The 487,587-nt window shown below is 40.1% G+C and overlaps 2 protein-coding genes and 1 long non-coding RNA gene across 13 annotated transcripts; 2 read left to right on the top strand and 1 right to left on the bottom strand.

Annotated features, from left to right (window-relative positions):
• Positions 1 to 589: 589 nt before the first annotated feature.
• Positions 590 to 11,751, top strand: LAMP5 (lysosomal associated membrane protein family member 5). Of its 2 annotated transcripts, XM_077115486.1 has the most exons (6): positions 590 to 653; positions 1,192 to 1,364; positions 1,736 to 1,867; positions 2,003 to 2,108; positions 3,413 to 3,601; positions 11,573 to 11,751. In XM_077115486.1, exons 1-6 carry the CDS (start codon positions 590 to 592, stop codon positions 11,749 to 11,751), a joined length of 843 nt encoding a protein of 280 aa, XP_076971601.1. The 2 variants fall into 2 exon arrangements, with proteins under 2 accessions (XP_076971601.1, XP_076971612.1); XM_077115497.1 differs by lacking the exon at positions 1,736 to 1,867.
• On the bottom strand, positions 6,868 to 390,485 carry PAK5 (p21 (RAC1) activated kinase 5). 9 transcript variants are annotated; one of them, XM_077115474.1, is made up of 11 exons: positions 204,168 to 204,288; positions 203,338 to 203,487; positions 123,132 to 123,346; positions 62,212 to 62,441; positions 61,650 to 62,064; positions 45,199 to 45,687; positions 42,550 to 42,683; positions 37,393 to 37,519; positions 25,067 to 25,192; positions 23,385 to 23,519; positions 20,909 to 21,254 (listed from the first exon to the last, which is right to left on the bottom strand). In XM_077115474.1, exons 3-11 carry the CDS (start codon positions 123,333 to 123,335, stop codon positions 21,099 to 21,101), a joined length of 2,016 nt encoding a protein of 671 aa, XP_076971589.1. In that variant the 5' UTR covers positions 123,336 to 123,346; positions 203,338 to 203,487; positions 204,168 to 204,288; the 3' UTR covers positions 20,909 to 21,098. The 9 variants fall into 9 exon arrangements, with proteins under 9 accessions (XP_076971579.1, XP_076971589.1, XP_076971568.1 ...); XM_077115464.1 differs by lacking the exon at positions 20,909 to 21,254 and adding an exon at positions 6,868 to 7,086 and having other exon boundaries at positions 61,650 to 62,441; XM_077115453.1 differs by lacking the exon at positions 204,168 to 204,288 and adding an exon at positions 390,389 to 390,485 and having other exon boundaries at positions 61,650 to 62,441.
• Positions 390,486 to 428,447: 37,962 nt separating this feature from the next.
• Positions 428,448 to 481,344, top strand: LOC143646473 (uncharacterized). 2 transcript variants are annotated; one of them, XR_013157483.1, is made up of 5 exons: positions 428,448 to 428,562; positions 431,129 to 431,224; positions 444,954 to 445,264; positions 447,063 to 447,230; positions 481,188 to 481,344. It is a non-coding gene; the product is annotated as an uncharacterized LOC143646473 (long non-coding RNA). The 2 variants fall into 2 exon arrangements; XR_013157476.1 differs by lacking the exons at positions 447,063 to 447,230; positions 481,188 to 481,344 and having other exon boundaries at positions 444,954 to 445,665.
• The last annotated feature ends 6,243 nt before the right edge of the window (positions 481,345 to 487,587 follow it).

Raw genomic sequence — 487,587 nt, 5'->3', positions numbered from 1 at the left:
AACTGTTGCCATAGCATTTTCCTTCTCTAATCCTGCCTACTCTTCCTTCCTCCAAAGCAGCAACGCTTCGTGTTCTATCAGATGCATTTCCAGAAGACAGAACCACCCAGTGATGAGAGATGCACACCGCACAATGACTGGGTACCTGCTAGGGACATCGAATCACTCTGCGGCTACTATTAAGTTTCTCAGGACAGGCTCATCTTTGCAGATTCAATTGCAGAACAGGCAACAAGATCCAGGGAGAATCGTAGCCCCCACAAATCTCATTGGTCCTCGGCACGAATCAAACCACCACCACCCCTGCAGCACAACCGGAGTCCCTTCTGCAAGCACCGCCGGGACAGGCTCCCTCGCGGCGGGGTCCGAGCCTCTGCAGTGAGCTGACTCCTGCTCAGCAGCACCCATCGGCGCAGCCCGGGACACCAAGTCTTCGCCAGCGCGCACCGCACACGCTCTCTCTCTCTCCCCTCCCTCCCCATCCCCCGCCCCCAGCTCACCGCGGCGGGCTCCCGCGGCGACTTTGAGGGATTCCCTATCGGAGAGCCACTGCAGCAGCACATCTGGCCTCATTCACTGCACTGCAAGCATGGATCCCCGAAGAAGACTCGTTCCCAGAGTGGAGACACTTCGAGTCCTCCTGTTGCTGTTCCGTGAGTGGCGTTCCGGGGGCCAGGAGGGCGGGGTCCACCTTTGCAGAGAATAGAACCCGCACGTTAGAGCGGGCACCTTAGGTTCAGAAGGTGGCCTTTGTGTTGCGCCGGGGCGTTGCTGGTGGGTCCACCCCCACCCCCACCCCCACCCCCCACTCGTGCCAGTGACTTCTCCGGAGAACCACACACCTGTAAGACATATCCCGGACCCAACGCCAGGCGGGCCTGCCTCGTGGGGCCCGAGCATTAGCAAGAAATATTTGTTGTAAATGTTCAAGATGTAGCAAAAAACCATCCAGGTTCCACGTAAATGGGGCCCTCCTAATGATTAAAATTTTGTTTATAATTATAAATTGGCACCAAGGGAGTCGAGTTTGTTGGTGCTGGGTTAGAGGAATGGCTCGCAAAGCGCACAGCTGTCGGTGGCGAACTTTGCAACCCCGAAACCGGGAGAACTCCCTTCCTCCACCCTTTCCCCGGGGTCGCTTGGGCCAGCTGAGCCCGGAACCGAGAGAGTTTTTGTCTGTTTGTTCTGCAGATACAATGGCTCAAATCATGGCAGAACAAGAAGTGGAAAATCTCTCGGGCCTTTCCACTAACCCTGAAAAAGATATATTTGTGGTGCGGGAAAATGGGACGACGTGTCTCATGGCAGAGTTTGCAGCCAAATTTATTGTACCTTATGATGTGTGGGCCAGCAATTATGTAGATGTAAGGACGCTCCCCCGCCTCCCCCCAGCTTGTTCCTAGGGCTCCAGGAGCGAAGGGTACCCCCCACTAAGGCGCTGCGAAGACCCGATCGCTCGCCTTTCTCCCCGCGCCCCTACAGGGTGCTCCCGAGTGCTGCATGGGGGGTTCGGCTTGTAATGGCCCCTGCTCGCTCGGCCTGCTTTGAAAGTGACCCCCCTTCTCTGCGCTTCCCCAACGCCCGGTCTGCACGTACAGCATCTAACCGCATGTTCCCGGACCAGGGAGCGCGCGGGCGCGCCAAGGAGCGCCCGGAGTTTGGACGCGCCGCCCTTTCCAGGCCCGGGAGGGGGGCCGGGCGCGCTGAAGGGGGTGCGGGGCGTCTGTGTTCTCAGCTGATCACAGAACAGGCTGATATCGCGTTGACCCGGGGGGCGGAGGTGAAGGGCCGCTGTGGCCACAACGAGTCGGAGCTGCAGGTGTTCTGGGTGGATCGAGCCTATGCACTCAAAATGCTCTTTGTGAAGGTAACTCCGGGCCGGGTGGGGAGCCGGGGGCGGGAGGGGTCGCAGACTCGGGGTGGGGAGGCCAGAGCCGGGCCCCTGGGTTTCCAGGCCCAGAAGCCGCCTGAGAGGTTGATACGCGCCTCCCCGGCTCGGCAGGAAAGCCACAACGCGTCCAAGGGGCCCGAGGCGTCGTGGAGGCTGAGCAAAGTGCAGTTCGTCTACGACTCTTCCGAGAAGACCCATTTTAAAGACGCAGTCAGTCGTGAGTAAGGCCAGGCAGGGCTGGGGAGGCAGCCTGGGAGAGCGCGCACATGCAGGGAGCGCAGGCCGGGCGGCCTGAATTGGTCTTTCGGGCTTTGCGTCCCCAGGCTTTGGCCGTCCCATCTAGGGGACGCCTGCGAGTCCTGCGGGTCTCGGGCCTTTAGATGCGAAGGGAACCTCAGAGCGCGCGAGGCCCAGCCCGTTACCCGTGGCGTGGCCCTGGAAAAGACGCCGTTTGTGGGCCCGCCTTCCCGTGGCTGCTTCAGGGCGACCTCGTTAGACCTAGCCTTATTAAAGGAGCCCGGGGAAGGCAAAGTTGAATCTTTTTTCTTTAGCACCCGGCTTTGTCTTCTCATGCGCTTGACATTGCAAGGGGGAGTGCGATTGTCTATTCGGCCGCGATTTGACGGCCTTCAGTCTCCTTTTGACACCCGCGGCCTTGGTTTCTCGCTCACCGACTGCAGCCGTGCCCAGAGCCAGCTCTGCACCGTGTCTTAGTTTGCTCACCTTTCCTGCCCATCACTCCAACAACTCACCAAGTTGCTTGGAAAATCGTAGCAGGAGGAAAATTCAGCCCTCTTATAGAACAACGTGCATCTCTTATTCGCAGGTCCCAAAGCCACATTTTAATTTTTCTTTATGAATTTTCTAATCCATCTGTCATTAGGCCTTCAGTCACTGAGACACCTGAGTTGGGAAAGGATTTTTTACTGAACACTTTTTAAAAAGATGCATGCCATCTCTCCCTCAAAAGATACATTCACCTCTTTTCCTCATGATGTTAAAAAAAAAAAAGCATTTTCCCCTCTTCGTCAAAATTCAAGTTACAGCATTTTCCCAGTTAAATTAGAAAAGAGACAAAAGAAACCAAACTTAAGCCGGAAGAGAAAAGGGGGCAGGTCTTCAAAGGCTGTCTATGTGCCCAGAACATCATCAGCCAGGGATTGTTGAGAATATTTTGGTGGGGCCAATGTGGATAACGGAAAAGGAGGTCGCTGTTTTTTTCTGCGTCTTTGGAATCTGCGTTGTTAGGTTTTACATAGCAAACGGGATTGGGCTTCGAGGTAACACTGTCCTCCTCCCAGGAGAGTCCAGATTACAAGACCTCTGGAGAGAATGGGCGCATTTCCCTTCCAGCAGCACTTGATGTCATTTGCAGAGGGGGGCGGGTGGAAGAGGGGGTGGAGGGGGGCGGCTCTGGAGCTGGGAGCGCTGGGCTCAGGGAACAGGGAGCGCCGGGCTTAGGGAACAGGGACCGCTGTGCCGGCGGAAGGGGCCTAAACGTCGCTTTGGGCTTTGCTGCAGCCGGGAAGCACACGGCCAACTCGCACCACCTCTCCGCCTTGGTCACCCCTGCTGGGAAGTCCTACGAGTGTCAGGCTCAGCAGACCATCTCACTGGCCTCCAGCGACCCCCAGAAGACCGTCACTATGATCCTGTCTGCAGTCCACATCCAGCCCTTTGACATCATGTCGGATTTCGTCTTCAGTGAAGGTAAATCCTCAGGGGTGGGCCTGGCCGAGCCCAGGGTGGATGGGGAAGGGGACCTGCCACGGTCCCCGCCTTTTACTACTTGGATTGTCTCCATAGTAAGCTGACACTGCCTCTCTCTGTAATCTTTTTCAAAGATGAAAGTCAGAAAACAGAATTGTGTTGACTTTCCTCGGTGCTGCTTTCTTTCCTCCCTCCGTCTTTCCCTCACTTCCTCTCTTTCCTTAATTCTTCTATTTACTAACAGATACACCTCGACAGGGAGAGAGGTAAGAAAGTCACTGGGGCGGGGTGGGGGTGGGGGACGACCCAAAGCTATACTTTTGATAGAAATTTCCCAAGAAGATAGCAACTACAAGTCCCACAGATATCCCTTTGTCTTCCTTATATATTTCCTGTGCTCCTCCTCCCTCTCTCTCTCTCTCCCTTTCTCTCACAAACACACGTAACACACACACAACGAGGAGGAGGCAGCTATTGTGTCTGGGGAAAAGCCTCTCCTTCTCCGGGCCTCGGTCTCCCAGCCGCTGTCTCAGGCACTTTCCGCCGTAGGTTCTACCGCTGTGAGCCGAGTTCGGGGGCCCACACTGCGAGGGGGCGAGCGGGCCGCGGCGGGAGACTCCCCCAGCCGCGCTGCCATCCAGCGCTCACCCCGGAGGTAGCCCACGAGGCTCCGGGGGTGGGGGGCGCCTGCTCCTGAGCGGGTCTTTTGTCCCCAGCTGCTCTGCTCCGGGGCTCGCAGAGGCCTGAGTCTTCACAGAGAAAGGGGATCAGGTGGGCCCCAGCTGAGGGAGATTCCGCTCCTCTGCCCTCTCTCTCGGTGCCCTGCATCCCAGACCACATTTCTGACATGTGTCCTACGGTAGCAACGCTCTCTGTGGGCAAGAGTTGGGGAAGTGGTTTGTGTGCCCTTATGCCCACATTCTCTCTCTTGTCCGGAGGAGGTTGTTTAAGAAGTTTGCAGTGTGTTAATTCCCCATGGTAATGACATAGGGAGAGATTCGGACTGTTTTATGGCGACCTCCTTGGGCTGGAGACGACCAGGTGAGTACTTTCCAGGGAGCAGGAAATGGGATAACCCCCACCTGTCTTATAGGCCGGCCTTTCCAGGAATTTAGCTTTTGTAAAACATGCCTCCCACTCAGACTATACTGAATACAACATCCCGCCCTGCACTGATGATTCGGAAGGCATTTCAGAATTCCTAAGTTAATGTGTTCTTGGGAGAAGGACCCGCTTCTTTCTCATCCTTGTAGCTTTGGCAGCTATTACAGTAAATGGCACATTGCAGATGCCCTGTTAACTTGAGGCCGAATTGATATTCTGAAGCCGTGGATGCAGCTAATAGAGGCTTCTAACTACTCAAATGCCAGGCAAATGAGAATCTAATATGTTTAGTAAATCGGTGCCACATTTCACTTGTTCTCGTGGAAGGATGGGCTAGTCCATTTTAAAGAATTCTCTGTGAAAATGAAAGTAAAAAGTGTCAAGACCTTAAAATTAAAGACCTGTTTGGGAAGTATTTAGGTAATGTCAGTATTTAAGTAATGTAACGATGTCTTTCTTAAATTGACAATATGAAATGGAATGAAGGGTAAGTCGACTTAATAATGATTGGTGATGACCAGGAATGTGTTATGAAAATACTGGGCTGTTTGGTATCAGTCTCCAGGGTCACTACCATAAATGCTTTTGAGCTTATGTGGGTGCTTTTAATAGTCTTTAGTGATTTTTTTTTTCTGATTGGCTATTAGGTACTTCTTTACATCTCTGCACTCCTGGTGCTATAATTGCTCCTTTAACAAGTTCTTTTCCACAACTTTCTCTCTAACCTCTCCAGGATCATTTCAAGGTTCTGGTATATATTCATCTATGATCTGAATCTGAGAAATCACTTCTCATAGATGGTTAGAACTGTGTGCAAAGAAACAGTAAATGAATACTGAATAAAGGCCAGAGTTACCTACCTAAAAGTCAGTGAAATTCTGAGCATGGACTTGGTGACAACTTTTGCTTGAAAAGCAGATGTTATTTACGTCGAGGTCCTAGAAGAGAAAGATTGCCAGATATTTAGAGAGGTTGAGAGCATGTTTCAGTTTCTCAGTGTAGATATATTAAGCAGGGATAAATTGCACTTGTCTCATCCAGGCCCTTCTTGGTAATAATTAGATGTCCCCTCCTGTCCGGTGCCCTGGGGCTCCCGTGTTGACACTCCCGAGGAGTAGGCAAGCCTCACTGGGACTCACTCACTGGATCCATGTGCCTTTGTCTGACTGGGGTTCTTTTGTTCCCGACTCCTCCTTTCTCTGTCTCTCAGCTCCTGCCCCCCACTGTGTTTTGTAGGGTAGTTTTGTATTTGATTAGGAGGAATCTGGAAGATTCCTTCCTGGATGCCTTTTCAGGACCCAGCATGGGGCCCTTGTACTCCAAGTGGAAACCTAGGGGTTCTCGGCTTGCCTGGGTATGCACGGAGTGTGCCTGGGTGTGTGTCTTTGTGTGTGTGTTTGTGGCGGGAGGCAGTTAGGCCATATGTCTGCACCCCTACTGTAGGTGTGTGTGTGTGTGTCTGCCCATATATGTGGGTGTGTTTGGACACGATCTGCGTCCAATATGATTTCCTCTGAGGAGCCCGTCCCCCAGGGGAGGGTGTCCTACCTGGCCATCTGCACTTTCACACCTGCCTATGAGTGAAGCAGGAAAGCATCAGTGAAATGGGATACTGGACTCACAGGGCCTGGAAGCAGCAGCCTGAAAGGGGGTTGACATCTTTATCACACAAGTGCCTTTGATGCAGTGAGCTTGGCTGTGACCCTGAGCCCCAAACCAAAGTCTTGGCCAGCATATGTCCGACTACAGCGTGCACACGAGTCTCCCGGGGATCCAGCTAGCACGCAGAGTCCGGTTCAGCAGATCTGGGGGCAGGACCCGAGATGCTGCATTTCTAGCTCCCAGGGGCTGCTGCTGGTCCCTGGGCTACCCTATGGGTAGCAACTACCACCCTACAGTTCATCGCACCCCCTGCGTCTCAGTTGAGGTTGATTAACTCGGCTCTCAGCAATTAATTCATAGCCTCTAGCTGCACTGGTGGATGGGGAGATTTCAGGCTGGGATGGGATGAGGAGGGGAGAGGGAACAGGTCACTGGGAGAGAACAAACGAGCCTGAATGTTTTAATAGCTCGCATAAAAACTTTTATGTATAATGACAGAAGAAACATAAGATATGAAGGCAGCCTCTGTTCCTCTTTATTAGAGATTCAGATTTAATCAGCATAAAAAGATACCATCTATAGGCTGGTCCCTTTCTAATTCTTAGGGAATAAACCCCAGATCTTCTGGGAAGGTAGTGAAATTCCCAAATCACAGTGAAGGCTCAGGGAGGCGCAGTAACGTGGAGGTGGCTGTGTGCTCTTCACTGCTCGGGTTGGTGTTTGGGTAGCAGACCCAGGCTCTTTGCCTCTGCAAACCTCAGCTGCTCATGCCGGGCAACCTAAGGAATGGATGAATGCGAGAGGGCACCTTTAGAATGTCAGCAGGCTTCCCTGAATTCATGAACTTTTTCTTCCCACCAGCAGGATTGGGAAAGCCACCTGAGCTGTATTTTACCCAGATCTGTGGGGCGGACAGTTTGTGCCTCATCCTTCTCTGCCCACCACCTCCCCTAGAGAGCCCTGTGGCAAGCTGCTGGGCCACGCGTCCTGGAAGGGTTTGTACACTGTGAGTTGCTCGGCCCCTCCGAGCCAGGGAATGTGCCACCTGGACAGCTGCTCCTTGGGGCCTCATGGGTGAGCAGCCACAGGGAGATATCTGTCGCCCGCACTGCTGAGCCATGTCGGGAGTTCACTACAGAAGTCACAGGCATCTGCATTCCAGGTCTTAGGCTGTAGGGTCTTAGGTTGGGCGACCCCCGGAGACCCTCTGCAGGTATGAAAGTGAAAGTCCTTGATTTAGGAGGTAAATCTAGAAAGTGCTGGTAGGGGAGTGGGGACGTGAGATGGAGAAGGAAAGGCAGCCAGCGCATGGGCCTTAGTGAGCAGGTTGCCCCCATGGGTACTTGCAGTTCACCCTTCTGGAGCCTCTGAGAGAGAGTATGGGGTGAGCCCACCCGAGGGGTGAGAAGACTGGGGTCTTTCTCCAGCAGCCGCCATCCATCTCTGGCAGCTGCTCGGGGGTGATGACCTTCGGGGACTCCTGGCCTGTACTGCAGAGTGGCAGCAGCTTGTAGTCCAAATACATTGGCATGCAGGGGGATGGCCGGTTTTGCCAAGGGATAAGGTTGGGACGCAAAGTCTGCTACACCCAGGCCCTGGGGACATATTAGGTTTCCCCACCCTTGTCTAGTTTACAGTCCAGAGAAAAGACATACTAGTGTGCCATGTTCCTGTTACCCCGTGGGCAGCAATCAATAATTGCCTTTTTATTATTTAACCTCTAATGGCAAAGGTCCCCACTCATCTTAATAGCGTCTCAGCATACAATGCGAACAGTCTGTGGCATTAGAGAGCTGGGAAAGCAGCCTGCCTCTTGGCCCAATGCCCATCCCAGACCTGTTCATTTGGGGTTCAATGAAGCACTCTTGCAGTTTGCCTTAGGGCACAAGTACAGCTTTAAAGTGTCATAGTCATCACATAGAACAGAACAAAATAAAGCACCCATCTAGCGACCAGAACCTCAGATAAATCATAATTTTAATGGGAACACCGAGGTTTAGGGTTGGCAAATAGCAGGTGGCAACAAATTGCCCCTCTGTTGTCTGACTGGTTTTCATCTGGCTGTTTCTGTGACTAGTGGTTGTTGCCTTTTCCAGCCACAAGCCACCCCCTAGGGGGCAAGGTCATGAGGTCCCCAAGTCTGGAAAGTGGACAAGGGAGTCAGGGGTCCTGGAGCACCCCAAGGCAGATGAGTCCTGGGCTAAGCCAGAGGCTGTTCTTTGCCTTGTCCTGGCACATCACCTGGCTTTCCTTGTTTATCGATCCATGAGTTTTGGAATCAGTTAATCACACAGGATTTTTTTTTAAACTTTTTTTATTATATAGTATAACAAAGCAAAGAAAGAAAAGAGCAATAGTTTTCAAAGTACTCTCTAACAAGTAGTTACAGGACAGATCCAAGTTTGTCATGGGCTACTATACAATCCTCTCATATTTTTCCTTCTAGCTGCTCCAGAATATAGGAGGTCAGAGGGCTTAAATATTTTGTTATCATCACAATTGACTTTTTCCTTCTTTTTTTTTCTGGAAAATAACATATATACAAAAAAAAAAAAACCCTATAAATTTCAAAGCACAGCACCACAATTAGTTGTAGAACATATTTCAGACTTTGACATGGGTTATAATTTCACAACTTTAGGTTTTTGCTTCTAGCTACTCTAAAATACTGGAGACTAAAAGAGTTATCAGTGTAATGATTCAGCATTCATATTCATTTGTTAAATCCTCTCTTCTCTGTATAACTCCACCATCACCTTTGATCTTTCCATCCCTCTCTTAAGGGGTGTTTGGGCTATGGCCATTCTCAATTTTTGATATTGGAAGGGTCTGTCACTAATATGGGGTAGAGAGATGGAACTATGGGATGTTCTGGAGAGGCTGGGCTAGGTTTCAGGACTTATCTGGACCAGGGACCCATCTGGAGGTTGTAGGTTTCTGGAAACTCACTCGTGCATTGAACTCTTGTAGAATCTTATATATTGCCCTAGCTGTTCTGTAGGTTTGGCTGGAATGGTCCTGGTTGGGGGTTGGCAGATTATGATAGGTAGCAAGGTCTAACTGAAGCTTGTGTAAGAGTGACCTCCAGAGTAGCCTCTCGACTTTATTTGAATTCTCTCTGCCATTAATATTTTATTAATTACACTTCTTTTCCCCCTTTTGGTCAGGATGGACTTAATCGCACAGGATTTTAACTCTCGGGTCCATAGGCTTTGCAGATAGATTTCAGGGAGACCGTAAATTTTGAAGGGAAAAATTGTCATTATTTTCACCAACTTCTAATTAATATTTAGCATTTCCTTCAGTTATACATGAAGGCTACCATCCCCCGTAGTATTAGCAGTACTTGTGAGTTTGTCACAAATAGAAATCATAGATATTTTCCTATTGCATGGGTTTTTTGTAGATCTTGCAAAGTAACATTTATGCTTATGGCTAGTTTTCAATCACAGCCAATAAACAGTGTACTGACAAAGTACATATATTGCTATTCTCAAATTGTTTTTAAAAATCTTTCAAAAACTGTATTTCAGTATAATTAGTTTTCTCTGTAATCCTTTATTCTGAAATGGGTATGTAATAGTTTTTACCTCCTAGGGTTGTTTTGGGGGGTAAAATGAGAAATCTTAGGTCTTGGAACTGAATTTAATTTAGAAGCCAGGACTATTAAATAAACAGCATTGCTGTGGATTTTTGTGCAGTTTTCTATTTATTATCATCAGAGAGAAATGACTCCCCAGACTCAGGTCTCATCCTCCTTTTTCCTGCTGCTGTTAGGCAAAATGAGAGTAGAGCCTGTAGCAACAGAGACCTTGCTTGGAAAAGCCTGGAACACATTTGGTGCTCAATAAGTGTTTACTGGGTAAAAATAGTTACTCAATAAATGCTTACTGGGTAAAAATTTGGTCTTTATAAAGAGAGTGCTAAAGCCTGTTTTCTCCAATTGTGGCTCGTAAGTTTGATGGAAAGGCCACCAGTTACCCACAAGGAACAAATGAGCCTGAGCAAATGTGCTCCGGTTTCTATGAATGCGATTCTAGTCAGCCTTACAAACTAACCATGAGAAAGTTTCCCAAGAACTGTTTCTCTGGTTCTATTTAAAAATGGAGATAGAAGGGCTATTAAAATATCTTGAATCTTGGAAAGTGAAAATTGAATCAAGCCCGTGGTACTAGTCACATTTTCTTTCTGGTCTAGGTGTTGATTACATGAGCATGTTCATTTGTGAAAATTTATCAAGCTCTACACTTACTATTTTATTGTTGCATAATTTGCATACATTAAAATGCACAGTCTTAAGCATTCAGCTTAAAGCATTTTTACCTATATTTTGCAACCATGTTCTTGATCTCCCAGATCAAGAACATCTCCATCATGCCGGTAAGTTCCCTCCCACGTCTTTCCTCGGATGTAACCACTATTCTGACTTCTGTCGTCTTAGATTGTTTTTGCTTCTAGAACTTCATATAAATGAAATCATACAACATGTACTCTTTTGTGTCAGGCGAACATAACACCTTTGAGAGTCATCCATATTGTTATGTGTAGCAACAGTTTCTTTTCGTTCTTGATGAATCCATTGTATGAATATACCATAGTTTATTTATCCATTCTACTCTGATGGACATTTTAGTTGTTTCCAATTTGGGGCTACTTCAAATAAAGCTTTTATGACCATTTAAGTGTATTCTTTTGCATACATATGTTATAATTTTTCTTAGGAAGGGAGTGCTGAGTTATAAGGTGGGTGTGTGTTATCTTAGAAACTACCTAAACAGCTTTACAAAGTGGTTGTATCATTTTTCACCAATGGTACATAAGAGTTCCATTGCTCCATATCATGGCCAATACTTTGTGTTTCATCTTTTTAAAAAGTTGTATATTTGCATGCAACGCTCCATGTGTATATTTGAATAAAAAGTTAAAAAATTAAATCAAGAATAAAAATGTTTTACTGCCCATGTCTAATACTGAAATGCTGAAAAAGTAATCATCTGGATGTTTTGTTCACAACTGCCAAGAATCTAGAAAACGGAATGTTGCCATGTTCATATGGATGTATTTTTCTCTTACATTAGGCAGAACTATTAAGTGAGTTAGCCTTGGGGTTGGCTGGGGAACTCTTTCTGAAAAGACAGTGTCTTCTAAGGCTCCTTGAGAAATCTTTTCATCTCCATTCCCCTTTTAGTTTCAATAGGATGACTTGTCATTTAGAGTATTTTGACGGGGAGCGTTCACCACTTCTTTTCTTCTTTCCCATTTCAGAGCATAAATGCCCAGTGGACGAGCGGGAGCAATTGGAGGAAACTTTGCCCCTGATTTTGGGGCTGATCCTGGGCCTGGTCATTGTGGTAACACTTGCAATTTACCACGTCCACCACAAGATGACCGCCAACCAGGTGCAAATCCCTAGAGACCGATCGCAATATAAGCACATGGGCTAGGGCCACTAGGCAGGCAGCCCCCACCCCCAAATGATCAGGTAAAGAAACAAAAGCACTTTTCCACCTTGTACATGGGAATACACCAACACAGCTACAATCAAATGGGACTGGGTATTCGAGGCTTGCTTGGCCTGCGTCCATGCTTAAACCCAGGGATGGGGGATTCTTCCGGATTCACCGGATGAATGGTAGTTGCTTTCTCTCCATGCTAGGGTATGGTGAGGGAGGGGGTCACCTAGCTTTCAAGCTCATGATGACTTGGCTTTGACTCTCCAAGGAGCGACACACACAACCTGGAAGTGTATTGGCCTGGAATTTAAGGGATTGGGAACCCATTTTTTGTGGGAGGAGATCCCTTTATGTTCAGAAGAATGGGGGATGCTTTGCTCCTTTGGACACAGCTGGCTTGCCCTACACAGTTGTCAATGCACTCAAAATACAGCCTCATGTTCCCTGCAGCAAGACCCCTGAAAGTGATCCATGCTTCTAGCTGGTGTTTTGCATGTCTAGTGATTGTCTTGGGAATGTTTCACTGCTATCTGCCCCCACTGACTTTGCAGCACAAGAACCTGTTTTATATAACTATGCAGAGTTGTTTGAAGTCCAGAATGTGTCAGGTCCAAGTAAAGGAACCTGAAGAATCAATTCATGTGAGTTTGTTTTTTGAAATGAATTAAAATACACTACTGTCTCACCTTTGGCTTGCTTTCTTGAAACATGAAAACAAATCTAAAATTTCTATTTTGGCATCCAGAGAAGAAAGGGGAATGATGAAAGTGGATTTTTCATTTTAGCAAGAGGAATAGCATAGAAAGGGATGGAAGCAATGAGGGAGAAATTGGCTTTTCCAAGGAAAATACATGGATTTATTTTGGAAAATTTATTTCGTTTTAATAATGACACCTCTTGAACAATTGGTCTAATACTGCTTCTCATGCTTCTAGTTGTCAAGTTTGGCATTTCATGTTGGAATAAAAAGCAGCACTGAATGTGGTAGCTAGGTTGAGTACCCTTGAAGTAAATTTAATTTACCAAAACTTCCTAGAGAGATGGACATAAATTGAGCATCATCCACCCTCTATAAAGGGTGGGATGTTCCCCATTTCCCCTATACAATCTCCTCCACATGAATTACTCTCTCTAGTCTTCAACTGCCAATAGTGGCTCATCCCCAGAAGTTTATTATCCCAGCAAACCTTAATAAGTATCAGCAAGTTGCAGTTCAGTTACCAGTTTGCTGCACCATCGGCTTCAATCCTTTCCCCCAATGTTCACTCTTCAGTGTCTGCCTGGCACAAGTAAGAAAAAATTGCCGACTTCTCATCAAAGTTGTGTGTGGCATGAGGAAAAGGAAACAGGTTCTTTCCCCATGTGCTGTGGACCTCCATCAAGGATGGTTTTCTCTACTCTTCACTGTGATTTTTCTCACACTTGTTCCCCAAACCTAACCAACCTTTCCTTGTTAGCATGCCATGCACTTTTTTTAAACTTCACATCCTTTATTTGGAGCCATCCAAGGATTTGGGGAAAAGTGGACACTTTAATGTAACTAGGTTTTCCCAATGAGTTACCATTTCTTTCTTAGGAAAACAAAACTTTCTGAGTCATACTTCTGGAAATTCCCTATGTGTGCATTTTATAAAAACTTGCTTTCACAAAGCATAGGATTCATCATTACTTATGGAATTGTCATTCATTCATTCATTCAACAAATAGGTTTTTAAGCACCTCCTGGGTGCCAGATGTATTGTGGTGAACTTGACTGCTTCACGTCCATAGGGGGAGGGCCAACAAGAAAATGAGTATCCCACATAAACAGGTCATTCTAAAGAGAGTGGAGCCACCTAACTCTTCAAAATGTTGACAAATGGCCACATCCCTGTGTCTAAGCTGACTAAATTTTGCTAGAATCCAAATTCATTAATTTTCAAAATAAGAGTGATTTTTCTACCTGTGATCTGCATGTACAAGTAGCTATTGTTACTATTGCTATTATTATCATGTTTTTTTTTTGTCTAGCAGTCCTGAAATTAGGTCTTGACCTCAGCCTAATTTCTTTGAACCTACCCTTATTTCTCTCAGCCCTGACTTTATCTCTGTTATCAACTAAACAAACAAAGCGGAGCCTCATGATGCAGGGCTGGAGCAATCTCCTGTGTTGTATGTTGATGCAGGCATTCTCTCAGGTCAAGGAGAGGACCTTGGAGCCCAGGGGGGCTGACCCTGAACTCTGTCACACCTTTTGCCACTGTCCTGCATTTTGGGGCTGCTCCTGGACCAGAAACAAGCTGAGGTGATGGCTCATCTATTTGCCTTGCTTCTCAAGCTCAGAAAACAGGAAAGAAAACAAACAGATAAGCCACAGATGCTCAGTTATCCCTTTAACTGTCATTCTTTTTTTTTACTGGATTTTTAAACACAAATGCCTCCGGGCACAAAAGGATGCTGGGCCTGCCAGCCTGCCCAGAAAAGCAAGGCCAGATGAATCACATGCAGATTTCTTTTTAGGGGGAGGGGGAGTTTGATTTATATTCTGAGCATGCAGGAACTCTTCCCCCTCTCCCCACCTCCTGCTCCCAGGAATTAGCTCCAAGCGAATTGGATGGCAGAAGCCACTCACTTCTCACCCAGAGCTGTTCTGCACTCTGAGAAGTTCCTCTGAACTATAGCTACTCTTTTTTTTTTCTTGCCAGTCATTCACTCTTCTTACTGAAACCACCTTCCAAGTAGCAAAGACTTGGCAAAGAGGCTGGGTGTGGGGGAGAACGGAGACACATGGATGAAGAAAGGAGAGAGATGGTGGGTGTGGGCTGTGTGTGCGGTGCAGGGGATTTTCTGGGGAGTTAATCCAGGTGGATTTGGGGCACAAACCTTCCTGGAGCAAACGTCGAAGGCAGCCTGCGTCAGAAAATGAATGTCAATTCTAAGACACTGTCCCACACATTGTTTAAGAATCTCTGTGGGAGATCCTGGAATCTACATTTTTACGAAGTTCACCAGGTAATTCCAATGCAAGTTAAAGTATGAAAACTCATTAAAAGGCTGGAACTCTCAATGACCTGTATGCAACATCAGTCAAATTATTGGGCTTCTCTGTACATATTTCCTCACTTGAAAGTGGAGCTAACGCGGGATTCAATAAAGTACATTTAATCCCTAGCACAGTGCCTGGTACACAGGAAAATGCTCCAGAAAAGTTATATTATTTATGGCATTTTTCTAGCACAGTACTTAACATGCATATTCTAATTTTATCTGCCAAACCAGGAGGCCATGAAAAATCTGAAGGGTCTAATGCAGAGGGTTTTTTTAACCTGGTAGCCACTGTTTTCCCTTCTAGTTTATTTTGAATTCAGAGCCTCTTTTTATGCAGGGATTCCCATCACCCCAGCCCAGTCAATTGATGGGGGGCTTGTGAACTGGGGGATAGGGGAAGGGGTGGGGTAGAGTGGGAGCTGGAGTGTATCAACTTGGATGGGTAAAAATTACATCTTGAGTTTTTACTAACCTCAAAGGAAAGATAAATTTCCTTCATTTATGAACATAGGTACCAAACCATAGTAGTATATGTAGGACCTGTGAATTTTTCACCAATAGAAATCACCAGTATTTTCCTAGCATATGAATACTTATTGGTGACTGTTCTAGTTTGTAAGCTGCCAGAATGCAATATACCAGAAATGGAATGGCTTTTATAAAGGGGAATTTGTTAAGTTGCAAGTTTACAGTTCTAAGGCCATGAAAATGTATAAATTAAGGCAAGGCTATAAAAATGTCTAACTGAAGGCATCGAGGGAAAGATACCTTGGTTCAAGAAGGCTGACGTTGTTAGATTTCTCTTTCAACTAGAAAGGCACATGGCGATGCCTGCTAGCTTTCTCTCCAGGAATCTTCAAAGGCTTCCCTGGGGCTCTGTTTGTTCTGTTGGCTCTGTTGGTTCTGGTGGCTCTAAAGCTTATTCCAAAATGGTTTCCTTTTAAAGGGCTCCAGTAAGCAACCCCCATCTCCATGGAAATCATCTAATCAAAAGTTACCACCCACAATTGGGTGGGTCATATCTCCATGGAAACAATAAAAAGATTGAGTGAGAATTAAAGGACATGGCTTTCCTGGGGTATATAATAGCTTCAAGCTGGCGATATCTCAAAAATATAACTTATGCTCATTACTTTGAAATTATGGTGGTTTTTAACCCATCACAAACTATCACTGTTTGATGCATTATTCCATAAGACTAAAATTTTGTATTTTGACAACTATAATTTAATTGGTTTCCTCTGTTCCCCTTTGTGTTTTATTTTAGTCACTTAAAAATATATATTTTTTGAGAAAGGTATCCATCCATTGGCTTCAGATGGCTAATGGGTTCAGGGTGTAAAATTAGGCTAAACCCTCAGGCCTAATGGCTACTTCAGGTGTTACTTAAAGTAACTGGGCCTGCCAGGTTATCTTCTGGGGAGGGATGGATACTGCTTGCCCAGCTTCACAAAGGCGAATAAAAAGTCTTTATTTGCACTGATTGTGTGCTTCCCAGGTCCTGCTGTTGGTGCTGGAGACACATCAGTGAACAAAACAGGCAAAAATTTCTGCCCTCATGGAACTGAAATTCTAATGTGTGTGTGTGTGTGTGTGTGTGCATGTACGTGTGTGTGGTCTGTTCAGGTATTACAATGAATGGTTTGTTCTTATCTAACTCCTCTGGGCCTTGGTTAGCTCAGTTACGGTGGATCACAGCAGATCTGGATGTTCTTTTTAGATTTAAATTTTTAAGAATGCTGGCAATGATGAAGCATAATTACCAAAACATTAGCCTCATGAGTTTGAACAAATTGCTTCATTAGAGCGTTGGGTCCTTCAATACATATTAGTCTCAATGACCAAGGGATGGAATGAAAAACAGAAAGAAAGAGGGGATGAATGAACAACTTACTATTATAGGTTTTATTATTCACATTTTATACCTAGGAATCCGAGGTTAAAAGGGGTTAAGTTGTCTAACATCACTGAAAGACAGTAAAAATTTGAATGAACAGTGTTCCCAGTACATGACAATGTGGAAAACATCCTATGGAGAGCACATATGGAACCCAGGAGTCTTGTATGTCCTTAGGAGGCTTACTTCTGCCACAACCATTTTCCTGTGCATACCCAGGCTCCAGGAACCTTTCTGGGTAAGGAATTCTTCATTTTTAAATCAGCATATTTTGATTCAGAATCCAGTGATCCATTGATGTTTTTAAGTCCTATTTTTTGTCCTTCATTGAATATATTTATGTAGGAGATACTGTCAGGGTCCCCCCTGCCCCCCCCCATTGCCCCCAACACGTTCCATTGGTCTTTCCAGGAGCTTATCTGCTAATGTTCCTGTGCACTCTAACAGCTCCATGTCTCTTTCCCAGAAGGTACTCTTTGAAAAGGGAATGCACTTTGCCTATGTGGGCTGGGAATTCTGGGAGTTGATGCCCCCAAAGCAATTCTTAACAAATAAGGAATAGGAAGGAGATGGTGGATGAATACTTCAGCATCCTCTTCCCCAGAAGGATAATTCTGAGGTATCTTTCAGAAGTTCTCCAGTGGTATAGAGCTCCAGTTGCCCATATGGTGACCCACTTATTACCACATACTTTACTGACATCTAACCCCTCTTTATCTCACCTCTCCATTCTGCTACTTGGGCTTCCTGCAAATAAAATATTTGTGCCTCAGTCTTTGGCTCTGGACCAATTTTGGCATAACCAACACAAGGTAATATATTCATTCAATTTGGGAATGCAACTGGAAATGAACACATTTCAAGGTTCAAATCGACCAGCTTTCCAGCACCATGTGAATTACCAGCTGTATCACGTTGTTTTTACAAAATTTCTCCTGCTTATACATTTCGTACTGTTTCAGATTGAATTGATCTTTTTTTCTGCCTGGAATCTCATTACCTTTTCCATGATGACAAAGAGCTATTCATTTGACCAGTTTGACCGAGGAGTCTGAACTCATTGCGTTGTTAACTTCATGGAGTGATTTTATTTTCCCAGTAATTGCTACTGAGTGTATTCTTCCCAGTGGGCAATGGAGATACAACTGTAACTCAGTCTGACTCCATCTGTCTAATTCAATTTAAAAAATCAATCTCATTATAATTCAAATTAACACTCTTGTCCTTGTTTGGGCTTAAGCTTAGATCACTGAAAGAGGTAGTAGCAGGGGACATAGTATGCTCCCTTATTGCCCCCTTTATTTCCTTTAAATTCCTCCTTCAAATCATGGGGGTCTCCCACTAACCCATGGTCCAAGCTGACGGGGAGCAGTAGGGAAGGGAGGTTTCGGTTACCTGGCTGGGGTACTCAGCTGCCTTGGAAATGTTATTGGGGAGAGGGTAGATGACTGAAACTCACTGAGGTTCAGCCTGAAGACAAAAGCCTCTTTCGTTTACAGTGGTCTTTGTGTGGATGGTATACTTGGTTTTTAGAGTAAGGTTCAGCTCCAGCCTGACCCCTTCACTGGGGGGACCCTCCTGACTGCAGAGAAGCAGCCATATCTCTCTTGAGTTCCCCTGCAGTAGAGCCTGCCTCCAGTATACTCTCTAGGTTTGGCATCCTAACATTTGGTTACATTTGGTTAAGTGGTTTGACTTAGTCCATACTCCCCATTTCCACTCCAGGATCCATCAAACATAGTCAAGGAAACCCGCTGAGTTTTTCCATGCCTTCCAAAGGCTGTGGGGCTCTTATCTGTCACAGAACATATTACACCCCCTTCTCATTCTGCTATCTCAGGCTACTTCCAGAGTGTTTTCTCCTTCAGAAAGAAGAAATAGGTGTTCTCTGGACAAGTTGCTCCCTCAACGTCATGAGATATATGCTTATGTTTCCCTTATCACCCAAAGAGCAGGAAGGGCCCAGCACTGTCTTCCAGGCTTTAAGAGTTCTCCCAACTATGTCTCCTGCTGTCAGGCCCTTCTTTATACCCTTTGTTAGTAGAAGAGCTCAGATAGGTTCAACATTTTTGGAACAGGAAAATGGAGTGGGAGTCTTTAGCCATGAATCTGGCTTTCCATGAATTGGGTCTTCCAGAATTTAATAATTTTGTTCTCATTACTGGCATCTACACCATAATCTTAAACTAGTTGTAACTTCTGGGGCTGGGAATATTTGCCTTTGTTTTGTGTCATCAGGGTGTTACATATATTTTCATACCAACTCGTTTGCATTTCCCAAGGTCATAAAGGAATCCAAAATTTGAGAAATCACTGGAGTCTCCAATAACACAATGGGGAAAAGGCAAACATTTATTTTTATTTGCAAGTGCAGTTTCTGCCAATAGTTAGTGCTCACAAAACCTTTCAAGCTACAGAGTAACTTTTGGTAAACTCAATGAATATTTAAAAAATACCCAGTGATAAGAAAATTACAGAAAAATTTCCATTACACTGTCGAAAATGTTTGGAATCCAAAATCCACAATTTTCTCCAACAGTTATTAATATTTGTTCTGGTTAAAAAAAGATTTTCTTTCTCTTTTCTTTCTACTTCTACATAGTCCTGATTTAATTAATGCAATCTGTTTCATGGACTTTAGGACTGCCATTTTCTGGATTTAGATTGCTTTTAATTCTTACATATTTATATTCGTTTTTAAATATTTTACATAAAAACAGTGATTTGATGAATTTTATGAAATAAAATGATAGACCCTATTTATGGTGAGGCATTTCCAGTTTGGCAAAAAACTGAAAATTGAATCAGTAGAAGGTCATTTTATGCCTATTTTTTCCTTTTTAACTATAATAAATAACTAGCAACCTATTAATTACAAAAATTCTTAATTATGCTTTCACAAATTTAAATTTGCATTTGTTACAATATATGAACTCGTTAAGAAAAGCCTCTGGTTTTCCAGTCTGGTAACAAATGGCTTTTGTTTGATGCATAATTGACAAGAACTAATGAAGACTATGTAGCTCTTCCAGGGTTTTAAAGGCAAATCTATATTGGTCTACAGTAAACATGCAAAGTCATCCAACAAGCAACACAAAATGTAGTAGTCATTCATTGTGGTTTTTTTTTTTTTTTTTATCATCAACATTCGAGAAGCTCTAGACAGCAGCACAACTCTCCTATGTGGGAAACACATTATAACATGGTCACAACTGAAATTAGATCATACATGATAAAATCCCCCCTTGGTACTCCATCCTCTAGAGCCAGTTCAGACTTCCAGCACGATACAAGAACGATAGAGCAATTAATACTGCGGTACAAAGGTCAACACAAACAAGAGTTTGGTATGCTAGCATACAGAGTTTTAAAAATGGTGATGAACAAAACCAAACATCTTGCCCCATTCTCTCTCCTTCCCCTTTGTGAGACTGTCATTCTCAGGGCCTCATTGAAACATTCCATTGGGAAACTGAGTCCAAAGATCCTAGCACTAAAATAGCTCCTTGGGAGGAAAATGTGGCTAAAAGGATGCTGTTCCTGTTCGAGGGAGGACACAAGAAGCGTCCTTCTGTGCCACAAATGGTTTGCTGCTAGTAACCATGAAGAAAAAATGCAATTAAAAAAAAATGTTTTGCTTTATCCCAAGGAGTAGCTTTGTGGTGTACTGTGGCTCAAATTTTATTTCTTATTATTTTTGGTCAGGTAAATGAAACATGCACCACCATCACTCTTAGTTCTCCCATCATATAAGACACTTGTTAAAATAAGAAAGATATTCTACTAAAGCTGATGGTGATTGAGATTCATTCATTATTCAAAGTTCCTAAAGAATCGTTGGCTCTCTGAAAGGGATAAAAAAGTAGGAAAGGCTTTGTTCGAACTCCTGCTAGGAAACAAGTATTACTTCAACTGATACAATGGCTACGTGACATCAAAGTACTATAAATTATCAAAACTATAGTACAGAAAAATTACAAATTCATTGCAAAATACATTACACTGCTACCATTAAGAAAAAAAGTGCTTTTTGTTTTCCTTTCTTTCTTTTTTTTTTGCCAGAAAAGTGTTCTTTCAAAATAGAAAACACTATGTGTTACCCTGCATGTGGCTAGGATATATCATAACGGAGTTTGTTACTGAGTCCCTCTGATTTGTTGAAGGGCTGAAAAAAAATGCAATCATGACTTATGAAAGCTGTGCTCCAAATGACCACACCAGCTGTCAGTGGAGAGATGCCTATTTAAGACACAAGAAGATACCCTGGTCTTTCAGCCCTGCTGGTCATCATGATGTCCACCCGTCAGCTGGTCTAGAATGCACAGGCCTTTTGCACTGTTCCATGGTTTCCTCCCTTTCTCCTAAATGATTCTCAGGTCTTCATTGAGCTTTTCCACCTGCAGGAATCTGCTGCTCAGTGATGCCGGTATTGTCTCATGAGGGGAACGATGCAAGATGGTGGACCTGCCAGTTTCAAGAATGGATGGCCGAGGAGTTCCTGGGCTGTGGCTCTTTGAGAGGGCTCCCTCACCAACATGAGGTCAAGGAATCCCCGCAGCACTGAAGAAACCTGCCAGGACACACACATGCCATCCTGAAGACTGACACAGAAACCCAACCCTGTTCCCGCCAAATGGGTTCTCAGTTAATTCCTAGGAAGGTCATCGTATCAACAACATTGAATTTTAGAAAGTCCCCTTAAGGAGAAAGATGTTATAGAAGCAAAGGCAGGAATTGCCTTTACTAACACGCAGTATTTTTCCTTACCTCCTTCTATTTTGAAATAACAGGGTTAATCCTGGTACACTTAAGAATGAATATCTATTCACTAAATAATAATGGTGGTGACAGTGAAACTGGTAGCATTATGGAGTACTTACTAAGTACAGATATTGGGCAAGCATGTTTGATGACACGTGATATGAACATGGAATAGTTCTTTTTTCCTAATAACTCTAACCATCTCGGCTCTGTGGATCCCCTTTCTTAAAGAGAAACAAGCTTCCTTATGGATATCTGGCACAGAAAGCACGTTTTTCCCTTTAATTTCTTCTACTTTATTCTTTTGAGTTATACCTCAACGTATATCCTTAAAATGCACTAATATTCAGTGTATAACTCAATGGATTTCTAACATATATTTATTCTGATTTATTTTATACCCCTATCAAGATATATAAAACATTTTAGCACTCCAGGAGGCTCCCTCAGGTCCCCTTTTTGTAAATGCCCTTCCCCCACCTCTCCCCTGCAAACAGTCTGAGTTCTAAAAACAAACTTTGGTTCTGGCTTCTTTGTACTTCATAGCATTAGAGTTGTATAGTGTGAACTCTTTTCCATCTGACTTCTTTTACCCAACATTATGTCTATGAGATTCAATCAAGGTGGGGCAATGAATGGCAATAGTTTTGTCCTTTTTATTGCTAGGTGGTAGTTTCTGTCTATACAACCTTGGGTGCTTTTCAGTTTTTGATCTTGGGATTAAAGCTGTCAGGAGCATTCTTGAACCTGGCTTTGAAGAACACTGGCACTCATTTCTGTTGGGTGTGGAACTATTTTTAAAACATAAATTTTTAGTCACTTTTCATTATTAAAACTTAGTCCAATCCAGTTAAAGTTTTAATCTCCTGTTTAGTTCAAGCAGTCTCCTTTCTCTGTAGGGAAAGACAGCCTTAATGAATGATGCTATGGGGGCTCTGCCCTCGGTTTAGGGGTGGGGGAATAGGAGACATTGCTAATACAAACCATTCTCTCCCACGAGACTGGTGGGAGAGGTGATGTTTATGGTTCTGATACTGTGGAAATGGCACCTCTCAGCAAGACATACAGAGGGCTGGCTGCCCCCACTGTGGTGACTCTTGAATTTAGCAGCTTTAAAAAATTTTTTTTCTAAGCTTGGTCCTCGTTGGCAATTGTGGAAAAACAGGAAAGACCACGTTTAGTCCCTTAGATGCCCCTTCACCTTGCCTGCATAATCTTGCTCCTGCCTATCTCTCAGACAGCATGTCTTCCCCTTCTCTCCAGCTCCCTTTGCTCCAGCCACATAAGCTTTCTTTCTTGTTTTAGGGCCTTTGCACCTGCTGGGGCGGTTCCTCTTTCTAGGACATTTTTCTGTAAGATCTTTGCATGGCTTGCTCCTTCTTTCCATTCAGGTCCCAGATCAGACAATTGCTCCTTAGAAAGGCCTTCCTTCATTCTTCAATGCCAACTAGCTCCCAATCCCCTCCCCTGCACACTTTATCATGCCACAATGTTCTACTTTATTCATAGTACTTGCCAATCTCTGAAATAAAGTATTTTGGTCATTCATTTGTTTATAGCTTATTATATTCATCCCTAACTAAAATATAAGCTCAGTGAGAGTCTAGAAATCTGGGATCTTGTGCTGCAATATTAAACAGTACCCAGGACATCAGAGGCATTCTATGAGTGGGTGTTGATTGGAGCACTTGACTCCAGTTGGATTTTTTAACCAATCCTGAGAGAGAGGGGCTATCTAGATCCTCATTTTACAGATGAAGAATTTTGGAATCAGGCTGAGGCGCTTTCCCAGTGAATAAATGGAAGAGCAGAAATTATCAAACTCCACACCTCTAACCAGAATCTACCGCCTGGATATGATACGCCAGTCTTTAAAACCACAGAGAAACGACAAAGTCTAGAACTATTTTGCACATCATCAGCAGGTGCCACTTCTCACCTTGTGTAGGTCCTTCACTCTTGGGGGTAAACTGTCCCGGATCCTCCGCATGGCCTGGAGGGGGGGCTCATTGAAGTAGGGGGGCTCGCCATCGATCATTTCTATCACCATGATCCCCAGTGACCAGATGTCCACCTGTTAGACAGAGCCCACTGGTTATCATCTCAGGAAAGGCAACTATGTGGAAATGTCGGCTGGGTCCTCGGAACCCAACAGATGCAGGCTCACTCATCAATTCATAGAATTAATGAATTTGTAAATTCACAAACAAAGCTCACAGTTGAATCGTTGGCTTACAGAGTTTTTGCTATGGTCTTTATTCGCAAATGAGTATCTTAACACAATTAAGTTTAGAACTTTAATTTTTACCCTTTTAATTTTGGTTTCATGTATTAACATAGAGAAGGAGGTTGCATTTAGGCCATAAGGAAATAAGGGAAGTTTCTGATATTCGTAATAAGCTGCAAAGAGCTATACTGCACAATGCAGGATGCATTCTGATTCTTTTATTAATTCGGTTTTTAAAAATGCTGCTCTCCTTCTCTGGGGTTTTTCCTTTATGTTTTATCATTTCCAAACAGCATGAACAAAACCCTGGTTTTACAAAACCATTTTCAGAGAATGGAGTAAAGGAAAGGAAGAGATGACAGGCAATTTTTCTGGGTAAAGAATGGGAAGTCAGGATAATGAGAAGCCATAGCCATGCTATAAATTCCCAGTTATAGTCACTTCCCTGTTATGGCCTCATTACACCTCTTATCTGCTGGTTGCTTTGCTACTATAATCCTTGCATTGACTTTCACTGAAAATTTATGCTCTTGGGACCACAGTTGGAAAAACAAATTGAGTACACATCCAAGGTCAAGCCAACAAGGAAAAGAGAGCAAAGTGCTATTTAAAATCTACAAATATCCTTTGCCCATTGGTCTTTGCCACTTCTTTCCATGAATCTCCTTAGAATTGCCTTCTGTACTATGTTTGAAAATACTGCATGCCCAGCCGAAATAAACTTTTTGGCTCCCATGTGTATGTATACTTGTGTGCCTCAGAGCTTTGATTCACACTATTTCCTCCCTAGAATGCCTTTCCTCCACTTTCTCTGTCCCCTCATTTTCCCAGATCCGTTTTACTCCTCAGTAGGTTGTGAGTTTCTTTTCCAGAGGAAAGAGACATTGTGTCATATTTTTGAATAATATTCATCTATGAATTTTTCTGTAGGAAAACATTACGAAAAGCAAAAGTAATATTACTTCTTTCTCAGTTGCTCATCCAATTATTTTTTTTTCCCTGTGGCACTTTCTCTGCCCCTCTACCCTCTCCCTGAGTCAGCATGCCTCTCGTCTGTGCCTTTCCGACTGCTTCTCAAGTTGGCTTGCCTTGCTTCGGGTCTCTCTACTCATAAGTGGCTTAGCATCTGAGTGACTCTCCCTCTGTGTTGCGCACAGATCTCTGCCACTGAGGGCCCTCCATTACAGCCCTCGGATAAATGCGGTGGCCATCTCAGTGGGGGGATGGGCTCCTCTCTGCACAACCACTCTGCGCTGTCTAGTGAGTGGGACTCCAAGGTGGGAGCCAAAAGTCCTCACCTTGATCCCTGTGGCCAGAAAGTACCTCAGAATCACTGCATTCCTGAGCCTGCTCCAGTCCCTGCCACTCCCCCAAAGAAACTGTTACCCCCTTACCTCCGTCCCGTAAGGCAGTCTAGAAATCACCTCGGGGGCCATCCAGTAGGGAGTGCCAACCAACGATTTCCTCTTCGGTACCTCTTTGGAAACTTGAGCACAGAAACCAAAGTCAGATAACTTTATCTGAAAGGAAAGGAGTGCAACCATCTATCAACTTTAAAATACCATCTTCTTGACCTAGAAATATATACATAGAAAGTTTCAAATTCAAAACAAAATAATCTCGTGCACCGGCCTTGGAAATATTGAAGGGGGAGGTGGTCAGACCCTTTTCTTGGAAAGGAAAAATCCATTTTAATGGGAAAATCTGTTATGGCTCCATGAGGGTTGACTTGAAAATTTCTAAATGCCTGCTATCTATCTATCTATCTATCTATCCATCTATATTTAAGTTATGAAACCAAAAAAGTTACAAATTAAATATAACCCAAACATCACATTTACCAAAATGCAAACTCATGACTTCATTTTCATTTTTTTATTTTTTTACATGGGCAGGCAACAGGAATCAAACCTGGGTCTCCAGTATGGCAGGCAATAATTCTGCCAGAGGGTTCAATTCCCGGTGCCTGCCCATGTAAAAAAAAAAAAAAAGAATTCTGCCAGAGCCACCATCGCACCACCCCACAACTTTATTTTAATGTGACAGATGATGTTGTTTAATGTAAGTAAATTGCTATTCTTGATGTAAATTTGGTCTGAGCTGTTACTGTTTTGGGTTTTTTGCATTCAATATATTTACATTTCTATGTACCATGAGATGATCCAAATAACTAACTTCTTTTCTCTATTAGAAATATTGCAACCCTTCACTCATAAAGGCTACTAAGTATTGGCTCCCCTTCTTTAAGTTTTTCCCCTTTATCCATGAGAACTGAAACTGCCAATGTGATGTAAATGCAAGTGGAAATGTAGGCACAGAAACTGGTTATAAGGGGTTTTAGATAGTCATCCTGATGACCCAGAGTATATGTATATTATGTTAGATTATTATAAAAAATTTGAAAAACTTTCATAATAATCTTAAGAACATACTTCAGCATTAGGTTCCTTGCTGATTTATGGATACCAGATGTCTAGGACTCAGCTAATTTGGGAAGCCTATGATTCTTGGTCATGATGACCTAGTCTGAACTTCAGATGGCCTCACTGAAGAGGACTGTGCCACTTATAGTTATTGGCAATGATAGGATATAAAAGAAAACAGTCAGGCAATGGTTCAGAATGACCATTGGAAGTTGAAATTTCCTAGAGATCAACAATCGTTGCCAAAGCATGAGTTCTCTCTTGATTCTCTTCATACTACTCTGAACTTCTTTCTCTGCCTTTACTCTGGCTCCATCTCTGCTGCCCATTCCTTAAATACCATGACTCCCTAGGTCCTGGTCCCAATTCTTATCTCTTTTCTTTTTATACACTCATGTTGGTTGGATGCGCTTCACCCCCCCCCCACCACCATGCTGAATTCTGACATCCTCCTCCATTCAAGACCTGTGTTTCCAACTAGTGTATATTTCCATATGGATCACCATGAGCACCTTTAAGTTAACTCAGTATCCTCTTCCTTTGCTCCAAACCTGGCCCCTCATCTATGTGTCCTGTTTTAGGGAATGGCACCACCATCCACTCACCCAACCAAACTAAACTTATCAGAACCATCCTTGACTTGTTCCTCTGTCTCACTCCAAATATTCTTGGCTAGAGCTTTACATATTCATCTCTGTAGCTTCAGGGCCCACAACAGTCCTTGGACCATAAGAGGTCCTCAAAATCAAGGTTGTTGAATACACGGAGGAGCCTCCAACCATGAGAAATGAAAATGGACTTGGGGCCAAAGGTCAGTTGTGTTGGTGTTCTTGTTCTAGGGGTCAGGACCCACCGAGAGGTCTGATCTGGGCACATTCTATCCCCAACATTTCAGTAGGATGATTTTCAAATATAGAGCGAAGCTGAAAGAATAACACAGTGAATATCCCTATACATATCAAGAACACTCAATCATTGTTCATGTTTTGTTATTTAAACTTTATCACACACTTTTCCCTCTATTCATCCATTAACATTTTATTTTGAAATATTTTCAACCTTCAAGACAGTGACAAAAATAATGCAAATCCTATTCAGAGAACCCCACATAACCCTACTCCCTGACCCCATTCCCCCCATACCCATATTCCCCAATTTTAACATTTTGCCATTTCTTTCCTCTGGACTTTTGTTTCTTCCTTCCCTCCCTCCCTTCCTTCCTTCTTTCCTTCCATTCTTTTTCTTTTCTTTCTCTCTCTCTTTCCTTCTTTTTCTTTCTTTTCTCTCTCCTTCTCTTTCTTTCCACCTGTCTTTCCTTCTTTCCTTTCTTTCATTTATCTATTTATTTATATATTATCTATCTATTGTACTATTATCTAGCTAGCTATCATTGATCTATATCTGTCTATCTGTTCATCAATCTATTTTCTGAACACTCGAGCATGGGTTATATACAGGGTCCCCAGTAGTGCCTGGCCCCTAATATATATATCACATTTGGAACCTCATAAATGAGGGAATTCCTAGGGCCACCTACACAAGAGCAAGACAAGATACAGAGGCAGAAGGAATCAGGGAGGCCCCTACACTTTGGTCTGGAGCTATCACCAAACTCACTGTATGGATGGTGCTAAAGGAGATAGTATGTACAAGGGCAATTTGCAAAGACTAGGAAAGGTGTTTTCTTTTTCTCTTCTTGTTTTTTTTTTCTTTGTTAGCTCCTGACATTCAAGGCAAGCTCGGTCATAACACTGGCTGGATATAAGCTTAGCTTCAGAGTCTAAATTCCAGTGATAACAATGAAAATATCAAAATGCCCAGCTTTCCACAATAGACTATAAAACATACAAACAAGCAGGAAGTGATGGCTCAAGCAAAGGGTAAGATTAAACATTAGAAACCATCAGTGGGGAGGACCAGACCAGGGACATACCAGAATAAGACTTCTAAAAAATGGTCCTAAATATGTTCACAAAGCTAAAGGAAAACATTGATAAGGAACTGAAGGAAATCAAGAGAATGATAGATGAGCACAAAAAGAATATCAATAGAGAGAGGGAAATTATGAAAAGACCTAAATGGAGCTGAAGAGCATGGTAACAGAAATGAAAAATTCCCTGTAGGGGTTCAACAATCAAGTTGATGTGTCTTATCTTCTTCACCCTGAAGACCCATCAGCCACACTCACCCCTCATTTTTCCTGACTCCATATTGAGAAAGAGTGGGGGGTAGAAGTAGAAAGAGGGAGCAGGCATTGGTCAAATCTGAAAGACTGGGTTTGTAAAGTTGAGTTAAATCTTATGTGTGGCTGAACTTTGATAAACAATGTTTGAATTGTTGAAGCAAACTAAGTTTGATGGATGAAATTAAAACAGAGATTAAAAAAAAGTCTACTGGGGACTTTGTGAAAAAGCATGGGCTAGTTTTAGAAAACAGAAAGCCTGTGACTGCATACATGCATACATATGTGTGTTTTCATTTCCAAAGCTTGAACGTGAGTAAATTTGCAGTCCTATTACACAAATAGTAAAAGAGGAACAATCTCGCTGATAAATTGTATTTGCTTGTATATTTAAGAAACCCAAATGATTAAGGAGATGAATGTCTCAGCATTTTGGTATTGGCAGTTTTTAAATCTCAATATCTCTTGTGTGGGTTTTTATTTAAAGATATAAAAAATAAAACAAAAACATCAACCAAACCAAAATCCCAAAAACCGAATTGGCATACTAATAATTATCTCCCTGAGAAACTGTAAAACAAGAAGTTGAAATTCAAGACTTGGAAGGAAGGTCTGTTCTTCTCTTTAGGAATTTAAGTGGTTTTACATGATTTTTTATTTTTACTCATCCAAGGACATGAAAGAGACAATTTTCTAAAAGAGCACAATTGCACACAACATCTGCCCAAATAAATCTGCAAGTAGATAATGAGAACTCAACTCAAGTAATATGTATAATAAAGGGCTGTAGGCAGATCTTGAAAGCAAATGACATAGACTTTTAGCCGAGCCTTATTTTAGATAGAATTGAACAACCTGACTGCTTAAAAGTCACCTTTGTCTCTCTAATGCAGTTAGCCGAAGAGAACTGGGACTAATACCCCTAAAATCAAAGCTATAACTTGTTGCATAGGGACCAGACAAGAAAGTAGAGCTTAGAGCCTAGACAAAGCTGCTATTTGAACCTGAGATCCTAACCATCTGTAGTGTACCTGGCTGGGGGATGGGGGTGGGGGAATGTGGGAAGGAACAAAACAGGGTGTCCCCACAGGAAACATACCTGTAGGTTGAAAAATAGAATTGAAAACCCTTGTTCTGTAAAATATAATCTAAAGAACTTAACAACCTAAAGACCTGGGGCTAAGGCAAAACCTGGGGCCTGGCTTCTGGGTGGCTCCTGTGAGGCAATGGCATTCAAAGTGTGTGGCGTCAGCATCACCAGGGAACTTGTTAGAAAGTCAGGTTCTTGGGTACCACAACAACCTGACTGAATGAGAATCTCTGGGGGTTGTGGCCCAGCAACCTGTTTATTTATTTTGTTTACCATGCTTTTCAGGGAGTTCCGATGTCCACTGAAGTGTGAGAACTGCTGCAAGGAAAGCAAAGACCCAGGGACAAAGGAGCCAAGAGGTAACAGGAGGGGCCAGGCTGAGGCCAATGCCCCCAGCTCTGCTTAAGACCAGTTCAGCTGGCAAATCCAAGTGGAAAGGGAGGAACTCAGAGGGGCTAAACTGAAACAGCACAGAGACCTCAGGCAGCTCCCATGCCGCCGGAGGGGTAGAGAGGGGGAGGATCTCGCCTAAAACTGTACAGCAGGGTTAGAGAGAGACTAAAACTTAGCTCTCCTGAGCTTTTCACACTATGATTTACACATTAGGTGAAGCCACCTCTGCGGAGTTAGCAGAGAGAGAGGGAAGACCGAGTCTCGGTATGTCTCAGAAATCTTTGAAGTGGGATGAACTTAAGCAAGATATTTAATATGCTTGAATTTTTGTTTGAGAATAGCATGTGATGAGATTTTGTAGTTTTGTCCAGAGGGATGCCCCAATAAATCCCAGAGTGATGCCCCAATAAATCCCAGAGTGATTTGAACAGTGAATAAAAAAGTATTTGCAAAGTCCCCCTGGGGGAATGCCAAAAAAGGGAGAAAACTCAACTTTCCCATTTGGAGAACTCCTGATATTCTTGCAAGCAGTGAGGACAACCAAATCAATAGGCCGGGCCCTCAATCTTGGGGTTTATTCATATGAACCTTATCCCTGCAAAGGACAGACTAAGCCTACTTAATATTAGGACTGAGTCACCCCCAGAGAATCTCTTTTGTTTCTCAGATGTGGCCTCTCTCTCAGCCAACATGGCAAGCAAACTCATAGCCCTCCCCCTGTCTACATGCAACATGACTCCCAGGGGTGTAAACCTCCCTGGCAACGTGAGACAGAAATCCTAGAATGAGCGGGACTCAGCATCAAGGGATTGAGAAAACCTTCTCAACTGAAAGGGGGAAGAGAGAAATGAGACAAAATGAAGTGTCAGTGGCTGAGAGATTTCAAACAGGGTTGAGAAGTTATCCTGGAGGTTATTCTTATGCATTGTATAGATATCTCTTTAGTTTAAAGTGCATTAGAGAGGCTAGAGGGAAGTGCCTGATAAACTGTAGAGCTGTGTTCCAGTAGCCATATTTCTTGAAGATGATTGTATATTGGTATAGGTTTTGCAATGTAACTGTGTGATTGTGAAAACCTTGTGTCTGATGCTCCTTTTATCTATGGTATGGACAGATGAGTAAAACATATGGATTAAAAATAAATAATAGGGGGAACAAATGTTAAAATTAAAAAATATATATATATAGAGACAAAAAAGAATAACATGTGAGAGATAATCTTCTAGGTTTTTTTCTAAGCATAAAAATTTACAGTTATTTGAGAGAGAACAAAACTCAAATGCCCATGGGAACCAGGTAAGTAACAGCTAAAAGTTAAACAGGCCAGGTGGAGACAATGGAAAGCTTAGGTGCCCACATCCCTGGTGAGGAGATGCGGAGTTCCAGCTGATTTTGTCAGGGCAGAACCCGTCGTAAAGCCCTAGTTGCCAGTTGATGGCACCTCTCTATATTTTGCACCCACTTCAAGTTCTGTGGGAAATAGGGCACAAACCTATTGCATTGTTAGTTTGGGGTCCCCCAGGAGCACACCCTGACACAGAATTCAGTGCACGTCATTTGGGTGGGAGACACAGGAATTGCTGGTGCGAGGTTGGGGAGGCATGACAGGAAAGGGAAGGGAAGGCAGCTGTTCTAGTTTGCTAGCTGCCGGAATGCAACACATCAGAAATGGATCGGCTTTTAATAAAAGGAGATTTATTTTGTTAATTCTTCAGAGGATAGGCAGCCAACTTTCAATTGAGGTTCTTTCTTATGTGGGAAGGCACAGGGTGATTTCTGCTGGCCTTCTCTCCAGGCCTCTGGGTTCCAACAACTTTCCCGGGGTGATTCCTTTGTGCATCGCCAAAAGCCTGGGCTGAGCTGCGAGTGCTGAGATGAGGTATGCTGAGCTGCTTAGGCTGTGCTACATTGTGCTCTCTCATTTAAGCACCAGCCAATTAAGTTAAACATCATTCATTGCAGCAGGCATGCCTCCTAGCCGATTGCAGATGTAATCAACAACAGATGAGGTTCACGTACCATTGGCTCATGTTCACAGCAACAGAACTAGGTGCCTTCACCTGGCCAAGTTGACAACTGAATCTGACTACCGCAGCAGCCAATCAAGGGTGAGTTACCAAGTTATCATATGAGCAACTAGAGCTCAGTCCTGGTGAGGAAGCAGAGGAGACTGCAGAGCGGGTGCCTCGGGGTTACTCTATTTATATACCGACTGCCAGCACTTCCTTGAGGTTGCTTCTAGAAGTGGGGTGTTGCGCATCGGTCCTCTGAAGACTTTGAACTGGCACTTGTGAGTACAGTCCCATTATTGCCAGGCATTTTGGTTTTTCCAGAATCTGGAATTCTATGTGAAAGTTCCCAATTTTTAAATTGTAATGATCAATTAATATTTAAAAAGAAAAAAGATCACGAAGGTCAGACAAAACCTGTCTGAGGGCTGAATTCGGCCCAGAGACTAACTTGTTTAAGACCCTTTTCCATAGACACACTAGGTCATGAATTTGAATTTCATTCCAGCTTATCAGTTTGACAAAAATCAGTTATCCTTTGTCAGTGGCCCCTAAATATCATCTCTCAAATGCAAGTCAGGCCCAGAAAAGAGCACAGATGATTCTGCTTAATACTTAATCAACCTCCCTTGTACCTGGTTTACTTCTGAGAATTGTACACAAATTACTTCATTTAATTCTTGCACGCACTGAGAAATAGTATTTCTTTTCTTCTTTCAAATCCCAAACACTACATCCTCCTGTTTCATGCAAATTAATGGCTCCCTAAATATTTGATTATTTATCCCATGGACAATTAATGAATGATTTACATATAATTTATGAATAGCAATTTCTCTTCAAGTCTTTTAAGAGTCCAGAAAGGATTTTCCTTCTTAAACCTGAAAGATTCACTGTCTTCTTTTTTTAAAAAAAAACTTTTTATTTTGAAATAATTATAGATTCATAGGCAATTGCTAAGAAATGTCCTGGGAAGCCCTGCATTGCCTTTCCCAAGTATTCCCAGTGCTAGTACTTTGCATGAATATATTATACTATCAACATCAATAAATTGATGTTGGTATAATACACAGAGCTTATTCAAATTTTACCAGTTACATATATATGGTTTGTATGTATGTGTGTGTAGCCCTAGGCAATTTTATCATGTGTACGCTTGTGTAACCACCACCACACTCAGGATACACAATTGTACAATCATCATAAGACTTCCTTGGGCTACCGCCCCTTTACAGTTACACACCCCCACCCATAAACTCTGCTAACAACTGATAAATTCTACATCTCTATAATTACGTTTTTTTTTCCACGACTGTTATATAAATGGAATCATGAAGCATGTACCCTTTTGTGAGTAGCATTTTTTCAATTGGCATAATTTCCTTGAGGTTCGCCCAAGTTCCTGTGTGTATCAGTTGTTTGCTCCTTTTTATTGCTGAGCTGCATTTCATCGAATGGATGAACCACAGTTTGGTTAACTTCAGCCTTGGAAAGATATTTGAGTAGTTTCCAGTTTTGTGCTGTTACAAATAAAACCACTATGAACATTTGTGTGCAAATTTCTGCATGAAAATATGTTTTCACTTCTCCGGGATAAATGCCTAAGCGCACAATTACTGGTGGTATGTAAGCCCATTTTTAGTTTTTAAAGGATTTGCCAAGCCATTTTCCAGAATGGCTGTACTGTTTTACGTTCTCACCAGCAGAGTATGAGGGAGTGGTGCTATCACTATTTTCATTTTAGCCATTCAGACAGGTGTGTAGTGCAATCCCATTGTGGTTTTAGTTGGTATTTCTCTAGAGGCTAATGATATTGAACATCTCCCAGCAGGAAGAGAACCCAGCACACAGGTGTGGCAGACAGTATTTTCCAGAAATGCCCACAACGATATCTCCTATTCCGCAGGCTCTTCTTACATTATGAGTTAACATTTTTTGCCATTGAGAATGATTCTGTTCCCTCCTTTTTGAATCTAGAAGGGCGTGTGACTGGGTGGAAATGATACCACATGATTTCCAAGGCTAGGCAATAAAAACACCATTTACACTTCCACCTTGTGTCTTGGGCCACTCGCTCCTAGAACCCAGCTGCTACGTCGAGAGGAAGCTGGGCCCCGTGGAGAGGCCACACAGTGGGTGTCTGACTGATAGCTCTAACTGAGCTCCCGGCCTACAGCCAGCACTACCTACCTGACATGAGCGAGGAAGATTTCTAGATGGTTCCAGATCCAGCCATCCTCTAACCACAAGCAGGGGCAGAATTGCCTAGCTGAGCCCTGCCTATTCCCAGAGCCATTGGAGATAATGATTAAGAATGTTTTTAAAAACAGTCTCGGGCAGGCCACAGTGGCTCAGTAGGCAGAATTCTCGCCTGCCATGCGAGACCCGGGTTCGATTCCCTGTGCCTGCCCATACAAACAAACAAAAGAACTGTCTTAAACTCCCAGGAGTGGGCGTAAATCTCCCTGGCAACTTGAGACAGGATTCCCAGGATGAGCTAGGACCTGGCATCACGGGATTGAGAAAACCTTCTTGACCAAAAGGGGGAAGAGAGAAATGAGACAAAATAAAGCTTCAGTGGCTGAGAGATTTCTAAAAGAGTCCAGAGGTTATCCTGGAGGTTATTCTTATGCATGATATAGATATCCCTTTTTAGTTTATGGTATATTGGAGTGGATGGAGGGAAGTACTTGAAACTGTTGAGCTGTGTTCTAGTAGCCTGGATTCTTGGAGACAATTGTACAACTACAATCATACAATGTGACTGTGTGAATGTGAAAACCTTGTGTCTCATGCTCCTTTTATCCAGGATATGGACAGATGAGTAAAAAAATAAGGATAATGAATAAATAAATAATAGAGGGGGATAAATTGAAATTTTTACTGGTCAACGAGAGGGAGGGGTAAGGGATATGGGATATACGAGTTCTTTCTTTTTCTTTTTATTTCTTTTTCTGGAGAGATGTAAATGTTCTAAAAATGATCATGGTGATAAATAATATTGTGAGCCACTAATTGTACACCGTATATGGACTGTGTATGTGTGTGAAGATTTCTCAATAAAAATATCTTTTTAAAAAAGTCTTAAAAAGACACCATGGTGTGGGCCACAGTAGCTCAGCAGGCAGAGTTCTCGCCTGCCATGCTGGAGACCTGGGTTCGATTCCTGATGCCTGCCCATGCGGATAAAAAAAAAAAACCATAAAAAAGACACTATGGTTTTGGGGGGGCTCTTTATATGTCAACAAATACATGAAAATGTCTCTGCTGTAGAACACACTGATACGTTAGTAGAAAAATATTTTCTCAGCCTTTTCTTGGAGCAGCCACACCGCATTTCTGCTCTTCTTCTGAGAGGGAAAAAAAAAAGTGGTTTTGATCCACAGAAAGTGAAGAAACCCACTGGAGCCAAAGTGGTGTGATGTTCTCCAATGTGAATGAATGGGAAACTGTGGACATTAAGGCTGAGAGGCCCAGCCCTGCCCCCGCCTGTCTCATTCTTTCCCACACAGCCCCATGGAGCATCCCCCGCCCCCCGCTCCCTGCTGGAACACCCCCACTTCGAGGGGCCTTCTCTGCTCAGCCTCTATCACAGAGCCCCTCCCCCACCGCCCCATCCCCTTACCTAAGGAAATACATTACAGGTCTTACCACTTCTCCCTGTCTGTCTGGTGATGTTTATTTTATCCTTTATAGTTCTCTAAATTTACCAAATTGTCTACATAGTAACATTTATGATCTTTTTAAAACAACGACAACAAAAAGCTAAAGCGCTTGGGCAGTTTGTTCTGGCTGTCCTGTGATTATTCCAGACAAATTTTGATGTGATGAACATTTGCCAGGTGGCTAAGGTGGCTGGGTGGAAAAAGAAAAACATGTCAAGGAATGGTTGGTTCCATTCAACCCAGGGCTACTGCCTCTGGTGGGTATTTTAGGGGATCAAATGGGCTTATATGGAGAAAACCCACACTCCGAGACTCCTCCGTTTAACTGTGCCTTCCTTGGAACACCAACCTGCTATTCCCTTGGCTGTTGTACTTTATGTTCTGTACCCTAGTGCGGCTGATGCATTTCATCAGAATCCCTTGAGCTGGGTGCAGTGATGGGAAATCCAGAAATCTGGTCTGGTAGATATATTATAGATATATTAGTGTGTGTGCTGTTTTGCAAATATTATGACCCCAGAAAAGCCATGTTTTAATCCCGATCCAATCTTGCAGGGCAGCTGTTTCTTTTCATCCTGATTCAATATTGCAGCATGGAAACTTTTGATTAGATTGTCTTCACAGAGGTGTGGCATGCCCTGTTGTGGGTGTGACCTTTCGATTAGATGGGGATGTGACTCCACCTATTCAAGGTGGGTCTTGATTAGTTTACTAGAGCCCTTTAAAAGGGGAAATGTTTTGGATAAACTTCAGAGCCGACAGAGGCAACACGAGACCTAGACATTTGGAAATGCAGAGCCCACCAGACGTTGCCATGTGTCTTCCCATGAGAAGCTAAGCAAGCCCAAAGTCAGAATTGTGCCCCAGAGTTGTGAGTGAGTTCCCAGATGCTCAGAGAGAAAACTACTGGCATCAGAAGCTGAAAGAAATGAACTGGGAGCAAGAGAGACCAACAGATACTAGCCATGTGCCTTCCTAGCTGACAGCCGTGTTTTAGATGGCATGAGCCTTTCTTGAGTGAACGTTGTAACCTCTTCTTGGTGTCTTACTTTGGACATTTTCTCAGCCTGAGAAACTATAAACTTGTAACTTATTAAATTCCCTTTTTAAAAGCCATTCCATTTCTGGTATATTAGATTCCAGAAACTTATCTTTCTTTATTGCTAGTATCTTTCTTTTGTTTGTCCTCCCAGACCCACTCTCCTTCCTTCTCTGATCCCTGGGTCGCCAACCAGTGTCAACTGCATTGATGGTTTCCAGCCAGATTCAGCCCATGGGGAGCCCCAGTATGAGAGTGGAAGGAAGGAGCAGAGTGGAGTTGGGGTATTTATTTCCCCAGCTTTGATCCTACAGATTCATTGTGGTCTGGCTTCATTCCTTCACTAAAGACCTGAGCTCTGGCCAGTTACCCTCTTCACTCATAATCTCTATTTCTAGACTCCAGTAACCAGTCCCCTGCCTCAGCGTGTCAGGCATGGGATGGTAAGGATGGGTACTAAACCTCCAGCACTCTTCCTTATGTCTTTTCTGCCTGCCCACACCTTTGTAATCTGTCCCTATTAAATTCTCCTCAAATTACCCAAGTGGAGTTTTTCTTCTGTTCCTGCAGGGTTTCTAAGAGACAAGGCAGACATGCATATCCACCCTAATAGCCCTAGAAAAGGCAACTCCTTTCCTGCAACAAAAATAGGAACATGGTAGGGGAAAAAAGGAAAATTTCCATAGTTTCCATTGTTCACGTGGAAAATTACCCATCAAATTCAGGTCACAGGTAATTCTGACTAACAGAATGACAAAGAAGATGATAATTTCCTCTCTGTATGCCTTTGGGGAAGGGTGGTGGGTGACATGTGACTAAGAAAAATTAGAATCATGAGGAAGATTCTTAAGAGGATGATGCCCCATGACAGGAGAAGTGAGAAGGTAAATTATAGAGGGAACAAACATGAGTTACTCACCCGGCCATCACTGGTCAGGAGAATGGAGTCACTCTTGATGTCCCTGTGAATCACTCCTTGGTTGTGAAGGTAGGACAGAGCTCTCAGAACCGACAGACAGACAGTCGCTATCTGTTCTTCATTCATTCTAGAAAGGGAATAACATTTAAGGAGCAAGGACAGGTTGCTTTGAAATGATCAAGAGAGGAAACTTCCTAGAGTTCTAGTGAACCATTCTATACTCTTGAGCCCCTGTCTGAAAAATCTGCAGGTAGTGAAAAGGAAGTTTTTGGGTTCTGAATCCCAGAACATATGACCTGGACTAAGGATGACAAGGGACAAATATAAGTTAAAGGAAAAAGATTCCCCATATATTCGCTTTTGAGTCATGAATGCAAATGTACTTCCATGGACTGTTTTTTTAATCATATAATATAACATATATACAAAGCAAATAAAGAAAAAGCAATAGTTTTCAAAGCGCTCTTCAAGTAGTTAGAGAACAGATTCCAGAGTTTGTCATAGGCTACCATACCATCATCTCAGATTTCTCCTTCTAACTGCTCCAGACCATTGGAGGCTAAAAGGAATAAATATTTTTTTATCATCACAACTGACGTTTTTTTTCTTTTTTGTGAAAAATAACATATAAACAAAAAAGCAATAAATTTCAAAGCACAGCACAACAATTAGTTGTAGAACAGATTTCAGGGTTTGTAATGGGTTACAGTTCCACAATTCTAGGTTTTTACTTCTAGCAGCTCAAAGATACTGAGACTAAAAGAAATTTCAATATAATGATTCAACAATCATACTCATTTGTTAAACCCTCTCTTCTCTGTATAACTCCACCAACATCTTTTTTTTTTAACTTTTTTTATTGTATAGTATAACATATATATAAAGCAAAGAAATAAAAAAGCAATAGTTTTCAAAGCACTCTTCAACAAGTGGTTACAGGGCAGATCCCAGAGTTTGTCATGGGCTACCATACGATCCTCTCATATTTTTCCTTCTAGCTGCTCCAGAATACAGGAGGCTAGAGGGTTTAAATATTTTATCATCACAATGGACTTTTTTCCTTCTTTTTTTTGTGAAAAATAACATATATATAAAAAAGCTATAAATTTCATAGCACAGCAGCACAATTAGTTGTAGAACATATTTCAGACTTTGACAAGGGTTAGAATTTCACAATTTTAGGTTTTTACTTCTAGCTGCTCTAAAATACTGGAGACTAAAAGACATATCAATTTAATGATTCAGCATTCATATTCATTTGTTAAGTCCTATCTTCATTGTATAATTTCACCACCACCTTTGCTCTTTCCATCCTTCTCTTTGAGGTTGCTTGGGTTATGGCCATTCTAAATTTTTATATTGGAAGTGTCTGTCACTAATATGGGGTAGGGAGATGGAATTATCTGATGCTCTGGAGAGGCTGGGCTAGGTTTCAGGACTTTATCTGGACCAGGGACCCATCTGGAGGTTGTAGGAATCTGGAAAGTTACTCTAGTGCACTTCCATGGACTCTTACTGATATTTCCTTGGGCAGGGACAAACCTCCAGGGTCCTGTAGAGGGGGCACACTGAATAAGTGCACTGGGATTCCAGGTGTGGCTGCCAGGTAACCTTTAACATCCAGTTAATCAGGATCTGTTTCCTCATCTTAGAAATGGAGATAGCTACATTGCTCTTCTCTTCTAGGCTGACACCAGGCAAAGTGGAAACTGGACACCTCAGCTCCCCCTTCTGAGACTTTTCTTTACTTCCCATTAGCACTTCCTATCTCATTTCCAGGAGTTGGAGGGTTTATTGCTCCAAGTCTCTTCTGTCAGAAGGAAATCGGACCTGGGGAATTAACAACAACTAAGTGTGAACAGGGAGAATTTAATAAATGGGCCATGGGAATGAGAAAGCACTGTGTGTGTTCCCACATTTCAGAGCTGCTCCCCTGTAAAGAAGGTATTTCTAGTTTGGGGAGGAGGAAATGGAGGTCTGGTGATCTGTCCAAGGCTACGAAGCTAAGAAAGTGACCAGGCCACAATTCAGGCTCATCTCTTTTAGTTCGAAGCCCAGGTTTTTCCACCTTTCTCACTATACTACACTGCCTTGCAACTCAAAAGAATAGATTTTTCTAATGATGGAAATAGTTAAGTCATTGAAGAACCTATATAGGAAGAGTTATTTGGACAGCAGGGACTGCTTAGCATCTTCAAAATGACTCATTTAGGCACCTACAAAACTTCCTCTCTGTCACAGGGCTACAGAAAACAAAAGTGCAAGAGCTTCTGAAACAAACTATTATGCACACAGTGGGGAATATCAAGAGAGACAGAGGGTGTAGTTGACCAAAGCCTAAACTGAAAGTCCACCTTGGAAATTCCAAGGTAAATTCCAGGTAAATCTGAGCTCAGCAAGACAAGGAAACAGAGGGCCTTGAAATTGGGTTTCTGTCTTGTTGAAGCCTGCAAACCCTGGCTTGATTATGTTGGGATTCAAAAGTAAAACCCAAGGAGATAACCAATTAGGACATGGAAGGTACAAAGTTGAGTATAAAGAGATGAGCCCTTCCCTTCCCTTGTCTCTTTAATTTCCTATGGACATGAATTAGTTTCATACAAAGGTAGGTGAGAAGAAGTGCTCTTGCCTGAAACAGAGGAAACCTAAAACCTCTGTGTTCTCGGCTTTGTAGTGAGTGCACTGGTCTTTGTGTTAGATCATGCTCAGCAGCTTAGAGCAGCAGCAGCAGGAACAAGCTCAAATGTGCCTTATGATTAATTCAGGACTGAGAACCACTGTCTTCAATAAAATTCATTTTTCTTGGAATCCATGGGATTTGAATTATTTGAAGCAGGCATAAAGATTCTTTTTAGGTCAACTACAACAAAAAGTAATTGTATCTGAACCTCCATTATTAACCAAAAGATCACCTTTACCTCAAATTTATGAAAAATGCTACTAATGGATTCCTAATTCAGTGGCTTTTAAATTTACAGAGTCAACTGGAAAATGGCTGGTGCTTTTGTACTTCTGCAAAGAGGATGCCTGGTATGGGAGAAAGATGCCTCATTTCTGGACTCAACCCCAAATTCAAATCCTGGTTCTGTCAATGATTAAATGTGGAACCTTGAACAAGATACTTCTCATCTCTAAACTGCTGCTTCATCATCCGACAGACAGGTGCATCAATACCTATGTTAAAGAGATGAATGAAAATTACAAAGTACAATGTATGAAGAATTTGACCATGCTTGGGACTCTCCTTTCCCTTCTTGAACCATCAGTTTTCCAGAAAGCTATAGGATGCAATGTTTAGTGCTCAAACTTTAGTATGCATTAGAAACGCGAGCACTTTGGGTTAAACTGTGATTCTCATTCAGCAGGTCTGGGCTGGGACCTGAGATTATGCATTCTCCAAAGCTTCCAGGTGATGTCAGTGCTGTGATCCTTAGATCACACTTTGAGTAGCAAAGGCTTAGGAGGTTTATCAATAAGCCAGTCATTCAAGAAAGCATTTATTGAATATCTACTGTACGGAATGCTCCTAAATATAAATTTAAGGTTTTCAAATTCCAAGTAGTCATGACATTCCTTGATGTACAAATTCCTCTTGCTCTCTGAAGCTACTGCACCTTTAAGGGAAGATGTGTTGCCCAACCTGGTTGGAGAAAATTACAGTGCATTCCAGAAAGGTTAGGTCTCTAAGCTGCACTTCTTTATTGACACAAAATAAGATTCAAAAAGAAGCGCGACAAAGGGCAAGCTATGGAGAGACATGTAGCTATCTGATGCTTCCTTGAGGCAAGAAAAAGTCCCTCCCTTGAACATATTTTTAATAATTGTTTTATAGGTAAATCATATACATTTGTTTCTACAAATTAAGATGATCTTCTGTGCTTTTCGGGAGTTGGAGGGAGGTGTATGTGCCCTATGGCTACACCAACAGGAGTCTCCCGGCTGAAATATTCTGGATGTGGTCTTCACTCATGTCCTTTTGTTTTTAGATGTTACAGGCCATGACTGAAACTTTGCCTCCTTTTAGTGGAGAAACAATAGCACATTCCATCCCTCATAGGGTCCTCAATGCTGTCTTGTTACCTTGTGTTCCACCTGTTGCTGCTCACCTGGATCCGCTTCCAGTTAGGGAACCATCTCAGTGACGTCAGCTAACGCCCACTGCCCCCCCTTCATCACAATCCTCCCTTAACTTTTTGGCATTTTATTTGTCAGCAAAATCAAGCTTCAGGTTTTCCAAATGCAGCATGCTGTTTTACATGTCTGTGCCTTAGAAGTGTGCTACTCCAAGTGTGGCCTGTAGAGCAGCCCCTGGGAGTTTGTGGGAAATGCCCTCCTTATTCAACCAGAAGCTGCAGTTGATGCCCAGTTGATTCATAGGCATGTTAAAGTTAGAGGAGCGCTGCCTCCAATGCACCTTTTCTCCCACTTGCCTTCTTAGAAAACTATTCATCTCTCAAAGGCCATCTCAGATATTGGAAGTTTTTCCTGACTCTCGTGATAGAGACACTGGGATATTTTTCTGTGCTATTTACATACATCATTCTAATGTTGTGCAGGTATTACATTGCATTTATTTCTTATCTTGACTTCCCTGAGGGAATGCATCTGAGCCTTATTCATTTGTATCTTCTGTATCCCCAGCACTTAGGAAAGAGCCTGGCATATAAAAGATGCTCAATAAGCACTTCATGAAATACCCTGAATGGACACATCAGGAAGCAAGTAGCTGAAGCAATGGGGTGGTAATTAATCATCGTTATTTGAAAGACTATTTTAATACAGAATGGAAGGATTTCTCCTTTGTTCGTTTGTTATTATGACACAAACTTTGACACTTGGTGGTATTAGCAAAAAGCAATGACAGGGCACCTTAGGAGAACAAAACTCAGCTTTCAAACTCTTCATAGGTGACAGGAAATTCTATTAGTTGTCCCTGATTTTAAATCAATGGGTATTAATGAACTTTAAGAGGACAGAGATAATATTCATTGAACTGTACACAGCTGGTACTATAATAGGTACTTTGGGGGATATAAGGAAAAGGTTAGTTATGTTCCTCTATGCCAAATGCTCACAATTTATGACGAGAGTCATTAAGGCCTCACCTGGATAAGAGCAATAAGCACTTCGAATGATTTTTCTGGATAATAAACTTACCTGGTATGAGTAACTATGTCTGTCAAGGCACCGCCTTCTAGAAATTCCATGACCACCCAGAGTTCATCACCGACAAGATAGCTGTTGTACATGTCAACCACGTTGTCATGGTGATAATCACGCATTATTACAACCTGGGCAAAAGGGAAAGATGGGTTTTGACTTGTGAAGGTGAAATATGACTTTTTTTTTTCTCTCATGGTCACACTTGCATTGCTAGTTCAATTGACTGGGAAATATTGGTTGTGAAGCAATCTAATCAGGAATCTATGCTAGACAAAAAATATTGCATTGAGGATAGCTAGTAAGATAAAAGACATCAAGTGATTAATTAGGGAGACACTGGGCAGGTCAACCAGATACAGGAGATGGAGAGACCCAACAGGGAGGGAAAAGGGGCAGGACCATGGAAAGGGTTGCATTTACAAGAGGGAGTTTAGAGGACTTCTAAGGGGGGATTTGATCAGATATCCTAAGCATGTTCTTCAGAATCACTGTAAATACCCCAATGTTGGTAACCCTGGCAATAGGCTTGCCATCCTATGGTAAGGGTCCCATAAGTGAACAAGGTGAGCAACTATTAGGGGTGGGGCCGTATGAGGCCCATTTAAGTCCTCCTGGGGAGAAGGTCTGAGTTGAGTCAGAGACCTCTGGACTGAATGCAAAGACTATACCCTGAAGGTGAAAACAAATATGACCTAGGCCATAAGACTTAGTTTGAGCCTGCCTGCCAGAGAGAGCTCCCAGGGATTGTGGCCCTATGGCTGCTAGGCTGATCTTTTCAGGGGTAATGTTAAATACTAAATTAGAGACTTATTTATCTACATCATATTGTCCTGTCTGTTCTATAATCGTGGTATGGAAATAAATTTCAGAAAGCATGAATCATGGACTGAGAAGGAGCTGAAGCCCACTTGCCTGGTGCTCACTGAGAGATTCAGAGCACGTGAAAGAAATGAGCACTTGTTTACTAAACAAACAACCTCTGCCTGCTTTGGAGAGAATGTTCACAGTTGCCCTGGGAGTCAGGAGATGGGAGACAGACACATGATCTAACACCAGAATCCTGACCTGATATCTTTAGGACTTAGCTGTCCTATAGACAAAAGGCTATCTCTTTCCCCAAGGCTCTCATAAAATTATTAATGGTATATCATTCCAAAATGCTTTGTGTTCCTTGGACAGAGGTATCCATGTTCCCCCCACTTACGTGCATCTTAGCACTCTCAAGTGAGGAGTGAATGTAAGTGGCAAATGCGTAATTGGAAAAACATGTGCAACAAATGTACAGTAGAGGGTTAATTCCTTAATAAACAAAGAGCTCTTATGAATCAATTTAAGATGAATAGTACCACTTTAATTGAAATCCGTGCAAAGGATATATACAATTCCATGAAGAAATAAAAATGTCCCATAAATCTATGAAAATAAACTCAGTCTCACTAGTAATAAAATGCTAACTAAAACAGTGAGATTCACATATGTTTATCAAATTAACAGAAATAACATGATAGTATTCAATGCAAGTGAGGATGAAACAGGACTATTGCCGAAAGGCCAAACTAATACAAATTTCATGGAAATCAATGGTACATATCATTTCTCTAAAAAACATTTACATGTCATTTGATATGTTCATTCCACTTTCGGAAATCTAAGGAAACTCTCAGATATGGGGCCAGAGATTTTTGTGTAGCAACACTAAATGCAAAATCATAAAAGTGACAGATTGGAACCAACATAAACCAGACTGTTTTAATGAATTTCATACGTGATCATGAGAGAAGACTATTAGGCCATTAAAATGATGATTTAGAGATATATTTAATAGGAAAATACCCAGAGTTTGATGTTAAGAGCAATTAGAAAGTTATCAAATGACATATATGTAATTCTCCCCAATATAAGAGATGTGTAAACAGAAAAAATACAGAAAGGTAATATTGAAATATTAATGTAGGCTATTGCTTGATTGTGGGATAATGGAGAATTTTCTGTATTTCCCAAATTTTCTACAGGAAGAATGAATTATTTTATAAAGAGAGAATATTTTTTAAAAGTTACTAAGGGATGACAACTAGTCCATATTTAATCTGACTTCTGTTTATTGTGATTTAAAGAAGTCTGCAAAGAGTATATAGAGCATTAACCCATATAGGTCTATGGATATGCATATATTTCATCTCATCTGTCTATTTATCTTTCTATCTATCTATTATCATCTATCTGTCTGTCTATCTATCCATCTATATGAATAGATAGTGTAGTATAAGGATTTTGAATGTGGTCAACAGGCATTCAATCCCAAATCGGCCATCAATGCATTGTCTGACCCCGGCTAAGTCACTTAACCTGTCTGAGCCTGGGTTTCCTTGCTGCTAAAATGGCGCTAACATTTTTCTACTTCACAGGGGTGTGGTCAGGATCAAAGCTGCTGCTTAGCACGGTAGCGACACACAGGAAATACTTTATAAATGGTAACAGCTTACGTGCATAGAAAAGTACTAGAAGGAGGGACAATGGGGCATCCTATTTTTGCCTTTACATTTTCACTATTTTTCCTCACGTTCCAGAATGTGCCCGGACCATTGGTGACCTGGGAAATGAGTGTGACACAGGAGAGAAGGGATGATCCAAACCCGCGTGTACCTCATTAAACAGCAGCTCCCGCCTCTGCTGCTTTCGGAGGTCCATCTTCTTTACGGCAACTTGCTTCCCTGTGTGCTTCTCCGTGGCGATGCACACAATGCCGGTGGACCCTTCCCCGATTTTGATAAAATTGTCCAAGTATTCCCTGGGGTCTCCTGGGCTGACTACCAGCTGCAGGGCGGCCCGGAACTGTTCGTGGGACACCCTGGAGGGCGGCTGGTCTGAGGAGGAGCCCCAGCTGGGTGGGGGGTAGGTGCTGGACGCGATGCTGAGCGAGCTCAGGTAGGACGTGGTGGAGATGTACTGTGAGCTGGTCTGCAGGGCGGGGTGGTGGTGCAGGGAGGCTTGGTGGTACGGTGGGTACTGGTGGGGGCTGGGGGAATAGCCCCCTTTGCTTTGACTCTGAGGTAGTTTGGCGGGGCCCCTGGGATAGGTGTCAGATCCTGACAGTGGAGGGCTGAAGACCATCTGTGCTCGATCATAATCCACCTGGGAAGAGAGAAATGGAGGGAGAGCATTCACCTGCTGGATCTCAGTCCCTAGCAGCCGGGCGACTGGGAAGCCAACCTACAGCTGGCCGGAGGGAGGGGTGTCCGGCACATACCGCGGCCCAGGGCGAAGCTTACCTTGCTAGGTCCTGGGTCTGTCCTGTTCTCACCCTTTATCTGCCCTTCCAACCTCCCCACATGCACACAATGGAACACTGCTCAGCACTAAGTAGGACTCAGGTTATAACACATGCTACAACATGGATGAACCCAGAAGACATCTGGCTGAAAAACAAATTCTCACATCTAGTGAAAAAAATCTGGACGCAAAAAGACAAATATGATGTGAACTCACTTACACGGAATACCTAGAATAAGCACATGTTATTGCAATAGATGGTAGATTCGAGGTGGGCAGGGACAGGAGAGGAGCGGGGAGAAGGGGCGAGGGAGTGACAATGCTTAATGGGTGCAGAGTTTCTGTTGGAGGTTTTGAAAAGGCTGGGGAACTGGATGTTGGTGCTGGTAACACAATGTTGTGAATTCAGAATATCAGTGGACTGCATACTTGCAAGTGGATAAATGGGAAATTTGAGTAGTAAATATGTTATTACAGTATAAAGTTGTTCTAGTTTGCTAGCTGCTGGAATGCAACACACCAGAGATGGATTGGCTTTTAATAAAAGGGATTTATTTTGTTGTTTCTTCAGAGGAAAGGCAGCTAACTTTCCACCGAGGTTCTTTCTTACGCGGAAGGCACAAGATGGTCTCTGCTGGTCTTCTCTCCAGGCCCCTGGGTTCCAACAACTTTCCCCGGGGTGACTTTTTTCTGCATCTCCAAAGGCCTGGCCTGGGCTGAGCTGCTAGTGTTGAGATGAGGAATGCTGAGCTGCTTGGCTGTGCTATGTTGCAATCTCTCATTTAAGCACCAGCCAATTAAGTCAAACATCACTCATTGCAGCAGACACGCCTCCTAGCTGACTGCAGATGTAATTGACAACAGATGAGGTTCACGTACCGTTGGCTTATGTCCTCAGCAACAAGACTAGGTATGCTCACCTGGCCAAGTTGACAACTGAATCTAACTAACACAAAAGTTAAAAAATTTTTTTCCATATGCAGAAACTCTGAGGCCTGGATTCAAATGCAAGTCATGAGAGATTATTCTGGAGAAGGGGAAAATACAGGGTGAGCTAGGGAGCAAGTCACCACTGAGGCAACTGGAGCCCGTCCTGCAGGGGCCTCTGGGGACTGTGCAGAGCGGTCAGGGTATTTATGCACCCCCTCCCTCAGATGACACTGCTTGGCGTCTGCTCCCCAGGATCTGAGTTCCCTGGTTCCTCTGTTCCTGGGCTGAGCAGGCTCCAGCAGCCAGAGAAGCCCTTAGAGCCAAGCTTCTCATCTTCAGCGCTAGTGACATTTGGGGCCAGATAATTCCTTGTGGTGGGGACCGCCCTGTGCATTGTAGGGGGCTCAGCAGCACCCCGACCTCTACCCACTAAGGCCAGGAGCATCTCCTCCCCGTCACCCCGTTCCTCCAGTGACAACCAAAAGCATCTCCACATGTTGCCAAATGTCTCCTGAAGAGTTTCTGCAAAATAGCTCCTGGTTGAGAACCACTGCCTTAGACCAGAGAAAGGAGCCCTGGCCGGGAGAAACAGCAGGCGATGGGGGAAGAGGCCCCGCCAGCTGAGCTCAGTGCCGTCTACCCCCCACTGGCACTGCCCGGCCCTTTTAGCTAACCTGTGCTCAATCAAGGCGCAGCTGCTACTGAAGCCATATTTCCTTGTTGAGGAAAGAAAGACTCCATCATTCATTCAAGAACACAGGGCTTCAGCTACCATATTGGGGAGGAATTTCAGGAGTCCAGACCCTTTCCTGTGCTTCTGAGCTCAAATGCTTGAAGGCAGTAGGAACTAGCCATACACATAAGGCAGGAGAGTCAAATAAAAGGGAAAACGGGCCTCCTGTGCCTAAGGGGCTGGTAGTTCAGTGTGGACGATAAGGTAAACAAAGGCAAGGTTCTCACTAAATAAATAAAAATAGAACAAAGTGAGAGTAACCAATGACAGGGGTGTGTGTGAAAGAGAAAGTGGTCAATTCCCTCAAGGGGACCCCAGCAAAGCACATTCCACTCTGATTGGATTGAGAGAAGCTAGTGGAGGAGAATGGGGAGGGCAGGCAGAGCTGGGGCCGGGGAAACCAGTGAGAGCAATATACTCACATAACACTGGGTGTGAGTTCCAGCAATCACTCCCCAGAAGGGGTCAGGGAGTAGCTCTGGCCACCCTTGCAGTGACTGAGGTCAGGAATGAGACTATGCCATATGAGTTCTGCCATTTCACTCCTTGCTCAGGGCACACAATGCTGATTGACCAATGCACACTCTTCTCTAAGACCCCAATGACAGCGCTGTGCTAGGTTCATAAAAGGCACTCAACACAGGGTGGGCAACGGTGGCTCAGCAGGCAAGAATGCTTGCCTGCCATGCCAGAGGACCCGGGTTCAATTCCCGATGCCTGCCCATGTAAAAAAAAAAAAAAACCCGTTTGATCATGGTGTATAATTAAAAAATAAAAAATAAAAAAATAAAAAAGGCACTCAACACAGATTTGTTGATTGGACCTCAGGCTCCTTCTGAACACAGTGCCCCAGGACATTGCTACCACTCCACTGGGATATGCATGAACTGACATTTATTTGCCCCACCCCAAGGATTTAGATTGACTCTAATGTGGTAGCTACTGGCCACACGTGGCTATTAAAATTAAAGTAAATTAAAATGAAATGAAATGAAAATGAAAAATTCAGTTCCTTGGTTACAGTAGTCACCTTTTAAGTACCCAGGAGCTACTAGATTGAACAGTGCAGATATATTTCCATCACTGAAGAAAGTTCTATCGGATGGCACTGTTCTAGATGAAATAGTTGCTCCCATGTAATGCATTCATTCATTCATTCATTCATTACAAGTTGAGATTAATTCTTTACACAATTATTATGTGCCAGGCACCATTTTAGGTGGCTGGACTGTGGAAGGGCAGTTAAGTTGAAACATGGACAGAGAAGCAGCCAGGGTCAGAGCATGTGGACCATGGTGAAGATGCTGGCTTTTGCTCTGGGTGAGAAGGGACTATTGGAGGTTGCTGAGCATAGATGAATGACGCTATCTGACTCTTTGGCTGCTGAAGCAGGAGAGACTTTGGTGGTAAGAGTGACAACAAAGATGCCAGGTATGTTACTGTGGTCACTGATGGCTGGGATTAGGGAGGTTACTCTAGATACGGTGGGAGGTGGTGGGATCCAGGTTGGGGGTTGAAGATTGAGCTGGCAAGATTTGCTGATGGATGGGATGAGGAGCCTGAAAGAGAAGAGTCACCGATGACTCCCAGGATCTTGGCCTGAGTGGCAGGCCATTTAATGATAAGAGGAACACAGAGGCAGGAGTCAGCTGGGGTGACCAGATGGCTCTGAATGATTCCTGACTCTCATCATCGATATCCTTGTGTAGTCCTCTTCCAAATTTGTATCAGGGTTGCTCTGTGTAATCAATAGAGTTCAACAGAAGTGATGTTAAGGGCTTCTGAGGCTAGGTCAAAGAAGACATGGTGGCTTCTTTGGACTCTCTCTCAGGTCACTTGTTCCGGCTTCCCCCAGCTTCCATATTATGAGGACACTCAAGCAGCATGGAGAGGTCCACACGGCAAGAAACTGGGGCCTCCTGCCAAGAGCCAGCTGGAACTGAGTCCTTTTCCCAACAGTAGATCAACTATCTTAGAAGTGACTAACATCCAGCCTTCAGGTAACTGCAGTCCAGGCTGACAAGTTGACTGCAACCTCATGAAAGACCCCAGGCCAGAAGCACCTGGCTGGGCCATGTCCAGGGACCTGACCCACAGAAACTGTGTAAGATATAAATGTTTTTCATTTAAAACCATTAAATTTTGGTACAATTTGTTACACATCAATAAACCATACATGGGGAAAAATCAAGAGTTCAGTTTGGCCATCTTAGGTTTGAGAGGGCAATTAGCCATCCATGTGGAGATGTCACTTAGGCAGCTGCACTTTCCCTGCCTTGAGTTCAGGAAGAGTTGAAGCTGAAGATATAAATCTGAGAGTCATAAGTGTTTAGATGGTAGTGAAAGCTGGGATGGTGAGTGGGGAAAGCAAGTCTAAGAGCTCAAAACTAGAAAGTGCAGGAGGATCCTGCAACAAGGGGCAGAGAGAGGCCACGATGGAGGAGGCCATGGGAGCCAAAGGTCATGGAGCCAAGGGAGAAAAGCACTTCAAAAAGGAAGGAGTAATGAACTGGGACACCGAGAAGTGAAGTAGAATGGGGTGTGCTCTTTCCTGGATCTGACAACATGGTGGTGTTAAGGAAGAAGGCAGGTGTCCCAAACTCCTGCCACATCATACTGCACAGATGGATGTTTATTCCATCAAGCCAGGAAGCAACACCTGTGCACAGTGGGATCTTTGTAATTGCTCCCATGGCACCATTCTCAGTTCTCCATTCTTCACTGTTCATGGCTCCAAGATGACAGTGCTGCCCTGGTGCATGTTCCAGCCATGCAGCCCTTCTTGGACAAGTGAGTGACATGCTCAACTCAAGAAAGATTGTTCACGCAGGCAGCCTCGGCACCAACCAGCAGGCAATGGGGGAGCTGTCCTGGTTGCAGAGCAGAGGAAACCTCTGCTTTGGGGAAATATACTTAGGATTGAATTCTGACTCTACAGCACTTCACTCAAATCATTTATTCTCTGAGCCTCAGTTCCCTCTTCTGTAAAATGGGGATCCTAACACATCCGTTACAGGGCTTTTCCCTTGTGAGACATCACTTTGGCAACTCAGAGCAGTGTTTAAGAGAATAGGATACGGGTTCAAAAACATTTTCCTTGTCATTTACGAGCTGTGTCATATTGGGCAATTTGTTTAATTTTCCTGTCCTTCAGTTTCCTCATCTGTAGAATGATAGTTATAATAACAACCACATCACGGATCACTGCAAACTCTAAAGGATTCACTATATAGGAAAGAATTTAAACAGTGACTGGACAATAAATATTAGGCATTGTTATTATCATATAATGGTCTTAGTACAGTACTGGGAATATAAAAGAAAAATGGTAACCAGCTACAATATTAATAAAAACTAGTTAACTTTTATTGCAGATATACAGTGTGCCAGTGGCAAGGTGCCTTTAATTATAATACACTGAATATTGTATCATAATTAAAATGTTATATTTAAAAACCAAGTTGGTTTTTCTAAGCCTCTGTGTTGGTGTGTGTGTAGTGGAGGTGGAAAGGAGATAAATGTCAATGTAAGTCAGACAATTGGATTCTTCTTTTATATTAAGCTCAAGGTTAGCCAAGTCTAGGCTAATCACAAGTCCAGGGTATAAGAAGTAGATCTATGACTCTTATTTTTGAGTGCATTCTGGGAACCAACGGTAGGATACAGTCATCACCTCCTTGTTTTCCTTTGAGGATTTGCTCTTGTATTTCACGTGAAGTTGAATTCATTTCCCACAAGCATTTATAACTGATCTCTGAAGATACATGAAAAATAAAAAAGCTGTATCTTGTAGGACTCTCAAGTGTCGCTTCACACTTCATTAGTCCACTTTTCTTCCTTATCGTCTGCCAGCTGAGTTATCAGAGTCCACTCTTAACAGCCAGCAGACGGCAGAAAGGAGAGAACATTTGTCTGCAAGGATGAGACGATTTCCAGTCAAAGATGGGATACAGAGGTGTCCGCTGGGAGCTAAACATCTTTGAAAATAGGTCTTTGAGACAAAACGGTATTGATGTCTCTTGTGGCCACTGGAAAGATGCTGGGGCTCTTAAATATGTGATCCAGGAGGAGCAACTGCTATAACAAGAGACGGCTTCTAAAATCAAACTTGAGGTGTATCTGTCAAAGGAGAATTGACTGTTGGCCTAAGATAAGGGAATAAGTTGTTCCTCTGGGATCCCATCAGTTCTGGGAGAAGATAGTGGACAAAAAGTAGACTTTGTGAAGGAGAAATGAAGGTGTGACCCTGTTCATGGCTGCCATGTTGCCGGACCATGACCCTTGGTTGAGTTTTGGTGACCCAACTATGGGCCCCACAATGGTGAATACCACTGACCCCCACATTTGCAGCAGGCCTCTTTTTATACTTTGGAGGCAAGTGGGGGGCAATTTATTCTATTTTAAAGATGGGAAAACTGAGGCTCAGGGAGAGAAACTACTTACAAGGAATGTAAGACAAATGGCTCCAACTCCCAAGAGGACCCACCACCCAATCTTCTGTGCAGGTCAGCCCTTCGCTTCTAGTAGGAGGGTATCTAGATGTCCCCTCTACCCAGTATGCTGGTACCACAGACCTGCTTTCTTGCCCGCCTTGATATTTCTACCATTAGTTGTCACCTCCCTGCTTTGTATAACCCAGGCTGGGGTACTCTTTCCTCCCTGAAAATGCTTGGGCATTTATCTCCTGGGAGCTAACGTAGGGCCCCTTCCATTAAGTGACTGCTAAGAGTCTAGCCCTGCTGGAGTAACAAATGCTAATGGTCACAATCATATCTGACATTTATGGAGGGCTTTTCAGATTCCAGGGACTTTTCTTAGTACTTTTGGTGCTCTCTTGCACTTAAACCTCAAATTACTCAATGAGATAGGCTCTGTAATTGTCCCATTTTGCAGATAAAGGAACGAGGCTTTAGTTTAGTCCAGGCAGCGTCACTTTAGAAGTTGGGTCCCTGCTGAGTTCACAGAGATGTTCTTCAATGAAAAGAAAGGGAACGTGGCCAGGCCAGGGAAGGTCACAGCGTGGAGTGACAAACAATGAAATGGAGACCGGTTAGGGTGCTGCTTCATTGGGGTCCCAGATGTTTGAGTAGCCTGGAGCAAAATGCAAGAATTAGACCAGAAATGATGGATGATTATGACTGGAGTAAGGGGATAGAACGATAAATGAAGGAATTTTTTTTAATGGATTTGGCTTAGGGAAATCAGCTCAAAATATATAAAAAAGAAATAATCATCACAGCTCTATGAGTTGATCATCTACAACATAATTCACCCTTTCAATTTTTGTTTTGACAGAGCAGAACTTTGTAACCAGGTACAAGAATGACTTTGAGCCCAAGCTCGCTTCTAAAATGCAGCCTTCTCTCCCTCTTACATGACTCTGGAACTTTTACAATTATTTAATTAACTTACTTTAAATTGTCTCTCCTATCATATCCTAGTGGGTGGAACAGAAATGATGAACTTGTCCACATATACTATTAAACAACATAGGCTGACGTTCATGCTTGAGAGAGAGAGATTTTCCAAGGAATAAAGCCTGAACTGTGCAACCTTATCCACAATCTGATTTACAAATAATTATAGAAAAAAAGGAGTGCTTTTGGAGTGCATATGAGCAGACTTACAGTTCTGTGTATGAGGAACATAGAGACTATAATGCAGTAGAATGAAACCAGTGAAAGATACAGATATTTCATAAGTGAATCCAATGTATCACCCATCACTCATGCTTCGAGCCATTTCCAAAAGCTCTGTGCTGTCTACCTTCACAGACCTTATAGCCAAGGACACAGGGGACAGAGAGCAGGAGTGGGACGCCACCAAGCAGGAGAGAAAACAATAAAGAGACATGCCAAAGGCTTTGTCTCCGTTCCTCTGAAGGAAACAGTGCTGTGATTTTGTGAGCAAGTAACTTCTCAGAGATGAGACTGTGGTCTGCATACTTTTAGGGGGATTTCCATATGGCACGAGGTAATAAGAGAAGACTAGATTGATCATTGTGCGAATTATTACACAGGCTGCCAAACTGCTCAGCTGCAGTGTTACAAGGACACTAATTGTCATTGAAAATCAGAAACATCCTGAGATGGAGTTCGCTCCACAGGACTCTTTTAAAATACTGAAAGAATAAACATGAAGGGCAAAAAAAAAAAAAAAGCTTTATTATCTGGGAATAAATAATGCTCTGTTTGCAACTCAACTGGACTACCCCTCCACTATGCATGTGATACCTCCAAGAATAGGGTCAGACACAGGCTTGTGATATATCAAAATTATAAATAATTATAGAAATGAATTCATTTAATCAATCAATTTCCCCAGCGGTGCTCTGGGGTGGGGTGGACAGGGTATAAAACTCCACACAGCTATCAATTGCTACGATTACAGCTGGCTGTCAGCCAGAATTCCCCTGATCCATGTTAGTTAAATGCACATTAATCTGAATTTGGCAGTGTAATCAAGGACCTAACTGAACTGTGAAATTGAATTCTGCAGTAGAACATCATTTGACCATTTTATGCCAAGGCTAGGAAAAAAAAAAAGGCTGGGGGAAGGGAGGGAACGGGCACGGAAGAAGAAAAGAAAGGGAAAAAAATCCTGCTGCGGCATCAATTTGTCACTGTGGCCTTCTGGGCTGGTGACAAGGAGGCTGGACCCTGCTGGCCTGGAGGGAGGGGATGGGTGAGGCCCACAGAGTGGGGAATGCGGAAGGTTCTGTGCAGGATGGAGAGTCTGTCCCTCCATTTCCTGCAGAATTAGAGAAGGTAGAGGCAGCTGGTTCCACTATTTCAGGGTAATGCACCAATACACCTTTTCGAGCAGAAGAAAACAAAGAGACTGCTTATCTAAAAAAAAAAAGAAAAAGCCAGGCTATATACCACAAGCTCCACAAAAATCAAATGCAGATATGAATGAGTCATAGACTTCTATTATCTGAGTGAGGAGAGGGGACATCTTCAATCGTGCTTACTCAACTCAAAGGAAAATGGAACAGGACAAGCCTTGGCTCTGGGAAAGGAAAACAACTGCCTGTAAGAACCCCAGGGAGAACTGCTAACCTCCTTTCTCTGCAGAGATTACTTAGAGCCTGGTGCTTAGGTGAAGGTGATTCATTAAGTCCTGTGACTCATGTGTGTGTTTGTTCTCCTATGCTCCATGGATGGTGCGCTGCCATCCCAATTCTCCTTGCCATCAGCAGGGAACATGCTTCCCTGGGAGATTTCCCATTCACCCTTGTGTGGGGGCAGCCAGCCTGGCATGTGGCCAAGGGGCTCAAGCCTCTCCAGCCTCAGTTTCCAGCCTCTGCTGTTCTGGTCGAGGCAAAGCTTCATCTGAAGTTCAGCCATGCTCGGTGTTGTCTGAATTATTTACTTTCAGTCACATCATGGAGGGGCCCTATTTCGTAGCCTGATATAGTTGCCCCGGTAATATGGCAAAGGGACAGAACACAATATGAGTGGATTCCAGTAAAAGAGGCAAGTGCATGTTACAGCTGCCAGTGAGCAGTGGTCACATGTGGACCCTGGAGGGACCAAAGAGTCAAGGTGTCTCTTGAAGGCCCTGACCAATGCAGGAGGCCTGGGTCTTAGAAGGTCAAGTTCTAGACCACCAGAAACGGGCTGGATCTCCAACCTGCAGGCAGTGGAAAGGCTGTCACCACACTCTGCACTCTGCAGGGAATCCCTCAGCACCGTGATGTTGAATCCTTATTTAGGCATGTAGGCACTTGCGCCTTATGACACGCAGCTTGAAGAGGCATGCACTTCCCTGCCTTAAAAAAATGATGGCAAATGCACACTCAGAGAGTTTGGACCAGAAGCTCATAATCTCTGCAAACAGGCAAAACCTAGTTGTGTGGAGGAAAGAATAAATCTGTGGCCAGCATTTAGGTCTTTCTCCACCACGGGATTGGAATATTGTTAACCCCACACAGGTGCTGCCGGAAGCTCAGAGAACATATCCTCTCTGCCAGAGTAGGTGGCCAAGCAGGTGACCCTGATGTGCAGTGGCATGGGGGGCTCTGCCCCTCTGGTGACTGGCTCACTGCTTCCCAACATCCTTTGGATGTGTCAAGGCCTCTGAGAGAGCCAGGATGGACAATATAAGCTAAATTCACTTCATTTTTAATTTAATTTAATTTAGCAATGGGAAAACCCACTCATAAAATACAATTCACTTGGAAGCATAAGAACCTTTATGAAAGATGTGTCCATTCATATGGAAAGGACACCTAAAGTCTCCATCAGTGTTGAAGATGTTGCACTGAATCACCCCTTTGGATGTTTTATGAGCCCAACTGAGCATCCTATAGGAGGCTATTAATTAAAGGGGAAAAAATCTAATGGCAAACAATTCCCACTATGAAATTCAGTGTTTCTCTCTCCATCTCAATCTATCAGATTTTTGGTACAATCCATTTGATTTTGCCAGCATTGTCATTCCATAACCCATCAGGACCCTAAATAGATCTCTAAAAGGGGATCTGCTGGGATCCTCTGTAGATAAAAAGCTGATTTTTTTGTTTCTGGAGTGGCTGCATCTGGGCTCAGTAAGTGCCACAAAGAGCAGTGAGTTATTAAATTGGGGAGACTGAACACGGCTGGTTCAAGTGCTTTTTCCTTCCAGGGAAAGCAAGTGATAGCTAAACAGTGAAAATAATTGCATCGGTGACCCTAGAGGGAAGGTCTGGGGAAGGGGCCATGGTTTTTCTTGCATCTGTCTGTCTCTATCCAGAACCCCTTAATATGTTGTCTGGGACCTCCTGGGCTGCAGCTGCGATCACTTTTACTGCCAGACACAAAGGAAATGGAGGTGGTGGTGGAGAGGGGTAGTGGTTGGCCATGTTTAGCCATGGGATATCTTGCTTCATCATCGATCAGTGTTCTGTTATCTCAGCATCTGGCTTCTGGGGAAAGTCTGGGAGTTTCATTTCTATTATAGAGAGTAGGGTGAGCCCTGGGGTGGTGGGACTGGGTCCTCAGGGCAGCTCAGCCATGCTGCCTTTGCATGGCCTTGGAGAAGTCACACGGCTACACTGGCCTTCTGAGACCACATCTCTAAAGCAAGGACACTCATATTCATAGACAGCTCAAAGTGGCTGTGAGGCGTCAGATAGAACTTGTTTGAATATATTGAAAATATATCAAAGATGTTATTGAAAGAGAATGCTCCTCTGGCTGGTATTGATAGAAATGGTGAACATATGTTTTCCAACCAGAAATATTCCTGCGAATAATGGCTAATGCTTACTACATGCAGACCCGTGCTACGTCCTTCACATTTAGTGCCCTTATTTAACCCTCAGGACAAGGACAAAGTAGGTATTAAAATACCCTATTTTACAGATGAGGGAACTGAAGCACAGACAAGATCACACAGCTAATAAGGGCTCAACTCCAACGAATCTGATTCTAAAACTCACACTCTTAAATGCCCACTGTACAGGGTGAGAATATTTAAAATATGGATTATCTTTAAAAAAAAAACCTAACAGGATGATCACTGAAAGTGGATTGAGGGCATAAGAGACCCCAGCGATCACTAGTCTTAATTCTTCCCCTACAGCCTGTGGTTCCAGGTTTTGCCCACGAATTACCGTGACATCAAGAAAGTTCTTAGAAGATTCCATCCCACCAAGAACAAAACGAACTGCATTTCCTGTGTACCCCAAATCCACCTATGAGCTCATCACCCATTCTCCACCAGCAGTGTGGGGGTTGCTTGCCATGTGTGTGTCTGAACCAGGAGACCTCACTTCTGCTTTTCTGCCCCTTGGCTGTCTTCTGTGGAACTGGGAATGTTCTGAACCATGTTACGAGACTTGGTTCAGCCACTGGCCTTTCTATACTTGGAAAGTCCATAAAGATTTAATGTCTTTGAGTCTCAGCTTCCTCACCGTAGACAGAGATGATGCTGAATTCTTCTGGAACTGTTGGAAGGACTAAATTGGGTGATGCTTGCAAAATGCTTAGCATATGCCTGGAACATAGTAACTCTCAGCATAACATTTCTGCCATCATCAGTCTACCTGCTATACATGTAGAGCTCGGCATTTGCTACATGCCTAGCTCTGCTCTAATTAACGTACTTAGTCCTCACACAACCCTATGAAGCAGGGCATTTTATCCCCATTTTATAGATAAGGAAGTGGAGGCACAGAGAGGCTAAGCAACTTGCTCAAAATCACCCAGCTAATACACGACAGTATTAGTTTATCTCCACAATGCACAACCTTAACCACCAAGAAGTGCTTGATAAGTGGTAGCTATAGAATAGCAGTTCTCAATGGGAGTGATTTGTTCCCCATGGGATATTTGGCAATACCTAAAGACATTGCGGCTGTTAGAACTGGGGGAGGGGTGCTATTGGCATTGAGGAGGTCAAGGCCAGGCCTGCTGCTAAATACCCTGCCATGCACAGGACAACCCCTACAATAAATTATGTATTTTAAATATTTATGCCATAAATATACAAAATAGAAATACAAAATTAAATAGACATATAAAATATAAAATTAACTATGAACTATGAAATTGGTTATTTATAAAATAAATGTTAAAAACCTGACTCAGAACGTCGACAGCACTGAGGCTGAGAGCACCCGCTGTAGAGTGGGACAGGGTGCGGTGCCCCACGGGGACGTCACCGCTTCAGGTACTAAAAGGAGCTGGGACCCGGGCAAGCTGAGCGCTTGGCGCCTGCAGAAGCTCTCCCTGTGCGTGCACAGTGGGAAGCACTACATGGTGTGTCCCGCGTGGCTGGGGAGGGGGTGAGCCCCAGAGCCAGGCTCGGGTCCCGCTCCGCCATCACTGAGTGAGCAGACTGCCCCTGAGTCTCAGTCTCCCTGGCTGAACTCGGCGGCGGCGGCGGTGTGGCAGGTAGGAATTTCTGTCCTGCAGAGCTGCTGTGACAAGACAACACAAGCCTCTGGCACACAGTGGGTGCTTCGTGTCCTGGCCGTAGCATTATTAAACTGGGGGCTTCTCAGTGGCTCTCACCGACCAGTACCAAGGCACATGAGCCAGCAGCTGGCTGGTCCCTGGTGCACAGGGATGAACAAAACTCAACAAATGCTGACACTGTCTGCTGTCGGGTTCCCTCCCTGGAAGCAGGTGAAGGTAGAAGAACATTCTCTATTCATAGCTGGCCGTTTTGATGGCTCTGTTTGTGAAAGCTTCTGTAGGGTTTTTGTTTAGCTTTAGGTTTCCCCCAAATGTTTCATCTGCTCAGTCCCAGCAAAACAAACAACAACAACAAAAAACCCATTTTAAAGTAGGAAGATGGATGCCAGTATCTATACATCTCATAACATCCTCAGTTCCTGTCACTCTCACAGGAAAATTAGGTAGCTAGATAATATTGGGGAATTTTTGCATTGTGGGTTAAGATCAGTATATATTTTTTTCTCTAGGCCAAAATACAAACTGATACCTCTCTCTCTCTCTTTCTCTCACACACACACACACCCCAACAAACTCCTCATTTTTGCTCCATCCAGAGACCTATACAAGTTTCATACTTTCTTTTATTATTGGAGATGTGAACATTACCCCGCTTCTTCTAGAATTTTCCATGAGGCAATGCCAAATTATCTGAGTCGTGATTGCTATTTCTTCCCTCAGCAGAAAGTCCAAATGTGATTGGTAGATTTTTAGGAGTACAGTTCTAAAGGCACAGACACCTAAGTCTGTTGAGAGGGATGGTATATTTTTAATCAAGTAAACGTTTTAATTACTAACATGCCTCCCACCTCCTACCCTCCCACCCAACCCGCTCATAGATTTCTTGCAGATTTCCTGTGAAACATGGAAAAGCTACTTGCTTGTTTGAGTCCTGATTATAAGGGCTGAAAAAAACTCTTGGGAGATGCGCCTGTATTGTTTTCTTTCCTCAGCCACAATGTGGCTTTTTGTGCTGTTTCTGGGTTTGACAAGGCCAAATTTCATATTGTAGTTTTCAGTTTAAGCTGTGCCTTATATTTGATTAACATAAGGAAGGAAGCAAATCCCTCTCTTCCTCTGCCTTCTCTCTTTCCCTTGTTTCATTTCTTCCCCCACCTCTCCCTTATTTTCTCCCTATCTTTCTCCTCTTCTTCCTTCTTCAACTCTTCGGCCAACTTCTTCTTATTCTTCCATTTAACCTACAGTTCTGTGGCCATTGGGATGTGCCTGAGGTTTTACTGGCAAATAATGTATAAGGGGAACATTCTTGTCTGGGAGGGACATCATACCTGGTTTCTTGCCCTTGTTTTCCAACCAAGGGGTTGTGAAACCTTAGGTGTGACATGAGACTCTCTGGACCCCAGTTTTCCCTTCTGTGAAATGGGCAGGCAGGGATTCCTGGTGGTTGTACTAAATCCCAGATACCTCTAGGGACTAGACTCATGCGATAGATAAATGAAGGGGCCTGGGCAGGGCCTGTGCCAAACTGAGGAGCCCCCTATCTCCATAGTTTTATCTCCTATTTCTGTGGCTACGTGAAAATGCAGACCCAGCGTCACTACATGTTCCATTTTTCCAAGAGAAACTGGAAACCCAGAAATTCAGGCTTCCATGTGGAATCTCTTGATTTTTCCTAGATGTTGGAAATAAGTATGATTGTGTGGGCCAAACATGTCAACAGACCAAATATGGCAGCCACTGAACAAAATTTTCTCCATGACTGTGACCTAAAACAGCTCCATACCACTTGTGTTCAAATAAACCACAAACAAATTGTGTTCTTTACTCCTAGTAAAATAACCACCAATGTTCAAAAGCCTGAGAAGTAACCGGATTCAGATGTGGAATGTAATAATTTGCTTATTTCACTCCAGAACGAGGAAGGGCTTCCTTCCCCTTGGTTCTCACACACAGTATAGGAATTCCAGTAAACCATCTCATGCCTCATGCTGCATGTGTATGACATTTGCCTGGTGGTAAATGAGACAGGGCTTTCTCCAACAACTGCCCTGGCGATAGGAGTTCAAATAAATTAACATAGTGGGCTGAAAAACATTCTCAATATTTGAATTTTAACTGGGAGTATATTATTTCTGGCCTTTCTTTTCTTAGGATTATTTCTAGTTTTCTATCTTGGTAATTATAATGACAGCTTGTGTCTGTGTGTGTGTGCTTTCTAAAGTATGACAACATTACTCCCAGCATGTCCCTAAAAGGCTTCTCTTCAACATAAGCAAAGGTAAGTGCTGACCATCTAAAATCAATAACACAAATGAATACAGGCAGGCTTGCCTTCAAGAGCTCATGGAACTGGGAAAAGGGAACTTGGTAAAACTACAGGCTCTTGTGGTCAGAAACCAAGTCCCTCTCAGTGATCTAGGATCTCTCTGTAACCCACCCCCAAATGCTCCAGCCTCACTGTCACCGTCCAGGTGACAGAGCAGAACCATTTCTGACTTACCATGGGAAAACAAACAACTTTATTCTCAAAGGCGTTTTCCAAAGGCTTTAGACTTTTATGGAAAAATCTCTACTTTTAGATTCAGTAACTTCTCCAACAGTATTTCCAAACTTTGGGTTATCGTGGGCCAGTCAAATTTCAAAGCAAATTTGCAACAGCTGACATTTTCTCCCCTAGTTTTACCAAGAGAAGAATTAAGACAAAGCAAAAAGCACATCAAAAAGTAGCAATTTGCCACTATTATTTGTCCTCGAAATTTCATGCCAAAAAAAAAAAATGAGCACCAAAACAGTAGAAAGAGCAACTCTCAAAACAAAGGGTTGTCCCTTGAAATAGATAGAATTAGCTATATTAAAGACTTGCCACATTATCCTGATTTTTTCCCCTTTCCAGTAGGTCCATGTAAACTTTGCCTGAATTCAGAGCCCAGAAACTGCCGCATTACTTAAAAGATCTACAATCATATGTTCTTTAACAGAGAACTTAGTTAAATATGGTAATGCAATATTGATCACTAGTGTGTCAGAATATCTTTCCACTAGGTACAATTTTCTTTGCCTTTCAATCAGAAACCTTGTAGGGGATCCCAAAGACAGATTTTGATTTGAATGGATAGTAGTACCTTGTCCTAAATACTCGGCCCTTGGGGTTTGTGGATGGGAAATAAGCTACGATTTCAAGGCAGACTCTCCCTTGAACATGTGCTTTAGAATCTGATCGCATAAGGAGGTAGAACTGGCACCCGTGTGGACGTTACCTTTGGAATGCAGGCTGTGGGCTCGGCCAGGCGCGGGTAGGTGTAGGAGCTGTAAGAGTGTCCCTGCAGGTGGGTCTTAAAAGCACTGGCTCCGAAGGGCGCGGTGGGTTCCTGCAGACCCGAGCCTGAGCGGGACCTCTGCCGCATGGCCGGCTGAGGGCTCGTCTGATTCAGGTACGACGACTTGGGCCTCCTGTCGTAGTCATCCAGGCTGGGGCCCCACTCGCTGTCGCTGAACACCAGGCTCTCCTTGGAGCAGCCGCTGGTCCCTGCAGTTCTAGAAGGCGTGAAGTGGAATGGGTCTCGGTAATCCAGCGGGGAGCTCCTCGAGGCTCTCTGATGGTCCCACTTGAGGTCACTGTAGTCCCCTGGTCGGCTCAGCGCGTCCAAGTGCGCGTGATAATCGACGGGGAACCTGGGAATGTCGGATTTGAGAGCCTTCATTTCGGGATAGTAGGCCTCCCCGTGTTTCATTTTCAGGACGTGCCCGTTTTGTCTGGCCGCCTGGCTGCCTTTGTAATACGGGTCCGCATCGTCGCCATAGAGGCCCTTGTCTCTGTACCTTTCTGCCGCGAAGTCGGTGGTGGTGTCGGATTCGCTGGAGTACTGGGAGAAGGTGATGAAGCCATTCTCCTCCGAGCGGCCGGGGCCGAGGCTGGGGGGCGCGGGGTCCGGCGTGGGGGGGCTTTCCTTCCGCAGGGAGTTGGAGCGAGTCACCGAGATGTTGTCGAAATCCTCCAGCAGGCCGTTGATGGAGGCTTCCTTGCACGGTTTGTTTCCTCTAACGATTGTCTGGGAATGAGAAAGGCGATACTGTTTTTAAACAAAAATATTTCGTGGTTTTCGACGGAGGAAGTTATTCCATCCCCACCCTGTCCGGTTTACAGCACAGAAGAAAATAAAATAAAATAAAATAAAATAAATATAAATTAAAATAAAATAAATCCCTGGGAATGTTTCATAGAAGATGATATGAAAAATGGTTGCTTGATGTCAAGGGCGGAAGAAATCAAATGTTGAACAGTAACCCCAAATTGCAAATTTTCTTCACCTATCTCAATAGGGAGATTAATTAAACCCCCTGAACAGTTATTTAGATGAATATATATATATATTCTAAATATATTCTAAATATATACATATTATATAATTGCTTTACCAGTTTACTGGCATATGTTCTCCCTCTGTCCTTCCACCAAGATAGTAAACCCTAACTGTCTAACAGCGTGCTGGTGATTATAATTTTAATAGTCGGCAATTGTTGTTTCATTATGAAAAGCATATTTATTATTTTTTACATTAATTATTCAAATGATTTCCAAAATCCAGTAAGCATTGCCACCTGAATACTAACAACATAACCAGAAATTGGTGCAGGATTGTTTTCTTCCCCCCTTTTAGAGAAGATGTATAACTATTGAGGTTATCAGAGTCTAAAGGAGAGGAAGGCGCCTTCTGAAAGCGCACATAAGGAACAGGATAAGGATTACTTGTGTGATTTAATTTGTGATCAAAGGTGATATTCGTATAACTGCAATGCTTTCTATGGCCATACTTTTGTGCATCATCACTGCAGAATTTTGAATGGCTTGGGTAATGGCGTGGCTGTACCTGGATCTTGGTGACAAATTACCTAGCCCAAATGTTCTCTTTAATCGAGCCTAAATAACAATGGAATACCAGGAACAGAAAGAAATCACAAATCACTTACAAAGCCAGACAGCTGTGCTTGACAATGACAAGGTTTGCAGGAAAAGATGGGGGTGGAGCAAAAGAACAAAGAACAGGGTGCTGTGACTGCAGACTTCCAGAATATAGAATTTATTCTCTTTGTTTTGAATCTTAGCTTTACAGCACTTATCAGCTATGTAGTATTGGGCAAGGTACTTCTCCTTTTACAGTTCCAGTTTCTACAGCCATGAAATGGAGAGAATAAACCCTTACCTCATAGGGTTAATGTGATGATTTAGTGAAATAATATGTGTAAAAACAGTTGCCAGGATTCCTGGCATATAGCAACTATTAATAAATCATAGTTACTTAACTGATTCATGTGTAAAATTCACTTGTAAATTAGGCTGAGAATAATTTGGAAAAAAAAAAGGAAGCTGCAAACAACAGGTAGTTAAAAGGATAAATCTTAGCTTTATCTGTTAGAAGAAAAATGATAATTGATGTAGTAGATTTAAGAAAGTACTGTTAGGAACCATAGCTAAAGCACAATTTTTGAATTTAAATAGAAGCACCTCAAATTAACTACAATTGTTATATGACACGCTAAACATAATACTCCTTATTAGATCTAAAAATCTGAGTAATTTCAAATCACCACCAATGCTCTATTGATATCTTTCTTAAAAATATGATACACAAGTCAGCAAAACTAGACCTTCAAGACAAATTGAGGGTATGTGTGGAAAAGAAAGGCAAAAAGGAATGCAATGAAATATAGACATAGTTCGTCTCTGGATGGGAAGATTAAGGGTGATTTGTATCTTAGAACAGTGCCTCTCAGACCTGAGTGTGCACACAGGTTACCTGGGGGTCCTCCTAGAAAGTGATTCCGATTGATTAGGTCCAGGGTGAAGCCTGAGACTTTGCATTTCTAACAGGTTCCCCAGTGGTGACAATGTGGCATACCACATGCTTTGTGCGCTCAGGGGAGTTAGTGTGTTTCCCACAGTCTCTACAATCAGGGCTACTTTTGTAATTAAAAAAAAGTTAGACTGATATGTTGCTTTTCAGTATAAATAGTTGTCAGTATTTTATACACACACTTATATATATGTACAGATTTATTTAGATATGTAATATACACACATATTTAATATAATGTATATTGTATTAGATATACATATATTTAAATACATAATATATTGTATAGTATGTAGCTATATCCATATGTAGTGTTAAATACACACACATTGTGTTAAAATCAGTTGGTGTTATAGTTGACTGTTGTGAAATTTTCCCATGACCTATGAAGTTGGAATATTTCTTATGCTTAAGCAAAATGAGGACTTTAACAGATTTCTTTTTTGTTTTAAAAGATTTTACCATTTTTCCATTAGCAACATGATCTTACTATGACACTATGAATAACCACGAGTTATTTATGAATAAAACCTGAGTACCATGAAAGTGAAGATGTGGTTGCAGACGTCTGAAAGGAAGAAATTTCAGTCTTTCTATAGTGAAAACAAAATAAAAACAACGAACCTATAAAAACATAAAAACAAAACCAAAGACATTAGAATTCAACCTAGATAAACTCTTTTTCTTGGATCTCATTTTCAACACCTGAAAGGTCTGTAGATGGTACAAATGTATCACTTAAAGTAAATATGTGCTTTTGTCTCGTTTGGTTCAAAACTATTAACTCAGGGGCTAGCAACAGGACCATTTTATTCAGAATAAGTTGCTGACCTGCCTAAAAAATGAAAAAGCAAAAATAAAAAGGGTGTAATAACCTTACTTAACCAGGAAGACCAGTTAAACTAGAATCAGGTGATATTTGTCCCTGGCCACCAGTTTCTCTTTAGGTAATGCTGGGTGGTAAAGCAATAATAAAGAAATCCAGACATGCAGAAATTTACAACTCGGTTTAACAGGCTTCAAAACAGAAGAACCACTATTTATTACTGTCAGCATCTGATGTTTATTAAGGCAAAAAATTGTGCAGTCTTATAGAGATCAAGAGTACAATGACTTCAAGTTTATCGGTGAATTTTATGGCACGGAACGACTATGCACTAAAAATCAATGCAACCCAATCTATTTGAATTTGAAGCAGTGACTCTCATTGTGTTTCCATTGTGCCCTGGACCATCTCAGCACTGGCTCAGGTTCCTGGTGACAGTGGCCATATTTCAAGATGTCCTTCAGTGGGCTGTTGGCCCGTGATAAGCTATAATGGATCTGTCGGTAAGAACAGCTGTCTCCCCTTGTTCCCAGGAAGAGATGAAAAAGTGCCTCTGCTCTCACATACTGTATTAACCTTCACAATAATGAAGTGTGTAATTAACAGCTTTGCCCTAATAAGACCTCACATCTCTTATTAAAAAATAACTTCTATGCTCCTTCGGAATGTATTTCATTTTGTCTTTCTGGTTAAACATTTTCTAGGAGGCCAAAAAGCTTACTATTCCCATCGACTCCAGCATAAATCAAAGATACTCTTAGAAAGTATCTACTTTTAAATGGTCCGTCTAAAGCCATACTCTGTGTGCTGCAAACTACCTGCCTTGTTTTTTATAAAGGAATGTGGCCAGAAGCAGGTGTGTGTATAATAAAAGGCAAACAAAAAAACCTGACATACTTGGATCCTTAGAAGAAGAAATGTTAATCCTTGGTTGGATTTAAAAAAAAAATTTATTGTATAATATAACATATATACAAAGCAAAGCAAAAAAAAAGCAATAGTTTTTAAAGCACTCTTCAACAAGTAATTAAAGGACATATCTCAGAGTTTTTCATGGGCTACCATACCATCACCTCAGATTTTTCCTTCTAGCTGCTCCAGAATAAAGGAGGTTAGAAGGAATATATACATATTTTTTTTTATCATCACAAACGACTTTTTTCCTCTTCTTTTTTTTAAGCAGGCAAAAAATTTATTAGATACAGATGTAGGAGGAAACGCAGGCCCCTTTTTGCAAAGATAGAGGTGAAGGCGGCGAGAAGCAATAGGTAATGTGGGGACATTTGCTTTTTTTCTGTTTTTTAACTTTTTTATTGTATAGTATAACATATATACAAAGCAAAAAAATAAAAAAGCAATAGTTTTCGAAGCACTCTTCAACAAGTACAGAACAGATCTCAGAGTTTGTCCTGGGCTACCATACTATCTCAGATTTTTCCTTCTAGCTTCTCCTGAACACGGGAGGCTAGAAGGAATAAATATTTTATCATCACAATTGATTTTTTTTCTTTTTTTGTGAAAAATAACATATACCAAAAAGCAATAAATTTCAAAGCACAGCACAATTAGTTGTAGAACCCATTTCAGAGTTTAGTATGGGTTACAATTCCACAAATTTAGTTTTTACTTCTAGCTGCTCTAAGATACTGGAGACTAAAAGAAATATCAATATAATGATTCAGCACTCATATTCCTTTGTTAAACCCTACCTTCTCTGTATAACTCCACTATCACCTTTGATCTTTATCCCACTCTTTAGGGGTATTTAAGCTATGCCCATTCTAACTTTTTCATGTTGGAAGGGGCTGTCGATAATGTGGGGTGGTGGATGGAACTAGCTGATGTTCTGGAAAGGCTGGCCCTTCTAGATTTCAGGACTTATCTGGTTCAGGGGCCCATCTGGAGGTTGTAGGTTTCTGGAAAGTTACCCTAGTACATCAAACCTTTATAGAATCTTATATGTTGTCTTAGGTGTTCTTTAGGATTGGCTGGGGTTTGGCAAACTATGATAGGTAGCAATGTCTAACTGTAGTTTGCATAAGAGTGACCTCCAGAGTAACCTCTTGACTCTAGTGACCTCCAGAGTAGCCTCTTGACTCTATTTGAACTCTCTCAGCCACAGATACCTTATTTGTTACACTTCTTTTTCCCCTTTGGGTCAGGATGGCATTATTGATCCCAGGGTGCCAGGGCCAGACTCATCCCTAGGAGTCATCTCCCATGCTGCCAGGGAGACTTTCACCCTTGGATGTCATGCCCCACGTAGAGGGGTGGGCAATGATTTCACTTACAGATCTGGGCTTAGACAGAGTGAGGCCACATCTGAGCAAAACAGGTCCTCCAGAAGTAACTCTTGGGCATACCTATAGGTAGGCTAAGCTTCTTTGCTATATACATAAGCTTTACAAGAGCCTTAAAATCAAGGGCTTGGCCTATTGATTTGGGTGTCCCCGAATCAGGGATTTCCTAGGTGGTAAATTTTATAGTTTAATAGTTCCATATTTTTTCTCCCTTCCCTCAAGGAACTTTGCCAATACTTTTTGATTATCTACTTAATATATTCTGGGATATATCCAGGCATTACATTAAACTATACAGGATTATAGGCCCTCATTTTTATTCTGGGCTCCCTGTGTTTCGATTGTTTAAATGACCTATCTAGACAAGTTGAGTTAGATTATGTGCTACAGAAATTTATGTTTTGGACAAAAAAAACTTTCTTCCTTTGGTCTCAAAGAGTAGGTGAGGTTCTAAAATATACACGTCTCCCTTACTGCTGTTTTCTGAATTACCTTAAACCTGACTGGATTGCCTTCATTTTATCTCTGAATACCAGATTATACACGTATGAAATGGTCTCTGAATATCCAGAAATCCTTGGTTGGATTTTGTAAACATCACAAGACCCTTGGATCTTCTATTTTCTGTCAACTTTCTATATTTATCTCTTTTGGTAGCCACATGGGTTAGGGCTCATTGGGTGAGTGGTGAGAATCACATACCCCTGGAAACTAGGAGAATTCAGGCAGCATATCTCAGAGTGGAGGTGACAGACAAGGTTTCTAGCCATTAAATCCCTTCTGAACTTCTGCCATAACCTTAATCACACAAAATTCAAAGTAGCCAATTCCTTCCCTAACTTAAAATTATTGTTATATTCTGCAGAAATCACAAGGAAGTAGAATTTATTTTTAAAAGGTTTGGTGAATTTTTTTAGAAATTAAGATTTCCTCATTAAGCTCATTGGAAAATAGTCCATTGGTTGCCATTTTCTCTGCCCCTTAAAGCACAGTGATACCAACCCCTTTAGGGATTAATTCTGTAGGATGGTACTCATTCAAGGTGATTGTTGATTGTTAACTTGGCAAAGTGAATGTTAACAGTGTTTAATCCTGGGTTTTGCTGTTGGAGTGGAAGGCAGCTGAGCTGAAGTCAATTCATTGGGCCAGAGCTAACAGAAGTATTTTATATTTAAGTTTGAAGTCAGTTTGAGACTATTCATACTGTAGTTGAAAACCTAACTAGTACTTGCCTACTGTTGTCTAGTTCTGTGACTAGGTAGCAATGAGGTCTATGGAAGTATCTCTATTCGTTAATGTATTCATTTTGTCAAACAAAGAATTGTTTCTTGAGTGTAGGTGTGCAGGGCGTGCTCAGAGAAGAATAAGCCAAGATTCCACGATCTATTTCTTAACTTGGGTGGCAGATATAAGAATTTAATATTATTGTTTAAACTTTACATGTGCTATATTCATGTCTTAGCCTGGGCCCCTCAAAAGCAGAGGCTGAGACAAGGGCTTGCATATAAGTGGTTTATTTTTGGAAGCGGGGTCAAGGAACAGTGGGAGAGTTGAAAAGAACAGGAGAAAGGCAATTCAAGGGTATGCTACCAGGCTGGTTGTTTGTATGCAACCGAGGCTCAGTTCTTCCAAGGAGCTGTGAAAAACTGATGGAGATGGGACTATTTATCTCCCTGCCCCCATCCCCTGTGTCAGAATGCCTGCACAGGCTCCCATAGGAAACCCACAGAGTGGCAAGAGAGAAACCACCAGGTCCAAAAGCTGAGGTTAAGTGGTGCAAATGAACTGGGCAGAAGGCTGTGCCAGCAATGGCTTGAGAAAAAAGGGAGGCTTAAGAGATGTAAGATGAGGGCAGGCCGTGGTGGCTCAGCAGGCAGAGTTCTCGCCTGCTATGCTAGAGACTTGGGTTCGATTCCCGGTGCCTGCCCATGCAAAAGAAAAAAAAAAATAGTGAGATGAAAGCACAAGAGGTATCTGATGCACATTTTTAAAACACATGATGTATTTCACAATAAACACATTTAAAAATAAAGTAAGGCAGGGCTCCCTTCTTTTGAACCAATGGGCCCCCATGTCAGTATTCTTGAGCATTGTTACAGATACGCTGGGAGGTCATGGAAGATATGTGCTCCCTTTGCACAGTCTAAAGTTGTTGCTGCAAAGCTGTTTCCTGCTGGGTAGTCCATTTCCCAGCAGCCCTTGCATTTAGATGGACGCATGGGACCATTCTCACCAACGAATCATATGCCAGGTGAGTGATGAACCAGGTGTGCGAAGAACCAGGTGTGCAAAGAACCAGGTGTGCTCAAATGGTGCCCTGCAGAAGAAATAACGCAGAGCACCTGAGGCCCAAGAGGGAGCACTAAGAGTTGTGAATAGAACCACTCATCTCAGCCTGACTGTCCGGCCTCAGTAAGAGCTTGACCTTGTATGAACAAATGTTTTATTTTTTTCAGTATTTCAGGATGAGACATAAACACACACAGGGTAGTGGCAGAAAGCACATTCATCCAAGGGTATCCCACGGGAGCCAGGACTGTCATTTGATGTTAGTCTCTGGGAGAGATGGCTTGTGAATGGAACAATTATCTCCCTCCCTCTGCAATGAGACTTTGAAGTTCTTTCTATTCGAACATGATGGAGTGTCCCCTACCCTTGAATTTGGGATGGCCATGTGGCCAAGGTGACAAAATTGACAGTACACCAGTTCTGAGGCTTAGGCCCCAGGAAGCATGGCAGGCTGCTCCCCAATCTTCTCCCTGCCTCTCCTGGGTGAACAAGTCTGGGCTACTAGATGGTAGATGAACAGCTATGTGGTGCAGAGATGAGCTGTCCTAGATCAATCAGCCCCAACTCATTTATGCGCCTTTCCCTTCCATGATGGCCCGACCAGGGATAGGCAGAAGAAAGGAGGCATAAAGGTTAATACCTGGGCTCATCTATGCTAGGGCAGGCAAACCAGACTTCCAGAAGGTAAAGGCTTGTGTGCCTGTGGATGGGGAGGGGTAGCCCTTGTTGTGGCCAAAGAAAGGGGCATTTGTATGAGAGGGAACTTGTTAGAGATGGGTCCTGGGGTAATTGTCTTGTCTTGAATTGTGCTAATCATTAAGCGACCCTACATCTACCTGCTTTTGCCCATAAAGGATGAGTCAGTGTGGAGTGTCTACAAGGACATGGCCAAGGCTCACTTTTGAGTTGGTTTTAGTTTTCTGTTGTTGAAATTGTTTGAAACTGGCACAGCCTCATGGGTATAATCTTAGTTCCATTTATATAGACTATGAATAATCAGTCAGTAAGTGGGCATTTTATTAATTATGAAAAGTTTCCTATAGTCGAAGACATTAGGTACAGTGTTTCAGGAAATGCCTAAGGTAAAGTAACCAGTCTTTTTCTACTTGAAGATTTTATAATTGTACCTTTTAAAAGTCTTTAAAACTTGAGATGTTTTTATGTATCAAGATCCAATGAAAAGAACATTAATTGCCCACAATCTTGCCAGTGCTTTAGAGGAAAGAAACCTCAAACTATATATTCTGAGAATGAATTGTTCCAGAAAAAAGTAAGATACAGTTAAAAAACAAAAAAAACAAGTTCTTTCCTTTTCTTCTTTTCTAATATGTTTTGTTTAAAGTTGATTCCATGCTCATAATTCATGGTACCTCCTAATGATGACTGCCTCAGTACAGGGAAGGCAGGAATTTATACTTTGGTCAATTCCAGTCATTCTAGAACATTTATTTCATGCCATGGAGTCAATATTACTTCTGTCTACTCCGAGTTTGTCATAATTCTTGAACTCTGCTCTTCATGGGCAATCAAGATAATAAATCAGAAGGCGCTGGAAAAAGGCATCCTAAACTTTTGTGCCATGGATCCTTTTGAGAGCCTATGGAGCCCTTTTAAGAATAATGCTTTTAGAGGACAAAATAAAATACAAGGCATTACAAAGAAAACCCATTGTACTGAAATGCAGTTTTAAAAAGCAATGCATATTATTGTACGAACCTGCTTTACGATGATTACTTATATTTTTAAAAAATTTCCTATGGATAAGCTAAGATATCCACTTTAGGTGGTTAAAATTTCCATATGTTAATTGTTAAAATATTTGTATCTTCATACTTTCCTGAAATAAGGAAAATATTTAGTAACATAGGTCATTACTATAGCAATGCAGATATGCTAAGAACTTTCTACTTGATATTTTGAGAACATTCACAGTTTTGACAACTGATCAATGGTATCTAAGTTAGTGTTTAATACTTAGAATTTAAGAACTTTTCTATCCAAATATGTAGATTTTTTTCCCTTGTTGCCTCAATTTTAAATTGGTTTATGGAACTTACCGCACAAAAACAGGCTTTACAATGATTATATGGATACTTTATTTAAATGTGCCTATGGTTAAGCTAACTAAGATATCAATTTTTGGTGGTTCTAAGTGGATTGCTTGTTTTCTTAAGTAAAAAAAAATTAACAACAGCAACAACAACAAAAGAAACCTTATAACAACCTTTAAAAAAAGACAATGTATGAAAAAGAAATATGTATAATTCTGTAATGGCACATTTCATAAGAAGATTTGAGAGAGTCTATTAACTAACATAATTTTGAGCTACTGATGAGCATTTATTTCAAGATAGTTGCAGCAACTACATGTGATATGGGAATGCCTGAGATGGATGACAAAGTCACAGGTTCTACTGCTATTCTACTTTGGTTTCTTGTCTACATTCCTAATTAAAGGAAATCTTACATTTCAGTTAAAGGGTATGGGAAATAAAAATGTAATTTTTTTCATATCCAAATTAGAAATACCCAGAATTTTATCCACAGATGCCCAGGTTAAGGGATGCTCCCTGCTTTAGTTAGATGTTGGGTTACTTTTTTGTTGTTGTTATTGTTTGATACCTGAATGGGTCAAAGAAAATCCCTTATTACAGTGAAAAGAATACTTAACTAAGAAAAAGAAAACATAGTTTCTTAGCTCTGTCATTAATTAGCTGAATCACCTTCGTGTGGCAAACCCATTTCCTTTTCTTCTTGTGTACACTAGTAGACTAATTTCCCAGTTCCCCTGCAAAGGGAGAATCCATATGGTTGACTTCTGTCCAATGGAATGTGCATGCTCAATCTTCTTTGGAGTTAATGCAATTGAGCATGGCAAACTTGACAGCCACTTATTGAACAAGGCAGAGCCACAATATAGAAAGAGCATGGGTTCTTAAATTGTCAGTTGGAGAAGACACCCTGCTCATCAGGAACCCTCATTTGGATTTTTTTGTGCACAAGAAGTAAATTTCTCTTGTGTGAAGTTCACTAATGTTTTGGGGAGTAACTTGTTGTACAAGTAGCATTGCTGTGGCTAACTCTTGGATAAATGTCATGCTCCCTTTGTACTTTATTTTCCTAATCTGTAAAGTAGAGATTTCATCTTCCAACTCCAGAGGATTATTGTGACGATGAAATTTAATGATATAGGGAAAATCCTTTGAATGGAATAAACTGCCCTACAGCATGCCAGCTGTTAGCACCATGGTAATCTTTCAGGTCACTATAAAAATACATGCTGGTGATGGACAATGTTGAGCTTTGCCCAGATTCTCTCAGCCAGTGACTGGAGAGAATTCAGAATCCCAGCTGCTCTGCCTGGAGGTAGGACAAAATGTATAATTTATGCTCCAGGGTCCCCCATGGGATCAGGCTAGGGCTAGGATTTCACCTGTAATTGCCCCCTTGCTTGGATTCATCCCCTTCCCTATCCTATTTCCCCTACTTCCTTATTGGTGCCCCCCTACCTCCCCACCCCCAGAGCTCTTCCATAACAAATCACTTGCCCATGATTCCTTGGTTTGGGTTTTGCTTCTGGAGAACTTGATTTAAGACAGTAGCTGAAAACAATTCTCATTAGCTAGCACTGAACTATGGGGATGTATTTCCTAAATGAATTGCTGATAAATAACTGCATGATAGTAATTTGCTTTTTTTTTTCATTTTTTGGTGCATGGTCCGGGAATCAAACCCAGGTTTCCCTCATGGAAGACAAGCATTGTATCACTGGACCACCCATGCACCCAGTAATTTGGTTTTAATGATAAGTGTAGCTAGGAATTTGAAAAAGAAAGAAAAAGGGAGCAGGGAGCAAAATTTAATAAATAAAAGTTAAACATATAGGATGGTCTTAGCTAAGACTGACTCATAATAAAACATTTTATCCAAAATAGAACATCACTCTTTGTATTAGAGGGAATAGGGTGAGTTTCTCAAAATCATACAGGAATATTCAGATAGAAGGCAGAATGTTCTATCTTTCACCAAGGAAAATGGAGAATCAGTGTTGGCTGCCTCAATCCTATAGGGCTCACCAAAGAGTGACAGCACTTGCCAGTTCATACTCAACAGCAACAGGTGAGAACCTACTCCACGCCTGGCACACAGCAGGTGCTCCTTGAAGATGTGACTTGAATGGTGAAGCAGTAAGAGTGTGGTGAGGGTCAGCTCTGGTCAGCCACTCTCTTTGCTCTTGCCAGACTGTCATGACTTCTTAGCTGAGAACTTTCAAATCACTATAGATTTGCTGTCATTTCAAAAGGAAACATCTCATTTCAGTCTCCATCAGTTCCCCTTTACAGATTTAGTTGGACAAGTAGACATTGAATAATTGAATTTGCAAAGAGAATCCCTCATATAAAGCTATAAAGAACACACACACACAATGGTGTGGTTTTAGGGTGGTGGTCATTATCCCAGGTACCATCCAAAATAGAAATGCAGGCCACTGAACCCTCTAGAAAGGACACCTTCTAGGTGGGACATCAGGCATTCAGAAGCCTAGAGAATAAAAGTCGAGATTTGTACTTCTTCTGAACCTATGCTTGCTTCCTTGTATCCTGAGCATTTGCACAATCTGCTCAATCCTTAGGGAGCAACAGGAACAAATGTAAAAATATACATTCCCCACTCTCAAACAGGACATCTGGTTGATGGAGGAGGGCGGAGGAGCACATTAAAGATAGAACCTCTTTATAGAAAGGAGCCCAACAAAGATAGAATTCACCAGGGCAGAAGTAGCAAAAGATAAAAAGTAAGGTCTCTGCCAAGTTTACTCATTTGTCTTGGCACTAGGAACACATGCTGACAAATGTGTTGCCCCTATAGGACCCAGAAATGGTTTGGGAAATGAAAACCATTTTTCTGCTTTGTCCCCTCCTCAGAATCCCTAAGATGGGTCTCCTGGAGGGGGCCTCCATGGGAGTTTCCATGCAGACATAGAATCTCTCTGATAATCTAGATGGGGGTGGGGGTGGGGTGAGGAAGAGTTTTGTTATGGATCAACCAAAAAATAAAAAGTGATGAGTCACAATTCACAGTTTATGGGCCAAATCAAAAGGCTACAATGAGAAATCACATCCTGTTCCCAAAGGAATTTTCAAGCAGCAGCACTCTCAGTCAAGTTCTTGCTAGGCTGTAAACTCAATGGAGGTATGAAGGGCAAAAATGATTTAGCATTTTTCCTCCATATCTGACCTAAGCTTTAAAGGATTTGTGGGCTGATGACTAACATGACTGTCGCCATACCACAAATAGGTTTAAAGGAGCTTCTAGTCACTAATATTGATTAAACATTAACTGTGTGCCAGGAACGATGAAGTACTTTTTCCATATTGAATTTTAACCTTCCCACTCTGAGTCATAAGGCGTTATTACCCCCTTTTTACAAAGGAGGGAAAATAAGGCTCAGAGAGGTCAAGTAACTTACCCAATAGTGCCTACCTGGCAGGTGGAGGAGCCAGGGTTGGAAAACAGGTCCCATTTTTACCTATTAAAAAATTCTGCCTCTTAACACAATATAAAACCAGAGCCAATCTTGTCAGTCTCAACTCTAACCTTGGAGGGAGTGGAAAGGAAGGAAAAGCTAGTAAGGACAAGCCCCATCCACTCTGTGATGCAATAAAATGGATGTGGTAAAGGAATACAAATATTTTGGGGAACAAACTTTTTTTTCTTCAGGGGACTACTGACCAGAGAGGGATGGGGGGTGGGATGGGAGGAGAGGGTAAAGGATGCAACAGGACCCGAGCCCTCCTAGGGGCCTCCCTGGAGGTAGCTACCAGTAAGCAAGGAAATGGATTGACCAACAATGTCTGGAAGGTCAGAGACTAACTTTTTAAGGAAGAGCGTTTAAAACTCAGATTTAAGCGAATTGGGGTAAAGCAAGTTGACTGCTCTTTGAAATAATTAACCTTCATAGCAATTTCAAAATTCTGTCACTGTAACAAAAGAAATACCTTCTACATCACATTTGTGCAAGATTTTGACATTTAAAAATGTAGTAACTAACAAAATGCTTATTCTATACATCAATCGACACCCCCTTGTAGAACTAACCAACTGATTAAATGATGCTTGAAATATTGCCAACGTGCAATGCTAAATGTCAAAATTACTTGCTTTCTCTTTATATAAAGAAGCACAAGGCACATTTATTTTAAATGTGGTCAACTAAATTTTACCTGGCTGTCCAAAACTTCAAATTGCTCTTGCTTTTTACAACCTGACATTTCAAACAATCTTTATAAACATGAAAAGTATCTCTTCGAGGCACAAGAAATGTGAAGAAACTTGTTAATCTGGAAATAAAACTGCGAGGTGGTTAAATAACACTTTAAAATATAAACTTGGTACTGTAATATGCACTTCATATTTCAGAAATCAACTGGCCTGAATTATTGTATCAGTATCAGAAAAAGTATGCCCTTGTGGGGGGGAAAAAGATTTGGAGGAAAGCTGGACTCCAAATCTTCCAAATGTTTCAGAAATATGAAACTTCAAAGCCCATTAGAGTAAGGTCAGCTTTACCAAACGTTCCTAATCATTAGTTACCTGGTCCTCTTTGACGATGGAAGTAGGAATAGTGGTTACCTCTGTGCAGAGGGTATTGACTGTGCAGGAGCTTGAGGGAACATTTGGGGGATGAAAATTGCCTATACCTTGATCTGGGCCACCTGCCACATGGGGGAATTACTACAGGTGTAAGAAATCAGCAAGCAGTCCACTTACGATGTGTCTTTATTATACGTAAATTGTTCTTTTGTTGAAAAGCATCACAGAGGCATCAAGCCAAGTGGTTGCTCAACCTTTTCCAGTGAATATGCAGCACTCCAAGGGCGGCTTCTGAAAAGGTGCGAGCACTGGATCTATCCCAGAATGGTGCTTGTCTGGCGGATGCCACAGCTGGCCGGTGTGGATGAGGGTTCAGGAGGAGGCTAAAGGGATGGACGATGGAGTTTGCCTTGGAAGGTGATTGTAAAGGAACTGACAGGCGAGGCTACCCCTGGAGGTAGGGAGACCAGAGCTCTAAGGGAAGGAAGAGAGCAGGTGTGAGGGGTGTGGCCATGGGGTCGGGCACCTGAGTCAGAGAGGAAGCCAGGGCCAGCCCTTAAACCCAATCAAGATAACAAGCTGCACCTTGACTATTCTCATGCCTCTTAGCAAGCGCCAGGGAAATACACTGTTAAGTCAGCAGGCTCCTTTCACGCTCAATCTCTTCATCACCTCCACCTGGTGCCTCTCCAGCTACCAACGTGGCTTGCCCAGAGAAACCTGCGAACGTATGGGGCTTTCCCTTGGCATAGCAAAAGTGCTACCTCTTCAGCTTTCTTTTTATTTGTCTAAATGACATGCAGAATAAGATCATGTAGGTTTTCTTTTCTTTGGAAAAATGAGACTTTTTCCATATATATAAATATATATACATATATACATATATATGTATATATATATATATGAAGGACTGTTCACCTTTAAGAGATTTTATCTACTGAATGAAGCCAGATGAGAGGTTGGAGATTGCACGTTAAGGTTTCCTAATCGCTCTCAAGAAAGTGCTGGAAGAGGCACTGCTGTCTGGCAGCTTCCCCTGGGGTGGCGTCCACCAGTGCTCGTTAGGATCGCTGGTCTGTCCCCAGACGGAGTACCTCTTTGAGGGTGTTCCAGGAATTTGGGAAGCTTCTTGGGCGACACCGATGTGCGGCCCAGTTTGAGAACCCCGTTGCTCAGAGAACGTCTGCCCCACTGCTCGGTATGGCCGCGGCTGGGCAGCAGCCCCAGCCCGAAACTCTCCCCCAGCAAGGTCTGCTGGGCCCGAATTTACATTTTTTTTTTAAAATTTTTTTTTATTAATCAAAAAAAAGAAAAGAAATTAACACAACATTTATAAATCATTCCATTCTACACATGCACTCAGTAATTCTTAGTATCAGCACATAGATGTATGATCATCATTTCTTAGTACATTTGCATCGATTTAGGAAAAGAACTAGCAAAACAGCAGAAAAAGATATAGAATGTTAATATAGAGAAGAGAATTAAAATAATAATACTAATAAAAAATATATATTTATAAAAAAGGAAAAAGAAAAAACAAAAACAAAAGATACAAACAAACAAACAAACAAAAAACCATATTTCAGGTGCAGCTTCATTCAGTGTTCCAACATAGTTACATTACACTTAGGTATTATTGTGATGTCCATTTTTGAGTTTTTGTATCTAGTCCTGTTGCAGAGTCCGTATCCCTTCAGCTCCAATTACCCATTATCTTACCCTGTTTCTAACTCCTGCTGGTCTCTGTTACCAATGATATATTCCAAGCTGATTCTCGAATGTTGGTTCACATCAGTGGGACCATACAGTATTTGTCCTTTAGTTTTTGGCTAGACTCACTCAGCATAATGTTCTCTAGGTCCATCCATGTTATTACATGCTTCATAAGTTTAGTCTGTCTTAAAGCTGCATAATATTCCATCGTAGGAATATGCCACAGTTTGTTTAGCCACTCGTCTGTTGATGGACATTTTGGCTGTTTCCATCTCTTTGCAATTGTAGATAATGCTGCTATAAACACTGGTGTGCAAATGTCCGTCTGTGTTTTTGCCCTTAAGTCCTTTGAGTAGATACCTAGCAGTGGTATTGCTGGTTCGTAATCCATTATGCCATTCTATGTCTTTTGATTGGGAAATTCAGTCCATTAACTTTTAGTGTTATTACTGTTTGGATAATATTTTCCTCTACCATTTTGCCTTTTGTATTATATATATCATATCTGATTTTCCTTCTTTCTACACTTTACTCCATATCTCTCTCTTCTGTCTTTTCGTATCTGACTCTAGTGCTCCCTTTAGTATTTCTTGCAGAGCTGGTCTCTTGGTCACAAATTCTCTCAGTGACTTTTTGTCTATAAATGTTTTAATTTCTCCTTCATTTTTGAAGGACAATTTTGCTGGATATAGAAGTCTTGGTTGGCAGTTTTTCTCTTTTAGCAATTTAAATATATCATCCCACTGTCTTCTAGCTTCCATGGTTTCTGCTGAGAAATCTACACATAGTCTTATTGGGTTTCCCTTGTATGTGACAGATTGTTTTTCTCTTGCTGCTTTCAAGATCCTCTCTTTCTCTTTGACCTCTGACATTCTAACTAGTAAGTGTCTTGGAGAACACCTATTTGGGTCTATTCTCTTTGGGGTGCGCTGCACTTCTTGGATCTGTAAATTTAGGTCTTTCATAAAAGTTGGGAAATTTTCAGTGATAATTTCTTCCATTAGTTTTTCTCCTCCTTTTCCCTTCTCTTCTCCTTCTGGGACACCCACAACACGTATATTTGTGCGCTTCATATTGTCATTCAGTTCCCTGATCCCCTGCTCAAGTTTTTCCATTCTTTTCCCTATAGTTTCTGTTTCTTTTTGGAATTCAGATGTTCCATCCTCCAGTTCACTAATTGTAGCTTCTGTCTCTTTAGATCTACCATTGTAGGTATCCATTGTTTTTTCCATTTTTTCTTCTTTGTCCTTCACTCCCATAAGTTCTGTGATTTGTTTTTTCAGATTTCCTATTTCTTCTTTTTGTTCAGCCCATGTCTTCTTCATGTCCTCCCTCAATTTATTGATTTGGTTTTTGAAGAGTTTTTCCATTTCTGTTCGTATATTCAGCATTAGTTGTCTCAGCTCCTGTATCTCATTTGAACTATTGGTTTGTTCCTTTGACTGGGCCATATCTTCAATTTTCCGAGCGTCATCCATTATTTTCTGCTGGTGTCTGGGCATTTGATCAGATTTCCCTGGGTGTGGGACCCGGCTGGTTGAAAGGTTTTTCTGTGAAATCTCTGGGCTGTTTTTCTTTTCCTGCCCAGTAGGTGGCGCTCGTGGCACTCGTCTGTCTGCGGGGCCCACCAGTAAAAGATGCTGTGGCTCCTTTAACTTGCCAATCCTAATCTCGCAGTCGGCCGGGATACCCCGCTTGGAGGGGGGGGTCGCCGGCCGCCGCGGCTTGGGGGAGTGCCGGTCCAAATTGCCCAGCTGGCCCGAGACGCCAAGCGTGACAGGAGGGCCCCGCTATCCAACGTTCCCAGTCAGACCGGGGAGCCACGTGCGTGGAGGGGATCCCAGTCGCCAGCCGCCCCAGCCGGGAAAACGCGCGCCCCTCGGGTATCTCACTGCAGTGGATTCTCCCTGGCCGTTCAGCCATTCCAGAATGGGGTACGCTGTCTTTTTGGTCTCTGTCGTGGCTCCGGGAGCTGTTTCGTATTGTTTCTGTTTCTTTAGTTGCTTTTCTGGAGGAGGAACTAAGACCCGCGCATCTTACTAAGCCGCCATCTTCTCCCCACCATTCCCGAATTTACATTTTAACAAGATCTCCAGGTGACTCACGCACATTGAAGTTTTTGGCTGTACTGCAGAATTTGCGCCTTCAATGTCTCTTCAGGGCCAATCTTCACAGCCCAGAGCTTATCAATTCACTTTAGATTTTGAAAATCCATCCATTTTCTCTGATACATATGTCTACACAACAATTTTAAGAAATAAAAAATTCCCTGGTCCTTAAAGCTCCCTCCAAGGCAGTAAACACCTGTCAGATGGTTTTCAATCAAGCTAGATACCCTAGATCAGTAGGGTGGTTTCTCTGTTTTACAGAAAAAGAAACAAATCCAGAAGAGAAAGGGGAAAACCCTTGATTCACAGCACAAAGGGCAGCCCTGGGGTACTCGGCTCCTAGAACACGTTCCAGGATTCGATGCTAGAGTGTATCCGTCCTTTCATGACTGAGTTCAAACAGTCTAGACTTTAAGGGCAGGATTCAGGAGCCTGAAAAGAGTTTGCTGGAAAATCCTGTTCACTCCCTCAAGGATATTAGCAGAACGGGAAGAGTGGTTGCGCCAGCACAGAGACAAGCCTCTTCTCTCCCTCTCTCTGAGTCAAGTGGTAGCTGCCTGGCCAGATTTAAAGAGAGGGGGACTCCACCCCTCCCCTCCCCTAAGTAATATCTTAGATAAAACGCTCTCTCTCTCTCTCTCTCTCACACACACACACACACACGCACGCGCGCACATACTCACACAAGACTCAATCTTATCTCTACTTTTTTCTGGACTTGTATTCTTCCAGTTGTGTTTTATGTTAGGACTACAGATTTAGCAAAAAGATATTTTATGAGATAACTGAAATCCAGCCCTACTTTTGCCCTAGAAATGTTCTTGAATGTATGGGCCACAATGTCTTTCGCGTCCCTTTATAACGAACTCATGAAACATTTCTCATAGGTTAGAGTTAGAAAGCTTTGCTTTCTTGCAGGAAAGACTGTCTCTCCCACTCTCTTTTTCTACTGATGAAAAATTTTGTAACTCTTTCAACTGGACTGCCAGGAGGGTTGATAAAATCAAATTTATAGCTCGTCTATTTCAACTGTTCAGGTGTGAAGTCTGCGTGTTTGTATTCTTCCCTATCATATTTTCTTTCTCCCATGATTTATATTTTTCCTGGTCCTCACTCTAATTATATTTATAATATACTACACTTTTATTATATGTGATTTTGTTGGACACTAATGTCAGTCCTTTTGGGGAACAAAGTACATTTTAAGCAAATTCTTCATGATTACCAGTTTCAGTGTTTTACCTCCCTCCCCTATTAAATATTTAAATATTCCTCAGTAATTTATAAATATATTAATCCTACATCTGACTATGGCACTGGAGCAGTTAATTAATTAGGGTCTTTAGAAGGCTGCATTTATTCACGAAAAAATTATAAGCTACAGCACTGAGAGCAAACCTAATACAAAGCTACCAGCAGCCTCAGTGCATTAGAGCTGACTACCCCTCAAGCAGGGGTTCCCCTTTCTGGTTGTATATTACAATGACCCAGGAAGCTCTGAAAAACTCCCTCAATTCAAATTGCACCCAGGAGCAAAAAAGTAAGGATCTCTGGGGTAGAGGCCTGGCATCAGGATTTGTAAAACTCCCCCAGAGGATTCCAATGTGCAGCCAAAGTCACGAGAAGTTGTGTCCTGAAGCAGTGCATCTCAAACTACCCTGCACTCACACATCCCCTGGGTGCCTTAACATGCAGACTCTGATTCAGCTGGTGGGACATCAGATACGAGATTCTGAATTTCGACTGAGCTCCCAGGTGAAGCTGAGGCAGCTGGTCTGCAGAACACACTTTTACTGCAAGATCCCAAAGAATAGGTCAAGTTTCTTCAAGGGCTGAGCTGGGGTTTATGCATTCCAAGGAAAATGAGATCACCACCATGTCTCAGAAAGAGCACTGAGCTGAGCAACCTGAATTCTAGCCCAAGCTCTGTGACTGTCAGCCATGACGCTTTTGTCAAATCACTTTACCTATGGGTCTGTGGCTTCCCATCTGTTCTAAAAGGGCTTGCTCGGCTCCCTTCCAGCTCCAAAATTCTGTTGTTTTGAAGACTGTCTCTATGTCTCAGCTGCAAGGCTAGAGTTACTCCAAAGTGCTAAGCTTGCAAAGTATCTGGCATGACTGAAAAACAATCTGATAGATGCTTACTGCCTTGGAGCGAAAATGTATGCACCAACTGCATATACTCTCCTCTTCTTCTGAATTCCTAGAACAAGCCCTGACCCACTATGTAAGCAACTCCAAGTTAGATACAAGGATCCATCCTGCCCCACCAAACATTTGGTGTCCTGATACATTCTCTACTAATGCCAAACTAGCAGCAATAGGCTGATAGCCCAAATGGCCCCGATTCTCCTTTCCTGTCTGTGTCCACACCCTTTGCAATGGTACCTGACACTCTTTCCATAAGAGATGGAGCATTTTCTCTCCTCTTAATGCTGGGCTTGGCCACATGACATGCTCGGCCAGTGTGATGCACCGGAAGTGACATTGTGGCTATGAAAGCCTAACCCTCAAGAGGCTGTGCCGCTGACATTCACTCTCTGTGAACCCTGCCCAGCTGTGACGTGAACAAGCCCGAGCGAACAAACACGTAGAGCAGACACAAGCCATCATGGCTGAGGTCCTCTTGGACCGCCAGCTTCCATCGGACACAGCAGCTGATCACAGATGCATGAGTTAGGCAGGATGAGACCTGACCTGTCCTCTGAGTACAGCCCAGGATTGAAGGCAATAATAAACAGTCGTTGTTCTAAGCTCTTTAGTTTGGGCTGCTTTGTTACAGCACATTATTTGTGATGATAGAGGACTGCTCATCATTGATATAAGTTCAGGTCACTGACTCTAAGCCTGCTGATTTCTCCACTGGGTTGAAAGCTTCCAGCCAGGGATTAACCCTTCTCATTTGCAAAGTTGGTTGCAAAGTTGGCTTCTCCCCTGTCCTCATGCTTCCAGTAAGGGCCTTCCGGTGGAAGAGTTCTTTTGGTCTCTCTTTCCATCCCTGCTCACACCCCCGCATGAGCATCAGGTGCTCTCTGACTGATGAGAAAGGAGAAGGGTCAGGTCAGGTGCCTGGCCTCGGGGCCCTTCTCTTCATTTTTCTGGACACTCTTCCTATCTGCACAGCAGGTGAATTTGTCTATTGCTTCTATTTCCATGTGGCAAGGACCCAGAAGTCTTCTTCTAGGGGTTAGGAGTCCCACTGACCCAGTACACTGACCCAGTACCGGCAGGTGCTGAGTACGCGTGGAAGTGACCCAGTACCGGCAGGTGCTGAGTACGCATGGAAGCAATTCCACTGCAGCACGCCAGTCAGCATCAGCTTGGCAAAGCTGGAGGGTGGGAGCGAAGGTGTGTATTGTGTGGAGCCTCATGAATAAATAGATCTTCACGGCAACAAAGCTGATGTCTGGAGCTCCATCTATCTTTCCTGCAGTCGAAATACAAGGGGGATTCTGCAGAGGTATTCACATTATCCTCCTGTACAAGGATAATAATTTAAATCAGTCCTGGAAGCGAGAGGATGCCACACTGGAGAGTTTAGGAATGGGAGAGGGAAGGTAGAGGAAGAAGGTGCTTTAAGGGATCTAGACGGGAGACAGGAGAGAAAAAGGGTCCAGACCGGGAAGGGTGAGTTGTGTAACAATAAAGTCACCCTGTAGTAATCATGCTCTAGAAGCAAATATTATTTCATCCCATTTTGAAAATGAAAAAAAAAAAAAAAGAAAAAGAAAAAGGAGAAGTTGGTTGCTCAATGTGCCACAGCTTGTTAGGGTTTGTGGAAGACTGAAATCTCAAATTTTCATTCCCCCATCCATGTAATGGTCATTATACCCCCTGCCCTTTGCATGTGATGTTTCAGTGCCTCCCGGGGAGTTGGTGAAGCATATATCCCTGCTCCAATGACTTTGAGCTTGGCCATGTGTCTTGCTTTGGCCATCGGAATGCTGGTGAACTGACCCAAGCAGAGGCTTTGAATGAGTTTGCAAGGTTTCACTTGGCCACTGGTGCTTTTGGCATTTGCCATGAAAAGTACCTGAGCTGGGGGACTGCTTGTCCAAGAAGAATGCCCAAGAGGCATATGGAATACACCCGAATAACCCAACTTAAAACCTGCAGCAAACCCCAGCTGACCTGAAGCTTGAAGTAGAGTGACGCTTACCAACCTGCAGACCCATAAGCAAGAAAAATAAATGTTTGTAATTTTATACATACATTCATTTGGGTGGGTTGTTTGTTATACAGCATTTCTGCAGTCACAGTTGACCAATGCAGCGGTGAACCCAGGATTAAATTCTAGGATGAATTCAGAGATCTTACTCCTAACTTTCTCAATATATAACCTAGGAATTAATAGTGCTCGTGGTGAGCTCTCTTTGTCCCCAGGTGGAGCAGAGCCCTTTGGTGTCTGGGATGTGCCCACTACAGCTCAGAGGCTCAGCCATCATGCCTTAGTCATCTTGGATAGAGCTTCAGGATGATTTCTCAGATGGTTCCTGAGAATCTAAAGGCTCTTTATGCAGTCCATTCTATTCTTATCATTTTGCACTGCAGGGCTTTTTCTCCTACTAAGTTGGTAACTAGTAAAAGACTTGATTTATATGCACCATTTGAGCAAACCAACATTCATAGCTGCTCTAAATCAGTCAAATGTGACCACAGTGTCTGAACAAGAAATATGCTGACCATTTCCATCAGCCAAAGTTTGGTGTCCTCTGTCATGGTTAGGTTCATGTGTCAACTTGGTCAAGTGGTGGTACCTGTTTGTCTGGTTGAGCAAGTGCTGGCCTGTCTGTTACTATGAGGACATTTCATAGAATTTAATCATGATCCTGTCAGCTGCAACCACAGCTGATTCCATTTGTAATTAGCCAAGGGGAGTGTCTTCTGCAATGAGTGATGCTTAATCTAATCACTGGAAGCCTTTTAAGGAGTATTCAGAAGAGACAGGCTCTCTTCCCGCTTTGGCCAGCGAGCCTCTCCTGTGGAGTTTGTACAGACCCTCCATCAGAATCGTCGGTTTCACAGCCTGCCCTGTGAATTTTGGACTCTGCATTCCCACGGTTACATGAGACACTTTTATAAATTTTATATTTGCGAGTGTTTCCTGTTGATTCTGTTTCTCTAGAGAACCCTAACTAATACACCTCTTAGGGAGCGATTTGAATTTAATCCAAGGAATTCTTCATCTTGTCTGAATGTAAATGCAATGAAGTTTTGCAGGCAGAAATATCCATTTACTTAAACCTAGTCTTTAACCAGGAAACAAAGCAAAACAGAAAAGCAAGCCAACAGAAATCAGAAAAGCACTCATGCATTTTAGTTCCTATTCCCCTAAGCCACAGACGGATGAGACAGAGGTGGCTTTGATGCGAAGTAACCTGATTTATTTTGTCCCACTTTATTGTTCTGCAGAACCCAGGAGGTTGGGTGGAATCACCTTCAACACTGAAGCACAGCAAAGCACAGAAAGCTCATAGTGGCCAAGAGGCGAGAGATCATAGATCCCTTGCGAGTAGAAAAAACAGCCAGATCCCCTAAAAGCGACCAGTCTAATGACACAATGGCATTCTGGTTGGATGGGGTGACTTCTTTTAGCCTCTCCTGGGGAGTACCTCCAGGTGGAGAGGGAAACTGTTAGCAGGAGCCAACCTCGCCTGGTAGAGAGGCGGTAGCTACATCTGAATGAAAGACAGGTCTTTGTCCCCTGTTCCTGGGGAGGTAACCTCTATATCCTTCTATTTCCCTGTAGTCTTTTGTTATCTCTGGTGGGCCCAGGGCCACACCTGGTGGTTCCTATGCTAATGAGGTGGCAGGTGGAGCCAGCCACACCTATAGTCTTAGGTGGGGGCAGCTACACCAGAAGACCAACCTGGTCTGGGAGGGCTGGTGGGGAGAGACTAGAGATGGGGTTCAACCACGTGGGCACTTGATTCTATCCATCGAGCTATGTAAAACCTGAGCTCAGAACACTGATGCACTGATGAGCTTCCATGACTGATTATGACCCCACAGCAAAGCTTGCTTTCGGCAAGGACAGCTAAGACGCTCCCAGGCCTTGCTCTATGTGTCTCTTCTTTTGGCATCTTCTTCTTTGTATCCTTTTACTATATAAAACTACAAACATAAGTACAGTGCTTTCAGTGAGTTCTATGAGTCAGCCTAGCAAATTATCAAACCTGAGGAGGTGGTGAGAACTCCCAAATTGGTAGACAGTTGGTCACAAGTGAGGGGGGGCGGGGTCTGGGCTTGCATCCAGTACCTGAAGGAAAGTCCCGTAGAGAATGTCCCTTCATTCACTGAGTTACTGCAGTACTTGCAGCTGGTGCCAGAAGTTATTGAAGTTGATTGCATTTTTGATACTTTTATAGTAGCCATGCATTTTCTAGATCTCTACCAACTGCCTCTCTGTCCTTTGATTATGTCCTCCTGCTTCTGCAAATCCCTTCTACTTCCTCCACCTCATTCCCTAGAGGCTTCAAGCTCTGCCCTACTTTAATCAGAGCGTTAGCACCTCCGGTGCCTCAAGCTTACTAAGCCTCTCCCAGGCCATTTCCAACTCACACACAGCCTCTGCCCCAGAGGGAAGTTCAGGACCAGCCAGGGTGCCCCTGCATGCTTGTCGGCCAACACTGGCTGGATCTGTGCTGCTGGTGCAGAAGATGCCTGGATTTGTTATTTTCCTAGATTTATGGATGACATTATATGGTTTACAATATGCCACACACTGTTCTAAGTGCTCTCTGTTTCCTTCCCCCCACCCCGTATACAGTCTTCATAATAACCACATGAGGCCTGCATTATTTTTATTATTATTATCCCAATTTCATAGACATGGAAACTGAGGCCTGAACCTCTAAGTGCAAAAGATGTACATTTGAAGCTAGGGCACCTGGCTAGAGAATCCAAGCCTTACCCTCACATTGCTAACTTTTTAAAAAATGCTTTTTATCTCCTAGCAGCTGCCTTAAGAACTTTACATATGTTTGAATTTAATCTGCTCAACACCCATGTAACGTTACTCAGTAATGCAACAAGTATGGTTATCACCACGTGACAGGTGAGGAAACCGAGGCAGGAACAGAGGGATGCAACTTAGTCAAGGTCACACAGCTAGTTTAAGTGGAGGAATCCAGGGTGAACCCATGTCTCTCAAGTTCCAATAATTTTGCTCTTAAACTATTAAGAATCCCTATTCCAAATGCTCACATCGTCTGTGCATATATTTTCAAGTCCCTCCGACCTGATCTACCTGCCACTTTGCTACCTGCATATAAACAAGACCTTCTCCTCCCCACTCAGCCACTCTCTTGGAAAGAAGAGCAGGAGGTGCTGGGTTGTATCGACACAGTCTTCCTCCTTCAGAGGACACGAGTGTTGAAGCCGGATATTTGGGGCAGAGTGAAAAGCCCAGAGCTTGGACAACTATCCTCTGGGGCATCACTTGGATTTCTCCCCTATTCTGAAATATTCAGTGCACCGCAACCCCCCCATACCCCCCCCACCACAAGGAACTCTAGTGGGCACAGGTGCCCTAATTTGGGTTTTCCAGGAAGCAGACCCTGAGGAAGGAGTTGGCACAGCTTCTTTTTTGGGAGGAGATCCCAGGGAGCCACGTGAGAGCAGCAGAAATGACAGAAATCCAAAGGACAACCGGAGCTCAGTTGTGCTGGGACCATCCGAGGTCCCAGTATGTCACAAATACCCCACCGAGGGGTGGGGAAACCGGGGCACTTACCTACCAACTCCTTCCCTCATTGGTTAGGATGAACTCCGGGGCACTCAATCCTGGCACTTGTGGACTGATCTGTGCAGGGAATGAGTAAGCTCCTGCGGCTCCAGAGAAAGGCCTTGGGCACAGAAGCCAATGGGAAGCTGTTAACCCACTGCATTTGCAGGGAAGCTCAGGAGGGCTCGGAGCAACTGAGGCAGGATGTGCGCGTGCTAGGTAGGTTTAAACAGCTGCTGCCACTTGTTAACTATGAGACTTTGTGCAAACTTCAGAAACCTCCAAGTATCAGATTCCTTGTCTGGAAAATAGAGATAGGGATACACTGCTAGATGGATGGGGAAGGGGGGTATCCAGTGAGGCAGGGATGTGTTAGCACTTAGTACACTGCCAGGTACAGCGTGGGCAGTTACTGCTACTTCCCCCATTGAGTTAAAAGTGAAGAGTATTTGAGGAGACCTGGTTGTCGGTGGTATATCTACCAGACCTAGTCTCTTTCCCTAAAGTTCTGGATGCTCAGCAGATATTTGTTGAATGAATAAAGGAATAAAAGACCCCAAATCAGGGTGTTGGTCTGAGTAGGGCAATAACTACAGTTGCCTATGGTGGCATATGAAAATCTGGATCTTGTAGAGATGACCTAAGGGAATGAACCTTTGGCAAACTGTTTTGTATATCTCCTCCAGCTGGTGGCAAAGCGTTTTTTTTGTGTGTACTTTCTCCAGCCAGACACATGCATTCCTTTACCCTGGCAACCCCACTCTTGGGGATATATCGCAAAGAAATGTGTAACTGTCTTCACTAAAGGACACAGTCAAGAATGCTTAACAGCCCCAAAGTGGAAATTGCACAAATGCCCCAAAACTGCAGAATTAAAAACTTAATTGTGGTATAGTCATATAAGGAACTGCTGCACGGAAATGAGAGTGAATGAGCACCAACGTGAAACAGTAAGGCTAAATCTCACAATGTTGAGGGGAAGAAATCAGGCACAATAGAGCATACCATGTGACTCCATTCAAATAAAGCTCAAACACTGGCTAAATTTATGCTGGGTAGTGATTTCCCTTGGGAGGGATCATGAATGGAAGCTGGCACAAGGTGGGCCTCTGAGGGGCTCAGAATACTGGGATTCTTCACCTGGTGTGCTTCCTTTGTGAAAACGTGTTGGGCTGTAGGCTTCTGATGTACACTTTTAAATGTCGGTCAAAATTTTTTAAAAGTAGGGTTGGGAGAGCACAGGTCTTGGGTTTTGAGCATTTCTAGGGTCTGCATCACCATGAAATGGGAACTAAAAAGACACCACGAGTTTATTTCTCTCTCTGTGTGACACAAACAGAAAAACTTTAGAAATTTAAGCCGTTTTAGAAAACTAGCTAAAATCTGGGATCAAAAGTTTTTTTCTCGAGGAGTTTTAGTCCTCAGTAATTCTAAGTGAAATACTGATCGATGCTTTAAAAATGAAGGCCTATCAAACAACCTCCCCTCCCTGCAAAGTTATTAACTGCAAAGGAGACAAGAATGACCTTGTGGTAGGGAAGCTGGGAGGACCACACCTTCATCAGGTGATCAAAGTGCACACGGCCAGTGATAAGCAAATCGAAACCAGGTGCCACCTGGCTGGCCAACAGGGAGATGCCAGGTTGCTTCTCTGAACGTCCTGCCAATGGTGCAGCACTTGAACCCAAATGAGGAAGCATCAAACCCAAATTGAGGAACGTTCTACAATATAACTTGGCCTATACCCTTCAGAAGTGTCAAGGTCAAGAAAGAGAAAGTAAGGCTGAGCAGCTCTTCCAGACTGAAGGGACTAAAGGGATATGACAGCTAAATGCAACACATGATCTTCAACTGGATCCTTTGGCTATATAGGCCATTATTGGGACACCTGGGGAAATGATGCTGTCCTGGCTTGGATGGTTGTCTTGCGTCTGTAGAAGAGTGTCCTTGCGGACACTGGTATTTGTTGGTGACGGAGCATCTTGGCAACATCATCTAAAAGGCGCGGACAAAAGTTCTTGGTACTAAGCTTGCAAATCTGGGCTTTTGAAACACAAATTAAAAGTCAAGGAATTTCCATGCTCCAGAAGAATTCCAGATTCCGAAGTACCACTGATCAGTTCAAGAACATGAGGTGGAAATGTTCCTCCTTGGGGTACATTTAGACTGACCAGGAATCCTCAGTGGCTTCTTCCTGGGATGGGGTGTTCAGAAGCCCACGGTACCAGGTCATGCCTGTTCATGTGATTTCCAATCTTCAAAGAGTCAGAGGAAAAATATTTTAAATACCACACATCTTCTCTGTTAAACCTGACAGTATTTTTCAAAGGGAAATGTGTGTGTAAAGTACACATACCCTGAAATCAGAAGTAAAATTAATAGGGGGTCGTCTTCATCAATACCCAGGCCGAGTTTAATCATCCTGTAGTTCTATTGGCATGTGTCTGGGGGTCTTCCAGACTGAAGCCGGAAGACAGGAGTGCAGTTTCATAAAGCAAGATGACCAAATCCTTCACAGACTTATCATTCTTATCAGCCTCTGCTTTCTGTCTTAAGGTTTCAATAATGGAATAGGCCTCTAGAAATTAGTGTGTTAAACCAACTCAATGGGAGCAAATATCCATAGGGCTTGTTTTCCAAAGAAAAGTATTGTTTAGAGTAGCACAATTCTAAGACTGCCTATGCTGTTGCAAAGCAAGGGAAACACTCAGCCAGGCTTCTGAGTGGACATACAGTGCCCAAATCCTGTTCTGCTTAAGATGGTGGTAACACATACTGGTAAATAAAAAGAAAAGTTGCAAAAAAAAAAAAATTAATAGGGGGACTCTAAAATGAATTACTTTGTAGGAAGCTGCTGAAACACCATTTGAACCATTTAGATTAGATTTGCTTTGCTGGGTCCACTTCCACTGTGCTCTATTATCAGTAATAGATTGGCTCTGACAACCCTAATAAATTAAACTGTCCAGCTGCTCCTCCTTCCTCTGAGGCCGATGGTAACGAAAACAAGAACGCAAGAAGAGACAGGTAGGCCTCTGCCAATAAAGGAAAGATGTGTGAAGAAAAATAAAACCATGCATCTGCAAATTGAGCACATTATTAATGCCTCTCCACCAAAGTAGATCCATGATCCAGAAAGTATGACTTCAACCCTCCTTTCCGAGAAGAGAAAAAGGCTCCCCTTTGCAGTTTGACACCTGGGTTTCTGAAACCACATGATAGCAATGATGTGATGCTGATGTGTGAGTCTAAGTGGTCTCTCTTGGTATTGAAGAAGGATGTGCCTTCCCTTCCCTGGGCCCAGGCCAGCGGCTCCAATTTGAAAGCTGGCCAGCTGGCCTTTTGGAAGAGTCTGGACCATGAGAAAGAGTGAAGCGAAGACGACACCCACATTTGGAGCCCATTTGTACCACTTCAATCAACTGAGCTAACGTGTGTAGCTCAGGTACAGATACAGGTACAGCTCGGGTCCAGCCTACACCTGTAACTCACCTTCAAAGGACCTTCCAGATGGATGAGGATTAAACCCCGCAGAGTTCAACCTTGTGCAAGTGCCCACATGTCCAAGAAGAGGGCCAGACATGAGTGTGAAAATGTACCCAAGAAGTTAGGATGTAAGGGATGATTTTGATTACAGAATCATTATGTGGATACTCCTTTTTGCTTTCTGGTATATTGGAGTAAACAGAAGGAAATACCTGAAATCTCTAAATTGTAAACTAGCTGCCTTGATCTCTGATAATGATTCTGTAGCGTTTATCTTCCACCCTTGAGATTGTAAAAACCTTGTGACTAACCTTCATTTGTACCCATTTATCCAGATTTTCAACCTGAGAGTTTTGTAATCACTTAAGACAGCCCCTAAAGTTTATTAATGAAGGGTTTTGGGTCAGCCCAGAACTAACCCACTCCAAGTCCAAAGTTATCTTGATGACAGAGATCGGATCTAAGCAAAATAGGCCCACCTGATATGTGCAGTGGCTTCAACTTTGACCTACAAGTCACCTACACCTCATTATACTAAAAACCATGCCCATCATCATATTAAGGCTGCCATTTTCTTGCATACAATCTGCAACTAAGCATGTGATCGATCTGCGCATGCTCGATAATTAGACTACCTCTAATTACATCATCTGGCCCACTGTGCTCATCATCCTAAAGCCTGCCCATCTTTTAATTCTATAAAACTATCAGAATTACTGTAGTTTGGGAGACAAATTTGGCTGCTCTCCTGCTCCGTGCCTAATAATAAACTTTTTCTCTCTTTGAAACCCCGGTGTCTCAGGAATTGGTCATTTGAGTGCATTGGGCTAAAGAATCCACTGCCCTTGTCCCAAAACACTAATATTTTCCAGGCAGAGGCACTTGCAGGGGCTGGGCAGAAATGGACACGGGCTGTTCCTTTCCTTCTGCAAGATCCATGTTTGCAGAGAGGGATCACACTGGGTAAATGAGCCCATTAGAGGGAGGTCATTGAGCTGAGATGCACCCCCCTCAGCCACCAGAGGTCAAAGCCAAGAGGCAGGACATCAGGACTTTGTTCTGAATATGACCCTGGGCAAGTCCTACTGAAAGACTGTACACTGGCAAAAAGGAAAAAAGAAAATATTAAAAATTATTAATCTTGGCAAATGTTCTATTCCAGGAATTTGAAAACCGTTGTGCATATAAGCTCGTGGATCTACTACACAGATAGTTTATCTCCAAGTTTGAAAATGCAAACAGATCCTTTAAAATGGCCCCAAATGGAGTAGAAAAAATCAGAATCGACAGATGGATAGGTCACACTTCAAATCCATTCCACAGGAGGTTTGTAATCAGCACACAGCAGCAGAAAAAGGCTAAGATCCCGAAAGGTAATCTCCCCCCGTGGAAGCCAAGTGTAATAGTATTTTTTAAAAAATGAGATGCCGCCTTTGTTTCATGAGAGCCACACACAACCGATTTTAAAAAGACTCGAGTCTGTCCCCTGGTGTTAGCGGAGAGCAACTGCAGCTATTTAAAGAGTTCTTTAAAAGGCCTGCTCGCCACAAACCCCATCTGGGTTAATAAAGCCCAGGGTTGTTTCCACATTGAATGTGTTCAGAGCTGGACTAGTCACTAGCTATAGAGCGCATCAATAAATGGAGGCCTTGGCTGGTGCCCTCCAGATGATGAGGCTAATATAAAACATGCCCCTTCTAGTGTGCCCCAGGGAGGGCGAATGTGGCCTGTGCACACACAGTGTGTGCTACCACTAGATATTCTCTGTATGCCTCTGGCCTCCTCAGACTAAATCGCTGGAGGTGGGGGTGGGGGGCGAAGGTGGTCTTTTCTGGAAGGAATTTATATGGTGCAGGATGTCTGGGCGACTCTTATTTAAAATCATATACTCAATATATTTAACCGCAGAGCATTCAGGAGAAGTGTCTGAATATTTGAATTACAAATAAACAACTAAAAGGCACTTGCCTGTTTACAAGGCCCTAAGGTTTTTCCTCCTTGTTTTTAATTTTCCTCTGGGGTCTTTGCAGCAGACACTGGCCTGTCTCATCCCCTTGGGCCTCTTTCACTGTTTCTGAGGGTCCCCCCTCTGGCTTCCAACAGCCTGTACCTGTAAGCCATCTCTCAAGGCCCGTCCTCGGTCTACTGGGCCCACTGTCCCTGCATGGGGCTCTACGTCCCTCGCATCCCGGGGCGGCCGAGGATTGCCTGCAGGTGCAAGTGTGAGGGGCTCCTCTCCTTAAGCGGGGACAAGCCCTGAGGAGTGATTTGTGCTCCAGAGCGCCCCGTTGAGATCAGGCTGGGGCTGGGAATGCGCCTGAGATTGCCGCTCCGCTTCGCTGCTGCCCCAGCTCCCTTCCTTATCGGTTTGTCCTGGGGCCGCTTCCTGAGTAAATCCTCTGCACCCAAATCTCCTTCCAGGGACACCCTCCTGCCCCCCCCCCCCCGCATCCTGGGACAGCCCTGCTCTCCCTCCATAAACTCTTCAAACAGGGCTGAGCAGTGCTTTTCCAGACCACCCCTCTCTGCCCTGGGCAAAGTGGCTCTGGTTCATTATGGAAAATGCTATTTTGGAAAATATTTGGCTATGCATTATGGAAAAAGCACAGCGACGTGCTAACTAACGAATGAAGCTGAATGCACAGTAAACACCCAGATTCACAGTGCTTGGCCAGGCCCAGGCCCTCGGCTCCCGTGCCCATCCTGTCCGCCCACCCCCATGCCCTTGCCTCTTGGGGTCTCCGCCTGGGACGTGCAAGACCCAGCTGAGCCGACTCGCTCACTCACCCCCCGCTCTGCTGCAACGCTGCCTTATCTTCCCGGCCACCCCATGTATTGCCCTCCCTGCCACGCTTCTTCCCTTTGTCTGGTTATTTTTCCTTTTGGCACTTATCACCACCTGAGATTTTTACTCGTTTTACTTTGTCTCCCTCCTCGCTGGACAAAAAACTCCATCACAGCAGAAACTTTATTTTACACATTACTACGTCCCTCTCACCCAAAACAGGGGTCAGCAAACCTTTTCCATCTTGAGCCCAATACAGTGGCCCTCGGTTTTTGTAAATACTTTGAATTTGGGGCTCTCAGGCCTCTGTGGCAAATACTCAGCTGCCATTGTAGCACGAAAGGAGCCATGGACATGTAAATCATGAAGGTGACCGTGTTCCAATAAAACTTTGACAAAAACAAATGGTGGGCCCTTTGCCTACAATGGCATCTGGTATGTATAGGCACTTAATATTTGTTGAAGGAATAAATGAAAGAATACAAAGTGTCCCAATTACAATTGATGCATAATAAATCACCCCAAAATGTCGCACCGACAAACAATCATTTTAATGTGTGGGGCAGGGGTTGAGGGGTGGGTGCAGTTGTCTGCAGGTGCACTTGGATGTCGCTGGGCTAAGTCGCCCGAGGGCCCAACAGGACTGGGTGCCCAAGGTGCTCACTTACGGCTGGTGATGCAAAGACTGGCTCGGCTGAGGCTCTGCTGGAGCACCCGCACAGGACTTCCCTGCTCTGGGGTTTTCTTAGCTCACAGCTGGCTTCCCCCAGGGCCAGCATCCCAAGGGAGTCAGATGGAAGGCCACAGCCCTTTCTGACCTAGCCTTGCAAGGCTGCAGTGTCACCTTTTGCACATTCCACTGGTTCGAGGAGTCAGCAGCCCAGCCAGAGTCAAGGAGAGGGAAGCTTCCCCTCAGGCAGGTTGTCAGAAATGTATGGCTAGTTTTCAAAATCTACACCCAACCACAGATTTAGGGGGTGGATACAGAAAGGAACTAATATTGATCAAAGACCTACCATGAGCCAGGTATTTGGCCATACGCTTTACAGCCAGAGTCCGCAACAGCTCTGGGAAGCAAATGTCATAGTTTCTCTATTCCAGATGAAATCAGAAGAGATTCAGTGTCTGCCCCAGTCGCGTTGGTGTGAAGTGGCAGACACTGATGCCGGGCTGGACCTTTCTGACCCTCGCCCTTCCTGCCCATCTCCGCTGCTGGGAGCACAGCAAGAGGAAGCGGGTATTAAGAAGAGACTCTGAGTTCTCTTTGATGGAACCCTCTGGGTTCTCTAGGAATGCGCTTCTTAAACTTTAATGTGTACCCCAATCACCTGGGGAGCTTGGTAAACCTTTCTGACTCAGGCCTGGGGTGGGTCTGGGATTCTTCATCTCAGAAACTTCCAGGGGACATGGAAGCTGCTGGCATGGGGCCCACACTGTAGGTAGTGAAGCTGGCTGGCACACTGGTGGTACATTGGGGTGCAGTACTCAGATAGGGCCCTGTGACCCCAGAAGAGTGGGCCTCTTCCTCAGGGGCTCGGGGAGCCTGGGTTATTCTCTGGGTGCTTTGAACCTCAGTTAGATGCACAGGCCGGGGGTGGGGGTGGAACCCTGCTGAATTTCTCGGCAGCCCGTGGCAGATGGCTACTAGAAATGGAGGCAAAATGGGAGAATGGCAGGATGGCAGTGGGAGAAAAATCACCGATGTCCTCTGGGAAAGCATTTTCTTTTACTCCATCACGCTCATTTTCCTGGGGTTGTGTAAAACCACACAGATAACTGCACATAGCTGGACAATCACAATTGTGTGTGATTCAGTCAGACCAAGGCTGGAAGGCATAGCCGTGTCCAGGAAAAAGCCTAATCATAAATCAACAGAGAGAGCAAAGCAATGATTTCAAGAGTCGATGGGATAACATTTATCTCAAGACAGCACTGGAGTCACCCATTAAAATGTTGTAATAAGGTAAAACGCTAACAGTAAAAATGGTAAAACAGAGACCAAAAAGTTAAAAATGGATACAACTGCTTGTGCAAAGGGGCTGCCTAAAGTGCTGCACAAACTCTGCATGGACACTAGATGGCGCGCTTGCATTTCTCTTGACAAAGACTTGCCTCCATTAAAACTGAAATCAGTTCAATTAAAGCTGAATTCAGTTCAAGAAACTTGTTAGCCTAACAATTCTCAAAGATACTGAATGAAAGCTCTGGTGTCTGGGTCCAGGAACATCACATTCTAAGTAATTCTTTCCAGGTGATTTTCCTATAGTGGGCCAATTGAAAAGAGCTGACACAGTTCAACCCTTAACTGAAAAACGAGGACGATTCACTCAGCTCACCTGGATGACAGCAGGACCACGTAACCTGCTCAGTGGTGCTTTTGGTCAAATCATGGTAAACAGAAAAGTGGAATTTTAAGTAAGTTTTATTTTCAGATAATCCCATTCTAAGCATCAAGGCTCTCATTAAACCTCTAAATTGTGTCTGAAATTGAAAATACACCATGGGAGGAAAAAGTTGAAGGCATTAAAAGAAATTTTGCAACAATTTAACATTAACTGAGCTAATATTATTATCAGCCGAGACAGGTTTTGTTTCTCTAGACCAAGCCGCTGGCCTTAGTCCCCCCATAATACCTGGAAACAAATCTGGCAGCCGTGGGATTGCAGAAAAAAAGACAGCCTGAGACCCAAACTATAGTACATATCCACCTTGCCCCTGATCCCACTTTTCCCGCTTTGAGAGCAAACGAGGAAACCCCCTAATTTCCCCAGGCGCCTTCAAGGCTCCTCATTAGGTGGTTTCTAGTCCCCTCCTCCTCTCTCCAGCCCTTTCAGCTTCCAGGTGGTCACTTCTCAGCCAAGCGGTCCAAATGGCAACCTCAGGGAGTCCTTCACCATTTGCCTCCTCCTAGGGCTTTTCTCCAACCCATTCTCAGCCCTTAAGAAGCTGGCTGTCCTTTGTCTTGGTGGAGTTGAATTCTATTCTCTTTCCCCTGCTCTCTCGCTTTTTTTTTTTTTTTAAACATTGTCCAGTGCAGGTTTTGCCGTTGACAATATGAAAAAAATTAAGTAAATCGCAGTGTGGTCTCAGTCTCACTAGATGGCAGCACACTCCGAGGAACACACAGAGTTTGACAGTGGCGGGAGCCGCAGCTGTGGGTAATAGGGCAACTCGAGCTCTCCCAGGTGAGAGGAACGCCTCACTCTGAAAGCTAACCCGTGGATGTGAATGCCAAACAGCAGGCAAGTGTGATCAGCCTGCTGCATTCCAATCAGACTGAAGAAGCTCAGTTTGACTTCTTGGGGCTCTGGTATTTTCTCTGTCAAGGTCCCCTGCCCAGACTTATTGCTGAGGCATACGAAAAACTATTATGGGCTGGAACGGATTAATTCAATCATCAAATATTTACTGAGCATCTGCTGGATGACAAGCGTGGTTCTATAAGTAGAAAGCACAAGCATATTAAAGAGAAGCTGGGATTAATGAATATATTTGTACATAGCATCTGGTGCAGGATCGGAGGGGGCTTGCTGAGAAGAGGTAAGAAGCAGAGGTGATTCCTCCCAGACTCTAGGAGGCTGCATTCAATTTTAGGAAAATTAGGCGTTATTTAGGTCTTTGAAAGACATAATTGAAAAGCAATCCCATTCTTTCCTCACTTTTCGTTGAATGGGGTACAATCGACAACCCTGCCACACTTCTCATACCCTCCTTTCCCTTCTTCCAATGTCTCGTCTGTCATGGGTGTGCTGAGCCTCTCAGACACCAAATCCCTGAAACACTTACAATGATGAGGAGCCTATTACCTTACAACGCAGCCCCTTCCAATGTCGGGCAACACATATGGTTTCCAAGTCCTGCACCGGTGAGTAGAAACCACTGTGACTTCTCATACAGTTTTCTTTCCCTCTAGAGGTTCCTAGGGGAATTTAAAGGCCCTGTTATATGGCAGCCATCCAGCTTTTGAAGAAAGCTGTCATGCTCCCTTGGGTCTTGGACAGCTCCCCAGTGCGCTCTGTCAGTCCTGTAGAAATGGGCCCGGCTGTCCATGTTCCGTCATCTCAGCCCCTTTCCTCAGATGCTCTAGTGAGACAGGGTCCCTGGAGGAAGCCGAGGGGCACTCTAAAGTGGGTACCTTTAGGACACCAGCGACGTGGCTGGAGGTTCTGTTGACAACAAGGGGGATGGATACTCAGGGTGAGGGCAGAAATGTGAAAAGGACACTCTGCCTTTCCATCACACCCTCACAACACTCAACACATCTACAACTGTGTCCACTCTGGGAGGAACGGCTAGTCTGACCCGTTCACTGCCGTGTCCCCGGCATCCACTGCACTGGACTTGGCATAGGACAGCCATCCAGAATATATTTGTGCAAACAAAGTGATCAGCAATGGAGGAGTGAAACTGTGAAGTCAGGTCCCTTCAGAAGGTTTGAAGAAAGGGGAAGGAGGACTCGGGGATGGTGATGGGGCAGACACGGCTTCCTTCTCTCCACCTTCCATTCCAGGCTCTCTGGTTCTCCGGCCCAGCAGGCTGCTGGGGCCCATGGCAGCTGGACATTAACAAGGCCTGGGCTGTGAGGACATCTCAGCAGGGACAGAAACTGGGTTGGCTTCTGCTGGCCATGGCTGGAGCAGGGGCAGGTCCTGGGAAGAACGTGGCCTCCACAGATAAGTGGGTGGATGCCAAAGGAAGGTGCGTGTCAGCTCCGGAGAGGCGAACCCAGATCAGAAAAGACAGGCCGAGTCCCTGTCCCTGGGGCTGGCAGAATAAAGGGGACTGCAGAGGAAGGGAGGGGCTTCCTGCAGGGTCTCGAGGAGGACCTGGCAGTCATCTGCATTAGCCATTAGTCAACAGATGGAGAGACCATGTCGCCTTCCTCTCCCTGTGGGAACACTGCCATGTACAGGCAAGAAAACAGCCTGGGGCTCCATGAACTGAAAATCAAAACAAAAGTAGCATCCCAGCTTAGGGTGACCAGAAGCCAGAGAGGGGGTGTGGGGAGGCATGATGGCTCAGAAGGAATTAAATTCATACCTGGCAAAGCAGAGCCACTGGAAGAGACCGATGACAATGGAAAAAAGCAACTAGAGTAGCTCTAACGATTCAAGGGAGGCACGAAAGAGAATGTCGGGAGCTCGATGAACAATTCAACATATGCACTGAGGGAGAGGATGGTTACTGTTGAGCATGAAATGGAGGCTGACAAGTGGAAGAAATGTCTCAAAAACTACAAAAAATGCAAAGAGATAAAAATCATGAGGGGGTAGAGAGACTTAATATGCAAAATAATAAGTGTGCCAAAAGAATAAAAAGGAACAGATGGAGGACAGAATTCCACAAATAACAGACTATAATTTCCCTTACTAAAGAAAGACCTGAGAATGTGGCTTTAAAAAAGTTGCACTGAGTTTGAGGCAGGACCAAACACAAATAAATAAGACACACCTAGGCATAACTTGGGAAATTCCTTAGCTCTAAGAATAAAAGAAAACTCTTACATACTCCCATGAAAGGGAGAGGAATCAGAGTGTCTTATTCCATGCTCAGTATTTAAAAACTTGAAGCTTAAAGAGAATGGAGCCCTAGAGTAGCTACTGCTGATGCCCAGATCCCGTTTCCCAGGTGGCCAGGGCTGGTGGGGATGGCCCATGGTCATCTGGAAATGCCTTGTTAGCTCAGCCACAGTGCCTAGGAAGTGACCCCTTCCCCTGGGGGTTATTTCGCAAAAGGTGAGATAACCTTTGCACTCCAGAGCTCCCCACAGAGCTGAGGTGGATTCCACCTGAAGACACACCGTTCTCCAGCTCATCTCTTCTGCTCCGTCCTGCTTCCCTCGCTCTGTCGCAGCGTTCTCCCGAGAGCCCTCCCTCAACAAATCACTTGCACAAGGCTTTGCCTTCATGGAACCCAACCTGAGAGAAAAGCAATTTAACTTGAGAAGCCTGTACTCAACCAAGACTTCATTCACACATTAGCAAAGCCACCAGACAGGTGATCGTATGTTAGAAAGTAAAACCTCCATATACCTGCTCTGAAGATAATGCTCAAGTCAAGTCAAGTCTCCAACCAAAGGGCACATCTGCTGATCTCGTTCAAAATGGCAGCCACCAGCCACATGTGGCTCTTTAGTTTTAAACTGAAATGATTCAAAATGAAGACTTCAGTTCCTCAGGTGTCCCCCCACATTTCCAGAGCTCAATATCTCAATGTGGCTGGTGGTCAACCTATGGGACAGCTCATAGATGGAACATTTCCATCATCACAGCAGTTCTACTGGACGTTTAATCTCAAGGTGAGGTGAACAGGAAGAGGAGAGCAGCATACCTGGGGTGCTGTCTGTCTCTATTCCTGTCTTTCCATAGTTACATAATTAGTTCTGAAGGGATAAAGAAGATTGCCTAGGAATGGTAGATAACAAAATTGCTAAGTAGGGACACTGGAAACAGAATGTACAGGAAATTCTAATAATTGTTTAGTGCTAAATGTATAAAATAAGTTCATCAAAATTTAGGTGGTAGGAAATTTAAAGTACTTCAGAAATAATTGGTGGTATGGAGTAAACGAGGGAATGGAGGGGAATGCATGAAAATATTCTAAGTGTCTCATTTTACTGGAGTAGGGAGAGGGAAAAGATAGAGCATTTTTTTGAGGGGACACAGTGCATTTACTGGAGGAACCGTTTGGATTTTGTTTATAAAATACCTAAATCACAAGAGTAGAGAAAGGAAAAAACCCATTAATATGGTAGAAAAGTGGAGCCTCCCAGTTAACAAAAGAATGACAAGGAACACGCTCAAAGCAGAAACTAGCAATGTTAGTTGTATAAAGTACTAAGGAAATGGAAGAAATCAAATGCATGGGCCATGATGCTAAATACGTATAAGGACTCAGTAACTCCGATAAAGGACAAATTGAATGACAACAAAATGTCATGCAACAATAATAGCTATATGCTGTTTACAAGAAAATGCTCATACACACAGAAAGAAAAATAAATATTAGACAAAGGTATATCAGATAAATGCGAACAAAAAAAATTAGGTTTGGAAATGTATATATTAAACAAGGGGGCAGTTAAAGTTAAATGCACTAAACCCAAACTTACTAATACAAGAGTTGCAACAACATAGGAAAGACAGGAAATCCAACAGAAAAATTGGCAAATGATATGAATAGGCAATTCACAGAATGCGTAACCCAATAGTCAACAATTACATGAAGAGATGCTTGAACACATTAGTAATTAGAGGAAGTAAATAGAAAACCATGATGCAAATATTAGACAGGTGTGTAATGCCAAGGCTTGGTGATAATATGAAATGGAACCCCTCCTCCGTGGGTCCCCCTGTGCCATACAAGGGGAGGTAAACTAGTCTCATCGTTCTGGGGCACTGCCTGGCAGTCCTTACTAAATTGAAGGGTGCATACGTCTTACAACCCAGAAATCCCACTCCAAGGTGACAGGATGCCCGGTGGTCAAAATTTTTCCTTTGAGTCAACACTGCAACTGAGGTTCAATATAAAAGAATAAAATGTAACAAGGAGAAGTTTAAAAATTGTAACTCCAGAGAGAGACTTAAATATATGTCTCAGAATTAGGCAGAACTAAAGAGTTTCTTCTATAAAAATGAGTAAAGCATAGAAGAGCAGTATAATGAAATCAACAAGTCAACACATAAGACATATAAGAACCTTAAGATTTCTCAAATAAGGAAACTATATTTATCTCATTTACCATGGTTCTTTTATAATAGTTTATGTATGTGGTCACAAAGAAAATTCTTATACATTTTAAAGAAATAGGGATTTTACAGGCCATAGTCTGTGATGAGAATCCTATATAATTTGAAATAAATAATTAAAAAGTGACCCCCAAATTTTAAGTACTTGAAAACTAGGTATCCTGACCCAAGATTAAACAGGAGGTGAAAAGAAATACAGACCATTTAGAAAGCAGTTTAATGGAGACTGCTCCATAACAAAATTGAGGGGACACAACTGTCCTCAGAGGAAAATGTGTAGCCCTTTGTAATGAAAACTGACCGTGATAGGTGGGAGACTACGCTGGAAGAAGTGTCCTTGGTTCTGAAACTGATGGAACGCCTCCTGCTGAAATGATGAAACCATCACACAGAACAGAACAGAAAATAGGGAGGCAAAGAACTGTCCTGTCTTCTTAAAAAGACTCCCTTATTTGGGAAAGAATTGCTTATTGAGCTAACTCTTACTCTGCTAAGTGGCCCTCAACATACTCAGGTATTCTTTTGGCCTGACACAACTGATCATATTGACTAAGGGTTTACAGGGAATGTAGGACATCTCTGCTATTGTTGTGCTCAGACATACACACCTCATGGCTAACCCATAATCGACCAACCTCATGGCTAACCCATAATTGACCAATCCCATCATTTACCGTTGCCATGATCCTATGTAACAATGCCTTCTGCACGCCTAGATATTGATAACATACAAAAAGAGCACTTGCTTTTGCTTTCTTCCATAACAATCCATTTACTCTCGGCCACAGGAATTTCAAATCTTGCCCAATCCTATGCAAATTTTAGCCTGTCCCAGTTATCAAAATCTCAAATCGCTGCTGTGCCCAGCCCTGCATCTGCGGCAAGTACCCAGCACATCTGACCCATGCTGGTGGATCAGAAACGCCGGTAAGTGACTGAAATGGTGCCTGATAAAGGCCTTGCTGTCCAGAACAATTCAGAAGACAAGAGAACTTGAATGCTTGGGAGTTGCTTAAAGGGATGTTTTTTTGTGAAATGTTCAGGGTTAGGTTGAAATATTACATAGGGAAAAGAAGACAGTTTCTTCCAATCCATCTGCTTTTCAGTGTTGAAGGTTAGTGTCTCCCCCTTGCATTCCCGTCTTCCTGTGATGTGCCATGAATGCCAACACGCCCTTGGGAATTTGACCCATCTCAAACACAGCCCCTGGGTGGAAAGGCCCTGGCTTAGGAGCCTCATTCGCTGATGCAGCGTGGGCCAGCTCTGCCCTTTGATGGTGGTGTGACCTGTGACAAGTCCTTTGTGTTCTCTGAGCCTCAGTTTACCAATTTGGAGAATCAGGATAACGATCCCTACCCTTGCATAGTAAGGCTAGAAGCAGGCGTGCGCATTCAAGTGTACGACTTATTAATCCTAGTCCTGCACTCCGAAGCGAGTCCCTCATCCCACAGGAAAAAGCAAACTGTGAATCTGCCACCAGTGAATCTGGAATTTAGGAGCACACACGCCTGATATTACACTGGTGGACAACTGGACTTTATAATCGAGCATAAAACAGACGTGGGCTTTTACATCTCCGGGTAGCCTTTCATGCAGGTTAAAAAATGCATTTCTATGACTACAATTACTACCACTGCCACAACCACCATCTATTCAAGAGAACTATTTTAACTTATTTTTCTTAGGATTCACTATTTGTGTAGTACAGTTGCATGGATTTTTTACAGAATTTTATTCTATTCCCATATATGCAACCTAACATTTCCCCTTTAAACCACATTCAGATTTATATTCCAGTGCTGTTAATTACATTTACAATGCTGGGCTATCATCACCCCCCTCCATTACCAAAGCAATCATTCCAGATAGGAACCCTGTACATTTTAAGACTTAACTTCCTGTTCCCTACCCCTACCTCGTCCTCTGGTAACCCATATTCTAGATCCTGACTCTATATAAGTTTGCGGATTCTAATGAGCTCATATTAATGAGATCATACAGTATTTGTTCTCTTGTGTCTGGCTTATTTCACCCAGCATAATGCCCTCTAGGTCCTTCCATGTTGTTTCATGCACCAGGACTTCATTCCTTTATACAGCTAAATAATATGCCGTTGTATGAATGTACCACATTTTGTGTATCCATTCATTGGTTGATAGACACTTGCTTCCAACTTTTGGCAATCGTGAATGATCCTGCTCTGAACATCGGTGTGCTTATATTTGTTTGAGACCACACTTTCAATGCTTTTGGGTATGTACTTAGAAATGGGATTACTGGATCATATGGAAATTCTATGCTTGACTTTCTGAGGAACCACCAAACTGTCTTCCACAGCAATGAATGTGTGGAACTAATTCATTTTGATGTCCTTTGCTTCTTTCTTGTTTGACCTGATCCACATTATAACCTTACATGGCAGGTAATTCAGTTTGAAGCTGAGGGAATGCTAGGCCATTGAGGGAGAAGGGCTTTATGCTTGATTGAAGAGCCAATTCCAAACCTGAACCATTGTTTCTAACATAAGCCAATGAGAGATGCAAAATGCTGGGCAGCAGGTCAATATCTTCCCTCACTGCATCATGTTCAGTCATACGTAGGAGACAGAGCCAGGTCCAGGTAATTGATCTGTAGTTATCAAAAGTCAGCATTTTGAAATTTACCATTATTTTTTTGCCTGCATTTTTTCATATTCTCCTTGGTTTAATTAATCTCTGGTTGTTGCTAATTTACAGTCTTGCTGATTCCCCACTTTATTTTTATTCTTTACCTCAAACATACCTGAAACATAGTTGATGAGTTAAAAAAATTAGTTTCCTATTTTAGGCTCATTGTTCATGAAACTAAATCCAGTGATAGAACCATGGAGCACATAGGATTTGGGAGGTGGGAAATCATAGCATTTAAGGCTGCATATGCCACCAGTAATTGGGCTAATTGGGATCTGAAACTGCAAGGTAAGACAATAAACAGGTCAAAGAACCATGGGTGGTAATTGTGCTTTCAGAATTTCCATCCTTTTGTAAAAGAATGGACCTTTTTACCCTCTTGAAGACAATGAACTCATCCATACAAAAATAAATTAGCAATCAACATAAATTTCCAACAATGGGAGGGTTTTAAAATCATGGCATATCTGCACTACAGAATCCTAATGAAGCCATTAAAAATAACATTGCAGGGCGGGCCGCGGTGGCTCAGCGGGCAAAGTGCTTGCCTGCTATGCCGGAGGACCTCGGTTCGATTCCCGGCCCCAGCCCATGTAACAAAAACGGAGAAACAGAATACAATAAAACAAGAAAATGTTTAAAAATGTTTCCCTTTCTTCCTTCCTTCCTTCCTTCTCTCTGTCTTTCCTTAAAAAAAAAAAAAAAAAAAAAAAAAAAAAAAATAACATTGCAGACATTATAATGATGCCTTGGGTTCATGCTTCACCAAACTCTATTTTGAGGTAACCCGGCGCTGTGCAGCAAAATGGCAGGGTATTTAAAATTTTTGCAGGAAAGAGTATGCTCAACATCTGTCAGATACCTGGCAAATGAATAGTCAAGGTAGTTCAAGCTTCCACATTAGGTCATACTACAAGCCTTTTGCTGACATCACTGGATGCAAAGCTGTGTATTTGATGATTGCCATGATGAGAAAAGCAAGTTCCCCATGAAAACAATGTAGACCAGGAAATGAAGTCATGGAATCCAATGGATTCAAAGAGTGGAGAAGTTGTGCAATGACCAACAGGTCCATACATCTCACAGTTTTCTTTTTAAAAAAATTTCAATGTGTGTGCACGATTTATATTATGTTATTGCCATTGGGACAAAGATGATCAAATCTGTTTGGATCTAATTACTTAATAAATTAAATGATGAACTTTTATTTTTGGTCTGGGGGCACAGTGACAAGATTATTGAGACATAGGGTGTTGCAAACCAAGGAAGTTTAGGAACCTCTGCATTAGGTGAAAAAAATGGAATCAAAACTATGTAAATACTTTGTATGTTTGTGTATGTGTGCGTGTATATGTAGGTGTGTGTTAAAATTATGAATATTCAACAGTGGGCAGAGGAGGGATGACAGCTATTTCTTTGCTCAAGTTTTCTATGTTTACTATACTGCGTGTGATGAATAGGTATTAGTTTCCTAGGTTGGAAAAAATGTCAAATTATTAAAAATGACACCCACTACCCAAGGGAACACATTTGTATCTATGAATAAAAATATCCACTAAACATAACGCAAGAGTTTCACTTTTGGATCAGCACTCTGCTAACTTCCCCAGCTTCTTCTTCTACATATGTGAAATCTGGCTTTAGGATACTGAGACTGTGAAGACACCTGTTTCTACATGCATCTCTCCTTGGTGCTGTTTAGAAAATTTCCTGCAGCCTTCAAAAGTGAACTTGGCCTGGGTTCCAGGTGATGGGGTTTTCCAGTCTAACAGCTGGTGCGTCTAACAGATATGCTATGGCCTGACAAGGCAGAAAGATGGGGTCTGAAGATGCAGCAGATACCATCCGAGGAGACAGTCTCTCTGGTGCTTGTTTCCTGGTGGCAGTAGCAGCTCGCAGCCTCCTGCAGGTTCGAGGTGAAAAATATCACTGGAGACCTGCCCTGAGGAAATTCACATTTGAAAGTACCCCTGAGTGAAAGAAAGCTGGGGTATTTTGCTGTTATATTCGATAGATGCCTGAGACCTCACATTTTTGCATAATTTTGAGGGTAACCTATAAAGTGCTTTGAATATTATTCTTGAAATAACTGAGACATACCTACCTGGTGAATGTTTTATCGAATATGCAGGACAATAATTTCAAAATATTTTCCTTCTCCTGAAAAAAGGTGATTTCCATCATAGTTAGTGCTTGGGATGACTGGGGCTGTTTTATTTTATTTTTAATTTGTTTTTATTTTTATTATAATTATTTTGGGGGTGCATGGTCTGGGAATCAAACCTGGTTCTCTCACATGGAAGGGAGAATTCTACCACTGTACCAACCATGCATCCTTTTTGGGGGGGCATGTGTAGGCTCAGGAAATCGAAGCTGGGTCTCCCGTGTGGCAGGCGAGAATTCTACCACTGAGCTATCCTTGCACCTCCCCTGTTTTATTTTTTATTTATTGAGTGCTAATGTTTTAAGTGCGTTAAACTGTTTAATCCTCTGCTTTGGTTTGCTAGTGCTGCCAGATGCAATATACCAGAAGTGGATAGGCTTTTACAAAGACGATTTATTAGGCTATAAATTTATGGTTCTAAGTCCATAAAAATGTCCAAATTAAGGCATCAACAAGAGGATACCTTCACTCCAGAAAGGCCAATTGCATCGGGGTTTCACATGGCAACATCTGCTGTCCTTCTCTCCTGGGCTGGTTTCAGAATGGCTCTCTTACTCCTGTGGCTCCTCCTGGGCTGTTTTCTTTCTCTAAGCATCTGTGGGTTCTCTCTTTGCTTCTCCAGGGGCATTTTCTTTCTCAGCTTCTGTTAACTCTCTCGGCTCTCTTAAAGGACTCCAGTAGGTGGGTTAAGATGCACCTTGAATGGGTGGGATCATATCTCCATGGAAACAGTTTAATCAAAAGGTTCCACCCAGCAATAGATCTGCCTCCACAAGATTGGTTTAGAAGAATGTGGCTTTTCTGGGGTACACAACAGTTTCAAACCAGCACATTCTCATACTAGCCCTGTAAGGTAGTATTATTACGTTCTATTTTTAATGGAGAAATTGAGGCACACAGAGGTTGAGTACTGGTACAAGGTCATATAGTGAGAACAGTTAGAGTCCAGATTTTGGATTTTGGGGAACAAATCTGGTTCCAGAGGACTCTTCAGTACCATACTGTCATTGCCTCTTCATAAAGTAGTTTTCTTATCTAGGGGTTTCCTTTCACTACATGTGAATATACAACAACACTTTTTCTTCCTTAATCCCAAATTATACCTTCCCTATACTTTCAGGAAGTTTAGTCTTTATGTTCTCAAGACTTTCAAACCAAGTGTTTATACTTCTATGATAACATATTTTTTCATGTCTTTACAAGTTTATCCACAGCACTAAATTGTGTACTACACAGGCATAGGGATCAAATATTATTTTTCTTTACAGCTTCATTGCCTAGAAGCCTAGAGCACAGTAGATGCACAATAAATATATGACAAAGAAATGAAAGCTGTAAAGATACTGGTAGCAAATGCCATTATGCATGCCTTTATTTTATTGTCCTATGCTGGAGGTCACCTGAAGACATTTCCTGTACATGCCGAAGGTCTCTGAGGTTCTGTACCTGAAAACTTTCTCTGGCTGCTGGAGAATGTGTGGCCAAATGTGGGAGGGGCTGGAATTGCCAGGGAATTAGTGTCTGTGAGCAACCTACAACCGATGGGGGATTGGAACTGGTGGAGAGAAGCTCCAGCCTCTCTACAACTTGGTGGGACAACTCAGGGGTATGTTCTTCAAAGTATCCCTGAGCATCTTGAGTGGGACTGAGCCTCAGTTGCCCACAGCAGCTATCTGCTCCTTAACACACCCTTTCTTGCTTTCTCCTCCTTCTAGGTCTCTGTAAACCATTCCCTCATAATGCCAGGAAGTGAATTCTGCCAAACTTACTAAATGAGCTTTGAGGCAAAATTTTCCCCAGTTGAGCCTCCAGATAGGAATGCAGCCCAGCGAACAATCTGATTCCAGCCTTGTGCAACCCTGAGAAGAGGACTCAGCTAAGCTGTGCCTAGTCTCCTGACTTACAGATACTGGGAGGTAATAAATGTGTGTTGTTTGAAGCTGTTAAATTTGTGGCAATTTGTCATGTAGCAATAGAAAGGTAAAATCGATTTTGATATCTGGAATTGGAGTACTGCAGTAACAAATACCCCACAATGTGGAAGTGTTTTATTTAACCAGGCAGTGGCAGGAGTTGAGTAATTTTGAGAAGCGTGGTAGAGAAAGCCTAAGTTCCCATGAACAGACTCTTAGTAGGAATCTAGACCTCAAGGATGTTGTTGATGAGAACTCAAGAGCAAGTGGGAAGCATATTATTGGTAACTGGAGAAAGCAGGACCCTTATTATATAATGGTTTCTATGGTAAAATTGTCATCTGAAGTTATGTGAAAACCAGAACTTCTAAGTGATAAGCTTGGATAAATAGCTAAGGAGATTTCCAAGAAAAGTGTTGAAGGTGCCATCTGCCTTCCTTTTCCAGCTTATAGTAACATTCAAGAGAAGAGAGATAAATTGAAGGAAGAACTTTTTAAACAGAAAGGAACCAGGATCTGATAATTTTGAATATTGTCAGCCTTTCCAGATGGGAAAAGATGTTAAATTAAGAGATTCACTATCAGGAAAGTGTTCTCTAGAGGAAAGTCTAAGGTGCGACTGGACAACTCTTTGCTACAACCTTAGAAAAACCAAATGGTAGAAGGATCCAGTCATAAAAAGGGCCCTTTCAAGAGATTAAAGATGTGCCCTAAAGCTCTTCTCAATCAAACCAGAGAACTCCCAGGAAGCTTAAAGACATTGTCCTTCAGCCATCCGTGGCCTACCAGGAGGCCAAGGCAGAGAAGGATTTCTCTTAAAAATATCCACGATGGCTTTTGTCTAATGGTGAGAACCACAGTAAAATCCACAAAAGGTCTACAAAGTTCTTGGGAAAATTATTTCAACAAAAACACTGTCAGTTGAGATTGAAAGAGTTCAAAATGAGAGGTGGCCTTCAAACCCACAAAATTCTACTGGCAGGAAGCAGGTTGATAAAACTATTCAGCTGCAAATACATGCTACCATTCATGAGAAAGGAGGGTGGAACAAAGAATGCACAAGGGAAAGCCAGAGCCATGGAGATTATTCCCAAACTTGAAATCTAATCAAGAAACACCCAAGATTTGCCTGGTTATATTTCAGAACTGCTATGGACCATTTTCTCCAGTTTCCAATTGGACTGTCTATAGCTATTATCCTATGCCCATCTCACCATTGTATGTTGGATGTGTTGGAGGCAGATAACTTGTCTCTTTAGTTTTACAAATCCATAGATGGAGAGGAATTGTGCCCCAGCAGTGGTACTTAATAGATCACACCCAGGTGCCTTTTCCACACCTGACTGATTTAATGATGGGAGTTTGGGCTTTGAGATGATGCTGTAAAAGGATGAGACTTTGGGAACTTGGGCTGGGGTGAATGTGTTCTGCATGTGGGAGGGAAGCCAGGGTGACCCCCACCCCAATGATTCCCACTTACTGGTGCCCATGTGTTTGTGTTGTCCCCTCTCCATGAGTGACTTGCTTCTAAACCACAGAATATGGCAGTGGTGATGGGCTGTCACTCCTATGATTATATTATGATGGATACATAGGATTGAGACTAGCTCTTGCTTTCCTGTTGGCCTCGGAGAAGCAAGCTTCTATGAGTTCTGCAGCTTCAAGAAAATGAATTCTGCCAACAACCAAATGAACCTGGAAGCAGATTCTCCCCCGTTGGGCCTCTAGATGGAAATGGAGTCCAGTTAACACCTTGAATGCAGTCTTGGGAGATCATGAACATAGAGCCCAGCTAAGATGTGCCTGGACTCCTGATGCACGGAAACTGTAAGATAAGTGTGTGTTGTTTTAAGCTGTTAAGTCTGTGCTAATTTTTATGCAGCAAAAGATAACTAACACAGAGATCCTCAATAGGTGATATGTGGAGTATTTATAGCAAAGCCTTAGACCATCTTGGGTACAATATTTCCATTAAATTTTTAACAATATAGAAAATGACAGTAGCGTTCAAGCAATTGGATAGTGATGTGTTGCTGGGTAATTACCAGAATGATACATCTATCACTTGTATAAAGAAAATAAACAGTATAATACTTATATTTAGAATTACATGACAAAATGATAACAACTATAGGATTTGGTGAGTGTCCCAAATCAAAGAAGCCTACAGCTGCCATCTTAGTGTCCCATTTTCTTTAAGATGTTAAATGAAAGATAAAATTAAATCTTTTCAAGTGCCAAGCATGTGTGGGAGTCACAGCGAGCCACATGCTTTTTTTCTTTCAATTTAGGAAGATTATTTTCAGTTAGGGCACCACCGCAAGGAGAGAAGAGCTGGGGCAAATGAGGCGCCCCGAGAATATCATTTCACTTTATATAGAAGTTTCCAGTTATCAAAGCACAGCCATCCTCATTTCATGGGTTCGTCTCTCAGGAGTTCAGAGCTGGCCACACCATGGGAAACTGACCAAAGCCTGGGACATGTCTGTGATCTGAGCGTCGGCTGTATGGCCTCAGACCTGTCCACCTCAGGGAGCGCAAGGCCATCCCCGAGAGGGAGTGAGCAGCAGGAGTTAGAACGTTTGCACGAGTGCTTCTCCATGCACAATGTCATGGGCATTTCTGGTGCAAATATTCTGCCTAATTCACTAAAGAAGACCATGTAGGTTATGTGCATAATGAAAGACTCTGCAAAGGGATCTGAGTACTCCACCACTGACAAAGAAGGCCATATGGCAGTCATGATAAGACATTTTAAATGATATCCTAATCAGATTCCCAAGTGAGTGAAGGTTCATGGGCTATGTCTAGGCTCTCTAAATGTTTGAATCTGAAACATTCCTACACATAGAAACAATATCTAACATTAACTTGCTTTTTGACCTTGAGAAAAATTACTACCTGGGTCTTAGTTGCATAATTTGTGAAATGAAAAGGTAAACTAAGTTAGAAGGAAGCTGTTTTTTTCTGACAGCATCATTTATGTATGCAAACCTTCACCAGGCCCAAATATGCCCCTATCAACAGGAAGCAAGGCGGTGTGGCACCTATTTGCATGGGCTTTGGAGTCACATATGTTTGGAGTTTCAGTCCTAGGTCTCTTCCAATTACTAGCTATGGGACCTTCAGCAAGCTCCATAACCTTGCTAAGCCTTGCTTTCCTCACCTAAAAGATGAAGCTAATACAGCTCACTTGAAAGGATTGAATATCAGGGCTAAGTGAGATAGTGTATTGTGCATAATTCTGTATAACAAATCAACCCACATTCAGTATCTTACACTGAGCATGAGGCTGGGGAGGCTCTGCTTCTAAGATGAAGAGACACAGGTAGGCTGGGGTGATCTATTCCATGTGTCTCTAAGTCACTGAGCAGCCCATTGTGTATGGGTGTCCTCAAATGCAAAAGTAAATCTCAGCTACACATTTCAATCCTTGCTCACATCACCTCATCAGCCAAAGCACATCACATGGCCAAGCCCCAAATCAAAAGGTAGGGGAGTATACTCAGCCCTCAATGAGGTTGTGGCAAGGGGAATGAAGAATTGAGTTTCATAATTCAATCCACCACAGATGGTATATGTGAAGAACTTACACAATATAGCATCTGGTACATAGGGCCATGATTGATAATTGACATCTCTGATGATGATTTATTTCACCAACCTTCTCTAGGCCATCTATCTTGTACTACTTTGGGCAAAACTAGAAAACTACTCCTGCTCAAAAATACCATCACTCCATTCACCTGATGATACTGCAATTTTAGGTTTTTTATTATTTGCTAAGCTGCCAGAATGCAATATACCAGAAACAGGAATGCCTTTGAAAAAGGGAAGTTTACACTTGTAGTGCCAAGAAAATGTCCAAAGTAATGCACCAAAAAGAGGTTACCTTCACTCAAGACAGGCTGATGCCATCTGGAACACCTCTGTTAGCTGGGAAGGCGCATGGCTGGCATCTGCTGATCCCTTGCTCCTGGGCTCCATTGCTTCCAGCCTCTGTTCCTGTGGGGGTTCCTCACTTTGCTTCCCCAGATCTGGCTTTCATCTCTTAGCTTCCTTTGGCTCTCTCCAGGTTCAGGTTTACTCAGCATCTCATGAGAAGTCACATGGCAATGTCTGCTGGGCTCCAAGCATCTCCAGATATCCATGTCTCTGTTAGCTCTAAAGCAACTCTTCTCTGTTTTGGCTCTCAGTTTTCTCCAAACTGTTTCCTCTTTTAAAGGACTCCAATAGGCTAATCAAGACCCACCCTGAATGGGTAGAGTCATAACTCCATTTAATCAAAAGGCCACACTCACAATTGGGCATGTCACATCTCCATGGAGACGATCTAATCAAAAGTTTCCACCCTATAATATTGAATCAGTATTAAAAAAAATGGTTGCCTCTGTAAGATTGGATCAGGATTAAAACATGGCTTTTCTGGGATACATAATACTTTCAAACTGGCACATGTCCTATCTTTAGAATTATGATTTTTCCCCCTGCTTTTCCTTTCAAAAGCAAATACTTCATGGGGGAGGGGGTCAGCACACAAATAATTATTAATACTTCAGGGAAGAAGGGCACAGGAGAAAGAGAGAAAGGGTCAGAATGCAGTGGAGTCTTTGATATTAGATCTGGATTCAAGTTGCTTAGAAATTGGGTGAATTTGAACAGATGAATTAGACATACCAAATGAATTAGATTTCATCTTTGAAACTGGATTAAAACTCTCCATTGTTTGTCCCCTGAGAATCCCACAAAGCAATGTATAGGAAAGATTTTATATCTATAAAGCACTATCCAATTTTGGCCAGGCCTCTTTCTTGGGATATTTCAACAAAAGCTGCAGATTACTATAGATTTTATGTCTCCTTTTCCCTCACATGAGCAGCTGCTCAGGGAGTAGAGCTGGGATGAAATAGTAGAGATGAGGTATTCACAGAACTGCCGTACATATACTGTCCCCATGTGGGGCCTGCTCTGTCTTCTCCCAGGTTTACGGTAGAGGGGACCATAGTCAGAGCTGCAAGTCTGGGAAAAGCATTTTGAACCATTCGAGGAGGTGTTCTGTAACATCTAATCATGAAGAAATTGTAAAATAACTTTTTGATATAACCTACTATGGACAATTCCTTTAAGTGGCACATTCCACTTCTGTTTATCTTGAAGGTGAGGGTGACCAGAGATGCTAAGATGCTAAGCCCCTGCTGGGGAGTGGCTGAGACCATTCATTCATGGGGCTTCAGGGTCCCATTTTAAATTGGGACCCTGGAAGCGGTCTTCCAAATCCTAGGGTCATGGACTATGAAAGTTCAGCTGTTCTCGACTTGTTCCAGGGAGTAGCAGGTATGGAATCCACCTGGATGCAATAAGAATCGGCACACTGGGTGCCAGGAGTCCTGGAGATGCTGGGTGGTAACACCTGCTCCTCACGATGGAAGAGGGGCAGGTGCCGGCAGTAACTGTCCAGGGAAAGCCCTCTTCTGAAAACATCCACCTTTGTTGGAGTAACAACTAGACATCTGAGCTTAAGTTTGCACGCACTTTGAAAGAAAAGGTTAACATGCTTTAATTACAATGCTCACATAAAAGAAAAGAGATGGTACTTAAAAACAGTTCATGCCAATTTTTAATGTCAAAATTGTGCATATGTGTATGTGTGTGAGAGAGAGAGTGAGAGGGAGAGAGAGAGAAAGAAGGTGCGATAGAGAAAGAGAGTGAGAGAAGGGGCGAGAGAGAGAAAGAGATTTGGGAGATGAGATGATATGGCCTGGGACACCTCAAGTCATTGAAAGAATGAAAAACTACTTTTCAGAAGGTTTCAGATTTGGTGGGATGGTAGAAAATAAAATATATATAAATCTGGCTTTGGTTTTGTTTTCTCTTTTTCTTTCAGAAAAAAAAGGTTACCTTCTCTAAGGCAAGAGTATCTGGTGCCAGTGCGGTCTTTTTTCCCACAGTCTCTGAGGTGGAGGGATGGCTGAGTAGGCATGCTGAAAATGGAGGGAGGGATTCCAGAGAGAAATAGGCATCGAGAGAGTTCTAACAGCTCAAGTTTATTATCCTCACTGGTTTTTCAAGCATATAAATTTTGAGATAATTTCAGCAAAAGATTAACAATCTGTCTGCCCAGTGAGAGGCCTGATTCTGATCCGCTAATGAATACTGTTGTGGTTCTTTTTGAAGTGGTATTTTTGATGAGAGGGTGTAAAATATAGGTAATCTGCGAAGCAGGTTTCATTATGTCATTACCTTTCGCTGTTCAAGAAAATTAATAGTCTTTTCAACACCCGTAGCAATTTCTTCTGTATGAGGTTTCGTGTTTCTCATAAATGCTTTTTGGTAATCCTGTGATTAGAAGGATCTCCTGCATCCCAGATATTCATAACCATTTAATTAATATACCTCTAAAGCCAGCAGGGTTGATTATCAGATGGCACACTTTACATTGGATCTGAACTTTAAACCAATTCCTTCTGTAATACAACAGCTTCTTGATCTGTGACTCTTGCCCTTCAATTACTTTAGGTTATTATTATGTTTTATTTTATTTATGACACATACTGCTACTATAACTATAATGTTTACTTACGTCAGTGATTTCTTATTTCAATGTCTTCCCCATGAGAATTAAAATTTCATCAACAGGGAGGCACTTCCTGTTCACATAGGCAACCTCTCGCCTCTAACAATGCCCAGCAGATAGTGAGCAATCAATAAACACTGGTCTAATGAATGAGCAAAATTAATGCAAGATTTCCTGTGTCCTGGAGGTTTTCAAGATACAGTTCTCAGAACTCGCCCTGAGTCAAACAAGTGTTGGGGACCTTGAATACACAGGAGAAAACATACTCAGAAGAAATTACAATTCACAACAATAACAACACAATAATGTTAGGTCCTACTTAAAGCATCTACCAGGGTGTTTGAGACGGTATTCTTTTATCTATTGGTTTGGTAAGACTATTATAACCCTAGTATGATTTAAAAATCGGTATTTATGTTGTAACTTGTTATAGTGTGTAAAAGCTGCTGGAGTGCAATATGCCAGAAACAGAATGGCTTTTAAAAAGGAGAATTTATTAAGTTGCAAGTTTATAGTTCTAGGGCCATGAAAAATGTTCAAATTAAGGCCAGGCATCCAGGGAAGATACATTGGCTCAAGAATGCTGATGATGTTTGGGCTTTCTCTCTTAGCTCGAAAGGAACATGGCAACATCTGCTAGCTTCCTCTCCAGGCTTGAGTTCAAGAGGGGAACCTGATGGAAAATGCCAGGTTATAAATAAAAGGACAGAAGCCGCTCTGCCCAACTGGAGGTCTGTGTGAGGCTTTCATTGCACAGATCACAAAACAGGCATGGGAGCCAGAGCAGGTCATGATAGGGTGGACTTCAGCTCTCAGAAATGCTGGGAGTTTCATCTGGCTAGAAATATGGCTTCTAATACACTGTTGAATTTCTGTGATGACTTTCCAAATATGACAAATAGCCCCTCTAGGCTTAATTCTGATGAACAAAGAAGAGCAAGGAAGAGTGACATGGAAATGAGAAGGAATGGTGATACAATACCTTGGGTCAAAGGGAAAAAATGCAATAAGATGTCAGTTATTTGCCTCAAGTTTTAAGAGAGCAGATTTCAAAAAATATTCAGGGAAAAGGAAAGTCCCATGGAAATATGAACTAAGAAGGATGAAATGCTCTAAAAACTCAAATCTTGAATGGAAAATTGTGAATTATTAAAATGGGGAAGAAAGGAAGAGAATCATAGAGTAATTAAAGTGGACTCATTCTCTAATGAGTTTTCAACAAACTATGAAAGGAACAATATTAAAGAGTGACAGAAGCCTTCATGAGTGGTGTGGCCAGACCTGAGGATTTACCTCTCTTGATTTTATCTGTTTTTGTGAGGAAAAGGTTTTTATTATTTTGTTTTGTTTTGTGGGAGAGATAAGGCAATGAACAGTAAACAGAATAGGGAAATTATGTGGTGTTATAAGTCGATAGGTGCTATGGACAAAATAAAGGAGGGAAAGAAGGTGAGGAGTGGTTTGCAATTTTAAATAGTGATCCTTCTTTCCTTCCTTTCTTAATTGTGAGAACATATATGCAACATAAACTTTCTCATCTCAACCACTACAAACATATCATTAATGGGGTTAATCGCATGGGCAACATTGTGGTACCCTCACCACCTTCCATTACTAAAACATTCCCATCTCCCCAGACAGAAAACCCACATTCATTATTCATTAACTCTCCATTCTGCCTGTCCCCCACACCTGGCAACTTGTATTGTAATTTCTGTCTCTATAAACTTGCATATTCCCTGATATTTTCTTTGAATTTATCATAGGGCTTAAAATTAGCATCCTAAATTGATAACAATCTTGTTTCCTTTGGTACTAACTTAAAATCAATAGTATATGCAAACTATGTTCCTATACCCCGCTGTCCCCCCACCTTTATGTAATTCTTTGTTACAAATGACATTTGTATATTTTGAACCCCAAGCCACTGACTTATCATTACATTTTATGCATTTGCCTTTTAGATCCTAAAGGGAGTGAAAAATTGGAGTTATAAAGCAAAAACATAATAGTACTGGCATTTATATCTACCAATGTCCCTGCTCTCACCACAGATATTTGTTTCACATGACTTTGATCTATTGTCTATTATTCTTTTAACCTGCACAACAGCACTCTTTAGTATTACCTTTAAGGCTGGTCTAGTGGTGACGAACTTCCCTAGCTTTTATTTATCTGGAAATGCCTTAAGCTCTCCTTTATTTTATTATCATCATTATTTTTTGCATGGGCAGGCATTGGGACTCGAACCTGGGTCTCCGGCATGGCAGGTGAGAATTCTGCCACTGAGCCACTGTCGCACCACCCACCTCTCCATTATATTTGAAAGATGGCTTTCCCAGATATAGAATTCTTGGTTGGCAATACTTTGCCCTAAGCACTTTAAAAACATCATCCCACTCTATCTTGCCTCCATGATTTCTGATAAGAAATTGGCAGTTAATCTTATTGAGGTTCCTTTGCATATGACATTTGTCTCTCTCTCATGCTTTCCAGGGTTCTCTCTATATCTTTGGCATTCAACAATTTGATAATAACATGGTACAGTATGGGTCTATTGGGTATATCCTGTTTGGAGTTCACTGAGCATCTTGGATTTTGCATTCATGTCTTTCATTAAGTTTGAGAACTTTTCAGCTATTATTTCTTTATAAATCCCCTCTGACCCTTCCTCTCTTCTTCTAAGACTCCCATAATGCATAGAATGGTATGCTTGATGGTGTCCCACAGGTTCCTCAGACTCTGTTCACATTTCTTCATTCTTTCTTCTTTATGCTCCTTAGACTGAATGATTTCAATGGTCTTATCTTCAAGTTTACAGATTCCTTCTTTGCCAGCTTCAATCTGCTGTTGAACTCCTCTAGGGAATTTTACATTTTTGTTACTGTGGTCTTCATCTCTGTTTGGTTGTCTTTTCATAATTTGCATCTCTCTACTAATATTCTTTTTGTATTCATCTGTTGTTTTTCTGATTTTCTCTTTGATCATATTTAGAACCACTTCTTAAAGTTATTCTCTGGTCTGTCCCAGGTCTGGTCCTTCTCACTGATGGTTTCTAATGCTTTAATCTTCTCCTTTGCCTGGGTCATGGCTTTCTGTTTCTTTGTATATTTTGTTGAAATTGGGACATTTTAATACTTTAATGTGTTATAGCCTTTAAAGTTATATTAGACTTTGAGGCATATGTTCCCTAAGTTTGTACCCAGCTGGTATTATGACAGCTTTTCTTGTATGGCAGGAGAAAGAAAGAAAGAAAGAGATGGGGGGGTGGGTGAGAGAAAGAGGAAGAGAAAGGAAGGAAGGATGGAAGGAAAGAAGGAAGGAAGGAATGAAGGGAAGGAAGGAAAGAAAGAAAGAAGGAAGGTGGAAAGAGAAAGAAGGGAAAGAAAGAAGGTAAAGCAAAAGTAAAGGTAAAGGCAAAGCCAAAGGTAAAAGTAAAGATAAAGGTAAAGGTAAAGTAAGGGAAGGAAAGTTAAAACACTTTCCCTAGTCTTTTGCAGACTGACATCTGCACATGCTCTTCTTCAGGGCTTATCCATACAAGGGGTTTAGAGAATAGCTCCAGGCCAAAGCATAGGGTCTCCCCTATCCTTTCTGTGCATGTTTCGTGTTTTAGGTTTGCATTTATGGCCCTAGGAATTCCCCTGTTTACATGGATGTGAATGCCCCCTCTTCCCTAGGAAACAGGTTCTTCACAGTGCTGGGTGCTGTACTGTATGTCTTACCACCAGCCATCCTTTGCTCCAGGTAGCATGACTTGACTGCTGTCCCACAGAGTTCTGTAGGAGAGCTCTGGGCATTACCTTTTACATGTAGAACAAGTTCTGAGAAGCTGAGTCCTTTAGGCCACCACCAGACAGACGGGGCCAGACATACATGCTCAGTATGTATAATACTGCTTGTGGATAAAACAATGTTAAGCATAAAGTTTCTCAAAGATATTTGCAAAGTGTTTTAAGGAGAGCCCCTCCCTCCCTGCTTTGAAGGTTCAGGTTATCTTGGTTAATCTACACGCCTTTGCCTTGGGTTCATAAACTGAAACTTTTGATACAAATTTCAGCTAACCTATGGCTTCTGGTAAAATTTCTAAGATTTTGGATATCTTGACCAGCATAAACTTGCTGATATACTTATGTGAAGAAATTCCTTTATAACTGCCTAAATCAGTGGTTCTCAAAGTGTGGTCCATGGACTAGAAGGATCAGCATCATCTGTGAATGTAACAGAAATGCGGATTCTTGGGCCCTATCCCAGACCTACTGAATCTAGAACATCTGTGGAGGAAGCCCAGTAATCTGCATTTTAACAAGCCCTCCAGGGGATTCTGATGCACAGTATACTCTGAGAAACATTGATCTAAAAATCTCTACATAGGAGTGGTTTACTCTGGTAAGCATGACATGCAATTTAAGCAAAGTTCCAAATATAAATAGCTGAAACACTAACTAATAATAAAAAAAGATTGTTGGCTGCAATGGCAGATTTCCACTGAGAAGTAGCCTGGATGACTTACTGACATGAAATACTGAAGGATTGGCACTTTGCTACCACATAAGGTGCAATAAAATTCTTCCATTTACTGTTTTTATGTCATGATCTCTTTTTTCATTTTTCTTTGCCCTCTTTATGGGGCAATTTGGCAAGAATGTTTTATTCCATTTTAACTTAACTTTTCCAAAGCACCTTTAAATCTGCACAACTCCATCTGTGCAGTCTTTTCTGTCAATTCGTACTTTCTTATTTCAAGGATAGTTCTGCTTTCTGAGATGTATTCTTCATGGTTTAAAATAGGTTGTTCTCAGGTGGCTTCAAAGATTTTTCCAAAAAAGGCATTTCCCAAAAGTGGTATCATCCACATTGCATGGGATATTTTGGCTCCTTAAACCTTTTAGTTTACTTATAAGAGACTGGATGAGCCAGCAGAATTCTCTTTGATCACTGATATTATCCAACATCTGTTGACAGTGCTAACTGCACACATAGCATTTTGAGTGGAGTTGGGTCAATCTAAAGGAATTTGGTAAGTGTATGAGGTGTTGGATTTCTTGAGTGTCCTTCAGTTTAAAGTATTCGACTAACTTCACCCTTTCTGGGAAAGATTTCCATCTAGCTATTAAAACTATTGTTTTATCTTACCTTATCTGTTTTGTTTTTTTTTTGTTTGTTTGTTTTTTTCCCTTCTCAGTGGCAAACCTGTGCCTAGGATCCCATTTACAGAAATCCAGGGCTGGTTCTCTACTTGAGTTGTATTTCCAGTCATCATCCAGTTATGATTTAAGTGTCTGGGATAAATATTTTCATTTCATACAAATTAGCCGCTCACACATCTGGTGTCAGGGTTAGAAAGCCCGTAAAGGAGGTAAGGAGAATCACATGGCTTAGCAGTTAGGACATCTTGCTCCAACCTTCAGGAACAGTGGGGCTGATCAATTTTGAGAGGATAATGAGCCAGTCTATGAAGGCAATGGAAGAAATGAGAAGGTCTTTCTAAGCCCTCAAACCACCCAACATTGTGGATTATCACTGAGCGTGGGGGAACCCCACTTCACTGCCAGCTAAGACCTGCTGGGACCTGGAGAAGGGACAAATCTTGGTGAAATATAAATGTCACTCTGTCATCAAACCAATAATGAATGCACTCTTAAATAAGACAGCACACGCCCTGGACTTTCAGCTATGATATACTAAGACTATCTCCTGGGAAGTTCCTCATCCAATGCTAATTGTACCCAAGGGTAAAAAAATAAGCTCCAGTTTAACTCAGGTATTTTTTTCCTTCTCCATGATGAGCAACAGCAGAGAACTTTTCTGGGCACACTGTCCATTCTATTTTCTGGGTTTCTGCAAAAACTTGGGATATAAGAAAAATAATGAAACTAGAAAGTTTTATTCTTTCAAATCTCAAGTTCTTTCTAAATATGGGCCACGGTACTATTTGGTCATCTGTGAAGCATTAGTTTTCAGTTCTCTTAGGGAGAAAATTATGTTCAATTGTAGGATGTTGTTCAATTCTAGCCAGCGAAATAGGTTAACTGCTCTGAGCTCTATTAAATATCAATCAATACCTGTTTAAAAGGCTCCTTTTGTCCCTAAAAGATCTATCTTCTCAAATAGCCATTTTCTGAGTATGTAACATTTTAGCTGGATTGATAGGTTTCAAATCCTGTCAGAAAGTCAAATTTATAAAATGCAAGATTCTAAATCTGTGTATGATCTTTGGGTAAAGCAGATTCAATGCTGAGAATCAGAAAAGAATGACCAATTTAGTCAGCTTAAGTGATATTTTATAAGTATTTCCAATAATTTATGAGCTAAGATCCTTTTTGCATCCTATTAAAAATACTTCCACTTTTACATATCATTTAAATATGTCACTTAATGAAGAATAAGGTATTTAGATAGCTTAGATTTCTAATAATATCATGAGTAAGAGAAGAATCTGAAATCCTGCTTTACATAGATTACAAAATTCTGGCATCATTTATTGAATGACCTGATGATAAACTTTTGTTTAATTCCTGTAGATACTTTTGGGCAATTGCCTGATGATATGAAGAGTTCTTATTCTGATGTGCAGAGAGAACAGCAATGGCTGGATTTTCTTTGGTAACTTGGCATATCAGAAATATATTGGGTCTACTTTCTGCTTTGGTGCAATTACTTTTTTCATGAACATTCCTTGCCAAAATCTAACCATTTGTTTAAGGTAAACTATCTCCGATTCTAGGCCTCAAATTATTTGCTTTTATTTGAAATGGCTCTCTCTGCAGACAAATTTGAATCTAATTGTATGTATCAACTTGGTTAGGTTATGATGTCCACTGCAAGTCAAATTCTGGCTTAGATGTTGCTGTGAAGGTATTTTGTAGATGCGACTCGCATCTTTACGTAAAGACTTTAGGTCAAAGAGATCACCCTCAGTAATCTCAGTGGGCCTTACCCAAAAGTCTTAAAAGCAAACAACTAAGGGTTCAAGAAAGAGAAGAAATTCTGCCTCAAGACTACAGTATCAAAACCCCTGGGAATTTCCAGCCTGCTCGCCTCCTTGAGGATTTTATGTGTTTTTTTTTGGGGGGGGGGATGCATGGTCCAGGAATCGAACCTGGGTCTCCCACGTGGAAGGCGAGCACTCTACCACTAAACCACCCATGCACTCCTCCCCTAGGATTTTGCAGTTGAGACTTCAGTATTAGTTCTTACTAGAATTTTCAGCGTGCTGACTTCCTCTATAGCTTTCGCAATATTACTCTTACCAGAATTGCCTACCTGCCTTATGGACCTCAAGCTTATCAGTCCCCACAATCACATGAGCCGATTCCTTAAAATAACTTTTTTTCACTTTCTCTCTTTCTCTTTCTCTCTCTCTCTATCTCTCCATGTATCATGTTGGTTCTATTTCTCTGGAGACTCCTGACTGATACCTATATGTATATTCATATATTTAATTATGTCTTTATATATTTTTATTATATAAAACATATACATGTGTGAGTATAATATGTATGTAAGTATGCATGTGTGCGTGTATGCTATTATTGTCATAATTTGATTATACAAAATTTTATATACAAGAAGAGTCTAAATTTCCTGAGGGTAAATGCCAAAACAACAAACGGTTGTCTACTTTACATGATTAACCAGCGATTACGACCAATATGAACCAGAGGGGATGACTAGTATTCTTCAGTGCAAGGACTATCAAACACGATTTAAAGTGGAAAGAGACTTTCCTAGTTAGTGATTGAATGTTATGTGTTATTACGGAAAAAAGAAAAGCTCCCATCTGAAAGCTGAGGTTCCTTTTTAGTGCTGCAATTTACAATAAGTGGTTAGCATTATAATCACTGAAGGATAATTGAAGATTATCTGTGGATATTAAAAAAAAACACATGGTGTAGGTGTTTTTATGGTTTGCCCATGAAGGTGGCATATGGCATTAAACAAGAACCTGCTTCTTAAGCCAACTTAAAGACAGAGTCCTCACCGTACCTTCATAGGCGCCAGCTGAATGGGTGTGATGCACGAAGGGTCCACCATGGGCTTTGGCCGGTTGGCGGTATCTGCCAACAGGCTGTGCCACTGCTGGGGAAGGCCAGTAAATTTCTGTTCTTGTGGATCAAACCCAGTATGAACCCTGTGTTCAAAGTTGGATGGACCAGATATTTCAATCTTTTTCTTTTTCTTTCCAAACATGATGCACAAACCTAGACAATGCAAACAGAAAAGAGACAGCTGTTTATATCTTGCGAGCAGAAGACAATAGGAAGCTTATTATTAATTCATTTACGGTTACATCTTTTCAGTTATTTCTCTATGCACCAGCTGCAGATGATCAAAGTTGGATTTTCAGGGTATGGGAGATTAGATGATTTCATCCAAAATGTTTTGTTCCCCTTCTGTGTTTGCCATGACTCACTGCAGGCAGAGTCTAGTTTTCTGCCCCATTGACTTTGGATTTGGTTATGTGACCAGCTTTGGGTTCTGGGTTGTGGTGTTGGGAAGCATTATGTGCTGCCACTTTCTCTCTTATTCTCCCCCCATCGGCCATGAGGTTATCTCAGACAGATGATTTTCCCTAAGCTGAGGGCCTGGATGGAGAGATCCATGAAGGATGCACGAACTCCACCTCTAGTCCAGAGATATGCCCAGCCAAGCCATAGCTAATTCATGAGTGAGAAATAAATGCTGTAGGAAAGCCACTAACGTTTTTGGCCATGGTTGTTACATGGCATTATCAAAGCAAAAGCTGTCGAATACACAGAGGGAAGACCCTAGAATTTTGGGAAAAAAACTATTTACGCAAAAAAATAAAACATGCATATACATGAAAGATGACAGTAATAAGCCTACTCATCGCATAGAGCTATGAGGATTAAATAAGAAGCAGTTGTAAAGCACTTAGAAAAGCATGTGGCACAAAGTGAAAGCTGTAAATATTAAATATATGTCTGGAGAAGCATAGAAGAAACTTGATGGGCACTGCCCACAGACAAGGGAACTGGGTGACTGGGGGACAAGGCATATGATATTTAGAATTTTCTACAATGTGTTTTGCCCATTTGGAACAACGCAAGCTGACCTATTCAAAACAAGCATACCTCCAGAAAACCTGTAGAACACGCCAAGTATGCCTTACGATATTGGAAAACATGTAAGATAAACTTGGGTGTGAATCCTGGGTAGTCCACCTATTTGGCTGAGATCTTGAGTAACTAATTTTCCCTCTTAATTTCCTCCTCTGTGAACAAGACAATTGTGATCATTTTGGGGATCCTTACAACATTGGCGAGGGCATGGTGATGTTTTCACTTAGATGTTGCTTTGTTGGAGAAGCCTTATCTCAGACCTCTAGACTTAAATATGTGGGTTGTACACTCTTACAGTTCTAAGCACATCTTCACAGCATTTATCCACTTGTCATTAATTATGTGTGATGATATGCTTGACATCTATTTTCCCTGATAAAATGTTGGCTCCATGAAGGAATTCTTTGGAGTTTGCCAGCTTGCTCGAGGAATATTTGCTGACGGACTTGTGGTACTGAGAACAGTGTATTCAGTCAGTGAAAGAAGCACATGGGGCCCAAACTCCCAGAGGTTAGCGTCTTCCCTTGCTTTCTCCCTCTTTCCTTCTTTCCTTCCTGTCCTTTCCCTTCACCCACCACAAAATTTCTGTTTCTTCTTTTTACCATTTACCATCACCTGACAAGTAGGGTCTTCCTGCTGCATCCCAGTTTTCTCAAGCTCCTATCCCAGGCACTGCCTGTATATCCAGGCTCTTGACAGTGATAGATAATTCCCAGCCACAGTTCCCTAGACTCTCAAAACCCACCCCAGTCTCTACTGGTTGTTACCTCAGATTAATCTGTAAAACTAATGAAAGAATAGTGGAAGATGGTAAGGTCTGAGAATATGTTGATGTACTGTCTTTCCTGGAAAACATGATTACAATTTAAAAACATTTCTTAAGTACCTTACTACAAGTATGTCAATAAATATAGGTCAACTGATCTTAAACATTTGGGAATACTTGAGCCAAAGTGCAAAGAAGTAAAGGAACCTGGAACCCAGCTGTGGTAGACTGTGGCAGTAATGACCCCCGATGTTTCATGTCTCCCAATGTCCATGCTCTTGGGTAGCTCTCAACCACAATGAGTTTGGGCTCGGGTTTATTGTCTGCCTTGGCCAATGAGTCATTAGCAAACATGACACAAACAGATATTTGAAATGTGCTTGCACGTTGGGGCTTGCCCTCTTATTGCTCTTGAGCATGCCTCTCACACGAGAGGAAGGTCAGGATATCCATGACATCCCAGCCAACAACCAGCCAACCCCCAAGCAAAGCCACATGGTGGAGCAGTAGCCATCCAAAAACACTTGAGTGAGCCCAGCCAAAACTAGCAGAAGAAGCCCCTAATTGAGATGAACCCAAAATGCTGACCTGTAAAATTAGGAGCTAAATAAATGTCATTGCTTTAAGTCATTACAATTTGGAGTAGACTAGTAGACTGAAAAAGCTAACTACACACCATCAAAGAGTTGACTATCAATCCATACCCTGCATCTTCAGATTCCTGCCATTTTTATCTTTCTCTTTTAGCCACCTCAATGTCAACTCTGGGTAACTTTATGAGCCATAAACAATTGTGTTAGCTCAAGGGAGACAGGATGGTGATGTTACCGTCTGTCCAGTTGAGGACCTGAGGCATTTTTAGTGGCCAAGAAGTTACACCAAGTAAGTGGTTCTGCACATCTTCTCTCAGTATCATTTAGCAAAAATAAAATACATTTGAAAATATATTTTGGTTATGGGTTGGCTGATTCTACTTAACAATATAATCATTCTACTTAACAATCTTTAGATATGACCACTTGTTAAAACAAAGAGTGGGATTATTTCAGAAAAACAATTTGAGAAGAGTCCTTTACATCTAACATACCTAAACAAACATGGAAAGTACTAGGCTAAATATTTTTAGAATTGCAACAGAAATTTTTACTGTTGTTCGCCTAATTGAGAATTTCACAGTGGTTGCCATGCCATTCAAGTGAAGGTCTAAAAAGAAAATATCAGTGAACTACTGAAATGTTTCCTGTTTCTATGAGAGTTGTGGAAAGCAAACCCGTGACTGGATTAATCCACCTATACTTATCTAGTGATACTATACAGCTGTATGTTCCACACGTCTGGCAAGGTGATGTTAAAGGTGTGTAGAGGAAGCAATGTAAGAGGAAAACAGAAAGCAACTCTAAATCATAGAGCAACATTTCTTGGACTTGACACTTGACTTAATATTGGATATATAGTAATATTTTATTAGCAGTAGCTGTTATCTGTTAGAGACCAGGAATCCCACTTATCGTGAAAAACAGAGACATAGTCCTGGTGACTTAGCACCCCAGAGTAGGGAAGTGAAGATCTGCTTAGCAGATGGTATCTTCTCTTTGGTATGTCCATGCTTAGTCTGTACCTGACACTACTAAATGATCAATGATCTGATTATATTTAAAACTCACAATAACCAAGTCAGGATGTGTGTCAGGGATCCCCAAGGCTACCCCCAGGTTCAGCATGGAGTTGTACTCATAGTCATGATTTATTACAGCAAGTGGATACATAGTCATGATTTATTACAGCAAGTGGATACATAGCAAAATCAGCAAAGGGCAAAGGGGCACAGGGTGAAGACTGGAGCAAACCAGGTGCAAACTTTCAACTATCCTCTCCTAGCTGAGTCACACAGGATGCACTTAACTCCCCCAGCAGTGAGCTGTGAAAACAGATGTGAAATGCGGTGCACCAGGGAAGCTCAACAGGGACTTGGTGCCCGGGGTTTACGTCGGAGACTGGTCATGTTGGCAAACTGCCTAGTAGATAACAAAATTTCAGACTCTGAGAAGGAAAGCAGGAATTTGGTATAAACCATATGTTCTAGTTTGCTAGCTGCCGGAATGCAATATAGCAGAAACGGAATGGCTTTTAAAAAGGGGAATTTAATAAGTTGCTAGTTTACAGTTCTAAGGCCGAGAAAATGTCCCAATTACAACGAGTCTATAGAAATATCCAATCAAAGGCATCCAGGGAAAGATACCTTGGTTCAAGAAGGCCAATGAAGTTCAGGGTTTCTCTCTCATCTGGAAGGGCACATGGCAGACACGGCATCATCTGCTAGCTTTCTCTCCTGGCTTCCTATTTCATGAAGCTCCTCGGGAGGCATTTTCCTTCTTCATCTCCAAAGGTCACTGGCCCGTGGACTCTCTGTTTAGTGGTGCTGCAGCATTCTCTGCTCTCTCCGAATCTTCCATTCTCCAAAATGTTTCCTCTTTTATAGGACTCAGTAAACCAATCAAAGACCACCCAAATGGGTGGAGACATGTCATCTTCTAATCCAGTTTAACAACCACTCTTGACTAAATCACATCATCCAGGGAGATGATCTGATTACAGTTTCAAACATACGGTATTGAATAGGGATTATTTTACCTTTATGAAATGGGATTTTGATTAAAACATGGCTTTTGTAGGGGGTATACATCCTTTCAAACCAGCACACCATATCATTTGTACAAACATTTTAGGCACTATGAGCTGAAAGACTGCAATTTTGGATATACTGGGTTTTTTTAATAAAAGGCATTATTAAAATTAATTTCACTTAAAAATTGTTTTTCTGTAATGGGGCTACTAGAGAATTTAAGAGTGCATGTTTAGCTCACATATTATTTCTATGAGAAAGCACAGGCCTGGAAAATTAAATCCAAACACTAAAATAGCCTTTCAGATGAAGGCTTTGATTTTGAGACTGATTTCAAAAATGGTCAATAATCAAATACTGTGAGGAACTAGAACTGGCAATAATGGAAGTAGACCATGTTACGCATAGACTGAAAAAAAAACCTACCTAAAATTATATTTGGAATTCATTAGGTCATGGTAATAGGTCATGCTCTTTTAGCAGCAGAGAGGAAACATGCCATCTGCCACCCAACACCAACTTCCCCCTCACAGTGTCACTGTGAATGGGCAGTGAAGGTTCTGGGCCACCCTCATGTGGGGAGGTCAACAGAGTCCAGGCCCCTCTGCTCACTAAGGCAGTGAGGCCAAAGGAGCCATGAGCTATGGACTCCTAAAAGAGAAACTGGGGTAGAATAAATCTCGAACCCCCCAAAATGAGATGTTTTAACCTTAATCTCATTCCTGTGGGTGTGAACCATTTGTAAATAGGACCCTCTGAAGATGTATCATCAGTTAGGTGGACTTTCTTTTGAACAAGGTCTTCTAAGATCTTATTTAGGTGTTGCCACAGTGAATCAGGGCCTTAATCCCTCTTACTGGATGTCTCTGAAGCCAGACTGTGGAGAAAGGAACAGGAGGAGATCAAGGGCTCCCCAAGGGTGAGAGGCAGAGATGCAGGCCAAGGGACTCCAAGGATTGCAGTGAGCCAGCACCAGAAGGCTGTGGGAAGGGAGAAATCATGGTCTTGCCAAGGCCTTGATTTTGACCTTCCAGTCTTCAAAACCATGAGACAATAATTACTTGCTTAAGCTAACCCATTGTGTGCTATTTGTCGTGGCAGTCCTAGAAAACTAAGACACTGCATTTGGCTGCACCAAAATAAATGAACGAACAAATACCCAACACTCTTCCCTTGTCTGTGCAACTTATTCTGGAATTTAATGATATGATTCCTAAACAGTTTCATGAGTGAGTATCCTTTCTTCCAATGACTTAGCCAGCTCTGTCAGGTATGTATGTTTCCATAGTACCTAGTACATATTAGATAATAAGTAAATGACTCTTGAATGAATGAATTTTGTTAATAATAATGGATTTTCTTTTAAAAAGTTACAGGCGGTGCGACGGTGGCTCAGTGGCTGAATTCCCCCCTGCCATGCTGGAGACCTGGGTTTGATTCCAGGTGCCTGCCCATGCAAAAAAAAAAAAACTTTAAAAGAGTTTAATAACCACTTATTGTGGGTCAGGCACTGTGCCAGTTTTACCTTATATTTCTTATTTCATTTATCCTATGCAAGTTTCTACTTTACTTCCATGAATGTACATTACTATGTCCATTTAAGGAGGAAGAAACTAAGGTTCGGAGAAGTTAAGTAACTGGACTGAGCTCACACTGCTGACTGGTGGAGTTGAGAGGATTTGATGTAGATCATCAGACCTCCAAGTCTAAGCTCTTATCCCCGTATTGCATTGCCACCCTATTCTGCAGGATGAGATGTCATGAGCCCCATTTTACATAAAAGAAAATGGAGATGTGAGAAAGAGAAGTGGCCTGCCCAAGGTAAATAAACTACTTGCGATGTAGCAAGGACTTAGAAACCAGGCTCTGTGAAGCTTCTAATCAAGTGTCTTTCCCTTTGCACACTGCCTATGTCCAACATGGGCTTATCTCTGCAGCCAGTTTATCTGCCTAAGTTTGATGGTTTCAGCTAATATAAAAATGTATTTGCATTGTCTGAATATATGATATGTAACAGCAAAGGCCTCCCTGATTACAATGAGGCACAGTGTGACATCAGATTACGTTCCTGACAATACAAACAAATCAAATTACAACAGTATTACCAAAGTGTCCCACTTCTCTTGTTTCTATGGAAATGAGAATAGGTGGTAGACATGACAGAGTTATGATACTTAACGTGTGTGATATTTTAAATTAGGAGGACACTGCTTGACCTATGAATAAGCTAGGTCACATGAGTTCACAAATTATACTACTCTACCCATAGCAAACAGAAGTGGAGCTGAAAAAGCCAGGGGCCATACTGAGCTTCCTATGTACACAGGCGGTGGGCTGAGTAATGGCTTCCAAAGATACTCAGGTCCCAATCTTTGGAACTGTGGATTTTACTTTACATGGTAAAAGAGAGTTTTCAGGCTAAGTTAAGTACCTCGAGATGGAGAGATTATTCTAGTGGGCCCTAAATACAATCACAATTGTTTTATAAGAGGAAGGCAGAATGAGATTCAACACCAAGGCAGAAGGTGAGGTGACAACAGAAGCAGGAAGAGATTTGAAGATGCTATGCTTATGGCTTTGAAGATAGAGGAAGAAGCTATGAGCCAAGGCATGCAGCTTCTGAAGGTTGAAAAGACAAGGGAATGGATTCTCCCCTAGAACCTCCAGAGGGAGTGTGGCCCTTTTGACTCAGGGAAAGTGACTTCCAGAGCTCTAAGAGAATGAACGTGTTATTAAGTCGCCAGTGTTGGTAATCTGTACAGCAATCACAGAAACGTATACCCTACCAGAAGCCTCTTCATCCACAGCACAGCTCAACTCTGTTACTAGAGCAGATTCTTGGTCCCTTGGAACAGAGATTCTTTTGGTGCAAAAGAATTTTTCTCTTGGCTTAGTACTGTCTGTACCATTCCCACGTGTGCTTATTTTCTGCCCCTGCTGCTCTAGGCACTGAGAATGCATGGCATGAAAATAGAGACCTGTCTCCAGGACAGTCTGTCACTGCTTGCCCTTGCAGCTCTTGCCAGGGACAGCTCTGAGTTTCCTCCTCAGACCCCTCATGCTCAGGATGGTTCCTTATCCACCAGCCATGATTCCCACCTCAGCAGCCTTCTCTAGGAGCAGAATTAACCTTTTGGGTCCTGCCACCCTGATTCTATGACTGTTTCTAGATTTTCACATTATAATCTTGCCTCTTCATTCTTTCACTCAAAACAGTATTTACTGAACACCTACTTTGTGCTAGGCACTGTTCCAGCTTGGGGATATACAAAACGAACAAAGCTGAGAGAGTCCCTGCCCTCATGGAGTTTTAATTCCAGACAAGCCACAGAAAAGTAATCAAAGAGAGATGAAGTGTAACATTAGGGAATGGTAAACACTTTGAAGCCAAATGAATCAACGTTAAGAGGACACAGGGTGACATGAGATGATGTGTCCTGCAGTGCGGAAAGAGATGTCCTCTCTGAAGAGACGACATTGAGCAGAGACCCACTGGGGTGAAGGAATCACTGAGACTCTGGCACATGGGGTGGAGGTTAGCGAACAGCAAAATCCAAACATCCTGAGGTGGGATTGTGTGTGGATGCCCAAGTGGGCAACAAAAAGGCAACATGGCTGCAGTGGTTCCTAAAGCCAGAAGGGTGGGATAAGAGTTCTGAGGGGATGCAATGACAAGCTCATGTAGGGTCTTGTGATGGCAAGAACCTTGGATTTTACTGTCATTAGAAGCTATTGGAGATTTTAGAGCAAGGAAGTGCCATCACTAGATATGTTGCAAGATAATTCCTATAAACAATGTGTGGAGAATGGAGGTGGGGGCCAAGAGATTACATAGAAGGGGCACTGGGGAGGCCAAGGCTGTCATTCTCATGCGATATGATGGCAGCTGGGACTGGGGTGATGGGTGCAATGGTGTGATGTAGTCAGATTCGGAATACTGCATGACGTTAGAGCCCGTAAGAATTCGATGTAGTCTGTGAGAGGAATAGAGAAGTCAATGGTGACTTCTAAGGCATTTGGTTCCATTGACTAAGATGGAGAATTCTGTAGGAGGAATAGATTGTGGAGAGTATCATGAGTTTAATTTTGTGCATGCTTAGTTTTAAGTACATATTATATATCTGATCACAATCTTGAGTGATTGTGGAAGTTATATATATGATCTGGAGTACAGTAGTAGGTCAGGGTTTGTAGACAATATTTAAAGACATGGGAGTAGTCAAGAGCACCAAGAAAATGAGTTCTTTTAGAAAAGAGAATAGGTCCAAGGACTGAGTCCCCAGCAGTAAGCTGTAAGAAGAGGAGAATAATTCAGCACAGAAGATTGCAGAGGAGAGGCCAGGAAAGAAGGAGAAAAACCAGGTGTAATTTGTTTCTTTATGAAATTATCTAAAAGATTAAAGATAAAAGAGTTCTATTAAATAACATTATTGCCTCTTCAGGCAGCCCAATTTCTCATTATTTAAGCATTGTGGTTAAAAACAGGAGTCCAGATTGCTGAAACTGAACCCCAGTCCTCTTACACCTTTTGATTGTGTTATCTTGGGCAACCTACCTAACCTCCTTTTGTCTCAACAACCTCATTTGTAAAATACCTTTCTTCAGTGTATTTTTGTGAGGATTCAATGAGATGAGACATAAAAAAGGGCTTAGATCTGTGCCTGGCTCACAGCACGTGTTCAGTACCTGCTGCCTCTTAGCATTCTGAGTTAGTGTCCTTGAGGGAAATGGAGTAGGAAGGTCTCAGAATGAATTACTGGCCACTCCATTACTAGCCAGGTCTCATCAGTGACTAAAATGTCTCTAACTCATCAAGTCAAATGGATGGCAGGGAAAGAACCACCTTGTCTCGGCTCTTACTGCAACTGAAGCAAGTTCCAATATTCTCCAACCTCAAGGACCTGTGGCTCTGTCCTTCACCCCACTCACAATATTTTTAAGATAATGGCATGGATATACCGTAGGAGCTTTGACTGTCCTGGGAGGAAGTAGTTAGTGCAGAGGGGCCAAGTTTAAGATGGGCTGGAGGCAAAGACAAGATGAGCTGAGCTGGAGCCAATCTGTTAGACAATTTTTTTGTTCACATCCTCCTCATCTCAAAGAGTGTTGGTCTAACACAGTTGATCTCTAACCTTCAGTTCTGAAACTCATTAAGGGTCTGCTTATTGAGCCCTACAACTGCATGTAATTATGGGGCTATTAAGGTTTTTAGCCATATAGACAGTTAGATTTTACATAGAAGGAAAAAGACCACAAGATTTTAAAATGGCACTTTTTGTGCACATTTTAAAAGGAATTATTTCCCCATTGACTCCCTCTTAAAGAGATTTTTTTCCCCTTTACCACAGATCTATTTTTAAGAACTTGGTAAATGTAATAATGGATATTTAAGTATTTCTGAAATACCCACCTGTGTTCTGATAACTTATACTTAATGATCAGCCTGCCATTGGTAGAAGAAAGATGTGAGATTGAGAAGTGAGATTGAGAAGGGAGGGCACCAACCACAACATTCCCTTGTTGAGATGTTAGTGCCCAGATACTCATATAACATAGAATCAGAATCATGAACAAAAGATTCACCATGTTTTTAGTTATGATGCCTTTTAAGGGAAAATATAACATGGATTACATATTTGAGATTTAGAAGAAAATATTAAAAAACTTGGAATTGGTTCATATAATCTAAAAATAAAAATAAAATCATTTTCTAAGAAAAACATTATCATTATCATGTCAGACAAGATATTATAAATGACTCTGTTTCTTTTTATCAGATTCTCCTATTGTTATGTCTCCTGGAAATCACCCATGGGACAGTCACTGCTCCATTAGGTGCAGTTACTCTAGGGACACCACCTCAAAGCATGATGGGCCAGCAAAAAGACTAAAATTCTTATTCCTGGTCCCCATTTGCATTGCACAAACACACAATAACTAGTTGTTTTGGTCTGACTGCTTGCTTTTCTGATCTGAACTCTACTCCAACTGCACCTGTCTTTTTTTGTGGATCTCAGTCTGGTTTCCAATCTCTAGTCTTTGGATTTGAACTCAGCCTTCATACCTGACTTCTTGTTTCTTATTTGTCCTTCGCTACATGTGGGAATTTCTTAGCTTCCTCTTGTCAAGTTGTTTGAATCTCGCCTATCTGCTGATCTCTTTTCATCTGAGCTTTCTGATTCTGGAATCTGTAGCCATAGTTGGATTTATCACATCTGTTCACCTAAGCCCACACTGTCTAAACCTTCAACATTATAAGACCTGTCAACTCAACTCCCAGACCTGGACTCAACTCATCCATCCCATTTTTCTGCCATCCAACATCTGGGACTGACAAAAGGCATGCTTTGAGGAAAATGTATTTAAATTTTAATCATTTTCATTGGGTCTAGTGTAAACATAATGTTGAACAGTAGCAAGAAAAAATATAATGATCTTTATAGTAGCACCCACTTAGTGGTGATTACATACCAGAAAATCATGTTATATTTTATCATCATTAAAAGCCAGTGGTTCAGCATGGTATCATCCTTTTCCATGAATTTACTTCTTCCCTATGCCAATGACTTCCAAACCTAAAGATACAGCCCAGTTCTCTCCTAAGTTCCAGATTTATGCACACCAATCTCCTATTGGATTCTTCCCATTCTTGACAGTCAGTATCTCTAAAACATAACTCATGCTATTCTTACTTGCTCTACCTGGTAATTCTCTAGATATCTCAATCTCAGTAAATAGTCAGTGTTACATTGAGTGCTGAAGCCCCAAACCTGGGGGTCCACTTTGATTTCATCTCTCTGTCATCCTGTATATACAATCATCACCAATTCCTGCCAGTTCTATTTCCAAAATGTCCATGACATCCGTACTCCTCTCTGGATCCCCACAGTATTAGTTACCTATTGCTGCTGTGACAAATTACCACAAACTTAGAAGCTTAAACAACACATAGTTTTTATCTTACAGTTCTGGAGGTCAGAAGTCTGAAATGGTTCTCACTGGGCTAAAATCAAGATATAGTCAGTGCTGTGTTCCCTTCTGGAGGCTGCAGTAGAACCTGCTTCCTTGCCTTTTCCCACTTCTAGAGGCTAACCACCTTGCTTTGCTCTTGGACACCACCATTGATCTTCAAAGCTGGCAGCCTTGCATCTCACTGACTGTACTTCCATGTATCACATCTCTCTGACTCTCTTTTCCTAATTCAAAGTCAGCTGATTAGCAACCTTAATTCCATCTGCAGTCTTAACTCCCCTTTGCCATATAACCTAACATATTCACAGATTCCAGGGATAAGACATGGACATTTTTTGTGGAAGGCATTAGTCTACCTGCCATACCCACCGTCACTAATGTAGCTCATGCCACTGTCATCTCTCTTCTAGACCACTAAAGTCATCTAGCTCAGTGTCCTCTTGTGCCAGTTTGAAAGGAGGCGTGTAAAGCCATGCTTTAATTCTGGAAAATTATGCTTTAATTCTAATTCCATTTTGTAAAGGCAGCCATTTCTTCTAATTCCTTATTCACTACTGTATGTTGAAACTGTAATTAGATCATCTCCCTGGAGATGTGACTCAATCAAGAGTGGTTGTTAAGCTGGACTAGGCGGAGACGTGTCTCCACCCATTCGGGTGGGTCTTGATTACTTTACTGGAATCCTATAAAAAAGAGATTCGGAGAGAGCAGAGAAGAATGACAGAGCCATGAGAAAACCACAACCGAGAATGCCGCAGAACCACGAAGCAAAGAGTCTGCCAGCCAGTGATTTTTGGAGATGAAGAAGGAAAATGCCTCCCAGGGAGCTGGAGAGGAAGCTAGCAGATGACGCCAGGTTTGCCATATTCCCTTCCAGCTGAGAGAGAAACCCTGACCGTGTTCACCATGTGCCTTCTCATTTGAGAGAAAAACCCTGAACTTCATCAGCTTTCTTCAATCAAGGTACCTTTCCCTGGATAGATTGGACATTTCTATAGACTTGGTTTAATTGGGACATTTTTTTTAGAACTGTAAACTTGCAACTTATTAAATTACCCTTTTAAAAAGCCATTCCATTTCTGGTATATTGAATTCTGGCAGCTAGCAAACTAGGACACCTTTCAACTAAGCTTGCCCCTTCCAAGCAGTTGTTCACCCTGTGGGAAGACCATCCTTCCAAAATGCTAAATCCAACTGTATCACTCTCCTACCTAAATCTTTCCTATGACTTCTCAATGACCTTATTAAACATAAACCAAATTCCTTATCATGGCTCACCACGCCTCTGGAACCTACTCACTGCATACTTATTTAGCCTCATAAATCCATTCTCCTGTTCATTAAGCCCAAGATACTGGCCCTCTGTCTTCTCCTGTCCTGGTCCCTATTCCTTGTCTCACCTCTCACCCTTGTCTCATCTCTCACCCTAAGTCACACTCCTCATTTTGGGTCAAATGTCACTTCTTCAGAGGTCACATTTTTTTTTTAAATATTTATATTGAGAAATCTTAACACACATACAATCCATACATGGTGTAAATGCAATGGCTCACAATATCATCACATAGTTGAGCATTCATCACCATGATCATTTTTTAGAATATCTGCATCACTTCAGAAAAGGTAATAAAAAGAAAAAAGAAAAAACTCAAACATCCAATACCCCTAACCCCTCCCTCTCATGGACCACTAGTATTTCAGTCTACCCAATTAATTTTACTTCTTATTCTCCCCTATTATTTATTTATTTTTTAATCCATATTTTTTTACTCATCTGTCCATAGCCTGGATAAAAGGAGCCTCAGACACAAAGTTTTCACAATCACAGTCACACTGTCAAAGCTATATTGTTGTACAATCGTCTTCGAGAACCAAGGCTACTGGATCACAGCTCTACAGTTTCAGGTACTTCCCTCCAGCAACTCCAATACACCATAAATTAAAAAGGGATATCTGTGTAATGCATAAGGATAACTTCCAGGATAATCTTTCGACTCTGTTTGAAATCTCTCAGCCACTGAAACTTGACTTTGTCTCATTTCTCTCTTCCCGCTTTTGATCAAGAAGGCTTTCTCAGGGATGTCACTTTTGAACCCCAGACTTGTTAAGTTCTTGTTATGTTTTCCCATAGCTCCTTTTACAACTATTGTATGACAAAATAATGTGTGAACATGTGCTTGTGAACAATTAGAATAATAAAGGCGCAACAGAGAGTAAGAGCTAAAAGTCAACTGCCAACACCCATTTACACTGCAAAGTCCCAAATCTCCGGGACCTCTTCTGTTGGTTTATGCCGCCCCTGCACACGACCTGAATTTTCACACGTAAACATGACCACGCCATGTACACTGTTGTGAAATTTGCTCTTTTGTGTCATTTAACTTATTTTGGATGTTAAATGAAAAAAATGTAAAAAGCAAACCTTGGCTACCTTTCCATATCAATATACCTATCAGTACTTGCTTTTTATTGTTAAGTTTGCACATCATGTTCTAAAATGAAATGTACTATAATAATTCACATATTGATTCCTTTATTGATTAACATTTAAGGTTTTTTTCCTCTTAACAATTCAGTGAGACTCCTTGTGTATGTTTCATTCAGCATAAAAATGAACAATTCTGTGGAATAGACTGCCAGATATGTAAATAACTGGATGAAAGGCATGGATGTTTAACATTTTTAAAATGCTGCCAAACTTGCTTTCAGGAAACCTCAGTCACTTTCTGCTCTCATCAACACAGTCGGAAGGCAAAATAGGTCTTTCCCAGTACACCGTGAGCCCCGTAAATTGATCATCTTATCTCTGTCTGGTCCATGGTAGGTGGTCATTTGTTGGTTGAATGAAAGGTCACTGGGAGAGACAAAATATTCCCTTGGTTGGACAATTTTGTTGTTTAAAGAGGTTGGCTTTTAATAAACTGGCATTCCACTTGGTGATACAGCAGCAAGCAATGGGGTTTGGGCCCACTTCTCAGGCTCAGTTTCAAAGGGACCCAACTTAAAACACACAACTCATCAGAGACAGAGCAGGACAGAGAGCCAGATCTTGGAAACTTTTCATTACATGTTATTGTTTTTCTCAGTTCTTCAAAAATATTTATTAAGCATTTACTATGTACCAAGTACCGTTGGCAAAGCAGTGGTGAGCAGGGCCATTATGGAGTAGAGTGAAAGGGCTTCTGGGGAGCAGGGGGTAGGGCACAGGGAAAAAAGAAACAAGCATAGTGGAGTCTGGAGCCAGATATCTGGGTGCAAATCCTTGCTCTGCCACCTACTGGGGCATGCTACTTAAAATCTCTTCATGCCTCAGTTTTTTAATCTTTCAAGTGCAGTGAATCAGGGTACCTATGTCAAAGGGTTATTGTGAAATTTTAATGAGTAATACATGCTTAGCACATAAAGCACTGCCAGGTACTCGGAGCAGCCAATAATTGTTGGCTATTACTATTAGAGAGTGGGAATTGCTATGAAGTTAACAAAGCGGGGTCATGTGCTAGAGCTGTGCTATTCAGTCTGAAAGCAACTAGCTACCAGTGACAAATGAGCACTACATTTGGGGTTTGTCCAAACAGAGATGAGTGCTAAGTGGAATATACACCAGGCTGTGAAACCTGGTATTTAAAAAAATGTAAGATACACATGTAAGGTACATAAATCTCCTTGAAATAATTATAGGTTCATAAGCAGTGGCAAACAGAGTACAGAGAAGTCCTGTGTCTTCCTTATCCATATCCCACTGTTACATCTACTTAATTATAGCCTAACACCCAAACCATGAATTTGACAGTGGTACATTGTGTGTGTGTTATTCAGTGCCATTTTATCACATGGGTAGATTCCTGCAACAACGCTGCAATCATGACACAGGACTAGTGCATCACTGCAAAGACCTCCTTTGTGATACTGCTTTACAGATAAGCTCACCCTTCTCTCTATCACCAGCTCCAATCCTTGGAAACCGCCAATCTGTTTTCCCTATTTTTAATTTTGTAATTTTCCGAAGGTTCTGTACGTGGAATCATGCAGCATTTGAGGATGCCTTTTTACCCCCACTCACACAATGCCCTGGATCTCCATCGAAGTTGTATGTATCACTAGTTTGTTCCTTTTTATTGCCCAATGGTAGCCTATGGTAGGGTTGTACCACAGTTTGCTTATACATTCACCTATTGAGGAATGCTTTGATTGTTTCCAATTTTAAATAAAGATGATACGAATGATTTTGTGCAAGTTTTGATGTGGACATGGGCAATGATAATTTATTATATCGATTACATACTAAAACAACATTTTAGATATATTCCATTATATAATACATTTTTCAAATTAATTTCCCCCTTTTTCTTTTACTCTTAAAAATGTGGCTACTAGGCTATTTAATATTAGATAGGTATCTCGCATTATATTTCTTCTGGATAGGACTGTGATAGAGTAACTTTGAGGAGACTAATTCTGCAGCTACTCGTGCTATGGAGGTTGTTGAAGAATTGCTTTGAGGAAGGAAAATTCGAGTTCAGCCCTTATGGGAAGAAGATGCAGGTCTTTTGGAGAATGAGACAGAGCATTCCAGGTGGAAGGAAAACATCAAGGATCAAGGTCCTAAGAGAAAAAAGGATTTGTCTTACTCAAGGGACAGAAGGAGGAGAAGTGATGCTGATTGAAGGGGAATGGTTTAGCTCTCTTGCTTGAGACATTGCCTAGACAACTTCAGATTCTCCAGTTTCCCTTTAGCCTTCTATTCCATTGACGCCAATGTTTAAACAACCCCATCCCCTTTCAGAAGCTAATAGGAAGGAAAGCTGGATAGAGAAAGTGTTTTCAAAATAAGTCCTTCAGTGGAATAGGGGCTCCCAAAAAGACATTAGCCCATTTGTGAATCCAGGCAACACCCCTGTCATTTGTTTGCTTAAGACTTAGTGAGAATTTTGAGTTGATTAATTTATCAGTTTATTTTTCTGAATAATGACCACCTTAACACAGTGACTTAAAACAACAACCATTTATTTAGCTCACAATTCTGTGAGCTGGCTATTTTTGCTGGGCTCAGATAAGAAGTTCTTCTGAGCTCAGCAAGGTGGAGCCCCTGGTGTCTCCTGTGCTCACTCATGTGTCTGTGGTCAGCTGTGGGTTGACTAGAGACTGATTGGTGTAGGATGGCCATCTGGGTTCTCATCTGTCAGTAGCCAACACGGTCCTGTTCTCATGGTGGCACTGGGTTCTAAGAGCAAGAAGAAGTGAGGATTCTGGAAGCCTATGGTCAGAAAAGACACACCACTGATTCCACTATATTCTACTAACCAAAGCAAGTCACAAGGCCACCCCCAATCAGGGGGTGGGGAAATAGACTCCACCTTTTGAAGGAACAGTTGCAAAGCCACATTGCAAAGGGGTGGAGGCACAGGGAGAGGTACAGGATTAGGGCTATGTTTGCAATCTACTACGTTTAATAACAGTTGTGCTCTGGTAAGAGTCTAGCAACTGGATCTCTTGGAAACAAAAAAGCAAATAAACAAAAATTCATGTCTTGATTGTAGCATTTGCCAATTTCTGTGATGTAAAATGCCAGTCATCCTCAACTTCAAGCTACCATCATTGAACAAGGAGTTTTTGAAAGATGTGCACAGGTGGCTCTCACAAGCTCCAATCTACCACCGAGAGTAACCTGTTAACCTGGGAGTCGGTGGTGGAAGGCTGCCACTTCTGGTACTCACCCATTCAGGGCTTCCCACCAAAATCACCTGCCCTCACTTAAAAAGGGCTATTCCAGTGACTGGCCTGCTCTATGTGATGCTTTAGGACCAGGTACAAAGGCCTCCAGGTTTCCAGGCTGCATGTGAAGATTTGGAGTTCTTTGCATCAGAACCATGAGACACAAGGTAGATGTTTTCATCATCTAGTTCTCAAACTTCCCAGTGATTGAAAATAGGGATTCTGTGTGTGCATGTGTGTGTGTGAGTGTGCGCACATGTGGCTGGCAATCAAAATCAGATCTCCTATACACCGTGATTCGGAACACTGTCCAGTTTAACAACATTAGCACATCTTCTTTTCTTCAGTCTCTGGAAAGATAAAAATTGATGCACAGGAATTTCATATTGAGCAAGAGAACCTCAAGTCACCTTGATTTTGCTTTATTTCCACTGGCCAAACCGGTCACACAAACACTTGCTTAATTTTGCTCTCTCCCTTCTGAGGTTATGCACTGACACCACCCACTGGTGAGAGTATGGCCTTCTCCTGGGCGATGGCCAGGTACTTGTGTCATTTCCAAAAATAGGTTATTATTGTTGCTATTAATTCTTTGAAAAACCTCACGGAGTTTGGCACTTGCTAGAGACCATGGGAAAAGTAAATTGGCAAGCCATCTGTTTCTAAAGACTCTGCCAATATATGTTTAAAAAAAATAGAGTCTTGTGTGTGTGAAATTCTTCCCTATTGGAGAGGGTTGGTCAAAGTGTCAGGAAGGGATTTCACTGCTATGAATAAAAACAATGGCACTTCCTTGGTAACTGAATATTAGAAACCTATAGTACAATTTTAGACAAAGGTTCAGAAATTTTTTTTTTTACTTTAAATCACTGGAACATATCATTGGATTTTGCTTTGTCCTCAGATAATCCAACATTCTAAACTAACAGGAAATTTATTCCTGTTGTGCCAGCTTCAAACAAAAGTTTTCATGCATGGTACCCCTGCCGAATGGAAAAATTCCCATCTTCTGGCTTTCCTCTTTATGGCGGTTTCTCCATGACATCAAGTGTGCCAAAGGGGAAGCGTAGGGACGTGCCTGGCTCGTGCAGCCCAAGTGAGATGAGCTGAGAGACCCAATAATAGCAGCAGAAGTAACAATAAGCCACCTCTGACGCATAACACCCTTCAAACCGGATGTCGCCCAGTGATGTGGTAAGACTGTTCTAGATGATCTCATTTAAAGCCTGTCACCACAGGTTCTTGACCCGGAGGGCCTGAGGATAATGCTGAAAGGATAAAGGTAATCAGCGCACTGGATAAAGGTTTTCCCAAATCATACAATGAAGCAGAGGTCCTGCTAGTGCATTATAGAGAGCGCTGGCTGTGTGCAAGGGAAATGTGATTCACATTAGAGGCTAACTCAATCTGTTGGAGACTAAGATTATGTTTCCTTTTCTCTCCATTCTTTCCTCCCCCACTCCTCCCTTCACCTTTCAGTCTTCAACAATTATTTTATTGAGTCCTCACTATATATGTCAAGTACTGTTCTAGGTGCTGCAGACTCAACAGAGAAACAAAGATCCCTGCCGCCCTTATGGGGTGTATTTCAATCCAGAGCAAAAAAAAAAAAAAACAATAAAAAATAAATGGATAAATTATTAGTGTGTTAGAAGGTGACAGAGCCTGGGAAGAATAACCACAGCATCCAAAAGCAGGGTGGGGAGGAGTAGAAATGCCCAATTGCATGGTCAGGTAAGGAAAGTCCCTGAGAAGTGATATTTGAGCAAAGATTTGAAAGGATGTAAGGACATGAACCGCATGGCAATATCTGGGCAAAAAGTTCCAAGAAGAGGCAATAGCAAGGGCAAAGGCCCTAAGCTATGGACATACCTGGGGTGTTAAAAAAATAGCAAGGAGGCAAATAGAAGAATAGAAATAAGAAAGATTAAAGCAGAGTTAAATGAGTGGGAGAACAAAGAATAATAGAAAGAATCAATAAAACAAAAAGTTGTTGTTTTGAGAAAATCAATAAAATTGATGGACTACTAGCAAGACTGACAATGAAAAAAAGAAAGAGAATACAAATAAGGAAAATCAGAAATGAGAAGGGGTATGTTACCGCAGACCCTAAAGAAATAAAATAATTCATAAGAGGATACTATAAACAGCTATATGCCAACAAACTAGACAACTTAGATGAAATGGACAATCTCCTGGAAACACACACAAAACTAACTCAGGAAGAAATAGAAGATGTCAACAAACCAATCACAAGTAAAGAGATTTAATCAGTCATCAAAAACCTTCCTACAAAGAAAAGCCCAGGGCCAGATGGCTTCACATGGGAATTTTATCAAACATTCCAAAAAGAACTAACACCAATCCTGCTCAAACATTTCCAAAAATTGAGGAAAAAGGAACACTAGCTAACTCATTTTATGAAGCTAATATAATTTTTTTTGTATGGGCAGGCACCAGGAAACAGAAGCTAATATCATTTTAATACCAAAACCAGGTAAAAATGCTATAAGGAAGGAAAACTACAGGCCAATCTCCCTAATGAACATTGATGTCAAAATTCTTAACAAAATACCAGCAAATCAAATCCAACAACACATTAAAAGAATTATACACCACGACCAAGTGGGTTTAATACCAGGAATATAAGGATGGTTCAACACAAGAAAATCAATGAATGTAGTACAGCACATTAACAAATCAAAAGAGAAAAATCACACGATCATTTTGATTGATGCTGAAAAAGCATTCACCGAAATTCAACATTCTTTCTGATAAAACACTTCAAAAGATAGGAATTAAAGGTAACTTCCTTAATATGATAAAGGGCATATATGAAAAACCAATAGTCAGTATCGTACTCAATGGAGAGACTGAGAGCTTTTCCCCTAAGATCAGGAACGAGACAAGAATGCCCATTGTCATCACTATTATTCAACATTGTGCTAGAAGTTCTAGCTAGAGCAATCAGGCAAGACAAAGAAATAAAAGGCATCCAAATTGGAAAGGAAGAAGTAAAATTTTCATTATTTGCTGATGACAAGATACTATACTTGGAAGATACTGAGAAATCTGCACCAAAGTTACTTAAGCTAATAAATGAATTCAGTAAATTGGCAGGATATAAAATTAATGTGCAAAAATCAGTAACATTCCTATACACAAGCAATAAGTTAGGTGAGGAGTCAGTTAAGGAAAAAATTCCATTCAAAATAGCAACTAAAAGAATCAAGTACTTAGGAATGAACTTAAATAGGGACAGAAAAGACTTGTACACAGAAAACTACATAATATTGCTAAAAGAAATCAAAGAGATCTCAGTAGGTGGAATGACACTTCTTTCTCACAGATAAGAATGCTAAAAGATGTCAATTCTCCCCAAATTGATCTACAGATTCAACACAGTACCAATCAAAATTCCAACAACCTCATTGAAGACTTGAAAAAGCTAGTTACCAAATTCATCTGGAAGGGTAAGAGATCCCAAATAGTTAAAAGCATCCTAAAAAAGAAGAATGAAGTGGGAGGACTAACACTCCCTGACTTTAAAACCTATTATAGAGTCACAGTGGTCAAAATAGCATGGTACTGGTACAAGCATAGGTGTATTGACCAATGGAATTGAATTGAGAGTGCAGAAATAGACCCCCAAATCTATGGTCAACTGATTTTTGCCAAGGCCCCCAAATCTACTGAAATGGGACAAAATAGTCTTCAATAAATAGGCATGGGAGAATTGGATATCAATAGCTAAAAGAATGAAAGAATGCATACCCTATACAAAAAATTAACTCAAAATGGATCAAACACCTAAACATAAGAACTAGCACTTATGCACTGCTGGTGGGAATGTATAATGTTGCAGCCAGTATGGAAGACAGTTTGGTGGCTCCTTAGGAAACTAAATATCAATTTGTCCTATGACCCAGCAATAGCACTGCTTGGTATATACCCAGAAAAACTGAAAGCAGTGACACAAACAGACATTTGCACACTGATATTCATAGCAGCATTATTCACAATTGCCAAAAGATGGAAACAATCCAAATGCCCATCTACGGGTGAGTAGATTAACAAAATGTGGTATATATATATACAATGGAATATTATGCAGCAGTAAGACAAAATGACGTCCTGAAGCACATGCCAAGATGGATGAGCCTTGAGGACATAATGCTGAGTGAAATAAGCCAGACACAAAAGGATAGATACTGTATGACTCCACTTTTATGACCATGGTAAAGGTAAAATCAGAGGCTTATAATACAGAATATAGGGGGATTTAGAAATACATATATAAGCTAATGATGGGCAAATGGTTAGCTAATGAGGTTGAACTCAAATATAAAGGAATAGACAGAAGTGAAGATGCTTCTCTAGTGGGTCTATAAGGTGAACGTGATTGAAAGGGGTTGTATAGACCTATGTGTCCCACTGATTAGCACTAGAAATATAAATAAGTTTTTGCAAGTACAACTTCAAAAGTATGATTTATATACAAAGAGTGTTTAAGTCCAGGTATAGAGTGAAAACTGTTATTGGATGCTATGGGCTATGTTTAACAGGAAAATATCAGCAGTACCACAATAGCAGAGGTAAATAATGGGGCAAGGGATAAGAGTTAAGGGGAAGTATAGATTTCCTATTTGGTGAGGATGTGTTTATTGGTGATCTTTCTCTTGGGAACAATGAAATAATCTAAAATTGAGAGCGCTGATGGACTGCGGACTTTGGGCTTTATACATGATGCCTAATGAATGCAGGTGGCTGAAGGATGCACCGACTGAGAAGCACACTGGTGAACGATGGTATGTATATATATATGGTTGAATATTGTGCTGTTACAAAAAGGAACAAAGTCTTGAGGCATTGCAGCGATGTGAATGAACCTGTGGGACACTTGGTGAGGCAAAATAAGCCAGAAAGGAAAGAACAATTATTGTATGGTGTCCTTTAGAAAATGCTTTTAAGAAAACAGGGGCCTAGATTGTAAGGTCTTATAGCAGACACATTGAGTCCGGAGTGGTAATTATTATTTCTGGATTTTGAGAGGATGTTTTATATATGTATAACCTGGTATTTAGAGAAAAGAACGAAGCTGATTAGGTCAGGATTAAGGTACAGAACACAGGGGTAAAGAAGACATTGTCTAGATTGTAGAACTGCACCTACTCTTTGAGATCAAAGGAAGAAAGGTTTATTTTGTCCAAAATCTAAATTTTCTGTAGCACATAATCTAACTCAACCTATCTGTATAGCTCATTTGAACAAGTGAAACACAGGGAGCCCAAAATAAGAATGAGGGCCTTTAATGCTGAATAGCTGAAGGTAATGCCTAGATACATCCTAGACAACATTAAACAGATAATAAAAAAGTATTTCTCCCATCCCCCTTGAGGAATGGGAGAAAAAATATGGAACTATTAAAGTTTATCATCAGGGAATCCCGTGATACTGTGTCAAACATTAGGGACACCCAAATCAATAGGCCAAGCCCTTTATCTAGAGGCTCATTCTTGTGAAGCTTATTTCACAATATACCTAAGAGTTACTTCCGGAGGACCTCTGTTGTTGCTCATATGTGGCCTCACTCTCTCTAAGCCCAACTCTGCAAGTGAAATCATTGCCCAACCCCCTACGTGGGACATGATATCCTGGGATGAAAGTCTCCCTGGCAGTGTGGGAGATGACTCCTAGGGATGAGTCCAGCCCTGGCACTGTGGGATCAATAATTCCATCCTGACCAAAAGGGGGAAAAGAAGTGTAACTAATAAAGTATCAGTGGCTGAGAGAGTTCAAAAAGAGTTGAGAGGTTACTCTGGAGTTGCTCTTATGCAAGCTTCAGTTAGATATTGCTACCTATCATAACTTACCAAACCCCAACCAAAATCATTTCTAAAGAACATGTAGGGCAATATATAAGATTTAGTAAAGTTTCCATGCACTAGGGTAACTTTCCAGAAACCTCCAACCTTCAACCTGGACCAGATAAGTCCTGAAATCTAGAGGGCACAGCCTCTCCGGAACATCAACTAGTTCCATCTCCCTACTCCATATTACTGACAGCCCCTTCCAACATAAAAAAAAGTTAGAAAGTAGGCATAGCCCAAACACCCCTAAAGAGTGGGATAGCAGGATCAAAGATGATGGTGGAGTTATACAGAGAAGGTAGGGTTTAACTAATGAATATGATTGCTGAATCATTAAATTGATATTGCTTTCAGTCTCCAGTATCTCAGAGCAGCTAGAAGTAAAAACCTAAAATTGTGGAATTGTAACCTATATCAAACTCTGAAATCTGTTCTACAACTAATTGAAATTTTATGCTTTTTTGCATATATGTTATTTTTCACAAAAAAGGAAAAAAATTGATTGTGATGATAAAAAAATATTTATTGCTTCTAGCCTCCTTTATTCTTGAGCAGCTAGAAGGAAAAATCTGAGATGATGGTATGGTAGCTTATGACAAACTCTGGGATCTGTCCTGTAACTACTTGTTGAAGAGTGATTTGAAAACTATTGCTTTTTTGTTGCTTTGCTTTGTATATGCTATATTATACAAATAACAACAACAGCAAAAAAAAACAACAACAAAAAAACAGCAAGAAGGTTGGTGAGGCTGGAGAAGGGTGAGCAAGAGACAGCAGCTCAGATAGCTTGGCAAAGTGGTGCTTCAAGTGTGGTCTTGAGACTGCAACTTCAGAATCACCAGAGGGGGCTTGTTAAAAATGCAAATTTGGGGGGTCTACCCGCACCCCACTAAATCAGCAAATCTAGGGGGTGGGGCCAGAAATCTGTTTTATCAAGCCTTCCAGATGATTTGGCCATGTGTTTAGTGACTTGATTTGAAATAAAAATAACTGGGTTATGACCTGATTAACTGATTTGATGTTTTCTAGGTTCATTCATTTTCCTGGATCACACATGGATAGCCCAGACCATAGAGCTGGGCAGTCATTGAGATCTGCCTTCTTAGCATGGTTTACTCTGGAGCTCCTTTCAGCCTCTCTGAACTCCTCTCTGGACAGTGGCTTGTCCTAGAAGAAAGGATACCTTACTTCTTTCTGATGCCAGTAAGTTGCAGTGGGAGCCTAGATTTACCTGAAGACCCTTCTCATTGTGACAGTTGAATAACTGCAGCCCAAGTAAAGGAGTCCCTAGCCTGGGACTACATTTCCCAGCCCCCTTTGCACCCAGGTATTGCCATGTGACCAGTTCTGGCCAATAGAATGTGCACAGAAGTAAAGTCACTTCCAGACTATTGCTTTTAAGTGGAATGGATGTAGAGAAAGAATAAACCCAAGGAGGTGATAAAGTTTCAAGGCAGAAAGAACCTGGGACCTTGAATTGCTGCTTGAAGAAGAGCTACCTGCTAACCAGGAGCACCTGCACTGGAACTCACATAAAAGAGAAAATCTATTGAGTTAAGCTGATGAAATTGTGGATTTTATCTGTTACAATAGTGAGCATTACCTTCATATATGTCTCCCTTTTTCTTCTTTCTTTCTGATAACAATACTGTGCAGTCAGCAAATAGCATTCACCTCATATCAATAAGGAAAAGGTTGAGTGTTAGAATGAAATCAGTTGCCTAAGGTCACTCAGCTAGCTGGTGGCGGATATAGGACCCATGCCAACTCTTGTAGCTTTTCATGTATGCTTTGCACATTATATTTAGTGAGCCAAAGAATAAGATACAAAGATGAAGCAAAAATAACGGTGATTATCAGCCACTATCTAAATTTTCAGCAGTAAATTCTTTAAAGAAGACTGTCAGTGAAATTGTTAATAAAACGGTTGCATATTTTAGAAGACTAATTCTACTGTGATAGCAGATTAAGCTTTGCTTCTTTAAGCATATAAATTAACAAAGGCATAACCATTGCAATGGTTAAATCTGCAGTAGGTTTGCGGCCATGACTTGTTTTCACCAAACGTTGATTTTAGCCTAGAAGTTTGGTGTTCCTATGAAGCAACCCCTCTACTAGTCACAGCGCATCTGCCCAGGAAGATAACTTCAAGGAAGGAAATATCGCCACAAGACTAACTCCTAATTTCTGCATCGTGAAACCGTGTCTAAAATGTACTTAATGTGAAGTTTCTCTAGAGAGTTTTAAAAATAGCATTGTCATTTCTCTCTCTCTGTTATGCACAATAATAACCCTTTGAAATTCAAACGTTTGAAAAATGCCCAAATGCATTTTCCTCCTAGATTTATCACTATTTGGGTAGGTTTTCTGGAGAATGGTGGGATTTCTGGCTCTTTTAAAATGGAAAGGGGCTTATTGTTCTATTTTCTATAATGTGAGAATAACAAAATATGTGAACTCAGCAAAGATTGCCCTTCTTTTTGAAAATGGAAGGTAGGGCTGCGTTTGGAACCCATACCAGCAGGTTTTTTTTTCATGCACTCTTAAGATACAGAACTCACATTACCACTTAGAGGATCAGTTTTAAAATACATTCCCTTAATATGAGAAGTTGGGAAAAGAACATTTAGAGCTATCACTTTATACGTCTACTTTTCCACATGCAACTGGCTTTCATTGTTTACTTGCTCTAGAGTCCCACAGTAGAAATGAGCCATGCACCCATCAGCTGTAAAGAGCATAAAGAAATGGTGGTATATCTCTACATGATATACCAAGTAGAAATACCATGGAATGCTGTACAATAATGAGGAAGGATTATACAGAAAAACTTAGATGAATTTCACAAACATAATGCTAAGAGAAAAAAAGCCAGATACAAATGGTTATACTTTAACCATTTAAGCATTTAACTCTTGTGTCTACAAGAGTCCATTTAGATAAAGCCCCAAGCAGGCAAAGCTAATCTATGATATGAGAAGTCAAAATAGAGGTTACCATTGGAAAGGTTAGGAATTGGAAGGGAGCATGAATGGGGTTGGGAGGGTTCCTGGGATGCTGGAAATGTTCTTTTCTTGATCTGGGTGCTTGTTATACGGGTGTGTTCAGTTTGTGAAAATTCATTGAGCTGTGTGCATCTCGTTTGACCACTTTCATGTATGTTTGTTAAATGTCAATGTAAAATTGCAAAAATATAACGACTTCTGTTCTTTGATCTGGTCTGTTTCCATATGATATTATGTGTCACCAGGAAATCAAATCACTCCCATGTATTTTTTTTTCGTGCTCTGTGAACAGTAATAGGAGGTTTACAAACATGTCAGACACAGGCAGAAAGGCCTCTTCCATCAAGGTTATACTGTATAATGGAAAGAGCTCAGACCATATGTCAGAACACTGAGTTGAAGTGACACCTACTCTCTGGGGCTTAATTATCTCACCTGAACAAGGCCTGGAGGAGAGAATCTGTACATTCCAATGATGTCTACAATGCTTTGATTTAAACTGAAAGGAACTTGGAATTTCCTCTTCTCCCTCCAAACAGTTCAATGCCTTGACACCCTATTTTATACATGAGCAAAGAGATCACAAGAAATGCTTCAACCTTCAGTGGTTTCCTACAGTAGATAAGACCTCAAAATATCCCATCAAGCTCAAAAATGCTATGATTCCTTGATGCTTTGGGGATTCAACCTTTAAAAATAAACAAAATGTATATAAAAAAAATGGCTGGAAAAATTGCAGTAAAATATACCCACAAACAAACATTTGTTTAGACAATGGAATTTTGCCAGATATCCTTTAAATCTCATGGAATGTTGTTTTATTTTTCAGAAGGACTCAGCCAGTATTTGCTACTGTTGTTGTCTTTAATTATTTCTTGCATATTCTTCTGTAATTATTATCCTGTATCTTTAGAAGTACCAAAGGCAATAGTCATGCTTGGATGATGGTTATTGTTTTCACAAAGAATGGTTCCTAGACTCCAGCTCTATGTTATGTTTCATAGCCTCATAAATACAAAACTAAAGGATATTTAAAATCAGAAGATATTCACTGAGACGCAGCCCTGGCACATAAATGTCAAATTATTTTACTGACGAAGTCTCTTAAAAAATGGTCATGGGGAAGAACATCTTGGCAATACAAATTGTGGAGATGGGGTACAGGGGAGCAATTGATCATTCTCTATCAGCTATTCAAAAGCTGAGTTATTTTATAGAGCCCCAAATGTGGGGTGCCATTAACTGTGTCCCTACACCCCCAAATCTCTTCTTCCTAGGCATATGATTGCCTGGCTAGAATTCCAGTATATCCTTGCCATTAGTTGTGGCCATATGGCTAACTGCTTGCCATGGATTTAGGTGCCTGACTTCCGGGTCATCTTAAAAGATACAGAGATGCTTGCCCTGGACTTGTTCCTTATTTATCCTTCCAACTTCTTGGAAGTGGTAACAATTAGAGGTTTGCACACTACATCTTGAGGATAATAGAGCCTCTGAGTTAGTATGGAGCCCTGGATTATGTTATTCATCAGAGCTTGCCTCCATGCCCTAAGCTATTACACTACTGGGGATGTGGGGAGAGAGAGAAGGAGTGAGAAAGAAAAGAAGGGGGACAGAGACCTCTATTTTGTCTGTTACATTGTGTTTTGAGACTCTCTGCTACAACCATCTTAGTCTGTACCTTAACCATGCCACTAAGAAAATGCTTTATGTTTATGTGTAAATGAGTTGAAGAAAAAGAGAAGAGGATGAGAGGAGAAATGTGGAGTCCAGCACTATTTCTTAGACTAACACAAATGAGAAAGAATCCCATATTATTTAACAAAGACAAGCCATTTCTACACATGTGCCTGTTAGAGGGAATGACTTGAGTTACATAATAGAAAGTAGCCATCCATTAAGTTGAAACGAGTCTAATGCAGCATCCTAACTTTCCTGTGCACAAGAAGTGACTAACAGCAAACCAAAGTCCAGGGACAGCAACAAGAAGGAATGAAAGAGCACACGTGATTCTTAGGCACAATGGGCATTTGAGAAAATGTCTTTAGCAAGAGCAAAACCAAGGGGGAAACAGTAAATGTTGAGTTGTCGAGTTAAGTTGTCTGATCGATGACACCCATTTTCTTGTTCTCCAAGAGGTCTGCTTACTCCTGCCTATAACCAACCACCTCCCTCGGCAGAACTTCCGATGAACTCTAACAAAATTACACTGAGAGCTTTGTAGTTGTGTTTGTATCTGTGTAAATCGAGCTGCTCATCACGTTGGCCTTCAACACAACTCTGTGAGATCACTTCCTAATTTATAGGAATGAGATGGGGACGTAAAAGCTTCATAGCTGACCAGCCACAGAGCTAGTCTTTGACATTCTTAACGAGACTATCCATATCAACTTTCTCCTTGCTAGTCAGGACACAGAGTGTGATAGATTAAAGACGGCTGCAATTTTTTGTCACTCCTCCCGTGGAGATGTAGAGTATAATTCCTCTGTCCTGAAATCTGACATACATGTAATGACTATGGGAGAAGTAACCCTGTGACAGTTTCTGGGCTCAAGTCTTAAAGTACAGGTAGCATCCATATCTTGTCTCCTGAAAAGTATGGTCGTGGAGTTGAGTGGCCATGTAAGAGGTCCCGCTGCCCTGGGGCTGCCATGTTGGACAGGCCACGTGCAGATGCACCTGCTGACGCTCCCAGCTGAGCCTAGCCTCCCAGCCCTCATTCCCAAGCCCCTGACTGTGTGGAGAAGCTGGCTCAGATCCTCCAACCCAGTCCATCTGCTTGTGTAAGCCCCTGAGAAATCCCCATCAGGACCACGTGGAAAAAAAGAAACACACTGCCAAGTCTTGACCAAACTCTTGACCCCCAAAATCGTGAGATAGAATAAAATTGTGTTTGCTTTAACCACTAATTTGGGGGTAATTTGTTACATTGCAATAGGTCACTGGAACATGGAATTTACTAATTTAAAGTCTGTGATGCACGTGCAGCTTTATATACTGAGGTATATGGTCCCATATGTTCATGCATATGAAAATGATGAATTATTGTATTTTCCACTAGCATATTTCCCAATTATTTCTTGCTTAATATGTTTAATAATGGCTCAAGTAACTTAAAAAATAAATAGTAGTTTGTTGGTATTAAGAAGAAATTTTGATTTTAAGAATATAGTTTATAAGAATATTGAAGAAATTAGCAAACTGAGAAGTAGAAATTTGAGTAAAAGTTCCTTGAGCTTCCTTAGATAACCATTTAAATCATTATAAGCTCCACTCAGAAAAAGAGAGAAGAATGATTGATTTTTGAAATTACTTTTTGAATGATTTTTTTTTTACCAAAATCATTGAGTAGCAGAGTCTTTGGGAATCCCTGTAAGACTCTAAAATAAGTAGCTCTCCCACACAAGCTAAAGGATGAGCACAAACACTCCTAAGTTATTGAAAACAAATAAAGCCACCCCAAAGGGCTAGAGAAGCATAAAACAATGCAAAACATCTGTCTGTGTCTGTCTTTGTTCTTTTCAGGGAAATGTTGGACTAGACATTTTCATTCTTTTTCCTTTGTGATCTGTTGCCTGCAAAGTGGATATAAGGGGGTCCACTCCCTCCTGAGCTTAAATCCTCCCGTGTTTGCAAGAATAATATAATGTTGCATCTGCTTGCAAAACTGATTTGATGATCTGCCTCCACTATAGTCCTTCACCAAAAGCCTTCAGCAGGTCCCGAAGGCTGAGCATTCACCCTTTCTTCCTTGCCCTTTCTTATGACCAATAAAACGGCCAGGAGTAGGTGGGCAGTCAGTAGCTGGATCAGCATAAAAGTAACTGGCCATTTGGAAAGGAAACCCATGAACTTTATCAGAGTGTAACACTGACAGCGAGGACCGCATTTTTACACCTTGTCAATAGCGTCATGTTTCAACCAATAAATTAAAGCATCTTTTACAAGTGCATTAGCTGTTTCTGAACACCAGGGTGCCATTTACTTGACTGATTCAATGACCTCTGTCGTCTTGGGAAAACGTTTTGAGACACTTTCAATTTTGTTAATTAGATTTGGAGATGCCACATCCACTAAGACACAGCTAGCTAAATGCAGAAATGAAAGGGATTGTCCATTTATACACCGGCACTCTCCCTGCAGAAAGCAAGAGGGAGCACTCCTGCAGACGAGCACTCACTCCTTGGGTGGCCTGGTAGTGCTGAAGGCCCAGGGCCTATTCAAGATAATTCCTTTACCTGGATCCACAGGATCAAAAGAGACCTCTTATTATGTATCATGGAACACAAAGCCAACCTGCTAATTAAAAGAAGTCAGCGGAAATTTCTATAACAATGCAAATATGATTAGCATTGCTTCATTCCATATATCTAACATATCTTTAAAAAAACAGAGTACATGTTCGAATGGCAAGGACCATCCATTTCTGGAGGGTAAAAAAGTCATCTGGTTTTTATTTTTGCTTTTAATAGAGTGCATTTAGGATGCTTTCTCTTGAACCCAGGTATGACATCTACTTGCTATTTTTTATTTCTTAGATATTTATCTATACACGTGACATTGTTAATCCATAACAAGTGCCCTTCTGGAAACATCTTGGACAAACTGAATTGTCATCCTTTATTTCCACTTGTAACTGGTTTGCATACGCCTCTTCTATATTTAGGTGCAATCGTCTTAGATGTCTTCCTTCCTCCATTCTCCTGCAACGAGAATTTCTTCTTGGGCTACATCCTGAATCAATCTCTCATATTGACTGTGATAAGAAGACATGTCAAAAAATGATCTTATTTTTCTCGAAGAAAGGAAGACATACTTGAGAATAGCATCACTGAAACAACATCCAACCTGGGAGCGTCCCTGTCTTGGGTGAGGTACTGAGAATTGTCACACAGGTATTTTCAATAGTGTTTTCTGGTATATACTGCAAAGAGGACCCCTGACAAGCACTAGTTCTCGTAAAAGTTTCTTTAAAATGGACTTTTCCTCCCCCATCACGGAACTCCTGATCCTTTCAGGAGAATCAGACACATCCCACAGAAGCTAGATTAGAGAGAGCTTTGTTCCTAGTCTTTGAATGTGTAATTTGTTGAAGGATGGAAGGAGTGAAGGAAAGAAGAAAGGGAGAGACTCCTGGGGAGGGGGGTGGGGTGGAGGAGGAGAGTTGGATTTTCTTATAAAAATCTTGCTACAAATGGTTGGTTGCATATCATGGGTTAATTCAGCTTTTTTTTTTTTTTTTTTTTTTTTTTTTTACATGGGCAGGCACCGGGAATCGAACCCGGGTCCTCGGGCTTGGCAGGCAAGCATTCTTACCTGCTGAGCCACCATGGCCCGCCCTAATTCAGCTTTTGAGGGCAGCCAAGGAACAAAAACATTACTTCTTAAAATGCTTTCCATGGAAATTTTTACTGCAAATCCCACTGACCCAACTTATTGTCAAAAATTGGAAGTGCAACGTATTTTTACATATAACATTTATTGAACACCCATGCTTCGAGCTATCACGATAAATAAATGCGAAGCTGGGCATATAACAGACATTTGGTAACTTGAGCAAAAATAACTTCACCTGTACAGGATGCAGTAGACGCAGTGGCTGCATTAGGTATATTGAAGAGCCATGGGCCCCTGACTCTAAGGTGTAGAGACAAAGTATAATATTCACCTCCAGTTCCTTCTATCCATTCATCTCTGTGCAAAACTATTGCCCATGAAAAAGGAAGAATTACATGAGCAAGAAAGAAAATCTAAAACCAAGGGACAGACACCGAATGTTTTTCATGCGGTTGGCATCTTAATGAATTAAAAATAACTACAAAATACCAGTTGTTCTTCCTGTTACAACAGATGGAAGGAACCTGGCAACTCATCTCTAATGTGTTTCCAGGAAAGGGACTCTAAGAGTGTTTATTATTATTTTTACTGGAGAAGAGAAAAAGAACTCAAAAGAAATGAACCTCTGCAATTCCTTCCCTTAAATAAAAGGGACAACCATTAAAATAGGGCTGTTCAATAGAACTTTCTGAACCGCTATAAATGTTGGATATATGCATTGCCCAACAGCCATGTGTGGTTTTGAGCACTCGAAGCACAGCTAGTGCAACCAAGGGATTAAATTTTTAATTGTATTTAATATGAATCAATTTATATTCAAATTTCATTAGCCATAGGTAGCTGGTGGAGACTGCAATGGGAAACATACGTCTAAAGACTAGGGTTTGATAGGTTATCTGAGGGGAGGATGTTATCTGAGGGGTAGATTCTTCCCTTATAATTTTTCATTTGATTTAATGACAACTGACCTGTCTCCTCACTTTCCCAAGCATCTATTCTCCTTACAATAATCAAGCTGAAGAACTCCCTTCGAGCTCCTACTTGCCCACCACTGTGCTGTCTTACAGGTTTTATGGAACTTTTTGCCCACAGAGCCCTTCCGGCAATGTGCCTCTATTAATAGTCCTACTGAGTGGAAACTTCACTGCGTAAACTAAGGACTCCCCCAGCGAACCCCCAGCACTCCTGGGGGGCAGCAAACCCCAGTGCAGTCTTTTCACAAACTGGCCAATCAGTAACTTAAAATCTGGTGACAAAAGTTAAACTGGGCTAATCAGAGACATGGATTTGGAATCAGACAACTGGGAGATTCTTCTAGTTAGCATGCAAATGGGTCCAAAGTAACCCATTGCGATGTGTTGGGCAACATATTGGCCCCATGTAAATTAGAATTATGAGGGAAGAAAAGCTCTGAGGAAGCCAGGAAGACGAGCAGCAGAAATATAAGAGGAATGGAACAGTCCTGCCATGGAAGTACATAATTGCTTCAGCTCCTGATAGGCAAGACTAGCTTCAAAACCTGTTTCCACTGTGGTCAATATTCTTAGACATTCTTGAGACCACAAATCTACCAGTCACTCCTCATTCCTTGTCCTGAGCAAGGCTTAGAATGTCTCTGCTCACTGAGACATGGAGAGTCAATAAACACATATGGGATTGAAACCTCACCTCCTCCTTCATTCCCCTAAAAAGACTTGAGGCTCCATGGGCCCTAGAGTTGATGAATTTGGGGATCAGTCCTAGTGAAAAATAAATGCTTTATAGGATTTAGATGTGGCCTATAGCTTTATAGGCCACATCTGAGCAAAAAAAGAGGTTCTCTTGGGGGTGACTCTTAGGCCTAATTTTAAGTAAGCTTGACCTATCTTTTGTGGGGTTAAGTTTCATATGAACAAACCCCAAGACTGGGGGCTCAGCCTATAGCTTTGGTTGTCCACACTGCTTGTGAGAATATCAAGAATTCAACTTGGGGAGGTTGAATTTTCCCCCATTCTCACCATTCCCCAAAGGGGACTTTGCAAATACTTTTCCGCTCACTGATCAAATTACTCTGGGATTCATTGGGGCATCACTCTGGACAAGCCAACAAAATCTCATGTCCTACCCACCGTTCCACATACTTATGTTGTTCAGTCAAGCTATCTACATAAGTTATATTAGGAAATGCTCTAGTCAAAATATAAATTTTGTACCAAATAAACATTTTTTGTTTTAGTCTCACACATAAGTTGAAATTTTAAAATATTAATTACCATCTATTTTCTGCACCCTGCAGTAATGACATTCCTTTGTTCTTCCTCATGCAAAAACATTTTTTAAATGTGTACGTTTAGTCACTGTTATTATACACTCTAGGCAATCCTAGTTATACCATCTCAATCTCCATAGTCTATCTTTCCTTCTGATTTCATTTGTGCCCCCAGCCCTCCCCACTCCATCATTCTCACATTCAGCTTCATTCAGTGTTTTAACATAATTGTATTACAGTTAGGTAGTATTGTGCTGTCCATTTCTGAGTTTTTACATTCAGTCCTGTTGCACAATCTGTATCCCTTCAGCTCCAATTACCCAATATCTTACCCTATTTCTATCTCCTGATGGTCTCTGTTACCAACGAAATTCTCCAAGTTTATTTACTAATGTCAGTTCATATCAGTGAGACCATACAGTATTTGTCCTTTTGTTTCTGGCTGATCTCACTCAGCATAATGTCCTTAAGGTCCATCCATGTTGTTACATACCTCATAACTTTATTCTGTCTTACAGCTGCATAATATTCCATCATATGTATATACCACAGTTTGTTTAGCCACCTGTCTGTTGATGGACATTTTGGATGTTTCCATCTCTTGGTAATTGCAAATAATATTGCTATAAACATTGGTGTGCAAATGTCCATTTGTGCCCTTGCCCTCATATCCTTTGAGTAGAGACAGCATATACATGGGTCCTGTTCTGCCAGTTTAATCCATTCTGCCAGTCCATGTCCCCTGACTGGAAAGCTTAATCCATCAACATTCAGTGTTATTACTGCCCGGGCAGTACCCTGCTCTACCATTTTGCCTTTTTGCTTTTATTTGTCCTTCTAATTTTCCTTCTTTTTACCTTTTTTTTTTATTAATTAAAAAAAATTAACTAACACCACATTTAGAAATCATTCCATTCTACATATGCAATCAGTAATTCGTAATATCATCACATAGGTGTATGGTCATCATTTCTCAGTACATATGCATCGATTTAGAGAAAGAAATAGCAAGACAACAGAAGAAGAAATAAAATGATAACACAGAGAGAAAACAAAAATAAAAATGAAAAGTACAAAAATATGTAAGAAAAAAAAACTATAGCTCAGATGCAGCTTCATTCAGTGTTTTAACATAATTACATTACAATTAGGTAGTATTGTGCTGACCTTTTTTTTTTTTTTTTTTAGAAATCATACCATTCTACATATGCAATCAGTAATTCTTAACATCATCACATAGATGCATGATCATCGTTTCTTAGTACATTTGCATCGGTTTAGAAGAACTAGCAACACAACAGAAAAAGATATAGAATGTTAATATAGAGAAAAAAAATAAAAGTAATAATAATAATAAAAAAAAAAAAAACCTATAGGTCAGATGCAGCTTCATTCAGTGTTTTAACATGATTACTTTACAATTAGGTATTATTGTGCTGTCCATTTTTGAGTTTTTGTATCTAGTCCTGTTGCACAGTCTGTATCCCATCAGCTCCAATTACCCATTATCTTACCCTGTTTCTAACTCCTGCTGAACTCTGTTACCAATGACATATTCCAAGTTTATTCTCGAGTGTCGATTCACATCATTGGGACCATACAGTATTTGTCTTTTAGTTTTTGGCTAGACTCACTCAGCATAATGTTCTCTAGGTCCATCCATGTTATTACATGCTTCATAAGTTTATCCTGCCTTAAAGCTGCAGAATATTCCATCGTATGTATATACCACAGTTTGTTTAGCCACTCGTCTGTTGATGGACATTTTGGCTGTTTCCATCTCTTTGCAATTGTAAATAACGCTGCTATAAACATTGGTGTGCAAATGTCCGTTTGAGTTTTTGCCCTTAATTCCTTTGAGTAGATTCCCAGCAATGGTATTGCTGGGTCGTATGGCAATTCTATATTCAGCTTTTTGAGGAACCGCCAAACTGCCTTCCACAGTGGTTGCACCATTTGACATTCGCACCAACAGTGGATAAGTGTGCCTCTTTCACCGCATCCTTTCCAGCACTTGTCATTTTCTGTTTTGTTGATAATGGCCATTCTGGTGGGTGTGAGATGATATCTCATTGTGGTTTTGATTTGCATTTCTCTAATGGCCAGGGACATTGAGCATCTCTTCATGTGTCTTTTGGCCATTTGTATTTCCTCCTCTGAGAGGTGTCTATTCAAGTCTTTTTCCCATTTTGTAATTGGGTTGGCTGTCTTTTTGTTGTTGAGTTGAACAATCTCATTATAGATTCTGGATACTAGACCTTTATCTGATATGTCGTTTCCAAATATTGATTCCCATTGTGTAGGCTGTCTTTCTACTTTCATGATGAAGTTCTTTGATGCACAAAAGTGTTTAATTTTGAGGCGTTCCCATTTATTTATTTCCTTCTGCAGTGCTCTTGCTTTAGGTGTAAGGTCCATAAAACCGCCTCCAATTGTAAGATTCATAAGATATCTCCCTACATTTTCCTCTAACTGTTTTATGGTCTTAGACCTAATGTTTAGATCTTTGATCCATTTTGAGTTAACTTTTGTATAGGGTGTGAGATATGGGTCCTCTTTCATTCTTTTGCATATGGATATCCAGTTCTCTAGGCACCATTTATTGAAGAGACCATTCTGTCCCAGGTGAGTTGGCTTGACTGCCTTATCAAAGATCAAATGTCCATAGATGAGAGGGTCTATATCTGAGCACTCTATTCCATTCCATTGGTCGATATATCTATCTTTATGCCAATACCATGCTGTTTTGACCACTGTGGCTTCATAATATGCCTTAAAGTCAGGCAGTGCAAGACCTCCAGCTTCGTTTTTTTTCCTCAAGATGTTTTTAGCAATTCGGGGCACCCTGCCCTTCCAGATAAATTTGCTTATTGGTTTTTCTATTTCTGAAAAATAAGTTGTTGGGATTTTGATTGGTATTGCATTGAATCTGTAGATCAACTTAGGTAGGATTGACATCTTAACTATATTTAGTCTTCCAATCCATGAACACGGTATGCCCTTCCATCTGTTTAGGTCTTCTGTGATTTCTTTTAGCAGTTTTTTGTAGTTTTCTTTATATAGGTTTTTTGTCTCTTTAGTTAAATTTATTCCTAGGTATTTTATTCTTTTAGTTGCAATTGTAAATGGGATTCGTTTCTTGATTTCCACCACCCCCCCCGCTTGCTCATTGCTAGTGTATAGAAATGCTACAGATCTTTGAATGTTGATCTTGTAACCTGCTACTTTGCTGTACTCATTTATTAGATCTAGTAGTTTTGTTGTGGATTTTTCCGGGTTTTCGACGTATAGTATCATATCATCTGCAAACAGTGATAGTTTTACTTCTTCCTTTCCAATATTGATGCCTTGTATTTCTTTTTCTTGTCTAATTGCTCTGGCTAGAACCTCCAACACAATGTTGAATAATAGTGGTGATAGTGGACATCCTTGTCTTGTTCCTGATCTTAGGGGGAAAGTTTTCAATTTTTCCCCATTGAGGATGATATTAGCTGTGGGTTTTTCATATATTCCCTCTATCATTTTAAGGAAGTTCCCTTGTATTCCTATCCTTTGAAGTGTTTTCAACAGGAAAGGATGTTGAATCTTGTCAAATGCCTTCTCTGCATCAATTGAGATGATCATGTGTTTTTTCTGCTTTGATTTGTTGATATGGTGTATTACATTAATTGATTTTCTTATGTTGAACCATCCTTGCATACCTGGGATAAATCCTACTTGGTCATGATGAATAATTCTTTTAATGTGTTGTTGGATACGATTTGCTAGAATTTTATTGAGGATTTTTGCATCTATATTCATTAGAGAGATTGGTCTGTAGTTTTCTTTTTTTGTAATATCTTTGCCTGGTTTTGGTATGAGGGTAATGTTGGCTTCATAGAATGAATTAGGTAGTTTTCCCTCCGCTTCGATTTTTTTGAAGAGTTTGAGGAGAGTTGGTACTAATTCTTTCTGGAATGTTTGATAGAATTCAGATGTGAAGCCGTCTGGTCCTGGACTTTTCTTTTTAGGAAGCTTTTGAATGACTGATTCAATTTCTTTACTTGTGATTGGTTTGTTGAGGTCATCTATGTCTTCTTGAGTCAAAGTTGGTTGTTCATGTCTTTCCAGGAACCCGTCCATTTCCTCTAAATTGTTGTATTTATTAGCGTAAAGTTGTTCATAGTATCCTGTTATTACCTCCTTTATTTCTGTGAGGTCAGTAGTTATGTCTCCTCTTCCATTTCTGATCTTATTCATTTGCATCCTCTCTCTTCTTCTTTTTGTCAATCTTGCTAAGGGCCCATCAATCTTATTGATTTTCTCATAGAACCAACTTCTGGCCTTACTGATTTTCTCTAATGTTTTCATGTTTTCAATTTCATTTATTTGTGCTCTAATCTTTGTTATTTCTTTCCTTTTGCTTGCTTTGGGATTAGTTTGCTGTTCTTTCTCCAGTTCTTCCAAATGGATAGTTAATTCCTGAATTTTTGCCTTTTCTTCTTTTCTGGTATAGGCATTTAGGGCAATAAATTTCCCTCTTACACTGCCTTTGCTGCGTCCCGTAAGTTTTGATATGTTGTGTTTTCATTTTCATTCGCCTCGAGGTATTTGCTAATTTCTCTAGCAATTTCTTCTTTGACCCACTCGTTGTTTAGGAGTGTGTTGTTGAGCCTCCACGTATTTGTGAATTTTCTGGCACTCCGCCTATTATTGATTTCCAACTTCATTCCTTTATGATCCGAGAAAGTGTTGTGTATGATTTCAATCTTTTTAAATTTGTTAAGACTTGCTTTGTGACCCAGCATATGGTCTATCTTTGAGAATGATCCATGAGCACTTGAGAAAAAGGTGTATCCTGCTGTTGTGGGATGTAATGTCCTATAAATGCCTGTTAAGTCTAGCTCATTTATAGTAATATTCAGATTCTCTATTTCTTTATTGATCCTCTGTCTAGATGTTCTGTCCTTTGATGAGAGTGGTGAATTGAAGTCTCCAACTCTTATGGTATATGAGTCTATTTCCCTTTTCAGTGTTTGCAGTGTATTCCTCACGTATTTTGGGGCATTCTGGTTCGGTGCGTAAATATTTATGATTGTTATGTCTTCTTGTTTAATTGTTCCTTTTATTAGTATATAGTGTCCTTCTTTGTCTCTTTTAACTGTTTTACATTTGAAGTCTAATTTTTTGGATATTAGTATAGCCACTCCTGCTCTTTTCTCGTTGTTATTTGCATGAAATATCTTTTCCCAACCTTTCACTTTCAACCTATGTTTATCTTTGGGTCTAAGATGTGTTTCCTGTAGACAGCATATAGAAGGATCCTGTTTTTTAATCCATTCTGCCAATCTATGTCTTTTGATTGGGGAATTCAGTCCGTTGACATTTAGTGTTATTACTGTTTGGATAATATTTTCCTCTAACATTTTGCCTTTTGTATTATATATATCATATCTGACTTTCCTTCTTTCTACACTCTTCTCCATACCTCTCTCTTCTGTCTTTTTGTATCTGACTCTAGTGCTCCCTTTAGTATTTCTTGCAGAGCTGGTCTCTTGGTCACAAATTCTCTCAGTGACTTTTTGTCTGAGAATGTTTTAATTTTTCCCTCATTTTTGAAGGATAATTTTGCTGGATATAGGAGTCTTGGTTGGCAGCTTTTCTCTTTTAGTATTTTAAATATATCATCCCACTGTCTTCTAGCTTCCATGGTTTCTGCTGAGAAATCTACATATAGTCTTATTGGGTTTCCCTTGTATGTGATGGATTGTTTTTCCCTTGCTGCTTTCAAGATCCTCTCTTTCTCCTTGACCTCTGACATTCTAACTAGTAAGTGTCTTGAAGAACACCTATTTGGGTCTAATCTCTTTGGGGTGCACTGCACTTCTTGGATCTGTAATTTTAGGTCTCTCATAAGAGTTGGGAAATTTTCAGTGATAATTTCTTCCATTAGTTTTTCTCCTCCTTTTCACTTCTGTTCTCCTTCTGGGACACCCACAACACGTATATTTGTGCGGTTCATATTGTCCTTGAGTTCCCTGATACCCTGTTCAAATTTTTCCATCCTTTTCCCGATAATTTCTGTTTCTTTTTGGAATTCAGATGTTCCATCTTCCAAATCACTAATTCTATCTTGTGTCTCTTTAAATCTATCATTGTATGTATCCATTATTTTTTCCATCTTTGCTACTTTATCCTTCAGTTCCATAAGTTCTGCGATTTGTTTTTTCAGTTTTTCTATTTCTTCTTTATGTTCAGCCCATGTCCTCTTCATGTCCTCCCTCAATTTATCGATTTCATTTTTGAAGAGGTTTTCCACTTCTGTTCGTATATTCAGCATTTGTTGTCTCAGCTCTTGTATCTCATTTGAGCTATTGGTTTGTTCCTTTGACTGGGCCATATTCTCAATCTTCTGAGTGTGGACAGTTATCTTCTGCTGCTGGCATCTGGGCAATTATTCAGATTCCTCTGGGTGTCGGATCCAGCAAGGTTGTAAGATTTTTCTGTGAAATCTCTGGGATCTGTTTTTCTTATCTTGCCCAGTAGGTGGCGCACGTGGCACACGTTTGTCTCAAGTGTTTGGGATGGGTCTTCCCTGGTCACCGATCTCCGCGGCCTGGGGATTTCCGATCCAATTCTCTCTGTTGGTTCAGGGACCACGTGTGGTGGGGGCGTCAGCTGCCGTGGCTTGAGGGGACTCCGTGGCTGGTCGCGGGCCGCAGCGGGCCTGGGGGATTCCCACTGGACCAGGAAGCCTCCCGCGGTGGGGGGCCACCACGGCCTGGACAGCCCTCCGATCCGAGACTCGTAGTCACGGACTTGAAGCCGAGACTCGAAGCCGCCCGCAAAAGTGGGGCACCGGCTGCCTCGGCTTGGGAAACTTGCCTCTCTGAGACTCTCAGCCGGCCCGGGAAGGAGGGAGGGAGCAGCCCCGACCGCCGCAGCTGCGGCCGCTTGGGATATCGTGCGCCGCTCGGGGGTCTCACCGCAGCCAAGTCTCGCAGACAGACTAGCCAGTCCAGACTTTGGGTAGCCTCCGATCCAAGACTCGTAGCCGCGGACTCGAAGCCGAGACCCGAAGCCGCCCGCAAAAGAGGGGCGCCGGCCGCCTCGGCCTGAGAAACTTGCCTCTCCGATACTCCCAGCCGGCCCGTGAGGGAGGGAGGGAGTAGCTCCGACCGCCGCAGCTCCCGCTGCTCGGGAAATCGCACGCCACTCGGGGTTCCCACCGCAGCTGAGTCTCGCAGTCAGACCAGCCAGTCCAGACTTTGGACAGCCCTCCGATCCGAGACCCGCAGCCGCGGACTCGAAGCCGAGACTCGAAGCCACCCGCAAAAGAGGGGCGCCGGCCGCCTTGGCTTGGGAAACCTGCCCCTCCGAGACACTCAGCCAGCCTGGGAAGGAGGGAGGGATTAGCTCCGACCACCGCAGCTGCGGCTGCTCGGGAAATCGCGCGCCGCTTGGGGGTCTCACCGCAGCCGAGTCTTCGCAGTCAGACTAGCCAGTCCAGACTTTGGATAGCCCTCTGATCCGAGACTAGTACCTGTGGACTTGAAGCCGAGACTCGAAGCCGCCCACAAAAGAGGGGCGCCGGCCGCCTTGGCTTGGGAAACTTGCCTCTCTGAGACTCTCAGCCGGCCTGGGAAGGAGGGAGGGAGCAGCCCCGACCGCTGCAGCTGTGGCCGCTCGGGAAATCGCGCACTGCTCGGGGGTCTCACTGCAGCCGAGTCTCGCAGTCAGACTAGCCAGTCCAGATTGGGTTACGCTGTGTGTCCATTCCCTGCCGCAGCCCCGGGAGCTGTTCTGTACTGTTTCTGTTCACCCACTAGTTGATTTGGAGTCGGAGGAACTAAGATGCATGTACCTTACTAAGCCGCCATCTTGGATCCCCCCTTCTTTTTACCTTTACTCATAGTCTTCCTTTCTACCTTCTTCTCCACACCTCTCTCTTCTGCCTTTGTATCTGTCTCTAGTGCTCCCTTTAGTATTTCTTGCAGAGCTGGTCTCTTGGTCACAAATTCTCTCAGTGATTTTTTGTCTGAAAATGTTTTAATTTCTCCCTCATTTTTGAAGGACAATTTTGCTGGATATAGAATTCTTGGTTGGCAATTTTTCTCTTTTAATAATTTAAATATATCATCCCACTGTCTTCTCGCCTCCATGGTTTCTGTTGAGACATCTATGCATTGTCTTATTGGGCTTCCCTTGTATGTGATGGATTGATTTTCTCTTGCTGCTTTCAAGATTCTCTCTTTCTCTTTGACCTCCGACATTCTGATTAGTAAATGTCTTGGAGTACGTCTATTTGGATCTATTCTCTTTGGGGTACATTGTACTTCTTGGATCTGTAATTTTAAGTCTTTCATAAGAGTTGGGAAATTTTCAGTGATAATTTCCTCCATTAGATTTTCTCCTCCTTTTCCCTTCTCTTCTCCTTCTGGGACACCCACAACATGTATATTCATGCGCTTCATATTGTCCTTCAATTCCCTGAGTCCCTGCTCATATTTTTCCATTTTTTTCCTTATATTTTATTTTTCATGCTGGATTTCAGATGTTCCATCTTCCAGTTCACTAATCCTATGTTCTGCCTCTCAAAATCTACCATTGTAAGTTTCCATTGTTTTTTTTCCTCTCTTCTACTGTGCCTTTCATTCCCATAAGTTCTGTGATTTGTTTTTTCAGACTTTCAGTTTCTTCTTTTTGTTCATTCCTTGCCTTCTTTATATCCTCCCTCAACTCAGTGATTTGGTTTTTGATGAGGTTTTCCATATCTGTTCGTATATTCTGAATTAATTGTTTCAGCTCCTGTAGCTCATTTGAATTGTTGGTTTGTTCCGTTGACTGGGTCATATCTTCAATTTTCCTAATGTGATTTGTTATTTTTTGCTGCCATCTAGGCATTTAATTACCTTAATTCATTTATTCTGGAGATTGCTTTCACTTCTTTTACCTAGGATTTTCTTGCTGGATGCATTTGTTGTCTCTCTATTCTTTGACATTCAGTTCAGCTTTTTCTGGACCTCTAGCTTAGGTTTTGTTTAACAGAGGAGAATTTTTCAGTTCCTCTTTTCTTGTTTCTTGCCCTGCTTTCCCCCCACACACACTTAGGAGGGTCTACTTAGGTATTTTAGACCCCAGCCGGATTTTCCCAGACCAAACTGGCCTCCTATCAGGAGGAAAGAGTCACCTGCATCAGTTTTCCCTGAGGGTGAGACCCAGCAGGTTGACAGACTTTCCTGTGAAGTCTCTGGGCTCTGTATTTCTTATCCTGGTATGTGGTGCTTCTCTCCCTGCAGGTCCCACCACTATAAGATGATGCAGTATCTTTAACTTTGGCAGACATTCCCTGTTGGGGTTGCGGTGGAGACAGAGGAGAGGTTGTAGGCTGGTTTTAATGGCTTCAAATTACCAAGCCCTGGTGCCTGAATTCCTTGATGGAGGGATTCCACCTGAGTTGGGCTTCACCCCTCCCCTGGGGAAGGCACAGGCTCCAGACAAGCCCTCAAACGAGCTTGTTTCTGCCTATGCCTGGGGCAGTTGCAGCCTGAGAAGTCCTGCCACCATATCCAAAGGCAGTCAAGCCTTTGTAGAAACACAGCCACAAAAACCTCTGCTTCCTTTTTTTTTCTTTTTCCGTTAGCCTTGCCCCCTTGGTGCCGGGGCAAAAATGAGCGACCTCAGCTTTGACCAGGTTCACCTGAGCTGGGGGCCTATTTTTAGTAGTCAGAATTTGTTAATTAATTCCACAATTGGCATTTGGTTGAGCTCAGCCCCTACTGTTGGTAAAGTCCCTTTCCTTTCCCCTCTGGGAAGCAGCCTGTGGGGGAGGGGTGCCATCTGCCATGGCTTGGGGAACTTACGATTCGGGGTGGGGGCTTGCAGCTGGTCTAGCTGGTCCAGACTGGGGTACACTGTGTGTTGGTCACTGTCATGGTCCCAGGAGCTGTTCTGTATTGTTTCTGGTTATTTAGTAGTTGTTCTGGAGGATGAACTAAAACGTGCACATTGCTAAGCCGCCATCTTGGCCTGGAAGCTATATATTTAATTTTTATATTGTTATATCTTATACTATATTTATGTTTATATTGAATTGAGCAAAGGTGCCTCCTCAGATTGAGAATGGTTAAGATTTGGAGATCGTGGAATTACACAGAATGGAATACATATGATAAAAATGAAATTATGTAGAGGGCAAGAATCAGAATCATCAAGCTGGATACCCAGAGAAGTGGACACCCTTCCCTAAGGCAAGGATGACAGAGTGAGAGGTTATGGTGCTTGGCACTGATAAAAGCCACAATTGGGAATTGAAAGAGTAAATAGGACCAACCTTGTATAGCACAAGGCATGGCACACAGTAGTTGTTTAAAGTACTTTCTTAACATTTGAATACAGGAATGAATAACCAGACGAAGCTTTCCGGGGATCATTAATTAATTAATTGTTCCAAATATTCCTCTCTTCCCAGTTCTTTTTATATTATTTACTTCATATTTTTATTAAGACTATTTACCAGAGAAAGGAATATTTTAAAAGAAGAAAAACAAACCATAGAGCCACCCCAAATATTTATGGATAATACACAAATTGGTCAACTGATAGCACGTGTATTGCTGCTTGTTTTGTTAGCTGCAAGGCTATTTGGTGACAGCTTGTTTTGACAAATGCGTAATTTCCATTTCTATAACACTCCCTAGCAAGACAGTTACAATTGTAAACTGGTAAAGATATTGAAACAAACTGTCCTAAGCAATGTATAAATGATTTAAACTGGCTTGATCAACACCTTTCATATAAGCATACAGAATGTCACACTTGGTAATTTCAAAATTTCATAATTTGCCATTTTTAAAGGACCTATGAAGCCATGGTTACTGGCTCTCTAGAAAGAAAAATTGGAAATTGGACAGTGTTCAGTAGGGTCCTTATTCCTGGGAATAGTGTGGATATGATTGATGCCATTTGTTAAACAAGAAAAATTGGAAATGATTTTACTTTCAACTTTGTTGGCAAACACTGTTGAGAAGGAAAGTGGGAGGGAAAGAAAGACTTGATCTGAATTTTGGCAATATGAAAAGCCAGAATTTTCTTTTTCTAAAAGAAAGTATTTAAGAGGACAGTGAAAGAATAAATCAGTATACAGATATATATGCATATATCTATTTGAAATACAGTACTTTCTTTGATATAAAATCAACCTGATTGGTGATGATTAAATTCCCAAAGGGAAAAAATAAACTATGTCAATCAACTCTTATCATTGTGTTCAGTTTTTTATATTTGGTGACATTTTAAATATTTATATGTAAATATACATATATGTATTTGCTAAATACTGTAGGTGGTGAGTTTTATGTATTAAATGTATATCTGATATTCTGACAATAAAATTGGAGCAGCAGTGGGTACAAATAGCTTTTGGCTGTGTTTTTTAAGCACCCTCATAGTTTATCACCAAAGAATATCTAAAGATAGGGAAAAAGGAATATAAAATATATCTTCCTAAGGAGGCTGAGGGCTATGGTATTTTTTCTTTCATGAAGGGGTGGTAGTACGTACGGGGTGACACATCTTTTCTTTTTATTTTTTTCGCATGGGCAGGCACCGGGAATCGAACCCAGGTCTCCGGCATGGCAGGTGAGAACTCTGCCTGCTGAGCCACTGTGGCCCACCCCACATCTTCTCTTTTATCGTAAACAGAAAATTAAGAATATTGCTTTTTACTCCATAATATATTCTGTATTAATATGAAGCTCGAATTTTTCTCTACACTCCAGCCTTCTCTTCTGACAAATCTAACTAATTTTGCATTCTAATAAAACACACCAAACCAATACCCTGACTTCTGCATGCAGCCCCAGATAAGGGTCCCCTACTTACTGAAAGGTGCACAAGAGCCCCTGGGCTAAGAGGCTCAGGCTGGTAGACCCTCCAAGATAGCTGCCTTTCCTTCCTAACTGCAGTCTGAAGGCCTGCCAGCCTCAGCTGCAGCAGGCAACCTTACACATGTGTATGGCAAGGCCGTACCTGTGCTCACACTTGGACTTCCAAAACACATTGCTCACGCAATCCCTCACTTGGAAACCTTCACTGACTCCTACTTGATTGTAGATACTCGTCCAGATTCTTTGAATGGCAACCAATTTCTCACCCCCTAATTCCTTAACCCAATCCAGAAGGGCTGTGAGCTTAGACAGAAAAAATTATAGCTTCAGTCACCATTAACTGAAATGGCACCTTTCCTTCAAATGTTATGCATGCAGGCAACAGATCTTAACAGTATTAGCAGTAGCTATGACTGACACTTACGTTAATCAGAAGTGGTTTCATATCACATGATGCTTGTTTCAGCTTTCTTAAAATAAGATTTATACTCTTCACCTCTTAAAAATTATGGTACTTACTAGACCCAACACTAGATCTTGCTGTTGAATGCATTATAAAGAAGCACATATTCCCTATCACAATTTTTTCAATATAATTTGAAATTCTTCTAAGAGGGGCCCATGGGCTTCACCAGATAACTAACCCAAGGAACAAATAGAAATTAAGATCTGTGCAGTTTCTGCTGGTTCTCTCTCTCTCTCCACGCTATGGTTCTGCCATAACGAGATGCCTGTTCTTCCCAAAACATTCCTTAGTCTTTTCTGATCTAATGCCTTGATCTCATAGTTCCTTACTTGGGATCTTTGTCCCTGTTGGAAAATGTACTCTTGAAGAATGTTTTGGGAAGAGCAAGCTCTGAAGGTTTTTCTGACTTTCCCAGGAAGAGCTTGAATAGTTCTCCTTTGTGCTTTTAAATTTGTTGTTACATTGCTTATCTGCTGTCTAGCATATTTTATTTGAAGTCTGGGTGTCTGTCTCTACCATTTTACTTTATGTCTTTAGATGATAAGCACCCAATATATTTTTTCATCTCCCAGATCCTGGCATGGAAATTGTCATATTACTCAACGGATGTTTAAGGAGTAAAGGAAGAGCTCTTTTCCTGGGGAAAATAGATGGGTTAAAAAAGCACCCTAAATAGCCAGGGCACAGAACACAGTGACACATTAACGTGTCTGGCCCATTTGCCTTCATTGACCGGTTCTGAGTACCAAACAATACCAGTAACTTCCCAACATCACTGCTCCCTTCACAATCCAATTACCAATTTATTTCAAATAAAAACCCAATACAACAAAGCAGCTCTTCATATTATAAGCAGGGCTGGCTCCAGACAAAATTGTGACCCAAAAAACCTTTCTCAGGAAGCTTCCTATTCTTTCTCATCAGTCTTGCTTCTTCCTTGTGCATTTCCATGGCAGTCCCTCAGGGGTCTCTGACACTCTAGTAGGTGTAGGAAAGCTCGATGCAGCATGCATTCTAGACCTGTCCTTGCAGGAATTCAGAATTGTCTCTCTTTCTAAACTTCCTGTGTTATCTGCTCTTTGGGAGGTCTGGACCCAAGAGAGTGGATGATAGGTTCCATATCAAACTTCCCTCATCAAACCAGTAAATGTTATTGAACAACATGAGTTGTTCACTTAAGTACCAGATCTAGGTGCTACAGCATGGCCTAGAATACAGAGATAAAAGCAGAGTCCCTGTCATCAAAGAACTCACCAGGGATGAGCAATTGTAATTTAGTGGGTTATATCACGTCAGGGAGCACAGACAGGGGTTGCTGTCTTAATTTGGGTTCTCTCTAAAGCAGACCCTTAGGCTAGAGTCTGAGTAATGTATTTGGGAGGTGTCCTCAGGGGGCACAGTGGGAGAGTGAGGCCATGAGGCGGCAATAAGAAAAGGTGCCAGGCAGGGCATGTGCATGAGCAGGTCGCTCCTGGGAGCAGCTGGAGTTCAGGTCCAAGAAGAATCTCTGGGAGATGGTGTAGAATGTGCCACTATTAAAACATATCCTTTCCTTTCTTTTTTTAATATTTCCATTTCTGGAAAGGGTGGAGTAACTAGATATAGACAAACAGTTCCACCTCAAACAATTAGAAATGCTTGACAATGTATTTTGAAATATGTTCACGAGCACCAGAAAGCTACCAAGGCAGACAGAACCTGAAGGGTCAGGAACTTGGGTAACAGAGACGTGTATGAGGTGAGTCACCTTCTCAGCTTCCTTTCCCTGTAAGGTATTTATTGATTTATAGGAGTTACAGGTCCTAAGCACAAAGCAGTGGCCAAAGGGCTGCAGCAATGAACTGACATTTCAGTGCTCTTATTGCTCTAGAGGCTTAAAATATGATCATTCAGTCTACAAAAACTTGAAGAGCTAAACTCCTGGAGAAAAGGGAAACAAATTGAGATAAGCCCCACAATCTGTGTCACTTTATATTTTTAGGGGATATTACACATGGAAGAAGAGGATTCCCTCGCTCTATTATTTCCTTTGCAGGCCAGAGAAGGCAAGAGGTACTTGCCCTTTGTGCAAAGCTCCTCATCTTTGGAATAACATTCTTCATATGGAATAATCCATGGATCAAATATAAATTTATAATTGTGTTCAAGCTCTAGGAGGTGCCTTTATGGATTCCATGAAGGATGCTGAAGGGTTGACACTTGTCTTAAGTCCATTCCAGACATTAGGGTGCTAGGCCTTAAAATTCAATCCTTAGGTATTTTTCAATCTCAGAGCATCTGTGTTCTAATAGTTAATTTGATACTCTTCCCTTTAGAGACCAATGCAATTCTATATCATTCATTAGAAACCTCCAGAGGAGACTCCACAAACCTACTTAGGAATTCTGCTCAGATATTCACTCTCTTTCAAACTTCTATTTGACCCAAAATATCTCATGCTACAATTTAAGCTCCTGCCTCTGGTTCTGTTCTTAGAAGAAATGAAAAATACATATTCCTCAGTCTGTGAATAATTGCAGTTTTACATACAATGAGACTTTAATAAGCCATTCTCCTGGGAATGAAGTTCCTACACAGCAATTCATTCACGTGGAAGATAATGTGTGTTTTTCAGAAATTTCAGAAAGCTAAGCTGCCTATGTTTGCAGCTGCATCATAGTTTCTATTAATCTAGAAAGATGGTAAATAAGATTCTTCTTCTGAGATGTAAAACCTAGGACATCTATCTTCTGCCTTTTCTTTCTTCTTCTTACACATGAGTTGGTCCGAGATGAAGGTGTGGCCGAAACTGTCTCTCTTTCCCTCCGGGGCACATGGCTAGATTTCACTTCCCAGCCTCCCTTGGTGTGGCCACGTGATTGAGTTCAGACCAACATGGATCACAGTGATTCACCCCACTTCCAGGTGCAACCCTTAAAATTACCGAGTGATCCCCAGCTCTCTCTTCTTCCCCATCCACCAGCTGAATGGAAAGTCCTTTGAGGAAGCCAAGGAGAGAGGAATCTTAAGATAGAAGCAGCCCAGGTCCCTGACTGAGCACGTGGAGAGCTGCCAACCAGGACCACTCATATTGGACTGTGATGGGAGTGAGTGTGTTAAACTATTGGGAGTGTGGGGAGTCTGTTATAGGAGTCAGCCTGCAGTGATGTGGAGAAATTGGAACCAGGGCTGCTTTATGGTTGTTAAGAGCCTGCCTGCTGCAGTCCCTGGGTTCAGAACATGGCTTTGCCACTTGTGCTAGTTATGGGACCTTGGAAAACTCAAGGATTCTGGTTCTTGAATAAGCACATGGAGGCTGCTGGAAGGGACCTCCTACATTGGACCAGAATGCAAAGAAGAAATAAACATGTAGAGCATTAAGTCACTGAGAATTTTAAAGCTGTTTGTTAGAGCGATTTGACTACTCTGGGCACTGAACATAGGCAAATCATCACGGCATGAAGACATCATGAAAGGGTAGTATTTAAGATTTGGAAATGTGTAGAAGTGAAGCTGCTTGGTGATGTACCAGTTTTCTTTATCATGAGTAATTTGGGCATATCAACTTGCTAGTGGTAAAAGTCTGACCCTCTTTTCTCAGCCCCTTTCCCTTTTCTCAGGGATGTTCATGCTATATCCTAAATGGCTTCTATTTTCGTTCTGTAAATACATCTCTATTCTCCACTCCCATCAAAAAACCAATGACCAAACTGATTAAACTCATTCACAGTGAATATTCTTAAACCTCCTAAAGAATGGATTTTCCCCATTTTTCCAGGAAATAGGTGTAAGACTTTCTGACAACTAAAAGCTGGCAGGAAGGGCAGACCTGATGGCAATTTAGGGACATTTGACGTAGGGCTGGGGAGTATGTCTGCCACTGCAGAAGGAGATATTTCGCAGAGAATCTGACCTGACTTTTTAGCTGGCTTCTCCTAGGACCATCTACCAGCCCAACCTCTCTGGGTCTGCAGACACATCCTCTTTTCAGTCCTTCATTTAATTTCTCTTCTTCTTGAGTTTAGCTTAGTCCAAATATCTGTAATGGTTAGCCCAATTCCTTCCTTGTGTTTGTGATAGCTGCAGCCCTACACTGCTGAAATACGCTGTTTTCCAGCACAGTGAGTATCTTTAAAGCATCTTCTAATCATGCAAACCTGATGCTGCTTAAATTCTCACTGACTCAGTTTTCTCATCTGAAAATGGAGGCAATGTTACCTACATAATTGAACTGTTTTGAAGAGTACAAGAGGTAATGTTTACAGTGCTTCTAGCACAGCATCTTGCACTTAATCAGTGCTCAATAAATATCAACTGTTAGTTCTAATACTGCTGCTGCTCCTACTCACTTATTGAACACTTCATTTGCCAATCACATCATCCATATTTCGGAGTCCAGCAATTCTTGCATTGTTTCCACCCTGGCCATGAAGTTTCTGATAAAAAAGCTATTATGTTGGAATCAATCTTTTTGCCTAACAAATTATTGCTACATGCAATGAACAATATTAATTGATCCTCAGTCTTCTTTTCTCTGAGCTAAGTTGAGCCTTTACTTTTCTTTATTCATGGATCTTGATGCCTAAGTTTTAAATCATCTCTATGGTGACTAAGAAAGTCTGTCTGAATTCTTGAATAGCAGAATCTAGAATCTGACATGAATCCAGCAGGAGCCAAGACTCTAATGTCTCAACAAAGGAATACCATGCAATTTATTCTCTGTGGGCTCAGCTAAATCCAATATCTGCCCTTCTCTGTGTCCTGGAAGTTGACCCATCTGGACTACTTCATCCCAGCCCCCTTGGTGACACTTCTCTGGTTGGGTTCGGCCATTAGGAAGCACTGGCAGATAATGTGAGAGCAAGAGACGAGACAGGTTAGGTTCTGTCTTCTGCTCCCTTGTTTCTGTTTTGGCATTTTGATCTCTGGAAGTGAGCCGCATCCCTCCATGATTACAGTTTCTTGAAAAATAATTGCATGTGTGTCCCCTCAGGCCTAGGGGCATAAAGGATCTCTGGTGTTGCTAGTCTCAGGGGCCTCACCATCCTTTGTTTGCTTCCTAAACCCAGTCCACACTTCCGTAGGTATACCTTGTGTTGTAGTCTCTGTAGAACCATCTGGGGTGAATTCTCTTTCTTACCTGGATGCTGACTGATATATTCTTAAAGTGTTAAGTTGTCTCTGAAGAAGATCCTGAGACAAGGGTCAATTTATTTGGGAAGTACAGGGGATGCTGCTAGGGAAGTAGGAAAGTGATGTAGAGTAGGGAAGGCAGCCAATTAAGGATGAACTATCAAGCCTAAAATAGTGCCTGAGGCTCCATCCTGCTAGTGCTTTCTGGAAAAAAGTGCAAAACATATGCTTCATAATTATCTCACCTGAGAGGAAAAGCAGCTGTCTCCCTCCTGAGAGATTAATTGGCTGAGAGCTACTTTGGGGTGGGTATTTGTTCATGGGCACTTTCAGCCTATTTCATGCCCAGAGTGGGCAGCTTTGCTCAGGAAGGGAAACAGGCTCTAGGGAGGCCTCTAGAGCACTGAGCGTCTCAGTGCCTATGGGTGGAGCTCAGAGAACACCCACTGCACTTACCAAACCTTCATATTTTCCTATTAGAAACAGTGCCAGGATTCTGATTTTAGGGAGGCTTGAGTCACACCATGTTTGCTGGATATTATCCAATGGCACTTTTACATCTATGTTATTATTTTCCACCTCACTGGTATTTCTCCTCCCCAATCATGGTTCTTTGCACTTTTCGTTACTGGATTTTATTCTCAAACTTCCCAATTTTACCATGTCGATTTGAGTTCTAATTTTCTCCCTTATGTAATGAAAATATTACATTTGCATCATGCAAGGGCTATTGGGGGTATCAACTGGGTCAGAGTTCCACTTGTTTCATATTTTTAAAAAATTCGGTATTAAACACCTGATTATTACTAAATGCTGCAGACTATGGCTTCAGATATGGCCAAACATGCTCTCTGGGGGCATTAAGGTAGATTTACTTACCCGTTCAATGAACGTTTATCATGAATCCACTCTGTGCCTGGCACTAGATTATTTTGATGGATGTAATATGGTCCATAGCCTCATGAGCAATCAGTGAAGTAAATAGATAACTGCAGGAGGCTGTGCAAGTGCCTGGGCAGAGGGCAGCCCACAGAGCCTTGGGAGGCGCCATTCCAGGTTTGAGGGAGGGTCATGGAAGGCTCTGAGGAGATGGAAGCCTCTGGGCTGAGGTTAGGGGGTGGGGGGTGTATAGACTAGGGATGATCAGGGGCAGGGATTGGATTGGAGTAAGGATGCCCAAATATTAAACAGATCCAAGGTAAAAGAGAGGTTGGTGCCTTTGGAGAAGATGGAGAACAAGAGCAGGGCATGAAATGAAGATGTAGGTGTGAGCAGAGGGCAGCTTTGGCTTCTACCTCCCTCCAATCTTGACGTTTTTGGTGAGCCCTAGGGAGAGTCAAAGTGAAATTTTTTGCTTCAAACAAATTCTGCTTCTCCTCTATATGTGCTTGGTGTCGTGGTGGAGACAACAGAGCATTCTCTTTGAACTTGGTCGGGGATTTGAAACTATTCCAAGGTCTTCAGGAACAGAGGGAAGGTGTGTCTACTCAATGTAACCAACCTTGATTTGGGTTCTACCTGCTTCCCCTGCTGGCTGTTGGACTGTCCTGGGCTGGTGTGGGGCTCTCCTGTTTGCAGTGTCCTCCCTGGTGCCAACAATACCCTATTGCCCACATCATTCTTTCCTTTTCTTCTCCCAGGGGAGCCAGGTGCAGGCAGAGTCTGGGAAACACTGAAAACCCTCCTTATGCACTGTATTAGTTAGGGTTCTCTAGAGAAACAGAATCAACAGGGAACACTTGCAAATATAAAATTTATGAAAGTGTCTCACGTGACCATAGGAACGCAGAGTCCAAAATCCACAGGGCAGACTGCGAAGCCGATGACTCCAATGGATGGCCTGGACGAACTCCACAGGAGAGGCTCACCAGCCAAAGCAGGAATGAAATCTGTCTCCTCTGAGTCCTCCTTAAAAGGCTTCCCATGATTGGATTTAGCATCACTAATTGCAGAAGACACTCCCCTTTGGCTGATTACAAATGGAATCAGCTGTGGATGTAGCTGACGTGATCATGACCTAATCCTATGAAATGTCCTCATTGCAACAGACAGGCCAGCGCTTGCCCAATCAGATGAACAGGTACCACAACTTGGCCAAGTTGACACCTGTCCCTAACCATGACATGCACCTAGAGGCAGAAGCTCACAAGAGTGTGACTATAGGACGGGGTGAGGAATGATTAAGGACACCTAAACATTGCAACCTTTGATATCTATGCCTCAATTTCCTCAATTCAAATCAACAGCAAACAACACAGGATTGTTGTTAAATGTGATCACATCTGAAAACAATATGGTACAGTGCATGGCAAAAAGTAGATATAAATGGTAACTATTATGTTGCTTTTTGTTAGTCCCACTAACTGATAATTGCCAACTAGTGAGAGCCTCAGTTGAGCACAGAGTCCAGTTGCATCAATGTAGATACAGCCAAATTATGTAGATGCAGTGGCATTAATGTAGATTCATCTTCAGAAGTGCATTCTGAATCCTTAGAAAATAGTTCCCTCAGGCTATATCAAATAAGCGATATTTAAAACCATTCCCAAAGAGCCACCAGCCCTTATTGCCTTTGTTTCTTATTATTAGGGTCAATGGTGGAATATATTTCTCCTCAGGTGCTGTTTCATGTGTTTTATGAGTTAGGAGGCATCACTGCTCTACAATCTCCCCTCTGCATTTGGTCTGGCATATCCCAGACCTCAAACTCTGCTTCAGAAAGAGGAGGAAATCAGCAAGCAGGATAAATTCACCACTAGTTTGCTTCTTTTTATTCTATGGCCAGCCTAATTATCTACTCAGCCAAATACCAATTACCTGTAAATGGTATAACAATGCAGTTCAATAGCAGATGGACACTCAATTGATTTCAAACCTACTCTTAATTGTTTCTATTTCTTTACCCCTCTTTTTCCCTTGTGTCTCTATCTGGCAGTTTAACTCTGTCTTGGGTCCCTAAACCTCCTCTGCAGCTTCACCAAACTAATAATTACTCATTTTCTCAGCCTTCCTGCATCAAGGATTTAATGATTTGGGAGCTAGCCATGAAACTTCTGATAAGCAAGGGATATCTGTAAATTGGTTTTGAAGAAAGCTTCTTTAGTAACTTGAAGTAGATAAATGAATTATTCACATTTTGAATCTTTATCTAAAAATGAGTTTTGACATCCTGTAATTGATGCTTTGGGGGTTGAAATATCTTGGAATTCAGAGTGAGAATAGTTTAACAGCCATGTCCTTCTTCAGTATCTCTGTGAATTCATATATTGGCACATGTATGCAATATTTATTGTCACATGTAGAGATAACTAGAACACAACTGAGTTTCTGGGCCATTCTATGGCTTCACAATTGCCAAACTGGCCTGTGGGTAGAAAGAGCTTACAGGAAACAAAATGTCTCTTTATTGAGGACAAGAAGATGCTCAACTTTAGATCTTTGAAAAAAGGAGAATCCACTCCACCCTCTACCCAGTGAGTCAGCTAAAAGTGCCATTTAAGTAGAAAGGGGCTCACCTAGTTCAGTTGATACAAAAATTGCCAGGAACAGTGTCCCTGCTCAGAAAGACACAGAGGAGCTATAGTCATGGAAAGAGAGAATCAAAATGGTAGCCAGAGTCTTGTGGAGGTGGACAAATGATGGCCCAATATCCAGAACACTCACCTGGGGTTCTGTGGTGGTTGCTGTTACTCCTAATCCCCAAAGAGAATAACCTTCTGATAAGACATAACATTGGTATATTCTATCACGTCCCTTTTGGAAACAGGAATAGGTTGTTTTAGGTTGGGTTCTCTTGGGACCCAGACTCTGGGATAAGGACCTGAGCGCAAGTATCTCATCTGAGGTGGTCCCAGGAAGCAATGGTAGAACTCTGGCAAAGGGATTCAGGGAAAGGCAAGCAGCCAATGCAAGGTATCTTACTCAGTAGGTTACTGCTGTGGGCAACTGGGGCTCATTCCTGCCTGGGACCTCTAGAAGACAGAGTAGAATATGCTTCAGAATTATCTACCACTCCTATCCCCTACCTCCCATCTAGAGGCCAGGAGGCTGCAGTATTTATCCATCAACTCTTATCCATCACTGGTTGAAGGATACTCCTTGCTCTTGTGTCTGCCCCCACACATAGGCTGAGTATTCAGAGAAAGCCAAGGGGATATAGGCAAGTTAACAATCACATCTGTGAGTCTTGTAGCTGTTTCACTAGTTCCCTTGGTACCTTCACTAGTTCACATGTACTTACCTACATGTATAAGCCTAAGAGTTGTACATGTAGGTAACTTTCAAAGGCAGTGGTTACATCTTTGTAACCCATAAAGTTGCAATAAAATGGAGACCATCTATATAAAAAGATGAAAGCGCTTGATTACTGAGGGCATGTAGATGGTGGCTAGAGCGGGTAAAGAAGTAGAGGCAGGTAAAGAGGAAACGCATCCAGAAGTTCTTGCACACTTCTCCCACCAGGAATCAGAGACTGACTAGGGAAAGAAAGGTATCTATGAGCACTTGTCCAACTTCCCATCCATAATAATAAGTTGTCTGAATGACCTGAACTTGGTAGGATTTAAACCAAGCATAGGAAGCAATCTCACAGGCGCCACTCTAAATAGGCTCTTTCACACAGATATGACATTTTTCAGTGATTATGTGTGTTAATAACAAGATCTGAAAACTGAGTGGCATGATGAAGCCTATGGAAACAGTGGAAAGACATGAGTCTTCCATGGGGCAATACCAGCTTTGCACTTACCAGCTGTGTAAACCTGACAGTCAAGTACCCAATTTCTTCAAGCCTCAGCTTCTTCATTTAAATAAAAATGAGAATATTCCCTCCCCACCAAAACACACTAACTCAAAAACCAAAAAGACCTATATCACATGTTTACTAAAAGGATTACTTTGTTTTCTATGTACCATGGAATTTGGGTGAGTTATTGTCAAGCAAAGGAAGATGGCCGCTTTCCTGTTCCCATGAAAGACAAATAATTCATTTAGGATGAGAAAATTTAATTAGCTATTTGCAAAGATAACTGACAACCCTTCTTCAAAAAGGTGGTAATTGAGAAGTTAATACATAATGGGTGTAGGGTTTCTGTTTGGGGAGATGAGAAAGTTTCAGTAATGGAAAGTGGTGAGGCTATCACAATATTGTGAATTAATCCCTTTGAATATTGTGCTTGGGGGAGGCTGAGATGGAAGAGTCTATATATGTTCCCACACACAAAAAGAAAAAGTAACTAAAAAGACGATGACAATTAAATGTAATATGTGATGCCGAATGGGATCTAACAAAGGAGGAGAAAAGGCTCAAGAGGACATATGAAAATACTGGAATATACTATACATTTCATGACAGTGTTAACTTTCTTGAACTTGATTAACTGTTCTTAACGTGGATGGATAAGTGAATGCCCTTGTCTTAGGAAATGTATGATATATACAATCTACACTCAAGCGTTCAGAAAATGGATTGAAAGATAGATAGAAAGATAGATCAATAGAAAGAATGGTATAGCGAGGGTGACAAAATGTTAAAATTGGTGGATCTGTGTATCTGAGAGTAGGGGAATGTTGGAGCACTCTGCATGGGGTCTGTATTATTTTTGTAACTGTCTAGGAACTTTGAGCATATTTCAAATTAAAAATTTTAAAAAAGTCATAAAAGAAGTATTCCTTGTAAATCTTCATTGCATTTAATAATCTAGAGTGGGACAAGACCTTCATTAAAGTGATATTCTGAAACAAAATTTGGCAAGGAAAAATCAATTTGATTTTTTAATCCCTAAATAGAAGAAATCAGTGGAGAAGTGAAAGTTTGATCAATGACAGTAGTAGGCTTTCCTCCCTCTCCCTCCCGCCACATCCTTTCTCTCTCCCTTTCTTCTTTAGCCCTTCCTCCCCCTCTCGTCTTTCTCTCACACACACAACCCCAGTGTGTAATCTTAATAATCTAAATAAGAATATTTATAATCATTTCTAACTCAAATAGTCACATTACCCATTAAATTAGTAGAAGATTGTCAGTAACCCACAGTTTCAAAGTAGTCATGCATAGATACTGTGTTACCATATTATCACCATACACATACTAAAACCAAAAATGCATGTGAGCAAATGAATTTAGAATTACATAATCTTTAGTTTGTTAGCACTTTATAAAGACATGCATTAAGACCAATTTCCTATCGGTGAAGAATACATCAGTGTACTCATGAGGGCTTTCGAATAAGCTGAGTCAAACACATTATATTTTCTGAAATAATGCCTCTATCTAGTTTATTATTTCAATCTAATACAAATTGCTGGCTGATAGTTGCATAAATTTATGATTATCATAAATCTTTGGAATCATACAGGATTTTTCATTTTCAATAATATATGTTTAATAAGGAATCTCAGATAAACAGTTCCCAAAATCTCACTGTATTCAACAATTTCAAAAAATCAACCACATTCTACATTTTTAAGTTGTGGGATACAGCCATGGCTCTGTGTGTTTGTGTGTTTGTATGTGTGTGTGAGCAAGAAAGAGCAATTTAAAGAACTGCATTACTTATTTGGGGGAATATGGGAGCATGATTTTGTGTTTACTCCTCTCTCCTATAGTAAATATTGTCGTGTTGAAGGACAGTATACCTACAGACAAGTGCACAAATCATAAAAGTACAGTTTAATGAACTTTCACAAAATGAACACATTCTTGAAACCACAGTACAGATCAAGAAAAAAAGTTCAAGAAGTGCCCCTCAAGTCCTGTTCCTGTCAACAACTCCACCGAAGACAAACCATTATTCTGAATTGTACTTGAATATATCTTATGAAATACAATGAATTAAGATTTTTTTTCATTTGAACAGGTGGCACTAGTCTCATTTCAAGTGCTTAGCAACCAAAGTGGCTGGTGGCAGCCATGCAGTGGTCCAGCCATAGATAATTACGTGAATACAACAGCCTGTTTGATGAATATTTCCATTGACATATCTACGGGTCAACCAAGATATATTCATCTTGTAGACTCATATGTAAAGAATAACAAAGTGGTTCTCAACATGTAGCCTTTGGACCAGCAGCACAAGCATCAACTGGGATTGTTAGAAATGCAAATTCTAAGTCAGAATCTTCAGGGTAGGTCCAGCGATGAGGGTTTAAGTGATTCTGATGCTGATTTCAGCCTGAGAATAGGAGTAACATGGCCATATCTCTGTTTCATATAGTCATATTAACTCTGTATTACAATAGTGCAAATATATGGTCTCATCTGAAGCAGTAACATTTTGGGGTGTGTGTGTAACTTCATAGTCAGGTTATCACTGATAACATTCCAAATGGGACCTCTCAGCAGGATGACAAATGGTCTATCGTTCTTTGTGACAGACATGTGTGGGAGAAAAGTTTCTTTTTTTGTTTGCTGATGATTCCCAATTGCCAAAGGCATCTATCAAATTTGCAGAAGCAAAGACTTGGGCCCACTCAGTAATCATCAGAGCAAGAAAATTGTATTACAGAGTCAAGCAAATAACTACTTCATCTTATTAGCTCTGTATGAACAAAGTGAATATATAAAGAGGTACTTGAAGAGCCTTTATTTTTTGAAATAATTTCTTTGACTGGGAATCTACGGTCTTGAAAGAGCCAGTTTTGTTAGATCTATGTCTCCTCAAAAGCAGGAATTATCCCCACATTTCCAACTTCAGTATCTGCAGCTCTTAACTCAGTCCCAGTTACCTAGTGGTTCTCAATAAATGTTTGATAAATGATTGAATGGATGCTTGATAAACCCTTGTCCATGTCTCAATTTCTGGTTCTAGGAAGATCAGTTAGCTCAGTTGCTGGAGTGTCCTTATTATTTTAATATAAAATGAGCTGAACCACCCTGTTTTCTTCTAGCATTCCTTCCCAAAAAAAGACTTATTGCCATCTAAAATTCACTTTGAGGATGTGGATGTTTTAGCGGAATTTCTCTCTTATTGGAATGTAAACTCCAATAAATGGGTAAAGATTTTGTTTCGTTCACTACAGGATCCCAACTTTTAGAACACTGCTGATCATTTAACAGATACTCAATAAATACTTGTTGAAAGAATGAAATTTATCCTTTTAAAATTCTTTTGCGAACCTCTTTTCTCCCCCTTCCACACAGATGGAAACTGATCCACTTAGGTGTTTATCCAGACTGCTCTATTTGCTTGGAATACCTCCCACCTACAACTGAACCCCAGTCAGTCTTCTGGGCCCAGGAAAAGGCTTTCCATCTCAGAAAAGCTCCCCAGCAACTCGAGGTCATAATCGTATCTGAATTTCCACACCACAACCCTACTCAACCAATGCTTGCTAACACGATGCCTTTTATTTACTCTTTTGGCATTGCTTTATCTTCCCAAATAGACTTCTGGCTTCTTGAAGGGTAGAATCATACACTTAGTTGACCTATTGTTTAAATCTTCCTAACACCTAAACACCTAGCTTGGTGCTTAGAACATATTAGCACTTAATTATGATTTGGATTAAAATTTTTAGACAATATTTTTTTGGCCCAGCACAGTCCTACTTGATTATTGTTGCCCTGGATATTTATTAACAGCTCCCCTTTTCACTCTCAAACCAATCCTGATTTTGCGATAAGTTTTATGTTTTCCCACGATATGGCCAATATTGATGCAATAAAATGTCTCCAAATTCTTGTCAATAGTCTACATGTTAAACAGTTTGACTGTTTTGATGAATTTGATACATGAAGAACCTTTTGCTAATTATATCTTTATTTCTTTGGATTTGTAAAAGAAGGAAAAATCCCAGATAGTATGGCACGTGTAACAGATGGCTTAATTAATCTCATCAAAATTTTCAGTATAAGAAGTTTTTGATGTTTCTAATAATGTATTAGAAACCTTTCTGAAGAAAAAGAAAAATTTGTATAAATCCTCAGCTAATGTTTTCCTTGTTTATACTTTTATTTGCTTATTTTTAAATTTATGTGTTGTGAAAAATAACATAGGTACAAAAAGCAATAAATTTGAAAGCACACCATAACAATTAGTTATAGAACAGATTTCAGAGTTTGGTATGGGTTACAGTTCCACAATTTTAGGTTTTTCCTCCTAACTGTTTCAAGACATTGGAGAGTAAAAGAAATATCAGTATAATGATTCAGCAGTCATACTTATTTGATAAATCCTATCTTATCTATTATAATGCTATCTTCTCCTTTGATCTTTCTCCCAATCTTTAGGGGTATTTGGGCTATGTCTGTTCTAGTTTTTCATGTTGGAAAGGGCTGTCAATAATACAGGATAGGGAGATGGAACTAGTTGATGTTCTTAGAGAGGCTGGCCCCTCTGTGTTTCAGGACTTATCTGGCCTAGGAACCCCTCTGGAGGTTGTAGGTTTCTAGAAAGTAATCATAGTGCAAGGAACTTTGTAGAATCTCAGATAAAGCCCGAGGTGTTCTTTAGGGTTGGCAGGAATGGTTTTGGTTGTGATTTGGCAAATGATGATCAATAGCAATATTTAACTGATGCTTGCATAAGAGTAGCCTCTTGACTCTATTGGAACTCTCTCAGCCACTGACACCTTATCTGTTACAATTCTTTTTCCCCTTTTTGTCAGGAAGGCATTGTAGATCTCAGGGTGCCAGGGCCAGGCTCATCCCACAAAGTCATATCCCACACTGTCAAGGAGAATTTCATCCCTGGATGTCATGTCCCATGTGTGAGTGTGTCATGGGGGAAGGTAATGATTTCACTTGCAGAGGTGGGCTTAGAGAGAGGCCACATCTGAGCAACAAAAGAGGTCCTCCAGAAGTAACTCTTAGGCATAACTATAGTTAGGCTTAGCTTCCTTGTTATACAAATAAGCTTCACAAATGCAAGCCTCAAGATCAAGGGCTTTGCCTATTGACTTGGGCGTCCCTAATGTATGAAAGTGTATACACTTTCCCAGTGGTAAAGTGTAGTAGTTCCATATTTTTTCTCCCATCCCTCAAGAGACTTTGCCAATACTTTTTTAATTCTCTACCAAAATACTTGGGGATATATCTGGGCCTTACATGAAGACATACAGAATTACAAGCTGTTCTAGTTTGCTAGCTGCCAGAATGCAATATACCAGAAAAGGAATGGCTTTTAAAAAGGGGAATTTAATAAGTTGCTAGTTTACAATTCTAAGGTCAAGAAAATGTCCCAATTGAAACAAGTCTATAGAAATGTCCAATCAAAGGCATCCATCCAGGGAAAGATACCTTGGTTCAAGAAGGCTGATGAAGTTCAGTGTTTCTCTCTCAAGTGAGAAGGCATGTGGCAAACATAGTCAGGGCTTCTCTCTCATCTGGAAGGGCACGTGGCGAGTGTGGTGTCATCTGCTAGCTTTCTCTCTTGTCTTCTGGTTTCATGAAGCTCCCTGGGAGGCATTTTCCTTCTTCATCTCCAAAGGTCACTGGCCTGTGGACTCTCTGCTTAGTGGTGTTGCAGCATTCTCTGCTGTCTCCGAATCTACTATTCTCCAAAATGTTTCCTCTTTTATAGGACTCCAGAAACTTATCAAGACCCACCCAAATGAGTGGAGACATGTCATCACCTAATCCAGCTTAACAACCACTCTTGATTAAATCACATCTCCAGGGAGATGATCTGATTACAGTTTCAAACATACAGTATTGAATAGGGATTATTTTGCCTTTACGAAATGGGATTTTGATTAAAACATGGCTTTTCTAGGGGACATACATCCTTTCAAACCAGCACACAGGCTCTCCTTCCCAGTCTAGGCTCCATGTGTTTGGGTTGTTTAAATGACATATCCAGACAAGCTGAGTTAGATTATGTGCTACAGAAAATTTAGGCTTTGAACAAAATACACCTCTCTTCCTTTGGTCTTATAGAGTAGGTGGAGTTCTAAAATATAGACAATGTCCTCCTTACCCCCATATTCTGATTTACCTTAATCCCGACCTGATCAGCTTTGTTCTATCTCTAATTGAAGCCTGATCTCCTGTTCAATTTCTTTAACAGTTGTATGCGGCAATGCTGACTTTCAGACCTGCAGAACTCCTACTCTGAAACTTAGGTGTCATACAGGTACCCAAAGTCCCAGGGAAATACCAGGTTATACATACATAGCACAGCCACTCAAAATCTAGAAATAACAATTACAGCTCTGGACTAAATATCATTGGCATAAGAGCTTACAATCTAGGCTTGAATTTTCTTATAAGTATTTTCTAAATGAGACCACAGGTTCATCCACAATGTTGCATGCCTCATGACTTTGTTCCTTTCTGTAGCAGCATACTATTCGATTATTATGTATACAACACAGTTGTTCATTCTGTTTCTCAGTCAGTGTATCCTTTAGCCACCTCCACCCATTTGGGATTGTATATAATATCCGAAGTCGACAGTCTATGTCTCACATTATCATCACTTAGTGGTATAATAATTAAAACTCTCAATTTTAAACAATTTTCATTGTTTCCAAGAGAAGAATAACTGATAACACACTCTCACCAAAGAGAAAACCCCAAATTCCCCTTTACTGTTGTCCTTCCCCCCAATTATTTATCTCTGGTATTGCTGTGGTACTGTAGATGTCCTCCTGTTAAAAACAGCCCATAGCATGCAATAGTAGCTTTCCCCTTATATCCTGATATTATAAACTCTTTGTACAACATTCATACCTATTTATATTTGTAGTGTCAACTGGGAGGATACATGGCTCTAAATAATCCCTTTCAATCATGTTCACCTTCAATATGGTAATATTCCTTATAGACCCACTAATGAACTACCTTCACTTCTATCCATTCCCTTACATTTAAGCTCAACCTCATTGGCCAGTAATTTTCTCATCTCTAGCTTCCATGTATAGGCCCCCTATATCTTGTATTATAAACCTCTGAGTTTACCTTTACCAAGGCTAAAAAAAGCGAAATCATACAGCATCTATTCTTTCATGTTTGGCTTGTGTCACTCAGCATTGTGTCCTCAAGTTTCATCCATGTTTTCATATGCTTCAGGATGTCATTTAGTCTTACCGCTGCATAATATTCCATCATATGTATATATCACATTTTGTTTATTCACTCGTCTGTGATGGGCACATGGATTGAATTTTCACATTATTCAATTGTGAATAATGCTGCTATGAACACTGGTGTGCAAATGTCTGTTTGTGCTGTTGCTTTCAGCTCTTCTGGGTATATACCAAGTAGTGCTACTGCTGGGTCATAGGGCAACTTGATATTTAGTTTCCTAAGGAACCACCAAACAGTATTCTATAGTGGCTGTACTATTATACATTCCCACCAGCAGTGCATAAGTGTCCCAGTTTCTCCACATCCTCTCCAACATTTATAATTTCCTGTTTGTTTATTAGCGGCCATTCTTATACGTGTGAGATGGTATCTCATTGTAGTCTTGATCTGTATTTCCCTTACAGCCAATGAAAATGAGCATCTCTTCATGTGCTTTTGAGCCATCTGTATTTGCTCTTCAGAAAAATGCCAATTCATACCTTTAGCCCATTTTATAATTGGGTTGTTTGTTCTTTTGTTGTATGATTTCTTTGTATATGCAGGAAATCAAACCTTTGTCCGATATGTGATTTCCAAATATTTTCTCCCATTGAGTTGGCTGCCCCTTCACTTTTTTGACAAAGTCTTTTGAGGTGCAGAAGCATTTGATTTTGAGGAGTTCCCATTTATTTATTTATTTTCTTTTGTTGCTTGTGCTTTGAGTGTAAAGTTTAGGAAGCTACCTCCTATTACTAGGTCTTGAAGATGTTTACCTACATTTTCTTCTAGGAATTTTATGGTACCGGTTCTTATATTTAGGTCTTTGATCCACTTTGAGTTAATTTTTGCATAGGGTGTAAGGTAAGGGTCCTCTTTCATGCTTTTGGCTATTGATTTCCAGTTTTCTCATGGCTGTTTATTGAAAAGATAATTTTATACCAGTTCAGGGGATTTGGGGGTCTTGTCAAAGATCAGTTGATCATAGATGTGGTGGTCTATTTCTGCACTCTCGATTTGATTCCATTGGTCAATACTTCTGTCTTTGTGCCAGTACCATGCTGTTTTGACCTCTTTGCATCTTTATAATAAACTTTAATAGCAGGAAGTGTTAATCCTCCCACTTCATTCTCCTTTTTTTAGGATATTTTTAGCTATTCAAGATTTCTTTCCTTTCCAAATTCCAAAAAAATCTGATAACTAACTTTTCCAAATTTTCAAAATAGGTTGTTGGAATTTTGATTGATATTGCATTGAATTGGTAGATCCATTTGGGTAGAACTGACATTTAACTACATTTAACCTTCCTATCCACGAGCAGGGAATGTCTTTCCACCTATTTAGATCTTCTTTGATTTCTTTTAGCAGTGTGATGTAGTTTTTCATGTACAGGTCCTTTACATCCTTAATTAAGTTTATTCTTAGATACTTGATCCTTTTAGTTGCTATTTTGAATGGAATTTTCTCCTTAATTGTCTATTCAGCTAGGTCATTGCTTGTGATACATTACTGGTTTTTGCACATTAATCTTATATCCCACCAACTTGCTGAATTTGTTTATTAGCTCAAGAAGCTCTGTCATAGATTTCTCAGGATTTTCCAAGTATAATATCATGACATCTGCAAATAATAGAAGTTTTGCTTCTTCTTTTCCTATTTAGATATCTTTCATTTCTTTTTCCTGACTGGTTGCTCTGGCTAGAACTTCTAGCACAATATTGAATAATAGTGATGCAGACAGCATCCTTGTCTCATTCCCAATCTTAAGGAGAAAGCTTTCAGTCTCTCACCATTGAGTACGATACTGGCTATGGGTTTTTCATATATGCCCTTTATCATATTGAGGAAGTTTCCTTTGATTCCTACCTTTTGAAGTGTTTTTATCAAGAAGGATATTGAATTTTGTCAAATGTTTTTTCAGCATCAATCAAGATGATCATGTGACTTTTCCCTTTTGATTTGTTAAAGTGCTGTATTACATTGATTGGTTTTCTTATGTCAAATTAACCTTGCATTCCTGGTATAAACCTCCACTTGGTTATGGTGTATAATTCTTTCAATGTGTTGCTGGATTCAATTTGCTAGTATATTCTTGAGAGTATTTGCATCTATATTTATTAGGCAGTGGCTTGTAATTTCCCTTTCTTATAACACCTCTGTGGTTTTGCTGTATTAGAATGATGTCAGTTTCATAAAATTAGTTAGCTAGTGTTCCTTTTTCCTTATTTTTTTTGAAGGGTTTGAGCAGGATTGGTGTTAGTTCTTTTTGGAACATTTGAAAAAATCTCCCTGTGAAGCCATCTAACCTTGGCTTTTCTTTGTAGGAAGATTTTTGATGACTGATTGAATTTCTTCACTTATGATTGGTTTGTTGAGATCTTCTTTTTCTTCTCGAGTCAGTGCAGCTTGTTTGTGTGTTTCTAGGAATTTGTCCTTCCATCTAAGTTGTCTAGTTTGTTGGCGTATAGTTGTTCATAGTATCCTCTTATGACTTTTAAAAAATTCTCCAGGGTCCATGGCATTGACCTCCCTTTCATTTCTAGTTTTGTTTATTTGCATCCTCTCTCTTTTTTTCTTTGTCACCCAAGCTAGGGGTCTGGGTTTTTATTAATTTTATTAATTTTCTCAAAGAACCAACTTCTGGTTTTATTGATTTTTTCTATAGTTCTTTTGTTCTCCAATTCCTTTAATTCTGCTTTAATCTTCATTATTTCTCTTCTTGTACTTGTTTTGCAGTTAATTTACTGTTCTTTCTCTAATTCCTCTAGGTGAGCAGTTAAGTCCTTGATGTTTGCTCTTTCTTCTTTTTTAATATAGGCATTTAGGGCAATAAATTTCCCTCTTAGCACTGCCTTTGCTGTGCCCTGTGAGTTCTGATATGCCATATACTCATTTTCATTCATCTCCAGATAGTTACTGATTTCCCTAGCAATTTCTTCTTTGACCCACTGGTTGTTTGAGTGCATTATTTAATCTCCATGTGCATGTGCATGAGTTGGGGGGGGGGGGAGCGCAGGAGGACAGTGGTGCACATCTGCGGGGAATGGGGCTTGGTAGGGTGGTGTGTGGGGGGTATGGCATGTTCAAGGAGCGCAGCTTGGCTTACTTGCTCATCCCAGCCTCCCTGTCCATGCACTCCTGAGGTCTCGGGAACTTTTCTGTTTGGAAAGGGGCACTTAAGGCTCTTTGCACTAGCTGAATGGTCTCTGGTTCTCTGCATGTCAATTCCTCAGCTTTTCCATCCAGGACCTTCCTATATGTTGACCCTCAGGTCACTGTCATCCTGCAATTGCAGTCCCAGTCTTTTTCTCTCACTTCTCTAGCTGTTCCTTGGAGCAGAAGTGAACTTGGCTTATCCCATTCCCCTGTCTTCCAGGAAGTCTCTCCGTTTATACTTTCAAAGTCTTCTCACATATATGATTTCCTTTGAAGTTCACAACTCTCCTTTAAAGTAGATTAGGGTAGTAGATTCAGGTCTTACTGTTTTAGAAATATGGTATAACAACTCCATAGGGCACATCATTTGGTCAGCCAGAAAGAGAATAAAACCCAGGCTTTAAATGGGTACATCTTTTTTTTCCTTCATTAAAATACATACTCTTTAATTTTCTCTCCATTCCAAATGACACTCGCCTTCCCAATAAAAAAAGAAAACATCCGTTGATGTTTCAAATGAAAGCATCTGATTCGTTGCAGAATCAAAAAGTACTCATTCAAGGAATGTGCAGAGGCATGACATGTGATATGTTCTCCAAACCACAGACCTAATAATAATCATCCCTTCCATTCATTTCACATCTTACACTTTCTTAGGGTGCCTTTCATTTTTTTCATCCTCAGTTGTTTAAGTAGACAGAGAGGGTGGTTTCATTATTCCCCTTTCGCTTTGAAGAAACCAAAGCTCAGAGAGGTTAAGAAATAAGCTCAAGGTTCAAGTGATGCAGCTGAAAATGATTCAGGTCACCTGATTCCTAAACCCTTCTTGGTTTTATGAAAATGAAAATTCAATGGAATAAGATGGCACAATTTCTATGAAAGCTATTATAATGTGACTTAATTTGCCTTTAAAATAAAGAAGCATAATAATTGGAAATGGATCCAAAGACCATTCTCTAATTTTTCTTATTTTTCCTACATTGCAATAATCAAGTTAAGGGTTTTACAGAAATTCTGAGTTTTTTTTCAATTTCAGTGTTTTGAGTAGTCAAGTTTAAGTCCTATGGATATGTAGCAGACTTTCAGTTTGGCAAGAATCCTTTGGAAGTGCTGGTGAGAACATCAACATGTGTCATGACCACATAACCCATTGTCTGCATTGTCTGAACTTCAACTGGATCCCAGGCTGGACATTTCACGTCTCATCTGCTGCAATGAGCAATTACTATCTACACATGGGCTTAGACTATGAAGTCTCAATTATATCTGCAGAAGCCCTGCCTGGCTTAGATGTTCCATATACGGTTCTCTGTCTTTAGTTGCTCCTTTGATTTCTATTCGAGAGTTGCTGTGGCTTATTTTTGGTCCAAAAGAGTAGAAGTTAAATACAATAGGTTGGGAACACTTTCCAGCTGCTTCCTACTGAGGGGCTGCTTGCTACTGAGGTCCCTGGGGGGTGAGAAACAATCAATATGGTAACAGAATTTTGCAGTGGGGAAATAGACTGGGATGCATGCTTTCTTTCCCTAAGTTTATTCCTTATGAAACGTTAAAGAAATATTAAGCTTGTGCCTGAAAGAAGAGGGGTTCTTTATCTATCTATCTATCTATCTATCTATCTATCTATCTATCTATCTATTTATCTATCTATCTATATCTATCTATCTATATCTATCTATCTACTTGCATTTGTAACACTAGTTGTCTAAATGTGTGTATTTACAAATATACATTTTTTTTATTAAGGAAGTTTAGGTTTACAAAAAAGTCATGCAGAAAATACAGAATTCTCATATATGTATTTTTTTAATGTGCAGAGACTAAACTGCTGCAAGAGGAAGATACTGGATCCATGTACACAGAAGTGACATTCCACAAAGCACCGGACACTTGAGGCTGGCAACGTGTAAAGTAAACCCTAAATTTTTACGATGGCTACAAGAACTTTCATTGCATAAGTGGGAAACCAGGAGGATTCGACGAAACTGGAATATCATTCCACATGGGAAATCAGAATGCTTTGAGTTGTGCAAACGTGTATCTGTGATGGGGACACCACATGTACTTGTGATGGGTACGTCTCATGCAGGCTATGGGGAGGACTGGCCTCCAGCACCCAGTTTCCTCATACTGATGGCAAACAGGGATGCTTGAGAACTTCTCTGGAATTACTCAGAATTATCCCTGGGCTGCACAATAAAAAAGAACTCAAGGTATCCTCTAATACTACTGTTTTACTTATCCTCTAATACTACTGTTTTACTTATTCATTTACTTTTTACTATATATTGAGTACAGAAGCCTTAACTGTACAGCTCTGTGAAATTTTTTCATATGTTGCCAACCATAAAATCACCACCTGGATCACTTTTGTGGCCTCTAGAGTTTTATTTTTAAAAATTCCACCACCATAGATTAGCTTTACTTGTTCTTGAACATATAAATGAAATCATGCATAAACATATTTGAGTCTGGCTTCTTCCATTCCATATAGTGTCTGCAGGGTTCGTTCATGTTGTTGTGTGTGTCAGTGATGTGTCTCATTGCTGCACAGCATTCCAATGGAAGGATAAATCAGGATTTATTGATCATTCTTCTGGTGTTAAATATTTGGGTTGTTTCCAGTCTGGGACTATTATGAATAGATCTGCTGTGAATGTATCTTTTGGTGAACATATGCATTAATTTCCCTTGGAAATATCTAGCTAAGAGAGATTACTGGGTCGCAGTGTAGGCTTGTATTTAGCTATAGTAGATATTGTATCCCCTGTGCATTACACTTTTACTAGGAGAGAAAAAACTCCCAACCAAATAAATGAGCGAAAGCAAGAATAAAGAAGACAGAAAAGTTGTTTTCCTTGACACAAAATAATCAAATGACCACACTGATGGGATTTACTTCTTAAAATTCATCAATCTCAAGCTATACACTGGCTTATCTGAACTTGTCTGCAGGCTAGATTCAGCTTATAGGTTGCCTACAGACATGCTTGGTTTCTCTATACAATTGGATTCTTTTTTGTTCTCGTATTTTTGTGTGTTTTTAAATAAACCAATGTTTAAAAATTGGGAGATTTCACATAAGACAACATCAGCTTTCAAGCTTTTCCTGAAAAATGGGACTATGTGGTAGACCTGAGTCACTATTGCTGTAAAACCAGTACAGACTGGAGTTAAGTAAGAGCCACTGCACTTACAGACATAGGCTCTCCTGTTTGCACCTTTCCTCCCAGCACCTACTATTTCTTCCCCTGTTGGTCTCCATAGGCACGAGAACCCTACTCCACCCCATGACCTGTCAGTCAAGTACATTCACATTTATCTCATTTAGATTATAGAGATCTGGTGATTCCAAAGGTGAGAACATTATGGACAATTAAAATGTTGTCTTTTACATGTCAAACTTTGAACGGGTGGAAATCTTTCTGAAAGGTACTATAGACTAGACTGCTTCCAAGAAACGGCTGAAATGAGAGGGAGAGTTCAGTACATTTTGGACATGTACGTTAAATGCATGAAAGAGGATGAGTGGGGAAGGACGACAGCTAAGCTTGCTTAGCCTGACTATGGAAACTTCACTCAAGATAAAAGTCCACAGGCCAATCTTCTGATCAACATTTAATAACCTTATGAACAGGATATTTAATCAGTGGGAAAATCAGCCCTTCTGACTATTCCATGAAAGACGTCCTGGACCAAATCCAACTCCATTATGACTGGCACACTGGGCAGTTGCTAATTGCTTCTAGTCATTTTGATGGTAACAAAGACCATAGTAGGGAGCCCAAAGTTATTTAATTTTGGCAGTATGCAGATAATCTGAAGGATCCTTCTGTTAAAATACTACTATATCCTGGATGCATTAAAAAAATTAAATTTTGCTAAGCACGGTGGTAGGTAAAAGATATATCTGAGCCTCTTGCACCCTCTTTCCACCTAAATAAAAGACATATGAAGCCAAAGAACCTATAGAGAGAGTAAACTAATGAAAAAGGCAGGATAACCCTAAGGGAACATGGCAATAGTCTGGAGATCAAGTCTTAGGCTTTTATCAAGGCAAAGTAAGGCAACTAACCCTGAGAGTTGGACCTTAGAGTGGAATCCTGGAAGGAGGCTAACTTGGTCCCTGACACCTAGAGGTAGCAAACCAATACTTTCCATAGGGAAACATCCCCAATTTAGGCCCCAGGGATTCCCACATATTAATATCAATAATCAAACATTACCAATCACTCAAGGAGGAATGCCACAAAGAGAAATAGTTGACAAAATAGCAAGCAATTGGTTTTCTGCAACTAGAGTACTTCATGCAGAAGAATTACCAGAAAAATATAAAACAAAAAAGCTATGAATAAAATGTAAAGAATAAAATAAAAGTGAGATAAAGATGAGCATGAGCCTACTATCACGCCTCCGTTACCATCTATGATCTGACTTGAATGTGCAAACATGGTAAGATGGCTCATGGGTACTTGATTTTTTTTTTTTAATCAGAATTGAGCACCATTCCAGTCAACTGTCTGATTATTTTGTCCCAAAGAATTTTGGGATTTATTAGCCCTCATCAGATCCCTGTGGTCTGAGGCACCATGATCAGCATTTTCATCTTGCTACCCATTATAGTAGTTAAGCCCACATTACCTCTACCAACTTCATTCTGAATTCCATTCTATCATCCTTCCTACCTGAGCCATCTGACTCTTCTATCAAGATTTTTTTTATGGAAAATTACCCAAATAAATTTATTAAATTTGCATAACTTTGATATATAAACTTGAAAAATGCAATCCACAATTTTATATTAATAGGTTTAATAAATTGAATTAACCAGTTATATTAAAATCACAATCTGCCATGATTGAATCGTATTTAGATACATAATATAATGATGTTTTAATATTAGGAAGTTATACATATATATATATATAATAGCATTAGAACGAAAGAAATAATCATTTCAATACAGGCTGAAAAGTTATTTAATAAAGTGAATACTCATTCCTGATAGAAACTCTCGGTGAACCAGAAATAAAATTATATTTCCTTGATGTATTAAATAATAACTATCTTAAACAATGGCCCAACTCATTCTTAATAACAAAATACTGGAGTATACTGTTTCCTAAAAGGTCATTGAACAAGTGTTCCTTATGGGAAGGTGGCTAAATTTGGTGGTGGGCAATGTGAGGGGAAAGGGAGGGAGGGAAAGAGATTAAGTTAGATCATTATCTCACAGATGCCAAAACAGCTTTTAGGTAAATTGAAAAATTAAGTGTAAAAATTGAATGTAAAAATTAAATGTAAAAATTGAAATTAAAATATCAGAAGGATTAATTATCAAGATTTTTTAATGTAAAAAAAGTTATGGAAATGTCCCTTCATTTGCCATAGACCATCATGGCACACACCATCCCAGAAAACCATTAGCATCAGCTCCAAGTGTCCTTGACAAAGCAGGGGTTGTGAGTGAGTGTCCTCACCCCAATGACTCCTCCCCTGTCCAGCTTTACCCACCCCCCTGCCCCGCTACCCTCAGCGTCCACTCCCCTGAGGGTTTTCCTTGATGGTACATATTAGCTAGGTCCTTCAATTTTTTTTATTTTTTTTTATTTATTTTTTATTAGAGAAGTTGTAGCTTTACAGAAAGATCACGCAGAAAATACAGTGTTCCCACCTACCATTCTATTACTAGCACCTTGCATTGGTGTGGTTTGTCTGTTATAATTCATGAGAGAATCTGTTTATGATTGTACTATTAACTATAGCCCATCATTTACAATAGGGTTCACTCTTTGTATTGTATAGTCCAATTTTTTAAGTGTTTATTCTAATAACGTATATACAACCTAAAACTTCCCTTTTTAATCATATATCTGAATGTGGTTAGAAGGGGAAATTTTAGTTCTTTCATTTTTTTGGTATGTAGGTTATTTCTTTGGGGAGATGGGCTGGTACTTCTCTACTGAGACCATTCAGTAATTACCAGCCTGGAAACAATGAGGAGTAGGTGAGAAAGATAGTAAGGAGAACAAGCATCATCTTATAAGGCACCTGCTTCAGGTGAGATCCTTGTGCAACCACTTGACAAGGAAGGCTGTTTTTCTCTCTCAAGGGACAACAGATTGCTTCTACCTGTCAGAGAGTTTAGGGGAAATTTAGGGGCTCAAGGCCCTTAATCTCATCCACCCAAATGAATTTATCCCAGGACTAAGTATCACTCTCAAAGCCCTGAGTTTGAAATAAAAGACTTACAAAGCTGGGTATTTAGTCTCCTCTGCAGTTCTGCCAACCTTACAGTCAGATCTTCAGTCTGAATTCATCACAGTATGCCTTGCAACTGCCAGAGATGAGTTTCCTTTAATGCTGCCATAGCTGCCTTCTGACTTCCAGAGCAGGCCTTAAGATGGAAATTAACTTCCCTCAGCTTAACACTTTTTATTTGCAGGTCAAAAGTAGCCAACCTACTCCACATTACTTATAATCATCTTCGCTCTAATATTGGTTGTGTGCTTAGCTCCTAGAGCACCCCCCTTCCAAAATTTATCCTCCATCTAAGCCTCATCCCAATTTACTGCAGGTGAAAGCATAAAAATTGTGATGCTGCTACATGCCAGAATTTATTTTCATCCCAATTTATGGCTAAGAATGTGGTCCCTATTGCTTTTAGACAGGTGGGCAATCCAATTCTAGGATCCTGTCCACAGGATGTGCCCTTTCCAGAACCACTTGTGTTAGCTAGTTTCCCTGTGAAATTAATCCCGAGGCAAAGATTAAGTTCTAATGCTTTAATTACAATATTAAATCCTAAAGTAAGAGAGAGCAAAGAAGAGAAGTGAGGCAGGAAGGATGGGAAGCAATGCAAGGCGATTTGTTAACTCTTCTGGACCCTGCCTCACGGTGAACCACAAAGAAACAGCTACAGCCTGGGAAACTGCATATGACAAGTGATATGGGGCATCTCTGGGAATGCTGTACAGAGACATTCACCTGGGAATAGTCCATTAGAGAGACAGATCGAGAGGGAATTTGCCTTGCTTTCTCCTCTCTTTCTTATCTCCCATAGGAACAAGCTGCTAAAGGTCTAGGTCAGTGGTTGTTAGTCAGGTATGATTTTGCTCCTCAGGGGGACATTTGGCTAAGGATATTTTTAAATCTAGAGAAGTTTTTTATTGTCATGATGAAGGATTGCTATTGGCATCTAGCTGGTAGAGCTAAGGATATTCCTACTCATTCTACAGTGCACACTACAAACCTTGCAGTCAAGAATTCTCTGGTTCAAAATATCAAAAATGTCTCAACTGAGAAAACTTGGTCCAGGTGATCATACATGAAGCCAAGAGAATCTGAAGAGGTGCACACAATCTGTCCAACACATCTCATCAAAAAGGCAAGGCAGAATATATGAAAGGCATTTCACAGAAGAGGAAACACAAATGGAGAACAAAGTATGAAATGGTTCCAAATCTCATCAGGCACGAGGGACATCAAATCACAGGAAGATACCATTTTGCACTCAATTGATTGGCAAAATTAAGAAATCTAGAACACTAAGCATTGTAGATGACTTTCAAAGGGAATTATCATATACTACTGGTTGGAAGTAAACTGCTACTTTGGAAGATAATTTAGTTTTATCTAAAGATGAACCCATCCCAGTTGGCCTGAGACTGCTCTATTTTTAGCACAACAAACCCTACATCTTGGGTAACCCCTTATTTCCAGGCAAACTAGAATGGTGGGTCATCTATATATCTTATATTCTAGCAATCTACTCATATATAGTAGATATATATATATAGTCCTGAAAATGCGCCGGGAGTCATATAAAAATGTTTATACAGCAGAAAATGGAAAAAAAAAGAGAAACGTTCATCTATAGGCAAACAAAGAAATTGTGGTATATTCACTCAATGTACTATCAGTTAGCTGTGAAAATGAGTTATAGCTATGTGCAACAATATGGATGAATCTTAGAAATAAATGCTGAATAAAATGAGCAAATCTCCTATAAACTGAAAGAGTATGAGATCATTATTCTAAAGCCCAATAGGAAGAAAAATTAACAATATATCGCATAGGGATGTGTCCATGTTTAGTATAACTTTTATTTTTAAGCAAGGGAACAGCACACACAAAATTTAGGTGAGTGGCTACCACTGGAGAAGAGTGGGGGAGATGAAATGAGGAAGCACTCTGCTCCTCAAAGATAAAAATTAATTAACTAATGAATTATTAGGTCCCCAGAGAGCATTCGTTCATTGGGTTTTATATCTTTGCTGCCAGCTTTGACTGTGTTATTTATTTCCCTACATCTTAATTTCTGCCTCTTTTGAAAATAATGTAATCTTTATCTCACTTTTTAGAAACAAAGAGCAAAGCATCACCAACATATTGGGAGAGAAGAATCAATGCAACCCATTCCCAAGCCAACAATGATAGATGGTCTGGTCCTGGCTCCTTTACCAGCATTTATTTCTACAGCCGAGTTCCCATTCTCCCTCCATGGGGCGCAGGATGCTAAAGTCAGCCTGTTTAGCCTCACACTCAGATTTGCTGCACCCAGTTCCTTGGAGTTGACCAGACTGAGAACTGAGGCTCAGAGAACAGTGAAATACTTAGGAGAGCCATAGGACAGGGCTACTGTTTAATTTACACAGTTCCTTTGGAGTGAAGAAATCCATGAACTGAGAATTGCAACTTCACCTGTGAACCCTACCAGAAACACACAGATCTAGATCTCTCTATAAATCCAGCCCTGATGTCCATGGGGCTTACCTGCCTCCCAATGACCTGCCCCAGAAATATGGCTCTAGATTCCCTGGAATCAATGCGCCAAGCCCATTGTTAGCTTCCACCAAAAATGCATCCACTGTGCTCGGCATGTTTGTGGAAAGCACATTGCAGAAAGAGTTTCTATCATGCAATCTGCAACTTTCCAACCTCCCTGAAGTGACAGTCACAGTCATATGCTGAACAGTTCTTAGATTCAGGCCCACTTGCAACCTGACCTTTTTCTCCAAGCACCTATTGAGGTATTTTCTTCTTTCCTTTGTGGCCTGCCTGCTTCCCTCCTGCCTTCCTCAAATATCAATCCTACAAATCTTCTCATAAAAGATACTCTTATAATTTTGTTAACTATCTTGCTATAGTTTTTCATCCATCCAACCGTGCATTCATCAATTGAACTAATTGTGCTCATCTTTCCATTTGCTTACTACTTTTTCATACGCATGTTATTCTGCAAGTTAAATACTATCTTCCTGAATTCTAGCACATTTTTCAGATACCTGGTCTTTGATATTCTCTTTTTTGGTGCTTGACTGCTCTCCCTCTCTCTCTGATCACTACCTGCCTTTAGTCCTAAGTCACCTGGCAGCAATGTGTGGTGTCATTTTTTGTGTGTTTTTGAACACATCCTATTGTCTTTGCTTAAAAGTCTCTTCCACCTTATTTGGTTAGCGAACCCCTACTCATTCTGTAAGCTTTAATTCAGACGTCAACTTCTTGGTAGACTGTTTACAATCTAGCTCTTCTCTGTGCCAGCGCCCTTTTGCAATATAACTCTGAAGCTCTTTTCATCAAAAGGTAGAGTCTATTTCTATAACCACTAAGTCCTGGCTGGTGTTGTGATTTGCTTTGGCCTATATGATGCAGCAGAGGAGACACTTCTGAGCCCTCAGCCTCAAGAAACCTTGCACACTTTCACTCATCCTCTTGAATCTTGCTTAGCTGCCACCTGAATAAACCTTAGCAATTATGCTAGAGAATGAAACATCCAGTCACATATTTCCAATCCTAGATATGTGAGTGAAGCCATCGTAGACCATCTAGTCCATAGGTAAATGTCAGCTGATTGCAGATGAATGAGCAAACCCAGCTAAGGTCAGCCAAGGCTGGCCCAGATCAGCAGAACTCCCCAACTCACCCATAGACATGGAAGCAATAATACATGCTGACTATTTTAAGCCACTGAATTATAGGGTTGTTTATTATGCAGCAATGACTGATATACATCTTCTCTCTTCCTTTAGTCTATCTAATAGCAATCACATACTTCCATTATAGCTTTTAACACTATATGCTTGCTTTTCTTTCTCTTCCACCAACATGAAAAGAGGAAAGTTTTTGTTTTTGTATTTCAAAGTCTAAATAGTGCCTGTCAACTTCTCAGCAAACAGGTATCAGAAAAAAGTCAATGATTAATCAGTTAATCAGTGGTTATAATGATGTCCAACGGATGGCTTTGGAGGCAATGAAACGCGGACTTGAATCCCAACATTTCCTGGATGTGTAACTTTGGTGAATTTGATTAACCTTGCTGAGCCTTATTTGTTCATCTATAAACTGATGTCTGGAATAATGCACACGCCACAGGATTGCGGTGATAAATTTGTGTGTGTGCTTTGCCCTGGCATGTAGCTGGTATTGAAAAAAGAGGATTAAAGGATAAAATGTGTGTAGAGCATCTGGTATAGTACCTGGCATACAGTTACTCAGTAAGTGATAGCACTATTAATATGATCATCCATATCATTGCCATCATCACTTCCTGTAACAGAAACTGAGGATGCTACATTAATACAATATCCCTTCAATACTGAATCATTTCTCTGCATGATGACCTGGTGGCAGCTTCCAAGAGAAAGCATCTGGAACTCTTTGCTTGAAAGTTTCCTCTCCTTGCTAGAGTCCCCTTGGTCCACATGTATGGCCAGCGACAAGCTCCAGGGAGTTAAAAACCCCCTCAAAGACCCAGGGGAGCAACCCTCAACCAAGGGCAGACAAGAGTAGGTGGCTAAATACCTTAATTCCTTTGCCTTTGGTTGGGATAACTCAGAGGCATGTTCCATCTAGCATTTCAGAATTCCTTAATGGGATTTTTTTTTTTTTTTTGTATGCTGATGGTGGACGTCACATTTCATTCTTTTTCCATGTGAGTATCCCATTATTGTGGCACCATTTGTTGAATTTTTGTTTGTTTTTTCTTTCTTTTGTTTGCTTATTTGTTTTAGGGAAGTGTCAGGGCCAGGAATTGAACCCAGTCTCCTGCATGGCAGGCAATAATTCTACCACTGAACTATTCTTGCACCTCCTCCCAACACACAATGGGATTTTACCCCTACTGGCCCCAGCAGTGATAAGGTACCTTTTCTGGAATCCTTTTTTCCTCTGTCTTATATTCCCACTGTCCTAAAAATGTCTACTGGTATCACTTCCCAAATAAATACCAGGATTCAAATTTGTGTCTCATGGTCTGCTTCTGGGAAAACCAATCTAAGCCAGGGTACTGGCTATTTTACTTTATCTTTTTTTGCTTCAGAACACAATCACTTCTTCTAGACACTTTGACTTCCATTTGAAAATCCTGTCCTTTTCATGATATCTCCAGCTGATCAAAGAGTTGTTTACAGTCCAATGGATGACAAGATCAATCACTGAATGTGGTGTAAGAACTTCAGGTCTTCTCTGATGCTTTCATCATGGCTCAATTCTGTGAGAGTCGTATAAGGAGAGGGTGAACTTGCCGTTGTTCTCAGGTAGTTTGAAGGACACCTGGAACCATGGTATTGAGCCTTGGCCAAGGCAGAGGTGAAATGTACTAGTGATTTATAAAGTGCTATTTAATGGCTGAAACTCCCCTGGAGTCATCCTTTACCAGCTTGTCTATGCTCGTTATTGAAATTGTATAGACTAATGGTTTGCACCTATTAACTGCTCACACAGCCTGTTCTACTGAGGTGAGTTGCTGGGCGAAAAACACTCCTCAATGAGCCTGTAGCACACATGAATCCTGGTGGCTCACAATAGGAAAATGAAGTGCAGCCTGTGCAACTGAGAAAAGACCTTGGAGCAATGCCTGAAAGTCAAGGAGCGCTCTGATCTCTGACATTTGCTGGGCTTCCTTTCTCCTTCTGTACCACATCCTTTGCCTTCATTACAATCTAACATGTGTCTGCCTGTGGATGCTCATGAGTCTTTCCTTTCAATTATCTGACACTGTGTAACTGCTGTGCTGAGGCTGGTTTATGATAATCAGGGACTTTTGAGAGGGGCCTGGTGTAGAGGAAGTAAGGGTCCTTACAGCATCTATATTTTAGAACCATTTCAGAAAGTTATAAGCATTGGAGGGTGCTTTGCTGAGCTCTTAAAAGATTGTTCAGATGATTTATCATGAACAATGCTTTTGAAACAGACTTTAAGGGTTGGTCCAAGCTCCAACAGTGGCTATTGACCTCTTGCAATTCTGGACCTACCTGCCAAGTTCATCACATACATTCTTCCTTCTCCAGCATACATTCTTCATTGTCTTTTCCCTCCCATGTGGACTTTGCACAATGGCTCCATATTTAAGACAAGAAGCCATCCCCCAAATAGCTTTAGTTTCTCTGGCAGGCACTGCTTAAACCAATATATCCTCACCTTTTTAGAATTCCAATTTTAAGGTGTATTTTAGTTTTCTTTTCAATATTCCATCTAGGAATAATCGAGTATGAAAGTTTTAGTCTTGAAGTCATACTTAAGTGACCAAAGCCAACAGTTCCTTAAAAACTCATGTTTATTTTCTAGGAAGACAGCTTTCACAAAGACTACCTCACAGTGGCTGGATACCCACATTCTCAGAAGTCAATGAAAACACAGGAAGTGGAGAGGAGTTGTAAGGTTCAAGTCTCAAAGGCTCAAGTCTTATAAGATCACCTGCCTAGAACCTGAGACTTCAGGGCAAAATTTTCTTTCTTTTCACAATTTAATAATAACCCTCTCTAAGTTTCAGACACAGGCCCAAAACATACATATCATAAGCAGTTCTTTGAAAGAGTAGACTAAGCTACAATTTGATGATTGCATATTAAAACACAATGAACAGAATTCCCTCTATATGAAAATTAGAATTATATTTGGTATTTGGGGATTCATAAAGGATATTGGTTGCCATCCAGTTTAACCTAGCTGAAGCAGATAAAAATATACTTCAAATCCTAACAATTCTCAGCATCCCCAAAGCCAGGTCCCTAAGCCAAGTCACCATTATTTTTTACCTGTTTTCCACTATTTCTGAAGACTTATCCCTACCAATTAGCCATGGTAAAGCAGGATGGTCTTTCTTCTTAGATCCCAACATAAATGGGATTTTTAAACTTGATTTTTAGAGAAGATTTAGGTTTACAGAAGTATTGTACAACAAGTACAGAGTTCCCATATTCTCTCTCCAGCCCCCCACCACCGCATAGTTTCTCTTCTTATTAATATCTTGCATTAGTGTGGTACATTTGTTAAAAGTGATGAACCAATATTGATATATTAATCAAAGTGAACAAAGTCTATGGTTTACATTAGAATTTACTCTGTGTTGTACAGTTCTATGGGTTTTGACAAATGTAGAATGTATCCACTATCACTGTATCATATGGAATAGGGGCAGTGCCCTAGAACCCACTGCAGCAGGACAGTCTTTAAAATATATAAATTATTTCATTTCTCTGCTAATGACTCTTCAGTGGCTTCCCCGTGTGATGGAGTAAAATCAAGACATTTTTCCATGCCTAAAAGGCTCTTCACCACTCACCATATGCATCACCACTTTCCATCTCTTCAGCCTACATGGGTCTCCTTTCTGAGCCTTGAGCATATCCACCTAGAACCTGCTTTAGGGCTCATGGAAGATTCTAGCTTCAGAATCTTGCTCAGCTGGTTCTTTTCCATCATTCAACTCTTAGATCAGATTTCCTTGAGTCGTCTGCTCTGACACCAAAACTCAGGTAGCCCCTCAGTCACCCTTAACCACATTAATTTAGACCCATCAACAATTATCAACGCCTGCCAGTCTTCTTTCATCCTAGAACTGTCTGTAGGCATGTGTAAGCCATCCAAAGACTAGTGTTGAATAAGCAAATGCACATTTCTGCTTTTTGAAATATCGCATAATTTAAAATCAAATCTAAAAAGGCAAAACCATAAAATGATTTATTCCCCTACCTTTTTTATGATGGCTATGGATGAATTAAAGGCTTCAGAGAAGTGTCGCCACTTCGGTTAGGCAACTTTTCATTGGAGTTCTTCAGTTTGCTTCATTTTCCTCAGCGTTCATTTTGGCAAGAGGTGGAAACATTTCGCCACAGTATATTTCTGTAACAACACAGTACGAACATGACTCAGAGACCCACCAACAGTATGCTCTGTTTTAAAATAAAACCTCATTTACTTCGCATTCTCCTGCATGCTATAAGTTTTTCTCAGACAGACAGCTACTGGTCTAACGTTATTACCTGGACACCTGGGGCAGTTTTAGACTAGGCTCTATTAAACACCTTGCTTACATCTGTGGTTCGGCACTCGCTCTATTCTATGACCTTATCCATTGCAAGTCACTCTCCCCAATAGCTGCTGAGCCCCAGTGGGCCAGAAACTGCCCCAGAGGTCCCTGAATCTCTGGCACCTAGACAGCTATCTAGTAATTGTAGGTATTTAATAAATACATTGGTGAGCCAGAGTTGTATGCGGATCTTACATGTTCTTAATCTTGCTTACTGTTCAGCACGGCACTGCCACATGAGTAAATAATAAATGCTTCTGTCGGGGTAGAAAGGGGCTAAAACTAGATTTCAGATTCTTCAGGAACCATCCAAGAACTGAGAACAATTATTCTCTCCTACCCTATTAAAAAGCCAAATTCGAGAGCCTGCTTCTTTTCTTCTACCTGCTAATTATTGCTCGTCCAATTTTCAGGCAAGTCTAAAGAAAATTTCCCTGAAAATAATTAAAGGTTGAATGTCCACCCTGTCCATTACAGAACATATAGATTATACCCAGAAATGGCTCCATCTTTCTTCTTGGGTGATTTTCAGAAATACCTGGTTTTATTTCATTATATACATCAGTTAACTGTAGGGCTGTAATGAGCACATTTAGGGAACTGGCATTTTCTGTAAGAATGATCTTACTTTGTGACATAAACAATGGAAGAGTCATCCTCGATGTTACCTACTCTGTAGCACATTTGGAAGATGTGTCAGTCCCCTTAAGAATATGAATTTTTGTCTTAAAGCTGTTGTAAAGATTTTCTATATCTTGAAATGGTGACATTTAACCTTGGTTTATTTGTAAATTATGAAAAACTCTTTGCTGCTAAAATTATTATCCTCTTAAACACATTCCCTGTCTTAAACTATCATTTTTTAAGATCAGAAGGATGTGCTAAAGGAATGCCTTATGCAGCAAGGAGAATCCTAGAAGGATGGTTCTGGAAGCTCAGTTCTCCTGATGTGTTTTTAATTTAGTTCAAAGTTAGCAAAAATATAAGTATATGCAATTTCCTTTTATAGTCTTGTGATATTCTCTTCGTATGCTTCAGATTTCTATAGGAAAAGCAAGTCACCCTGTTTGGGATTGTGATTTCCAGATTGTGATAATCGTATCAGTCTACCGAATACCAGTAAGATAATTAGATATGCTTTACAAAAATAATACCTTGATTGAGAAAAATAAAACCAATTAAATGCATCTTATTCATTTTTATACTTTTTTATTACAATTATATCTTTCCTATAATTAACAAATATTTTATTTGACTTTGTTTCATAAGAATTTGTATTACTTTTAACTTCCTATCTGTACTGTAAATCACCAAATCTATGAAAGAAATATCATGCAATAAATTGACTTTAACACATGCCCAAGTGAACTCACTAACTGAATTTTTCTCTCAAGATTCTTTCTCTTTGAACAGGTCACTAAGTAGCCTTTATCTTATAACTCTGATAAAGCCCTATTGCCATTTCTGTCCTATAATCAGTAACTAATCTGAATATCAACGACTACATTCAAATAGAAGCTATACAATTCTGAACCCGCTGGTAATGCATGCCTTAATATTAGGAACTGATGCCAACTAAATTTAATATTTGCATTTCCAGCTTTCAAGAGGAAGAGGTTGGCTTTGTTTTCAACAGACTTGGCTCCACCTTATAGCAGTGGTGTGATTTGGGGCAATTCATTTTTCTTGGAACTCATTTGCTTATCTGAAAAATGGAAGTGGACACTATTATCTAGAATGCAGAGTGGTTCTGAGGATAAAGCAAATACTGCCAATGTAAAATGCCTGGCTAGAAGTGAATATGATAAGACATTAGCACATACTTCTATTAAGTGCAAAACCAACCCAAAAAGTATTTTAGATAACTGAATTTATATCTTAAAACCAAAAAGCAGTGACCTGACACTGATGAATAGTTAAAAAAAAAAAAAGTCCTCACTCACCCACACACATTTCAGCTTAAGAGCAAAATAATTAACTCTCACTATGGTTGTGATATTGATATAAATACATTCTCAAAAATAGAAATACACTATCAGAGAAGCATAACTAAATTTTTTCATAACTATATGTCATTTTGTAAAAACTTCATTTTCTTAGAATTTCTGGAAATTTGGCCCCTCAATTTTGGGCAGTTCAGCCGTCAGGTCCTCCTTCATGAAACATCTTTAAAAAATATATAGAAACTGCATTACAATGGCCCCTGACGCTGAGATACCGGACTCACCGGTAAACTGGGCTCATTGATAAATGATTAAAGAAAAAAGTCTTTAAAATTCCACTTTATGTAAAACCGAACAAAGATTTACCATCAATTGTACGACTACAGCCAGTCCCAGTCCCTCCGCCTTTTTTCTCCCCTTCACATTCAAGGATGGTATCGTTTGGGGTGGTTTAGACACAGGGTGCCACGACCTTCAGGCCCCCTGCAATCTTAGTTTGCTGCAGTTTCACCCTCTCACCCACCTCCCCTTGTACCCGTGGTGCTAATTTGTGTGAATGGTGGGTTTGCTATACACTGTGTGCAGTTATATCAGGGATACAGGGCTATTTGTCTCTCAAGAGATTAGGCTTAGAACCTTGGCCTCACTCACACTGACTTCTGGTCAAATGAACTTCGATAGGTTACAAAATCACCAAAGATGCTAAATCCCATTAGGGTGCAGTCATCCAGTAACTCTGGGGCATTAGAGGAAGAGGAGGAAAAAAATCAATGATAGTAAGGAAATTTATTTTTAATCAATTTTTTTTAATCATGATAGAACTTTTCCCAAAGAAATTAATATGAATCATCCTTCTTGACAACATATCTTCACAGCTGAGGCATTTTGTAATAGTTTTTTCTTTGTGTATACTTTATAACATGGTTAATTCTATGCTTTCAACCAGATGCTTGAAATATTCATGTAATATTCTGATCAATTCCATCTCACTTCAGCTGACTGTTTCCTCTCCTCACCTAATAGGTAAATTCCAGGTACACAAAAGATTTGACAGTGTAAAAGCCAAGCAGAAACCAAGCAGAGTGAGATAGTTTAATATAAACACCTCTGAGGGCTTGAAAACATCACATTTGTTTCCTGTTACTCATCCACCCCGCCGTGATCTTTGCCTCTCCACATGACAAAATACTTGGGGCTAGCACTCAGCATCCTTTCCACTTGCCTCACTGTTGGAACAAGGCGTGGGCTGCTCCTATGGGAGAAAACAACATAATAGAAACACAACAAATTTTAATAAATAACTTTGGGAGTAGAAAAGCTAATCCGCTTGAAACTGGATTTTCTTTCATTCAAAGCAAGGTAACTGTGACATCTGGGAATTCATTTTATAGGAATTAGTTATGCATTTGTCAACTGCACGAATTCTTTCTAGGGAAACTTCTTGAAAGCCTGCAGAACTATGTGTTGCCTTTGGATTCCCTCAAACGTGGATTAAGCAATATTTTGTCTCCCTTTTCAGGTAATAATGAAATGTTAAAAAAAACCCTCATCTTTTCTTACTGGAAAATACCGTTTGGCTGACCTCATCTATAAGGCATCTCCCCTGAGCTAAAGGGAAGATTGAATTTCTTTTAGGACTGGGAACTGTGGGTAATACCCTCATGTTAAAGCTCTTTTCATCTGGGAGTACAGTTTTTAATGTGCTGGCTTTTATTTTGAGTAACTATTCTTTATGCTGAAAAACCAAGAAAACAATTAGGTTTGGGTATATTGGTTTTCTGACCCAACAGTAAAAGTACTTAAAGTTCACATTCACCAGTAGCCCAGGATCTAGCCCCATTGGCAAACACTTGCTCTCTGAAGCTCACTGACCAAATCATTCCCTAGATCTAGTCATCCTCATCCAAAACCCAAGATGTCCTCACGCCACAGCACACAGTCACATAATTTTCTAATATGAAAGGAGATGATGTCAAGTGTAACAGCCTTCAGATACTTTAAAGCACTACACAGCATTAGAGTTTTAAAAGTTATAAAAATTCCTAAGGGTTTGAATTATACAGAAATGAACTTAAATTTAATCTGATACCGAAATCAGTAAATGGTAACATCCCCAAATCTAACAATAATATCTCGGGCGTGTGAAGAATCCCTAACTTCCACTTGAAGGGAGCTGCACTTTTCCAGGCTGAGCTTGCCACCTGCAGACTTCCTAGGAGGTATGGTGAGATGGGAGAATGGTGGCAGGGGTGGTGGAGGGAGGCCATGGGCCACACAGAGAAGAAGGTGCTAATGGGGATTTCAAATTTATTACCGTCTCTTCCCTCCCCTCCGTAGAGCAGGGCTTTTTAGTTGGGGGTCTTAACTGCAGGCCCCTGGGGTTCTTTATATAGAATTCAAGGGCTTCATGAATTGGTAATGGGAAAAAATATATATATTTGTTATTCTCAGCCTTTCTTTAACAGACAACAAATACGGTAGAGTTAGAAGGACCAGTGGCCAAGAAAACACAAACACTTTTCATACCACATTACAATCACTGTAGACACCTTGAAATACCATTTAAACTCATCACTACTTTGAGTGTATGGTAGTTATTTGACCTGCCATTAGATCTTATTGCATAGCAAAATCAAGAAACATATCATCATATCACAAATGTATTGTATTTAATATTTTGATATCTGTATGTCAATATGATTGGTTTTCTTTCTAACCAACAGTATTTTATGTCATGCACTTTTAAAACATTTTGTTAAATGCTGGTTCCCAGGCTTCATGCGGCTGCTATGAAAGCACATGGCACAGAGAAAGGGTAAATAATGCTCCTGAACCAAAAGTTTCCACTATGATAGGGTGAAGGAGCTTGGCATGGAATTATTCAACAGATATCCAAATTTCCCTGGCCTGATAGAGACCGTCCTGAGGCCTGACACTAAAGGAAGGAGGGGACAAGATTGCCAATGAGCACAGAGCTTGCTATAAAAGCAATTCACATAATGCTAGTCATATTTTTCTATATATTTCCAATTTACATTTAGAGGACTATTTCAACAAAAAGAGAATGACTAGAAACTTTCCAGGTAAACACGGTATTGAGCTATCTCTTTCTCTCTCTCTCTCTCACACACACAACTATTCATTTTAAAGAAGCAGAAGTAGCAGGCATTGCTTTTTCAGTGTTAGGGCTTCCCTATGCTATTGATTCTCCCAAATCTTATGGGATTTATTTAGGGAAAACATGCATGCTACGTATAATGCTTCTAGAACTTTATTTCCCTTTCTTTAGGTTTTTTTTTTTTTACAAATTTCATTCAGCAAATACATAATATAATATCAAATAGTAACATGTGCTCTGAAGAGAGCAAAGACTTGGTCAAGAACAAAAGATACCAAAGTTACTAGAAAAAGAGGCCAGGAAGACTCCCAAGAGGCAGCATTTGAGGGGAAACTGTGAGTCTTGTAAACAGCATGGAAAACAGTATTCCAGTCTATGGAGATAGCATGTACAAAGGTCCTGAGGCTATATGTATTCATGGCACTACATTGAAGGACTGTTTGACTATGGCAGAGTTGATGGGGAGAGACTGGTACAAAAATGAGGCAGGGCAAGCGGCCAGTGACCAGGCCATGGTTTGCCTTAAATTCCATGGTAAAGAATGGCTTTCATTCTAAGTAGGATGGAGGCACCATTGGAGAGCTATAAACAGAAGGAAACATGGTCTAATTTTCATTTATGAAAACATTGCTATGTGTGCTGGAAACACTGCAGGAGGGCAAGATTGAAAGCAGGACCTTTGTAGCACATCAGAGATGATGGTACCTTATACTAGTGAGTGAGAAGTGGAGACAATGAGAAGTGGTTGAGTTCTAAGTATATTTTGCAAGTATAGATGATTTATTGATTGGTGATAGGGTGTGAGAGAAGGTATTTTGGCCTGGGCAGCACGGTGAATAGCAGTGTCACTTACTGAGCTGGGAAATAGTTGGGAAGGAAGATATTTTAATGTGTTGGTTAGGAAAATAAAGGGTTCAATTTTGGACACTGTTGTAGATTTCAAAAGATGACTTCAAATCTTAATCTTTCATTGCATTCACACTTTTCAGCATGTGGCTTCATAGGTCCCTCCCTCTCTGATGTTGATTTTGGCCATGTGACTTGATTTGGCCAATGGGGCATTAATAAATGTGATACAAGCAGAGGCTTGAAAAGTACTTGCATACTGCTGATTGTTCTTGTACCACTGCCATTGTGGTGGAATCATGTCCAGGCAAGTAGATGTCAAATGAGAGTATCATGGAGAGATATCAAGTGGCTCTAGACACCACAGCCACGACCATTCCAGATGAGCCAACTGCCACTCTACAATCATTGTGATTACACCCAGCCAGATCAGCAAAGCCACCCTGCCAACCTGTAGTCAACTGAAGATGCAAGAAAAAGCCCAGCCTAGAGTAGAGTTGTGAGCTAAATAATTATAGAAATAAACGTGTGGCTGCTTGTTATGCAGCATCTCATGGCAATAGATAACTGATGCAGATGTTCCTTCTTACTGTCAAATCTGAGAAACCTAAGTCATGTGTAGGATTTTAGGATATTTCAAGTTTTCTTTGAATTGCCAACACTCAGTTACTAATTTGTCATCAATGTCCTTATTGACTTGGCTTCTGATATCTTCCTTGCAGAATAAGGAATAGAGATGGATGCATTGTGAAGACAATAAAGCTAAACACCAAAGCCGCTCACTTGTTCATGGACAGCACGGCCTTGGGAAGGGCCCCACCATAACATATGGTTATGTTTTTATAAAATATGCAAAAGTAAGGTGTTTTAACTACAACTGATTAAGACAGCTGCCTCTTTCCTTTCCAATCCCAGCATCACTTTTTTTCCATGCACTGAGTTGGAGTGTAGTGGCCTCAGGTACTTTGGGGCTCTGGCTAAAGGGAAAGTCAAGTTAGGAATGCATTTGGTTTGTAATCAGTGGGATATACTTACGTTCAACAGTCAATCCTATTCTAGTTTAGTTTTTGCCAGTCACCCAGTGCAGGAATGGCTTCCAGGAATTCTCCAATCCTTTCATATACTGATTCATCCAGCATTGTGGCTCAAAGATGTAGGACCTGAGGTTATATTGTGATAAAAATGTGCCCTCCTACACCAGGCATATGTGCATGGGTGTAGTCTGCCATTTATAAAGCTTCTTAAGCCTTACAACATGGATATGACAGTATGTTAAGGATACTAAAATATATTTTGAAAGTCTCACAAAATTTTTTTATGGAAAAAAAAGGAAAGTTGTTTTGAAGGTAGCAATATGGAAAGCTGTTTCAAAGGTATCATAAAACAAGCAAGAAATTAAACCTCTGCTTTGATGGTATAAGAAGGGAACCTTTTAAAATCATCTTTGAAGTTTTTTATTGAAGACTAGAGGAAAACTAAGAAAAAATTAATGGAACATGAAAAAAAACAATTAAAATGATTAGATTAATACATATTGTTCTGACATGGAAAAGTCTCTTTATACCAAAATAATTTTCAGACCACACTAAAAGCATTAATTCATTAAGAGGAAAATTGTGAATTTAAAAGTAATGGATTGGCTCTTGCTTGATAATTTAGTTAATGAAGAAGAGTGAATCATATGAATGCATGGGGAAATATTTAAATTTCTTGCTGATTTGACAGAAAATACTGAGAAGTATGAGGATAACATAAAACTCATTGGGATCATCATAAGGAGCATGGTGACAAGAAATTGGTGGTGAGACTCATCAGTTTAATGTGCGTTAAAATAAATCACCATACAAGAAAACTTCAAGTGCACTGAAATCTTAGAGCTAACATATTCAAGAAAATACAAAAGAATTCAGATATTTAGAAAAAAATCTTTCTAAAATTTGATAATTCTAAAGCAATATACATGCCATTACCCATAGCAAGTCATGATGTCCACACAACTATTTCTAAACTAAGCAATAAAGAACAAATTTTGATCAGCCATCCTAGAGGAAAGACTGTATTGTCTTTCTATTTTCTTTGTAGAAAAGAATCTTCCAAATTATTTCTATATTTAAAAGTCAAGAGATAATCAGAGCATTTTCAGTGAAAATATGAAGGGGTGAAAGTATTATAGAGGTAGAGTTGGCAATGTATTAATAACATGCCCTGTTTCTGACTGTTGTTTGCATTGCTGTCTTTTTAACCTTCTAATTTGCCATGAATTGTTTTCTCACTCTTAATATTCACATTCCTATCTAATTTTATATCAGTACATTTGCATTCTTTTTTTTTAAAAGAGGTTCTTCCAAGTTGCATAAGATTCAAGTCCCACAAATCCTGCTCTGGCCATGAATATAAGTACAACTTCTTAATCCATGGATCTGTAAGGTTTTTGGATCCTGTTTAAATGTTGTTTAAGATAAATAAAATCTTCATATAAAGCATGACTATGGTTCAGTCAGCTTAGAAATGCCAGGGTCAAAGAGAAGTAACCTCAGCAGATGTGCTTCCATTTGTGATGGTTCTATGCAGCATGTTAACTTCTGGAATTCATCTTCAACTGGGTGGCACATTTCGACAAATTAAAATCTTGATAAGGGCAAGTGATTCAGAGTGAAACTGGCGTTAACCAAATATATGACAAAGTTGAGGACAGGGATTTTTTAGGCAATGAAAAACATGAATAGAACTTTGGAGAATAAAAAAGCATAAGGATTGTTAACCACTTAAATAGCATAAGTACCCAGCGTAATGAAGGAATGGTGCTTAGGAATCAAGAGCTGGGTGCTGGGTATGCTTATTGAAAATGAGTACCCTTGATTTTAGGCTTGCTCAGTGGATAGACTTAAAAAATATAAGTATGTTTATTAACTCACTTAAATACACATATCTATATTTATGCATGACCTTAACATAATCTTGAGAAGTCTGACCAGACAAACCCAAACTTTGGGGCATTCTACAAAATAACTGACTAGTACACTTCAAAAGTGGCAAGTTCACGAAAGATAAAGAGATCTTTGCAAGGCAATCAGCTATATAGGCTAGAAAGAGAGGCATCTTGTGATATGTTTGCTTCAGTAGAATAGTAAAAGTATAGGCTGTATGGGTTTTTCAGTTTGGAATGGCTGACCCAAAGACATTGCTGAGTAGAGTTTTGGATTTTTTTTTGTTAAATCTAGTGTAGCTACTAAAGACATATGGCCTTTGTTTTCTTTCTAGAAATTCTATCAACCATATGATTGAGTCCAGTGAACACTAAGCCCCTGTAGACTTCACTGAACCTGCTGTGACTGAGCCATGCTTCAACTTTTCATAATTGACAAGAAAACAGATTCTTTTTTGAAATGGCAAGGAAATGCAACTTATTGTCTCACACAGAAAATAAACCACCTTTCTTCTCACAACCTTTAAAGCAATGACTGATCTGTAGAAACTTACATATTATTAAAGGTGTACTTTACTGCAGAGGATGCAAACTGAGGACACAAAAGCAGAAGCCTCCCGGTGTTCAACAAAATTGATGTTTAAGCATTTTTGGATTGGGGGTTCCTGATGTTCTGTCTTATAGGTGATGCTAATTTGAGGATTTGGTTAAGGTGGGGTCTGTCACATTTCTCCACTTAAGAGTTACTATTTTTTTCCTTTGTAATTAATAAGAATCTTGGAGGCAATACCTTGACACTATGCAAATATCCTGTTCTCCATAAACTTTCACCCATTAATTTTAGCATCCATCAGTGCAGCAGGCCTGCAAAACTTTTTACTGTGGTTTTTACCTAATGGTAAGTCTCCATTTTCCTCCTCCCTGCTGCATTTATTAAGTAGAACTCTCCTATAAAAGAGAGCTGTCCCTTCTCCCCCATTTATTTATTTATTCAATTATATTTATTTATATCAGCATGTGCTCATGCATATTTATTTAATTGTATGGGTCATAATCCAAAACTCTTACTACTTATTTGGTTGCTCAAATTGTCCCAGCTTTGAGCTGTGGATATGCTCCTGTGTCCCTTTGAGATGCTCATAAATTTTGCATTTTTTAAATACATTTTTCTATGTTGGTAACATAGATACAACTCAAAATTTCCCATGTGAGTGCTTCCTTAGTTCTCAGCAACATAAATATCTAGGCAAATTCTTGTATTTTCCCTGCCCCAGCCCTGGAATCAGTCACCTCTCCCAGGACACCTGGTTCCTTTTAATGAAGGAATGGTGCTTAGGAATCAAGAGTTGGGTGCTGGATATGCTTATTGAAAATGAGTACCCATGATTTTAGGCTTGCTCAGTGGATAGAGTTAAAAAATATAGGCATATGTAGAAAAATATGGAACTACTACACTTTACCACCGGGAAAGTGTATGATTTCTAAATGTTGGGTTAATTTCTTTTTTTTCTTTTTTTCCGTTAATTAATAAAATATATATATATATATGTATATTTATTAACTCACTTAAATACACATATCTGTATTTATGCATGACCTTAATATAATCTTGAGAAGTCCGACCAGACAAACACAAACTTTGGGGCATTCTACAAAATAACTGACTAGTACACTTCAAAAGTGGCAAGTTCATGAAAGATAAAGAGAAATGAATTACTGCAGAAAACTAAGGAGACCTGGCAATACAACAGGAGATTTTGCGTTGGAACTTAGAATAGAAAAATGATATTAGTGGGAAAACTGATAAAATCTGAATAAGGACTGTAGCTGAGAGTATAAGAAAATCTAGAACTAGAGACCACAGTCCAAATCTGTCCTGCCATTTGTTTTTTAAATAAAGTTTTATTGTAACACCGCAACCCTCATTTGCTTACCTACCGTCTGTGATGATTTTGAACTACAAAGGCAGAGCTCAGTGCTTCTGACAGATACTTAAAGCCTAAACTAGTTACCATCTGGTTTTTTACATAAAAAGTTCACCAAGTCCTGAAATAAATAATTGTGCACCATTTTTAAATTACTAGCTTTGATAATTGTACTACGGTTATATAAAATGTTAATACTGGGGAAGTTGAATGAAGGGTATACTTAGATCTTGTCTACTGTTTGTAAATTGTCTGTAGGTTTAAATATCTTTCAAAATAAAAGCTTAAACCTGTCTGGATAAATTATTTAAACAACCCAAACACATGGAGCCCAGAATGGGAATGAGGGCTACTCTTATGCAAGCTTCAGGTAGATATTGTTATTTATCATGGTCTGTCAAACCCCAACCAAAACCACTCCTGTCAATCCTAAAGAACACCTTGGGCTTCTGAGATTCTACAAAGGTTTCCTGCACTATGATTACTTTCTAGAATCCTACAATGTCCAGATGGGTTTCTAGGCCAGATAAATCCTGAAACCTAGAGGGGTCAGCCTCTCCACAACATCAACTAGTTCCATTCCCCTATTCCATATTATTGACAGCCCTTTCCAACATGAAAAAGTTAGAATACCCTGAAAGATTGGAGAAAGATCAAAGGAGAAAGTGGAGTTATAACAGAGAAGACAGGATTTAACAAATGAGTATGTCTGCTGAATCATTATATTGATATTTTTCGTTTAGTCGCCAGAGTCTTGGAGAAGCTAGAAGGAAAAACCTAAAATTGTGGAACTGTAACCCAACCACATTTTGAAATCTGTTCTATAACTAATTGCTATGGTGTGCTTTGAAATTTATTGCCTTTTGGTATATTTGTTATTTTTCATAGTAAGAAAATTAAAAGTTAAAAAATACACTTAAATTAGATGCTGTCTTTGAACATTTTTACAGATAAGTGAAATACCCTATGCTAGAGAATGGTGAGAGACCATGTGAAGTGACCCTGATGGCTTAGCTGATGACAACCTAAACCACCTATAGCTGGACCACCAAATTATGAGAGAATCCACCCAAGATCAACAGAGCTACCTACTCAATCCAGTTAACTGCGGATTCAGGAGAGAGACAGCCAAGGCCAGGAAATCTTCCCAGCTGACCTGTAGACTTATGAGCAGTAATACATGCCTATCATTTCATGACACTTAGTTTGGGGGGTGGTCTCCCAAGCAGCGGTAGTGGATTGATAAAGAACTTTCATCTCTGATGACCATGAAATCACCACTGAAGCATGAAACTTCTTGCCTAATGTCTGATTTTCTGACAGAAAGAAAAAAGCCATTTGTCTAAACCACTCTTAACTGTCCTGCTGCCAAAGAGAATTCCTAAGGGATACATAAAGACCATGAGCTGTTAACTTTTCCACAATCCCCATTCATTCTACATCACCTATTAATATCACCTGCCTTGCCCCCCAGCACCTGTGCGTGTGACGTCTGCTCTACAATCACTTTTCTGAAAAAGGAAAAAAGATTGTCCTTCTGTATCACTTTGTACTTTAAGTCTCATTTAAACTTACTGAATTTTAGAAGAAAATCATAGATTTCGTTTTGTAATCTCAGATACCACACCCAAACCACCTGAGCTAGAGGCCCGTGGTTCAGGACAGCCACGTAAATACCTGTGGAAGACCAAAGAAATAACTGAAATTGATTTTTAGATCATTTTTAGCTTATTATGCTCATGCCAGCTTCCCTTTATTGTCAAAAGCTGCTGAAAGTTCGATAAAATCGCTTTAGAGATTAATAATTTCTCCTTAAAAAGAGTAACGTAAATCTAGTTTCAAGCATTTTTTTTTAATGTGAAAATCCAGGCTACAGTTCTTTTTAAACATATACAGATGCTGTATTTCTTGGGAGAGTTAGAAGTTTCAAATGAATGTTAACCACATTTTTCTAAAACAGCTATGATAAAACACATTGAAATAATTAGTTTCATATATGAGATGAGACTTAATTATTAATGAACCTAGTGAATATTTTAAAAATATAAAGAAATTACAACCTATCAATTAAAATAAGAGTCAATTAAAGTTTTATATTTCTTTAATAAAAAGCAGTAATATATAATTTGATCCTTTTATATTTATTATCTTCAAATTAAATGAAAGCTTTCATCAATAATATTAACACAGCTAGAAGATGCTTCAATTCATAACTGGTACTCTACAAAATCCATTCATGTGTGACTGTTGCGTGTGTGTTTTTTTAAGGACATTTTTCTAATGACGACTTCTACTTTTTAACAATACCTCAGTTATATAAGAAACTCTAGAAAGTTAAGGCCATGGGCGGGCTACGGTGGCTCAGCGGGCAAGAATGCTTGCCTGCCATGCCAGAGGACCCAGGTTTGATTCCTGGTGCCTGCCCATGTAAAAAAAATAAATAAATAAATAAAAGTTAAGGCCATGCCTTGAATCTAAGAATGTATCATTTCATTCTGCATCACAAACCATGCACAACAAGGTAAAAATAAGTGCATTTTAAAGAATGTCTTCAATTTTGAGGATTTTTTTTTTTTTGTAAAAGGTGAAAGCACTTGACAAACATCTGAAAAAGAAGACATATGTGCTGGTTTCTATGGAATGAATGTATACACACATGGACACTAAATTGCAGCCTCTAACAGTCAATCTTAGCCCAAACAAGGGATGGTTTCATTAAGCTCTTGAGGACTGAGTTCAAATTCTTGCCAGCTGGTTTTCTTTAATAGCCCTTGATCTACCGAGTAGAAATCCAGCTTCACCACAACAGAAAAAAAATGACTGGAATTTACATATGTCAATGGTTGACAGGAAATGTTTCTCAGAAATAAAATCTGAAGAGCAGACTTTGGGAAATTTCTGTGCTGCAATATACATGAAGAAACACCCCAGTGAGGTCCAGAACACAGACATAATGGCAGACAGCTTAGACAGATACTATTTTGCTGAGTCTTGGTGTTGTGTGCAAGAACTAATGGCAACATTCACCAACAAATTTTGAAAGAAAGAATCTCTAGGGTGAAGAAGTAAGCGCTAAAGCAGTGCTGTCCAAAAGAAATATAATGTGGGCCTCATATTAGAGCCATATGTGCAATTTTAAATTTTCTAATACCTGTTAAAAAAGTAAAAAGAAATGGGTGAAATTAATTTTAATAATGTATTTTATGTAACCCAATATATCCAAAATATCATCATTTCAACCTGAGAAACTTTACACTCAATTTTTCATTAAAGATCTTTGAAATCTGTTCTGCATTTTATGCTCATTCCATAACTCAATTTGGAGTAGTCATATTTCTAGTTCTAAATTGGACAATGAAGTCTAAAATAACCCTGTGGTTGACAGTGATGATTTAAAGATCTCAGAAGTGGAGAGAAACAGACAGGAAAACAATGAGATTTCAAATATTTTCCAAGAAGAATTTGATAGAAATTATATCAGAAATCTAAAATCTGATAACAACTAGTTGGGTTTTGCTTTAGTTTTAAATATGCACCTATAAAGCAGATATTTTGCAGTGTGTGGGATGTAAATTATTGCAAATTGGCTCCCTTATAACTCAGATAAGTTTGCAGGTAGAGAAATTATTGGGACATTAAAATATATCAAAACAAAACCCATTAAGCTTTAGTTAAACATCTCAAACAAATAATAAAACACACTTATTTATATTCTGCTAAAACATAGATAATAAAACATAATATTATGGTACTATAAAGTGAATATAAAATGTCAAAATTAATAGTACAACTTTATAATCACTTTCAATGCAATTATTAGTCTTTAGAACAGAATTAATTACATTAAAAATTGACTTGTGAGGATTTTCTCCAGAGTCAAGTGAGCTCATTAAATAATGTACAGATTCATTAGGTCCAATGGAAGTACTAAGGTCAGGTTGCATGTTAATAAGCAAAAAGACCTCAAGAAAAAAAATGAATGCTCTGCAAAAAATGAAAAACATGTATATATATATATAGTTTTATAAAAGTGTGAAGTAAAAAATTTTATTTTTTTTGTGTGCTGTGGGTCACATTTCATTTTTTTCCCCTGTGAGTATCCCATTATTGCAGCATCATTTGTTGAATTATTTTTTTTGGAGGTTCATGGGCTTGGAATCAAACTTGGGTCTCCCGCATGGCAGATGAGAATTCTACCATTGAACTACCCTCACACCCCCTTAAAAGAGTTTATTTTTAAACAGTTTATGTACTATAGCATCAATAAAACATGCAATCAGTCCTTTAGTTTACCAAATTACCTTATAACTCAGTAATGCGAAGAGTATGTGCTTGTTAGTGTAAATTATAATTTGTACTCATTAGATCGTAAGACTTGCAATAATTTGTAACAAATATAAATGGCAAAATTCGCATTTGGAAACTCTCATGTTACATATTATTCATGTGTTCACTTTCAAAAAATTGGGAAAATGTAAAAAAGGACAAAGAAAAAAAATTACTCAGCATCCCAGCAGCCAAAACATTGTTGACATTTAGAAATCCTTCCGGATTATACAAACATAACCATTACTCCCAGGTTTTTGTGATATAATAAACTCATGTGGGCTCTCTCTTGTAGATACGATTCCTCTAATAGCTCTGATAATCTCATTTGTACCCACACACTTCCCCTGTCCTCCACAGACACCTACACAAGAACTGGAGGGAATTTAAGGGCACAACAATCTGGCGCTGATGTGTCAACATCTTCTTTCCTGCCCTCCTCTTCCCACTGTATGCCCCTTCCATCACATCCCAACACCCACATGCCCACAATAAAACCGTGAACACATCTCCTTCTCGTTCACTCCAAGCTTTCAACTCTTTCTTATTTAAGAAGGAATGGTATTTGCAAAAAGACACAAATTACCAGCTTTGCTTGCAATCTTACAATAGTGGGATAATCAGGAAGAGATACCATTTATCCCTTACTCCCTAATAATGTTGGAATTGGCTGATAAACAGTTCTTTGATTGTCATTTACTGAGCTCTACTTTTTTACCTTGAAGAACTTACTTTCTCAGAACTAGATTCAGCAATACATATTTATCAAGCACTTTGAAAAGGCAGACAGTGGGCTAGGGGCTGGTAGTGAATTGTGCACTAATCAGACAAGGTCCTTAGGCCTCAAAGAAGGAATAGTTGAGTAGGGAAGTTAGTTCATAAACAACTAAACAAGTGAATACTTAGGAAGACAAATACTTAGGGCTAGGAAGACAACAGACATTCTGGATGAGATGGAGAATATGACATTCCCTATCTAGTTGATTGCCACAATGACCCATTGGAAAGACTGGCAAGAATTCGGGAAGTTTTCCACCCTCCTCAACAGAGAACTGACCCTTCTGTTCAGAAGCATACTATTGCAGTAAAGAGGCCAATTCAGAATGCTCTGTACTGAAAGCTCACATAGCAGTTTTTATAAACAAATTTTGAGTGACTTACTAAGTCAGGGTCATTTACGCGGGGATACTCTTTTTTAGCATACAATGGAAATCTCTCCAAAAAGTCATCCTGGAAGAAGGGTGATCTTAGGAAGCCCTCATTAAATTTCTTATTATAATAGGGAAATTTCTCTTTTGCCTTACTATAGGATCCCTGTCTATAAAGTTGATCTCAGATATTTTAAAAGAAAAATTGCAATCCCAAAGCTCATGACAGCTCTTTGGAATTAGGAAAAAATGGATACCAAAAGAAATTGGCGGGGGGGGGTCACTGTTCAGAAGGACTATACTGAGCATATGGTATGCAGAAGTATGCTGACAGTTCAGTTGGCATAAAGCAGAGAACTAGTACATTCACCGTACTAGGAATTTGGGACTGGTGAATGGACAACTAGATAGATCAGAGAGAGAAAGATGAGAGAAGAGAGGCATATAGAAAAAGAAAGACATGACAACAGACACAGACATGAAGGGAGACAAATAGAAAGACAAGAGAGAAAGATACACACAAACAGAGAGAGGCGAAGAAAAAGTAAGAGGAGGCACATAGACACACACACTCACACACCTGAGGTTGAGGACAGACAGAATCCCCAGGAACTGGTGATGTTGAGGCCAATACAGGCACAGAGCCAGTGACGGGAGAAAATGTCCAATGGCCCTAGACATTAATAACTGCCACTGAATTGAAAGCGTTCTCACTTTCTCTTTTAGTCAAGTTGGCTAGCAAACACCATCCTTAGAGTTAGAGGTGATTTGTGGAAATGAGGGAAGGGTCGAGGTAGCCAGCCTGGGGTAAAGCAAGCTGTGAGAGGATGCTACAGGATCCAAGCTCTGTGGGTCAGGGAATGAGGGCTGCACCGAGGGCTGACCCAAGAGTAGTGCGCAAAACACCATTTGTCAAAATCATATTCTTCAGGAAGGAGTATGTGATATATAATAGTATATAAGGGAAAATGTGTTACATCTATTGAGTACCTATCTATTGTGTGTTTTATGGACATTATCTCATTCTTCAAACCTACAAACCAGTTCTAAAAACTCTGATTTTTTTCGGACATGAAAAAATGAAGGCCAAAGTCACACAGCTAAGATATTTCAGAACAAACTCTGTCTAGACCCAAAGCCATAACACTACATCACCCTGGATGTAGGCTGGAGACACAGAGCAGTCTCCAGTATAAAGGTACGGTCAAGTGCTTCCATTTTATTGCCACCCTTTTTCATATTCCTCGCCTTATATTAAGACTTAGAGCTATTCAGATTATTTCTATTTGTGCAAATGATTGTGTTGGTTTTGTCAGACCTTAAGATTAAGGGCCACCTTTCTGTCAACTATATTCAGCCTAAGGAGTCATCAGAAATGTTTTTTTTTTTTTTTACATTTTTTTATTAATTAAAAAAAATTAACTAACACAACATTTAGAAATCATTCCATACTACATATGCAATCAGTAATTCTTAATATCATCACATAGATGTATGATCATCATTTCTTAGTACATATGCATCGATTTTGAAAAAGAAATAGCAAGACAACAGAAAAAGAAATGAAATGATAATATAGAGAAAAAATAAAAATAAAAAATACAAAAATATATAAGAAAAAAAAACAACTATAGCTCAGATGCAGCTTCATTCAGTGTTTTAACATAATTACATTACAATTAGGTAGTATTGTGCTGTCCGTTTTTTTTTAGAAATCATACCGTTCTACATATGCAATCAGTAATTCTTAACATCATCACATAGATGCATGATCATCGTTTCTTAGTACATTTGCATCAGTTTAGAAGAACTAGCAAAACAACCGAAAAAGATATAGAATGTTAATATAGAGAAAAAAACTAAAAGTAATAACAGTAAGAACAAAACAAAACAGAACAAAACAAAACAAAACAAAAACCTATAGCTCGGATGCAGCTTCATTCAGTGTTTTAACATGATTACTTTACAATTAGGTATTATTGTGCTGTCCATTTTTGAGTTTTTGTATCTAGTCCTATTGCACAGTCTGTATCCCATCAGCTCCAATTACCCATTATCTTACCCTGTTTCTAACTCCTGCTGAACTCTGTTACCAATGACATATTCCAAGTTTATTCTCGAGTGTCGATTCACATCATTGGGACCATACAATATTTGTCTTTTAGTTTTTGGCTAGACTCACTCAGCATAATGTTCTCTAGGTCCATCCATGTTATTACATGCTTCATAAGTTTATCCTGCCTTAAAGCTGCATAATATTACATCGCATGTATATACCACAGTTTGTTTAGCCATTCTTCTGTTGATGGACATTTTGGCTGTTTCCATCTCTTTGCAATTGTAAATAATGCTGCTATAAACATTGGTGTGCAAATGTCCGTTTGAGTTTTTGCCCTTAATTCCTTTGAGTAGATTCCCAGCAATGGTATTGCTGGGTCGTATGGCAATTCTATATTCAGCTTTTTGAGGAACTGCCAAACTGCCTTCCACAGTGGTTGCACCATTTGACATTCCCACCAACAGTGGATAAGTGTGCCTCTTTCACCGCATCCTCTCCAGCACTTGTCATTTTCTGTTTTGTTGATAATGGCCATTCTGGTGGGTGTGAGATGATATCTCATTGTGGTTTTGATTTGCATTTCTCTAATGGCCAGGGACATTGAGCATCTCTTCATGTGCCTTTTGGCCATTTGTATTTCCTCCTCTGAGAGGTGTCTATTCAAGTCTTTTTCCCATTTTGTAATTGGGTTGGCTGTCTTTTTGTTGTTGAGTTGAACAATCTCATTATAAATTCTGGATACTAGACCTTTATCTGATATGTCGTTTCCAAATATTGATTCCCATTGTGTAGGCTGTCTTTCTACTTTCTTGATGAAGTTCTTTGATGCACAAAAGTGTTTAATTTTGAGGAGTTCCCATTTATTTATTTCCTTCTTCAGTGCTCTTGCTTTAGGTTTAAGGTCCATAAAACCGCCTCCAATTGTAAGATTCATAAGATATCCCCCTATATTTTCCTCTAACTGTTTTATGGTCTTAGACCTAATGTTTAGATCTTTGATCCATTTTGAGTTAACTTTTGTGTAGGGTGTGAGATATGGGTCTTCTTTCATTCTTTTGCATATGGATATCCAGTTCTCTAGGCACCATTTATTGAAGAGACTGTTCTGTCCCAGGTGAGTTGGCTTGACTGCCTTATCAAAGATCAAATGTCCATAGATGAGAGAGTCTATATCTGAGCACTCTATTTGATTCCATTGGTCGATATATCTATCTTTCTGCCAATACCATGCTGTTTTGACCACTGTGGCTTCATAATATGCCTTAAAGTCAGGCAGTGCAAGACCTCCAGCTTCGTTTTTTTTCCTCAAGATGTTTTTAGCAATTCGGGGCACCCTGCCCTTCCAGATAAATTTGCTTATTGGTTTTTCTATTTCTGAAAAATAAGTTGTTGGGATTTTGATTGGTATTGCATTGAATCTGTAAATCAATTTAGGTAGGATTGACATCTTAACTATATTTAGTCTTCCAATCCATGAACACGGTATGCCCTTCCATCTATTTAGGTCTTCTGTGATTTCTTTTAGCAGTTTTTTGTAGTTTCCTTTATATAGGTTTTTTGTCTCTTTAGTTAAATTTATTCCTAGGTATTTTATTCTTTTAGTTGCAATTGTAAATGGGATTCGTTTCTTGATTTCCCCCTCCGCTTGTTCATTGCTAGTGTATAGAAATGCTACAGATTTTTGAATGTTGATCTTGTAACCTGCTACTTTGCTGTACTCATTTATTAGCTCTAGTAGTTTTGTTGTGGATTTTTCCGGGTTTTCGACGTATAGTATCATATCGTCTGCAAACAGTGATAGTTTTACTTCTTCCTTTCCAATTTTGATGCCTTGTATTTCTTTTTCTTGTCTAATTGCTCTGGCTAGAACCTCCAACACAATGTTGAATAATAGTGGTGATAGTGGACATCCTTGCCTTGTTCCTGATCTTAGGGGGAAAGTTTTCAATTTTTCCCCATTGAGGATGATATTAGCTGTGGGTTTTTCATATATTCCCTCTATCATTTTAAGGAAGTTCCCTTGTATTCCTATCCTTTGAAGTGTTTTCAACAGGAAAGGATGTTGAATCTTGTCAAATGCCTTCTCTGCATCAATTGAGATGATCATGTGATTTTTCTGCTTTGATTTGTTGATATGGTGTATTACATTAATTGATTTTCTTATGTTGAACCATCCTTGCATACCTGGGATGAATCCTACTTGGTCATGATGTATAATTCTTTTAATGTGTTGTTGGATACGATTTGCTAGAATTTTATTGAGGATTTTTGCATCTATATTCATTAGAGAGATTGGTCTGTAGTTTTCTTTTTTTGTAATATCTTTGCCTGGTTTTGGTATGAGGGTGATGTTGGCTTCATAGAATGAATTACGTAGTTTTCCCTCCGCTTCGATTTTTTTGAAGAGTTTGAGGAGAGTTGGTACTAATTCTTTCTGGAATGTTTGATAGAATTCACATGTGAAGCCGTCTGGTCCTGAACTTTTCTTTTTAGGAAGCTTTTGAATGACTGATTCAATTTCTTTACTTGTGATTGGTTTGTTGAGGTCATCTATGTCTTCTTGAGTCAAAGTTGGTTGTTCATGTCTTTCCAGGAACCCGTCCATTTCATCTAAATTGTTGTATTTATTAGCGTAAAGTTGTTCATAGTATCCTGTTATTACCTCCTTTATTTCTGTGAGGTCAGTAGTTATGTCTCCTCTTCCATTTCTGATCTTATTTATTTGCATCCTCTCTCTTCTTCTTTTTGTCAATCTTGCTAAGGGCCCATCAATCTTATTGATTTTCTCATAGAACCAACTTCTGGCCTTATTGATTTTCTCTATTGTTTTCATGTTTTCAATTTCATTTATTTCTGCTCTAATCTTTGTTATTTCTTTCCTTTTGCTTGCTTTGGGATTAGTTTGCTGTTCTTTCTCCAGTTCTTCCAAGTGGACAGTTAATTCCTGCATTTTTGCCTTTTCTTCTTTTCTGATATAGGCATTTAGGGCAATAAATTTCCCTCTTAGCACTGCCTTTGCTGCGTCCCATAAGTTTTGATATGTTGTGTTTTCGTTTTCATTCACCTCGAGGTATTTACTAATTTCTCTAGCAATTTCTTCTTTGACCCACTCGTTGTTTAGGAGTGTGTTGTTGAGCCTCCACGTATTTGTGAATTTTCTGGTACTCCGCCTATTATTGATTTCCAACTTCATTCCTTTATGATCCGAGAAAGTGTTGTGTATGATTTCAATCTTTTTAAATTTGTTAAGACTTGCTTTGTGACCCAGCATATGGTCTATCTTTGAGAATGATCCATGAGCACTTGAGAAAAAGGTGTATCCTGCTGTTGTGGTATGTTATGTCCTATAAATGTCTGTTAAGTCTAGCTCCTTTATAGTAATATTCAGATTCTCTATTTCTTTATTGATCCTCTGTCTAGATGTTCTGTCCATTGATGAGAGTGGTGAATTGAAGTCTCCAACTATTATGGTATATGAGTCTATTTCCCTTTTCAGTGTTTGCAGTGTATTCCTCACGTATTTTGGGGCATTCTGGTTCGGCGCATAAATATTTATGATTGTTATGTCTTCTTGTTTAATTGTTCCTTTTATTAGTATATAGTGTCCTTCTTTGTCTCTTTTAACTGTTTTACATTTGAAGTCTAATTTGTTGGATATTAGTATAGCCACTCCTGCTCTTTTCTCGTTGTTATTTGCATGAAATATCTTTTCCCAACCTTTCACTTTCAACCTATGTTTATCTTTGGGTCTAAGATGTGTTTCCTGTAGACAGCATATAGAAGGATCCTGTTTTTTAATCCATTCTGCCAATCTATGTCTTTTGATTGGGGAATTCAGTCTGTTGACATTTAGTGTTATTACTGTTTGGATAATATTTTCCTCTAACATTTTGCCTTTTGTATTATATATATCATATCTGATTTTCCTTCTTTCTACACTCTTCTCCATACCTCTCTCTTCTCTCTTTTTGTATCTGACGCTAGTGCTCCCTTTAGTATTTCTTGCAGAGCTGGTCTCTTGGTCACAAATTCTCTCAGTGACTTTTTGTCTATAAATGTTTTAATTTCTCCCTCATTTTTGAAGGATAATTTTGCTGGATATAGGAGTCTTGGTTGGCAGTTTTTCTCTTTTAGTAATTTAAATATATCATCCCACTGTCTTCTAGCTTCCATGGTTTCTGCTGAGAAATCTACACATAGTCTTATTGGATTTCCTTGTACGTGATGAATTGTTTTTCCCTTGCTGCTTTCAAGATCCTCTCTTTCTCTTTGACCTCTGACATTCTAACTAGTAAGTGTCTTGGAGAACGCCTATTTGGGTCTAATCTCTTTGGGGTGCGCTGCACTTCTTGGATCTGTAATTTTAGGTCTTTCATAAGAGTTGGGAAATTTTCAGTGATAATTTCTTCTATTAGTTTTTCTCCTTCTTTTCCCTTCTCTTCTCCTTCTGGGACACCCACAACACGTATATTTGTGCGGTTCATATTGTCCTTGAGTTTTCTGATACCCTGTTCAAATTTTTCCATTCTTTTCCCGATAGTTTCTGTTTCTTTTTGGAATTCAGATGTTCCATCCTCCAAATCACTAATTCTATCTTCTGTCTCTTTAAATCTATCATTGTAGGTATCCATTGTTTTTTCCATCTTTTCTACTTTATCCTTCACTTCCATAAGTTCTGTGATTTGTTTTTTCAGTTTTTCTATTACTTCTTTATGTCAGCCCATGTCCTCTTCATGTCCTCCCTCAATTTGTCGATTTCATTTTTGAAGAGGTTTTCCATTTCTCTTCATATATTCAGCATTAGTTGTCTCAGCTCCTGTATCTCATTTGAACTATTGGTTTGTTCCTTTGACTGGGCCATATTCTCAATCTTCTGAGCGTGGACCGTTATCTTCTGCTGCTGGCGTCTGGGCATTTAGTCAGATTTCCCTGGGTGTCGGACCCAACAAAGTTGTAAGATTTTTCTGTGAAATCTCTGGGTTCTGTTTTTCTTATCCTGCCCAGTAGGTGGCGCTTGTGGCACACGTTTGTCTCACGTGTTTGGAATGGATCCCCCCAGTCACCGATCTCCGCGGCCTGGGGATTTCCGATCCAATTATCTCCGTTGGTTCAGGGGCCGCGCGTGGTGGGGGCGTCAGCCGCCGTGGCTTGAGGGGACCCTGTGGCTGGTCGCCGGCCGCAGCGGGCCCGGGGAATTCGCCACCGGACCTGGACGTCGCCCGCGGGGGAGGGGCGTCGGTCACCAGCCGCCACGGCCTGTGGAATTCCCCACCGGACCAGGAAGCCGCCCACGGGGGGAGCCACCGCGGCTTGGATAGCCCTCTGATCCGAGACTCATAGCTGCGGACTCGAAGCCGAGACTTGAAGCCGCCCGCAAAAGAGGGGCGCTGGCTGCCTCGGCTTGGGAAACTTGCCTCTCCGAGACTCTCAGCCGGCCCGGGAAGGAGGGAGGGAGTAGCTCTGGCTGCCGCAGCTGCCGCTGTTCAGGAAATCGCGCGCCGCTCGGGGATCTCACCGCAGCCGAGTCTCGCAGTCAGACTAGCCAGTCCAGACTGGGGTACGCTGTGTGTCCATTCCCTGCCGTAGCCCCGGGAGCTGTTCTGCACTGTTTCAGTTCACCTAGTAGTTGCTTTGGAGGAGGAGGAACTAAGACACACGTACCTTACTAAGCCGCCATCTTGGCCCCCCCCATCAGAAATGTTTTATAATGAAATACTGGGGAAAAAATGATGGTCATGATCAACTCCACCAATAATGGTGATAGGCTACATACAAGATTGATGCTAAGTCCAAAGGTATCTTTTGGGCCTTGTTCAAAGTTAACTCTAGGTGGCATTTGACGTTGTTGACCATCTCTTCATTGGTAACCATGATGTTACTTTCATCTGCTATTCCTCCTCCAACACCAGATCCTTCTCAGTATTTCAGGGTTTTGTTTTTCTGCCTTTCCATGAAAAGTTGTTATTCCCAGGATTTGACAATTGTTTGCTTCTAAATGCTGGTTGAGGGTGAACTCACCCATCAACATAATTTCCATCCAAATGGCTTCCATCACCAAATCTATATCCTGGCCCTTTCAACCTAAGTTCCAGAGAAGTAAACCCAATTGTATACTTTTCAGCTCCACTTGGAAACTTCACAGGCACTTCAAGATCAATATATTAAGATTATTCTTACCATTGAGCCCACTAACTCTTCTTTCTGAATCATTCACCCATTTACAAAAGCTGGATACCTGGAAGTTATCTGTATTTCCACCTTCTTCCAAGCTGTCTCACTCACACAGTCAATCAAGCTCCCCAACCTGTCAATCCCACCTCCTAACTATCATTCAAATCCACCCTGTCTCCATATTCCCCTCCCCTATCTTGACAAAGAACGTCACTGCCTCTTACTGGCCTCCTTACAGACCTCCAGCTTTATGTAACTCCAGTCCATTTTCTTTACGTAAACAGAATGAATTTTCTAACATACATAACTGACAGTAACACTTACTTTAAAAAAAACAAAAAGAAAGACAAAAGCAGCAGCCATAAAACCTTTTAACACAGTGGTTCTCTATCTCTAAGTCAATTCAGCAGGTGAATTCACTGCCCCCCTCCCCGCCTTCATGTGGGACATGACTCCCAGGGGTGAGCTGAAGCCCTGCATCATGGGATTGAGAAAGCCTTCTTGACCAAAAAGGGGAAGCAAGAAATGAGACAAAATAAAGCTTCAGTGGCTGAGAGATTTCAAACAGAGTTGAGAGGTTATCCTGGAGGTTATTCTTACGTGCTATACAGATATCCCCTTTTAATTTACGCTATACTGGGGTGGCTAGAGGGAAGTACCTGAAACCGTTGAACCTTATCCAGCAGCCTTGATTCTTGAAGACAATTGTCTTCAATTGTGTAACCATATAGCTTTTAAAATGTATATTATATAATGTATAATGTATTTCACAACCATGTGATTGTGAAAACCTTGTGGCTGACATACTATTCATCTGGTATATGGATAGACAAGCAAAAAATAATGATAAAAATAAAGAAATAAGAGGGGGTAAATTAGGAGTTAAAAAATTGGGGAAATTGAAATACTAGTGGTCAATGAGAAGGAGGGGTGAGGGGTATGGGATGTACAAGTTTTTTTTTAAATTTCTTTTTATGGAGTGATGCAAATGTTTTAAAAATGATCATGATGATGAATACACAACTGCGTGATTACATATTGTGAGCCATTGATTGTATACTTTGGGTGGACTGTATGTTGTGAAGATATCTCAATAAAATATTTTTTTAAAAGAAAAAGAAAAAACAGCATGCCTCAACTTTGCCTACAGATTAGAATCAACCAAGAGCTTTCAAAAATTTCATGTTTCAGGCTGCTTCCATGACCTGTTAAACAATCTTGTGGGGTGAGACCTAGAAATCCGAATTTTTTAATGCTCTCCAAATGTCCCAAGCCAAGGCTAAAAACCCCTGATTTAATTATAACGAACTTCCATTAATGAAATTCAAATTCCTTGAAGTGGTCTAAATTCTACATGACCTAGCTCCCCTCAACCCCTCCATTACCGTCTCCCTAGGTCTCCACTGCTCTTGGGGTGCAGGGTCTACATAATCAAAAGATTGACCATACTATGCTTTCTCTGACCACTGGCCTGCATACACTGGTGTTCCTTCTGATCGAGAAAAGAGAGATTAAATACCTCTGCAGGCATTATTCCTTGAACTCTTTACAATGTACAAAATGGACCTGCTGTACATTACTGGAGTGTTGTCTTCCTTATTATCAAATACTTAGTAAATTTTATTGTAATTGTGGTTTAACAGCTTGTCTCTTCTCCTAGAATATTAGCATCTGGGGGGGTTAGCTGACTAGCTTGTAGATGGGATGTGAACAGGGCTCAGTCTAGGGCTAATCATTCCCCACTTCTGAGGTAAGACCTTCCAAAAGTATTCTATCCAGTGCACTAAGAATCTTGAGATTTTCCAGTCTGGCTGAGGGCAATTTTTAATAAATCTTAAAAGCAAGACCCAAAAGCATGAAGCCATTTCCAAGTAACTTAACTGTCTCTTGGAACAAGCTCAAAAATATTTAAAGGAATATAAAAATACCCAGTGCCCAACAAGATCAAGTTTATAATATCTGGCATCCCATCAAAAATTACCAGGCACATACACACACACACCAGGAAAATATGACCAATAAAGAGACTAAATGTGAATAATAACTTTAAGACAGATATTATAACTGTATCCAAACATTTGGAAAAGACAATCAATTATCTAGAAATAAACTCTATGATGCACAAAAAATATATATACTAGATGGGATTAGCAGCAGATTAGACATTGAGGAATGAAAGATTAATGAACTTGGAGACATAGTAATAAAAATTGATCAAAATGAAATAGAAAAGAGAATAAAACAAATGAACAGAGCATCAATGATTTGTTGGATAACTTAAGTGGATTCTCCAAAGGAGAAGATATAAAACAAGGGACAGAAAAGTATATTTAAGATATAATGACTGAAAATTTTCCAGACTTGATGAAAACTATCTATGCATGATTTAATAAGGTCAATGAAGTCTAAGCATAAGAAACATGAAGAAAATGCACCAAGTCACATCATAATTATGCTGCTCAAAAATAGCAATAAAGAGAAAATATTGTGGGGTGGGAAATGTAATAAATACAGAGAAAGAAACAAACATGAGGATGACATCAGATTTTCCACCAGAGATAATGCAAACAAGAAGACAGTAGTACAAGGTCTTTAATGAACTGATTGAATTGATATTTCTTTTAGTCTCCAGTGTCTTGGAGAAGCTAGAAGGCAAAACCAGAAAATGTGGACCTATAACCCATATCAAACTCTGAAATCTATTCTGTCACTATTTGTTAAAATGTACTTTGAAATTTATTGCTCTCTCTATATATGTTATATTTCACAATAAAAAAGTTTTTAAAAGATCTTTAATGTATTGAAATAGAAAAAGCTATCACCCATGGATTCTATATCCAACAAAATTTATTTCAAAATTGAAGATGAAATAAAGATGTTTTGATAAAAAAAAACTGACAGGACAAATAGAAAAGAAATTGTAAGACAAAAGACCTAGCTTTAACCATATCAGTAGTCTCATCATATGTAAATGGTCAAAAATTAAAAGGTAAAGATGTTGGATTTAATTTAAAAAGGTAAAACTCACCTCATGTTGCCTATAAGAAGCACATTATGCATATAAAGACTTTAATATGTTAAAAGTAAAGAACGGAAAAAAACATGCTAACATTAGTCCAAAGAAAGTTGGAGTGGCTATATTAATATACAAACTAGACTTCATAGAAAATAACATTACCAATGATAAAACAGTTGATTTCATAATAATAATGGACAAAATTCAAGAAAAAGTCCAAACAAACCTAAATGGTTTACAAGTAAAAACAGAACTTCAAAAATACATGAAGCAAACCTGATAGAATTTCAGGGGAAATAGACAAATATATAATTATTGTTAGAGAATCAATGCCCTTCCTTCCACTAATTGATAGAAAGACTAGTGAGAAAATAAGTAAGGCTATAGATGATTTGATAACACTATCAACCAATCTGATCTAATTAACATTTATAGACGATACCACACGATATCTTTTTCAGTGTACAAAGAATATTTACCAAGACAGACTCTGTTCTGGATCTTAAAACAAGTCTCACTAAATTTAAAAGGATCAAGTACTACAAAGTATGTTCTCTGACTGTAATGGGATAAATTACAAAATAATTAAAGAAACATCTCTGGAAAATACACCAATATTTGGTAACTAAATAATACACATCTAAATAAACCATGGATCAAAGAAGAAATCAAAAGAGAAACTAGAAAATATTTAGAAGTAAATGTAAATAATAAAGCAACTTATCAAATTTTGTCAGATGCCACTACAGCAATATGTAGGGAACATTTTACAGTATAAATGATTATGCTAGAAGGTAAGAAAGGTCTCATATCAATGATTCCAGCTTCCACCTTACAAATGAGGAAAATAAGAACAATCAAACCCAAAGTGGTAGAGAAAAGGAAATTATAAATATCATTGTAGGAATCAATGACATAGAAAGCAGAAAAATAACAGAAAATCACTGAAATAAAAACCTGGTTAAGAAGATCAATAAAATTGATGACACCTAGCCAGACTGATCAGTAGAAAAAGAGATGACACAGTTTACCAGCCTCAAGAATGAGAGATGGTGCATCATGATGGATTTTACAAATATTAAAAGGAAAATAGTGGGCAATGGTGGCACAGTGGCAGAGTTCTCACCTGCCATACCAGAGACACAGGTTTGATTCCTGGTACGTGCCCATGCCAAAAAAAAAAAGGATAAAGAAATGTTATGAACAACTTTATGCCAATAAATTTGAGAAAGTGGGAGAAATGGACAAATTCCATGAAAGACAGAAACTACCAAAGATCCCTAAAGAAGAAATAGATAATCTGCATATTCCTATATCTATTAGGGAAATCGAAATTATAATTTAAAAGCTTCCAACAAAATTTGAGGCCTAGAAGACTTCACTGGTGAACTTTTCCAACCAATTAAGAAATACATAATACATATTCTACAAAAAGTCCTCTAGAAAATTTAAAAAGAAGGAATACTCTCCAACTCACTGTATGAAGCAGGCATTATCTCTGGTACCAAAACAAAACAGAGACTTTGTTAAGAAAAGAAAACTATGGACCAATAACTCTCATAAGCAAAAATTTTAGCAACTGAAACCAACAATGTTTTAAAAGGATAAGAGCTCATGGCCAAATGGGGTCTATCACAATAATGCAAGTTAGCTTAATTGGAAAATTACACTGATCACTTAATATTGATAAAACAAAATATATCACAATAGATGTGAAAAAGCATTAATTGAACTCTACATCCATTCGTCACAAAAACTCGGCAAACTAGGAATAGAAAAGAAGACATAAAGGACATCTATGAAAAATGTACAACTACCGTATTTAATGAGAGTCAGAATGCTTTTGTTCTAAAAGAAAGAACAAGACAAGATGTCTCCTCCAACCATGTCTATTCAACATTGTTCTAGAGATTCTAACTAAAGCAATATGACAAGATAAAAAAATAAGGAGCAAAATGTCTTTATTCATAAAAAAAAAAAATCTTTCGTATTCTACCAAAAAAAAAGCTAGAGAATATAAAAAATAAGTTTGGCAATATTGTAGAACACAAGGCCATACACTATATTTCTATAACTGTATTTCTATATCCTAATAATGAATAATCAAAAATTAAAGTTTTAAAACACTTTCTAAAACATCAAAACTGTGAAATAGGGATAAACGTGGCAAAACTACATTGTACATGAAAAGCTATAAAAGATGGCTGAGAGAAATTAAAGACCTAAATAAATGCGGACATATACCTTGTGCTTGGGTCAGATGACTCAGTATTTTTAAGGTCAATTTTCACCAGTTTTAACTAAAGATTCAATGCAATCCCAATCAGAATCACAACTGGCTTTTTTCTTTTTGTAGAAAATGACAAACTGACTCTAGACTTAATACAGAAATTCAAACAACCTAGAAAAGTTCAAAACAAGATTGAAAAAGAAGAAGAAAATTGGAGAAATAAGTAAACAAGATAGTGTGGTATTGACATCAAGATAGACAAAGAGAACAGTGGACAGAATAGAGCCCAGAAATAAAACCCTAAATATATAGGCTACCGACTTTTAGCAAAGGTGAAAAGATTATGCAGTAGAGAGAGGATAGTCTTTCAACAAATGCTACTTCAACAATTGCATATTCATTCGCACAATAATGAACTTCAATCATACTTTTCATCATATAAAAATGACTCAAAATGGTTCAAACACCTAATATAAAACTTAAAACTCTAAAACCTCTAGAAGAAAACAGTCTTAGCGACAATGGGTAAAGCAGTGATCTCTTAGTTGACAGCAAAAGAGTGAGCCATAAAAGAAAATTTTGAAAACTAGGACTTCATCAAAATTAAAAACGTTTCCACTTCAAAAGACACTGTTAGAAGAACAAAAGGACAAGGCACAGAATTGGGAAAATATTTCCAAATTACAAATCTAATAAAGGATTGTATCAAAAATTTATAAAGAAATCCCAAAACTCAATAATACAAAACAAAAACCCAAAGAAACCACACAATTAAAAAATATACAAAAGATTTGAGCAGACACTTCATGAATATATATATGGGTGGCAAATAAACACATAAAAAGATATTCAACATCATTAGCCCTTAGGAAAATGTAAAATAAAAACACCATGTGAAATACCCTAAAATCAGTGGGAAAAAAGGGAAACCATGTGATACCACTACACTCTCACTAGACATGCTATAATTTAAAAGACTAAGCATAACAAATGTTGGTAAGGATCAGGAAGAATTGGAACACTCACACATTGCTGGTAGGAACGTAACATGGCATAACCACTTTGGAAAAAACTTCGGCAGTTTCCTAAAATGTTAAACATATACTTACTGTATGATCCAGCCATTTCACACCTATGTATTTACCCAAGAGATATGAAAGCATATCTGTATACAAAGGCTTGTTTATGCATTTTCTTAACAGCTTTCTTCGCTATAGCCAAAAACTAAAAGCAACTCAAATGGCTACCAATAGGTGAATGAATAAGCAAGCTGCGGCATAGCTATACAAAACAGAATACTGCTTAATAATAAAATGGAACGAACTAATGGTACATGCTACAGCATGGATAGTTCTCAGAGTAATTATACTGAATGTAAGAAACTGAACAAAAGAAGCATATGATTTCATTTATATAAAACTCTAGGAAATACAATCTAAGTACACATTGACTGCTCTACCTGTCTAGAGACACACAAAGGATCAAATATTCTAGCTGGGTAAAATGATCTCTACATTTAACTTCTCTGAACAGAGATAAAGGAGACTTGCATCTATTGGGGGAGAAATTCAAGTTTGCAAAATACAGTATTAAACTGCAAATGCTCGAATATCTAATACTACCTTTAGTATGCTTTATAAAAGCTGCATTTTAAATCCCCAGAAATTCAAAAACAGGTAAACTGAATCACCTACCCAAGAGAGAGGGCTATTTTTAATTTATTCTCCACTTTCTTTTGATTTTTAAGTAGTCTATTCCAAGAGCTAAATGGCAACACTTTTCAATATGGACCTGTACTTCTGCTTCTACAGCAACTTGTTTTCAGGAGCCAGAAATGAATGACCTTTCAGAGAATGAACAATGAAATCTTTAGAGCATAATTTAAGAGAACTTGAAACTGTTTGACTAACTGATAGAACAGAAAGGTGTTTTGTTTTCAGAAGAATCTGGTTATAAGGAAATGCTTAAGATAGAAGCATATCTTGCCACTGAGTCTCAACCTGGAATCAGTGAAGATAGAAAGGAGAATGAAAAGGCCAAACAAACCTGCACATTTACCCATGAGACAGCACACCCAAGGTAAATAAAGCAGTGAGGGTCTTAGCTTTTGTCTGGCTTTTGCAGGTCAGTATCTCATGCTGTAGAAGCTCTATTTGGAGGATACACATTTATATTTTTGAAAGGAGAACTAATAATCAGGAACTGTGCCTTTAAACAACTTCCCAACATGGAGTCTATAGGAAAAGGAAATGAAAAGTGTTCTTCGGTGGTAAAAATGTAGAAGCCATTACTAGACTTTATCAGCAAACACCTTAATTAAAAGCTAATACTTTGGCAGACATTAGGTAACTGCTGGCAGAGAAAAGTGCCCCAGCACAACTGAGGGATCAGAAGGAATACTGGCAACAAACGAAAAGCTCTAAATGCCAGGGGCTTATTTGGAAGGAGGCACATACCTAAGAGAAATAAGGGTGCTCGGTTATGTGAGAGGCATTGGTGTGGGGGTGGGGCAGGAGGCCTAGCTTCCGCCCTATTTCTGTCCCTAACCTGACAGATACCTGGGAGAGATGGATTTACTAATATCAGATATTATTCACCCTCTTGTGTCCATACCTTTTGTTACATGACTTTGCAGACGCTCCCCAAAAGGTGAGATATAGTTCTCACCTATATAGTTCCGAGACTTTGGCCAACAGATTGGCAGTTACTGTTCCAAAGCTAAGTCTCAAGAGGCTTTGTGTGTCTCCTTTTGTGCTCTTGCACTACTGCACTCACCACGAGGACATGCCTGGGCCGGCCTGCTGGAAGATGAAGGACAAACGGAGCAGAGCTGAGCTGCTCCGGTTTTCCCAGCTGAGGCTGGCCTGGACCAGCCAACAAGCAGCTCCGTGCAGACCTGCAAGGTGAGCCCAGCCAGCCAAGATCATGAGCGCTGCCTTGCTGACCCCAGATGATTCAAACACTAAAGCAATAATGTGGATTGCAATGTGCCACTGAGATCTTACGGTTGTTTGTTATACAGCATTGCTGTGGCAATAGATAATTGATCTAGCACCCACGCTCTCTGAGATGCTTGAAGATGAAAGGGTTTAACTAGAGGCTCTCTAAAGAGCTTCAACCTTCCGCAATTGGAACAATACACAGCCTTAGGCTGACCCATCACAATCTTTCTCTGTCACTTTTGACACATCTGCCGTGGCAAATCTTTCCAAATGCTACCAACAGTTCAGCCTCTAGTTCACCCTGCTGATGCAAGATCCCTTGCCAGACAACCACAGTTGATAAGTTTTGTGTATAAGTTTCAAATTGTATGCAAAACTGAAATACAGGAGTGGCAATTTTTTTTTAAACTTCCTTATTGTATAATATAACGTATATACAGAGCAAAGAAAGAAAAAAGCAATCATTTTCGGAGCACCAGGAGTGACAAATGTATGCCTCTACGAGATCTCATAAGGCTCCATATTTGCTGACAGAAACTAAAGAAAGGAAGGACAGATAGATGAATGGATGGAAGGAAGGAGGGAAGGAAGGGTAACAAGGGAGGGAAGAAAGATGGGAAGAAGACATAAAGGGAAATAATCACAAGACTGAATACCTTAAAGAACTGCCCATGCCCCTTTAGATCTCCCTTGAGTTCATTACTCTTCTCCTCATCCTAGGTAACCTCAGCCAATGATGTTATTCGCAAAGTGCCTGAAGGAATTTGACTGTCTCTCATGGTTAGCAATAAGACTTCTGGATTAAGAGCCTGGAGGACTGAGTTCTGGCCTGTACTCTGTTGATTAAGAATGATACGACTTTGGACAAGTCATGTGACCCTTTTATCATGTATTTTCTCTTCTGTAAACTGAAGATTAATATTTGCCCTGATACTTCAGAGGGCCAATCAGAGGAGAAACTGAGCTAACATGTCTAACACTGCTTTTAAAACCGTAAGGTGCTTCACAAAATGCCGTGCTCTATACTGAGGACAAAGGTCTTTGTTAGGGGAGGGATAAGGCAACTAGTTAAGATCTGGGGGTCTCTTAAGGTCCCACATGGAATCTTTGATAAACCTACTTTTTCAAGCAACACTGAGTATGAACCCACTGATCCAGCAGAGAAGAAATCCTACCTCTTTCCTTTTCTGAAAGCAGTACTTTGAAAAATGTCAAGCCAACATTAGAAATAGCTGCTCAGGGACCCTGCCCTTTTTAAATTTTACCTTGAAAAGATAAAAATACAACATAGAGGGAGGTTGGAAGCTGGCAGGAACCCTACAATGAGCTGCTCTTCTTTGGGCACAGAGCAAGGTGAGCTGAATAAAGCAATGTGTCGTCCAACCATCACCAGCCCAGGGGCATTCTGATGCCACATAGAGATGACCTTCTTAGAAAAGATTCTATTAGAAATTTCCTCCCCATACACCCACATGTTACTATGACTCTGTTCACAGCAAGAAAACCAACAGACAGATGGTGCTTTGAATAGTAGGTGCCAAGTATCCACTGCTTTTCCATGCAAAAGCCAAATAGACTGTGAAAGAGAATTATTTTACTTTTATTGTGGTCTCCAAATCAAAGGCTAACTGTGAAACTAAAGCAGACCATCTCATAAATAAAAATAGGAGCCCCATTATTCTACCAAGCCACTCTCTCATTCATCACATGGAAGTAGGTTTTAATTTTATGCAATAAAGGCATCTATACATCCCATAAATAAATTACACACACTGATGATCATTCTCTCAGCTAAAGTCCCTGGAGGCATCTTCGGTATAAGCAAATATACCAAGTTCAGCTCAAACAGCAGGCATTATGCCCACCAGCCCTGCTTTTACAGTCACCTTCCATTTCTGCTGTTTGCCCTACACTCCTACTGTAGAAAACACACACCTACGTGTGCACACACACATGCAATGTTATTTCAGGAGCAATCTAAGAAAACAATTTGATTTCATGATTTATTTATGCATTTGCTCTCCAAATAGAAAAGTTTCAAAAGTGCCACTATTATCACAAATGAGCATTCTCCAAATCTGTCTAAAACATAATTCATGTGTGGGGAAAGGAGAACTACGGTGGGTCTGTCACTTGCTCCCCTCCTCTTTGTGGATGGTTCTCAGACAATGCTGACTTTGACAAGTCCAGAACTCTGGTAAGCACTGTGATGGCATTTACTAGCAGGACAATAACCCAAGAAGAGCTTATCTAGGAATGGTTTTAGCAGGATATTCCTGGTCTGCCTTGATTGATTCTTGGTTATTAAACTGGAAACTATGGACTTAGGGGATGCAGCTGGCTGGAGAATGGTTATCAGAGACACAGACTCTCAAGTGATTGACGAAGTATAAAAACTAAGAGGCCCTAAGTTGAAATGGTTTCATCTGAACTAAAACTGTATCATGCTTTTAGGTTGTACTTGTTAGTTACTCCTAAAGCAGAATGCATTTCAGTACAGAAAAAGGGACTTTTAGGAAACTGCCTCAAAATGTTCCAGGCCCCAGAGGCCATGGTGCCGAGACTGTGCCTATGTCCCGCTCAAATCTTTCATGAATTATAAGTAATGCTTGATGTTGAGTAGGACCATAAATCTTTTTAGTACAACAATGTGCTAGATACAATGGCTATTTTCAAATACAAGTGGTATTTTAAAGGGAAATGTCCTGTTTCCTTGCAGCCTGTGGTAGGTTGGAAAGTGTCTCCTCAAAAGATACCCACATCCTGACAAGTGGCGGGATGCCATCAGCACCGTGACATAGGACGGCCTCTGAAAAGCCCTCCCCAGAGAGTCAGAGACCCAAAGGACAAATCTTACTTGCTTAGAACTGTGGAGGACTAAGAAGGCTGAAGAAGGACTCCACAAATTCTGAATCAAAGAAAGAGAAAAATATAAGGTGGGAAATTTCCATTCCACTCGGTCCCTCCCAGCTTGGGACTCACCCAGAAGAGGCTCATTAAAAAGTCTTCCCTTGGGCCTTGGTTTTGAGCTCTCATACCAGTGATGTCTTCCTCAGGCTTACTGGTCTTCTTCTCAAGTTTTTTCTCAATTATAGGTATGTCCAATCCCATGGCTTGTTTGGTGATCATCTCTGCAGTGCACTAAAAGGTATCTTTACTATTCTCTTTGGGATTCCCATCACAGCTCTCAGTGTGAGGGAATAGCCACTCAGTTCTTTAGGTCTGTAATACAATAGCAAGCAGGAGAAGTTTAGCTTACCAAAAAGAGTGGGTTCAGGACCTATTTCTATTTTTTCCAGACCTTCCATACTTAAGTCGTTGATACTGATTCATGTTATCAACTTCATCATCATAATAGGCCACATAATAGGCAGAGTTAGAAAGCAATAACAGCACTTCCACATTTCTGTGAGCAGCACCATTGAGCCTGCACTCTGAATATTGTTGCTCAAGCCAGGCCATAAAAATTGCATCCCAACACATCTTTTGGTAGGAAAGAATTAAATTCAACTCCTAATTATAGTGTTACTTTCATCCTAGCTTCCTCATTTGGCTTTAATATTTACATGAGTTCAACATGTTCCTCAGCCAAAAACATTTTATGTCCCTAAAGAAGAACATTTGGCACAAAATAGGTGGTAAAAAAATGCCAGATCACCCTCCCCCCACCCCCATTTTTATCAAAGTCTCAGATGCAGTAAATACTGAATTCCCCTCCACATTCATCCTTTCCCTTTTAAAATAACTTTTTTAATATGAGGAAGAAGAGCACCCTTTATGTACTTCCCCACCCCTGCATTTTCAGCTCAAAAGGAAGAGGTGTACTAATAGTTTTGTTTTCCCAGCAGAGGCAAGCCCTCCTTCCATACTGTGAAGACAAACATTGCCAGCACTATCTGAAGTCCAACCACTGTGACGATTGTCACATGAAAGTCCCTGTCTTCAGAGGACATTGAGATGAGACTTTGGAAAAGGAGTAATTTACAGGAAAAAGATAACCCCACCTGAACTTTGACCCTAAGTCCTGCAAAAAGGAGAAAAACCTAGAAGGTCATCACCAGAATGCCATCAGACTTGGGCTTTGGAGGGGGCCATTGAGCAACAGGCAGAAGCCTGTGGGAGCATGGCATCGCATCAGTAAGTCTGTCTGTCCATCTGATGATGAGTCAAAGCTGTCAGGCAGCTGTCCACACCCTGGCTTTGTGCATGAAGCAAAAGTCCAGTCACTTCAGTTTTGACAAGGCTGCCAAATTCACTCAACTGGGAAAGAATAATCTCTTCAATAAGTGGTGCTGGGAGAACAGGACAGCTACGTGCAAAAGAATGAAAGAGAACCTCTATCTAATGCTAACTGAAAATGAATCAAAGACCTAATATATAAGAATGAGGCCTATAAAATTCCTGGAAGAAAATGTAGGGAAGCATCGTCAGGATCTTGTGTTAGGCAATGGTTTCCTAGACTTTACTCCCAAAGCACAAGCAACTAAAGAAAAAAATAGACCTCCTCAAAATTAAAAACTTTTGTGCTTCAAAAGACTTTGTCATGAAAGTGAAAAGACAACTTACTCAATGGCAGGAAATATGTGAAAACCACACGTTCGATAAGGGTTTAATATACAAAATATACAAGGAAGTCCTACAACTCAGTGATAAAAAAGACAAACAACCCAATTTAAAAATGGGCAAAACACCTGAATAGATATTTCTTTGAAGAAGACATACAAATGGCTAAAAAGCACATGAAAAGATGCTGAACACCCAGCTATTAGGGAAATGCAAATCAAAAGCAAAATGAGATATCAATCTCTATAGCTCCTATTAAAAAAAAAAACAACTAGACAACTATAAATGTTGGTGAGGATGTGGAGAAATAGGGACACTCATTCATTGAAGGTGAGAATGTAAAATGGTGCAGCTACTGTGTAAGACAGTTTGGAAGTTCCTCAGGAAGCTAGGTATAGGAATACCATATGACCCAGCAATCCCACTACTAGATATATACCCAGAAGAACTGAAAGTAAGGGCTAGAACAGATATTTGCACACCAATGTTCTTAGTGGTGTTATTCATAATTGCCAAACAATGGAAACAAACCAAGGGTCCATCAACCAATGAATGGATGAACGATAGAAACACCCTAAGTGCCCATCAACTGATACAGGATTAAACAAAATGTGGAATATACATATAATGGAATATTATTCAGTCTTAAAAAGAAATGAAGTCTAGGGTGGGCCACAGTGGCTCAGCAGGCAGAGTTCTCTGCCATGCCGGAGACCTGGGTTTGATTTCTGGTGCCTGCCTATGCAAAAAAAAAAAAGAAAGAAAGAAAGAAATGAAGTCTTGATTCATGCTACTACATGGATGAACCTTAAGGACATTAAACCAGACAAATATTGTCTTATCTAACTAATATGAACTAGTTATAATAAACAAACTCACAGTGTTAGAATCTAGAATATACCAGGTGTTTTAGTTTGCGTAAGCTGCCAGAATGCAATCTATCAGAAATACAGTGACTTTTATAAAGGGAATTTATTAAGTTGCAAGTTTATAGTTTTAAGGCCATGGAAATATTCAAATTAAGGCACCAACAAGAGGTTACCTTACTCAAGAACGGCTGATGCCATCTGGAACACCTCTGTCAGCTGTGAAGGCAAATGGCAACATCTACTAGCTTTCTCTCTTGGCTTCTCCAAATGGCTTTCCCAGGGGCATTTTCTTTCTGTATCTCCAAAGGTCTCTGGCAGTGTGGGCTCTGTTGGCACTGAAGCTTTTTCCAAAATGATTCCCTCTTAAAGGACTTTAATAAGCAACCCCACCTTGAATGGATTGAGACATATCTCCATGGAAACCAACTAATCAAAAGTTACCACCCACAATTGGGTGGGAAACATATCCATGGAAACAATAAAAAAGATCCCACCCAGCAATACTGAATAAGGACTAAAATGCTTTTCTGGGGTATACAACAGCTTCAAACCAGCACACCAGGGAATAGATTGGAGTTAGAGAATGGAAAATCGAGGGTTAATATGTCCAGAATTTCTATTTAGGTCAATTGTAAAGTTTTGGAAATGGATGGTGGTGACGGTACCACATTGTTGTGAGTGTAACAGTATTGAATTATACTGGCAAATAGGTTAAAAGGTGAAAACTTAGGGTACATATGTTACTAGAATAAAAATTAAAAGATAAAACATAGGGTGGTATAACACAGTGACTCTTATATAGGAATGGTCTTTCATGAAGTATAACAAATGTATGGCAATAATATAAGGAATTAATAATAGGGCAATGTATGGGAAAAAGATACCTAATGTAGACTATGGATGATAGTTAAAAGTACTATTTTAATAATCTTTCATCATATGTAACAAATGTAAGTACTGTTAAAAAATCATACAATTCAAAAAAAGTGCTATCATCAATCCTAACAAATGTTCCATACCAGTGTAAGGTGTTGGTGGTGGAGTGGTGTACAGGAATCTTGCATTTGATGTATGATTGTTCTGTAAAGTCACAACTTCTCTAGTAAAAAAAAGAAAAGAAAAGAAAAAGATACCCACATCCTACCTCATGGAACTTGTGGATGGTACCTTAAATGACAAAAGCTTGCAAATGCAATTAAGTTATGGATCTTGAAAAGGGAAGGTTATATCCAATTGCCAAGTGTTACACATGAAGTGCTATCACAAATGTCCTAACAAGAAAGAGGCAGAGGGAGATGCATGGAGAAGGCAATAAGAAGATGCAGCAGAGATGGATTTGAAGATGCTGCCTAGAAGACTGAAATGATGGCATCACCGGCCAAGGAATGCTGGCCACCACCTGAAGCTGGAAAGAGGCAGCAATGTATTCTCCCTAGAACCTCTAAAGAGAGAGTGGCCTCCTGAAGTCTTGCTCTCAGTGCAGTGATACTAACTTCAGAGTTTTGGTGTCCAGAACAGTGAGAGAATACATTTCTATCGCTTTACGACACCAGATGTGTGTTTATTTGTCACAGCAGCTACAGGACACTGATGCAAAGCCTAACGATGCCCTGAACCCCAAAAGCAATACAGCTTTTTCTAGAGTGAGTTCGTTGTGCCTAATCGCTCACACACCTGGCAAAGCTGGCCAGGGTAATCTTCTTGTAAGAACTAGACCAGGTAAGATCCTTGAAGGCAACTACTTCACAGATTACCCTGGCAGCCCCACTTTTAAGTTCTTCATAAATATGTAAAATACATTCAGTCAACAGGTACATGTATAAAAATATTAACAAATTAAGAGTTTAGGACAAAACATTACCAGATTCATGCTGGGTGACCAAATGCATCACTGGGTTGTGGGTTGACAATTTTCATTATCACAGGGATGAAAGGTAGCGTCCCCACAGAACTCATTCAAGCATGAGCTCTCTTCCATCCCAGCTCAGCCAGCCACAGTGTGATTCTGCCCATCTCATCTTGCCTTCAGGTGCAACGGGTGGCCAAAACCCAGTACTCAGTGTTGGTTCTTTTTGCTTCCATATCCCTCTCTATTTGTAATTTTATTTTGCATGCTAGTAAAATTTGGAGATTTGGTTCCCACTTTGCCATTGAGCTAAATCAGCGCATTTCAACTAGGCTGAGAGGCTTCTTGGGAAGTGAACAGTCTAGTTCGCCCATGGTATGAGGTGCTGAGGAAGTTTCAATGGCAGGTGACTAGAAGGTAGGGAGAGGAAACTAAACAGTTGCCTCCCTCTTCCCTAGTCAGATTTTCAGATTTGATGTGAAGTTACCCACAGTCAAAACATATATTATGAAGCTAACTATAACTGCCTGACATTTATGGCTATTCATTCTTTTTCCTCTTTTAACTTTAAGGATTAAGCAAAGGCTGTCAGTACCAAGTTATTTCTTATTAAATCACCATCATTTAGTCCAAAGCTTAAAAATTGTGCATTTATCTTTTAATATGACATTTTTCATTCTGAGTGACACCACATCAAAAGGTGATTTTCACTTTTAATATATGAAGCACAGTTTTGCACATCATATGCTTCTTATAAGATCAGAAGATGGGCTGTGACACTGGTGACTCAGTTTCTTTGAAAACTGAGAAATCCCACAAGAAGGAAGCAGTCCTTTATGGCTGTTAAATATACTAAACGGTAAGTGAACGAGTCAGTATTTATGACTCATTTACTCTAATGGGTTACAAAATAGTCCACCTAAACATATTGCTTTATCCTTAGCTGTTTTCCCAGCCTTTGCTCCCTAGAACTCAGTGATAAAGAAAGAGCTGTTATCATTCAGAAGCAAGTTTTATAAAATGACTCAGAGTAAACTCAACATGGACAAAAAGTGCTTCCAAATGCACTGCTCTCCCACAGAAAATGAAGTCTTTTCTTCTCTGGTAATGATCTTCCTAAAACTGGGAACTTCTCTTTCATGTGGCATCTGTTATAGATCGGATTGTGTCCCCTGAAAAAGATCTGCTGCAGCCCTAACCCCCAGCCCCGTACATGTGCTCTTATTTGGAAATAGGATCTGTGTAGATGCTATTAGTTAGGCTGTCAAAAGGGGGAGGAGAGAAAGAGGCAAAATAAAGCGTCAGTGACTGAGAGATTCCAAACAGAGTCGAGAGGTCATCCTGGAGGTTATTCTTATGCATTATATTGATATCCCTTTTTAGTTATGGTGTATTAGAGTGGCTAGAGGGAAGTACCTGAAGCTGTTGAGCTGTGTTCCAGTAGCCTAGATTCTTGAAGACGATTGTATAAAGTTTACAATGTTTACAATGTGATCATGGGATTGTGAAAACCTTGTGTCTGATGCTCCTTATATCCAGGGTATGGATAGATGAGTAAAAAAATATGGATAAATAAATAAATAATAGGGGGACAAAGGGTAAAATAAATTGGGCAGATAGAAACACTAGTGGTCAATGATAGGGAGGGGTAAGGTATATGGTATGTATGAGTTTTTTCTTTTTATTTCTTTTTCTGGAGTGATGCAAATGTTCTAAAAAATGATCATGGTAATGAATACACCACTATATGATGATATTGTGAGCTATCGATTGTACACCACATATAGGATGTATGGGTATGAACATTTCTCAATTAAAAAGAAAAACAGTCACCAAAAAAAAAAAAAAAAAGGAGGCCAAACTTCATCCAACATGACCGGTGTCCTTAAAAGGAGAGGAAATTGGACACAGATAGACAGACAAAGGGAGAGCACCATGTGACAACTGAGGCAGAGAATGCCATTGATGCAGGCAAGCCACCACTGAAGTCAAGAGGCATAGAACAGATTCTCCCCTACAGGGTTAAGAGGCAGCAGGACCTTGCCAACACCTTGATTTCAGACTCACCGCCTCCAGAACCATAAAATGAGACATTTCTGTCCCACTTCGTGGATTTTTGTTCCAGTAGCCCCAGGACATGAAGACTGTGCCTGTCCAAAGGAGAAATTGGCTGAGGGGCTCCCCTTTTGGAAGAGAGACCTCAGGTAGCCACTGCTCTACCCAAGTGAAGTTACCCACAGTCAAAACTTATATTATGAAGCTTTGCCTCTGACTCCTGCCACTTAAAGTGCCTCCCTCCCTGGGGGGACCACCCCTGTCATAGGGATGCAGGTTTGGGGCATGTGTCTTCTCTCTATCACCCATGCCCCTGTCCAGGCGCCCCACTGACCAAGAATGCAGAGGCACCCTTGAGCTGAACTGAAGAAGACCCCCCCACACTGCCAAAGCTCCCAGGTGTTCTTTATATTCCTTTTGAATTGGCATATCATTTACTACAGGAAAGTGCACAAATGTTGAGGGTATAGCTCAATGAATATTTACATATTTGTACACTGACGTAACAGCAACCCAGACCAAGATACAGGCCAGCACTGTCCAATAGAACATTCTGCAATGAGTGAAATGTCTCATAACAAAATGTAATCATGTACGCTTCAACGTGGTACCACTAGCCACATGTGGCTACTGAGCACATCCACTGAGGGCAGTGCAACTGGGCAACTACATTTTTTATCTTACTTATTTTTAATTAACTTAAATTTACATAGCCTTAGTGGTGAGTGGCTACTAGCTGCCATATTGGCCTGTGCTGATCTAGAATATTCCAGCACCTCAGAAGGCTCCCTTGTGCCCTCTCTCTGCCAACATCCTCCACAGATAACTCTCTTCTGGCCGCCATTGATTCAGGTTACTTGTGGCTGTCTCTAGTTTAAATGTATTGTGATCGAAAACATATTTTTAGTTTTTAGATTTGGTGCTTTATGTGGATGAATGATGAGAAGACAGGAAATAATCCCTCAGCTGTGCACAAGGAAATGTCTTACTTTATTATTATTATCATTATCACCATTATTTTTATCTACAAATCCTCCTAAGTCAAGACTAAATACTTTTAAAGATCTATTGAGAGCTTTCCACTCACACACACCCAAGTTATTGAGATACAAATAAAACCTTTGACTGATTCAACATTTGTTTTAAATACTGTATAGAGAGAGCTTTCTGATGGGCTATATATGTAGCTCTTCTTAAGATCACCTCAGCACATTCACCATATCTAGCATTTGAATGTACCCAACATCTTCTTTTCTTTTTTCTCTTATTGGGTTGAAAAATCCTGACAACCACGATTATCTTAGATATTTCTTACATTCTTAAACCCAACACAACCCACGGTCGTGTCTTGTACATAGCAACTCTCCAGGGTCCATTTGTGGAAAAGAAGACTATAAATACACATTCTAAAATAAGTACTAGTTTAAATGTTTGTTTTGAAATGAATGCAAATTTGAGGTCATATTTTGCTTGTTCCATAGGTTTTCCTGCCTTTCAGCAATATTTCTTATTCACCAGCTGACTGCTACTCAAAGTAGCCAGGACATAAATTGTTTGTTATGATCAGTGACAAAATAAGCAACCTGCACAAGATTGTAAATCAAGTCACCATTTCCTTCATTTAGAAAGTCTTACATGAGAGACATCAGCTGGACTAAAAAGAGTGCTGAATAATTTGCATTTTGGCACATGCTTCTTTTCTCCTTGCTGACCCGAAACACAGTTTGCAGATGTGTGTTTCACAGATCCAAAGACCACTGCACAGGGCTGCCCTAAACTGCAAGCTCTTTAAGAACTGCCTTTCCTAAAGAGAAATCAACCAAGCCTTGTTTGGTCCTGACTCCCCAGGGCTTTATAGTTGCTGGCTTTTTTGCAAGCCTCTAATAAAATGCTTTAAAGTAAACAAATAGTTGTTGAGCCATTATTTATAGATCTTCAACTACTTAACACATCAACCTTTATCATTTGCTACCCAAACATTCTACCAAAAGGGAAAGTGCTCTCATGGTGGTGGCAGCAAATATTTGCCTCTTAAAACATATAAGAGTCATGAACAGACTCAATAGTAATATTGTTAAATAGACTATTAAACAAGACTCTGCCTCGAGAAAAAAGTGACATGTTTTTAAATGGACAGAGTGAAGCATAACATTGACTAAAGAGGACCTAGCTTTTAAATTGTCATTATGATTTTTTAAATTAATAAAAGAAGTATTGGGAAACCTATACAACCAAATTTTTCAATCCTCCTAAATGAATTTGAAGTTATTTGGGTGGCATTGGACAAATAATATAAAATACCCTATATCTGGTTTAATATAACTGGTCATTGCTTGGCTAGCATTTTCTATCGGAATGAGTTAGTCTTTGTTGCTTCTAATGTAGAAGCAACAAGAAATGGCCCTGCTTTAATGAAGAGGTAATGGAATTTATTTGTGACAAGCAATTCACAGCTCTGATGGGAAGTCTGAAGTCTCAGGGAGGATTGAAGGAGGCTCATCATGGCTAAAATGCAAGCCCAAAACCCACCCAGTGAGAGAACACCCAGCTTGCATTGCCACACCCATGAGCACTGGTCCCTAAAAGGTCCTACTGGCTCTGTGGCCCCAACCACCATCACCATCATCACCTCCACTCTCTCCTGCTCTGCTTCTCTACATCATAGTATAGGGTAGGTTGAGCCAATTGCCCAAGCCCAGGTCTCATGCCTACACCACAGCTTCAAAGGAGGCTGGGAAATTGAGTGACCACCTTTTTTTGGCTTCCATGAACTCCTAAAAAGTTCTCCCTGCTAGAAAAAGGATCACAGATACTTGGCAGTTCCCCCACCCCCAAATTACAAATGTACATTGCAATGTGTTTCCAAACTCTGTGCCAAGAAACAGATGAAGCATTACTAAGGTATAGATACAAACCATTACTAATGTATAGAAGACCTATAATAAAAGTCATTCTTGTGACTCAAAACATTTTAGCATAAACACGCTTAGATGTTATCCACCCAGGGAGAGGTTTTGCAATATTCAACTCCTTCCATTATTTGGCCTTCTCACAATGTATTTCCCAAGGCCATCATCTAATTAACAATTACATTGCTTCCTACAATAAAACTGCCTCTGAAATGGCCAGTTTCTTCATTAGCTTGCTTCTTTTTCCTCATCTGTTCAGATTAGTAGCTGATAAAAGGAAATCAAAAGCACCTGATACATTTTTCTTGATGGAGAGATTTCATTTCTCTCTGAAGCATGAATAAAATTCAATTTGAGAGAGCTCTTCTCCATTTGGAAAATGTTCTGAACACAGAGACCTTTTTCTGGCAAAGACAGTGTTCTGAAAATGCTTACATGCAGTATATTATTAAGAAAAGTATTTACACATTTATTTTGCATGCACCATCACTGCACACACAACGTCAGATGCATCCATTTTTGATTTCTTGGAATGTTCATGAATATGAACATTTCCATTATCAAAGATCATTTGTCATGATCAATATTTCTGATGTATAGCTGGCCATGAAAATATGGAAAATCAAAAGAGACACTTTAAGAGGAAAGGCTACTCTGTTGTACTATTGAGTGAAGATTTTGTTAGGGAATATGCCCTGTAGGAGAGCAACAAACATTTCTTAAGCATCTACTATGTGCAATTATATGCACATAATCAGATACTGCTTTTGACTTTATGAGGCCCACATTCTAGTGGAAGAGATAGAAACAAACATGAAATTAATAAATAAGGTGAACTGTTTTATGAGGGAAGAACACAAGGTAAGATGATAGAAGATAACACAAGGGGTACTATTCGACCTGGGTGGTTAGAGAAGGCGGCACCGAGGAGACGGGGCCATAGACAAAGGAATCAACCACAGGAAAAGCTGGGGAAGGTGAATACCCAGCTCAGGACCCAACAATGGTAAAATCCCTGAGACAATGGACTCCATACATTTCAGGACTTTGAGGGAGGCTAGTGGGACCAGGAAAGGAATCAGATAATGGAGAGACCTTTTAGGGCATGGAAAGAGGCATTACTTTAAGAGAAAGATGGGGAAGTGACAAGAGTTGATTTATATTTATAAAAGATCACCATGCCTGCTGTATGGAGAATGGATCAGAGAGTGGAAGTAGGGAAACAAGTTAGGGAGTTACTGTGGTTAATCAGGTGAGAGAAAATGGTGGCTTGGATTAGTGGTGGTGACAGGAAAGAAAAGTAGAAAGATTTTAAAAATATTTTAGGGAACAGATAAGAACGACTGATTCAATATGGAAATCATAGTGTGACAGATTGCAAAAAAGACTACACATCTCCATCCCTCCTTGTATCCAAGACCACTGTGATGTTACTTTCCCACTCCCTCATCAAGAGGTAGAATCTGCTCCCCTTCCCTTGAATCTTGGCTTGGATATGTAACTTGCTTTTGGCCAAGTGAATGAGGTAGAAGCAACACCAGGCAAGTTCTGAGACTAGGTCTTGTAGCTTCTGCTCTCTTTTGGAAACTTACCACCACCATGAGAACATGCCCCTACCAGCCTTCTGGAATGTGAGCGATTACATGGAAAGAGATCCCAGTTTTCCCAGCCAGCCCAGCAGAGACCATTGTAGAGCAGTCACCCAATAGCCAATCTGTCAGCTGACTTCAGACAGGAGCATCCCACTGAGACCCACCAATCTAAGCCCAGGTCAGCTTAACTGCCAGGCAAACTGCAGACCAGGGAGCAAAATCAATGTTAGTTGTTTTAAGCCATTACGTTTTGGGGTAGTGGGCTACACAGCAATAATCTGATGCAAATGAAAAAGAAAGAATCAGGCATGACATTGACACGATATAATTGATAACAGTGCCGATAACCTACTCAAAAAAGTTTATAGTTGCTCTCCTATTCTACGGGCAGCCCTCAGGAATGTAATATTTATTATAATTAGAGCAAGGCCATGTTACTTGAGCCTATGCTGTAATATGTCATTGGAGAGCGAATCTACATTAAGATCCACTGATTTTACAGAAGGGAAAACAGATGATAAATTTCTGTTATATAAGTTTCATATCAACCAAGAACGCCAAGTAAGAATGCAGGAGTTTCCATACTCTCAAGGGCCACAGGAAATATTTCTGTTTTTCCTTCTGGCTGTCAGTCAACACAGAGTTATCTACTTATTTTGCCAAGTAAGGACATTTCTTTCACTCTCAGTCACACTCATATACATCTGCCTCTCCTAGCCCCATCATTTCATGAAAGGTGACACTCATGAAGGGCAATCCCAATTAAATAACTAATGAAAAACACACGACATTTTTCATATTTTCTGTTGAACGCATGGTCCCAAATATGTGCTAGTTGGTGGACTGTGGTAGAAGAAAGAGTATTGGAGAAGGACCAGAGAGACGAGCATTGGGTCCTCTGTGCGGTCTGGGCCTGGTCACTTTATCTTTAGGTGCCATAGTTTGTTCACTACAAAAAGAGAAGATAGAGAAAAGAACATTTGAAGAATACACCAATTCTGACACTGTCTAATCTAGGAGGAGAAGATCCTGTTTTGTTTTTTTTTTCTTTTTGCACTTTACGCACTAAGTTAAACTTAACTATAATGCCCGGATCAGAGATATACTTACTGTCTCTCTCATTCCCTTTATTTTTCCGCCTAGAAATTTTTAACATCTTTGTGGAGATATAATTCACATACCAAACAAGTTGCCCATTTAAAGTGTACAATTAAAGGGTTCTTTAGTATCTCACTGAGTTGTGCAACCATCAGCACAATCAATTTTAGAACATTTTCATCACTCTAAAAAGAAACCTTGAACTGATTAGCAGTCAGTTCCCAATTTCTTCTAAACCCTCTATAGACACTTGCCTAGAGATTTTTTTTTAAATTTTAAACATTTTATTTTGGAATGCTTTTAAACTTACTGGATAGTTATAAATATAATCCCATACACAGAACTCCAACATACCCCTTTCTCTCCGAATACCCAGATCCCACAATTTTAATATTTTGCAACACTTGTCATATACTGTTCTAGTTTGCTAGTTGCCAGAATGCAATATACCAGAAATGGAACAGCATTTAAAAAGTGGAATTTAAGAAATTGCTAGTTATAGTTCTAAGGCTGTGAAAATGTCCAAATTAAAGCAAGTCTACAGAAATGTCTGATCTAAGGCATCCAGAGAAAGATACCTTTGTTCAAGAAGGCTGATAAAGTTCAGGGTCTCTCTCCTAACTGGGAAGGCACATGGTGGACATGGTGATGTCTGCTAGCTTTCTCTCCAGGCTTCTTGTTTCATGAAGCTCTCCTGGGGGCATATTCTTTCTTCTTTCCCAAAGGCTCCGGTTGCGTGGGCTCTGACATATCATTCTTGTGACTCTGCTCTGTTGCTCTCCCATCGTTCTGAAGCTTTCTCCAAAATGCTTTCTCTTTTAAAGAATTCCAATAAACTAATCAAGACCCCACCTAGAATGGGTGGAGTCACATCCCCCTCTAATGAAAGGTTGATACCCACAATTTGGTGAGTTACATCTCTGTGGAGATAACCTAATCAAGTTTTCAACCTACATTATTGAATAAGGATTAAAAGAAATGGTTGCTTCCACAAGATTGATTAGGATTAAAACATGGCTTTTCTAGGTACATAAATCTTTTTAAACCAGCACACATAGTATCTATCTGTCTGTCTGTCTACCTATCCATCCGTCCACCCATTCATTCTCAGAACACTTGGGTGTAAGTTTTATACATCATAAAACTTGCTCACTTAACATGACCATGTACATTTCCTAAGAACAAGGATATTCACTTATGTATCCACCTGAAATGCAGTTTTCAATTTCAAGAAATATAACATTGATAGAAAGTTTATGGTCTATATTCTAATTTTTTAATGCTCCAATAATGTCCCTTTGAGCCTTTTTCTCTTCCCTTGCTAGGTCCTATCCAAGATCATGTATTGCATTTAATTGTCATTGTTTCTTTAGTTGCTCTTTCTTTTTTCATGCAGGCACATATATATAACATACATGCTCCTATCTCAACCACATACCATACAGTGGGATTAATCACATGCATAATACCTTCACCATCAGTCATTACTAAAACTTTCTTATCTCCACAAACAAAAACCCAACACCCATTGTGCATTAACTCCCCATTCTCCCTAGTCCCCACTCTTGGCAAACTAGTGTTATTTCTGTTTCGGTAAGTTTGCATATTCTCTATATTTTCTTTGCAGTTACCATGGGGCTTAAATTTAATATCCTAAATCTATAACAATCTCATCTACTTTGATATCAACATAACTTCAATAGCATACACAAATTATGTTACCATTCCCTTCCAACCTCCCCACTTTATGTAGTTCTCGTCACAAACTATATTTGTACATTTGGAGCTCCAAACCACTGATTTATCGCTACATTTTAAGCATTTGCCTTTAAGGTCCTGCAGAAAGTAACAAGTGGAGTTACAAACCAAAAATAAAATAGTGCTGGCATTTATATTTCCCCTTGTCATTACCATTACTGGAGATTTTAATTTCTTCATGAAGTTTCGATCTATTGTCTATTGTCCTTTTCTTTTAATGTGCAGAACTTCCTTCAGCATATCTTGTAGTGCTGGTCTAGTGGTGATGAAGTGCCTCAGCACTTTGTTTATCTGGGAATATCTAATCCCTATCTTATTTTTGAAAGGTAAAGTTTTGCCAAACACAGAGTTCTTGGTTGGCATCTTCTTCTGTTTTCAGCACTTTAAATCTGGTCTCCATGGTTTCTCATGGGAAATCGGCACTTAATCTTATTGAGCTTCTCTTGTATGTGACATGTTGCTCCTCTCCTGTAGCTTTCAGAATTCTTTCTTTATTTTGACATCTGTGATGGTTGGGTTCTTGTGCCAACTTGGCCAGGTGATGGCGCCCAGTTGTCTAATCAAGCAAGCATTGGCCTAATCATTACTGCAAGGACATTTCATAGCTGTCTGATAAACCAGAAGCCAACAAGTCTCTCCTGTGGGGTCTGTTGAGACCTTTTATCAGAGTTGCTAACCTTCCAGCCTGCCCACAGGATTTGGGATTCTTGCATTCCCACAGTTGCATGAAGACGCTTTTATAAATCTTATATTTACAGATACCTCCTATTTTTCTGTTTCTCTAGAGAACCCTGACTAATACAGCATTCAATATGTTGATTACAACATGGCTTGATGTGGGTCTATTTGGGTTTATCCTATTTGGAGTTCACTGAGGTCCTGGAAGTACATATTCATGTCTCCCATTAAATTTGGGAAGCTTTCAGCCATTATTTATTTAAATGTTCTTTCTGGTCCTTTCTCTCTTTCTTCTCCTTCTGGGATTTCCAAAATGCATGTATTAGTATGCCTGATGGTTTGCCACAGGTTCCTCAAGCTCTGTTCAACTTTCTTCATCTTTCTTCCTACTGTTCCTCAGACAGGATGATTTCAATTGTCTTATCTTCAAGTGACCCGATGTGATGTATTAGTAAAGTTGTTTTAAAAAGTAAATGTAATCTTTCAATTACAGTTACATTAGAATGATTCCAATGGCTAAATGAAAAGCCCACACCCATTAAAGGCAATTATTATAAAATAAAACACTCTATTATACTCAGCCAGTTAAATCCCACTGAAAGAATCTTCCCTGCATAATAGATCTCCAGAAATATCCTGCAAATGCAATCAGCTGCAGTAAAATCATTGCAGTGTCATTGCTTCAAGATAACATTTTTTTCTTTAATGGCTCCAGTCTCAAAAGTCAATTATGCTTTGAAAATGTCATCTTTAAATTATTAAATGCTTTCACCTTTCACCCAATGAATAAAACAACCTTAATTAATAGTAAGATCACAATTTTGTTCACATTAGCAACTCAAATAAATACCTCAAAGGGTTCAACTGGAGACATGGAAATGCAAAAATCTTTAACCTGCCCTACTGGCAGCAACTTTTCAGAGGTCTGTAAAGTTATATCAAAAATATGACACAAACAGTGATTCAGCCATATATCTGACAGCCCATGTGGAAGTCTACTGTTTAAACTTCCCATAAATTAAGTGTCCTGGGATGCTAAACATGGCAGTAAAAACACCCTCTTAGCCAGACTTAGTTCAATTTGCTTTACAGAATAGGTAAGGCTCAAAATTTTCCTTGTAAATTTGTTCAAAGAAAGAATCCAAATCATGTTCTTCTCCAATTAGAGGAAACCTAAAGGTACAAAATCTTGAAAAGTGAGAAATCCCTTTTAAAAGCAAATAAGCACTGTCCAACATACTTATTTTTACATATGGTATTTAATAAAAGTGGGATAAAGCCTAGTAACCCACTAAGGAAACCATTTGCTAAGGAAGTCTTACATTATGTATTAATATGGTGTTCTGTTCAGAGGCTGCCTTTCCCACCTGGACAAAAGCTCCATGAAGACGGGGCCTTTGTCTTGTTACCTCAGGGGTCATGGGGTCTGTCACTCAGCATGATCCAGAGAAGGTACTTGCTACATTTTGGTAGAAGGAGGGGGAGTGGAAAAGAGGAAAAATGAGGATCTACTTTTTTTACTCGTGGAACCCCAAACTGATATATGAAAATAGCAACCATGCATTTGCAAAGATATTGAGAATAGTAAAGTTTCAAAAATATCAATAATCAAAATATTTATTCTGTAAAATAAGCAGAAGACAGCATTTCCCCAGTAATAAATATTGAGAAATCAGAGGAAGCTAATCTAGTTATCAAAGTAAGACTCAGATGGCCGAAAGTTGGATCTACCTGCTTGGTTCCCTGATTTCCTGGGTGGAACTGCCTTTCAGAGTAACTCAGAGTAACTGAGATGTTATGTCGCCAAATTCTGTAAATAGAAAGGCAAGCGGGACACTCCCCTACAGCTGTACCATCCAATATGGTAATCACTAGCCTTAGGTGGCAACTGAGCCTTGGGAAAGTGGCTTGTCCTAATTGAGATGTGCCATTAAGCATAACATATACATCAAATTTCAAAGACGTGAAGCAAAACAAATGTAAAACAGCTCATAAATATTTTGCATATTGTTTACATGTTGCAAATGTGTGCTGGTTTAAAGGATTTATATACCCTAGAAGAGCCATGTTTTAATTCTAATCAATCTTGCGGGAGCACTGGTTTCTTCTAATCCCTGTTCAGTGCTATAGGTTGAAAGCTTGATTAGGTTAGCTCCACAGAGATGGGACTCAATGAATTGTGGGTACTAGATTTGATTAGATGGAGACGTGTCTCCACCCATTCTACATTCTATGTGAGTCTTGATCAGTCTATTGGGATCCTATAAAAGAGGAGACATTTTTGGAGGAAATCCCTTTTGAGAACGAGGAGAGAGCCACAAAACCATGACAGAATGATGAGAGAACCACAGAGTCAACCAACCAGAACCTTTGGAGATAAAGAAGAAAAACACCTCCTGCAGAGCTTCAAGAAGCAGTGAGCCAGGAGAAAAAGCTAGCAGACTGCTGCCAACTTCACCATGTGCCTTCCCGGTTGAGAGAGAAATGCTGCACTCATTGGCCTTTCTTGAGTGAAGGTAACCCCTTGATGGTGCTTTTGTCTGGACATTTCTATAGACTTGCTTTAATTTGGGGATTTTCACAACCTTAAAACTATAAACTTGTATCTTAGTAAATCCCCTTTTTAAAACACATTCCATTTCTGGTATATTGCATTTCAGCAGCTAGCAAACTAGAACACAGTGATAATATCTTGGCTCTACTGGGTTAAATAAAATAGATAAATAAAACTAATTTGAAGTCTATCTTTTTACTTTTTAATGTGGCTACTTAAACTTACATATGTGGCTCACATTAGTGGCTGACTTTAAGTTATTTTGAACAGCACTGTAATAGGGATCGCCCTACCTATGCATACTTAAGACTCCTTTCTGGAAACCCCATAACTTTCTGTCTAGAGGACTTTTAGCAGTCTGTAGGAATATGCTCAGCCCATGTTCAGGGCAGACTGGTAGTGTCAAACAGTTAATAACCCTGCAAGAAGCCCTTGACCAAGGACAGAAAGTGAGTTAGTACATAAATATATCCACTTTCTTTCCTTTCCTTTGGGGCAATTCACAGACATGTCGGACAATGTCTCCTACAGCTCCAATTGTCCATAATGGTAACTCACTTGAAAACATATTCTTCATTCAATTCTTTCCCTTCCCAGTCTCTATTCCTCTCTCCCAGGTATTCCTTACGATCAACTCCTCAAGAAATTATTATATTTGCATTAAATATCACTGAGACTCTGCTTCTGGGAGAACCCAAACTAAGACAACATGGAAAACAAACAAACAAAACATCAAATAGTAATCTGTCAAGGAGTATTATTTAAATTCTTCATAAACTTAACTCCTTAAAGCTAAGGTGTAGTGATAGCTTTCAAAGCTATCAGACCTATTGTCCACCTTTATTTAAGATAGACTGAAAGTAAAATTTGAATTTTATGATCTATATCATGTGAATAAAATATAGGTTTTATCCTCTAGATATTTTATTGTACTCTACTCTATCCAGTCTTTAAGAGGATCTTTGAGCCCTGCCCTCCCTTTGATTCTGATTTTTTGAAAGGACACATCAGAATTCAGAGGTCCTGAAACTCAATGGAAGGTTTCATCAAACTTCAAAGTGGATTTGATTCTTTAGGTTGGGTGTTTGATCATTTACTCTCTCATCAAATGGCCTGATTTCAAGAACCAGTTAAATTAGTGAATATGCTAAAAAAGAAAACTTCCCACAAAGCATTCTTTTCCCCAGCTCCATTGATCCTCTTCCTGTTGGTTATTTTTAAACATACTTGAATTCCTTTTAACTTCTCTCTCCAAATGCCTGGGCAATAGTAGTAAAATCAGGTCTCCAGCTCAATCTTCATAATTTTGCAGAACGTAATCCATCATCACAGTCTTTTAAGCTCTTAAATCCCTTGGTGACAAGAAGGATCAAACATTGTTGAGCCCCATTGTAGATGGAAGCAAAGGTGGACATTTGTTCCTCTTGGTACATAAATAACATAATTATTTGAACAGGAGGATTGATTCTCTTGCTTTAGAAGTGACACTGTCCCTGAAGGCTACTTCATAGCCTTATTTGGACTGCAGGTACTTTTATGCTCTTACAAGAGCAAATGTATTCAACAGCTTTCTAGGGTGACAAAGAACTGTGTTCTTGCCTTTTGCTCTTGGGGAAGCCTTAGCTGGAAATAAGGGTGTTGTTAAGTCATTTACCTGAAAATCTGAGGTGTGGATATCCTCCCTAAAATTACGCCCTGTGGTGAAATCATCATGCTATTAACAGAAACATAGACTCAAACATTTCATAGATCCCCAGCACGGGTGGGAGGGGTGGTTAAACATTGGCAAGGCAGAGAGTAGTCAAATCACATGAACATATTCTCTTCTAATAAAGACCAGTAGATCTGTCTCCCTCTTTCTATGCCAATCCTGTGTGCAAACAGTGATTCCTCTCTTCTATCCATGTCTGCCATGGGCTAGCAAGCTCAATTCTTGCTTCTTCAATCTCACGTGAGTATTGGGAAGGGAGTACTTTGGGCATGTGGTGCTGAGGCCAGCCTGCCCGGGATAATGGCGGCTGACTGCATGACACTCTTTCCAGATCCATTTCAGCAACATCATGTCAGTAGCTTGAAACTGGACACAGCGAGAGTATTTATACCTTGGAATTCAGCCAGTGCCACTAATCCTGACTTTTCCCCCTGGAGAATAGGCTGTTAAACACATACCGGCACACTACTGAATGCAGGGGAGTAAATATGAAAGCAGAGGCTTTTCAAAATAAATTGTGGTTTACCCATGCAGGAGAAATCTCTGCCTTCAACAAAGACAAAAAATGCCTCCATCCATAGGCTTCCCTCACCATTAACTGCTCAATTCATCTTTTGCCTGGAAGCCACCTCAGGAAAAGAAAGGCAGTAAAGCTTTTACAAACAAAGAAAAGGGTTATTGGGGCTTGAGTTCCAGGGCTTGTTGACTTTAGATCTAGGTCTGCTTTCCAAAAGAGATCAAGTCTCTCATGACTCCAGTCACAACTCAGTCCCTTGGCCAACTAAACACAAAGGGCAAGATCCAATCCAAGGTCAGGAGTTCCTCAATGTAAAGTAATCTTCACTTAGTTCCTATGAACTCCTAGTGAGAAAGCAAGCAAGCATCTGTTATGTGAAAATATTCACATGAGAAAGATTTCACTTAACATTGTGCCCTACAAGATAACTGAGAAAAACCCCAGAAAAAAATAATCCAAATGGTACGGGAGTTGTGCAAGATGGGGCAGACTCTAGCTTTGCCTCTTTATCGTACTATCTCTTTTCACTGTTAAACATCTGATAATAACACGATGTTTTAAGGAAACTACTTTATAACACAAGTGCATTTATAAGAACCTATTACTTACATCACATCTTATTAATAAGTGTGTGCTTTGGGAAACAACTTTTATTCGGCAGAGTGAACAGATTATCATGATTAATCCCTTGAAAGTGTTCAGCTGAGTTTCTGATCATCGCTTCATACCTATTGGAAATCTAAGGATCTTAGAACCCCCAGAAATTACTGGAGAGTTTGTTAAAACACAGATTCCAGGGACCTAACCTCAGGGATTCTGAGTCAGTAGGTGGGGCCCATGAACTAGTATTTCTAACAACAGCTCCCATGTGATGGTGATGTTGCTGGAATGTGGTTCACAGTGTCATCCATGGAATATGTACAACCTCTGGGTTCCATGCATGGGTCTTTGGCTAAGCTTACAAGTACAGCCATGTCTGCACAAACACAGCTCGGATGTCTCCCTGGAGGCTAGGAGAGAAGGTTGCCAGGTGATAAGAAATGTTGTGTCATGGAGAAGAGGACCTTATAAAACGTTGGGAGACTATTTGAAGCTCTATGTCTATATCTAAGGTTACATTCAGGTCATAATGTGCACCAACCACTACCTTCTCCTCTACTCTTTTTTTTCTCTTTTTCTTTTAGGTGCATGATCTGGGAATCAAATTTCCTCTACTTTTGAGCCGTCAGGTCAAATAAAAACTTTTAGGTAAGTATGCAGCTTTGCACTGTGATAAACTGCTACCCAACTGGGAGGTGTCCCTCTGCCCTCATTTTTCCCTGGGCTTGTATTAAAAGGTGTTTAAATATTTGTAGTTACATCAAACAATGTGGATCCTTCTCTGTGGTTTTACTAAGGAGCTGTGGTAGCCAGGGCATTTCAGCTATATGAGGCATATTTATCTCAAATAATGATGGTCTTCAATAAAACAAATGCAACAACTTTTTTTTCCCAAAAAAATGGAGCTAAAAAAAGAAAAAAAGAGAGAGAATGCCCAAAAGCTCATCTGGACGTGAAAGAGCAATGAAAAAATATTGAAAATATCTTAAAACATTATCATTCATTTCTTGATGCTATCCCTTAAGAGTTCCAGCTTTAAGGGTTGAATGATTAGTTTCATCAACAATCCATTCTGGAACAACCAAAAACTGGTTCTTGTTTTCAATTCTGAGCAAAACTATCCCACACAAATCTGCTGTTCTCCCATTTGGATATAGACTCATAAAAAGGCAAGCTAAGTGTCAATATTACTTATGCAAATCCATCCACTTCCTTCTGACAGGCTGGCCAGAAAGCGTCCCAGAAGTTTCCCCACCCAGGCTTTAGAGAAAATGCATTCTTATTGAAGTTTAAGCTACTTTTTGAAGTTCATCGACTATCTCAATTCATCTGAGAATATAAGAATTCATATTCTTCCCACAGAATTACAGGGCCCATTCTAAAAAGACAGCATATTCATTTAGTATTACAGATGATGCTAAGTGGTTTATTTTATAGCATAAGCACATGAAGTATCACTAGTATCATTCAAAAACCAGCCAATAATTTTTTTTTCCTAGTTCTGGGTAATACCATAGGCCGGTCCTCATCAACAGAAGTTATAAAGAGGAAAATTATCTTCAGCTTTTACTCTTCCTGGTGCCATTGTTTTCGACAGTAATATGGTTATCATCTTCTAGGCATGATGCCATATTAAATGAAAGTACAATCCAAAAAAAAAAAAACAGTAAGGCTGTCCCTGCGTCTGGGTGGCTCCTTCCCTTGTTCCAGGCATCCTTAGGGGAGGGTGGCTTTTGTTAAGAATCCTTCCTCTTGAAGCTCATTTCTTACCTGGTTACTAGACAAATTTAGATTAAACAATATCGTGAAGTTGATTCCAATAAGACTGACATTTTGTCAAAATATTACAGAATGAATTGAGTTGTGACATGCAGCATAAATGGAATGAGCAGTATTTTCTCAACTTTTTTATTCTGAAACATTTTAAAACTAGAGAATTTCAAAAGCAGGAGAATCCATACCCATAAAACCTTTACCTTGATTCATCTAATGTATTGCTTTCTCTCTCTCTTATTATACGTGTGTGTCTTTATTATATACTTAATTGCACATATGCACACATACATACATACATATACACATGATTTTTTTCTGACTCATTTGAAAGTTACTTTCATCTCTCTCTCTCTCTCTCTTTATTTTTTCCCACCATGTGCAGGCTCTGGGAATCAAACCCCGGTCTCCCGCAGCACAGGCAAGAATTCTACCACTGAGCAATGCTTGCACAGCCTGAAAGTTACTTCCAGATATAATGACACTTACTCCTAAGTATTCAGCTCATTTCTCATAAGACAAAGACATTCAACCACATAACTATAATATAATGATCTCATTTGGGAAATTTAACATTAACATAATATTATTATATAATAGATGGTCTATAGACAAAACTCCCAAGTTGTCAATATAAGGTCCTTTATGGCTTCTTTTTTTCCAGGATTCAATACAGAATTGCATGTTGGAGATAAAGCCTTCTTTCATAATCCATATAGGGTCATACTATCTGCAGAGTCAGCCCATGGAGTAAAATAGGCCATCAAAATACAAGACAGAGGTGCTAAAAGTTTCTCCACATCCCTGCCATTCTGCATAAATGCACAGGTGTCCCTGTGACATTCTTCACCCTTTAGCCATTATCACTAAAAATACTTCACTGCTAGAAGGTGAACACTTTGATGCTGACATAATTAATCAGATTTGGCTATAGCTTTTCTCCATCTTTTCTACTTTCAGTGACGCTCTGAACTGTTCCCTTCAAAACTGAATCTGACAATTGCAAAGTAAAGGAATCTAGAACAAATGGTCCAAGCTTTCTTTCAAGCCTGGTTAGACAGGCTTCACGTACCTTTAGCTCAGCTGTGGGCCGGAGGGCACATCTAAGGTAGAGAGTAAATTGAATCACTTCAATAAAGGTGATGGAATGGAATGGCTTTACCTTTTCTCTAAATATTTGGATGCTTTCTGTCTACTTATACTCTTTTTTAAAACCTCTTTACAAGCCATTTCCCATCTGATTTGACCTCTGGTATTGAAGTGAAATAATTCTAGAGGAAGAAGCTCTTTAAAAACTAAATATGGCACAGAGATCAGTAGTAGCTAGAGAATATAGGATACAGGAGACTGTGGAATATGTGACCCTGCAGAAATGTATATATAACCTCTTTTGAGGAGTTTTGCTCTAATTAGGCCTAGAAACATGGGGAGGCCAAGAGAGTTTCTTTTCTGGGATAGGAAAAATAAGAACACACGCATATGTTACGGAGAGGGAAAACTGATGATGCAGGAGAGAGGGAAGAGCTGTCAGAAAGATGTCCTTGAGTAAGCAAGAGAGGATGGCAATCTACTTTATAAGAAGAGAGCTGGACCTCAATGGGAGCATCGATGGTTCAGAGTGAGAAAAAAGAGTGAAGGCAGAGAGCATGGGTGCAGAGGCAGGGTCAGTAGCATGATGGCAGGGGCCTGGGGACATTCTATTCTGATGGCTTCTAGAGTGGAAATGAGAGAGGAGACAGGTACAAAATGGCTCCTAAGAGACCAAGAGAGTGCATAGACTTGGAAAATAAAATCAGACTACCCAGCAGCTCTAAGGACTCACGAGCGGTTTGAGGTCATGAATTTAAAGTGAAACTATTCAGCCCAAAGGTATCAAAAGCTGTGCTTAGCTGGGCGAGTATGGGCAAAGGGTAAGCGTTGAATGCTATAGAGTTAGATGTTTGCCAAGTAAAGTGGAAAAGTGTAGGAAGATGATGTGGAGAATGTGAGCTGGAACAGGTAGAGAGTGAGAATGTGGGAGTGAGGAACAGTGAAAAGGCATTGGGATCAATGAACTTTAGGTCACAGTGGAGTAGAAGAAATGGTGAAAGGGAGGCACTCAAGGGAATAAGGGCCTCCAGAAGTTATCCTCACTGCTACACAGGACTTTCCAGTATTAGTACAAATGGAGAAGTGAGTTGTCAAGGACAGACGGACAAGTGGTAGGCACCCTGCTATTTAAAGCAGCCATGGGAACAGACAATTCACACCAAAGCTGTCTGAAGGGAAAAACAAAATGCCTTTAGTAAAACCAGTAGGAAAAGGACAGAGGAGAGCTTTTTGGTATATGTTCCCTTTTTCCCTGTGAGAATGTAGGAAAAAAAGAGCTATCAACAAAAAAGGAAAACATCCTTGAAATAAGATTCCTTGAGGTAAGTCCTAGCAATGACCCACATCCTCCAGCCTTCTTGCCTTCTTTAAGATTCATAAAATCAAAGGCTCCTTAGAATTTTCTAGCTAACCCCATTTTACAGATGTATAACTAAGACCCAAAGAATTGAGAGGATTTGCCAAAGAGCCACACAGCTACAATTCAGAAATCTTGACTCCCTTTTTTAGGGGGATATTATCGTCTTTACATCAAATGAATGGCATGAAGTTGATATTGTATAAGTCAGAAATAGTTATCAGTAATTTCATTTTATCCAATCCAATGTACTCCAATTTTGTTCCATGATAGTAGACTGGCAGGATGGAACAGGCAACAGTGACTTTTAATAAATGACCGCCCACTTGCTCCTAACTAACTGAATTTTATCAAGAAAATTTGGGTAGATAGCATGTAGCAAAAATCCCTTAAAACTGAAGTTAAGTTTAACCTTTAATAAGGAAATGATAGAGAATCCAAAGAAGTGGATGAGAGCTATCTACTCTGGTGCTATAACCCTCAAAACTGAATTTAGGTGACCTGAGAAACAAAATTGGATTATGATTATAAATACAGTGCTGATAGCTAAGGAATCACACAGTGTATTAGGAGAAGAATGATCAGCAAGGTGTCTATGAAAGGAAAAACCAGGGATTCAATCTAAGAAAGAGAGCTTTACAATAGTTTCCCACCCATTCTCATGCAGGAATACCACTCCACCCCACTTGGGGATGGACACCATCAGTCATCAGGGCTCAATGATATCAGCCAAGATGTTCATGTCACCAACTCTCAAAGCCCTCATTGTGAACTCAGAAAATTTTGTGAATATAATCTGGCTTCTCACCAGGATATATGCTCATAAAGAGAGCCTATCATTGTCAGATCACACATACTTTGGAATTCCTGATGGTTCTATTTCTCATTGAATTTTAACAACTCACCACTGTTGCTTTTCACATATGGGTGAATGTGGGCCATCACAGCTGGTGTTTGAGAAATAATGAAGCAGATGTTCTCAGTGCTCACCCTTACCCTCTGGGGTCTCCTTGGAGGGCACCAGCAGAGAGTTTTCTCCCATCGTATTCTTGCTCCTACTGGACTCAGGGTGTCCTCTGATCAGGGGAAGGTGTGCAACCTGTGTGCAGGGCAGGCTGGGTGTGCTGGAGAGTAACACCACAGGTGTGACCTCCCACCAACGTGGGACAGGTATTAGTGGATAGAGGTCCCAACCCCTCACCCCTCAGTGGGGAACTGTAAGGCATATTCTATACTGTATTAGTTAGGGTTCTCTAGAGAAACAGAACCAACAGGGAACACTTGCAAATATAAAATTTATGAAAGTGTCTCACGTGACCGTAGGAACGCAGAGTCCAAAAACCACAGGGCAGGCTGTGAAGCCGATGACTCCAATGGATGACCTGGACGAACTCCACAGGAGAGGCTCACCAGCCAAAGCAGGAATGCTACCTGTCTCCTGTGAGTCCTCCTTAAAAGGCTTCCCATGATTGGATTTAGCATCACTAATTGCAGAAGACACTCCCCTTTGGCTGATTACAAATGGAATCAGCTGTGGATGTAGCTGACGTGATCATGACCTAATCCTATGAAATGTCCTCATTGCAACAGACAGGCCAGCGCTTGCCCAATCAGATGAACAGGTACCACAACTTGGCCAAGTTGACACCTGTCCCTAACCATGACAGTCCACCCCTTGTCAACTTGGCACATATATATATATATCACCTTAGACCATACTTAATTTCCAAATGAAAACAAATAAGCACACATTTTTTCTTTTACCTGACAATACTCAACTGTCCTGCATATAACTGGAAACACATTAAATCTCTCCAGAATAGCGTGCAAATCCTTGGGCAACATTCATTCTTAAACTTGATATCTTACAACTTAAATAGTATAACATGAACAAAACAGCATTACAGTCCTCGTTTCTGTAACTGATCCCGTGGTCGAAGTTCATATTTATCACTACCTTCTTCCACTACCCATTCCATGTTCCCTTTCCCCTCAGCAAGCACTTCGGCTGGCCGTGGTTCTTTGCCTGGTGGGGTGACCCAAACCTTCATTCCTGAAGTCTCAGAGCCACTAGTGGTCCTGCCTGGATTGTGTTGTTGCAGTTTTCCATTGATTTTAATCACAGGGCATGGTAGTACTAATAGATGCCCCAGGGGATCTCCTATATTCCAAGAAAACTCTTTTTTACCTCCATTATGTAGTTGCAGTCCTACTTCCTTCTGATAGTCAGGGTCAATTACCCCAGACAATAATGTAATCCCCTTCTTGGTGTGTTGATCCAGAGGCATAAGTAGCCCAAAGTGGCCAGGTGGCAATCTTAACTTCCAGTTCAGTGGTATCACTGTTGTTTCTCCTGGAGAAAGCACACCCCGTTTTGGAACTAAAACCTGTAGACCAGCAGAACTCAGGGTAGCAGGGACAGGAAGCAAAAATTTTCCTAGTGGATCACTAGGAGTAATAGTGAGTGGCACCACACCCATTTCCACCCCTTGGTTCCTGGACCCATGGATCCTGGCTATGGGAGAAACAGCACCATACAGTGGACGCTGATTCAGAGCATACACAGCTTCCTGGAGAACATTATCCCAGCCTTTCAAGTTTTTGCCACCTAGTTGGCACCGTAATTGAGTTTTCAAAAGGCCATTCCACCGTTCTATCAATCCAGCAGCTTCTGGATGATGGGGAACATGGTAAGACCAGAGAATTCCATGAGCATGTGCCCATTCTCGCACTTCATTTGCTGTGAAGTGTGTTCCTTGATCCGAAGCAATGCTATGTGGAATACCATGACGATGGATAAGGCATTCTGTAAGCCCACGGATAGTAGTTTTGGCAGAAGCATTGCGTGCAGGGAAAGCAAACCCATATCCAGAGTATGTGTCTATTCCAGTTAGAACAAATCGCTGCCCCTTCCATGAAGGGAGTGGTCCAGTGTAATCAACCTGCCACCATGTAGCTGGCTGGTCACCTCGGGGAATGGTGCCGTATCAGGGGCTGAGTGTGGGTCTCTGCTGCTGGCAGATTGGGCACTCAGCAGTGGCTGTAGCCAGGTCAGCCTTGGTGAGTGGAAGTCCATGTTGCTGAGCCCATGCATAACCTCCATCCCTACCACCATGACCACTTTGTTCATGAGCCCATTGGGCAATAACAGGAGTTGCTGGGGAAAGAGGCTGACTGGTATCCATAGAACGGGTCATCTTATCCACTTGATTATTAAAATCTTCCTCTGCTGAAGTCACCCTCTGGTGTGCATTCACATGGGACACAAATATCTTCATGTTTTTAGCCCACTCAGAAAGGTCTATCCACATACTTCTTCCCCAGACCTCTTTGTCACCAATTTTCCAATTATGGTCTTTCCAAGTCCCTGACCATCCAGCCAAACCATTAGCAACAGCCCATGAGTCAGTATACAAACGCATCTCTGGCCAGTTTTCCTTCCAAGCAAAATGAACAACCAGGTGCACTGCTCGAAGTTCTGCCCACTGGGAGGATTTCCCCTCACCACCGTCCTTCAAGGACACCCCAGAAAGGGGTTGTAATGCTGCAGCTGTCCACTTTCGGGTGGTACCTGCATATTGTGCTGAACCATCTGTAAACCAGGCCCGAGTTTTCTCTTCCTCAGTCAATTCACTGTAAGGAACACCCCAAGAGGCCATAGCTCTGGTCTGGGAAAGAGAAGGTAATGTGGCAGCAGGAGTGGAAACCATGGGCATTTGTGCCACTTCTTCATGTAACTTACTTGTGCCTTCAGGACCTGCTCTGGCTCTATCTCGTATATACCATTTCCACTTTACAATAGAGTGCTGCTGTGCACGCCCAACTTTATGGCTTGGTGGGTCAGACAACACCCAACTCATGATAGGCAACTCAGGTCTCATGGTAACTTGGTGGCCCATGGTTAAGCGTTCAGTCTCTACTAAGGCCCAGTAGCAGGCCAAAAGCTGTTTCTCAAAAGGCCACCTGTCTCCTGTGAGTCCTCCTTAAAAGGCTTCCCATGATTGGATTTAGCATCACTAATTGCAGAAGACACTCCCCTTTGGCTGATTACAAATGGAATCAGCTGTGGATGTAGCTGACGTGATCATGACCTAATCCTATGAAATGTCCTCATTGCAACAGACAGGCCAGCACTTGCCCAATCAGATGAACAGGTACCACAACTTGGCCAAGTTGACACCTGTCCCTAACCATGACATATACTGTCTCCCCTGAGGTATTCAGGAAACTCAAACTCAGACAGATGATGAGTCAGCATGCTGAGAAATTAGGTTCCTCAGCCTTCAAAGGCAGCCCCGGGGCTAAGGTGAAGTCAACAGGGTGTGGAGGGATGTGTCTGCAAGATGAATTGGCTTCGCTCAAACAACTGCAACATCTTCCAAAGTTGAATTATGATAGGAAGGGACAGGGTTGGCTGAGCACTGGGGAAGGTTTGTGTGATGTCTGTTTGTTTGAAAATGAGGGTATACCTGACTGGTACCTTTATAAGTAGAGTGAAGAAACGCTTTTCACAAATGCACGCTAATTTTTAATTATACACCTATCAATTAAGACATTTACCAAAAGAATACTTCTTTTGTGTTAATTTTTATTCTTAATTTCCTGATTTGGGGACTGGTGTCTTTCTTAAAGTCTCTCATGACTCATGCGTATAACTTCCCAGGGTTACGAATTCTCCAATGAGATCTTGTAATACTTTTCTTTGGTGTTACTTTTCATTCTTTAACCTGATTTTTCTTTTATTTTAAATTAAAATTAAAAAATATTAAAAGTAAACATTTTATACAACAAGGCAAAGAGAGGACTCTTTCCTTTCTCTATGGACAGTTAGTTGTGCCATTTATTTGATTGTTCATCCTCTCTTCACTGATTGAAATGCTACCTTTACTGGATTCTCATATAAACAGGGGTCCCTCTCTGGACTGCCATTTCTTTCCACTGTTATATTGGTATATTCCTTTGTCTGCAGCATATTCCTTTTATACTGTGAAACCAAAAATACACACAGAAAGGACATTCAGTATATAACATGTACAGTTTAATGAATAATTATAAAGTAACCCCACCCAAGTCTCCACAGAGAGCATTATAAGCCCCTCAAAGTGCCCCAGCTGTACTTATGGGTCATAACTCAGTCCCTTCCCCTACACGTAACCACCATCCTCTAGGTAATTACTTCTAGTTTCTTCCTTTCTCTCTCTCTCTCTCTCTCTCTCTCTCTCTCTCTCTCTCTCTCTCTCTCTCTCTCTCTCTCTCTCTCTCTCTCTCTCTCTCTCTCTCTCTCTCTCTCTCTCTCTCTCTCTCTCTCTCTCTCTCTCTCTCTCTCCCCCTCCCTCTCCCTCTCTCTCTCTCTCTCTCCCTCTCTCTCTCTCACACACACACACCCCCCAAATTTGTATCTCCATTTTAAAAATTATTATATTACATTTTGATATCTGGCTAGGCTAACCCTTTTCACTACTATTCTTTTTCATATTTTTCTTGAGCCCTTTCTTTTCCAGATACATTCTGGGAATCAAATTTAATAGTTAAATAAAATCTTATATGCAAGTTGGTCAATATTCCATTAAATTAATAGATTATATTTTCCCTGCCAGAGTTGACATTGGGGTGGCGTGAAGGGGTGCTGGAGAGCTCAGTACCCACATTTACATATTTTCTTTGAATTATATTTACACTGTATTTAATACTGCAGGTAGAATAAACAATAGCTCCTATAGTAGTTAGATTCAGGTGTCAACTTGGCCAGGTGAAGGTGCCTAGTTCTGTCGCTGTGGACATGAGCCAGTGGTATGTGAACCTCACCTGTTGCTGATCACATCTGCAGTCAGCTAGGAGGCATGCCTGCTGCAATGCAATGAACGATGTTTGATTTAATTGGCTAGTACTTAAATGAGAGAGCTCGATGTAGCACAGTCCAAGCAATTCGGCATATTCATCTCAGCACTTGCAGCTCAGCCCAGGCCTTTGGAGATGTAGAAGGGAATCACTCTGGGGAAAGTTGTTAGAACTCAGAGGCCTGGAGAGAAGGCCAGCAGCGATCGCCCTGTGCATTCTCACGTAAGAAAGAACCTCATTTGAAAGTTAGCTGCCTTTCCTCTGAAGAACTATACATTTTTAACTAAATAAATCCCCTTTTATTAAAAGCCAATCCATCTCTGGTGTGTTGCATTCTGGCAGCTAGCAAACTAGAACAGCTCCTAAAGCTATTTCATTATTACAGCTGAAAACACTTAAACAGCATTGTTAGTAGAAGACTATTTACCAAAGACCCTCATTTTCAAGTAATAGGAAAGGGCAAAAGTATCAATGTACTTTAACCAAAAATAATGATTATAAATATTATAACACTACAAATACAAGTATAAATATTACAGTGATTACAAAGCACAACTAAGTATGAATATGAACACCTGAGTGTGTAGAATAAGGATTTGCACTCAATATCAATCCCATCATGTATATCCTAATTTAAATGATACCTTAACAGGCAACTAGACTTCCAACTTTCAAGAGCCCTACTTTTATGAGAATCTCCCAAGTATTTTTCCTTTATTGATAGAGGTCTCAGACTTTGTGTCTCTTTTATAACTGTTCTTGAAATGGACAGTACCTAAAGCAGCATCCTCAGATTCAAATGGATAATATAAGATTTTTTTTTTTTAGATTTACAGTGATCACTGATACCTGTAAATACAACTGCATGGCATTTAGCAAATGAAACTCTTTCTTTTCACAATGTCCAAATCCTATTGACTACAGTTCTAAATAGATTCCAACACTGTCAATTTCAGGTTTTAGGAACAGATCAGGCAGGCATGGGAGAAAGGTGTGTAAGACCCTCCATGAATTTACCACTGAGGGAAAAAAAAGGAGTTTGCCTAAAATAAGGAATAAAGACATGGAAGGGGAGATTTTAGAAAAGGCCATAAAGACCTTGTGCCAGTTTGGAAAGCCATGTTTTAATTCTAATCAACCTTGTGGGAGCAACGGCTTATTCTAATCCTTATTCAGTACTGTATGTTGGAAGCTTTAATTAGCATATCTCGATGGAGATGTGACTCAATCAAGTGTGGGTATTAAACTTGATTAGGTAGAGACATGTCTCTACTCATTCCAGGTAGGTCTTGATTGGTTTTACACCAATCCTTTAAAAGAAGAAGTACTTTGGGAAAAAAGCTAGAGAACAGCAACAGAGAGAGCCACAAGATTCTGAGAGAACAGAGAACACTGTAGAACCACAAAATAGAGAGTTCCCTTTGAGAACAATGGGAGAATGAACAGATTCTGAGAGCAGAGAACGCTGCAGAACCATGAGGCAGAGAGTCTACCAGCCAGTGACTTCTGGAGATGAAGAAGGAAAACACCTCCTGGGGAGCTTCATGAAACAAGAAACCTAGAGAAAAAGCTAGTAGACATTGCCATGTGCTCTTCCAGCTGGGAGAGAAACCCTGAATGTCATCAGCCTTTTAGAGCCAAGGTGTCTTTCCCTGGATGCCTTAGATTGGACATTTCTATAGACTTGCTTTAATTGGGACATTTTCTCAGCCTTAGAACTGTAAAGTTGTAACTTATTAAATTCCCCTTTTCAAAAAGCCATTCCATTTCTGGTATATTGCCTTCCAGCAGCTAGCAAACTAGAACAGACCTCTTTCCAAAATGCTAGACTCCTATTCAAACAACCTCCTTCCCATCACTTGGATCACCCAGTGTCTAACGGACAACTTAAACTCAACATATCCTAACATGGACTCCTCATCTTCCCTCTCAAACTAGTTCTTCCCGCAGGCATCCCCACCACAAGAATGGCAAGGCCTTCCTTTTAGTTTCTCATGCCAAGAACCTTGGCACCACTGTGACCCTTTCCTTTTCTTATGCCAACATCCAGTGTTTCAGGGAATCCTTTTGGCTCTGTTGTCATAAATTACCCTGTTCCAACTACTTCTCACTTATTCCCCTCTCTCCACCTGGCCTGAGCCACTCTCTTCTTTCCACTGGATCCGTGTAAAAGTCTTGGGACAAGTCTTCTTATTCCCTTTTCCCCCATCTAGTCTGTTTTCAACACAGCAGTCGGAATAAATCGAAAAGAGAACAATAAACCATGCCAATTTCTAGTCAAAACCGGCACTGGTCCCATGTGGCTCAGAGTAAAAGCCTAAGGACTTACAATGCCCTTCAGGTCCCTATATGATTACCCCCTTGCCCCATTCTGTCTCTGACATCATCTCCTACCTCTCCCTACCTGTTCACTTCATTCTAGCTGTGCTGGTTTCCCGACGGGTTCGTTAGGTCTCAGGTGCACTCCCTCCCTTGCAGTCTGTTCTCTCTTCCCGTGACATTCTTCCCCCAGATAGTAACCTGTCCCCCCCTCACCCCTTTCTAGTATTTCTCAAATCCTATCTTCTTAATAGTGCAACCCTCCTTTCCCTGATCGGACCCAAACCTCTCTCTTTTTTTCATAAAGTGTATCACCTTCCAACATAACACATAGCACTGGGTCTAGAATGCCATCAGTTGTGAGTCATAACATCATCCTGCTATGATGCACCAAACCATGATGTGCCATTGGTTGCAAAATGCATCCTGATTTGGGGGGATATCAAAATCTGAAAACGTACGCATCTCAGAATCAATAGTGGGCGGGTGGCAGGCAGTACTTTATTTGGGAGTATTAGTCCTTGTCTCTTGTACAAGGTTGGCAACAGGTTGACTGGAGGGGAGCCCCTGGGAATTCCTGACTCCCATTCTCATTCATCCATTAAATAAGTGACAAGTGGTGGGGCAACTTGACAGTGTATATGGCCAAAAAGAAGCAGCCAAGAAAGATTGAAGATACAGGTAAAAAAAATAGAGCTCAGCTGAGAGGCAAAGTCTCAGAAAATGTGGGAGTGTATGAGACTCAAGGCACAAGTTTGTAGTGGATTTGATGTTATTATATGCGAGCCTCAGGGTGGGAAAGAAAGAAGCAGAGAACTAAGCCGAAGATGGACCACATTCTCTGTGAAGCAGAGGCAGAATTATATGCAAAACAGAGGTAAGAGATTAAAGGAGATGCAGTCACACTGCTGCTTGGTATTTTACAGTCCTTACCTAAGTGTCCCTACTCTCATGTCAAATAGCACTAAATGCAGTTTATTTGCAAGTGAAGACATTTTCTTTATTTTAATATAGTACTTCCTTTCCAAAAATTTCAGTTATTTTCACATTATGCTGTATTCACTAGCTTTCATTGTACTTCTAACTTGTAAAATACAGATTTTAAATTATAGCTTTAACCAAATATCATAACATGGAAATATTTTTCCAGTTTGTACCCTATAGTCATTATGAGAATTATTGGCATTAATAAATTATTTAGAGAAAGGTGTAGAAAATGACTTGCATAATTATTAAATAGATTGAATTCATTCTTCTCTTCAAAGTTGGCAAATTGACATATGACTGTATCTTTGTATTATTTAAATGATCACTGTGCCTTAATAAACTCACATATGACATATATGAATATAACGAAATGCAAACAAAATACATTTGGTGACATTACAGCAGGTAAAGAATTTGAATGTTAAAGCTTCAAAATGGTTATGATAAAATGTGCTAGCTCAACTGAAAGAATTACAGCATTTATTTAGTCAGCTTTTCAAGTTTATCAAATTCCTCCCCAGTCTCTCCATTTCTCTCTGAGTGTATCTCCTTGGAAAATTATTATCTCTGAATAAAGCTAAACTATATGCTCCAGACATGGAAATGTTCTCAATTTTATAGAGAATTGCTCAAAGACTATGATGACATAAAATTGCTATCTTCAAAGGAAAAAAAAATCCAATGAGTAGAACAGAAAAGTGTTTGAATGGTAAAAGATTTTTGCCAGTTATTTTGAAAAAGTTGGTAATGAACAAAACTTTGGTTAATTCGATCTTGTGCTGTCACTTCCAATAATTTTCCCAATATGTCAAAACAAACAATTTTTAGATGAAGAACATGTCTGTGGATGAGGGTGTCAAAATTCTCAAAGACCAACTCTTCCATCAGCCTCAAAGTTAGAAGGACAGTGTCCCAGAATCTTCTGACCCACATATGCCCAACCAGTTCAACCTGCTTATCTTTCAGAAAGCCCAATCAATCAGCAGAAATTTCTAGAAGCCTTCAACCCTCAATCTTGGCACAGAGGAGTTAGTCCTGATGCCTGTCATGTCATGGTTGAAAGACTGTTTCTCCACTTTCAGGTATCATGGCCCCATTTCAGCAGGAAGAAGAAAGAAGGCAGAAAGCAGAGGGATAAGGGGATATGTCCATCGAGTCGGTCCCCTTTTTATATTGTGAAATATAACATATATACAAAATGGCAAAAATTTTCAAAGTATACTGTAACAAGTAGTTATTGAACAGATTTCAGAGTTTGGTATGGGTTACAGTTCCACAATTTCAGTTTTTCCTTCTAGCTGCTCCAAGACTCTGGAGACTAAAAAGAAATATCAATATAATGATTCAGCAGTCATACTCATTTTTAAATACTACCTACTCTGTTACAACTCCTCCTTCTCCTTTGATCCTTCTTCTAGTCTTTAGGGAGAAGATTATGTCCATTTTATTGGCCCATTTATTATTGGGTTATACCCATTTTAACTTTTTTTATGGTGAAAGGGGTGTTGACAATATGCGATAGGGGGAGGGAATTAGCTGATGTTTTTGGAGTGACTGGCACCTCTGGGTTTCAGGACTTCTCTGGCCTGGGAACCAACTGAAGGTTTTAGGTTTCTGAAAAGTAAACTTAGTGTGGGAAGCTTTTGTAAGATCTCAGATTGAGCCTTCGATGTCCCTTAAAGTTAACAGGAATGATGTTGGGGTTTGGCAAACTGGCAGTTAGCAATATCTAGCTGAAGCTTGCATAATAGTAGCCTTCAGAATAGCCTCTCGACTCCATTTGAACTCTGATAGCCACTGATATCTTCCTTTGTTACATTTGTTTTCTTCCTTTTGGTCAGGAAGGTATTGGGGAAGGTCATGGGGAAGGTCAATCCCCTGGTGCCAGGGCCAGGCTCATCCCTGGGAGGCGTGTCCCACATTGCCAGGGAGGAGTCTGTCCTTTTTTAGTCTTCTCCAGAAGTCTGTTGAACAACTTCACTGGCCCACACTTACAGATTTGTGCTTTCCAACTTCAATGGAAAAGGAAGGCAAGGGAGAAGGGGGTTGTGAATTATTTTAGGTACCTGGCCCACAATATCTGCCCCCTTGGGGCACAATAAGGGTTTGGCAAACACTTATTGTTGAATGATTTGTCTCCTCGATGTGACACATAGACCTCATTCATTCTAATTCTAGCCTCATTTCATCCTGCATCCTGCTTCCTTGGTCCAGGAGGACAAACCCTTTCCCCTCTGGTAAAACCTTACTCAGTATAGTAGGCAAAATTTTCTTCAAATTGCAGTATTACATATATATATACAGAAAAGTGCACAAAGAATAAATGTACAGTCAGAGGGATTTTGATATATTGAACAGACTAAGTAAGAAGAAAGAGAATATTACCAAAGCTGCAGAAATCCATTATATTTATATTATATCTTTATTTAAAGACATTAAATAATATACCCATATAATTGATATGTGGATAAGAGGGCTTATTAACTTATTTTATGGATAATAGATGACTGGTAAAAATCAAAACAGCTGGATTTTCAAATACAGAATGTGTTTCAATATTTCCTTGACTCATGTATGAGCTATAAGACTGGCCATTAGAAATGGGCCACAAGCTGGTCCTGTTGGGATTCAATCACTTTGTTGGTAAATAGCTACAGATACCTCTTGAGACCAGATGGACTGAAGCTGCATGGCACTGTGGGGCACCAGCTCTAACAGGCTGATGGTACTTCTGAGGGGTGTACGTAGGTATTTCTAGAACCACTCAACATACAGCTGTTAAAAATAGGAAGAAAAATTATTCTCCCTTAACATTATATTTGTCAAAAGAAAAAACACTGATGATGTGTTGGCTTAGCTTTGCTAACAATAATGGTTCCTAAAGCTCAGTGACTTCACATACATTCAGGTTACTCTCCCCATGAGCCTGAAGTGAACCACTCTACGGATCAGAAAAATAAGGCATAGAGAGGCAAAGCTACTTGCTCTGTTTCATGTAGTTAGGGATCTGGCCCTATGTCTTTCATCTTTTCTCCTAGAGTCTCTACCCCCACCCTTTCCTTCCACCACAATAGACACCATGCTGTAACCCTAGAAACAGCAGGCACAACCCAACTCCAGGCCTTGGTAGTGGCTGAACTTTCTGCCTAGAATGCTCATCCCTAGATGACCACATGACCCTCTCTCATTCCCTTCAAATCTCTGCTCTCTGCTTTCATTCCAGTCTTTTCATTCCAGACTTCAGTCTTCCCTAACCATTTCCTAGGCTTACTTCTTACTTTAAATTCTGAGAATAGGATAGCTAAAGCATGGAGCTGTCCCTTGGGCAAGTTACAGAAATGCTATAAGCCTTAAATTTTTCATCTATAAAATAGAAAAAGCGACACCTATTCTGCATGATTATGGAAAGGATTTGCATATAGGAAATATATACCCTATATGCATATATACCCTAAAGTGTGTGTGTGTACATGTGTATACATTTACAGTGCCGTGCTGGTCAACATTTAACTACAAATACTCAGAAAAACAATCCTCATGTCATTACACTGCAGATTTGGGAAGAGATGTACAATAACACAACGTTATGTAGTATTTCAACGATATAGATACAATTGATAAAACTAACCTTAAAAGCATAAGTAATAGTAAAGTGTAATAAAATCACTAGGAAGTGGTAAGTTTTGAGTGTTTGTTAGTTTGGTTTTAATACATTTTATTTAATTGCTTATAAAATTTAATTTTCAATAATGACAGAAAATGTACTATCATTCCTGAAAATTTAACCATTAGCTTTCATGAGTGGCATTAGGTTGGCTCCACTACACCACACTGTATGTGTGTGCAAATGTGTTTTTGCGTGTGTTCATACATATGGGTGCCCGTGTATGTGGTGTACACACACCACCAGATAAACTAAAGCCAGTACTAGTTACCAAAATGAAAAATGACGATGTTTGCTTTGCTGTCCTTAAGCTGACCTCAATTGAGGGAAACCCTAACTTTGTTGAATTTGATCTTATAACAGCGATAGCTAAGAGTAGGTTTAATTGTGAGACTGCAGTATCAACTTCAATGCAAAAGCACAGGAAGGCTGTGAGCTACGCAACTAAGAATTACAAGGAATCTCAACCAAGGAACCACAGACAATGGGACTCCAATAAAAGTCAAAGATCTATCACTGATGAGTGTTTTGTCACAACGGATATCTGGTCTTTTTTACTGAAATCTTGGATTTCCAAAAAGCTTGTCAGGGGGCAGCATCTTTAAGTCATTACAGACCTGGACAACATTAAATTGAGATCAGACTGAAATCCTTCCACACCACCACACAAATTCCAAACTGCCGAAACACGTTAGGTGTGTTATATCTCAGGGAAAATATGAGCAAAGCAACAGGAGAGAAACACTACAGTGTACCTTTAACAGGAGAATTAAAAGGTTCTCCTATATAAAGTCATTATTTGACAGATGCAGAAAAAAATAAACCTGGCTATTACCTTGCAAAAATCAAAAGCCATCATAAAAAGTGTGCTGTCTTTTCATACCCTCTGCTCATCTCTAACCAACTGTCATGTTTCCACTTTTGTCGAAATCAGATAGGTGGGCACGATTTTATCCATGACTCCATCTGCACTGGAAGTCCCTCTTTCTATTAACCATGTCTTACATATCAAAGGGGTTCCAAGATTTGGCTTCTTCCTGGAGTTCTTCCATGTCCATGATGCAGACAGAATAGCAGCTCAGCCAGAGGGGTGAAACTTATCCTGAGCCAGGGAGCCAGGAAAGCAGCCACGCAGGTGATTTCCACCTCTTAGAGTTTTCAAAAACCATCAAATGCAAACTGTGGATGTGTAAGGATATACACGTAAATACATTTGGATCCTGTCCTCAGAGATTGCCATCTTTATTCACAAAGATGCATCTATTAGAATGTGGAAGTCCCTCTTTCCATTGGGAGTTCTCAAGAGTGTTCCTCACTGAGCTGTATAAAGAGCTTACAGTCTGCAGATCAGGCTGAATCAATCAATGATTTGTAGAATTGTGTACTATTGGCCATTCAGTCAAACTTGGGTTCCTAAATACATATGAGTATTTCTGAAAGAGCTCTACTTTGGGCACCATCTTTCTTCTCTGTGAACACTCTATATGACAGAAGTTATTCCTAATTCACACCTCGTCAGCCATGCAGGTGTCATTTTTGCTTCATCTCGCTTACAAGGCTGCATTTCTTGGGACAGATTGCAATCAAACTGCTCTTCCATTCAAAATGCACACCAGATGCTTTTGCAATTCAAAGTGAAATTCTAGGCTCTAATCGTGGGCATTTATACTCTAAGTTTAAAAACTCACTTAACTTTCAATCCTTCTAATAGAAAAAGGAGCTTCCATTAAGCCAACCTTTATATTTTTCCTAGAATATTGCTTACTTGAAGTTTTAACTTTTCCATCATTAGGTAATAAGATTAAAGTGTCTTCAAGAGCACTGCAAGCGAGATTTACCACGAATTAGGAAGGGTTCATAAAATTTTGTGGGTATTGCTGTTGGCATGCCTAGATCCTCTTTTTTGGCCCCATGTGTGGTGGGGTCTGGGGAAGACTAGCAAGGTCAGGAGTTCTCAGGTAAGTAAAGGGGCCATCTCCTAGATTTATGCTGAGGTTCCAGGAGAAACTGAAATAAAGCATCCCCTCTCTCCTTTCTCCAGAAATTGTTACAAATTCATGCCTAAGGCTCACCTGCGCAAGCATCAGTCAAAAATTGTCCCAGGATATTTGGAAACTACATATTCAAAAAGAATTCAATATCCAGAATATATAAAGAAACCTTATAACTCAACAACAAAAGACAAACAACCCAACTTAAAATGGGCAGAAGACTTGAATAGACATTTCTCGAGAGAAGATATACAAATGGCCAAAAAGCATATGAAAAGATGCTCAACATCATTAGCCAATGGGGAAATGCAAATCAAAACCAAAATGAGATACATTTCACACCCACTAGAATGGCTACTACTAAAAAAAGTAGAAAGTAACAAATGTTAGGGAGGATGTGGAGAAACAGGGACACTTGTTCATTGTTGGCAGGAGTGTAAATTGCAGCAGAGGCCATGGAAGACAGTTTAGCAGTTCCTCAATCTGACGGGTCACTGACTTATATGTGGTAGGCACAGAATCACCACATGATCCAACAATCGCACTTCTAGGTAAATGTCCAAAAGAACTGACAGCAGTGACTTGAACAGATATCTACATACCGATGTTCCTAGTGGTATTATTCATAATTGTCAAATATGGAAGTATGTATCAACAGATGAATTGATAAACAAAATATGTTATACACATATGATGGAATATCATCCAGCTCTATAAGGGAATGAAATTCTGATATATGTGACTATATGGATTAAACTTATATTGTGTGAAATAAGCCAGACACAAAAGAACAAATATTTTCTGTTATCACTGATATGAATAAGTAGAATAAACAAATATCCAGAGTCAGAAACTCAAATTCAGGTTACCAGCTGCTGGGAAGGGGATAGGGAAGGGCGAGTCAATGCTTAATTGGTACAGAGTTCCTGTTTAAGGTGATGGAAAAGTTTTGGTAATGGGATGATGGTGATGATAGCACAACATTGCAAATGTAACAAGAGCACTGAATTATATATTTAAATGTGGTTAGAAGGAGGGATTTTGGACCATATGTTACTAGAATGATTAAAGAAAAAGATATGGATTAATACAAGCTGGGTATTACTAAGCAGTAGAGTTCAGGGAGAGACAGTATCATACCCTGGTTATGAACACAGTTTCCAGAGCAGACTTCCTGGAGCTGAGTTCCACCTTTGCTACTGTTTGCTGTGTGACCTTGGGCCAGTTACTGCACTTCTCTGGGCCTTGTCATTTTCATCAATAAAATAGGGAGCCTATTTGCACTCACTTCATAGGGCTACTATGAGTAAATATATGCAAAGTGTAGAACAGTGGCTCCATGTGAATATTTTAACATAAAAGTTAAGCCCTCACTTAATACCAAACTTGAGAATTTGCAAAAGGTACATAAAAGCACCAAGGAAGAGTGAATTACAGCATGTGAAGACTTGCTTTCCAGAAGAGATGAAATTTGGGCTTGATTTTGAAAGATGAATAAGCAGTGGCCAGCTGCTCGAAGGAGTGGAGAGGGTGGGGGAGAATTTGAGAAAAAGGGAACTGCACATTCAGTTCCTCAAAAATGAGCTAATATGCAGTAAAAAGCTGAACATAAAATGGTTTCCTTATGACACTTGTATTAATCCTTCTTCCTGACAATGTAGGATCGAAGACCAGTCTAAAGAGACTGAGAATGGCTTTCAGTTTATTATTCCAAATAAATAAACCCTGGTATGGCCTAAAAAAAAAAAATGTCCCAGAAATGATGTCAATAAAACTAAGTGCCTTATTTCCCTATAGCCCCAACCATATGGATTTGTGAGAAAGAAGCTGATGTAAATCAGGAAAGGAGGGATCTTTCCATACCCAAGATGGAAGTAAATGAATAAGCATCAGCTCAAAGAAGTTAAGAAGGGAGTTGGCAGAGAATTTAGCTTGAGGAACTTCATTGCCCAGAAGAGCTTTCTAACCCTGCTCCCAAACAACTACCAGTGCATGCCTCATGTCGAGGCAAAGCAACTGTACCCTGAAACCTCTTCTAACTGGACCTGCTATTGCGCTGGGAATGCCCACAATCAACTGCTTTGGCTCAAGTATCCAAGAACCAAGGGAAATATACTTAAACTTTATCCACGGCAGAAGTCATACTGCGCCATTACAGGGCACAGCACCTCATATAAATCAATTAATCAAAGTTCTTCCCAGTCCCATAGCAAAAGTGGCCAAAAGGGGCGCCAGGAAAAGTAAAAGGGTTTTATTTGGAGGTTAAGCATGGGAAAAGGAAGATAGGAGAGAAAGAAGTCTGTCTCGGGGCCCAGGGAGCAGGAGGACAGAAGGTTTGAGGTGCGAATATTGCACAGGAGATCGGTCTCCAAAATAAGTCACCTAGGAGGAGTCCTACTATTTTATGGCCTGATCCTGGATCAAAGATGAGGAAAAGGGAGAAGGTACTTCTGAAAATAAACTTTTCTTAATCTAGAGTCAGTCTCAGGTACCATCAAGGTTAAGAGTGAAGAAGGAAAAGAAAAAAAAAAAAAGCAGTGCATCCTAACACATGATAAGAAATAGTGCCATCAGGCAGGGCAGCAATGGCTCAGGGGCAGAGTTCTCGCCTGCCATGCCAGAGACCCGGGTTCGATTCCCAGAGCCTGCTCATGCAAAAAAAAAAAAGCAGAATAGTGCCATCATCCATGATCACTAACGGCAGCTTCCAACTAGACGTAAATTGTTACAAAGGCAAGGGGAGAGCCAAAAGTATGTTTGACTATATTCAAGAATGCAATAACCTCCTCTTCCTCTGCACTGCACCCAGACTCTACCCCATGACTTCTTGGTTGATATTAGACCATTCCGAACAGAAGATTTAAACACCAAATTTTGTCCTCTAACCACAACGTCCTGTCCCTCTATTTTCCTCTTTCCCTTGCTACTTGTACACTTGCTCTTTGTGTCTTCAGTATCTCCGGTTTCCCTCAGCACCCATTACTGTACCCCACAGCGTTATTTCCCCCCTCCAGGCTTTAGGCTACAGCATCTGTCCAGCCATCGTTGCATTTCTTGGAAACCTGGAGGGAAAGGTACAGCAGGTCCTGGTCAAATACTACTCCTTCCAGCTATGATTGATGCCATCTCTGTCAATTCCAGAAGACAAGATATTGATACATTGGTTACTTGTTCCTTTTCTAGTATTCGAAACTGCCTCTCTCTGCTGGCATTGCCTCACCTTCCCTTACTACCCACCCCCATGTCTCCTTATTGACAGTAACGGTGCCGAAATTCCTTTCATGTTATAAATGGAATTTTTGGTCTTCCCCAAAACCCCATTTGGTCATCACTCCATTTTTCCTTCCCTTTTGCGTTAAGCTCCTCAAAAGCACAGCTTTCAATGGGGACTACTCACGCTGCACCACTCACTCTCTTTGCTCCCTTCATATTTCTTTTACAATAAGCTCAATCCTGATTTGCTATTTACCCAAATCAGTGGGATCTGGTCTTCATCCGCCCTGGCCTCTCGGCAGTACTGGGGAGCATTCCTTGACTTCCATCACTGTTTCTCCTTCTCCCTCGTGGAGATCAGTTTTCTGGGACTCTTTCCACATGCCTTACCTTACCAGATGGTAGACTACAAACCCAGCACCACTCTTGGTTTCATTCTCTTCTCACCATATTGTGCTCATTTATTGCCTTTAGCCAGAACTCACTAGTAGATGACTTAAAAATCTTCATTTATTATCCTAGACCTATGCTCCAAATTCCCTGCTTCCTGGACAGATACACCAAGATGCCTTTAGCACCTCAGAGTCAACACGTCTGTCTTCTCTGCCCTCACAAACCCTATCCACCTTTCTCTTCCATTCCTAATTTTGCCATATGGCTGACTCACCCAATCACCAAACCAGAACCTCAGGAATCAGCTCGGATTCCTGTCTTTCTGGCATGTGCCTCACTCATACCCCACCGTTACCACCTCAGCACACCCAGGACTTCCATTACTGGCCCCTACATCTCTTAGTCTGAGAACTTTTCTCTGGCCACCGAACATTCCTTCGTCCATCTGTGCAGTAGTTGTGGGGTGTAGACCTAGCTCTCACTAGGAGCAGCCAAGCACTGGGAAGGGGAAGGGGAGGGGGCACTGATCAGGTACAAAAGAACCACTAAGCCTCTGCAAAAGTACCTTTTCAAACATGGCACTGATGCCTAAATCCAAACTACTATTATCATAATCAATTTTCATAATCCTGCTTAATATCTAAAGCCTACAGCTGGTGATAAAGCAAAGAAGGACTCCTTTAAGAAGGTGTTGGTAAGTGAGCGAGGAGTCTCATGCAGACAGTTGTCCCAGGAACTCTATGCTCACTTGGGTCACACCTTCATGGCTTGGCATAGCAGTTGGTTCCACCCGGAATGGCTCTTCCCCACTCTTTGGAAGATGTCTTCTTTGATGACTTGTTCCAGATGAAACCTTATTCATGAAGCTTCTTCCACCTGCACCCCTTCCTCAGAGTTAGAACTGACTCCTCCCCTGCACAATGCCCTTGTCCTTCACCTCTCAGAACTTCTATCCTACATTATCACCTTTTCATTCACCTGCCTAGTTCCCCTACTCCACTGAAAGCACCTTCTGGGATAAGCCTGGGCTTGACTATTTTGGAAGCCCACTGCACACAGAAGCATGGTATACTTGTTGGATGGGTAAATAATGACTATGACTAGTCATATGAACTAATGACTATGAAAAGAAAGAAATACGCCTGATGCTTTTATATTAGTAGTAGGGAAAATAAGTGAAGATGTGTTGAGGATTTGAAGGCTCCATTTCAAGTAACAACCTTTCATTAAAAGGAAACAGAAGCAGAAAGTCACAGAATGCAAGACCACTTCTAAGGGGGAAAGAGGCTTGATAATCAGGGTGAACAAAATCACTGGTCCTGGCTCCTGGATTGCGAATATCTTGTGATAAGAAGACACAACAGTTCTACAATATAGCTGAAGTCAAGTGCTTTCCAAGAAGTGCTATTTGTGGTCATTACAATCCCCAGCCACGAGTAACAGTATAAGGAATATTCTCACACAAGGATGTATCCAAGAGTTGCCAAGAACCTTTTAAGTGGCCTAGTAACTTATCACAGACAATCTCTGAACACATCTCCAATTTAACTTTCAAGAAACAGAAGTGGAGGCAATCCTTCTGAGAATACCTAACAAGAGACCTCAAAGAAACAAGCCCAAAGAAGACAACTACTTGAATAGGAAGCTGGAGAATATATGACCATTGCAGAGATGATTGACATCCCGTTTACATTTTACTTTGTGTTATACTAGTAACCCCAGCAACACAATAGTTTCAGAAAGCAAGATTGTGAGAGTTTCACAGGTTAAAGGAGATAAAATTAACCTCGGATTAAATGAAAGTTGCCAGCTCAAATCCTTCTTGGAATCAAGCAGGGCATGAGTGAGTCAACCAAACGTGCTGGGAGAAAAGTAACAGGCAGGTAACTTAGATGACGCTCGCTTAGAGAAAAGGGACCAAGTCATCACAGAGTACCTTGAAAATTAGGGAAAATGATTCTTTAGTAACTATTATGGTGCTTCATCAATTTCCCAGCATAATGAGGTTGCTATTTTGTCTCACACAGACAAAAATTTATAAATCATAAGGACACAGTACAGTAGTCACTATCTGTTTTTTCATTAGAGCTACCTTCATTCATTTATTCTATAATCACATTTTAACATTTTTTATTGTGAAGTATAACATATATACAAAAAAGCAATACATTTCCAAGTACATTTTAACAAGCAGTTATAGAACAGATTTCAAAATTTGGTATGGGTTATTATTCCATAATTTCAGATTTTTTCCTTCTAGCTGCTCCAAGACACTGGGGACTAAAAATAAATATCAATATAATGATTCAGTAGTCATACTCATGTGTTAAATCCTAATTTCTCTATTATAATGCCTCTTTCTCCTTTGAATCTTCTCTGAATCTTTAGGGAGAGTTGGGCTATGCCCATTCTAACTTTTTTGTGTTGAAAAGGCATGTCGTCAATATGGGATGGGGGAGGGAATTAATTGATGTTCTTGGAGTCACTGGCACCTCTGGGTGTCAGGACTTCTCTGGCCTGGGAACCATCTGAAGGATTCAGGTTTCTGGTATGTGATGCTTTTGTAGTATCTCAGATAGAGTCCAAGGTGTCCTTTAAGGTTAACAGGAATAATGATGGTTGGGATTTGGTAAACCAAGGCAATTAGCAATGTCTAGCTGAAGCTTGCATAACAGTAGCCTCCAGAATAACCTCTCCGACTTTATTTGAACTCTCTTAGCCATTGATACCTTATTTTGTTACATTTCTTTTCTCTCTTTTGGTCAAACTCTCTTAGCCACTGATAGCTTATTTTGTTACCTTTCTTTTCTCCCTTTTGGTCATGAAGGCATTGTCAGTCTTATTTCACAATCATTTGAGTATCAATCACAAATGATATAGACATCGGGCTAACTTCCTGAGGATATAAAATATAGCCCTGCCCTGCTCAGACTTACTCCTTAGTTGTGGAAGCTTAAAACAAATGAATACAGAAATGTTTTACAAAGATAAAATTTTGTACAGAACATCAGTGTGTGTTTGTTACATATAACCCATGTGTCAGGCTACCTATCTGTATAGGTTAGTCAGGAAAGGTAGCAAGTTTGCCGACCCAGAGTGTTCTAGAATTATGAGGGCTGTTTCAGAGAGAGAAAAAGGCAAGAGAATTGAGGGAGGTGGCAAGGGATAGATGTAAATCACTGAATCTCTCTGCAGAAGTAATGAAGACAAATATGTAGAACATATTTCAGACTTTGACATAGGTTACAATGTCCCATATTTAGGTTTGTACTTCTAGCTGCTCTAAAACACTGGAGACTAAATGAGATATCAATTTAATGATTCAGCATTCATCTTTATTTGTTAAATCCTATCTTCTCTGTATAACTCCACCATCACCTTTGATCTTTCCATCTCTCTCTTTAGGGGTGTTTGGGCTATGGCAATTCTAAATTTTTCATATTGGAAGGGTCTGTCACTAATATGGGGTAGGGAGATGGAACTATCTGATGTTCTGGAGAGGCTGGGGTAGGTTTCAGGACTCATCTGGACCAGGGACCCATCTGGAGGTTGTAGATTTCTGGAAAGTTACCCTAGTGCACAGAACCCTTGTAGAATCTTATATATTGCCCTAGGTGTTCTTTAGGATTGGCTGGAATGGTCCTGGTTCAGGGTTGGCAGGTTATGATAGGTAGCCAGGTCTAACTGAAGTTTGTGTAAGAGCAACCTCCAGAGTAGCCTCTCAACTCTATTTGAACTCTCTCTGCCATTGATACTTTATCAATTACACTTCTTTTCCTCCTTTTGGTCAGGATGTAATTGTTGATCCCACGGTACCACGTCTGGAGTCATCCCTGGGAGTCCTCTCCCATGTCACCAGGAGATTTTCACCCCTGGATGCCATGTCCCGTGTAGCAGGGAAAGCAATGATTTCACTTGCAGAATTGGGCTTAGAGAGACTGAGGCCACATCTGAGCAAAAAATGAATATATTGTTTGAAGTTTTAATTCATACAAGAGGGAGAAGATGTAACAGAAGATCAGAGGAACGAACTTATATTGGATGGGCAGGAAGGACCTTCGAGGATATGCCAAATAAGTTGAGAGCTAAAGGATGAAAATGATCCAGGTTGCAAAAGTGTCCAAGCAGAAGAAATTGCAAAAGCAGAATCTCCCGTGGGAGACTTTGCTTTCAGGAAACTAAAAGGCATTGATGTGGCTACACTATGGAGAAAATAGCCTAAAGCTAGGCAAGATGGGTACATCTTCCAGGATGCCAAATGAAAACCTTAAATTTTATTACAAATGTATTGGGAAACTACCAGAGAATGGTAAATAATGGAGCAACATGATCAGATTTTCATTTTAAAAGATCACTCTGTCTGCTGTGGGTTGAATGGTTTAAAGAGAGGCAAACTGGGAAACTCCTTATAAATTATTCTGGGATACAGGCAAGAAGAGATATCCATAGGGTTTGGTCTCAAGTAGGGGCAATCAAAATGGAAAGGCAAGGCAGATTAAAGATAAAAGTCAAAATCTGGTGATGGATTAGATATGGCAGATTAGAGTGGGAATTGGCAACAGGTCTCCTGCTGGACGATGAGCAACTGTGTGGTACCCTTTTCTGAAGTAGGGAAGAATGGGAGAGGAATAGGATTTAGGGTGGGAGAGTTGCCTGTTAGACAACTACATGGAAGATGTCAAATAGGTAACCATGTTAGTGAGACTCTGGAGTACAGGAGACAGATCTGTGCTAGACATAAAACAAGGGATTATTAGCATGTGAATTATTGGGTATCATCCAAGGAGAAATGAATGAGACTACATAGGGAAAGTGGGTTGACAGTAGAGAAGCACCATGGCCTGTAGAGATCATTTAGGGGAGGTGCTGTGGCAAAGGTGGCAGTGGAGTGATCAACTAGGTCAAAATTCACATAGAGGACTAAAAGGACTACTAAGAACTTTGTTAGACTGAGAGGTTTAACGGAGACCATAAGGAAAATTATGTCAGTGGCATTTGGGGGGTGTGGGGCAAAACAACATTGGGATGTGTTTACCAATTATTGGGGAGTGAAGAAGAAGTATATGAAGGCAACTCTTAAAAGAAGATTGGCTTTGAAAGGTTGTAGGAAAGTTGGACAGTATCTACAGGAATTGTAGGGTCAAAAATGATCCATAGTTGTTATACATATGATTTTAAGATGGGGGAGCCTAGAGTACATTTGTATTAATGGGAATTATCCAATATGGTGGGAGGGGAATAGCCAAGAAAAAACTGAGTATAGGGAAGGCTCAAAGATAGGGGATTTGCAGTGCAGACTGGTCTTTGAATTCCTTTACTATTAGAAGAGGGAAGAAGAACATGGGATTAAGATACCTGCTAGTTTAGAGACTTATGATGAGAAGATGATGGGAAGCTTCTCTTTAGCAGTTTCCATTTTCTCAAGAAAGCATGAGGCAAATCATCAGTCTAAAGTGCATGTGTTTATGAGCATGTGAATAAGAGAAAGAGGTAAGTCTTTTTTTGGGTGGGGGTAGTGGTGGGGGAAGGCAAGATGAAAAAGTCTTTGTAGACAATGGAAAAGCAAGCTCATTAGAAATTCCAGACAAGTGTTGCATTGGCATTTAAGGTTGGGGCTCATGAAATTGCAGTGACGCCAATCTGCGAGTTATGATTCTCTCAAGCAATACTCACAAGTGGCTGAGTTCATCTAGGGCAGTAGTTCTTAAAGTGTCGTCCCCAGACCAGCTGGCATTAGCATCAACTGAGAACTTATTAGATATATGAATTCTTGAGCTCCACCAGTGACATACTTATATCTTCAGGGGTGGAACCCAGCAATCTGGTTTAACACACCCTCCAGGTGCTTCTAATATACTCTGAAGATTGAGAATCACTAATCTAGGGATAGCTTTGTACCCATGTAAACAAAGAAGGGAGAGAGGGGAAAAATAAAGTGTGCTTACAAGAGAGTGCTTATACTGATGATCCATGGAATAAAAATCAGATATGCAATAAAGACATCCTTTATAGATATTTAAGAACACTTTTAGAAAACCACAACTTTAAAACTATCATTTCTAAATAAAAGGCATACATATTTTAAATTGTGATACATATTGCATAATGACCCTCCAAAAATGTCCATGCCTGTCAATAGAGTTAAAGATTGTCCACTGCACTGAAACCTTGCAGTTTTTTTTTTCACTGGTAGGTGAAAATGGTAACCATTGGTTCCCATTTTGTTGTGCTGTTCTTTTGGTTACTTTCTAGTGCACTTAAAGTGACCAAGAACAGGAAGGGGGTACTTCACAATAATATATGAGAAAAGGGACAGAGGAGTTTTGGCTGGAATATGCAACAAGCCCACAGTGTGATATAGTTCCATTAATAGGAATGTGTGCTCGGTTCAACGGCAGTGATATTCCTGTTTATTTCTCTCCCAGATAGGTTTCTAGGGTCTTGTATTCAGTTCAATATCACATTTTAAGAGACATATTTGTAATCTGGAACTCCATCATAATGATAAAGTGCTTTCATGGAGCCGCTGAACCTGAGGCATAGTTAAATATTTAGGAATATTTAGCCTAAATTGAGACTTCTGTGGAGAGAAGAATGTAGAGCAAAGAGACTAGCATGATACCCATAAAGAAATATCTGAATTATTGACAAGTGAAAGAGAGTGTAAACTTCATTCTGGTAACTAAAAGAGAGAGACAGAAAAAAAGATTCAAGGATAAAGTAGTGCTTTGGAGTGATGTACCCTAGAAAAATATGTTCTTAAACTTAACCCAACCCTGTAGGTGTGAACCCATTGTACGTAGGACCTTTTGATGAGGTTACCACAGTTAAGGCGTGGCCCAGCCTAATCAAGATTTAATTTTATGACCGGTAGGTATCCTTTATTTATAAGTGGGATGAAGTTCAGACAGAGTCAGAGAAAGCCACAGAGGGAGCAGCCAGAAACTGAACATTAACAGAACCAGGAAGAGAAGGGAGAAAGCAGGAGATACCATCATGTGCCTTGTCATGATATAAGCTAAGGACCAAGAACCACCACTTGCAGCCAGCCCCAGAATGCCATAGTCTTTGGGGAGAGAATATCAACAGCATCGACTTGATACTTTGATTTGGTCTTTTTTCCTAATCTCAAAACCACAAGCCATTGAATTCCCATTGATTAACCCAACTTATTTCATGGTACTCACTTGAGCAGCCCAGGAAATTAAAGCAGATAGACTTTATAAGGAAACCACTTTTGTTACACACTATAAAACTACTTCCAAACAAAGTACAACTGTCTTCTCCAATCCTCTTTACTTTGAGGCTGAGGATAAATGACACTAGCTGTTCTAGTTTGCTAGCTGCCAGAATGGAACACACCAGAGGTGGATTGCTTTTTAATAAAAGGGGATTTATTTCGTTAGTTCTTTAGAGGAAAGGCAGCTAACTTTCAACTGAGGTTCTTTCTTACATGGGAAGGCACAGGGTGATCTCTGCTGGCCTTCTCTCCAGGTCTCTGGGTTCCAACAGCTTTCCCCAGGGTGATTTCTTTCTGCATCTCCAAAGGCTGGGCTGAGCTGCGAGTGCTGAGATGAGGTATGCTGAGCTGCTTGGGCTGTGCTACATTGTACTCTCTCATTTAAGCACCAGCCAATTAAGTCAAACATCATTCACTGCAGCAGGCACGCCTCCTAGCCGACTGCAGATGTAGTCAGCAACAGATGAGGTTCATGTACCATTGGCATATGTCCACAGCAAAAGATCTAGGCACCTTCACCTGGCCAAGTTGACAACTGCATCTAACTACCACACTAGCTAAGGGCTAGGACAAGTAATTTTACTTTCTTCTCTAATTTTGAGATCCATGATGCTTTGTGAATTCCAAGCTCCATTGTCATGGAAATAAAAACTCACTTACTCTGTTTCTCTTATTTAAGTTTCCAACATGGCTTGTTTTTTCAACCAAACGATTTGAGCCTTCCATTTAGAGCTGAGACTATAGTGAAAGTTTAATTTCATTATTTTAAACTTTTGAGTTATTATCAGACTGTTATCACACTCTTATTTTTAAATTCATAACTATTTATTGTAGAGCTTAACATCTATTTGAATTTCATGCCTATGGTATGGGAAGAATGTATCAAGGACTTTTTTTAAAACTTTTTTTTTATTGTATTGTATAACATATATACAAAGCAAAGAAATAAAAAAGCAATAGTTTTCAAAGCACCCTTCAACAAGCGGTTACAGGACAGATCCCAGAGTTTGTCATGGGCTACTATCATCCTCTCATATTTTTCCTTCTAGCTGCTCCAGAATATAGGAAGCTAGGGGGCTTAAATACCTTTTTATCATCACAATTGACTTTTTTTGCATCTGTTTTCTATAAAAAATAATTTATATACAAAAAACTATAAATTTCAAAGCACAGCACCACAATTAATTGTAGAACATATTTCAGACTTTGACATGGGTTACAATTTTAAGTTTTTACTTCTAGATGCTCTCAAATACTGGAGACTAAAAGAGATATCAACTTAATGATTCAGCATTCATATTCATTTGTTAAGTCCTATCTTCTATGTATAATTCCACTATTACCTTTGATCTTTCCATACCTCTTTTTAGGGATGTTTGGGCTATGGTAATTTTAAATTTTTGATATAGGAAGGGCCTGTCACTAATATGGGGTAGGGAGATGGAACTATCTGATGTTCTAGAGAGGCTGGACTGTTTCAGGACTTACCCAGACCAGGGACCCATCTGGAAGTTGTAGGTTTCTGGAAAGTTACTCTAATGCACAGAGCCCCTGTGGTATCTTATATATTGCCCTAGGCATTCTTTAGGATTGGCTGGAATGGTCCTAGTTAAGGATTGGCAGGTTATGATAGGTGGCAAAGTCTACCTGAAACTTGTGCAAGAGCAACCTCCAGAGTAGCCTCTCAACTCTATTTGAATTCTCTCTGCCATTGATACCTTCCAGGGACTTAATACTTCCAAATATTCTTGCAGTAGGACTAACTTTGACAGAATGATAAATTTAACCAGGAAGTAGAAATGAATTTGTAATTCCGGACCCAGCATTTGAATTTGTAATGATGCAGTCCATTGTGGTTCTTTCCACAGATTTACTTCTGACATCTCTGTGGCTGACGAAATGACTGATTGATTATGCCCTAACAACCTGTCTCCACCATCTACTAAGAACTAAGTCTAAGTTATGAACGTCAACCTCTCTGCCAATCTGTTCTTTCTCTAAGATCAAACTAACATCACAAACACAACTAACTGGCCTCACTCATTTATAAACTTTCCTCCACCAAAGGATTAAAGATTCTACATCACACACCCAGCTTCAGAAGGACAAAGACCATTTGGAGAGGCGAAATGCATTGTAGAAGCTAAATAGAGAAAGAAATGAATATAAGGGCACATTCTGAAAATTCAAAGACCATAGGAGAGAGTTTGAAATGTTGTCTAAGAAGTGGTCCAGTTAGGTACAAAGAGGAGATCTGATTATTATTTTACTCTTACAAACCTTTATTTTTACAGAAATCTATGGAACCAGTAAAGAAGAAAGACCACAAAGAAAGATTTCTTATTTCTATATTAGTGTTGTCCCTATGGGAAAGCAAATAATGTAAACCTTCTATGTCACCACTTTCAAGAAGGGTTTTCAGGTCGTAGCTGAGAATAATTTATTCTTCCCTTTACTGCAATTTCGAAGGAGAAAAGGAAACACTGGTGAGAAATAATGACTTGCCCATGGTGGGGGTGGAGGAACTTATACATAGGACACACAATTAATTCCTCCTTTTCTTCCAATGACAGCTTTATCAAATTTTCAAACTCTGTCAAGCATATGTGCTGGTGCCAACTTTAAAAGTTTGTGATTTGCTGAAGACAAATGTTGTATGTTGTACACCCTATGTATCTCACAAAACTACCCTGCTGTGTTCTGAATGAAGATTTTTCTCTTCTGTTCTTAAAGTTTCAAATTTTCAGACAAAGCTTCTTAGGTCCTTAATGACTAAAATCTGTGAAATTCAGTTCCATAAGAACAGGAGATAGATTTTTATAAGTATGGATAATATTACTAGATAAATTATTTCTGCCAGCTTGAAAACTAAAAGTTTTCTTCCTCTCCCCATCTCCACCATGATTTCAAATTCATTTTTAATTAAATGTGATATTGGCAAGATTTATAATCAAACCTTTGAGTATAATAAAATCTTAAAAATTCTGACTAATTGCAGAGAAGTCCAAAATGAATTATGATATCTCTATCTGGTCTGAATAGCTTGAGGTAAATAAAGATTCATTAATTCCATGTATAAAAGTACATTAAACTAAAGGCCACTATGACAGAGAAGCTGCGACTTTCTTAGGGAGAGCAATCTCAGTGAGTAAGAGTGAAGGACATGAGAACTAAAGCAGGGAAGCAAAAACCAACACAAATTTGCTTTGTGGTACTGGGTGCACCAAGGGTGACTAATTTCATGTGACATCATGTGGCAATCCTCTGAGAAGCCACGCAAATGTTCCTTAGGACAGTCAATCTGGGGGTAAAGGGGACAAGGATCGTTCAACTAGCTCTTGTTTCCCACTCATCAAATCTTTGCCCTATGGGGCATTAGTTTCACCATATTTCTGGGTTGTGCATGTGTGTGTAATAAGTGGGATCCCGTGGCATCCCCTGCTTTGGATACAAACAAGGACAATCCAGGGCAAGAGACATGTGGCTCGGGCAAAACACGAGGGGCAGTCAGGTTGTGCTTGTAAGAAGCTGGCTGGAGGCCCTACTGAGCTGGTGGCCACTGCAGTGACGGGAAGAAGAGATAAGTGAGATCAACGGGCTCTGAAGTGACCTATAATCAAAGTCTGAGGCAGCCATCATTGTAAATATGGGAGAAGGAGCTAGTACACGCATACATCAGATGCATTAAAAGTGGGAGACTGAGCTGCATATATTTTTATAGGTTTTGATGTTTGAACCATATGTGTTTCTTATTGAAAAAATAATTTTTTAAAATGTAAACTTTTGAAAAAGAAAAAGGACTTTATATATACAATGCTTTAGGGTGGGGGTTGTATTTCATTCTTTTTTCATGTGACTATCCCATCACTGCAGCACCATTTATTGAATTGTTTTTGGAGGGGGGCAGGAAGTGCATGGTCCATGAATCGAACCCAGGTCTCCTGCATGGCAGGCAAGAATTCCATCACTGAACCACCCTTGCACCCCCTACCCTAGCATAAATTTTTAAATTATAAAAAGGAAATACATGTCCTTGAGAGTTAGAGCATTTGCAAATTGGAGAGGGGTGGGTTAGGAGATAATGTAGTGATTCCAAATTCCCCATATTTTCAGAGTGGGATTTGAGATTCTGTATCAGTCAAGAAATAGAAGTGTCAAAATTATGGTTTAAAGATAACTAGTAACCAACAAAAGGAATGTGACTAGAAAAGGGAGTTATAATTTTCATTTTTTTCCCTTTTGTACCACTTGAAAATTTTAAAATATGCATGCAATACTATCATATTCAAAATACTATCTCATAAAATTAAAATTTAATTTTAAATTAAATTAGTGGCTTCATACAGAGCCAAAAAGACATAGACCGGAAAATAGCCACTAACCCTTAGACACTATTATTTGAAGGGAACCATAATATCCTGAAATATTTAGAAAACAATTAAGGACAATAACGACAAAGAAACACACACACACACACACACACGAGTGTTTCTGACTGAGGACATTGCCACTGCTATGAAAAAAAGCAAGAACTGCAAAAGAAGAGCTCATTTTAAAAATACAGGTTTACTAGAAATTGACATTCAGAATTAATGGCTGCAGTTGCCTGAAATGAAAAAAAAAAAACCTTTAACAGGAAATCAATCATTACATACGTCACCAGTCCCAGTAGCATGAAATGATATGTAAGAGCCCACTGAAGTGCAAATGTGAGGACTCGGAAGTGTAATCCTTTAGTGAAGTACCCGAGAAACACCAGTTTTTCTCAGAGAGAATGGGGGCAAATGTACCTTACGTAAAAATGGAGATACTCTACGTCCAAACAATCAGAATGACTTAGTAAAGGCAAGCAGTAGAAAACAGAACAGAAAAAGAAATGGGAAAATTATAAGAACAATATATCAGCCTTCTAAATAGATCTGTGAAATAAAGAATGAGCAAGCGGATGTTGGAAAATCTGATGTCATCTAGCACCTGTGATTTAATCTAAACCAAATTTCAGGCACAGTTAATCAGAAAACATGATGCAATTATATATCTACATTAAAGTAGCAAATATAGGAGAAAGAAAAAACTTTCCAATAGCGATCTTCGGGGAAAAAGTAGAATTAAAATAAATGGAGACACTATAGTCTGTAAATTGTTCAGAAACCAGTGAATCCCTTTCATAACTAAGCATTTCTAATTCCAAAGACTTTTTGCTATAAACCCAGAAATAAAAATTCTGAAGGCTTTTCAAGAAAGCATCCCCCAAATCTGACATGTAAAGTGCCATGCATTAGCTCACCATGCATTATTATCTCAGTAGTGTGAAAGCCAAAGACTAATATAAGGGGAAAAGCCAATTAAATCTTATAATCCCTCCAGCAAACTACGTGGAAGGAATGGGCTCCCAACTTTTTTTTTTTTTATTAATTAACGGAAAAAAAAGAAATTAACACAGCGTTTAGAAATCATACCATTCTACATATGCAATCAGTAATTCTTAACATCATCACATAGATGCATGATCATCATTTCTTAGTACATTTGCATCGGTTTAGAGGAACTAGCAACACAATAGAAAAAGATATAGAATGTTAATATAGAGAAAAGAAATAAAAGTAATAATAATAGTAAAAAAAAAAAACCCTATAGCTCAGATGCAGCTTCATTCAGTGTTTTAACATGATTACTTTACACTTAGGTATTATTGTGCTGTCCATTTTTTAGCTTTTGTATCTAATCCTGTTACACAGTCTGTATCCCTTCAGCTCCAATTACCCATTATCTTACCCTGTTTCTAACTCCTGCTGGACTCTGTTACAAATGACATATTCCAAGTTTATTCTCGAATGTCCGTTCACATCAGTGGGACCATACAGTATTTGTCCTTTAGTTTTTGGCTGGACTCACTCGGCATAATGTTCTCTAGGTTCATCCATGTTATTACATGCTTCATAAGTTTATCTTGTTTTAAAGCTGCATAATATTCCATCGTATGTATATACCACAGTTTGTTTAGCCATTCTTCTGTTGATGGATATTTTGGCTGTTTCCATTTCTTTGCAATTGTAAATAACACTGCTATAAACATTGGTGTGCAAATGTCCGTTTGTGTCTTTGCCCTTAAGTCCTTTGAGTAGATACCTAGCAATGGTATTGCTGGGTCATATGGCAATTCTATATTCAGCTTTTTGAGGAACTGCCAAACTGCCTTCCACAGTGGTTGCACCATTTGACATTCCCACCAACAGTGGATAAGTGTGCCTCTTTCACCGCATCCTCTCCAGCACTTGTCATGTTCTGTTTTGTTGATAATGGCCATTCTGGTGGGTGTGAGATGATATCTCATTGTGGTTTTGATTTGCATTTCTCTAATGGCCAGGGACATTGAGCATCTCTTCATGTGCCTTTTGGCCATCCAAATTTCCTCTTCTGATAGGTGTCTGTTCAAGTTTTTTTCCCATTTTGTAATTGGGTTGGCTGTCTTTTTGTTGTTGAGTTGAACAATCTCTTTATAAATTCTGGATACTAGACCTTTATCTGATATGTCATTTCCAAATATTATCTCCCATTGTGTAGGCTGTCTTTCTACTTTCTTGATGAAGTTCTTTGATGCACAAAAGTGTTTAATTTTGAGGAGCTCCCATTTATTTATTTCCTTCTTCAGTGCTCTTGCTTTAGGTTTAAGGTCCATAAAACTGCCTCCAAATGTAAGATTCATAAGATATCTCCCTACATTTTCCTCTAACTGTTTTATAGTCTTAGACCTAATGTTTAGATCTTTGATCCATTTTGAGTTAACTTTTGTATAGGGTGTGAGATACAGGTCTTCTTTCATTCTTTTGCATATGGATATCCAGTTCTCTAGGCACCATTTATTGAAGAGACTGTTCTGTCCCAGGTGAGTTGGCTTGACTGCCTTATCAAAGATCAAATGTCCATAGATGAGAGGGTCTATTTCTGAGCACTCTATTCAATTCCATTGGTCGATATATCTATCTTTATGCCAATACCATGCTGTTTTGACCACTGTGGCTTCATAATATGCCTTAAAGTCCAGCAGCGCAAGACCTCCAGCTTGGTTTTTTTTTCCTCAAGATGTTTTTAGCAATTCGGGGCACCCTGCCCTTCCAGATAAATTTGCTTATTGGTTTTTCTAATTCTGAAAAATAAGTTGTTGGGATTTTGATTGGTATTGCATTGAATCTGTAGATCAGTTTAGGTAGGATTGACATCTTAATTATATTTAGTCTTCCAATCCATGAACACGGTATGCCCTTCGATCTATTTAGGTCTTCTGTGATTTCTTTTAGCAGTTTTTTGTAGTTTTCTTTATATAGGTTTTTTGTCTCTTTAGTTAAATTTATTCCTAGGTATTTTATTCTTTTAGTTGCAATTGTAAATGGGATTCGTTTCTTGATTTACCCCTCCGCTTGTTCATTACTAGTGTATAGAAATGCTACAGATTTTTGAATGTTGATCTTGTAACCTGCTACTTTGCTGTACTCATTTATTAGCTCTAGTACTTTTGTTGTGGATTTTTCCGGGTTTTCGACGTATAGTATCATATCGTCTGCAAACAGTGATAGTTTTACTTCTTCCTTTCCAATTTTGATGCCTTGTATTTTTTTTTCTTGTCTAATTGCTCTGGCTAGAACCTCCAACACAATGTTGAATAATAGTGGTGATAATGGACATCCTTGTCTTGTTCCTGACCTTAGGGGGAAAGTTTTCAATTTTTCCCCATTGAGGATGATATTAGCTGTAGGTTTTTCATATATTCCCTCTATCATTTTAAGGAAGTTCCCTTGTATTCCTATCTTTTGAAGTGTTTTCAACAGGAAAGGAGGTTGAATCTTGTCAAATGCCTTCTCTGCATCAATTGAGATGATCATGTGATTTTTCTGCTTTGATTTGTTGATATGGTGTATTACATTAATTGATTTTCTTATGTTGAACCATCCTTGCATACCTGGGATGAATCCTACTTGGTCATGATGTATAATTCTTTTAATGAATTAAAAGAATTAATGAATTAAAAGAATGATACGATTTGCTAGAATTTTATTGAGGATTTTTGCATCTATATTCATTAGAGAGATTGGTCTGTAGTTTTCTTTTTTTGTAATATCTTTGCCTGGTTTTGGTATGAGGGTGATGTTGGCTTCGTAAAATAAATTAGGTAGTTTTCCCTCCACTTCGATTTTTTTGAAGAGTTTGAGGAGAGTTGGTACCTATTCCTTTTGGAATGTTTGATAGAATTCACATGTGAAGCCGTCTGGTCCTGGACTCTTCTTTTTAGGAAGCTTTTGAATGACTAATTCAATTTCTTTACTTGTGATTGGTTTGTTGAGGTCATCTATGTCTTCTTGAGTCAAAGTTGGTTGTTCATGTCTTTCCAGGAACCCGTCCATTTCATCTAAGTATTTATTAGCGTAAAGTTGTTCATAGTATCCTGTTATTACCTCCTTTATTTCTGTGAGGTCAGTAGTTATGTCTCCTCTTCCATTTCTGATCTTATTTATTTGCATCCTCTCTCTTCTTCTTTTTGTCAATCTTGCTAAGGGCCCATCCATCTTATTGATTTTCTCATAGAACCAACTTCTGGCCTTATTGATTTACTCTAATGTTTTCATGTTTTCAATTTCATTTATTTGTGCTCTAATCTTTGTTATTTCTTTCCTTTTGCTTGCTTTGGGATTAGTTTGCTGTTCTTTCTCCAGTTTTTCCAAATGGATAGTTAATTCCTGAATTTTTGCCTTTTCTTCTTTTCTGAAATAGGCATTTAGGGCAATAAATTTCCCTCTTAGCACTGTCTTTGCTGCGTCCCATAAGTTTTGATATGTTGTGTTTTCATTTTCATTCGCCTCGAGGTATTTGCTAATTTCTCTAGCAATTTCTTCTTTGACCCACTCGTTGTTTAAGAGTGTGTTGTTGAGCCTCCATGTATTTGTGAATTTTCTGGCCCTTCACCTATTATTGATTTCCAACTTCATTCCTTTATGATCTGAGAAAGTGTTGTGTATGATTTCAATCTTTTTAAATTTGTTAAGACTTGCTTTGTGACCCAGCATATGGTCTGTCTTTGAGAATGATCCATGAGCACTTGAGAAAAAGGTGTATCCTGCTGTTGTGGGATGTAATGTCCTATAAATGTCTGTTAAGTCTAGCTCATTTATAGTAATATTCAGATTCTCTATTTCTTTATTGATCCTCTGTCTAGATGTTCTGTCCATTGATGAGAGTGGTGAATTGAAGTCTCCAACTATTATGGCATATGTGTCTATTTCCCTTTTCAGTGTTTGCAGTGTATTCCTCACGTATTTTGGGGCATTCTGGTTCGGTGCGTAAATATTTATGATTGTTATGTCTTCTTGTTTAATTGTTTCTTTCATTAGTATATAGTGTCCTTCTTTGTCTCTTTTAACTGTTTTACATTTGAAGTCTAATTTGTTGGATATTAGTATAGCCACTCCTGCTCTTTTCTCGTTGTTATTTGCATGAAATATCTTTTCCCAACCTCTCACTTTCAACCTATGTTTATCTTTGGGTCTAAAATGTGTTTCCTGTAGACAGCATATAGAAGGATCCTGTTTTTTAATCCATTCTGCCAGTCTATGTCTTTTGATTGGGGAAGTCAATCCATTAACATTTACTGTTATTACTGTTTGGATAATATTTTCCTCTACCATTTTGCCTTTTGTGTTATATATATCATATCTGACTTTCCTTCTTTCTACACTCTTCTCCATACCTCTCTCTTCTGTCTTTTCGTATCTGACTCTAGTGCTCCCTTTAGTATTTCTTGCAGAGCTGGTCTCTTGATCACAGATTCTCTCAGTGACTTTTTGTCTGAGAATGTTTTAATTTCTCCCTCATTTTTGAAGGACAGTTTTGCTGGATATAGGAGTATTGGTTGGCAGTTTTTCTCTTTTAGTAATTTAAATATATCATCCCACTGTCTTCTAGCTTCCATGGTTTCTGCTGAGAAATCTACACATAGTCTTATTGGGTTTCCCTTGTATGTGATGGATTGCTTCTCTCTCGCTGCTTTCAAGATCCTCTCTTTTTCTTTGACCTCTGATATTCTAACTAGTAAGTGTCTTTGAGAATGCCTATTTGGGTCTAATCTCTTTGGGGTGTGCTGCAATTCTTGGATCTGTAATTTTAGGTCTTTCATAAGGGTTGGGAAATTTTCAGTGATAATTTCTTTCATTAGTTTTTCTCCTCCTTTTCCCTTCTCTTCTCCTTCTGGGACACCCACAACACGTATATTTGTGCGCTTCATATTGTCCTTGAGTTCCCTGATACCCTGTTCAAATTTTTCCATTCTTTTCCCGATAGTTTCTGTTTGTTTTTGGAATTCAGATGTTCCATCCTCCAAATCACTAATTCTATCTTCTGTCTCTTTAAATCTATCATTGTAGGTATCCATTGTTTTTTCCATCTTTTCTACTTTATCCTTCACTTCCATAAGCTCTGTGATTTGTTTTTTCAGTTTTTCTATTTCTTCTTTTTGTTCAGCCCATGTCTTCTTCATGTCCTCCCTCAATTTATCAATTTCATTTTTGAAGAGGTTTTCCATTTCTGTTCGTATATTCAGCATTAGTTGTTTCGGCTCCTGTATCTCATTTGAACTATTGGTCTGTTCCTTTGACTGGGCCATATTTTCAATTTTGTGAGTGTGATGTGTTATCCTCTGCTGGCGTCTGGGCATTTAGTCAGACTTCCCTGGGTGTTGGACCCAACAGGCTGAAAGATCCTTCTGTGAAATCTCTGGGTTCTGTTTTTCCTATCCTGCCCAGTAGGTGGCGCTCATGGCACACATTTGTCTGCGGTTTCCACCAGCAAAAGGTGGTGTGGGTCCTTTAACTTTGGAAAACTCTCGCCGTGGGGGAGGTTCAGCAGCTGAAGCGGCTTGGAAGAGTGCCAACCGGCCCGGGGGTCCGAATGCTGGGAGGGTCGCCGGCCACCACAGCGTGGGAGAGCGCCCGACTAAATTTCCTAGTCGGCCCGGGGCGCCAAGCGTGGCGGGATGGCGCCAGCCGCTGCAGCCCGGGAGAGTGCACCGTTCCCAGCTGAACCGGGGAGTCACGTGTTTGGAAGGGACCCCCCCCGGTCACCGTTCACCGCTGTCTGGGGATTTCCGACCCAACTCTCTCAGTTGGTCCGGGAGGACTCGCGTGGTGGGGGCGCCAGCCGCTGTGGCCCGAGGAGACCGCCTGCCCAAATCTGCCAGCTGGCCTGGGAAGGAGGAAGGGAGGGACTCTGGCCGGGAAAGCCCGTGCCCCTCGGTGATCTCACCGGAGCTGGTTCTCCCAGATAGTCAGCCGTTCCAGGATGGAGTACACTGTCCCTTTGATCTCTGTTGTGGCTCCGGGAGCTGCTCTGTATCGTCTCCACTCCCCCAGTAGCTGTTCTGGATGAGGAAAGATGAGGGTGGCAAGGCTGTCGAGGATGGTGGCGGAGGAGCTGGTGAAGGTGGCAGAGGGCACGGTGGTGGTTGGAGAGCCGCTGGAGCAGGAGGAGAAAGGGAAGGATAAGATGGTGGATAGAGCGCCAGAGCAGGAGGGGAAAGAGAAGGATAAGATGGTGGATGGAGTGCCAGAGCAGGAGAGGTAAGAGAAGGGCAAGATAGCGGCAGGAGCTCCGCCGTCGGAGAAGGGGGAAGAGGAGGGCTGGCTGGCTGGCAGCGGGAGCGCCGCCGGCGGAGAAGGGGGAAGAGGAGGGCTGGCTGGCTGGCGGCATGAGCGCCGCCCGCAGAGCGGGCTCCCAACTTTTGTACAAAGTCTCCTAGTGCCTTGCCACTCACATTATGGTCTCTGGCTATCACCCTCATCATCCTCGTCTTCATCCTCATTATCCTCCTCCTCATCATCATCACTAGAAACTTGTTGAAAATGCAGAATCTCAGGCTTCACCCCAGATCTGCGTAATTAAAATCTGCAGGTTTTTAAAACTGTGATAACATACCTCATACAAAATCCCCCCACTCTAAGCCTGTTTAAGAGTACATGTCAAGCACCTGCATTTTAACAAGACCTCTCATGCTTTGGAGGCTCACTGAAGTTTGAGAAGCATTGTCATGATTGTCAATCTTGACGTCAGTGTCACCTGTGTGTCCTTATATGAAACACAGATTCCCACGCACTGTCTCAGAGCTACTCGATCTCCAGGGTTCACCCCATATAGATAAGTTTAGCAAACACATCCAGTAGTTCTTAAAATCAGGAACAGAGGACGGACATACAAGTCAATGCCACAAAACTGAAAGTCCAGAAAAAACTCCATACATCTATGGTCAATTGCTTTTCTATAAGGATGCCAAGACCATTCAATGTGGGAAAGAATACTCTTTTCAACAAATAGCGCTGGGACAACTGGATTTCTACACACAAAGAAAGAATTTAACCTACTTACCTCGCACCATATAGAAAATTCAACTAAAAATAAATTAAAATTCTAAAGGTTAGAGTTAAAACTATAAAACTTGTAGAAAAAAATATTAGTATAGGTCTCCATGATCTTGGATGAGGCAATGGTTTTTTAAGTATGCACAAGCAACCAAAGCAAAAAAGAGATAAATTGGATTTTATCAAAATTAAACCTTTTGAGTTTCAAAAAACACTATTAAGAAAGTGAGAACACAGCCCATAGAAAGGGAGAAAATATTTGCAAATCATGTATCTGATAAAGGTATCCAGAATCTACAAAGACCTCTTACAATTTAACAATAAAAGACAAGTAACTTAGTTAAAAAAAATTGGCAAAGGATATAAGTAGACATTTCTCCAGAGATAAACAAATGGCCTATAAACAAATGAAAGGAAGTTCTATGTTATTAGTCGTTAGGGACATCCAAGTCAAAACTACAATGAGATGCAACTTCACACCTGCTAGGATGGCTACAATCTAAAAGACAGAAAATAACATGCATTGGAAAGGATGTGGAAAAATGGGAAACCTGCTATATGGGAACCTCCCACATGGGGGAATAAAAAAATGATTCAGCCACTTTGGAAAACAATTGGGCAGCTCCTCAAAAGTTAAACAGAGTCAGAATACGACCCAGCAATTCCACTCCTGGGTATTTACCTAAGAGAAATGAAAACACATATTCACACAAAAACTTATAGACAAACGTTTATAGCAGCATTATTCCATAATAGCCAAAATGTAGAAACAATCTAAATGTCCATCAACTGATGAGTGGATAAATTAAACATAGTATAACCAGACAATGGAATGTTATTGTCATAAAAAAGAAATGACTGATTGGTACATGCTGCAACATGGATGAAAATAGATGCTAAGTGAAAGAAGCCAGACACAAAAGGCCACATATTATATGAGTCCATTTACATGAAAAACATAGAATTGGCAAATCCATGGAGACAGAAAGTAGATTAGTGGTTGCCAGGGCCTGAGTAAGGAGGGTGGAGGGGAGAACAATGAAGCTCTGTAATGGGTAAAATTTCTTTTGGGGGTTTTAAAATATTCTAAAATTGGATAATTGCATTGATTGCACAACTCTTTGCATATAATAAAATTAGGAGTGCAAGAGTAGTGCAGTGGTAATATTCTCACCTGCCATGTGAGAGACCCAGGTTCAATTCCTGGCCCATGCACTTTCCAAAACAAACAAACAAAAATTCAACAAATGGTGCTCCAGTAATGGAATGCTCACAAGGAAAAAGAATGAAATGTGATCCCTGCCAAACAGCTACAATGAAATAAATAAATAATTAATTAAAATCAGGCATACTTATCATTTAAAACCCTTTTAATTAAAGCACTTACAGCAGTGGGACCACCAAAGAAAACACTATAAAAGTTACTCCAGGTTTGATGGCTAGGGTAGAAAGAGTAGATGAGGAGCAAAAATTTCACATCTCTGCTATATAAGTATTGCAAAGGAAATTTAACAAAGATGAGGCAGTCAAGAAGGAGAGACTGTTTTAAAGCTGCTTCAAACTTCTTCATTCTGAAGCTAGTTACATGACTGGCAGGGCCTTAGTCAGGGAGGTGGCCAAGGTGTGGGCTGGAAGCTGCCTGGTGGAACTCAGATGTGTCCACAAGGCCCCTCACTAAGAGAAGCAGCCCATGGCACACAGCAGGGCTGGAGACCTTTTTCTACCCAACTTCCGCCAAAACTGGATGTGTGGACGCAAGTAACAAACATGGATATTTCTCCTCTGAAATGTCTCTAGGCAAGTGGGAGACGACAATAAGAAACTACTGGGCTCGGGGTCTTAGTACCAAAAGTTTTGAGCTCTGGGGGTACATGAGTAGTTCAGTGATTAGAATGCCCGCTTTCCATGCGGGAGACCCAGGTTTGATTCCTGGACCATGCATCCAAAAGAAAAAAAAAGTTATGAGCTCTGAGACCTCGGGCAGGTCACTTAATTTCACTGGGCAATATTGGTATTTATTTATTTTTTCAAACACCAAAACTTATGCCACAAAGTTATGATGAGGTTTAAATGAATTAAGCTTGCTTTTAAACAGAAAGAGCTATAAAAACTTAAGACGTGATTGTTCATTATGATATCATCAGAAAATGTGGTAAAAATACCTTTCCATATCTCAGTTCTTTCTCAGATTTTTACCTCCTGGACTTTCCTCTCCTTTCCACTAGGCAGGGTAATCTTGAATCTTTCAAGGCTTAGGCCAAAAGGCATTCCTTTAAGAAGTCCTCCCGAAAATCTGAGGCAGAATATACAGCTCCCATCTCTCAATACCCATGAACCCCATTCCTGGTTTAGCACTTTCCTCACTGTATTTTAGAGTTCATTGCATTGTACAGCCCTTTCGATTTAAAGTGAGTCTCTCTCTCCTGAAAGCTGCCCCCTCTATTCACTGAATATTCTCCAGTTCTTAGTCAGCTTCCTCAACTCTGAAATGGTCACACCAACAGGTATGGTGTCAATTAAATGAACTAATCCTATACAAGTGCAGAAAAGAGCACCTGACCTATGGTATACTCTTGATAGATTTCAGCTACTATTATTGATACTATATTGCAGCTATAACAAACTATCACAAACATAATGGCTTAAAACAAGACAAATTTATTATCCTACAATTGTGGAGGCCAAAACTGGGTTTACAGGCCGAAATCAAGGTGTTAGCAGGCCTGCATTCCTTCTGAAGGCTCAAGGAGAGAATCTGTTTCCATGCCTTTTCCAGCTCCTAGAGGCCACTGGCATTCCTCAGCTCATGACTCCTTCCTCCATCTTCAAGGCAGAGCATTCCAACCCAGCATCACATCTCCACTCTGACTTTGACCCTCATGCCTCCCTCCTATAGAGATCCTTGTGATAATATTGGGCCCACTGGGAAAATCCAGGATAGTCTCCTCACTCAAGATCCTTAACGTAATCATGCCCACAAAGTCCCTTTTGCCACAGGAGTCAATGTATGCACAGGTTCTGGGGATTAACATGCAGAAATCTTCGGGAGACGCATTAATCTTTTTACCGTACATACTCTTCTAGATTATTACAATTTTAGATTCCTCCACTTCAGACACTATATACGTCACCTCTCTCTTAATAATCATTGCCCCCAATTTAAAAGTCTGGCAATACTCCACGATGACATGAATGTAGTGATGAGATAATTTTTATACACTGCCACATGGAATTTAAGTTAGTACAACCACCTTGGAGAACAACTTGAATGCAGCATGCAAAAGGCAGCATGCACACACCCATGACCCAACCCGACTCACACATACACACCTTAGGGAAATTGCTATTCACATGAACAAGAGCATTAAGGAACGCTCATCGTGTATATGAAAAAAATTGGATTATAGACTGTAAACTCCATATCAAAGCTAAAGGCTTTAAACTTATAACTGTACTTAAGGTGGTTACATAAGTGAATACCTTTGTTCTTAGGAAATGTACATGAAGTATTACGTGTTCAAGGATCAGCATGTATACACTCTACTCCCAAATACTTAGAAAGTAGATAGATAGATGTAGATTAGATTAGAAAGATGGACAGGGAGAGGGAAAGGGAGAAGGAGACAGGGAGAGAGGGAGAGAGGGAAGGGAAAAGAAAAACAGCAAATACAGCAAAATGTTAAAATGGTGGACATTGGTAACTGGGGAGGGAGCATGTTGGAGTTCTCCACATGGGTTTTGTATTATTTTTAAAACTGTCCTAAAGTTTGAAATTATTACAAAAGTAAGACATATGCAAAAAAAAAAAAAAAAAAGCCAGAGAAAGAGAAAAAAAGGAATGTTACAGTGGCATTGTTTGTAGTTGTAAAAAGTTGGGATACATTTAAAAGTCCATGTGACAGTGACTGCCTGGATATTAAGCATTCCCCAGCGCTTTCCCTGAATATGGAGTAAGATTTTATTTCCCAGTCTTCCTTGCAGTTAATTTAGAGCCATGTGGCTAGGTTTGGGACAGCACAACACAATTCCCCAGTTTTAGCTGAGAAAAATCCCACGGTGTCCCTTTCTGGCCACACGATATCCCACACGTCCTGCATTCTGGCTCAGCAGCCAGCAACATATAGAAAAGCCAACAGAGGTCTCCATGGGAGTCCTAGAAAACGGCAGCGCCACAAGGTTGGAAAACTGGGATGTTAGCACCGAGCAGTTTCCCAGGAGAGTTGCCCAGACAAAAGCATCAGCCCTGAGCTCTACATAAGTAAGAAATGAAATTTTATTGTGGGTTTTAGGGATTTATATCAAAGCAGCTGTTATTTACTCTGACCGATATAGTCCATTAACAGGGAAACAGATGAACAAGCTGAAGTATATTCATGCACCTGAATACTACACAACGATGAAAGCGAGTGAATTAGTGTTGTATGCGTCAGCATGGATGAATCTTACAAATACAGTGCTGACCAAATAAGTAAGATGCAGGATATGTATAATGTAAAATGAAACCATTTACATTAGTTTAAAAGCAAACAAAGCATGTCTATCCATGGTTTAGGAATAACAATGCATAGCCCAGTATAAAGAATGTCTGAAAATGGTAAGTATCAGAGTCAGGGGAATGGCCACTTTGGAAAACAATTTCGCAGTTTCTTAAAAAGTTAAACAAAGGGTTACCATATGAACAAGTTACATATCTAGTTATATATCTAGGAGAACTGAAACATATATTCATGTAAATATTTATACACCAATATCATAGGAGTATTATTCATAATAGCCAAAAAGTGGAAATAATCCAAGTGTCTACCAATTGACTAATGGATAATAAAAAGTGGAATATCCATATAATAGGACATTACTCAGCCATAAAAAGGAATGAGGTACTGACATATGCTACGACATGAAGGGACTCTGAAAACATTATGCCAAGTGAAGGTAGCCAATGACAAAGGACCACATATTGTGTGGTTCCACTTACAGGAAACATCCACAAAAGACAAATCTATAGCAACAGAAAGTCGATTGGCACCTTCCTAGGACTGGGGGAGCAGATGGAAATAGGGCGTGACTGCACTTCAGTTGTATGCTTAAATGAATTATATCTCAATAAAGCTCTTATTAAAAAATCAGGAGAGGACTTCTGGGAAGATGGCCAAATAGAGTAGCTCAAGACCAACCCTGCTCCACAGAAAAGTTAGAAAAGGGACAGGAGGGTGGCTGAGGTGGCGATTCCGGAGTCTGGCTGACCTGGGAGATCCTTCTGCACCACTTGGGTGCAGAGACCAAGGAACTGAGAGGCAGAAAGCTGGAGCCTGGCATGGAGGTGTAGAACCCGCAGGAGAGAACGGACAGGAGCTGGGGACTAGGAAGTAAGCCAGGCCATGTTCTTTGGGTGTGCTACCCTCACCAGTGCAGCCCCGTGACCGACAACTCACTCCACACCCCATGCACCCGAACTTTGTCACCTGCTCCCATTCCCTGGCTCCAGGCGTGCCCACTCCATTAGCCCCCAGTGCACTTACCTGCCCCCCACTACCACCCCAAGTGCAGTCCAACCCACCTTCCCTGCACCCCTCCAAGCACTTCCTTCCCCTCCCTATTCCCTGCAGGCTGTTGCCAGTGCATAAAGGTTGCAGGCACTAACCTCCACACCTAGGCTACCGCCGTCCCTGCCCACAGTATCTCACAGCCTCAACCTGCACCCCCTGAGCTCTGCAAAGCAGTTTACAGCATTCCTAGGCCCACACATGTGCATGAGCCCCAATCACAGCATTCAGCTCTGGGAACCACACTTTACAGCAGTCCTAGAACCGCACATGTGCATGGCCCTCAGCCACACTTCCCAGCTGAGAAAGTGCTGACCTGTGCAGCCAGGTCACATCTGCCACCAAACCACAAAGGCATAATGCGATCTGCTGCCACAGCTCTATGCATGTGTACAAAGGGCCCTGTGCCTTAGGCCAGTGCACACCAGCATTACACCTCCCAGACCGTTGCACCCACACAGCTACATTGTCCCTGGCCACTGGGCACCCATGTCCACAAGCATCAGCCTAACATCCACAACCTATGCCTATATCTGCTCTGAAACAAATCACTGCACTGAGTGCCCCACCCCGTACCCTGTTTCCTGCTGCACAACCATCCTTAAAACACAAGGCCTTAAGACTACTGAAAGAAATCAAATCCCAAAGTAAATCAATCAAGATATTTACATGCCATGAAGACAGCAGACAATCACTATGCATATCACAATGCAGACAGATATAGCCCTGCCTAATGACCAAATTAAAACACCTGAGGAGACAGATATTGGAACAACTAATCAAAGATGTTCACACAATTCCACTTAATAAAATAAGTGGGATAGCAAATGACATAAAGGAAATCAAGAAGACAGTAGAAGAGCATAAAGAAGTATTTGAAAGAATAAATAGAAAAATAGTGGATATCTCAGAGATTAAAGACTCTGGTGACCAAATAAAAACATACTAGAAGCACACAACACCAGATCTGAAGAGACAGAAGAAAGAGTAAGTGATATAAAGGACAGGATAACTGACTTAGATGACTCAAAACAGCAAATGACAAAAAAGATGGAAAAAAATGAACTGGATCTCAAGGAAATGATAGACAAAACAAACAGCACAAATATAAAAATCATTAGTGTCCCAGAAGAAGAAGAGAGGAGTAAAGGGCTAGGAAGAGTAGTGAAGATAAAATGGAGGAAAACTTCACACCTCTCATAAAGGACAAAAATATACCAGTCAAAGAAGTCCAAAGAATTTCAAACAGAATAAATCCAAATATGCCTTCCCAAAGGAAGAATACTAACTAATCTTTCAAATGTTGAAAAGAAGCAGAAAATCCTGAACATGGCAAGGGAAAAATAATCTGCTACATAAAAGGGAAACCAAATAAGACTGAGTTCAGACTACTCAACTAGCACCCTGGAGGTGAGAAGGCAGATGTATGAAATATTCAAGATCCTGAAAGGGAAAGACTTCCAGCCAAGAATTCTGTTCCAAGCCAAATTGTCTTTCAGAACCAAGGGAGAGGGTAAAGTTTTCACAGGCAAAGAAGTCCTCAAAGAATTTGTCAACAAGAGACCAGCCCTACAAGAAACACTAAAAGGAGTCCTGCCAGTTGAAAAAAAAGACAGGTCTGGAGGAGGGCACAGAATTGAAGAGTATCACTAATGGTAACTTAAAGAATACAAAGAGAAAAAGGGGAAAGAATATATAGATCTGACAAATAAAATTAAAACGATAAGATGGTGGATTCAAGAAATGCCTTTTCGGCGGGCCGCGGTGGCTCAGCGGGCAAAGTGCTTGCCTGCCATGCCGGAGGACCTCGGTTCGATTCCCGGCCCCAGCCCATGTAAAAAACAAACAAACAAACAAAATACAATAAAACAAGAAAATGTTTAAAGATGTTTCCCTTTCTTCCTCCCTTCCTTCCTTCCATCCTTCCTTCCTTCTCTCTCTGTCTTTCCTTCCCTTCCTCCCTAAAAAAAAAAAAAAAAAAAAAAAAAAAAAAAGAAATGCCTTTTCAATAATAACTTTGAATGTTAATGAAATAAACTTACCAATTAAAAGATATAGCTTGGCAGAATGGATTAAGAAACATAATCCAGCTATATGCTGCTTACAAGAGACTCATCTTAGATGCAAAGATACAAAAAGATTGAAAGTGAAAGGATGGGAAAAGATTTTCCATGCAAGTTGTAACCAAAAAAAAAGCGGGAGTAGCTATACTAATATCGGACAAAATAGACTTTGAATGTAAAGACATCATAAGAGACAGAGAAGGACACGATATAATAATTAAAGGGTCAATTCACCAAGAAGATATAACAATCATAAATGTTTATGCTCCCAATCAAGGAGCTCCAATGTGCATGAGACAGACATTGGCAAAACTGAAGGAAGCGATAGATGTTTCAATAATAATAATAGTAGACTTCAATACACCACTCTCCTATATATATAGAACAACAAGACAGAAGATCAGCAAGTAAATAGAGATGGTAAATAACCTGATAAATGAATTAGACCTAACAGACATATATAGGTCACTGCACCCCAAAACACAAGTTTATACATTCTTCTCTAGTGCTCATGGAACATTCTCCAGGATAGATCATGTGCTGGGGCACAAAACAAGTCTGTATTAATTTAAAAACATTGAACTTATTCAAAGCACTTTCTCTAATTCCAATGATATGTAGCTATCTCAATAACCACCAAAGAATGAGAACACTTGCAAATATATGGAGATTAAATAGCACACTCTTAAACAATCAGTGGGTCAAAGAAATAAATGCTAGAGAAATCAGTAGCTATCTGGAGATGAATAAAAATGCGAATACAAGTTATCAGAACTTATGGGATGTTGCAAGGGCTGTGCTGGAAGGGAAATTGATGGCCCTAAATACCTACATTAAAAACAAGAAAGAGCAAAAATCGAGGACTTAACAGCACAAGTGAAGGAACTTGAGAAAGAACAGCAAACTAACCCCAAAGGAAATAGAAGAAGAGAAATAACAAAGATTAAAGCAGAGATAAATGAAGGGAGAACAATATAATAATAGAAAGAATCAATAAAACCAAAAGATGGTTGTTTAAGAAAATCAATAAAATTGATGGGCCACTAGCAAAAGTGACAAAGAAAAAAGAGAGGATGCAAATAAACAAAATCAGAAATGAGAAGGGGTGCATTACCACAGACCCTGAAGAAATAAAAGAAATCATAGGAGGATATTATTAACAACTATATGCCAACAAACTGGACAACTTAGATGAAATGGACAAATTCCTGGAGACACATAAACAACCTACACTGACTCAGGAAGAAATAGAAGATCTCAACAAACCAATTACAAGTAAAGAGATTCAATCTGTCATGAAAAATCTTCCTACAAAGAAAAGCCCAGGGCCAAAGGGCTTCCCAGGGGAATTTTATCAAACATTCCAAAAAGAACTAACATCAATCCTGCTCATACTTTTCAAAAAAATTGAGGAAAAAGGAACTCTACCTAACTCATTTTATGAAGCATCATTTTAATACTAAAACCAGGTAAAGATGCTATAAGAAAGGAAAACTACAGTCCAATCTCCCTAATGAACATAGATAAAAATTCTAAATAAAATACTAGCAAATTGAATCCAACAACACATTAAAAGAATTATACACCATGACCAAATGGGTTTAATACCAGGAATATGAGGATGGTTCAATGCAAGAAAATCAATTAATGTAATACAGCATATTAACAAATCAAAAGGGAAAAATCACACGATCCTCTCGATTGATGCTAAAAAAAAAAATACGTTAAAATCCAGCATCCTTTTCTGATAAAAACACTCCAAAAGATAGGCATCAAAGGTAACAACCTCAATATGATAAAGGGAATATATCAAAAACTGATAGCCAGCATCGTACTCAATGGGGAGGGACTAAAAGTCTTCCCCCTAAGATCAGGAACAAGACGAGGATGCCCACTGTCACCACTATTTTTCAACATTGTGCTAGAAGTTCTAGCTAGAGCAATCAGGCAGGACAAAGAAATAAAAGGCATTCAAATTGAAAAGGAAGAAGTAAGACTTTCATTATTTGCAGATGATATGATACTATACTTGGAAGATCCTGAGAAATCTATAGCAAAATTGCTTGAGCTAATAAACAAACTCAGCAACGTGGCGGATAGATAAAATTAATGTGCAAAAATCAGTAACATTTATATACACAAGCAATGAGCTAGCTGAGGTGTCAATTAAGGAAAAAATTCCACTCAAAATAGCAACGAAAAGAATCAAATAGTTAGGAATGAACTTAACTAGGGACGTAAAGGACTTGTACACAGAAAACTATACAACATTGCTAAAAGAAATCAAAGGAGATCTAAATAGGTGGAAAGACATTCCCTCCTCATGGATAGGGAGGCTAAATATAGTTAAGATGTCAATTCTCCCCAAATTGATCTATAGAGTCAACACAGCACCAATCAAAATATCAACAACCTACATTGAAGATTTGGAAAAGCTAATTACCAAATTCATCTGGAAGGAAAACAGACCCCAAATAGCTAAAAGCATCTTAAAAAGGAAGAACTAAGTGGGAGGATTAACATTCCCTGACTTTAAAACCTTTTATAAAGCCATAGGGTCAAAACAGCATGGTACCGGCACAAAGACAGAAACATTGACCAATGGAATCGAATCGAGAGTGCAGAAATAGACCATCAAATCTATGGTCAACTGATTTTTGACAAGGCCCCCAAAGCCTTTGACTGAGATAAAATACTGTTTTCAATAATTGGGCATGGAAGAACTGTATATCAATAGACAAAAGAATGAAAGAGGACCCCTATCTTACAGCCTACACAAAAATTAACTCAAAGTGTATTAAACACCTAAATATAAGAACTAGCACCATAAAGAAGAAACTTTATAAGAAACTAGCACCATTTCTAGAAGAAAATGTGGGATACATCCTCAAGACCTAGTAATAGGAAGTAGCTTCCTAAACTTTACACCCAAAGCACAAGCAACAAAAGAAAAAATAGATAAATGGGAACTCCTCAAAATCAAATGCTCCTGCACCTCAAAAGACTGTCAAAAAAGGTGAAGAGGCAGCCATCTTGATGGGATAAAATATTTGGAAATCACATTTCAGACAAACGTTTGATTCCCTGTATATACAAAGAAATCATACAACTTAACAACAAAAGAACAAACAACCCAATTATAAAATGGGCTAAAGATATGAATAGGCATTTTCCTGAAGAGCAAATAGAGATGGCTCAAAAGCACATTAAGAGAACTCTTTTTCACTGGCTATCAAGGAAATGCAGATCAAGACTACAATGAGATACCACCTCACACCTATAAGATTGGCTGTTATTAAGCCATCAGGAAACTATAAATGTTGGAGAGGATGTGGAGAAACTTGGACACTTATGCACTGCTGGTGGGAATGTACAATGGTGCAGCCACTACAGAAGACTGTTCGGCAGTTGCTTAGGAAACTAAATATCAAGTGCCTTATGACTCAGCAATAGCACTATTTGGTATATACCCAGAAGAGCTGAAAGCAATGACACAAACAGACATTTGCACACCGATTGTTCATAGCAGCATTAGTCACAGTCGCCAAAAGATGGAAACAAACCAAATGCCCATCAATAGATGAGTGGATCAACAAAATGTGGTATACATACATATGATGGAATACTATGCAGCAGTGAGGACAAAATGATGTCCTGAAGCACATGACAAGATGGATGAGCCTTGAAGACCTAATGCTGAGTGAAATTAGCCAGAAACAAAAGGATAGATATATATGATTCCACTTTTATGCCCAGCATAAATGCATAATCAGAGGTTTATAATACAGAATACAGGGGACTTAGAGATACACAGAAGCTAAAGATGGGTGAACCATTAGCTAATGAGGTTGAACTCCAAAGGAAGGGAATAGAGAGGAGTGAAGGTGGTTTTCTAGTGGGTCTAGAAGTAATTTTACCATATTGAAGATGAACAAGATTGAAAGGGGTTATACAGATCTACATGTCCCAGTGATTAATGCTAGAAATATGAATTAGTTCTTCCAAGAATTACTTCAAAGATATGACTCTTGTACAGAGAGTGTTTAAGTTCAGGGTACAGGGGGAGAACTGCTATTGCATGCTATGAGTTATGTTCAAAAGGAAACCATCAGCACTACCACAGCAACAGCAGAGATAAATAATTGGGGGAGGCATGAGAGTTAAGAGGAGGTTTAGATTTCCTATTTGGTAAGGGTGTGTTTATTGGTTTTCTTTCACTTGGGAACAATTAAATTATCTAAACTTGAGAATGTTGACAGATTATGGACTCTGGGCCCTCTGCATGATGCCCAATGAATGCAGGTGGCTGAAGGATGCATTGATGGAGAAGTAGTTTGGTGAACGGTAGTGTTTACTTAAGAACGAAAGTTGTTCTGCCAACAAAAGCAAAAAGGTCATGAGGCATGCAATGATGTAAATGAACATGTGGGACATTTGGTGAGATAAAATAATCCAGAAACAAAAGAACAAGAATGGTATGGTCACCTTTAGAAAATGCTTATAAGAAAACAAGGGTCTAGACTGTAAGCTTTTAGAGCAGACATATTAGGTCCTGAGTGGTGATTATTATTTCTGGATTTTGAGAGGTTGTTTTATATATATAACCTGATATTTAGAGATAAGAATGAAGCTGAACAGGTGGGTTTAAAGTAATTCAGAACATATACGTAAGGAAGACAGTGTCTATATTTTAGAACTACACATACTCTTTGAGACCAATGAAAGAAAGATTTATTTCGTATGGAACTGAGATTTTTGGTAGTGCATAATCTAATTCAATCTATTTGTATAGCTCATTTGAACAACTGAAACACAGGGAGCACTTAATAAGAAAGAAGTCCTTTAATCTTGTATAGATTATTGTAATGCCTGGATAAATCCTAGAGTATATTAAGCAGATCATCAAAAAGCATTGACAAAGTTCTCTGAGGGCGGGGAGAAAGAACATGGAACTATTAAATCTTACCATCAAGGAATCCCCTGATATTGTGTCAAACTTTAGGGGCACCCAGTTCAATACTTATGTAGGTAGTGGAGACGCTCAAACTACCTATTGACATGCCTAGGAGTTACTTTTGTTGCTCAGATGTGGCCTCAGTCTCTCCAAGCCCAACTTTGAAAGTGAAATCATTGCCCTCCCCCCTGTGTGGGACATGACATGCAGGGGTAAAAATCTCCCTGGTGACATGGGAGATGACTCCCAGGGATGAATGCAGACCTGGCTCCATGGGATCAACAATTCAATCCTGATCGAAGGGGGAAAAGATATGTGATTAATAAAGTATCAGTGGCTGGAGTAGCCAAGATGGCAATTTAGTGAGGAATGCGATTTAGTTCGTCTTCCAGAGCAGATGGCCAGGAACAGAACATAACAACTGCTGGGGCCACGTCAGTGACCAGACACACAGCATACCCCAGTCTGGATAAGCTGGACTGGCTGCGAGCCCACCCAGAACAGTGAAATCCCCAAGCTGTGGCAGCTGGCACCCCACCCTCACAGACTGCTTCCCAGAGGGGAAGGAAAGAGACTTTACTAGCAGCAGGGGCTGAGGGCAACCAAGTTCCAATTGTGGAATTAACAAATTCTGACTAAAAATAGGCCCCAGCTCAGATGAACCTTGAGTAAAGGGTGAGGTTGCTGGTTTTTTCCCCATGGCAGAGGGGGCCAGGCAGACAGAAAAAGAAAAAGGAAAAAAAAAAAAAAACAGAAACAGATGTTTTCTGAATTGTACAGCACAAGATACTTTATAGGGTCTGGGCCCTGAAGGAAAGGAGGAGGCACAGAGGACCTGGAAATACACAGAGCAATGTATCAACTTAAGCTCTTGATTGGCAAACCTGAGGAATGGGAGTCCTGCTCTGAAAAGGATTTTTTTTTCTTTTATTTTCTGTGGCTGTGTTTCTATAGCTTGACTGCTCTTTGGATACAGCTTCAGGGCTTCTCAGGCTCCAGTTGCCCCAGGAATGGGCAGAATTAAGCTTGTTTGAGAGTTTGTCTGAGGCTGTGCCTTCCCCAGGAGAGGGGTGGAGCTCAGGTGGAATCCCTCCCTCAAGGAATTCAGACCCCAGGGTCTGGAAAACTGAAGCGATTAAAGCCAGCCTACAACCTCTCCTCTGTCTCAACCACACCCCCAGCACAGAGAGTCTGCTGAAGTTGAAGGTACCACATCACCTTATGCTGGTGGGACCCACAGCCAGACAAGTACCACATACTAGACAGGATAGGAAAAATACAGAGTCTAGAGGCTTTGTAGGAAAGTCTTTCAACCTGCTGGGTCTCACCCTCAGGGAAAACTGATGGAGGTGACTCTTTCCTCCTGAGAGGAGACCAATTTGGTCTGGGAAAATCTGACCAGGGTCTATAATACCTAAGTAGACCCTCCTAAGTGGTGGGAGAAAAGGCACCATACAGGCAGGGAAAGAAACAAGAAAACAAGAACTGAAAAATTATGATCTGTCAAACAAAACCTAAGCAAGAGGTCTAGAATAAGCTGAACTGAATATCAAAGAACAGATAGACAACAAAGTCATCCAGTAGGAAAATCCTACATAAAAAAGTGAAAAAAATCTCCAGAATAAACTAATTAAGGAAATTATATGCCTAGACAACAGCAAAAAATAATGAATCATACTAGGAAAATTGAAGATATGGTCCAGTCAAAGGAACAAACCAAAAATTCAAGTGAGATACAGGAGTTGAAACAATTAATTCAGAATGTTCGAACAGACTTGGAAAACCTCATAAAAAATCAAATCAATTAGCTGAGGGGGGATTTAAAGAAGGCAAGGAATGAACAAAAAGAAGAAATAGAAAGGCTTAAAAAACAAATCACAGAACTTATGGGAATGAAAGGTATAGTAGAAGAGACGAAAAAACAATGGAAACCTAAAATGTTAGATTCCAAGAGGCAGAAGACAGGATTAGTGAACTGGAGGATGGAACATTTGAAATCCAACAGCAAAAAAAAATATGGGGAAAAGAATGGAAAATTATGAGCATGGACTCAGGGAATTGAATGACAACATGAAGCACATGAATATATGTGTTGTACGTGTCCAAGAAGGAGAAGAGAAAGTAAAAGGAAGAGAAAAACCAATGGAGGAAATTATCACTGAAAATTTCCAAACTCTTATGAAAGTCTTAAAACTACAGATCCAAGATGTGCAGCATACCCCAAACAGAATAGACCCAAGTAGACATACTCCAAGAAACTTACTAATCAGAATGTCAGATGTGAAAGAGAAAGAGACAATCTTGAAAGCAGCAAGAGAAAAGCAAACCAACACATACAAGGGAAGCCCAATAAGACTATGCATAGATTTCTCAGCAGAAACCATGGAGGTGAGAAGACAATGGAATGATATATTTAAGATACTAAAAGAGAAAAACTGCCAACCAAGAATTCTATATCCAGAAAAATTGTCCTTCAAAAATGAGAGGGAAATAAAACACTTTCAGGCAAAAAAACAAAACATCACTGAGAGAGTTTGTGAGTGACTGGCTCTGCAAGAAATACTAAAGGGAGCACTAGAGACAGATAGGAAAAAACAGGAGAGAGAGGTGTGGAGAAGAGTGTAGAAATGAAGACTAGTAGTAAAGGTAAAAAGAAGAAAAATGTGATATGACATATAAAATGCAAAAGGCAAAATGTAGAAGAAAGTACTGCCCTTATAGTAATAATGCTAAATGTTAATGGTTTAAACTTCCCAATCAAAAGGCACAGACTGGCAGAATGGATTAAAAAACTGGTCCCATCTATATGCTGTCTACAGGAGATGCATCTTAGACCCAAGGATAAGCAGAGGGTGAAAGGGAAAGGTTGGGAAAAGATTTTTATGTAAACCACAATCAGAAAAGAGCAAGAGTAGCTATACAAATATCCAACAAATTAAACTTCAAATGTAAAACAATTAAAAGAGACAAGGAAGGACACTATGTATTAATAAAAGGAACAATTCAACAAGAAAACATAACAATCATAAATATTTATGCACCAAGCCAGAGTGCTCCAAAATACATGAGGCAAACACTGAAAAGAAAAATAGACACATCTGCCATAAGAGTTGAAGACTTCGATTCCCAACTCTCATAAATGTACAGAACATCTAGACAGAAGAGCAATAAAGTAAGAGAAAATTTGAATAATACAATAAATGAGCTAGATCTAACAGACATTTATGGAATATTACACGACCACATAAAAGCAGGATACACCTTTTTCTCAAGTGCTCATGGATCATTCTCACCAATAGGCCATATGATGGGTCACAAAGCAAGTCTCAATAAATGTAAAGAGGTTGAAATCACACAAAACACTTTCTCAGATCATAAAGGAATGAAGTTGGAAATCAATAATACGCAGAGGGCCAGAAAATTCACAAACATATGGAGGCTAAACAACACACTCTTAAACAACCAGTGGGTCAAGGAAAAAATTACAAGAGAAATCAGTAAATATCTCAAGGTAAATGAAAATGAAAACACAACATATTAAAATTTATGGGATGCAGCAAAGGGAGTGCTAAGAGGGATATTTATTGCTCTAAATGCCTATATTAAAAAAGAGGAAAGAGCAAAAATCAAGGAATTAACTGTCCACTTGGAAGAACTAGAGAAAGAACAGCAAACTAACCCCAAAGCAAGCAAAAGGAAAGAACTAATGAAGATTAGAGCAGAAATATATGAAATTGAGAACTTGAAAACAATCAAGAAAATCAACAAAACCAGAAGTTGGTTCCGTGAGAAAATCAATAAGATTGTTGGACCCTTAGTGAAGTTAAAAAAGAAGAAGAAGAGAGAGGATGCAAATAAATAAAATCAGAAATGTAAGAGGAGACATAACCACTGACCCCACAGAGATAAAGGAGATAATGAGAGGATACTATGAACAACTTTATGCTAATAAACTGGACAATGTAGATGAAATGGACAACTTCCTAGAAAGGCATGAACAACCAACATTGACTTGAGAAGAAATAGACGACCTCAACAAACTAACCACAAGTAAAGAAATTGAATTAGTCATTAAGAAGCTTGCAAAAAAAGAAAGGTCCAGGACCAGAAGACTTCACATGTGAATTCTACCAGACATTCAAGAAAGAATTAGTACCAATCTTGCTTAAACTCTTCAAAAAAATTGAAGAGGAGGGAAGGCTACCTAACTCACTCTATGAAGCCAACATCACCCTCATACCAAAGCCAAACAAAGATATTACAAGAAAAGAAAATTACAGACCAATCTCTAATGAATATAGATGCAAGAATCCTCAACAAAGTTCTTGCAAATCGAATCCAGCACCACATTAAAAGAATTATACATGACCAAGTAGGATTCATTCCAGGTATGTAAGGATGGTTCAATATAAGAAAATCAATTAATGTAATACACTATATCAACAAATCAAAGTAGAAAAAACACATGATCATCTCTCTGGATGCAGAAAAGGTATTTAACAAAATTCAACATCCTTTTTTGTTGAAAATACTTCCAAGCATAGGAATAGAAAGGAACTTCATCAACATGATAAAATGAATATATGAAAAACCCCAGCTAACATCATCCTCAATGGGGAAAAACTGAAAACTTTCCCCCTAAGATCAGGAACAAGACATGAATGTCCACTATCATCACTGTTATCCAACATTGTGTTGGAAGTTCTAGCCAGATCAATTAGACAAGGAAAAGAAATACGAGGCATCAAATTGGAAAGGAAGTAGTAGAAAACTCTGTTTGCAGATGATATAATACTATATGTCGAAAACCCCCGAAATTCCACAGCAAAACTGCTAAAGCTAATAAATCAGTACAGCAAAGTTGCAGTTTACAAAATCAACACTCAAAAATCTGTAGTGTTTCTACACACTAGTAATGAATAAACTGAGGGGGAAAGCATGAAAAAAATTCCATTTACAATTGCAACCAAAAGAATAAAATATTTAGGAATAAATTTAACTAAGTATACAAAAGACCTATACAAAGAAAACTATAATAAATTGCTAAAATAAATCACAGAAGGCCTAAATCAATGGAAGGGCATACCATGCTCATGGATTGGAACACTAAATACAGTTAAGATGTCAATTCTACTTAAATTGATTTACAGATTCAATGCAATACCAATCAAAATCCCAAAAACTTACTTTTCAAAAATAGAAAAACCAATAACCAAGTTTATCTGAAAGGGCAGCATGCCCCAAATAGCTATAAATATCCTGAGAAAGAAAAATGAAGTCAGAGCTCTCACACTACCTGACTTTAAGGTGTATTACGAAGTTACTGTGGTCAAAATAGCATGGTACTAGCATAAAGATAGATATACTGACCAATGGAATTGAATAGAGTGTTCAGATGTAGACTCCATCATCTATGGACAATTGATCTCTGATAAGGTAGTCAAACCAACTCACCTGGGACAGAACAGTCTCTTCAATAAATGGTGCCTAGAGAACTGGATATCCACATGCAAAAGAATGAAAGAGGATCCATATCGCACACCTTATACAAAAATTAACTCAAAATGGATTAAGGACCTAAACATTATATCTAAGTCCATGAAACTTTTAGAAGAAAATGTAGGGAAATATCTTATAAATCTTATAATAGGAGGCAGTTTCCTAGATCTTACACCCAAAACACGAGCATTGAAGAAAGACAGAAAGAAATGGGAACTCCTCATAATTAAACACTTCTGCGCATCAAAGAACTTTGTCAAGAAAGTAAAAAGACAGTCTACACAATGGGAGACAATATTTGGAAAAGATATATCAGATAAAGGTCTAGTATCCAGAGTATATAAAGAGATTGTTCAACTCAACGAGAAAAAGACAACCCAATTATGAAATGGGCAAAAACATGAACAGACACTTCTCAGAAGAGGAAATACAAATGGCCAAAAGGCACATGAAAAAGATGCACAACTTCCCTGGCTATTAGGGAAATGCAAATCAAAACCACAATGAGATAGCATCTCACACCCACCAGAATGGCCAATATCAATAAAACAGAAAACGACAAATGCTGGAGAAGATGTGGAGAAAGAGGCACATTTATCCACTGCTGGTGGGAGTGTAAAATGGTGCAATTGCTGTGGAAAGTAGTTTGGCATTTCCTCAGGAAGCTAAGTGTAGAATTGTCATATTATCCGGCAATCGCATTGCTAGGTATCTACTCAGGGGACTTGAGGGCAAGGACACAAATGGACATTTGCACACCAATGTTTATAGCAGCATTATTTACAACTGCCAAGAGATGGAAACAGCCCAAATGTCTATCAACAGAGGAGTAGCTAAACAAGCTGTGGTATATACATACAATGGAATATTATGCTGCTGTAAGACAGAATAAAGTTATGAAGTATGTAACACATGGATGGATCTTGAAGTTATTATGCTGAATGAGCTTAGCCAGAAACAAAAGGACAAATACTGTATGGTCTCACTGATATGAACTAACATTAGTGAATGAACTTGGAGAATTTCAGCTAAGAACAGAAACTGTCAGGAGATAGAAATAAGGTAGACATTGGGTAATTTGAGCTGAAAGGATACAGATTGTAGTACAGGACTGAGTGTAAAAATTCAGAAATGTATAGCACAATACTACCTAACTGCAATGCAATAATGTTAGAACACTGAATGAAGCTGAATTTGAAAATATTAGAGGGAGGAGGGCTGGGGGCACAAATGAAATCAGAAGGAAAGAGAAACAATAAAGACTGAGATGTTACAATCTAGGAATGCCTAGAGTGTACAATGATAGTGACTAAAAGTGCAAATTAAAAAATGTTTTTACATGAGAAAGAACAAAGGAATGTCAATATTGCAGGATGTTGAGAATAAATGGTAATTCATATTTTAAAACTTTAACTTATGTGTAAGACTAAAGCAAAAAATGTTTATTTGGTACAAAATTTACAATTTGACTAGTGCATTTCCTAATATAACTTATGTGGACAGTTTAATTGAACAACGTAAGTACATGGAACATTGAGTAGGGCATGAGAGTTTGTTGGTTTGTCCAGAGTGATGCCCCTATAAATCCCAGAGTGATTTGAACAGTGAATAAAAGAGTGTTTGCAAAGTCCTCTTGGGGTAATGGTGAGAAAGGGGGGAAATTCAACTTCCCCAAGTGGAGAATTCCTGATATTCTCACAAGCAGTGGGGACAACCAAAGCAATAGGCTGAGTCCTCAATCTTGGAGTTTGTTCATATGAAACTTATCCCTGCAAAGGATAGGCTAAGCCTACTTAAAATTAGGCCTAAGAGTCACCCCACAGAACCTCTTTTGTTGCTCAGATATGGCCTGCCTCTCTCTCTCTCTCTCTCTCTCTCTCTCTCTCTCTCTCTCTCTCTCTCTCTCTCTCTCTCTCTCAGCAAACACAACAAGCAAACTCACTGCCCTCCCCACCTCTAAGTGAAACATGACTCCCAGGGGTGTAAGCCTTCCTGGCAATGTGGGGCAGAAATTCTGGAATGAACTGGGACTCAGCATCAAGGGATAGAGAAAATCTTCTCGACCAAAAAGGGGAAGAGTGAAATGAGACAAAATAAAGTGTCAATGGCTGAGAGATTTCAAACAGAGTCGAGAGGTTATCCTGGAGGTTATTCTTACACATTATATAGATATCACCTTTTCAGTTAAGGTGTATTGGAGAGGCTGGAGGGAAGTACCTGAAAATGTAGAGCTCTGTTCCAGTAGCCATGTTTCTTGAAGATGATTGTATAATGATACAGGTTTCGCAATGTGACTGTGTGATTGTGAAAACCTTGTGTCTGATGCTCCTTTTATCTATGGCATGGACAGATGAGCAAAACATAGGGATTAAAAATAAATAAATAATAGGGGGAAAAATGTTAAAATAAATTTAGTAGATTGAAATACTAGTGATAAGGAGTATAGAAAAAAATAGGGGACACAAAGGCTAAAACATATTGGGTAGATGGAAATACTAGCAATCAATGAGAGGGAGAGGTAAGGGGTATGGCATGTATGAGCTTTTTTCTTTTTATTTCTTTTTCTGAATTGATGAAAATGTTCTACGAAATGATCATGGTGATGAATATACAACTATGTGATGATATTGTGAGTTATTGATCATATACCAAGAACGGAATGATCACATGGCAAGAATGTTCATTTTTGTATACTGTTACATTTTTAAAAAATAAAGGGTCATTCCTGAGTTCAGTGGTGGTTGCAGAGTGTTCATGATAAATTATCGAGTGGTGCATCTTCATTTTATGCCCTTTTCTGAATGTACATTATATTTGAAAACTAATGAGGCCAAAAATATAAAATTTTAAAAATCAAAAAAAATAAATAAATAAAGGGTCAGTGGTGGGCAGAGTTCAAATATAGTCAAATACAGCTCTCTCTCCGCCGGACCGCCGTGCGGCGCACGCGCCCCGCAGCAGCCGAGCCGCCCGACCTCCCTACCCCCTCTCTCTCTCCGCCGGACCGCCGCGCGGCGCACGCGCCCCGCAGCAGCCGAGCCGCCCGACCTCCCTACCCCCTCTCTCTCTCCGCCGGACCGCCGCGCGGCGCACGCGCCCCGCAGCAGCCGAGCCGCCCGACCTCCCTACCCCCTCTCTCTCTCCGCCGGACCGCCGCGCGGCGCACGCGCCCCGCAGCAGCCGAGCCGCCCGACCTCCCTACCCCCCCTCTCTACCCCCCTCCTCCCCCTCCTGCTCCGGCTGCTCTCCAACCAACACGGTGCCCTCTTCCCCTGCCTTCACCGTGCTCCTCCGCCACCAGCCTCGACAGCCTTGCCGCCCTCACCTTTCCTCCTCCAGAACAACTACTGGGGGAGTGGAGATAATACAGAGCAGCTCCCGGAGCCACGAGGGAAATCAAAGGGACAGCGTACCCCATCCTGGAACGGCTGACTATCTGGGAGAACCAGCTCCGGTGAGATCACCAAGGGGCACGGGCTTTCCTGGGTGGGACAGCAAGCGACCGGAGTCCCTCCCTTCCACCTTCCCAGGCCAGCTGGTAGAATTGGACAGGCGGTCCCCTTAGGCCGTGGCGGCTGGTGCCCCCACCACACGAGGCCCCCCGGAACAACTGAGATAGTTGGGTCGGAAATCCCCAGACTGCGGAGAACAGTGACCGGGGGATCCCTTCCAAACACGTGACTCCCCCGTCGGCTGGGAGCAGTGCACTCTCCCGGGCTGCGACAGCTGGCGCCTTCCCGCCACGCTTGGTGCCCCGGGCCGACTAGCTAATTTGGCCGGACGCTCTCCTGTGCTGCGACAGCCGGCGACCCTCCCCGCGTTTGGAACCCCGGGCCGGCTGGCATTCTTCCAAGACGCTTCGGTTGCCGAACCTCCCCTACGGCGAGAGTTTTCCAGAGTTGAGGGACCCACAGCAACTTTCGCTGGTGGAACCCACAGACAGGCGTGTGCCACGTGTGCCACCTACTGGGCAGGATAGGAAGAACAGAACCCAGAGACTGCGCAGAAAAATCTTTCAACCTGTGGGGTCGAACACCCGGGGAAATCTGACTAAATGCCCAGACGCCAGCAGAAGATAACGGATCACGCTCAGAAAATTGAACATATGGCCCAGTCAAACGAAGAAACCAATAGTTCAAATGAGATACAGGAGCTGAAACAACTAATGCTGAATATACGAACAGAAATGGAAAACCTCTTCAAAAACGAAATCGATAAATTGAGGGAGGACATGAAGAAGACATGGGCTGAACATAAAGAAGAAATAGAAAAACTGAAAAAACAAATCACAGAACTTATGGAAGTGAAAGATAAAGTAGAAAAGATGGAAAAAACAATGGATACCTACAATGACAGATTTAAAGAAACAGAAGATAGAATTAGTGATTTGGAGGATGAAACATCTGAACTCCAAAAAGAAACAGAAACTATCCGGAAAAGAATGGAAAAATTTGAACAAGGTATCAGGGAACTCAAGGACAATGTGAACCGTACAAATATACGTGTAGTGGGTATCCCAGAAGGAGAAGAGAAGGGAAAAGGAGGAGAAAAACTAATGGAAGAAATTATCACTGAAAATTTCCCAACTCTTATGAAAGACCTAAAATTACAGATCCAAGAAGTGCAGCGCACCCCAAAGAGATTAGACACAAATAGGCGTTCCCCAAGACACTTACTAGTTAGAAGGTCAGAGGTCAAAGAGAAAGAGAGGATCTTGAAGGCAGCGAGAGAAAAACAATCCGTCACATACAAGGGAAACCCAATAAGACTATGTGTAGATTTCTCAGCAGAAACCATGGAAGCTAGAAGACAGTGGGATGATATATTTAAGTTACTAAAAGAGAAAAACTGCCAGCCAAGACTCCTATATCCAGCAAAATTGTCCTTCAAAAATGAGGGAGAATTTAAAACATTCTCAGACAAAAAGTCACTAAGAGAATTTGTGACCAAGAGACCAGCTTTGCAAGAAATACTAAAGGAAGCACTAGAGTCAGATACAAAAAGACAGAAGAGAGAGACATGGAGAAAAGTGTAGAAAGAAGGAAAGACAGATATGATATATATAATACAAAAGGCAAAATGGTAGAGGAAAATATTATCCAAACAGTAATAACTCTAAATGTCAATGGACTGAATTCCCCAATTAAAAGACATAGACTGGCAGAATGGATTAAAAAACAGGATCCTTCTATATGCTGTCTACAGGAAACACATCTTAGACCCAAAGATAAATATAGGTTGAAAGTGAAAGGTTGGGAAAAGATATTTCATGCAAACAACAACCAGAAAAGAGCAGGAGTGGCTATACTAATATCCAACAAATTAGACTTCAAATGTAAAACAGTTAAAAGAGACAAAGAAGGACACTATATACTAATAAAAGGAACAATTAAACAAGAAGACATAACAATCATAAATATTTACGCACCGAACCAGAATGCCCCAAAATACGTGAGGAATACACTACAAACACTGAAAAGGGAAATAGACACATATACCATAATAGTTGGAGACTTCAATTCACCACTCTCATCAATGGACAGAACATCTACACAGAGGATCAATAAAGAAATAGAGAACCTGAATATTACTATAAATGAACTTGACTTAACAGACATTTATAGGACATTACATCCCACAACAGCAGGATACACCTTTTTTTCAAGTGCTCATGGATCATTCTCAAAGATAGACCATATGCTGCGTCACAAAGCAAGTCTTAACAAATTTAAAAAGATTGAAATCATACACAACACTTTCTCGGATCATAAAGGAATGAAGTTGGAAATCAATAATAGGCGGAGTGCCAGAAAATTCATAAATACATGGAGGCTCAACAACACACTCTTAAACAACAAGTGGGTCAAAGAAGAAATTGCAAGAGAAATTAGTAAATACCTAGAGGCAAATGAAAATGAAGACACAACATATCAAAACTTATGGGACGCAGCAAAGGCAGTGCTAAGAGGGAAATTTATTGCCCTAAATGCCTTTATCAGAAAAGAAGAAAAGGCAAAAATGCAGGAATTAACTGTCCACTTGGAAGAACTGGAGAAAGAACAGCAAACTAATCCCAAAGCAAGCAAAAGGAAAGAAATAACAAAGATTAGAGCAGAAATAAATGAAATTGAAAACATGAAAACAATAGAGAAAATCAATAAGACCAGAAGTTGGTTCTATGAGAAAATCAACAAGATTGATGGGCCCTTAGCAAGATTGACAAAAAGAAGAAGAGAGAGGATGCAAATAAATAAGATTAGAAATGAAAGAGGAGACATAACTACTGACCTCACAGAAATAAAGGAGGTAATAACAGGATACTATGAACAACTTTACGCTAATAAATACAACAATTTAGAAGAAATGGACAGGTTCCTGGAAAGACATGAACAACCAACTTTGACTCAAGAAGAAATAGACGACCTCAACAAACCAATCACAAGTAAAGAGATTGAATTAGTTATTCAAAACCTCCCTAAAAAGAAAAGTCCAGGACCAGACGGCTTCACATGTGAATTCTATCAAACATTCCAGAAAGAATTAGTACCTACTCTCCTCAAACTCTTCAACATAATCGAAGTGGAGGGAAAACTACCTAATTCATTCTATGAAGCCAACATCACCCTCATACCAAAACCAGGCAAAGATATTACAAAAAAAGAAAACTACAGACCAATCTCTCTAATGAATACAGATGCAAAAATCCTCAATAAAATTCTAGCAAATCGTATCCAACAACACATTAAAAGAATTATACATCATGACCAAGTAGGATTCATCCCAGGTATGCAAGGATGGTTCAACATAAGAAAATCAATTAATGTAATATACCATATCAACAAATCAAAGCAGAAAAATCACATGATCATCTCAATTGATGCAGAGAAGGCATTTGACAAGATTCAACATCCTTTCCTGCTGAAAACACTTCAAAAGATAGGAATACAAGGGAACTTCCTTAAAATGATAGAGGGAATATATGAAAAACCCACAGCTAATATCATTCTCAATGGGGAAAAATTGAAAACTTTCCCCCTAAGATCAGGAACAAGACAAGGATGTCCACTATCACCACTATTATTCAACATTGTGTTGGAAGTTCTAGCCAGAGCAATTAGGCAAGAAAAAGAAATACAAGGCATCAAAATTGGAAAGGAAGAAGTAAAACTATCACTGTTTGCAGACGATATGATACTATATGTAGAAAACCCAGAAAAATCCACAACAAAATTACTAGAGCTAATAAATGAGTACAGCAAAGTAGCAGGCTACAAGATCAACATTCAAAAATCTGTAGCTTTTCTATACACTAGTAATGAACAAGCTGAGGTAGAAATCAAGAAACGAATCCCATTTACAATCGCAACTAAAAGAATAAAATACCTAGGAATAAATTTAACCAAAGAGACAAAAAACCTATATAAAGAAAACTACAAAAAACTGTTAAAAGAAATCACAGAAGACCTAAATAGATGGAAGGGCGTACCGTGTTCATGGATTGGAAGACTAAATATAGTTAAGATGTCAATCCTACCTAAATTGATTTACAGATTCAATGCAATACCAATCAAAATCCCAAGAACATATTTTTCAGAAATAGAAAAATCAATAAGCAAATTTATCTGGAAGGGCAGGGTACCCCGAATTGCTAAAAACATCTTGAGGAAAAAAAACGAAGCTGGAGGTCTCGCGCTGCCTGACTTTAAGGCATATTATGAAGCCACAGTGGTCAAAACAGCATGGTATTGGCATAAAGATAGATATATCGACCAATGGAATCGAATAGAGTGCTCAGATATAGACCCTCTCATCTATGGACATTTGATCTTTGATAAGGCAGTCAAGCCAACTCACCTGGGACAGAACAGTCTCTTCAATAAATGGTGCCTAGAGAACTGGATATCCATATGCAAAAGAATGAAAGAAGACCCATCTCTCACACCCTATACAAAAGTTAACTCAAAATGGATCAAAGATCTAAACATTAGGTCTAAGACCATAAAACAGTTAGAGGAAAATGTTGGGAGATATCTTATGGATCTTACAACTGGAGGTGGTTTTATGGACCTTAAACCTAAAGCAAGAACACTGAAGAAGGAAATAAATAAATGGGAGCTTCTCAAAATTAAACACTTTTGTGCATCAGAGAACTTCATCAAGAAAGTAGAAAGACAGCCTACACAATGGGAGACAATATTTGGAAATGACATATCAGATAAGGGTCTAGTATCCAGAATTTATAAAGAGATTATTCAACTCAACAACAAAAAGACAGCCAACCCAATTACAAAATGGGAAAAAGACTTAAACAGACACCTACCAGAAGAAGAAATACGGATGGCCAAGAGGCACATGAAGAGATGCTCAATGTCCCTGGCCATTAGAGAAATGCAAATCAAAACCACAATGAGATATCATCTCACACCCACCAGAATGGCCATTATCAACAAAACAGAAAATGACAAGTGCTGGAGAGGATGCGGAGAAAGAGGCACACTTATCCACTGTTGGTGGGAATGTCAAAGGGTGCAACCACTGTGGAAGGCAGTTTGGCGGTTCCTCAAAAAGCTGAATATAGAATTGCCATACGACCCAGCAATACCATTGCTAGGTATCTACTCAAAGGACTTAAGGGCAAAGACACAAACGGACATTTGCACACCAATGTTTATAGCAGCGTTATTTACAATTGCAAAGAGATGGAAACAGCCAAAATCTCCATCAACAGAAGAGTGGCTAAACAAACTGTGGTATATACATACGATGGAATATTATGCAGCTTTAAGACAAGATAAACTTGTGAACCATGTAATAACATGGATGGACCTAGAGAATATTATGCTGAGTGAATCCAGCCAAAAACTAAAGGACAAATACTGTATGGTCCCACTGTTGTGAACGGACATTCGAGAATAAACTTGAAATATGTCATTGGTAACAGAGTTCAGCAGGAGTTAGAAACAGGGTAAGACAATGGGTAATTGAAGCTGAAGGGATACAGATTGTGCAACAGGACTAGATACAAAAACTCAAAAATGGACAGCACAATAATACCTAATTGTAAAGTAATCATGTTAAAATACTGAATGAAGCTGCATCTGAGCTATAGGGTTTTTTTTTGTTTTTGTTTGCTTGTTGGTTTGTTTGTTGTTGTTGTTTTTTACTATTACTACTACTTTTATTTCTTTTCTTTATATTGACATTTTATATCTTTTTCTGTTGTGTTGCTAGTTCCTCTAAACTGATGCAAATGTACTAAGAAACAATGATCATGCATCTATGTGATGATGTTAAGAATTACTGAGTGCATATGTAGAATGGTATGATTTCTAAATGTTGTGTTAATTTCTTTTTTTTCTTTCCGTTAATAAAAAAAAAAATATATATATATATATATATAGTCAAATACAGACAGGCTACTCTGGAGGTTGCTCTTAGGCAAGCTTCAGTTAGACCTTGCTACCTATCATAACTTGCCAACCCCCAACCAGGACTATTCCAGCCAATCCAAAAAAACACCTATGGTAATATATAAGATTCCACAAGGGTTCCATGCACTACAGTAACTTTCCAAAAACCTACAACCTCCAGATGGCTGGAAACCTAGCCCAGCCTCTCCAGAACATCAGATAGTTTCATCTCCCTACTCCATATTAGTGACAGACTCTTCCATTATGAAAAATTTAGAATTGCCATAGCCCAAACAATGCCAAAGAGAGGGATGGAAAGGTCAAAGATGATGGTGGAGTTATATGGAGAAGACAGGCTCTAACAAACGAATATGAATACTGAATCATTAAATTGATATCTCATTTAGTCTCCAGTATTTTAGATCAGTTAGAAGTAAAAACCTAAAATTGGGAAATTGTAACTCATGTCAAATTCTGAGATACGTTCTACAACTAATTGTGGTGCTGTGCTTTAAAAATTATAGATCTTTGCATAGATGTTATTTTTCACAAAAAAAGAAGGAAGAAAAGTTGATTGTGGTGATAAAAAATATTTAATCCCTCTAGTTTCCTAGTAGCTAGAAGGAAAAATATGAAAGGATCATATGGTAGCCCATGACAAACTCTGGGGTCTGTCCTGTAACTACTTGTTGAAGAGTGCTTTGAAAACTATTGCTTTTTTATTTCTTTGCTTTGTATATATGTTATACTATACAATAAAAAAAGTTAAAAATAAAAAAAAATCAGGAGAGAGGTTTTTTCTGGAATGAGAGAAGAAAATACAGAGAAATACATAGAGGGACTTTAGCAATAGTAGTAGTATATATAATTACACTGAGCGGTGGGTATACGGCATTCATTCATTATGTTATTATTTCTATTTTGCAACTAAATTATTAAATATTTTTTAAAAGATGCTTCCAGAAGTGTGATTTGTGCCTTGGCCAGTGCAGGAAATATTGTGACCACCACCTGAAAGTTTTCAAGTGACATTCTCGACCTTTGGTGGACCCCAGATACGCCCATGATGCTTACATAAAAATATACAGATCAGGGCCTTGCCACACATGTGTGCAGTCAAAGTCTCTGGAAAGCTACACTGACCATGAAAACTAGACAGGAGATTTTGCAGAACAGTCCAGTTAGAGAATAACTGATATTACTTTTCTGTTGAGGCAATCCAAAATTGCACTACACTTTTGGGAAACGTCATCAAGATGCTGACTCATATCCTGGGGTCTCAGGATAACTGTGTGTTAAAAAAAAATTTGAAAAAGAAGTACTAGTATGAGGCAACAAGTATCTGCTTTTAGGAAGGAAAGCAATGGTCAAGACAACTAAACAATCATAATAGACAAAAATCTTTTTCACCCCATCAGGGATATAATTGGGTATATAGCTCGACCCTATCTTTGTCTAATCTATATTGGGCTAAAATTTGGTTCTAGCTCATTCTACTTAATAGAAAAAAATCAGAAACTAAAAGAGATTTAGGTAGTTGTCATTTCTCTGTTATCTTTAGCATTGTTCTTTAGAAGTGAGTTTATCAATCTTACTGGTTTTTCTTCACACTGAGAATATCATTTCTTCAAGTTTTTAATTGCTTTAAATACAAGTCTCTGTATTTTTGAAACATTGTCTACTCCAGTTTTCAGACCATCTGAAAGTGTTCTTGAAGGTCCACAGCATGATTTTGTCATTGATTATGGTCCTTCATATTTTGTAGATCCCCTTCTTTAAAACGCTGACCCTAAGGGCTCATATTGTCATTTATTTATTTATTTTTAATGCAATTTTATTGACATATAATCACATACCATATAATCATCCAAAGTATACAATCAGTGGTTCACAGTATCATCATATAGTCATGCATTCATCACCATGATCAATTTTAGAACATTTTCATTTCACTCCAAAAAATGAAAAAGAATACCCAAAATATCTCACACCCCTGATCCTCCCTATTATTTAATTATTTTTGTCTTTATTTTCTTACTCATCTGCCCATATGCTGGATAAAGGGAGTGTCAGTCATAAGGTTTTCACAATCACACACTCACACTGTAAAAGCTATATACTTATACAGCCATTTTCAAGAATCTAGCTACTAGATAACAGTTCAACAGTTTCAGGTATTTCCTTCTAATTATTATAATACACTAGAAGCTAAAAATGAATATCTATATAATGCATAAGAATAACCCCCGGAATGACCTCTCAAATATCTGAAATCTCTTAGCCACTGAAACCTTATTACGTTTCATTTCTCTTCACCCTTTTGGTCAAGAAGGCTTTCCCCACCCCACAATGCCAGTGCCAGTCTCATCCCTGGGAGTCATATCCAATGTCATCTGGGAGTATTAAACCCCTGGGAATCATGTCCCAGTGTGGGGGGATGAGGATAGTGAGTTTATTTTCTGTGCCAGTTTGAAACTATTAAGTACCCCAGAAAAGTGGTGTTTTAAACCTGATCCAATATTGTGGGCCAGACCCATTGTTTAGGGTGGAAACCTTCAATTAGATTGTTTCCATGGAGATTGACCCACTCAATTGTGGGTGTGGCCTTTTGATTACATGGAGATATGACTCCACCCATTCAAGTTGGGTCTTGATTAGTTTACTAGAGTCCTTTAAAAGGGAAACATTTTGGAGGAACCCCAGATGCAGATGCTCAGAGAATAGTTGCTTCAGAGACAACACAGATACAGACATTTGGAGATGCTTGGAGTGCCAACTGAGGGAACAGTTGCCTAGACAGGGATATTTGGAGTTGCAGAGCCCAGCAGACATCACCATGTGCCCTACCATGAGATGCTAGGCAAGCTAGATCCCAGAGTTGTGTCCCAGAAGAGTTAAGTGAAGGCCCACAGATGCTTAAAGAGGAAACCATTGGCATCAGAAGTTGAAGCTGTTTGAAACTAGAAGTCAAAGAACCAGGAGATGCCAGCCATATGCCTTCCCAGCTGAGAGAGGTGGTCTGGACCCATCGACCTTTCTTGAGTCAAAGTATCTTTCTCTAGATGCCTTATTTGGACATTTTTAAGGCCTTAGAACTGTAAACGTGTAACTTAGTAAATTCCCTTATTAACGATAGAATATCATTTCATTTCTGGTACATTGCATGCTGGCAGCTTTAGCAAATCAATACATTTGCAGAATTGGTCCAGAGAGAGGGACCACATCTGAGCAACAAAAAAGGTTCTCTGGGGGTGACTCTCAGGCATAATCTTAAGTAGGCTTAGCTTCGCCTTTGCAGATATAAGTTTCATAAGGACAAGACCCAAGATCGAGGGTGTGGCATATTAAATTGGTAGTCACTAATGCTTGCAAGAATTTTAGGAATTCCCCATGAAGGGAAGTTCAATATTTTCACATTCTCCCCCAAGTCCCTGAAGGGGACTTTGCAAATACTTTTTTAAATCTGCCCAAATTACTCTGAGATGTATCGAGGTATCATATTAACCTGTAAAAATAAGATTTCATTCCCTACTCAAGGTTTCAAGCAATCATATTGTTTGAATAAATTGACCATACAGGTTAAATTAGATAGTGTGCTATAGAAAATATAAAGTTTGTATCAAATAAACATCTCTTCCTTTGGTCTCACACAGAAGTTAAAGTTTTAAAACACAGTCAATTTCATCCTTACCCTGTATTCTAATTTACCTCACTTCTAATCAGATCAGCTTCATTCACATCTCTGATTGAAGGCTGGTCTCTTTTTCAGCTTCTTTAACATTTGATGTATGAGGTAATGCTGACTTTCCTAGATGCAGAACTCTAACTATGAGTCTCAGGCGTTACAAAGATATCCAAAGCTCCAGGGAATGACCGGCTTATATACAAAGAGTTCTGCATCTCAGAATTTAGAAATAACAATTAAAATTCAGAAATAGATGTGACTGCTGTAAGAGCTTACAATCTGAGAACCTTTACAATAAGCCTATTGAACATTCTGTACTCTTTGTCAACTGCCCAATTTCTGACCACGTTCTAACCTCTGATAACCTATGCTCTCAAATTCAGTTCTCAGAGTTTGCACATTATAAAGTTAGTCCATACTAGTGCAACCTTATAGTATCTCTCTTTTTGTTTCTGGCTTATTCCACTCTACATAATGTTCTCAAGGTTCATTCACCTAGCTGCATCCCTCACAAATTCATTTCTTCTTACAGCCACTCAATAGGCCATTGTATGCATACATCACAGTTTGCCCTTCTGTTCCTCAGTCAATGTACCCTTAGGTCATTTCCATCCATTGCAAATTGCAAACACTGCCACCATAAACACCAGTACCCCTGCTTTCAGTTCTTCCAAGAACACACCTAATAATGGGGTTGCAGGATCATATGGCAACCTTATATTTAGACTCCTGTGGAACCACCACACTGCCCTCCAGAGGAGTTACATCATTCTATTTCCCTATCAGTGGTGAACAGAAAAATGAACATCACCACATTTTCTTCAGCACTTGTATCTTTGTTTATTTTTTAACAGTTTTATTCAAATATCATACAATCCATTCTAAGTAAACAATGAATGGCTCCCAGTATATTCACATAGTTATGCATTCACCACCACAACCTAAATGAAGATATTTTCATTTTTTCCACAAAGAAAAAAGAAGAGGAAGACAAAATGAAGACTAAAAAAAAATAAAAGGAAGAAACAACAATCACAAGAATCCCGTACCCCTCCCTTATATCCCACTCTTGTTGACATTAAGTGTAGTTTGGTATACTGCCTTTGTGACAATTAATGGGAGGATATTATAATGTTACTACTAACTATAGACAATAGTTTGCAATGATTGTGTTTCTTTCCATATACTCTCCTATTTTCAACACCTCACAATGTTGACATTCATTTGTTCTCCCTTAAATAAAAACTTTCTTATATTTGTACATTTAATGACTATCATTTCCTTTCCTATCTGCCTGTAGTGCTCCCTTTAGTATTTCTTGTAGAGTAGATCTCTTGTGCATGAGCTCTCTCAGTGTTTGTTTAGCTGAAAAAATTTAAAACTCTCCCTCATTTCTGAAGGACAGTTTTGCCAGATATAGAATTCTTGGTTGGCAGATTTTTTCTTTCAGTTTCTTAAATATATCTGCCTTCTCATCTCCATGATTTCTGCTGAAATATCTGCACATAATCTTATTGAGCTTCCCTTGTATTGGTGGATAGCTTTTCTCTTGCTGCTTTCAGAATCCTCTCTTTGTCTTCGACATATCTGATTAGTAAGTGTCTTGGAGTAGGTCTATTTAGATCTACTCTGTTTGGGTACACTGCACTTCTTGGATCTATAATTTTATGTCTTTCATATGAGATGGGAAATGTTCGGTGATTATTTCCTCCATTATTCTTTCTGTCCCTTTTCCCTTCTCTTCTCCTTCTAGGACACCCATGACATATCTATTCATACACTTCATGCTATTATTCAATTCCCTGAGACCCTGCTCATATTTTTCCATTCTTTTCCCTGTATGTTCTTTTGTGTGTAGGATTTCAGATGCTCTGTCCTCTAGTTCACTCATTCTTTCTTCTGCTTCTACACACCTGCTGCTGTGTATCTCCATTGTATTTTTTACATCTCTCCTGTTGTCTTTCATTTCCATAAGTTCTGCCATTTGTTTTTTTTTCAAACTTTTGTATTCTTCTTTATGGTTGCCCAATGTCATCTTTATATCCTTCATCTCTTTAACCATATCGTCCCTTAAATTATTTATTTTTTTTATTTTACTTAGAAGATATTTTTGAACATCTTTAATTAATTGTTTCAACTCCTGTATCTCATTTGAAGTGTTAGTTTGTTCCTTTGACTGAGCTTTATCTTCATTCTTTCTGGTATGGCTCATGATTTTTTTCCTGATGTCTAGACATCTGACTTCCTTGATTAATTTGTTCTGGAAGTTGTTTTCTCTCTTTTACACAGGGTTTTATCATTGGTTGGTTTTGTTCTCTATCTGTCCTTTGGTATTCAGTTCAACTTATTCTAGACCTCTAGCATAGCTTCTGTTTAACTGACGAGAATTTTTCAACTCTTGTTTTTCTGGTTCTTGCTCTGCCTATTTGAACCTTTTTTTTTTTTGAGAAGTATCTGCCCAGATATGATCAACCCCAATCAGATTTTTCCCAGACAAGACAGGCCCAGGTCTCAGGAGGAGAGCATAATCAGCATCAATTTTCCCTGAGAATGAGACCAAGAGGTTGCCAGTCTTTCCTGTGAAGCCTCTAGACTCTGCTTTTTCTATCCTACCTAGCAGGCAGCACTTGTCATTCCACCAGTGTAAAGTACGGTGGAGCCTTTACTTCTGAGCAGACCCTTTCCCTGCCAGGGGTGTGATTGAGACAGAGGCTGACGTAGAAGTTGGGCTTAAGCTGTTTCTGTTTTCCAGTCCTGAATGAGTGCTACCACATGGGCTGGGCCTACACCTGCCTTTTCTTGGGGAAGATATGCCCCTTTGGCAATAATCTCCTTCACCTGACTAGCTACTTTATCTCCAAAACATACCTTAACACCACCCTTGCCTGCATCTATGCTGACAGTTGAAAATGCTTGAGGCTTTTTTTATAATTGGGCTGCAAAAAAGTAAAAAAAGAAATCCTTTTCAGAGCTGGTCCCCAGCAGCCCCCTCCCCAACCTGGGTTTGCCAATCAGCCAAAGCCAGATACCAACACCAGCTCTGTGTGCCCCTTTTCTGGGGCACAGCCCTTTTCCAATATTCTGAGCCCCATAGACTCCAAAAGCCTTTGTTTGTTTTGTTTTTGTTTTCATCAGCTCTGCCTCCTCTCTGCTGAGAGAGACCTCAGGATTCCTTTCCTCCTTGCTCTGCATTTGTGCTCAGAGCTTGTATTTAGGAGTTTAAACTTATTAATTAAATCCACAATTGCAGTTTGCTTGAGCTCTCCTTCCCCTGCTCCTAGTAGAGACTGCTTCTTTTTCCCATGGGGAATTGTGTCCAAAACAGCCTTCCATGACAGTGGGGGAGGGGCGCCAATTTCCTCTGTTTGGGTGTTGTACTTTACAGTTCTGTGCTGTGATCTCGGCCCTTTCACCCCTTCCGGACTGTTGTATAATGTGTGTCCAGTCACAGAAGTCCCTCAAACATTTGTTCCAGACAGTTTCTGACTATTTACTAGCTACTTTAGAGGACTAACTAAATTCCACACCTCCCTATGCCACCATCTTGCCCTGCCTCCCCTGTCATTTATTTTTAAGATGCTTGTCTTTAATGGCTCAATATTTTGTACACATTAAAAAAAAAAATCCATATCCCACCTTCCTGCTTTCTACTATTTCTCTATATCACTTGTTCTATTTACCTTTTTATTTAAATTTTAAATTGACACACTTTTTGAAATTAACCCTGCCCATTGCAAATAAATTCATAACACCATAGGTTTGATGCCTTTTATAGTTTTAGAACCTTTAATAAATGCATAGTTACTAATGATTTTTAAAAGTTTGTGGACTGCCTAACGTCATAATGGATACCACACGTGACGCACAAACCAACCTTTGGAAAGCACGGCTTGGAAGTTTGTAAAGTTAGAACATTATCATGAAGAACACTCTCAGTCCTCATGAGTTTTCAAACCCTTGAAAGTCTCTGGACACAGGATCCTATTTCTCCTCACTCTGACATTCTGTACACATTTTTCCTACACCTAAGCACTACCATCTGATGCAAAATTGGCAACCCTAGATTGCACTCAGATCCCCTTGGCACTTCACTCTTATGCAACAGAGCTAAGCCCATGTAAGCAGGTGTCCTAATCCTCCTCCATCTTTCAGGCCATGGTGCACCTTCTCTGAACCTAGGAGACTTTCAAAAGTCCCAATGTTCCAGCCATTTCTCAGATCAACTAAATTAGATTCACTTGGGGACCCTGGCCATCAGTATATTTAAAGCCCCCACAGTAATTCCAGCATATAGTCAAGTTAAGAACCATTCCTTTAAGGAAACAAAAATACCAGCAAGGCAAACCAAGAATGTATCAGAGGTAGTATTTAGTTAGACTTAAATCTAGCAGATATTGCTGTTTTGGATACCTGAAGACACTGTAATTTATATTTCCCACTCTGTTCACCACATTTTAAATAATATTTTGACCAGAAGCTGTTAAAATTACTTAGTTGTAAAATGTATCCTATTTACTGTTACTCCAAATGGAGAATCCATTTCTTAAATAGACCAATAAAAGATTTGAAGTTAAGTTTATATATGCTGAAACTTAGCTTTTTAAATCTTATATACACACACGCATGCACACAGAATTGCTAGACAATCAGGCTCACAAAAGAGACATCTGGCAGCCACATCAGCAATGGAAGCAGTTTCATGGTTCTTCTAGATAGCAAGATGTGCTGCAGACTTTTGTGCATTCTGTTGCTGCCTAAGCACTACTTGAATATCTTTTCGATGGCTGTGAAATATTTAAATTGCATACAATTTACAAAGGGCTGGCCTAGGATGCCCTACTTGCAAATTAATCTGGCCCAAAATATGATCAAATTTGATTTTTTGTAAGTATTTATCACTGCAATATTGTGTACGCGCCCGCAATTTCCTTTGCTGTAACCAAAGACCACCACGTTACTTTCTAAATGCTACACATACACATACAGACAAAAGAAATATATATTTCTAGAATTTGTGGGAGGGGGGATTAAAAGAAAGAAAAACTGAGGGCTTTTTTTAACTAATAAAGAACAGTCTAGTGCAAATGTTAATATACAGGCCAGTGAAATGCCAGCACAGTGGAAACCATTTGTAATCTTGGGGTATCAGTTCTAACAATATCAAACGAGAGAGAAGAAATAAGTCATGGCCCTAAGACAAGGAGCCAGCACTTTCACTCTGGTGCAGGCTGTGGGGCTGTGTGAGTCTGGACGATCCACAGACCCAAACCACCAGGGTTGCATTCAACCAGGCTGGTCTCTACAACTAGAAATTCAGTCCAATCAGGTATCTGTATGTCTACCCATGCATTTAAATTCTATACTCCAACACTTGATACATCTAATACTTTTAATATATTATCTTTAAGTACACATAAAATATCAAAGTAATGTGTGTTCACACAGCAAGTGAAACAATGCAAAGCTGGGTAATGAAAAAACTAATTCTGCTCCTTTTAGCCACGCTCACACATGCTCCATGGACCAGGGGGTTTCCGAATGCCTTGTTCAAACAGCAACTTCACCAGTTTCTCTCTTGGTAACTTTGGACAGGGTGACTTAATCACCGCACCCTCCACTCCCTTATGTCCATCACAGGGATCAATTATAGCACCTATCTTCTATGTTTTAGTTTTCAGTTTATAAATGGGAAGGACTTGGAACACAAAGTAACCACTCAAATTTTGTCAGCTGGCATTACTGATCTTGTTACATAAGGATTTTTCTGAAGCAAACAGTACATAGCACATTACATAATACACATCATTAAACATATGTATATATGTAATGGTTATTAATTAAGATTTGGGGCTTCGGGGCTGGGAAAACCTGTTTTTGGAACCCAACATACTTCCTAGGGGATCACCATTTGCTAAGCCTTCTTTCTAAGAAACGATTTTTGAGTACCAACAGGTGCTAACCACTGTGCTAGCTCCTAGTGAGACAGCATTAAAAGAAGGCACACTGCTACAAAAATGAAAAATCAAACCAGTCTGGGAGGAAATATTTGCAAAACACATATCCAGCAAAGGACTTGTAACTGAAATACGTTAAAATAACTCATACAACTCAATTACAAGAGGAAAAGCAACTCAATTTTTTAAATGGACATTTTGAACAGACACTTTACCAAAGAAGATATGCAAATAGAAAATAACACATAAAAAGACGCATAATATCATTAGTCCTTAGGGAAATGCAAATTAAATCCACAACGAGACACCAACACATTCCCACCAGATTAACTAAAATTAAAAAGACTGATCATACAAGACATTGGCAAGGATATGAAACAACTGCAAATTGTCACAGAAAATATTTTGATATTTTCTTATGGAGTTAAACAGCCCTATCACATGACCCTACCATTCCATTCCTAGATATATACCCAAGAGAAGTGAAAACATATATGTGAAAGTTTATATAGAAATGTTCACAGCAGTTTTATTCAAATTAGGCATAGACTGAGAACAACTCAATTGCCCATCAACAGATAACATTTGGATAAAGAAACCATGATAAACCCATGCAATCTAATGTTACTCATCAGTAAAAAGAAGTAAACTATTTATACACTCAACAACATGGTTAAATCTCAAAGAAATTATGCTGAAGAAAAGAAAAAAAGAGTATATAATATATGATTCCATTTATAAATAATTCTAGAAAATGTAAAGTAATGCAGTGACAGAAAGCAGATCAGTAGTTGCCTGGGATTGGAGATATGGGGAGGAGAAAAAGGGAGAATTTATTAAGTGCCAAGAGCAAGCTTTTGGAAATGACAGGAATGTTCCTTATCTTGATTGTGATAATGGCTTCCTGGGTGCACACATACATCAAAACTCAACAAATTATAAATATACACAGTTTGTTGCAATTATAGCTTAATAAAGCTGAAGAAATAAAATATAAACAAAGACTCTGTCTGTCTTCTTAGGGTTTACATTTTCTTTTCCTTTTTTGCACGGGCAGGCACCAGGAATCGAACCCAGGTCTCCAGCATGGCAGGCAAGAACTCTGCCACTGAGCCACTGTCACTTGCCCAGGGATTACATTTTGATGGGGGTAGATTTAGAAAACACTTAAATAACTGGGTACATACTACAGAGTGATAATTCACATGACGTTCACCAAAAAATGCATTCAAGAATGTTTTTGGCAGCACTGGTTGTCAAAACCCCAAACTGGAATCCACCGAAATCCTTATTTACAAAGGAGTAAATGAACCGTGGCATACTCGCCCAGTGGGATGCTCTAGAGCGATGGGAAAGGGTGAACCACGAGTCCATATAAACCACAAGGAAGACTTTCACAAACTGTGGGGTCTAATGACTAGAAGAGAGAAAAGGGGAACTTGTGGGAACTGGCGATGCTCTCTTCATTGAGGGGGATGCTGGGTCCACAGGTGTGTTCACTTCGTGATGATACACCCAACTGTACCAAAGATTTGTGTTCATTTTTGTACATGTATTACGTTTCAATAAAAATACTTCCAATGAGGTACAAACATGGCCAGACCATGTGACAGGGTTTGGCCAGTTTATTTTAGATTGAGTCATCAGAAACGCCTCTCTGAGCAGGGAGCATTGAAGCCAAGAGCCAAATATCAAGAATGGGCCAGATATGTCAGGTTGGTGGACAAGCACATTCCAGGCCAAGAGAATGGCAGATGCAAACAAGATGAGCATAAACTGGAGAGCCGGGCAGAGAATGGTATGAGATGAGGTGGGAGAAGTAAGTAGGGGTCAGGTCATGAAAGACTACCATAGGCTAAGTAAGAGTTGAGATTTTACTCATATCCAATATGAAGCCCTTGGCAGATTCTGCATAGGAAATGCTATGAACCGACGCACATTTTTGTATTTTCTTACCCGTTTAAGCCACAGTCCCTTGCCGGTAAAATGGGACTAAGATAAAGGATATAATGCTTATAAAAGATGTAACAGAGGAAAGCAAGCCTTCAAAAATTGCTTGTGGTTAATATTTCATTGACTCTAGGACACCAAGAATTGCAACGTGCACCTTATTTTATGAATCGTTAAGAAAGAAAAAAGAGTTCCCTATAAAATATCACAATATTTATCACTGAGAATTTTAATTTACCATATAAAAAGTTTCTTCTGGACTGACTGAGTAATGGCTTTGTATCAGATGTCACTCTTCCGCATATATGAAAAAGAACCTGTAGCAAAACAAATCAGTTAAGTTATTCTTACAATTTCTTCCTAGTCCAAGTCCGACTGCGCTGAATCACTCTTGGACTCAGACCTCTCATTCTGTTTGAACTACTCCTTCAGGTCATATTCAGGTCAGGTTATTAAGTGCCAAGAGCAAGCTTTTGGAAATGACAGGAATGTTCCTTATCTTGATTGTGATAATGGCTTCCTGGGTGCACACATACATCAAAATTCAACAAATTATAAATATACACAGTTTGTTGCAATTATACCTTAATAAAGCTGAAGAAATAACAAAATATAAACAAAGACTCTGTCTGTCTTCTTAGGGTTTACATTTTCTTTTGTTTTTTTGCACGGGCAGGCACCAGGAATCGAATCCAGGTCTCCAGCATGGCAGGCAAGAACTCTGCCACTGAGCCACTGTCATGAAGGCACATGAGGGCAGCTGCCTGGAAGGTATGTGATCCTTCTGCTGTCCGGAGCCAGACCACGTAAATGTGTGTTCCAGTTTGCTAGCTGCCAGAATGCAATATACCAGAAAAGGAATAGCTTTTAAAAAGGGGAAGTTAATAAATTGCTAGTTTACAGTTCTAAGGCCAAGAAAATGTCCCAAATAAAGCAAGTCTATAGAAATGTCCAATCAAAGGCATCCAGGAAAAGATACCTTGGTTCAAGAAGGCCAATGAAGTTGAGGGTTTCTCTCTCAAGTGAAAAGGCACATGGTGAACACAGTCAGGGCTTTGCTCTCAGCTGGAAGACCACATGGTGAACGTTGAGCATGGTGAACATCTGCTCGCTTTCTCTCCTGGCTTCCTGTTTCATGAAGCTCCCCAGGAGGCGTTTTCCTTCTTCATCTCCAAAGGTCGCTGGCTGGTGGCCTCTCTGCTTCGTGGTGCTGCAGCACTCTTTGTTCTCTCGAATCTCCCATTCTCCAAAATGTTTCCTCTTTTATAGGACTCCAATAAACCAATCAAGACCCACCCAAATGGGTGAAGACATGTCATCACCTAATCTGGTTTAACAACCACTCTTGACTAAATCACATCATCCAGAGAGATGATCTGTATGTTTCAAACTTACAGTATTGAATAGGGATTCTTCTACCATTATGAAATGGGATTTTGATTAAAACCTGGCTTTTCTAGGGGTCATACATCCTTTTAAACCAACACTATGAGGTTTCATATCTGCACTGAAAATCGGAATATGAATGCCTGACACCATTCCTCAGAAACACGGGGAGTGGGAAATGAAATGCATTTGTGGATTACTTGGAGTTTTTTGGCCATCTCTTTCTCCAGGAGCAGATCTTCAAATCCACATGTCTAGATTTAGCCATAAACTCTTCTCCATCCTCTAAGCCACACCCTCCTGAGCTCCAGCCTGGAGCTCAGTGCACTTTGTCTTTTCTAATATCTGTCCAATTATAGCTCAGGTATAATTTTGTAAAGGCCCCATCTCTGTTATAATTCTTTGTATTCTGGATTACTGTTGCTTTCACCATCCCCCCCTAGTGATTCAAAAGCAATTCCTTATTATGATTAACAATCTACTGTGACAATTCTTTTTGTTTCTACTATTTGAAAATTTTCCTTTCATCGGCCTACTAAAATGGTCATTAAATTCAATCCCACCAACCTACTCAGGGAAAAGTAAAATCCAATGCTCTTCTATTATTACACATGTCAGATGGCAGTTCCTTCCTGACTCTTAGGCAGCTCAAACCCACCAGCCACTTCTCTGTCTCCCTTTCCTTGCGGCCAGATGCTGCTTCTCATAATGGATTGTAAAGCCAAAAGTCAACACGCCATTCAGAGAGCTCAAAAGTCACATGGCAGTAGAGCACCCCAATTCTGAGCGATTGGAGTGTGGAGGGCAGTCTGATTTAATGAAGGTCCTGAATTACAGAAGATTGGAACCCCAGAAGCTGGGTATAAGGACAGGCTCTGGAGAGGGCCTCAATTGGGTTCAGAAAGCATTAGTGTGGTCTGGGCAAACTGTTTCAACTTTTAACACTCAGATCTGTTCTCTGAAATATGGGGATTGCAATCATACTCACCTTATGGGGTTATCCTGAGCAGAATATCTGACACATTAAGAGTGAAATAAGGATCATCTGCTACCAGTATTGGTCCAATTCTCTAACTACCACTACACAATCCAATGCAGTGCAGGAAGAAAAATAGGAGATTGCATACCTGGATTTCTGTTTTGAATCTAGTATAAATGCTGCTAACTGAAACTTTCTGGGCTTCTCTGGCAGTTCTTTTGCAGAAGCAAAATCATGTGTAAGTTGAAGAATTATACAAATAAGGGCATTGGATACACTAACAGCTGTGTGGCAGAAGTGGCATCTCAAAACCACTACTACTTCAAACTCTAAGTTTCCATGATTTTAAACCTATACAATTGAAAAATCGTATCCAAGTGAAGGATGACATTTCAAGTCTACACATAGAAGAGCCTCACTTGCAAACACCAGCCATCATGTGCTGCCATTTATCGAGTGTCTACAAACTGCCTAGTTATGTGCTAAGCAAGATTCATTCATTCTTTGCTTCATTCCTTCATTCAACACATATTTATTAACTCCCTAATATGACCCTGTTCAAGGCCCTGGGAAAACAAGGCTGAACAAAACAGACAAAGCCCTTGATCTCATGGACAGATATTTTAATGGTGAAGGAGAAAAGACAATAGAAAATAAACTGGTCAACGAACAAGATATTTCTGATGGTGAAAAAAAAATGTAGACACTATATGAGAATCACCTTTAGAGATGGGGATGCTGGTAACCAACAGCAACCCTAACCAAGTATCTTTTTGTACTGCTTAGAGACAGACACAGTCAATCAACTGGCAGAGCTAGTACGCATCAAAAAAGGGGCAGGAACCCAAGTCTAGACTCAAATGTCTCACCCACTTTGCAACCTTTCTTTGAACTAATAAGCTTTTGCTTGACAAAATCATCATCATTAATACAAAGCTACACTCCAGGTCAGCCTGTACGGTTTATATCGAATTCCAAACTGATCAGTTCTGAAATAATGATGTCTCACCAGGTGGAGCCAGGTATGACTAGTACCTTCCCTTCAGGGTCACAGATCAACTGAGTCATCAGTACCTTTGTCATATAAAATTCAGCTTCCATTTCCAAAACAAATGTCCCACTGCTTCTGCTATGAAAATTAATGCAAGTTCAGATCTTTTGAAGAGGAAAAACAAAAGAAAAGAAGTACAAATTCAGAGTGAGCCCTCCAAGGCACTTCTACTCATTGTTCTTCACCCCCTTTGGTCTGAAAGAAAATTGCCCAAGGGAAACTTTTTTTTTTCCTGAAAGGAAAAGAGGATTTGAGCCTCTGGAGTAGAGGTGAAGTGAAGACACACAGATTTCGCAGCAGCAGCCCAAGAATTCCAAAAGGAGAAAAAAGGAAAGAAAAGACAGGGCTCTGGAAAGGAGAAATCCACCAGTGTGGGAATAGCAGTTCACAGGGTTGGGCCCTGCAGAGACTGAATATCTGCAAGAATCTAGAACTCAAAACTATTTAAGGAAAGCAAATCCACCTGGATAGATGCACACAGACCATAATGTTCCTAAGGCCCTTAGCATGTCATAATCAAATGGACAGATGAAATGATCATAAAGTATCTATCTGATACTATTCTGAGCAGTCTGGAAACATTATAGTTTCAGAGGACCTGAAGCTAATCACTAGATAGGAGTCTAGGTTTGCCCCTTTCTCGAGAATGCACTGACATCCAAAACAAAACAAAATGGTAGATACACATCACTGTTTAAAATAGAACAGACTGGTAGATAGGACTGCATAAATAAGACAAAGAGGGGTTTGGGGCATCATTACAACTAAAAAAAAAGAGCAGCCAAAATAATTCATAACAGCCACCCAAGTTACTTTCCAATCTGTTTTATCCAAAAGCTGAACTCATTTTAAAAAAACAATAACACATGAACATATACTCTGTATGATAGAGCGCCCCCACCCCAAAAGAAAATATCAGAGTATTTGAGGCTTGGATGCATACATTTCAAGTTAGTTTGGAATGACAATTTGTCCCCATTAACTTACATAGGTTCATGTCCCTGAAAACATTTAACTTGCAATTATCACTGATTTTCCTTCCATTAAGTTAGTTCTGAATATGCAAATGGCTTTTCATTTTAATTTCAGACTAAATCAGTATATCAACAGAAATTTACTTCTTACCAAGGTCCCAGAATAGAAGCAGCAGTACAATGGCAAAATTAGGACACAAGATGAAAAGCTAAGATTATAAAAGGATATGGAAAAAGAATCCATGGGTAATGTCTTTGGAAACTGATCATTCATTTCTGGGAAAAGCAGAGATGTCAGATACAATCAGTCCAATAAAATTATGGCTATCTAAACTATGGGGATTGAAAATTTTCACTGGGAAGAAAACTTTGCAGAGATTATAATTGCAATGGTCAATTTTGCCTTTATGTGCTCTAATGAACCTTTTTTTTTTTTTTTTTTTGCCTGCCCATAGTCATTGCTCCTGCTTCTGATAACAGCACTCTGATAATCCTTGTGGATCTTCTCTATCCCTATTCTTGGTCCAGGAGGTTTGGAAGAGAGTTACTCCACTCTGATTTGAGTCTAGGGATAGATTTGGACCCACCCTGGAACAAAGAGAAAACACATTCCCCTGCTGCAGCAACTAGACTAGAAATGGGCACTGACATGTAACCCACAAAAGTCTATCAGAAACCCTGAAATTCAATCCTGAGACTTCTGTTGGAACTGCCGAGCTAGAGCACATTTTCTGCTGGATTTTGAAGTTAGTAACATCTTTGCCTACAGCTGTATGGAGCCATTGTGTCAGAATAAGGGGAGAATGGAACCCATGCAGAAACATGCAGACCTGAAAAGTGGGGAGAGATGGCACCATGATATTTTTGAAGCCCTGGTCCAGCTGGGTCCCCAGACTTTTCCGCAATCCAGGTCAATGAACTCTTAGTTTGCTTAATAAGCTACAAGTTGGGTTTCTGTCACTTTCAAGAAAGAGAAATCTGTTGAAGGCACTTGTTTCCCATAGCTTCCAGCAGCAAATACAAGTTTAAACCAACAGAGACTACACTCAAATTTTCCTTCCAACTCTCACAAAACTCACAAAATCAAGACGTAGGAATAAGGAGAAGCAGAGCTAATTTTTTTTAAATGCATTTAATAAAATTCAAATTCCCCTATATGCAGAGGGCCAAATTCGGCCAACACTTACTTTTTCTGGTAGATGCCAAGAAAATATGTACTTACAATTTTAGTTTGTAATCATAGTTTCATTACAACTGCTGGAAATATATGAAAATAGTAAAGTTGACTAAGTCTCTCTGAATTTCTGCAGAAATCATTTCATACTTCCTCTACTTTCCTTAAAACTCTGCCATCACCACTGCCACCACCACCACCTTCCTTCTCAAATTCAGCAGATGACTTTGTTTTCTTCTTCAAAGATAAAAAAAGAAGCCTTCAGACAAGAAGTGGTTTAACTTCCTATCACCACGCTTCCAGGAATTTACCCCATCCTCTCCTTTCCTCCTGTTCCAATAAAACAGTCAGTCCACCCAATTTGAAATACTCACTCCAGGTGACCTCTGGATCTTTCTTTCTGCACCCTCTCAACAATTAACAGTATCAATGATCAGTTCTCTCAACTACATCTTCTACCCCCTAGTCCCATCTGTGTCCCTTCCATCAACATTTAAACATGCATCTTTATGTAAAATGCTTTCCCTCAAGCCCATATCCTAATCCAGCTACAACTTTCTACTCTTAACTCTCTTCAGTCCTTCACATCAATATTCTTGGGAAAAGTGTATTCACTCACACCTCCATTCATTTGGCTTCTACTCAACACCTCTATGTCTTCTTAGTATAAATGAAGGTCACCTGTACCCCAGCAGATTGCTGTTTGGACTAAGGGAAGATAAACTGGTAAAATATTTTACACAGAGCTTAACATATACTCAAGTCTCAAAAAAATCACAGCTTTATTATTTAGCAAACATTTATTTAGCAAACATTTACTGAGCAATTCTAAGTGCAGGGTGCTATGTGAGATGCCAAATAAATACATAAAATCTCACCTCTTCTCTCAAGTGTCTTACAGTCTAATGGGAGGAAAATAGGAAAAGAGAAGGGAAAACACAATTAGGCGAGATAGCCCATTCCAGTTTGGGCCAAAGCAATGACAATATAAGTGGAAGTGCTGCAGAAGGCCATTCAGGCTGTGTACTGTACAAATTCAGGAGACCCTACCTGCATAAGCTGGATGGGAAACCGCATCACAGAGGTCCCCGATTATAAACGAACTGAATGGCAACTTTCAAAGATCTGACTAGGCAAAGGCAGAGCTACAATACTCCAAAGGTGGTACCAACGGGGGAATGGTACCACTACAAAGGTGGTAAATAAGAGCTCAGTATTGATGATCTAAAGCCACTAAGGCCACTCTTCCTCTGACCCTGATAGCCATTCCAAGGTTTCTTCTCTTTATTCCTTCAGGAAGACCAGAAATTATGAAATGATTCCCTACATGTTTATGCCATTCCAGGTAGAAAACTCCAGCATATAAGGTTTCCTCTAGTATTAAAAATACTACAGGCCTAAACGAAATAAAAAATATATACTACAGGCTTCCCAGCTATAGCAAGGCAGATGAGTTTTATAAAACCACCCATATCTCAAAACCAAGGGTTAAAAGTTAATATTTTGATAGCACAATGATGTTAGGTCTGCTAAGCTTGAATCTCTGGCAATCTATTGGCAAATGTCAGCTTTGAAGTCCACTTCTTGCTCCACAATTATCTGAAGTAGATGGCCAATTTTAATACTCTCTCTACTATCCTAAACCACCTCTACTGATATCTTCTCAAGGAAACCATCTGGGTTATTTGTGACATCCCACTACAGGCTGCCACTGTCCTCACCACTCAAAATCCATTCCTTACTTCTTCCTGATCAAATAGATCTTACCATCTAGTTAATATTCACTAGTATTTACTGTATACCAAAATATAAGATATGACTAAGGCTTGCCTCTCTACCCTCATCATATTTATTATACTTGCTTCTTTCTCCATGCAAAACTATTTTCAGTTTAGGGTTTCTAGCAAGACGTATACTCAAAATCATTTTATTATGCGTAACAATAGATACAGCCTTTATTATTTTTTCCCAACTTTTCCTACTTTCATGGTATCTTTTCCTAAAAATGACCATGGGTATGAACCACATTATTTGGGACATAGAGTTCCCTTAATGCCCTGGGAAAGACAGCTCACCAACTGGTCCATCAATGTCCTACAAGAATGCAATTGCATTACACGGGGAATTGCTTTACTCCTGGGGAATATTTTATCCTTTCCAAGGTCAGATTTAGCCTTACTTCTATTCCACATTCAACTGCATCCATATTAGATGCATTTAACAGCTGCATGCTTAATTATCTCAGAGTACAATTGTTATAGTATAACTATAGTTATATTGGCTCATTCATTTGAGGTGGAAATGACTTTGAGTGGAACTTAATGTGGTGTCCTTGTTTACGCTAATACATGGTCCAAACAATACACTCAGAGTTAGCTAACAAAAGATACAAGTTCTGAAGAATCTTTGAGCTTTTGCAAGCCCTTTTAGTGTGCACCAATATGCCCATATCTACTGATGTTCAATTGGCAACATCTATGTGTACGGGGGGCTTGTTTAAAGTCATGGAATCTTCCAAGTATAGAGAATAGCTCTCAACCAATAAGTGATGGGAGCTGGGACATAAGTATCCCAGCTCCCTCCCCTTCAGATGGAGTAATTCAGAGGCATGTATTTTAAACCATTCCCAAGTTTCTTAATATTAAACTACAGTTTTGATAGTCTTTCCTTCCTTATTTTATTTCCTATATCCATTACTGGAGTTCCATGAACTTCCAAAATAAACTGTTTGCTCTTGAATCCTTGCCTCAAGGTCTGTTTCTGAGGGGGGACCCAAATTAAAATGAAGGAGGTAAGCAGAATTAGGCTTTAGAACTTGAAAAAATAATTATTTTATTTTTGTCTTTTATGCTGAGGGAGAACAATCTTAATCAATAGAGCAAGGCAGCCCAAATCTGCCATTTACTATCTGCAGCTATTATAGCACCTAATTCTTAAGCCTAGCGGAAGGATTAAATGAGACAGGGTGTGTGATGCATACAGCACAGTACTGACAAATACAAATGTTCAAAGAATCTTAGTTATTGTTATCATTGTTCTAGCTCTGAGGCATAACTATGCAAAGTACAACTCTTTTCTTTATATAACCAATCAAATAACTTTTTGAACACCTACTATGTGCCCTGATTTCATCCTAGGACTATTAACCTCCAGGAGAAAAAGTTACGGTTCAAAGTCTGTCAGTATCTACCTGTGAAACGGCCCATTTTCCCTGAGGAAGACCTGGAGGAAAGCTGGCAGCATTGGAGTAATACCAACCTCAGCAGCCCAACAGTGAACTTAAGGTTTAAAGTAGCACCGAAAATCTACTCCAGAGGAAAATGTTTGAGGGTCACTGCAAGAGGCAAATCACATGCAAGTTGGAGTAGACAGAAAAAAATGGCCCCAAACCCCCACTTCTCACTGTATTCACACCCTTTCCAACACTGACTCTGAGGCTATCCTCCTTAAGAAGTGGTGTCGATTTCTCCACTCCTTGAATCTAGGCTGGCCTTGAGACTTACTTTGGCCAAGAGAAAATATCTGAAATGACAGTGTGCCAGGGCCTAACCTAGCCTTAAGAGTCCTATGTGCTTCCTCACTTTCCTTTGGAACCCTGCTCAGATGCCATGTGAACAGCCCAAGGCAGCCTGCTAAAGATGAGAGCCATTGGAGGCAATCAACCTTGTTATCCCAAATAGCCAGCCAACCACTGTATATGTGATTGGGTTTATCCTGGAGCAGTTGGCTCTGATGATTCTGTTGGTTCCTCCTCTTCTCATCAAATTCTTAATTGTGAAGAATCCTAGAACTCAGTCCTTGGACTTCTTCCTCATGTAAATTCACCTGCTTTGGTGGTTTCATCCAGTTTATCAGCTCTAATTACCACCTATATGATGAGTACCTCTTTCCCAGACTTTTCTTATGAAATCCAGAATTATATATCCCACAAACTTTTCTACATCTCCATTAAGATATCTAATAGACATCTCAAAATTGGTAATGTCCACAACTAAACTGATTTGTCTCCAAAAATTTACATCTCCCACAGTCTTCCCTTTTGTCAGCTGACGACAAGTCTTTTCTAGTTGTTTAGGCCAAAAACGGAGTCATCCTTGACTTCCTTCTTTCTCTCATAACGCATACCCAAACCTAAGGAACTCTTACCTTCAAAATATATGAGAATTAGGTCACTGCTACAATCTTGGTCTAGTCACTATCATCTTTAACCCGAATTACTGCCATGTAATTCATGTCTATCTGCTTTCATGTTTATCCTCTTAACAGAGATGCCAAAAGTGACTCCTGTAAAATATGTCAGATTCTGTCCTCTGCTCAAATCCCTCCAATGGCCCCCACCCCCCTCAGAGTAAGGGCCAAATATCTACCTTGGCCTCTAAGGCCCCACATGATCTAAACCTTCACCTCCTGACCTCAGCTCCTTCTACTCGGGCCCGCTGTCACTTTGTTCCAGCCACATTGGCCTTGCACTTCCTCAAAACAGCCAAGCATTCTACCTTGGATCTTTTGTCTGGGCCTCTCCCTCTGCCCTTGATGCTCTACCATCAGCATCTACACAGGTAGCCTCCCCATTCCTTCAAATGCCGCCTTCACAATGAGGCCTGTCTTCACCACCCCATTTAAAACTGCACCCTTTCTCTCCATCCACCCCAGCACTCCTGCTCTCCTTTATCCCATTCTATTATTTAAAGGGTATGGTACCTTCTGACATTCTAAACATTTACTTATCATGTTCATTGCTTGCTGTCTTTTTATCTGCTGTGTTCATTGATATGCTTCCAAACACCTAAGTGCCACCCAGATGGAAAATAGTAGATCAATGAATATCTGTTGAATGAACTGATGATTTTGGCCATTGTAATATCTGTTTCCTATTTTTCATTCAATTTGGTCAATAAAGCAAAAGCAGACATCAGCCTAATAGACAGATACAGCTATCTTGGTTTGTTTTAATCATCCCAATTAAGCAATTAACTTAGAACCAATGGCTGTTGTTTTTTTTTTTACAAAACACAAGGTTTTACAATGGCACCTACTGTCATTGCACACCTTGCCTATGTAGAAAACAAAACATTTGTCAATAGGTGGGCTGTGCACTGTATTTAAAAATGAAATTGAGGGCTGAAAAGAAATGGATAACACCTACTAACATCTTCTGCCACTCTTCTATCCCAAGCAAATAATACTCCTGGGGCAACTCTGGAATTCTTCATTTCATCTGTTTTTCATGACTTTTTAGTAAGGTACAGTGATATCATTATTCTTAGTTGCTGTGGTGATATCATACTGATTTTGTGATTGTTCCAACCATTCTATAAAATGCATATCATTTATAAGGTTCTACTTCACTGCTGTGGGCATATTTGTATCCTGAGTGTTTTATATTTTCCAGATGATAATATCACATGAAATATGGTAGCGTCCTTTTGAGTTTTGACAATCCCTATCTAAGTAAGCTCAACAGATGACTATTTTTCCACTTTTGGTTTAATTCAAATGAAACACCATAGGATATTTTTTATACACTTTCAGTGTTGAAAAAATATTGCAAAACTTAGTTGCTGAAGCTTAACTATGCAAACGCTTCCACCAAACATTCCCAAGCTCTATCCTTTTAAAGTAACTTCATATCAGCATGGTGACAACGTGCCAGGTCCAAGTCGGAGCCTTAAAGGTCCTGTGTGTGCCCTGGTTCTCTCGGATCCCTGCCCAGATGTCACGTGGATCACCCAGGGATGCCTCTGAGGCTGAGACCCATGAACCAATCACCCTCACTACCCCAAGTAACTGCCAGTCAACCACCATACATAGGTTTGCGTTTATCCTAGAGCAGCTGGCTCTGCTAGTTCTGCTGCTTCCTCCTCATCTCCCCAAACTCTTAATCTTTTTTTAATTTTTAAAATGCTTTTTATTGGAGAAGTTGTAGGTCTACAAAAAAATATGCAGAAAATAGAGAGCTGACATATTTATTAACACTTTGCATTCCTGTGATACCTTTGTAGAAACTGATGAAAGGATATTAGAATTGTACACTTAATTGTAGTTCATAGTTTACATTAGGGTTCCCTGATTGTGCCGTACTGTCCTGTGCTTGTTTTTTTATTCTAGTGACATCTATAACACTTACAATTTCCCCTTTTAATCACACTTACCACCACCTAATGTACTGAGTTAATAAAAAATGTACTTTTAAATACCCAAGCATTTAAAATAGCCAATGAATAAAACTCCTAGAACCTGGGAACCAGGTAGGTCAGGCAAGGAACTAGAGGCTTAGAAGAAAAGTTCCTACAACCATCCTCTGCTCAGTCTCCTTAGTTAATAGGCAATGCAATTCACGCCACCTACTCTTGCTCCCTAAAACTAGGTTTTTGTTTTCCTTACAACACCTAGAACATATCAGCTATATATACTGAATGACATGAACAACCTGCATTCGCATATACTAACCTTCAGGTTTTATAATATAATAGGTATAACTTTCTCAGAAAAAGTCCTGTAACTTGTTCAGGGACTGGTATATCATAGTACATAAAACTGCAGTGCACAATTTTTATCACTTATCAATTCTAAACAAACTTTAAATTTTGCAGCAACCCCAGGACTCAGTCCTTGGACTCCTCCTCTATAGGACAGAATTATAAAATGCATCTCTCTAAAATGCCATATGTCTTATATTTAAATTTTTATAAAAATTGGTTCAATTTGTATAAGGATATAAGTACCCAAAAATACACAGCAAATCCTTTCCTCTGACTCAAAAGTGACAAACTCAAAAGCCTTCCCAGACCAAGAGGATAATATAAGAGAGAAATAGCTTGGGGTAAACTGTAGGGAGTGCTGGGGACTGTGGCAAACTGGAGACTTTATTTTGTTTAGGGGGAAGGCTGTTGCAATTCATCTTCTTAACTTCAGGGAATGGTTGCCATAAAGAAATGTGATCGATATTGCCAAAATTTGCATTTGTGTGTATATATTATTTTTTTGGAGAAGCCAGAAATCTGAATTTTTAAGGAAAATTTCACACAAATGTTCTGATGTGCCAATCAGAACACAGCTATCTATTCTATCAGATTGGAAACTGCTCTAAAGTGAACTCATCAAATATTTAGTACCTAGTAGCGTACAAAAGTTTCCCTAGGCCTTCCAGCTTTAATGGGACAGCTCATTTAAAGTGCACACATAATAAAAGTATCCAGTTGCTGCATTCTAATTCCTAGTTGTTAGTAGGCTCTAGGCAGCAAGTGAGTCTTTCACCAGTGTAGATTGCTAAAATGCCAACTTGGGTACTCAGTGTAGGAATCCAAGCTAAAGTAACATGGTATAATAGAAGTTACCTGATTATTGCTTTTAAAATCCCTTTCAGTTATTGCCCTAAAATCTCCTGATTCTTGGAAACCTGCCACAAATGTATCCTGAAGAAACCACTAAACCCACACTGGGGAACCCTTTCCTTGGACCACTTACTTTGATACATTTCCCTTCCAAGCCTTTTGAGTTTTTCTCATTTTATAGTGCACCTGTCACCCTGGAAACAGTGGTGCCAAAGACTTGGGCAGAACTGAATAAAACCCCAGCTTGTGGTATAAAGCTCAAGTGATGTTCGAGTATCACTTATCAAGCATATTGGTACCAAGTCTGAGGCAATTCCATCTAATTATCAAATAATGTTCTTAATGCTCTTCAAGAAGCTCCATTTATTTGCGCTGCTGTTGGAAAGCTGGCTCTTGGCTTATGGTTTATCTCGTCACCTTCTGTCATTTCAGTATTCTCAGAATACCTACCTTACACCCATATCCAATATTAGGATTTTTGTCTCTCCAACTAGAAACAGAGCAGGGGTATTAATCTTTGCCTCCACTTGTCTTTCATTTATAGAAAACAGAAAACTAATATAAGTATGGAAATTATTTTTTAAAAAAGAAATGGATTAGGTCACTTCTGGGTTCCATTCCAGAATTTTACAACTTGGCACTAGGCTTTTGTATTTGTACTTGTATTTGGGGGCCTGGGTTTGTTTTGTTTACATATATTCATTAAACACTTGATATATCTGTGCATAGTGCTGGTGTTAGGGAAACACAGAAGAGTTATCAGTCTAGTGCAAAAGAGGGACAATGAAGAAAACAATAGGATGAACTTTGAGGGGGTGTCTCGGTTTGTCAGGCTGCTATGACAAATACCACACAGTGGGTTGGCTTAAAGAACAGGAATTTATTAGCTCATGGTTTCAGAGGCCAGAAGTTCAAATCAAGGCATTGCTTAAAAGACTTGCTTCCTTCCTCCCAGGGTTAGGAAAGTTCTGGCTGGCCAGCAATTCTTGTGTTCCTTGGCTTTCCCATTATGCGGTGACATCTTCTTTCTCTTCCAGGTTCCCCTGTGGTTTCTGTGCCCTCTTACTGGCTTTCTCTATATCTGAATTCCTTCTGTTCATAAATGACCCAGTAATCAGGATTAAGGCTCATCTTCATTCAGTTGCACCACACCTTAGCTAAAATAACACCTTCAAGAGATTCTATTTACAATGGGTTCACACCAACAGGAATGCGTATCAAGACAAAGCTCGTGTCTAAATTGGGGTACATATTCAATTCACTACAAGGGGTACACCTAGGACCATGTAGGAGAACATTTTCTTGGGGGATGGGAGTGGAGAAAGACTGTAGCTGGATAGTAAAGACTTCAATGAAAAGGGGATAATCACACGTTCATACTGGAGTGGGAACCAAGTTAAGGAAAATGGTAAGGAGGCTGACATAGTGGTCTAATTAAGAGATGCTAAGGGGCATGGCAATGGGGACAGGAAAAAGTACAAGTAAGAAAAAGCTTTTAAATTGATGAGATTTAGTGACTGGCCGTGAGGGGTCACGGGAGCAGATTAGTCTTGGAATGGTAAGGAGATATGACACAATTTGGATGTACCTGTTGTCTCTAAAGCTCTCATAAAGGGAAAGCAAACAAACAAACCCTACTATGTAAGTCAACTAATGAAGAGCTGTTATTAGATATTCTTGAAAAATTCCTTTTATTGTTTATTTCCATGTCTCTAAAACCTAGAGAGGAAAAAACATTGTCCTCAAAATCACATGGATGAGAAAAATCTAAGTTTAGTTTCTGTAAGATCTTTTTTCCCTTTAGCCCTCCTCCCTGAGTGTTTTTATTTTTAGAGGTTAAATCATACCCACGTAGCAACTGTTTCTCTTTTGGAGGAAGAAACTTTCTTTTAACCAAATGAAGTATAGATTTTTCACTCTTCCTAGGTCAGTAAGTTGCAGTGGAGCTAGAAGATTAGCCAAGGGGACAGCTCAGTTCTCAGTTAAGAGCAATCAAGGAGAAAATCAGATGCTTACACAAAACCCATGTGCATGAGGCAAATGACCATCCTTCAAAACAAACAGGTCAAAGTCCATTAAGAAAATAGCTAAACAATTTCTTAGCAGTACACTGAACTTGAGTTTTAACTGAAAAGTGAAGCTAACAACTTTTGGGTCTATTATAAATCTTATGACTAAAAGTGTGTTTTTTTCACTCTCTGTCTCTCTGAATTTCTCATTCTGTATGTTGCTATTAAAAGGACAATGGAACGAATAATGTTTGCATCCATTCTTCCAGATTCAACTGGATGATGGGGTAACACAAGGCCATGGACCAGTGCTTTGCAGGAGAAAATAAAGGTGACCCACGGTGCCAAGGTATCTGCATCTCGAATAACGCAAAGGGCAATTCCATTGAAAATCAACAGAGGGAATACCCCATAACTGATATCAGTTTTAAAATGTAAGTTAAACTTGCTTCTTGTACAAGCAACCAAATATTGACTTTTTTAGTCATTCAGTTAATCACCATACTGAACACAGCAAGGCAGTCAATGCAGCCACTTTCCCTTTTCATGAGGAAAATTTCATGAAATGCTGAATCAGAGATTCTGAGAGTATTGAAGAATCAGTGAGTTGATTAATCCAGTGATTTTTAAATTATTGAAAGTTCAAGGACTCCAAACAAATATTATTTTCTTTTCCATTGAGTTACTATGCACTCTGATGTTTATGGACTGTGGATTCAGATGATCTCCATCCTATCTAACTGCATGGTATTTTGCCTTCAGTGACCTATTTTATAGTATTCTTATGAAGATTAATTAAGACACATGGGTAACACGCTTGGATGAGGGTTTAACACATTATGTTCAGTAACTGTTAGCTATAATCACAGAAGCATAATCTACTTTTCTCATAATCTGTATTGCTGTAGCATGAAAAGCTAATCATGTGTGTGTGAACAAAAGCTAATCATGTGTGTGTGAACAACTGAGTTTTAACCTTTCTAAAATACCAGTTTCCTGAGCAGGCCCAGCCACTCCCAACATTTGTTAGGGCCCAGGCCAAGAGTACGAATGGAATACATATACCATATATCTAAATATTTAAATATTATGAATCAAACTAAAAATGGTTAAACTGCACGTGTTCTATCCTCCTAAATTGGCAGATGTACCAAGCAGATATGCTTCATCAACCTAGAAGCCAGGGTTAAGCGTAGAATACATGCATTCTAGAACATGGTAAAGCAGGGAGAGCCAGCCCCCAGCCCTGCCCTTTCTCCTCCATCCAAGCCCCTGAGTATTTGTGTGTGGACTACAAGGTCCACCATCCCATCTCCATCCACACCTCCCATTACCAGTGCTTCTTCCATTCAGCTTGGGCCCAAGACCTTTAAGAGCAGGGAATTCCAAGGTCCCAGGCACTCAGCAAAGGACCCAGAAATGGTCAAGAGCTCCAAGTGGCAAGTGGGCTCTTGACCAGTGCATGAAGGCATGGCTGGATGAGACACAGAAGGTGGAGGCAGAGCAGTGGGGCTCACTGACAGGCAGGATCCACCATGGGGCCTCTCCTGGTAATTCAAGACTATTTTCTCCATCATGCTTTCAGAGCAGTTGAAGAGTAGTCTTTATGTTATGTTAGCATTTGTTTTCATTTTTAAGTCTTCTTTCCTCAGAGGAAAGTTTATAAACAGTTGGAAAAGCAATACCATCAATGTTAAATCACTCACATAGTCACAGACATTTCCTATTAATAATGAGAATTCATAGTAAAAATGCAAACTGATCTATGGATGATATTTAGCATTATGCATAAAAGTTATTTGAACCAAGAGCCCAATTCATGGAGGATTAAACTCAGATGATACCATAAGACTAACAAAATCTAAGATAACTCAGAAAAAGAAAAGCCCAGATGTGTGTTGGTGCCTGACCTACTTCCAAACTATACGTCTTGCTTCAGCTTAACTATTTTGCTCAGGTTATCCTTTCCTTCCATTCTTCCCTCACCTGAGAGTGGGGTCTCATCTTCCAAAACCCTGCCCATGCATGAGGATAAACTTGAAGGGTCACATTCCTCATGATGTGTTATTGCTGACTGCAGGAGAAAGAAGAACCTTCTGTTTGGGGTACCCACATCATATCTGTTTGATGATGGACATCACAGTAAGTACTGCATCATGAAACTTCTGTTAGACTCCTCCATAAAAGCCACTGTTCCCCACCGGGTGGGTGTCACCCTGTTGACCTACCTGGTGTCACCCCTGTTGACCTACCTGGTGTCACCCCTGTTGGCCCACCTGGTGTCATCCCTGTTGGCCCACCTGGCATCACCCCTGTTGGCCCACCTGGCGTCACCCCTGTTGGCCCACCTGGCGTCATCCCTGTTGGCCCACCTGGCGTCATCCCTGTTGGCCCACCTGGCGTCACCCCTGTTGGCCCACCTGGCATCACCCCTGTTGGCCCACCTGGCGTCACCCCTGTTGGCCCACCTGGTGTCATCCCTGTTGGCCCACCTGGCGTCACCCCTGTTGGCCCACCTGGCGTCATCCCTGTTGGCCCACCTGGCATCACCCCTGTTGGCCCACCTGGCATCACCCCTGTTGGCCCACCTGGCGTCACCCCTGTTGGCCCACCTGGTGTCATCTCTTTTGGCCCACCTGGTGTTATCTCTTTTGGCCCACCTGGTGTCACCTCTATTGACCTACCAGGTGTCACCCCTGTTGGCCTCCAGGGCCTGGCTGGTGTAATGACATGTTTGCTCTGGTTTGTTGTTGCTATTCTGGTTTGGTTTGGTTTTGACTCTTTCGAATTCATTCCACCTTTTTAATATTTTTCATAGGAAAAGGGGAAGTGAGCTTGTTAATCTGGTGTCTGTCCTCCCTGATGCAGAGGGGGCTGGGTGTTTGGGGAGAAGCCCCAAGTATAACAACCAGCAGACCCATGGCTGAGCCCTAGGCAGGCTGTCCTTGGCTGGAGCCTGTTACTCTAGCACCTGGTATCTAGACTCTGGAGCTGCCAGGTTTCGGTCTCTTTCCAAAACTGCTTTGCTTTGTTTTATGTTTTTTCCCCTTCAAATTCTTTTAGCTACTTGATATCCTTCTTTTAAATTCCTTTTTCCCAAGTTAGGCTGAGTTCTTTCATATGCATGCAAACTAAGAGTCACTGCTGATACACTTGGCAGAGCCCCTGAAATACCAGATAATCAATGAATGTGTGTTGCATAAATGAATAACTATGGCCCAAATGTGTATGGCCTCCCTGTTTATAAAACAGGGTTAGTTTCTGAGTCATAAAACCATATGTTACCATTGACTAAATCAGAGAAATTCAGAAAGGTATGAAAAAATAAGAAAAACTATCCATATTCCTAGATAACTGCATAACATTTTAACATTTTTTCTTTCCAGCTTTTAAATATATCTCTGTGATATAGCCATTTCACAAAATATTGTCATTAAAAGGATAAGATATATGTACTATTGCATTTCTGCTATTTCCACTCAAAACTGGGTAAATCTTGTTCCATGTCATTACAAAATCTTTACAACTATCATTTTAATACCTATTAATAGTCTTTCATTTGAGGACCTTACAGTATCTATTAACTAGCCCTCTATTTTTAGTTTCTGTAGGTTTCAATTTTTTATTATTGTAAACTATATTACAATAAACAATCCCCTATATAAAATATTTCCTGCATCTACTTCCTTAACAAAGACCTAAGAGAAACAGCTTTGCCAAATAATTTGAACTTTTTAAATCTCCAACAAATAATCTCAGAAAAAAGGCTGTCAGAGAAAAGCTATCCATCACATAGAAGGGAAGATGAATAAGACTATATGTGGAGTTTCCAGCATCTATTAGTCAGGGTTCTCTAGAGAAACAGAACCAACAGGAGATATCTGTAAATATGAGATTTATAAATATATCTCACACAACCATGGGAACAGAAGAGTCCAAAACCCGCAGGGCAGGCTGTGAAGCTGGCAGCTCCAATAAAGGGTCTGGATGAACTCCACAGAGGAGGCTTACAGGCTGAAGAAGCAGTTAAAAAGTCTCTCCTTCCTTAAAAGTCTTCAACTGATTGAATTATATTGTTGGTAGGAGACATGCCTTAGTTGATCGCAGATGTAATCAGCCACAGATGCAATCAACTGACAGATGATTTAATATACCAGCCTTTCAGTTTTTCAACAAGCCATGAAATATCCTTGCAGTAATGGTCAGGACACTGCGTGCCTGACCAGACAAGTGGGCATCACTTGTCCAAGTCGACACCAGAACCTAACCATCAGCAGAAACCATGCAGGCAAGAAAACAATGCTATAATACATTTAAGATACAGAAAGAGAAAAAGTCCCCCCAAAAATTCTAGATCCAGTAATACTATCCTTCAAAAACAGGAAAAGTTTAAAATATTTTCAGACAGACACTGAGAAAGCCTGTGAACAAAAAAACCTGCTCTACAAGAATTAATAAAGCAAGAACTACAGACAGGAAAACACAGGAGAGAGGGGTTTGGAGAAGAGTGTAGAAATGACAACCATAAGTAAGGGTAAAAGGAGAGAAAAAATAAGATTTGACATATAAAATCCAAAAGACAAAATGGTAGAAGAAAGAACTGCCTTTACGGTAATAAAATTTAATGTTAATGGATTAAACTCCCCAATCAAAAGATATAGACTGCCAGAATGGATTAAAGCCAAGACTCTTCTATATCCTGTCTGCAAGAGATTCACTTTAGACCCAAAGTCAAGTATAGGTTGAAACTGAAAGGTTGGAAAAAGATATTTCATGCAAATGACATCCAAAAATGGATGGATGTTGCTATACTATTATCAGACAACTTATACTTCAAATAGAAAACAATTGAAAGAAACAAGGGGGAAAACTATGCATTAATAAATGGGACAATTCATAAAGAAGACATAACAATCATAAATATTAATGCACTAAGAAAGAGTGCTCTAAAATATATGAGGCACACACTGACAACACTGAAGGTGGAAGAAGACAGCTCTACAATAATAGTTGGAGACTTCAATACACCACCTCTCATCAATGGATAGAACATCTACACAAAGGATCAATAAGCAAACAGAAATTTTGATAGTATTGTAAGTGAACTAGATATAACAGACATTTACAGAACATTACACCCCACAATAGCAGCTCATACATTTTTCTTAAGTGTTCATGGATCTTTTTCCAGGAGAAATATTGGGTCACAAAGTGTCAATCAATTTTAAAAGCTTGAAATCATAAGAAATATTTTCTCAGATCATAATGGAATGAAGTTGAAATTTAATAACAGGTGAAAAACTGGAAAATTCACAAATATATGGAAGTTAACCAGCACACTCTTAAACAACCAGTGGGTCAAGGAAGAAATTAAAAGAGAAATCAGTAAATATCTTGAGGCAAATGAAAATACAACATATCAAAACTTATGAGATGCAGGGCAGTGCGACAGTGGCTCGGTGGCAGAATCTCGCCTGCCATGCCGGAGACCAGGGTTCATTTCCCAGTGACTGCCCATGAAAAAAAAACACTTATGGGATACAGCAAAGACAGTATTGAAAGGGAGATTTATTGCTCTAAATGCCTATACTAAAAAAGAAGAAAGAAAAAAAATCGAGGAATTAACTATTCACCTGTAGGAACTAGAGAAAGAACAGCAAACTAATCCCAAAGCAAACAGAAAGAAAGAAAGAAACAACAAAGATGAGAGCACAAATAAATGCAACTATAAAGAAAACTATAAGAAACTATAAAGGAAATTATGGAAGACCTAAAGAAATATAAGGGCATACCATGTTCATGGATTGGAAGACTAAATACAGTTAAGATGTCTACACAAATTGATTTATAGACTCGATGCAATATGAATTGAAATCCCAAAACCTTACTTTGCAGAAATAGAAGAGTCAACAACCAAATTTATTTGGAAGGGAAGGGTGCCCCAAATACCTAAAAATATCTTGAGAAAGAGGAATGAAGTGGAAGGTCTCACATTACCTGACTTTAAAGTATATTTCAAAGCTACAGTATTGAAAATAACATGATACCTGCATAAAGTAGATATATTGACCAATGGAATCAAATTGAGTATTCAGAAATAGGCCCGCTCATTTATGGAAACTTAATCTTCAATAAGGCAGTCAAGTCAACTCAACTGGGACAGAGCAGTCTCTTCAATAAATGGTGCTTGGAGAACTGGAGATCCATATCCAAAAGAATGAAAGAGGACCCCTATCTCACACCTTATACAGAGAGTAACTCAAAATGGATCAAACCTAAACATTACAGCTAACAACATGTAACTTTCAAAAGAAAATGTAGGGAAATATCTTAAAGATCTTCTGTTAGAACATTATACCCAAAGTGTGAGCAATGAAGGAAAAAATAGATGAATGGGATCTCCTCAAAATTGAACACTTTCATGCATCAAAAGACTTTATCAGGAAAGTAAAAATGCAGCCTATACAATGGAAAACAATATTTGGAAACTACACTTCAAATAAGCGTTTGATATTTAGAATATATAAAGAGATCCTACAATTCAAAAACAAAAAAACAAACAACCCAATTTAAAAATGGGCAAAAGACGTGTTTTAACTTGCTAAAGCTGCTGAAATGCACACCAGAGATGGATCAGCTTTTAATAAGGGGATTTATTTAGTTATAAATTTGCAGTTCCTCAGAGGAAAGTAGCTAGTTTTCATCTAAGCTTTTCTGTCACATGGGATGTCATACGGTGACATCTGCTGGCCTTCTCTCCTGGCTTCTGGGCTCCAGTGGCTTTTTCCAGGGCATGTCCTTTCTTTATCTCCAAATGTTTGGGTCTGAGTTGGCTCTCTTCTGACCTCTCTCTTTTAAGCCTCCATCCATTAAATTAAATGTCAATCATTGCAGAAGGCACTCCCCATAGCCAAGTGCAGATGTAATCAACCATAGATGGATTTCATATGCTAATGATTTAAGTCCACAGCAACAGAACAACAGGGCACTGTCACCTGGCCAAGTTGACAACTGAACCTAACTACTACAGAGTCCACACCTCATCAACTTGGCAACTATACACATCACCTAAACCACACTTCTTCTCTAAATAGAAAACAATAACAGAAATATTTTTTTAACCTAACAATGTTCATCTGTCCTGCATACAGTGCACTAAATCTTTCCATAAGCAAAATATACTCATTTAATCACAATGTAACAAAAGTCTTAAATCATTTCAGTAACAATACAAATATTATACCAACTCAAATATAGTACAAAATCTCATCAAAGTCAGTTACAGGCATGATCTGGCCCAGTGAAAAATTCTCCTCTGGCTGTGGACTGTGAACTTAGAGCAAGTTATCTGCTTCTAATATACAAAGAAGGATCAGTTATAGAATAAATGATCCCACTGCCACAGGGAGAAACTGGAAGGAAAACAGGGGTCACCAAACCTAATTCTGAAAACCTGCAGGGCAAACGCCTTAGATTTCAAATTCTGAGAGTCATTCATCCTCAGGACTTTAGAAAGTGGCAGTCCCACTCTTTCCAAGGGTCTAGGAGTGGCCCTGTTCTTTCCAAACACTGGGATGAGGGCTGCAACATTGGGGAACATTAGGGAAAGCGTCTTTTTCTCGACTCCCACCCTCCTCAAACATCTGGGTGGCACCCAGATTCTCTGCCATCTCTAGGGCATACGCTCAATCCCTTCAGAACAATGGGGTGGCATCCAGGCTCCCCCCAATCCCTGGGGAATGTGCTCCACCCTCTTTGAAGCCTGGGGCACCAGAACTCTTCCTGATGATGAAGCAGAAATCCTGAACTCACCCCCTCCACACACACAGGTGGATCCACTCTCATGACCCGAGGTTTCTTAGCTCCAGACCTTAGCTTCCCTGGTTCTGCCCCTGACGACATTCTGCCTTCATTCTTTACCCTTTCTGTGTCTTTTAGTCCAGATTTGCAGTGGTTCCATTTATACAGGTCTTGCAAAAAAAAAATGGTTCACTTGGAATGCAGCATAGAGGGACCCGCCATCAGACAATAGGACCTTCTACAAATCCTTTCTTGATAACTCCATCTCCAATCCTCACTTGTCCTGTAATGACTGACCGGTTCCATGTTTGGTTAAATCCTCACTTGGGGCACTATTCTCTGGGGTTGCACTTTCTGGAAGCCCAGAATTTTCCAGGCCATCAATTTCAGGTTTTTTAAACCTAAGAGTTCAGTCCTCAGCCTATCCCTTTTTTGTCGCATTTTATTATAAGCTGCAAAGAGAAAACAAGCTGCATCCTCCACGTTTAGTTTAGAAATTTCCCCAGCCAGGTATTCCAGATTATCCCATTCAAATTCTCCCTTCCATAAAGCATGAGGAATTAATTGTGCCAAACTTTCTGCCACTTCAAAACAAGGTCACCCTCCTTCCAATCTGCAACAATACATCTCTCTAAGCCTTCAACTGAAATATCTTTAGTGTCTATATTTCTACCGACAGTCTCTTCAAAGCAATCTAGGATTTCTCTATAAAGCGACTCACAATTCTTCAAGAGTCCTCCCCTTATCCATTTAAAAAGCTGTTCCAACATGTTTGGCATTTGTAAGCACAGCAGCACCCACTCCTTTGGTACCAGAATCTGTTTTAGTTTGGTAAAACTGCTGGAATGCAACACACCAGAGATGGATCTGTTTTTTGTTTGTTTGTTTTTTTGCATGGGCAGGTCCCAGGAATCGAACCTGGGTCTCCGGCATGGCAAGTGAGAACTCTGCCTGCTGAGCCACCATGGTCTGCCCTGGATTGGCTTTTAATAAGTGGATTTATTTAATTTCAAACTTAGAGTTTCTCAGAGGAAAGGCAGCTAGCTTTCATCTGAGTTTTTCTGTCACAGGGAAGGTACATGGTGATGTGTGCTGACCTTTCCTGGCTTCTGGGTTCCAATGGCTTTTCTCGCTGCTTGTCCTTTTAGCAGCTCCACATGTCTAAGTCTGAGCTGGCTCTCTTCTGACCACTCTCTCTTATACCTCCAGTTAATTAAATTAAATGTCACTCATTGCCGAAGGCACTCTCCTTAGACGAGCATAGATGTAATCAGCCATAGATATATTCCACAGCAACAGAACTGGGCACCATCACTTGGCCAAACTGACACCTGTCAGTTGTCTAATTACTACAACATGGGCATACTCTTTTCCAAAGAGGAAATACAAATGGCTCAAAAGCATATGAAAAGATGCTCATCTTCACTGGTTATGATGGAAATGCAAATCAAAATCACAATGAGACATCATCTCACACCTACTAGAATGGCCATTATCATAAAAAAAAAAAAAACAGAAAAATACAAGTACTGGAGAGAATGTAGAGAAAGAGGCACACTTATTCACTGTTGGTGGTAATGTAGATTGGTGCAACCACCCTGGAAGGCAGATTGGCAGTTCCTCAGGAAATTAAGTACAGAATTGCTATATGATCCAGCAATCCCATTACTAAGTACAAGTATAAGTATAAGTATAAGGCTCTGTGAGTCTCCGGAGTCTGTCCCAGGTATGTAGATACATTTTATGCAGGAAGTAATGAAGACAGAGACATGAATGGACATTTATACACCGATGTTTATAGCGGCATTATTCACGATTGCCAAGAGATGGAAACAGACCAAATGTCCATCAACAGATGAGTTGATAAACAAACTATGGTATATTCACACCATGGAATATCACACAGCTGTAAGACAGAATAACAGTGTGGATGAACCTTGAGGACATTATGTTGAATGAAATCAGCCAGAAACAAAAGGACAAATACTGTATGGTTTTGGTAATATGAACTAACACTACTGAGCAAGCTTTGGGGGTTAAAATTGAAAATACATTTGATTCCCAGAGCCTGCCCAAGCCAAAAAAAAAATTGAAAATACAGGTTATCAGGAGATGGAAGGGAGTAGAGACGGCATTTGATACTGAACGATTACAGAATGATCAACAGGATTGACTGTAAAGATCCAGAAATGGACAGCACAATACCAGCTGATGGTAGCACAATATTGTAAATACACTGAACAAAGCTAGGGGCATGTATGACACCAGAAGAAAAGACAATGGATAAACACTGAGATGGTATAACTTAGCAATGCTTCCACCACCTCCACTACCTCCTCTGCCAGCTCCGCCACCCAACTCCACCACCTCCAGTGCCACCTCCACCACCTCCGGTTATTATGTTGTAAAACTGTCTTGGCTATTCTTATATATTTTTAAAGATGTACATTAGAGTCATTTTCTTAAGTTACCACAAATCTCAATATAATAAAACTATAGCATGGATCTGGGAAAAATAACCATTTTATACTACCCATCTTTCTACCCTGGAATAAGGATGTCTTTTGTCTGTTCTTTTCCTATTTCATGTGTCTGAGTAAAATTTTATAGCTTTCTACATTGGTCCTTGTGTATTTCTTTCTATTCCCAAGTATTTTATGTACATTTCCTATCATTTCTAGGTAAATTATATTTCTGTGGATCCATTAATAGAATCAATCCCATTCCATTATTTGGTTGGTAAACACTGGTGTTTTGGGTAGTCATTGATTTTTGAGCATGAATTTTATGAGCAACCACCTTACTGAAATCTCTTATTAGTTACTTTAGGTTTTAGTTGACTCAGTTGGCTATTTAAACAAAATTAAGACGCACAGTCTTATCTCTGTATTTTCTTATGTGAAAAGCTTTACTTAAGCATATGCATTAAATGATACTTTATTACTTATTTAACAAATCACCTTCAATGAGTATTAAAAAATGACATGAAATTGAGGCCACCTGAGAAATCCAAAATGTAGCATTTGTGTCCCTGTGTTGAAATCCATTCATCATCCTTGCACACTTACTCTAGCTATTCAAAACCACTGAAAATGGCTCTGAATGAGAGAGACATTGTTACTTCTCACTCTGGTTAAATGGAACAAATAAAACAATTCAGCTGGTGAGTAAGAATTTTGACAACTGTGGAAGACAAAGAAACACACCAGGAAAGAGTTCCCATTTAAAGGGCAATGTGTCCTTAATTTAGCCCCAGAGATAATGGCCAGGATGATTTTTAAAACTGAACAGGGCCCCCATGGATATTTTCAGAAAGTCTTTGCATATTGTTCTAAGATGTTCTAAGTTCTCCTTTTCCCCAGGTAAGCACAATTTCCTATTTTGAAAAATCAGGATAATAATATCTACTGTTTATTAATTTATCAAATACTTGTGCCTCCAATTAAGTGTCAGGGTCTGTGTTATTAGAAAGGATCAGAGGAATATAGTAAGGAGAACATATGAGGACTATAGAGAACCTGGTATGTAATAGAAGTTAAATAAATAATATTATAATTATTACTATTCTCTAAAAGGCTAAAAGTCTAGTTTGCCATACTTTCCCTGGGACCTAGCCTGGCAAAAAGACATGTCCAATAAATATTTGTTGAATATTTATTGAATGACTAATGTATTTTTGCAAATACCTCAGTTGCCAGAAAATATTTTGATTCAATTTTTAACAGCTAGCTTAAAATCAGTTCTTAGAAGACATATTTGTAAAGCCAAGAATACTCATCTTTTGAAGTCAGAATGAGATTCTAAATTGCTCTTTTTATACAAGTTACTGAAAAAGTTTCTAAAAATTCAGACCTTTAAATTGGCACAGAAAAATGCTGAGGCAGAGTACTGAGTCCTTCACCCATCCACCAAACATTTATTGAGCATCTACTGCATGCAAGACACAAAATGGCCAGCCCAGAGCTTATACATACTAAGTAAATAGGTCATTGCAAACTGAAATAAATGCTATGGAGGAAAAGTAAAGGGATGATGGGAAAGTTGGTGTGGTGATGAAGGGAGGTCAAGGATGAGAAGGACTTGGATTGGCAAAGAACAGGGGAAAGTGATGGGGATGTTCCAGAAATAGCAGTTCAATGTAACAACAGAAAGAGGAAGAGAAGCCCAAGATGAGGCTGGACCGGTATCCAAGGCTCTGTGAGTCTCTGGATTCTGTCCCAGGTATGTAGATACATTTTATGCAGGAAGTTGACATGATCCCAAATCTTCTTGGTAAAGGATTGGAGAGGCCAAGAAAAGATCCCAGGGGTCTTGTTAGGAAGTTATTCTAATGGTCCATGTGACAGATAATGACTTGAAGTTTGATGGTAGTGGTGGTGGGATAGAAGGAAGAATGCATCCAGATGATGCATATAGAAATACATTTAGAAGACAGAATTTATAGGACTGCATGATAGTTTTGGAAGTGGAGGGTAAAGGGAATAGAGGTGTCAAAAATAATACTGAAGTTTCTGGCTGAAACAACTCCGTGGATGGGAATGCCATTTGCCGAGGTCAGAAAGATTAGAAGGATGTTAAGGATTTCATTGCAGTTGTTATCTTTATTATTTTATTTGTTTTTGATTGTTTAATTGTTTTGCATTACATTGGTGGGGTAGCTAAAAGGGGGGAAGCAACATCAAGAAATCAGTTTGGGACAGGGGACATTTGGGACATCTGTATAAGATTCAAGTCTCAAACTGTCTAGGTTTCCATATAAATGACAACTGTTTAACTGAGTTCCTTCTAAATGGTGCTCTTTCCTTCACCATGGGTGGGTATATAAAACCTCAAATAGGTTGGTTGGATTAAATAACACTTAAAAGCTTTTTCTGACCCCACGCTACTCTATCTTTAGCTTTTGCTCTTATGCTGAAATAATATTAATATTGTCACTAAGCACACTTCATGGGGATGTTGGGAAGATAAAATGAGATCACATGTCTGAACCTGACTAGCGTAATATAGGGCACATAATATGGGTTCAGTAAACATCCACTCTCCTTCCCCATACAAGAATCATCACTATTTCCCTGGTGGTTTATATTATGTAATCCACACATCTATCCATTTAAGTAAGTCTTACTATTCTCAGGACTATTTGATAGATAAGGAAACTTGAAGCTTGGAAAAGTTCAACAGCTTACCCAAAATCACAAAGCTAAACAAGGAAGAGCCAGCTTTCAAACTCACCAAGCCTAAAATACCTGGACCTCAAACCAGAAGCACTTCGACAACAGTGAACAGGAGGCAATGCCAAACTTCCAATGTCTGGCAGCTAAAATTGACACAAAAGAAACAAGTCAAGAAATCAGTTTGGGACAGGGGACATTTGGGACATCTGTATAAGATTTACAGAGTGACATAAAAATGTAATTAAGACCAATGTTATCAATGAACTTGCCACTGACTTCTCTTGTTTCCTACAGTAGTGCTGCTTTGCACATACGTATTGTAAGTCAAGATATTATTATCAGACTGGGCATTATGACTTTAATTCATTTAAATGCGTTTTTCTCAAGTATTCCCATTTCATTTTGATGATACTGACTCATTCTTGTCACCTAAGGAGACCATAAACATAAACAGTATAAGTGCAGAGAGACGTTATCTCTAAATTTCATGTTCACAGATGCCCACCCTTTATATCATAAAAGAAAAAATAAAGTTCTAAATGTACCTTCCCCCCTAACTCAGTGAGTTGTTGCACTGTCAAATATTCATAAAAGTTAGGTAGAACGGATAGGGTCAGGTCAATTCCCTGCAGGAATATACCAATGTAAGGCAGTGGAATATTATTATAGGGTGTCAGTTTCATAGAATTCTAGTGTAGAGGACCTTTAAAGAGCATCCTGTCCATTCAGACTCAGGTAAGAGGGAGTGTCCATATGCCACTAAAAAGAGAAAGAGAAAAGGAGGCCCAGATAGATTTTGTTAGTTACTTGAGACCTGGCGACTATTTCCCAGTAGCACCCACCCCTACTCCCCAGCTGAAGGCAGTTTCTTGACTCCACCCAAAGTGTATTCAGCCTTCCAAGCTGTCACCAACAATTAACCTGACACTTTCCTCTGGATTTGTGCCAGCCTGTCTTTCTCTTTATTTCTCTGGCCTTGAAACGCCCACCATAGATAGATAGCCCCTGTGCTTTAAACTCCCTTAATTGATATACACTCTTGAGGAATTGACTCCTGTCCCATGTTTAAAGCTCCATCCACACACTCGGTTTTAGGAGGGACTCCTCCTCCAAACCCTGCGCTGAGGATCCCTGGACTTCTAAGTTTACCCTCCAGGAGGCCAACCCCGCAGGCAATTTTGACAAGACTTGGAACCTGGATTATCTTCCAGGCTCTGCCCACACCCATGCCTACAAGCAGAAGTTGTCTCTCTCCATTACAACCCACCGTGCACGCACACACACCCGGGCAAGTAACAAAGGAAAACACAGCCCCATAAAGACTCAGCTATCGCATCTCCCCGTCCACACCTGCCGAGAGACAAAAACCATACGGGAATCCTGCCCTGGCAACGTGTCCAACACTCTTTGGGAGAGGCAGGCACCGTGGCAGCCCCCGGACGTGCGCGGCTGTACACACAAAGAACCGGTGCTGGGCTTGCTAGCGGTCCGGGGTACCGGCGCGCTCCCGGGGCTGGTGGCCGGGGTTCTCTTCCCCCACGCCCTCTCGCCCAGCAAAAAGGAACTATCCTTTATTTGACTCGTAGAGAGCCCTGGCTGGATGGTACCGCCAGGGGGGAGGGGAGGTGAGGGGCGGTCCCTTGGTCCCTTCCCTCCAGGCAGCCGGTCCCCAGCCTTTGGCATCTCCTTGGAGATGCACCATCGCGCGCTGTCACAGATGTACGCTTCGCATTCTCTCCCGGCAAAGCAAGATGCCCCGGGACCCAGCCGCGCGCCTTGCCCGCCGGCGCCCTCCCGGCGCCCATACCCATCCAGGCAGCCCCGCCGAGCGTGCGTGCCTACCTGGTGCCTGGCTGTCAGCGAAGCCGTGGTGCCTCATCCCTTTCTCCTCCTCGGCTGCTACATCGCTCCGAGCGCCATGTTCCCGGTTTCCCCGGGCTCACGCTGGGGAACTACTACGCGCTGAGCAGGGGCAAGGGGGGCGGGGGCCAGAGGGAGGGGATGCGAGGGAGAGCCCAAGCTTTCCACTCTCCACCCAGACCTCGCCAGCTACTGAGCATGCCCAGCTACCCGGCTTGGTTCCTAGGAGGACTTTCCAGGAGCGCACGCCGCTGCTCCGGGTTTTCGTGGCAACCGGCGGAAGGCAGGCTGTAGCCGCTGCGGGGGGGGGGGGGGGGGGGGGGGGGGGGAGGAGGGTCGAGGGGAGTGACTACACGCCGCCCTTACCCGAAGCCGGAGAAGGCAGCTTTCCACCCATCACACTTTCCTTCTGCCCTCCTCCGCGGGGGGCAGCTCCTGCACGCCCTCTCCCCACACACTCGGGGTTTGCCAAAATTTTGTGCAGGACTGAGCTTTGCTTAAGAGGCCAGCAAAAGGGAGAAGGGGCGGGGCCGGGAGGCAGATGCTCCTGTCAGCCGCGGTGCGGAGACCTGGACCCGCGCGCTTCTCAAAGTTTAACGTGCATTTGAATTAGAATGGAGGTTCTGAGTCAGTGGGCCTGGGATGGAGCCTGAGATTCTGCTCATCAAACAAGCTCCCAGGTGACAGTGGTGCTGCCGGTTTCCCTGGCCAGGTGTGCCAAAGACCTAGACAACCCTACCTCCTGACCTCTGAGTGGCCATCCCTCAATCAGCCAGTCCAAAGGTAGTTTCTGGCGTCCACACTGACCCCTCCTGCCTCAAGATATCAGTGCACGTCGACAAGCCCAAACTGGCTAACTCTGGGTGGGTGGGGTGTGTTGGTTCATGGACCTCTGGATGCTCACCTTGCTAGCTGGCCATCAACTGAGCTGCTCCACTCAAGTCTGAACCATTGAGCTGGGACTAAATCCCAGACTGGGCATCACAGTGTCAGTTTATTCTGCAAGTGATGTTAAACGCCGGGCTTACCCTATCAAGAAGACCGATTCTGGTAAGAGTGTTGTGTTGTGTCTTTTGCACCAAGAGATGACAGGGATTTCTGTTGAGGGATGCTTGAGCTGAGTCTTGCAATGATATCTCATGGTTCCACATAAATGCCAATGGACTACTCTACTCTCACACCCAGAGGTTCCAGCACTATCAAGAATATTCATTGTCCACACTATTGCACGAGGCAGATGTTCACAAAACCAGTTCTGAGTGTTTAAGCTTGGACGAAAAAAAACATAGGAAATGAAGAAGTCACACCCTTTCTGTCCTAAGTTGTTCCAACAGTACCCTTAAGAGCCAGTGCATATGGAATCTGGTCCTCTAACTGAATAGCAGATTACTAAATAAAGATTCATATCTCAGTACTCTATTATACTCAATAAATAGCCAGTTTCTACTTAACTGTACACTATTTATCATTTTCCCTTTGCTTGCTTTTCATTGACTCAATACCTCTATAAAATAGCTGCCATCTCTAAACAGGAATCTTGGGATAAATGATTAATTTTCCATATCAAAATCCCTGTGTATGAATGGAAATATATATCCTGGTGTCTGCAATCTTGTTTTCCCATTCAAAGGAATCGGAGTGTCTAAACTTGTCTCTTTACTCTCTAAGCCGCACATGAACCCCTAACTATTCACCTCTACCCCTGCCCCCACTGCCATCCTCACAGTTATATGCATAAATATTTTCTATTTTTTGTGTATTTTCTTATACGTGTGTATGCAAAGATGCAGAAACCAGAAAAAATTTTTATAGAGATGTTCACTTGTTGATGGTTGGTATCAATTAAAATTTTGCTTTGAAGCACTGAACTTTGACCTTTTAAAATATTATTCCTGTTATACATAAAGCTTATGTACATGGATGTTTTTAAATACTATGGCTGTTAGTATTTAAATACCATGGCTGTTAGCTGTTTCAAATTCAATTTGAAAGTATATAAGGTAAAAATTATAAATAAATAATAATAATACTTCTGTAAGTACTGCATTGCATTAATTCCAAAAGGGTTCCTTTTTAAGGAAAATTCATCAGCAAATAGTTATCACCTCTCAAGGATGAATCACAATCATAAAGGAGCCAGCATGGATTCCAGAATGGCACTGGGCATTTGCCTAGATAACTGGAGGAGGGGAGAGATAAGAGACAGAAATGAAGGTTTCAAGGAACATAAAAAGGGATGATACATCTGAAAAAGAATTATTCACAGGAAACAGAAGAAGATTTCAGACAAACATTTCCCCCTAGTTTAAAATAAATTAAAGCTAATATAGAAAAGGAACCCAAAGGAAAGGAAATGTGCCCCAAAAGAAATACAAAGATTTAAAGAAAAGACAATAAAATCAAAATGAAGGTGAAACTAGCAGAGTTCAGGGAAAATGGACATTATTAAATCATTCAAAGATAAAAGTCACATTAGAAATTAGAATAAGAAATAGGACTAAACACAACTGAAAGCATAGTGATAGATGAACAGTACTTGGTTGCATATAAATAAAAATATATAAAACCTATGATAGGAAATGATATGAAAGACAAACAAAAGAGATCCAAGGCGTATATAACCACAATAGTGGGGCTGGCTTGCTGTCACAAGCTGATTGGCAGTTATTTCTTCCAAACTCCACTTTCAATGGCATGGCATTGATATCCTGAAATCAGCTATAGTGGAAGTATTTACACCATGTGAATCAGCAAACACTACAATTAAGGGCTTTCATTTGTTTGTTTCCAGAGAGTAGTTTTTTATCCTGGTAAACAGGATAACCTTGTATAACCTTTCAGGTAACACAAAACAGAATAAAAAGGAATAGAAAAAAGTAATAAAAAATATGTTTTTCCTAAAATAAAGGGTCTTAAATCTGCAGAATAAAAGAACAGAGTTGTCTAAAAAAAGATATATCAGTACGCAACAATTAACCCCAAAACCTATTCTGGTGAAGTTACAGAACTTCAAAAACAAGTAATCTGTGATGCAAACAGGCAGAAAGTCAAGTTACAGGGAAGAGGAAACCAGGTTGTTTTTGGATTTCTTCACAGCACCACACAATCCCTGAGGGAATGTTCCACAGGAAAGACAGCGTGACCCAAGAATGTTTTGCCTGTGCAGGCTGTCCTTCACATTTCAAGGTAACAGCCAATTGTTCTCAAACGCACAAGAAATCAGAATACATTGTAGACATGAACCTTTAAATAAATTCTACTTCATCATGGAATCTGTCTAACTAAAAGAAATTGAAAAGAAAACAACCAAAGCATCATGACGCCATCGATAGTTAAATACCGTGAACAAGCAATTCTTTTAAAAATCCAATACTAAAACATTATATTTGGGGGTAAATAAATATCATAAACCTTGACCATGAGATATTTTTGTGTAACTCACTAAAATCTGGAGATAGAAAATGGGAAGTTGTGAGGAAGCCTAAGTGCAATAATTTCCTTGCCTTCTTCAGCTATAGGTCGGTGCATATTATTAAAACTGAAGCATGCAATAGCAATAACCAAAAAAATCACCTCCAATATCATCAGGATTTTCAATCTATTTTCTTATTTTTACGGACTGTTTTAGGAACTTATACCTCTTGTTGTGAAGTCTTTTTTTCTGAAATTCATAAATTCCTTCAGGTACGTTTTAGTTTCTTTTCCTTTCATTTAATCTTAGTAAGAGTAAATATAACTTAGCTATAAAGTAATATGTAGTACTATCTATATATGAAAAAAACATATCTGCCAATTTATCTTACTTATCATCTTATAATTTTATCTCTATCTCTATAAGAAAATCTGTAGAATATTACAAACCAAGCGATATTTCTGACAGAAAGGTGTTGGTTGATTATTTACTTTCTTTATATTTTTCAGAAATGCTTGAAATTATTAAAATTGGATATATATATAAAATAAATGTTATTCTTTAAAAAACACTCAAAATATTTTTCCTTCCTGTGAAATGTTGACACATTGTACAATATAAAAATAGAGTGAAAATAGATAAACTAGGCCTTGATTAAATGATTAATTTAGACAAAAATAAAGAAGTAGACGGTACATATCACTAGTATCAGGAATGAAATAGGGGGTATAACTATACATCCTGAAGCCATTAAATGGTAATAAATGAATACTACAAAAAACTTTATGCTCATAAATTCAACAACTTAGAAGAAATGGGCCAATACCTCAAAAACCACAAACTATCAAAATTCAGTCAAGATTAAATGTATCATCTGAATAGCTATATAACCAGTAAACAATTAATTCATAATTCAAAATCTTCCCCAAAAGAAATTTCCAGCCTAGATAATTTCACTAAAAAAAATATGCCACACCTTTAAAGAAGAATATAACACTGCTTTTACATAATATCCTCCAGAAACTAGAATAGAAGGGACCACTTCCTGACCTATTTTAGAAGGCCAGTGTTAGCCTGATAACAAAATCTGGCATACATGATAGAAAGAAAGAAATTATAGACTAATATCTCTCATGAACTTACCCTCCCACAGGATACTAGCAAACTGAATCTAACTATGTATAGAAGAATTGTATACCATGATCATGTGGAGCTTTTTTCAGGAATGTAGAGCTGACATTAAAAATGAATCAATAGAATTCATCAAATTAACATCCAAAAAAGAAAATTAATATTATCAATTGATGCAGGGGAAAGCTGTTGGCAAAATTCAACACCCATTCATGGCAAAAACACTCAGCAAATTAAGAATAGAGGGAAATTACCAAAACCTATCTAAAGGCTTAATTGAATTCCTCTTAAAATTCCAGTATGGTTTTTGTAGACATACACAAGCTTATTCTGAAGTTTATATGGAAAAACACAGTCTATAGAATAGCTAAAACAATGACATAGAATAAGGTTTGAGGAATCACTCTACCTGATACTAAGGCTTACTCAATAACTACAGTCATCAAGATAGTGTGGTATTGCAAATGAACAGACATATAGATTAATGGAACAGAATAGAGAACTAAGAGCCAGACCATACAAACATGGCCAACTGATTTTTGGAGGGGGTGGGGTGCATGGGCAGGCACTGGGAATTGAACCTGGGTCTCTGGCATGGCAGGTAGAGAACTCTGCCCCTGTACCACCATTGCCTACCCCCAACTGATTTTTGACAAGAGCAAAAAAGCAATTCAATGGAGAAAGAACTAGTTTTATTTTCAGTAAACGGTCCTTGAGCAATTGGACATACATAGACAAAAGAAATTGAAACTCAACCTAAACCTCGCATGTTATACAAAAATTACTCAAAATGAATCATGGGCGTAAAGCACAAAACTTTCAAACTTTTGGGAAAAAAAAGTAGAAAATCTATGGGATCTAGGTCTAAGCAATGAGTTCTTAGATTTGGCACCAAAACCATGATCCTCAGAAGGAAAATTTTCTAAATTGAACCTCATCAAAGTTAAAAACTTGTCCTCAGTAAAAGTTCACATGAAAAGGATGAACAGACAAACTACACAATGGGAGAAAATATTTTCAAACCACATATCTGACTGTGCTGGTTTGAAAGGATGTATATACCCTAGAAAAACCATGTTTTAATCAAAATCCCATTTCATAAAGGCAGAATAATCACTGTTCAAAACTGTGTGTTTGAAACTATAATTAGATCATCTCCCTGCAGATGTGAATTGATCAAGAGTGATTGCTAAGCTGGATTAGGCGGCAACATGTCTCCACCCATTGCGATGGGTCTTGATTAGTCTACTGGAATCCTATAAAAGAGAATGACAAAAGAGAAAGGCAGGAGACTCAGAGAGAGCAGAGCAGAACGACATAGCCACTAGAAGCAGAGTCCACCAGCCAGCGACCTTTGGAGATGAAGAAGGAAATTGTCTCCTGGGAAGCTTCATGAAACAGGAAGCCAGGAAAAGAAGCTAGCAGATGACTCCATGCTTGCCAGGTGCCCTTCCAGATGAGAGAGAAACCCTGAACTTCATCGGCCTTCTTGAACCAAGGTATCTTTCCATGGATGTCTTAGATTGGACATTTCTATAGACTTGTTTTAACTGGGACATTTTCTCAGGCTTAGAACTGTAAACTAGCAACTTATTAATTTAAATTCCCCTTTTTAAAAGCCATTCCATTTCTGGTATATTGCATTCTGGCAGCTAGCAAACTAGAACACTGACAAAGGAGTAACATGTAGAATATATGAAGAACTCTCAAAATTCAAGAGTAAAAAAAAATAAAACAATCCAAATAAAAGTTGGTTGAGACAAAAACAAATTTCATTGAAAAGGATATATAGGTGGGAAATAAGCTTATGAAAGATGTTCGATGTTATTAGACATCAAGGAAATTTAAATTACAGGCCAAATGGGTGATCACTCACACATCCATCAGAATACCTAAATGACAATATCAAATGTTAGTGAGGATTCAAAGAAACTGGATAATTCATTTATTGCTGGGGGGAGTGTAAAGCTATGGAAAAAATTTGGTAGTCTCTTATGAAATTAAATATGCAGTTACCATATGACCCAGCAGTTGCGCTCTTAGGCAGTTATGCCAGGGAAATTGAAATTTATATTCACCACCATAAGTACATGGAGCTTTGAATAGGACATAAGATTTTGTAGGTTTGTCCAGGTTAGTGTGATTCCCCAATAAATCTCAGAGTGATTTGAACAGTTAATAAAGAAGTATTTGCAAAGTCCCTTTGGGGGAATTAGGGGAAAAGGGGGAAAAATTCAATTTCCCCATTCGGAGAATTCCTGATATTCTTGCAAGCAGTGGAGACGACTAAATCAATAGGCTGAGCCCTCAATCTTGGGGCTTTTCCCTAAGAAACTTATCCCTGTAAAGGATAGGATAAGCCTACTTAAAATTAGCCTAAGAGTCACCTCCAGAGAACCTCTTTTATTGCCCAGATGTGGCCTCTCTCTCTCAGCCAACACGGCAAGCGAACTCACTGCCCTCCTCCTCTCTACATGGGACATGATTCCCAGGGGTGTAGACCTCCCTGGCAACATGGAACAGAAATTCTAGAATGAGCTGGGACTCAGCATCAAGGGATTGAGAAAACTTTCTTGACTGAAAGGAGGAAGAGAGAAATGAGACAAAATAAAGTGTCCATGGCTGAGAGATTTCAAACAGAGTTGAGAGGTTATACTACAGATTATTCTTATGCATTATATAGATATCCCCTTTTTAGCTTATGGTGTATTAGAGTGACTAGAGGGAAGTGACTGAAACTGTAGAGCTATGTTCCAGTAGCCATGTTTCTTGAGGATGATTGTATAATGATATAGCTTTTGCAATGTGGCTGAGTGATTGTGAAAATCTTGTGTCTGATGGTCCTTTTATCTACAGCATGGACAGATGAGTAAAAAATATGGATAAGAAATAAAGAAATAATAGGGGGAACAAAGGTTAATAATAAATTGAGTAGATTGAAATAACAGTGGTTAAAAGAAGGGAGTGGGAAGGGGTATTATCACGGTCAGGTTCATGTGTCAACTTGGCCAAGTGGTGGTACCTGTTTGTCTGGTTGGGCAAGTGCTGGCCTGTCTGTTGCAATGAAGACATTTCAAAGAATTAAATCATGATTGCATCAGCTGCATCCACAGCTGATTCCATTTGTAATCAGCCAAGGGGAGTGTCTTCTGCAATGAGTCATGCTCAATCTAATCACTGGAAGCTTTTTAAGCAGATTCAGAAGAGACAGGCTCTCTTCTTGCTTTGGCTGGCGAGCCTCTCCTGTGGAGTTCATCCAGACCCTCCATCTGAATCATCAGCTTCACAGCCTGCCCTGTGGATTTTGGGCTCTGCGTTCCTGTGGTCACGTGAGACACTTTTATAAATTTTATATTTGCGAGTGATCCCTGTTGATTCTGTTTCTCTAGAAAACCCTAACTAATTAATCTTGGTACCAGAAGTGGTTTTTAAGAAACAGAATCTTAAAAATGGGTTTTCATGAATGGTTTTCTACTCTGACTGGAATCAAAGGCAATGAGGACTCTGATTCCCATAATCAGAATGACACTCCCAATCCATGGAGTGAGTTGGCAAAAGACATAGTCAAAATATCACCGTTCGATTCTCCCAATGCTTTGCTTATACGAAGCCAGGCTCTGGGGGATAATGTTTTTGGCGCCTTTACAGAGTTTTTGTGGAAATAAGAGGTATAGAGATGTTGGCTGGTTGTTGTTAGATACACTGGCTACATTAAGGAGTGAAAGAGTTGGGCTTAAGCCTTCTAGTGAGAAGCTTAAAGGCCGATTGAAATATGTAGAAGTTTCTATGAGTATCCTGAAGGAAAATCTTATTTCCTGTGGCCATGGACTTGAGATCTCTGAAAATCAGACTCGGAATCTTATTGTAAGAGTAGCAACTTTACAATGTAAATGGAAATTTCAATCTTGCATGATGTCTGCCATTAAAATGAGGGCATTGATTGGAAAGGTGTGGGACCCTGAAAAATGACATGGTGACGTATGGATTGATAATGATGTTGGGGTTGAGGTTGAAACCCTAGGTCATGCTGAGTCTTCTCTAGATAAACCTGTAATAGTCTGCCCTGAGGACATAGCTGCCCTACCTCCAGCCTACCTCCAGCCTACCTTGAGGAGTTGGCCACCCAACCTCCTCCTGAAGGGATTAGGCTTAGGGTGATTAATCCTGTTTTCACCAGATGAAACTGCAAATGAAGGCCCTGAAGCAAATGACTTGGAAGATATTTCTAATTCTTTTCATGACCCACCCTCACCACCCCTCATTTCTTCCAGACCTATAACTAGACTAAAGTCCCAGCAGGCCCCAAAGGTGAGGTACAAAGTATCACACATGAGGAGGTACATTATACTCCAAAAGAACTGTGTGAGTTTTCCAATTTGTATAGACAGAAATCAGGGGAATATGTGTGGCAATGGATTTTAAGAGTGTGGGATAATGGTGGGAGGAATATAAAGCTGGATCAGGCTGAATTTATTGATATGGGCCCACTAAGCAGAGATTCTGCATTCAATGTTATAGCTCAAGGGGTTAGAAAAGATATTAACAGCTTGTTTGGATAGTTGGTTGAAACATGAATCAAAAGGTGGCTGACATTACCTGAAGTTGAAATGCCAGAACTGCCCTGGTATAACGTAGATGAGGGGATCCAGAGACTTAGAGAGATTGGAATGTTAGAGTGGATTTATCATGCAAAGTCTGCTCTTACACCCCAGGAATGTCCAAAAGATGCACCTTTTACCAGAACAGTGAGAAATAAATTTGTGAGACTAGCACCATCATTGCTGAAGAGCTCTGTAGTTGCACTTCTCTGTAAGTCAGATATTACTGTAGAAACTGCTGTCACTGAGCTGGAATCCTTAAACACAATGGGGATGATGGGAGGCTGAGTTTGACGGAAGCCAGATGGCAGCACTTAATCGCCAAATACAGGGTAGATGTGGCTATTATAATAGACAGCAAACTCAAAGCAGGAGTCAAAATTATCTGACTCACAGAGAGTTGTGGCATTGGCTAGTAAAGTATAGGGTACCTAGAAATACAATAGATGGGTAGTCTCCTAAATTCTCGTTTGAGCTGTATAAACAAAAGAGTTCCAGGTCAAGTGAACAGAAGTCTAATCTGAATTACAAAAGCACAGAGTCATGGCCCATAATCAATCTCCAGATTTGAGACAGTTTACAGACCCAGAGCCCTTTGAATGAAGGGGAGGCCAGGTCCCTTTGGGGGAGAACCCGGTTACACTGTCACAAATTTATACAGTTAATCTTCCTCCAAGCCTTCCCAGAGACCAATGGCATTTTACCAGGGTAACTGTGCATTGGGGAAAGGAAATAATCAGATATTTCGGGGATTATTAGACACTGGCTCAGAAGTAACATCAATTCCAGAGACCCAAAACATCACTCTGGCCCACCAGAGTTTATGGAGGCCAGGTGATCAATGGAGTTTTAGCTCAGATCCATCTCACAGTGGGTCCAGTGGGGCCCCAGACCCATTCTGTAGTTATTTCCCCAGTTCCAGAATGTATAATTGGTATAGACATACTAAGCAAGTGGCAGAATCCCCACATTGGCACTCTAACTCATGTAGTGAGGGCTATTATAGTGGGAAAGGCCAAGTGGAACCCACTAGAACTGTCCCTACTTAGAAAAACAGTAAATCAGAAGCAATACTGGATTCCTGAAGGGATTGCAGAGATTACTGCCACTCTTAAGGACTTGAAGGATGCAGGGGTGGTGATTCCCACCACATCCCCATTCAATTCTCCTGTTTGGCCTGTGCAGAAAACAGGTGGGTCTTGGAGGATGAAAGTGGATTATTCTAAGCTCAATCGGTGTTAACTCCAATTGCAGCTGCTGCTCCATATGTGGTATCATTGCTTGAGCAAATCAATACATCCCCTGGTACCTGGTATGCAGCTATTGATCTGGCAAATATTTTTTTCTCAATAGTTATTAGTAAGGACCACCAGAAACAGTTTGCTTTCAGCTGGCAAGGTCAGCAATATACTTTCACTGTCCTACCTCAGTGGTATATTGGCTCTCCAACCCTATGTCATAATCTTGTCTGCATGGACCTTGATTGTTTCTCCCTCCCACAAGACATCACACTGGTGGTCCATTATATTGATGATATCATGTTGATTGGGCCTAGTCAGCAAGAAGTAGCAACTACTCTAGACTTACTGGCAAGGCATTTGCATGTCAGAGGATGGGAGATGAATCCAACAAAAACACAGGGGCCTTCCACCTCAGTGAAATTTCTAGGTGTCCAGTGGTGTGGGGCATATCGAGATATCCCTTCTAAGGTGAAGGAGAAGTTGGTGTATCTGGCCCCTCCTATGATCGAAAAAAGAGGCACAACACCTAGCTGGACTCTTTGGATTTGGGTGATAACATATTCCTCATTTGGGTATGCTACTCTGGCCCATTTATTAAGTGACCAGAAAAGCTGCTAATTTTGAGTGGGGACCTGAACAAGAGGAGGCTCTGTGACAGGTCCAGGCTGCTTGCTGTACAAGCTGCTCTGCCGCTTGGGCCGTATGATCCAGCAGATCCAATGGTTCTGGAAGTGTCAGTGGCATATAGAGGTGCTGTCTGGAGCCTTTGGCAGGCCCCTATAGGATAATCACAATGCAGACTCTTAGGATTTTGAAGCAAAACCTTACCGTCTACCATAGATAACTACTTTCCTTTTGAGAAACAACTTTTGGCCTGCTGGTGGGCCTTAGTAGAGACTGAACGCTTAATCATGGACCACCAAGTTACCATGAGACCTGAGTTGCCTATCATGAGTTGGGTGTTGTCTGACCCACCAAGCCATAAAGTTGGGCGGGCACAGCAGCACTCTATTGTAAAATGGAAATGGTATACACCAGATAGGGCCAGAGCAGGTCCTGAAGGCACAAGCAAGCTACATGAAGAAGGGGCCCAAATGCTCATAGTCTCCACTCCCACCACATTACCTTCTCTTTCCCAGACCAGAGCTACAGCCTCTTGGGGAGTTCTTTACAGTGAATTGACTGAGGAAGAGAAAATTTGGGCCTGGTTTACAGATGGTTCAGCACAATAAGCAGATACCACCTGAAAGTGGATAGTTGCAGCACTACAACCCCTTTCTGGGGTGTTCTTGAAGTACAGTGGTGAGGGAAATCCTCCCAGTGAGCAGAACTTCGAGCAGTGTACCTCATTGTTCATTTTGCTTGAAAGAAAAACTGGCCAGAGATGCGTTTGTATACTAACTCATGGGCTGTTGCTAATGGTTTGGCTGGATGGTCAGGGACTTGGGAAGACCATAATTGGGAAATTGGTGACAAAGAGGTCTGGGGAAGAAGTATGTGGGTGGACCTTTCTGAGTGGGCTAAAAACACAAACATATTTGTGTCCCATGTGAATGCGCACCAGAGGGTGACTTCAGCAGAGGAAAGTTTTAATAATCAAGTGGATAAGATGACCCATTCTGTGGATACCAGGCAGCCTCTTTCCCCAGCAACTCCTGTCATTGCCCAATGGGTTCATGAACAAAGACGTCATGGTGGTAGGGATGGAGGTTATGCATGGGCTCAGCAACATGGACTTCCACTTAACAAGGCTGACTTGGCTATGGCAGCTGCTGAGTGCCCAATCTGCCAGCAGCAGAGACCCACACTCAGCCCCCAATATGGCTCCATTCCCCGAGGTGATAAGCCAGCTACAAGGTGGCAGGTTGATTACATTGGACCATTCCCTTCATGGAAGGGGCAGCGATTTGTTCTAACTGGAATAGACACATACTCTGGATATGGGTTTGCTTTCCCTGCATGCAATGCTTCTGCCAAAGCTATCATCCATGGGCTTACAGAATGCCTTTATCCATCGTCATGGTATTCCACATAGCATTGCTTATGATCAAGGAACACACTTCACAGCAAATGAAGTGTGGGAATGGTCACATGCCCATGAAATTCTCTGGTTTTACCATCTTCCACATCATCCAAAAGCAGCTGGATTGCTAGAACCATGAAATGGCCATTTGAAAACTCAATTACAGTGCCAACTAGGTGGCAATACCTAGAAAGCCTGGGGTAATGTTCTCCAGGAAGCTGTATATGCTCTGAATTAGCAACTGTTGTATGGTGCTATTTCTCCCATAGCCAGTATCCATGGGTCCAGGAACCAAGGGGTGGAAATGGGATGGGCACCATTCACTATTACCCCTATTGATCCACTAAGAAAAGTTTTGCTTCCTGTCTCTGAGACCCTGAGCTCTACTGGTCTACAGGTTTTAGTTCCAAAACAGGGAGTGCTTCCACCAGGAGAAACAATAATGATTCCATTGAACTGGAATCTAAGACTGCCACCTGGTCACTTTGGGCTACTCATACTCCTGGATCAACAAGCCAAGAAAGGGACTGGATTATTGTCTGGGGTGATTGACCCTGACTATCAGGGGGAAATAGGACTGCAACTACGCAATGGAGTTAAAGAAGAGTTTTCTTGGAATATAGGAGATCCCCTAGGGCGTCTTTTAGTATACCATGCACTGTGATTAAAATCAATGGAAAACTACAACAGCCCAATCCAGGCAGGACTACCAATGGGTCTGAAACTTCAGGAATGAAGGTTTGGGTCACCCCATCAAGCAAAGAACCAAGGTCAGTTGAAGTGCTTGCTGAGGGTAAAGGGAACATGGAATGGGTAGTGGAAGAAGAAAGTAATAAATATGAAGTACGACCACATGATCAGTTAGAGAAACGAGGACTGTGACGCTGTTTGTTCCTGTTATACTATTTAAGTTGTAAGATATCAAGTTTAAGAATGAATATTACCCAAGGACTTGCATCCTATTCTGGAGAGAGTTAATGCTTTTCCAGTTATATGCAGGACAGTTGAGTATTGTTAGGTGAAAGAAAAAAATGTGTGTTTTAATGTTTTTTATTTAGAAATTAGGTATGGTTTAAGGTGCTTTATATAGCTGCCAAATTGCCAGTGGGTGGACTGTCATGGTCAGGTTCATGTGTCAACTTGGCCAAGTGGTGGTACCTGTTTGTCTGGTTGGGCAAGTGCTGACCTGTCTGTTATAATGAGGACATTTCATAGAATTGAATCATGATCACGTCAGCTGCATCCACAGCTGATTCCATTTGTAATTAGCCAAGGGGAGTGTCTTCTGCAATGAATGATGCTCAATGTAATCATTGGAAGCCTTTTAAGGAGGATTCAGAAGAGAGTGGATTTCTTCCTGCTTCAGCTGGTGAGCCTCTCCTGTGGAGTTTGTCCAGACCCTCCATCGGAATCATCAACTTCATAGCCTGCCCTGTGGATTTTGGACTCTGTGTTCCCATGGTCATGTGAAACACTTTTATAAATTTTATATTTGCAAGTGTTCCCTGTTGATTCTGTTTCTCTAGAGAACCCTAACTAAAACAGGTATGGTATGTATGAGTTTTTTCTTTTTTCTTTCTTTTGCTGGAGAGATGCAAGTGTTCAAAAAAATGATCATGGTGATGAATACACAACTATGTGATGATATTTATGAGCCATTGATTGTAACCATGTCAAGTATGTTTGTATGTCAAGAATGTTTGTATGTTTGTTTGTTGTTTATAGTAAAAATAAAATTAAAACACGTTCACACAAGAGCATGTACATGAACATTCATAGCCAAAACCCAAAAACAGCCCAAATATTCTTCAGTGGGTAGGTGGTTAAACAAACTGTGGCACTCACATACCGTGGAGTACTATACAGCAATATAAATAAACAAACCATTGACTTGTGCAACAACTTGGATTAATCTCCAAAGAATTATGCTAAGTGAGAAAAAATTAATCCCAGATGGTTATATACAAAATGATTCCACATATGTAACCTTTTTGAAATGATAATGTTTTATAAATGCAGAACAAGTTAGTGGTTTCCAGGAGTTAGAAAAGGGGAAGAATGCGCAGGTGAGTGTGGTTATAAAAATGCTACAAGATGAACCTACACACATGATTTAATTGTATACTGCTAAATACACACACAGGGAAATGAATACAAGTAAAAGTGGCTATACAGGAACAAGATCAGTGTGCTGAATCAATGTCAAAATCTTTGTTGTGATGCTGTACTATAGTTTTGGAAATAATTACCATTGGGGAAAACTGGATAAAGGCTAAACTGCATCTCTCTGTATTATGTCTTAAAATTGCATGCAAATCTTCAATTTTCTCAAAAATTTCAATATGAAATAATTCATATATTCTTAAGTTAACCTTATCAATATTTACGGGGCACTTCTTGTATTTTCTGTCCAAAAGAACTTTCTACCATGATGGAAACATATATAACTGTGCTGTCCAATACAGTAGCCATTAGCCACATGTGGCCGCTGGGACTTGAAATGTGACTAATGTGGCTGAGGAACTAAACTTTTAAATTTTATTTAATTTTAATTAATTTAATTCTAAATAGCCACCTGTAGCTAATGGCTACCATACTGGACAGTACAGTGCTCTGTGCCAAACACTGAGCCAGGCAATGGCCATCCTAAAATGAGCTTTTGCCTTCCAGTAGCTCCCAGTGTACTTGGAGGAGGCTAATAGAAACATCCATCATTACAAACTCCATGCCAAAGTGGGTTTGAGAAGGGGAAGGGCACACAGCATGCCAGGGTTAGAGAAGGCATTAAGAAATGCTTGCAGAATGAACAACCCATGAGCCGCCTCTTCAGGTGCAAAGTAGGCTGGTTGAGTTAAGGCAAGATTTGGGGAGGAGAAGCACTGTCCAGGACAGTAAGAACAGTATTTACAAAGGCACATGGACATGAGAGGGCATGCAGGAAAAGCAAGTGTTTGGGAAGTCAGGGATGAATAAGTGTGTCTGGAGAGCCAGGAGGGAAACTGGATGGTGAAGGGGCCTTGAATGCCATGCCTTTGGACTTGAATTTCACCGTGAGGAACACAGACAGCCACTGAGGTATTTTTGAGATCACGCAATTAGTTTTGCATCTTTAAAATATCATTCTCCCACCAGGTTTTGAGCAGAGTAAGACTCCAGGTAGGAAGCTAAGAATAATTAAAAGCTCAAATACAGCAGGGGAGGGAGTGGTGTAAAGAAGGAAATGAATTTGATAGACATTAAAGAAGGTGTGTCTAAATGTAGGTGGTAAGGGGTAACAGGTAATTGAGATGGTTTCCAGGCATTTGGCTGAGGTAACTTCATGTATTGGCTGAGATAGGTAATGAAAGAGAAAAAATGGATTTAGAGTAGAAGATCAAATTTTTAGTGTGTTGAGTTTGAGGGACCTGAGAAAACTCCAAGACCCAGAGATATCAAGTAGATGGTAAGAAGAGATGTTTTTTTTTGTTTATTTTTTTCTGATATGAAAGGAAATTGAAATTCAAACATTTTAGAAACAGTCCATGTAATTGAAAGACAGCAATGGAACAGAACAGTCCAGAAATAAACCCAAATCTCTATAAGAATTTAGTTTATAATAATGGCAGCATTAAAAGTCAGTGAAGAAAAGACAGATTTCTTCTGGTTAAAGGATAACTGGAGTTCTGCAGAATTAAGCGCCAGTGGCCTTAAGAGACAGTCCATTACCCTAACTCTATCCGATTTAGTGAGCTTTACCATCTTCTTGAAAGGGAAACCCATGTACCTTTAAGGTCATGAACTTCAGTGAAATTTGTATGAAATCCCTTTGAATTATTTAGATGAAACTGCACTCCAGAACAAGGTTACAAAATCTGAATGGGATGCCAGATTTTGGAAAATTAAAACATCACTGCTTATCTCATAGCTCAGAAAGTATGAGGTCTTCCAGCTGAGCAATTAAGGACTTGGACTTCTGTAAGTCTCTAAATTAAGAGTGTGTATAATTGTTTTTATCCTGCTGAAATCCCAGCACACGGATGAATATTAATACCAGATTTTTTCTGTTAAAAGAAAAAGCTCATCATCAACACCACAATGTAAAGGCTATTCCTTAATGCATTCCCAAACCAATGTCTAATTTTGAGGCTGAAGGATGGGAAACAAAGTATAACTTCAATCACCAGTCATACAACCAGAGCAGCTTAATCGTGGTCCTTGGGTCATGACCAGGTAATAAAAAATTACGGCTCGCTTGTCATTTAGTAATGCTCTCAGCATGGACAGCAGCATGGCTCTTTTTTGGAGGGATAACAAGGCACCTTGTCTTTGCTTTGCACAGACCAAGGGTTTTAAAGAGGATCAGAGATTTGATTGGAGATTTGAAGAAGTTATCATGAACTCGCACCGAAGAGAAATAAATTCTTTGCCCATTAAATCCATCCCATCTTCATTTTAATGTGTCTTTTCATTTAAAACATTTCCCTCTTGGGAGAGAATTTAATAGGCTCCTGTTTTCTGGAAAACCCAACTCAGTCTTGAGGATGCCTAGGAGGGCTTTACACAGAGAAAACAGATGAGAGATGTTGGAACTTCTTTTCAGTACCTGGTGTTGTGAGTTAAAGCCAAACTATTGCTGGATCAAAAGCCTACCCCATATGTTTATCAATGCTGGATACATTACAGTGGGAATCTACGGTTAACACAACAGAGACAAACTTTAATTTTTGCAAGAAGGGCCATTGACATAACATTTGAGAAGTTTCTAAGCATAATAAGGGCATTCATTTTTTTAAGAGCAATATTATCTATACAGTAGTAAAATTTTAATACTAGAAAGAGACTTGGAGCAGTAATGGGCAGGTGCGAACCTGAGTAAAATTGAGCAGCCGTGTGACCTTGGGCCTGTCAATGATGCTTTCTAAGCTCAGTTTTCTTTTCTGCAAAATGCAGGTACCAGCTTTGCTCCTTTCATAGAGTGTCTGTGAATATTAAAGAAAAGTAATTGGGGGCAGAAAAGATGTGCCAAAAGCAAAGGGGTTAGGCCTGGCCAGGGTCTTTACACAATGCTTTTGAATGACTATGTAGAAGGGAAGTTATCAAATTTCTGTGCACCAAAATCATCTATTAAGGTTTACAATGTACAGTTTCTATTTGGAATGATGGAAAAGTTGTGGTAATGGATGGTGGTGATGGCAGCCCAACATTATGGATGTAATTAACAGCAATGCATTATATATTTGAATATGGTTAAAAGGGGGAAATTTTAGGTTGTCTGTATATTACTAGAATAAAAATTTTTTAAAAAATCATTAGGGAAGCTCATTTAAAATAAAAGTGCCTGGCTTTCCTCCATGGCTACCAATTTGGAGTGAAAACCAGATTTCTGAAGGCCCCTGAATAGTTCTAAAGCACCACCTAGATCCCCCTACAGTGAAGGACTCACTTATCCCGGGGTGTGTGGTCAGTAGGCAGCCTTCAGTCATGGGATCATCTCAGTGGAAGAAAATGGCCTTGTCCAATGCCACAGCCTTTCCTGGGTAGCCCCGAAGCAATGGCCAATGATTAAAGATTTTGTTGGTCAACTTTGGGTCAGCTCTGAAGGCCACCCCAGATCTCCCTGGAGCATTGGCCAAGATGCCACGGGGCCTGCATCCCTCTCGATTTCTCCCTCTGCTGCTTCTGTTTTCTTCTCCTCCTGTCCCAGGGCATTGTGTCCAAAGGATACTGCTTAATAAACTCCCCAAACACTGACCTCTGTCCCAAAATCTGATTCCTAGGGAACTAATTTGCTGTTTGAGAATGTGAATCTGAAATCCAGGTCCACTTATGTTCTCCCTCACCCTAAAAACTTTCTCAGGTCCTCATTGTCCCCAAAGTCCTTCACATGGAAGTTAAGGACCTTCATGGTTTAGTGCAAATCTTTCTTTACTGTCTCATTTCTCCACATCCTCTTCATAATCCTCAAGCCAACAAGGCCAACCTTTTTTCTGTTAAACTTTGGCATTTCCATGCAGGAAGCCTTCGTGTAAGTGTTCCTCCACCATTAGCTTCCCCTACCTTTTTCCTGTTGAAATCCTATTGGTTCACAAAGATACCATTCAGATACTGCCGGAGTCTTCCTTAGCTCCTCAGGCTCACTCTGGCCTCATTTCCTTGCTTGGAGTTGTCTCGATGTTTGCATGCCCTGCTCTTAATCCTGTGTTTTCCAACATTCCATTTCTCTATGTCACTTAACCTAGTGCCCCAGCCATGGGAGATAAACAAAGCATTTGTTGGATTAGCCAATGGTAACAAAGCAGTGAATTTCTAAAATGCAAAATTGGACCTTTAGGACAGCGCCATAGACCATCTCATTGAAGGAAGCTATTGCCCCCTTCACTGCACAGATAAGAAAGCTGAAGGAACTTGCTCAAGATTACATAATTAATTAATAGTAAAAGACAAACTTAACTCAAATCTATTGAGTTTTTATTGCACATGTATTTTAAAAGTCTTTTTTTCCTATCAGGGCTCTTATTATTATTTCAAATTAGCTTATTAATTTATTTATTTGCTTACTAATTATCCGCCTTCTTCCCTCTGGGAGATAAGTCCTGGGGTACAACACCTGGGCCTATTCCAGTCGCTGTTGGTCCCTGACACAGACAGCACCAGCAGCCCCTCGGTCTTCAAGGGGAGACCCCAAGGCCAGGCCCCCATTGCAGCTGTGTCCAACCTGCACCACTCAAGGGACCCCTTGGGGCTTGGGTCTGGCCTTCAAGTACCTCCAAATGGAAGCTTCTGGAAGAAGGTACAGCCCTCCTGCCCGCGAGCTCACTGGGTCTACAAAGATGCCCCCCACCAAGGCCTTTGCCCCCTGTGAGGCCCCAGAGGACAAAGAGGCGGGTGGGCGGCGAGAGGCCGAATGGAACTGTCTGCTCATTCTGGCCTCCTGGGCCACTGTGGCCACCGCCCAGGGACGGTCCGGCGACCCGCCACCTGGAGCCCAGACCCCAGAGCCACATCCTCGGAACGACCCGCTGGGAGGACCCAGGCCTTTGGGTTCACGTTTTAAATTAAAAATATCGTACAAAGAAATCGAAAACCTATTTTGAACCACTTTTAACATAGATTATGCAATTGATTAAATTCCCTTAAAAACTTGGATCTGAATTACATATTTGATATGCCTGATTATTTTGATCACTTCAGACACTTCAAGAATGGCCAAAAGGACCACAATTTTCCTCATAATTACTGCCACACATTCAGAAGTATTCTGAAACTGAGTATAGGAGATTTAATTCACTCTAACTCTCTTTACACTTACTTTAATAATTCTTAGATTTAGAGTTTTTCCTGTTTTTGATAGTCCCCAATGTTTCCTAGTATTATTATTACTTTTTTTTTCCAAAGAGAGAAAGAGTTTATTGCTAAGCGTATAGTAGGAGAGCAGATGGCCTAGTGGCCCAAAGTCTGTCTCCCAGAACCACAGTAATTGTGATAACTTTATTAGAGAAAAATTGGGCAGGGTTTAGGATAAGGAACACAGTGGCCCCAGATGATGTAATTAGCGGTGATCTGATTATTGAGCATATGTTGATTCCTGCTTAGTCAAACAATGAATGTAAGAAAATGGCAGAATGAGGTATAGGTGACTTGTAGCTTAAAGTCTAAGCTACTGTGCATGTCAGGTGAGCCCATTTTGGTTTGATGGCTAATATTGTGTTGATAACCTCCCAGGGTTTCAGTAACCTTACAAGAACCTGCAAAAAGGTATTTATCTTCTCAAAATAGCCCTAATTGATGAAGATGGGCTGCTACATAAATCACTAAAAAAATATAATGTTTGGAGTATAATATGCACACGTAAGTACAAACTAAACGTACCCATATAATCAGTCCTCAGAAGAAGAAAGAGCATTGCCAAGTGAGCAGAAAGAGTTAGCACAGCAGGTCTGGTTCACCCAGTTCCCCTTTAAGTGTGTTACCATGGTGATGACCCTTGGTCAACTCTGAGAACTAAAAGACTCTAATGTTCACATAATGACTAGGTAATCATATTAGTCCATATCCCTAAGCACTGGGTCAAGACGGACTGTGTTTGTCATGTAAAGTAAACACCAGGATTCACGATGTGCATTGGGGGATTGCTTTGGGGTTCACACCATGGCTGGCCATGTACCAGATAAGTTCTTCCATTTAAGAGCTTTGGAACTCAAGACTCATTCTGACTTTCCTGGGCACAAACATCTGGCATAAGTCCCTGAAATTCATATCCAGAGAAGACGCTCCCTGAGATACCTGCTGAAAGAAGCAAAAAAGCTTGTTGGACTGTTTGAATGGCCATAGCCCAAATACCCCTAAAGAGAGGGCTAGAAAAATCAAAGGTGATGGTGTAGTTATACAGAGAAGATAGGATGTAGCAAATGAATAGGAATGCTGAATCATTAAACTGATATCTCTTTTAGTCTCCAGCATCTTAGAGCAGCTGGAAGTAAAAACCTAAAATTGTGGAATTGCAACCCATGCCAAATTCTGAAATCTGGCCTACAATTAATTGTGGTGCTGTGCTTTGAAATTTATTGCTTTTTTATATATATGTGATTTTTCACAAAAAAAAGAAAGAAAAAAGTAGATTGTGATGATTAAAAAATTGTTATTCCTTCGAGCCTCCCATATTCTGGAGCAGCTAGAAGGAAAAATCTGAGAGGATCATATGGTAGCCCATGACAAACTCTGGGGTCTGTCCTGTAACTATTTGTTGAAGAATGCTTTGAAAACCATTGCTTTTTCCTTTCTTTGCTTTGTGTATATGTTATATTGTGCAATTTTAAAAAGTTTGAAAAAAAGAATTAATTGTAAAAAAAAATTTTAAAAGCCGATTGGACTTCTAATGACTTTGCTGGTGCATAACTTTTTCCTGCTGGTCCTGTGCTGTATCCTATGCTGTCATAAATCTTAAGTGTGAATATAACTTCATGTTGAGGGAAGGACCTCAACCATGTCAGTTCTTCTAGCTAATTATTGAACTAGTGGGTGGTCATGGGACCGCTGAGACAACCAACATCTCAGAAGACCCCTCTTACCTCCTAAAAATCACTACCTCTTCCCAATAATAGCTACTATCTGCACTTTTTTTTTTTTTTTTTTGGAGTTTGCCCTGCACGTTTTTGGAATTATTTGAGCCTAGTGACCTCTGTTTACCCTTTTTTTAAAAATTTTTTTTATTGCATAATATAACATACATACAAAGCAAAGAAATAAAAAAGCAATAGTTTTCAAAGCACTCTTCAAAAAGTGGTTACAGGACAGATCCCAGAGTTTGTTGTGGGCTACCATATTTTTCCTTCTAGCTGCTCCGGAATATAGGAGGCATATATTCTTTTTTATCATCACAATTGACTTTTTTTCCTTCTTTTTTTGTGAATAATAACATATATACAAAAAAGCTATATATTTCTAAGCACAGCACCACAATTAGTTGTAGAACATGTTTCAGACTTTTAACATGGGTTACAATTTCACAATTTTAGGTTTTTACTTCTAGCTGCTCTAAAATACTGGAGACTAAAAGAGATATCAGTTTAATGATTCAGCATTCCTATTCATTTGTTAAGTCACTTTTGATCTTTCCATACCTCGCATTGGGGTTGTTCAGGCTATGGCAATTGTAAAATTTTTATATAGGAAGGGTCTGCCACTAATGTGAGATAGAGAGATGGAAGTATCTGATGTTCTGGAGAGGCTGGGCTAGTTTGCAGAACTTGTCTGGACCAGGGACTCATCTGGAGAGTGTAGATTTCTGGCAAGTTACTCTAGTGCCTGAAACCCTTGTGGAATCTTATAAGTTGCCCTAGGTATTCTTTAGAATTGGCTGGAGTGGACCTGGTTGGGGGTTGGCAGGTTATAATAGGTAGCAAAGTTTACCTGAAGCTTGCATAAGAGCCACCTCCAGAGTAGCCTCTCAGCTCTGTTTGAACTCTCTCTGCCACTGATACTTTATTAATTACACTTCTTTTCACCCTTTTGGTCAGGAAGTAATTGTTGATCCCACAGTGCCAGGTCTGCGAGTCCTCTCCCACACTGCCAGGGAGACTTTTACCCCTGGATGTCATTTCCCATGTAGCATGGAGGCCAATGATTTCACTTTCAGAGTTAGGCTTAGAGAGACTGAGGCCACATCTGAGCAACAGAGGTCCTCCAGAAGTAACTCTTAGGCATGCCTACTCTAATCGTCTAGGCTACCTACATAAGCTTCACAAGAGTAAGTCTCAGGATCGAGGGCATGGCTTATTGATTTGGGTGTCCCTGAAGTTTGACACAGTATCAGGGATTCCCTGATGGTAAGGCTTAATAGTTCCAGAGTCTTTCTCCCCTCCCTCAGGGGACCTTGCCAATACTTTTTGATTATCTGGTTAATATACTCTAGGATGTTTCCAGGCATTAATAATCTATACAGGATTAAAGGGCCTCTTTCTCATTCTGTGCTCTCTGTGTTTCAGTTGTTCAAATGAGCTATACAGATAGGTTGAATTAGATTATGCACTACAGAAAATTTCAGTTCCAGACCAAATAAACCTTTCTTCCATTGCTCTGAAAGAGTATGTGTGGTTCTAAAACATAGACATTGTCTTCCTTACCCCTATGCTCTGAATTACTTTAACCCTAACCTGCTTGACTTTGTTCTTATCTCTAAATATCAGGTTATATATATATCTATTTATATATATATGTCAAAGTCCAGAAATAATAATCACCACTCTGGACCTAATGTGTCTGCTCTAAAAGCTTAAAATCTAGGCTCCTGTTTTCTTATAAGCATTTTCTAAAGGTGACCATAACATTGTTGTTTTTTTGCTTCTGGCTTATTTTGTCTCACCAAATACCCTACATGTTCATTCACACCATTGCATGCTTCACGACAATGTTCCTTTTTGTAGCAGCACAGCATTGTTCATAAGTATACACCATCATTTGCCATTCTACTTCTCCATCACTGCATCCTACAGCCACCAGCATTCATCGGGCCTAACGTCCACAGTCCATCAACATTCTCAATTTTAGATAATTTCATTGCTCCGAAGAGACAGAAAACCAATAAACATACTCTGACCAAATAGGAGATCTAAACTTCCTCTTAACTCTTGTCCCTCACCCCATTATTTACCTCTGCTGTTGCTGTGGTAATGCTGATGGTCTCCTTTTGAACATAGCTCACAGCATGCAATAGCTGTTTTCCCCCTGTACCCTGGACTTAAACACTCTTTATACAAGAATCAAATCTTTGAAGTAATTCTTACAAGAACTCATTCATATTTCAAGTGTGAGTCAGTGAGATACATAGGTCTATACAATCCCTTTCAATCTTGTTCATCTTCAATATGGTAAAATTACTTCTAGACCCACTAGAGAATCACCTTCACTCCTATCTATTCCCTTGCATTGGAGTTCAACCTCATTAGCTAATGGTTCATCCATCTCTAGCTTCTAAGCATCTCCAAGTCCCCTGTATTCTATATTATAAGTCTCTGATTATACCTTCATACTGGGCATAAAAGTGGAATCATACAGTATCTGTCCTTTTTTCTGTCTGGCTAATTTCACTCAGCATTATGTCCTCAAGGCTCATCTATCTTGTCATGTGCTTCAGGACGTCATTTTGTCTTTCTGCTGCATAATATTCCATCATATGTATATACCACATTTTGTTGATCCACTCATCTGTTGATGGGCATTTGGTTTGTTTCCGTCTTTTGGCAATTGTGAATAATGCTGCTATGAACATCGGTGTGCAAATGTCTGTTTGTGTCATTGCTTTCAGCTCTTCTGGGTATATACCAGGTAGTGCTATTGCTGGGTCATAGGGCAGCTCCACATTCAGTTTCCTAAGGAACCTCCAAACAGTCTTCCATAGTGGCTGCACCATTGTATCTTCCCACCAGCAGTGCATAAGTGTCCAAGTTTCTCCACATTCTCTCCAACATTTATAGTTTCCTGATGGCTTAATAACAGCCAATCTTATAGGTGTGAGGTAGTATCTCATTGTAGTCTTGATCTGCATTTTCCTTATAGCCAGTGAAAATGAGCATCTCTTCATGTGATTTTGAACCATCTGTATTTGCTCTTCATAAAAATGCCTATTCATATCTTTAGCCTATTTTATAATTGGATTGTTTGTTCTTTTGTTGTTGAGTTGTATGATCTCTTCGTATATACAGGAAATCAAACCTTTGTCTGATATGTGATTTCCAAATATTTTCTCCCATTGAGTTGGCCTCTTCACCTTTTTGACAAAGTTTTCTGAGGTGCAGAAGCATTTGATTTTGAGGAGATCCCATTTATCTATTTTTTCTTTTGTTGCTTGTGCTTTGGGTATAAAGTTTAGGAAGCTACCTCCCAATAGTAAGTCTTGAAGATGTTTCCCTACATATTCTTCTAGAAGCCTTATGGTGCTAGTTCTTATATTTAGGTGTTTTATCTACTTTGAGTTAATTTTTGTATAAGATGTAAGATACGGGTCCTCTTTCATTCTTTTGACTAGTGAGATCCAGTTCTTCCATGCCCATTTATTGAAAAGCCTTTTTTGTTCCAGTTCAAAGAATTTGGGGGCCTTGTCAAAAATCAGTTGACCATAGATTTGGTGATCTATTTATGCCCTCTCAATTTGTTTCCATCGGTCAATGCTTCTGTCTTTGTGGCAGCACGATGCTGTTTTGACCACTGTGGCTTTATAAAAGATTTTAAAGTCTGGGGGTGTTAATCCTCCCATTTAGTTCTTATTTTTTAGGATGCTTTTGGCTATTCAGGGTCTCTTTCCCTTCCAGATGAATTTGGTAATTAGATTTTCTAAATCTTCAAAGTAGATTGTTGGAATTTTGCTGGTACTGTGTTGAATCTGTAGATCAGTTTGGGGAGAATTGACATCTTAACTATATTTAGCTTTCCTATCCATGTGCAGGAATATCTTTCCACCTATTTAGATCTCCTTTGATTTCTTTTAGCAACGTTATGTAGCTTTCTGTGTACAAGTCCCTTATGTCCCTAGTTAAGTTCATTTCTAAGTCTTTGATTCTTTTAGTTGCTATTTTGAATGGAATTTTTTCCTTAATTGACTCCTCAGCTAGCTCATTGCTTGTGTTTAGAAATGTTACTGATTTTTGCACATTAATTTTGTATCCTGCCACCTTGCTGAATTTGTTTATTAGCTCATGTAATTTTGCTATAGATTTCTCAGGTTCTTCCAAATACAGTATCATATCATCTGCAAATAATGAGACTTTTACTTCTTCCTTTCCAGTTTGGATGCCTTTTATTTCTTTGTCCTGCCTGATTGTTCTGGTTAGAACTTCTAGCACCATATTGAATAATAATGGTGACAGTGGGCATCCTTGTCTTGTACCTGATCTTAGGAGGAAGGCTTTCAGTCTCTCTCCATTGAGTACGATGCTGACCATTGGTTTTTCATATATTCCCTTTTTCATATTGAGGTCGTCACCTTTGATTCCTATATTTTGGAGTGTTTTTATCAGAAAAGTATGTTGAACTTTGTTAAATGTTTTTTCAGCATCAATCGAGAGGATCATGTGATTTTTCCCTTTTGATTTGTTAATGTGCTGTACTACATTAATTGATTTTCTTGTGTTGAACCATCCTTGCATTCCTGGTATAAACCCCACTTGGTCATGGTGTATAATTCCTTTTATGTGTTGTTGGATTCTATTTGCTAATATTTTGTTGAGAATTTTTGCATCTGTGTTCATTAGGGAGATTGGCCTGTAGTTTTCTTTTCTTATAGTATCTTTGCCCAGTTTTGGTATTAAAATGATATTAGTTTCATAAAACGAGTTAGGTAGAGTTCCTTTTTCCTCAAATATTTGGAAAAGTTTGATCAGGATTGGTGTTAGTTCTTTTTGGAATGTTTGATAAAAATCCCCTGTGAAGCCATCTGGCCCTGGGCTTTTCTTTGTAGGAAGATTTTTGATGACTGATTGAATGTCTTTACTTGTGATTTGTTTGTTGAGATCTTTTATTTCTTCCTGAGTCAATGTAGCTTGTTTGTGTGTCTCCATGAATTTGTCCATTTCATCTAAAGTTGTCTAGTTTATTGGTGTATAGTTGTTCATAGTATCCTCCTATGATTTCTTTTATTTCTTCAAGGTCTGTGGTAATGCACACCTTCTCATTTCTGATTTTGTTTATTTGCATCCTCTCTCTTTTTTTCTTTGCCAGTCTTACTAGTGGCCCATAAATTGTATTGATTTTCTCAAAAAAATAAACTTTTGGTTTTATTGATTCTTTCTATTGTTCTTTTGCTCTCCCATTCATTTATCTCTGCTTTAATCTTTGTTATTTCTCTTCTATTTGTTTTGGGGTTAGTTTGTTGTTCTTTCTCAAGTTCTTCCAGGTTTGCTGTTAAGTGCTCAACTTTTGCTCTTTCTTATTTTTTAATATAGGCATTTAAGGCAATAAATTTCTCTCTCAGTACAGCCTTTGCCACATCCCATAAGTTCTGATAAGCTGTATTCTCATTTTCATTCCTCTCCAGATAATTGCTGATTTCTCTAGAAATTTCTTCTTTGACCCACTGGTTGTTTAAGATTGTGTTATTTAATCTCCCATATTTGTGAATGTTCTCATTCTTTGGTGGTTATTGAGATCCAACTACATCCCATTGTGATCAGAGAAAGTACTTTGAATAATTTCAATATTTTTAAATTTATAAAGACCTGTTTTGTGCCCCAGCATATGATCTATCCTGGAGAATGTTACATGAGCACTAGAGAAGAATGTATAACCTTGTGCTTTGGGCGCAATGACCTATATATGTCTCTTAGGTCTAATTCATTTTTCAAGTTATTTAATTTCTCTATTTCCTTGTTGATTTTCTGTCTGGTTGTTCTATCTATAGAGGAGCATGGTGTATTGAAGTCTCCTGCTATTATTGTTGGAACATCTGTCACTCCCGTCAGTTTAGCCAATGTCTGTCTCATGTACTTTGGAGCTCCTTGATTGGGAGCATAAACATTTATGATTGTTATATCTTCTTGGTGAATTGATCCTTTAATTATTACATAGTGTCCTTCTCTTTCTCTTAAGATTTTTTACATTTAAAGTCTATTTTGTATGATACTAGTATAACTACTCTTGCTTCTTTTGGCTACAACTTGCATTGAAGATATTTTGCAATCCTTTCACTTTCAATCTATTTGTACCCTTGTGTCTAGGATGAGTCTCTTGTAAGCAGCATTATGCTGGATTATGTTTCTGAATCCATTCTTCTGATCTATATCTTTTAAATAGCAAGTTTAGTCCATTAACATTCCAAGTTATTACTGAAAAGACATTTCCTGATTCCACCATCTTATCTTTCCTGTTTTGTCAGATCTGTATATCCTTTTCCCTCTTTCTCTTTGTAGTCTTTAAATTACCCTTATTGGTACTCTTCAATTCTGTGCCCTCCTCCAGACCTCGTTTCCTATCTTTTTTATTTTTTCAGTTGGCAGAACTCCTTTTAGTGTTTCTTATAGGATCGGTCTCTTGTTGACAAATTCTTTCAGGACTTCTTTGTCTGTGAAAGTTTTAAACTCTCCCTCAGATTTAAAGGACAATTTGGCTCAGAACAGAATTCTTGACTGGAAGTCCTTCTCTTTCAGGATCCTGAATATATCATGTCCCTGCCTTCTTGCCTCCAGGGTGCTAGTTGAGTAGTCTGTAACTCAGTCTTACTTGATTTCCCTTGTATGTGTTCTTTGTTTATCTTTTGCTGTGTTCAGGATTTTCTGCTTCTCTTCAACATTTGACAGACTGATTAGTATTTGCCTTGGGGAAGGCCTATTTGGATTTATTCTGTTTGGAGTTTCTTTGGGCTTCTTTGACTTGTGTATTTATGTCCTTTATGAGGGTTGGAAAGTTTTCCCCATTATATCCCCAACTATTCTTCCTAGCCCTTTACTCTTCTCTTCTCCTTCTGGTACACCAATGATTCTTATATTTGCATGCTTTGTTTTGTTCATCATTTCCCTGAGTTCCCATTCAATTTTTTCCATCTTTTTTGCCATTTGCAGTTTGGAGTCTTTGAAGTCAATTATCCTGTTCTCTATGTTACTTATTCTTTCTTCTGTCTCTTCAAATCTGGTGTTGTGTGCCTCTAGTAAGCTTTTTATTTGGTCAACAGAGTCTCTAATCTCTGTGATTTCCGCTATTTTTCTGTTTATTCTTTCAAATTCTTCTTTGTGCTCTTCTACTGTCTTTCTGATCTTCTTTATGTTATTTGCTATCCCACTTATTTTATTAAGAGGAGTTGTATGAACATCTTTGATTAGTTGTTCCTATGTCTGTGTCTCCTCAGGTTTTTAATTTGTTCATTAGGCAGGGCTATATCTTTCTGCATTGTGATATGTTTAGTGATCTTCTGCTGTCTTCATCACGTGTGAATATCTTGATTGATTTACTTCAGGAGTTGATTTCTTTCAGTAGTCTAAGGCTTTGTGTTTGTGGAATAATTGTACACTAGGGAGCAGGGCATGGGGCGGAACACTCAGAATGGTGATTTGTTTCAGGGCAGGTATGAGTGCAGGTTGCAGATATTATGCTGGTGCTTATGAATGTGGGTGCCCAACAGCCAGGGAAGATGGAGCTGTGTGGGTGCACCGGTCTGGGGGATGTAACCCTGGTGTGCACTGGTCTAAGGCACAGGGCCTTTTGTGTCCACGTGTAGACCTGTGACAGCAGGTTGGCATTACGCCCTCATGGATTAGGGGCAGATGTGACCTAGCTGTGCAGTTTGGCACTTTCTTAGAGCTGGGAAGTGAAGCTGAGGGCTGTGTGTATGCACGGTTCTAGGACTATTGCAACGTCCGGTTCCCAGAGCTGACTGATGTGATTGGGGGCCTGTGTGCATGCATGGGCCTGGGAGTGTCACAAATGGATGTGCTGGGCTCAGGGATGGCAGGGTGAGGCTGTGTGACACTATGGACAGGGGCAGGGGTAGCCTGGGTCTGGAGGCTAGAGCCCACAACCTTTATGTGCTGGCAACAGCCTGCACAGAACAGGGAGTGGGAGGTAGTGCCCAGGAGGGGTGCGAGGTGGGTTGGGGTGCACTTGGGGTGGAGGTGTGGGGCAGGTACATACACTGGGGACTGGTGGGTTGGGGGTGCCTGGAGCACGGGGAATGGGAGCAGGTGAGGGTGTTCAGGTGCATGGGGTGTAAAGTGAGTCTCCGGTCATGGGGTCATGCTGGTGAGGGTAGCATGCACAAGGGATGCAGTCTGGCTTACTTCCTAGTCCCGTGTACCTGTCCGTGCACTCCCGCAGGTCAGCCACTCTGCACCTCCCCTCCAGGCTCCACCTTCCTGCTTCTCAGTTCCTCGGCCTCTCCTTACCATCCTGACTTTTAACAGTATAGAGTAGTTTTGTCTGGCTTTCAACTTTGTGTATTTTGAATCCACACAGTTTGTACTCTGTTATATCTGGCTTCTTTCATGCAAATACTATATTTGTGTGAGTCATAAGTGTTGTTGTGTGCAGTTGTAGTTTGTTCATTTGTGCTGCTGTAGAATAGTTCATTTACTATACCTCAATTTATTTTTTTCATTCTCCTCTGTAGCTGGACATTCGGTTTGTTCCCAATATCAGATTATATTAATATTGCTATTAGCACATTCTGTCCCAGGATGGAGTTGTTGCATCACAGAGAATGCATATGTGGAAGTTTAGCAGATACTGCCAAATAATTTTCCAAACTGGTGATACCAATTTACCTTTCCACCAGCAGTGTCTGAAAGTCCCAATTACTCCACATATTTGCCAGTATTTGGCATTGACTCCCTTATTATTTGAAACCAATCCAGCTAGAAAGCATGGTATTGCATTGTGGTTTTAATTTGCATTGCTTCGATGACTAATGAATCTGAGCACATTGTCCCATGTTTACTGGCTATTTAGACATAATCACAAAAAGTACTTTTTGATCATTTTTTTTCTATTGGTTTTTGCTATTGAGACTAATTTATAATTCTTTGTGTATTCTGGTGTTCTAGTTTGTTAGCCGCCGGAATGCAACACACCAGAGACGGATTGGCTTTTAATAAAAGGGGATTTATTTTGTTGGTTCTTCAGAGGAAAGGCAGCTAACTTTCCACTGAGGTTCTTTCTTACGTGGAAGGCACAGGATGGTCTCTGCTGGTCTTCTCTGCAGGCCCCTGGATTCCAACAACTTTCCCCGGGGTGATTTCTTTCTCCATCTCTAAGGGCCTGGGCTGAGCTGCAAGTGCTGAGATGAGGAATGCCAAGCTGCTAGGCTGTGCTACGTTGCGATCTCTCATTTAAGCACCAGCCAATTAAGTCAAACGTCACTCATTGCAGCAGACACGCCTCCTAGCCGACTGCAGATGTAATTGGCAACAGATGAGGTTCACGTACCGTTGGCTTATGTCCGCAGCAACAAGATTAGGTATGCTCACCTGGCCAAGTTGACAACTGAATCTCTAACTAACACATCTGGATTTAAGATATGCCTTGGATATGTATTGTGCATATCTTTTCCAACTCTGTGGTTTGCCTTTCTATCCCTAATAGTGGGTTTGATAGACTGATCTACTAACTTTACTCCAATTCCCTTTTCATCAACAAATATTTATTAATTAACTGATATATACCTGGTGTTCTAGTTTGCTAGCTGCCGGAATGCAATATACAAGAAATGGAATGACTTTTAAAAAGGGGAATTTAATAAGTTGCTAGTTTACAGTTCTAAGCCTGAGAAAATGTCCCAATTATAACAAGTCTATAGAAACGTCCAACTTAAGGCATCCAAGGAAAGATACCTTGGTTCAAGAAGGCTGATGACGTTCAACGTTTCTCTCTCAGCTGGAAGGGCACATGGCGAACCTGGAGGTGTCCACTAGCTTTCTCGTGGCTCTACAAAAAGGACTTTCTCCAAAATGCTTCCTCTTTTAAAGGATAAATGGGTGGAGTCACAACTCCATGGAAGCTATCTGATCAAAAGTTATCACCCATAATTGGGTGGGTCACATCTCCATGGGAGCAATCAAAATGCTCCCACCCAGCAATACTGAATGAAGATTAAAGGACATGGCTTTTCTGTGGTCCCCCACAGATTCAAACTGGCACACCTGGGCACCTGGGAGGATTTGGGTGGAAAATAATAAACACAATCATTCCCATTTGTATTTGTCCTGAAGAAATTGATTACTTCCTTTCACTCCGAGCCAAGTCCTCTCAATTATTTAAAGGATGTGGGAACACACCTTTTCCAGTGTTTTATGATTATATTTCCCAAACATGTCATTAGCTAACCATTTTTTTTTTTAGGGGTATATTAAATCTTTGCACTGTTCTACTGTTGAGGACTGGAAGAAAAAGTGAGAGAGGCAAAGACACTGTTTTCTACTTTTCTGTCATGTCATGACATTGTTTATGTTCTCTCTCTGGCAATAAATGTTTTACTGCTAGTCACAATAGTATGTAAATATTATGTCTTGGTTCAAGTTCCTCCAGAAGCAGACCCTGAGATTAGGATTCACGTTTAATAATTTATTTAGGACATGAATGAGGAAACAAAGGTAGAGGAGTGGGGAAGTGAGTCAAGGAAAGACAGGGGTGTTATTAAGCCAGTTACTACTCTGGGCAACTGGATTTTAATCCACCTGGGGAACTGTGGGAGCCAGTGTGGACAAATGCCTCAGAGTTACTAAACCAAATAGAGCAAAGGAGCTGGGGTGTGTAAACACGGACTCCTATTGATCCCTGGTTGAGGGCTGTTTCTGGCTTTGAGGGTGAGTGTTAATTCCCCAGCACATCCAGCCAGCCCCACCCTCAAGAAGAAGAGGGTTTTCTGCCAGTTCAGGTGCTCAGCAAAGATTCATAAATGCTAGCATTTAGAAGACAGAGATGTTACTGCTGAGTTATATAAAGTTGGTTTTATAAAAGATGGAAAGTTGAAAAGGGACTTGGCAAAGAAAATAAATCATAAAGAATCAAATAGCTGCACAAAACTTCATTTTCTTCTTAGCCTCTTCTTCACATGAAAAAATCTTGGCTGCCTAATGATTGCACAGGAAGAGTTAGAGCTCTTAAAAATTTCCATTTCAATTATATCTATCATTCACTATTTGGATTTTAGTTGGAAATGGCATCTGCTGGAAACTTTTATTAGTAGGCTACTATCCTATATGTGAGTAATAGAAAACCCCCAAATAATAGGACTATAAAAATAGAAATTTATTTTGTTCTCATTTTCGAGGAATCTGATGAGGGCAGGGGGATGGGAGGTCAGTTCAGGATGGATGATGAAAGACCCACCTTTTTCATATTGCTTGGCTTTGGTCTTCTGGAGACCAGAAATGGGATCCATTTGGAAGTCTGCTAGAGGGCAGCAGATGGAGTTATGGCACAGAACACTGACCATTTTTCTCGTCTTAATCTACCCATTGTGTTCTTTGCACAGTCATGAATGAAGACCTGAAAGAACATTTTTCTCTTTGCCTTTAACTCCATGGCAGCGGATTCTCCATGGTAGGAGAGAAACTTTCTTAAATATTCTTAGTACCTTCTTTTTAAAACTTGGAAAATAGGGAGGGACCTGGAATTATAGACCAGCTAGCAAGACTTTGTATCTGGAAATGTTCTGGAACAATTCATTAAAGGTTTATTCGTAAGCACCCTTAGAATAAGAGTATGTTAATGGGAAGCAGAAATAATTGTTCTTAAGTGAATTATGCCAAACAACCCTTAATGTTTCCCTTCACAAACAAAATGACCTTTTTCAGTTGTATAATACATAAATTATTTTACATTAAATGTAAAAATACTTGCTATTTACAATTATCTCCTTCCCCAGATCCTCATTCTCTTAGATCCCAGATCTCTATTTATGTCAGTCTTCACAATCTGGTTAATATTTTTCCTTCTCTTGTTATCATCTGCTTTGTATTCATCATTTCTAATATTATCACATTGTTTCTCTCCTTAACTTCCATCTCCACCCCACATCCTCTACTCACCAAACAGATAAGCCTATTATTTGATTTCCTAGTTCTCCAACTTAGTTTCCTCCGAGTTTTGCAAAAAGACCTTTTTTATTTACTATTTTTCCCACTCCCCCAAGGAACTTATTTCAAATTCAGGCCCCCACTCGTTTCACTGAATCCCTTAGCCTTCCCTTTGAAAGTTCTTTTCCATTCTAATGGAAAGGGCCATGTTTAGTTTTATTCATGTATTCAACAAGATTATAAAAAAATCATGCAATACCTTAGTTATGATCCTTAATTTCAAGGTCAGAAAGGCATGGGATAACACTACTAAAAACAAAAAAAGTCACTATTAGATGATCGCAAATGCACACAGAAGCTGGAGCTTGGTGCAAAACAGAGCTTTATTTGTCTCATAATGTTGCCCATTAATACCTCTAGGGTACAATCTAGGTGTACATTAGGTGCTCTCTCTCTCTCATTCATACTCTTTCCTCTGTTTCCCTCCACAGTTTTGTCCCTCTAGGGTCTTCATTCTCCATGGATAGGTTCTCTCTGGCCTTCCCTTCACCTATAGTGATGAAGAATTTACATCAAGTCATTCTGGTACTGTGAAGCATCTGGAGATGGCTTTAAGTCCTCCAGTTCCCACCCAGAAAAAACGCTTCCCACAAAATGTTCTGCTAATACAGACAAACTCTTAAAGCATAGCTTAGGGACAATTTTGGGCTAAGGAAAGGTCACTTCCCAAGAAGGAGGAAAGAAAAAACAAGACACATTGAGGATGCTTTTAGTGATCCATACAAGTATAACCACTTCTTATCCTATACTCTTTTGGGCTTTTAATTTGCTATCATCACCACCAACCCTAGATAATCGGCTCTGTGTTAACTTTTACCATATTGCAGGAGAAAGTCAGACAAGCAAGCAGACTGGACCTGCTCTAAACTTCTAATCTGTTATCTTGCTGCCATCAAGGCAGAAGGACAATGCTATCCTCCACAGACGTTTATAGACGGTTCCCTCTTAGGTGCCCACTGGTGCTTCTTCAAAAGCTGTGTGCCTCTTCCCCACAAAAGCTTATCTATATCTGTAGTGAAAAATGTAAGATTAACAGGTGTGTATTCATTGGCTTAGCAATTCAATCAGCAAATTGAGCAGCCTACAGGTGTGGAGTACATACAAGGAATGGGGAATAGAAGAGTGATAAAAAAGAAAGACAAAATCATTAATATCAGAAAAAACACTGTAGAAAACAAGACCAAATTTGATAAAATAATCAGTCGTACAAATGTAAAAATTATAGTGGTGAAGTGAAGAAAAGCTACATGATGCTATAAACGTTGAAAACAGAGGGCTTTAACCTAGTAAGGGATATTAGGGGATTTTCAAAGAGAAGGTCCTCGACCTGCGATCTTAGGAGGAGTATCGAGGCAAGGGGTCAGGGGGTGGGAAGACTGTGAAGAAGAATTCTTCTCAGAAAACAAAACAGAAACTACAAAGATCCCATGTTGCAAGGGAGCAAGAAATTTAGAGGAATTGAATGTAAGAAGGGCTGGATATCTGGAAACTTGAAAGCAAAGGGGAGTGTAGTTTGATGTGAGAGTGTAGAAGTGGGGGGTAGATAAAAATCATGCAAAGTCTTCAGGCTGTTTCGAGGAACATTGACTCTACTGTAAGAGAAATGGAAGGGCCATTGAAAGTTTAAGCAGTGTTGGTATAAAGCATCAGAGTTGGATTTTCTACTTGGGGCTACTGAGTAAAACTGGATTGGAGGAAAGCCAGAATGGATGCAAGAGACCAGTTAGGAAGATAGGGCAAAAATCCAGATGGGAGATGAGAGAACCACTATTGTTTGAAGGCCCCTCCCAGGCACTTTCGGCCTGCCCTGTGCTCTAGCGAATGATGCTCTGGAAGCCAGCAAGTCTCAGGCTTTCTGGAGAAGACATCAGAGTACACTGGAAAAGTGAATGCAAAGGAGATATGGGCAAAGCATAAACAAAACCTGTTGCCCTCTAGTTCCTTCTTTCGATATTTTTAATTTCAACAATTCTCTGACTTCACTTACTTTATCTTGATATTTTTGCCCTTTTCAATTTCTGTACATTTTCCAATTTTCTTTCTTGCCACATTTTGACAGAGTCATTGGGAACCACAGATTATTTGATCATGAAGTTAAAATGGCATTTTCTATATTACTCCACACCCAAAACTTCATTTCTTTATTAAAAGGAGGCAGTATTTTATTAGGTATAAAATCATGCATGATGTTATGCAAGTTATGATGAGAAGCTGAAAAGATGGACTCAGAGCCAAGCATGGGAATATGAGTCTCATGGAGAAATGATTAAATGGAGCTATAAATAATACCGACTTAAAAGTTCTCAAATGTAGTTGTCAGTTGTTTAGTCTTAAATTGGAAAGAGAGAAAAAGTTAGATACCTTAGGGACCTGAATCCCAAATTACTCAGTTTTATTAGTGACTTCTATGATGGAATAGAGAACAAATTTTACAACATTTACAGATATTGCCAAGTTGGCAGTAGCCAGTAGCACTTCTGGAAAGCATAATGTGATATCTAATATATAATTGGGCATAGTCTGGATGCTCCATAAATACTTGATGGTCGATGGATTAAAATTCAGTGCAATCAGTGCAGGCATTCCTCACGAACCTATACCAAATTCTTCCACTCTCTTGGGCCCCATCTTCACTCCCTCTTTGGAGATGACCTTGTGACCAACCTTATTAAGATCAAAGTCATCTGGTTTTGGCTCCCTCCGTTTCCACTTTCACCATCAAAGGACTTTCTCTATTAAGCCACCATTCTTTCCCTCTGTCTCTCTTTCCTACTATCATCACTCATCCCTCCACCAACTGTCTTCTTTTACCCTTTTCCTCCATGTTAAAAGCTTCTCCTCACTATTCACTCATCCATCTGGCTGCAAATCTACTCAACTGTTCCCTAGATTAAAAGCTCATTTGCTCTCCTCTGAGACTGTAAGTGATTCTTTGGAAACGAATAATCTCTATCCACGCCCCCATTTCCTCATCATCACTTATTTGTTCATCCTTGATTTAAAAGGTGCTGCATGTGAAAACTCTGACAAACTTTTACTTCTTGAAAATATCCCTCATTGCCTTTTTCATTCTACTGATTCAGAGCACTTATTCTTTAGCTCTTTTCTTCCTAATATATTTAGTTTCTTCCAAAGTTTTCTTCTGTCCTTGGGCCTTTTCCTTCTTTCTCTAAATTCTCTCCCTTGGGGAGCTTTTCTGCCCCCATAGGCTCCACGATCCCTCCAGATTTCCTAGGCTTAAAATCCCAGTCACCTGTGGACTGTCCCTTTCCCTTGCTTCTCTCTCCTCCTCATTTCTTAGTGCTACCTCATGTAATTTGCATCCTCTTGAAAATTACACAATTTGCTTTTTCTCTAGCACACCTTAAATTTTCCTTCCTCGGAACTTTTGCCAGTACATTGTCCACTGCCTGTGGTGCCTTTTTTGTCCTCTCTCCAATATCCACATTCCCAATTCTGTGCATTCAGGAAAGCCCGACACAAGAGCCACCTCTATAATAAAACTTTTTCAGGTATCCTTCCTTCAGAAGGTGCTTATCCCTCCCAGAAACTCCCATCCTACTTTATCTTAATTTCCTCCTTGGTATTACTCACTTTTCTGTTATGTACCAGCTATGCGTTTTTGTCACATCTGCCTACTCTCCAGACTGTTCTAGCCCCTTCAAACAATTCCATATGAATCATATAGATACACATACCAGGGGATGGTAAAAATTCATATCTGGGTTTATATCACCCCACTTACTTTTTCTCCCATGTGTTTGCACCTTGTCCCTTGATATCTCCTCTCCTGCCTGCTAATTCCCATTTATCTCATCTTCTGGACTCCTAGCAGTTTTCTCACCATAGCCCCTCCACTTTTGAAGTCTGCTTAGATACGTTTATTCACAACCTTTGGATATGATTATATTATTCATCAGAATAATGGACCAAAGATGGTTCGAATTCCACCTCAGGACTTTCTGTGTGGATTCCAATTCAGGTTAGGATAACCAGATGATAAACAGGCTGAAATCTCCTGGGGGTCAGGTACCATTTCTTAAGCATTTTTACTACACTCATTACAATTAATACTAATTTTTAATATTTTATTAGTGACCAGTGACTGCTAAATAATATAATCTATTTGTTTCTTTGCTTCATAAATGTCTGAAGGGATGAGATCTGTGTTGGTTTATTTTAAAAACCATAAAAGGAGGAAAAGTTGTGTGTTTGCTTCATCTGAGAAAACCTCCTTAGAGTGTTCTTCATAGCTGAGGGAACTAGACACCAAAGGGTTTTGAAAGAAGCATATGGAATCAGAGGAAAGAAAAGTCTCCTTCATAATTTTATCTAACAGTAGAGCTTGGCAGGGTCTCCCTTATAGTAATAAAGAGCTGTGCATAATTTAAAATAGATCAAACACCAAGACTGTTTTGTAAGGGACTTTGTATATGGATCTTTCCATCATCTGTCCTGTCTAGGTCTTTGGCTGCTGCTGCATTCAGTCATTGGCTGGGGAAATAGAATAGGTATCAAAAACACAAGGATTTCAAAGGGCCATATCTAGTAGTGCACTCATAGCCTCTACTCACACGCCATTGGCCAGAAGCTGTCACCTGACTACAGCAAGCTGAAAGAGAGGCTGGCAGCTGTGGCATACTATGTGCCAAGGAAGAAAAGGAGAACAAGAACACAGGTGGGCTCTTTGTACACACCTGCCCTCCTTAATTAGGAGTCCATTCCTTGAGCATGTTCATCAGAGGAGGCAGCAAGCTCATAAGTATCTTCATAAATGTCACTGCATCCTCAGTCTTGCCACCTGCTTCTCCTACACAGGACCACATGTGTCCAAGGGTACCGGGGGGTTAAGGATCATAGAAACATAAGGGAAGTAGTTTTTTCCACTTCAGTTAATTAACCAATGATTATTGAATGCATTTTATATGTCCGCCCTGACCTAAGGAATTAAAGAAAAAAAATAGCCAGATCTGCCTAAAACAAGGTGTTCTAACCACAAAGGTTAGAATTTAGTTGAACAACAAGTATTCAGAAGAATGAGATGAAACAATGAATATGTACTTTCCCTATTTCAATCAAATCCTTGGGCAAAGAAAGAATGCAGTCTTTAGTTACCTTCAACTTTTACTACCTAATATTTTTAGAGGAGTTATTACCTGTCCCAAAAGGATTAAAAAAATATGCAACAATAATGTAGAAAATACAATGATATTTGAATATCAGTGTATCTAGAGCTAAATTCCAAATTCAAGTCTATGACCCACTTGATATTTTGAATCATGGTATCAAGGAAAACATTCATTTCAACTGGTATTATCCTCATTTATGGAATAATAACTAATATAAATATCACTTATTATAGGCCAGATATTATGAATATTGTATAAATATTATCACATTTCATTTTTACAGTTATCCTGTGAAGTAGGTATCATTATTAATCCCATTTTAAAGATAAGGAAATTGTGCCTCAGAGATGTTAAATCATTTGCCCAAGATCACACAGCTAGTAACTGGGAAGGTAGATATTCAAGCCCAAATACTCCTACTCCAGAGTCTGCACTCTTGACAAGTTCAAATATAAGCTCTGTTTTCTACCCCACCTAGATTTACAATGAATTATGTACAGAAGAGAAGTTTGGGTCCAATGGAGATACTTTACATATACCTTTTACTTATGTCTTGATATATCATATAAAGTCATAATACTTGAGCATAAAATGTATTAGGTAAAACAGTTAGATGAAAATAAAATGCAAACTCTGTTTAGACTAATAAAGATGTTTATTTCATCCATGTGAAACATTGAAAAAATTTACTTAGACTTTTACTTTATTCTTGGGAAACAAATTAATGTCTGTTATTTCAGCTATGCAAGTTTAGCTAGCCATGACGCTGCTCAACAAACATATTCTGGATACTATTTCAAATATGTTTATTTTGGAGGCTTCTAATAATTAGAGTAAGTGGTTGGTAATGCTTTCAATGGGCCTAAAAGGACTCCAGAATATATTTTTAAAAACTCCCACAACTCAACAACAAAAAGACAAACAACTAATTTTAAAATGTGCAAAGGAATTGAATAGACACTTCTCCAAAGAATACATACAAATGGCCAATAAGCACATGAAAAGATGCTCAACATCATTAGCCATTTGGCAAATGCAAATCAAAACCCCATCGAGAAACCACTTCATACCCACTAGGATGACAATTATTTAAAAATTGGAAAATAGCAAGTGTTGGTGAGGATGAGGAGAAACTGCAACCTACATGCATTGCTGGTGGGAATGTAAAATGGTACAGCTGCTGGGGAAAGCAGTTTTGCATTTCCTCAAAAAGTTAAACAAAGAATTACCAAATGACTTGGAAATTCCTGTCCTAAATATAAACTCAAAAGAATTGAAAGCAGAGACTCAAGTAGATATGTGTACACCTCAGCAGCATCATTCACAATAGCAAAAAAGTGGAAACAATCTAAGTGTCCTTTGACAATTGAATGGATAAACAAAATACGGTATGTGTATATAATCAAACCATAGAAAGGAATGAAGTTCTGATAACATGCTGCAAGATGAATGAACCTTGAAAAGGTTATACTAAGTGAAAGAAGCCTACACCAATGATACATATTGTACAATTCCACTATATGAAATATCTAGAATAAGCGAACTCACCAGAACAGAAAGTAGGTTAGAGGTTACCAGGGATTGGGGAAGGGAGAATGGGGAGTTATTGCTCAATGGGTACAGAGTTTCTGTTTTGGGTAATGAAAACGTTTTGATAATGGGTAAAAGCATAATATTGCAAACATAGTTAATGCCACTCAATTATACCTCCAAATATGGTTAAAATGGTAATTTTATGGTATATATATATATATATACATATATGATAATTTTTAAAATTTATGTACTTATTTTATTGTAGAATATATATATATATTCCACCACAGTAAACATAAATAATATATATTCCACAATAAAAATAAATAAATCTTTACAAATATCTTTAAAATTGCCTTTTGGTTTAAACCAAAACTTTAGAATTATAATATTGATCAATGATTATGAAAACACCAAATATCAGCTCATAGGGGAAGATAAAGTGATATCAGAGGCTCTTCATAGTGAAAAATGTTAACCCTGAAAAAACAAGAAAGAAAATAAATAAATTAAGCATCAAATTCAATCGGGAAAAAATGGCAACAAATAAACCTGAGAGCAAAAAGAAGGAATTATTATTAATGCAATAATTGATATAAATATGTTTTGATGAATTCGAAAGCCCAATAATTCATGGACTGGTTCTTTGAATAAAAAGATAGTTGGGGCAAGCCACTGTGGCTCAGCAGGCAGAGTTCTCACCCGCCACACCAGAGACCTGAGTTCAATTCCCAGTGCCTGCCCATGCAAAAAAAAAAAGAAAGAAAGAAAAAGTTGTTAACTGACTTTCAAGAAAAAATGGTACAAACAAAAATATGCAAAATAAGAAATGGCAAAAAGAAAATAATCACAGGAATAGAGAAAACTTAAATATCTTAAGATAGTACATCATGATGAGTTAAAGAAGTAGGGAGCCTATCAGTTATGCATGTTTTTTTAAAAATTGTACATTAACCAATTTTTTCTTTCCCTTTCCTCTTCTCCCAATATTTTGTGAGAAGGATGTCAAATTCACCAGACCATAAAGTGCCACATCTGAGCCAATCTGGGAGGCTTGTCTGGCAATCCCGAACATGAGATTGATACCATGTCTGATGGAATCTTACATCTCTCTACAGGGCAGGAGGACCTCCATTTGTTCAACTGAGTGTGGCCTCGTGCCAAGTGGAAGCCTGGACTTGTTAAATATGGGCCCAGGGGTGAAAATAGATCAGGAGGGAGGGAGGGAGGCTGGTTGACTGTGTCAAATCTGGACTAGTTTGTTCTGATTCATTCATTGCTCTCTGTTTTGTTCTCCCTGGAATTAAGGGTGATATGGGCATGCCCTAGCATGGGTCAGCCATCCTCTGGTGAGGTTTTGCCCATGGGAGGTACTGGTGGGAGACTGGAGAGATTGGGGAACTGGAAGGACAGTCTTTCTGTCCACTTTCTGCCCCTCAAGTGAGCAGTGGTTTAGGCAGTAGTCTGCCTCCTCCGTGGCCCCAGCTACTCTCTGCCACGGTGGTTCCAGCATCCACTGAGTGACCCCATCCCTTGGGTTCCAGTAACATTGCCTCCTCTCTCCCTTACAACTCCCTTTTTCCCTTTGGTTGCACTTTTTTTTTTCTTAATCTTTTCCCATTTCCTTTTTTGGCTTCATTTCCACTTTTGCAGAAGCAGTCTTAGCTGACAGCCTTGCTGACCTCCTCTTGAGCTCCTCCTTCCCTGCCCTTTCGGCAGAGATGACCTTCTTGGTGGCAGAGTAGGGACTTGCCATGTGCAGGCTCTCCCTGTCATGGGATGTGTGATCTTAGTCAAGACAGTTGACCTTCCTAAGCCTCAGTTTGTTCGCCTCTTAAGTTGGGGATAATAATAAATGCCTGACTCAGTTTTCCAGGCAAATACGATAGGGTAGATTGGCTTAAACAACAGGAATTTATTGACTTACAGTTCCTGAGGCCAGAAGTCCAAATCAAGGCATTAACTCCATGGCTTGACTTCTCCCAGGTCAGCATCCTGGCTGGCCAGCGGTCCTCGGATTCCATGGTGATGCCCTCTCCTCTCTCCTCCGGCTTCCCACTCCTCTGAGAGTTCTGTTTATGCTGAATTTCTTCTGTTTATATCGGCCTTCATAATCCAGATCAAGGCCCACCCTCATTCGGCTGACCACACTTTTACTAAAATAACATTTCAGGAGATCCTATTTATGATGGGTTCACATCCACAGGAATGCAGATTAAGATCAAGAAAATTTCTTAATTGGGGGACATAATTCAATCTACTATACTATCCCATAAGGTTGGGGAGAGGATTTAGTGAAATAATCCACGAATAAAGCTGAGCATAGGGTATGGCTTAGGATGTGTCCTTTCAGTCACTTTGAGCTATTATTAGAACATCAATAGAATTATTCTTGCTCTCATTCATATTCTCCCAATTCAAGCTTTCTTTATCCAGAGCGTGGGTGCGTGTATGAGACAGCGTGGTGGAGCCATCTAGGGGATGCAGGAACACAGCACAGATTAAGGTATTGCTCCCCAAAGGGAATAGGTCCCTGCTCCCCACCACCGCAGGTATTGCATGGAAGCTTTTTCTAGCAGAACTAAAGCCCTTTTAGTTTCACCACCGCCTTCTTTAAGATATTAAGATTTTTACAGCACTGACTTCTTACACTAAAATTATCAAGATGCAATATGCACATGAAGCTGAAAACAGGTGGGAGTTGAAGGATGGGGGTGGCAATGATATTCGGATCTGAAGTCAGCTGTTGGAAGGAATAAACTTTAGACAAGCATATCCAAAGTGGGTTGGATACTCATTTATTCTCCCGGCTTCAGTTCACAGTAGGACCAATAGATCGATCCCCAGGCTAGAGGTCATCGTGACAAGCATCACAAAGCACCAGAACATTCTTCAGCCCCTGAAGGAATATCTTTCCCACCACGCTGACAGGGAGAGTATGCATACACTTTATGAGCAGTAGCAGAACTTCATGGATTACTCCTAATTCAAGGATGACTCATTAGAAAAAAATGGAGCTATAAAAAGGAAGAGAAAGTAAAAGATGAGATATATCATCCTTAATAGGATGCAGCATCCTTCATTCAGAACAAACCTATACTTTTTTTTGGAAAAAAATATTCTGAAGTATAAAAACAAAGCTAAAGATGGTAAGAATAACCTTTATATCCTCAGTGACATTTAGGAAATCATACATTCTACAAAATAAAACTAAAACAATAGATTAGAGAAGTCTAAGTGGGGAAAAAAGAGATAGATGAGAGAAAGAAAGAAAATGCAAAAGACAAATAAGATTTAGAGAAATCTATAAATTACAGTTAAAATCTGTTAATGAAAGAGGGATCTGGCATTTAAAAAAAAAAATGGAGGGGGTAGGCCACGGTGGCACAGCAGGCAAGAATGCTTGCTTGCCATGCCAGAGGACCAGAGGACCCGGATTCGACTCCTGGCGCCTGCCCATGTAAAAAAAAGGGAGGATGAATGAATTAATGTTGAGGCTGGATGATGTACAGGGGACTCATTATATCATTCTTTCTACTTTAAAAATATTCAGAATACTCCATATCAAAAGTTTTTAAAGAATCTTTCTTAGAAATAGTAAAGAGTATATTGAACATCACAGAAAAGCGAGTCTCTAATTTGAAAAGTTCCAAAAATGAAGGGTAAATTACTGGGACATAAAAAATGAGAAGAAAAATGAAAGAGATGAAGGACAGGAAACAAAAAAAAAAACCAAAAAACTAACCAAACAATTGACTGTGTCTAAAGAAAAGAGCAGATTAAGTAGATTGAAAAAGTATTAAGATATTATAAATCATTTTCTAAAGCCAAAGAAGTAGTTATTCTTTATTTTAAAGGGACCTATTATTTATGGCATAGAATTAAAAGAAAATGTTTAGACATTATTTTGGTGGCTTTTTGGCTTCAAAAAGAAAAAAATTATTACAGGCATATAAAGAGGGAAAAACAAAATGAAATATGGAATAAAAATATTCCTTACAGTTGTTCTCTATAGCTCTTAACACTGGAAAACTATGGAGCGTTATCCACAGTGATTTGTGGAGAGAAGACTGTAAAACAAGAATCCATGCCCAGTTGAATCAGTAAAGTTTATTAGAAGCAGACAAAAGAATCCTTTCCAGGTAGGTTTAGCAAAGAGGCTTTGTTAAAATGTATTTGGTAGCTTACAGGATTTCTGGGAGGGCAAGAACCAAGCAACCAACCCCATCCATCCACAGTTGGCAGCTGCATTACCGCAGTTGGACCCCAGCCTCCCTGTGCTATCTGGTCCAAAGAGCTGAGTGCTCCTGCCAGTATTCCGGCCCGAAGATTCTACCTCTAGTACATGCCTATGGACTCAGGCTTCTCATCACGTCTACATATCACAAGGGTATATCTGCTTGGCAGAAAGATCACATGCAAAACCTTAGCTGCAAGAGAGTCCAGGAAATGTCATTTTTAGCTTTCTAGCCTCTATAGTGATGCTAATCAAGGTATGTTCCATGAACCATTGACAGACCATAAACTGTTTGCTACTTGTCCATAGGAGATCAGTACAGAAATTGAGTGCATCTCTTTGGAAACCTTTTATCTATTTTATCTAATTTTTTATGTCTGTTGAATGTAATAAAAAAGGGGGCTGAATTTTTATTGTTTTTATTTCGTTGTTTTAGTAATGTGTTTTATTGCATTTTACAAAAGTACGGGTCTGTTACAGGTGGAATAGAAAGTGGTACTTCACTACAGACAGTGTGAGAAACACTAATTTATACAGTAACAGGTAGTGAACTAGAAGGGGGTTGAAATGAGTGTCGAATGAACCAATATATATGAGATAACATCTATGCTGAGATATAGAAAACACATGACATGATAGTCTACCTAAAAATAAATAAATAAAAGCATTTGGAGATAAAGATTTTAAAAACCTCAAGAATGGGAAAATAATGGTATCAAAGATCTAATGGTGAGCATTTAAATCAGTTAAACATAGAAATTGTGAGCATGGTTGGAAAATGGAATAAAGAATTAAAAACACCTAATTTCTTAGCAAACAGGAGTGGTCATCAGCCTCCAAGACGGTTCCCAACCCTTCCCACCTCCTGACATTCACTTCCTCGTGGAGTCTTCAGGTAGCCAAAATCATACAGTGTGAGTTCAAGAGCCTGGTCATGAAATAAATTACAGCTACCATTTTGCTCTCTGAGATCACTTCTTCTGGTGAAAGCCACCTACTCTGTCATGAGGACTTCCAAGCACCCTATGAAGAAGATCCCAAGGCCCTCTGCCACCAGCCAGTGCCAAGTTGCCGGTAATGTAAGTCAGTCATCCTGGGAGCAGGCGCTTTAGTACAGTGATGCTTTCAGATGCCTGCAGCCCTGACTGACAGCTTGACCGGGATCTCATGAGAGACCCCGAGATAGAGCTCTCTTGCTAAGCCCTCCTAACTTCCCAATCTTCAGTAACCATGACCTAGTAAATGTTCCATGTTCTGAGTTTTGGGGTGTTAGGGATTGAATCATAGTAGCCCCTACAAAGACATGCTCAATCCTAACTCCCAGACATGTGGGTGTGAACCCATTTGGAAATAGGATCTTTGAAGATGGTGTTGGTTAAGGTGAGATCAAAGCGAATCCAGTGTGACTGGAGTCCTTATGAGCAGAGGGAATTCAGACACTGTAGTGTCTGAAGGAGATGGAAGGAGACAAATGGCCATGAGGCAGAGATAGAGACCGAGCCACACATCGCTGGCAAACCACCACCAAAATGCTACGGACTCCAGAGAAACCTTGATCCTGCTGACACCTTGATTTTGGACTTTAAGCTTCCAAAACTGGAAGATAATAAATTTCTGTTGTTTGAGTTAACCAGTCTGTGACATTTGTTATCGCAGTCTGCAAACTGAGACTGGAGAGAATATGTTTAATAGCGACAGATAAAGTTTTTGAGGTAATCTGTTACATGGCAACTAACTAATACACTGAGAATATTTTTATTATATAATAATATATATGGTTTAAAAATTAACATAATAAAAACATTTGTAATATGTGATTCTAAATTCATAAAAATAAGGAATGCTAAATTTTGTATTGGCTGTCAAATTTTTCTATACATATTTATATATACATAATATGCTTTAAAGATATATTTGTATTCAAATAATATATTTCTTCTGTAATTTCCTCCTTTCTCACAAAAATAGATGATTGATATATTCTTATGTCAATGTGGTTCATTTAACTTAGCTCATTTAAGTGTTTTATTGGCTTGCGGTGTAAGATAGCATATTGTAAAATGTTTCCCTGTAAACTCTTTGTGTCATATGTTACAAATACTGTTTACCATATTATCATTTGTTTTTCAGCATTGTTTAAGGTGGCATAGCTACACAGGACTTTCTCGTGTATCTATACTATTCTTTAAGATTTAGACCTCAAAATTATGCTGTATAATGTCCTCTCCTCATATCCTTTAATATACAAAAATACCCTCCTCCGTTTGCTTTATTATTTTTTGTTTTATATTGTATTAGAAATTTTAATCTGTTTTTAATCTTTTTTGTGTATGTTGGAAGGTAGGTAACTAACCTCATTTCCCCCTAAGGATTTTTCCTTTATCCCTAAACCATTTCTTGACCCAAACTACTTTTTTTTATCCACTCATTTGAGAATTTTGTCATATGCCAAATTCTCATACGAGGGTCCATGTCTGGAATTTGTTTTCTCTTCCATTGATCTAGCTAGCTATCCCTGCACTATAAACAAAGTAAAATAAATAAATAAAAAAGATTCATTTATCTTAAATAAAATAATTATATCTCACAGAGAAAATCCTCCCTCTTTATGCCTCAAGATTTTATTGAAGATGCTCCTTATTTATTCTCTGCTATAACATTTCTAATCTATGGTATCAATAAAACACTGAATTAATTCATGTGATTTTATAGTTTTAATTTATGAAGCATGGACAGTTTTATAATACTTAGTTTCCCCCTCCAGTAATATGATGTATCTCTCCATTTGTTTAGATTTCTTTCATATTGTTTCAGTTTATAATTTTCTTCATATTGTTCTTATGCACTCCTTGTTAATTTCCCCAACTGTTGAATAGTGTTACTGGCACAAATCAAGTTATTTCATTTACAAAATTGCTATGCATGCCTTCCTCTTGCTAATCGGTTAATTTTTCAGTAGCTGCTCCTTGGAATTTTACACAGTAAACCATATTGTTGGCTTGGCTGGTAGTTTTCTCCTTTCTGGTTATTGGTCTATTTAGGGTTTTTGCTTCTGCATGAGTCAAGTTTGGCCATTTAAATTTTCTTAGAAAAATCTATATTTTCAAATACTTAGGCAAATCTCTTTTATATCCTTTTTCATTCATATAATTATATGTATTTACCTTTCTCTTAGTCTCATTAATCATTGCTATTTTCAAAGAACCAGCTTGCCATTTTCTTAACTTTAATTTCTATTTGTTAATTCTACCTTTTCTACCTTAATTTACGAATTTTGTACCTACATGAATGCCTTTCTCCCATTTATTACTTGTTTTCCTTCTTTTAACTTCTTCAATTGAATTCCTGATTCATTTCTCTTCAAATCTTCATTATTTAAGAATTAAAGTGTCCCTAAAATTTCCATCCTTGAGTGTGGATTTGGCCAAATTTGTTGGTGTGGGTTTTTAAACTTTTTTTTTTTTTAATTCTGGCAACATATATACAACCTAAAATTTCCCCTTCTAATCCCATTCAGATATATAATTCAGATATACAATGTTGTGTTAAGTTTTGATATGCAAAATATTTCTGATAAAGAAGACACGTGGTATGAAATATTTTTAAATGATGATATAATAAATGTAAAATCCAAAATTATATAAATAAATCAAAGGAAAGCATAGAGTAAAAGCATATGTAATGTAGTTCGGTTTCTCCACTGCCAAATCCTATTGAAGCCGCTGAACTTCTCCTTGGCCAAAACCCACATCTTCTTCATCTTCATTTGCCCAATATATATCTTAGTTTTAGATACATAGCACATTCTTTAGAAACATTTGTTGAATGAATAAACCCCCAAGTTCATGGTTGATAACTTTTTTTTTGCATTTTAGCATTTATATGTGTTTGTATATACGTGTATATGTACATGAATATACATATTATACATGTATTTTAATTTAATTTAACAAAACTGTAGTCATAGCTCTTAGGCTCCTTTCTATTGTGAAAGGAGCAGTAGTCCAATTAAAGACAGCAGGTAAAGTAAGACTTCCTTTAATGAGCACCCTGAATGGGAATATTCTCTACCCAGTGCAGGATACAAAATAAACATCATTATGCTCTGATTTTCTCTTTTACTCTGAACATTTGAACCTATCTAGAAGGGGTAAAGAATTTTCTTCTTTCATTTTTAATATCTGCTTTCAGCTTTGAAAGACTTACAAGGGGGAAATCATCTACTATAGTGTTAAAATAATCATTTTCTGTCCAAGGGAACAAAAGAAACCATCCCACATTATGCTGCCCCATGTAGATTAAAATGAATGCAAGAATTTTCCAGTAGATGCAGCTAGTGAAGAATTTCTTTCCTATATGGCTCCTAAGGATGTTGTGCTGTTGTGTTTTGTGTAATGGAGCTGGAGAAATGGCTTAGCACTTCTAATACACACAGCTGAGGTGCTGTAGTATTCACGAATGACCATGTACTTGGTGAAAATGGAACGAATAAAATGTCAAACTTATCATGGTTAAGTCTGCAAACCCTTAAGTGATTTTGATCTAAAAGTACTTAAACTCAGTTTTTATTAACTTCTCCCCAACCCACACTGCTTCTACCACCACACTGCTATTATCCCACTTAATCTTCTATCATATAACTCTAAAAGCTGGTATTAATAGTTCAGCAAGGAATGCCACAGAGTAAAATCTCACATACCTTGCATTATGCTAAATACCTTTTCTATTTATAAACTAATCCTTATAAGTGAGAATAAATCAGAGGGCATTTGGAGATTGGCAAATTGATTCCTCTGTCCTTTTTTAAAGGAGCATATCAGCTTCATTTCTACTTTTAGAAAGCTTGTCTCTATTAATGCTCACTTTATTTGATTTCATTAATTTGATTTTCTCTGGGTTAGAAACAGAACTATAAAGAAGAGAGAAACCACAGATACTATTTAAAGGATAGTAAACAAAAGAAAGAAATGTACTTTGCAGCCTGATATTGAAGTGGCAGGGCCTTACAAATGGTTCCACTTGGCCCATTTAGAAGTTACATGGACATTGTTATGAAATAGAATGTCAGGAAAACAATTTTAACTTAAGCCAAACATCATTTTCTCCCATGTTAAAGAAAAACATAAGAAAAGTGCCACTTTTAGAGCTTCGGGTTGAAAATATATAGCATATACTCTACAATACCTGCTCTGTATATTTCTGGTATCCATTCAGCCCTTGACATGATTTGGGGTTGCTGGGATTAAAAAATAGAGGAAGGAAAATGGTGGAAGATATTATGAGTGTCAGGCTTTAGCGCCATCTCAAGTGGTTTCAAGCTTCTATTTCCTCATAAGAAACAAGAAGAAAAGTATTAGAGTGATATCTTATGAGGTCCAGCTGGATTTAATCTTGGGTAGTAGATGGGGTACCATGTCTATCTTTTATAATTGCATGCAGAAGTTTTCCAGCAATTTCTTTAAATCACGTTTCCTATCTTCCCCTTAAATGAGAGACTTTAATGGGTTTTCAGTTATTACTTCTACTGTGTGTTCTTCTACCTAAATAATTATTTTATACTTTTTCATTTAGCTTATTAAATTGATTCAAAGGGAAAAAAGACTTTAACGGCACCGGACTTCATGATTCTGTTAGAACAACCCTGATTTTTTGTTTGTTTCTTAAAATAAACCCTGTATCGTCTCAGTTATGTCTGTGTTTTGTCATTTAGTTCTCATTAAATAAAGAATTCCTTGAGTTTAGAGGTAGGGAAACCGCTATTCAATATTCATAAATAAATACTGGGTGAACAGCCACTTGTATGAGTCCAAAACTCATTTATTTTACATTTTGTTTTGTACTCACACATATGACTTATACACATAAAAATTCTTACGCATCCTTCTAGTGCCTTCTGAAAGGTCAACTGTCCTGAGACCTTCTGAACTCTATAAGGATATGCCTGCAATCTTGGCACTTAGAAACTTTATCATCCATACATGTTTGATGAATGGATAACCAATATATCTAATCCTTTCTTGAGAGATTCCCCTGAGTTAGCAGGTGTGGTAGGGGACGGTCAGAGCACAGCCTGTTGCCCTTCACGGTGACCCACAAATAAACCCTGTGCTTGGGGCAGGACATGTTAGCTGGTGCCTAGGAAGGGATGATAAATGGGGGCTGACTCCCCTTGGAGGGAGAACACATCCCTAGTAGATGTTGGTCTGTGGCACATCCCCTCCCCTTTTGCCCCACGCATATGTGAACACTCACTGGAGAGTCTCCCTGAAATGAGCAGATACCTGGCTCACCCCGGGGCCACCCTGGCGGGGAGGGCGCAGTGCCCCTCCATAATGGGATGTCGGCCTGTGCTGGCTGTGGATTGGGACCTGCTGGCCGAGGGGACCCACGAGTGAGGCTTTGTCTCTTCTCTATGGAAGTAAAACACTTGTCCTTCAGTGCCGTGTGAGTGGTGCTTTTCCTGGTGACCTTGCAACTGTATTGGAGTGGAGTTACATTTCTTTGGTGCCTCCCTCTTTCTAACAAATAGTTGAGCACAGAGAACTGCGTGCCAAACTGGGCGCATGGCAAGCGGCGTACTGACAGTTTGACACTCTGACAGTAGGCTTTCATTTTAGATGAAAATCAACCTTACGGCAATGCTTTGACAGAGAGTGAGACCTATGTGGACGGTCTAATGGGAGACTTTGAGTGGCAGACCACAGACTTTGTGGTGGAAAACATAGAACATTATTTTGGTTAACATACATTTTTTAAAAAATGGATGTTTTGGAAATATACTGGTTAGTTCTTAAAATCAGTAAGAGTTCTAGAAAATGAACGGTAATAAAAGGGGGCTAAGCGGCTGGGAACACAGCCAAGGCAACACAAGTGTTGTGCTCCTTTGGGCTCCATCATTGACCACCTGACACTTCTCATTGAACTTCTGGCTGCCAGTCTCACAGCTACCATGGCTAATGTCTGGGTCTTTAAACATTCTGGATGGTATCATCTTATTGTCCCAGACTAGATCACATGCTCGTGCCCTAAGCTTCAGGAAGTGAGGAGGTAGAATGCTTGGCCCCTTTATCTTCCGTGGTTGAATTATGCTCTGCATTGCACTTATTTTGTGATATTCCCCAAATTGCTTGTAAAACCATGTAAAAATAATAATAGTAGTTGTAGATTGGTTGCTTAAGGTCCTCCCTAATGAATCTGGTTTTAAATTTTCTGTACTGTCTCTTTACCCCTTCTTTCCATTCCCACAGTGCTATTTGGTTCTTATTTCTGTTCTAGGAAGTTACAGTGACCTACTATTGGTTTCTTGCTCCCCCCATTTCCCAAATCATGGTTCTGCCCCCCCAGTCTACCCTCTCAGAGCTGCCTGAGTAACCTTCTTGACATATAAGCAGAGGCCATGTAACTTTCTCTCTCCTCTCCCAAATAACTTTAAATATCATTCTCTGCTATGACACAAAGTCCAAAACCTTAGGGAGAAGTTGGAACATTTCCATGATCTGCTGCCAATTCACCCCTCTGGCATCTTTGCATTCTGTGGTCCACATGGGCATTTTAAGTGCTGGTTGTAAAGGACACTCCACATCACTGGAGTACACTCTCAGCTACAGGCATTCCTTAGGTACTAAAGAGGTATCAATGACTAGTTCTCTGTATCTCAAGGATGCCATTCAAAATATTTAAATCTGGAATGGGCATTCTATTAGTCAAATTTCTCTAGAGAAACAAAACCAACAGGAGAGATCTGTAAATGGAGATTTATAAAGGTGTCTCATGAAACTGTGGGAATGGAAGAGTCCAACATCTGTTGGGCAGGCTGTGAAGCTGGTGGCTCCAATGAAGGGTCTGGACAAACTCCACGGGAGAGGCTCGCTGGCTGGAGAAGCACTGAAAGAGTCTCTCTTCTTTCTTAAAAAGCCTCAACTTATTGGTTTATCTCAATGGTGGGAGATGCGCCTTAGTTGATTGCAGATGTAATCAGCCACAGATGCAATCACCTGACTAACGATTCAATACACTAGCCTTCGAGTTTATCAGCCAGCCACAAAATATCCTTGTAGCAACAGTCAGGCCAGTGCTTGTCTGACCAGATAACTGGGAATCAACACTTGGCCAAGTTGACACCAGAACCCAACCATCACAGGCATCAACCAAGTAGAACAGAAAATCAAGAAATTAGAACTGAATTGTCTTTGAACAAGCTACAAGTTTGCATGAAAGTATCAATCCTGTTCTAATTGATTTTTGAACACTCAACCCCTACAATTTCTATCATTTTCCAAGGCCCAGACCCAATGCAATCACATCTATTAAAGAATCTATGATCATATTCTGTTGGAGTAAACCTGCCTCTTTCCTATGTTTTTATAGCCTACTGTTAGTATGCAGCCCTAACACATAGCACATAGTGTCTGTAATTTATCACATGTACCTAGACCTGTTTCTCTTACTAGTTTTAAAGCTCCTTGAGAACAGGGAGCCCATTTTATTCATTTTTGTCATTCCTCAAATACATAGTCCAAGACCTGTCAAATGATAAGTAGTCAGTAAACACTGTGAAATTGAAAGCCTTGGTCCAAGTAGAACACAGAGTCGAGAGGTTTCAGCATAAACCAATCACCACTATTTAAGCACATGCCTTGTTGACAATATATGATTATCTGTGTGACAGGATTATTGCAGGACATCACACATTGTAGAAAAACCACAATTTGCAAATTGTTCAGCTTAGCCTTACTTAAATGTAAGGTGATATTCACATCCTTCAAAAATTCAACAGAAATGTCAATACAATAACTGAGGCTCACTGATGATGGAGAGATTATTTTTCCTTTGCCTGGTGAAAAGCAGAGCTAACAAAAGCGAATTTATTAAAATGGTTAATAAGGCCAATAATAATTTATCATGCGTACACCACTTACAGTTTCTCCACTGAGTGGTTTACATATGTAAATTTATTAATTCTCATGACACCGCTATGAGATTAAGGGCATTATTCTAATCCTTTTATGGATGAGGAAATAAAAACTCAGAGAAGTTAAGTGACTTGCCCAAGTTAAGTGACTTGCCTGAGGCAGTGTGAGGAGCCAGAGCTGTTCAATTCTATCTTAGTCTACCATACTTCTTTCTACTGTGTTTGTAGAGGAAACCAAAATCTAACTTGTCTTAATTAAAAGTTAACAAATTTAGTGTTGATTTAGCCAAGATTTTTTTTCCTTCTTTTTTCCATTTCCAAGTCATGGCAAGCTGCTTATGTTTCTGGTTAGGCATTGTGTTTCCCCAATTTAGACAGGCTGTCATGAGCATATCATGTACCATGCTGAGAGGGTAAGGAAGTGACAGTTATGTCCCAGTTACTTGGGCAGCCAGGCCCACTTGTGAGTTCACTTTAAGGTGGAAAAATCAATATAATCAAGGAAAGTAATAACATATTATGCCATAGATAAAAAACCAATCGCCTTTAAAGAAGACATGGTCTATATTTTGGAACCTCACCTACTCTTTGAGATCAAAGGCAGAAAAGTTTATTTTGTCCAGAACCTTAAGTTTCTGTAATTTGACTCAACCTGTCTGGATACCTCATTTAAACAGCTGAAACACAGGAAGCCCAGGATAAGAAAGAGTTCCTTTAATCCTTTAGCTTAATGTAATGCCTGAATAATCTTAGAATATATTAAGCAGAGAATCAGAAAGTATTGGCAAAGTCCCTTGAGGAATGGGAGGAAAAAAAAATGGAATTATTGAACTTTACCACTGGGGAGATCCCTGATATTGTGTCAAACATCAGGGACACCCAAATCAATAGACCAAGCCCTTGATCTTGAGGCTTCCTCTTGTGAAGCTTATGTATTGAGTGGAGAAGCTTAGCCTACCTATCAGTATGCCTAAGAGTTACCTCTGGAGGACACTTTGGTTGCTCAGATGTGGCCTCAATCTCTCTAAGACCAACTCTGTAAGTGAAATCATTGCCTTCCCCCTACCTGAGACATGACATCCAGGGGTGAAAGTCTGCCTGGCAGCGTAGAAGACATCTCTGAGGGAGGAGGCTGGCCCTGGCACAATGAGATCAACAATTTCAGCCTGATCAAAAGGGGAAAAGAAGTGTAACAAATAAGGTATCAGTGACTGAGAGAGTTCAAATAGAGTTGAGAGTCTACTCTGGAGTTTGCTCTTACATAAGCTTCAGTTAAACATTGCTACCTGTCATAGCTTGCCAAACCCCAACCAAAACCATTTCTACCAATCCTAAAGAACACTTAGGGCAATATATAAGATTATACAAAGGTTCCATGCACTAAGGTAACTTTCCAGAAACCTACAACCTCCAGATGGGGCCCTGGACTAGATAAATCCTGAAACCTAGAAGGGCCAGCCTCTCTGGAACATCAGCTAGTTCCATCTCCCTACCCCATGTTATCCACAGCCCCTTCCAACATGAAAAAGTTAGAATGGACATAGCCGAAATATCCCTAAAGAGTGGGAGAGAAAGATCAAAAAGTGATGGTGGAGTTATACAGAGCAGGTCAGGTTTAACAAATGAGTATGATTGCTGAATCACTAGAGAATTATATTGATATTTTTTTAGTATCCAGTATCTTAGAGCAGCTAGAAATAAAGACCTAAATTTGTAGAATTGTAACTCATACCATACTCTGAAATCTGTTCTATAACTAATTGTCCTGCTGTATTTTGAAATTTATTGCTTTTTGTATATACATTATTTTTCACAAAAAAAGGTCGAATGTGATGATAAAAGAGTATTTATTCCTTCTAACCTCTTATGTTCTGGAGCAGCTAGAAGGAAAAATCTGAGATGATGGTATGATAGCCCATGATAAACTCTGGGATCTGTCCTATAACTACTTCTTGAAGTATGCTTTGAAAACTATTGCTTTTTACTTTCTTTGCTTTGTATGTATGTTATATTATACAATAAAAAAATAAAAAAGAATCTGCAAAAACTAATTGGATTTGAATATGGTCTCCAATTCTGTGAATCATAGCTGTAACCATTTATTGATCTGTGTGCTGGGCACTTCACCCATGCTATTTAAAATCCTCATAATCACAGTGGAACATATGGACCATGTTGGCCACTCGTAATAAACAAAAGTAAAAACATATTGACAGTAAGTGAACTGCCCGCGGGCATCTAAATAGTAAATGGTAGAACCCACATGACACCAGTTTGACCCCACATTCTGATTCCATGCTCAGAATTCTTGCTCTAAGTCATTTCTCAAAAGACTCCCATGATGGCAGCTAACTGCAGGAGTATCAGTCCACTTTCAGCCCCACTGTCCAAAAGGTGCTTAAGATGTGCTCTCCAGATTGTTTGCATTAGAATGCATGTCAAATTAATATGGTTGTATGGATGGAAGGATTTCACATATGACTTCAGAAATCAAATTTGCTTCTCTAGTGTAGTCAGGGATCCAAATTATTAACATGAGAACTCACCTTTGACTTCTGCAGCCAGAAGGTCTCCACAACCTTCACCTTGGCTGAGCTCTACCCAAACCAGAAGACTTTACTAATCATCGTCCTTTCCGTTTTGACTTGGGTGGAACCTAGACAATACTCAGAGCAGTGTCTCCACCAAGAGCACTTGTTCTCTAGTGTTCTTCATGAAATTCTTAGTCAGGGCTGTCAAGTTGCTGCCTGGTTTGATAAAGGGTGGGAGTACTAGCTCACTGTGCAAATTGCTCTGAATATGAGGGCTTGTGCACACTTTACACCAAAGTTCCAGATGAGACCTTGGGCCCGTAATTCTAAGCCTCAGTGCCCTATCATCCTTGGCTCAAATGAAAGCCCATCTGATTATGTTATACTCATTTCAGTGCTGCCCCCAACTCCCAACCTGTCCTCCTGCCTCAGATCTGCCTTATATCATAGAGATGACACCATTATCAATCTAGTTGCCCTAACCAGAAAACTTAGAGTCATCCTGCAGCTCTGCTTCTCAAACCTTAATAATGTGAAAATGCAGGTTCTGAATCAGATCGGGGAAGGAACCCGAGATGCCAAATTCCCACCAAGCTCTCGGGTGAGGCTGCAGGTCCAGGGACCACAGTTGGAGTAGCGACAGGCAAGGTGCTGGGGTTCCTTCATCCTCTCCATCTGTCAGTTGTTCAATCCTGTCATTCCTACCCCGACTATTTCTCTCAAAGAAATCTCTTCCCATTTTCCACTGTCATTTATGGGGGCCAGGCCAGCCTCTCTTCTCATACGGATTAAAACAATAGCTTCCTGGCCAAACTTCTTGCCTCTCATCTGGCTTCTCCAAGCCAGACGGTTGCCAGAGAAATTCTTCCTTCCTCCCTCCCATTCTCTTCTTTCTTACTTCCTTACTTTTTTTTCTTCCTCCCTGCTTTCTTTCTTCTTTCTTTCCTTCTTTTTTCTTTTCATTCATCTAGTAACTTTTTATTGCAACGTAGTATACGTGCATTGTAGAAAAACTACAAACTTCCTCCACATCAAATTGCCATTATCTTACTACTCCTAGGTAAGCACTGTTAACAGTTTGTTTTTTTATATGTTTTTCTCTCTCTCGTACTATTTTGGTAACTCTTCTTTCTTGTATGCATTATTTTGGCACCTGCCCTTTTCAGTTTCATGCTAAGTTTACTTCCCATTAACTTCTTTATCAGGATACAAGTCTAATAGTTTTACTCCCTTCCCTCACATCTTTTGATTTGTCTCCAGTTTTGGCATTAATGTTTAAACTCCTTTCCATTAGCCTGTAAGTGCCTTCAATGTCAGACCCCGCCTTCTTCTCTGCTTTCAACACTTCTCACTCTTTTACTAGTTTTCACTCCCCTCGCCCCTTGCATGTTATTCTGTGGCATTCTTGGCTTTTTAGTCTGTTCCCAGAGCCCTGTCCTGTCTCCCTGCCTTTCCCGCCTGACAACCCAGGAAAGCTCTAAACTCCCCTTTCCGTGGTATGCAGTTGTGGTGGGGAGGGCGCTGCTGTATTTCCCAACCCCACCTGCGCCCCGTGTGGCCGTGTGGCCATGTGACAAATTTCTCCAAAGGAACAAGTGTAATTGGGAGTTATGGATTTAAGAAGCAGGTGGGCCTCTGCACTTGCTCTTTCCCTTCTGCTGTCTGGAAGCTGATGACTCTGGGGTTGAAGAAATGGTGGGTCCCCAAGTCACCATCTGGAGGAAAGCCAACACTCACCTACACTGGACTGAGATATAATTAGGCCATGTCCCCTAGGATAGAAATTTTTAATTTCCTTGTGTTAATTTATTGAAACCATAATTTTAATTTCATTTACTATTGTAATACATTGTTTTATTTCAGCCCTAAAAATGGTCAAAATTGCAGTCTGGATTGAGTTGTAGGAAAAAAAGGAGAATGGGTTTAGATTTAGGCCTTGCTAACTTTTACTGAGTTTCTACCTTATACCAAACATTTTCTGTCTGTTCATATGCTATCACAGATTATTATTTGGTTTCCTTATTTCTCCTATTTCACAACCACACACTCATCACCCACTTGACCCCTGATGTCGTGGCTTTAAGCCTTTATCTTCTATTAAATTAATATATAAAAGAATCAACAGACCAGCTTGGCATTTTAGGTGAGGGAAGAAGTCCTCTATGTCTCTGAAAGTGTATCACAGATTTTTATACATTGATGGTTCTTAAATTTAACGGTACATCAAAATCATGAGCAGTGGAGTAGTGCGGGGAGGTTTGGTAGAAGGTAGATTCCTGGGCTTCACCCCAGGGTTTCTGCGTCTTTGGGTCTGGAAGGAGGCCTGAAAACATGCATTTCTAAGCCGTCTCTCCGTGCTGCGGCTCTCCGAGTGAGACCGGCGCGCGGGGCCGCCATCTTTAGGGGGGGCTGCCATCTTTAGGGGGCCGCCATCTTTAGGGGGGCCGCCATCTTTAGGGGGCTACCATCTTTATGGGGCCGCCATCTTTATGGGGCCGCCATCTTTACGGGGCCGCCGTCTTTACGGGGGCCGCCATCTTTACGGGGGCCGCCATCTTTACGGGCCTGGTGACACGGTCGTGCGCTCCTGGGCCCTGCAAGCTGGAGCGTCCCACTGTCTCGTTTCATCGCCTCACCATGAGACCAGTAATTCTGTTAATGTCTTGTTGCCAAGTGCTAAGTGCTTTATCAGAAACTCCCCCAAACATATTAACTGGCTATGATTTACCCCTTTCAAAACGGCTTTTGAAAAATTCGTTTGAATATTTATATGCAATTTTCTCTCTCTATCCTATTGAGGAGATTTATCATTTTCACTTCCATGAAGTAATACCAGAGCCTGTGAGGCATCACGTGCTCTTCTCCTCACGCCAACCCGGGAGTAGAAAAGTGAGAGCACGTGATAGAGCCGGCAGTTGTTCCTCCTCTCAGAAAACAGACGCCTTCACCCGTAGAGCTGGGATTTGAGGACATTGTCCTTCCAGTCACCACCTTCCACAGCAACGAGTGGCACGAGGCCTCACCAGAGGGTCCTTCGTGTGGGAACTGATGCTCCGCGAGCCGTGAAGTCGTGACTATGGGTTTCATAAAGCAGAGGTTTGAGGGCCACAGAATCTGTTCTTCTGAGAAGGAAGAAGTCAGAAAAGGGGGAAGAGGTGACGTGGACTTAAGTGGATGGTGGGTGGTGCTGGGATGAAGACGTACATGGTCACGTCGAATGGGATACAAATTAAACAGTGCAGGACCCTGATGAAAGGTCTCCAGTGCCTCTGAGACATTCCCAGTGAAAGCAGACTGTGGATGTAATGGTCTTTGCTGTACCACCAGGAGAACAGTGTCCCTGGCCCTTCCACAAGTTAACCGCTTAGCCTTGGGAGTCACTTCCTCTCAAGTATTTTTCTCCCCCCTCTAGCGTTGGGACTTCTTTAGATAAGGTGACAGTGTTGCCTGGGAACGGCTTCTGTATTGTTTTCAGAAGGATGTCAAAGAAGGACTACTGGGCAGGGATTCCTGGCGATGCAACTCCAACCTTGCCTCTGTTTCCACCAGCTGTGTGAATACAGACCGATGGCATGGCCCTGCCCGGCCTCCACCTTCCTGACTGTGGAAGGAGAAGGCTGCACTAGAGGATGCCACGATCCCTTCCAGCAGCACGAGGCTGCCCGTGGCTCTTCTTTTCATAGGAGAGCTCATCTATTCATCCCTTTAAAATCTTTCAAATATCAACAATCCGGGATCATCAGCCTCAGGGAAATGAAGAGACAGAGAGTGTGGACAACAATGGTTGATCCAATAGCACACATTACATTTCAGAATATAACCCGACTCCCAGCAGAAACACAAACCACTATTAATTTCTCTGCCTGTATGAGGAATAAAAAAAGGACATTAAGAAAAGAAGTGTGTTTATCTAGCTAGCTAGCTCTACCTGTTTTCTATCTGCGATAACAATTAAGCAGAAGGCCATGACATTATCTAAAAAAAATAAAAATACATACCAGGTCTATAAGATGATCTGATCAGATTTTTGATCAAGCATGTGATATTGTGGTAGTAGGGCATGTAACAACTGCATAATTTTCAAAGCATTCAGCATTTAAACAGCTTTGTACCATAATCTAAAAGTGTTAGACAGTGTGGTCAGTTGTCATAAATTCACTAATCCCAGTAAAAATATAGAAAGAAATACCTAATTGGAATTGAATGTTTAGCACAGTCAAAAGCTTCAGTTACTATTACAAATGTGTCACTGTATATTTCTGTTATCCCACCTGTATTGGGTACATATATGTGCTTGTCATCATCTTAACTGTATTTTACTTAAAACAACTGTATTTACTTAAAAAATACTTCTGTCTCCATTTTCTAGATATATTGAAACAAGAGTTTAAATACCGTGTCCATGTTTATCAAAGTCACAAAAGATGCACAGACTTGAAAAATATTCCTGAAGCTGAACATCTAGCTGAGGGAAAAGCAGGATTGGCATTCAGAGCTCCTGACTCCTGATCAGATATACTACCATAATTAAGGGTTATTAACATTGTATTCATGAGTTCCTCACCCCCACCCCACAAATTCTAAATGAATTTTGCGTTTGTTCTCCAACCCTGTTGTTATGCTCCTCAAGATCTAGTAAGGTTGCAGGCCTGGTCTCAGCAGATTAAACCAACTTTACTTAATTGTGGCTGAGCACAAACATGCACAGACACCACAGGATGGTGCAAACTTCTCTTAGGTTCCTTTTCATTTAATATCCAAAGAAGCCTTTGGAAATTCTCCCTGTTTCTCTTGGACTTCCTCCCTCCATCCCTTTCAACCCAACCTTCCCTAAAGTTCCAATTTTGTTCCTCTGTTTACTGGCACATTCTGTTTGCCCTAGATAGTTATCTTTTTCAACATGGGGAACTGCAACACAAACTTTTCTCTTGTGATTACCCCTCATAACACAACTCTGATGTGTATTCATGCCAGAGGAACGCCTTCTTAGCAGTGGTGCAGGTGTGCATGCAGAGAGAGGAAGGAAAACCCAATTCTACACACACACATATGTGTTTTATGGGGAGGAGGAACGATAACATTTTCTTGTTGCCTCATTTAATGTTGATATTTAAATGCAATCAACCATTAAACCAAGAGTGCAGAAATGACCTTACAAATCCATTGGCTGTGTATTGTGTCTAAATAATATGTCTGCTTTCATTGAACATAGGCAATTATAATGCGTTGGAATATCCCTCATCACGTGGAGAGCTTGACTTGGCCAATAACTTCCTCGTTTATCTGCAATTATGGCACAGGGTCTTTTGTAAGTTGATTAAATAATTATGCTATGTTTAATACATTAAAATCTAACTCAGTTTCTAATCCATTAACTTGCTAATTGATTTTGGCAATTGCAGGCATTAAATGATATGCTTCCCCAATATTATATATTGTATTAGCCAGCCTTGCTTCACCTTATTGAAAATGTCTTGGTTTACCATTTGCAGAAACTCTAACCTCCTCCCTTGACCGCCACTCTTTTTACCTCTTGTTCCAATAAAACTTTTCTTTAAAAAATATCAGGTAGCAGGCTGATTTGGCCAATTAGCCATAGTTTTCCTACTCCTGCTATAGACCATGCTGAGAAACCTTTTATTATTTCCCTTACCATGCATGACATATCAGCATATTTAACTTTTTACCTCTTTTCCTTGCAATAAATCTTTTTTAAGCATTTTTATTGTGAAATATAACATATATACAAAAAAGCGATAAATGTCATAGTACATTTTAACAATTAGATATAGAACAGATTTCAAAATTTAGTATGGGTTACAGTTCCACAGTTTCAGGTTTTCCTTCCAGCTGCTGTAAGACACTGGAGACTAAAAAGAAATATCAACAGAATTATTCGTTAGTCATACTAATTTATTATATCCTAACTTTTCTGTTATAACTCCTCCTTCTCCTTTGATCCTTCTCCCATACTTTAGGGATATTTGGTTATGCCCATTTTAACTTTTTTCATGTTGAAAAGGGGTATCAGTATGGGTTAGAGGGATGGAACTGGTTGATGTTCTTGAAGAGACTGGGACCTGTGGGTTTCAGGACTTATCTGGCCTAGGAACCATCTAAAAGTTTCTTGTTTCTGAAAAGTAAACTTAGTGCATGAAGCTTTTGTAGGATCTCAGATAGAGCCCTGGCTGTTCTTTAGGATTAACAGGAATGACATTTGGGGTTTCGCAAACTATGGCAATTAGCAGTATCTAGCTGAAGTTTGCATAACAGTTGCTTCCAGAATAGCCTCTCTGCTATATTTGAACTCTCTTAGCCATTGATATCTATTTTGTTACAATTCTTTTCCCCTTTTGGTCAGGAAGGCCCTGTCTGTCTCACAGTGCCAGTGCAATACATACTTTAAACAGAATTACTGAATGCCTGCTCTGTTAAAGATGGTGTTCTAAAGTGTTCGGTCTATCAGTGTGAATAAGACCTAACTCCTGTCCTCAAGGACCCTACCTATTAGTAGAGGTAGAGGGAAGATAATCAACTTGGTCCATGCAGAGTTGAAGATTTAAAGATAGAACACATCTAGAGAAAAGAGGGACATAAAAGTAGTGTATTCAATTCTATCTGGGGAATAAGGAAAGCATATATAGACAGGGTGATATTTGTTTAGGGATATATAAAATGCATGAGCTTTGCCCTATGGACTGGGTGTTTCAGACAGAGGTGGGGATCATGGTGGGTTCAGGAACCTACAAGGAGTATAGGATGGCTACAACTTAGGCTTTGGGGGAAGAGAAGTGACTGGGAAGGTAGGCAGGGATCAAACCATGTAATGGAGTTCACATCAAAGAAAGCTGTGCTTTATTCTTCAGGCAATGAGAAGCCATTAAATTATTTTTTTCTACTGAGTAATTTGATTGGATGTGTATTTTAAAAGATCAGTCTGGCCAAGGAACTGAGAATTGACTGGAAGGAGAAGAGTTTGAAATTGAGAGACCTACTTAAAAATACTATTGATAGTTCAGGTGAGAAAGATAATGAGAACTTTGAGTAAGGTGGTCACTATAGGATGGAAAGGAAAGAATAGATGTGAGAGAAATGAGGTTGTGAATCTGAAGGATTCTTACCTCTTGGCTGTGAGAAAAAGGGAAGGAACATGGCATGAGCCCAAAGGAGTGTAGTTTGGGTGTCCTGGTCAATTATGGGCCGTTGACTGAAATGGGACATGCAAGAGGGGAAAGAGCTTTGGGGACACAGATGATGTTTTGAGAAGCCAGTGAGACATCCAGTTGGAGAAGTAGTCTAGGGAGTTGGGCCTATGTATCTGTAAGCAGTGGAGAGGTCTAGGCATATAGGCTGTGAATAAACTGAGAGCAATGTAAGAAATTACTCAGGATAGGTTCATAAAAGAGAAGAGAAAATGTCCAAGAACAGAATCGTGAAGAACCCCAAGACTTAAGGGAGATAAATCCTGAGAATGACCAGAGATATAGGAGAAGAGTCCAGAAACTTTCTCCTTCCTTTTATTCAGGAAAGGTAGAAAAGTCAATAAAGACAAATGCTGCAGATAATTATAATGAAAAACAGTCCATTTAATTTGAAAACTGGTAACATTTTCCAAAGCATATTCAGGGGAGCAGTTGGAAGGAAACTGGTTTCAGAGAAGCAAAAATTAAAAAAAAATGTGGGATCAAAGTATAAACTATTATTTCCAAGGTGATGGGCTATAAAGGGGCAAGAGAGAAATGGTAACTAGAGAGAGACACAGCCTCAAGAAGGGAGTTAAAGATGGGAGAAATCCCATTATAAAGGGAGAAGTTGGAAGTAGGTGAATAATTGGTCATAACCAATGAAGCAAGACAATCACAGTGGAGATGAGAAAAGATGAATCAAGGACACAAGTGGAAGACTAGCCTCAAATGAGAGGAGCCACCTCCTGGGATAAGAGGGAAATATAAGCCCATGAAAATAGATAAAAGTATATTTCTTGTGTGAGGGCCAGAAGCTGAGAGTATTCAAATTGAATAATGACATCAAAATAAGATGATTTATTGGGGTAAGGGAGCTTATTATGATATATTCTATTAAGATGGTTTTGACCTTCATATCATCTGATGAATTGTAAACATTTAAATATTTATGGGCTTTTCCCATAAATATTTCACACACAAAAAAAAGCCTCTGAGGTTGATCCACTCAGACTAGATGCTTTTCTCAATTCCAGAGAAGCATGGGAAAATAGTCAGAGAGAGACATCTGTAACTTTTATCTTTATGGCTGAAATCCCTGAACTACTACACTTTCTGAAATATTAAAGGAACAAAGTTCTGAAAATACATGGGCTTTCTGATAGCTCTCAGTTTCCCTCACCATTTCCAAATCTCAGAAGAGTTCTCAGCCAAGTAATTTATAGATCCTATTTTTCAATCCATAGCCCATACTATTTCCTGTCTCTAAACTGGTGGTTTAATTTGCTCAAAATGATTAAAACTTTGCACATATGAAATAAATGTAAAGGTAAGAAGTCCATACAGAAGCTTTCCCTTCTGTTTTCAGAAAAGTGCAACTGTTTAGAGCCTCTCTCTGACTTTTATTACTGATGAATTTCAGTAAGGATGTGTAGTGAGTTTTATTAATGATGAATTTATGTATCTTTTCTCTCCATGTACTTTAAAAATAAATTTGACCTTAGATGCCAGAATGGAATTTAACATAATCTTTGGTTCATGGTGTGCCATTATCACTGATCCATAAAACCCCTTTATTCGTTCATCTATTCATTATTCATCTATTTATATACTTAAGGGTGATATAATAAACAGTCTTGGATATGTTGCTCAATTCAAGAACTAGGAATTAACAACCACTTGCATCTACCTATGTACTCTTCTGTCTCCCATCTTCTTACTCCCCCAAAGTAACCATCCTGAAATGTGTTGATGATTTATATAAAATTTAAAAATCTATTCAGATTTATAAGAAATGGATATATGTTTAAACAGCATTTTGTTTAGTTTTAATATTCTTGAACTTTTTCAGGAGGTACCATGTTCTGAGACTTGTTTTTTTCACTAAATATTGGGTCCATAAGAGTCATCCATGGGACTACCATATAATATTTTGGGGGATGGATTTATTTTTATTGATGGCTTCACTGTCTTTGGACATTTGGGTTTCCTTCCCTATTTTGCTCTACAAACAATGTTCCTGTTAACCTCTGTACTTATGTCCTAGCACACATGTGAAAGAACCTCTTTTATGTAAGTAAGAGTAGAATTGTTGAGTCATGTGGCACACTGATTCTCCACTTTTCAAGACAATGCCAATTTTAAAAATCCAAAATGGTTGAGCAGATATAGACTCCCTTCAGCAATATTCTGCATCCTCTCCAACACACAGCATTTTGTAATTCATAGAACAACTTCAGGCTCCGAAGGGTCTTTTGGGCTTAGAACTAAATCTCAAATTAGCCACCACTCCTTGGTTTCATCTAAGGATCTATGTATGTATTGATTTGTATTTGGGTCTCAGGGAACCACCAGCCTTCCTAGCTTCTGGAATCAGCTGACTGTGTCCTTATCTGGAAGCTCAACTAGGGAAAGAATCTTTTCCATACTTATTTAAGTTTTTTGGCAGAATACAGTGCCTTGCAGCTACAGGGTTAAAGCCCCCCATTTTCTTGCTGGTTGCTGGCCAGAGACTGCTCCCAGCAACTAGAGGCCCTCCATGTCCTTGCCACGTGTCCTCATGTTTCCAATCTGTGACTTGAGGAAAGGGTCATCCCTTTTAAGGATTTTCCTGATTAGCTGGGCCCACCCAGAATAATCTCCCCTTTTATTAATTTTAAGTCAATTGATTTGGGACCTTAATTAGATCTGCAGAATCCCTTCACTGTTGTCATATAATGTGGCCTCTTCATGGGAGTGAAATTCATTATATTTACAGTTCCATCCATACTGCCCGTTCTCAAAGGAAAGGGGTTGTACCGAGTATGTGCATGGTTAGGAAACTTGGGGCCCATTTCAGAATCCTGACTACTTCAGTTATTTTGCAGAATGTCTCAAAATTTGTATTTGTGTGATGTTTTCTCATGATTACATTGAAGTTAAATTTTTTTTACAAGAACCCCATAGAAGTGGGGTACACATCTTGGTGTAGCACATCAGGGACTAATACGCTACAGATGAAGTCAGTAGGTTTTATTACTGTTGATGTCAACCTTGATCGTTTGGTTAAGACATATCAGCCAGTGTTCAGATGTGTGTAATTAAGATGTGTCTGCCCAAATTGTTCTTCACTGTAAAGTTACTATTTTTCCCTTTTTAATTAAAAACCATCTTGGAGGAGATACTTTGAGAATTTGAAAATATCAGGTTCCTTCTCAAAAACATTTACCCATTAATTTTCATGCCCACCAGTGGATTGTGTCTGCAAAATTATTACCATGGTGTTTTATTGTAAGGAAGAGCTTTTCCTTCTCCCCAATTTGCTTATTTATTCAACTATTTATTTATATTAGTATGGACTTATGGGTAGTTATTTTACTTTATGGATTAGAGTCCAATATGATCATTACTTATTGTTTTTTCACTTGGATTTTTCCAGTTTGGGCTAATGGAAGCTCATCCTGGTGGCTCCTGTACCCTTTTGAAGGCTCCTATTCTTTTTCAAATGCTTCATTACTTTCTTACTTCCTGAGATGTCCCAAGCTTATCTTTGACAAGAAGCCCTGATTCCTTTTATTGGAGAATGGTGTTTAATAACCAAGACCTGTCTACTTGGTGTGCTCACGGCTACTAAGCTGTCGTTGCTTCTAGGTCTTTTCAGCAGCCAGAGCTATGTGATATATGTGTATATATATGCATGGATTAATAGACACACATATATTCCCTTAGCTTTATACATACATATATATGTACGGGTATATGTATACATATAATACATATATTCCCTTAGCTTTAATTGAAGTTTTGCTTCATACCCAAATCTATCCCATTTTGTGAATCCCAAATTAGTTGTCCTTTATTCCATGAAATCAACCTCAACTAGAAAGAATATTCTACTTTTCTGAAATTGCATAGAACTTCCTCTGCATCACTTATTGCTTTTTCCCTTGGATCGTGTTAATTTATATATTTATGGTATAACTGATGCAAGACTGTAAGTAACCTGGGAACAGGATCCACGTTTAATTCTTTTTCCATAGGATTTTTATACTGTTTTGCTTATAGAATCAACATAGAACCACCTTTTCAAAACAGGCAATAATTTTATTTGTGAAAAGATAATTTCAAAAAGCACTTTAGATTTTCTAATTACAATAAGACTGTTTAAAAGGAGACAAAATTAGTAAATCATGTAGAATAATTTCTACAACATTGTAGGTATAAAATAAGTGTGAATTCTTTCCCTTGTCCCTTAAAAAACTCCTTTCTCACTGTAAGAAGTTAATGATTTTCTAATACTCTAAATTAATTAGTCCAAAATAAAAAAATAATAAAAAAACAAAGAAATAGATTAATTAATCCATTTTAAGCATTCCCTTATTATATTCCCTTATTATGTCTTAGGGCGTAAAAGGTCCGTTAGAAATGCATTATAAAATTAATACGGAACAGAACTAGTTAAAATTGCAAAATATTATTATAAATAAGACTTTAACATGTGTTTTGTTCTTTTAGTCATAAGAAATCATCGGTTTTGGCACTTTCCTCTCTCCTATTGAGACTTATTTTCCTCTATTTTTAGAATACTCATTAAGTTAGGCCTTTAAAAAAAAGAAACTGTTGCAGTTAGATAAGCCCTTTGATTCCTTTTGTTTGTTTGTTCAGAATCAGGAGACCCAGCTGGCCATATTACCATATGCCATCAAAAAATGTTTTTGAAATATATATGTGTACAGAAAAATTATTTTACCGTAAGTACTGTTTTTCCTTTTTCCTATTACTGAACCAGCAAACAATGTCTTGTTGATCATATTTTACCCTTGGGTCAATCAAAGATTCACATCAAACATTTTTCTTATTTTGTTATCTTAATCTTATTTCCTGGCACTGAACAAGGTTAATAAATACCAGTGCTGTAAGAATTGTGAGTAAATGCTCAGTTTATCTTCCCCCCTTGTCTCCTCTTAGCAGAGGTGGGGTCATTTGAAAAGAGATTTAAAGTGTTTACAACTCTGCTACGCAGAATCAAAATCTCTCTTGCTTTTGCTCTGAATGGTAATAGGGCCTCTGCAAATTTTTCCTGGGACTAGTTCCCAGTTTGTACCCCGTTCTTGCTACCAGTTCATGTATACCCCACCATAGTAAATTTTCTTAATATCCATGTTTCTCTAGGACAAGGGGATCTGCTTTCTTTTTATAAGTCAACTTCCTAGGGACTGAGAACTTGCTCCCTAGGAATCTCTTGATCTGCTCTTGAGACACCTGCTTAAATTTTCTAGAACATCCGGGAACATTGTGTACCACATAGAATGTGTTCAGACTCTAGGAAATATACTTTCAATTCAATTCAATTCAATTCAAATCTACTCAACAAAGTTTTATTAAAGCTACTTCAGTACCAGGCCCTGCACTATGGGGAGAATAGAAAGATGAATAAAACATAAGAATGTTCCCAAAGAGTTCCTAGTCTTGTTGAGGAGACTGAGATGTACATACACTACACCAGCATATGTTAAGGACTAGACTGATATACTCAGTCAGGGAGAGGAACTACTCAGAGGAAGGAGGAGTCAACTATCTAGGAAGAAACATGGAAATGACAAAGCATCCACATGCAGTGGCTAAACACATTTTATGCTTGGGTTTTATCTTTTGGCAGTAGGACCTGTGCTAAATTGCCTTATTGGCCCAAATTTTCACCTCTCTCTGCATATACCTTAACGCTGTGCTCAGCTACTAACTCAGTGACTTGCTTTGGCCAATGAAAATATGTGAACATATGCAAAATGGGCTTGCACATTGGAGCTTTTCCTTTTCTATTTCCATCATTGCCTTAAGTATATTCTCATGCCAGTCTGCTGATCCTAGGAGGGGATTGATAGACACATGGAGCAAAGTTGCCTCAGCTAAGCTACTCCAGTTAAGTGACCATTTAAGCCAGCCCAGAGCAAAACTGCTAACTGACCCCAGCCAAGCCCAGCCAAGATGAGCCTATCTCCTGTGTTGTGGATTGAATCATGTCCCCCAAAATACATGTTCAAGACCTAATCTCCAGTCCTGTGGGCATGAACCTATTTGCAAAGGGATCTTTGAAGATCCCATTAAGGTGAGGCCAGACTGAATCATGTTAGGCCTTATTCCAGTATGACTGGGGTCCTTACTTATAAGCGAGAGGAGTGAGGAGGAGACAAAGGAGACAAATGGCCATGTGACAGAGAATTGTAGATGAGCCACAACCAGAACCCTTTAGACTTCAGAGAATGCATATCCTGAGGGCAGCTTAATCTTGGACTTCTAGCCTCCAAAACTGTGAAGCAATAAATGCCTGTTGTTTAAGCCAACCAGTCTATGGCATTTGTAATAGTAGCTCCAACAAACTAAGATACCTGACTTCATGACTCACAGTCTATAAACATAAATTATTGTTGCTTGTAGCCCCTAAGCTTATGGTGGTTTATTATGTAGCAACAGCTTACCATACAGGAATCACTGAAGCTGTTAAACAGTTGATCAAATGCATATTTTAGAAAGGCCATTTTGGATACCATGTTGACCATGAGTTTGAAGGGAAGGGGTTAGAAGTGGACAGACAAGCCAAGGCATCATGATACCATTCAGTTTAGAGATTGTGAAGGCCTGAACTACCATGGCAATGAAGAAAAGAAGAAAAGATTCAAGAGAGATATAACATGCAGGTTATAGTGATTTATTGGATATGGACAGAGAAGGAGAAGATGGAGTTGTGGCCTGGATTTCTGGATTAGACAACTGAAACAACTGATGATGATAAACAGGGAATGTAGGAGTTCAAGCAGGTTTCATGGTTGACAGGAAAAGTTAATAGCAGACCTGTTAACCCATTCCCTCCTTATTAGAGCTATCTAGAAGTAATGAGTGATCTCAGTCAAATCTTCATGTAAATGTGGGAATGACCCAAAGACAAGACCTCCTGGTGAACAGACTTACGGTGTTCTTTACTGGAAAGATACCAGTGAGTCCTTACGTAACTTTCTTTCTGAATGAGAAATGCCTGGTCTCACTTACTTATTATACACAAAGTAGGAATTAATGGATTTATAGGGGACAGATGGTTGAAGAATAGAGGGTAGCACTATAGACTGCATTTGGCTAGAGAACGGCAGATAGCACTATAAACCATAATTACCAGAGTATAATATAGACTTTTCTAAAATGGAAATGGTTCTTTTTGTGTGAAGTTTCTCCATATACATTGCTCAGAAATAACCTTGTCTATTAAATATAAAACCAAAATTCAATCTAAGGAGGGAGCTGTTTTGACTATTTGGGGGAGCTGTTCTGACTGTCTCAGATTCCTCCAAGAAATAAATGTTTCACCTTTGCCTGGTGATATCCTGTTTCCTGTGGATTATTACACAGTTTAGTATTGGATAAGATCTATAATTGTGTGAATCTCATTTGACAATTCAACACTTTGTTTATCAGAATGTGTATACAGTTGCTGAGGGCAGGGATAAGGAAAGGTGCAATTGATATATTTTGGAAAAGATGCCCCTTGGACAACTACATGGGCATACCCAGAGGAATTGTGAGCCACATGCCTGAAGACCCAGTGATTAGTCACTGGACTTTTCGGAATAGTTTTAAGTTGGTCTTTAAACCAAAAAAGCAAGTAAAATTGTAGCAGTAACACATAGAATACTAGCAGAAAAGATTCCGGAAAACACTGGCATTTAATCAGCAGGGGCAAGAAGACTATTATTTAGGAGAGACAAAATGATGATCAAAAACATCAGGGGAGAATCAGTAGAGTTTGGTATCTTGGAAACCACTCAGGAGTTTTCAGGAATGAAGGAATGTCTCTAATGTCAAATGTCACGAACCAGTCAAGAAGGATATAATGACAATAACTTCAACAAAAATATGGAGCAGTAGCTCCGTAAATAATTTCTAATCCTCACCACATGACTTCAAGCCAGCTATTATCACTGTTTTACAGAAGAGGAAACCGAGGCTAAGATTTACTAGTCCAAGATTGCACTACTAATCAGCATTTGGGTGAGGATTCTGACATGGTCTTGTGAGTTGAATCCCTGCTTTTTTATTATTGTCAAATATAACTAAAAAGCCAGCTCTATTGCACCTGGAAATTAGGAGGTATTTGTTACCCACCTGAGAGCAGGCATGGTGAAATGGTGGGGTAGGAGACAGTGGACCAGGGAATACACAGATGGACAGGAAGGGACATCTATGACTGAGGATGCAACACTCTAGATGTTGAGCTGTGATGAGAAGAGATAGCATTTAAAGAGGAATGAGATAGTACTTAGAGAGGAATGCAATGTTAGGAGAGAGATTTTTTTTAGAGTGGGAAAAATTGGAATAAATTGAGAGGAAGGAAGCAAGACATGATTTGGTGGAAGTTACAGGAGAAAGAAGTAGTCAGAGGAGACAAGAAGGATAGTGATGAGATCAGGATTTAGTCTTGGGTGGGAGAAGCAAAGCTTCCTGTCTGGGGAAAGGAGGCTGATGAAGCCATCTCCTGCCTGATGGCGCTGAGAAGAAGCTGGGAAAGGAAGCTCCCTTAAACAAAAAAACATGAAGGGTATGGGCCTTGTTGCGTTGCATTTCAGACATAGACTCTGCAGTGACATGAAATGCACAGTTATGTTGGTTTCTCCTGCAGACTAACTAGATGGAAACACAGGTAGGGATAAACTATTCTCCCCCTCGCCCTCATTCCTACCTTAACCCATAAGAGAAATTTCAGCCACATGAAGTGTTGGGATAAAATTTCTGGCTCTCTCTGTTTCTCACTTTCTCTGACACATGGCATCTATTTGGTGGAAAGGCCATTGTCATGTGCAGCTCAGATGCTCTCTACTGTCTCTTCTTGCACCGAATTGTCTGAGAGTCATATTTGTTCTCTCTGATGCTGTCCCTTATGGCAGCTCACTAGGGCAGCCCAGTGCTCACCGGGAGAACCAGTGGCTATAAGTGCCGCTCTGCCCGGAACAGAGGAAATTCTACTGTCGCTCCCACTGAACTTCCGGGCAGCAAGATATATTCCAGTTTGCAGGTGCCAGATAAGCGGTTTTGCAGATTCACTTGTTAGATCCAAATTAAACCATGCCAAATGGAAAAGTAGTTTAAGCAGTTTTCTTTCAGAAAAACTTGGAGTTGAAGACAATGCTAATAAAGCAAGCTACCAACAAGGAACCGAAACTTCCCTCATTTGTAATTAATGAATGTTCTCCAGAAGACTGTAAGCAATCCATGTTAATGACCAAAGGCTGGTCATAATGACTGGCCCCTGGGAGAGAAAAGGCTTTCTTTGATTACAACATGAAGACTATATGGATGGAGTGAGTGATGAAAGAGAGGGGTGCAGTTCTCAAAAAAATTAAGGGGTATTAGGAAAACAAACAAAAGTTCTTAATGAAATTATCTTAGGCCAGCATTCAGTTTTAATGTTCAGATCAGTTTGGACTTGTTCCCTTTACTCCTAGTATGATTGAATCATTTGAAATGTTCTGTGCATTTCCTGTCTTGCTGCCTTTAATGAATTTAAACTTTATCCCTCCCTCCACAAATATTTTTATCATAGTTTTTTTTGTATGCTGTATGGCAGGGTCACATTTCATTCTTTTTCCATATGAGTATACTGTTATTGCAGCACCATTTGTTGAATTTTTGTTTGTTTGGATTTTTGTTTGCTTGTTTTCTTTGTTTTTGGGGAAAGTGTACAAACTGGGACTTGATCCTGGGTCTCCTGCATGGCAGGCAAGAATTCTATCCCTGAACTACTCTTGCACCCCCCTCCCCCAAATATTTTTAACTTCTGAGAAGCAGGAGTGCATTTTATACCTGCATTTCTCAAACTGGGATCATCAGTACATATAGATTCTCATTTAATAGGTAGAGCCTGAGAATCCTCATTTCTAACAACCTACCAGGTGATTCTGAGGCTGCAGGTGTGCCATCCATGCCTTGAGTTACACTGGTCTATCTCTAGACAGAGCATTTGTCAGTGTAAGGCTATCTCACAGCGGTTTACTATGACTCCTATTATAAGAGACGTTCCCATGACTGTTTTCCATAAATTAATTCCCCATTCGTGTGCAGCTCCTTTACTCTTTTCCCTTTTCTTCCTTCCAGAGAGCAGAATAAATGAGACACCCAGGTAGCAAAGGAGCACTTCTCTCCCTGTTCCATCTCAGGCTGACTGCTAGCTGACTTGAGCGTCAGTATAATGACCCCCATCAATGCAATATGGTAACGAATTGCCTCAGCAATCTAAATTACAAATATAAACTGGCTTCTTCTGAAAAGGGCTTCTGAAGAAATTTCAGGACATCTAATGTCTTTTCTTCTACCTCTCACCTACCTCACAGGACACAGCTGAGAACACAAGCCCAATCATCTTCCCTGGCCACTCCAAGCCACCTGGCCATTCCAATGATCATTTCTGTAATAGTCATTTGCCCTTTTGATTTCGAGATGTAATCCTCTAATTGACTGACTATACAATATGGACAATGGCCCCTAAAGATTTATAAAAATAGAACTCTGACCCACAGAGTTCTACAGCAACCAGCCCCGAAAGCCAAACCATAACCTCTGTAACTATTGGCCCCAAATGGTCAAGACTTGCTGGTCAATAACTTCTAAATTCCCTAATTTTTGCCACTACTTCCAAATTACAGCCAACTAGAAGAACCCAAATGTACTCTCCTCACCAATCACATTGGGTGCCCTGCTTCCAGTTAACCCACCTCCAGATTTTTTATATCAACAACTTTCAATCAGAGTATACCTGAAGCCTTCCCTTTTTTCAGTATGAAGCTTTCCCAATCTCTTTAAGTCTCTGCCAAATGCAAGGGACGGAGCTGACAGCCTTGCTATAGCACACTTTGAATAAATAGCTCTGCTTGTTCTCATTTGGTGGTATTGATTTATTTCCCATCTGTACAAAATTCAGCGATTATTTACGTATCTCCTGTGTTTTGTTGTCTTCCCTAGAAATATTTTAACTCTTAGAGGTCAGGAATAGAAACAATAACAATCACAATTATGCCAGTTAACATTAATCAAGTGTTTACTATGTGTTAGGTGCTGTACTGTAGACTTTATAGATGCTATTTCATACAATACTCTTAATAACCTGATTATTCCTATTTTACAGATGAGAAAAGTAGTAAGGCTTAGAAAGGATATGTAATTTACCCAAGGCACAGGAGAGATGTCAGATTGGAACCTGTCTTAATTTCCAGGATGCCATGATAAATTCCACACAATGGGTTAGCTTAGACAATAGGAATTTATTGGATCACAGTTTCAGTGTCCAGAAGGCTTGCTTCCTCTGGGATTTGGAAGAATTCTGGCTGGCTGGCAATCCTTGGGTCCCTCGGCTCTCCTGTCACAGGGTAATGTCCTTTCCTTTCTTTTGTAGTTCCCCTCTGACTTCCTGCTTTTGCCTCCTCCCCATGGCTTTCTTTCTCTAAAGCTTCCAGTAATCTGGCTAAGTCCCAGCCTCATTCAGTTGGGCCTTAGCTAACAATGTGTTCATGCCCACAGGAAGGCAAATTAAAATTAAGAATATGTCTAAATTGGCATGTATAATTCAACCTACAACACCACCCAATGCCCATTCTCCATTTCTTCTCTTGTGATGGAACCCAAATTTCATTTGGTGCAGTGATGCAGCTAGCTAAAAAAAACTGCCTTCCCCAGGCTCACTTGAAGCTAGATGTGGCCATGCAAGTTAGAGTATAGCCAGAGCCCTGTAAACAGAAGAGTTGCATAGAACCTGACAATGCTAAAACGAGCAGAGACTACCAGAAGAGAAGCATTTTGAGATCAGCACTTTTGATGCTTCTGACTTTCTTCCTTCTTTAGGCCTTCTATGATCACGTGAAAACGTCATGTTCCTGCAGCCATCTTGGACAACAGAAACCTTGGGCCTGAATGCCCGATACGAGGAAGGGAGAAACAAAAAATAGAAAGAGCCTGGGAGTCTGAAGAACTTAAAGCTGTACTTCCAGTCCAGAACTACTATCTCCAGACCCCTGTTACATGAAAGAGAAACAAACATATTATTTCTGCCATTTTGCATTTTTTGTCATTCTCAGCCTGACCCTACCACAGCTGAAGAGATTCACTCCTAAGCCATTTCATATTTTCTTCCTCCAGCATGGCCTCACCACCTGGTATGCACATTGTATACGTGCTTAGTCTGCTCACATGAATGAACTTTACTGAGAAAGAAAACAACTGCACATTTTCTGTACTAAAATAAACTTTCCAGGATTTCTTTCCATGGTCTGTTTCAGCACATAGAAGGCACGAATATATTAATGTCCTATAAATTAGAAAATGTGGTAAAGATATTTCTTGAATGTTGTAGATGTTTTTCAAGATCCTTATTTTACTCACCACTGCGCTCCACATTTTTCAGTTTATAACCCATACCTCTGTGGTTGTCATGATCATTTGTTCATTAATTCAGCAAATATTTATTAAGCACCTAGAATGCGCCTGGAACCAGGCCACTTGTTGAGGATAAAAGAGTGAATAAAATAGACAAGGTGCTGATTTTATGGCGTTTACATTCCTATAGGGCTGGGGAGTTGGAGGACAAACAATAAACAAAGAATAGTGATACATTTTTCAGAAATAAAGTGGGGCAAAGGGGACAGGATTTCCAGGATTGGGGTGGTTACTTTCAGTAGCAGGGGAAAGGCCTCTCCTCGCTGATACCCTTTAGGCACAGACCTGAAACAGGAAAGAGAGAAGAAAATCAAGGAACTTTGCTTCCTAGCTAGGGCTATCAACAGACTTGTTTTTCTATGGGAGTGACTGATGACAGAAGATTGATACATCCCCAAAAGGGTTCTACTTCATGTTGAGCAAATTTAAAGTCCTTTTGTGGACGGGCCTGACCATCTGTTGCCAAACATTCCCCATTAGCCAATACCTAGTGTGCTTTTTCTTCTGTTTTCTTTTTGCTGTGCCCATCATGCCATTCCACCAGGCGCTCAAATACTTCTCTGTTCAGATGGGACTTTATCTTTATAAACCAGCTTGGCAAAGAGAATGTGAATCAGTTAGTAATTAAGTGCCTGTGAGAACAAGGGTGTGTACCCCAGATGTGAAAATAAGCATAAGATGGGGGGGCATAGAAGTGATATTCCAATAGGCATTTAGTCAAAGGATTGGAACTCCTAAATACTCAAACTGAATTGTTCTGAGTCCTCTTAAAATGCAGAGTTGCTTCCAATGTCATGCGGTCTGGTAAGTGTAGGCGGAAAGGGAAGTAGGAGGTTTGAAAGCAGTAGAACTAAAGATAATGAGGCAGCTGCTGAAGTTTTTGCACAAGGACAGAAAGACTTCCTTTAGCGTTTAAAACTATGATCTTGCAGGCTTTTCCATTTTGATTTCATTTCCATCATCTACTGAATTAATCAGAATGCAGACTATCTGTAGGTCAAGCATTATCTGGAAATAAGAAGTCCAGAGTTAATACACTTGGCTTCATTCCACTATAAAAATCCACCTGCCTGGGTGGGCAACGGTGACCCAGTGGCAGAGTTCTCACCTGTAGTGCTGGAGACCCGGGTTTGATTCCCAGTGCCTGCCCATGCGAAAAAAAAAGAAAAAGTGGGGGGTGAAATCCACCTACCCAGCCAAACCAACAGAAACTTTACTGTCATTGGCATTCACAACCAACACCTCAGAAGCCTTCATGACCAGTAATATTTATTTTGGGAATTAAAGTTAATAAATAACTTCTCATTTTAAATGTAGAAATGTTCATGCTTTTAGGACAAGGTACAGTTGCCTTTAAAGAGAACTACAAATTGAATCTTGAGTTTGTGATGTCTAAAATTGTGTGGTGCCATTATTATATCTTTGTACCCTGTTCTCGGTTCACAAAATCTCACCCCACCGTAAGATGTTGATATGATCGGAAACGAACATTTTGCTGGTCTTTGTGTTTTATTTTAGTCAGAATTCCCGAGAAGCAGAGCCTGAGACAGGGATTCATGATTACCTTCTCTTGTGATTCATTGAGGAAGATTTCTCAGGAGAAAAGTAGTGAAGGAAACAGATTAAAATGGGAAAAAAGCACAAGCAAGGAGCTGGTCTCAACTGAAATCTGGCCTCAGCCAGGAGGTGAGTTGAAGCATCCTCAGTGAGTCTTTTGAACCCTTGGCTGTCAGGCCATGGCTACAGGATGTGTCCCGCTCCCTTGGGAAGGAGGGGCGGAACCTACTGTAGAAGGCAGAGCACAGAGACTGAGGGCAAGTCTATGTAGAACAGGAAAGCTGTGAGCATTAAGCAACCACTGTTCTAGAAGTTGGGACATGGGCACATGGGTCCCAGGGTGCACACAGCTGGCCTTGGGGGACCACCATAGCATCTACTCCACTGTCATGCTGGCCTTCTTTTGTAGTGTTGTCTCACAATTCTCCATTCCTAGAACTTGTCTTTTCCTTTAGTCCTCAAGCTCCTTTTTCTTCCACACCCGAAAGACATGAATAATTGTATTATTTCTTGAATAATTGACCCAACTTTTGAAAGAGTAATAGCTTACCAGGAAAGGATAGATCTTTCAATTTTGTGATCAAAGCACAATAATTCAAAAATAGTGTTCTAAGATCCTTTCGGTGTTGTGCAAATGACAATCAAAATTTTTCTAAGTCTACTTTAACTTTTTTTTTAACTTGTGTTGACTATTCTGTAAATAGCTTGGGGCAAAAACTGTCCTATTTGTCTTTCTATTCCAAGTTTTTGGCATGGTTCCTAGCATACAGCAGACATTCAGTGAATGCTAATGAATGACAGTGAATGAATGAATATTGGGGTGGGTGTTGAGATTTGAAAATTTGATGTAAGAAACCAAAGATTCAAAAGATTTAAAGTGTATAGTTGCCAGGCAGGTAATGTAAAAGAGTAAAGGGGGTGCTGGGCAACTGGACATCTCATCAATATCCTATGGGAGAAACAGGCATTCAGTTCAACAAGAAAGTGAAAACTAGTTAGGAGTGCTGGCCTGGATAATTTGATTTCTACACCCACCCCCAAGTCTAAAAATTGAAGATTATATGCGACATTTCCTCAATTTTAAATGACAGCTAATTAAAAAAACAAAACAAAACAAGAAACTACTAACATTGTGGGAGTCAAGCAATACATTTATTAATTGAGTTTCACCTGGGAACTTTGATTTTGCAAGCTCTGTCATGGAGTATTTCCTAATTGAAAATTACCATTCTTTATTCCTGGTTGAGTGGACAGCTAAAGAATGGGAGAGCTAGGGAGCAATATTTCTCTGTCATTTCTGACAGAGGACTCTCTGCCTCTGCTTTCTTTCCAAAATCTCCTGCTTATCAAAAGTATTTTAACAAGAGCATCCTTTGGGTTTACCTTAAAGAGCACTGCTTTGGTTTTTTTCCTATCTTAATGACAGCTTCTTATTCCTGTCTGGACCTTTCATGTTCTTTTTCTCAAAGCTTCAATTCCTCCATCCCTTGTCTTCCATTCGACACTTGGAATTTTCAACCACTCCTCTATGAACCTATGCTTTAAGGGGTGGCTGGGAATTCCTTTGCAGAATTATGTTTGTTTATTTTTGTACGTTTTTATGGAGAAGTTTGTACTTTTTATCAGATTCTAAAAGGAATGCCCACTTGCTCTGGGTGACTTCATCCATTCTTGAAATCTCATCTACACTTATCTGAACCTTACAGCGAATCCATACACGTTTTCTTCCTCTCCTTCATAAAACCTTCCCGTAGATCCCCATTGCCCTAAAAATGAAATGCATCTTCTTTAGATTAGCATATAGTATCTTCATCATTAGTTCCAACTTTATATCCTGCATTTCATTAACTATTAATGAGATGCTATTAACAATTCACAACCTCAAGTTCTCTCCTGCTTCCATGTTTGCACACATGTGGCCAACATCCCACCTCTGACCCATCTGCACATGGATAACTGATATCTGTCCATGGGTTGGGTGCCCCCAGAAGCAAACTCTAAGACAAGGACTTATAAGTGAATTTTTTATTTAGGAAGTGATGTTAGTAAGCACCTGTAGTAGAGGGGAAGTGAGGGAATGGAAAGAATCAAATTAGGGGTGTGATATCAAGCAAATTACCACTGTGGACAGCTGTAGAGCTGAGTCCCGCTGAGAAACTCTAAGACGGTATAGAACAACTCCAGGGTTTTCTTACCTGTAAAGTGAAGAAGCTGGGTATTTATTCACCAACTCCTGGAAGGTGCTGGTTGAGAGCTGCTCCTGGACACCTCAGGTAGCAATTGTGTGTGCTCCCAAGGCCAGGAAAAAAGTGCAGGTAGTGAGTCTTAGGTGTTCCTAGGGAGTTGCCTGTAACATAAAAGTAAGTGCTAAGGAACGATGGGGAAGGAAAACTGACTAAACCCCAGAATGTAGATATGACTCTGAAAATACATCCAAAGGAAACTAATCCAAAGGAAGATCTCCAAGGATCCTTCTCCCCTGTTTGAAATAGATACCTGTTCTTTCTGCTCTCTGTGCTGTGACCTGTGATAACTTCTGTAAGCATATTCATTACATAATCGAGCAAATCTTTATCAAGTGTCCTCCATGTGCCCAGCACTACGCTGGGCAGTTAGGATGGAGCAGTGAGAAAAACAAGCATGGAACAACCGAATGCACATCTGATGAGTATCATTCAACTGTAGCAAGTTGATCACCAGTCTGCATCCAATCCAATCGAGCCATTGCATAAACGAAGTATATTTATCAGGTTTATTTGGAGCTCTCTATTTGGAAACTAGGAATATGTGGAACAATTTCAAGTTGAGTTGGACATTTAAACTCTACTTACAATGACAGATCTTGGAAATCACTGCCCAGCTTTGGAACATGCCCCCTAGGCTGGGAGCATTTAAATAAAGTAGTCACTGTCTAGCTGTCACACAGAAATGAAACACCATATACTTCCAAATAGCATGTTCTTTCCAGTAAACTCAAAGCAAGCTAACTTTGCAACTGGAATCACTGCAATTGATCAGCTATCATAAAAGCCAGGTCTAAGAGGCAGCTTTTAATATGTAGAAGTAATCCCCAATTCGAAGTTGGAAAGGTATCTGCCAAAGTGAGCCAAAACCAGAGGAAAATGAACAACTTCTTCACTTTTTGGGGAAATCAAGTGCGGTTTAATGTATGGAGCATTTCCTTGAACATTTCGTCTTGGCACAATTGAATTGTTCTTAGAAAAGGATACAGAATAATAAAAAAAGCAAAAGTACTATTTTGAGATTCGAGAATGGAAGCTTTTCCATTTTAGGAGTCGCAAAGTTTAAAGAATAAAGAGAATTTTAATTATTCTACAATACATAACTGTGGTCTTCATTTTCACTTATTATTCATTTCTCTGAAAATGCTTGCATATGCAAATAGACTCCTGTTTCATAGAACAGTATTAAGACCTATTGAGCCACCTATTGGTCATTACTGACAACTGCACCATAATTCAGCCCTATTTTTTCTTCCAGTGTGTCTTGATGCTGGAATGTGCTAAAGGGCACCAGTATTTAACTTTGGTGTGTTTCGGAGTCACCTGGAGAACTAATAAAGAACACACGTGACTAGACTTCTTAAAGTACTACAGAGCCTGGGTCTTTGTGCTTTTTACGAAGTTCTGACAACTGAAGTTTTATAGTCATAGATTATATACCCTAGCTTTTCTCAATCGTTTGGAGCAATTGTTTTATGTAGAACACCTGAGAACATTTTAAAAGTTTCTATTACTTCAAAATTGTATTAAAAACACAACAATAAAAGAAAATCAAAAGCATGTGTTATAAAACCAAACAGAAACAATATAAGTATTAGTCTAATGAAGAAGTGACATTTCATTTTGTTGTAATGTAGAAGAAGCTATCACTGAATTGTGTTCTAAATGCTCATGGATAACTTTGAGTATTTCAGTTGTTCTCAGAATAGTGGTTTATAAAGCCTCGATCTAGAATGTCATAACCTTTCCTAAGCTTCCTTTTCCTACTTAAGTTCTAACTCTAAATCAAGTCCCTCCACACTCTATATTCCAATTTACCTTCCTTTCCAGCCCATACTTTTTCTGATTAAATACTGTTCTTTTTATTGACAATTCATGTATTTCCACAACGCTGTAAATCATTAAAATGACATAATCTCAATAACTAAAAATAAAATAGGTAATATTATAAAAGGAGAATGCAGCTTAGATGTTTTGCTCCATAACAAATTTTTTTTAGTTGAATACAAATCTGAGACTTAAATTATTTGGCTCAAATATGGACAATTTCAGGTCGGCATGAGTTGAAAAAGAAATTCTGCAAAAATGGTAAACTTTGCCTCTTCCAAGCCACTAGAATCATTCAAATGGTAAAAGATTGTCCACACCAAGTGCTAGTGAAGATGTGGACAGCTGGATCTCATGCATTGCTGTGTGGAGTTTAACATGGTACAATTACTTTGGAAAAAAGTCTTATATAGAGTTAAACATTTATAGCCTTAGGAAGCAAATGCATTCCTGGGTAGTTACAAAAAGAAATGAAAACGTGTTCACAAAGACTTGTGTGAGAATCTTCATGGCAGCTTTATTGATAATAGCCAAAACTTGAAAATAACCCAAATGACCATCTACATGAAAATGGTTAAAATATTTATGGCATATTCAAATAAAGTCATGCTACTCAATAATATAAAAGGATGAACTACTGAAACATAACTATATGAATGAATTCACAGTTATTATGTTAAGTTAAAAAAAAACTAGACACAAAAGAGTACGAGTATGATTTCATTTACATGAAGTTCAAGAATAGCCCAAACTAATATATAGTGATAGAAATCAGAACAGTGTTTGCTATTAGATTAACAGAAGTGACGCATAAGGGAACCTTCTAAGATGAGGCAAATATGCTACATCTTGATATGGGAGATTCTATATTTGTCAAAACTCATTAAATTTTACAGTTATGATCTGTGCATTCCTCTGTCTATAAATTTCACTTCAATATAAATGCAAGTAGTATTGGATTTTGAATCAAATGAAATGTTCAATTAGTTCATTCATAGTCTTAGACTGAAAGCCTGAGAGAAGGCTCTGAATTGGCCTTTCCTTTGCTGTAAGAGATGAATGTTTGCTTGCGAGGGCACAGTGGGGGTGGGCGAGTTGGGGGTCTAATAAACCTGGAGCTGAAAAACATCTTGCAGAAGGTCGAATTGGAGATGTTGAGGAAATATAATTTAAAACAAAATCTTCTCCCAATCCAAGAAAACCATTCCACAAAAGTAGTAGAAAAAGGAAAATGATTTTAATATTAAGCATTAAACTAGAATGTGCTGCATCGCAGGAAATCTTCAAAGAGAGTACAAAGAGAGTTCATCCTTTTTATGTGGTTATCCAATACAACCCATTGAATACACATTGTCAAGATATTTCGGAGGTAAGTTTACAATTTGGAGCCAGGAACCCCCCTGGAACTTATGCTAATTCTCTTCCCAGGAAACTGGGAGATAAGGGCAATATCTTCCTTGATTTTATTACCAAGAAATGAATGCCTTCCTTCAGGAGACCTTCCTACATGGTGAAATTTGCAAGAAGCTATTCAAACTTTGACATACATTTGAATGTATATACCTTTCAAAAGGACAAAGAAAAAGATAATTTACCATTACAGATTTTCTAAAGTGAATGCAAAGAAGGATGGGAGACAGCAGAAAGTTTCTTTCCTTAAATGGAAAGAAGCCCATTATTATGATTATTATTAATTTGTTTTTGGTCTTACAAGAACCCTTTTGGATTTGGTTTGGGGGTGAAAGTAGAGGGTGGTGAGATGAGACCAGAAGAAATGCTCTTTCTTGAACCAAGAGAGTTTCTAAACACTTGGGTACCCAAACCTATACTCTGAAGAGTCAGAAGCAAGTTTCTTACTACAGGTGAAAACCAAGATGAGTCTGGGAAGAAATGCATAGCAAAAACCAGAGGTGGAAGGAAGCATGAGGGCAGGTAAGCTCCCCAGGCTTAAGGTGGAGGTACAAATGAAAGAGAGGGTGGGTGGCATCCTCCTAGTGATGAGATTATGCTGGGTATACCTGCGAAAGGTGGGGAAGTTGCGTGGGGAGGTGGGGAACTCTGGCACCAGAATTAAAGCCGTGATTATCAAAGCAGCTCCCTAATTTTCTCAATGAAGCATCACCAAGACCCAAATTGAGAGACAGTTACTATTCCATTTATAAATCAGATGATTTCCTAAACACTCAGTGGAAGCTCATGCACTGGGCTCATTCATTTCTGGACAAATCTTGCCCATGAAGAGAAAAGAAAGATGTCAAAGGTGAGTATATTATCACTAGGGATGAGAGGTAATATGTCTGCAATTTCAGTGAGCTGGTGAAAGGAACCACTCTGGCTAAATGCAGTGGTTCTCAACCCTGGCTGTGTGCATTGTAATCACGTGAGATGCTTTTTAAAATATCAATGCCTGGACACCACCTACAGGAATTCTGACTTATTAGCTGTAGGGAGGGACACGGGCAATTCTAATATGCAGCCAGAATTGCTTTAAAGCAGTGGTTCTCAAAGTGAGGTTCTCAGACCAGCGTCCCCAGAGTGTTGCGCCCCTGGCGCTGGGGCACAGCCTTCAGTCAAGCGGCTTCCGAAACAGGACGTGACACCAGAGGTCAGGCTTGAATCATTTTATCGTGCTGCGCAGCAGGGCACAAAGCCTTGCGGATGCCATTTTTCAAGTCTGGACAAAGGAGGTACAAACAGCTGCAGGTTTTATACATAGTTAAGGCATCATGGACCAATCATGAGGCAAGTTAGAAACGATAACCATAACCGGGCCTAGCTGCAGACCTGTTGTTCCTGATTTGTTGACCTTTATACTGCGCATGCGCAAGGGACTTTCCAGCTGGCGTACCTGACTGCCTGGCTCTGGGTTAACGGCTGCCAGCTGACTATGGCTCGTTTTGATAGCCTGTTGCAAGAGTACTTATTAAAATGTACATTCTCAGGCCTCACCCTATAGCTACTGCAACAGAAACTCAGGATGGGGCCCAGCAACCTTTGATCTTTGTTTTAACAAGCCTTCCAGGTGGCCCACTGATTTAGAAAATGCTTTTTGGGATGTTTCAGGATGAAGTCTTACTGAATTTGATTTTAGAGTCGCTGGTTTTTAAAGCATTCCTCGTTTTATACAGCGGCATTAATTTCAGCACCCCTCTCTTCTCATGGATTGCATATGGATTATATATAGGCTATCTCTGTTTTGTATAATTCTCCATTTCTTGAATTCTCCGCTTTAAGCTTTCCTTTCTTCCACAGCTGATTGCTTCTGTTCTTTCTCTTCCCACTTAATCTCCTCCTGAACCAGCTTCTTTTACAGAGCCACGCCTATATGTTCTCTAAGGATCCCTGCACTGTGCTGTGAGGTTTTGCAGTCATTTTCCAGTAGAGCTTTGTTAATGCGGTGAACACCTCTCACATTCTTTGTTTGTTCTCCCAGCTCTTGCCTGGCTGACACCTCATCACTCAGTTTGGATGGGAAATGGCCTCGATCTTTCCCAGCTATTGTTAACAAAGATTGTATCCAGGAGATAAATATCTTCTGCCATCTCGGATTTATTTTATCTTCTCACTCTATGATTTGCCAGTTATTTCACCTGCCCAATGTAATTATTCAAAACTCAAAACTCAGTTTTTTATAAACAAGAGTTTCTCCTAGATCTATCTGAATTCTATGCAAACTGGTCAGAAAGAGGGACGTCTCTTACCACTTCCAGGGGTTGAGTCTTTCACAGCCTAACAATGCCTGCCATCACAAACTCAGTCCCAACAGAAGCACAATGCATGCAGCACTAGGAGGAATGTTAACGCACGTGGAGAAGAGATAGAGGAAAGTCAGCTTCACTAGTGGGTGTAGGTGCCCCATGGCCAGCAGGTCTCTGTGACTGATGCAGGGAAAAGTTCTACACACAGCACCCCTCTCTTGTGTGTGTGGAGGAACCCAGCTCCCTTCCTGTTTCGGTTTGCTAAAACTGCGGGAATGCGATATACCGGAAATGGGTTGGTTTTTACAATAGGGATTTATTAACTGATAATTTATAGACCTGAGGTTCTGGAAATGTCCAACTCAAGGCATCCACAGGATGATACCTGGACTCTGAGGACAGGTTACTGGCATCCGGGCACCTCTGTCATATGAGAAGGCACATTGCCAGTGTCTGCTGGTCTTTCACTCCTGGATTTCATTGCTTTCAGCCTCTGGCTTCAGTGACCTCTTCTCTGAGCTTCTGTGGGTCCTCTCTTAGCTTCTCTGGAGATTTTCTCTATAAGCTTCTCTTAATTTCATCTCTCTTAGCTTCTGTATGTGTTTTATCCTCTCATAAAGGGCTCCAATAAGGGGATTAAGACCCACCCTGAATGGAGTGGGTCATATCTCAGTTGAACAGGTCTGCACCCATGTAACCAAGAAATTAGGATGTAAGGGATGATTTTGATTACTGAATCATCCCTTTTTGGGATACCGGAGTAGACAGAGGGGAACACTGAAATCCCTAAACTATAATTCAGCTGCCCTGATATCTGAAATGAATGTAAAAGCCCTTAGCTTGTGCCTTTGTGACTATAACAGTTGTTACACCCTTTATCTGGTCATTTTCTTGTAATGCTAATGAAGTCAACCATTAACTAGGCTCAGCCCCATACATTTGTAAATCATTATCAGCTGTATTCTGCTATTGAAGGATAACTTGTCTCCCTTTTGGCTTACACCTTTAGTACTGAAGGGATACTTCTGCCTCCCCTCCTTTCAGTTTATATTTCCCTATTGAAATGGTAAAGATAACACTGTCTCCTTTGAACTTGCTATTCAAAATGACCTCATCTCCCCTTGATAAAATCCTTAAAAACCTTGAACTCCCTAAACTCAGTGAGACAGATTTGGGGGTGCTACATCATCTGCTCTCCTACGGCTCGCCTAGTAATAAACTCCTTCTCTCTTTGAAACCCAAGTGTCTCAGGGATTGGATATTGAGTGCCTCGGGCAGAAGAATCCATGGCTTTTGTCTGGTAACATCCACAAGAATGGATTAAAAGAACATGGCCCAGAGACCCAGGTTCAATTCCTGGAGCCTGCCCATGCAGAAAAAAAAGAACATGGCCTTTTCTGGGATACATACAGCTTCAAACCATCACACTCCCAGCCAGGGACAAATTTCCATCTGGGTGTGAGCTGGATGTCATAAAATATGCCCAGCAGAATCAATGTCTTCTGTGCTTCTGTGACTGTTTACATATGCTTGGGACAATAAGGGAATGAAGGTACCCGCAGTCACCTTATCTACCAGGGAATTGTTTTATCTCACCAGGCTGACACACCTGGTCCTGAACACAGGAGATATTTCAGAGTCCCAGGGAAAGGCAGCAGGCCACTGTAATTTGGTTTGATCAGCTCAGTGTTCCCCTCACTCTAGTATTTTCTGTATACTCTTAAGTCTTGATTTTTTTTCTCTTGCAACTCACCAAGGTCAGACTTCATCTTCTCTTTGCTGGGTTTAGCTTCCTAAAGGGTATTTGTTACTTTGAATGTTTTACAAACTTCCTTTAAAATACTGGTAGTATTTCCATAGACTTCTGGCCTTCCAATACCTTTTCTGTTTGGTTGGTTTTCTTTTGCATTTTTACATTCTCTGCTTCCTAAGTTTCCCAAAACAATAAGCAGTCTTTCCACCAGCATTTGATTCATTTTCTGCCTTATCTGGAGCGTTCTTATTTTTCCTCTGGTGGGAAATGATCCTTGTTTATTTCATTCAATCGAATCTTTAATTCCAAGGGTGTCAATGAGGTTTGCTTCTTATTCTTTGATGACTGTCAGAGAGCTTTCTTCTAGAGTGGTGGACAGCAAGCCATGACCCACAGGCAAAATCTGACCCATCCCTGTTTTTGTAAATAAAGTTTTATTGGAACCTGACTGTGCTTTTTTGCTACATATTGCCTATGGGTGCTTTTGCACTACAGCGGTAAAGTTCAAATGATGTGGTACAGCCTCAAAGCCAAAAATATTTGCTACGTGGTTCTTTAAAGAAGCAGCTTGCCAATTCCTGCTCTAGAGCTTTCTGGATAGCAAGGAGAGCACGTTACTCCACTGAAGAGGGTTTGTAATTGACTATGCTAGGTCCTTTGCTGATTTTCTATACATTCGTTGGGCTTAGTCTCTTAGACCTCATCTTCGGGCATTTAAAAAATGCCCAGTTCTTTTCCTTCCCAGTTTCAACATGATTTCTTCTGAAGAATGACTCATTCAGATCTTGTTCTCACCCAACTTCTCAACTATCTTCCCCTGAACAAAAGGCTCCAAGCCTCATTTCCTCCTTGAAAAACAAACACATTTACCTGTTGGCATTTCTGGCATGCAATCTCACAATCTCTATCAATCTTCTTCTCTCCCCAGCCCCTCTCCTATTGAGTACTTAGTTGGATTAAATCTTTTGGAAATTACCCACCAAACAATCTAGAGCTCCCTTAAGATTCTAACGTACCTGCAATTTCCCAGTCTTTAAAATTTTGAATGCCACAATCTGGGTTTGTGAAACCCTCACACATTAATGGTCTGCATTTCTCAGTGGATTGGTGTTTCAGCCCAGAAATACCCAATCTTATGTTACCTAATTTAGAATTAAATGCCCTGGCAGCTAGAATTGTGATACCAAGCAGCAGCAAATTTAGAGGGCCTGGAATCCAGCATAGGAGGGGTTCTAGGGGGAGAAAGTTCAGTGTTAGGTGGAGGCCCTTACTAGGATAGAAAGGTTTGGGTGGAGAGGAGCCCAGAATTTAATCCTGGCTGATTAGAAGCATCCTAGAAGGGAATGTTTTCTAAGTCTTCAAGTCTGTCCAGCCTGTCGCCTCTCATTTGCTTAAGAGTAGAAGCCACCTGTGCTTCATAGAGTGCAACTTCCTACTGGAAAGATGCGCTAGTTCAAAATGATATATGGACCCTAGAAAAGCCATGTTTTAATCAAAATCCCATTTTGTAAAGGCAGAATAATCCCTATTCAATACTGTACGTTTGAAACTGTAATCAGATCATCTCCCTGTAGATATGATTTAATCAACAGTGGCTGTTAAACTGGATTAGGTGACAACATGTCACCACCCATGTGGGTGGGTCTTGATAAGTTTCTGGAGTCCTATAAATGAAGAAACACTTTGGAGAATGAGAGATTTGGAGAGAACAGAGCAGAACGACATAGCCATGAGAACAGAGTCCACCAGCCAGTGACCTTTGGAGATGAAGAAGAAACACGCCTCCCAGGGAGCTTCATGAAACAGGAAGCCAGGAGAAGAAGTGAGCAGATGACACTGTGCTCGCCATGTGCCCTTCCAGATGAGAGACGAACCCTGACCGTGTTCACCATGTGCTCTTCCACTTGAAAAAGAAACCCTGAACTTCCATCAGCCTTCTTGAACCAAGGTATCTTTCCCTGGATGGATGCCTTTGATTGGACATTTCTATAGACTTGTTTTAATTGGGACATTTTCTCGGCCTTAGAACTGTAAACTAGCAACTCATTAAATTCCCCCTTTTTAAAAGCCATTCTGTCTCTGGTATATAGCTTCGGCAGCTAGCAAACTAGAACAAACGATAACAGAGATTTTTAAGGAATACACTCATAGCTGTTCCCTCTTTGAGCTCCAGCCTCCCTTTAGAGCCAGCTCACTTATTTCTATTCTATCCCCACTGCCTACTTTTAGGAATATTTTCAGGGAGGCACTCCATCTTTAATATGCTGGGAGATAATTCGAAAGCTAGGTACAGTTTATAAAATGCTAGGTTTAAAAATGGTCAGTAAGACTACAAGAATTTTTCCTACTGAATAAATATCAAGGTCTTCACAACTAGGATATATGATTATTTCTAGAAATACCCTTTATCAAATTAGAAAAGACTCATCTACTTCTAGTTGATTATAGTTGCATGAAAGAGAGAGAGGATAAGGGTACTGTGTTTTATCAAATGTGATAATTATTGAGGTGGTGAGTTGTTTTTCTCTTTAATTTAGAAATCAAGAATTAGAGAAACAGTTTTCCTGATGTTGAAAGATCCTTGTATTAATGGGTGCAAATAGGTGAGTAAGTACTTACTGACAAAGGCAAACAAAAGAAAGCAAGGGACTTTTAATATCAGAAAAGTAGAATTCATGGTAAAAGTTATAGAATGAGACAGTATTATTTTATATCAGAAACATAACATAGTCTTGAACATGTGTGTGGACTAATAGTCCTAAGTACATAAAACAAGTAACTTAAGGAAAAATTCGAAAGGCCACCTTTGTAATGGGAGAATTTTAACTCAATTCTTGTGGTCTGGAATGCATGAAGAAGCCAAAATTTAATAATGAGATTTAACAATTGAACAATGAATAGATAATGTTGAGGAAATAGAAGAATAATAGTTTCAAATGTGTATGAAAATTTGATAGAGAGACAGATCTAACTGTGAGCAGAACCACCTCACTAATCTATAGACCCATGAGAAACAATAATGGGTTGTTTTATGCTACTAAATTTTCAATAGCTTGTTACCAAGCAATAGTAAATGTATACTACAGTCTTAGAAAAATCCGTGGATTGTTATGGTGATATGCTGGGCCAGGCAAAGGTAAAACTGCATATTCATCCCAAACTATTTGGAGCTCATATCCCTCCCCTAATCACATGGTAGCTCTTCAGTATTTCTTTAGAAATCAAAGTCCCCTGCTTGGTCTTCCAAAATTTTCATTTCAATATGAGGACTTCATTCATGCTAAAGTGTAAATGACTTTCAGAAAATTAGTTTCTTTCTAATTTTTTGCATTTTAACTGAGATCAGAGCCGTTTTAAGTGGCTTTAGTGAACATTCATTATACAGCAAAGAGTGGAAATAGCAGAAAGCTTCCAGAATGGGGCACTCTGCAAGACTAAAAGCCAATAGATATAGGGAAAGGAGATAGAGCAGGAAACTTCAAATCAGTGAAGTAGCTAGTTTTAATTGACAGTTCCTACTGATAGGCTCTCTGCTGACCATATTACTATAATATTTTATTTGTTCTTCATAGCCACCTTATTGGGTAGTTCCTATTATTTTCACCATCATAACTTTTTCAGGTTATACTGTGGTGTGACTATCTAACTCTAATGCTCATGTTCTTTCCTCTAACAGTTATTAATAGGAATCAGTCTCCAAACAGAGCCAAGTAATGAGAGGGTAGTTCATACCATACCCAGGAGGGCAAGATGAACTCACTAAACAGTAAATGAAGTTAAGCTTGAAGCAGCGCCAGTGTATGATTTTCAGAACCATCCAAAGCATTACTTTCTCACAAATATAGAGTGAACCTGTGCCAAAGATTTCAACTCCTTAATGGCAGAAACAGCAGGATGAAAAGTTGTTTCAAAAGAGAGTTCAAAAGATTGGAGTACATACAGCCAGTGAAAGAATGTTGAAATGAAATTGCTAAGTTAATACAACAGTGGTTAATGTACTATAGCTAAAAAAAAGACAGTTTTATTGTCCTGTATTACAGAACTGTGCTAGTTTGAAAGGATGTATGTACCCTAGAAAAGCCATGTTTTAATCCTAATTCTATTTTGCAAAGGCAGCCATTTCTTCTAATCCCTATTCAGTACTGTATGTTTGAAACTTTAATTAGATCATCTCCCTGGAGATGTGACTCAATCAAGAGTGGTTGTTAAGGTGGATTAGGTAGAGATGTGTCTCCACCCATTTTAGGTGGGTCTTGATTATTTTACTGGAATCCTATAAAAGAGGAAACATTTTGGAAAAAGCGAGAGATTCTGAGAGAGCAGAACAATGTAGCCACGAGAAGCAGAGTCCACCAGCCAGCGACCTTTGGAGATGAAGAAGGAAAATGCCTCCTGGGGAGCTTCACGAAACAGGAAGTCAGGAGAGAAAGCTAGGAGATGATGCCGTGTTCGCCATGTGCCTTTCCAGATGAGAGAGAAGCTCTGACTATATTTGCCTTGTGCCTTCTCACTTGAGAGAGAAACCCTGAACTTCATCGGCCTTCTTGAACCAAGGTATCTTTCCCTGGATGTCTTAGATTGGACATTTCTATAGACTTGTTTTAATTGGGACATTTTCTCAACCTTAGAACTGTAGACTAGCAGCTGATTAAATTCCCCTTTTTAAAAGCCAATCTGTTTCTTGTATATTGCATTCCGGCAGCTAGCAAACTAGAACAAGAACTGAAATCATTTGCAACTATCAGTCTTCTAGAAGTTATCATTTAAGTTTATAGAGTCTGAGTCCTCGTCAATAGCAAATGCTAAATCAAAGATACATTATGCTAGAACAATTTGTCCAGTATGGTAGCCACTAGTTGTATGTGGCTATGTAAATTTAAAATTAAATGCACTAAACTTATATATCATTAAAATTCTGTTCCTCAATTGCACTAGCCATATTTCAAGCTCTCAGTAGATACATGAGGCAAGTGACTTTATCAGTGAATTGTTCAGATAGAGAAAATGTACATCATTTCTTTTATTGCTTAAAATCAAATTTTTATTTTGGTCTTTCCACAAAATTATATCCTAAGGTAATTTAGGATATTTGAAGGTTTTTATTGATCATTCTACATTCTTCTAAGCACGAAAGACAATGTGAAATTAATTTTCCTATTGCAGATGACCCAAAAGATTGAAATATTTAAAAATGTACTGAAATAACATTATAATTATTAGTAATATGTGATTGATAAAATCCACAGAAATCAATTATAAATTTTGATAAGTATTAATCATCAAAGTAAAATTTTATTTCAAAAGCATCTCTTAATGAAATAACATGAATTTTCCAACTCATACATTTTGTGGATATCTATAAAGGATATGATTATTTCTTTACTGCTAAAAGGACATAGGGCTGATCATAGATTCTATTTATATCCTTGTTTGTGGATATAATCACTGTGAAAGCTTTTTCTTACAAATAAGTAGATATGATTGGAAGGAGTTTTGTTATAGCAACGTGAAAGCTTTTCCCACAAATTAAGTATGCATAATTGGAAGGATATTTGTTATAGCAGTGGTAGTCAATTATTTGAACTTTACAAATATATGCCAAAATCTCATTGTGATCTATTTTTAATATCTTTTAATGATTCTATAAACTATGAACTTGGTTAAACCACCCTCAATTTTGCTGAAAGCTCATAATAAAAAACCCCAGACTTGTAAAAGGATTTCTATCCCAATCATTAAAGTTGCTCAATATCTCAATTTTGGGGAGGAATAGCAAAAATGACAATCAAGGATTATCAAGGATACTCAAATCCTCCTTCAACTAGAGATATCTTATATAGCTATATATATATATATATATATATACACTCTCAAAGACTGAGGAAATCAAAATATTGCTAATATGTATACATCATGCCAATGGAATATTTTTATAAAATGTCTTAAAAAACATTGCACACCTTAAATACACACACACACACACACACACACACACACATACATATGGTCAAAAGCACAAAGCTAGAGACCAAGTCATAAGAAAATATCATAAGTGATCTGAACTGATTGGCAGACTCGCCTCTTTTTTTGGAGGGGGGGGGAGAAGATTTGCAGATTTAATTGAGATACATTCACTTATATATATTCCATCCGAAGTATACAATCAATATCTCACCATAACATCACTTGGCTGGACAATCATCATCACACTCAATTTTAGGCCATTTTCATTTTTCCAAAAAGGTAGATACACAAAAAGAAACTCCAGACACCCCTTAACCCTTATTTCCCCCTGTTACTGACTCCTAGTATTGGTGTGGCACACCAGTTACTGTTGATGAAAGAATTTTAAGGTATTATTATTAACTATAGTCCATACTTTGCTATAGGTATTTTGCTCCACATGCTACTCTATTACTAACACTGTACCAGCACCATATACTTGTACTAGTTCATGCAAGAATTTATTTAAATTCGTAGCATTAAGCAGTGATATACATGACTCAAAACAACCCTTTTCCACCAAAGTCACTTAAAATACAGCATTCTTCATTACATTTCCAACAACGACCTACCCTCACCCATGTCTATTTCCAAACATTTTAAGTTCAACCCCATTTTATATTCTGAACATATTAGATTAGTGGTCCCCCTTCTCTAGATTCTATCTATTCCTAGGTATCCTATATTCTACATTTTAAGACTCTTTACATATTCTAGTTAGTTCATATTAGTTAAATCATATTGTATCTGTCCTTTTCTGTCTGACATTTCACTCAGCATTAGTCCTCAAGGTTCATCCACATTGTCATAAGCCTCAGAACATCATTCCTTCTTACGACTGCATAATATTCCATAGTTTGTGTAAACCACATCTGTTGATGGGCATTTGGATTGTTTCACTCTTTTGGCAATTGTGAATAGTGCCGCTATGAACATCAGTGTGCAGATATCTGTCTGTGTCATTGCTTTCAGCTCTTCTGGGTATTTACTGAGTAGCAAGAATTGCTGGGTCTATATTTAGTTGTCTGAGGAGCTACCAAACTGTCTTCCACATCAGCTGTACCATTTTACACTCCCACCAGCAGTGACTAAGTGTTCTTATTTCTCCACATCCTCTCCAAAACCTGTAGCTTCCTGTTTGTTCAATAGTGGCCAATATTATAGATGCGAGATGATATCACATTGTGGTTTTTATTTGCATTAACCTAATAGCTAATGAAGATGAACATCTTTTCCTGTGTTTTTGACCTTTTATATTTCTTTTTTGGAGAAATGTCTATTCATATATTTTGCCCATTTTATGAATGAGTTGTTTGTCCTCTTATTGTTGATTTGTAGGATTTCTTTATATATCCTAGATATCAAACCCTATCCTAGATATGGTTACCAAATATTCTCTCCCATTGAGTTGGCTACCTTTTCATCCTTTTGACAAAGTCCTTTGAAGCACGAAAGTGTTCAATCTTGAGGAGTTCCCAGTTCCCATTTATCTATTTTTTTTCTTTTGTTGTTTGTGCTTTGGGTATAAGGTCTAAGAAGCTATCTCCTAAGAAAATGTTTCCCTATATTTTATTCTAGGAGTTTAATGGTATGGATTTTATATTTAGGTCTTTGATCCACTTTTAGTTAATTTTTGTATAGGGTGTGAGGTACGGCTCCTCTTTCATTCAGGCCATTGCCAAGACAGATTCGGCCAGACATCCCTGCTCCCACTGTGTGCACAAGGCTGCCTCTGCTCCCTCTGGAACTGAGACCAAGGCTCTGCCCTGGGAAAACAGGCAACTCTGTGCTGAGCCACCGAGGTGGGGTGGGGCCAGCCAAGGCACCAAGAGCTCCTATTGCCTTTAAGTAGCCTCTTTCTTGATTTAGGGCTTCCCTGTTACTGCAATCCTTTAAGGGTTTTCTGGGGCTTTTAGAAAGATGTTTGTGTCAGTTCTCATTGATCGTTCAAAGCTTTTGCAGGGGCCTGGAACTGTGAAGCACCTCCCTTTGCCATCTTGATGTAGTGGGGCCTCATGCCTCATTTTTAAACCCATCAGCCAAACCCGTCCTATCTGTAGGAACAAAAGTAGAGCATCGTCGTTCTTCAGTATAAGTAGATATCTTTTGATGCATATCAAAATATTCATCTTACAGAATGTATCTTGTAATGTGTATTAAGGAAAATGGGATAAAAATCAATGTTTATGTTAAGTTATAAGACAAAGACAATAAATCAATATGCTACTTCTCATTACTTAATTTATCATTATTCAATAAAGCTAAAGTTTATAAATTATTTTGAAGGAAAGAGAATGACAGAAAGCATGTATTTCTTTGAAATATATATTTACACATCTCTATGTATGTGTGGGTTAGTCTGATGTTCTGCTTTTTAGAAAAATGAAATGGCTCATGTATTAAAGATTATAAAGAATTTCTTAAATTATATTGGGTATCATAATCACACTTTCTCTTTGTACTTAGTTTAGAAGAAAAGCATAAACTGCTAAAAACAAATCATCTGGCAGCCAGCATACAATTTAATTTTTTTAATTGGAAGAAAAACAATTTAGCATTTACAAGCCCAAACTAGATAATGTTACTGTACTTGTGATAAATAGCTAATGATAATCACTTGATAAAATAGATTTTAATTCTCTTATTTAATAACGCCAAAGGTGAAAGAGATCTCATAATATTTTATTTCTGGATTTTAAACATAACAAGGTGATTATCACAGAAAACAACATAATTAACATTTAAATGAATAAGAGTCACTAGCTTATCCTTCATTCATTCAAAGCTTCTTTTCTTCCTTGCTAATTATCTTTTCCAGGGATAAGAATTAAGGATAGATTTCTTTTTTAAAAAAAGGCTTACATTTAAACACATGAGAGTAATTGGCATTTAAGCTTTCAATATTTCTTATGCTACCTTTGCTTTATTCTCACAGGAATCGACCCCAAGAGGAAGTCATTCTTTCACATCATTCAGGGATTTAAGAGGTTAGGTCACCCTCTCCCCTATAAAACATCAGAACTAACAATCATTTAAAAATGAATGGCAGCAAGCATCAGGGAGAAGGTCCAAGACAGCAGCTTAGTGAAGAGTGGGATTCAGTTCATCCTCCAGAGCTGCTGGTAGACAGCCAGGAACAGTATAGAACAACTGCTGGGGCCACGTCAGTGACCAGACACACAGTGTACCCCAGTCTGGACAAGCTGGACCAGCTGCGAGTCCACCCAGAACTGTGAGTCCCCCTAGCCATGGCAGATGGTGCCCCTCCCCCACAGGCCACCTCCCAGAGGGGAAAGGAAAGAGACTTTAGCAGCAGCAGGGGCTTAGCACAACTAGCTCCAATTGTGCAATTAATTAACAAATTCTGACTCTGAAGATAGACCCTCAGCTCACTGAACCTCGAGTGAAAGCTGAGGGTGCTGCTTTTTGCCCTGGTGCTGAGGGGAGCAGGGCTGATGGAAAGAGGAAAAAAAAACAGTTTTTTGTTGTTGTTGAACAGCACAAAATACTCAAAAGGGTCTGGGCCCTGAAGGAAAGGAGGGGGTACATAGGACCTGGAGATACACAGAGCAACATACCTACTTAAGGTCTTGATTGGCAAACCCAAGAAACAGGGGTCCTGCTTTGAAAAGGATTTTTTTCTTTCTTTTCCTTTTTTTTTTTGTTTGTGGCTGTATTTCTATGGCTTGACTACTCTTTGGATAAAACTGCAAGGTTTCTCAGGCTCCAACTGCCCCTGGCAAGGGTGGAATTAAGCTTGTCTGAGAGACAAAGAGACTGGTCAGGTAAAAGGAAGTAATTCCCTGGAGTCTGTGCCTTCCCCAGGAGAGGGTTGGGGCCCAGCTCAGATGGAATCCCTTCCTCAAGGAATTCAGACCCCAGGCTCTGGAAAGCTGAAGCGACTAAAGCCAGCCTACAACCTCTCCTCTGTCTCAACTATGCCCTCAGCAGGAAGAGTCTGCTGAAGTTAAAGATACCACATCACTTTATGCTGGTGGGACCCACAGGCAGACAAGCACCACATACTGGGCAGGATAGGAAAAACACAGAGTCTAAAGGCTTTATAGAAAAGTCTTTCAACTTGCTGGGTCTTACCCTCAAACTGACTGTTTCTTCCTGGGCGAAGGCCAGTCTGGTCTGGGAAAATCTGACTGGGGTCTATAATACCTAAGTAGACCCTCCTAAAGAAAAAAAAAGGCACCATACAGGCAGAGCAAGAAACAAGAAAACAATAACTGAAAAGCTCTGATCTGTTAAACAAAACCTATGCTAGAGGTCTAGAATAAGCTGAACTGAATGTCAAAGAACAGATAGACAATAAACTCATTCAGCAAGAAAATCCTGTGTAAAAAAGTGAAAACAATCTCCAGAATAAACTAATTAAAGAAATTAAATGTCTAGACAACAATAAATAATGAATCATACTAGGAAAATCGATGATGTGGCCCAGTCAAAGGAACAAACCAAGAATTCAATTGAGTTACAGCAGTTGAAACAATTAATTCAGGATGTTTAAACAGATGTGGAAAATCTCATCAAAAATCAAATCAATGAAAATTGAGGGAGGATATAAAGAAGGCAAGGAATGAGCAAAAAGAAGAAATTGAAAATCTGAAAAAGCAAATCACAGAACTTATGGGAATGAAAGGCATAGTAGAAGACATGAGAAAAACAATGGAAATGTACAATGTTAGATTTCAAGAGGCAGAAGATAGGAGAACTGGAGGATGGGACGTCTGAAATCCGACAAACAAAAGAAAATATAAGGAGAAGAATAGAAAAATATGAACAGAGGCTCAGATAACTGAATGACAACATGAAGTGCATGAATATACATGTGGTGGGTGTCCCAAAAGGAGAAGAGAAAGGAAAAGGAGGAGAAAAACTAATACAGGAAATTATCACTGAAAATTTCCCAAAAATTTTTTAAATTTTTTTATTAATTAAAAAAAAATACAGAAAAAAACACAAACATTCTCAATATGTGATCATTCTATTCTACATATATAATCAGTAATTCACAATATCATCACATAGCTGCAGATTCATCATCCTGATCATTTCTTAGAACATTTGTATCAATTCAGAAAAAGAAACAAAAAGACAACAGAAAAAATAAAATGAAAACAGAAAAAAAACCATACATACCATACCCCTTATTCCTCCCTTTCATTTACCACTAGCATTTCAAACTAAATTTATTTTAACATTTGTTCCCCTATTATTTATTTTTATTCCATATGTTCTACTCATCTGTTGACAAGGTAGATAAAAGGAGCATAAGACACAAGGTTTTCACAATCACACAGTCACCCTGTGAAAGCTATATCATTATACGATCATCATCAAGAAACATGGCTACTGGAACACAGCTCTACATTTTCAGGAAGTTCCCTCCAGCCTCTCCATTTCCTCTTAGATAACAAGGTGATATCTACTTAATGCATAAGAATAACCTCCAGGATAACCTCTCAACTCTGTTTGGAATCTCTCAGCTATTGACACTTTGTCTCGTTTCACTCTTCCCCCTTTTGGTCAAGAGGATTTTCTCAATCCCTTGATGCTGGGTCTCAGCTCATTCTAGGGTTTTTCTCAATCCCTTGAGGCTGAGTCCAAGTTCGTTCTTGGATTTCTGTCCCACGTTGCCAGGAAGACATGAGTCATGTCCCACATAGAAGGGGGAAAGGTAGTGAGTTTGCTTGTTGTGTTGGCTGGAGAGAGAGGCCACATCTGAGCAACAAAAGAGGTTCTCTTGGGGGTTACTCTTAGGCCTAATTTTAAGTAGGCTTGACCTATCCTTTGTGGGGTTAAATTTCATATGAACAAACCCCACGACTGGGGCCTCAGCCTATAGCTTTGGTTGTCCACACTGCTTGTGAGAATATCAAGAATTCAACTTGGGGAGGTTGAATTTTCCCCCGTGCTCACCATTCCCCAAAGGGGACTTTGCAAATACTTTCCTCTTACTGATCAAATCACTCTGGGATTCGTTGGGGCATCACTCTGGACAAACCAACAAAATCTCATGTCTTACCCAAGGTTCCATGTACTTATGTTGTTCAACCAAGCTATCTACGTAAGTTATATTAGGAAATGCACTAGTCAAAACATAAGTTTTGTACCAAATATTTTTTGCTTTAGTCTCACACATAAGTTGAAATTTTAAAATATTAATTACCATCTATTTTCAGCACCCCGCAGTAATGACATTCCTTTGTTCTTCCTCATGCACAAACATTTTTTAAATTTCTACATTTAGTCACTGTCATTATACACTCTAGGCAATCCTAGATTATACCATCTCAATCTTTGTCATCTATCTTTCTGATTTCATTTGTGCCTCCAGCCCTCCTCCCTCTATCATTCTCACATTCAGCTTCATTCAGTGTTTTAACATAATTGTATTACAGTTAGGTAGCATTGTGCTGTCCATTTCTGAGTTTTTACATTCAGTCCTGTTGCATAATCTGTATCCCTTCAGCTCCAGTTACCCAATATCTTACCCTATTCCTATCTCCTGATGGTCTCTGTTACGAACAAAATTCTCCAAGTTTATTCACTAATGTCAGTTCATATCAGTGAGACCATACAATATTTGTCCTTTTGTTTCTAGCTAACCTCACTCAGCATAATGTCCTTAAGGTCCATCCATGTTGTTACATACTTCATAACTGTATTCTGTCTTACAGCTGCCTAATATTCCATCGTATGTATATACCACACTTTGTTTAGCCACCTGTCTGTTGATGGACATTTTGGCTGTTTCCATTTCTTGGTAATTGTAAATAATGCTGCTATAAACACTGGTGTGCAAATGTCCATTTGTGTCCTTGCCCTCATGTCCTTTGAGTAGAGACAGCATATAGATGGGTCCTGTTCCCTAATCCATTCTGCCAGTCAATGTCCCCCAATTGGGAAGCTTAATCCATCAACATCAGTGTTCTTACTGCCCGGGCTTTTTGCCTTTTGGCTTTTATATGTCCTTCTAATTTTCCTTCTTTTTACCTTTACTCATAGTCTTCCTTTCTACACTCTTCTCCACACCTCTCTCTTCTACCTTCGTATCTGTCTCTAGTGCTCCCTTTAGTATTTCTTGCAAAGCTGGTCTCTTGGTCACAAATTCTCTCAGTGATTTTTTGTCTGAAAATGTTTTAATTTCTCCCTCATTTTTGAAGGACAATTTTGCTGGATATAGAATTCTTGGTTGGCAGTTTTTCTCTTTTAGTAATTTAAATATATCATCCCACTGTCTTCTCGCCTCCATGGTTTCTGTTGAGAAATCTACACATAGTCTTATCGGGCTTCCCTTGTATGTGATTGATTGCCTTTCTCTTGCTGCTTTCAAGATTCTATCTTTTTCTTTGACCTCTGACATTCTGATTAGTAAATGTCTTGGAGTACATCTATTTGGATCTATTCTCTTTGGGGTACGCTGCACTTCTTGGATCTGAAATTTTAAGTCCTTCATAAGAGTTGGGAAATTTTCAGCGAAAATTTCCTCCATTAATTTTTCTCCTCCTTTTCCCTTCTCTTCTCCTTCTGGGACACCCACAACATGTATATTCGTGAACTTCATATTGTCATTCAATTCCCTGAGTCCCTGCTCATATTTTTCCATTTTTTTCCCTATATTTTCTTTTTCTTCCCAGATTTCAGATGTTCCATCCTCCAGTTCAGAAATCCTATGTTCTGTCCCTCGAAATCTACCATTGTAGGTTTCCATTGTTTTTTCATCTCTTCTACCGTGCCTTTCATTCCCATAAGTTCTGTGATTTTTTTTTCAGACTTTAGATTTCTTCTTTTTGTTCATTCCTTGCCTTCTTTATATCCTCCCTCAATTCACTGATTTAGTTTTTGATGAAGTTTTCCATGTCTGTTCATATATTCTGAATTAAATGTTTCAGCTCCTGTATCTCATTTGAATTGTTGGTTTGTTCCTTTGGCTGGGCCATATCTTCAATTTTCCTAGTGTGATTTGTTATTTTTTTGCTTTCATCTAGGCATTTAATTACCTTAATTAGTTTATTCTGGAGATTGCTTTCACTTCTTTTACCTAGGGTTTTCTTGCTGAATGAATTTTTGTCTATTTGTTCTTTGACATTCAGTTCAGCTTTTTCTGGACCTCTAGCTTAGGTTTTGTTAAACATAGGAGAATTTTTCAGTTCTTGTTTTCTAGTTTCTTGCCTTGCTTGTATGGTGCCTTTTTTCCCCCACCCTGACAAGGGTCTACATAGCTATTATAGACCCCAGCTGGATTTTCCCAGACCAAACTGGCCTCCTATGAGGAGGAAAGATTCACCTGCGTCGGTTTTCCCTAAGGGTGAGACCCAGCAGATTGACAGACTTTCCTGTGAAGTCTCTGGGCTCTGTTTTTCTTATCCTGCCCAGTATGTGGCACTTGTCTGCCTGCACATCCCACCAGCATAAGATGATGCGGTACCTTTAACTTTGCCTGGGGGCATGGTGGTGACAAAGGAGAGGTTATAAGCTAGTTTTAATGGCTTCAAATTACCAAGCCCTGGTGTCTGAATTCCTTGAGAGAGGGATTCCACCTGAGTTGGGCTTCACCCCTCCCCTGGGGAAGGCACAGGTTCCAGAAAAACCCTCAAAATGAGTTTGTTTCTGCCTATGCCTGGGGCCGTTGCAACCTGAGGAGCCCTGCTGCTGTATACAAAGGCAGTTAAGCCTTTGTAGAAACACAGCCACAAAAACCTCTGTTTCCTTCTCTTTTTTTCCTTTTTCCATCAGCCCTGCCCCCTTGGCACCGGGGCAAAAATGAGCGACCTCTGCTTTAACCAGGTTCACCTGAGCTTGGGGCCTGTTTTTAGTAGTCAGAATTTGTTAATTAATGCCACAATTGGCATTTGGTTGTGCTCAGCCCCTGCTGCTGCTGAAGTCTCTTTCCTTTCCCCTCTGGATGCAGCCTGTGGGGGAGGGGCGCCGGCCACCGCAGGTGGGGAACTCATGGTTCTGGGGGGGCTTGCAGCTGGTCCAGCTGGTCCAGCTGGTCCAGACTGGGGTACACTGTGTGTCTGGTCACTGACATGGCCCCAGGAGCTGTTCTGTATTGTTTCTGGTTATTTACTAGTTGTTCTGGAGGACGAACTAAAATGCGCACATTGCTAAGCCGCCATCTTGGCCCAGAAGCCAATTTCCCAAATTTTATGAAAGACTTAAAATTACACATCCAAGAAGTGCAGTGTACCCCAACCAGAATAGATCCAAATGGATGAACTCCAAGACACTTACTAATCAGAATGTCAGATGTCAAAGAGAAAGAGAGAATCTTGAAAGCAGCAAGGGAAAAGCAATCCATCACATACAAGGGAAGCCCAACATGACTATGCATAGATTTCTCAACAGAAATCATGGAGGCAAGAAGACAGTGGTATGATATATTTAAGATACTAAAACAGAAAAACTGCCAACCAAGAATTCTATATGCAGCAAAATTGTCCTTCAAAAATTAGGGGGAAATTAAAACATTTACAGACAAAAAAATCACTGAGAGAATTTGTGACCAAGAGACCAGCTCTGCAAGAAATACTAAAAGGAACACTAGAGACAGATAGGAAAAGACAGGAGAGAAATGAAGACTATCAGTAAAGGTAGAAAGAAGAAAAAATTAAATATGGCATGTAAAATCCAAAAGACAAAATGGTAGAAGAAAGTACTGTCCTTTAGTTGTAATGCTAAATGTTAATAGATTAAACTCCCCAATCAAAAGACATAGACTGGCAGAATGGATTGAAAGACTAATCTATATGTTGTCTACAGGAGACACATTTTAGACCCAAGGATAAACATGGGTTGAAAGTGAAAGGTTGGGAAAAGATGTTTCATGCAAACAACAATCAGAAAAGAGGAGGAGTAGCTATACTAATATCCAACAAATTAGACTTCAAATGTAAAACAATTAAAAGAGACAAAGAAGGACACTATGTATTAATAAAAGGAACAACTCAACAAGAAGACATAAGAATCATGAATAGTTATGCACCAAGCCAGAGTGCTCCAAAATACATGAGGCAAACACTGAAAAGAGAAATAGACACATTTACCATAATAGCCTGAGACTTCAATTCCCCACTTTCATCAATGGACAGAACATCTAGACAGAGGATCAATATAGGAACAGAGAATTTGAATAATACAATAAATGAACTACACTTAACAGACATTTATAGAACATTACATCTCACAAGAGCAGGATAAACCTTTTTCTCAAGTGTGCATGATCATTCTCAAGGATAGACCATATGCTGGGTCACAAAGCAAGTCTTGATAAATTTTAAAAGATTGAAATCATACAAAACACTTTCTCAGATCATAAAGGAATGAAGTTGGAAATCAACAATAAGCAGAGGGCCAGAAAATTCACAAATGAATGGAGGCTCAACAACATGCTCTTAAACAACCAGTGGGTCAAGGGAGAAATTACAATAGAAATCAGTAAATATCTCAAGGCAAATGAAAACCCAACATGTTGAAATTTATGGGATGCAACAAAGGGAGTGCTAAGAGTGAAATTTATTGCCCTAAATACCTAGATCAAAAAAGAAGAAAGAGCAAAAATGGAGGAATTAACTGGTCACTTGGAAGAACTAGAAAAAGAACAGCAAACTAACCCCAAAACAAGCAAAAGGGAAGAAATAACAAAGAATAGAGCAGAAATAAATGAAATCAAGAACATGAAAGCAATCGAGAAAATCAACAAAACCAGAAGCTGGTTCTATGAGAAAATCAATAAGATTGAGGGACCCTTAGCAAGGTTGACAAAAAGTAGAGAAAGGATGCAAATAAATAAAGTCAGAAATGGAAGAGGAGATATAACCAGTGACCCCGCAGAAATAAAGGAGGTAATGAGAGGATACTATAACCAACTTTATGCTAATAGACTCGACAATGTAGATGAAATGGACAACTTCCTAGAAAGGCATGAACAACCAACAGTGACTCAAGAAGAAATAGACGACCTCAACAAACCAATCACAAATAAGAAATTGAATTAGTCATTGAGAAGCTCCCAAAAAAGAAAAGTCCAGGACCAGATGGCTTCCTATGTGAATTCTACCAAACATTCAAGAAAGAATTAGTACCAATCCTGCTCAAACTCTTCAAAAAAGTTAAAGAGGGGGGAAGGCTATCTAACTCACTCTATGAAGCCAACATCACCCTGATGCCAAAGCCAGACAAAGACCCTGCAAGAAAAGAAAATTACAAACCAATCTCTCTTATGAATATAGATGCAAAAATCCTCAACAAAATTCTTGCAAATAGAATCCAGCACCACATTAAAAGAATTATATACCACAACCAAGTAGGATTCATCCCAGTTATGCAAGGATGGTTCAACATAAGAAAATCAATTAATGTAATACACCATATCAACAAATCAAAACAGAAAAACCACATGATCTTCTTGATTGATGCAGAAAAGGCATTTGACAAACTTCAACATGCTTTCTTGTTGAAAACACTTCAAAAGATAGGAATAGAAGGGAACTTCCTGAACATATTAAAGGGAATATATGAAAAACCCACAACTAACATCATCCTCAGTGGGGAAAAACTGAAAAATTTCCCCCTAAGCTCAGAAAGACAAGGATGTTCACTATCACCATTGTTATTCAACATTGTGTTGGAAGTTCTAGCCAGAGCAATTAGACAAGAAAAAGAAATACGAGGAATTAAAATTGGAAAGGAAGAAGTAAAACTCTCACTGTTTGCATATGATATAAAGCTATATGTCAAAAACCCTGAAAAATCCACAGCAAAACTACTAGAGCTAATAAATGAGAACAGTGAATTGGCAGTTACAAGATCAACACTCAAAAATCTGTAGTGTTTCTACACACTAGTAATGAACAAGCTGAGGGGGAAAGCATGAAAAAAATTCCATTTATGATTGCAACCAAAAGAATAAAATATTTAGGAATAAATTTAACTAAGGATACAAAAGACATATACAAAGAAAACTACAAGCAATTGCTAAAAGAAATCACAGAAGACAAATAAATGGAAGAGCATACTGTATTCATGGATTGAAAGACTAAACATAGTTAAGATGTCAATTATATCTAAATTGATTTATAGATTCAATGCAATACCAGTTAAAATCCCAAAAACTTACTTTCCAGAGACAGAAAAAACCAATAACAAATTTATCTGGAAGGGCAGGGTGCCCTGAAAAGCTGAAAATATACTGAGAAAGAAAAATGAAGTTGGAGGTCTCACACTACCTGATTTTAAGGTATATTATGAAGCTACAGTGGTCAAAACAGCATGGTATTGGCATAAAGATAGATATACTGACCAATGGAATTGAACAGAGTGTTCAGATATAGACCCTCTCATCTATGGACAATTGATTTTTGATAAGTCAGAAAAGCCAACATTATTTACAATTGCCAAGAGATGGGAACAACCCAAATGTCCATCAACAGACAAGTGGCTAAACAAGTGTTATATATATATATATATATGATGGAGTATTACACAGCTGTAAGACAGAATAAAGTCATTAAGCATGTAACAACATGGATGTACTTGGGGACATTATGCTGAGTGAGATTAGCCAGAAACAAAAGGCAAATACTGTATGGTCTCATTGATATGAACTAACATTAATGAATGAACTTGGAGAATTAAGAACAGAGGCCATCAGGAGGTAGAAATATGGTAGATATTGAGTAATTAGAGCTGAAGGAATACAGATTGTGCAACAGGACTGAGTGTAAAAATTCAGAAATGGATAGCACAATACTTCCTAATTGTAGCACAATAATGTTAGTACAACGAATAAAGCTGAATGTGAGAACGATAGAGGGAGGAGGGCTGGGCGCACAAAGGAAAGATAGACAATAAAGACTGAGATGGTATAATCTGGGAATGCCTAGACTGTACAATAATAGTGACTAAATGTACAAATTAAAAAAATGTTTTTGCATGAGGAAGAACAATGGAATGTCAATACTGCAGAGTGTTGAAAATAGATGGTAATTCATATTTTAAAACTTTACCTTATGTGTGAGACTAAAGCAAAAAAATGTGTATTTGGTACAAAATTTATATTTTGACTAGTGTATTTCCTAATATAACTTATGTGGACAGTTTAATGGAACACCGTAAGTACATGGAACCTTGAATAGGGCATGAGATTTTGTAAGTTTGTCCAGAGGAATGCCCCAATAAATCCTAGAGTGATGCCCCAATAAATCCCAGAGTGATTTGAACAGTCAATAAAAAAGTATTTGCATAGCACCCTTGGGGGAATGGCGAGAAAGGGAGAAAATTCAATTTCCCCATTTGAAAAACTCCTGATATTCTCGCAAGCAGTGGGGACAACCAAATCAATAGGCTGAGCCCTCAATCTTGGGGTATGTTCCTATGAACCTTATCCCCTCAAATAGGATAGAGTAACCCTATTTAAAATTAGGCCTAAGAGTCACTCCCAAGAGAACCTCTTTTGTTGCTCAGATATGACCTATCTCTCTGTCAGACAACATGGCAAGCAAACTCACTGCCCTCCCCTCTCTACATGGGACATGACTCCCGGGGTGTAAACTTCCCTGGCAATGTGGGACAGAAATCTTAGAATGAGCTGGGACTCAACATCAAAGGATTGAGAAAGCCTTCTCAATCAAAAGGGGGAAGCGAGAAAGGAGACAAAATAAAGTGTCAGTGGCTGAGAGATTTCAGACAGAGTCGAAAGGTTATCCAGAAGGTTATTCTTACACTTTATATAGATATCCCCTTTTTAGATTAAGGTGTATTAGGCTAGAGGAAAGTGCCTGAAACTATAGAGCTGTGTTCTGGTAGGCATGTTTCTTGAAGATGATTGTATAATGAAATAGCTTTCGCAATGTGACTGTGTGATTGTGAAAACCTTGTGTCTGATGCTCCTTTTAATTATGGTATGGACAGATGAGTAAAACATATGGATTAAAAATAAATAAATAATAGGGGGAACAAATGTTAAAATAAAATATATATATATATATATTGGGGAAGAAAATGAAATGGCAATGAAACTTCATGGACATAAAGTAAAACTTCAAAGAAAAGGTATACCTTTAATACATGTATCAAGAAACCAAAAAGGGTCCAAAAAAAAAAAAAATAGTGAGCTGAGTATTCAAATAAAGAAAATAGAAAAATAACAGTAAATTCAGTAAATAAAGGAAAAAGAAAATAATGACAGAAAAATAAGATAATGTCAGAAATCTGTAAAATTGTGAACAATAGAAATAACAGCAAATGGGAAAGATAAACAAAATCAGAAGCTAGTTATTTGAAAAGCTTAATAGGAAGGACCAACTTTAGCAAACCCTACTATAAACTATGGACTATAGTTAACAGTATAATTGTCATTATATTGTTTCATCAATTTTAACAAAGTTACCACACAAATGCCACATATTTTGTGGGGAAATGGCATTGGGAGGGCGATTTGGGAACTCTGTATTTTCTGCATGATTTTTGGGCAAACCTACAACTTCTCAAAATAAAAAAATGACAGCAACAACCAAGTATCATTAAAAAAGTTTAAGAAAGGGGAATTATATGACTAAATTTACAATTTAAGACCCTTTTCCTTGCTATGTGGGGCACGGACCAGATGAAGTGTCAATTGAAGACAGAAGGAATTCAAGTTAGAATATTGCAATAGTCAAGGTAAGAGAAGATGAAAACCTAATCTAAGAAAATAACAGTAACAATGGAAGAGATAGATTCTAGAGCTTTTAAGGAATTAGAATTGACAGGTCTTAATAATGGAGAAACTGTGAGAAGTGATGGCAAGGGAGGACTCTTAGGTGATTGTCAGATTTCTGACCAGACAGAAACAGGGAGTTGCAGCTCCATTGAGCAGGACAGGTGCAGAGGGGAGGGAGGCATTAACCAGAGCCAGGACTAGAGGAGGTGGGATGCATTTGGTGATTTTGAGATGGTATTAGAACATCTAAATCAAATTCTCAGCAAGTAGATGAATATAAGGGTCCAGACTGTAGGAGGAAAATCGGGACCAAAGATGTGGAAGTTCTCAGCATACGAGGTGGTGGTGGGCATGGGCACTGCCAACACGGAGTGTGGAGTGAGAGGGGCGAGGAGGGAAAGGGGACACTAGCAGACAAATTCCCCTGTCCCTGAAATGCCCAAGACCATTTTGTCCACAGAACGTGGTGGCCCATGAAGGCAGCAGGCTGTGAATGTGGTGGAGTTAACACCCCCAGGAAGAGCTCACCAGTGAGGACAGGGAATTGGGTAGTAAATAACTCCAGCCTCCTCTTCCCTCAGTTGGGACAACTCTGAGCTGTGTCCTGCTCTGTCTCTTGAGTATTCAGTGGGACTGAGCTCCAGTTACCCACAATGATGATGCACCTTTTATTGATAGTACACCTTATATTAGCTTCTTCCCTTCCCTGACTCACCTCCCACACCCATACCATTGTTTCTTAGGATCACCATGAAAATATGATACATGTACTCAAATTCTTATCTCACAGTCTCCTTTTTGGGAGACCCAGACTAAGAGAGGGAGAGGAGGGCCAGAAAGGCATGGAGAACTTTGGAGAGAGGTTGTGGATGAGACAGACAGAATAGTCTGATGTCATGGATGGCAAAAAGGAAAAGAATGTCAAAAAGCGAAAAATAACAAAATGGTGTCAAATGCTGAAGAAAGATCATAAAAGATAAGAAATGGGAGAGATCTATGGACTTAGGAAAATTGGGGTTCTGATAAGCTTAGGAAGAGAGATTTCCTTATAACCAGGGTGGTATAAACCAGAAAGCAGTGGACTGAGTTGCGATTGAATGCAGTTAGCATATATTGAATGTTTATTCTAAAGGCCAGAAACCCATGGAGTAGGAGAAAATCAGAGATACCTGCTTCTTTCTTTTTTTAATTAATTTTTTATTGTTTTTAAAATACCAAAAATATCAAATGCATGCATTCGTAACTTTTGATTATTCCATTCTACATATATAATCAGTAATTCACAATATCATCACATAGTTGCATATTCATTATCATGATCATTTCTTGGAACATTTGCATCTATTCAGAAAAAGAAATAAAAAAAAAACAGAAAAAAAAGTCGTACATACCATACCCCCTCCCCTCCCCCTCACTGATCACCAGCATTTCACTCTAAATTTATTTTAACATTTGTTCCCCCTATTATTCATCTTTATTCCATATGTTTTAATCATCTGTTGATAAAGTAGATAAAAGGAGCATCAGACACAAGGTTTTCACAATCACACAGTTACATTGTGGAAGCTATATCATTATACAACCATCTTCAAGAAACATGGCTACTGGAACACAGCTCCACATTTCCAGGCAGTTCCCTCTAGCCTCTCCATTACATCTTGACTAACGAGGTGATATCTATTTAATGCGTAAGAATAACCTCCAGGATAACCCTTGACTCTGGAATCTCTCAGCCACTGACAATTTATTTTGTCTCATTTCACTCTTCCCCCTTTTGGTTGAGAAGGTTTTCTCAATCCCCTGATGCTGAGTCTCAGCTCATTCCAGGATTTCTGTCCCACGTTGCCAGGAAGGTTCACACCCCTGGGAGTCATGACCCATGTAGACAGGGGGAGGGTTGTACCTGCTTCTTGAATAGTCTCATAGTTCCATAAGAAAATGTAAAATAAAATCTTTCTCCTTGTATTTCTTTTTCTGAATTGATGCAGATGTTCTAAGAAATGATCATGATGATGAATATGCAACTATGTGATGATATTGTGAATTACTGATTATATATGTAGAACGGAATGATCATATGTTAAGAATCTTTGTGTTTGTTGTTATATTTTTTAAAAATTAAAAAATTAATTTAAAAAGTAAAAAAAAATCATTCTCCACTTATACGACACTTATAATTAAGAGCACAATTACGTTGATTTCTGTGTGTACTGTCACCTATTCATCCATTCTATAATATAGTAGAGAGAGAGATTGAACTTACTGCTGGGGAGACAATGGGAACATAACTAGGTATGGTCTCTGACCCAACTCTTACATTTAGTGGTCCAGTGGGTGGAATGAAGAGTAATTAAATACTCATACATGCTAATTAAAAACTATACCTGTGGTTATTGCTTTGTGAAACAGAGTGTTATTATGGTGCTGTGAGAGCACAGAATTGCAATTTGGCCCATCCAAGAAGGCACAGTCAATCAAGATGAAGGAGGATGAGTAGTGGCAGTTTTCTGAGGGATGGGGGAAATGGAGAAAGGATTAGAGACAGAGGAAATAGCATGTTCAAAGGGCCTGTGAGGGGAGGAATTGTGGCAAGATATAAACTTGAAAGATGGTCCCAGTAACTGAAATATAAAGAGTACATTTCAAGAGCTAAAAAGGTAAGTTGGAGCCAAATAATGCTAGCTGTGCTGGCCATTTTTGAGTGTTGGCATCATCCTAACAAGCAGCCTGAGAAGCATTTAAAATGGGTTGGGGATGCATGGGTTTTGGGGTGGTGGCTGGAGGTATACATGACCAGTCTCACTTCTAAGTAGAGAATGTACAGGAGAAGGGCCCTGGTGGATGAGGTGAAATCAGTTAGGGGAACTGAAGCAGTTTGGCAAGACATATAGTCATAGGACTGGAGTGGTAGCAGTGGAGACCGAGAGCATGGGAGGATAAGATTTAGGAGACAAGAGACTAAATGTGCTTGAGTTTCCTAAAGAAGACTGAGCTTGAGTGCCAGCAGAACGAGAGGGAAGTTCGTCAATTGAAGTACCCAGGCCTATGGGATCAAGTTCCAGTCAAAAGGAGGTCATCAGAATTAGAGGCAGGGAGGGATGCATTGGAACAATGAGGACCATTTTAGTATCAGGTAGTTGAGGAGCCTCAACTTTATAGGATTGTCAGAGGCATCAGAGGATCAGGAATCAGAAAGCCATAGTCTAGAATGGTTTTCTACCCATTGTTCATGCGTCATTCGTTCATTCACATATCCATCCATTCATTCATTCATTCAACAAATATTCCTTGAGGGCTACTATCTGACACTGGTATGCTAGATGCTGAGGAAATAGACTAGCTACTGCTTTCATAAAAAATGTTTAAATCCACCACACCCACCCCTTTCCCCAAATCAAAGTTCTGCTTTGTAGTTTTTGCCAGTCTCTGGGGGGTAAATATACCCACCATGGGTAATTTCAAGCCAACATGACATCAACTGACTCACAAAATTCCTGAAAATTTAACAATTGGCTCTCACAAGCCAATACAAGCCAGTTGCAACATGAATGGGACTGACACTGTAGTTGGGGGGATAGGAGAAGTCAAGAAGGAAAATAAATACTATTATTTCATTATTGATGGCTCATAGTAAGTGTGAAGGAGAAACTTATGAGGTGCTGTGGTAGAAAATAATAAAGGGGGAAGGTGTTCTTAGAGTGGTGAGGCAAGATCTCTCCAAGGAAGAGCACTTAAACTGAGACATAATGCATGAGAGGAACCAAACAAGAGCTTTCCAGGCTAAGAGATAGCTAAGCAAGGTTACTAGAAGTTGGTGTATTTATTTCTCTGTCTCATTCTTTGCAGGAATTCTTGCAAGCTGTTCTGAGTTCCTCCATTGAAGTTTAGTGCTTTCTCTTTTTCCTGCTTTCCTGAAACCACTTCCTTTGGTAGTACCTGCCCACAATGACTTTGAGCTTGGTTGTGTGACTTGTCGTGGCCAATAGGACATGAGGAAAATTGAGACTTGCAAAAGCATTTGTGCATTTGCACTTTCAGTCTTGCTCCTTTGCCTTTGCCATGACAACATGCCTGAGCTAGCATGCCGGAGGATGAGTGACATGTAGAGTAGAGTGGAGTTGGCTCAGGTGACATAACCAAGGCCTGGACATGGGAAAGTGTCTGCCCAAGACCATCAGAACCCCTGGCTGTCCTACAGCTGACATTGAACTCGAATGAGGCCAGCTGAGCCTAGGTCAGTTCAGAGAACCATACCGTCCACCTAAAGACTCCTGCTGAACAATAAATGATTGTTGCTTTAAGCTCCTAAGTTTTGAGGTGGTTTTTAAGGTAAAAATAGTTTGGTTGCACAAATGGCTTCTTCATGTGTTTTCTCCAAGCCCATCCTTTTTTACGTAGAAAGTTGACAACATGTGGTAATGCATATATCAACAATACAGAGAATAAGAATTCATTTGTGAGGAGGAGAGAATTTTTCTACCAGAATGACAATTATATAGAACCTCTCAAATGTTTAAAAATGTAGTGAAATGATACCTTTTTATTTATAATTAAGAATTGAAAAAACATCCCTATTTCATTAAATAAATGTCCTCAGGGGAAAAAATGGGACTCTGCTTATGCAAGCAGAGGTTTGTCTTTCAGCTCTAGTTAGCTTTAGAAAATGCACCTGATGGTCTCATTTTCTTTGTATTGGAGTCATATGTGCCTTTGCTGGTTCCTCGTGTTATACAAAAGAGAGGCGTGGGTGGGGGGTGGCAAGGGTAGCTTATTAAAAGCTCTAGAAAATAATTCATTCTCATTTCACCCAACTTGCAAACTCTGTGCTGTCTCTAGCAATATTTAGTTTTTCCATCTTCTTCCCTCTCTTTATACTTTGCTATACTAAGATAAACATCATGTGCTTGCTTTGTATGAAAATACACACTGTATTTGTTAACTTACAAAGATTCCTTGAAAAACCAAGCAAGAAGGAATTTTTTTTTAATGGGAATATATATTAAATTTCCCTTGGATCTCTGCTTTCTATTTAGTTTAATTTATTTTGATAAGTTCTGCAAAGTTGAGCAGAGGAAAAATTGTGAGTAAAATGTAATATGTATTATAATAAAGTTATAGACTATATCACTAACCAGAACTCCCTGGTCTTTATTGACTCATGGGCTTTGGGACTGGAAAGGACTAGGTAACCAAGAAATGCTTATTGAGCAACTGACTTAAAATTAACATGCCTAGAGACCTATCTAAATGTATAGACATCACCAACATTAATGCTTGGGTTAAGTACTCATCCCGCAAATAAAGTTCAAAATTCTCTATAAACATATGTGAATTCATTGCATTTCATCACTAAGAAATTTATAGCAGTTCTAAGTGATTATCAAAATAATTTTAACCCCCAAAGTGCGAGTAAGTAGGATTTTTCTCATTATGCACAGCTATTGATTAAGCCCAATTCATTTTTGTCATGCAAAAGGAAAATGCTTTGAAGACTCTCTGCTGTGAATTTGCCTCTTTTCTTTTATGCTGATATTTTTGCATGACTGTTCAAGGTGGCAGAGTGTGATGCTTCAGCTTTCTGTCCCCGCTCTATAGAAGCCTTGAATAACCATCAGGAACTGGCAGAAATATCCTTCTCAAAGCTCCAGAAAAAGGACTGCAGTAAATGGGTGAGCACCAAATCAATAGAAAGGTTATTTAAAAGCAGTAGGATTTGGTGCCCCTCTGACTGGCCCCAGCTCATGTGGAGCTGGCCTACCACCAGTGTGGATCTTTGGTCCCAGACCCAGAGGGAGCAGAGTGACCCTTGAGCACATATGGGCAACACATATATCTGGTGCAATCTGTCCGGTGTGGCCTAAGGGAATCACTGTCCTAGAACTTACCCCTGGGTGCAGGAGGCAGCTCACAGAATGCTGTGAGACACAGTCAAATCATGCTCCTTTGAGCAAGGGATTGTTGGCTGTAGGACATAGAGGGCAGGACCCAGGACTAGGATGAAACTGTTTCCTAAAGAAGAGGGGACATTTGTATCTGTGTAGACAGGGCAATCTGCAAAAATTGAGACAGGTGTTTTCTTCTTTCCTTTTGGTTTATAACTCTGCTTTTTACCTCCTAAAGGATTTGAAAGGCAAATGCTCAAAATGTACTGATAAATCAGTATTTTGGGACTCATATAAGCATGTAATCTGTGACAAGAACCACATAAAGGTGGGGATGTAGCATGAAACCAGGAATGAGGCTCTGCAAGAGTTTCCAGGAACATTACACAAAAACAGGACTGGAGTTCATAACCAGGAACAAGGCTGCAGGCCTCCAGGAATGTTACACGGAAACAGAACAAACCAGAATCGAGGCTCTGAAGTTTCACAAAGTAGGTTTTATTAGTCTATGGCCACAGGCCTCTGCCAAGTAACCTCTGAAAGTCTGAGCCCTGAGCAGGGGCTGATACAAGATTTTATAGACAAAATGGCTCATGTGGGACAGGGCTTTTCCCAATATGCTGAGTGCCAGTGATCAGATCTGGAAGGATTGCAAACCTGAGTTTACAGAAGCAGATGAGCAGTTACGGGGGAGGGGGCTCGTATGGAAGCCCCTTATCTTTGCTTATGTGCACTTTCAACTGTCCTTGGGGCTGAGAGACTTTCCAAAGGGGGAGTAGCTTGAGTAAACAAGCATCCTGCTTGCTGTCAGGGGTCTGTGTGCTACATTTTCCCCTTTGATGCTTGCCCATGCCAGTGTGCAATAGCATCACCCACATCTTGTCCTCTTCTTATTGCAGGTGTTGGTATGTCCTGATCTGAGCTGGGCATGGAAAACAACGTAGTCATGCAGGATTTAGGCTCCTGCAAGGCTGGGGGTGGTGAGGGTCTGTGCCCCACCTCTGTTGGCCCCAAGTTTTCTTCTGATGGCCCCTTTGTGACTGTGCCTGTCTTAATTTGTTCCTTCCATGAGGAATCTCACCCATCTTTGACTAACCAGCCATCCTCCAGGGCCAAGCAGGGTGATATGAGGTGCACAAGTGAAGGAGGAGCAACACCCACCAAGAGGGTCCGAACTGTCTTCTTCACAGCCTATGTCCCTGGCCTCCATGCCCAGCACCTGCCTTGGGAGTCCCTCACCTGCTGGCAGGGACCCAGCTCTGGTCACATGTTTTGGGGAACCAGGGTTTTTCTCCAGTGAGGGCCCAGCTCATAGCTTTGGGCAAGAGACAAGTTGCATGGCACCAGCTCCCAGGAGGCCTCCACCTCAGCACAGCCAAGAGCTCCCCACCTGATCTTGTAGGCATTGCACTACCAGGAGGACTGCACCTGTAAAGGTGTCAGATGTGGTGGGGGTAAAACTGTACATGTGTTGAAGGTCAGGTGGACTTGGGAACTGTTTCCCTTTCCAGGGGTTATGGTGATAACCTTGCCTCCCTAAAGTAGTGAAAACAGCACTACTGTACCTGGTGAGGTGGGATTATAGCATACTGGGGGACCTTCCTTTACACTGCATACAGAATACTGGGTTCCATTAAGAATGCAGGTCTGAGAATTGCCCTGGCATGAATACTGGTTATAGAAAACTATGGTAGTTTCCACCTTTTTCCCAACACAGGTGGTCTTGAGGTGTGCCTGGCATGTGTCATCCCCCTTTGAAGGGCTTATGACCATGCCGAGCAGAAACAGAGGAGTGAAGTACATGGTACTGGCTTTGGGTAGTGCCACCACATGAACGTACAATTAGCCTCAGGGAAGGAATGGAGACACACACTCTGGGCAGCAGCCAAGAAGGGGGAATTTACCTGTGTAAGAGGGATCCCACCAAATTAGAGTAAAGTTGGTTTTCAGAAAGAACCCCAGACAACCTATTTCCAGGAGGGCTAAAACTGCTTAACAGAAGACAAATGCAAAGAGCAAGAAAAGACAATTAGTCCACAGACCCAGCAGTCTGGGATGTCCATGCATCGATTCCTCAGTCTTTGGCCGTGCATAGATCAGTCAGCTTCCAGGATGGCTGAAGCAGGACTCGGAGGTCTCCTCAGGTTTGTCCATGCGTTGACTAGCTGCTTCCGGGGCACTAGAGCAGGGCAACAATGGTCATTCAGGCCTCAGTCCCGGGCTGGTCAGCTGATCTCAGCTGCGATGGAGAAGGGTGCAGTGGCTTCTGGTGAATGATGTGCATTGGGTGCTCAGGATCCGAGGTCCACTCCCAGCGGCTGCCTGTGGTGGTCCTCTTGACCCAAAAGTGGTGAATCCATGGGATGGTCTCTGCGACTCTGACAACTGTTGGGGCTACTACATGGTAAGGACCTCTCCACTGAGGCTGGAGGGAGCCTTTTTTTTCCCAGTCTTTTACCTATACCAAGTCCCCTGGTATGTAAGGGAGGGTAGATGCTAAAGGGTTTGGGGACTGCTTCCAACACCTTCCCTTTTTAGTTCACCTAAAACTTTTCCTAGCTTTGACCATAATTTCCTTCTCCACAAACCCTTGGCAACTTACTATATTTGTTCAGGCTATGTCTTACATTTTCTTCATTCTGTTTTTTTTTGCCATTTATTTTATCTTAGGACAAAACTACTCTCTTTTTCCTCTTAGTAAAAACACATCCTTTATATACTTCATATTTAAGTCATTACTTCAAGCAAACATTTTACCACATACAATTACCATCAAAATCGAATTTGTCAGAATAATGTTAAATGCTTAAAATGCTTTAGTCAATGCATATTTGAAACAATACACAATTTTTAAATAAGAATTAATGGCACATATCAAGGCTTTTTCAAAAAAACTCTAAGGATAAAACTTGCAAGCAAGGAGTTTCTCAATATTAAACAGCTTCCCCAATTCAAAACCATGAAACATAAAACCAAAGGGAAGCCACAAATTTGGAGCCAAAGATAATGGGATTTGGCCTAATCCCTTGTCTGGAAGAAAGGGACTAAATGAGGGTAGAGGTGCCAAGGGAGGTAGACGCAGGTCTTCTGCCTTGCCAGAAGTAGGAGCACTATTCACTTTACGATTATAACTTGGTTTACATTTTTCTACATACATTCTCTTTATCTCATTATTTGACAAAATGTTAATACTTTTTCAGTTGACCCCAGCTTCCAGCAAAGCTTGGAATATGTCTCTGCAGGAAATCCTGTTACTAATATTGGGGAACCATCTCCCATTATATCTTTGGGTTTTTCCTTCCCCTGTATTCCAGTCTCCCATGTCTCCCAGCTCTGCCATTTTATTTAAGACATTGGTAAGTGGATTCCTGTTTCTCCTAATAATAAAGTCATTATCAACTGTTTATATGTGGAGGTGCTGCCTTAATGACAGCATTTCTTTGTGAATCATTGACAAGGAGGAGGTGGTATGTGTCGGCTTCTCTTAATTCGATTGCTGACTTTATAACTTCCTTTATGAATCTCTGCATAGCATCTCTCAAAGTGTACCAGGGCCAATCTTTTCATGGCCACATAGTGTCAATAGGGTATCATTCATTACACCCTTGCGCAGCCAATGCCAGCAAGTTAGAACTTTCTCCAATCTGCTGACCAAACTCCTGAAAAGTGGTCTGTATAAAAGGATTGGTGCTAATTCCTACAAGTTTCATGCAATCAGCATAGTCCAGCACCGCTCCTCCAGCCCCTGCATCGCAATTCTGATCATCCAGATAATTAATAGCTCACCTGTTTTCTGAGTAAAACACCCAAGAATGTCAGTTACTTCTTGTTCTTTTATAGTGGTTTTGAAAGCAATCTGATTGCCCTGTTTCTCCTCTTTTTGCCTTTGTATTGGCCAAGCTCCTATTTCTGGAGGATATTTACTCTTTTCTTTCTGACAAACTTTCTCATCTAAAATATTCCCATCTTTTTCAATATCTGCCTCATTCCACACATCACCATCCCACTTATCAGAGTCCTAATCAGCAGTGGCAGTGGCTAGTACCATAAGTACTTTCTTTTTGTTCACTTTACCTCATCTCTTATATCTATATTGGGCCACATGGACTGCAGCTTTTTCAGCTACTGACCAATAATTAGAAATTTGATTTTCCAAACTAAAGTTTTAATTCTGCAGCATTGACAGTTTTTCCTGTAATACTTCCAATTCCTTCTCATAATTCATTTTTTCAGAGATTACTTGATCTCTCTATTCACAGATTTTTCTATATGCCATTAACAAAGCCCATCCTCTTCTACACACTCCAATCATTTCTTTCCCTTTTTCTAATGGAATGTTTTCCAGACACAGAGTAACTTGGATA

Source organism: Tamandua tetradactyla, chromosome 1, assembly GCF_023851605.1.
Source record: "Tamandua tetradactyla isolate mTamTet1 chromosome 1, mTamTet1.pri, whole genome shotgun sequence".
Lineage (NCBI taxonomy): Eukaryota > Metazoa > Chordata > Mammalia > Pilosa > Myrmecophagidae > Tamandua > Tamandua tetradactyla.
Note: the sequence above shows the minus strand (reverse complement) of the source record. Positions and strands in the feature narration are given on the sequence as shown.

Excerpts from the sequence above, each read along its gene's own strand:
- PAK5 (XM_077115453.1), bottom strand. The coding sequence starts at position 123,335 with ATGTTTGGAAAGAAAAAGAAAAAGATTGAAATATCTGGTCCATCCAAC. Across the intron at positions 62,442-123,131 it reads TTCAGCTGGCGCCTATGAAG|ACAATCGTTAGAGGAAACAA; the intron begins GTACGGTGAGGA and ends TCTCATTCCCAG. Across the intron at positions 25,193-37,392 it reads TCCTGACCAGTGATGGCCGG|ATAAAGTTATCTGACTTTGG; the intron begins GTGAGTAACTCA and ends CTTTCCTTTCAG.
- LAMP5 (XM_077115486.1), top strand. The coding sequence starts at position 590 with ATGGATCCCCGAAGAAGACTCGTTCCCAGAGTGGAGACACTTCGAGTC. Across the intron at positions 654-1,191 it reads AGTCCTCCTGTTGCTGTTCC|ATACAATGGCTCAAATCATG; the intron begins GTGAGTGGCGTT and ends TTTGTTCTGCAG. Across the intron at positions 3,602-11,572 it reads GGATTTCGTCTTCAGTGAAG|AGCATAAATGCCCAGTGGAC; the intron begins GTAAATCCTCAG and ends TTCCCATTTCAG.